The sequence below is a fragment of the Schistocerca piceifrons genome, chromosome 7 (assembly GCF_021461385.2).
Source record: "Schistocerca piceifrons isolate TAMUIC-IGC-003096 chromosome 7, iqSchPice1.1, whole genome shotgun sequence".
Lineage (NCBI taxonomy): Eukaryota > Metazoa > Arthropoda > Insecta > Orthoptera > Acrididae > Schistocerca > Schistocerca piceifrons.
The window spans coordinates 309,145,628-309,722,343 of NC_060144.1; the positions used below are offsets into that span (position 1 = coordinate 309,145,628).

Sequence of the window (576,716 nt, forward strand, 5' to 3'; positions counted from 1 at the left end):
TTACACAGCATATGGTGTTTTGCAGAATGTAGAAAGTTGTGTGTTCATCATGTTAATCACAATACCAAAAGAATTTTTATGTTAATTGAAGATCTAATTTTCTGGCTTCTCAATCTGGATAAAGATACACAAAATGAATCATATGGTCCATGAAAACCGATGAACAGATGCATATTTGCAGTAAGTTCTTGATATAAGTTGGCAAGAAAAAATTAAAATCCAGTAACAATCAAACTTCTCAGAGTAAAATGTACAAATTCGTGTACCACCACTAATGGGAGCAGGGCATATATCAAAAATATGTACCAGTACTAACTGCAATGTTTTATTAACAAAATTACAACAGATACAGAATAACAAAGAGAGCATCCAAATATCTCTTAAAATTAAAGTGTTTCTAACTGTAAAAGTGCAATTTACAGGATCCACACCTATTTACAAGTCCCTTTGTGAAAGGGACACAGCGGTGCATGTCTGTCACCCTGAGATATCCTCTCACACAGAGGAACCAGAATGAGAATATACAAACAATATAGTTTCCTTTTAAGTTTGTACGAAGAAATCTGGCGATTCCTTTCATTAGTCAAAACATTTCATAATTGCCTCATAGTCGAACCGGAAGTTTGCCCATGAAGGTGATCCCCATTTATCAGTCGTGCTTCCAATTCCAGAGTTTACTACAAGCTTACCAGAATTTTTCTCATCATCTGAAACGTAAAGCAAAGGTATTCTCATTTACAAATTTTCAACACCTGTAATGGATAATTTAACTAATCCATTTACTAAAATAAATGTTTCTTATATTGATATTATCCCACACACAAAAAATTATACTGAGGAAAAAATGTACTTGCTGTTAAGTAAATCAATACTGAATGAGGGAGGGTGGGGATACCAAGTAACATGCTCCACCTGGTCTCTCGTTGCAACTGACAGCCCCCCCCCCCCCCTCCCGTCTCCAACAACAGCTTTTCTGATGTACGTAGATGAGAGTTGCCCTTGCTACACATCCTCTGTTCCCATAATTCTTCTGGTCTTCATCTATGCTAGCCCCTCACCCTTGTTCCACTCCCACCTGCCCCAGGACTCAAACTTCACACATATTCCTCACAACCTCTTCTCACAGCCCCTCCCCCCTTCCATGTTCTGCCACTCCCTTTTCAATCTACTCTGACACATAATCATGCACTGCATGAACTCACCTGTACCACTGCCCATGTTACATTCCTATCCACTGTACCTGCTGCCTCCCTCTGAGCTGTCAGCCACCCTTTCCCAGTACTACCTCCTGCTCATTGCCCCCTTTCTCCGTCTTCCTGTTCCACCCAACACAACCTCTCACCCCGGTCAAGCTGCAGAACTGCAGTCCAGGTATTGTGTATTCACCCGACACAATGTGGCTGTACAGACTCTGTTTGTGTGTGTGTGTGTGTGTGTGTGTGTGTGTGTGTGTGTGTGTGTGTGAGAGAGAGAGAGAGAGAGAGAGAGAGAGAGAGAGAGAGAGCACGTGTGCTTTAGCTCAAAAGATAATTTGTCTGAAAGCTAACAATTTTCAGTGTTATTTATGTACCTGTCTTTGACTCAACATCTCCACTTTCTGGTAGTTTGTACCCGTCATTAGCTCAATGTCTCTGCATTTGAGTAGTTATTAAACTGTGTAACTATAATTCATAATCTGACAATGGCTGCTCAATGATACTACTGGCTGATGCCTTGAATGGGACATCAGTGTGTCAAGAGATTCTAAAATAAATAAATAAACATACCACATCTGACAACAGAATTAAGTTTCAAAAGTAATATGAACAAAAAATTACAGGAAAACTCAAATGAGACTATAAGCAAAGGAAGTGAACATTATTAATGAAACAGTTCCATCAGGAACAGTCACACTGACATAAAAATTAAGAGCATTATCTACTTCAGAAAATAATTACACTGTTTACAAAGGGATCTAAGAATAAAATTTGAATAAAACAATTATGGAATGAATATTAACAGTCTAAGTTTGGTAAGAGCACATGCGTGAACATTACATGAAGTCACAAGCAAATACTGTGTAGTTATAGAACACCTTCTACCTGAGAAACCTCTTTCTCAGAACTTTCCTTAAGTTTCATTTTCTTACTTTGTAGCTCTTTTAACTTTTTCTGCTCAGCCCTCTTTCTCTCATTTTATTTTAAGGACTTCTCAAACTGCCCCTTTCTCTGCTACTGGTTCTCTGCATCTTCCATATGCATTTCGGACACTTTGCGTTAACCACTTCATGATGGGTACACATCCAATACCCCTAGTGAACTCGACGGCATCATGAGTAGTATGAAAGGCTATGAGAGAGGCTTTTGTCAAATTATCACCCAGAATTGAGGAATTGCCAGAGAATGAAAGCAAGCCTTATAAATCTTTTTGAATTTTTACATTCACTTTTATCACCAATGGCCATCATCTAGAACTGATTAATGTGATCACGATCCCATTAAAATTTTTGAGGATTTCCTTTATTGACCTGATTTATAAAAGACGTTGGAACTTATGAACAATGGTATCAGTCTCATGACCTAGGGTGACCAAATTTTCCACAAGAAAAAACACGACATTTGGGAAAAATCGGGATAAAAAAAATGGGATGCTAGACAAAAAGAAACTATTCTGCATACATGACTGCATCACTTTACTAAAATAAATAAAAACTGATGTTTATAGACCAAAAGCCAAAGCCAAAGAAGAGACTGTGGGTTCTTAAAAAAACTGTTTCAGCAACGTAGGACTCCTATCCTGAGACAGAAAATGTGATTTCAAAGGTTAATACATGCCAATAACTCTCGTAGCTCCTGGCGACAATGACAACCATCTAGTTTTAATACTACCTAGAACTTGCTTGTGAACCGACGGCCTTGCCACAGAGGTGACACCGGTTCCCATCAGATCACTGAAGTTAAGTGCTGTCGGGCTGGGCTAGCACTTGGATGGGTGACTATCCAGTCTGCCAGCGCTGTTGGCAAGCGGGGTGCACTCAGCCTTTGTGAGGCAAACTGATGAGCTACTTGGTTGAGAAGTACTGGCTCCAGTCTCGTAAACTGACATATGTCCCTCCATATCCGCATGTGGACTGAGGATGACACGGCGGCCAGTCGGTACCATTGGACCTTCTAAGGCCCGCTCAGATGGAGAGAACTTGCTTGTATTCATTATCAACGAAATTACAGAATGATTTCAGTTCCCTCATATGCACAGTGTAAATGTGAAAATATTGACAAATTTTATTAACTATTGTTTATATGTCAATGGGAAGAATATTTGCACTTATTTGAACTCCATTGTGTACCACATGGGATGCACAACTGATGCCTTCAATGTTCAGTTTGGAATAAACCTTGTTTATTCCTGCCCTCTTGTACCCACCAAAGTCGATAATCTTGCCATAGCTGGTGTTGAAACTGCCGCCTACTTCTCACTGTGGTCTGTACAGTCCAAAGACAGTGTCAGTTGCATCTACTGCAAATTTATGTCATCTAACAGTAAATAGCTAACTCATAACTACAAATACAATTGAACGCTGACAGCCCTCTAATGTTCTGTAACAAAAACTTGTTACATCTGTCTGTCATTTCTGCAGTAGCAAATAATCAATAAAAATTGCGAAGCTCACCCACAAATCACTGGCACTGAGCATGATGATGGAAAAATCTGTGGACACCCCTCCTCATCTCATGATCAAAATAATTCTTCTTTATTCCATCTTTGCATTCAAGACAATGCAAGATTCAAGAAAATGTTAAAAAACTATGTCTATGATGCCCGCCCGGTTAGCCATGCGGTCAACGCACTGCTTTCCGGGCGGGAAGGAGCGCCGCTCCCCGGCATGAATCTGCCCGGCGGATTTGTGTCGAGGTCCAGTGAACTAGCCAGCCTGTGCATGGTTCTTAGGCAGTTTTCCATCTGCCTTGGCAAATTCGGGCTGGCTCCCCTTATTCTGCCTCAGCTACACTATGTCGGCAGTTGCTGTGCAAACAAGTTTTCCACATATGCTACACCACCATTACTCTACCACGCAAACATAGGGGTTACACTCATCTAGTGTGAGACGTTCCATGGGAGGTCCACCAGGGGCCGAACTGCACAATAACCCTGGGTTTGGTGTGGGGCGGCGGAGGGGCGAAGTGGACTGCAATAGTCATCATGGGGATGCAGACCACTGTGGCTGCGGCGGGGACGGAGCCTATCCGTCGTTTCTAGGTTCCCGGTTAACATAACATAACATGCCTATGATGCTACATTGCGAAAAAAAAGTAAAAATAAATAAAAGCACACACACAAAAAGATAAGGGTACTGCTGATTAAGAAAATATTTCATGGGACAAAGGGAAACAGGACAAAGAAAGTGCAGTCCCATTAAAAACGTGATGTCTGGTCACCCTATTATGACCACCAAAGCGACTTAACGTAGAAAACATGTCAATGCCAATGCCTACCCATTTTCTTCAGGTCAGCATTAACTGCATTTTTGGATTTCAACACATGCCCTTTATAAAGCAATATGGCAGGGGTGATTTATACAGAATTGTGGATACCATATTACTAACAAATCCAAGGCATTCACTCTGGAACACCGAGAGATCCTAGATCCTCCTCTGATACACCACACTGAGCCATAGCTTGTTTGGTTCCATATCCATAGCCCACTTTCTGAGTTCACAACAGATCTGTGGTGTCACTTAGATCTATTTTGAAGATAGTCTATTTCTCAGAAACCTTTGGTTTGACAAGGTTTTTCATTAATTCTCTGACTATAAACTGGAGCCAAGTATAGAGGAAAGGAGATAAGGAGCCATCTAAGTGGAATATAGTCAAAAAAGGCTCAACTCGAGCAGCCACAGACTAAAAAAAGGCAAGGTGAGCTCTCAGCATCTTGGCTTTCAAAGACTCACTCTCTGTATCGTAGAAATTCCAATAGTGATCTTATGTTTCAGTTTTACCTTCTCTTGTTCCTTTTTTACCCTTTCTACTTCCTACACATACTTTCCAGTTTCGCTCTTACCTGCTCCTGTTTCTTCTTTAATTTTCTACTTTCATCATGCTGAGCCCTGACTATCATGATTTTCCCATAAACGCTGAAGTGGGATACCTGCTTGAAACCTGTCCCAAAACATTGTCAGAGTAACATACAACCAGGTCAATCTGCTGGTTTCCGCCAACCTATTCAAATTCTCATCAAACCCAAGTGTGACAATGTCACAGGCTGCAACATTATTCTCCAACTGTTAAGTGAAAAATAACCCCAGTCCAAACACAATGATGTAATTCATTTTATAATCCATACTTTTGAGGCTATGTCACTGTCTTGCAACATAACAAGGTTGCCAATGTCTCGAGAAGACTGGTGTCTCACAGCAGTCAACAGCCACAAACTTTCATCTTAGCATTCCTCTGCATACAATCTAGCATCATTGGCTGTCATCCAGATATTTCTGCAATAGGAACCCCACATGACTACCTCAGGATAAGAAGCTGGTTACTGGGACAAATTATGACTGAATGACAGTCCATGCCTGTGCCACAGTGGACTAAAAATGAAGACTAATTGGAAATAGTATTTCTCATCATTGAAATTGATCCTTTTTTCCTTGTGCATCTCGCATGTCAAGAGCATCATCAGGATTGTCCTTTTCATTGTTGTAGTTGATGATTAATTTTGTCCACAAGCAACGAGTGGCACTACCAGTGCTACGAGTATGCAGTTGCACTTGGCTGTGGCTGACTGTAATGATTACCATTGATACGAGTTCTATAATCTTCATGGTAGCTTTGGGCCCAATGTACTTCTTTGTCCCTGGCACGACTGCACAAGGCAGCTGAAGGAGAAGTCAGTTCTACAGAAGATCCACTGAATGCTGATTCTCTCAGACACGTGTTCTATGATCCACCAAAAGTTTGTATCCACAGTCCAGCATGGGTTGAGCGAGTTCCGAGTTAACATATGCATTAGACAAGATCATCCTAAGCGATATAGTAAGATGTATACAAGACTTCACGATGATGATAAGCCACCAAAAAACTCAATACCTGGGCTACTTACTTTCCTATTAGCAATAACTACCCCATCTGTAACGTTATGAAACTGGTTTGAGCCTCATCTTCTTGTTCTTCTTGGTAGGGTATAAGTTTATTATCTCAAACTGAAACATTTTTGGGTACTGAATTATAATACAGAATAATGGGCACAACACCCCTGTTTCTTAGTTTCACTTGGCCTCATGTCTATAAACTTTAAACTGGCGTGTTGGACAATGACTAGTCTTCTACAACTTCTATTCACACATCAAAAGAACCATGCTATATCAACCATCCAGTGACACTATCAGTGACAAAACTTACTGAAACTTACGTCATAATTCACAGTTTATACAAAAAGGCAGTTGAACTCAGTTCATTACTAGTCACCTCAAACTGTTGGTGTGGCACAAAACAAAAAGTTTACCAAGTAGAGTATTGTAAATGTGTTGCAGACTGCATGAGCATGAATTATCATAGAAAATGTTAACTGAAAGACCACATTGTAATATCAACAATATTCCGAAAAGGATAAATTGCTACTCACTTTGAAGGTGACATGATGAGTTGCCGACAGGCACAACAAAAAACTGCTACATATAGGTTTTCGGCCAGAGCATTCTTAACAAAAGAAAATCACACACACATTCATACAAGCAAGCACACCTCACACACACACACATGACCACTATCCCCAGCCGCTCTGGCCAGAATGGCCCGAGATAGTGGTCATGTATACATGAGGTTTGCTTCCCTGTATTCATGTGTGTGTTTTTCTTTTCTGAAGAAGGCTTTGGCCAAAAACTTATATGTAACAGTCTTTTTGTCATGCCTGTCTGCAACTCAACATGTCATTTTTACAGTGAGTAGCGGTCTATCCTTTTCATAATATTGTAAAAATGTTAAATGAGTACTTCTTAAGCTTTGACCCGACTACATGATTGGGATAGGCAGATTCGATGCATAGACGTTAACATGGGACCAGTTGAGGCATAATGGTAGTGTATGATTCTGGAAAATGTACATGGTGTATCAAAAGGGATGGTGCAAACTTACATGGTTGAAAGTACATGATAATAGAAGCACAAATGTCAGTAAACATGGGCTCTAAAATGCATATATTAAGACCTGTGAGACATTCTTGATTTTAAGTATTGTGTAACAAATCTCTTCTACTGCAAGCTCTTTGCTTTCCATATTTTTGGAAGTGGTAGAATGGACCAAAACAAGAAAAAAATGTCCAATAAACATGTGCTCTAAAATGCATACCTTAAAAGTTATGAACACTTGTTCATTAGAAGAGTTGTGTTCCAAAGTACCAAAGATTAACAGGTGCTCATAGCTGTTAAGGTATGCATTTTAGAGCACATACTTACTGGATACTTGCACTTCTATTATCGTGTCTTTCAGTCGTGTAAGTCTGCGACATTCTTTTTGATACACCCTGTACATTCGTTTATAAAATTGCTAAGGTGAAATTTACTCAAGTAGTAAGCTATATGTTCTGGCAATAACATGGTTTACATATGAGGTAGTTACTTAACAAAGTAACATAGCTTACAGAACTATTTTGTGTGTCTATGCTGAAAATTATCTACTTGCAAGTGCAGTTGGCATACTTCAAATTATGATAAATTATGCAAAGTTTTGCTTACTGACTTCACTGATTAATGAAGAGTGACAGTCAGTTCAGAAAAACTGAGACAACAGAAGTATAATAGTACATTTGCAAATTAAACAGTATAATGGCACAAAGGCAGCAGTAATTTTGAGTGTATCTGAACTTCTATACTGATTACCTAGTAAGCTCATTAGTTTCCTGAAAATTAAAACATGTTACTGTGAAGTTTGTATCCTAGCTTTCTGATGACATGTATCAATGTTTCCAAAACTACTGATTTATTCAGTTTAAATTCACTATTATGTACTGTAGAGCAATTTCATCTCAAATCGTACAGGTCAACCAGGAACGTGCCACATCACTATTTCAAGTTCGCTGAAAAAAAATATATGTTGAAATTCCACATGACCTCTCCAAAACTACAATATTCTGATTTTCTGATGATTTGTTAAAACACTACAGATGTCTTTAAATGAGAGTATTTGTGAAAATGTCATAATGAAAGGCAAAATTGAACAATTACAATAAAGAAACAAAAAGTGATAGAAATCTGAACTTATTCTCAGCAAATAATTTGTTCCCAGTGCTATGAGACATGATAAATACATACATACTTCTGAGCTTTTTTCTTTTTGGAAAAATGAACTATGAAAATTTGTAACTTTCTGCGTATTTCAAAATTATGTTTTGAAAATATGAAATGATCGAGTGGATGGACTGCTAACTGTCAGCTATGACATTAATGCATGAAATTCTTAAACTACCAAAATATTTGTACTTAAAGATGAAAGAATCTGAAATTTTTGGTTATTTAGAAATTTTCTCCAAAACCCCCATTCTAAATGTTCTAAAAAGTTTGGTCCATTAGATGGCCACTGTACTTAGGGAATGTGCAATCAGAGTGGGCAATACTTGTCTATACAAAATGTGAGGAATTTTTTAGGTAGACCTAGCTCTACTCCCAAGGTCAAAAAATCATGGACACTTCCGGCCTACTAGTTGCAGGAGAAGCACCACAGGCAAAATTTCCATCGTCCTGGCTTCCGTTACAAAATATACACGCTTGAATCCCAGTGACATTCGATAGAAGAATGCTGTGTCAAGAGGTGTGGCAGTGCACTTTGGCACACTTAAAAATATTTAAATTGATCGCTGATTTTAAGTAAATGTCATGCAAAACTGGTATTTCTGAATCAAAATAATTACTTTACAACATTATAAGTGAGTGGGAAAACAATTCATAGTTTTCTTCAAAAACATTTTATAACAAAAATTGGATATAGAATATTTATACCTATTTTTCTTTTTATGATAATATTCACAAATTATTATTGTCTTTTGTCATGATTTTACTACTTCATGACTTTCCATGAATTAAAACTGTCCACAATGTAATAACCAACACTGCACTGTTTTCTTCATCTGCTTCTCACTGAACTCATACAGCCGAGCTGAATCTGCACATGGAAAAGAATGACCAAACAAGAGCAGTGCTTGGGAAATAGGAACTGCACACTGATGTTTTGTTGATGGCCATTTGAAACCATTAGCAGGACTTTGAGGTGTCACAAAGGAGACGGTTATATCTTGCAGCACATGAGACATACTTATTGTCTGTACCACCCACCACTGATTGTCAAACACAATAAATGAGGTGACTCACTGCAAAGTCTTCTAGTGTACACTGTGGTCTGTGCATTTCACACACAGTAACAGGCTGCATTTTGTGGAGAACCGTTCTTGCAATGTATGTGCCACTGCAGGATGCAACCCAATATTGACTTGACTGAATTCATACCACAGGCTTTATAACAGACCACTCTTCTCTCTTTTTTTAAACAAAATTCCCTTAATGTACTTTCATTTGGAATTAAGAGTTTCATGTTTGCTACTAATGTTGGTACAGTGTGTACAAATCCATTAGCATCTTCTTAGAGCATCAACAGCTTCATGCTGGAGATTATATCTTCATGCAAGATGCATACAGATACCACTTACCCAATCACAAGCACTTTTCCCATGATCCGTTGCTGAAAATATCAATTTTTTTGTCTTAATTCCTGCACTACAGTGTTGACAAGCTCATAAAGCTGAAAGCAGTTTTTAAAATCGAGATGCTGCAACATCAGTCACATACATGTGTCTACAAAATGAATTGCCTCTAGACTCTCTCACATCAATTATCAAGCTGACGGCTGAGATCATCACTGAGAATAGCAGAACCATGTGATGTTCCAAGGAAGTGAACAACACATGTTAATGTTGATATTTGAGATGTGTGCCAGTGGTACCTTTGAATTATGTTCTGCAAACCAACAGATCAGTTCTCAGCAAAGTTGAAATCAAGAACTAATGTTTTGGTATTCTGGGATGTGGCTGACTTTACATGTGCTATGGCCTGTCTCTGAATCCTCCGGATATGATGGTGAGCATTCCTTTCATGGCCCAATGCCTAACCTCTATAACAAACTTCTGTGGCTCTACTGTCTTCTTCACAAACTCTCCTCCCTCCCACAATGCATAGGTTACGTCATTGTCAGTATCCTGAAGGTGTAATACTTCAACAGTGATCACTTGAGCACCAAGGATACATTGCACACTCCTGCAACCAACATTTATCTTGTGGCTCTTGACACACACCAAAAGCGTCAGGCCCATCTCTAAGTACTTCTTTCTTGTGACAATGCTTATGGTAAAACAAACAAGTTTCAAATTAGTGCAATAAATACATGTGCGTACTTCCTTCACTGGCTGGCATTTTACCCATTTTGGTCATAAGGAATACAATTCTGTGTGACCAATTTTTAAATTCGGTTTGCTCATTTTTCATTACGAGATATGCTTCTCTTCATGATTTTGTCATATATCTTTTTACCATTTTCACTATAGCATCGGCCTGGTTAGGACTTTTCCTGCTGTAATCTTTGTCATCACTTAGGTAACATTCCAAAGCCCATAAGATTTCACACACATCTGAACAATCCAAAGCAACAGTAAGTGTATCATCTTGCAATGGATGCCCACAGTAAGAATCTGGGCGTGCCCAAATACCTTTCTCATTCTTTATTTTACGAGCTTTTGAAATCAAATAATGTGAGGAAGTGAGTATGTATTTCCATATCAGCTGCTTAGAGTGGCTACCTGGTATCAGTGTCAGCAACTGTACCTTCTCAATGTAGGTGACTGCTGAGATAGCTGTATTTAGGTTTTAAAAACCATACATCGCATTTCATGCACATATCACTATCTTCAAGTTCTGCACCACATGCATCTACATTATACACATGATAAAGTTTTGAAGATGTTGCTTGTGTAAAACTTGTTTCAATTTCTTCCAGTTTTGTTTTTACATTCTGTTTTCTTCTCATGCTTCTTACATTTCCTGGACATTTAAGGGGCGATATAATAGGAGCTAGGCAGAAATGCTAACATTCAATGTGTCAACAACTCACATCCAGGAATATAAACATTCTCCTTCAGTTTCAAATAATGAAAAATCCAGGATGGAATGTAGGGAATGTGCCTATCTGTGACTCAGCATCTCCGCTATACGGTGAGTAGCAACTTTCTTCTTCAGTTTCACACTCAGGTGATGGCGATCGTTCAGGTGGATTGTCACTAAATTTCTTCTTGTAGTGATGCAGCAATACCTACACAGTGGTTGTGATGCTAATACCGTTACTTGAGGATCTAGTAATTTCTTCAATACTTCTGACATATTTCCAACAACTGTGAAGTGTTTTTCACTTTTCTTAAACACCACCTTCTTGTCTTTTTTTCGTAGTCCACACACCTCACTTTTTCAATCCTGTATTTCCTCACTGACATTGTACCTAACAAGAAGTTCAAACCAAACACAAAACTGGATGCAGAATGGTTAATGTGCAAGTTCTCACTCTGTTATAAACAGAAGACTGCTGGAAACAGAGTTGCCAACCCGCATATTTTACACTAGAAATTCAGTGATGAGAAATATGCAGAATGTTGAAAATTGTTTAACATTTTACACAGAAAAGTATTGCCCACTGTATTTGCACTGACTACTAACCTATTAACCAAACAATATTTTGTGCAATTTTCAAAAGTTTTCTGATGGGAGTTTTCAAGTAAATAATGCATAAAAACTTGTGAAAATGCAATTTTTTCCATTTTTAGTAATAAATATTTATGTAATACAGCTAGCTGGAGCAGAGAAGATACTGCTTATAATTACATCAGTAGTATCTGGTAATATGACAGAAAAGATAGTGTTCTATGACTTTCTGAATAATAATAATAATAATAAAAGCGGAAAAATTAGCTTAAATATCATATTTTCATCTTAAATTTGTAAGTTAAAGGAAGCCCATAAGTGTGCATGTGCAGATGTCAACTAAATTTCAACACACTAAGAGGAAGCTTAAACGCGAAAATCTGCAATTTTTCCAGTACTTTTGATTTATTAATTATATATATATTTTTTGTTTTCTACTGTTTTAAGAGTTATTTACAAAATATAGATTCTTCAAAGGGCCATATCATTTACAAAATTAAGATAAAATAAAAATACTTTATTTCTTAAGGGGACCACACTCTGCCTATCCAACCCATGTTAATTTAGGCAAGCATTTGACCCATTTCTGAAAAAAGTATTTCATGCAGGACCTTAATATTTTTACTGTATGTTACATGGCACTAATATAGTCAACTGTACTAAAATCTATTTTATCCATTTTATAGTTTTTAAGAAATACTTCTTTAAATTTATTAAAAAATATTTAGTTTTTTCTGCAAAAAATATTTTTTTGTGAACTTCCTAACGGGGGAATATTCCCTAGTAGTCAGTTTCACGCTTTCCTCACTAACCTCACATACAGCTCTCTCTAATATTGCAATCAGTTTTTCAAATTTATTTGGTGGTTGATGTAAGTTCATCACTGAACAAAATGTTCTCCCTGCAGCCATGCCCTTGCCAATGGATCGTAAGGCATAAACGAATCTGGTATTGATTTCATAAGGGCCACTTGCATCTGGTTTTGAAGAACTCATAAATGAAATCACAGCTGAGCATTTAGTGCAAATTAAATCCAGAGCAATTGCTAGACCTTTTCTGCCACTGGCACTCTCACATATTTTCACACTCTGTGACTCACCACACTGTCTACATTGTACAAATTTAGAAATTACATCTGATAATATTCTCAAATTTATAATAATGTTACTGCACCTATTGTCACTTACAGTAAATTCAGACCGAGCGAGGTGGCGCAGTGGTTAGACACTGAACTCGCATTCGGGAGGACGACGGTTCAATCCCGCGTTCGGCCATCCTGATTTAGGTTTTCCGTGATTTCCCTAAATCGCTCCAGGCAAATGCCGGGATGGTTCCTTTCAAAGGGCACGGCCGACTTCCTTCCCCGTCCTTCCCTAATCCGATGAGACCGATGACCTCGCTGTCTGGTCTCCTTCCCCAAAACAACCAACCAACCAACCAGTAAATTCATTGTAACTCTCTTGAAATGGTGAGAGCTTCTTTGATGATGCACTTGTTGCAGAATTACAATTAGAAACATCGTTGCCAGACGACATAACCTCTTGTACAGAAAGCTTTCTAAACTTGTTTCCTCTAAATTGTCGTTTCTTGAAAATGCCTTTACATTTCGTCATCTTCAATAAACAACAAAACACACGTAAACAAGCACTGCAAACGTAAGTATAACAACTACTCACAATCACACTTGAACAAAACTAACTGCGTGTTTGAAAGTGTGTTATTTACAAACAGCAGAAACAAAAGAATACCGACCGTTTCATTCGAAGGATAGCCAGCGCACTCGAGAGTTAAAAAAAAAAATTAAATTAAATTAAAAAAAAATTGTGTATATATACCTAACTTGCAATGTAGGGGATATGAAGATCTAAAATATATGCATAAAACTAGGTGACAGAAAAGTGGGCATGGCACACAAACACAGGTGATAGGAAAATGCTCTTTAAATGCTCAAAAAAATTTTGTTCAGCAAAATCCTTTTCAGAGTACTTAAATAAAAACTTAATCTATCAAAATATGATGAAAACTGAAAATCGATTTTTTTTTTCCGACTTTAACCACGGTGTGGTCCCCTTAACACTTGATATAGAGGTTTAATACATGTTTTTTCCAGAGAAATTCATGACCATGAGTTGACATGACGTATGATTTGAGATGAAATCACCCTGTAGTATAATTATCAATTATTTGTTACTTTTAATTAAGCAAGTTTCCAGTAAAATTAAATGCCCTCTTGTAGTGAGCAGATTGAAAATGTTCCTCTCAACAATAATTTTGCATGGAATAAGGTCTGAACAATATTTTGAAAGATTTGGGCATATAATACATATACACAATTACTAGATGTAGATGAAAATTAAGAGAGGAAAAAAATTGTTATTATTAGTGGCACAATAAAAAAATCTGGAAAGACTGCACTTTGTACTGTTTAACATCCAGTCACCTACATCCCTTGAAGACTAGGTGGAGAAGAGGGCAATTAATATTTCCTTGTAGGCATGTAATTGAAAGTAAGTTTATGACAACGAAGACCCATAGCAGCTTTGGAATCTTCAATCAATGTGCACAGAAATGACGCAAAGAGTCACCTCTTCTGCCCCAGCCAACTAATCCTACAGTTCCCACTGGTCACCTGCATTACATCGTTCCCACGAAATGTGTTAGCTCAACTGTAACTTAACCAACCCGTGAACACCAAAAGCCCAATGCTTGCTTGTTAGTATTATAATGTCACTATTTTATACCTGCCATTAAAGTTCCATAATGATAGTTATTATACAGCAACAATCAGATCAATAGCTGCAGGCATCTACAATAGTAATTTTTCTGCACACATCCAAAACAACATACTGTGTGCAAAGATATCACACCCTAGTATCCTTTGTTCAAAGTAAATGGATATGAATAGGCCGCAAAGCCCCTAAACGGACACATCTTTGTCATCACTTTGTGTCAGGAAACGAAGCGATACTTACATCTGAACAGATGTAAATTAAACCTATACCAGCTCCTTGCAGGTCACATTGAGTCACAAATGCACAAAACGTTAGCACAGCAACAAACCAGGAAAGCATGGACACATTGCAGCGACAAGCGTGCAAACTTTCATACAGTTACACTGGGATCAGCCAGCTACAGCCAGGCCACGCTGGCTGGCTGTTGCTTTGGTCCAAGCAAGGGGAAGGGGTGCGGATGCAGAACCACCAGTGGCGGGTGGTCACACAGCACTAATCCGAAGATGAATGATGAGCACCGTGCTGCACTGAGGCAAACTGAAGGCAAGCAAATGACTCTGCCCATAAGAAAATTGAGTACTCTGCCTTTTTCATGGTTTTTGGGCTGAGCAAAATGCCGAAACTCCCCAAGTTCTCTAGAACAATGAAATTTCCTGAGTTTACCCCATTTTCTAGGACACTGGAAACCCTGGATGTGTGTTCTTGCTACTGCCCTCTATCAGAGCACTATGACGTACAGAATGGAGGAAAGCATTCTAATAATAAAGTCAGAGCAGTGTAATGGACGTATATTGAGCAAAATTTTCCAAATAACCAATAGCTGGAAATGCACCACTGTGGATCTACAGCTGCAAAATGACAGCCAATCAGCAATGAGTGTGTGGAAATTTGTCTGGGTGTGTCTGGTAGAGTGATTTCGTTTAACTAAGCTGCTGCTGTGATTGCTGTGCTCCACTGCACAAGATGCTGTGCACAGTACAATGTGTACTCAATACCACGACTGTCGGCTCCAAGCATAAACAAACAGGAACTTAAGACTGTCCAAGGGGATAGAAGCCATTTTATCATTTAAACTAATGAAGCTTTTGAATTCTACTAGACAACAACACCAATCTACTGCTGTCTTCATATGAAGACAAGTATAAACAGGCTTATTCATTTCTAAACTTGCCTTTCCTGCTGAAAATATCATGTTCCACATTAATGTTGGCCTTAGTAGAAGGGCACTACCAAAAACTCAAATTACTGTGAAATATTTCACATGTTTGGATTTTTTTTTGTGAAAGTTATGTTATTTAAGGGAACGGAGATTTCACAGTCAACACTGTCAAAAGCTTTATCTAATTCTACAATTTCTCTAATGTATGTCTGCCTTTCTTCAACCTATTTTCTAAGACACGGCATAGAGTTGACATTGCCTCTTATGTTCTATATTTCTCTGGATTCTATACTGATCTTCCTCAAATTTGCTTTTTCCATTTTAGTGTATAAAATGAATGTGTCAATATTTTGCAACCATAACTTATTAAACTGATGGTTTGGTAGTATTTACACTTGTCAGCACCTGCTGAGGTTAATTCCTCCTTCTCATATATCTTGCACACCAGGTGAAATGATATTGTCATAGCTGGTTCTCCTAAGGATCCCAACAATTCTGAGGGAATGTTGTCTACTCTAAGTGCCTTGTTTCAACTCTTTCAGTGCTCTGTCAAATTCTTCTTACAGTAACATGTCTCCCAACACATACTCACCTACCTCTTTTCTTTCCGTAATGTTGTCCTCATGTTCGCTCTTATATAGAATCTCTGTATATTCCTTCCATCTTTCAGCATTCCCTTCTTCTTTGCTTAGTACTGGGTTGCCATCTTATATCTTGATAATCAAATAGCTGCTTCTCTTTTCTGCAAAGGTCTCATCTGCAGCCAGGCATTTGTCTTTCGTCCACTCCTGCTTAGCATTTTATACTTTCTGACAATATCATAATTTAGATCTATGTATTTCCTTCCACCTGCTTCATCTGCAACATTTTTATAGTCTTTTCTTTCAACAGATAAATTTAGTATCTCCTGCATTATCTAGGATTTCTACTTGGCTTTCTCTTTCTACCTACACTCATGTTCCGAAAAAACAGAACACATTGAACAACAAGAGATAAAGCATTCATATTCACAAGATGTGTAAATTAGTATGTTCTGCAGATATGATTAGCATCTGAACTATGTCGGCCTGTGGGTTCGAGGTTGACATCGATATCGTGCCGCAACACCATCTACAAAAGAGGGCACATTACTGGCATGAGAGAATGCGATGCATCCATCTGGGAAATTGCTGCTCATGTGGGATGAAGTGTTTCGGCTGTGTAATGGGTGTGTGCAGAATGGTTCACGTGAGGCCATAGAACATGACAAGATGGGTCAGATGCACCACCCAGAACAACTCCCAAGAGGATCGACACCCCATCCGAATGGCAATGCAGGACAGTTCTGCATCCTCCTCGGCTCTGTTGCAACAGTGGAACATTTCTTACACTATCAAGAGTGACAATCTGTTGCCGTTTGTTATTGCATGGGTTACGTGTGCGTCATACATTTCTCTGCATATCTTTGATGAATGTGCAGAAACATGCTAAACAGCAATGGTGTATAGAACAATGTCACTGGGGACAGGAATGGCATCACATAGCGTTGCCCGACAAGTCCAGGTTCTCTTTGTTTGAAAATGATGGCCACATTTTGGTTCACTGCAGAGAAGGGGAGCGGCATCATAGTCGCTGCATTTACTTGCGACATACAGTGCCAAATCAAGGCCTTATGGTGTGGAGTGCTAGCAGATACAACCACAAATTGCAGTTGGTGTGTGTCCAGGACACTGTGACGAGTCTGACAAACATGAATGAGATCCTGCAACCTGTAGCCATACCGTTTCTGCACAGCATCCCAGATGCCATTTTTCAGCAGGGCAATGCACGATCACACGTTGCTGCACAAACACGTTCCTTCTTGATGTCACAGGATGTCAACATTTTGCCCTAGTCCGCTAGATCATCAGACTTGTCTGTCACCAATCGATAATGTGTGGAATATGGTGAAAAGGTGGCTGCACTGCTGTGACCCAATGCCACTTACCACAGATGAACTCCAGAACCATGTGAATGCAGCATGGGCAGCTATACCATACGATGCTAGTTGTGCCTTACATGCATCAATGACGTCATGCATGGAACAAGTTATCTGGGCCCTTGACGGACCCTGTGCCTGCTAGGCAACAGATGCATGCTCAACCGAGGTGACTGAAATGCTGATCATTTCGGCAGAACATCCTACCTCTAGTCGTTCAAGTTTTTTTCTTTTCCTCCCGAACATTTGATCCTCTGCTGCCTTAACTATTTAATCTGTCAAAGCTATCCCTTCATCAACTATCATATTCCTTTCCACTATTTCAGTCTAGCATTGATTAAAGCTCACTCTGATAATCTCATCAAGCTCTGGCTCCTTCGATTTATCCAGGTCCCACCTTAATTTCCTACCTTTTACAATTCCTTTAGTTTTCATCTGCAGTTCATAACCAATAAATTATGGTCAAAGACCACATCTGCACCTGGAAATGTCTCACAGTTTAAAATCTTGTTTTTAAATTTCTGTCTTACCATTACATTATCAATCTGAAACCTTCCAGTGTCTCCTATCACTACCACATACACAACCTTCTTTCACGATTCTGAAACCTAGTGTTAACAATGATTAAATTATGCTCTGCTCAAAATTCAATCAGACAGATAGAAAGTTGACTGAAACCAGACGTAAACAGTAATGAAATCCTAAACTCAGATTGGAATGTATACCGCATAGACAGACTGGACAGTGAAGAGGGAGGCGTGTTTATAGCGATAAGAAGTGCAATAGTATCGAAGGAAATTGACAGAAATCCGAAACAATTTGGGTGAAGGTCACTGTTAAAGCAGGCTCAGACATGGTAATCGGATGTCTCTATAGGCCCCCTGGATCAGCAGCTGTTGTGGCTGAACACCTGAAGGATAATTTGGAAAATATTTCGAGTAGATTTCCCCACCATGTTATAGTTTGCCGGATATAGACTGGGAGACTCAAACGTTCATAATGTGTGGCAGGGACAAAGAATCCAGTGAAATTTTTTTAAGTGCTTTATCTGAAAACTACCTTGAGCAGTTAAACAGAGAACCGACTTGTGGTGATAACATATTAGACCTTCTGGTGACAAACAGCTCCGAGCTATTTGAAACAGTTAACGCAGAACAGGGAATCAGCGATCATAAAGCGGTTACTGCATCGATGATTTCAGCTGTAAATAGAAATATTAAAAAAGGTAGGAAGATTTTTCTGTTTAGCAAAAGTGACAAAAAGCAGATTACAGAGTACCTGACAGCTCAACACATAAGTTTTGTCTCAAGTACAGATAGTGTTGAGGATCAGTGGACAAAGTTCAAAACGATCGTACAATATGCGTTAGATGAGTATGTGCCAAGCAAGATTGTAAGAGATGGAAAAGAGCCACCTTGGTACAACAACCGAGTTAGAAAACTGCTGCGGAAGCAAAGGGAACTTCACAGCAAACATAAACATAGCCAAAGCCTTGCAGACAAACAAAAGTTACGCGAAGCGAAATGTAGTGTGAGGAGGGCTATGCGAGAGGCGTTCAATGAATTCGAAAGTAAAGTTCTATGCACTGACTTGGCAGAAAATCCTAAGAAATTTTGGTCTTATGTCAAAGCGGTACGTGGATCAAAACAAAATGTCCAGACACTCTGAGACCAAAATGGTACTGAAACAGAGGATGACAGATTAAAGGCCGAAATACTAAATGTCTTTTTGCAAAGCTGTTTCACAGAGGAAGACTGCACTGTAGTTCCTTCTCTAGACTGTCGCACAGATGACAAAATGGTAGATATCGAAATAGACGACAGAGGAATAGAGAAACAATTAAAATCGCTCGAACGAGGGAAGGTCGCTGGAGCTGATGGGATACCAGTTCGATTTTACACAGAGTACGCGAAGGAACTTGCCCCCCTTCTTGCAGCAGTGTACCGTAGGTCTCTAGAAGAGCGTAGTGTTCCAAAGGATTGGAAAAGGGCACAGGTCATCCCCGTTTTCAAAAAGGGACGTCGAACAGATGTGCAGAACTATAGACCTATATCCCTAACGTCGATCAGTTGTAGAATTTTGGAACACGTATTATGTTCGAGTATAATGACTTTTCTGGAGACTAGAAATCTACTCTGTAGGAATCAGCATGCGTTTTGAAAAAGACGGTCGTGTGAAACCCAGCTCGCGCTATTCGTCCACGAGACTCAGAGGGCCATAGACACGGGTTCCCAAGTAGATGCCGTGTTTCTCAACTTTCGCAAGGCATTCGATATAGTTCCCCACAGTACAAAGTAAGAGCATATGGAGTATCAGACCAATTGTGTGATTGAATTGAAGAGTTCCTAGATAACAGAATGCAGCATGTCATTCTCCATGGAGAGAAGGCTTCCAAAGTAAGAGTGATTTCAGGTGTGCCGCAGGGGAGTGTCATAGGACCTTTGCTATTCACGATATACATAAATGACCTTGTGGATGACATCGGAAGTTCACTGAGGCTTTTTGCAGATGATGCTGTGGTGTATTGAGAGGTTGTAACAATGGAAAATTGTACTGAAATGCAGGAGGATCTGCAGCGAATTGACGCATGGTGCAGGGAATGGCAATTCAATCTCAATGTAGACAAGTGTAATGTGCTGTGAATACATAGAAAGATAGATCCCTTATCATTTAGCTACAAAATAGCAGGTCAGCAACTGGAAGCAGTTAATTCCATAATTTATCTGGGAGTACGCATTAGGAGTGATTTAAAATGGAATGATCATATAAAGTTGATCGTCGGTAAAGCAGATGCCAGACTGAGATTCATTGGAAGAATCCTAAGGAAATGCAATCTGAAAACAAAGGAAGCAGGTTACAGTATGCTTGTTCGCCCACTGCTTGAATACTGCTCAGCAGTGTGGGATCCGTACCAGATTGGGTTGATAGGAGAGAGAGAGAAGATCCAACGGAGAGCAGCGCGTTTCGTTACAGGATCATTTAGTAATCGCGAAAGCGTTACGGAGATGATAGATAAACTCCAGTGGAAGACTCTGCAGGAGAGACACTCAGTAGCTCGGTATGGGCTTTTGTTGAAGTTTCGAGAACATACCTTCACCGAAGAGTCAAGAGATTAGAGCCCACACAGAAGCATACCGACAATCCTTCTTTCCACAAACAATACGAGACTGGAATAAAAGGGAGGTACTCAGGGTACCCTCCACCACACACCATCAGATGGCTTGCGGAGTATGGATGTAGATGTAGATGTAGACAACTTCCTCTTTCACTCCTTTCCATCTGGTCCGTGTTCACCTATTATCTCTCATTTTATTCCTTTTCGTGCTATCAAATTCCAAGTCACCCATCGCAATTAAATTTTCATCTTTCTTTACTACTTTAATAATGTCCTTTACCTCATCACACATTCTTTCACTTTCTTCATCACCTATGGATCTAGTTGGCATATGAAACAAAAATCTTCAGCTAATGTAATTAGTATCTACATTCTTTGGCATAACCAGTATTAATTGGGTCAAGTTTCACACATTTATCACTGACTGACTGTGGCCTTATCCCACAGCTCTACGGCGGTGGTCTTACCTACGGTTATTTGGAAAATTTTGCTCAGTTTGATGTCCCCCATGCTGCTATGGTCGTATAATCAGTTTATTTTATCCATCTCGTGTATTCTGCTAACTTTTGTAGGACTTTATTCTTTCCGAAACTTACACACGAGTTATTGATAACATAAGAATCATCATTAGATCTTGGCAAATACATATTCAAATATAGGACACATCATTCTAGATTTGGAACCCTTGTGCTGAGTGACACTGTGGGAGACACGTTGCTGTGAAACCTGGGGGCTCTTTCCAGGGGAAGTGGCTTACACAGCTAGTCTTTCTGCGAGATGAAAAAGCAGACAAATGGTAAAGCAAAGAACTACCTGAAGTGTCTTGAGCTCTGCATAAATGCAAACACACTCCCCTTCTGCACAACTGTCACAAACTCCATCATTCCTGCATCTCTAAACTCTGCTTCCTTGCCTTTGTATTTGTGTGGCTACTGGTTGACGCTTAACCATCACACAGCAGGAAGCTAATATGTGTTTATTTAATGTGTGTAGATCCTTAGCAATAAGCTATTACTAACGTACGATAGTATGTTTCACTTCTCTCTCTCTCTCTCTCTCTCTCTCTCTCTTTTTTTTTTTTTTTTTGGGCGCACAACTTCAACGGTCATTAGCGCCCAGACTACGTTAGGAACGCACTGCGAGGCACAAGTTTAAAACAGCAACTCAAAGGGAAAACATGATAAAAGATTGACAGGCATAGGATTAAAAAAAACAGCACAATCAAATGTCCTTAGACAGGTTTGTCAAGTTGATAAAACGAAGAACGCGAGCAGCTGCTCCTGGATCATCCGCTATAATGGCATCGAGAATACATGGCAGGCCAAGATCAAGACGCAGTGTAGTAAAATCCGGACAGGATGTTAAAATGTGGCGGACCACCAGCAATTGCCCACATGGGCAGAACGGCGCCGGCACAGCCGTCAGCAGATGGCGATGGCTGAACCGGCAGTGTCCAACTCGTAACCGGGCCAAAACTACCTCCTCCTGCCGAGAAGGGCGTGAGGAGGACGTCCAAGCCGCGGGAAGAGGTTTCAAGGCCCGAAGCTTGTTGTCCGTAAGTGCAGCCCAATCGGCATGCCACAGCGATAAAATGCGCCGACAAATGACCCTGCTACAATCTGATGAAGGGACACAACAAGAAGTTGTCCGAGGCTGGAGGACCGCAGCCTTGGCCGCGGAATCTGCAGCTTCGTTCCCAGGGATACCGACATGGCCAGGAACACACATAAAGCTAACCGGAGAACTGTCGTCCACCAGCTGCTGAAGAGAGCGTTGGATCCGGTGCACGAAAGGGTGAACCGGATATGGATCACTGAGGCTCTGGACGGCGCTCAGGGAATCGGAGCAGATGACATAAGCAGAATGTCGGTGGCGGCAGATATAAAGAACAGCCTGGTAGAGGGCAAAGAGCTCAGCTGTGAAGACCGAACAATGGCCATGGAGCCGGTATTTGAAACTTTGTACCCCGACAATAAAAGAACAACCGACCCCGTCATTGGTCTTAGAGTCATCTGTATAAATGTTGGTCATATTAATGAACTTCGAACGAAGTTCAACAAAACGGGAGTGGTATACCGAACCGGGGGTAGCCTCCTTTGGGAGTGAGCTGAGGTCAAGGTGATCGCGAACCTGAGCCTGGAGCCAAGGTGGCGTGTGGCTCTCGCCCACTCTAAAGGTTGCAGGGAGTGAAAAATCAAGGTGTTGAAGGAGGCGATGAAAGCGAACTCCAGGGGGTAGCAGGGCAGAGACATACAACCCGTATTGACGATCGAGAGAGTCATCAAAAAAGGAACGATAAGACGGGTGGTCAGGCATTGACAGTAGCCAACAGGCGTACCGATAAAGCAGTATATCGCGCCGGTAGGTCAGTGGCAATTCACCGGCTTCAGCATGAAGATTCTCGACGGGACTAGTATAAAACGCTCCGATCGCAAGACGTAAACCCCGATGTTGTATGGATTTGAGGCGGCGTAAGATGGACGGCCGTGCAGAGGAGTATACGAAGCTCCCATAATCCAGCTTTGAGCGGATGATCGACCGATATAGGCGAAGTAGGACGGTTCGATCCACTCCCCACGACATACCATGAGAACACGGAGGACATTTCGAGAACGGGTACAACGGGCAGCCAAATAAGACACATGCGGAGACCAGCTAAGTTTCCTGTCAAATGTAAGACCTAAAAATTTTGTTGTCTCCACGAATGGGAGAGCAACGGGACCGAGTCGTAAGGACAGTGGGAGAAACTCTTTGTAGCGCCAGAAGCTAATACAGACCATCTTCTCGGCAGAAAAACGGAAGCCATTGGCGACACTCCAGGAGTAAAGATGGTCAAGAGAACGCTGAAGACAGCGCTCCAGGAAACATGTACGCTGCGCACTGCAATAGATGGTAAAATCGTCCACGAAAAGAGAGCCTGATACATCAGCTGGGAGGCAATCCATTATTGGATTGATCGCTATGACGAAGAGAGCGACGCTCAAAACTGAGCCCTGTGGCACTCCATTCTCCTGGTGAAAGGTGTTTGACAGGACAGAACCCACACGTACCCTGAACTGTCGATCCATTAAAAAGGAACGAATAAAAAGAGGGAGGCGACCGCGAAGGCCCCATGTATGCATGGTGCGGAGAATGCCTGCCCTCCAACAGGTGTCGTAAGCCTTCTCCAAATCAAAGAACACAGCCGCAGTCGGGCGCTTCCGCAAGAAGTTATTCATAATGAAGGTCGACAAGGTAACCAGATGGTCAACAGCAGAGTGGCGTCTACGAAATCCACATTGTACATTGGTAACTAGGCGCCGAGATTCGAGCAGCCAAACCAAACGAGAGTTAACCATTCGCTCCACACACAGCTGGTAAGCGAGATGGATCAATAACTGGAAGGCAAGTGCTTGTCCTTCCCCGGCTTAGGAATCGGTACAACAATAGACTCGTGCCAGCATGCGGGAACATGTCCCTCAATCCAGATGCGATTATAAGTACGAAGAAGGAAACCTTTACCCGCAGGAGAAAGGTTCTTCAGCATCTGAATATGAATAGAATCAGGCCCTGGAGCGGAGGACCATGACCGGGCAAGTGCATTTTCGAGTTCCCATATGGTGAAAGGGGCATTACAACTTTCACAATTCGAGGAGCGGAAGTTAGGTGGCCTAGCCTCCTCTGCCTGTTTTCGGGGGAGGAAGGCAGGGTGGTAATGAGCAGAGCTCGAAACCTCTGCGAAAAAGCGGCCCAAGGCATTGGAGACATCCTCAGGGGCCACAAGGACGTCATTCGTGACCGTCAAGCCAGAAACTGGTGAGTGGACCTTAGTGCCAGATAGCCGGCGCAGGCTACCCCAGACAACAGAAGAAGGAGTAAAACTGTTGAAGGTGCTTGTGAAAGCAGCCCAGCTGGCTTCCTTGCTTTCTTTAATAATACGACGGCACTGCGCACGAAACTGTTTATAAGTGATACAATTCGCCACTGTAAAGTGGCGTTTAAAGGTGCGTAAAGCACGCCGACGAGCACGTAAAGCGTCTCTACATGCTGCGGTCCACCAGGGGACCGGTACGCGACGTGGAGAAGAAGTAGTGTGAGGGATGGAATATTCCGCAGCAGTGAGAATGACTTCCGTGAGGTGTGCGACCTGACGATCGCAGCTTGTGAAGGTTGGATCCTGAAAGGTCGCCCTGGAAGAGAAGAGCCCCCAGTCTGCTTTGGAGATGTTCCAACTAGTTGAGCACAGAGAGGGGGTATGATGCAGGAGATGGATGACACACGGGAAGTGGTCGCTCGAATATGTATCAGAAAGGGCATACCACTCAAACCGGCGTGCAAGTTGGGTAGTACATATAGAGGGGTCTAAATGGGAATAGGTGTGAGATGTGTCCGAAAGAAAAGTAGGGGCGCCAGTATTGAGGCAGACAAGACTGAGCTGGTTGAAAAGGTCTGCTAACAGGGGGCCCCTCGGGCAGGATGCTGGAGAGCCCCAAAGGGGATGGTGGGCATTGAAGTCTCCAGTTAACAAAAATGGTGCAGGTAGCTGAGCAATAATTTGCATCATGTCTGCCCTGGTAACGGCAGACGACGATGGAGTGTAAACGGTACAAATGGAAAATGTAAAAGTGGGGAGAGTAATTTGGACGGCAACTGCCTGCAGGCCGGTGTGCAATGTTATGGGATCGTAGTAAATATCATCCCGGACCAGCAACATAACCCCCCCATGAGACGGAATACCTACCACAGGGGGTAGGTCAAAACGCACAAAGGTGTAGTGTGCCAAGGCAATGTGATCACATGGGCGTAGCTTCGTTTCCTGGAGGGCTACGACGAGCGGACGGTGCAAGCGGAGCAGCAACTTCAAGTCCTCTCGGTTGGAGCGAATGCTGTGAATATTCCAGTGAATAAGTGCCATCGGGAGAAGAAAAGGAAGATGAAAGAAGGGGTCACCTCGAAGGCCGCTGAGGGCCTGGCTTCGAGCAAGCACTGCCGCCGCTATCAGTAGGCGGACAGTCATCGTCCATTGATTCTGTAGGTTCATCGGCCATCTCATTAAGATGGCCGGGAGGAGGAGCTTCCTCCGCCGGTGGACGGCCAGATGTTCGGCTACCAGCGGTGCGGCCAGGCGAAATGGATGACGGTCTGGGGCGGCAACCGCTGGGTGGCGCAGGAGAAGAAATGCGCCGTGGTGGAGAAGGAGAACTGTGCTTCCTATGAGCCTTCTTGGAAGGTTGTTTAGTGGAAGTACTGGTCAACGGCTGGGAGTTTGAGGTACGTAGGAAGTCTGCACGGGACGGTTCCTTCTTGAAGGCCCGTGCATCTGACTTCTGGGTCTTCGTCTTGGCAGAAGCTGATGAAGGTGCTTGTGTCTGAGGGGTGATGGGAGGAAGAGGAGATGTTGACCGCGCGATCTTAGCACTGGCCGAATGGACGACTGTGGTGCTGAAGGTCAGATCGCATGTCTGCGTCGCCACCTCCTTGGTAGTCCGAGGAGAGGCGAGGAGAGTACTGTACTTTCCCGCTGGGAGCAGCGTGGGCTTCCTACTAGCAAATAGCTTGCGAGCAGCCGAGGTGGACACTTTCTCTTTGACCCGAATTTCTTGGATACAGCGTTCTTCCTTGTAGATGGGACAGTCGCGGGAGGACGCTGCATGGTCACCCTGACAGTTCACACAACGAGGAGACGGAGTTGGACAGTCACCCTCATGGGCATCCCTGCCACAAGTGACACATTTAGCTGCATTGGAACAAAACTGCCGAGTGTGATTAAAACGCTGACACTGGTAGCAGCGCATAGGTGTCGGGACATAGGGGCGAACAGAAATAACCTCGTAGCCCGCTTCGATACGCGACGGCAGCTGAACACTATCAAGGGTCAAGAAAAGTGTCCGGGTCGGTACAAGGTCATTGTTGACCTTTTTCATGACCCTATGGACAGCCGTCATGCCCTGCTCAGCGAGGAAAGACTGAAACTCCTCGTCAGTCAATCCGTCGAGTGATCGAGTATATGCCACACCACGAGACGAATTCAAAGTGCGGTGAGCCTCCACCCGGACAGGGAATGTGTACAGGAGTGTGGCCCGAAGCAGTTTTTGTGCCTGAAAGGCGCTCTCAGTTTCTAGTAACAAGGTACCATTACGCAACCTGGTACACAACTTGACAGATCCGGCTATGGCATCTACGCCCTTCTGGATAACGAAAGGATTGACAGAGGAAAAAGCCTTGCCGTCCTCAGATCGAGAAACTATGGGGAACTGTGGGGCAGGCGTTAGTACTTTTGTCACTGGTGGCTGGTCAAGTTTCCATTTATGGGCAGAAGTCGAGAGAGAAGAAGAAGAGAAATCCATTGCGGAGGAATCCCCCATGATTGCCAGCGTCTCCGATGGCGTGCTCCTTCCTTGTGGGGACCCTCTCAGAGGGCACTCCCGCCTTACGTGAATGTTTACACCTCATGTCACACCTCCCGAGAAACAGGAGGAGGGACCAATCGGCATGGTCAGAAGGTATCAGCTCAGGCAATCACCCCTCCCTGGGCCTGGCCTTTACCAGGGGGTACGTGTGTGCCTTACTTGTCTACCCAGGGCGGGGAATTACGCATTACCCCGTCACTGGCTACGCGTGCGAACGTGTGGGTCGGCCTTCAGGCGTGCACAGGGAGGAAGGAAGAAGAGGAAAAAGAAGAGAGAGAGAGAGGGGGAGAGACGACAGAATGTCTCAAACGCCGAGGCGGAGACCAGAGAAGGCAAGGAGAAGAAGGCAAGGAGAAGAAGAAAGGAGAAGAAGGCAAGGAGAAGAAGAAAGGAGAAGAAGGCAAGGAGAAGAAGGCAAGGAGAAGAAGGCAAGGAGAAGAAGGCAAGGGAAAGAGTAAGGAAGACAGTGAGATGGAGAAGAACAAAGTAAGGAACCAACCAAAGGAAGAAAGAAACGAGAAGAAGTGAAAAACCAAAATGACCGCAGATATAGGTCTTGGAACCGTCCGTCTCCGGACGCAGGCGCTAACTACCCCCTTGAGGGGGAGGGACTCCTTTTAGTCGCCTCTTACGACAGGCAGGAATACTTGGGGCCTATTCTAATCCCCGGACCCGCAGAGGGATGTGTTTCACTTTGTAGGTTACTATAATTTAATATATTTGCTCCTACTACGGAAAATGAAGAAAAGTTGATCTAAACTGATTTCCAAATTGATAAAATATATTGTTTCAAAACCAGTCATCTGAGTATAATTTGCAATTCTAAACTATAATGACAGCTGTTCTCATATGGAAAAAGATGTTTAACATTGGTAATTACATTTATCTCTACATTTATACTTCACAAGCCACTGTACGGCGCATAGTGGAGGGTATATTGTACCAATATTATAAAATTTTCTGCCCCATTCCGTTTGCGTACTGAGTGAGGGAAAAATGCCTGTCCACATCCTAATTTTTCCATCTTCTTCTCATGAACCCTACATGAAATATATGATGGACGTACCACAATGGCCACACAGTTTTCTAAATTTACTGTACCGACCAATCACAACACCGACAGTGTGTCTAGTGATTTGTTTGGTGTCTGTTGTCACGCATACCTGAGAAGGACTCCTAACATTGGAGTAAGGTTCAAGAATTGGTTACACTACTGTCTTGTATGCAATTTCTGTTATAGGCGCATTGCACTTTCTCAGCTCTCTACCAACTAATTAAGTTTTCCATTTGTTTTCACTGATACTGAGTTTATGTGACCGACCCAATTCATTCTGCTTCCTATTGTTACCCCTAAGTACTAATACTATATGATGTGCTCAAGATATTTACCACTAAATTTTTAATTGCATGCTACCAGGTTCTTACCGTTTGTTATAGGTACTCACTCACAATTATTCACATTTAAAGAGAGCAGCCATTCACTGCACCAAATGGATATTCTGTACAGGTCTTTTTGCAATTTCTTATGATTGCCCAATGATATGTTCTCGTATATAAAACAAAATAAAAAAAAATTATTTATATCAAGACTGTTAGAAGTCTGTCCTTGGTGTGAACACTCGTAACTTTTGTCCCTTGTGCAGCATGTCCCTATCTAGAATAATTTACTGAGTTCTACTAGACAAATATTCCACAAGCAAATCACATGTTTGAGAAGGTAATTCATATGATCACTCCTGGTTAGTAATTGACTATACGGTGCAGCAGTGATGCATAGAACATGATCCGTGGGTCACATGTGTCCTGCCATTGATCTGGTGGCAGCCCGACCCTCGCTGTTTGTTCTTGAATCACCACCATCACCACCACCATGCATCTTTCATTTCCTCACATAAAGGTGAGAGTGGGACATTGTGGAATTGAATTCTTTTGTGCCCAGTCTAGCTAGCACTGGGGCAAGGGAATCCCAATTTGGAACAATAAGTTGTCTCGTGCCAAGTTACTTTTGAACTTGCAGCACTTATATAGTCACAGCGTGGGATTCATGGCCCATGCTACTAGCAAGTCTGTACAATCCTGTGGTATAGTGTCGAAGGGAGACTGATTCTACCTGTTCATGTACATCTACTGTGTGCAAGATCTATATGAATGAACCAAGCTGCGATTCACACAAGTGGTTTTTCCTTTATCTGTATTGATTCTTTGGGAAAGGCTTGTTTTCCTCCAGGAACATCATAACATTTGAGCTCAGAATATGCCGAATGAGTCTGAAACAGACAAAAGTCAGCACTGTTGGACTGTAATTGTGATGTGAGTGACAGGCCCTGTTTTCCAGGCACACAAAACTATTCACCATACAAGAGATTCTCAATAAAAATGAGACATGAAAGTAGCTAATTTTGCCCCATATTCACATAAAATATAACTGGAATTCCCCCAGGTTCTGATGTCTTGCCAACATTAGGGTCAAATATTGGTAAGTAGTATCCTGATGCACAGATACATTTTTAAAGATCTCTTATTCAAAGTATTACCAATAATGAATGGAGTATATTTACCTAAATAAATGTTTGTAATGAACTCTAACTCCATATACATTATATTGCCTGTACACTGTACCTAGATAGCAAATGGAATTTATAATCGTCAAAATAATGTTAATTTCTTTAAGTTCTTATTGCCCCCTCAATTTGTGAACTTAGAAAGTGGTTCTCTGCAAACAAACTTGTGGATGTCTCACAGGTAATGAAGCAAATTCTGAAGTTGAACTGAAATAGTTTCTTTGCAACAAATCCTTCTAGCCTGCAAAAAACTTCTTAATTAAAAGCTAACAGTGCGTGTAGCACAGCACAAAAGATCCCCCCTTCCAACTTATGAATGTTAATAGCATAAGTTGTTTCAAAGACTAATTTTTCATTTTTACTACTAAGTTTAATATTTAAGCCATTCTGGTCATTAGTAGACTGTAAACAACCAACATACAACCATAAAGACACAAAAATTTTTATATATATTTACTCATCAACTATCTCTGCCCACATCATTACGATAGAAATAATGCAAATGACCAACAGAACATGAAATCAACTAGATAACCAAGCTATCAACAGCATGTCTTAATGAAAATATATATAAAAGATTATTAGGTATTGCTAGAGATCTGGGGTACTGCATACCACTATCCATAACAGCAGCAATGTGTAGCTCAGCACTGTGTTGTACCCAGTCATCAAATGGTACAGTGAATATGGCTGATGTAAGACAGAAACACGGGGCAATGGACTGAGCATATGTGACACCACAGCCAGCACTACAGCTATATAAGGAAGTGGGCAGCAACCACACAGTAGTCAGTTACCACTTGACAATGACTGAGGAGCACACGCCCAAAAGCTTGTGGATGTGTAAGAACTTCGTGCAGCTGGAATTTTGAGATTTTACTCAGCCGTATCACCGAGCTACCATGCTTTAATAAATCCAGTTTTTGTCATTCAGTGAACACAGAAACAATAAACTACAAGTTATATTTAACATACACCTACATTACAGAATTGTTCATCTTTTCTTCATCCTATACCGCCTCTATACTGAATTTGCAGATGGGCCAGCCCTTCTTCTCACTATAATCTATCATAGATCCATTGAACAAAAAATGGTGCCCAGTTCTTGGAAAAAGGCACAAGTCTACAAGAAGGGTAGTAGAAGTGATCCACAAAACTACAGTCCAATATCCTTGACATCGATTTGTTGTGGAATCTTAGAACATATTCTGAGTTCTAACACAAAGAGGTATCTTGAACAAAATGACCTCCTCAATGCCAACCAGCATGCTTTTTGAAAAAATCGAATGTGTGAACCCCAAGTCCCACATTTCTCACATGACATTCTGAGAGCTTTGGATTAAGACAACCAGCTAGACATAGTGTTTCTTGATTTCTGAAAAGCATTTGACTCAGTACTGCACCTACACCTATTGTCAAAAGTACACTCATATGGGGTGTCGGGTGAAATTTGTGACTGGATTCAGTACTTTTTGGTCGGGAGGACACAGCATGTTATCTTGGATGGAGAGTCATCGTCAGATGTAGAAGTAACTTTGGGTGTGCCCCAGAGACGTGTGTTGGGACCCTTACTGTTCATGTTATGCATTAATGACCTAGCAGACAACATTAATAGTAAAATCAGACTTTTTTCAGATTATGCAGTTATCTGGTGTGATGTACTATCTGAGAGAAGCTGCATAATTATTCAGGCAGATCCTGATAAGAATCCAACAGGGTGCAGAGATGGACAACTTGCTCTAAATGTTCATAAATGTAAAATTCTGCACTGTACAAAATGAAAAAAAATGTAGTATCCTATGGCTATAATATCAATGAGTCACTGTTGGAATTGACCTACTCATGTGAGTACCTGGGTGTAACACTTTGTAGGGATATGAAATGGAATGATCACATAGCTTCAATCATGGGTTAAGCAGGTGGTAAACTTTTTTATTGGTAGAATACTGGGGAAGTGCAATCAGTCTACAAAAGTAATTGCTTACAAATCATGCATGCGAGCCAGTTTAGAATATTGTTCAAGTGTGTGGGACCAGTATCAGATAGGACTAACAGTGGATATTGAACATATACAAAGAATAGCAGTAAAATGGTCACAGTTTTGTTTAGTTGATTTGAGAGCATCACAAAGATACTGAAGGAACTGAAATGACACTCTTGAAGCCAGACGTAGACTATCCTGAAAAAGGTTATTAACGAAGTTTCAAGAACCGGCTTTAAATGATTACTCTAGGGATATATGTTGTGTCGGTAGCTGGGCCGACACCGTGAAGTTGAGATGGCTGAAAAGGCAAGCTAGACTAACGCAGACGGGCGTGATGTACTGGAACAGGATACGTAATTAATGTTAGGAAGAAAAGTACGGAGCAGGATTAATACTTATCTTTAATATCATTGTGGTACATCGATCTTGACGATACACAGGAGACTTTAAGTACAATCACTGTATGGCTAATGGCGCCTTGCTAGTTCGTAGCCATTAACTTAGCTGATGGCTATTCTGTCTCTCGGCTAATGAGAGAGAAAGGCTTCGTACATCTGGTCGGTAACTAGGTTCTCGTACAACTGGGCGGTAGCTTGGTTCTCGTACAACTGGGCGGTAGCTAGGTTCTCGTACAACTGGGGCGAGTGCTCTCTCGTATCACGAGACCTGCCTTGGTGGTGGCGCTAGGTCTGCGATTACACAGTGGCGACACGCGGGTCCGACATGTACTAAATGGACCGCGGCCGATTTAAGCTACCACCTAGCAAGTGTGGTGTCTGGCGGTGACACCACAATATACAACAACACCGTAAATATTGCTCACACAGGTATCATGAGGATAAGACAGAGGCATTCTAACAATCATTCTTACCATGCTCCATATGTGAATGGAACAGAAAGAAACCCTAATAACTGGAACAGTGGAATATACCTTCTCCCAAGCTCCTCACGGTGGTTAGTAGGGTATAGATGTAGATCTTGTTCACATTAATCAGGAACAGAGCAGAGAGACAACATGGTTTAATTTCTTTTCTTCATAACTGGAAGGTACACAAATAACCATTCCAGGACAAGAATAGCAACATGCATCTTATTTGACACACTTAAAGAATATAATGCAGAACAAATTCAAATTTATCTCCCTCGAGATAACTTACCAACAAAAAGTTGTCTTTTGAATGGAGCCTTCCGTCCTCTCACATTATCATTCTTCTGCACAATGTGCGATGGAGAACGGGGACCCGCAGTGCTTTTCTGTTGGCGAATCATCTGGATATCATGTATGTCTGCCTGAAATGTTGAAACGTTTGTGAAAAAGAAGCAAGAACTTATGTTTTATTTGTTCTATTTTTGAATGCTGGTCTTCCTTATGCACTAATCCTTAACAATAACTGCTTGGCAGCTCTTGTAAGTAATTTATTTAATGGCCAGTATCATAGCCGAGATGTCACATCATTAGGTTACTGTTGTCCATTCTGGATTCATGCTCTAGCTTGAAGATATGGCTTCTAGACCACAAAACCAGTCAACGAATAAATTTTTCACAAGAACAACCAAGCAGTTATTATTCAAGAAGTCTACTTGTGGGTATGGTTGTCCCTCATATAAGATTATGCACTAATGTTTGTGGAAAATTTATCAACCAAAGACAGTGTACTGAATGAACTCGAATACTGAGAACATGTTGAACATTCTATCAACATTTAGTGATTAGGACTGTAGAAAGATGGTGTAAACATGTATCAGCGCACTCTTGCACAAGTGGATTGGTCAGTGTTAAGCAAAGTTGAGTTAGTGTGTTGTAAAATAGGGCATGCTGCTGCAACAGTGATTAATCCGGTTTGCCACTGTCCATGGGACTCTAGCTGTTCTCCAGCTGTAAGGTAGGGGGCTAGGTTACCCTAATGTTGCTAATGTGTGGTGGCCTAGCCTGAATGGTTGGTCTTCAAAGAAGAGTATGTCCCACAGAATGGCTGGCATCCCATAGTACCCTTCTGAGGAACAAACTCCTGTTGGTGTCGGAGGGCAGCAAAACTTTACGAGCATTAGCAGTAAATAACTAATCACAGCACCTGCTATCTGCTCTGGGGGTATACTGACCAAAACGTATGCATGTGAATAAAATGTTGTGGAGCTGTGAGCCGCTCTCAAAACCAAGGAGATAGTCGGCAGCCCTGGTAAGGTGCAGGAAGCGAGTTTGAACTCTTTGAGGTGTGGAGGTATATTTTGTAATTTAATTGTCAGGGATCAGTAAGGTTGTTCTCTATGTGTGGAAAGTTGATAAAGTGTTCAGAAGTGTGTTCCCTTCCATGTGCGTGGGAAACCCTTTGCCTTGTACCTGTTTTTGAGGTGGGTATTGCTATTTAACAAGCATACAAACACTGTTTAGGAAGAGCCCACCTAAAAGAGCGTAGGGTAGGTGGCTAGCTGATGGTATAGTCTAACAAAGGAAGTGGACTTGGCAAGGGATATAAGAAGAGAATCAACTTTGTTTCGTTTCAATAGAAATTTGACCCACAGAGTTCTCGAGTATGTACTTATCCTCTAACTTTAAATTGTGATCCTGTATGGTTTACAAAGGAAACTGGTTGGTGATGCAAAGACTGACTACAGTGTTTGTTGTCCAACCCAGTGGCCAGATTTGGTAAGGTTTTGAAAGTAGTCAGATGGCTACAGGTCAGAGAGTGATTGTATAAAGGAAGTGACTATTTTAACCTGTCTCGTAGGTCTATGCAAGGCTAGTGACACTGATTTAGCTTAACAGCATATGTGGAACAGTGCATAGGAAATATCCAGATCTCCCAACAAACATTTCAAAGGAAGTCTACAGAGCAGTATGTGTGATTCAACTTGCACACCAACCACCGCTAAGACAATGTGAACTCTGGCTATGGCCACAAGTGGGACTTCATCAGATGCTACAGAAGTTCCGAGATGATGGACGAAGATGAATGTTTCAAGATTTGTTCACAGAATAGCTTCAATGTTTGAACCCTGCAATGGGTGTGATTCATCAAAAATGACAGCACAATGCTATCTTCTGCAGGCTGGACAGGTGAATCCATCCAGTGCATCGTCTTCATATGTCAGAAAACTACAAATGCATCAGAGTGCAATAGGAAGGTGAATTATAGTCCAGCCTTGTTGAGTAGCTGAATTTCATGTTTTCAGGCAATTCAAGATCTACACCTGTAATCTAACAGCTGCTACTGATGCTTTGCAAAAGATGTACACTAACTTCAAAGAAGGGGATTCCCAAGGAAAATACCCAGGCCCTCTTTGCTTCTGTGAGACAATGTTTACAATCTCTGACAGCAGCATATGGAGCCTTTAAACCACATTTAATTCTTGGAGTCAGGAATCGTGTCATCATAACTATCGTGTGAATGTTCAACAGGGTAGATGCTGTTCCTTGCTTTCCAACTTTCACCTCCTCCTATCTTGTCAGTCCTCTCCTTGTAGTTCTATTGATGTTCTTCTCTCACTGTTGGCAAACCCAATTCCATACTCTTCTTAAGCATCTCCTTTCCACCAGTGTACATAACAAGCAGACTGTGTTTCCAGCAGTGGCAAAGCTATTGGATTAATTGTGGGTAGGCTTACCTTACATCTTATTATACAGGACATCTGTGCATCAATTTTTCTAAGGCAATTTTTAATACTTGTAAGTGTGTATCCTTTAACAAACTTATGGCTTCTTGATTTCGGCATTGTACATACTAATATCATTTGAAATTTTGTGCTGAAGAAGTGCTTACAGATAGTCAGCATTTATAAATATATCTTTGTAACTGCAAAGCACGAAAACGAATTGAGTTTTATTAAGAATGGTAAGGAAGCCAGAAGCATTGTTGTGTGACTCTGCATCCCAATCTTCATTATCTACGGTGATATTTTGGGAAATGTCTTTTAACATATGAGATATATTGTCTTAACAGTTCATGAATTGAAATTCCAGCATGTACTACGTGTTTGAGGAAATCTGAAACCTCTATTTTCTAAGAGTTGTGTCCTCTTTGAGGAGGTGCTAAAAATGAATGAAATGCCACAAGACTGGTAAAAGAAAAGCCTAACTGCTATGATATTTTTAGAACAATGTAACAGCACTACATTAAGTATATGAGCATAACAGTGCAAAAATATAGCTCACAGACATTTTTGTTTAAGCAAGTTTTGAACACCTTCATGTTTAGCTGCCATTACTTAGGCTCCACCATTTGTTTGGCTCATTATTTTGTCAGGAACTCCACGAGCATCAAGTGCACTGGGTATAATTTCTAAAAAACCCTGAGCAGTTTTGTCACCAGAAACATTGTGAACACCAATAAATCTTCCTGTGGGACTGTCTTGTGTACAAAACATGAGAATAACACTCATTTGTGACTTACACAAAACATCCAGGGGTTTTATTTGCTAGCATTACAACAAATTCTTGAGGACAATATTATGGAAATGGAAGAGGACGTAGATGAAGATGAAATGGGAGATATGATACTGCGTGAAGAGTTTGACAGAGCACTGAAAGACCTGAGTCGAAACAAGGCCCCCGGAGTAGAAAACATTCCATTGGAACTACTGACGGCCTTGGGAGAGCCAGTCCTGACAAAACTCTACCATCTGGTGAGCAAGATGTATGAAACAGGCGAAATACCCTCAGACTTCAAGAAGAATATAATAATTCCAATCCCAAAGAAAGCAGGTGTTGACAGATGTGAGAATTACCGAACAATCAGTTTAATAAACCACAGCTGCAAAATACTAACACGAATTCTTTACAGACGAATGGAAAAACTAGTAGAAGCCGACCTCGGGGAAGATCAGTTTGGATTCCGTAGAAATACAGGAACACGTGAAGCAATACTGACCTTACAACTTATCTTAGAAGAAAGACTAAGGAAAGGGAAACCTACGTTTCTAGCATTTGTTGACTTAGAGAAAGCTTTTGACAATGTTGACTGGAATACTCTCTTTCAAATTCTAAAGGTGGCTGAGGTAAAATACAGGGAGCGAAAGGCTATTTACAATTTGTACAGAAACCAGATGGCAGTTATAAGAGTCGAGGGACATGAAAGGGAAGCAGTGGTTGGGAAGGGAGTAAGACAGGGTTGTAGCCTCTCCCCGATGTTATTCAATCTGTATATTGAGCAAGCAGTAAAGAAAACAAAAGAAAAATTTGGAGTAGGTATTAAAATCCATGGAGAAGAAATAAAAACTTTGAGGTTCGCCGTTGACATTGTAATTCTGTCAGAGACAGCAAAGGACTTGGAAGAGCAGTTGAACGGAATGGATGGTGTCTTGAAGGAAGGATATAAGATGAACATCAACAAAAGCAAAACAAGGATAATGGAATGTAGTTGAATTAAGTCGGGTGATGTTGAGGGTATTAGATTAGGAAATGAGACACTTAAAGTAGTAAAGGAGTTTCGCTATTTGGGGAGCAAAATAACTGATGATGGTCGAAGTAGAGAGGATATAAAATGTGGACTGGCAATGGCAAGGAAAGCATTTCTGAAGAAGAGAAATTTGTTAACATCGAGTATAGATTTAAGTGTCAGGAAGTCATTTCTGAAAGTATTTGTATGGAGTGTAGCCATGTATGGAAGTGAAACATGGACGGTAAATAGTTTGGACAAGAAGAGAATAGAAGCTTTCGAAATGTGGTGCTACAGAAGAATGCTGGAGATTAGATGGGTAGATCACATAACTAATGAGGAGGTACTGAATAGGATTGGGGAGAAGAGGAGTTTGTGGCACAACTTGACCAGAAGAAGGGATCGGTTGGTAGGACATGTTCTGAGGCATCAAGGGATCACCAATTTAGTATTGGAGGGCAGCGTGGAGGGTAAAAATCGTAGGGGGAGACCAAGAGATGAATACACTAAGCAGATTCAGAAGGATGTAGGTTGCAGTAGGTACTGGGAGATGAAGAAGCTTGCACAGGATAGAGTAGCATGGAGAGCTGCATCAAACCAGTCTCAGGACTGAAGACCACAACAACAACAACAACAACAAATTCAAATGACTGTAACTCTTCTTTAATGCAATCATTAATGACACTGGTGACCAACTCTATTAATTATTTTTGAATTGTGTCTGATGTTCCCTTGAACCTGGATGTGATAACGAATAAACAGTTCCTGCCTAGACAAAAGTTCCAATAATTCAAGATAATTACCTTTGTTGTCAGAACTTTTATTTTCAAAATTTCCTCTTAATGCGAGCTCTTGCTTGCTCACAAAATAAACGACATCAATAAGCCTCTCAATTATGAATCAATTCTGTTTCATAATTGCATTATGTTTTATGCCTAGAAGTTTGGCTTGTTCAGAAATTAAATGTCCAACTCATCCATAATTTCAAATAAGTACCCCACTCATACAATTATAGTCGGTGGTGACTTCAATCTACCCTCGATATGCTGGAAAAATTATATGTTTAAAGCCGGTGGCAGGCATAAAACATCATCCGAAATTGTACTGAATGCTTTCTCAGAAAATTATTTTGAACAATTAGTTCATGAGCCCACTCGAAGCGTAAATGGTTGCGAAAGCATACTTGACCTTTCAGCAACAAATAATCCTGGACAAATAGTGAGTGTTGTGACGAATACAGGGATTAGCGACCACAAGGCAGTTGCTGCTAGGCTGAATACCGTAACACCTACAACCATCAAAAAGAACTGCAAAGTATATCTATTTAAAAAAGCTGATAAAAATGCTCTTAACGTCTTTTTAAGAGACAGTCTTCCCTCCTTCCGATCTGATCATGTAAGTGTAGAAAAGTTGTGGAATGTTTTCAAAGAGATGGTATCAACAGCAACTGAGAGATATATACCACATAAATTAATAAGTGGTAGTACTGATCCCCCATGGTACACAAAACGGGCCAGATCGTTGTTGCAAAAAAAAAAAAAAAAAAAGCATGCCAAATTTAAAAGAACGCAAAATCCCCAAGATTGGCAAAGTTTTACAGAAGTTCGAAATATGGCGCGTAATTCAATGCAAGATGCTTTTAATAATTTCCACAACGAAATTCTGTCTCGAAATCTGGCAGAAAACCCAAAGAGATTCCAGCCATACATAAAGCACACCAATGGCAAGACACAATCAATACCTTCACTGCACGATAACAACGGTGAAGTCACTGATGACAGTGCCACTAAAGCAGAGTTATTAAACACGGTTTTTCGAAACTCCTTCACCAAAGAAGACAAAGTAAATATTCCTGAATTCCAATCAAGAACAACTGCCAAGATGAGAAACATAGAAGCAGATATCCTCGGTGTAACAAAGCAGCTTAAATCACTTAATAAAGGCAAGGGCCTTGGTCCAGATTGTATACCAGTCAGGTTCCTCCCAGAGTATGCTGATAAAATGACTCCATATTTAGCAATTATATATAACTACTCGCTCACAGAAGGATATGTACCTAAAGACTGGAAGATTGCTCAAGTCACACCAATACCCAAAAAGGGAAGTAGGAGTAATCTGCTGAACTACAGGCCTATATCACTAACGTCGATTTGCAGTAGGTTTTGAGAACATATGCTGTATTCTAACATTATGAAGTACCTCGAAGAAAACGATTTATTGACATACAGTCAGCATGGATTCAGAAAATATCATTCTTGTCAAACACAACTAGCTCTTTATACTCATGAAGTAATAAGTGCTATCGACAGGGGATGTCAAATTGATTCCATATTTTTAGATTTCCGGAAGGCTTTCGACACCGTTCCTCACAAGCATCTTCTAATCAAATTGCGTGCCTACGGAGTATCGCCTCAGTTGTGCGATTGGATTTGTGATTTCCTGTCAGAAAGGTCACAGATCGTAGTGATAGACCGAAAGTCATCGAGTAAAACAGAAGTAATATCCTGCGTTCGCCAAGGATGTGTTATAAGCCCTCTATTGTTCCTGATTTATAGTAACGACATAGGAGACAATCTGAGTAGTCGTCTTAGACTGTTTGCAGATGACGCTGTCGTTTACAGTCTTGTAAAGTCATCAGATGATCAAAACGACTTGCAAAATGATTTAGATAAGATATCTGTATCTTGCAAAAGGTGGCAATTGACCCTGAATAAAGAAAAGTGCGAAGTTATTCACATGAGTACTAAAAGAAATCAGCTAAATTTCGATTACACGATAAGTCACACAAGACTGAGGGCTGTAAATTCAACTAAATACTCAGGGATTACAATTACAAATAACCTAAATTGGAACGATCTCATAGATAATATTGTGGGTAGAGCAAACCAAAGACTGTGATTAGATTGGCAGAACACTTAGAAGGTGCAACAGGTCTACCAAAGAGAGTGGTTACACTATGCTTGTCGGCCCTATTCTGGAGTACTGCTGTGCGGTGTGGGACCTGCATCAGATGGGACCGACGGATGACATCGAAAAAGTACAAAGAAGGGCAGCTCATTTTGTATTATCACAAAATAGGGGAGATAGTGTCGCAGGCATGATACACGAATTGGAGTGGCAATCATTAAAACCAAGGCGTTTTTCGTTGCGATGGGATCTTCTCATGAAATTTCAATCACCAGTTTTCTCCTCCAATTGCGAAAACATTCTGTTGGCACCCACCTACACAGGGAGAAATGATCATCACGATAAAATAAGAGAAATCAGGGCTCGCACGGAAAAATTTAAGTGCTCATTTTTCCCGTGTGCCGTTCGAGAGTGGAACGGTAGAGAGACAGCATGAAGATGGTTCACTGAACCCTCTGCCAGGCAATTTATAGTGAATAGCAGAGTAACCACATAGATGTAGATGAGAACCAACAATTGAAAACCCTCTTGATCCTAAAGGTGTCTTCTTGAATTCAGGTGTTTCCCTGCTTTTGTGTCAAAATTTTTAGTCACACATTCTCTGAAAGAAGATTAAGTCCATCCTTTTTCATTCTCACACCCACCAAACAAAATACATGTGTAACAATACAATTTATTTGTTACAGAATAACCTGTAGGCCAAGGATACTTTTTATACCAAGAAAATTGAAATTTTCTGGTTTGTTCCCATCAACTATTTTAAAGTAGAAATGGATCGCTTATGATCCTCTTTGGGTACAAAAGGAGTACATGAAGTGACTGTACCCCAGAGGGGCGGCTACAGACAGTGTCTGACTCATAGTGAGTAGCTGGGCATCCTACTGCCTATGTGGAAAGTAACGGGAAACTACCACATTATTTACACAAGCAGTACATGGTATGTCTCTCCATCTGAAAGATTCTTGAGTTAAAACTTATCCTCATTCAGGTCTCTGGGAGGGGAACACATTGAGAGTAGGCATATTTGAAAGGAAGAAAGGAACAGTGAAGCAAAGAAAGATAAGGGTTGGAACATGGAATGTGAGGACACTACTGCAAGCAGGAAAGCTAGAGAATGCGAAACAGGAGATGAAAAGGAACAGATTAGATGTGTGAAATGAGATGGGGAGAGAATGGCGAGATAGAAAGTTGAGATTATAAGCTCTTTCACTCAGGTGAAATCAAGATTGGTGAAAACGGAGTACGAATATCGATAGGGCAAAAGCTGAAAAATAGTTACAATATATTGATGGAAGACTGATGATGTTACGACTGAAGTGTAGTTCTTCATTTCTTCATTTGCATTTAATATGTTATCCCTACAAGAACCTACTATAGGTTCATGAATGATTCATTCAGTATGGGCATTTAAATCTCAAGTTATAAATATTTGTTTCCAATCACTTCTGTTTCCAACCTATCTTGTTAACTCAGCATAAAATATCTGCAATATTAAGGTCAATATTAGGTTCACTGAGTTCCATAACCACCAACAGATCATCCCCAATAAATTCTATTGTTGTTTGATCCTATAATCTGAACAGTGAGAGAAGAGACCTGACAGTTAAAGTGGACTAGATGTGGCTGCTTCAGCTATCTAGCACAACCAGTCGCAAAGTGTTATTTTGAATGTGTATTGAGGGCAACACTTCCGTGTTGTCACAGCTCTCTAAGGTGGAGAGAGAGACACTATAACGTGGCAGCTGACCGTAAGTGTAAACAAACAAACTTAGACCACACAAAGGTAGGGAAGAGGTGCAGGGAAACAAGCCCCACATCCATTTCACATGGCTGCCAGCCTGTGCCTATGTTCTGGGTTTCTGCGAAAGCAGAACTGACAAGTGGTAATACGGATCATTGAACCCTTCTGGTGTTGTGAGAGTCGTACTCAAACCACAGGATGGACTAGGATTACTCTTTACTCATTTCAAAATAAGAAAAGGAAACAATAAGCAATGCATAATCCAAAGCAAAACGGAGTACACAAAGTATTTGGTAATAGATAACATGCAATTGCTTCTTCAGCTGACAGTGTTGTGAACATGGTATTTCAGGCCCGACCTCTTGGGCAGCATCTTACACTACCATGATCAAAACAGCCCCCCTCCCCCTCCTCCAAAACCTAAAACTACCACATTAAAGTCTCTGCACAGCAGCCAACAACTTTTTATGCAAGCAGCCATTCATCAGAGTTCTTCTTTAGCTTTCAATTGTTTTTATATTGCTGATGAACAGTTAGTTAGACACCACTGTGGGCCCTTTCCTGTTTGTCTACAATATGTACAACATGAAATTACATTTCGCTAATGGTAACCATTTGCATGTTGTCATGTACCTAACCTAATTTATGGTCACATTTATTCTTCTTGGTGTTGCAAGAGCTCGCACGTGGCATTCCTGGGTGATCAAACAATGATACCCTACGGCATTTATGCATTTCAGACAAGCTAAAAAAATATCTAGATTTCAACTGATTGCTATTATATGCTTACAATACTCAAGACATGCATGACAAAAAGGAATGAAGGAAGGAACTTTAATGTCCTGTTGCCGAAAAGGTCATTAGGGATGGAGCACATGCTCTAAACTGGGAAAGAATGAGGAAAGAATTCAGTTATTATTATTATTATTGCAGGTATTACTAGAACCAACTGGATCCCATGAAATGATGCAAAGCTATTTATTTCACTTATCACAGTTTCCAAGCACCTTCCACTATTTCCTCTGTGGATACTTTTTTTCTTTTTCAGTCCTCTTTGTTCCTGGTCTGGTGGTGAGTTTTTCTCTGATAGTAGATCCCATTTACAATTTTTTTGTCTGCACAAGTTTCTATTGAAAGTGTTTAATAGAGCTTTTTCTAAATCCTTGCCAACCTGCTGGTTTTCAGTTATTCTATGTATGTCACAATTTTGTCAGTGAGTCTTGTTGTTGGGAGTCTGGGGATATAGCCATAAAACTTAAGTCTTCTTTTTCTGATGTCTGCCATGAGATTTGATACTTTTTCAGTTGTTTTTAGGAGTTTTAGTCTGTATCAGTATTCTGTTCTTTTTGGGCCAAGTATCTTTCTCAGAATTTTGTGTTGCTCTTTTAGGACATCTTTCAGATCACCTTTTTGTATGGAGTGTTAAGCATACTTCCAATGTACAAGACTTCAGGTGTGATGAATGTGTTGTAGTGTCTGATTTTTGTTTGTATAAACATCCACTTCTTGTAGTATCTTGTTTGCCATAATCTCTTTTAAGCTCTTGCATGCAAATTTTCTGTGCCATTCTCTCACACTTTGTAAGTTCAATGACTTCACTTACATTCTTGAAGTATGGAACAATCTTGTTTTGTCCATATTTTGTATTCAATTTTTAGAAGGATATTTTGAGCAGATGCTCTATTTCTGAAAGGATATTTGGAGATTAACTCTTTTAGCATATTTCTGAAAGAGTTTCTACCTGTTTACTTATTGTCGTTGTTGCCTACTAGTACTGCCGGACTGTCTGCTAAAGCTAAGCAATAAATTTATACGTCTTTTTAGGTCCCCCAGGTCATACGGGTTTTCAATAGTATTAATTATAAACTCCAATACCCATTCTTGGATGACTCTGACAAAAATCGGACTGAAGAGGATATGAGACAGACTGTTGCCATGCCAAACAAGTTTTGATGCAAAATGGTTGTGACGTCTCACCCACAAATAAAACTTTGGAGCTTGTGTTAGTCAGTGACGAGATTCATCCTTACTCTTCAAGGACAAAAAAGAGGAACTGGCAACTGATTGAGTCTTATGCTTTCTTCAAGTTCACAAATGATCATATGATCTGGTTGTCCCTGGATGCTTTGTATTTTAATGTCATTTTTAAATTAAATATTTGTTCAATACAATGTCAACCACTGCAAGTCAGTTTGGTATTTGCCAGTTTGATGATCAAATTGCTTCTGAAATATTTGAAGTAAGCATGCTGACAGAATTTTGTGTGTAACTTGAAGCACGGAGTCTCCACTATAGTTATTTAAATCTATTATGTCACCTTCTTTGTAGAGTGGGAGAACGAGTGCACATTCCCAATCTTCAGAAAGCTTTTCTGTCTGCCAAACCTCTGTTATGATTTGTAAGAGTCCTCTGAGGGAATCTGGTCCAAGATTTTGCAGTACTTCTGTGGTGATACCACCTTTTCCCAAAGCTCTGTTATTTTCGAGTTTGAGGATGTACCTGTGAACCTTCTCCTATGAAAGGGCGAGGATTAGGTGAGTGTGTAAATGGAGATTTCCTTAGAAACCCTGCAAAAGGGGGGGGGGGGGGGGGGGAATGCAGGACAGTTAAGGAGTGCAGAAAAATATTAAGACAGTTTTCTGACTGGCAAAGATGAGCATTCAATCTGATTCTCTGAAACAAAAATATTGAAATGCCACGAGGTAATAAGTGTGGTAACTGAATAAAATTTTAGAAGTCTTCCCGTGGTAACACAACAGGCAAGCAAAGCATGTCAGTATGCAACAGCCCAGCAGAATGCCAAAAAGGCGTTGATCACACAGAGTGGAGTAACTAGGTGTAACTCCGAGGCAAGAATACCTATTGAGTGTACTGACTCTGCCAAATATGACTGCCACCACTCATGAAAGATGAAGCTGAGACAACTTTCTGTTTATGTCACAGCTGTCTTACAGTGGCAAAGCTTATGGGCCAGCTTGGCATAAATATTACTCCTTTTCCAGAGGAAGTATGCTGTCTGTAGCCATCTAGTGTGGAAGAGGGACCTATGTTGGTATACCCTCTGCTCATCCAGACTGTATTCACCCCTGATGGAATATCAAATTCTGCCTGGAGGAGATGGCCACTGCAAACCAAGGTGCTGTAATTGGAGTCACGACTGTGGGGATCTGTGAGTGACATCAGTCAACAGGTCTTCTGGCTGGGTCAGGAAACAGCCATCACAGGGGTAGGGGTGAGGTTGGGGTGGGGGTGGTGGGAGGAAGGGAGGGAGATGGTGTGGTCCTTAGTCCTACTGGATACCCAGTGTACCTGAGATGACTTTGTCCCCTCCATGCAGAGACAGAGGGTGCTTGCTGAGGTGCCATCTATGACATCAACCAGAGTGCCCTGGTTATCTACTTTCTCAAGCTGTTACTGTCTGAGGTAGTGTGGACAACACTGGCTGAACTGCAGTCAGCGACCTGTGACGTTGCTGGACACTGAATCTGTGCCTCCACTGCTGCAACGTGCACCACTTCTGGCCCCAATTGCTCCTGGAAGCCATGGAGGAAGACAACAGTGTATTTTTGGAACAATAAATATTTGCTTGCTAATGATGTTTTATTAGGGCCTCTGGGTGCCAAACAAATCATCTCTCACCAATCCATTGCTTGCCCATGGCCAATGGACGATGGTCCAGCTAGATCCTGACATCTATGATAGATCTTAATATCGACGACCCAATGCCATCATCTTACGTAGCATCTGGTCCCTCATGCACTACAATACTCGAGGTGTATATTCAGATTATTCCTGCAGATGTCCCCAACAGAAATCTTACGTGTTGTTGTTGCGAAAATTTTTTCCGTTTGAGTCCACCTACTCTTTTAGGTATTTCCTCTTGGTTTTCCTTATATTTTTCATCACTTGTTTCCTGACTTCATAGAAGTGTTGTTTATTTTTGGTGTTTCTTTGTGTTCTTCCAGCATTTCTTCAAATTTTGATTCCCATCAGGGGTATCTATAGTTCTCTCTCAGCGGTATTAAATTTTGGTCATTCATGTTCCATGGTTTTCTCTAGTTTATTTTCTTCAATAAAAATATGAGTTTGATTCGCGTCAAACAGTGGTCTGAGCCAATGTTTGTGTCTCCACAGACTAAAACGTCGGGGATTTCTTCTTGTATGGACTAGAAAATGGCTATGTGATTGATCCGATATTCACCAATGTCTTGCTTCTCCACATCTTTTTGTTTTCACGGAACTTTTCTCAGAGATGTTGACATGATTTTTACGTTATTTTGCCGAGTCTTGTGCCATTTCTGTTCACAAATCTGAAGGCTGGATATTGGCTTATGGTTTTCTGTTCCTCTCTTTCTTTGTTGATTTGCACATTTAAATCACCCAACATAATCTTTGGTCTCCTTTAGGAATTTAAGCTGTAACTTTCTGGAGTTTGAGCCACAATTTTCATCATTTTTTGGGTCTTTTCTGTCATCTATATTAGTGGACGCACAGACATTATCAATGCCTACTTTTTGTTGGAGCATGGTCATGACATGGTTGATGGTGGCAAAGACTTCTCTGAGCTTATATACATTTGTGTATTACACATGCCATGGCCAGAGAGCTATCAGTGACCCTTTTTTTTTTGTTTACTCCTGAAGATCTGGTAATTACCATAGTTTGTATGCCTTCTTCAACGAATGTTTTTTGAGTATGAGAACTTGTCGCCAATCTAACTCTGACACTAGAGTGTGTAATTTCACAGGTTGAATTAGTGTGCTGACATTGAAAGTGCAAATTTTTCTCCTTGCCTCCATGTCATGGTAGAGGTCACACATAATTAACTGCCTCACGCTAGGTTGTACAATAATATTATATAATATTGTGCATAGCCTGCGGATCATTTCTCAACAAACCAGGCGATATATCAAAACCTTTTATCATCCATAACAAATTTTTCTTAGTCTTTTTAGTTTTAACTTCTGAGGAGAGCCAAATCAGGCCAGGTATTTCCTGCTATAAAGAATTTTACATTAGTGACATGAGAGATAAAGCTCTGATTAATTCCCACCTAAATCCAATTGCCTTATGCAGAATAGGAATCTGAAACCCCCAAAAATTAGGATAATGAGACCTGTCGGTGTCTAAAAGCTTTTGGCAAGACACATTTATAGAATTCTGGACGAACTGTTTGTTTACAAAAGAGACTGCTTACAGATAATACTTTTACAACCTTGACTAGAATACCCACTTCTACTGCATAGGATTGGTAGCTTGTGAGTCAAACATGTCAGCCACAGCATATACAGATGAAGGTAACATAAATGTTTGTCTTGTGGGAGAGTGTAACAATAATGCTCAAAAACCTCAATTGGAATATATTAAGAAAAACAACTAATAACACACAAAAAATTACTTTGAAAATTTAGGGCACCAGTTTTCATGGCAAAATCTGTAAATAATCTTCAGCCCCCTTTTCATCACTTCCATAAAGATGGTGAAGTGTGAAGTTAAAATCAGATTAATTATAAATAACACACAGTCATAAATAATAGTTGTTTCCACATTCCATCTGTGGGTGGAAGACGAAGAATACCTGCAGTCAAATACTTCAGAATAATTTATCAAGTCTAAATGTAAAAGGTGGTTAAGTGGTGCTACTTAACTTGAAAAGCACGCTACACAGAAACAGCAACTACCAACTGAGATGAGGCAGTGATTATCACTATGGACTGGTGTTGAGGAATAGCAGAGTTTGAATGCTTCATCAAGAATGCAGGAACCATTCTATTTTAACCAGTTGATAAGAAACTACTCTTCATTTCTTCATAAAGGTTAGGCCTACAATTGCAATCTTCATTTGTAAATGTTAGCATACCTGCAAAGCTTGAGAAAACTGTTGCTGCTTTCTATTCTTAGATGACTGAGAATCATCCACATCAATTATTATCTTGTTACGATCAAATTTTGGTGGTGGCTGCTGCTGCAGCTGCAGTTGTTGCTGTGATGGTGGCTGTTGTTGCTTCTCAGCGATCCAGCGTCGTATCCGTCTACAGATACGTGCAGCAGAGGATAATCATAACTTGTATATAAGACTTTACTACACAGAACAGTTACTTTTATAAAATTGAAAGAAAATAATTCAAACACATCAAAGGAAATGAGAAAAAGGGTAAACTAAGATTAGGGTTTAACATCCCACTGTCACTGAAGCACGGACATCTGCAAGGGGGGAGAAAGGAAGCATTTGTCCCCCCCCCTTCCAATTTGGAGTAAAGAGTTTTATTACTTACAGGTTATCATACACATCTAAAAGTCAATGGAAGCACTGAGTTTCCTGAGATATAATAAGTTTTTTGTTTCCCCTATAAAATTTAGTTCTTGTGGCATAACACATATCAAAACTGACCAACTCATTTATATAAAGAATTGCAATTTTAAAGTCTGACCCCCCACTACCCGAAAACATTTTTGTAAATGCCCATGCGTTCAAGACATAGCACATTTTGGAATGGATGAGGACTGGGAAGTAAATGTTCATGTTATTCCAGGCATTAACTTTACATAATCTAAGTACGACAAAAAACGCCAGAATGGCGGATTTCAACATCACTAATTCAAAATAAAAGTCACAGACAGCCCTCACCACTCAAAACATTTCAGTTTGAAGTAGTTCAGTATCTTAACCACTGCAACAACTTGCACTCAATAGACAGATAAAATGACTGTATAGTAAGATGATACAAGAAGTAAAGCAGCACAAAAAGCCACCAGTTGTTTTAAAGAGCTCACCGTTAAATCAATTATAGCCTCTGCTCCATTTTGTGACACAGAACTAACAGATGATTGAGACATTATTATCATTTCCTTCCATCCAATATCATTGTCATTAGTTTTCTTTAACTGAAGGAAAGGCGAAGAGTAAATAAGTTATATTACGGAAAGAAAGAAAAAGGCAAGAAGAAAAACTGCATTTCACAACAAACAAATTCATTAAAAATATTCATCCACATGCTGATGTACAAAAAGCGGAAAAGTACCCCCTGTTCACAAAATATCAGCTCTCTCTCTCTCTCTCTCTCTCTCTCTCTCTCACACACACACACACACACACACACACACACACACACACACACACACACACACACACACACAAACTATTAAAACCAACTGTAGTTGCAACAATTACTTAGAATTTACATTGCCCACAATGCGAAGTAGATACCCCAAACCAACGTGATGCCATGGGGTGTTCATACTGCCAATGATGCAGTGCCATCTGAACAGTGGGGAGTAGTAACTGTCGACCAGTCTTGATAAGATGTTATTTTCCTTAACCCAGAAAATTCACTTTTAGTAGAAAACAGTGCAAGACAGTCATGAATGGCTGCGTAAAATCAACGAGAGGCAGATGACTGTAGGAGAATTCCACTGGTGAACAGTGACTGGAGAAAAGATAAAGATAAACTCTGGAATAACTTCAGAATGAGTAAAGAGACATTTCTTATATGGTATTGTCCGTTTTAAGTTTACTACAGAAGTAAAATGCAAATTTCAGAATGGCTGTTACAATCTGTTACATATTCATCACAGTTTACAATTTAGAACATAGCTGACAGGGGGCTGTAATAATGTTCATGACAGTTCACTGAAGCTATTGAAGTGTTTGGAAGCTTGGAAGTTTGAAATGATAGTTTCAGCTTGAAGATTTTCAGATCCATAACAAGAAAAGAAAGAATGTGCAAAAGCGGTTGAAGACTGTTGCAATTCTTCCGACAGAATTTGCTTCATTTTAATTATAGCTCTTAACTGAGCTTTAGAAACAATTTCTGCATGATAAGGAGCAAACTTAGTACAAAATGATAATTGTCATCTTGTGTCTCTGATTTTAACACCTGATTCTCAATAAGCTTCAGCTTTTGTTTTTCTATGTTCAGTAACTCTGAATTTGCACTTTTCTGTCTGATGGCTGTCTGGGTATGGGGCAGCAAGGGAGGAGGCATTGAAATGCTAGTCTCTGAACTTTCTGAGAATCTTGAAGAGCTGGCTCCTAATGAATACAGGTTGTCCTCATCATCTGAAACACACTGTATATCTGGAGTAACAGTCCTTCACTGCTGCACTCTGATGGTATCTGTGAGGAATATTACTTTTCATATGCTGTGGAGTCATATCTATCAAAACTAGCAGTGCTTTGTACAACAAATAGTATTTCTACTTAGTTTTCACCACTCGCCTGGGAATACAGTCACGAATAAATGCATAAATAATTAAGTAGGCTTTATACTGAAGACAATATTATTATACATTAATTGTAAATCCTGCAATGATCCTTCACCTCATTAAATTCTGTTCATTTCACTCTGTCCAGATATTTGTCAGTCGGTATGTCTTTCCCCGCGCTGTCACAGTCATTTTGAATGCGTCTAACTACAGTCAGTCAGTATGTGCATGAAACGTGCTACTATTTGGAAAATTTTGGGCTCTGTACATCTGCCTCCTCCTACTATACCATTGTTGTTGTTGTTGTTGTTGTTGTTCTTGTCTTCAGTCCAGAGACTCGTTTGATGCAGTTCTCCATGCTACTCTATCCTGTGCAAGCTTCTTCACTCTAAGTATCTATTGCAACTTATATCCTTCTGAATCTGCTTAGTGTATTCATCTCTTGGTCTCCCTCTGCGATCTTTACCCTCCACGCCGTCCTCCAATGCTAAATTGGTTATCCTTTGATGCCTCAGAACATGTCCTATCAATCGATCCCTTCTTCTGGTCAAGTTGTGCCAAAAATTTCTCTTCTCCCCAATTCTATTCAGTACCTCTTCATTAGTTATGTGATCTACCACATTTTGAAAGCTTTTATTCTGTTCTTGTCTATACTATTTATCCTCCATGGTTCACTTCCACATAGGCTACACACCATACAAAAACTTTCAGTAAAGACTTCCTGACACTTAAATCTACACTCGATGTTAACGAATTTCTCTTCGTCGGAAACACTTTCCTTGCGTTGCCAGTCTACATTTCATATCCTCTCTCCTCAAATAGCAAAACTCGTCTACTATTTTAAGTGTCTCATTTCCTAATCTAATTCCCACAGCATCACCTGATTTAATTCGACTATATTCCATTATCCTCGTTTTGCTTTTGTTGTTGTTCATCTTATGTCCTCCTTTCAAGACACTGTCCATTCCATTCAACTGCTCTTCCAGGTCCTTTGCTGTCTCTGACAGAATTACAATGTCATCGGCGAATCTCAAAGTTTTTATTTCTTCTCCATGGATTTTAATTCCTACTCCAATTTTTTCTTTTGTTTCCTTTACTGCTTGCTCAATATACAGATTAAATAACATTGGCGATAGGCTACAACCCTGTCTCACTCCCTTCCCAACCACTGCTACTCATATAACTGCCATCTGGTTTCTGTACAAATTGTAAATAGTCTTTCGCTTCCTGTATTTCACCCCTGCCACCTCCAGAATTTGAAAGAAAGTATTCCACTCAACATTGTCAAAAGCTTTCTCTACGTCTACAAATACTAGAAATGTAGGTTTGCCTTTCCTTAATCTATCTTCTAAAATAAGTCGTACGGTCAGTATCGCCTCACGTGTTCCAACATTTCTATGGAATCCAAACAGATTTCCCCGAGGTCAGCTTCTACCTGGTTTTCCATCCATCTGTAAGGAATTTGTGTTATTATTTTGCAGGCGTGACTTAAAAAGCTGATAGTTTGGTAATTATCACACCTGTCAATATTTGTTTTCTTTGGAATTGGAATTATTATATTCTTCTTGAAGTCTGAATTTATTTCGCCTGTCTCATACATCTTGCTCACCAGATGGAAGAGTTTTGTCATGGCTAGATATCCCAATGCTATCAGTAGCTCTAAAGGAATGCTGTCTTCTCCCAGGTCCTAGTTTCGACTTAGATCTTTCAGTGCTCTGTCGAACTCTTCACGCAATATCGTATCTCCCATTTCACCTTCATCTACGTCCTCTTTCATTTCCATAATATTGCCCTCCAATACATCGCCCTTGTATAAACCCTCTATATATTCCTTCCACCTTTCTGCTTTCCCTTCTTTGCTTAGAACTGGTTTTCCACCTCAGCTCTTGATATTCATACAGGCAGTTCTCTTTTCTCCAAAGGTCTCTCTAATTTTCCTGTAGGCAGTATCTACCTTAAGCCTAGTGTTATATGCCTTTACATCCTTACATTTGTCCTCTAGCTATCCACCTTTAGTCATTTTGCACTGTCTGTTGATCTTATTTTTGAGACGTTTTTACTCCTTTTTGCCTGTTTCATTTACTGCATTTTTATATTTTCTCCTTTCATCAGTTAAATTCAATATCTCTTCTGTTACCCACAGATTTCTACTAGCCCTTGTCTTTTTATCTACTTGATCCTCTTCTGCCTTTACAATTTCATCTCTGAAAGTTACCCATTCTGCTTCTACTGTATTTCTTTCCCTGATATTTGTCAACTGTTCCCTAATGCTCTCTCTGAAACTCACTACAACCTCTGGTTCTTTCTGTTTATCTAGGTCCCATCTCCTTAAATTCCCACCTTTTTGCAGTTTCTTCAGTTTTTATCTACAGCTTATAACCAACAGACTGGGATCAGATTCCACATCTTCCCCTGGAAATGTCTTACAACTTAAAACCTGGTTCCTAAATCTTTGTCTTACCATTATGTAATGTAACTGAAACCTTCCAGTGTCTCCATGCCTCTTACACGTATACAAGCTTCATTTGTGATTCTTAAACCAAGTATTAGCTATGAGTAAGTTATGCTCTGTGCGAAATTCTACCTGGCGGCTTCCACTTTCATTCCTTACCCAATTTCCAAATTCACCTACTATGTTTCCTTCTCTTCCTTTTCCTACTATTGAATTCCAGTCCACCATTACTATTAAATTTACGTCTCCCTTCAGTATCTGACTAATTTCTTTTATCTCACCATACATTTCTTCGATCTCTTCGTCATTTGCGGAGCTAGTTGGCATATAAACTTTTACTACTGTGGTAGGCATGGGCTTCATGTCTATCTTGGCTACAATAATGTGTTCACTATGCTGTTTGTAGTAGCTTTACCTGCGTCCATATTTTTTTAATTCATTATTAAACCTACTCCTGCATTGCTCCTATTTGATTTTTTATTATAATCCTTTCTTCACCTGACCAGAAGTCTTGTTTCTCCTGCCAGCAAACTTCACTAATTCCCACTATATCTAACATTAACCTATCCACTTCCCTTTATAAATTTTCTACCCTATCTGCCCAATTAAGGGACCTGACTTTCCACACTCCAAACTGTAGAAGGCCAGTTTTCTTTCTCCTTTCAATGACGTCCTCCTGTGTAGTCCCCGCCCAGAGATCCAAATGGGGGATTATTTTACCTCCGGAATATTTTACCCAAGAGGGTGCCATCATCATTTAACCATGCAGTAAAGCTGCATGCCCTCGGAAAAAATTATGGATATAGTTACCCCTTGTTTTCAACTGTTCACAGTACCATCACACCAATGATGTTTTGGTTAATGTTACAAGGCCATATCAGTCAATCATCCAGACTGTTGGCCCTGCAACTACTGACAAGGCTACTGCACCTCTTCAGAAACCACACGTTTGTCTGGCCACTCAACAGATACTCCTCCGTTGTCGTTGCACCTGCGAGTCAGCTATCTGTATTGCTGAGGCACGCAAGCCTCCCCACCAATGGCAAGGTCCATGGTTCATTTTTTTTTTTTTTTTTTTTTTTTTTTTTTTTTTTTTTTTTTTTTTTTTTTGGGAAGGGGGGGGGGCTACTATACTATACCACCTACTACACCAACAGCTGCACAACACATGTACGCCAATTTGAATTTTCCATAATTGTGTAGGGGCTATTGATGATAAGCATGTTAGTGTCCAGTGCTCTCCTCATTATGGGACAATATAATACAACCATGCATTACTTTTTGCTTATTTTACTAGCTGTAAACTGCAGATTAATGGTTACCAACAACGATTATGGCAAGCAATTAGATGGTGGGACATTTAGGGCATGTCATTTGTACAATAATATTTTGAATGTTCCACAAAACTTGGCCCCACCGAAAGATCTATCAGTACTTTACTGAAAGTCCTATTAATGTTGATTTAAGACAAAAGCTCACCACTCTTGGAAAATTTGATGCAGGCATTTCCTGAATTTTCACTGAGTGAGGAAGAAAAACTATTTAACAAGAGGTTATCAACGGCCAGTACAGAGCTAGAAAGCATGTTCATAATTATGGCCAGCAAGTGATCTTTACTCTGAAAGGGAAACAAGAACTTCTGAAGACCATGCGACATTATTATTCAATGCTTCTGCTTCCTGCACGACAAAGTAATCGATAAACATGGAACTAATGTCTGCCTTCAATTCTGTGTTGACCAGGATGTAAATAAAAACAATGCTTCTGGCAGAATGTTCCAGAAAGACAGAGCAAACAGTATTGCTTCAAAAAGAACGAGAAGTGTCATAGAGGTATCCAAAAACTATCTCAACGGTAATACATAGGTGTACACAATTCAAATGTGATAAAATATCAAACTTTTCTTGTTACTTATTTGTGATGTTTTTATAGTCATTTTTTACTTTTTTGTACTTACTGTCCGTTCCACAATATTCAGCTACTTCATTCCAAGCTTGATGTTGTAGTGTTTGTATTTATAATCCCAGAACATGGAGCATTAACAAACATTATTAATGACCATTCCCAGATCCATTGAAAGAAACCACTCCAAATAATCGCATGTAACACAAACTTGCTTGCGATTACTTCAGCGTCATTACATGGCACCACTCAGGTCAGCCTGCAGACTAAACGAACAGTGTGATGCTCCATTGTTAAACCTAGTGCCCCTCCCCCTTACTGTAACATGATTTCAGCGTATCATTGCTCGGCTTGGTATTACGTTGTGTGCAGTATAAATTCAGCCTTAAGCTCTTAGGATGGAGAAATGAGGATTTCTCCAGTATTACATATGACTAACTTTCAAGGACATGAAAATGTGCACATATCTTTGAACAAGCAGAATTTAATCTCTTTGCTAACAACACAATTACTGTGTGGAAGTTTTAACTCCTTGCAAATTATTATTGATAAGCCAAGTGAAATTCTGTCTCCTCCCAGTCTACTGCCTATCATGTGCAGTATTGTGAAATGACTAGCAATTCACAAGTATAAAGGGAGACATGCAACTGAATGCCATGGCTCTGCATGTTTTGGCCACAATGTCACTTGTACTAATAAAATTACTTTGTCCTTTGTTCTCTGAGGCCTGTTCAACTTCCTTTGGTTTTCGAATTGCCAATAACTATCCTGAAGCTACAACTTTAGTTCTTACATCAGATAATTACAGGGTACATTTTATATATATAGTTATTTATAAATTTTCCAATAACACTTACTTGATAAAAGGAGCAACCATAAAAAACATATTGGCTGCCGTCCTGCCTTTTGGAGTCATAGTTTTCTTGGAAGGAATGTCAGCTACTGGGAACCACTCAACAGATTTTATTTCCTTTCGAGTTCTTGGTTTGAACACAGTGTCCTTTTTCACTCCTCCCACTATGTACAACCGGACATACTGTTCATTAATTGTTGATTCAATATATTCATTTTCATTAACCATTGTGCTAATATCAAATCCTGTCTCTTCAAAAACCTGAAAATATATAAAAGAGAATGGTTTCAAAATCAGTGAGTTGCTAACAAACGTCTAGCCTATGCTGGTATACACTCTGACTTACCTCACGAACTGCACAACGCATAGGTTCTTCATCTTTGTTCATCTTGCCTTTAGGAAACCCCCAAGACGATTTTGTTGAATAACCTTGTACTAGAAGCATTTGTGTGAGATCCTCATTAAGCAATATTGCACCAAATGTAGGTACTTCATTTTTGTACTTCTTCCATTGGTCAAGAACACTGTCTAAGTTGGCAGCGTGGGGTTTTAAAGAAGGTACATGATTAAAGATGTGTGCTGCAAAATCCTTCATACTGCATGGTTCCATTTTCTTTTCTTCCGTACAGTAAAAGTCTAGATAAAACCAGTATGCAAGTTCAATCTGGAAGCACACTCTTACAAGCTCCTCCCTCTCCTCTTTCGGCAGATTGATGATGAACCGGCTGTAAGCAAATAATAACTAAATTATGATACTGTCGATTATAATGCATCATATCTGATATCTTAATCATGGCAGCTGGACGTAGGAAAATAATTAAAGACCCTGCCTTAATCATCAGCATACTCTCTGCATGAAATATATTTTTGCCTAGGTGCAGACCTAGGTATAACTCTGTAAGGCAGATCACTGGTGACAATGGATGTATACGTTAATGTTAAAATGAAAAGGGCAAGCCCTGTCTAGCAAGTGATGGAATGGGAAACAACATTTAACCGCCCTTGAGTTGATGAGCAAAACAAAAGCTGAATTGAAAGAATGGTATTTACTGCAGTATCTATGAAGTAAGAAAGAAAGGTTTTATCTAACATGTACTGTTCATCCTATAATCAGCAGGAATATTTGACAAGAGAGTTAAAAACTGAAGGTAATTGTCGTAAGAAAATCTCTTTCTCTTGTGTGTGTGTGTGTGTGTGTGTGTGTGTGTGTGTGTGTGTGTGTGTGTGTGTGTTTGAAACACTGATATGTTCACAAAATTATTTGCAATTCAATTAAAAGGGATTAACGTGTGGTACTGAACCTAAAAAGGTGTCACATGCATGATAACTGAACATTAAGAGAACCAAACCCAATAGTATATGATAATAAGATTAATGGTACTGCTCTGAAGCCTGACATGATGTTTAAATACGTTGGGAAAACACTAAATATTGATATGAAATGACAGCAATTTATACTTGATATATGGATTATGGGACAGTGTGATGCACCTGTAAACTACGAACAAGATGCTAGTGTGATCTACTCTCCAGTAGGTCCTACTATTTCTGTTTCAGGAACCCCTATCACGTATGCATAACACCAAACATTGATTGAATTCAGAGATCAACTACAACTGCAACAGTTCAGCACGGAGCTTAACACAGAAGCTCAGTGGACCTAAACAGGAATTTCTGAAGGAAAGGTGACACTGTCATCACAATGTCTTGTTGGATAAATTTAAAGTATTGCTATTTGAGGACACATTTAGAAGACGGAGCATATGAATGCAGCATTAGTGACTGAGCACCTTTAGCAGCATGAGCGAAAACTGTATGAATGAGAGACTGAGAGATCAGCTGTACTCCTGTGCATGTCTTGAGTATGGCAGCTGATACTACAAGTCTTATTTATGATGGCTTCTGGAATGGAAAATGGGAGTTGTCATATTTCATGTCTTCCACTATGTTGTTGTTGTTGTTGTTGTGGTCTTCAGTCCTGAGACTGGTTTGATGCAGCTCTCCATGCTGCTCTATCCTGTGCAAGCTTCTTCATCTCCCAGTACCTACTGCAACCTACATCCTTCTGAATCTGTTTAGTGTATTCATCTCTTGGTCTCCCTCTACAATTTTTACCCTCTACGCTTCCCTCCAATGCTAAATTGGTGATCCCTTGATGCCTCAGAACATGTCCTACCAACCTATCCCTTCTTCTAGTCAAGTTGTGCCACAAACTCCTCTTCTCCCCAACCCTATTCAGTACCTCCTCATTAGTTATGTGATCTACCCATCTAATCTTCAGCATTCTTCTGTAGCACCACATTTTGAAAGCTTCTATTCTCTTCTTGTCCAAACTATGTATCGTCCATGTCTCACTTCCATACATGGCTACTCTCTATACAAATACTTTCAGAAACATCTTCCTGTCACTTAAATCTATACCCGATGTTAAAAAATTTCTCTTCTTCAGAAACACTTTCCTTGCCCTTGGCAGTCTACATTTCATATCCTCTCTACTTCGACCATCATCAGTTATTTTGCTACCCAAATAGCAAAATTCCTTTACTACTATGAGAGTCTCATTTCTTAATCTAATTCCCTCAGCATCACCCAACTTAATTCGACTACATTCCATTATCCTCGTTTTGCTTTTGTTGATGTTCATCTTATATCCTCCTTTCAAGACACTATTCATTCCATTCAACTGCTCTTCTAAGTCCTTTGCTGTCTCTGACAGAATTACAATGTCATCGGCGAACCTCAAAGTTTCTATTTCTTCTCCATGGATTTTAATACCTACTCCTAATTTTTCTTTTGTTTCCTTCACTGCTTGCTCAATATACAGATTGAATAACATCGGGGAGAGGCTACAACCCTTTCACCATAAAGGCAGGCATAGATCTTAAAAAAACAGTAGCCTAACCATGTTTTTGAATTTGAAATATTGGGAGAGGAAGTGTCTGGCAAACGTTTAAGAGAAACTAATGTTAATCAGCAACATTAAGTGATTAAAATCAAAGTCAGTTGTGGAAATATGTGTACCATAATTGTGTAATATAAGAATGTTAGCCTATACATGTAATGTTAATAAGTGGCATGCACAGAATCCCATTTTTCAGATAAGGTGTGACAGGAACTTGTAGAGACAGAACACTAAGAAGTGTTTATGTACAGCTGTGGGTCTTTCATACTTAATTTCACTGCAGTCTATTACACATAAGCACAATTTTCAAAATGTTTTGTAAATGAATTTGGTATAGTGGTGTGTATTGTAGATTTCTGAGGCCAAAATATGCACTCCTTAGCTTTTCCGTACAAGTGATACAGAAAAAAACTAGCAGGAATTATTGTCCATGACAGTTATAAAAAACACTCCAAGAGCAGCAAAACTCATTTCTAATTTCATTTTCATTATAGAGAGAAGCAGCATATTGTCTTTGTTCAATGTGCAGTTTGGGTAAACAGAAGCTGACAGATTAAAGTAAAATATGAAACAATTTTACACTAGCTGCATCAGTGTAGTTTTTTTCATTATTCTTGATAGACATGTAACGCTGAAATGTGTTAGGATTTATTAATGCAACTTGAACATCACAACAAGTCTTTAGACAACACTCTGTCAGGCATAATTTATCCACTCATTGCAAAAACTGCAAAAGGAGTATGTGCATGCTATCAGAAGACTTAAATTACTGTACTCTGTGTGGATACTTGCCTAGGATGCTTTAGATTAACAAAAAATTACATTCTTGTAGTTCCCTGCAGATTCGTGTTTCCTGACTTTTCTCTTTTCTTCTTTAGTATCTCACATTAATATCATCTGTTGCAACCTCCAGCCACAATAATTTTGTTGCCATGTTTCAGAAGGAGACTTGCTGTATCTTAAGTTATAAACAATGACAGAACAATGACAATTACCCTTCCAAGACTCTGCAGCTCTAAATGCAGCCTTCTTTACACTACAACATCGATTTATGCATACCCATTTACTTATTCAAGACTGTTGCAAGGCTATTCACTGCAGTTCACACCCTCCCTATAATCCTGCTATCAGGAGTATATCACGTACATGTAATAAATTATGAAGTGAATGGTTCCGTTAGCAAATGAAACTGCACAAAAATACACTAATATTGGTATGGAGTATTACACAGTGGCTCACTGAGTGCAGAGGTAAATGTAAAATACTAAGCTTTCATTGTCCCACTGAAACAAATTGGTTGAAGGTTCGCTACACGGAAATTTAGAACTTCCTGAAAAATATTCAGCATGATTACTACTTTTACTTTTGACACTAGCAGGAAATATGAATTCGGAAATACCAAAATACTTTGAATATAGCATAATATATTCTGGAGTGCTTCGAAATCAAGATCTAGAGGTTCGATAAATGTAAATATAACATTTGTGCTACAACATAACAGAATGGCAATATTGAAGACTCGTAGCATCTATGACACATAAAACATAAGGGGGGGGGGGTGTTTACAATCTTGTAGATGTAGATGTGTATTTATTACACATGTCTTCCTAAGCGTTACGATTGTAGGAAGTTTTCATCTGCGATCACTTTTTTTTCCCCCCCATAGACATCAGAATGCTCTGGATTACACATTAATTGGTGGAACCCCCAACAAGAAGTTAATTTACAGTCTGGTAGTATCACTTGAAAATAAATGAAAAAAAAAACAGCTATCAAGTCGGTCCAATACACACTATTAAACCTTAGTCTGTAAATAGATACCTATAGCATGCGTCTCAAGGGATGCATAATGTTGGCTTCAATAATGGCACATGCTAATATTAACTACGTACCTGCACAGGTCATCCAACACACCTATTGGCATTGAGTGTTCAGTTTTTCCCATTTCTTTTCTAGGCTCCAGATTGAAAGTCAAATGGTACACATAAATTACATTGAAACTGCGTCGACTGAAACTATGTTCACAAAAATTTTGAGTATTTACTGCGACGGGTAAGCAAAACCTCAATTTTTAGTGCTAAGGAACCAGCTCATCTTTGTTGAGCACTCTTACAAAAGTGTTGTTTTCCCCGTTTCGTTATTATAGTTCGCCAAGCAAATGAACGCAATAATACATGCTAATATATGCAGTTACATTTTAGACATAACTTTAACGTTTCAAACAATATAACATCTTCCTATAAACTTTGGACAAAACACAAACAAACCACGAAGCGTTACTTCTTATCCTTTGAAGATCTTTGACTCCTTTATTTACTAGCTGCCAGAGTACTGCAGCGTTCGGAATGTTGCCTAGAAGGCTGTGAAAGTGCCGGAGGCTGTAAATATGGCTGACAGTGAATCTGATTCAAGTCCTCAGAATGATCAAGTTAGAAATCTACCCACTGGACCCCGTGTTGTTACGATCTATAAAACAGAAACAGGATTCGGTTTTAATGTTAGAGGACAGGTCAGTGAAGGCGGCCAGTTAAGGAGTATAAATGGCGAACTGTACGCACCTCTTCAGCACGTCAGCGCTGTACTGGATGGAGGGGCAGCGGAAAAGGCTGGTATACGGAAAGGAGACCGGATTTTGGAAGTGTAAGTTGAACTGTCATTTGATCTATCGGTGTGGAGTAGCAGCAACCTTTGTCACTCCATAGAACATATAACTTGTCGGTTTCTTGTTGTCAAAGGCATCTTTGATACTGATTCGGTGTAGTTATATTTTGAAATTTAAATCGGGAAACTAACTTCCTATTTAAGATATTAATGCTGACATTCACCATGACACTGCAATACTGCTTTCCATTTCACACAGAAAACTCAGGGTTGCGATAATTACTTTGAATTTATTGTGTCACTACTGTTGTTGTCATGTATCTGCAATACATAAACATCATAAAATTGTGATGAATACTAGCATGCAAGCACACGGGTCTACGAAGCCAATTCTTGACTTCTATTTCAATTATGAAAAGAATGTAAAACTTGAACGAAGAATGTTTGCTGAAGAAGTGAAAACTTCACTCACACATCACCATCTCAGTTGTTACTGAAGCGTTCTTATTAAGTCGGTTAGCACTTGAAAGTACGAAAGAGAAAGCATAAATCACTTGTAGTAGCCATACTAGGCCTGACGAATTAGTTAAGCGATTGATACTTGTACTATGTACACTTTTCTTTGCTTAAATCGCTCAAAATAAAGTATGTCACTTCTATGAATAGTGAAATATAGTCGCTATTAAACAAAGCCAGCAGTGCATTAATTACTAACTAGATATTAATTGCTTGACATTCACTCCCTTCTCTGATTCAGTACCTAGTTTGGAGATTCAGCTTTCTAGCCTGTAGTTGTACGAAATGTGAAAAGGAGTGGCCAAAGTACGACACGATGGCTTTTAGTGATACTACTTTTGATTAGATTAGCCGGCGCCCTTTTATAATTCTCTTTCCTCAGTAAAATTAAAGCTAACCCCACCCCCATTACACATTTGCCATTGCATTTGCGAGAATTATTTTTCTTCCTTTTTAAAACTTTGTTTCTATCAACGCCGCCAGATGCAAGTAAAAAACAAGAAAAGCAAGATAATCTAATGCGTATTTTACCGCCTGCCGCAAAAATTTATAGTGTAATCGAACATAAGAAAGAGCCTCAGTTCAAATCAGCGTTTACCTTAGACAACTCTGTTCATGGTCCCTGCGAATCAGATGTCCGTTCGTATTCCTAAACACATCAGATAAGCGCGAGATTACTGGAAAAAGGGATCTGATCGCCAGCGTAGTGGTTTAAAATTCAGCTTCCTCGCTCTTGTTAACTTCGTCCCCATCCACAAAAAATATGTAAATTAATCAAATATTCCGCATCTTAAGATAATATCCGAAATTGATAAGGCCGAAGAGGGATGAAAATTTATATTATATGCTTAATCATAAGAGTTTTCTCTTGCAGACTCACAACAAATACCAGCCTCTCTGAAGAGAGATATTTATTTATTCATCGTCGGAGTATTCAACACAACACTAATTGTAAGAGGAAGGGAGGTACATTACACAAGTAATTATATGCATACGATGTAAAACAAATAAAAACTTGGACTGTAACCGTTCCAAGGGCTGTGATCGTTGAAAATAGTTTAATAGTTACATTAGTTGTCGCCTCGCCACAAGTAATTATTTTCTTTCCTTCTAAACCAATGACATTTAACGGAAAAAGTCGTTAGCTTAAATGTTATTTTGAATTTTGCAATGCAGTTAGTTGGCTCTATTGGCAGGTGTTCAAGCTGTGTACCAGCCAGTTATTCATGACTTCACAGTGGAACGTAAGATCTAAATCAAGGTGCAGTTTATTTATTTCTTTCTTCCACATTCGAATAAATTCTTAGACGCAAAGGTTACCATGCGTTAATATCAGAAAAATCTACGACCTGTTGAAGATAGAACTCCAGCCGTTGGTTTTGGCGGCGGACACGAAGGTAACACAACCGCAAAATCACGTACCAGCGGAAAAATGCACGTATGGAAACCACAAAAGGACGAATATGCTCCTGTTTAAAAGACTGAGACTGAAAAGTGGGGTACCAGCTGCTTCATTCTATCTTCCTCAGCAATTTAAAAAATTTCCCAAAAAATTTGGCATGCCAAAATATTCGCTCTCGTTTTATTATGCAACTCACCCATCACCCCCACATGCCAACTGTAGCTCGCGAGCACCCACTAGCCAGTCGCCGAAGTCGCTCATTGTCGTACCCATACACTCCCAGTTACCCAGTCTCATACGCCTATCGCCCAACTCATTGTCATTACCTCTATGTGTTTCTCTTTCGCTGTCCCTGTCTCTAGGCCACAGCCTTCATCGTTCTGTTGTACCACTGTCACTGTCTCCCTCTTGCTTTCTGTTACTGCTACTATATCGTTCAATCCTTCCAGCTGCTGCTGCTGCTGCTGCTCTTTCTCTCTCCTTTCACGTATTACTCTCCCACCAGAACTGCCTCCTTCACTCTTTTAGTAGCACGGTTCTGTTACTGTCAACGATGTTCCACTGCCACTGTGGTCCTTTCTTTCTCTCACACTGCCAGTCTCCTTCGCTCTTTCTATAACACAAGGTCTGTCTACTATCTTCTGTTATTTATTACATTTCCTCCCCATTCCCACTGCTACTATCTCCTTTTCTCTCAGCGTAAAAGAGCGCGAATGTGTTCACATGCCAAAAAGTGTGGGAAATTTTTGAATGTGCTGAGGAAGATAGAATGAGGCAGCTTGATATCCCACTTTCCAGTCAGTCTTTCAGTTAAAAAAAAAAAAAGAGCATATTCGCCTTTTCTTGCTCAGATTGTAGCATTTTTCCGCTGGTGCTCTGCTTTTACTTGCCACAGCAGGACATGTTACTCGTATGAAACAGATTAATAAAATTTTGATATCTGTTACTGTAGGTTATCCGTCTTGAGCTGACTGCAACTTAATTAAAAAGAATTACATCAGACGCGTTTCGCTTTTATTTGCAAATCACTTCCGTGGTTTGCTGTGTTTACTGTGGCAGTGCAGAATAATGCAGAATGCCAAAAACCGGCAAGTGCAGATGTGAAATGAAGCCTGTCGCCACCAACCACTGCTAGCAAGAAGGGAAGGAGCAGATTATGTAAAGAAACACCAACAACCACGGAAGATGCTTTGTAAATAAAAGCAAACGCGTCTGGTGTAATGTTTTTAATTAAATTGCAGTGAGCTCAAGACGGATAACCTATAGTAAGAGATGTTAACAGCTGCTGCTGAAGATGGCCACGCAAACAAACGTAAAATTTTGATAGCTTATTTATAAGAAACTGAAATAACGCAAAAGTAGTTTTACACCTCATACCATATTTTACATGCGTAAAAATTTTGATGTGCTTCAGTTCAACAAGAGCAACATCAACAACATGGGGTTCCCAGAACTGCTCTTATGATTAGGTAGACACTTTGCAGCATATTTCTCCGTTCTGCGTCACATTATAAACTACGTTTTTTAACTCGTACCGGATTTTACGTGCACAGCTATGGTAACTTTTGAACCTCTTGTCTTTCGCGACAAAGGATAAATATATCAAGAAAATTTACAAGGTTGTTCGAGACTGGGGTCTTAGGAATTTATTGTAAAAATTACAGCCATTTGCAATGCATCGTGACCATCGTGGAATCCGGTGCTCGGTTGTGGTACCCAAAAAAAGTTTTTATTTTTTTTTTAAATGCCTATAGAATATCCTGTTAAAATGTGAGCAGTTTGTTGCTGTTAGGTATTTAGATATCCACTGTTGACGGCGAAAAAATGGTAAAAAGTGCTTTTTTCTGGTTTTCTTAAGAAACCTCCATGAACTAAATAGTGGCTCCATAAGCCACTTAAGGCACAGCGTAAACCGCATCTAACGCAAAAAGAGCCAACCGATATGTTCCATTTGCCTAATTTGGAGGAAACGTGCCTTATTCGAAAATTGACCCTGTATTCTAGGACAGTTACAGTAAGACGATCCTTCTGTTGGGTATTCAACAAATGGTCCCTAGCCCAAGAGATACCCATAACACTTCACCCTACCTTTCGTCCGCCCCCGGTAGCTGAGTGGTCAGCGCGACAGTGTGTCAATCCTAAGGGCCCGGATTCGAATCCCGGCTGGATCGGCGATTTTCTCCGGTCAGGGACTGGGTGTTGTGTTGTCCTAATCATCATTATTTCATCCCCATCGACGCGCAAGTCGCCGAAGTGGCGTCATATCGAAAGACTTTCACCCGGCGAACCCGACTGGAAGCCATAGTCACACGACATTTATATTTTACCCTACCTTTCAATCACCAATAGAAAGCGAGGTATTATCCCCGGGAAAAAAAATCCCGTATTTACGCTACGCTTTTTGGAACATGCTGCCCGAGTGCTGAGATATCCACGATTTTGAAATGGGTTTTTATAACACGTGGTTGAAACTGGAGCAAATTCCATCATGAGGAGCACTGTTAAGCACAGACGGAGTTAGACGACACGTAGCTACGTATTTAGTGGGCATTTCTGAACTGCTTAGCAGTCCCAAGTTTGGTTTTCCAAATTTTCTTTGTTTTTTACTTGATAACTACAGAGTGCCGTTGGCTGTCGTGTATTCGCTTGAAATAATATCTGTTACACCACACACTTCCAAGTCAGTCCAAAGCTGTTTCCATTAGTTTTCATCTATTCCTCATAAAAATCGAAAGTTTTTATCAAGTAGTCATAACTTACGAAATCTGAACAGTTCCGTCTAAATTGCATGGGTAGTGGATGTTTCTCCCTCGTTCAGCATTCTCCAAGCAGCCACCATGAATTTCGAACTCACTTTTGATCTACCCTACGTTCATACTTCCTACCCTTCAATACCCTACGTATTCAATAACATCACCAAACTCTTTCTTGTTTTGCATGTTCCGCAGCAGCTGTTACAACAATCAATTCTGACAGCTGTCAACAGACGAATACCTGAATCATCTCGTTCAAAATTTGTTTCAACCGTTACATTGTTACTCCTTGTAACAATGTAAATTTACCTTACTTATGAAGATCTGTCCCAAAAGGCAATAGATTGAAGAGAAAATACAAGTGAGATGTGGATGCTGATCCTAATGCTAATCAAACCTCACTTAAACAGGTATTTCAGCGTGAATCGGGTTGTTGCCCTTTTTAGAAGGGTTACCATTGTTAGGGAACAGTAGATTTCATTAGGGCGAGAGATTTGGGAGTTAACCCAGTTCTGAATGTTCAGTTTGTACATAAAATATCTAGTTGTCACTTTTGTCCTACTGGATCAACGACTTTTTACATCTTCGTCAAAATGGTTCAGATGGCTCTGAGCACTATGGAACTTCACATCCGAGGTCATCAGTCCCCTAGACTTAGAACTACTTGAACCTAAATAACCTAAGGGCATCACACACATCCATGCCCGAGGCAGGATTCGAACCTGCGACCGTAGCAGCAGTGCGGTTCCGGACTGAAGCACCTAGAACTGCTCGGTCACAACGGCCGGCTACATATTCGTCAAAATCGACGCACTGCTCTGCATGTACCGAAGACACAAGCAGTCATAAATATATTTTTACCAATTTCCAGCTCTCTTCTGCAGAGCATTACGTACTGTTGAGCACTGAGTTATCTACCTTTACCTACCATCTTCGTCACCACTATGAAACACATTATGGCGAATCAATCATCACCATTCAAGCAGCCCATCACATTGTGTAATTACCGCTTTAGCGATTCCATACAGTATCATTTGTAGCCGCCAGTTATGACTCGGCATTGCCTTTCATTGAAATTCTTCATGTCAGTTTCTAAGTGGTCTGTAGTGTGCCCTACGTTGCTGATATATATATTGCCTGCCTTCAAAATCTCTTCTGTATTCTATGATATCGTTGTCAGTGTTCGTAAAGATGTTTCATGAAACTCCTGTTCATTCCTTCAAGCTCCTGTTTTCATCTTCACACTGAACTACGTGTCCTTGTAAGCTTAAGCAGTTCGCCGTACTGGAAAGCGAACACTAACCATCACTTTTCGTGGGGAACTTTATTACAGAATGAATTATCCAGTCATAACTCGCATTCATAGCTTCAATTCTGCCAGTACCTCCGTTCTGCGGTATCTTCTTTTCTTAAAGAAAATGGTCAGCAAACGTAACAACTTATTACTGTCTACTGTACTACAGTACTACCGTATGAACTGTTTTATGATCACATGCAAATTTATCAAGTCTGATCAGTACCATGCGTCATTCTCACAGCCTGATCACTGCAAGTTGTAATTGCACCCGCAGAGTTCTGAATATCTTTAACGTAGGCTTCAAATGTCACGTAGAAAGTAGATCAACTTGATACTTACATATAACCTTAAAAACACAAATTATACATTTCTATCGTAGTAATGTGTGAGATAGTGAGAATATATCATTGCTTGCATTAACTATAAGACCGCAGTTTCGCTTGGGTTCGGTGCTACAGCCGTTGCTAAATATTCTGCCAAACAATTTCTGCTGCACGAACTAAGTTATTAGCCTTTGAACATGTATACGTTTCAGCCACAGCACTGACAGTTCACGCGTCTGGCAGACTGCCGCTTCCGTTGTCTTCCAGTTCCTCATAGGAGTTAACGTCATGTCGTCCGCCCAGTCACTTCCGCGTTTCAGGGGAAAAAAATTTAAAACTAACTTGGTGTGAAATATAAAAATGGCGAATCTAGTAATAAACCGTCCAATCACATTGTGACCACCTGTCAAAAGTCTAAATAACCACATTTTGCAGCGCGTACCGCTGCGAGACGCACAGAAAGAGACTTGGTGAAGGGTCTGGAAGGTACCGACAGCGATATGGAGCCATTCCCACTCCAGCTGCGTCAGACGTCGCGGTTGAGGATCTGTGGCGCGAATAGCCCGGTCGAGGTGGTCCCGCAGATTCTCGATTGGGCTAAATCCGGGGAGTTTGAGGGCCAGGGGAATGTAAGCTGTGTGACACGTTGCATTGCCCTGATGGTAGAAGCCATTGTGCCGAGAAAAAAAAAAAAAAACTGCATGTAGAGGTGGACATAGTACCCAAAGATAGGTGCGTGCTTCTGTTGATCCATAGTGCATTGCAGAATGACGAGATCACTCACGGAATGCCAAGAACACATTCCCCAGATCACAATGCTACCTCCTCCGGCCTGGATGGACCCTTCTTGCAGTATGTCCGCTTTCAGACGTTTCACGCCATACACATCATTGACCATCTGTTGAAATGGTTCAAATGGCTCCAAACACTATGGGGCTTAACATCTGAAGTCATCAGTCCCCTAGACTAAGAACTACGTAAACCTAACTAACCTAAGGACATCACACACATACATGCCCGAGGCAGGATTCGAACCTGCGACCGTAGCAGCCTCGTGGTCCCGGACAGAAGCGCCTAGAACTGCTAGGCCACTGCGGCCGGCTAATGACCATCTGTGCGACGGAACATAAAAACCATGAATAATCAGAAAAGGCCCCCTAACGTCACTTAGTGGACGTCCAGTTGCTGTATTGGTGTGAAAATTCCAGCCTTCGTCACAGATGGGTGCATAAACCAGACGCCGGATGCGGAGGCTCATGCGCAGCAACGTTCGTGGAACGGTCGTTCAGGAGACGCTGTTGGTAGCCTCCTGGTTCATCTGGGCGGCCAGTTGCTCTACAATTGCACTTCTGTTCCCCTATACACATATCTGCAGTTGTTCATCCGTTTCATCTATGGCCCATGGTGCATCACAGTTGCCTCAACGCCCGTTTTGGATAGTGTCATTTTGCGATGCACGGTATATTTTAACCGCAACGGCACGCGAACAGTTTACGAATTTAGTCATTTCGAAAATGCATCCACCCTTGGCCCGAAAGCGAATGTTCATGCCTTTTTGGACGTCAGATACTTTGCTCCAGTTCCGGTTACACAATGACCGCACCAGATTTCACGTGCTCCCGACACGCTTTATGTACTATTCAGTGCTAGTGTTGCCACCTTCCGTTTGAGAGTGGTTATTGCACGTTGACGTCGAACGTAGGCTCTGGTCGCTATAATATGACTGGACTGTGTACTAACCATCTGCTTTTACCTGTGTACCACTCGCCAGAAGATATGTGTAAAAAACACTGCATAACAAGGATATTAGATTTTAGAAATTGACTCCTACCAAACTAATCTAAACCTCTCGCTGCGCCACAGATCTGTCTGTTGGCACACTTTAAGTGCAACAGAAACAAAGTAATCCAGGATTGTTATTTTTGCGCCGAATGATGACACATGCCGGACCATCATTACGAGGGGTAGTTGCAAAGTTTTAATTATCACCTCTGAAAAATCAAACTGTGTCCAAAAAACTTTATGATAGTGTTAGTCTTTCTCTGCATATTCATCCTTCAGTGCTACACATTTCACTAAACGATGGTTGAGCTGGCGGAGACCTTCGTTGTAGAAGTCTGCATTTTGAGTGTTACGGAGCGTACCAGATCGAAAATCACCTCGTCGCCATACTGAGAATGTCTACCACTCAACGGTTTCTTCAGCCGCGGAAAGAGGAAGAAGTTACTGGGTATCAAGTTAGGAGAATGTGAGGGCTGAGGCAAAATTTGACAGTCCAGAGAAGCAGCATGTGTGACTTGAGTCCTCAGCAAAATGAGCGGCGGCGTTGACGTGGAGCTGAAACGCCCCGTTTAGCAGATTCCCACAACGCTTCGTCGCTATAATCTCCCGTATCCTCGTCAGGAGACAATCTGGCCCATGCGATCATAATCTTGTTAGATAGCCCCAGAAACAACCCAATATCACACTGCTTGTAGTGGCTGAGTCGTCGCCTCTTTTGGCGGAGGTAAATGTAAATGTCGTGTGACTAGGGCCTCCCGTCGGGTAGACCGTTCGCAGGGTGCAAGTCTTTCGATTTGATGCCACTTCGGCGACTTGCGCGTCGATGGAGATGAAATGATGATGGTTAGGATAACACAATACCCAGTCCCTGAGCGGAGAAAATCTCCGCCCCAGCCGAGCCGGGAATCGAACACAGGCACTTAGGATTGACAGTCTGTCGCGCTGACCACTCAGCTACCGGGGGTGGAGGTAAAGCCATATCTTCAACTTTTGTAGTTCTGTCTTCCTCAGTTGTGTGTAATATTACGGTATATTGATAATTTTTACTTATGGACCATCAGACAGCAACTGAACAAAACACAATTTTAGTGCCATACGCATTTCGCCTTTATTTTCTGCAAGGCATCATCTGTGGCCTGGAATATGTACAGGTGTTTGCTATTTAATTTACATTTTTTTCACTGCACCACATTTATTCAGTTGCTGTCAGACGGTCCATAAGTAAAAATTATCAATATACCGTAAAGCCATATCTTTCAACTGCTTTATCACGGAGTCATGGTGATACATCCGTAACTCGTCCGTGGTGACCAGGCTGCTAAATAAGCTACCTGTAATGGCCTGACAGCTGTAACATTTCTGCTGATACCTCGGTTCGGCGGGATGCAGAATGTGTCCGAGCAGTCGCGGAACCCAGCGGGCAGCGACCTATGTCATGTTCAAAATGTCGTGCAAGATGCTGAAAAGTGACCCGTGACTGATTTTTCTTTTTCTATTGCAACCGCTATTGCGATACGCCAGACTTCGAGCACCACGGCTTCCACTTCTGTTGCGATTCCAGATTTTTAAGAGAGAGAGAGAGACCACCGCTTCGTTCTTTTGTCATTCTCACTTTGTTTGGGGTTGGATATCGAGCAGCGATGTATAGAAATATTGATATATCGGAATCAGAAATATCAAAATGACCGTTAAACTGTTCTACCTCTAATGTTTGAAGAGAAATAGCAATTGGGCTGACTAAATCAGAAACTGAAACAGCTGTTTTCCAGAGGCCATATTTAACTGAGCTATCAAATCCACTTTACGTGTAAACACGACATCGAAAAACTGTTTCCGAAATTCGATTTTCGTCATTCGGGAGATTTGTCGCATGTAACGTGGTGTTGGAGTAATTTTTACCCATGTCAGGTATGTGTTTTCGTATCCTCCTCTCACTCGAAAGAAAGGATGGTAGAAATGTTTGAACTCTAATTTTCGAAACCTCATCTGTTTTTGTTGTTTGTGCGTCTATAGTAGTGATTTTGCAGTGTGAAAACGTAAAAGAGGAAGTAATTCTCAAAAAGTAGTGTACTTGAATTTTGAATCACATTATAGTAAAAGTGCGAATCACAAATATTGTGGGCAGGTACTCCTTAGCCAGAATTTTGCATTAATAGATTTCTCTATTTATGTGTAAAATAGTATATAATTAAATTTGTTTTTCCTTTTTTTTAATAATCTATAAAACCCATTCCTCATAGCTTTAATCAGTAACACGTGCAATCATAAATTATAATCAGAATTTTAAAAGTTAATTTTTGGACTGATATATCTAAATATGTTTCCCTCGTTTAATAGGTAACAGCGATATTTACTAGGGCTGCTGTCGTTTACACCGAATGTATCTTCCGATAACCCATCCCTACATTTGTTTGACCGCAATGGAAGCATCTGCGCCACCTAACAACCATTGTCAAATGATGATGCATTGTTGCCATACACTCCCTCCAACTCAGCATGGGTTGTTGCAGCGTTGGTTCCCTTCAAGTGCAGAAAACAAATTGTGGCTTCATAGGTCCGTTTATCAGTGGGCCTTATGTTACGGCTTATCTAGCTGAGGTACTATAGTGTAACGACGGGATTTCAGTCTGTACCAGGATAGCAGACACGTATCTACTAACAAACAAACGATTAGTTACGAAACTTTATTTTTTCGTGGTGATAATCAAAACTGCGAGTACTACTCGGACATCGCAGATCAAATCTCACATTCTGTATCGGTCGGTCCCGCTACTTCAAAATCTAAATTGCATGGAGAATTGAACCGCTGAAGTAGCTGTTTTAGAAACGCACAGCAGCATGTGATCGGGCGATGTTGCGATGTATAGGACGACCCCTGACTGCAGCTTACCTTCATTTGTCCCGAAAGATTGGAGCAACGTCCGTAATCTCTTTACGGTATGCAGCCTCGTTGATTGTTGTTTTCGGATGTCCTGTGGCGCGGTTTTCGGGTGCACGATGTCTTGTGGCGCGTTCTCAGAATTGGAAAACTGCTGGTGCCATGTCGACATGGCTCGGCAAAAAGGCGGCGGATTACTTGTTGCAGAGACAATAAGCAAGCTGATACATCGTTATCAAATGTCTCAATCGCCGTGGTGGTTGTATTGAAAATCAGTCGATAGGCCTACTTGTAGTTTTTTCCATTTTACTGACGAATTCATTCAAGCATAAGGTTTAAAGTTTGAGAACGTATCGTTCTCCAAGAATTATATTCAAGAGGAAGTACACAAAGTTTATTGTGTCTTAAACGTTTTATCATTATCCGTTCTTTATTTTTTATTTGTAGGGCACTTACTGCTGTATCTTGAAGGTAAGCATATTTCATTTCTATAACCGAATTACTATTTCCATATTGTTAATGTGAATACGCATGTAGTCTTCGGAAAAAACATCGAATTGTTCATTGTTGACAAGGTCTTCGTCTCCCTGGCTTGGCACGTAATTGTGTCGACATAATTGGACTACGTAGCTCTATAAGTGGATGTCACGCAGAATTGCATCCCCTATAGATTAAGAACCATGAAGTTTAAGAAAGTCCAAACGCCTTTTCAACGTTGATATTTCACCATTGTTTCATCTCGTCGAGAGCTGAAATTTGTATTTTTTTGTGTGTGTTTTTGATCCCAGAGAATACATTTACAGTATAGCATGACTATGTTCTTCATACTCTATTACAGTCGCTCTAGCGTGTAAAACTGAATGGAGCCTTAGCAAGTCTTGATGGGTGAAATGCAAACTTGTTGAGATTAAAGAGGTGCGAAAGCAAAAAGGATGTTCTGGTGGGAACGGGGACGGGTGTCTGGCAGGTGAACTGCGGCCATGTTCATACTGTTGGAACTGTCCCTTCCTGTAGCTGATTATGGGCTGTGCGAGAAACTGATGGAGGAAATATTGGGTACACTACTTCGGCAATGTTCTGTAAAGATTCGCACCCCAACATCGCCGAAATTTGCCGCGGGTAACTTGATAACAAACCGATGTAGTGTTTACTAAAACCACTGTGTTACCGCTTGCATGAGGGTTAGCGGAGTCAGAGACAAACATTTCTAGAAATACGTGAGAATTTTGAAATTAATAAAGAAGCTACCACAGATTCCAGGAGGTGGTAAGTACCCCCTGTTGCGCCCTCCCCCTGGCCTAGTGGACGCATATGCTCGTATCTAGGCATCATCCTTTATGCTTTCCTTTCATCATCACTTCACCAATAGTTAAAAGCACGAGTCATCTCGAAATAAGTGCCCAACCATTCCTTATCTTCAGTTGATTATGTTCTTTGTGGTTGTTTTTAGGGTTCCGTGCCTCAGACTGTAAAAACGGAACCCTTACAGGATCGCATTGTTTTCGGTCTGTCCGACTATTAACAACCCTTCTTCACAGGAACGGTTCGAAGAACCAGGTTAAAATTTGTGACACACGTGTACTAACGTCGAGGGTCTCTTCGCGGTGTAAACGCTTTAAGCCTCTGAATCACTTGAGTCAAAAATACGGTCATTTATGTAACAAACTTTTAAACTCGAAACTCACACATCAAAACCCATAGTGTGCTTCCCGTTGACCTATAATCATGAAATTTGGCAGGAAACAAGGTTTCGCAGTACTAGTAAAGGAAGAAACCGAAAATTGATAATTTGTAATTATATCATACAATAATGTCACTTTTTATCCATCAGCCTTTCGTTTGTTAAGACACTTTTTCTCCGAAACAATTTGGCGTATCAGGTTCAAATATCACATACCAGGGTCTATGGTCCGTTGGAGTCCAAAAAAATGTAAGCTATAAAGCCAAGGCAATCAAAAGATACGGCCATTGTCGCGTATTTTGATACTCGAAAACTCACTCATCAAAACCTGTAGGGTGCTTCCCATTGACTGAGAATCATTAAATTCAGCAAGAAGCAAGATTTCACAGTACAAGTAAAAAATCTGAAATTTGTTAAATTGTAATTATATCACATAAAAATATCCTTTGCCGTTTGAACGTACATCGCATTCATTAGCCGTCGCCGTGCGGGGTAGCCGCGTGGTCTGAGGCGCCTTGCCACATTACTGCAAGCAAACATAAAATGTGTGTTGTAGTCAAGTTTCAGTAACTAATAAAAATGTTTTATCAAATCTTCTCTCTCCACATATATAAATTGGAGGCCCCTGTTCGCATTTTTTGTATGTCCGTTCTAGTCTGAGGAACTACTGTAGAGATTCTGAAGCGGTTTTGGAATTCCCGGAACCCTTATCTTGCCAGTATCGATATCTATAACAGGCAAGAGTCGTTGAGATCATTGGTTTCCAGGATGCATGAACTAAAAATACACAGTATATACACACATAATAACGTTCGAACGGAACCCTCAGTGTGCTAGCTATATGTATATAGTTCGTTGACTTGTCGCAGGAAGTCTTGCTTAAAAACTCGGTCTGTCCATCTGATCTTCAGTATTCTCCTGTAACTGTACATTCACATTAAATTTCGTGCATTGACAGAGGCAGAAATATACACCTGTAGCCCTAATCCCCTGTCGACGACGAGAGTATTAGGGAAGGAGCAAGAGCTCGGTTAGGGAGGAAATTGGGGAGGGGAATCGGCCGTGTCCTTTCAAAGAAACCGCCCAAACATTGCGTTAAGCAATTTAAAGAAACCACTGGAAAATTTATTAAATCTCGAGGGCCGGACGGTAATTTGAACCGCCTTCCTCCCGAATGCTAGTCCAGTGTTCTACCCATTTCGCTCCCTTTCTTGGTTTCGCCAGGATGTCGACCCAAGATGTGCGTCTAGGTGCAGCAGTGGTAGCCTGTGATTTGTCCTGTTCAGCAGACTGTTTATTTCGTGCTTGAGTAGTGTCGGGAAATCCTCGGTCGGTCCTAGTCGCTAGTTAAAACTTTCGAAAATGCTATTTGTATGTGAGAAACGAGCAGTTTATAGTGGATCAGATCCACTTCAAACTGGTTACGCCATGTAACTAGCTGAGTAAGTCGGTTTACGTGTTAAAATAAGGCAAAGGAATACCGCTACCACCAACGTAAATTTTGACAAATAAAGCACTTCGTGTTCAACCTAATCTCAGGGATCATGGCTGCTACAGTTTTACTTTATCGGACTATAGACACAACCACAGTTAACGAAATGGCGCAGTGCTATTACGTTAGAATTCCATTCGGGAGGACAGCAGTTCAACTTCCAGTCTGGCCGTCCAGATTTAGGTGTCGTTCGTGTTCCCCAAGCTGGAAGGTCGCTTGAGTAGCGCACGCCGATTTACTTTCGGTCTTTCCGCGATCCGAGCTGATGAGTCGTGTCTGACGACCTCGTCGCCGGTGTTATATTAAATTGTGATCTTCCTTCCTGTCGACAAACGTCACTATACGCGCGTGCCAGTGTGCCCTCTTGAGTCAAATTCTATTTGATGGTGTTAGAAGCGAATGGGTATTAAATTCATTCCAGGTACTAGATTAGGCGTATGTAGCAACGGAGACTCCACTGTGTGTCTTGAACTGCGGCACCATCAAGGTTTGGAGAGGCAAAGAAGTACCATACAGCCACACATTTACAACTACATTTCCAATAAAATGTGTGGATAATAGTCCTAGGTCAAAATGGCAAAAATTCCTCTATTAATAACTAGTTTCAGCGCATTGGCGAACCACCTTCATATCTAAAACACAGAAAATTTTCGTATGAGAGGTGAATAATAGCAAAATACATTTGATATGTAAACTTACAGCTTATGACGCATTGCTTAATTCAGTGTGCATTAGTCACCAGGCGTGACACATCGTCATAATCAGTTGAGCTGAATCGCTCTTGTTCTGTGTACACACGGACAAATATAACAGATCGTGACAAAAATAAAGACAGTCAAAAGAATGTTTGTAGATCTGAAGTAGCTTCTCAGTGAACTGAAGCTGGTTATTACTTACCAAATACCCTTTTCTATGTCTTTATTTTTGTCACGAACTATTAAAATTTTCAGTGTGTACGCAATAAGAAGAGCGATTCAGCTCAACAGATTAAGACGATGTGCAATTCCTTGTGGCTGATACTAAATTAAGTAATAGTTGTTATTGGTGTGGATCATACGAGGATAGGTCAATTATTATCCGCATAGTAGTTACAAAATTTTATTGTAATCAAATAGAAAACTTGAAAGAACATCGTTTTTCGACATAAGGCGGCCGGTGTGGCCGAGCGGTTCTAGGCGCTACAGTCTCGAAACGCGCTACCGCTACGGCTGCAGGTTCGAATCCTGCCTCGGCATGGATACGTGTGATGTCCTTAGGTTAGTTAGGTTTAAGTAGTTCTAAGTTCTAGGGGCTGATGACCTCAGATGTTAAGTCTCAGACTGTAGCGCCCACTACCGCTCGGACACCCCGGCCGGCACAGTTAACAGGATAGTGTGGTCAATCCAGTCAACGCTGTTACCATTTTATTATTATTATTATTATTATTATTATTATTACCGTCCTTATTTCTGCCATTTTACTAACAGACAAGATAATCGGTCTTACTTTGTTTGTTGAATTGTGGAATATCAAAGTGTGAGATGTGGGTGAAATGATCCCTTACACAGGTATTTTTGCTAGGCGTTGAGCGACGAATACACACTAGCACTGCCAGCACTGCCTCCTTACGATTATGCTCAAAGAGGAACGCCACAGTTTGTGGAAGACCTAATTCGTCAGAACGTAAGCGTAACATTGTTTTATTGGAAGACGCCCAAAGAACTACTTAGCTGGTCGCGTCTTAAACTTCTGGCATTACTCTGCCAAATCTTCACGTGATGACTGGGTGTTGTGTGATGTCCATAGGTTAGTTAGGTTTAAGTAGTTCTAAGTTCTAGGGGACTGATGACCATAGATGTTAAGTCCCATAGTGCTCAGAGCCATTTTGCCAAATTTTCGATCCGCGTATTTGCCGCGTAACGCTGTTACGCCTGTGTGTGAGAAAAAATAAGCATGTGACACAAAGCTTCTGCATTACGTCCTTCGAAGCAAACAAAAAGCAAACCAACCTACTGACATTCAAAGCTGTTGCTCGTTACAGAAACTGTTTACGGATATATCTGATGGCTAACCGTCAGATCGTATATTGTTTGATAATGACAAGCAAGTAGAGCTCACTCGCAGGTAAAAAAGTCTCATAAACCCGCTGTCCTTTGGTCACACCCTTAAAAAATAACCCCCCCCCAACACACACACACACACACACACACACACACAGAGAGAGAGAGAGAGAGAGAGAGAGAGAGAGAGAGAGAGAGAGAGAGAGAACGAACGAACCAGTGACGCTTTTCACTTACACCTAGACAAAATTTCAAAGCAGGTGACTGAATTGCAAGCCATAATCTTATTTTAAGGTTTAGGGAAACATGCAACAGCATTGACGACATACTAGTATGCACGCGTCTGTAAGCAGAAGAAATGATTTATGGTAAAATCGTTCGTAGTTCAGACATCTTTCAGACGTTCTTCTGTAGACATTCGAATCACCGGAGAATTTTCCTTGATCTATTAGTTGCCGAGTGAAGAAGGCAAGTCACATTATTTTCATCATCCTGGGGGACAGGCGCTGTGAAGTGCCAGAGATATAGAGCACTGCTTAATAACTCGGGGGTTCCCCTAAGAAGCTGCCCCTGTTCAGTTATCGTGAAAACTTATCTGATAATTCAGGGATTACCCTGTGACTTGTTTATCGTGCACATTCGATATCACTCCTTGAACTTTATAACGCACAAAAGAAGACGTGTCGCCTTCCATGCTCATGGATTTAACCACGATCACGTTTACTCACGATGAGTAACAAGATGAAAAGATAAAACTATCGAAGATAAAACTATCGAAGTCCACAGTTGCATTTTCTCCCCCTGATTCTCAGTAGTATCGAAACAACGGGTGGGTAACCGTCGGCCCGCGACTGGTTTCAGTCCGGCCCACGGAAGAATTTCGTAGTATAGAGAGCTAAGCGCTGCAGAATTTTGCTTCGGAAATTTTAAAGACAGCTGTTGTATAACGTCGCAGGTAAAGAAACAATAAACACGATGCGTAAATGAATGTAGACATCTGAAGATGGGTTAACATAAAATGTATGTACTGTCAAGATCGCGTGTCTTGAGTCATAATTCGTTGGCGTGGTTTCTCTGGAGAGGGGAGCAATTCATATCTATCGATGCGGTATCCCATGAACAATGACGTCACGGCCGCTATAGTGCCAAGAGTGCTGCTGTCAGGTCACGCGACCTTAAGTAAATACCTGGGGCGTTCAACAAGTAATGCAACACTTTTTTTCTGAAAGCAAGTTGATTTGTTCAGGATTGCAATACACCATATTATTTTTCATTCTTTTGGTTACAAAACTGTTTGTCAACGTAATCTCCGTTCAATGCTACGGCCACATTACTGGGTGCGCCTGTATTGCCCGCATGGTACCACTCTACTAGTCGACGTCGGAGCCAACTTCTTGCTGCAACAATAACCTCCGCATCGTCCACGTTCTGCTTCTCCTGGAGTGCATCCTTCACTGGGCCAAACAGACGGAAGTTGGATGGTACAAGATCCGGGCTGTAGAGTAGATGGAGAAGAACAGTCCAGTGAAGTTTTGTGAGCTCCTCTCGGGTGCACAGACTTGGGCGACGCCTTGCGTTGTCGCGGAGAAGAAGTTAGTTTGCGTTTTTGTGGCAACGAACACGCTAAAGTCGTTTCTTCACTTTCCTGGGGGTATCAAAATACATGTCAGAGTAGGTCGTTGCACCATGAAGGAGAACATCAAACTGAATAACCCCTTCAGAGTCCCAGAAGACGGTCGCCATGACTTTACCCGCTGAGGTTGCGGCTCTTTCAGAAGAGAGGTGATGTGGTATGATGCCACTACATGGATTGCTGTTTTGCTTTCGGTTCGAATGCCTTTGTTCACTGCCGGGTCTCCGTAGACATTCTGCAAGAGCTTTCGAATATCTGTGCTGCTGTGCTTTTCTGCCAAAAGTAACTCAATGACAGTTCTCTGCTTTAGACGCCATTTTGAAGGCTACGTTTAGTACCGCTACCTGCTGGAACTACATGAAACATGTAGAGGCTGTCCCACAGCAAATTTCTCATTTTTTCAACCGAAATTGGCCGAGAAAAATTAATATGTATCATTTCTTATTGAACGACCCTTGTACGTGAATCAGGCTCGTGTGTTACCAAAGGTTGCTCAGGCGTGGTTTAAATCGTGACAGTTGGAAGTATTTAGCCGCAAAGCACATCACATCATATCAAGGCTAGTGCTACCGGTTCCTTGTGAAATATTAAAAGGGACAAAAGACGTAAGAAGCAGTGAACCGCACCAGTCGATGTAATAAACTTTTAGACATTTCAGTATGACTTCGCGCTGTTTTCTTTAACGCTTACGTTATTTCCATAGTACTCTCGCTGAGCTACAATGCACTGGTGCATCTTCTCAAAGCATTTGGTGAAGGCTTGATGATGTTATGCTTTGTCAAGACGGTGTTCAGGAATGCTGCTTAGGAAGAATGAGCGATGCCTGATTTTCAGGCCAATGCCTGTAGATTACTTAATTCTCATTTGGGAAGAGAGACGAATTCATGAGGGCAGGCTTGCTTTTTAGGTGGGATTCGAGACAGTTTAGGAAATGTGAGCGTTGCGGTCGATCTCCGAGCTGACTCATTGTCGTGGTGGACCAAACTCTCACGTAAGTCCGTCATCTGACCTCTGCCCTGTATTTCTTCGAAAATAGTACCGACGCATATTCTAGCATGTCAGCATGTGTTAATATCTTGCTTTCTTCGGTTTTGATGGTTTCGATGCGACTACTCTCGCAGCTACGAAGTGAGTTGGCGCAGTGGTAAGACATTCCACTCGTATTCGGGAGAAATGCAGTAATATCCATATCCTAACACTAAATCTAGGCTTCCGTGATCTATGTAAATTGCTTAACGCTACTGCCGGAATGGTTTCTTTGAAAGCAAGCTCGTACAGCGTGAGCGAGAAGATAAAGCTTACCTTTCTTTTGTGCACATCGCTTGCCTTCTTCACTTTCTTCTGCGCTTAATTGATAGACATCTCATTGCTAGTTAGGACGTTGAATATATTTTGGCTTATAGAAATCACATCCTCTAAAATGCATGTGACAGAACGACAGTGGTTAAACTTTTCATTACTAATCTGGGCCTCGTGTAGTCGAAGACTCTTCACGATTCTGTCATAAAGTAAATACAAAATCTTTCACACGGCCGACGATCCAATCCAAAGAGGACATTGAATGTGCTGGTAAGTGCAGATTGCGTCTGTTTTCAGACATTCTGCAATATGAATACGGTTTTCTATCATAGCGAACGTTCTTGGACCTTTAAATTGACTTGTGTTTTTAGAGGACGGCATAATTCACTGAAACTACGCTAATGCGCGACGGTGAAAGGAGAAGATCTGCAAGTAAACGGGCCAGAGCACTGTTTCACACGCAGCACGCTGTGATATCCTAAAAAAAAGTAACTGCACATAAATATTCCCGCATATATTTCAGCGCTGACGAATGAATAGTGTAGGTGTTACACAATGCTGAAACTGGTTTCACTGCACACTGGTTCCGCCTATATTTATTGGTACTGTAACACAGTAAGTTTTGTGTGACAATCGCAGATAGCAAGAAAGGCCAGATATCTATTCTATCGTTAAATAACTAATACCTTTTACGGGCCGGCCAGGTGGCCGAGCGGTTCTAAGCGCTACAGTCTGGAACCGCGCGACCGCTACGGTCGCAGGTTCGAATCCTGCCTCGGGCATGGATGTGTGTGATGTCCTTAGATTAGTTAGGTTTAAGTAGTTGTAAGTTCTATGGGACTGATGACCACAGAAGTTAAGTCCCATAGTGCTCAGAGCCATTTGAACCCTTTTACGGATCGCAGCAAAACCTAGAGAAGAATTAAGTCAGAAGCATTGGAAATAAGATTATGCTGAAGGATGATGAGCATTAAGCGAACCGATGTAGCGCAAAGTGAGAAAGGTAGTAAAATAAGGTGGCGAGGAAAGAAGTCTGTAGAAAAAACCCGTGGTAGAAAAAGGAAGACTTTAATCGTACAGTTGCTGCTAATTACTGAAAGCAACGCTTCAGGAAAAACAAAATGCTAGGACTGGTCGAGCGTAAAACTTGTAAAGCAGGTTACGTAGAGCTGTCTTATAGATGAAGAGCTGAAAAAGGCTGTCACGGCGTAGGAAGAGGTGAGGAAGACTTCGAACCAGACTATGGAGTAAGGGGAAAAACGCGCTGTGATCGTGAAGAATTGTAACTGTACACTTCATGCAGAAAACTTACGTGTGTTCGCAACTCTTCGTCACACCTATTCACTGTAATTCGTTGGACAGTAGTATGCGAAATGCTGTGAAGAAACAGGCGTCCAGTCGAAGCCTTCGGCTTGATGCAGAGATGTGGTATTGGATATGCAGTTCCCCACCGATGCCTTATTTCGTCGCGAAAGATTGCTACATACCTTTCTTAGAATTTCAGCCGCCCCTGGTGACACTTTTGCGATGGACTTCGAATTGCTTTTCCATGTCTCTCTTACATTATCATCAGGTGAGTTTATTACCGTTGTTGCAATTTCTCGCATGTCAGTAAATAGTGTTACCAGTGTTCCCAGTACCGAGCTCCTATAGCTACTTCAACTTCCGTGCTAAAATCCTGACTCAAAGCCGTCCGCATTTCCTTCCCTCGGGATGTCCGCTTCGTTACTCTCGCGAACCACGTGCACCGAGGCATTTTCGTAACGTGTTTAAAGCACCTGAGCCGTATTGTTTGAATATTCTACAAAATGGTTCAAATGGCTCTGAGCACTATGGGACTTAACATCTTAGGTCATCAGTCCCCTAGAACTTAGAACTACTTAAACCTAACTAACCTAAGGACATCACACACATCCATGCCCGAGGCAGGATTCGAACCTGCAACCATAGCAGCCCCGCGGTTCCGGACTGCAGGGCTAGAACCGCACGGCCACCGCGGCCGGCGAATATTCTACAATATGAATTCCAGTTCCCACTCTCTTATTTCTTGTTGCTCCACTATATCGCCTACAAACTATTGTTTTGTGTAATTTTTATATTCCTAGTTTTATATTTATTTCATCATTATTGCTTTATGTCTGATTAGGAAAGTCAGCCTTGCTGTAACCCGCAGACCGAGCGTTTGTCGTAAGCTCTGTAACGTCTTCGAGCGCCACAGAACTTTCCTGAGCCAAAGGTCGGAACGAAGCACTACAGGCTGACACAAAAACTGTGAACGTTCGAGTTGCCGTAACAGCATTTCCATTTGGCCGCACTGTCGAACAAGAGACATGAACTGTGCAGTACGTTGCCATTTAGTAGAGGAGCAGGAGCAGAGGAAAAAGCGACTTCAAGCTTTCTAAAATAGGGATAAAAGTTGGGAAGTTACGCATAGCTAGTTTCAACTTTTTTTTTCTTTTTGCAGTCGGGGCGTAACGGCTGGATTACCACGCGGTGCACCGCAAATAAACTAGAATTATATTGGATTTCAGTTGAAAAGAAACCAATGAGAATACGAAGAAGAGGGCTTGTTTCGTCGTCTATCGCGGCAGGACATGTTTCAACTACAGGACCAAGGGCGTTCGGCTCGCAAGCAGGCGGTATTGCTTTGCCGAGAAAATGTTCACCGAATTCGTTTTATTGTGTTGGACTTTCATCTTGTACAAATTGCATGTCTTTCAAGAACTCAAGAATAACGATCAGTGATCGCTATTAACATTTTTCAGCGTATTTGAATTAGGAACATGTTGAGGGTGTCAGATGTTTAAAAGAAAATCAGCAGTGAACTCCGCGTCATACGATTACTGGAAATGTAGCGGCTTACACGAATTGCTTCCCCACACCAGTTTGGTGCATCACAGGCTCATTCATCCGAGCGGTTTTCGGAGTGAATGGAAACGCCATTGGAGGGCGTTAAGCGCTAACAGAGAGATAAATGTGGTAACGGATAAAACGAGGCGGCTGTTAAATTATTGCACATCGGCTCTCATGAGAATATTGTGACAGATTTTGATCTCAAAGGTTATTTCCGAAGCGGACAGCGGGTAATTTCCGCACACAGCGCTGCAGCATTGTGGAAGCGACAGATCCACTTAGTTCACTAATTGCTTCAAAAATTACGCGACAGATTGCTGATGTCTTTCTTGACATCGCCTCTACAATTAATGTGTGGTGGACAGTTTTCATGTTCAGGATTTCGTAAAACTGTTCATTTCGTAAAAAGATTCATTATGGAAAGAATTCTATCTACACGGAACTTAACCCCAGATAGAATTTTTTCGAGAGATTAATGAATACATAACAAAAATAATACAGCGGCAACGCTTTTTTTAGCCCTGCCGTCCTCCATTGACTGAGAGTAAATAAACAACACACAATTTGCCATCTCAGATCTCGAATGTTACTGAATTGACTATACTAACAATGTAAACTCGGAATTAAGTGCCGGTGACTGCGAATGGTGTTGGCTAATGGCTATATGTTATTCCAGGATATTAGCCGAGCGTTTTTTATCCGTGCTGTAATGATCTTTGCAAGAGAAGTTTCCATCTACCCTAAGATTCGTTTGTTTTGAAGTGATTGGTTAATATACCATGTGGTTATTCCTTGCATGCTGCAGAAGTAATCCTACACCAGGATTTTTTCGGCAACGAGACAGATACTGCGCATTGAGTGAAACCGTCTTTACATCTTGAGTCTGTTATTGTTCCGTTCGCTGAAACTACGAAATTCCTGGGATTCATCCTTGTTGGGAAACTTTCTTGGTCCCCCCACGTGTGTTACTTGACTGCACGCTGTACTGGGTTCCATAGTGTCGTGCGTATCTTAAGCTGCACTTCCTGGGGAGCGGATCGGATCACCCTCCTCCATTTATGCCGATCCCTTCTCCGATCGAAACTAGAGCTGCCTGTCCGTCCATCTTACGCCTTCTCAAAACCCTGCTTCACAATAGACTACATTTGGCCACCGGCGCCTTTTACACTAGTCGATTTGAGAGTTTCTTTGCAGAACCTGCCGAACTACCACTGTCATACCGACTTGATGTCTTCCTCAGTAGATATTCATACAATTTGTCTTCCAAGTCCGCCCAACCGTCCTGTGGCCCCTTTTTCGCCGACTCACTTGACCGCCAGTACGGGGCGCACCCTTCTTCTCTGTACCTGACATGTTCCTGATGGCTGCGAATCATTCACCGCCTTGACTTCGTTTGGCGCCCCGTGTTCGTCTTGAATTTCGTTCGCTTCCCAAGTACACTGTTCTGGATACGATCTATCGCTGGAAGTTTCTCGACATCCATACGCAACTTAGTGATAGCACCCTTGTGTACACTGGTGGCTCTAAGACTGACCTTGGTGTCGGGTGTGCTTTCGTCGTTAGCACCGACTGTTTTCGACGTCGGCTTGCAGAACACTGCCCAATTTTTACACCAGAGCTCTTCGCCCCCTGTCAAGCCACCCAGTATATACAGCGACACAGGCTTTTTAATTGTGTCGCATGCTCTCTGAGCCTCTCTGTGCTGTACACAGTCCACCCCACAGTGCAATGGGTCCAATAAAGCTTCCATTTGTTCGCTGTTGAGGAAACCACTATTATGTTCATGTGGGTTCTTGGTCACATCGGTGTGACGGGAAATGAGGATGCTGACTCTGGAGGCAAGGCTGCAGTCCTCCTGCTTCGGCCTGCTAGCTCTTCCATTTCTTCGTATGATCTCCGTGTTGCAGTCTGTCGGCAGATGGTGCCGTTTTGACGTCACCACTGGTCTTCCCTTCAAGGGAACTAGCTTCTGGGCATTAAACCTTTCCCAAGGTATCCTCTCGGCCCGAGATCATTTTAACTGGGTTGCGTATTGGACACTGCCTTTTTAGTCATCGCCTTTTGTTAAGTGGTGATACCCCACCTCTTTGTGCTCATTGCCATCAGCCTTTGACGGTTCGCCATTTCCTTATTCTATGCCCTTTATTTATTTATTTTTTAAATCGCTTACGTCCAAGTGTATGTTTGTCGTCTCAATTATCGGCCGTTTTAGCGAACTACGCGCGGGCTCTCGACCGCGTTTTTCTTTTTATCAGTGAGGCGGAGGACATTTGATCTTCGGTTAGGGAGCTCAGGTGTCTCTACGGCAAATTTTGTGGACCTTTCTCCAAAGGGAAGTCTTTGATTTTGGCTCCCTTTCCTTCCGTCGACTGGGCTTAACGTATAGTCGCTTTTAACTTCGTTGACACATCGGTGTCCTAAGTTATGACATGGGCTCTTAAGGTCTCAGTTGTTTTCGCGCCCTAAAACAAAACAAAACACTCATCAACATGAGTATGAGTTGTGAGCCCACCTGGAAATGAATACACCTCTTTATTCGGAGTGGCACGCAAGCGTCTGTGTGTCATCTCAAGCAGTTTCCTGCCATGCCTGACACAAATGTTGCGTCAGTTCACGAAGGTAGCTGTCTGGCGAGTTCTTTGAAAGTACACGTCATTCGTTGGCATCCCAGAGAAGGACTATAGAAAACAAATCAGGTGGCCGAGCAGGGAAGTCTAGGATCCATACATTCCTCAAGGAATTCGTGATGTGAATTGAAGTGTCGAGTCACGCATTATCTTGTTGGAATATGCTATTTGGTGCCCTGGACGTGAAGCATATGGCAACAGGGTTTATCATTTACTGGCCAGTATTCAACCTCCCGTCAGCAGTTACCAATACATTCCTCTGTCATATCCAGTAGCTCTCCACACCAAGATACCACGCGTTAGAGATGTATGGCTCTTGAGAATTGCTGCTTCCGGTGTTCTTCCACCAGGCCGTCTATAGATGCGTTGGCTTCAATTCAACCACCTCAAATAGGTGCGATATTCTTCGTTAAACACTAAAATTATTCACTTAATGCTCCAGTTGGCTTTGGCTCTACACCATGTAAGAATCTGTTGTCTATGATACAGTGTCCGTGGTAAATGAAGCATGGCAACTTAAGATCTCACCCAGCTTCCAGAAATCTGCTCCCGAAGGTTCGCGGTGGCACTCGAGTGCCTATAAACTTGGCCGTGATTTAAGCAGTTGTTATCCGTTCATTCGTGAGGGCCAGTCGATCAAACCTACTATCTTCTCCTTGTGTAGTCCTTGTGGAAGGACCCATTCCTGCTGCTGTTGCCACATTGTTGTCTCGCGTCCATCTAGTCACCTGTTGTTTTTTTTTTTTTTTTTTTAAAAAAAAAAATTCTTTATTCAAACATTCATTACATTATTCATATAACCCACTACCTAACTGCATTAGTGGGTCTTACTAATGCTACAGTTAATGCAGCTTTTTCTACACTGCAGGTACTTCTATTAGTTTTACTCTTGTCTAACCGCTACGGGATTCTAAGCTACTTAATCTAAGTCTACATTCTACCTGCAGCGTTACAGGTGTGCCAGTGCTACTATAAACCTACTAGTGTTGGCCACGGCCCACTGAGCTAATCCCAGTGGGCGTGCCCCTGGTACTGGGCTGGCCTTAAGTTGGTGTCGCTGCAGTCTACTCTAGGTATTATTCTATCTTCTACATCTAATCTAATCTAACTATATGTCATAATTGGTGTGCGGTCAAATCCGGTGTTTTGTACCCCCCTCCCTCCTAGTCCAAGGTAAGGCGGATTCCAGCCGTATGACGGCTGGCCAGGTCCCCACTTGGCGGTACAGGAAGGGTGTACGAAGTCTAGTTCGATGAAAGTATTAGTCCTTTACTGATGGTTGTCCCTCAGAAAGTTCTTAATTACTTTCTTTGATATCACATCAGTAAGAGTATTTAAGATGTTGAAAGTGTTTTCGCGTCTTAATATGTGATACGTGTCGTTGTTTGGTAGCTGTTGTCGTAGATCATGGGCTACATCATCGAAGAGGTGGCACTCATACACCACATGTTCTGGGGTACCTTGCACAGCACCACAGTCGCACGCTGGTGTAGCCTGTTTCCCAAACCGACATAGATATGTCGGGTATGGTCCATGTCCAGTAAGAAAGTGCAGCATTCCTCTTGTGGGTGTGAAAAATGTGAATTTCAACCTTTCTTCGATATCTGGTAGCAGTTCATAAGTTCTGCGTCCCGTATCCTCACCACTCCATTGATTCTGCCAAAGTTCAATTCCCCTCTTTTTGATGGCATACCTGTCCCCCGCGTAGACCCCAAGTATTTCCCTGATTTTATCCCTGTTTTCCTTCTTCACCCAGTACCAGGCGGCTTGCTCCCTGATTTTTATGTCTAATGGACAAATCCCCATTAGTACTAATAGCGCTCCTCCTGGTGTAGTTCTGTAAGCCCCCGCTGAACGTAGAAGCATATTCCGCTGCACTCTTCTTACGGCCATGGCAGGCATGACCCTCGTGAGTCTGTGTGCCCAGACTCCTGATCCGTATCCTACTATGGTGGTCAGAATACTATTATGAGATAGTTTTATTAAGTTTGGTGGCAGGTGGAATCGCTTGTGACCTATTCCAGTGAGATTATTTAGTAAGACCAGTGACTTTTGGGATACGGTGTCAATATGTGATGCAAAGCTCCACCTCTCATCGATGATTACACCCAGGTATCGGGCCTCACGGCGCCGAAGAACTGGCATGTCGTTGATTCTTACTGTGGGATTTCTGACCAATTGGCCTTTGAGAAGCAAATATGTTGATTTGTTGGGCGCAATAGTCATTTTACTTCTTTGGCACCACGATGTAAGCACAGTTACGGCTCTCTCCATTTTCGGTTCTAGATCCTCACGGCTTCGGCCGCCGACCAGCAAGAGGAGGTCGTCTGCGTATGCTATGACCTCTAGCACATCGTCACAGTTCTTTAGATCTTCAAGTAGAGGCTCCATATTGATGTCCCAAAAGAGAGGTCCTAGGACAGAGCCTTGAGGACATCCTTTGGTCACAATCTTCCTGACCGTGCCGCTAGGGGCCGATAGCCAGACCTCCCTGTCTACACAATAGCTCCTCAGACAGCCGTATAGTAGCCCTGGACAGTTCTTTTCCCGCAGGCGGGAAAAGAGTGAGGGCCACCACAGGCTGTCGAAGGCGCCACTGATGTCTACCATGATGGCGACAACATACTTGTGCGGGGCAGAGCCACAGACCTCGGCAGCCAGGGCGATTGCGTCAGACGCAGAACACCCAGACCGAAAACCGAATTGTCTGTCGCTCATCCCACACAGCATGCGGTGTGCTGTCAGTCTGTGTGCTAGTAGCCTCTCAAAAAGTTTGCCCAGTACATCTAGCAAGCAGATAGGTCTATAGGACTTGATTTCTGTAGGATCTTTGTCTGGACTCTTTTTGATTATTATTACATTCGCTTTTTTCCAAATTGCTGGGAATTTCCCGAGTTGTAGGCACTCGTTGTACAACTTAGTGAGAGGAGCTACGAGCTGGGGGGCAAGGAACTGCACCACCTCCGCAGTAATGCCGTCCGGGCCAGGAGCTTTACCCTTTTTAAGGGCCTTTATTTGGGCAGCGACTTCCTCTTCAGAGAAGGGGTAAGTTCTTGTGTTATTGTTGTAGTCCCTTTGGTCTTCTCTTCTTATTCTTTTCTGTTCTTCTGTCTCATTTTCTTCCACGTCGTCAGGCAACAGGACCCGGAGGAGGACCTCGGCAGTTTCCTGCCACGTGCCCGTCATCCGGTCCCCGTCCCTGACTGTGGATAGCACCATAGGTGATCTTATTTTCTCTCTTACTAATTTGTATGGGACTCCCCAAGGGTCCATAGCCAGTTGGCTTTTCACGTAACTTTCCCAACTTCTGAGTCTGACAGCCCTGAGCTCCTGTTGGAAATGATCCTTACTCTCTCTGTAGATCTGTAACCATCTTTGTTTTTCTCTCCAGACGACACTCCGCTGGTAGTACCTCCTCGCCCTCCTTACAGCCTGGCGCATCTGTTCTAATTCAGCCGACCATGGTGTGGGGGTGGCCGCAACGGCTCTCCTCCTGGTTGGTACCGCGGCTTGCACCGCCCTGGTGATAGCCTGTACCAGCTCTTCGGCGTATTCGTCTACGTTTTCATCACCCTCCAGCAATGTCGGGATGTTGCACTCCTCCGCGAGACGGTCCCAGTTGGCTTTGTTATAATTGAACTGCAGGTCCCACCCCATGTCCCCGTGGCACTCCCTTTCCCCAATATTGAAAGAAATTAAGTTATGGTCACTGGTGGTTGCTCTATCCCACACTTTCCAGTTATTGACTTTTGTGATGAGGTTTGGTGTTACCAACGTTACATCTATATTTGTGCCATCTCCCCCGCCGCCTGTATAGGTGGGGGGGGGGGGGGTTCCCTTGTTGGTTTGCAACCACCAGTTGTAATGCCATTATCGTCTCTTCGGCCTTTAGCCCTCGATCATCGTGAGTGCCACTGAACCAAAGGGGGGACTTTGCATTTATGTCTGCCGTCACTATCATCCTGCGTCCCCGCAGTGCCGTGGTAACCAGTGTGAGTATCTCTAAGAACTCATCTATTTCTCGCCCATATTGGAAGTATATGTTGGAGATGTAGATCACTCCTTTCGATGTTTGTAGTTCCACGACATTGCAGTGTTCGCTCGAGAACTGCGCGAGGACCGTGGCTCTGAATGATTTATTAATGATTATTATTGCAGCTTTTGGTTCTTGTCCGGTGTATATTATTTGCCAATTGGCAGCCATGTATGGGATCCGTCCCGCTTAAGAGTACGGTTCCTGTAGACAGAGTACATCTAGACTCTTCTCTTCCACCACCCTCCGAAGTTCCTGCAAGACTAGTTTACTGTTGTGTGCGTTTATCTGACCCACGTTTATTTGGTTCACGTGGGAAGTAGGTGTGAATATGTGATTCTGGCCAGTTTTTGGACCAGCATTGGTTATTACTGCTTGATAATATAGTTCTTCTATGTTGAAATTCTCATTGCGTCTTTCAAATACCTTTTTAACTAGATCTCGCAGGGCTCCGAAGTCGGTGGGGAGATTCATTGTCTTGAGCTGAATTCTATCCACAGCCTCCATTACTGGAAAGGTGACATCTCTGCCATATTCATGGCCGACACGTACCACATGTCTTAGTGCCGTAGTGAGGATTGCCGGCTCCTCCAATCTGGAGAGTTGCAGTGCATGCTCCAGGTTGGGGTATATTCGTTGGGGGTCTATTCCCATTCCTGTCTGGGTTGGTGAGTCAGGGGATGAGTTTGTGCTGGTCACTTCATCATACTGGACTTGTTCGGTATTTTTCGATTCTTTGCTATGTGGAAGTGAACTCCCAGGTACAGGATGCCTTCGTGGCCGAGAAGGTTCTTGGTTCGACCCAGGTCCCCAGCAGGGAGGAGAGGGAGCTTCTTCTTCGCACGGATCTGTTTGTACACATACATCTTTCATTATTATAACCGTAGATCTTGGTTGCGTGACTTTTTGTAGAAATTGTTTAAATTTGCTTGCTCTCAGAGCGTCCCTCAACCTCTTGCTTGGGGATTTCCTTTTAGGCTTCCTGAGTTCAGTTATGGCCCCAGCCATAGTCAGTTCGCAAGATTAGCCTTTGTTCCAACATCCTGTACGTTGGGCAGTTCCTTCCGGTGGTGTTGCACGGTTTTCTTTTTTTATGCATGGGATGCATGTTACATTTTTGTTGCAGTTTTTCCTTGTGTGGTCTTCTGCCCCACACTTGGAGCAAGCCGGCTTCCTTTCACAATGCTTATGGACATGGTCCAGATCGCCGCAATTGTGGCACCGGGGGACTACTAAGTAGTCTCTGACATTAATTGCGTGAAACCCTATGTATACTTTGCCATAGCGGTTAGTTTGCGCCACATCTTACCAGAAACCTCGGCAACGTGATGGACAACATCTCGTTCGCGAGGCCCGGTTTTAAAACGCAGCTTGAATTCATTTTTGAACGTTTCCCACTCACAGTCATCAAAATTCTGGTTATAAAGGGTTTCATATATGTCACTTTCTGTCAAGGCTACAGGTACATCATATAAAATAACTAGTGGATTTCTCTTTTTGAGTGGTTCACATTTGACTGCCTTCTTTAGTTTATTATTATTTAGTATCTTGTCTCTATCTTCCTCTGTGGCAAGATCCACTATTACCACATTCTTGGTAGCTTTCACTTTGTTCACTTTAATTTTATCTCTTGCCGGGTCAATGGTTGTTGTGAATATTTCTTGTACTTTTTTAATGGTCTGTCCAGGTAGTGGTCTTAGAAAGACTGCCGTGTCTGGTTTCTTTGAAACCTTGGCAATAGTTTCTTTAGTTGTTTGGGCCTTCGTGGCGGTTTGCGCCACCACTCCAGCCCATGTCTTAATCGGTTGTTGTCGAAGTCTGGTATTCTCCTTCTCCAACTCTTCAAGCCGCCCTTCTAGCTTTGCATGTGCTATGGCCCAGGTAGCGAGCTCATTCTTTATTGCCAGGACCGCAGCCTGGCTTATCTTTCCGTTTTTGACACTGGAGTCAAGAATTTGACTGATGCGACAGTGTCTTTCATAAACGTTTTCATCTTCGTGTCCCACTTCCTCCTGTGAGGTAGGGACAGCGGACATACTCGCCCTCGATAGCGCACTCGAGTCACTCGTCTCTTGATCAGCCATATTGTCGACGAGTGTTGTTTAGCAGTCATTACATTACAGCCATATGTCTCTGTGATTGGTCCTTGTGATGCTTCTTCATGCCTTTTCTCAGTGTCCAACAGATGGCGGCTCGTGGACGTCCTTTCAGCATGTTGTGTTGCGATCTCCACCTGGAAAATTTCACTAACGTTAGAAACAACCAGTAGTTATGGTGTAGTGTCATCTTTCTTTCTTAGTAGGAATGGCTGTTTTCAGTTCTGTAAATTAGGCCGCGTAAGGATGAAATTTTAGTCATTACACCAGAGATAAAGTACTACAGAACATGTTTTGTGACGTTCTGTCATACTGTCCTTGGTGTAATACTTTCCATTTCCGTCAGTGTAGGTGAAGCTGTCACAGTGATAGGTTTCTGGGTTATGGATCCATGGCGCGTAATTGGCTAGTATATCGGGGGAGTTAGGTGGCCAGAGGAGTCCAGAAAATTCATTGTGGTGATCTTCGAAACACACGCAACACTGCGTGCTATATGAAATATTGCATTGTTCTGCTGGTAGATACTATGGTGCCGAGGAAAATTAAACTGCGTGTAGGGGTGGACATGATCCCAAAGGATAGATGCATACTTCCGTTAATCCATTGTGCCTTCCAGAATGACGAGATCACTCGTGGAATGGCACAGTTTACAGGCTTAGACGTTTCACAAATGCTTCCACCCTTGTCTCGAAAGCCACTGATCATGCCCTTTTGGACGTTAGGTAAATCGTTCCGTGTTTGCATTACCACGACTGCACTGTTGTCCGCATCCCCACGATAAATTTTATACATCCGCTAGCGCTTGTCACCTGCCGCCTATGGGTGGTTATTGCCCGTTGAAGTCAAACGTAGGCGGTGGTCACATTAACGTGAATGGACCGTTTATATCTATCTAGCATCGGCGATTATAACTGCAACGATGGGAGCCATTAAAACTACCACTGTCGCCAGAGTAGTTTGCAAGCTCGCAGCATTTTTTTTTAGCTTTGCACAATATTTACTCCACGGCGTGCAGTCGGTTAAAATGTTACAGTTTACCTAATGACACCTCACGAAGTTGGACCTAAGCCGTCTTGTTTGGTTTCGTCATTTTATACTTTAACGCTAAAAGAGTTCATTCAAACGTTAGAGTTGGCGAAGAGATTACCTTGAGTAGCAGTTACCCTAACCATAAATTCAGCGATTCATTGGCGTTTCTAAATATTAGACAACAGAGGATTTCATTTCCTATCCAGAATTCATTCCTTCCGGCCCCCTTTCAGAATGAGGTCAATGATAATGGCAAGCTGAAGAGTAAGCTGTTATATGGAAAACGTAGACTGTGCTGCACAGATGGAGACAGTATCATCCATCCTCCTATAATCCAACAGCGTATGTTTGCTGAGCACAGAATACATATATGTGTTGCCAATATTTATCTGTGCATATGTTTTTTTATATTATTTTACCTGTCCTGCGTAATATCCACACGAGTAATCTTTCTCTTGTTTCTAGCCCAGTAACATAGGTGTGAGGGTAGATGACCGTGTTTGTAATTTAAGCGGCCCTACTGCACGAAGCAGCAGCGTCGGTAGCTTACGTACACTCTCCTTTCTATTATATATAGAGATCAATCTTCACTCAATGATCGTGGGTGTCAAACTGTTTGTTAGATTCGAAACTGATCGGACGTGGATGTGTTCATCGTTAGTGTCGCGGCTGGTGCGGCTTCCGCGAGGGCTTTCCTTCAGCGCTGTTATCGATCGCTGCCCCCTGGCCTAGCTGAAGCCCAGCTGTGGTGGACACGGTTTAATGCTAGACCCGTGGAATGTAGGTCGACGTCTCGGTTGTCATTTTAGTGTACACTTTGACGATAATCTCGCGAAGTATTACCAAAATCGTCTGTCACCCTGCATTTTTTCTTCGTCTAACGTCTGTTGTTATTCTGTGTAACCTTACACCGAACTGTTTGTGGTTTAAATGCAAGCGTATAAGGTTAGGCTTGATCGTCACCGTTAGAAACGTTAACTGAAAAAATAAAAACTACTGTAACCAGTCACAATTTATTTTATTTCGGTTACTGCTTTTGGAGGGTTAAACTTTCATTATAATGTGGACTTACTTTAATTAATGATAAGGTGCGTATTTATTGTTTCAAGGGGCTATCAATAAGTAGTACAACACTTTTTTTCTCGGCCAATCGTGATTAAAAAATAGGAATTTGTTAGTGACTTCATTAAACATTCCAGCGTTATCTCATAGATTTCCAGTAACTCCCGGTAGATGGTAGCGCTAAAACCACTTTCAAAATTGCATCTGCAACTGAGGTGCCATGCAAGCAAAGAACAATCATTGGATTTCTTTTGGCGGAAATTCAGACGATGATAAATATTCATAGGTATTCAGAGAATGTCTGCGGACACCGGTAATGGATGAAAGCACTGTAGGTCGTTCGGAGAAGCAGCAAGGAGGAAATCTGTGTGATCTCCCACGCGCAGGCTGGCCGCTCACAGATGTTGACGCCTGCAATGTTGCAACGGGGTGAACGATGAATAACAGTGCTGAGTTTAGCACCTCTGTTGGTTGTGGTGGCACGCTTGCCCACCAGTTGGAGTATTCAAAGGTTTTGCCCGCTGGTGCTTCGATGTAGTAACTGAAGAACATAAAGAGGAAAGAAGGAAAATCTGTACCGAATTGCTTGCTCTTTGCGAAGTTATTGACGACGATTTTTTGACAAAAATTGTCACAGGCGAGGCGATGAAACATGGATCCAGCACTTTGAGCCTGAAACAAAGTGGCAATCCTCGCAATGCCACCGCACAATTTCGCCTTCGAGGTAGTAGCTTAAAAACTACCCCCAGCTGGTAAAGTCACGGGCTACACTCTTCTGGTACTCTGAAGGGGTTATTCCGTTCGATGATCTCTGTCATGGTCAAATTATCAACTCCGAGGTTTGTTGTGAGACTGTTAAGAAAAGGAAGAAACGAATACATAGTGATCGTGACCACAAAAATGCGAACGCCGTAACGCAAGGCCACAGTCATCCGTCAGAAACTTCGGTGGACTGTTCTTACTCAGTATGTCCTATAACCTGAATCTGTCACCTTTAAGGACGGACTCCTCCAGAAGCACTAAAGCAGTGACGGGGGAGTTACTAATGAAGAAAGAATTTGACTGACAATGAGACGAAGACCAGCCATGTGACACCATGACGTCATACGCACTCTTACATTAAAGTGCTGTAAGACCACAGAATTCAACAGAGATTATATTGAAAAATAAGGTTTCATAGAAAAACAATTGTCAACAATGTGATGTATTTAAATCGTGAATAAAACCATAATACCTCGAGAAAAAAGTGTGACGTTACTTACGTAAGTGTTCTTTTGGGGTAACTTGTGCACAGTGTTTCAGTGGTCACATGCCCCTTGGCCGGTAGTGTCATCAACATTGAACTAATCATAGATGGCCCTGGTATCGTCTTAATTTTAAATCTACCGATACATAAGTAAGTCTATAACCAAATGAGATAACGTGTGAAAAAGAGATGAAAACAGGAAAACTGTAGAATTGGAAACGAAGGTAATATATAAGTGTAAGGACAGGAGAGTTGGAAACTGTTCTGGGAATCAACGAACGCGGTTAGCCTGTAGATCGTCATGTCAGTACCAGTATCCTCTTCCTCCCTCCCTCCTACACTGCAGATTCTTTAAAGAATCGAATTCTCATTGAAAACACAGTCTCAATCGTCTGATCACTTCACAAATGATTTGGTAGCAAAGTAGTAACAAACTAAAAGGTGATGGCTTACGCTGAAGTTTTACTGCATGAACAGCGAAAATGTATTAAGCGACAAACTGTTCTCATTATTTTGTGTTTTTTTTCTCTCTCTCTCTCTCTCTCTCTCTCTCTCTCTCTCTCTCTCTCTCTCTGTGTGTGTGTGTGTGTGTGTGTGTGTGTGTGTGTGTGTGTGGAGGGGGGGGGGGGTCAGAGAGGATGCTTGGAAAAAATTTTGAAGATAGTGTAAAATTTGTTCGTGTCGCTATGTGCTGTCATTCTCAGATACTAGATGAAAGTACATGGTGGTCAGAAACAGTCTGAAAAGTCTGTAAATGTGCTGCATAATATGTTATGTCGATAAATAACTGTTATAAAAAAATTAGAGACGTTCCACCGTTTCCGAGTTAATTAGCATTGAAATTAGACAATCAGACAGTTGCGCGTGCAAATTCAAGCGGCCTGCCAGAGAAGTTGTCGCCAAATGTATTCTTCGTTTGGTTTCCTAAATTCGAACTGGAGAGCGAGACAAAAATTTAACCTGGGACGGTAGCAAGGATCGAACCCGAGCCACAGACAGAGCAGTCTCTTTCGCTATCATCTACGCTACTAGAAGAACTGACACTAATTGTCTCTGACAGGCCACTAGAATTTGCGCACGTAGCAGCCTGGTTGGCTAACGTCAGTGCTAATTAGTTCGGAAATAGCGCAATGTGTCGAATATGTTTTCTTAATAGTTACTTCTCAGCATCCCTCTAGTTTGCAACGGCCTTGCAAGATTTTCATACTGATTTTGGGCACCATTTATTGTCTGGGTTATTTGCAACTTTAATACTTAACTTACTGTGTTTTAAACATTGAATACAAGATTATACAGGTTGACACAGAAAAACGGGAACATTTCCGCAATCCAATAAAACTAGAAGTGATAAACGAAAGAAATTGCATTCATATTAATTGAAACCTTACAACTTTGCCATTTACGATACATTGATGGAATTTATCATTACGTCCTTTAGATGGCGTTCTCCTGTACGAATACATTCGTGAAATCTGCTGTTCAGATTCCTCATTGACCGCTGCAACATCTCGGCTGGGATACTGTGAATTGCATCCCGAATTATCCGTCTAGACTCGTCCAGGGTTCTTCTTCTGCGATGCAGAGTGCAAGATTCACTCCGGACTTAATTTTTTTTTTTTTTCCTTTCTCTGATGGCCCAACACAGGACCACATACCAGTTTTAATTCCTTATTCGTTGTTATTTGCTTTCCTTCCAGTGCTCGTTCATCAGTTCTCTGCGATTTTTCTTCGTCTTCTCTGACCGCTTCAGACCAGATTATACTTTTCATTCTCCTAAGTGGATCCTTCCGTACTGTCGCCTCGAAACACGTCTGTCATTTATTTTTACCAGCTTTTATTTATTTATTTTTTTCTAAATCCTGTTTTACATAGTGAATCAAACTTGGTATTGACTCCTTACCGCACAAATATTTGAAGATCTTTTTAGTTGATCTACTCTCTTGCATTCGATGTAAATGGCCAAATATTACCAGTCTTGTTTTTTCTCAGTATTTCTGATACCTGTCTAAGCCCCATTAAATTTTATTATTACAATGTAATTTCCATCCTACCATAGCTTTTCGGGGGTCCGATGTTGTTAATAATTCCTTTCTAGTATTTTTAATTAATATAAATTATAATTCAGTGCTAGACGTTCCATTGCGAATAGATACTCTTGCGTTATGATTGTATTGTAAAGCCGTATTGCGTTTTGTTTTTTGTTGCAAATATGTAGTAGTACTTTACGCCCTTATCATTTTATGAATCCTTTTCTGTATAGCAGCTTTTTCTAAACAATTTTCATGGATTATTCCCCTAAGATATTTACACTTTTTAACCATCTCCACCTGTCCAATATATGTTGTCAGAAATTTAGGTCTATGTTTAATGTTTGTTAAATTTTTTTCTGCGGAATTTCTTAAGCCGGTCGTACTGGCTATTTCTTCTAAAATATTAAATTGCATTATAGCAGACGTCACATTTTCAGACAGTATAGCAAAGTCATCTGCAGACACGAGACATTTTATTGCAATATTTTTGTTTCCTCTTCCCAACCTTAAAGATGAAATCTTATGTTCATCACTTTTTATTCCTAAATTCTCACAGCATTTTCTAGAACACAGTCATCACCTTGCCGTATACTTACGTTTATTTCAAAGACAGAAACATTTCTTCGTAAATTTCACCTTAGATACTGTGTCTGTATAAGTGTTTCACTGATTTAGAATTCCGCCAAATTCTCGGATTATTTTATCTGTAGTTCCCCCGCCAACAGAATCAAAGGCGTTTTTGAAATCGACAAACATTTGTATAAAATCTTTTGAAGTCGGTAATCTGTGACGAATGACTGACTTTACATTAACTTATTTAAATTTAATAATATAAAACATTGTAACTAACGGTGACACCTTTCGTTCGGTAAACGTTACCAAAGAAGTGCTGACGACATGCGTGTGTGATTTATGGTATTACCTGTGTATGCGACTCCCAACATTGCTGCCTATGCCTGTTTATGCTGTGTTCCGCTTCATTCGTTCAAGTATCGAAAACTATTTACATTTCAACAGGTCGCACCGGACACTCCAGGGGCCCTTTAACTTAATCTCCACCACATTACGTCAAGACTATTATAAATTTGTGTATACTCATGCATATACATCATATTTATTTATTTATTTATTTTATGCCTGCGAGGAATGTGTCTGTTCTGCTTAAGCCGCCAAGAAATATGATTTGGTCGTGAAATGGAGACGTCATAGTAGTTGCGACGCATCGGGAAACAGGAATGGCTTTGTGCCAGACGGTGGGCAATTTTAGTTAATTGTAAACGACCTCATGCCGGGCCTCCTCATCTGTGGAGCCCTACGCTTAGACTTGGTACGGGCGCCGAGTGCCTTCCGCGGTGCAGAAGTGATTAGCACCCGCGTAATTAGTTTCACGCGGGGCGACGACCCGGGTGTACTTTTGCATGTTACCACCTTCAGCCCTTAGCTCTTAATTAACATCGTTAGTGCTCGCGGTCTCGTTCTCTTGTTTGCAGCTCCGCGGTAGCATATGCTTGGATCTCGGAAGCACTTACCTGCGTCTTCAGAATGCTGAGCGACTTACGTCATTGAATAGAGAATTAGGGGAAAGGACAGAAGAGAGAGTACATATGTCTCGCCTTGTCGGTTTCAAACCCTACAGGAACTGCAGATGGCTTTGGATGAAAGTCGTACCTACCAGTCTCCGAGCGGAAATTCCAAAGGGAGCGGAATACTGTTAACATTTGGAGACGAATACGTCGCAAAAAGGCCAGTGCCCAGAGCGGCACATAGTTGTAACGCTCCTGTGGCACAAAAAAAAAAAAAAAAAACACAGACCCTGGGCAGTAGCTGATTGGAGGCGTGTAGTGTGCTTCGACAGTGTGTGATTTTGCATTTTTTCAAATGATGTAAGGCGTCGAGTGCGTCTCAAGATGTGTTTACACGCACTATGTGGGGCGTGTAACTCATACCGGAGATGGTTGTTCTAATATCACATTTCATTACGGAAATAACTGTCAGATACTTTGCTGTGCCTAGGATCCAAAGTCGTCACTCCTTGCGTAAGAAAAGCGAACATTAATTATCAAATGATGTTGCATTATCTGTGGTTTTTTTTATCTGTATTGTTTAATTTAATGTTAATGACTCCGGTTTTGTTCTTGCTATGATAAAGACGAAGGAAACTTATAATTCTGAATATTTCGTATTACAACTCGATAGTAAGAGTAAACACTGTACTCAAGGAAGTAGTAAACGAGTGCTCATCGCTGATAAATAATTAAGTGTGATTCTAACGTAAATATTACTCTTCCTAGTCATTCTAAATACTATAAACAGTTCCAGCGACACTACGTCGACGTGAAGTTGGAGAGACGCTGGGGAGATCGACGAACGAATCAGTAAATAAACACGGCGACTTTCAACGGACTCAAGAGCACGCGGCAAGAAATCTACCACAGCTATTTACTAGCATATTACCACACGACAAAACGCACACATGGCGAGATTAGTTTTAATGGACATTTCAATACACCATTTGAAAACCAAGAATACATGCTGATCTTGCCTATAGAACCATGAAATACAATATAAACAATATATTGTGTGAAATTTGGGGGGGGGGGGAATTTTTCGTGCCATGTTTTAGGCCCAATCAATTAGGTTACCGAGAACATGTACCAGAATGTTTATTTCGACATTCTAGGTTACCTTCTTTTACATCTTCATGATGAGTATGTTGTGGACACTCCCGTCTTCCAAAAGGACAGGAACTGTGTTCACATGGCTGCACTAACACGTTCTTCGTTTGACGAACACTCAGGCACCCTGTCACACCCTGACTGTCCGGCTAAGTCAACTGATCCTGAGATCATAAAATATGTCTGGAACTGTTTGGAACACGAGTGAAACGTAGCAGTCGACATCCTGCCATTTGGCAGCTCTGTGTGGAACTAACCATCAATGAGCGATTTCGGTTGGATCTGACGTACCCCGAACAAACTTGTGCGCTGTCTCCCTCCACGAAATGAGGCCTTTGTCTAGGCTAGAGGCGGTGTTACACGATATTAGAGTGGTTTATAACTCGGGGTGACAAGTTTTTGGTCCGGTGTGCTTGTGTGTGGAAACGTAACTCGAGAAGTTAAGATTGTGCCGTCTCGTCAGCCTCAAATCATCATAGACGGTGGCTGACTTGTACAGTGGGAGGAGGCAACTGTAATCTGTGGCAAACTTTAGTACTGTTGGGTGAAACAGAATATTGAATTCATGTCGTAGGCTAAGGATGCAGGAAGCAGGCAGTGGACGCGCTTGTGCAATCGTTTGCTCACTGTGCGACAGTGAGGCGCCTGGCTGGACAGCCTAAGCAAACACGGAGCGGCCACAGGGCAGGCAACTCGTGACTCGAGATTCCCTCAATGAGCGCGTGATCGTGACGTCTGTGACTCGATCGTGACTTCTCTGCCTAGTGATCAGTTCCCAATATGGTAATGTCACACACATGCGAGGCATGTACGTCATATGGAAGCGTCCAGCAAGACGGGGCGCCGCGCCCAACAACACGCAGACTCTGTCGTCGCCAGGACAGTCGGTTGCGAACTTCGAATCTTCAGAGCATGTCAGATTAGAGCGTCAAACAGAAGATAGACTGGGAATCGCGGGATGCACGTATCTGTGTGGGAAAGGTGCCACGCCGAATACATTAGCTTCAGGCTTCAAGCAACGAGGGTCACTCCAAAAGGTGCACTATTTTTGTAAAAATACATTTTCATTCTGCACTTGTGAAAGTTTTACAGCGCGTCACTCTTGCCTATCCGCTGCAGATCTTCCTGCATTTCGCTGCAATTTTCTAATGCTGCAACTTCTCTGTATACTACAGCTTCATCCGCGAAAAGCCGCTGCGACGACAATCTTCCTCTGCGACTAACTGTACTGCGACCGGCAGCAGCATCATCTCTATACACCTTTTTCAACCTCTTGTGGATGTTTCCCACTGTCTCGTTTTCACAGCACAGGACTTCTATGACAGAACGTTGCTTCTGACGAACGTCAAGTGTAGCAGCCATCTTGAGGCCATGCTGTGGCGACGCCACTCACGGGAACAGGTTGAACTGCACTTGGTGCAGGGAGTGGCAACTGACCCTTAACATAGACAAGTGTAATTTATTGCGAATACATAGAAAGAAGGATCCTTTATTGTCTGATTAGCGGATAGCGGAACAAACCCCCTGTAGCAGTTACTTCTGTAAAATATCTGGGAGTATGCGTGCGGAACGATTTGAAGTGGAATGATCATATAAAATTAATTGTTGGTAAGGCGGGTGCCAGGTTGAGATTCATTGGGAGAGTCCTTAGAAAATGTAGTCCATCAACAAAGGAGTTGGCTTACAAAACATCGTTCGGCCTATACTTGAGTATAGCTCATCAGTGTGGGATACGTACCAGGTCGGGTTGACAGAGGAGATAGAGAAGACCCAAAGAAGAGCGGCACGTTTCGTCACAGGGTTATTTGGTAAGCGTGATAGCGTTACGGAGATGTTTAGCAAACTCAAGTGGCAGACTCTTCAAGAGCGGCGCTCTGCATCGCGGTGTAGCTTGCTGTCCAGGTTTCGAGAGGGTGCATTTCTGGATGAGGTATCGAATATATTGCTTCCCCCTACTTATACCTCCCGAGGAGATCACGAATGTAAAATTAGAGAGATTCGAGCTCGGAGGCTTTCCTGCAGTCGTTCTTCCCGCGAACCATACGCGAGTGGAACAGGAAACGGAGGTAATGACAGTGGCACGTTAAGTGCCCTCCGCCACACACCGTTGGGTTGCTTGCGGAGTATAAATGTAGATGTAGACCGCTACGGCCGCAGGTTCGAATCCTGCCTCGGGCATGGATACGTGTGATGTCCTTAGATTGGTTAGGTTTAAGTAGTTCTAGGGGACTAATGACCTCAGATGTTAAGTCCCAATCCTCAATATTGCCGTGCCCGCTTTCATCACGTAACCTGTTTGCTCAGAGCCATTTGAACCATTTTTTCGACATAGCCTCCTTGCCGTCAAAGTCCGTTAATTCCTGACGCGACGTCAAGCAGTGGGTGCGGGAGGGGGCTCCGAGAGCAAGAAACGAGCAGTCTGTTGTTGCTGCCTATGAGAGAAACATGTCTGTAGTGTGTTGGAGTAGCCTATGTGTTTTAATAAATGTTTTGTACAAATGGAATTACGATTCAATCTATCACGATAAATATTCAACTATTTAATGATTATTATTTAAAAAACTGTACTAGAGCTTAACATGGGGGCATGTTAAGTTCTAACGTGTTTCACAATAACACGTGTCATATGTAATACGTAATATGAATATTTTTAATATCATTCGCATCTTTAGCGGGAAACGATTCCTCTGCACACCTTAAGACAAAAAAAAGACGCACCACGAAGGAATTATCCGAATGGGATGGTAATCAGTACGTGTACAGATAAATAAGTGATTGCAATTTCAGAAAAATTAGACGATTTATTCAAGAGAAGCAAGTACATAACGGGTTGTTCCATCTATGGCCCTTATGCAAGCAGTTATTCGGTGTGGCACTGATGGACAGAGTTGTTGGATGTCCTCCTGAGGGATGTTGACAGTGGCTCACAAAGAAACAAGAAAACTCTATGCAGTGAACTTTTGGAACAGTACGAGAATAGTGGAGATGAATTTCTTGGAAGAATTGTGACAGGTGATGAAACATGGCTCCATCATTTTTCACCAGAGACGAAGAGGCAATCAGTGGAGTGGCATCATGCAATTTCACCCAAGAAAAAAAAATTCAAAACCACACCTTCTCCTGGAAAAGTTACGGCTACGGCGTTTTTCGATTCCGAAGGACTCTTGCTTGTGGACATCATTCCAAGTGGAACCACCATAAATTCTGATGCATATATGATGACACTGAAGAAACTTCAAGCTCGACTGAGTCGTGTTCGACCACATCGGCAAAAGCAGGATGTTTTGCTGTTGCACGACAATGCACGGCCACATATCAGTCAAAAAACCATGGAAGCGATCACAAAACTGAGACGGACAACACTGAAACACCCGCCTTACAGTCCTGACCTGGCTCCATGTGACTATCATCTCTTTGGGAAACTGAAAGACTCTCTTCGTGGAACAAGGGTTGAAGACGATGACTCCCTTGTGCACGGTGCCAAACAGTGGCTCCAACAGGTTGGTCCAGAATTTTACCGTGCGGGTATACAGGCGCTGGTTCCACGATGGCGTAAGGCAGTTGAGAGGAATGGAAATTATGTGGAGAAATGAAAATATTGTTCCTAAAGGATGTATCTACACACTGTAAAACTTTCAAACATGTAGAATAAAAGATGGATTAAAAAAAATAGTGCGCATTTCTTTTGTAGTGACCCCCGTAGTTAAACGCCATTCAGTAGTGCCAAGGATACTATTACTTTTTAAGCCTTTTTATCGAGAGTTTCATCGGGAATGAGTTCCTTGGATTTACTCAGTTCCGTATCCCTGCCACACGTATTTGCAAGTAAGGCTTCTTACTGTTGGAGACCTGCGAGCTGCATGCGCCGACAGCCGCTCTGCGAGTGCAACGATTGAGGTAAGCAGCCTTGTCAATCTACAGTATCCTTGTCAAACTTCCTGGCAGATTAAAACTGTTTGCCTGACTGAGACTGGAACTCGTGACCTTTGCCTTTCGCGGGCAAGTGCTCTACCGACTGAGCTACCCAAGCGCGACTCACGACCCATCCTCGTAGCTTTACTTCCGCCAGTACCTCGTCTTCTACCTTTCATACTTCACGAAACCTCTCCAGCGAACCTTGCAGAACTAGGGTTCCCGTAAGTAAGAATACTGCGGAGATATGACTTAGCCACAGCCTGGGGGGTGTTTTCAGAATGAAATTTTCACCCTGCAGCGGAGTGCGCTGTGGCTAAGCCATGTCTCCGGAATATCCTTACTTTCAGGAGTGCTAGTTCTGGAAGGTTCGCAGGAGAGCTTGTGCGACGTTTGGAGGGCAGGAGACGAGATACTGGCGGAAGTAAAGCTGTGAGGACGGGTGATGAGTTGTGCTTGGGTAGCTCAGTCGGTATAGCACTTGTCCGCGAAAGGCAAAGGCTCGGGGTTCGAATCTCGGTCCGGCACACAGCTTTAATCTGCCAGTAAGTTTCATATCAGCGCACACTCCACTGCAGAGTGAAAATTTCATTCCGGAGTATCCGTCTCTTTTCCTCTCGGTGTACGATAGACCATAACGCTAAAATTATGGCGTTCAATGTAAACATCTCAAGCTGAATCACGGGATACGGAAGTGAACTTCCCTCGTCCCATACAGTAGTCGCTCTTATCATATTTACTATAATGACAAGGAAAATTAGAGAGAGAAAATCATCAAAAATAGTGGTCACTGCCTGTTTAAACGCAGGAACACATTCTTTCTTCTCTGTCGACATTTATTTACAGCAACCATTTTAATGTTGGTAACATTAGTTAATTAACTTCAGACATGAGATATCATGATCTGTCTGCCGAATAATTCGCATGATGTATTTGTTTTCGTGTGATGGGCAGCTGAAAACACTAATTTCTATTCGGAAATTCTGAGGAGAATAGGAATACAATGCGAGACCCTCAGCATACAGTACTGTTGGCGCTTATAATATACAGTACATATCGTTGCTTGTGAGGTTCCACTACGACAAACTAAAATTACGTTCTGTTTTTTGTTCTTTTCCTTCTTACTGTCAGTGCGATATCGTTTCCTCGTGTAGGTGTCGTTCTTTTAGCACTACTTGTCCTATTTTTTATTTTATGTGTAAGTTTAAATTTAGTACTTTATTTCTAAAGAGTTCTTAGATGTTATTTCTGTGACTTCGAATTTCATATCATCTGTGTACTTAAATATTCTTTTCATCGCTTATTCGCTATTCAGCTTTTGTCTACATTGCATCCGTAATTTCTCAAGAAATTATTCTTTTAATGTCTGCAGTTTGTCAAGTTCAACCTTCTTATTACGTTTGTTGTTGCTCGTTGTTATCCCCTATTGAATTTTGTTGACAAGTTACAATTGCTATTAACTGTATAAAAAATCGATACATGGTCTTCTGGCACCTTGCTCGTTTCATTTACTAATAATGCGGTCGAATTATTACACTGTTTCTTCCATAATTTCGATATGATAGGTAAATCTAACTTTAAAATGTTATTCGATCCTTTAAATGACAACTTTATTAATTCATTACGGAATAATTACTGGTAATAGTGTGTGTTTATAGCTCACTGTTGGCCAACTTCGGCTGTAGCACCATTTTGATCTAATTTTCGAGAGCGCAATATTGTATAGTGGTGCCATTCAAAAGTTAAAAATAGTTGAGAAAAACATTATTAGGTCGTTTCAAGCTCGAGTTGCGTCCTTACGTACTAAAATTTGTGTCTTCGGAATCCTGGAGACCCACCCCTTGCCAAATATATCAAAACTTGTGCTTCATATTACAAACCTTAACAAGAGTTGCTCTGTATCAGTTAACAGTTCTCCAGCTTTCCCGCGATTTCACTGTATTTCGCCGCGCTTGCCAAGCTTCCCCTGGCACGTAGCTTGCCTCCGAGGCTGTGGAAAGGACTCGGGCTGCAGCACTGCAGGCGGGCGCCCCGTATTCCTCTTGTGCGGCTTGATTGCCCGTAACTCAAGACCACCGGAGGAACTCGTGGCGGAGGGTGGCCCTCGGGACCGCAGAGGCTGTAACTCGTGATACTGGCCTGCGCCTGCCGAAACCCCTTCCCCGCTCTGTGCGCGCGCATGTGTAAGATCACCTCGTGTGCCGCCTCATGGGAGCACGCTCCTGCCCTCATTTATAGTTCACTCTGTATCTTACGACGTACCCAGAGTAATTGCTTGCAACTCCTTTTGTTGTTCGTTCACCCGAACGTTTTTATTTATTTATGGCAGTATTTTCTGTAGCAACTCAGTCCTCCTCCTCCTCCTCCTCCTCCCTCTTTTGGTAGTAAATCTGCTGTATACCTTCTCGACCTTTTTCTTTAGCGAGTCGCAGTCTATAATATTCAACAATGTCTTAATTCGTACGTCAACTCTTTTATTTTCGTTTGCGTGTCAGATTTGGTGCGGCCATGCGAGCCAAACGTACGTCGTCATGTAACGAGTCAGTACATACTTCACACAGTGCTGATTAGGAAAATTGTAAACCAGAACCAAAGATTTGACATAGCACGACAGAAATTTTGTAAGTATACGAATAAATAACACACAACAGAGAAAAGTTCCAGTCAGCTACGAGTTACTCCTGTACAGAATTGCAGTAGTGTGCTGCAAGCAAACGTTTCAACTTGATCGAAGAATCGGGAATTGGGGTCTCTCCCTCCCTCTCTCCATTCCTCCCCCCCCCCCTCTCTCTCTCTCTCTCTCTCTCTCTCTCTCTCTCTCTCTCTCTCTCTTTTATATGTTATGCTGGACGTATATTGAAAATGAAACTAGTTGAATTGTGCACGCTTTTCTGTACGATGGCAAAGTTTCTGCTGAATGAGTCAACAACAAATCCCATGGCGGAGTACAGGGTGTTACAAAAAAGTACGGCCAAACTTTCAGGAAACATTCCTCACACACAAATAAAGAAGAGATGTTATGTGGACATGTGTCCGGAAACGCTTAATTTCCATGTTAGAGCTCATTTTAGTTTCGTCAGCATGTACTGTACTTCTTCGATTCACCGCCATGATTTCATACGGGATACTCTACCTATGCTGCTAGAACATGTGCCTTTACAAGTACGACACAACATGTGGTTCATGCACGATGGAGCTCCTGCACATTTCAGTCGAAGTGCTCGTACGCTTCTCAACAACAGATTCGGTGACCGATGGATTGGTAGAGGCGGACCAATTCCATGGCCTCCACGCTCTCCTGATCTCAACCCTCTTGACTTTCATTTATGGGGGCATTTGAAAGCTCTTGTCTACGCAACCCCGGTACCAAATGTAGAGACTCTTCGTGCTCGTATTGTGGACGGCTGTGATACAATACGCCATTCTCCAGGGCTGCATCAGCGCATCAGGGATTCCATGCGACGGAGGGTGGATGCATGTATCCTCGCTAACGGAGGACATTTTGAACATTTCCTGTAACAAAGTATTTGAAGTCATGCTGGTACGTTCTGTTGCTGTGTGTTCCCATTCCATGATTAATGTGATTTGAAGAGAAGTAATAAAATGAGCTCTAACATGGAAAGTAAGCGTTTCCAGACACATGTCCACATAACATATTTTCTTTCTTTGGGTGTGAGGAATGTTTCCTGAAAGTTTGGCCGTACCTTTTTGTAACACCCTGTATACTGTGGCTTGGACTCAACAAGTTGTTGGAAGCTCCCTGCAGAAATATTCAGCCATGTTGCCTCTATAGCTGTCCATAATTGCAAACGTGTTGGCGCTGCAGAATTTTGTGCGCGAACTGTTCTCTCGCTTATGTCCCATAAATGTTCGAAGGAATTCATGTCGGGCGAAGTGAGTGGCCAAACCATTCGCACTAACTGTCCAAAATGTTCTTCGAACCAATCACGAACAATTGCGGCCCGGTGGCATGGTGCATCGCCATCCATCAAAATTACATCGTTGTTTGACATCGTGAAGTCTGTGAATGGCTGCCAGAGGTCTCTTAGTAGTCGAATATATAACCATTTCCAGTCAATGACCCAATCCATTCCATGTAAACACAGCTAACACGCTTATGGAGCCAACACTAGCGTGTTGACAATTTGAGTCCATGGCTTCGTGGGGCCTGCGCCACACTCGAACACTTCATCAGCTCTCACCAACTGAAATCTGGTCTCGTCTGACTAGGGCAGGGGTTTGCAGTCGTCTAGAGCCCAACCAATATGGTCTGGGCCCAGGGGAGGTGCTGTAGGCGATGTCGTGCTGTTAGCAAACGCAGAGGCGTTGGTTGTCTGCTGCCATAGCCAATTAACGCAAAATTTCGCCGCACTGTCCTGACGGATACGTTCGTCGTACATCCCACATTGATGTCTGCGGTCATTTCACGCAGTGCTGTTTGGCTTTCGGCACTCACAACTCTACACAAATGCAGCTGCTCTCGGTCATTAAGTAAAGCACATGGGGTCGTTGCGTCGACTGAGTTGAGAGGTAGGTAGTGCCTGGTATTCACGGCACAGTCTTGACACTGTGGTTCTCGGAATATTGAATTCTCTAACGATTTCCTACCGCCTTCAAAGTCCGTTAATTCCTGACAGCTGGTCGCAGGTTCGAATCCTGCCTCGGGCATGGATTGTGTGATGTCCTTAGGTTAGTTAGGTTTAAGTAGTTCTAAGTTCTATGGGACTGATGACCTCAGAAGTTAAGTCCCATAGCGCTCAGAGCCATTTGAACTATTTTTGAACCAATTCCTGACACGACATCAGGCACTGGGTGCGGGAGGGGGCTCCGAGAGCAATGAGCGAGCATCCTGTTGTTGGCGCCTATGAGAGAAACGTGTCTGTAGAGTGTTGGAGTAACGTATTTGTTTTAATAAATGTTTTGTACAAATAGAATTTCGATTCAATCTATCACGATAAATATTCAACTATTTAATAATTATTATTTAAAAAACTTTACTAGAACTTAACATGTTCCACACCCAGGAGGATTCCCTCTTTTATGGGTCTATGGAATGAATAATTAATCTAATCTAATGGGGGCCTGTTAAGTTCTAACGTGTTTCACAATGGTTCAGATGGCTCTGAGCACTATGGGACTTAACATCGGAGGTCATCAGTCACCTAGAACTACTTAAACCTATCTAACCTAAGGACATCACACACATCCATGTCCGAGACAGGATTCGAACCTGTGACCTTTGCGGTCGCGCGGTTCCAGACTGAAGCGCCTAGAACCGCTCGGCCACAACGGCCGGCTATAAGTGTCGTTTGCATCTGTGCGCCTTGCCGTGGTAGGTTTCCCCACACGGAAGTATCGGCGTCCAGTGTGTACACACGCACATGTCGAGAAAGAGGCATGAACCTACACGCGTGCCTCTTTTTTGATCAAACAAACCGTCATTGCAACTTTGAATGCGTTAAGATGTCGTAGTACATGTGTGTGTTTGAATACAACGTCCACAGATGGCAATTACCATTTGTGTAACCGACAAGAAAACACTGGGTTACCGGTTCTCACTTCCTTCTGAGGAGTGACCTGAGACTAATGCATAACGCAACCTACATTGGAAGCGAAGATGTCAAGCCAGGCAAGTAAGATCACAGGTACCGCGCGTATCAAAATAGGTTTCACACACCGGACGTTGAAACAAGTGTTGATTTAATTTTTTTGAACAATGTATAAATTTAAATGGTAGGAAGTATTTTCTGTCGATATTTGTGTACAGAAGTTAAACAGAAGGTACTAAATCAAACTGGTGAAAAATAAAAGAAATTTATGGCATAACGAGACTAAGAGAATGGATCGGTTGACTGAGGTTACAAAGAATGTCAGCTTGATAATGGAAGTAAGCGTGTGTCTGTGGGTGTGTGGGATTGGGGGGGGGGGGGGGGGGCTAAAAATTGTAGGAGGAGACCAAGATACGAACACAGTAAGCAGGTTCAAAAGATTGTGAGTTATAGTAATTAGGCAGAGATGAAGCAGCTCGCAATGGGTCGACTAGCGTGGATAGCTACAACTAAACAGGCTGCAGACCGAATAAGAAATGTAAGACAGTAGTAGAATTCGACAGTGATATTCCTGACGAAGTGCACAATAAAATGCGCAAATTACAAAGAATTAACGATCTTCGCAGCGGTGCCTTCCCACTTAAACGTGGGCAGTTAGCATTGGAGATAGCGTGACTTCGACTGCCCGTAAAGATGATGTCCGCTCTAGGCTATCTCAACCGTGTGGCGAACGCTGCGGTCAGTGTTGTACTGGCTCCAGCAGGTGGTCGTAATAATGTGACTGGCCATTGCTGTGTATAGTGGCAGGGGGATGTGCGTAGCCGTCACCTGTGAGTGCAGCAGCAGCAGCAGCAGCAGCCCTCCCCCCCTCGCGCACGTAACTGACCCGCAGCAGGCGCAAGCCCGTGCCCGATGCCTTGTCGCCAGGCAGCCGGCTAGCGCGCCGCGCCGCGCCGCTGTGCTCTGCTGGCGGCGGCGTTCGATACGCGGCGGCGCTGGCAGCAGCAGCAGCGTGAGGCGGGTCGATAGGCGGCCGGCAGGTCGACTGGCCCGCTCCCTGCCAGCGCCGGCAGCCAACCGGCGCCAGCGTACTCACGTCTAGCTAGGCAGCTTCGCACGTGCCCCCGCGGCCGCCGCCGCGTACGTCTGCTCCTGCCCCATTGAATCCCTACTGCCCGGCACGCAGCGCAGTAGGCCACGCTTTATGCTGCCGCCTACACGTTTCCTCCGCAAAATGTTCATCAGGTTGCTTGGCAAGCGTCGTTTCCAACAGAGCGAATGGAAGCAAGGTGACGTGAACGAATCATTCGCAGACAGGTCCCTATCAATTTATTACACACACACACACACACACACACACACACACACACGGACGTTCAGGCGTTTTGCCGAGAGGGAACAAGATTCTAAAATAGCCAGTGTTGATAGAACTAAGTCGGCGAAACTCAGAACGTGCGTACCCCAAGAACTACAGTTGACAAAAAGGGTTCAATACAGTCATGGAAATAAGTATTCATACAGTAGGTGGTGACAAACTACGATGGTATGTTGGGATAGTAAATCACCCACAGCGCCGATACGAATAAGTACGATGGTGTAGCGTCAGATAACCATGTTCTTGGTAATGAAGCTTCCCGTATGCCATGAATCTATTCTGGGAAAATAAAATATGTTACACTCCGCACGGTCTTCGACAGGGCAAAATGTATTCATATAGCGGACTACTTTCAACCAAACAAACGGCTGACGCAGCCCCGGAGTGCATGCCACACTTGTGTAGTCGTGTGGCGGCAGGAAGCAACAGAACAGCAGAATGGGCCGCAAGGGGAAGGAAACGGCCATTGAGGAACGAAACACCATTGTCGCCCCATATCTTCAACACAAATCGTATGCCAAAATTGCGAACATCATAAGTCGAAGCCGAGCGACTGTGCAATCTATCATTGAGCGATATAAGGACAGACATGTAGTAATAAACAGTGTACGACACGGTCGTCCACAGAAGTTTACCACAAGAGAGACCAGAATCCTACTAAGAATCATCAAGAAAAACCCGAAAACGACAGCGTCGGCACTATCCGCATATGTATATGACCTCTCCCGAAAGGACATCATTCCAAGGGCAGTTCGTACCATTCTCAATCGTTCGGGCTACAGAGCCAGGGTCCCGAGACGAAACCCCTACATCAGCAACAAGAACAGGAAGTGGCGGATGGCATTCGTGAAACAGCAGACTTCTGGGATAGTGTATTGTTTAGTGATGAAAGCAAATTTAATATCGTGCACAATGATGGTAGGATCGTGGTCTGGAAGAGACCGAATACAGACCTCGACCGAAACATCATTCAACCCACGGTGAAGCACGGAGGTGGTAGAGTAATGGTATGGGGCTGCATGTAAGCCTCCGGTGTCAGAAAATTAGTGTTTGTGGAAGGTACCATGGACAGATTTGTGTATATGAACAGTCTCAAACAGAACTTGCAACAGAGTGTTGACGCTTTGTGTCTTCCTAGAAATTATTACTTCCAACAGGACAATGATACCAAACATATGGCGCAAATTGTCCGGCTGTGGTTGCTCTACAACACTCCGCACGCTCTTAAAACACCAGCTCAGAGTCCGGACCTGAATCCCATCGAACACTTGTGGAGTGAGCTGGAAACACGACTGAGAAAACACGACACCCGTAGTAAGGCCTCTTTGAAAGAGGCTCTCCTTCGAGAATGGGAAAGTATCACGTCGGAAATTACAAGAAATTTGGTCCAGCTTGGAGGTTGCGATAAGCAATACATCGGAAGAGTATGCATGCGAAGTATTAAACATGTTCTGGCTTTGTTAGAAGTGTCATTTTCTGCTGGTGTATGAATACTTAATTCCCAGCGCAGTAGAGAACTTGGCACACGTTTTTGTATCTTGTTTTGTAAAGGCTTGTTCATTCTCGTTCTATATACCAGCATAGCTGCATTGGCGACTGGCCAATGTGTATAGTGCATATCCAGTTAGTGTTTTTGGTTTCGCATTGTCAATAAAGGTAATTTACTTTTCCACGCTCTAGTGTATGAATACTTATTTCCATTACTGTACATATCTGAAAAGATTGATGTACTTAAGCTAGACTACCTTCATTCGTAAACGATAAGCGTACACTGAAATGAAATGTCATAGGATAGCGATATGCACACATACGGATGACAGTAGGATCGCGTTCACAAGATATAAAAGGTCAGTGCATTGGCGGAGCTGTCGTTTATACTCAGGTGATCAACGTGAAAAAGTTTCCGACGCGATTATGGCCGCACGAGGACTTTGAACGCGGAATGGTAGTTGGAAATAGGCGCATGGGGCATTCATTCAATTTCGGAAACCGTTAGGAAATTTAGTATTCCGAGATCCGCAGTGTCAAGAGTGTGCCGAGAAAACCAAATTTCAGGCATCAGATCTCGCCATGGACAACACAGTGGCCGACGACCTTCACTTAACGACCGAGAGAAGAGGCGTTTGCGTAGAATTGTCAGTGCTAACAGACAAACAACACTGCGTGAAATAAGTACAGAAATCGATATGGAGCGTACGACGAACGAATCCGTTAGGACAGAAATTTGGCATTAATAGGCTACGGCAACAGATGATCGACTCGAGTGCCTCTGCTAGCAGCTTCCTGGCCGGGTTGGGGATTTTCTCTGCCTGGGGATTGGGTGTTTGTGTTGTCCTCATCATTTCATCATCATCATTCGTGACAGCGGTTAGATTGGACTGTGTAAAAATTGTGACTTTGTGCGGGGGCTGATGACCGCGTAGTTGAGCGCCCGACAAACCGATCATCACCTGCTGACAGCACGACATCGCCTCTCCTGGCTCCATGACCATATCGATTGAACCCTAGACGACTAGAAAACTGTGCCCTGCTCAGAAGAGTCCCGATTTCAGTTAGTAATAGGTGAGAGTAGGGAACGAGTGTGGCGCAGACCCTACGAAGCAAGTTGTCAACAAGGCACTGTGCAAGCTGGTGTTGGCTCCATAATGGTGTGGACTGTCTTTACCTAGCATGGACTGGGTCGTCTAGTCCAACTGAACTGATCATTCAATGAAAATTATTTCGTTCGGCTACTTGGAAACCATTTGCAGTCATTCATGGACTTCGTGTTCCCAAACACGTCACCAGACCACAATCGTTCGCCACTGGTTTGTAGAACATTCTGAACAATTTGAGCGAATGATACTGGACTTGCATTCTGAAGGAGAGGGTTCAAACCCACGTCCGGGCTTTCAGATTTAGGTTTCACTGATTTCTCTAAATCGCTTCAGGCAAATGCCGGGATGGTTCCTGTGGAAGGACACGGCCGATTTCCTTCCTCACCCTTCCCCAATCCGAGCTTGTGCTCCGCTTCTAATGAAGTCATTGCCGACGGGACGTTAAATAGTAATCTCATCCTTCTCCTCCCCCGCCTCCTCCTTGAGCGAATATCGCCAGCCAAATCGCTCGACATGACCCGCATTGATTGTTTACGGGACATAAACGATATGTTAGTGCACAAGATCCTGCGCCGGTTGCACGTTCACAATTGTGGACGGCTATAGAAGTAGCTTGGCTAAATATTTCTGCAACAGCTTCGTGAGCCCATGCCACGTCGAGTTGCTGTACTACGCCGGGCAAAAGGAGCTCCAACACGATTTTAGTAGATATCCCCGGAGTTTGGTAACCTCAGTGTACGTGACCTACGATAGCTATGAGAAAAACAGTGGGAACTGGCTGCATGTTATTGTTATGTATCAGTGTAACTCTAGAAAAAGAAGCTTGATAATGCTTTGTTCCTTGAGATTGTGCCGTCTCCAGTTTCATTGTTAACCCTTTGCTCGCTATAATTAATTCTTGCTTGCTGGTAGGCATCGTTATGAACATATTTAAAAAAACGGGCTGTTGTTGCGCTTTCCCCAACTCTTCTTGTCAGTGAAGTAACGGGCCCTCAGACTCTCCAGTATTATTGCGCAGCGGTGAGCATTGCGCAGTAATACTGACCATCTGAGAGCGTTATTGAACGAATATCGAAAGAAACAGCAGAGTTTGAAAAATGTTGCCGTTCGCTCAATATATTATACCGTATGAGGATTATATCGCGCAACACACAGCTGTACCTGCCGGGACTTCTTGATGTGCGGACATTTAAACACGTAATACAGCGCCTCCATATGAGTATGAATACATCATGCTGCTAAACATTCGACAGAAGTACGGGAAAATAGCAGTGCAACTGTTTGTTTGTTCATTTCAGGAAATAGAATTGTAATTTGCAGAAATAAATAGAAGCGTTACATGCCAATCACCTCCAATAGTGTATGCTTGTCATGTTTATTTATAGATTGTTCCAGCATTGTGAAAAATGAAATCAGACGAATATATGAACGAAATCTTTTCTATGCAAATAACGTATAACGAAGTCCAACAATTCGTAGAAAGATTCTTCGTTCATCCTTAAATTATTCCATTGGTCATCTTCCTCTGCCGCAAGTTCTATGGCCGTGTGTAGAATGCCGTCCAAGCCACTTATTCGCCCGTCGCCTCTTCCTCTTGATTTTTTTCCCCCAGCAAGTAGCGATTGCTATGGCAGTACTGTAAGTACGTGTGTGAGTTTTACGCCATCGAGCGTCGACTTAATCGCTACGAAGGCAGAGTTATAATAACGCGTCCTGGGGATAAATATTGTGCTAAAATATTGTGCCTTTCTTGGCCTCACTCTTTCACGCAATACATTGACACAATATTATTGGGAAATAAATTGATCACATGAGGGGCCCCTTTACGTTCACCGATTGATGCTGGCCACGCGACAAACCGTACCCGTATGGTAATGTGAGAAAAACTTGGACATATGCTCTATCCACTGTTATGTGACCATCTTCGGTATGTGTCAGTTTTCGCGTAGTTGTCTCCTGAAACCCCGATGGTACTTATGAACAACCCTGCATGTTTCAACTCCTCCCCGTATTGGAAAACAAAATCACGGGAAAGCTGTTTTTTCATAATGTTGCTTCCGATAAGACGTCAATTAAAACAACAACACAGTAATGTCTTTCACTGCCAACGGCCATGGCGCGATGGATACACCGGTTCCCGTCAGATCTCCGAAATTAAGCCCCGTTGAGCATGATAGACGACCTCCTGGCTCTGCTGTGCGCTGTTAGCAGGTGGGGTGTGCTCAGCCCCTGTGAGGCCAATTGAGGAGCTGCTGGATTGAGAAGTAGCGGCTCCAGGTCACGAAAACTGACAGCGCCCGGGAGAGCGGTGTGATGACTCCTCGTCCATCAGTATCCACATACGATGACGCTTTTGGGCTGAAGATGATACGGCGGCCGTTCGGTACCGTTGGGCCTTCGGAGGCCTATTTGGACGGAGAAAAGTCATTCGTTTCGAAAAAAATTGGTAGTGAAACGGATAATGGGAATCCTGAAATTCAGGAAAAAAATTAGAATTACTCAGGAAGAGACTCAGTGAGGTTCTGGAAGTTACCGACAGGGATTTGGAACGATGCCGACTACAGTGCGGTGTCGAGCTGCGCTAGGTTTCTCGGCTGAGGGTCCGTGGGGCGAGCATCCCTATCGAAGTGGACCCACGGATTCTCGATTGGCATTTAATATGGGGAGTTGGGTGACAAGGGGAGACGGTAAAGTCATCCAGGTGTTCTTCGAACCATGCACGTACACGGCAGGCAGTGTGAAACGTTGTATTGTCCTGATGGTAGATCCCATCGTGCCGAGGAATAACAATTTGCTATAGGAATGCCACAAAAACATCTCCTAGACTTTTTTGTTGCAGGGTGTTTGCTTTCAGACGTTTTACGTCGTACGCGCCCACGGCCAACTGTCCGATGGAGCATAAAACGTGACTCATCTGACGGAAGCTCTGTCGCCATTCAGTGGACGTCCAGTTGCTGTATTGGTGTACAAATCCCAGCCTTCTGCGGAGGTGCATACGCATCAACGTTCGCATTGAGGAGACACTGATGGTAGCCCCTCGATTCATCTGGGCTGTCAGTTGCTCAACGTTTACACAGACATCCGTACACATCTCCGCAGCCATCGTTCTCCCCTCTCACCTACGGCACGTGGTGCACAACACTTGGATCGACGCCATTTTTGGATAGCGCCATTCTGACATGCGTGGTAAACTTCAACCTCGGCAGCACGCGGACAGTTTATACAGTCGTCTGTGTCGGAAATGCTGCCACCCTTGGCCGGAAAGCCAAAGGTCATGCCTGTTTGGACGTCAGGTAAGTAGTTCTGTTTCCACATTACGACGACGGCTGTAGGTACTTGTTTCCGCGTTCCCTGACACGCTTTATACACTCTCACCTTCCACTGCTAGAGCTGGTACATGCCGTCTGTGAGCGGTTACTGCGTGTTGACGTCGAACGCAGGCGTTTGTGACATTAATGTGACTGGACCGTGTACATTGTATTTATTTTTACATAAATCCTCTAATTATACATTACTTTCATGCAAATTCTAAGCGGATATTGGAGAAAAAATGAGTTCTATACACCGAAATAACCAGCAAGTTCCGTTTGTGCCAGGTTGTTACGTCGTTCATGTGTGGCACGATCACTTACGCGTTTCACTAGCAATAGTTCGGTCGAAACTGATCTCACCGGGACTGGAAAAATAAATAAATAAACGCAAACTTTGTCAGCCAATCCGTCATCAGTGCCGTCATTGTCTGCGGACGAACAAACGAAAAACGTAGCCAGTGTCGTATTCATTTCGCAACCAGTCATTAAAACTTCTTTCTGAGTATTTTAGAATATTTACAAATTCTTCAGCTAACCTCGAGAGATCGACGTTTTCACCGATGGACTGCAACCAGCAGTGGCAATGAAGTATTGGGCAACTCAGTGGTAACTTGATAACTGACACTGTACATGGAGACTGCTTTAATTTAATGATTGTCACAGTCAAGAGTTGCCACTGTGAAGCACGTTAAAATGACGGAAAAAATGATGGCCACGTAAACAAGGTTATATTGTACTGGTGATGCAAAGTTGTAGTGATAAAGCCGGGGCGTCTCCAGACACGTCATCGCTGGTCATCGAGGCCCTTTTCGAAGCGGGACTCGTCGCTGAAGATAATTCCACTCCAGCAAATGAGGTTACAGGCCGAATGTGCCCCTGCAAACTGGCGTGTTGGTACACAAACGTCAATGGTAGTCGGCGCTAGGGGCGCCGTGAACTCTGCCTGCTTTGTGTGAGCCGCCTATAAATGGTCCTTACGGTGACTGAAGCACCAGTTGCACGTCGGAGTGCCTTCCTGACGTTTGCTTGGTCCTCACGTTCTGTCGTCTCTCTAGGTTGACCGCGTCCTGCTTGAGGTTGTGTGCGGCCATGGTTCACCCATTCCTGCCAACATCGTCGAATAGTAGCATCGCTTCCATTCAAATGTCGAACCATTCGCCGATAACTCCAACCGGCTTCTTTCAGTCCAGCTCCATGTCATTTTTCGAATACTGACATCTGGGTATATTGTTCACGCGTCTGTCTGTGAGGCATAGTTACTGTCCAACTGAGTACACGGAAATAAATTCGCAAAGACTTTATGCCTAGTATCGACATGTCCCCTGTTACTATCCTTGCCAGCTACGCTGTGACATTGCGCTGCATCGGCCGGCGAAATGTATAGCATTGTTTTTTCTATCGATACCTGTATGAATATTTGTTTGCAACCAATTTACTTAACTCCTTCGCGGTGCGTCGAATTTTTTAGAGTATTGGTGCTGCGGGTTTGTTTGTTACCTTTTCGCATACCGGTATAAGGACTGGAAAGACCCGAAACGAACTGTACAACTTTCTTCTTCCGTCTATGACATGAAGTCTTCCTACATCACATACTCTAGAGCGCAAAACTACGTCAGTCTAAGGCTGCTTGATTGGTAAATCTCCGTAAGACGTATCACAGACGTGATGACCAGCCGTAATTATTAAGTAGCTTGCATTTCTGATGTAAATAACATAGTGTTGATGGAAGCTAAGTGATGTACGTGTATATTAAAATTTTTGCATCTCGTTTGTTTTTGATCTTGTGCAACAGCTTTCAGAGGCTGCTTCCTGCAGTGCAGAACGTAAGTTGTATGTTCCTTGTGAAGGGCGCCACCTTTGTCATTTCTTGAGGCACCTGTATCTCTGCCACAGTCTACGTAATTCGTAGGTCTCTTCTTTGTGCTAACTGCGTTAGTTGAACTTTTCCGAAGCGTAGCGGACAGTTGCATTATCGTCTTCTCTGTACCGTGTACTCGAAAGTTGCTCGTGGTCTCCAGCTGGGGAACACTGCCTTGGAAACAGAACGCGAATCCGTTTTCACGAAACGTGCATTAGCTTTGCTGCTGTGCTCAACTGCGTTTAGCGCGCCGTTAGCCCCCTCGTAACTGCTGGCACGGCCGTTTTCCCGGACGGTGCGGACAGTGTTTGCGGTATCTGTCAGGTTTGCGGTTGTAAAACCAAGGTCCCCTCCGCTTTGTAGCCGGCTCGTAGCCTTGAGGCGGCCGAGCAGCTTAAGAGCCTTGGCCATGAAGATTGCTATCCAGAAACATCTCATTACCGCCATCGGACCGGAAGACGCATTACACAGAAGACCTGGGCGCCAGTGTGAAGACGAGTATCAATCATTGATAGGCACTGAAGGGGAATGTTATGGGCAAATAAATCCAGATATTCCGTCGAAGCCCTGGTTCCACACAGTTGCGGCGAATAAAAAACGTGTACGTCACATGATTCGTACGAGATTTAATCTTGGAGCATTTCCTAACCAACTTCACCGAATACACGTTCGAGATAATCGTCATTGTGAATTTGACGGGATGACAGTAGCGCAGTGGTTCCCAACCTCAAGGTTATTACCCTGTAAGTGGTAAAATGGTTTACTGAGGGGTAAAAACAAAAGCGACCGATTGTCTTCGCTTCATCAAGAGCATTACAATTACCGCTACTTCTTAAGACTGTAATACTGATAGCATAAATTACCAGTATATATATTTCAAATATGAGCATTAACGCGTGACCCAGTGCATAGATTACACATTGCGAAACGGATGGATGAACGTCATCTTCCTCACATACTCCACCTACCCCACACGTACTTCGTAACACGAATCTATGGCAGTAAAACTGAAACACATATGTCACATATACTTAAGTAACTCATGATAATGGCTTCATCGAGTTGCAGGTAGTTCCCGCAGTGGATCAGAAATTGCTTCATTATTCACCTCGTAGCAGATAAACGTACTAATTGACAGCACAACAGGAACTATGTGGTGGCTACTACGCTGCTGTAGGGCATATACAGTATTATTCTGTTATTGTTGTTGTTGGTAGTGGCAGTGGTCCGGCACAAAGCATTAGCCGCCTGAAGTTGTCCTGTTCCTGTCAGTTCAGAAGGAAAGAGTCCAACAATCAAGTGATTTACAATCAATATGTATATTTTTTAATTTTTTAGACGAGTTGTAAGTGGCACTCGCGATGCACTGAGAATTGCTTCATAATTCTGCGTCCGCTGTTTAATAAGACATCTATATAAACTAAATATCATTTATCATTCGTCATTTTAAAAGTAAAGACTTTCAGAAAAACTATTTTTCATTCTGAAGTTTGGTTAGATGCTAATAGTGCTGATGGTAGCGGTGGGGGCTGGAAGGAGTACCAGCCAGTTGTGGTGAGTTGATGATGTTAGTCAGGAATGTCTTTAAGGCGAAAAAGACGTCATTATCAGCATTGACTTTGTACGAGGTCGTGTAATAGGGCTACGAGAAGCTGGATGTTCCTTCTGCGATATTTCAAAAAGACGTGGCAGTAATGTTGCCACTGTACTTGACTGCTGGTGGCAATGGTCACGAAAATGTTAGGTCGTAAGAAGACTGGGCTCCGGACGGCCTTGGGGCGCTAGTGAGAGGGAAGACCATCGTATTCGGCGTCTCTCTCTTCCGTATCGTACTGCATCTGCAACAGCAATTTGAATAGCAGTTGGCACCGTAGTGACAAAACGAACTGTTGCAAATGGGTTATCGGTTACTTCAAGGACAGCTACAAGCCAGACGCCCTGTAACGTACATTCGACTGACTTCGCTTATGTCAAGCGAGAGCTCATAGAAGGGCGGGGTAGAGGTCTGTTGTCTTCTCTGATGAAAGGTGGTTCTGCCTGTGTACCAGTGATGGCTGTGTGTTGGTTAGAACGGAGCCAGTTGAGGGCCTGGAACCAATCTGCCCGTGTGCTAGACACACTGGACCTAAACCTGGAGTTAAGGCCTAGGGTACGATTTCGTATGACAGCAAGAGGACTCCCCTGATTGTCCCACGCAACCTGACTGCAAATTCGTACGTCAGTGTTGTGTCCCGACCTGCTGTGCAGCCAGTCACGAACAGCTTTCCAGGGGTGTTTTCCAACAGGATAACTCTGGCCCACATATCACTGTTGTAATCCAGCATGCTCTGTAGCAGAGCTTCACAACCTTTTCAGCTGGTGGACCCCTTCTTCAGTCGAAAATCCATGGCGGACCCCTAGTCAGTCAAGAGCACAGTAACTTTAAATTTCAGAGCGAAACCCATGGGAAATGAAAGCTTCTTAATGCAAGTTCCATGTTCCCAATGACCCCCCCCTGCCCGAAGTACCAATAGTCTTTGGTTTAGAGATGAATGAAAACAACTTGAAGGCCAAAAATTGACTCATGAAATAGGTAGTGCACTGACAAAGCAAGTTTAACATTTAATGATGCCTGGGGCCGCATACGTACCAGCGAGCGCTGTTATTGGTCGACAAAGCTCGCTCCGCGCATGCGTAAAAGGTTTCAGATCAGAGAAGCCGCATTCTCCGGCACTAAAATGTGTATGCGTTCTCACTTAGGAACCGCAAAGGGTGCTTGGGAATACGACCTGAAGTAAAAGTACACATGTTTTTCACACGAAAAAATAGTGTTGAATTTGATTTTCACATTTTTATTCAATAATTTTACTCATTATTTTACACGATTTGGTGAAGGGTGGCCGCGGACCCCCTAGAAAGAGCCGGTGGACCCCTAAGGGATCCGCGGACCACACGTTGGGAGGCCCTGCTCTATAGAGTGTTCGACGTATTGGCTTGGCCTGCTCGATCACCAAATCTGTCTCCAATCGAGCGCATATAGGACATCATCGGACGACATCCACAAACATCATTAACCGTTCCTATATTGACCGACCACGTGCAATAGGCGTGGAATTGCATCCCACAAACTGACAACAGGCACCTGTACAACACAATGCATGCACGTTTGCGTGGTTACGTTCAACATTCTTGCGGTTTCGCTGGTTATTAATGTACCAGCATTTGACATTTGTAATGGCTTATTTCGCGGTTTCATTAACCTGTGATCTTGCAATGTTGATGAGTTAAATATGTCACCTAGATAAATGCGCTCCTGAAATTTCATTACTCTGTTTTGATTGTTTTTTGGTGTTTCGTTTGAAACATCATGTAACTGACATGCAAAGGTTGAGTCGAAATACCAGTAGGAGAGTCAGTTTAACCTCTGAGGGGAGTGATGGGGACTGGCAACAGGTGAGCTGTCGTGGTTTCGTACGTGACCACTGCCCCACTGCCTGGAGCGTGCACTGTGCTTGGTGCGGCTTTAAGAGCGTCCCGCAGTGCGAGAGCTGGAACGTTGCCGTCATGGGACGGGCTAGTATTGACGGCCGAGGCCGGTCGCTCCTGCGACACGTTTGCTGCTACAGCGGGAGCGAGTAAGGGAAGGGAAGGGAAGGGAAGGGAAGGGAAGGGAGGGGCGTCGAAAATACGGCCGGTGATTGCCACGTTAATGGCGTCTGCTTTTTCTGCACCGGCGCTGGCAGAATCAGTTTTCGGCATCCAATTAAGCGTTATTCAGTCCCCTTAACAGAAAAGAAGAGATTAAAAGCTTTCAAGGCGAACTCGACGTGGTCACTAAGTTTAGATATTCCTAAACGGAATCAAAACGTTGATTTCCACACAACAAATAAAGTAATTTCGATAGTGTGAATAACATTTTGTACAGCATAACCAGTTAGAATTTAATCGAGTATCTGCATACAGCGCGTTTTGAGACTTAATTGTCCACCATACGTGTGCAAGTTTCCTGAATTCTCTGCCATTTTCTTTTTGGGTGATTGTAATTTGGTAATATGACTCAAACGATTTGAAATGGAATGATCATATAAAATTAATTGTTGGTAAGGCGGGTAGCAGGTTGAGATTCATTGGGAGAGTCCTTAGAAAATGTAGTCCATCAACAAAGGAGGTGGCTTACAAAACACTCGTTCGACCTATACTTGAGTGTTGTTCATCAGTGTGGGATCCATACCAGATCGGGTTGATGGAGGAGATAGAGAAGATCCAAAGAAGAGCGGCGCGTTTCGTCACAGGGTTATTTGGTAACCGTGATATCGTTACGGAGATGTTTAGCAAATTCAATGCCAGACTCTGCAAGAGAGGCGCTCTGATCGCGGTGTAGCTTGGTGTCCAGGTTCCGAGAGGGTGCGTTTCTGGATGAGGTATCGAATATATTGCTTCCCCCTACTTATACCTCCCGAGGAGATCACGAATGTAAAATTAGAGAGATTCGAGCGCGCACGGAGGCTTTCAGACAGTCGTTCTTCCCGCGAACCATACGCGACTGGAACAGGAAAGGGAGATAATGACAGTGGCATGTAAAGTGACCTCCGCCACACACCGTTGGGTGGCTTGCGGAGTATAAATGTAGATCTAGATGTAGAAAATATGAAAATTGCCGAACATATTTAAGAGTACAGGGTGTAAAACGCTAATATACAAAATCTACTCTAAGGAGATAAAAAGAAATACCTTTTTATGTAATAGAAACGTCGCAGGTGAAACGTTTCCATGCTAGGGGACCACAAACGCTAGTGATGTCCAGAGACGGTATTCAGCAGTAGATTTTTCTGGAGGGTTTATGAAGCGTTTGGGGTACGAGACACTCCGGAAGAGCTGATTGCCCGTCTGATTGAAGCTACAGACTGGACAGTCACTAGCGTGCAAATGCCAGTTGTGCATTAATGTAAACGGACGGCAGCTTCAGTAACATTCCTTAAATAGCATCCATCACACGGCTGTTTGAACACCGTCTTTGAACAGTTCTAGTGACAAAACCTTCATGGATTTCTAGTGGGGAAACGGTGCACCTGTGACACTTTTGTGACATACAAAAGTCTTTCTATCGCGTATAACCACAGTAATATTTTGTGTACGTAGGTTTTACACCTTGCATATAGGCTGTAGCTGTAGACATGTTAAGAGTTCTCTCTGTACTGGTAGTGCGTTTTAGAGGCTATCAAGAAAACGACATTGCCTTCAGATTACCGCTCCCCAGCCTCGCAGTTACGGGACGTAAACGAGGATGTGGAGCAGGACGAGTTGTGTGACGTAATAACGTGCTGCGGAGCATTTCCGAGTACAGCATTCTGAAGCTGAAAGTGGTGCTAAATATTCAGATATTTCAGATATCCTTGTGCAGTGTAGAAGCGGAGGGCAGGCTACTGACTAAAACATTGTTATGACAAACGTAAAGGTTTTTTAAAACTATTTTGGTCTGGGTGAATACTTTACCAAAACCCATTAAAGGCCGCGGAGTTTACGAGACCAGTTGTAATCTAAACGTAATTTCTTGTTTCTTCAACTGTACTTTTGGAATGATCAGTTTTACTTCTGTGACCGGCAGTGGTCGACTGCCCTAACGAAGCGAACTGATTGAAGCTTGTGGCAGCGCTCCTGTACTTGGGGCGCTTACTGTATTTACTTCGGTGTATGAGATTTGATCGACCAACCGGCCACCGGAACCAAGGCGCACAGGGTTCGAGTTATCGGCCTAGGGAGATGCCAACTAAGGGGCCTGGACAAGTCCTCTGTGTAATTGCCACCTAATAATAGCAAATTAACCCTGAATTGATTGAAATACAACTGCGTAGCCTATTCAGGGTCGATGGACGAAAGCGCATATAACTGTTACTGTCAAGTGTCAAAACCACCAGCAGCAGTCTTCAACGGAATGAACGGCTTGTAACTTTCATAAAAAAGGATTTAAGATCCCTATTAAAATATTACAGACCAGTTCTTCGTCTAGACTGGTAGAAAATCGTCCCGTCAATTCATCTTAACACTTCTCTAAATTCGAAATACAAATCACAGTCAAAACTGATTAAAAAAATCAGTATATTTGTTTCGTAATTATAAAGCAGCACGTCGTCAGAATTGTGTCAATTCAAGTTAGACAATACTCTAACTTGAATTGACACAGTTCTGTGCATTAGAAACCAGTTCGAGCTTGGCTTGTACATCTGTACGAGGCATAGTACAACAGAGTACTCCTTTATTTTACAGTATTTTAAGCAACTCAATCTACGGCCGGCGAGGCCATGTTCTCTTCAGCGTCTGCCTTATTCTCTCCGCGCCGTCGACTTACCGTTGTGAGAGGCCTGCGACACAGGTCAGGGTGCACACAGCGGCGCTGAGTTATTCACATTGCTTTTCTGCGACATTTTTTTACTACGATAAGTTCCCTCTATTACGGGCCGTGGTTATCTTCTCAGCAACATCTACATTAAAGGTCATCCTCAGACTACTAGGCCTATAGGTTGGCTAGTAAAGTAATAAGGTCACCATTGGTAGGCCTTTACAAGCTCTGTCAACATTTACAGATTTGGGATTAGGTAACGCATACATGAGGAAGAGTTCGACAAATGTTGCTGTCTGTTTCAACGTACATCACGTGACTTCCGTTATGGCCTATGCCTGGTGACGTCCTACCGGGGATATATTATCCCCGATAGGATGTCACCAGGCATACGCAACTTCTCCGTGGATATTGGTGTTGCTGCCCAACACAAACGATCATGGAGATGGTCGTTTAATAATACTGAATCGTTCTTTTCGTACATCCCTAGGATCTTGCGCGGCGTCGCGTGAAATCATAAATGCAGCCACGGACAGAATCCGTCCCCTCTTGGCGATGTGCGGCGAGCGGGAAAAAAATTACGCATGTACTTCTTCACAGATTTAATCAGGAACATTTATTGGCGGTCCCAGATTAATTTTCTGCACTGATGTACAAGTGAAAACGGTGTAAATAAGATTCACCAGCGTCGTTTTGGCCCGCGGAACAGGGATAAACTCCTACCACTCCAGTGTTAATAATTAGGACTGTACCAATCTAAACGTTCAAAGGGAGAGTGCGACTTCCGACCACTGGACTGGAATATGCTCAACGCTAATAGTTCATTACACCGACTCCAGCTGGATACTAACACCTGCCAGTAATCCCCACAAAAACGGAACAGAAATACATATTAAATTCAGTATTGAAAAATAACATAAAAGCACAACATTCAGGTTTCCACAGAAACTAATGTGTTGGCCTTCAGTTAAAACCTTGCCAGTTCCGTTTCGTTGACTAAAGCACCACAGTCCAAGTAACTGCTGGGCCCCGCGACCTGATTTGAGATATCTGTCTGTTGAGCGTCTGCACATTCACTAAACGGGCAACAGTTGCCTAGAAACGGGAGTGACTCAACCACAAATCCCCGGCACCGCACGCGAATGCACTTTCAGATTCTGTTTGTTTTCACTACTGCAAGAGGTAACTCGGTTGATAATGACCATACGCACACTGCAGAGTCCTGAAATGCACTGGGAAGACATTACCGTCGTCCCAGAAGAGACACGACCTCCACACGCCACGTAGACCGCTGACCGTCTCCTCGACTTCGCTATTCCCAGCCGCTCCACGAAATTGTTTAACATGCAGGTGTTTCTACCAACCAGAATCGGGAGCAGAATGTAAGCATTTTAATTGACCATTTCCTGCCCTCGTGTGTAGCGATTGCGTGAGACTATGCTTCCTGCTTGGACGTTTAGTTTCCTTGCTATGTTTGTTTAGAAACGCCATTATGGGAAGAAAATCACTCGACGTATACCAGTACCCATTTTGGGGCTTCGGAAAATACCAGCTTACAATTTCGAGGTTGGGGAAAGCCGCACATAGTAGCCACGGAAACTTGTCATTCCCGTTTCACGTAACGTGTTTGATGCTCCGACCTCACTGTCAGCGGAATGTCAGTACACGTGCAAATAAAATTAATTTCATTTGCATCATTAGTGAGTAATCTTCAGCTGGTGTGGTGGCAGTGACTTAGCCGCAGCTCGAAAGGCATCGCGCGCCCGCCTGTCCGTTTTTGACTAGGGCACAGTGGTTGCGGCAGATGACGGCTGGGTCTTTGTGCGGCTCAGATTAAAACTGCGGCCGTCCCAGCCGCACAAAGCCCGGCCTGGGCCGCAGTGACTGTCCACCACCAGCAATGCCAGCGTTCCCGTGTGTACTTCCATTTATACCATTTGCAAAGCGAGCACGTGTTCTGGGGTGTAAGACTGCCCCAAGTGCTCCGAAAACAAACGTAAAATGGATTTTTACTCGATTAATAAACAGTCCAGTCACATTAACCTGACCACCGCCCACGCTCGACATCAGCTTTCAGTAATCGCTGACAGACGGTAGGTGGCAGCACTAGCAATGACGATAAATAAACCGCCTTAATTGTTGGTAAGGCGAGTGACAGGTTGAGATTCATTGGGAGAGCCTTTAGAAAATGTAGTCCATCAACAAAGGAGGTGGCTTACAAAACGCTCGTTCGACCTATACTTGAGTATTGGTCATCAGTGTGGGATACGTACCAGGTCGGGTTGACAGAGGAGATAGAGAAGATCCAAAGAAGAGCGGCGCGTTTCGTCACAGGGTTATTTGGTAAGCGTGATAGCGTCACGGATATGTTTAGCAAACTCAAGTGGCAGACTCTGCAAGAGAGGCACTGTGCATCGCGGTGTAGCTTGCTGTACAGGTTTCGAGAGGGTGCGTGTCAGGGTGAGGTATCGAATATATTGCTTCCCCCTACTTATACCTCCCGAGGAGATCACGAATGTAAAATTAGAGAGATTCAAACGCGCACGGAGGCTTTCCGGCAGTCGTTCTTCTCGCGAACCATACGCGACTGGAACAGGAAATGGAGGTAATGACAGTGGCACGTAAAGTGCCCTCCGCCACACACCGTTGGGTGGCTTGCGGAGTATAAGTGTAGATGTAGATGTGTCGGGGCAACGCGGAAAATAGTGCAGTCATTGTCGTAATGTGGAAACGGAGCGATTTACCTGACGTTCAAAATATCGTTGTCATTGGCTTTCGGCCCAAGGGTGGAAGCATTTCCGATACGGCCATCTTTGTAAACTGTTCACGTGTCGCCGGCCGCGGTGGTCTAGCGGTTCTAGGCGCTCAGTCCGGAACCGCGCGACTGCTACGGTCGCAGTTTCGAATCCTGCCTCGGGCATGGATGTGTGTGATGTCCTTAGGTTAGTTAGGTTTAAGTAGTTCTAAGTTCTAGGGGACTGATGACCACAGATGTTAAGTCCCATAGTGCTCAGAGCCATTTTTTTGTTCACGTGTCGACATCGTTAAAGTATATCGTTGATGGTAAAATGGCACTATCCAAGACTGTAGTGCACCACGGGCCATAGATGACAGGGATAAACGACGGCAGCGGAGATGTGTACGTGCAAATAGACGTGCAACCAGAGGAATCAAGGAGCTGCCAACAGTGTCGCTTCAACGACCGTTCAGCTAACGCTACTGCGTATGGGCCTCCACAGCAGGCCCCTAATTCACTCCCTCATCTGGCTGCTGTTTATCGTCGACAAAGGCCGGAATTTGCACACCAATACCGCAACTGGACGTTCAGCGAGTGGCGAGAGGTGGCCTTTCCAGATGAATCACGTTATATGCTCCTTCGGGCAGATGGCCGTTGGCGTGTACGGCGTGAAACGCCTGAAAGCAAATAAGGAGGTATTGTTACGGTATGGAGAATATACTCGTGGCATTCCTTGCGTGGTCTTGCTTTTCTGGAAGGCACAGTGGATGAACGTAAGTGCGCATCTATCCATGTCCATCATATCAACTCCTACATGCAGTTTGTTTCTCCTCGGCACGATGTCATCTACCAGCAAGAACAACGCGGCGTATCACACAGTTCACAGTGTACGTGCGTGGTTCGAAGAGCTCCAGGGTGAGTTTACCGTTCTCCCCTGGCCGTTAAACTCCTCGTATTTAAACCCAGCCTAGAATCAGTGGGAACACCTCGATCGCGCCATGGATCCTCACCCGAAAAAGGCACTGTATTCGACATGGCTGCACATTCCTGTCGTTACTTATAGGACTGGTTCTCTCCTGCACGTCTCGCAGAAGTCCACGTTGCAAAAGGTGGGTTATTCATGCTTCTGACAGGTGGTCGCTTTCATATGACCAGACAGTATGGCTCACGGGCGTCGTATCGGAAAACGTGAAAGGGCCACACCTTATTTCAACGAGGCAGTTGCTCTTCATCTTCAGGATCTTACTATCGCTTTGGGGCAGCGGCTCGCTAATATATGTGCTGGTTCGCTAGAAAAGCACAGGCACCAAAGGGTGGGGCTAAAAAATTGTAGACGAATTGCATAGGACGACGACACCCGGTGCCCCTTGCTGGGGAAACGGGCCACGGTCTTCGCATGCGCGACCCCGGAAAACCGCGACCGCAAATTGCGACCCGGCGCGCGCGCGTACAGCATGTTGGCGCCCAGTTTAAGTGTCCGGACACCGATTCACCGTTTGTGTGAACTTGTTGGATTCGTTTATTTGCGGCCGACGTTTCCTTAGTATCGTCAGTGCTGGTTTGCATGCCTTGCTACTTTGAAATGCCGTGTCTCAGGTCTTTACTTAAACGTGTTTTGACTTCTTCTTTAATCATGGAGTCCTAGTACGTGAAGGTGGACGAAAGGATCTTCGTCTCTCCGTAGTTCATGCTATGTCCCGTGTCAAGACAATGTTCAGCAACAGCCGACTTTTCTGGCTGACCCAGTCTGGTGAGATGGCTATATTTTGCGCCTCTATCTGTGACGGTGCGACACGTCTGGCCAGTGTATCATTTCCTACACAGTCACAGGATTTTATGTATCCCTGGTCTCCTTAGACTCAGCATCGTTTGCACTCGCGCTTGGGGGGTGGAAAACATTTTATTTGATATTTCTTGAACAGCTAGCCGATCATAAAATGCACGCCACCATCGTAGGTTAGAAATACCATCCTCGTGTTGTTCTCCGTTACTTCTGGCTGTCCTTGAGGTTTAGTGCGACCAGGCTGAAATTCATTTTGAATCTGTTTATCAAAGTACCCGTTTTGTACAAACATAGCGAAGATGGCTAAGCTTCGCTGATAAGTTCCATGGATCTGAGATAACTGTAGCCCTATGAACTGGAGTCCGTAATACACCACTGTATTGGGATGGGTGACAGCAGCTCGTAGCTCGTAGATATAGGTCAGTGTCGGTTTGTTCACAGAAAACACAGTGACGTAAGCAACCGTCTTCTTTTCAGCGGACCTAGACATTTAAGGACGGGAGGTCTACATTTTTCTCCATTTCCGTGGTGAAGCTAATGCTCTGATGGAGGGAGTTAGGGTGTTGCAGGAAAGCAGGAATCGTTGCTACGCCATGTGTCCGTATTATAAAGGTGTCGTCCACATATCCCCAGAAACATTTAGGTTTCAAAACCGCCGACTGAAAAGCTTTTCCCTCGAAGCCTTCCATAAAATGGTTTGCTACTGTGAGAGACGAAGGGCTACTCACAGCAACACCGTCAGTTTGCTCAAAATATTGTTTATTAAACGGAAATTAAGGCGGTGTGAGCACACGTTTGAATAGATTTAAGATGTTCTGCCCTAGCTGTTATAAGGTATAGTGAATCCACCAGAGGTATTCGTGTGAATAGAGAGACCACATAGAAACTCGGTAACACCTCAGCTGGTTCGAGGCACAAACTCTTCAGTCACTTTATCAACACTTCTGAGTTTCGAATATGGTGTTCACATTTTCTTACTGAAGGGCTCAGAAGAGGAGCCAGATGTTCTGCTAGGTAATATGTTGCGGTTCCTATATTGCTCACATTAAAGCGAAGAGAAATCCTTTCCATACATATCTTAGGTACATTATAAATCCCTGGTGGAATTGGCACTTGTACTCTTAAGCTCCTCTTAAGATGTTCAGAAAACTGGCTGGATGTGAGGAGGGTCGATGTACTGTGTCAGTTGAATCCTTGTGGAGACAACGATATGCTGAGTCCTGTAGTAAATCCATCATCTTGCCAAAGTAAGATGTTCCTGGCAGTAGCTTGTTAGCAGGGAAAATTACTTACACTGCCGAAAAAAAAATAGTGCACCCTTTAAGAGCTTTCCAATTCACTCATGATATATTGTTGTAACAGTACGTAGGAATACATGAAATGATAACATTCACAGACCAATAGCACTAGCGGTTCTGAGGTACCAGGTATCGACCATTGCTGAGACACTCAGTAGCCTCCACAAGAGGCAATGCAGGCACTGACTGGCATCCAGTAGATCGTACAGATGACGAATACTGTCCTGGGATACGTTATGCCACACCTGCTCGACCTGCTAACGTAGCTGTGTAAGAGTTGTTGGTTGACGAGTCGCACGATTCGCTTCTCGTCCCGTCATGTCCCACTCGCGCGCGATTGGAGACAAGTCCGGAGATAGTGTTGGCCAGGGAAGTTGTTGTATGTCTTGCAGAGCATATTAAGTTTCAAGGCAGTGTGTAGGCGAGCATTAAGTTGTTGGAATAACACGTCATCTTCCTGTCTTCCTGTTGCAAGACGAGCAAAAGAACGGTCTAACAACGTTCTGCACGTACCCCTAACGCTGCTTAGCGTCCCCACAAAAAACACCAAAGGGGAACGAGAGTTGTAGATTATCGCACCCCGGACCATAAGGCCTGAGGTGAGGCCATTGAGTCTTGGATGATTGCACTCTGAGAGACATTGCTCACCAGGTCTACGTCTTACGCACAAACGACTGCCACTTGCGTGCAGGCAGAATCTGTTTTCATCGCTGAAAAACACAGTGCGCCATTCCATCTTTCAAGTGATCTTCTGATGGCACCATTCGAACCGTGATGTTGATATTGTGGCGTGAGTGAAAGACGGGCTAGAGGTGTGCGTGCTCTTAGTCTCCTTGCTAATAACTTGTACACAACAGTTCGTGCTGACACGTCTTGGCTCACAAACCCTCTTATTTGTGCTCTGATAACGGTACGATCTCTTGATACCCTTACAATATGACGATCCTGCCGGGCGTGTGAGCTGCGTGGGCATCTTGAACATTGCCTACACATGTTCATGTGACTCTGGTACCAGCATCGATTCACAACTGACACAGCACCTCCAACTTCTGTGGCAATTCTCCGAAAGGACCATCCCGCCGCTTTTAAGGCCACAATTTGACCCCTTACAAACTCGCTCAGATGGCATGTTGACTGCTTGCTTCACACGTTTGCACTACGATGAAAGTTCTGGCTGTGAGCATTCCTTATTAAAGGGTAGATACGGATGGCGCTCTGGTAGCTATGCCACTACGCTGTCTGTTGGCTGATGACGTTGAAACCATTATCAGGATATCTACTATCCCCCAGGCGGCATATGCCGTACCAGATCAAAGTCGACGTCGTCTTTATAGGTGTACTATTTTTTTTCATGCAGTGTATTTCTGTCTCTTCTCTTAAGGAATGGAGCCCTTTTCTTTCTTCATTTTTGATATTCTGCGTGAACACAGGCGTCCTTGTTCTGTCCCTACAAGTGCCTCGCCTTATTTCTTCAGTACTATCACTTGGAAGTTTCGAGATACCTTGCCCAACGACAAAATCCTTGACGGACTAAGTCTTCGGAATGGTCGCAAAATTTAGTCCCTTTTCCATCACCGGTATCGCAGCGTCACTCACAAGGGAACCTCCCCATCGCACCCCCCTCAGATTTAGTTATAAGTTGGCACAGGGATAGGCCTTGAAAAACTGAACACAGATCAATCGAGAAAACAGGAAGAAGTTGTGTGGAACTACGAAAAAAATAAGCAAAATAAACAAACTAAGTAGTCCATGCGCAAGGTAGGCAACATCGAGGAGAGTGTTAGCTTACGAGCGCCGTGGTACCGTGGTTAGCGTGGGCAGCTGTGGAACGACAGGTCCTTGGTTCAAATCTTCTCTCGGGTGAAAATTTTAATTTTTTATTTTCAGATAATTATTAAAGTTCAGGCACTCACACATAATCAACTTCGCTCTCCAAAATTCCAGGACATGTTCAGATTTGCTTGGACATATACAGAATTTGACGGACTACGCACGGAAACATTTGAAAACGTAAAAAACATATGTTTTGACAGAGCACAGGGAAAACTGTGCGACTCTGAAACTGTTGCATTCATTTGATGCAGTTTATGTGACAAACTCTTATGTTTTCATCACTTTTTTTGGAGTGATTATCACATCCACAAGAAAACCTAAATCGGGCGAGGTAGAAGAATCTTTTTACCCATTCGCCAAGTGTGCAAGTTAGGTGGGTCGACAACATATTCCTGTCATGTGACGCACATGCCGTCACCAGTGTCGTTAAGAATATATCAGACGTGTTTTCCTGTGGAGGAATCGGTTGACCTATGACTTTGCGATCAAATGTTTTCTGTTCCTATTGGAGAGGCACGTCCTTTCGTCTACTAATCGCACGGTTTTGCGGTGCGGTCGCAAAACACAGACATTAAACTTATTACAGTGAACAGAGACGTCAATGAATGAACAGACAGATCGTAACTTTGCGAAAATAAAGAAAGTAAAATTTTCACTCGAGGGAGGACTCGAACCAAGGATCTTTCGTTCCGCAGTTGCTCACTCTAATCACGAGACCACGGCGCTCATGAGCTATCATTGTCCTTTATATTGCCTATATTGCACATGGACTACTCAGTTTGTATATTTTGCTTATTTTTTCATAGTTCCACACAACTTCTTCCTGTTTTCTCGATTGATCTGTGTTCAGTTTTTCAAGGCCTATCCACTGTGTCAATTTATAACTAAATCTGAGGGGGGTGCGATGGGGAGGTTCCCTTGTCAGTATTTTATCTGTGATATTAAACACAGTGCGTGCGCATGGTTTATCTTCTTGCGATGAAAGGCGTGTAAGACGTCGGTACTTTTTCAAAAGCAATCACGTAGCTCAGTCCATTCACAGTAGTCCACTCATAGTAACTAACCGCTTTGTAGAAAACTCCGAGGAAAAACCACTTGAGTCAGCGGTTTTGAAACCTAAATGTCTTTGAAGATCTGTGGCCGATACGTTTGTACTACGGGCGCATTTGCAGCTACACATTCTGCTTACCTGCAACTCTATAACTCTCACCATCCGAGCATTCGCTTCACCACGGGAGTGGAGAAAAATGTAGGCCTCCCATTCTTAGATGTCTTGGTACGTCGAAAAAAAAGACAGCTCCTCGCGTCACAGTGTGTAAACCAACTCACACTGTCCTGTACCTACGAGCTGCCATCACCCGTCCCAACGCCGTGTTGTATTATGCACTCTTTTTCATAGGACTAGAGTTATCTGAGACGCACGGAGCTTATCAGCAGAGTTTAGCCATCTTCGCTCTGTGTTTGTACAAAAAGGATACTCTGATAAACAGATCTGTAATGCATTTCGACCTGCACGCACTACATCTAAAGAGCAGCCAGAAGAAACGGAGAACTACACGAGGATGTTTTTCTGCCCCACGTTGGTGGCGTGTCCTTTATGATCGGTAGGTTTTTCAAGAAACATCAAATAAGACCTGTTTCCCGCCTTCCAACTCGAGGGCAAACGATGCTGGAGTATGTTAAAGACAACCTAGATCCAAGGAGTCCAGGGACATTGAAAATATCGTGACAGTGTTGGAAATCGTTCATTGGCCAAAAGTGCCGCACTGTTGAAGACAGATGCACTGAACATAGACTTCTCACCAGACTGAGTCAGCCACAGAACTTTACTGTTGCTCAACTTCGTCTTGACACGGGACATAGCATGCACTACTGAGAGACAAAGGTCCTTTCTTTCGCCTCTACGTACTGGGACTCCATCATAAAGCAGTCGAATGCGTCTACGTAACTACCTGATCAATAGAGACACTGAATTTCAACGTACTAAGGCATCGTCGACCACAAACGAGTGAATCCAGCGAGTCAACACGGACACTTAACATGGGCGCCAACACACTGACAGAGCGCACGCTGGCCCCCGATTCACGGCCGCACTTTTCGCGCGTCGCGAAGGGTTGGCCCGCTTCTCCGGCAGAGGCACTGAATGTCGTAGTCCTCTATTATTCGTCTAAGATGACTTTATAGCCGCACCCCTTGGCGCTTGCGCTTGTCTAGGGAGCCAGTGCATCTACTGGCGAACCACTACACCAACGAGTCATTAAGCACCTTAAGATGACGATATTGTGCATCTTTCACATTATCCGACGTGCCGCACAGGAACCATTGAACCAGTTATTACTCGTACATGTGGATAGTCCCAAACTACCAAGTGAATAAATACTTTTGCTAAATTGTTATTTGGAAGGGGGCGGCATACTGCTATACGGGTACACAGTAATCATGTTGTAAACGATTTTTATTTTTTTTTTTAACTTTCCAGGTTACGTATTTTTAAAAGAAAGAAAAAGGGGTAGCACAATACTGGGAAACTATAATATGAAAATAGTTCGATTTTCTAACCAGTCCAGTGTCTTAACCATTGTGCCACCTCGCTCGATCCCATCTTCAATATCGTCAACATGGTGGGACAAGCTATCTGATGGTGACGACTTGCTAGGAAGTTGAAACTGGTTAATGCTACCTGAGCCTGAAGAAAATAATTTTATAAATGTCATTTCTTCTGACTCTTGCCACGGGCCACTACACAGACTCCTAAACACCAACAGTGCCCACCAGCACATGAGTGGCGCACATTCAGTAAGGTAAACAAATTAAAGCGGACAGCTGACAGTAAGTCCAGACATCGATGTTGCACCGTGTTTCGATTTTAAAGTTGAACTATTGGTCTCGATAGTAACTAGCCGGGCGAGTCGAATTCTCGGGCCAACAGAAGCTAAAGGTCATCGCCTATACTACTATGCTTTGTAAAGCGCAGTAGTGTTTAAACCAACCTTCGGCTTCAGGACATCACTTTTTGTCGAGGACTTCTCCCTAACATGTAGTAAAGGTGAGATTTTTAAGTTATTGTAAAGCATCTAACTCGTTCCACGCGTTAGCGTCCTACCTGCCACAGCACGGAAGTACCGAACGTTTAGAACTGCTTCCGCCTCCCCATTGAGGGCCAACAGCGTGCGATGACAAAGAGAGACGAGTGACAAAACCGAAGCGACGTAGCGTTGTTCATTGGCGATGTTCAGTGAATGCTTTATGAACGAACTGAATGCAGCGTGCTGTCTGTGAGTGGATATCGATTCTCTTCCACACTCGTCAACGTTATCGGCCGCATCGTGTACGCGGGAAGTGATTTTTCAGACTAACAGTTCCGTGGAAAGACGTATTTGTTAGTAAATGGGCCTAACAAGTTACCGATCAGTTTCAAAGCGAATATGTATCGTCGGAACTTTATTTCGAAGTAGTATGCCATCCTAAAGTTTAAACAAATTAAAAATAAGCGCAAATCGCATCAGTTGACGGGACGCGAAAATTGTAGCCCGTTATTTAACGGGGTCATTTGTACCACTTTTATATACGAAATCATGTATATAGTTGGACCCGGGGTGGTGGGGGGAGGGTGGCTGTGGAAGGGAGATCGAAATTAAGCTGAGCTGTCTTCAGCAGTGGATGTCGTATGGCGCCTTTGGGTACAGAACAACGGATTGGTGGTGTAAATTTGCATTTAATTGTTTTCTTTCAGGTGAAGGTGTATATTCTCCATAATAATATAAAAAATACGACGCCTCTTTCTAAATTTATGAAGTTATGTGAAGTACTACAACTCTGCATAGCAGCTTCTACAGAATTTCTGGAGAAAAATATTTCTTGGAAAACATTTCACCTGCAGCAAGTGAAACAAGAAGACACAGGATATACTGAGTATGCTTAGCCAAGGGGAAAAATCAAACAGGAAAGACTGCAAGGAAAGAAACAACATACCAGTATAGTTTATTCCAGGATACGTCATTCAACAAAATGATGCTATCTGAAATTAATGTATAATGGTTTATAATGAGGGTTTTAGGGTGTTGATTTCTAGTTATTGAAAGTAGATTACTAGCTTAATAGGTCTAGAATGATTCTTTGCCTTTTTTCTTTGGTAAACGTTATGTATTTGTTCCAAAACGTAGTATAGCTTACTAATACAAGGACAAAGCTAAACATTAAAAAAAAGCTGGATATATATTATCTAGGCGCTTAAGTCTGGAGCAGCGCCACCGCTACAGTCATAGGTTCGAATCCTGCCTCGGGCATGGCTGTGTGTGATGTCCTTAGGTTAGTTAAGTTTAAGTAGTTCTAAGTACTAGGGGACTGATGACCTCAGCTGTTAAGTCCCATAGTGCTCAGAGCCATTTGAACCATTTTGATTCCTGATTTACGTATTTTTTTTCTTTTCAAATCGCTTGACGTTTTCTTCATTGAACCTAACACTTGATTACTTCCACGGACCTCCTCGTTAACGTCTTATCTCCATTTCATGTGTTCTTCCATTAAAATAAGATAGCACGACGGCTCGTAAGGACAGTTTTGTTTTGTCACGGCATTTTATTCGTTGATGTTCCTTAATGCAATATGTTTCTTACATGTATGCTGCGCCTGAGAAAAACAGAGATTCCAGATTTCAGAGAGGTCACCTCACTTCTTGTCTTCCCCCCAAATAGTTCTTCATCGGCCGAAACGCGCCAAACACGTTTTTCCGGTGCTTGGAGTGCCCCGAGGACTGGTGTATACGTTGTATACTTTTCCCTGTACAGGAACTGCTTGCGCCACAGTTGAACCGAGGAGTCAGGTCCTCAGTACTTGCTCACTGCAGAAGGTAGACAAGCTTGTTTCTCTCTCGACAACACAGTGTTACTCTAACGAATGTTGTTTGAGTCTGCTTTCGAACAGTGGTGTAGTCTGCCCTTATTGGATTGCTTTTACATTTTCCATCTTACCGATTGCAGCTTGTTCCACTGTGTTATTTTTACAACATATCTGCGTATATCGTAGTCTTCAGGAAATAACATGACTTCACACCCTGTTATACTGCTGTCTGTCTTTAGTTGCCTCTTGTGAATGCAGGGAGATTTCCAGCTCAAAGCTGATTCACTCCTTTGCTGACTGTTTAAAGGATCCCACTAAGTAACGACGCTGTGGGGTTCCTTAGTTGCCAGTAGCTGCCAACAAGCACAAATCACGAAAACGCATCTTAACAAGGCAACTGTTTTAGGACGTCAAGATCAACAGAAATAGAACGTGTTTTATCATGTTGCTAGGTTTATCAAGTCCGAAGACAGTGTAACAAAACAACCTAAGCAATGAATATCATTAAATGTTACTTGGTATGATTTTGTTGGATTCCGTATCTCACTCCGTAAAACGGAACCCTTATAGAAACATTTTGTTATCTGTCTGAACGTTTGTTGAAACCCTTCTTCCCAGGAAGAGGTAGACGTGTCACGTTGAAATTCATGACGAAGCAGTTAGCACACTGGACTAGCACACGGGAGGACGACGGTTCAAACCCGGTTTCAGCCATCGGTAATTTCCCTAAATTGCATCAGGCAAATGCGGGGATGGTTTCTTTGAAAGGGAACGCCCGATCTCTTCCCCATCCTTCGCTAATCCGAGCCTATGCTCCGTCTCTAATGGCTTCATTGTCGACGGGACGCTAAACACTAATCACTCCTCCTTTATGTCGCATATTAACGTTTGTAGTCCCTAGGCTGTGTAATAAATGTAAGCTTCGAAGTTAGTGCAATGATCAAATACTGCCATTTATGTCGGATTTTGATGCGCGCAAACTCACATTTCGAAACCTTTAGGGCAATTCCTGTTGACCCAGAATAATGAAATTTGACTAGAAGAAAGCTTGAACAGTACAAGTAAAGCGGAAAAAATCGTAAAGTGTTAATTTGTAATTACATCACGTTATTTTTTTAAATTAATTATCCTACTTCCAACTTTAAACATTCTCGAAAATCTTGTTACTTCCTGGACCGATATCTTGACAGTATCGATATCGATGACAAACAAAAATCGTCGAGGTTCTGGTTTCCCGATATTAATGTGCTGTCTGCATACATAAGTATGTTTGTACGAAACCCTCAGAGCGCTAGTGCTGCCCGCACCTGGCTGGTTTCTTTATTGATTGTAAGAAAATGCGAGAGTGGGTAAGATGAATATAAAACTACTGTGGATACGATGTTTTATTCTTACGCAATTTAGATATGATAATTCGTCTCTTATAACTTTAAAACAATATTAAATTAAGCCGAGATAGTCGACGCCGAGGCACACTTGTTACAGGTTATCTTGGCATTTAATGTATTTAGAGCCCTAAGAGCACCGTAGGTACGTGTTTTCCCGATAGAACGAAAGGAAACAGGAGATGATATACTTCATCTTTATCTCCTCAACCCAAAATTTGGCGGCCTAACTCATGTTTCCTCCCTTATTAAAAATAGTCTCTCGATTCTTTTATTTTTCTTCGAGCTTTAATTTCACCCATGAACACCTGTAGTGGTTACCGTCTTCCTCCGTCAGTCATTCTCTCTATTGGAATAGTGATCTAAGATGAATGGCGTAACAGGTTGCTAAGCACGCTGTTCCTCCTAGCAGGGAATGTTATGAGGAAATATCTTGTCTGTACTGTTCTTCTCGACGCTTCTTGGTTCGAGGCTCTCTTCGCCCAACACGCTCCACATGTAGCTCTTTAAGAATCGTTTCCTGGTAGTCAACGAGACACTGACGTCAGTATTGTTCTTTTCTGACTTATGACTCTTGTACCTGGGCTACTCTAGCTTTAACATCCATTGTATTTCTACCGTCCGCTTTTTAGAACTTCCGAGAAATCTGGAGTTTTCGCATGTGAGACGTTTTCGCCTTCAAGGTGTGCGACTTCTTCTGATTTCTCTTGCGCACTTTATGGTTTTTGAGACGATCATCATGTCGCATTTCTATATCAAGATTTGAAACACCTTCCGTAGAGTGGCTTCATTTCTGCTCAATAAACCAGTGTCATCTGCAAAATGGATCGTCTTACAGCTTTCTCCATATTGTTATCCTATCACTACCATCGCTTCTTGAGAATTCATTTATTGCATTTTTGTATAAAAAGTAAACAGTAGTGAAGGCAAACACATCCCCGCCTAACTCCTTTTAATTCCTTAGCCTTTGGTCCATCCTCCCCCATGACAGCATTGTTATTCTAATAGAGCTGCAGGATAATTATTTTGTTCCTGTTGTCTATTCCAGTATTCTTCGTATCTTTGAACAACTTTGCTGTCGGGCGTTTTCTGTGTGTTTATGAAGGTAATCAAGATAGGTGTGTTGAACCTGAAGGATTTCTCTGCAATGAATCGTAAAGTGAGCATTGGCCGTCCTGTTCCGCGGTTCATTCGAAGCCCGTACTGTTCATTTTGTAAACAATCTTGTACATTCTGCTCCATAATTGTGATTATTATTTTTGAGGCATGTGATACAACGCTGTGTGTTCTGTATTGTTCGCAGTTCTTCGCTTTATTGCTCTTCGGAGTGCATGTCATATGTGTTTCCTCGTGTGTGTGTTGTTAGCCGTTTGGAATGACATGTATATCCGGTAAAATGCCCCCTCCTCCTTACCCTCCATGTGAAGTATGGACTTCCGGACTCATTACCTGCGGAGCAGGGTCACGATAGTTGGATAGGGCGTCTCCCGCTTTATACTAGGTCTGGTGTTAGCCGGCTCTATCTCCTTGACCAAGATACTCCTTCATACCTCTTTTACACTGTTTCAATCGCTTTTGGATTCAGTTTGCCCCTTTTCTGCCACACCCTATTTTCTATTCTAGGTGTCGCATTCTGTTGAATGGTGGGCGCTTTTGACTGTAATGGACCAAGAGTGGGACAGCTGTTGGTGGAGCGTTCCCTGTCACACACAGTGCCCAGTGGAGGCCCACCTGCTGACTTCCGTGTCTCCTTCACGTTTGTTTTATTACTGATTGTAGAAAAGAAGTCCATTAGTCTTTAGCCCTTTCAACTTTACTGTTTTGAAAGTCCCGACTAGATAAGATATAGTCTCTGCGTACGTCTCTACTTCAGGATGCACCACTCTTCGATCAAGGGACTTAACGACCATGTCGTTTTGTCTCTTATCTCCTCACCCCCCACCCTCCAACTCCCCCCCCCCACCCTCCCAATCAGCCAAAGATCTAAGAGATGTACCATCTCCGGACTCAAAGCGGAAACCTTTTCTTTCGCGGGCAAATGCTCTTTTCGACCAAGGTATTCAGGCACGACTCACGACCGCTCTCCTCCCCCCTTCTGCCAGAATCTCCTCCCCATTCTACAAACGTTACAAAACCTCTCCTGAATTCCTTGCAGTATTTGCACTCCAGGTGTGCTTGTAGTCGGTTGTCCACGGTGGAGTGTAGAGCGGTTTGCAGCCGCCGGTTTCTGCGCATAGCGACAACCGGCCCCCGTCACGCCGAGCTACGCCCACTTAGGGATCAGATGATAACGCGGTGTCACATGCTCTGTGCGCACCCCATTCGTCTAGCTGACTACACGGCTTTCGCCAACCGCCCGCGCCGTCAGCGGTCAAACTGCTCGTGCATTTCGGTAAAACCTGCCCACTAGTTGTTGCTGGAAACAATTGAACAGCGACCAGAATGCTCGAATCTTCATGCATTTTGTTCCGCAGTTGCAAGAATACAGAATCAATTCTTTTTTCCAGTTTTCTCCATACAGCATGGTGTATTCCATGGGTTGTCTTTGGCCTTCTTTTGTTTCCTGGGTAATTACATTCACTCTGATTTGTGTACGTGTCTTACTGAGTATCTGCACGGACATTTTCTCCTTCAAATTTACGCTCTCAAACTGCAGACTCGACTGTACGAGACGGGTGTGGTTGAGTTTGGTGAAACTATCGTGTTCGCCTTTCGACATCTTCATCTGCAGCAACAGCCATACATCTAGGATCCGAACTGGAGAGGACTTCCACCATATGCAAAACAATTTTGTAATCTTGTTTTCAAATGGTTGAAATGGCTCTGAGCACAATGGGACTTAACATCTGAGGTCATCAGTCCCCTAGAACTTAGAACTACTTAAACCTAACTAAACTAAGGACATCACACACATCCATGCCCGAGGCAGGATTCGAACCTGCGACCGTAGCGGTCGCGCGGCTCCAGACTGAAGCGCCTAGAACCGCTCGGCCACATCGGCCGGCCAATCTTGTTTTCATCCAGTCTCATTTCAGCACTTCTGTGCTCTCTTAATTGGGTTTACTGTTTTATTTTCTTTCTCACGTAAAGCTATTATTTGTGTATGTTAGTAGCTTTAAATCTACTACGTAATCTAACATATTGTCACGGCTTTTGATGTTTCGTTTCTTTCCCTCGTTTATGTCGAGTTAACACTCTGATTCCTTTTGCTGTGTTGATACACACACATTTTGTGTGATTTCTTAGCCAAGCCCAGAGTTTCTGTTAGAGACTATGTGCTTGGTTAACAAATCATTCAAAAACCTTGATAAGCTGTAAATTGTTCAGTATATTGAAAGCTACTACCATACTCAACTAACAGCTTTATGTGAGAAAGTATATAAACAAATCCTCTGAAATAACATAGGAAGTGCTGAAACATTCATGGGTGAAAATCAAATTATAAAAAGGTGTCTTGCATAAGGCGGAATTCCTCTCCAGTTTTTGTGTTAGCAGTCACGGAAATAAGAACTGGAACATCCAAAAGATGATTGTTTAGGAGCCAACAGTTACGATTTTCCACAAGTTCCTACTAAATCTATGGACTGAGATGGATCCTCATCCTAACACTATTAACTTCGTAACACGTCATTGGGACTGTATGATGCATCAGACCAGAGACTGGTTTTCTGTAAAGATCTTTGTGTTGAAATCTGCTGTCACCCGTAACCTGGTCACGCCCCAACACTGCAGCTGATGTTGGATGCAGGTAGGTGTTGTGCTACTAAAGTGCGCTTTTTGTAGGATTTGGGTATTGGTGACATGGCTTTCCTCCTTGATTCCGGAGCTGGTACAGTATTTTGCTGGTTGAGACGGTCAAAGTTTCAGAGCTATACAGTAATGTAGAAGTGTCTAGCTTGATACACCGTAAGTTTTGTGTGCTTTCTAATATATTTATTCGTCAGTCATCGCTCATTTAGAGAGTACACCTACTTTCCATCTTGTTCCACACAATTCTTAATTGACGGTATTGACCAACTTGACCGATTTTCGGGTGAATTTTACGTCCACACGAAGCGCACTCGTTGGTTAAAGGCGACGCTTCTGCGTTTGTCGTTTGACGTCCTCACCCCTGCTGTGTTCCTCTTCAGATAGAGCAACAGTGGTAGGAACACTTTGGCGCCATCGCCTACGATCTTATTCAGATTCCTCCCAGATGTGTGTCTTGGGTTGGATCCTCTTCATAATGCGTTTAAGTTGATATTTGTAAAGCGTGATTGGGACTCCACGCAGCCTCGAACCACAGTGCAGTTTGTTGTTAAGATATGACGTCACTAATACAAAGTCTGTGCCCCAGCCATCTCAGTTGAAGTTAATGATAATGGCTCTCGTGCTGTTGACGTGTGCTCCTAGTTCATGGAACTCTCCCACTTGATCACCAAAGTTGGTCTGATCTTTCGCTGGTGGAAGCACTCAAGTTATTTGATATTGCTACGATATAGCGTCTCCGTTCACATTTATAACGTAGAAAGGTTTACAGTATGGTATGTTCGGTGTGCACCACAATACCTTTGTTGTTGAAAACACGGTTTGATAATCTTTTAAAGGCTACACATATCTCTTGTAGATCTGTGTTATGTATCACGTTAAAATTTCTACTGATATACAAAGTGCTTAATAGCTGAGAACAAATCACAGTATGTCATGATATCTGGCAACGAATGCGCTTAGATTAATTGGCAGAGATGCAAAGAAATAGTACAAAGTACACTAGTAATTCGTTCAGGCTTCCGTAAAGAGTGAACAATAAGTAGTTCCGGCACTACTACCGTTATGAACAATGTATGGCGTGCAGAAAAAGCTGTCCATGCGAGCAGGCACTCCGTTACATCTGAATACTACAATCTTTTAATGGAATCATTCGTTACGTTCAATATGTACAAAGCTTTATTAGGACAAATTTAGGTCCATTCGTGAAAAACGTACCTGGAATTGTAACTAATGAAGCACTGAGTTTTTGTACAAACACTTGCTCTTATCACTGATTGTAATATCTCTTCTTTGAATTCTGTTGCAGTCGTTTTGAATTTGTATTCATTTTTTGCACTTGATTCTAATAATTTGTTGCAGTTTTTACGAAATGGAAAAAGATATGAGTAACGATAACAGATAAAGTAGGAATGGTGATAATGAATGTTACAAGACCGAATGCTGAAATTCTGTAATGAATGCGTGGTCTTCCTAATTGTGATTGAGAATGATATCCGTTACCTGTTCAGTTCTCTTACCAGCTTGGCAAAAGGTAAGGGTCCAGTAGCAAAGCCGGGGATCGAGCGACGATGAACGTACAGTTTTCACAGACCCGTTAACACGGAGCGTGGAAAGAAGGGACAATAAAAGTTATTTCCGTTCCGCGGTTATCTTTAGAGCAGACGAAACCCTATTTATAACGAGCGTCACATTCTTGACACGGCACGGTCGCCTCCTGGCATTAGCGACCTAAGATGCCTCCTGGCGCACCGCCGCGCGATCTCGTGTTACACTTCTCTGATCGCCGATCACGCCACTGGTGGAAATCAGGAACCAGATGTTTCACCACTTAATGTCACGCTGACCGTTTATACCCTCTTGTAAGTTAGAGTATACTTTGTTTATCGTTGCTACGATTGCTTCAAACGAGTAGTGACGAGACTATAATGGAGAAGAGATTAGGAAATGTTGGGGCTATTAGCAAACATCCCGTAAAATGAAAAGCAGACTGGTGCTCTTCGATTTTCTTCGTACTTAGAGAACGTGAAGCTCAGTGGCCGGACATCAGTTTTTCTAAAAGCAGGACGCAATTCTAAAAGAAAATGGATAAAAAGTCGAAAGAATCACTTTGAACGTCAGATTTCCGAGCGCTGTTAAATATAAAACATATCAGACTCTTTATTTAGTCGCCGAAAGCTCAGTTTGTAGCGTGCAAGTCTCATAATCGGGAAGTTGTTTGTCCGATTCACATATGTAGGAACTTGTTTCCCTTACTTGCATTTGCATTCGATGTTTTTTCGGTTGGAAATGTCAGTCAATATTGATCAAAATCATTATTAAAAGTAACATTTTATTTTCAATTATCGGTCGTATGAAAATTAAACGTGATATACGAAATACCTAATTGTTAAATAAAAAGAGAATTCATATATACAGGCACATAAATGTGTATAGGTTAGATGTGTTTAACTAGTATTAGTTAGATAGGTGTTCTGCAGTACCCTTTTCGAAGAAACCTTAATCCTCCTGAATGTCTGATCGGTTTCTTTAACTGCCACATTAATTTTACACCCATTGTACATTGCTCTATTGTTTATTGTAGGGATTGCATACCTAAAGGGGCTGAAGTTACGTATGTGTCAGTAACACTCTTCAGTCTTTGTAAATAAGAAAGTTATTTCATTTTCTATTTCATGTTTCGCGTTTTTGTACAAAATTTTAATTTCATATTTATATTTGCATTTTCGTGCTATTACTAATAAAACGTGGATGATAAGCAGTTCAAACAAGATGAAAGGGAAGTTCTAAAATGTTTTGCCACAGAAGAATGCTGAATATTAGGTAGGTGGACTGAGGAAGTAGTGAGGAAGTACTTAATTGAATTGGGGGGTGGGGGGAGAACCGAAAAATCTGTGGCACCACTTGAGTAAAAGAAGGAATCGGTTGATATGACGCTTCCTGAGGCTCGGAGAACTCGTCAGTTTGGTAACATACAGAAAGTCAAAAATCTTCCGTTATGAAGAGCGCTCGGAAATCTAATCTTCAAAGGCGACTCTAATCGTTATTCTTAATCACGTCATACTGCATTATGAGGCTCATGTCCAGGCATCGAGCTTCAAATCCTACAAATACGAAAAAAATCGAGGAGGCCAGCCCGTAAGGTCTGCAGTGTCAGCTGTATAATTTACCATAATACTAATTTTTGTGAGACGGGTAACAAATGACATCTGATATTCCAATCCAGAAATGTACGAAAATGAAATATCAGCGCTTACGGTAGGAGAAACTGAAAGTGTGGTTTGTTATTGAGAACCGGTAACAGCATATGCAAACAAGGCTTAAATCCCCCCCAATCTCTCTCTCTCTCTCTCTCTCTCTCTCTCTCTCTCTCTCTCTCACACACACACACACACACACACACACACACACACACACACACACACACACACACCAACGAAGGAGTTGGAATTAAATATAATGGGACGAATGAGAGCAAGCGCCTATACGGAGAGAAAGAACTATCTAGAGTGGTTATAAAGGAGGAGTAGAAGCGGAATGATTGTAACGAAATGCGATGTATAGTGCTGTAGCTTCGTCACCAAATAATTTGAGATGAGGCCATTCAGGGGGTACGGATGTTAATTAACAACCTAGTTGATGCAATCACTGAGGTGGTTAGGTGGTAGTATTTTATTCGGTAACTCCGTAGCGTAGGTCAGACTCGGCCTAGTGCTGTGTAATGACCCGCGACCAGAAGTTAATGGGTTCAATTCTTGGAAGTGAAAAAATATTCATCTTCTATTATTACAAGGCGAGTAGTAATTCTGGCGGCGTACGGGTCTTACCACGATGCTATGAGCAACGACCTGTGTTGAATGTCAACTCTTGCTGTAGCATCTCTGAGGTAGCGCACATGAAACTGTGGATGGTGTGCAGTTGTAGCTAAAACGCCGCTGACACAGAAGTGCTATTTGAGAGGAGTAGGAAATGTGGCCAAATCGTATTTCACCCTCTTTCTTCTTTTGGTTTTTGTAACCATCCACAACAGCTTGATGAGAACAGTTTGCAATGAGGAATGGAAATGGTCTTATTTCAATATTTCGCACGATCACCCTCTAAACATTCGGCCTCAAATTGGTGATGTTAACCGGGCGGTATCCACACTAAGAAAGAAATCCAATGATGAAAATGTTAGAATACTTCTTGCTACGCTAAAAAAATTGGCCTGAAGACGTCTCAGCTACTAAAGGTAAAGTCAGATAGGATTGACAGAGGACAACAAATATACTAAAGTGACAGTCTGTACGAAGCTCATGCGTCCTCTTCTGGGTTACTGCTGCACGGAGTGGGATTCTTACCGTACAGCATTGATGGAAGACATCGAAAATGTTCAAGGAAGGGCAGCTCTTTTTTGTATTATCGCGTAATAGGGAAGAGTGTGTCATGGATCTGATAACAGAGTGGGACTGGCTATCATTAGAACAAAGGAGTGTTTTGTTGCGGCGAGGTCTTCGCACGAAATTTGAATCACAAATTTTCTCATCCGAATGGCAAAGTATTTCGTTAACTACCCTCTACGTAGGTAAAAATGACCATCGTAATAAAATAGATCAGAGCTCTCATAGGAAGATTTAGGTGTTCAGTTTTCTCACGAGCTACTTGAAAGAGCAAAAGTCGAGAAATAGTAGGAAAGAACAAAAATATTGTGTGATTCGTCCTACGAAGCCTGAAAGTATTTGTGAAAAGGCATTTGTTTCTGTCGTCTCTGTATGATATGCCTCTGATGATGGGCTGTAAGCCGGAATACCGATCTGACAGTTATCTTTACATGTAGCTCACGGTTTACTGCAAGATGCCTTTTTTGTAACAAAGCCTGCAGGTGATTTTCTGAATCCTTTGTCAAACAGCTGCATGTGGATTGACGAGTATGGGGACTGCTAGCCAAACTACTTAGATTATTACCAACAGCCGGGCGTTGTGGTGCAGCGGTGCATAAACTGGGGTCGCATTCAGGGGAACGGCGGTTAAGATCCCCGTCCGGCCTTCGAGTTACGGGGTTTTCCTAAATTGCATTAAGCAATTGCCGTGATGGCACCTTTGAAAAGGACACTATTGATTCTGTTCCTCAATCCGAATTTGTGCTTCATCTCTAATGACATCGTCGTCGACGAGACTTTAAACGCTAATGTTCCTTTCTTTTGATGATCACCGAAACCGTAAGTAAATACAAAAGCTTTATGTATGCTAGTGCTTTGCAGGCTGGATACATTAGAGGTATTTGAAATACGGATAATTAAAAAATTGCTCCAACGAAAACAAAAGAGGGACCGAAATGAGCAGTAATGCAAAGCCCTACCAACATAAACTAAAATATCGAAGGTAGCAGTAAAGCAGAGGGAACTTTTTTTACGTCTATACAGAATATCAGAGGACGGGCAAAAATTTAAAATATTCTTGTTTATAATCTCTCCACCATTGCTGACGATGGCATCTCGTCGTGACGCATCCACAGTGTGTTTCATTACGGGAAAGAGTAAACATCATCAGGCTGTACATCAACGATGGAGAGAATTAAATAGGTTATGCTACTATTAAAAGCGACAGTAAAGCAGACACATTTGATAATGAAATACGTACTCCGAAATTGATCATATAAAGCATTTTTAGGAGGAATACTAAGTATTTTAGGACGTGATAGTACATACTAATTCGAATAAAAACTGCCCACCATGTGTCCATTTTTTTATCAACTGCACAGCTACAGATGGTGACAAAGAAAAGTTTTCATTTTTCTTGCTCGCACTCTTGTTGCTGCAGATATATTAAGCTATTGTAATTTGTGTTTTGAATCTGTACATGAACAGAGCGTGGATGAAGCACCAAAAATTCTTCAGCTGGTTGAACGTAGTCCTTCGACAAATACACGCAGAATTCTACAAGTATCGGTGTTCCACATACAAGAACATACTGTTCATTACGTCTGTACGGGATCTGTCCTTATCATTCGCAGCGTGTTTCGACGAGGAAGCGAAGGTAGGCCTTTGGAGTGTTGTCACGGACTAATTACAAATCGCCTAGAAATCCAGTTAATAATGTTTACTGATGAAGTCACCTTGATTTGTGACGATATGAATACCACTCGTGACTCACGGCGGTGGTCCGACGAAAACTAACGTGCCTTTGTGGACACACATTTTAAAGAACGCTTCTCTGTAAATGTGTCGTATAGAATGGTAGACAATAGTTGATTGTGCCTGTTGTTTTACGTCATCGTTTTTAGAGTGGAGGTTTTAATGTGTTGCAGAGTGGTTGGCTCTCCCTTTTTATTCTCATGGTTGGCCAGCCACTGTAATCTTTCATGTTTTACTCTCTTCTGTTTCTAGCGTCTCTCGGTTGTTTGCTTGTCGTCTTTTGTTCCTTTTAGTGTTCGTTGCCTTCCCTTCGTTCTTGTGGCTTTTCCTTTATTTCCGTTTTGTGTTATACGTTTCGTCCGTTTTATTCTCACACTTGTGGCATTGTTTTATTAGAAACAAGGGACCGATGACCTCGTAGTTGGGTCCCGTCTGCCGCCTTTAAACAAACCAACCAACCTACAGCATCGTGTTACAGGATTCCGTTCTTGACAACGAGGTTCAAGCACTAATCGAAAAGGTTCCTTTGGCTACAAAAACGAGTAAGTTCGTCCAGTAATATGTGACACTAGCACGTCATAGTCGTCAGGAGTCACATCGTCTGTACCTAACATTCCCGGATATATGGATCGGCAGGAATGGTCACGTATCTTGGCCACCAAGGTCTCCAAACCTTACCCCGTCCAATTTTGTATATGGGGGTGGTTAAAATGCTAAGTCAACGAAGAAGCAGTAAACGCAAAAGACGGATTGATCTTGCAGATCGTGGATGGTGCTGGTGTCATAGAAGAACGCTGAGACGACCTCAGAATAGGTACACGTGGTTTTGTCTAGAGAATTCGAAAGTGCATTGAAGTAGGAGCTGGAATTTACGAAAACCAATTTCGAATTTGATCGTTCGCCTTTGGTTAATACCTTCATTCTATTTAGTCTACACTCTGACATTACTCCTGAAATATCCTGTTTGTTCTATGCATCTTCAGCATCAATGAGGTGCAACCTGAGGAAGTGTGTAAGGTTTCTCACAGTAAAATATTCCTGTATTTGAAAAAAAAAGAAAGAGAGAGAGAAGAAGAAGAAAAGAACAGCGATGGTGTGGATACAGAAATGAAGACTGGGAAAGAAAGAACAAAAAATCAGAAAACACCTATATATAAAAAATTACGTCCTCAATTTTAGAATTCTAGCTAGACAAGAGGAATGGATACGGAAAAGCAATATCAGCATGGAGAGAAGAAAGAAAGAGGAATCTGGGAAGAACATTAAGTATTACTGGAAATAAAGGAAACGACAAGGAAAGTAGAGGAGCAGCAGTTGTTATTCGAAGGCAGTTCGTCACTACGGAGATCTCTCTCTCTCTCTATCTCTCTCTCTCTCTCTCTCTCTCTCTCTCTCTCTATCGAAGCACGATTGACGACTAGAGGACTGTTAGTCCCGCAAGATATGCAGAAGAACTTTGGTGAAATTGGGCAGTTAGGTGTTGAGGTACTGGTGGACATGAAACGCTGTGGAGTGATCCGTGTGTCCTGCTTGGACTGCTCATTGGGTAAAGAGCACTGCCCGCGATAGGGAAAGGGGGCATGTTCGAGTCTCGGTCCGCCACACAGTTTTCGTCTGCTAGGAAGTTTCAAATCAGCACACATTCCGCTGCGGAGTGAAATTTCATTCGCGGTGAAAGCTATTTTGGTAAAACATGTACATCTACATCGTACTCTGCAAGCTACCTAATGGTTTGTGGCGGAGTAGACTTTAGGTACCACTCATCCCCCCCCCCCCCCCCCCCCCACACACACACACAGTTAATGGCGAGTGGAAAAAATGATTCCCGGTAATCCTTTGCATTGGCTCCAATTTGTCGAATTTTCTCGTGGTGGTCGTTAAACGTGGTGTAATGTGGAAGGAAGTAATGTGTTGTTAGACTCGCCCCGGAAATGCTTGCTGGAAATTTCAGTGGTAAACATCTCCGTAATCGAAGGAACAACACACTCCAAATGGAACAAATTTTATCGTCTGTTGCAATCATGTCGCCTGGAAAAAGAACATGGTTGCAGAATGTTTACCCTTGAAGGATACAATAAAGTGGTGGCTAACACAGCCTCCAGTGATGGTACACGGCGCATTTGCACCGGGGATCTGCTGGGTGTTGTAGCCAGCAGATAACTACGCATACATGCTCATTAGCCAGCGACTGCGTGGCCGTGTCACGGGCAGCCGGCCTGTACGCCCGCAGTGTGCACAACAGAGATGCTGCCGAGCCGAGATAGTAGTGCAGCCTGCTGCTGGCGCTGGCCGTCTGACGCAGATAACACAGCGCGGCTTCCGCCGCACGCGCTGTTCGCTGCCCGTCGCTTGCGCTGGCCGTCCTCTAAGTATGTCGTTTGATAAAAAAAAATCTGTGACACTCTGAACGTCGCTTGTGGGGATTCCAACCTTATTCTGTTTTATTTAGTTTTTAGATAGTACGGTTGGAGCTTTAATAATGGCAACTATTTTGTTGCAAATTACAGAAAATAGAAAACTTTTACAGATTTTACTGTCCTCGGAGGTAGTCAACAGCGTTGTGATCAACACGTTGCCGCCAGCGATGTGGACATCGTAGGATACCATAGCAGCGCCTGTTGTATTGATAGTTCGAGTGGAGCGGTCTATTGCTCGACGTATCTCTGCAACAGTTCTGAAGCGAATGCCATGTAGTGCTTCTTTCAATATACACTACTGGCCATTAAAAATGCTACACCAAGAAGAAATGCAGATGATAAACGGGTATTCATTGGCCAAATATATTATTCTAGGACAGACATGTGATTACGTTTTCACGCGATTTGGGTGCATAGATCCTGAGAAATCAGTACCCAGAACAACCACCTCTGGCCTTAATAACGACCTTGATACGCCTGGGTATTGAGCCAAACAGAGCTTGGATGGCGGGTACAGGTACAGTTGCCCATGCAGCTTCAACACGATACCACAGTTCATCAAGAGTAGTGACTGGCGTATTGTGACGAGCCAGTTGCTCGGCCACCATTGACTAGACATTTTCAATTGGTGAGAGATCTGGAGAATGTGCTGAACATTTTCTGTATCCAGAAAGGCCCGTACAGGACCTGCAACATGCGGTCGTGCATTATACTGCTGAAATGTAGTGTTTCGCAGGGACCGAATGAAGGGTAGAGCCACGAGTCGTAACACATCTGAAATGTAACGTCCACTGTTCAAAGTGCCGTCAATGCGAACAAGAGGTGACAGAGACGTGTAAGCAGTGGCACCACATACCATCACGCCGGGTGATACGCCAGTATGGCGATGACAAATACACGCTTCCAATGTGCGTTCACAGCGATGTCGCCAAACACGAATGCGACCATCGTGATGCTGTAAACAAAACCTGGATTCATCCGAAAAAATGACGTTTTGCCATTCGTGCACCCAGGTTCGTCGTTGAGTACACCATCGCAGGCGCTCCTGTCTGATGCAGCGTCAAGGGTAACCGCAGCCATGGTCTCCGAGCTGATAGTCCATGCTGCTGCAATCGTCGTCGAACTGTTCGTGCAGATGGTTTTTTGTCTTGCAAACGTCCCCATCTGTTGTCTCAGGGACCGAGACGTGGCTGCACGATCCGTTACAGCCATGCGGATAAGATGCCTGTCATCTCGACTGCTAGTAATACGAGGCCGTTGGGATCCAGCACGGCGTTCCGTATTACCCTCGTGAACCCACCGATTCCATATTCTGCTAACAGTCATTAGATCTCGACCAACGCGAGCAGCAATGTCGCGATACGATTAACCGCAATCGCGATAGGCTACAATCCGACCTTTATCAAAGTCGGAAACATGATGGTACGCATTTCTCCTCCTTACAGGAGACATCACACCAACGTTTCGCGAGGCAATGCTGGTCAACTGCTGTTTGCGTATGAGAAATCGATTGGACACTTTCCTCATGTCAGCACCTTGTAGGTGTCATCACCGGCGCCAACCTTGTGTGAATGTTCTGAAAAGCTAATCATTTGCGTATCACAGCATCTTCTTCCTGTCGGTTAAATTTCACGTCTGTAGCACGTCATCTTCGTGGTGTAGCAGTTTTAATGGCCGGTAGTGTAGGAATCAAGTTGAAGTCACAAGGGCTTAAGTCTGGTGAGTGTGGTGGGTGATTCAGCACTTCCCAGCCACATCGTCGAACAACTCCGTCACAATTTGCGCCATAGGCACGCGAGCACTGTCCTGCAAAATTATGGGCAGGTCCTGCAGAAAGTGTAGCCGCTTCTTTCTGTAAGCTGGTTGCAGGCTGGGGACACTTAATGCAGGACCTACCCATCTTTTTGCACGGCTGTGCTTGGGCACATATGGGGCAAGTTTTGACTGGTAGGTTCGATGAGTAGGGCTGCGGAGTGCTATACCATCCACCATACATCTCAGGCTTGATCTCTTGTGACTTCAGCTTGGTTCGTAAGTGGAAGGAAGCTCTTCATGGCATTCGCTTCACAACTGTTACAGAGATCAGTCGGGCAGTAGACCGCTCCACTCCAACTATCAAGACAACTGGCGTTAGTGAAGGTATCCTCGGACATCCACATCACTGGCAATCGATTATAAACAATGGTAGTTACTATTTTGATGAACAAAACATTTGAAACGTCTATATACGGGGGGCGTTCAATAAGTAAGGCAACACACTTTTTTCTGAAAGGTGATTGGTTTTATTCAGGATTCCAGTACGCCATATTACTGTCCAATCTTTGGCTTCAAAATCCTATTTTTCAACATGATCTCCGTTCAGTGTGCAGGCTTAACGCCACCTAGGGAGGACCTGTATGCCCGCATGGAACCACTCTACTGGTCGACTTCGGAGCCAATGTGTAGCTGCGTCAGTAAGATCTCCATCATCCACGTACTGTTTACCACGGAGTGCTCCTTCATTGGGCTAAACTGATTGAAGTCGGAAGGTGTGAAATGGGTAGGGTGAATGGGGAAGAACAATCCAGTGAAGCTTCGTGAGCTTCTCTTGGTCACAGACTTCTGTGAAGCCTTGCGTTGTCACGGGGAAAGAGAAGTTGGTTTGCACTTCTGTGGCGACGAACATGCTGAAGTCGTTTCTTCATTCGGCCGGCACGCTGGAGATCGGACAGGTTTGCGCGACCTCGTTGCGTTGATGAAGCACGGGTCGCCCAACGACTCACCGTGCTTTTGTTCTCCGTCACGTCTCCGTAGACATTCTGCGAGCGTCTGTGAATATCTTCGATGCTCTGGTTTTCTCCCAAAAGAAACTCAATGACATCTCTGCTTGGCATGCACCTCCGTTGCAGATGTTATATTAATCGCTACATATAGCACCGCCACCTATCGAAACTAGGGGTCGAAGTGGGAATATTCCACTATGTCTCATAACAAATTCTACATTTTTTTCGACCGAAATTAGCCGAGAAAAAAATGTGCTGCACTACTTATGGAATCCTGTCGTATTTTGCTTAAGTTACAAATAAATGTCACCATTCAAGGTCCAACACTCGTATACGGCTCTCTTTGTAGGGTAATTGGCAAATGCCATATTAAAAGAAAGCAGTCCTCAGTTGCCCCCGTGGATTTTTTCCTTGTTCACTTACCTCTTTCTTCACGTTGGCAACTACAGGTGCGGTTCCGAGGGAGACGCCAAGGGTCATCATGATTGATTCCCGACCCCAATCCTGCTAATTAAAACAGCTGGCCTGCTGTTTACCTGGACGAAGCTTGCTTTTCACAAAACTGTACGAATAAATGTATTTGGCATGCTTGCAAGGGAAATAGTAGCTTGAAAGTTGCTACAGGCACTTTTGTATAGTATATAGCGGTGTTAAGTGTGATTGGTGCAATGATGAAGACTCTGTGACAGCTACAAACATAATTTTTTCAGGCAACAGTACTCTCGGTCCTATTAAGGCGAGCCATAGGAACAAGAATCCAGGCTGCAACATGCAAGTCCTTGTACAGTGACGGGCTCGGAGACTCTCATAAATGAATCACGTTCACAGCTGACACGATGCAGGAATGATGAGGTCTCAGATGTTATGAAAATTATGAAATTGGTTGCGGTAACACCTTTCTCACTGAAAGTTTCTGCGAGGTCCAACAGAACGGAAGTTCATCAGCGACACCATTTTTCGTTAAACAGGCGAAAGAATTGCACACGGCTTAAGATACTCAGTTTTTTTTTGTCTCGGATTACTTTTACGCTGTCTTGAGAATATATGTCACATAACTTAATGAACCTTGAGAATGTTCATATTTTTTCCATTCTTATGTGATAGTGCTTCTGGCTTAACCACAGGTCGAAGTAAAAAAAACTTCTTCTTAAAAAATTGCTTGTAATATGGCTTTTTCTTTTACTAACAATTCTCTTTTGAATAGTACCCCCACCCGTATCCTAAACTAAAGGTAGATGCGTCGTCCGCAGCTCGTGGTCGTGCGGTAGCGTTCTCGCTTCCCAAGCCCGGGTTCCCGGGTTCGATTCCCGGCGGGGTCAGGGATTTTCTCTGCCTCGTGATGACTGGGTGTTGTGTGATGTCCTTAGGTTAGTTAGGTTTAAGTAGTTCTAAGTTCTAGGGGACTGATGACCATAGATGTTAAGTCCCATAGTGCTCAGTGCCATTTTTGTAGATGCGTCTAATATTTTTTTCGGTGTTTTTAATAACATTCCAAATAACCTCTTAATTGGCAATACCGTAAGGAGATCAGGTAACCTCAAGTAGACATCTGGACTTCCATCCTGACTGCCTGCGGATAACAACTCAGCTAGGGAAAGGCGGCCATCCAAAGACTGAGCGAACTAGGTGCCGACAACCAGTCCGACACGGTTTGTGGGTCTGCAGATAAGGTTGTGTAACAAATTAATGAATCTCGCTGTGTCAGAGAAGAAATTGTAGTCTGTATCGTTGTAAATGATTAGCATCGCATCTACAATTTCGTATTTCATAGTTTTCGAAGCATTTGAGGAACGTAAAGTATCTTCATTACCTTTTGTCTCGCGATTGTCTTCATGTAATGATGCATTTCCTTTTTCCCCGTAATTTTGTTTGTAATATTAATAATAATAATCTCAGATAAATTTTTTAAATTAATTTGTTACAAGTAATTGATCCATATTCCTTTAGAAATTGTGTGTTCACAGTTTGTCTTCCAGCTGTTTAATGACGTTGGGAAGGCATTGGTTAGGTGATGTGTCGATGACGCACCGTTAGCGCGTCGTGATATACACATTTTGTTTTATAAGTTGAACCTTACAATCTAAACATCGTATTACTACGTCCGATCAATGTTTCTGTGTAACATTTGTTCCATTGTACTTCGTATTATTACGGTTTGCCATCACCAGGCTTTTCCGCTCTCCAATGACGACCCTGCATGTGACTTAAAAAGAAATCTAAAGATTGCGGTAATGGAGCCATCTCTGGCATATTAGGATTCTTAAGGGGACCATTGTACGTGAAATTCGTTGAAATTTGACATTTTCTGTTTTCTTCTCCATAATGTACTTTGGACTTTCCTGAACATTTTGGTATATAATAAATTAAAATCAGACAGTTGTGAGACCTTCAAATAATATTTTGAATGTTGACGTGTGGCTGTCAAATTATGCAGCTATGCATATACTGTCACAGTTGAGCAGTCATATCTTTGGAACTACACAGTCTAGAAGGCTGTGAATTGCCTTGTTTAGTGCCTGCTGCTATGTCTCAGAAGTTGGCATTAAGAATAAATAAATAAGTCCTTTATTTCTGATACTAGTTTTCGTTGAAAGTAGTGTGATTATCGGCTATTTGTGTAGTAAGCTAACTTCTGTTGCTTTTTATACGTGAACAAAATGTCTAAGCATAAAAGTAACTTCAAGAAACGCAAATTTGCTGGTAACAGATATGTGAGACCTGCATCTGAAATAATTAAAAACACGTGTGCTTGCAGTGAAGGAAACCACGATAATGTTTCTGAAGTGACCACGCCCCCTAATGCATCGAAAAGGAAAGTAACTTTAGAAAGGGGTGACAGTGGTAAAAGTAATGATATTATGGACTACGTCATCACTGATATGCAAATCCTTGCACAAGTTCTTTCTGAAACTGTCACTTGCTGTCTTTGTGATGGTGAAGTTAAACTTCGCATGTTGTGTGGCACCGTGTGCCTAAAAATGTATTTGTTGGCCTTATGACTCTAAATTTAGCAGTGTCTGATGCTGCAATAACTCTTAATGGTGGGAACTATGAAAGACTTAAGGTTCTGGAGAAGTTAGGGTAAGATTTGGACAGAACACAGCTAAAGGACTGTGGGAACTGGATGAGGTTAGTGTACGTGAAGCAGAGTTAATTGGTCAGCAAATGACAAAAGAAGCAAGAAAGAAAAGGAGGCGGCAAGCACTGGGCTGTTGTGACACTGAAGAAGACACAGGCCATGGGCCAGGGCAACTCTAGTGCATAAAAGACGCAGAAATGTAAGTCTGAATAAGAATTTGTAATAAAAAAGTTTTAAACCTCAATATCTGTGAACTACATTTTTTTGCATTAAAAGACCCGTTTTCTAAAAAAGTACTGATGGTAGTGACATGAAATTTTCACAGCATGCCTGGTGCGAGATTCAACACATATGGAACTAGAATAATTAAAGTATCCTGTGTTGTTTTGTTTTTATATTCATTTATTTGCAAAATTCTGTCAAAAATTGAGTGTTTGAAAAAAAGAAGATAACATGCCCCAGAATACAATTTTAATAATAATTCTAATTCAGTGTGTCTAGAAAGGTGCATCCAATAATTATGGAGGATTGGAAGTTGCCGTCTTAAAAAGTTTCCAAGATAATGGGTCGCAAAATTCGATAGTTTAACATTGGCAGCATAGGACATACAATGTCCCCTTAATGCAAGTTAATATTAAATTTCTGATTCTCCATGGTTTTTAAAGTGCTACTGCTGTTGTGGCCGTGATGAATCCCACCTCCGAACGATTAGCTTTTTGGTAGATTAAAGTTGAGTCATTTTACTACACATTCCTTCAGAGCTCTATTACAATCGGCAGACCGCAGTTCCCAGGAAGCTGAATATGTGAAGACTGAAATAAGGCACCCCCCTCCCCCCCCCCCCCACCAACCCCCCATGACGGTCCTCTCGATCTTAGGCGAAATGACTGCTAGCAACAGCATCCCCCTCAGTTACACGCTAATATAGCCGTTGTCTTCAGACCTTTGTTCAGAAGCGTAGTGCGTAGTGCACAGTTTGATTTTGTGTCAGGTACATTTGTCGTCAAACGTGTGTGTTTGTTGCAGTAATTATTGTGAAAGTAACTGCACTACATAATATGTACTTCTCAGATTTTCGGGCTAATTCATTCCGAGTCACGTAAACAAACTATTATTAATATTAATAGTAGCAGTGGTGGTGGTGGTGGTAGTAGTAGTATTACTACAACAGCAAACAAGTAGATGCTGAATTTTCAATCTTTGTTGATAAGAGACTACTTTGGAACCTGGTACGGTTGCAGGTAGCCTACCTAACTACTTCCGGAGGGGAAAAAGAAATGGTTTTCAGTAATTCGCGCAGTTATTGTCCGAATTTAAAATGCTGTCAAATCTACTGATTAAGAGGTAAAATCGTTTGTCAAACGTTCTATACAATAAGACAAGTATTACGGTTACAAGCTGTGTGGTGAGGCAGCGTAACTGGCCGCGCGCAAATACCCGGACGTTATTCATCAAGTATTTGAGAATGAGAGAACTTAGTGAGTTCCAACAGACTTTACACATAATTTCAAACCTTAATCAAACATTTTCCCGCTGAATTCCCCCACCAACCCACACACACACACACACACACACACACACACACACACACACACACACACACACACAAAAAAATGAGAAACTCTTATCTTTTGATACCTTTCCGCTGTTCATGCAATAAAACTTCAGCACCAAAAATGAAGTGTTAATTTATTACCGGTTTGCTCCTAACTCTATTCTCAACACAGTTTGGATACTGTATCAACATACACCACTGAATATACCTGCAATATCAAATAATTGTACGTCACATGGGCCGGGAGATACGACTTTATAAGCATGGAGATGCGTGAAAAGCTAGCTTTTGCCTAAAATGGAGCGCAAATTAACCACAGTATTATTCATTTTGTGTTTCATATTGAAAGCGCTTCTCGACTTCCAACAAACTTAAATCATAATTTCAAACCTCTTCCAAACTTATTCTCGCTTTCATGCATAGTCATATATGTAACACATTAACTCATTTGTAAAGTGATCAGACTTTCGAAGCTGTTTCGTACATGGAAGTTCGATTTTTTGAAACAATCTCGGGGTTTTACCGGTTTTATTACCAGTAGCACACATGTCAAAACATGTAGGCCTGTGTGGTGTATTGGCGAATAATTCGTACAGACCCCAACAAAGTGGCTTTTTCTAGTTGGCAGTCCGATATTATACATTAATACTTGTTCCATAGATCATGAGTACGACATTTTGTAATGATGTGGAACGTGTCAGTTTAACATAAGTATTCTTTACACGGATTTCTTACACTTACTACTTCATATCTAAAAATTCATCTATTGCATAGGAGTTGTCATTCAGAAACTCTTTCGATTTGTTTGCAGATGTTGGTTGGCTATACTTCAGACTTCTAATGTTATTTGACAAATGACCAAATATCAGAGCCATTGGTTTTCAAGAGTCCACTAAGATTTTTTTGGCCCTGCTCCCAGTGCGCCGAGAACCACTGCGACGACCCTCACTGGTTTACGCCAGAGTAGCTGTAGTCGGTTTTCAGGTCAGGTTGGTTTTCGTCGATATCTGCTGGCGTGGGAATGTCAGTGATCCACACAGTCCTTTTCTCCACATTTCTGATGTCTGATGTATTGTGCTCCAGCATTCGATGTGTGAAGTCGGAAGTGCCACAGTAATTTGGTTTGTTTCACTTGTTTCCACATTAAGGTAATTACGTGTTTCTGCCAAACATTTTGAGAAGTTGGTCGCAGCCGTCGAACATTTTTTGATCTTTATATACTTGGGTATAAAAAATAGTTGCAGTGGTTATTTAATCTTGATGTGTCTACATATTTATATAGATTAAGATGAATGTGAAACATAAAATTAATTTAAAAATGTACAAGCAGACGGCACATTCCAGTTTAAGGGAAAACAGGACATAAAATGCCGTAAATAAAAAATCACACCTTAGTATATCTTGTAACAAACTGTTTTTAGATCTTAAAGAAAACCACAATTGTAAATGTAGTTCATTGCAGACCACTGACGATGTTCTGTTTAAGTAAAACAAAACGTGTATGTTGATATAACTAGGCATTCTCTTGTAGTTTCAAGGACGAATTTTAAAATACGTTTTAGTAATGCTTGAGCAATATTCCAGTATGGGCCGTACATGTGTTTTGCAGAGAAACTACAGTTCCGTAGGATCCAGTCAATGCATCGATGCCTACTGTATGCTTTACCGGCAAACTAAATCTATATGGTCGTTCCACTTCAAACCTCTACATATCTTGACTTTCAGATATCTGTACGACTTGGCTGACTGTGATTGTGATTCATTAATGCGGTGTGTCGAAAGAATGTGACAGAAATACAGAAAAGTCTTTGGCAGAAACTCGGCGAAAAGCGCCGCCTCGCATCTCGCGATTTTTTTTATTTTTTGTCCGTGCGTATTTATCCCGTGGAGATGGCGCAAATAAAATTAGGCAAACATCAGCTCGCACAGTAGCGTAAAAGCACTTACCTTCGCTGAATATAATGTGAATAAAATGTGACTTGAAGCGAGTAAATGTAGTTGCAGCCATGGTGAAACACAGCCGAAGATTTTGACAGCCTCTATCGCGAGAAGACGGTGCAGTCTGTGAAAAGCGGCGGTGGATGGAGTTGTTGGTGAGTTTAAGCGTGGCGCGAACAACAGAAGGTGTAAGGTCAAGTGGTGCCGCCTCTTGGTATTCGCTGAGGCCGGCAAGTGACGGGTCAGCCCGCTGGGTCAGCAGCGCGTCCAACAAGAAGCCCTGAATGGGTATAGAGAATGGCGTTAGCAGAGTACTCGCGCGCGGTCAGCGGTCGATTCCTGGTATCCCCCCCTCCCTCCCCAATCTCTCTCTCTCTCTCTCTCTCTCTCTCTCTCTCTCGTCTCTCTCTCTGGCTCTCTCACTCTCTTTCCACTCCCCACCCTCATCCTCCTCTCCTCTACCCCCCCCCCCCCCGCCCCATTTACAACTGCACAGGAATGCGTCCTAATTAGCTGCTCCATTGTGCTCCAGCTGACGCATACTACAGCGGCTTTGGGAGCTTCTGCCACTCCTATCGGTAATTCATCCCTATTCTCATTCCTGTGTGGGGTCGTTGGTAGACCCTTCTAGTGGTCTCGGTTGGTGAATCTACACACACACACACACACACACCACCACCACCACCACAGTGTTTCATAGAACTTACATCAAACGTATAGAGGTGATAGATCACGTCATGGGGAACAACTTTAGTTAGAGACGGCGCTAAAGTGTCTTTTAATAATGGATGTGCCCCTGAGAGGCGGTCAGGAGTAGGCAGTGTGCGTGTGCGGTGTGTTGCCTACAATAATGCCATCTCCTCCGCGTGAGAAAGGAATACACTGAGTTCTCGATTCGCTTCCAAGATACCTTTTTCTGCATTCAGACGCTTATTTTCCCGAGTTGTAATTCTAGAGCAGGTCTGCTGTTATGTAGTATTCTCCATACCTTCGTACAGTTTTAGCTAAGCCTTCATTAAGAAAAATCATGTACAAATTAATAACACAACGCCATTAAATGTCTTCAGAACAGGATAAATTAACTGAAATCCTATGCCCCAACACGCCTTATCTACACCAACTTTTACTCCATTGTATTTATTGTATTTCTTTCAAATCTCCAGAATGGCAGTACTCGTTTAACTGGCATATGTTCTCCCTCGGCGAAACATTTTGTTATTGAGATAAAAGCACTAGAATATTTTCTTTCATTTTAATTATTTATTTGAAGTTTGTATTAGTCGACCGCAATATTATTGCACCTGGTGGTACGGCGCTTCGGTCGGCTTATCGTATGTTGTTATAGTGATGATTCACGAGGACATGATCAACCACTTCATATTATATCCACAACTGTCGTAAAAGCATTTGCAGTGTGGCGTATTTTCCCTAGTCTTCACTATACTAGCTTACTTTGTCACCGCCTGTTTCCGATAACGGCCACGGGAGGCAAAATACAATAATTTCGTGGTTGGCCAGTAGCAGTATTAGTCATTAGTTTAGCCATTCGTGGTGATTTCTTTTCACAGCGTTGTGTGCTATCCATCCAACATAATATTTCTCCCTGCGTTTTCCTTCCAATTGAATCAGTGCCGCCTTTGGTTGTTGGAGGTCGTCAAGCTAGTTGAGCGGTGGTTAACACGCTGTGCTTGTATTGTGAAGGAACAGAGTGCAGGCCCCTGTTTGTCCATCAGTTTCATATTTTTTCACAAGGTATAATATCAGTTTCCTCATCCATCCCTCTCCAAGTGACGTAGTACCCCGCCTTTAATTACCTCAACGTCATTGGAAAATTAAACGTTCACCGACCGTTCATTTCGTCAAGAAACAAAAAAGGATCCCAACACTAATAAAGCATGAGGCGTTCGCGCAAGTTTTTTTATCCATAATGAGTTATCACAATAAATAAAATCAGACAGATCCGTGACGTAACAATTTTTGACTAATCAGATAGCGCAATAAAAGGGGTACAAAAGAACATTATTTATAATGAAATTCAGGATGGCATTAACTTCTACTAACCAATATCAGGCGAAGTACCCTCAGACTTCAAGAAGAATATAATAACTCCAATCCCAAAGAAAGCAGGTGCTGACAGATGTGAAAATTACCGAACTATCAGTTTAATAAGTCACAGCTGCAAAATACTAACGCGAATTCTTTACACACGAATGGAAAAACTGGTAGAAGCCGATCTCGGGGAAGATCAGTTTGGATTCCGTAGAAATATTGGAACACGTGAGGCAAATACTGACCTTACGACTTATCTTAGAAGAAAGATTAAGGAAAGGCAAACCTACGTTTCTAGCATTTGTATACTTAGATAAAGCTTTTGACAGTGTTGACTGGAATACTCTCTTTCAAATTCTAAGGTGGCAGGGGTAAAATACAGGGAACGAAAGGCTACTTACAATTTGTACAGAAACTAGATGGCAGTTACACGAGTCGAGGGACATGAAAGGGAAACAGCGGTTGGGAAGGGAGTGAGACAGGGTTGTAGCCTTTTCCGATGTTATTCAATCTGTATATTGAGCAAGCAGTAAGGAAACAAAAGAAAAATTCGGAGTAGTATTAAAATCCATGGAGAAGAAATAAAACTTTGAGGTTCGCCGATGACATTGTAATTCTGTCAGAGACAGCAAAGGACTTGGAGAGCAGTTGAACGGAATGGACAGTGTCTTGAAAGGAGGGTATAAGATGAACATCAACAACAGCAAAACGAGGATAATGGAATGTAGTCGAATTAAGTCGGGTGATGCTGAGGGAATTAGATTAGGAAATGAGACACTTAAAGTAGTAAAGGAGTTTGCTATTTGGGGAGCAAAATAACTGATGATGATGGTCGAAGTAGAGAAGATATAAAATGTGACTGGCAATGGCAAGGAAAGCGTTTCTGAAGAAGAGAAATTTGTTAACATCGAGTATAAATTTAGTGTGAGGAAGTCTTTTTGAAAGTATTTGTATGGAGTGTAGCCATGCATGGAAGTGAAACATGGACGATAAATAGTTTCGACGAGAAGAGAATAAAAGCTTTCGAAATGTGGTGCTACAGAATAATGCTGAAGATTAGATGGGTAGATCACATAACTAATGAGGAGGTATTGAATAGAATTGGGGGGAAGAGGAGTTTGTGGCACAATTTGACAAGAGAAGGGACCGGTTGCTAGGACATGTTCTGAGGCATCAGGGGATCACAAATTTAGCATTGGAGGGCAGCGTGGAGGGTAAAAATCGTAAAGGGAGACCAAGAGATTGAATACACTCAGCAGATTCAGAAGGATTTAGGTTGCAGTAGGTACTGGGAGATGAAGAAGCTTGCACAGGATAGAGTAGCATGGAGAGCTGCATCAAACCAGTCTCAGGACTGAAGACCACAACAACAACACAACCAGTATCGAAGTTTTTCACGTTGCAGCAGAACCCAAAACACAGTGCAGTACGTCATTCTTTTCACATAAACTGACTTTCCCCAACTTTCAGAAATTAAAAGACTTCTTGTGCTTGGGGACTACAGCCCAGTGAAGTTTGAAAGGCATCATGTTTCCACTGCGTTGGCATTGTTTTATTTTTCAATATTCGATTGCAGTTTCGGTACTTAAAATCATTGTCAAAGCCAAAACAATGCCTTGGCATAAGTAAAAAAATTACAAACATAGTGATTTCGAGCCGTTATCAGAAAACGTGGATGGCATCATTATTTGACCTTTGAATAAAACTTTTTATCAAGTAGGTGTGCCTGTATTATCACAACCGTGTAAGAATGTGAAATAAACGACTTGGCGGGAACAGTTGCTCAACGATCGTCGATATGGCCTGAACGCCGAAATTGCAGTCGTGTGTTGAACAGTAAAACATTACAGTCAACGGCGCAACCATGATGAGTTACAACAGACAACTGCGTCTTACCTGACCCGAGTTGTAAAACTGGACGTTCGAAGCGCTGTTCTATTGAACCAGCAGCGTTCAGAATAAAAATAACAACTTGTGTACAGCGAAGGACGAAATTCCTTCAAACGAAAATGGTATCCTGTGTTTACAAAGGCCCGTTACACCCACTTCCGTGCTTTTTTTCTGTGGAACAGTTCATGCATGTAGAAATCGCGCTGAATGTATCCATTGCTGTAAATCGAACAAAAGCAGAAAAGGTACTTCGTGAATTGCACAGCTCGTGGGGACGCCTCGCGAGAGATGAAAAGGCAGCGGTCTCCTCAGGCATGCGATCGATGCCAAGGCCTGTTTCATATTTCAGCAACTTATTGTGCCCGAATTGCTTTATCCCCCAGCCACTTTTACGTCAGAGCGTCTCTTTCCCCAGAGCTTGTGATAACTTTCCAGACATTGTAGAAAAGCAATGTGTCGTATTCAGTATCCCGTATGGCAACTTTCTAGTCACGCAAACGATTCTGTAACCTGTTACCCTCAATTTGTACTCACTTTCCTCAGGTATTGGCAATTCAACTTTTCCATAGTATACTTTCGGATATTACTTCGTCATATTGCATTCTGTATATTCTAAATATCAACTGTTTATGTCTAACTAATAATACGCACGAAGCGCATGTGATAGCTAGTGGCAATATGTAATCGAGCATCTCGATATTTCCTGAATGTCAACTACAACTTTCAGCTGTCTTATACTGCCTGACAAAGAATGAAGCACCCAGAAGGGATGGTCAAATGTGAAAGTAACTTCGTCCAGGTACACACCAATGGCGGGAATGTGAATGATTAGAGTTACCTTTGTCAGTGACATATGAAACGACCGCTTGAGTTTATTACTCTTACTCGTGTTTAGGGTCGTTAACAGGTCAGTTGTGGTATAATATAGAGCGTGAACAGCGTTGAATGTTGAGTAATCATTGTGGAGGACCCAGAGATGCTGCATACTCATTGAGACAGCGTTACGAGCGCTTGACAGTTTGGAAGAGGCCACTTAGTGTGCGGCTGATCGAGCGTGCAATGGCTGATCGAGCCGTGCAATGGCTGATCGAGCCGTGCAATATCCAGTTTTCTGGGAAATTCGGATATGACAGCGACCCGATGTTGGATTGCATGGGGCCGCGCGGGATTAGCCGAGCGGTCTAAGGCGCTGCAGTCATAGACTGTGCGGCTGATCCCGGCGGAGGTTCGAATCCTCACTCGGGCATGGGTGTGTGTGTTTGTCCTTAGGATAATTTGGGTTAAGTAGTGTGTAAGCTTAGGGACTGATGACCTTAGCAGTTCAGTCCCATAAGATTTCACACACATTTGAACTTTTTTTTTTTTTTTTTTTTTTTTGATTGCATGGGAACGTGAGGGCCGGCATACTCGTCGTCAAGGTTCCGATCGACCAAATCTGACCATCACAAGGCAGGATCGTCGTATTATGCACCTCGCACCGCGCTTGTCGTCGAAAACAAGTAATCGACTCCCTGAAACATCCTGTGTCATCGCGCACCATTGGTCGAATACTATCAATATCCGGACTAGGCTATTACTGTTCCACGCGTAGGCTGCATTTGGAGTGGTACCGGACCTGGTAGCTTAGACTGCGGATGAGTGGTGTCGCATTGGGTTTGGCGATGAATAGCGACTCTGCAGTGCCCTGGGTGAACATCGTCGTCTGCCTGGAGAGAGATCCCAATCTTTGGAGACCACAGCAGTGTTACTCTTGTCGTCATGGTGTGGGGAACCATCGGAATGACTTCAGGCAACTGCTGGTAGTGAATGTAAGAACTCCGAGAGCACAGTGGTATAGCGAGCTCAGGATACTGTAGAAGATGCACAGTGCCCAATTTTCGCCCAAAGCGCTGGACGAGTTCATTAGATTGTTCGGAAGGTGAGTCCGACAGTGTCAGAAAGCTTCGGCCGGTCGCGATGACAGAATCGAGGGGCACGCTCTGCAGCTTTCTCAAACGATTTTACAGAAACTATCTGGAAGAAGAAGGGATCGGTTGGTAGGACATGTTCTGAGACATCAAGGGATCACCAACTTAGTATTGGAGGGCAGCGTGGAGGGTAAAAATCGTAGAGGGAGACCAAGAGATGAATACACTAAGCAGATTCAGAAGGATGTAGGTTGCAGTAGGTACTGGGAGATGAAGAAGCTTGCACAGGATAGAGTAGCATGGAGAGCTGCATCAAACCAGTCTCAGGACTGATGACCACAATAACATTCGGGAAGACGCTGCGCAAAATTCAAAAAAGCTTGCAGCAATGAATAGAGATCTCTGTCACCAATCTCGTGAAAATTGATGTGACGTAGCACACTCATTTGCGATAGTGCCGCGCCAACGATAAAGCTAGAGTGAAATATCCGCAACATTCCTCACATTCTATAAACGGTTTGAGACATCAAATTAAAGATTGTGGTAAATGATAGCACGCAAAGAGGAGAGTGTTTTTTCCATATGTTTATTATGCAAACCTTTGTTACCTGCCCTGTTATTTCACTAATTACAGACCTTTTCAATGAAAGAATGAATTTTTAAGGGTGATCGGGAGCTGGTGAAACGAGAAATGCCGTGGATTTTGGAACAACTCCGTTGAAGACATTACATGTGTATTTCGTACCGAGAATGTACTTTCTCATAAGCTACTGACCTTACTTTTCCCTCAATTCCTCACTTAATACACCACTTCTTCAGAATTCTTTTGCACCTGCATCAGCACAACATGTTAGTGAAGTGAGAGCGTTGTAAACCCTGCAGTGTTTTGGCACAAGAAGCAAACTTTTAGATGACAGCCAGAGAAATGGGGTAGGTTTTACACAAAATTCCTCATGAAGCTTCGCCAAAAGTTAAAAATGGTTAACAAACCAGGCGAGAATAAATCGCTGCATTTTTGGCGAATTTTTTTTTTTAGACACTAACCAGAGCAGAGATGACAGTAGACATTTCTGATAGGCCACCTTGCAGGTGTGGGCGTGGAGGGCTCCACTTAATATTTACAGAAAAAGTGAAAGCAGTGTAGAACAGCCCTTCCCCTTCAGCACCTGGCATTTCCCCCTACAGTGCCTGCCCGTCATCCCCGCCAGTACTGCTCTCCCCATGCTTGCCCTGCCATCTGCCCATCTACTGACCACTATATTCTGAGTACAGTGAAGAAGATGGAGCTAGCTGCTGGGTAGATGGGGCAAATGGTGTTTTCCTCATGTTGTGGTCGATCTGATATATTGTAAAGTTTGGGCGGTTCCTGTTCTCAACCAGGCGTTGGACTATTGGCGAACGTGTTCTCGTTTGTGTTTATTCAGGACAACTATATATTGAAACCCATAGTGGATGTAAATAGCGGCTGAAGCAGAAAATTGACGTCGTTTGTGCAATATTTTCCTGAAAGTGTGTGCTTTTCATACGAATTGTTTCTGAAGCTGTTAGAGGACAAAATTGTGGATGTTTAACAGCAGTAATTTACTTCGTTCACCTGCTTTCGGCTTCCAAGGCTCCTGTCAGATTTCAGCTTACTTGTCGTCGTCAAAGAGGATGTAGTACTGGTGAACAACATTGAAAAATATGTTACACATAAATAGCAAGTTGCAAATAGCGAGTAATTGTTCTTTGATAGTTCATTGATAAGGTAATGAAAAATGTTGAAAAGTAAATGAATGTAAAGGGAACAAACAAGAAAAACACTAAAACTAAAACACTAAACATGGGAAAAACAGTGACAGTTGGGGTTGGGGGGGGGGGGGGGGGGGGAGGGGGATAAGGTGGAAAGGAGGAGGACAACATTAGCAAAGAATTATACCCAACAGAAGATACGGTATACACCCTAATAGCATATGTAACAATTAAAACTGGAGAACAATAAAATAAATTTAGTACAAGGTAAGACTAACTTTAAAAGAGATATAACGTACTTAAGGTGATACAGAAAATGAATAAATGATCGAATTGACAACTATTAAAGGAAATACGTAAAATAAGTTACATATCAGTGGTATGAAGAATTTCTCTTACTTAACGGAAGATGTGCATGTAATAAAACAACAGAATATTAGCAGTGTATAGACAGTTACAATAAAATAGATAATACGTATAAAATGGAAATAGAATGGGACAGAATGTTGGAATAATTTGAGAAAAGCGAGGTTTAAGTGAAGAAATATTTGGCTACCTTTTTCTAAAAAGTGTGATGATATTTTCCACATGTGGTCTTTCTTCTAAACATTCTCTTCTTACTGAGCTTCGAAAGCCTTTGTTCTGTGATGGTAGTTTCTTCAACAGCTCCCTCTCCTGTCCACCTCCTCCTCCCCCCCTCCCTCACACTGTGCCTCTCCCTCTCCCTATCTTTTCCTTTCTTTTCTTCCCGAGTCAGCTACCAAATGAGTATCAGTATGTAGTACCGAGTTGTTGAAAGTGCTGCGGTGGAGGAAGAATGCTCGAAGAAGGAATGAGAGTATTTCTTGCTGTTTTTCTAGCGCTATCCAAGCAATCCAAAATGTTCAAATGTGTGTGGAACCTTATGGGACTTAACTGCTAAGGTCATCAGTCCCTAAGCTTACACACTACTTAACCGAAATTATCCTAAGGACAAACACACACACACCCATGCCCGAGGGAGGACTCGAACCTCCGCCGGGACCAGCCGCACTGCAGCGCCTGTGACCGCTCGGCTACTCCCGCGGAGCTCCAAGCAGTTAAAGAGAAGTTTCTAACAAAGTAAAATTTTATTAACGCCGTTTTTTTGTTAGGGAAGCAGAGTGAAGAAAATCCTGCTATTTACCGGGGTACATAACAGTCCATATAAAAGAGCAGTTTACGGGGTACGTAGCAGTCCATATAAAACAGCAGTTTATTGAAGGGCACTCGCTGTTTCAGAATTTGCGTTGCAGGTCGTTTTTTTTTTTTTTGTTTTTTTTGTTTTTTTTTTGTTTAAGCCAGGGAACCGATTATCAATGGGACGCGTCCCTATTTACATATACAGGGTATCCCAGAAACGTTGCGACAAACTTGAATAACAAATTGAGGGTACGAACCCGTGCCCAGAAAGCTCATCCAACGACGACGCTACGGAGCATCGAAGTTACTGTCAGTGACACCTCCCACTAGGCCACCACTTCGGCAGCAAACGCGACTTCATACGCTGACGGACCGTAGGCCAAACGTCTCGCAATATTGTTTGTGATTCATTGATCACGACTAGCTATCATGATCGTCACTGAAGAAGATGGAGCTGCTGCGTAGAATGGCCTAGTATGCTATGAATGCGGTGCTTTCTTGCATAGGTGGATAATAATTCCAGACACAGACATTTTACGTTTTCTCCTGATACCATTAGTATCGGTTCTTTAAATTTTGTTAGTAGGTTTTCGCTGGGTAATCTGTTCAAGAGTTTACAAATTCGTGTTTTTCAGAATTTTTACGAGGCTCTTCCAAAAGTCATACAAGCCTGTGACCATCTGTGCTGCTCTTCTTTGTATACACTCATATCCCCCGTTAGTAATATTCGGTATGGGTCCTATATATTTGAACAGTATTCCAACCTGGAGACCAACAAGTGTATTGAAACTTCCTGGCAGATTAAAACTGTGTGCCGGACCGAGACTCGAACTCGGGACCTTCGCCTTTCGCGGGCAGGTGCTCTACCATCTGAGCTACCCAAGCACGACTCACGCCCCGTCCTCACACCTTTACTTCTGCCAGTGCCTTGTCTCCTACCTTCCAAACTTTACAGAAGCTCTCCTGCGAACCTTGCAGAACTAGCACTCCTGAAAGAAAGGATATTGCGGAGGCATGGCTTAGCCACAGCCTGAGGGTTGTTTCTAGAATGAAGTTTTCCCTCTACAGCGGAGTGTGCGCTGATATGAAGTTTCCTGGCAGATTAAAACTGTGTGCCGGACCGAGACTCGAACTCCGGACCCTTGCCTTTCGCGGGCAAGTGCTCTACCATCTGAGCTACCCAAGCACGACTCACGTCCCGTCCTCACAGCTTTACTTCTCCCAGTACCTCGTCTCCTACCTTCCAGACTTTACAGAATATCTCCTGCGAACCTTGCAGAGCTAGCACTTCTGAAAGAAAGGATATTGCGGAGACATGGCTTAGCCAAAGCCTGGGGGATGTTTCCAGAACAAGTGTATTGTATGCAGTCTCTTATGCAGATCTTGCTGCTCGCTGCTTTACAAATCTGGACTTGTTTCCTTTTTGGTGTTAGTTTTCTATTTATCGAACTTTGCATTGTCTGATTTCAAACTCAATTCCAAAGCTATCATATCGTGCTAGAAATGATGTAGAGTGTTGTTGTCATTGAATTTATATCCACAAGTTGGGCACAACTTTATTCTTTCGCAGGCGTTGGCCTTTAAATGCATCGAAAAAAATGACACTTCGATCTGCAGGTGCTTGAAAACCTGAAACTCTTCCAACATTACTCACACTTTCTTACAAAAGCCATTTTATGTTACCAGGGGACCACAGAGCAATCAGATTTTCGTACGTTTTTAAATTCGTGATATGTGAAATTCGGAATTAAAATGCTAATCTCCCATAGTAGTTCTATGTAAATCTAAAATATTATCGAGAAAATCTAATGTGAAGTTTGCCGAGCTCCTTTGATTCGCTGATATTACAACAATATTTTGATGGGCTGCGAGGTTCTGTGGTAGAGTTCTTGCCTGCCACGCGGCCGACCCATGTTCCGTTCTCGCCATACGTAAATTTTTTAATGAACTTCTGCGATAATTTCGATGAAGCCTAAAACAGGCAAACTTAAATTCGGTAGCGTCCGAGACTAGTTATGTTTCATTCTAGTCTCGTTTCGGTCATTCTTTTTTCGCCCAATTAGAATATCTACATCATTTAAGTATAAAATTAATTAAATATACGAGGTGTGATCAAAAAAGTTACAGAAATTTTTTAATTTCTCGGGCTTCCTTTTTATCGTGTTGGCATACATGTTCCTGATGTATGTTTGCAATTTTAGCAGTTTCGAATACTTTGTTGACAGTTGAAATGGTTATACGTGTTTTCGATTGCTCGGCGAATTTTTACTTTCGAAGATGTGGATCAAAGAATTAGCATTAAATTGTGCTTGAAAAGTGGAATAAAGTGCAGCACCACATTCCACATGCTGACATTGGATTTTGGCGAATCTTCTTTGAGTAAGACAAGAGTTTACGAGAGGTATAAACGTTTCAAACAGGGTCGAGGAGTCCATGAAAAGGACCACCGCCCTCTACGCCGTAGCACATAAGTTACTGATGACAGTGTGGAAGAAGTAAATAAAATGGTTCTGGAAAATTGCCGAATCACCGTCAGAGAGGTTGGTACTGATGGCGGTGTATTCTTTCGCTCATGCCAAGCATTTTTTTTCGGATATTTTCGGCATGAAATGTGTAGCAGAAAGGTTTGTTCCAAATTGTTTAGTTTCGAGCAAAAACGACGTCGCATAAACATTGCTCATGTATTGCTTCATGAAGTCGATAACGATCCAGACCTTCTAAAGAAGGTTGTAAGACGTGACGAAACATGGGTAGACTGGTAGGACGTCGAAACCAAGGCCAAACTGTCCCAATGGAGACTGCTTGAAGAGCCAAGAGCGAAAAAAATTGTACAATTTCGATCACATTTGAAGGTTCTTCTCACTGATTTCTTAGATCACAATGGGATAGCGCATCATGCGTTCCTGCCGTAAGGTCGCATGGTCAGTAAGGAATACTACCAGGAAGTTACGCTCTGTTTGCGTGAAGCTGTCTGAAGAGGATGATCAGAATTGTGGCAAAATCACTCATGGCAATAGCATCACGATTATGCATCCGCTCACACCTCAGTGCGTATTCGTGATTTTTTTAACAGAAAACGAAACGGTTATGTTTCCTCAGACACCATATTCACCAGACAAGGCCCCTTGCGACTTCTTTTTATTCCCGAGGCTGAAGAGACCCATGAGAGAACGTTATTTTACCACCATGGATGAGAAGAAAACAGAATCACTGAAAGAACTGAACACGTAAACAAAAAGTGAGTTCCAGAAGCGCTTCCAAGATTGGAAAATGAGTTGGCACAAGTGTATTACTTTGAAGAGACAGTGTTTATGTTGGAAAAACAAAATTTCCCGTTACTTCTTGATCACATGACGTATCACATAATTAACTCATACTTTTAATTATCAGTATTCATGAAAATTCACATTTGCTTATTCGTGATTAAATGTTGCATGCAAAATTCCGATTTTCTTTGCAAATAAAATTTTGGGACAGAAATTAAAATTAACTACTCTTTGCTTGGAATGAATCCATTGATCTATACTACAGATCTGGTCTTAGACTAGCCAGTGACAGACGTCGTACAACAAGGAAAACAAAAACTTTTGCGGCATCGAGCACACACTACAATTTTATCGTGTCTCCCGCCTCCAACTCACATGCACTTTTCATGAAAGCTATGGTCACATATGTGTTAACTAGTATATATTTGATTAATTTTGTATTTTAATGAAGTCAGTATTATAACTGAACTAAAAGAGAACGAAAAAACTGATGTCCGAAATGAGACTCGAACGGCGATTACCAGTATCAAATGCATATTTCGTGAATTAAACACACTCGGAAAAATTCACAGAGTCAATTTTTCCGTCACTTTCTGAGAACTGCATTGAACTGCTTAGATGAATTGATATTTGAGCTCTGAACTTCTCGTACTTAATATAAAAGTGAAAAAATCCGATTTCCGTGTGATCTCCTTTTTAGAATTAACTTAGCGAACTTGGAAAAGTGGTGTAAATGTGGCGGTTTTCACGTAATTGGGAGGAAAAAAAATTGAAACTCCAGAGTGGATGTAAACACGGGGTCAGTAGGATCGTAGTAGAAGCCATTACGGACTGATCCACGGTGCCGCAACAACGTGCTCTGCTTTAACACTCTTAGCTAAATTATTGTTGCGTACTTACCGTGATACATGAAGTTGACAGGTTCCCACTTTCAAGAAATGAAAGACAGCAATTGCGTCAGTGACTGAATTAATTGAAGATACTATGACTGCTGGTTTAATTCGTCTGCTGCAGTGGTTATCAGGATCACGATTCCGTGAGATCAGAGGCGTCTATTGAAGTCTTCGAGAAAGCCGGAGCGGAGCCACTCGTAATACACAGGGACTGGGTGTCCCAAAATAAATTATACACTCTTTGAAACTGAACATCTCTTTCGCGAAAGGCGTTAGAAATACAATTTTAGTGGTGTTACGTGCCTCATGGTCCGACTTGAGGTGGTAAATGTTCAAACTGGAGTCCGTCCATCGCAGTGCACCGTCGACAACGACCTATGACTGAGCGACATGCCAACTTTATTGTTTCCAACGGAATAGCATCACAGGCTTGCTCAATTTGCTCTCTAAGATCATCCAGTGTGCGTGGTCTCGCAGCGTAAACTGCGCTCTTAAGAGTACCCCACAGAAAGAAGTCTAGAGGAGTTAAATCTGGAGATCGAGCGGGATACTCCACACTCCGTCTTCGTCCTAACCGTCTGGCAGGGAATGTACGATTGAGAAATGCCCTCACATCCAGGTGAAAGTGAGGTGGCGCCTCATCCTGTTGAAAGTAATAATCTTCATTTCCTAACAGAACGCTAAGACCAGGAGCTATCATTTCCAACATTTCCAAGTACGAGTCGCCCGTGACAGTGTTGTCAAAGAAGTACGGCCCGATTAACCCTCTACAAGACAGACCATACCAGACTGTTACTCCTGGTAGATTAACATGCCTTTGCTCGGTTACGCATGGATGCACGGTGGCCCAGTACATGCACTTATAGCGGTAATTGTTCCATCAAGTTTTAAACGTCGCTTCACCTGACCAAAGATTTCGATCTTGGAAACGTTGCTCTTCTTCACATCTGTTAATGAACAAGTCACAAAATTCGCTTCGCCTATCATGATCATCCTCGTTAAGAGCATGGAGAATTCTTGGAATGTAAGGCTTAAAGTTCTAAGACCGCAAAATTCTATGAACACTGCTTCTGCAGAACCCAGTCTCACGAGAGCATTGCCGCACAGATTTCTTCGGGGATCGTGTATATGCCTGGATTACTGCATCAGGACACTCGTTGTCTCTTGAATTTTTCTTTCGTCCGCTATGTCCCTTCTTACTATCGTGCACCCTTCCCTCGACTTAAAACTTACCTCTGATTCTTGTAATTGTTACTCTTGTCTGTGGTGGTGTTCCAAATTCAACTCTCCAGCGGCAGCGTACAGCACTCAAATTCTCTGTTTCCCAGTAACACTTTAGCACCCATTTCCGTTGTTCAAACGATAACGCCATGTTTGCTGACAATTTAGAAGGTGGTAAAAAACATAACAATTCTTTCTTTTGTTTCAGGATTATTACCCGTAAAAACTTTATTTCTATCTCCTTTAATTAAAGAGATAATCTGTTTCAAAGAGTGTATACATTATTATGGGACACCCTGTATATATATACCGTCTCGTGACAGTGGAAGGAAAGGCGGTTAGGCACGAGGAGCAGTAAGTTGCTGTCTTCAAAGGACTTCCTTGCGGTCACGGTGACGGCGGGAAGTAACCCTTTCCAACTACCTGTGTACGGCGCTTTGTCCTCAGGGACGTGGCTTTGTACCCGAGCTGGAGGACCCAGAAATTGGCTGTGCTTACGACGCACATATTTCGGAGCGCCACTTTTTAAGAGAGTGCATTTTTGGCCCTCCCAAGAGAGCAGTGCTTAAGTTAAAGCAGAACGTAGCTTGCACTTTAGTCGACGATGAGAATAGTATCCTCTTGAAGTTGTTAACGTGAAGAGTTTAATTTGATACGGAGTGGCTACCTTGTCGACCTGTTCTCATACCGTAAAGGTTGGAGCGTTAGCTGACAGTCAGAGGGGAGGCAGAACTGATTCGAATCCACGCGATGAATTAGGCCTTGGTCTGGTTTACAGACCACCCTGAGTACAGTTGTTCGTTTGTTTTCCTTACTCACACCCTTCATGTTTTATTTAACGCGTTTATTGTATGTGGCAACAGTTACGGATATAGCTCCCATCCTATATCTAACGACACATCCTTCTTAGTTTCCGCTAGTATCAAACATCATACATATTGAATGGTAAAGGAGACAAGTGAAACTAAAATAGGGTCCCAAGGTACTACTACTACTACTACTACTACTACTACCACCACCACCACCACCACCACCACCACCACCACGACTTGAAAAGTAAGGTCCGCTCTGTCGCAAAATGGAAACCACAGCGAAGATCAAAAATGTTTTATTTGGAACAGTTTGCTATATCTTCCAGTTATTTCTGTGCTTAATCGCGGGTGCGACGTACATTAGCATTATGCCACCCTTGCAATACCTTCGCCATAGGGAGCTGCCGCCTGTGCTTTCTGCCAATTCTCTACGCCAATCTGCAGCGGCTCAGAGATGTAACTCAGAGGGAGCCAAATCCGGGCCGTATGATGGGGCCATCAAACACCTCCAATCGAAAACGCTGCAGGAGTGTCTTCATTGCCCCTGCAATGTGCGGCCGAGAATTCTCAGGAAGAAGGAAATGCATGACAAGTTACGTTGGGTAACATGAAATCAGGCGAAATCTCTCAGCAGGCACCCAAGCTTGGAAGTGGACACGAATTTCTAGGCATATTTACGTGCTCACTGTCTGCTCAGAACTGAAAAGGGCAACGTGACGCAATCGATAGGCATACTAAAGATACTGATCAACACATTTGTGCAAAGCTTCATCGGATTTTCGCTGTCGTTTCCATTCCGCATCCTATTGGGCATTACTTTCCGGATAGCCCTCGTACCACCAGCACCACCACCACCACCACAACAACAACAACAACAACAACAACAACAACAACAAAAAATAAGCTTTCCAGACTAAATATTAGTGACCCCCTTGCAACAGCACATAGTGGCTATTGATGGTGTAGATCAGGCGGAACCAGCCCTTTAGCCTCCCTGGGCCACAGTGGTAGAAGATTAGTATTTTGGGGGGCCGCCGCACAAAGTATTCTTAACACTAACAATAACCGCTGAGCCAAAAAAAAGGACCAATGGAAGAATAGCTTCGTGTGGCGGGATTTTCAAAATAAAAATATTCGCTATATCGTAACTTTACATAAACGAAATTTTATAGAATCTTTTTTTTACCGTTCGTGTGGTAGATACGCACTTCTTTGGCCGCCTTGATACATGGTTTGGGCCGCATATGCCGGCAGGACGCGGTATGGACACCTCTGGTGTATATGGTTCAACTCGTACCAGGCAGTCATGTGACTCTTCACCGTTGACGTAAGTGACGGCAGTCGATTGTGTGGAATAAGCGCAGTAAGACGAATCTTCATGCAAACATAACAGAACGCCAGGCAGAAGCGAGCTGTCGTTTCCGGACGTGCTCTAGACCACACAGTGAATGAAAGATGTATCACTGGAACCTACGTAACACGGCGTGAGAACAGTGCACGTAAAGATATCCTAACCGACATGTTCCACTGATTGGTGTTCCGGCTTGTCAATAAAAATCTGTTTCTGACCCGACAGGAATTGCTGCTACCAGTGAACGTAGGTCCATCTCAGCCAGTATCCTAGCAGACTATGCGAACGGAAAACTGAAAGCAATTTGTCAATGTCTGTTGGATACCTCGCAAGGGGCCAGTGCTCATTGCGGCACAGAGAACTGCACGTCTTCAATGTGCCAAAGAACACACACAAAGTATATGGGAACTGACTGGAGGTGTGTGTAGTGTGTTTTGGTGGACAGCTCATTGCCAGCTGAGCCTTCCAAGCACACCTCATGGACCATCAGCTGGCATAGTTTTGCCAGCCTTTGTGAATTCGAAACTGAGGCAGATACTAGCACAATGAGGTGGTAGATAGAATACTACGAGAAGAAGATAGAGCACTGAAAGAATTAAGTCGAAACAAGGCCCCCAAAGTAGAAGACATTCCCCAGAATTTTTGACATTCCCGGGAAAGCCAGCCATGGCTGTCGAAGTACCCTGAGCGATAAAGAAGAATGTAATGTAATTCCCAATCCAAAGAAGACAAGTGCTGACAGGTGAGAGTATTATCGAACTATGAGTTCAATAAGTTATGCTTGCTGGATCCTGACACCAATTATTTACAGACGAATGGAAAAACCGGTACAAGCCGATTACGGTTCAGGTTCCATAGAAATGTTCTTACCTTATAAGATACATGGAAAAAAAGGCAAACTCTTATAGAATCAGTAGGTTTAGAGAACGCTTTTAACAGTATTGACTAATAAACACGCTCTGAAATTCTGGAAGTATCAGGGATTATATACAGGAATCGAAGAGTTACAGACGTCTTTTGCAGAAGCCAGACAGTAGTTACAAGAGTCTAAGGACATGAATGGGATGCCGTAATTGAGATTGGAATGAAGCAGGATTGTATCCTGTCTCCAGTGTTATTCAATTTGTACATTGAGCGTGCTCTGAGGGAAACATGAGAAATATTTGGAAAGAAAATTAAAGAACACGGAGAAGAAACGTGTTCAAATGTGTGTGAAATCTTATGGGACTTACGGTCATCAGTCCCTAAGCTTACACACTACTTAACCTAAATTATGTGAAGGACAAACACACACACAGGGAGGACGCGAACCTCCGCCGGGATCAGCCGCACAGTCCATGACTGCAGCGCCTTAGACCGCGGAGAAGAAAGATAAGGTGTGTTAGGACTACGGTGATATCTGAGAACTCCGAGTACAAAAGGATTTGTGAGAGCAGTTGAACGGAATAGATAGTGTCTTGAAAAAAATTTTGAGTTAAACTTCAATAATTGTAAAATAAGGGTAATGGAATGTAATCGATACTACGAGGTTTAGATTAGGGAATGAGACGCTAAAAGTAGTAGAGGAGCTCTGCGATTTGGGCAGCAAAATAACTGATTATCGTCGAATTGGAGAGGATACAAAATTCAGAGTGACTGTAGCAAGTAAAGAGTTTTGTAAAAAAGAGATACTAGTTAGTACCGAATATTAATTTAGATGTTACGAAGTCTTTTCTGGATATTTTGACCGGAGTGTAGGGTCGTACGGAGTCAAATGTGGACGGAAACCATTTCAGATAAGAAGAGACTAGATACTTTTGAAATGTCGTGGCACAGAAGAATGCTGAAGATTAACTGGGTAGATCGAGTAACTAGTGAAGAGGTAGTGAGTCGAATTGGGGAAAAAGAAATCGGTGGCACAACTTGACTAAAGGACGGACTCGGTTGATGACACGAAACCTGAGGCATCAAGGAATCGTGAATTTGGCGTGAAGACTATAAGTATATTGAAATGTGTGTAGTAGTTACGTTGAGATAAAGAGGGTGCACAGGATAGATTAGCATGAAGAGCTGCGTTAAACCGGTCTTTGGACTGAAGGCCACAACTGGCAGAACGGGACCTGTATATTTAATTATTACGTAGTGGCTATACTGCAGAACACAGCATCCAGCCACATGAATGTGACCACCTGTCAAAAGCCTAAATACCCAACTTTTGCAGCGCGGACCGCTGCGAGGAGGTGTGTTAGTGAGGGTCTGGAAGGTAACGACAGGGATGTGAAGCGGTGCCGACTCCAATGCCGCGGCCAGCTGCACTAGGTTTCTCGGTTGAAAATCCATGGTCCGAGCAGCCCAGTCGAGGTGATTCTGTAGATTGTCGCTGGGTTTAAATCCGGGTAGTTTGATGGCCAGGGGGGTACAGCAAACTCGTCCTGATACTCTCCGCCTAGCGCACGTATTCTGCGAACTGTGTGACACGTTTCATTGTCCTACTGGTAGATGTCATAGTGGCGTGGAAGAAACAGCCTGCATGTGGGGATGGGAATGGTCCCCAATGATAGATGCATACTTGCATTGATCCATCGTGCCTTCTAGAATGACGAGCGCACTCAGGGAATGCGACGAAAACATTCCCCAGACCATAATGCTCCCTCTAGATTGCAGAGTGTTTACTTTCAGACATTTCACTCAATACACGCCAAGGGCCGTCTGTCAGATGGAGCATAAAACGTGATTCATGTGAAAAGGCCACCTGTCGCCAGTCAGTGGACGTCCAGTTGAGGTATTGTGCCACTTCCCGCCTTTGTTGCCGATGAACAGCAGTCAGCATGGTTGCATGAACCAGGCGCCAGCTACGGAAGCCCATACGCAGCAGTGTTCGCTGAACTGTCGTTGAGGGGACACTGATAGCAGCCCCTTGTTTCATCTTCACGGTCAGTTGCTGAACAGTTACACGCCTGCTAGCCCCTTCACCTCGACGGCCCTGTCATATATGGTCCGTTGTGTACCACAGTTGCCTCAGCACCGGGTTTGGATAGCGCCATTTTACCATGAACGGTATACTTTAACCACAGCGCCACGCGAAGAGTTTTTAGACGTGGCCATTTTAGAAATGCTTCCGCCCTTAACTCGAATGCTGATTATCAAGCGCTTTTGGACTTTCCGTATTACAACAACGAAACCAGTGTTTCCCGCGTCCCCCTGAAACGCTTTATATGCCTTCCACTGTTTGTGCTGCCACGTGCCATCTGTGAGTGGTTATTATACAATGGCGTCGAACATAGGTGGTGGGCATATTAATATGGCTGGACCGCAGATTTGTTCTGTTCTGTTCCTGATGAAATGACTTTCCGTGTGTTCTGCTGATGACCAATTAGACAATGCCGCTCTTGCAGAGAGGCATCATTTTCCAAAAAAACGGTTCAAATGGCTCTGAGCACTATGCGACTTAACTTCTGAGGTCATCAGTCGCCTAGAACTTAGAACCAATTAAACCTAACTAACCTAAGGACATCACAAACATCCATGCCCGAGGCAGGATTCGAACCTGCGACCGTAGCGGTCGCTCGGTTCCAGACTGTAGCGCCTAGAACCGCACGGCCACCTCGGCCGGCATCATTCTACAATCAACAACTCTATTGATATAACTTGCGATAGCCTACCCCCTCTGCGCAGCTGCCTACACACACACACACACACACACACACACACACACACACACACACACACAGAGAGAGAGAGAGAGAGAGAGAGAGAGAGAGAGAGAGAGAAGCCACCGCCAGATATTTCACTTAAACGCTTGGCGCACGCGGCTATTTCGTTTTTGGGGGAGAGCAGTCTCATTCGGCAGCGGTCCCGCCGACGTCACGCTTGGACGAACGCCCGGCGCCTGGCTGCACCGTCACGTCGCGCCACGCCGCTGGCGCCCACTGGAGCGTGGTGGCCGCCTCCAGAAATCGCATTCCTGTCGTTACAGCGCCGCACCCGCCACTTGCCGGTCAACGCAAGACTCCTGTAGTCGGAGCTAAACTGTCCGCCATGTTTTCTTCAAAGAACAGGATAGTCATACCTGTCTGTATACTGTCTGCATATAAGTCATGATTATTACAATTTACAATTTGTACAGAAACCAGATGGCAGTTATAAGAATCGAGGGACATGAAAGGGAAGCAGTGGTTTGGAAGGGAGTGAGACAATGTTGTAGCCTCTGCCCGATGTTATGCAGATTAAAATCTGTATAATGAGCAAGCAGTAAAGGAAACAAAAAAAAAAAAAAAATTCTGAGTACGTATTAAAATCCATGGAGAAGAAATACGGTAAAAACTTTGAGGTTCGCCGATGACATTGTAATGTCATGTAATTGACATGTAATTCTGTCAGAGACAACAAGGGACTTGGAAGATCAGTTGAACGGAATGGACATTGTCTTGAAAGGAGGATATAAGATGAACATCAACAAAAGCTAAACTAGAATAATGGAATGTAGTCGAATTAAGTCGGGTGATGCTGAGGGAATTAGATTAGGAAATGAGACACTTAAAGTAGTAAAAGAGTTTTGCTATTTGGGGAGCAAAATAACTGATGATGGTCGAAGTAGAGAGGATATAAAATGTAGACTGGCAATGGCAAGGAAAGCGTTTCTGAAGAAGAGAAATTTGTTAACATCTAGTATAGATTTAAGCGTCAGGAAGTCGTTTCTGAAAGTATTTGTATGGAGTGTAGCCATGTATGGAAGTGAAACATGGACGATAAAAAGTTTGGACAAGAAGAGAATAGAAGCTTTCGAAATGTGGTGCTACAGAATAATGCTGAAGATTAGATGGGTAGATCACATAACTAATGAGGAGGTATTGAATAGAATTGGGGAGAAGAGAAATTTGTGGCACAACTTGACTAGAAGAAGGGATCGGTTGGTAGGACGTGTTCTGAGGCATCAAGGGATCACCAATTTAGTAGTGGAGGGCAGCTTGGAGGGTAAAAATCGTAGAGGGAGACCAAGAGATGAATACACTAAGCAGATTCAGAAGGATGTAGGTTGCAGTAGGTACTGGGAGATGAAGCAGCTTGCACAGGATAAGAGTAGCATGGAGAGCTGCATCAAACAAGTCTCAGGACTGAAGACCACAACAGCAACAATAAGTCACGATACGAGTGGAGGCTTATAGTTAAATGTATTGAAGAATTCGTGGAAATACGACTGGCCGCTCAGCTGGGAACTGCATTAACTATTCCAAAAAATGGTTCTCGCATGTTTAGATTTCCAAGTGATCTCGAACGAAGAAAAAGATGGGCCATAAATTCCGGAAACACAACGGGGAACCAGGATCTGGTGCTCAATTGTATATTGTATATATAGTCAATAAAAGTGGTTATAAACATGAAACCAATTTTGTACAATTGCGTTTCTTCCCTCAGTCGAAAACTATACTCTAGCATTATGTCTCAAAATTTTTCCATTCCAGATATATTTTCACATTTGGCAAAGTGGACAGGAATGTTTCTGACGTCTTTATGTGTCATCATCATCATAAACACACCTGACGAACCGCCGGCTGGAGTGGCAGAGCGGTTCTAGGCGCTACAGCTTGGAACCGCGCGACCGCTGCAGTTGCAGGATCGAATCCTGCCTCGGGCATGGATGTGTGTGATGTCCTTAGGTTAGTCAGGTTTAAGTAGTTCTAAGTTCTAGGGGACTTATTACCTCAGAAGTTAAGTCCCATAGTGCTCAGAGCCATTTGAACACTAGACGAACCGAATTATTTACCCCATTTTTTATATAATTACGGTAGGACGAATGATATTTAAGATTATTTTTATACCGCATTAGTTAGTGTGAGGGAACCTGCACAAGCAGCAAGTATTTTAAAAAATAAAGTTTTCAATAGAACTCAAGAAGCAACAAACCTGTTATGAAGTACATAAAATGAATATTGGTTAAGTGATAAATGAAATTGTTAATAAAAATTCGTTTCACTGTTACATGAAACTAACTTTTCCTCCCACTGTACAATAAAAATGCCGCAGTTCTTAAAGTATGTACTTAAGATTAAACCATAAATAGTATAAGTCCCTATACACGACCCAAAACCAATAAATAGGGACGGGTTGTTACAGCGTAACACCCATATTTGAAGACATTGGTACCGAGTTCTTAACTCATTACATTTAATATTTACAAGCTATCACCAAAACCCTTAGCCTACACTTATATAGCAGTGTACTATTACATTTCAATTTTTCCGTTATATGAAAAAAATAATCAAAGTTTGTCCACACACAGCAATTACTATTCGACACACTTCATACATGCGATATATATTTTATAAGAAATATTATAAAAAGTTGCATGAGTAGTTTAACCATCCACAAGGTAAACATTGCTGAATCCTCAGAGTTGGGAAGACTGGCGGACGATTCAGCCTATCATATAGGAGCTCTAGGCCGACTTCTCTGCCGCACGGGCAGCATCCGCCACAGTGTGGACTCCTTACCGACATTTCAGTGCATTGCTGCTTGTGCCAAGTTGTACGTCATAAACAGCCTTACGTCCTTCGCCTATTTGCATTGGAACCTGTTCCTGACGGCTCAGTACACACTACGTTTGACCTTCGTAACGTGTTACTACTGATAACAAGAACGGGACCTGAATCCGAATATACAGGGTAAATCTGTTGTGTTTCGTCAACGATTCAAGATACCGAAACGAGATATTCGGCAAGTAATTTTCGTTTGTGGGTAACATTACTAACTTTTGTATACCGATGTATTGGGGAACGTTTTAATTTTATAAATTTGTTAGTAGAACGACGTACTTTTCTAATGGCATGCGAAAGCTCTGGAGAAGTTGTTCCGTCCAGCTTTTCGTGGATGAAGTATACAGAGAAGTCGCGACAGTAGAAAATTGTTGCGAAGTGCAGTAAGACTGTAGAGAATCGGCTTTTGGTGCAAGGCGTGGCGATTGACTCTCATAATTAACAAATGTAACGAACTGCGAATACATAGACAGAAACTCCCTTTATTCATAAATGTTAAAATGTGTGTGAATTCCTAAGAGACCAAACTGCTGAGGTCATCGATCCCTAGACTTACATACTACTTAATCCAACTGAAACTAACTTATGCTAAGAACAACACACACACACCCATTCCCGAACGAGGACTCGAACCTCCGACAGGAGGAGCCGCGCAATCCGTGACATGGCACCTCAAACAGCGAGGCCTCCCTTTATTATGTGAGTAAAAAATTTCAGAACAGTCACTGGGAGCAGCTACGTCCAAGAAATCCTTGGCATATGTGCACTGAGCGATTTACAATGAAACGACCACATAAAATGAATCGTGAGTAAGGCGGATGCCAGACTGAAATTCATTGGAAAAATCCACAGCAGAATATGTCCATCAACAAGGCAGATAGCTTAGAAAACAGTCGTTAGACCAGTAGTATAATATTGCTCGTCATATGGGATTCATACCATATAGAACTCAATAGAGGAACTAGAGAAGACCCAAAGAAGAGCGGTGCGTTTCGTTACAGATTTATGCAGTAAGGACGAAAGTGTTACAAAGATGATCAACCATCTCCTTGGGACGCTGCAAGAGAGGCGTTCTGTTTCATAGTGTGGTGTACTGTTAAAGTTCCGAAAGAGTACGTTCCTAGAACAGTCAACAAATATATTGCTTCTGCTTGCGTATATCACGCGAAAAGACTATGAAGGTAAGATTAGAGAGATTCGAGCCCACACGGAGGCTTACCGGCAATTGTATTACCCACGAACCATAGGCGACAGGAACAAGAAAGGGGGAAGTGGCAGTCATACTCGAAGTACCCTCCGCCACACACAGCAAGATCGCTTGTGCAGTATGGGTGTAGATCTACAGTGATACAACGCTTGTTAATGTTGACGCTGAAACTTTTAGCAGAAATATCCGAGAAAGTGTTGCAATTGAAAGACAGTGCGGCCGGAAACGGTGATTGCTGTCTAAACACCGCCAAGGAGGGCTATCTCGCGGGTTCGTATTTGAACACGGGTGTTCTCTGCCATGTAGAACAGGATAGGCGGCAATCTGCTTGAGATTTGACGACAGAGTACAATGCTGGTGCAAGCACAATTGTTCCGGAGCAACCATTCGTCTTCACGTTGCTACTTACTTTGCGTGTCCGCAAGAAAGACAACACACTTCTACAGTTCAGAATTCTGCATCTTCTATGCTCTGTACGGTGACATTTACAGCATTTTTCTGAGTACACAATTGGTCCATGTTTTGGCATACTAGCATGTGTCTGGACTGCTCCACAGCTCCACATATCATCATCATCATCATCATCATCATCATCCATGAGACCAAATTGTTCTGCACCTTGAGATTCCTGTTTTTGATCTGTTAGGCAGTCTCTAAGTAATGCAAGGTAGGTGGAAATCGTAGCTAATTTCTTCCCTTGGAGTGAAGCCGGCATGGTTAGAAGTACTTTCTTGCCGCCGGAAAACACATCTTAACATCTGGTTTGGCATCTAATGGTAACGTTCGGTGCAAAAAATTTTCTTGAAAGTACCGCGACGTGTTGTAGATTCTACATCTACATCAAATGTTTTAGGTTTTCAATTTTCATCTTTAATTCCATTTCTCCTACCATTCTTCTTGTTGTGAATGAACGTGCAACGCCAGCCGAGGGGTAGATCGTTGGGAATGGGGTTGGTCTAAGGCACGCCGTATCTAAGCAGACTGACTCGTTTAAGACAATTTCCACATGCGTGGTGCCGACCGACTCTCCCCAGACTGGTGTTCCATGCTCTCCCACAGAAAAACATAGTCCCAACGCAGTTGACTGTACAACTTGGGGATTTATTCCCACCTAGAACTTGCCAGCTTTCTGATGAAGTTGTTTCTGCTGCAGATATTTTGGAGTGTAACAGCATTGAATTCCCGATCTACATCACTTAATATTAAGTTTTCTTTCAGCGTCTGCGTTTCTTGCGTGAAAAGCTTTTACTTCAGTCTTTCCGCCGATGGGTCTTGGGATGGTTCAGATCATAATACTCTCGTAACCTTCCAAGTGCGTTGCTTCTTTTGGCTTCACAACTTTCTCGTAACCTTCCAAGTGCGTTGCTTCTTTTGGCTTCACAACTTTCTCAAAAATCTTCTCTTGGTCCGTCACATCAGTGTCATCCGCACAGATAAATCGCCTTGCATCTAGTAGATTATTCGTATACATATGTAGAGAATCGGGCATAGCACATTGCCTTGAGAAGATCCGTTGTGGTTTCTTCAGTGGCGCTTCCTACCTGGCAGCGGTACATAGAATCATTGTGTTTCTGCAGTTGAAATCTCCTAATACAGTCTTGAAACTTTTCGTTCTGACACTCATTGCCTTGTCGAAACTGCGTTCATCATTAGGTGATTTGTAGACTGAAGTTGCTATGCACGTCTCTAGTTCTCTTAGTAATTCTGTGCTATCCCTGCATGTTAGACTTAGAGACTTAATATTGACCTCTGGCCTTACAAACACTTCACTTCCATATTATTGGTGGCGCCTTTCTAGGACCAGTCTCATTCCTTCAATTTTGGTCTGTTATTTTTTATTCCACCATGTGTTTCTTGCGCAGCAAGGGCACACTGTTGATCATGGGGCTCTGCAGTGTACAACCCCTACGTGTTGTCATGTTGACCAACTATATCGTCAGTTGCGATTGCAGTAGGTACACGAACATCAAGATTGTATGCTGGATCATTGGAAACACTCCTGTTCGGATGAATCAAGTTTGTCACACCAGGTCGGTGGTCGGGTACGGATACACTGTCATTTGGAGAGGAGCTACTCCAAACATACAGAGTGCTGCGAATGCAGACCGATGTGATCAATATTATGGTACGGGGGACATTCACCATGGAATAACGGTATATGTGGCAATTATGGATGGCACCATGACAACTGTAAACTGCATGAGTATTCCATTCATGCTTGTCTTCCCCGATGACGGTGACATCTTCCTGCAAGATAACTGCCCTTCTCACAACACCAAAATCATGGAACAGTGGTTTGAAGTGCATGATGGTGAACTCACATTGGTGTCTTGCCCACGAAATTCGCCTGGGAATGGTGTGACCTGTGCGTAGACATTGGATCCGTGGATCTCTGGGAACGTACCAAGGACTGTCGAATCCATGCCACACAGAATCATTACTGTGTTGTGTTCCAAAGGTGGACCAGCTCGTTATTAAATAGGTTGTCAAGATATTTTTTTGGCTTGTCAGTCCACTTTACATGTAAAAAAAGATACACTCACGTCGGTACTTCACTTCCTTCTCCAGGCAGGCGTCGCCAGTCAACTCTGCATAACCCCATAATGATGAACTCAGCATGCCTCGAACGATCTGAGTGTCTACTTGTATTGCACGGGCATGCTTCAGTTGTCCCTAGCCTTGATAACGAAACACGGACGGTGAACATTTGAGCGGAACAGAACAGAGTTAGGCACAGCGCTTCCGACGGCTGAGCGAGTGGAGCGTATGTTTGCATGAGTTGGGGCGTGCGGATGACCGTTCTACCGTTAGGGTGGATGCGTACCACTTCGCGGCTGGACAGCTCTGGCTGTTCGCGTGAAAAGAGCGATCCGCCAGATAAACATCACTTCCACAGTATCTTGCTGGCTGCATGAGCGCATTAACCCGTTCACAAGTCAAGCGTTCATCGCGAATGAACAATATTTCAATGAAGACGCCTGTATCGGAACTGCCATTTTACGATATACTCGGTCCAAACGCTCACTGGAACGTAGCCGATTATTAAACGTAATTTCAGTGGAACCCGTTTATGCAGCCCTCACTAATCTGCATCTACGTTTCACTTGGATTTGTTTGTTTATTATTAGTAGTATTATTATTTTAATACAGTAACCATACGGTATTTGATCATCAAAAACTAATAGTGGCAACAATACGCGACGAAAAGCATTAAATTTACATTCAGCCAACCGCCGTACAGATACTGGCACGGTGTCAGGTAACAACATAACTACTTAACATTGAGTTATGTTGTACTGTAATACCCATGTTTGTTGAGAATGTAAAATACACTGCTGGCCATTAAAATTGCTGTACTACGAAGATGACGTGCTACAGACGCGAAATTTAACCGACAGGAAGAAGATGCTGTGATATGCAAATGATTAGGTTTTCAGAGCCTTCACACAAGGTTGGCGCCGGTGGCGACACCTACAATGTGCTGAGATGAGGGAAGTTTCCATCCGATTTCTCATACACAAACAGCAGTTGACCGGCGTTGCCTGGTGAAAAGTTATTGTGATGCCTAGTGTAAGGAGGAGAAATGCGTACCATCACGTTTCCGACTTTGATAATGGTCGGATTGTAGCGTATCGCGATTGCGGTTTATCGTATCGCGACATTGCTGCTCGCGTTGGTCGAGATCCAATGACTGTTAGCAGAATATGCAATCGGTGTGTTCAGGAGGGTAATACGGAACGCCGTGCTGGATCCCAACGGCCTCGTATCACTAGCAGTCGAGATGACAGGCATGTTATCAGCATGGCTGTAACGGATCATGCAGCTACGTCTCGATCTGTGAGTCAACAGATGGGGACGTCTGCAAGACAACAACCATCTGCACGAACAGTTCGACGACGTTTGCAGCAGCATGGACTATCAGCTCGGAGACCATGGCTGCGGTTACCCTTAACGCTGCATCACAGACAGGAGCGCCTGCGGTGGTGTACTCAACGACAAACCTGGGTGCACGAAAGGCAAAACGTCATTTTTTTTCGGATGAATCCAGGTTCTGTTTACAGCATCATGATGGTCGCATCTGTGTTTGGCGACATCGCGGCGAACGCACATTGGTAGCATGTATTCGTCATCGCCATACTGGCGTATCACCCGGCGTGATGGTATGGGGTACCATTGGTTACACGTCTCGGTCACCTCTTGTTCGCATTGACGCCACTTTGAACAGTGGACGTTACATTTCAGATGTGTTACGACCGGTGGCTCTACTTTTCATTCGATCCCTGCGAAACCCTACATTTCAGCAGGATAATGCACGACCGCATGTTGCAGGTCCTGTACAGGCCTTTCTGGATATAGAAAATGTTCGACTGCTGCCCTGGTCAGCTCATTCTCCAGATCTCTCACCAATTGAAAACGTCTGGTCAATGGTGGCCGAGCTACTGGCTCGTCACAATAGGCCAGTGATCACTCTTGATGAACTGTGGTATCGTGTTGAAGCTGCATGGGCAGCTGTACCTGTACACGCCATCCAATCTGTGTTTGACTCAATGCCCAGGCGTATCAAGGCCGTTATTACGGCCAGAGGTTGTTGTTCTGGGTACTGATTTCTCAGGATCTATGCACTCAAATTGCGTGAAAATGTAATCACAAATCAGTTCTAGTATAATATATTTGTCCAATGAGTACCCGTTTATCATGTGCATTTCTTCTTGGTGTAGCAATTTTGATGGCCAGTAGTGTAACATCAAAGAGGTTTCCATGCACAAAAAGTTTGATGCACTGAGTATTATTGATAAAGGATAACTGTTCAAAACATGACTGCTGAATTTACTGTTGGAACTTTAATGGTGTCAGATTGGAAGCATAACCGTGAATAAACTGAAGACTTTCGTTTCAAAATCATGACAAAAGTGCAATTTAAAAAGTTTCGGGACAACCAAAACAGCAAAGAATGAGATGCTAGATGACGTTTTTTTTTCTTGTGGTTTAGTGCAGAAAAGGAGAGTGGCGTTGCGATTTGGGACGCGATATCGCAGGAAAATTAAGTTTTTAATAAGCTTTCCAATCGTCATCCTAACTACACAGCCAGCCACGGTTGGTTAGAAAAATCGAAATAGAAAATCGGTACGTCAAGTGTCAGTGACTAAAGTAGTTGATGCTCAGTGGAAGGTCATTGTGACACAGAACAGGGGCAGCAATGCTGCTGAACAAAATAATGGTTAATTTGAACGCTGGGCGGAAACAACTTCGGCCGAACTAATATTGGTGAAACGCCTTTGTGATCGTGCTGCTCGTAAACGACTTAAAACTCTGGTATTTAATTACGTAGTATTTCAGTGATTAGTGTAATGTGTGTATTTGTATGTCATTTAACCCTTGTCATATTTTTTTGAATTTCCAGATAAATGGGATTTTTTGTAGTCTAGGTAACCTACGGTCTTACCTAGTCCGGATAAACGAGGTTGCACTGTACCATCATAAGTCTGCCAATTCTTCATAGGTGTTAGTAGACTTGCTAAATTCGTAAGAGTTTTATTGGGATGAGATTGTTTTCAGTATGTGAGACTCTGACAGAGAAAACGTCAGAAACAGTAAGTCAGTTGGTATATGATTTGGAGAATATTTGTTGAAGCTTATGGTGACAGTCCTTGTACATGTCGGAAATATGATACGTATAACGGTATCTTCCGGGTCTGATTTGCAAGATTTTGTGATGGAAACAGGGAAGATTGTTACCGTATGTTGGCACCTTTTGTTAGTAAAAAAGTCATAATTAATATAAGAAACATACTAAAACTTTCTTCCGTGTTCATTCTTCAGCCACGAAAATTCTATTTAAAATGTTAACCATTTCGAAGATCTCCAAAATTTCTCTTATTTCCGCAAAAACAGAGACTTCTTACGAGCCTGATAGCGCTGTATCCTACTTTCATCGTATTACAACTTGTGAATTTGTCTCTCCGTGCCGTCTGTGACATGGACGTGAATTTTGGGCATCAGTTGAAATTAAAGGTTTACTCTAACCAGTCACGTTTTATTTCCATTGCGAGTTTTGGAGGTTTAAAGCACCAGCAGGTGGACTTAAAGTTCATTAATTAAACCAGTAAGTATTGTGTGCACGACTTTTGGTCAAATTGTGGCTCTTTGTGATAGCAGTAGACAAAAAACAAAACGCTATTTTATTTTAGTACAAGGCGTCTTTCAGTCTCACATCGTCGCTGGGTATCACTAATTAACGAGAGTTCGGCGTACAGTAGTTAAAAGACGAACGGTAGTAAGTGAATGTCAGACTGTACGACCGCCCTTCTCCTCGCCTTGGCATCCGGCCGCAGAATGACACAAATGGCCGGCAGGAAGTGCCGGTTTGGTGTGGCTCTCGGGAAGCCATTAACAGTCTCCACTGAGGTATGGGTTTCTGATTACGAGGCCGGGTTTCCGCCGGACGCCCATTCTACACGACTGACCTCTCCCTTGCCACGTAGACGCAATCGTCCCGTTCGAAAAAGTGCTATTGACCTTGCGTTCCGTCAGAACACCAGAAAAAACACACGTCAGTACTTGACAGACACTGAAGGGGAAAAAAAGCAGCCATCCTCTGTTAATATGTGCTGTTTATTAAAATAGCGACGTTACCGGTTGGAACCGACAGGTTCATCGTCAGGTTGCTGCTGTCGTATATTTTTCCAATTAAAATCTGCTGAGCCCGAGATTCCGGCAGCATTTTGCGGTGAAAGTTTTTTTGGGATAGTGATACATGCAGTGGAAAAACTTAGTTATTTATATGACACCGATTACAGTTGTTGAAGAGGTTGAAGATAGTCGGATTAATAGTTGACGTCTGTCACTAGCCGCTAAAATGTTGCCACATCAGCTGCCGACTACCTCTCGGTTATAGACGTCAAAAGTCGGATCACTTGACAAATCCTGTTAATCTCTAACACAAAGTAATATTGGAAGCAGCCGCCGCGAGGTATAACGGAAATGGGAGAGGCTCTGTTGCTAGCTGATTTTTGAGTGACCAGACCCGAACTGCGGCAAACGACAGGTTTTGTAGCCCTGAATTTAAACTCATGTCCTAACGTAACCACAACTCGTGATGTGCAGTTTGCCCGAGAAAACGGCTATCAAAAATCTGCTGCAGAACTAAAATCGCGATCTCTTTGTTCACAGCGTTTAAGGTTTACTTCTATGAGTAAACTCAAGACAGAAAAATTTAATAATATGTTCGTTTGTATAGTCACCTTCCGGAGCAAAATTTCCATTTTAACGGTAAAAGCAGTCTGTAATGTCTCGCTGTCATTGATTACCTGAAAATATCCCCACACTGGCTACACGGGATGCCACGTTAACAACCTGGTTGACACTTGGTTGCAGATTATAGGGTACAGGCGACAGAAGCAGATTACAAACGAAAAAAGAATGATAGGAAGTAAAAGTAGAGCAAATAAAAAACTCAACACCATAATGAAAATGACGGGGCAATTATTAAAAATAAAAAATACGTTTTAACCATTTAATTGAATGAAAATATAATCAAATTCTTTTGATAAGATTTAGAAAAATAAAAATATAGCTGCATTGGACGAGTTTCGAACCTCCTCCACCTGAGGTTTCTACACTAACGACTACGCTATACCATTACACTGCAGAATGGTGTTGTATTTACGACTGTGATGTTCCATTCACAACAATTAGTTCATAGACTACGAGAATTCGGCTTCATGCAAAGTCGTGCGAAGCTTATGCGCATATTGTGCGGAAGGATCCAGTAGTGTTTGCTTGGCGCTGTGTATGAAACGTGTGTATTTCGTAGACCCAGGATTCAGGATTCACACACATCAAGAACGCCGGTCAAGGAATTGGAAGTGAACTAATTGTGGCAGTTTGCCAACGGCGAACGGTTCGGTCGTGACGTTGAGCGCCCTGATTGGAGGAAACGAGGTATAACGCGTCAGCTGTAAACTATCAAGTAATTGTAATCAGACTACAGCCCACTAAAACCACTAACAAAATTTTCAACAAAAATAGAACAACTCGTACTAACCGCTCTCGTAGGGGTTGCGAAGAAAAAATTTGTGGTAAGGTCTTATGGGACCAAACTGCTGAGGTCATCGGTCCCTAAGCTTACCCACTACTTAATCTAACTGAACCTAACTTACGATAAGGACAACACACACACACACACACACACACACACACACACACACACACGCGGACTCGAACCTTTGACGGGGGTAACCGCGCGAACCGTGACAAGACGCCATAGACCACGCGGCTACCTCGCGCGGCTGCGAAGAAAAGATTAGACTTATTACAGAAGGCATCTAAACAATCGTTTATCGCGCGCTCCATACTCGAATGAACGGGAAGAAAGCGCAATACGTCATAAGAGTGCAAAGTGCCCTTAGCTACGCTCTTTGCCATGGATTGCACAGCAAAGATGTAAATTCTGCCAAATATAAACGCAACATGGAACACTTTTCCGAACTTCGGAGACAAAAAGCTCCTCATCCCCCCCCCCCCCACACACACACACACACACGCGCGCGCAGCTAACGAACGAGCGTATGATAAACATCAAAACCGAAAAAAAGTGGTAGTGCGACCCCCAGACTAGATGTGAGGAAACGCAGATCAGCAACTCGTAAGTAATTACTTTTTTACAAAAAAAAATCGCCAAGTGAAGTGTTTAATAATCTAAAACTAACAAAGCTGTATCGTTATAGACCCCACTGATGATGACTTAGAACAGGAAAAGGCAAAACGCGTATAGGATAAATAAAGTAGAGTTTTATTTACAAAACAAGTATTTATATGCTTGCTGCGGAGGATGGCCACACAAACATACTTGTTATCAAAACTAGAATTTTTGACGAAAAAGGGTTTAGGAAATAAAGTTGCTAAATGATCTTACGTTAGACTGGGCATTCATCACGTAACAAAAAATGAAATTTGCAAAGAACTTGACAAGATGCGGAAACTACTTACGGTTTTAATCTGTGTACTAACAGTTCATTCCAAAACATATCTACATCTGTATTCCGCAAGCCACCTTACGGTGTGCGGCGATGATGTTTTATGTACCACCGCGGTTCCCTCCTTTGCTAGCCGGCCGGAGTGGCCGTGCGGTTCTAGGCGCTACAGTCTGGAACCGAGCGACCGATACGGCCGCAGGTTCGAATCCTGCATCGGGCATGGATGTGTGTGATGTCCTTAGGTTAGTTAGGTTTAATTAGTTCTAAGTTCTAGGCGACTGATGACCTCAGAAGTTAAGTCGCATAGTGCTCAGAGCCAGCCCTCCTTTGCTATTTCAGCCGCGAATGGCCCGCGGGAAAAATAATAGATAGTAAGCTTCTCTAATTTCACTTTCATGGTCTTTGCGCGAGATAGACGTAAAGAGGTAACTATAAACTCGTTGACTCTTCTAGGAACATACGCTCTTGGAATTTTAATAGTAAACCAACAGTGATGCAAAACATAACCCTTGGGGCTTCCGCCACTGGAGTTAATACTATCTTCATGACGCTATCGCGCCCACGAAATGAAAGGAATCCACTGCTCTTCTTTAGAGCTTCTCTACTTCCTCTATCAATCCTATCTGGCACTGATTCCACACTGATGAGGGGTATTGAAGTATTGGTCGAACGAAAGTTTTATAAGCTGCCTCATTTGTGTGTGGACTAAATTTCCTGTAGAGTTTTCCAATGAATCTGTCAGGTATCTGCCATACCAGCCATTAGTTTTATGTAGTCGCCCAATTTAAATCTCTTCGTACGCATTCTCCTAGATACTTAATGCATTTGACTGCTTCCAATGATCGTTGTGCAATCTTGCGATTTTAGAATAATAGGTCTTTCTGTCTGTTTAGGCACAGTACGTTCCATTTGTTTACACTAAGAGTCAGCTGCCAATCCCTGCACCAGACACTGATTCTCTGCAGGTCTTCCTGTGTTTCACAACAATTATCAAGCGTTACTACTTCTCTGTTGCAACAGCATCATCTCACCTAACATCCGATGTTATCCACTACGTTATTTATAGATACCGTGAAAAATAATGGTCATATAAGACTCCCTTGGGGTATGCCCGACATCTGGAAATTTCCCTCTATTGAGGATGTCATATCATGTTATGTTTGTTAGGAACTCTTCAACCCAGTCACATAGCTGGTCCGATATTCCGTACCACGGGAAATTTGTCCATTAGGCGCCAGTGTGTAACAGTGTTGAACAACTTCTGGACGTCTAGGAACACGTCGCCAACCTGGGTGACGGTATTTACCGCTTTCCGGATCTCATAGACGAACAGAGCGAATGGGTTTCGTATGACTTTTACTATAATTCTAGATACACTCATAAATAGTTACTCGTGAAATTTCATTTTTGAAATGGAAGTCAAATAATTCACCGTCCGGTTCCGTTTGGATTTGGTGCCCGAAGGACCGAACCTACAACAATGTAACATTATAAACCTTTTTTTGGCTGATGCAACCGTCGCATTCAGATAGTAATCGTTGCACCTGACCCATATTGGGCTCTTGCAGATATTAAAATATTTCTCCGTTCTTTGTTACAACAAAATACCACGTACGCGAATAATTGTAATTCAATGCCAGCGTAAGTAATTAACGACGGGAAGGAAGGAAAATTAGTGTTAAACTACCCTTCGACGTCAAGGTGATTAGAGGAGGAGTACGAACGCGTATTGAAGAAGGGTGAGGACGGACATCAGTCGTGTCCTTCTCAAAGTAAACATTCTTGAATTTGCCTTAAGCGGTTTAGGGAAACAATGAAAAACCTATCTCAGGATGACCGAACGGGCGTTAGAACCGCCGTCTTTCTGAATGCCCGTTGAGAATCTTCAGCACTGAACCACTGTAACTCCCTGGGTCTGCACGTGCACACGTTAATGTAAAACAAAGGTTGGTGAACTGAATAGGATAGCGACGTACCAGGCAAGTATGTAATACGATACACGTTCTTAAGGAATCGAATTTGATGGCAGTGACATTTTAAATGGAGGATTTACAGCTCCTGAAGAAATAGCGCTGGATCATGAATTTCTAAATGTTGGTAGTTGGTATGTACGTCTGGTTATTCAGGTATGAGTTGCCTATATTTCGTGGAATAGAACTGGGACGGCACTAAGATAAAACAAGTATAATGGAGCTGCAAGCGGCCTGATGACGGTGTTAGCATGGGTAAGGTAAATGTAGGTTTTGTACAAAACTACTTTACAACTTCACTGACTTCATACACATCTGCAATAGTTGTGCGCAGTGTGCCATTAAACATTATTGTTAACGTTTTTAAAACAGATCTGGTTCTAAGCTTCTTTAATTGTAAGTTTTGTGTTTAATTCTAAGATTAATGCCAGGTGATAACAAAAGAGTCCGCTTTCGATTACCTTTTCTGAACTACAAATCTGAAAATTCGATTACCCTAGTCCGCACCGCGATCAGCAGATAAAAGGTTAACTGGAAGAAACTTTTCTGGAAACGCTTTATGCTTCAAAATCATCGTTAGAATTTTATATAATTTGGGTCACTATTGCTAAACATGTATAATTTGGTATCCATGTGATTTTTCTCCCCCTTCATCCTCTCTTTTTCACATATGTGGAAAAGTCCACGAGATATTTCGTAAGTATTATTAGACTGTCGCGCGGAAACTCTACTGGGACGTCTTGCGGGGAGGGACGAGGAAACAATTGCTAGGCGCGAACTGCCTGAGAGGTGGAAGGGAACTGACTGGTTGCCTCGTCATGACCACGAGCTTGTAGACTCGCGGCTACCTGCAGTCACGAACACATGACCACGGCCTCCCACCTTCCTTACTCGCCACACGTAAACACTCGCAACTCACGCCACGTGCTTGAAATTACATTCTATTTGTAATGTCTGGTTTTCGTACTGTTAGACATACCCAAGCCGAATCGCAAAGTTAATGAACGTAATGTGTATAGCCACTGATTTCCAGCACTGACTCCATGAACGAAAAAAGAATTCTGTATAAGTTATCCTGTGAACAGGAGTCAGTAAACAGGGAAGAGTGTTCAAAATTTTTGTGTGTACATATTGATGAAAACTTGAACTAGAAGAAACATATTACTGAACTGCTGAGACTATAATCGCTAATCTTGGAAACAAACGAATTAACTGCCTAACATATTTTGTATATTTAGATCAATAATGCCTTACGGAAAAGTAATTCTCTCGAAAAACTGACTAATGATAAAGAAAGCCTTGATTTCACAATTGCTATCAGCAAGAATGTGATTAATGAATGCTGCCAGTTTCTCAGAAATGATTTCCGTATGCATCACCAAAAATTTTTGATTATTTGTCGTATAACATAAAATGTCTGACAGGTAATAAGCAGATTTTAAATCTAATATAAAATCTTATCTTTTGTACAACTCTTATTATTCCGTAGACGAACTGTTATTTAAAACTGACATCCTGTAAAAAGCTGTTAATTTCAAGTGTATTTGCATGACTAGGACTGAAACGAATGTTTATAAATGCAAAATTTCTGCGAGCGTGTCATTTACGAACTTGTAAATGACTAGAATGTAACAATCCACTGAAATTTTTCTCATGTTTACACATTGCGTTGAAACTGTTTAATCACAATACATACCAATATTTACGAATAAACTTCGCGACAAAACACCAGGAAATTTGCAAAATGTGAGGCCAAGAGTTGCTAATACAGCAGTTTTTCCGTGTAAATTTAGTAATAACAAATCTGAAATAGCGCTTAAGAGCTCTGCCTGTTAAACAATTTAGCCGGCCGTGGTGGCAGAGCGGTTCTAGGCGCGTCAGTCCGGAACCACGCGACTACTACGGTCGCAGGTTCGAATCCTGCCTCGGGTATGGATGTCTGTGATGTCATTAGGTTAGTTAGGTTTAAGTAGTTCTAAGTTCTAAGGGACTGATGACCTCAGATGTTAAGTCCCATAGTGCTCAGAGCCATTTGAACCATTTTTTTGTTAAACAATTTATTTCTAGAACATTGAAATGTTCTGTCACAGCACGAATTATTTCGTGTGTCACTAAACAGCGTCTTTGTTCAAAAATTTAAAAAATAGTTTGATTCTACAATGTGTTTCAGGATCTGGTCAACAAAGTTTGTGAACGATAGATTGCTACCGTGAACTTTGTTGTGAACGATCTTATTCATTTGAAACAACGGTTTATAAGTTACTCGCGCGACCCTCCCATACAGTTCTCTGACTGAACAACTGTACACAAATTATATTTTAATAACTTTCTTTGAACTTGGGTCCATACTTACTAGAAATTTTTGAAATGACAAAGTAATCACCTGCAATTGTCAACTACTTGTTTTTCTTCAGTTTCGGCCTGAAGCCTTTTTCAAGTACGCTAGTTGTAAATTATAGTTGCAGAATCGTCATTGATATGGCATTCGTAAGTAGCAGTTCTAACCGAGAAGATTTTATTAGGCATGCCACCGGAAAAGATAATTGAGATACATACTCGAAAATGGCATAAGGCCGAAATTGTTCAGTCGTACTGACAATAATTCAAGAAGTTGACAGAAGCTGGTGATTATGGAGTCATTTTAAAAGGGAATAGTTGTACCGTAGTCGTTTTGGAATTGCTAACAGGTTTTCTAACCGTCTGTTCTGAGCGTTATTATATGCGTTGTAGTTTTGCAGCGATTACTGTCAAATTCTGCCGATCATAATAGGATTCCGTTTCAGTCATGAATCGCATAATGGCTTTGTGCAGTCAGCTCATCTCTCGCGAAAATTGGAGTAATGTACAGTACACTGTTCACACACTGCCAACCGCAAAATCAAAGACCGTTGAGTCAAACGAATTGGTGGTCGCGCAGCAGCTCTTGCTGAACGTGTCCAATGTTCCCCAAGTCATCAGTTAGCTGTTCTCGCTCATCAAAATCCAGTTGTGGAGGGGCTCCATATGCAACCATAGCATCCAAAATTTTCACGGAAAATAATTGTTAACGAGTTCTTGTAGCAGTCATTAGTGTATCCTCAGAGTTAAAGATGTCACTCGAAAGTAACATGTACGCCTTAACTAGGCACCAGCCAAGCTGCAGGTGGCCGGCCTACCAAATGGCTTCCAGTAGCAGCAATAATTTGATTCTCAGATTTGCAGATAATCATTGGCCGAATTTAAAAATTGAAGATCCTGACATAATCTACTCATTGAGAAATAGAATCAAGATTCAACATAATAAGTCGAATCTTACAGTGAGAAGCTGCGTATGTCTTCAGACAGAAAGCAGGTAGCAACTTCCAACAAGCTTTATACACAATTTACCTTTTCTGAACTTTTTCTCGTTTACAACCCTGTTTTGGTTTTTACTTTTCCCTTTTTTTGTGTGAATGATACTAAACTAATGAAGCCAACATCAGTCTTGAGCTATAAAGATTTTATGTACTTAACGTCAAATAGTCAACACATTAACTCGTTTGTAAAGTAATCAGAAGTCTGAAGCTGTTTTATACCTGAGAGTTCCTGTATTTAAAGACTGGAGGGGGGGGGGGGGATTTACTGGTTTGTGGTTAATACGTATAAGTGAAAGAGAGCATCATAAGCATTTTCATGAAGTAACTATCTCACAAATTCCAAATGATGCGGTCCTAGTGCATGCAACTTCTGAAGATGATAGACTTGGACATTGTATCCCTGCAATATCTTAGAGACGCATATTTGACGTGTTAAAATAGGACATTCCACAGTTGGCGTACAGATGGAAGGTGGTGTATTACTCTCTTCTGTGACGACATTCGCGAAATCACCTTCCGCCGCGATCGTGCTCAAGACGAAGACTGTTTCTAGGAGGCGCTATTAAAATAGAAGAATGTTAGCGTGTCCTGGATGTCTTCTGCTTGGAAAGCAGTGCTCACTGAACAAGACTAGTGTGTCTTCGATTGCCTTTTCCTCAGCGTAACACGTAACAATATTTCATGCTGCATCCACGTTGGTGAGGCACATTGGCTGACTTTTTTTTCCACAAGGTCATTTCATTTGGCTACATCTTATATCTTTTATCGTTTATTGATTCAACTTTTGTGTCTAGTCTAAGATCTATTTTTTATTTTATCTAAATTTGTGCATCATTTCACAGCTCTTAGGCATCCGTTTTCATATGCTTGAATATTATTTCTTTGTGGTTTGGTAAGTATCCACGTCTCACTGCCGTAAAGGAGCACGGAAACCTCCATAGTTTTATAAAAATTTTAAATACTGTCTTTACCTTATTTAGTAAAGTTGCATATTCGATGACACACACACAAACATAAGGGAATTTGGCAAGGACAGGTGCTTTATTTCAGTTTCTATAATAATGCGTGACATCACCAACAACTTAAATCTTTGCACAATTTAGTGCAGCTTTAACCCACACGGACACACTCTGATTCATTTACTTTACGACGATGCCTTGTCCTATACAGGGTGAAAAGTATTTAAACCGACAAACTCCGGGAGGTTGTAGGGGACGTCAAAACAAGTATTTTTTCCTAATGTCATTTTTTCCTATGAGGATTATTTAAACCGGTGGAGGTCGTATGACGCTCTTCAGTTTTTAGAGGCCGTATTACGATCTTCAGTTGTTAGAGGGCGTATTACGCTCTTCAGTTGGAGGCAACTGCTGTCCATCAGTGTAGTAGTGCATTATCTCTGTTTACTAATGGAGCGATACACCTGGAGTGAGTACACTGACTTGCTTGGTGCGTACTACGTGGCGCACCACAACGGACGAGCTGCACAGCGGGTTTATCAACAAGCAATATCCTAATCGCCGTATCTCGCACCATACGACCTTTGCTGCTGTGTACCAACGTCTGCGTGAGACCGGGTCATTTAGCAGATAACCTGGACAGGGACGCCATCGCACGGTAAGAACGTTGCAATTTGAGGAAGCTGCCTCGAGCATGTGGAGAGGGATACTTCAATCAGCACTCGTGCAATTGCACGTAACATGGGGACGAATCAGACGAATGTAAGAACTGTCCTTTGGGAGTAATTGTTACGTCCATTTCACTTACAGCGTGTCCACAACCTGGAACCAGTTGATTATTCACCCAGACACAGTTTTCGCAGTGGTACCTGGAACACTGTGAAATGCATCCTACATTTACATCCGTTATGTTGTTTACCGATGAAGCAAAGTTCAGGGGAGATGGAGTCTTCAACATGCACAATACGCATGTTTGGAATGAGGATAACCCACATGCGCTCGTCAAGTGCGGTTCTTCGTTAATGTGTGGGTCGATGTTGTTGGGGACTGTTTAATTGGGCCGTATCTCCTACCTAGGCCATTAAATGGAAGGCACTATTACAATTTCTCGCCAGAGCATTGCCAGAATTGCTGGAAAACGTCCCGCTCCGTACAAGACAACGCATGTGGTTCCAACATGAGGGGGCGCCGGCACATTTCAGTCGTCGTGTGCGTCGATTCCTGGACCGACGGTTCCCAGAAACGTGGATTGGCAGAGGTGGTCCTGTACCATGGCCTGCTCGATCCCCAGATGTGTCCCCTCTGGAGTTTTTTGTTGGGTTAATTAATTTGTTGCCAGAGAAATCTTCCTCTACCAGTTTAAATACTACTCATAGGAGAAAATGACGTTGTTGTTGTTGTTGTTGTTGTTGTGGTGGTGGTGGTGGTGGTGGTGGTGGTGGTATTCACTCCTGAGACTGGTTTGGTGCAGCTCTCCATGCTACTCTATCTTGTACAAGCTTCTTCATCTCCCAGTACCTACTGCAACGTACATCCTTCTGAATCTGCTTGGTGTATTCATCTGTTGGTCTCCCTCTACGATTTTTACCCTCCACGCTGCCCTCCAATACTAAATTGGTGATCCCTTGATGACATTAGGGAAAAATATTTGTTTTGATGTCCCTTACAACCTCCCAGAGTTTGTCAGTTTAAATACTTTTCACCCTGTATATATATATATATATATATATATATATATATATATATATATATATATATTGATGTTCTAGACTCTAGGTAACGTATCTGATTTCCAAGAGGGTAAAACTTTGCAATTGACGTATTATTTTCTTATAAATGACAATTTTCGAACGTATGTTTTCGACTCCTCTAATTGCCATTACTTTCGTCTTACCACTAGATGCTTTCAAATTATATTCTTGACACTGCAAACTCAGCTTGTGGACAGGGATTTACTGTTTATCTTCATCATAATTTATAATTAACAGATCGCCAGTGAATAAAAAATTGTTTCCTAATACATATTTGAACTAGACTGAAATAAAACTTTATTTTCTCAAGAGGAGAAAACACTAATGATGCTGGAGTGATTCTAACGCACACTGTATTGCAGCATGTAGGATATGAATACCGATAGACGATGAAACTTCATGGCAGATGGGAACTGTGAGCTGGTCGCGAGATGTCTAAAATTCTCAGCATTCCCCGTGAAAAGCAAGGTACTGGTTTTGAAGTCCGGTCCATCACAGTTTTAATCTACCAGGATGATTAAGAAGAGCGCACATTCAACTGCTGAGTGGAAGATTCATTATGTGTAGGTAGACCGTAGCGTATTATACGAAGCAGGCTGAGAAAGCCCTTCAGTGAAAGGCGACGACTAACAACCCTTGCAGATGAGAAGTTGCTAGAGAGGCAGCGTTCTTGAACTTGCCCGCCGATGGCGGAGACGACGCGGCTCCCTGGCCGGGCACCTCCGCATCCTGTAAGGCCGCCGGCCGCCCAGGTCGCCCCTCTCCAACGAGATAACTGCGCGCGGCTGACCTGGCTCGACCTCCGTGGAGCCGGTGCAGGCCCAGCCTCTAATTACGTAACTTTACACAAGTAGCCTATCGACGACAGCTCCAGCACACAGGATGAGGGGTGACTGGCGCATTGTAGCCGAGATTCAGCCGACGCCGGTGCATATCGTTAGTCATAATCGGCAAGATTCTTTGAAGAATCGAACTTCCATGTATATTGAAGCGCCAAAGATACTGGCATACTTCCGCCGGAGGTTCGAGACCTCCCTCGGACATGGGTGTGTGTGTTGTCCTTAGCGTAAATTGGCTTAAGTAGTGTGTAAGTCTAGGGAGAGATGACCGCAGCAGTTTGGTCCCTTAGGAATTCACACACCTTTGAACATTTGAAACTGGTATAGGCATGCGCATTCAAATACAGAGATACACTACTGGCCATTAAAATTGCTACACCAATAACAAATGCAGATGATAAACGGGTATTCATTGGACAAATATATTATACTAGAACTGACTTGTGATTACATTTTCACGCAATTTGGGTGCGTAGATCCTGACAAATCGGTACCCAGAACAACCACCTCTGGCCGTAGTAACGGCCTTGATACGCCTGGATATTGAGTCAAACAGAGCTTGGATGGCGTGTACAGGTACAGCTGCCCCATGCAGCTTCAACACGATACCACAGTTCATCAAGAATAGTGACTGGTGTATTGTGATGAGCCAGTTGCTCGGCCACCACTGACCAGACGTGTTAGACTTTACTACAGTAGTCACGTTCAGAGGGATGTAGGTATGTAGCTTTTACTAGTTACCCAGATTAAGGTTTTTCACAGACCAGACTAGCTTGAAGAGCTGCATCAAACCTAATGTAGAATGAACAGAAGACCAACAACAAAATAATAACAACGTCATTACAAACGTTTTAATCGTGCACTAATGTCCTGTTGGTTTCGTTGTCCTGCGGCGGATAGTAGCAGCAAGAGTTTGGCGTCCCAGAATAGCGTTTCACATCAAAGTGCGCATGAAGCGGACGTGTGTGACTGCGTTCATTGTACCACGTTTATGGCGTTGTTACACGGAAAGTTATCATCCTGGATGACGCCATCGCCTTTGGGGACTACATCACTAGCCTAAGTCCGTGGTGCGACTATCTTATCTGATGTCTCAAGAAACGTGATTCATCCGACAATGCGACACGTTTCCGTTGATCCGCAATCCTGTCTCGATGATCCCGTATTCACAGCAATCCTAGTTGACGATGTTGTTGGGCCAGTGTGGCAACACTAGGGATTGTCTGCTGTAGAGCCCAGTGTTCAACAATGTGCGCTAAACTATGTACTCCGAAACATTGATTTGTAAAAAGGTAGTTTCTGGGACTGTGATTGGGGTTGCGGGGTGTTTTTGAAATTTAGACTGTTGAAAACATTATTTTAGCACTTGATGAGCATTTTAAAAGTGTGAATACAAAATTTTTACTGGTAAAAAATAAAGTTCTATCGTACCACACCTCAGAATCTGCGGTTCTGATGTTTCTCGTCAGTGGTTCCGATACGGGGTGCCAATGTGTACCGCAGTGGTCTACACCAACAGTGTACTCTGTTGTGAGGTCGGCCTATCCGCTTTACAGAGCGGCCTATTCTCCTGTCGCGGCATTCTGTGTTGAGGCCTGGACGTGCAGCACCTTTTCACCTAATCGTGGTTTCATCGTCGTCAAATAATTTTACATAGATGTTCACGACAGTGGCACGCGAACTGCCGATCAGCTTCGTCGCTTCCGAGATGTTCGTCCTCAGATGATGGGCCATAACATTCTGCTCTTTATCCAAGTTGCCTACACTGTCCGTCCAATTAGTTCCTAGATTGATTTTATTCCTGCGGTATAAACGACGTCAGCGCTGTAACTACGATGGCAGCTTCAGCTAACAACTGCAAACATTTAAGCATTCGATCAGTCAGTTGTGAGCAGACAGCGTGCAGTAGTGGCTGTCAGCGTCGTTAGGTCGCAGTGTAGCAAGTTCTCTAAATCGAGTGTTCAAGACACTCTCCAGAATGGTTTGAAGAAGGGAAAAGTGCGTGGAAAGTTCGCCCTGTACACATTGACTCACGAACAAAAACGACGCATGGACGCGATTTGACTAAAACACAAAACATCGACAGTTCTTTTCTGGACAAAATCATCACTGGTGACGAGGCATGGTTCATCCGTACTAACCTACCACAGTAAGACAAAATACAGAAATCCACATGAGGAGTCACCACTTCGACGACGTAACTGACATTCAAATCAGTGTGACGCCCGAGTTGAATAACATCTCAAATAAGGATTTTTCTGATAATTCCTCGTGCTTGTATCAACGTTCTGTGAGTCGTACTCAATTGGGGGAGGCTATGTACAATACACGAAGCATTAAAGCCACCACCTTAACTTCTCTCTCTCTCTCTCTCTCTCTCTCTCTCTCTCTCTCTCTCTCTTCTTTTCTTCTTCTTTTTTGTCTTTTTTTAAGAAAATCCTGTCTCGAAACTTTTCGGACTATAAGCTATGCCGTCGGATTTCCACATTCGTCTTTGCTCCGCTTATACTGGGTGCTTCCATGATGATATGAACATTCAGCGACGACGGAGATGGTAATCGTAACAGTTTGATGTAAGTGACCTTGTTCCGGAAACGACGAAGTCGAACGTTACAGGCGGAAATTGTTCAGTTGTAGCGGTACTGTTCAAATGGCTCTGAGCACTATGGGACTTAACTTCTGAGGTCATCAGTCCCCTAGAACTTAGAACTACTTAAACCTAACTAACCTAAGGACATCACACACATCCAGGCAGGATTCGAACCTGCGACCGTAGCGGTCGCGCAGCTCCAGACTGTAGCGCCTAGAACCGCTCGGCCAACCCCGGCCGGCAGCGGTACTGTTATTGCAGGGTAGGCGGCTGTCAGAGGTGGTAGTATGGACCAAAACAAGAAGAAAATGTCAGTACACATGGGCTCCAAAATGGGTACATCAAGAGCTGTGAGCACTTACTAATCTTCGCTATAGTGAAACATGTTTCTTTCACTGATCAGTTGCCCATAGCTCTTAAGGTATGTGTTTTAGAACCCAAGTTTACTAGATATTTTCTTCTTGTTTTCGTCCGCGCTACCACTCCTGAAAGTTGTCTACCCTACAGTCGTAGCAACAACAGCACTGGTACAAGTATGTCAGATGCATCCGAATGATTTTCACTCGTAACTTTTGACTTGGTCGTTTCCGGACCAGGTCTCCTTAACTGAGATTGATACATTTAACCTTCTCTATCATCCCTGAAAGTTTGTAACATCATCAGGGAATTACGCAGTATACTTTCTTTACCGCGTCACGTGGCCTCAATGCCGCAACGCGACATACCTGTAATAATCTCGCGTTGGACGGTGTTCACAGTGTTGTGAGTCCTCAGTGTATGTCTACACCGCTAACGTCAATGTGTTGTAGATTTATGCTAACGTATTAAGACGTGTTTGGAGGTCGAAAACCACATATTTAGGAGTCATATTGGATGTCTCAAACAGCGACTCTGTGAAACTCTAATCACCTTGTTCTTCGATAAGATCCAGAGGATAGTATGTAATTGCACTACAGTTGAGATCGTCTTCCTACCAGAATACCTTCCATACATGTCCGCACTGTGGACAATTGGACAGGAAGATGATTATTCTTTGACTACACGGTTGCCGAGCAATTAGTTGAAATACAGTAGTTTTATAGCGGAGTGACCGCACAAAACTAATCATAGGATAGGGAAATCCTGGTGTGAGATTATCTGGAATAATTATCAGGAAGTGTGGTCCACGCACAAAATAGGTGGCGTACAAAACGCTCATTCGAGATACATTTATGTATTTCTTCTCAGGCTCTTACGACGTAGAATTTACAGAGGAAACAGAAAAGAGCTTGTCTCGTTACGGGTTCGTTGAGTAAGCTCGAAAGCGTCGCAGAGATGCTAATCCAACTCCAGTGGCAGACACTAAAAGAGAGGCGCTCTGCATCACAGTTTGGTTTACTATTGAAATTCCGAGAGCGTGTGTTCTTTTAAGAGTCAACAAATATACTACTTCCTTGTATATGTATCCCGTGGAAACACTATGAAGATAAATTCGAAATCGCACGGAGGCTTACCAGCAGGCTCTCATGCATGGATTCGCGAGTGGAATAGTAAAGGTGGGAAGCTGCACTAGCACAAGCACTACCCCTCTGCAATACAAAGTCAAATGGCTTGAGGTGTATGAATATGATGAAAGAATGCGTGCTTGCAGAATGTGGGACCGGCAGTGGGATGGATTCAGGACTTCAGAGCTGATAGAATTACATATTTATTCTTAGTGGGGCAAAATAAGCGAATCAAAAAAAAAAAAAAAACTCCAGCGTACCCCAAGGGGGTACTCCAGGTGTTGTGCATCACGAAGAGATTTACCATTGAAGCTGCGATAACGTACATTCCATAAAGAGCCAGGCAGCATATTGCCTGTTCCCACGGACATCTCGCGAAATAACGATTTAGACGTCTAGAAGGCATAGATTCACACCTTTGTTTAGTGGTTCAAAAATGGCTCTGAGCACTATGGGACTTAACTTCTGAAATCATCAGCCCCCTAGAACTAAGAACTACTTAAACCTGACTAACCTAAGAACATCACACACATCCATGCCCGAGGCAGGATTCGAACCTGCGACCGTAGCGGTCGCGCCGTTCCTGACTGTAGCACCTAGAACCGCCTTGGCCATCCCGGCCGGCTTTGTTTAGTGGTCTTGGTTGTGAAAAAGCATAGAGGATGTTGCGTTTCACATTTTTAAATCACAAGTTAGTACGGAGTGTAATATAGACGACATCAAAGTTGCGTCGGCTTACGCGTTGCATTAGCGGAAGCAAAAGATGCGACTACTGTCCATGCACTAAACTCGCCTTGTTGTCTTTAGATAGGGAAGTACTGGAGTGAATCACGAGATAGTGTAGTGACGCACAGGCCACCGTTAGGGCGGTTTCTGAGCGTTGCCATGTTCTCTATGGCGAATAATCGATAGTGACAAGTATTTTTCTTGTATAAACGATCTCCTCATCTACATTTCCAAGCGGCGATTCAGGGGCGACAGAGTGTCGAGAGTTCAAGATCCAATCGAAATCGAGGCCTTTAGAGGCAGAGCACAATGTGTTAATGATGACAGAAAAAAGTGGCTGTGGTACTATGGGTCGTAACAGTCCCCAGTTTCTCTTGTGAAGTGATTTGGACCAAGTGCGATAATCCATCCTGCCTTGATTCAGAAGTGTGCAGCGCTTTTGCCTCTCCTCGTTGCTCGGTTCCATTCTGTTACGAAACGTAGAATCAGTTGCGTGTGAATTAAATGTAGTCGCTAATAACGTTGACGTTGGAGAGAAATTATATAATTGCCAACCAGGATCTTTAGAGGACTACTGCCTCTGGATTTTCAACTTAGTTTTCCGTTAAGTATGTTCGTACAGGTTTGTCTGCGCATACAGATCGTGTTCTGAACTCAGACGTGATGAACTACCGATGCGGTCATTGTAAAACACCTGATAAATAGTGTCACAAAGTATTTATGATCATACAGTAAGTATATATTGATTAACTACCCGTCTCCACCAAAAGCCAGATTGAGCATAGAATGACGATGTGAATCGTAATATACTGAATAACCATGTAAGTTTGATGATACTTTTAAAATTTTTTATTAAGATACTGCTTTCACATTTAGGAAACATGCGAAAACTAGCGATGATCCATAATTCATTAAAATATAACGCATATACGCTCCGTGCAGTCAATATGGAATAATGAATGCGTTAATTACAATTAATTTCCTTTTTTGCGAGCGTATAGAACAAAAATTCGTTGTAAGTGCGACTTTTTTCTTGCTGTATTTACTGCGGTGTGCTACTTAACCTCGACAGTATTGCACTTGGCCGTAATCGAAAACACATGGTGACGTTGTTAACAAGTCGGAGTAAGTGGTGATTAAGGAAATGGCGTCTCACTGTCGATGCTTCCAGATCAGATGTGCGTATACTATCAATGCTGATTACGCGTTGACTCACAAGCCGCTGAAGCGCCCTCACTCAGAGGTGCAGTAATATTGTGGTCGACTGACAGTTTGGTGGCGTCGTCAGTGTTTTTCTGTTTACCGTGGGTGTCAGTCTGTGCAGAGAATGGGAGCGCGGAGTGATATGTCCGTCTATGCAGCCCACGGGGTCAGCACCGCGAGAATATCGAGCGGTCTAAATGTAGACGAGAAGGGAGAACATCGACCGTCTGGTGAATGCTTCTACCTTCGAATTTTCAATTCAATTTCCTCGTGGACGTTTTTGAGTGGGGAAACTAGAAGCACTGGATAATTATTGTGTGTTAAAACATACTTTGACACGCAAGTAGCTACAGTTTTCATGATGCTGTTGTGCATATGGATCAAAAAGATGCAGTAATCAACCCGGAGGTTGGTTATAACACTACAGTGCTTTATTAGGCATAGTCCTGTAGAAGGTGGATCTTCGAACCAACTTTCCAGTCAGTTATCGCGGGAGTTAACGGTTTAACCTGGACTCCCAACCGTATAGCAACGCGGCATATTTCACAGTAATTAATATTGCCAGAGTTGAAAGGAATAGTAAATACTAGATAAAAACCTTAGAAGGAATTGTGGATCAAACCCAAGACATTTTGGTTCTGTAGTCTGGCACTTTACCACTCTGCCACCAAGCCATACAGTTATATATCACGTAATCAGTTTATCGAGAAACAGTACGATGTAACGTAGTAGCTATTACGTCGTAGAACGATATTTTTTTATTCTGTGTATATTTATCCTCGCTTTTAAATTTACCTGTGGTGTTTGCTGTAAGAGTTTTTCACTGTTCGTCGCAGGATTTTGTGGAAATCTCTACATCTCTCTATACTTCTTGTGGCGCCATACTTTTTACCTGGAAAGAATTTCCAGAATTTTACTGCGATGTGGCTGCAGCGCTGCGCAATTTTCTGTGGATATTCTCGATTATTGTGCTTTTGGAATAATTCAGGCTAGATCTTCCCGTAATGCTATTTCATTATTGTGGCGTCTGTACGAAATCGTGCAATTTTGTAAAAAAAAAACACTTCCGTGACCTGTGGCACGTTTGACTCATTCAATGGCGGCTACTGTTGACTGGGTAATATGTCTTAATGCTTTTGCTGACACTATTACCCTCGAGGAGTGTTCAGTGACGGGGTGTTCAAAAAGTCTCTCCGCAGTGCCGTATGATTGTTAGCCGCGCGTGCCGTATGCCGTAGTGAATATACCGAAATGAAATTCAGTGAAATACAAGTGATTAATTTATTGAATATTCATTTTTACTTACAAATTTTCACATTAAATGTTGAAAGTGTCCCCACTGTTTTTGAATACACAATTCAATTCGTCTAATCATGTTTCCAAACACAAGCTGTAACATTTCTTCCGTAACAGAAGCAGTGAAAGTGCATATCGCAGTTTTCAATTCATCGATGGATTTTGGGCGGTTTTTATAGACAATTGCTTTCGTTGCACCCCAGAAGAAAAAGTGAAGTGGTGTTAGGTCAGGCGATCGTGGAGGCAAAAGTCCCTGTGAAATTATGCGATCACCAAAAACATCAGCAAGCAGTGACATTGAATGCGAGCTGTATATGCGCGGTTGCACCATCTAGTTGAAAATAACTTTTCAGTATTTCACTTAACACAAGTTCTCCTGTGAATGGGTACAGAATATCACTGCAGTATCGTTGTGCGTTTATTGTTTCGTTGAAAAATATGGGACCCATAATCCGACGTCTAGAAATTGCAATCCAAACTCCTATTTTCACAGAATGAAGTGATTCCTCATGAAAACACAATGAATTTGCAGTACTCCACATACGAGAATTTTGCGAGTTCATATACCCGGATAAATGAAACCACGCCCCATCAGTGGAAAACGTTTCATTAAGAATATCCCTTCCATTTTGTTGAACGAAATTTTTGAACCATTGACAATGCAGTTTCTTGCCATGATCAGTATGGCTGATGGCTCTGAGCACTATGGGACTCAACTGCTGAGGTCATTAGTCCCCTAGAACTTAGAACTAGTTAAACCTAACTAACCTAAGGACATCACAAACATCCATGCCCGAGGCAGGATTCGAACCTGCGACCGTAGCGGTCTTGCGGTTCCAGACTGCAGCGCCTTTAACCGCACGGCCACTTCGGCCGGCCATGATCAGTATTTTTCAGTTCTTGCACGACTCTCACTTTGTGGGAAAAGTTCTAATTTTCCTTACAGCTGTGTGGGCCGATCCGACACTAACATCAGTTTCCTGGGCGAGTTTTCTTACTGACTTATGGACATTTTATCGGAAATATCGAGTAGTTTATCCTCAGACAAAACGCTAGGACGACCACTTATCGGTGCATGTGTCACTGAAACCGTACTTCGAAATTTGTTAATCACATCTTGCACAGTATCGCGATGTGGGACTGTTGTCTCCGGGAAAACTGAATTAAATGTTTGACGAACTGAAACTGTGTATTTACCGCCAGCTTTGAACACTTGTTCGACTAAAAACACACGTTCTTCAATGGTTAGCATTTTAACAGTGACAAAAACGAAACAAACGAACAAAGGAAGTAAACTTAAACGTTCACGTCAACACGTAACGACACACACCGACTATACTACTGACGCTGGCTGAGATAAACGAAACAGTGGAATGTTGGGAGATTCCACTTGAAGGGAAGTAACCCAGGCAGGCGAACAAACATACGGCACGCGCGGCTAACAATCATACGGCACTGCAGAGAGACTTTTTGAACACTGTTGAAGATCAAAACTATATGGCAAACCGGGGCCGGCAGTGGTACCTGGAACCTTGCCGCGAAAGGCATTGCTCGCAAAAGGCTAAATTCCTCGTTCAGTTTTCTGTTCGGACAACAGTTTTAATAGGCGAGGAAGTTAAAAAATAGCGTTCACTCCGCTGCTGAGCATATGATTCATTTGGAGCAGTATTTAACTTCGGTGCGTCGAAGAAAACTGAGACTGAGCACAACGTCCACACCGACACCGACATCAGAGTTCCAGTGGGAATAGAAATCGAAAATTTAAATTGTCAGTAAAGGAAAGTACTGCGGGTGGTTTCAGCCCCACATACCTCGTTTTCCTTAATTTCGTAACACGTCAGTGCATCGCAGAGCCCTACGTGCAGTCACTCGGATTAAGTTCAATCACGGTAGCTTCCCTATTCGTTTGTACAGCTTGAAACTAAGAAATTCAGACGCTTGTGATTGTAATAATTCACACGTTGGAGATATTAATCAGTTCATTTTAATTCATTCAAAGTTCTAGCGATATTGACAAGAGTTTCTAGTTTCTCCTAGAATTGAAAAAACCATTCTAAAAGCATCTGCTGACTAATAAAGAATGATAGGCAGTTATTAGGTGTCTGACTGGACTACTTTTAGTTAGCAGTTTTAAAATCTGACGACGGGCCTATAGAAAAGGTGCGATCAAAAATTTTAGTAATGATAACGATTTTTGTGTTTCAAAGAGTTGTGATTTAACGAATTTGTTTTTAAATGTTTTTTATAGAGGAAAATTAAATTTCACTACAGTGTTTAAAAATTAAGAAGCTTCTCCTTTTTATGCTAATGGTGAAAAAATATTTTTAATTACTTTAAAGTAACTTTTTATTTCTATGTTGAAAATACTGACTTTTTCTGATTGTGAATGGCTAACTAGTGTACTCACTCTAAAGACCAAATAAAAAGAAATTATTGACTCGAAAGATACTATACTCGGAGCATTATCTCGGATGTACAATCACGAGCAAAGTAAAAGGTCATTCATTGGCCGTATGAAAAGAATTTTATAGACATTTACATGAAGTGACTCAGGATGTAAGAAATCTAGACTGACAGTACGGGATTCAAAACAAAGAAAAAAAAAAACACACACACACACACACACACACACACACACACACACACACACACACACACACACCAACCACAGCACGGTAGCACAGCGGAGGAGTCAGCGAAGTTTTTGTGCAGAACTGAGGGTCTGTTTCGCGAAGAATGAGACTGGAAAACATGTGACTGCTTGTCCTTTCCGGTCGCTAAGTGTCTGTTGTTAGCGATGCCTTACACAAGTGTTTACGCGAGCTTCCACCAACCACCAGTTCTCCACGTTGCCGCTCAATACGCTGTCTTCACAGCTACCAACAGGTTTTAGAAGTTACTGTGACAGTTATGCCCAGGTAAGGTGCTGTTTCACTAGCATCTAAAATAATTCTAATGTAACTATTAATATAGTCCTTATTTTGTGCTTTGATCTGCTGTAGTTTAAACGTGAATCTCCGGCTTTTACTGGATAGCTATGTTCAATGAATTATTCTCGCCGTTGTAACGTTTACAGCCTCATGAGGGACGGAGTGGAGAAAGTTCACCTTAAACTCTTAGTCTCTCTATTCTTTTTATTTTCGCAAAAGTGTTACTCCATCATGTCATTTACCAAAAAAAAAAAGTTTCTTTTGTCGCAGAAATGGTTAAACAGCCCAGAAATTAACGAGGAAACGTAGAAAACTACGACAATACCATGCTTGCTTTGATTAATGTCCTAAATGTCATTTCACGTTCCATCATCTGATTAAAACTGTTACGGTGATTCACACGGTAGGCTGCAAAGTTTGCGTTGTATCTGATAACCTGTGGCCTTGCTATCATTGATTGTAATCCTGATTGACTGTCAACAAATATCTATATGGCCGGGAGTACTGTTCTTACGCCGATGTGAGTACCTCTCCCAGTATTGAACGTCCACAGAGCCCAGCTTTTTCTAGTTGTTTGTCATTTCGATAGAGTTCCTACAAAACCCCTGACTTCAAGTCTTCGGTAACACTTCCGAGTTTGTAACATGGAGAAGTGATGCGTTAATAATAAAATATCAACTGTCGCAAATTGCTGATACGTAAAAGAAGTCCTTCAACCAGTGACATCTGAAAGAGCAACCTTGGGGGAACGCAGGTGGATGTCATTACCTTCATTTACCTTCGTATTGGCATTGTACTGAAAATACGTACATGACAGTGTGAATGTTGGCGGTAAGCGCTGTGTGTCTTAAAAAAAACCTACTCCTTAGTTTCACTCTATTTGCGCTTGTCAACGTTAATGCTTCGCCTTCAAGTTTGTATTCAGCACGGGTCTTCCCTGTCTCGACTATGTTTACACTGCAATTTTAGTTGTACGTCAACCGTAATACACAGCAGTATGAATAGGTCTGCTGATGAGTGCCTGTATGCGCCTCATCCTGTACGGGCTCATTGAATGCGATGGAAGAGTGACACAACGACGCTATGCCGAACTGTTCGCACATCGACGTCACGGTAACTTTGCATCTGTCTGAGAGCAGTTATATTACTCAGTATTTGATGTTGTACCAGGGGCGTTCAGTAAGTAATGCAACACATACTTTTTCTCGGCCGAGGTCGGTGCAGATAATGCGGTATTTCTTGCGGGACATCGTGGGATGTTTCCGCTTCAGTCCCTTTAGTTTAATGAAGTTCCGATACGTTACAGCACTATATCGTAGCCTTCAAAACGGCGTCCGTAACAGAGGTGCATTCCAGGCAGAGAGCTGTCATTGAGTCTCTTTCGCCGGAAAACCAGAGCGTTGCAGATATTCGTAGGCGCTTGCTGAATGCCTAAGAGTCCTGGCAATGAACAAAAGCACGGTGAGTCGTTGGGTGAGGCGTCTGTCATCATCGCAGCAGGGTCGCGCAAACCTGACCGATCTCCCGCGTGCAATTGTGTCTCCTGCTATCTTGGAACGTGCGTATACTCTCATTCGAGGTGATCGACGGATCTTAGTCAAACACCTCGCTGTACAACTGCATGTCTCTGTGGGTAGTGCTGACACACTCGTCCACCAGTTGGGATACTCATCCACCCTATAGCCCGGATCTCGCACCTCCACCTGTGTGTTTGGTCTATCGCAAGACCGAGCGGGGTGGCGCAGTGGTTAGACACTGGACTCGCATTCGGGAGGACGACGGTTCAATCCCGCGTCCGGCCATCCTGATTTAGGTTTTCCGTGATTTCCCTAAATCACTCCAGGCAAATGCCAGGATGGTTCCTCTGAAAGGGCACGGCCGACTTCCTTCCCAATCCTTCCCTGATCCGATGAGACCGATGATCACGCTGTCTGGTCTCCTTCCCCAAAACCAACCAACCAATCCATCGCAGGATGCATTCCACGGGAAGCAGTACGAGGATGATGGGGAGGTTATTGGTGCTGCACGACGTTGGCTTCAACGTCGGCCGGTAGAGTGGTACCGTGCTGGCATACAGGCTCTACCAATAAGGTGGCGTAAGGCAGTCGTATCAAACCGAGACTACGCTGAAAAACAGGGTTTTGCAGTCAGAAGAGTAGAGAATAATATAGTGTGTTGGAATCCTGAACAAGACCGACGTGTTAAAAAAAAAAAAAAAAAATGCTGCTGTACGTATTGAACGCCTTCGATACATAACAGGCTTTTTCTCTGTTGAAACACGTTTTCACAGAAATGGAAACCGAATAATTCATAATTACCCTATTAATCCGTAATGAGCCACCTTAGGCCACTGGTATCATTTACCAAAATAATCAGAAAATATCCCTGAACAGTCACTATAATTTTGTCGGTAGATGTTCGGTTCGCCCTCTATTACTCAGATATTAACAACGCGGTTTCCGTTTCGTAAAAGAACCCGTTCGATGTGTTTGAGAGAAAGATTATGTCGATGCTGATGAAAACAGTGCATCACCTGATCGATACTTGGCGAGTACCTTGCGCACGAACAGCAACATACTGCTGGTAATATTGCGTGCCCCTCTTAAAACTGGCTTAAGGCCGAAAATGGTTGTGCTGAAACATTAATAAATTGTAAAACGGTGTGCCTGCGATGGATTCGTAGTTGTATCATTTTCACTGTGTACAGCAGCTGCAGAATTAAACAAGAACAAAATACTTAGGACTACTTCTCTTTGGAACTAAAGTTCACCTTGGAATTTATTTTCCATCATAACACAGACATCTTGTTAGACTGTCTGCATCTGAGCGTTCGAATCGCCGTTCCTATTTACATTATGACCCTAATTTCTGGATATTGTGAAGTTACTCAGTAAAATTACCATTAAATGAAATTTTATATACAGGGTGTTACAAAAAGGTACGGTCAAACTTTCAGGAAACATTCCTCACACACAAAGAAAGAAAATGTTATGTGGACATGTGTCCGGAAACGCTTACTTTCCATGTTAGAGCTCATTTTATTACTTCTCTTCAAATCACGTTAATCATGGAATGGAAACACACAGCAACAGAACGTACCAGCATGACTTCAAACACTTTGTTACAGGAAATGTTCAAAATGTCCTCCATTAGCGAGGATACATGCATCCACCCTCCGTCGCATGGGATCCCTGATGCAGCCCTGGAAAATGGCGTATTGTATCACAGCCGTCCACAATACGATCACGAAGAGTCTCTACATTTGGTACCGGGGTTGCGTAGACAAGAGCTTTCAAATGCCCCCTAAATGAAAGTCAAGAGGGTTGAGGTCAGGAGAGCGTGGAGGCCATGGAATTGGTCCGCCTCTACCAATCCATCGGTCACCGAATCTGTTGTTGAGAAGCGCACAAACACTTCGACTGAAATGTGCAGGAGCTCCATCGTGCATGAACCATATGTTGTGTCGTACTTGTAAAGGCACATGTTCTAGCAGCGCAGGTAGAGTATCCCGTATGAAATCATGATAACGTGCTCCATTGAGCGTAGGTGGAAGAAAATAAAATGAGCTCTAACATGGAAATTAAGCGTTTCCGGACACATGTCCACATAACATCTTTTCTTTATTTGTGTGTGAGGAATGTTTCCTGAAAGTTTGGCCGTACCTTTTTGTAACACCCTGTATAAGAAAATCGAATTACTGGTTTGAGAGCGTCCGCCCACAACGTAATTTCCACAAACTTCAGAACTGGAATAAGTCCGCCCGTACCGCAGAATCTAAAACAATACTGACTGAATGTGCTTTTGCTTTATCTTCTCTTCTTAACTGAAACAATCATGAGCAATAATACTGAACTAATTAAGAAATTTCAGGAAGACTTCTTTTTTCGGACAGCCTTGGCTGGTTTATGAGAGCGGTTTCCTCATAACACGGTTGTGCCGAGCTGTTCACGTTAAACAACTGTTGATTTCCCGGGAGACCCGCAGCGGTTGGACGTTGACCTCCTGTCAAACTGGGACCTGCTCTCTCGTGACCCAGTTACACGTACTTTACAGAGCCGAAACGACAGTACGCCTTTTCGCCGAGAGGAGGCGTGGCTATGCAATTCATGTTACGGAGTCTGTATAGGCCTATTCTTATTAATATTAAAGAAACGCACAGTACACATAGAGAGATACTACACGAAACATAATAAACTCCTGTTGTTCACAATTTTTTTCTTTTTTTTTTCCCCTAGCTGTATATGCATGTATTCGTCGCAAACCACCTTACGGTGCTTGGCGGAGGGTAGTTCTGGTGCCACTATCTACCCCTCCCTTCCCGTTCCCTGTACCATTCGCAAATGGCACGCGGGAAGAAAGATCGTTGGTAAACCTTCCCATGAGCTCTAATTTCTGATTTTTTGTTGTTGTCATTTCCCGAAACATTGTAATATGTTGCCCGAATCACCGCGCAACGTACTCTCTCGAAATATCAAATAGGAAACCTCTCTGTGATGCAGAACACCTCTCTTGTAGCATCTGCAACTGTAGTGAGTTTATAATTGAAATAACACGATCGCGCCGGCTAAGCGACCATGTCATCCTAGTATCTGGCTTTCCCGCAGTTAAAAATGTTCATTCCGTTTTAACTCATCCCTAGGTATTTAACTGCAGTTTCTGTTTTTACTGATTTCTTGCCAATAACGCAACCGTACGATAGTGACGTACTTCGCATATTTATACGCAATAAGTTATTTTTACGTAAGTTCAACTGCCAGGCCGTGCATCAGTCACGTACCCTCTGCGGGCTATTGTGCTAATTGCTGGTCTTCTTGCGTTGATATGTTCCTATAGGTGACAGCTTCGTGTGAAGACTACCGCACGGGACCTTCGGTGTTATCCACGAAATTATTTATGTTTGTTGATGGCCCCTGGGGCGCTCCCCAAATTATTTTTACATTTGCCGATTTTGTTCCTTTAAGAACAAGAGTTCTGTCTGCAAGGAAGTCACACATCCAATCACAGATGTGGTCGGATACGCGGTAAGCTAGTATTTTATTTACCAAACAACTGTACAGAAACTTCCTGGCAGATTAAAACTGTGTGCCCGACCGAGACTCGAACTCGGGACCTTTGCCTTTCGCGGGCAGGTGCTCTACCTTCTGAGCTACACAAGCACGACTCACGCCCCGTCCTCACAGCTTTACTTCTCCCAGTACATCGTCTCCTACCTTCCAGACTTTACAGAATATCTCCTGAGAACCTTGCAGAGCTAGCACTTCTGAAAGAAAGGATATTGCGGAGACATGGCTTAGCCAAAGCCTGGGGGATGTTTCCAGAACAAGTGTATTGTATGCAGTCTCTTATGCAGATCTTGCTGCTCGCTGCTTTACAAATCTGGACTTGTTTCCTTTTTGGTGTTAGTTTTCTATTTATCGAACTTTGCATTGTCTGAATTCAAACTCAGTTCCAAAGCTATCATATCGTGCTAGAAATGATGTAGAGTGTTGTTGTCATTGAATTTATATCCACAAGTTGGGCACAACTGCAGAGTGAAAATCTCATTCTGGAAACATCCCCCAGGCTGTGGCTAAGCCATGTCACCGCAATATCCTTTCTTTCAGGAGTGCTAGTTCTGCAAGGTTCGCAGGAGAGCTTCTGTAAAGTTTGGAAGGTAGGAGACGAGGTACTGGCAGAAGTAAAGCTGTGAGTACCGGGCGTGAGTCGTGCTTCGGTAGCTCAGTTGGTAGAGCACTTGCGCGCGAAAGGCAAAGGTCCCGAGTTCGAGTCTCGGTCGAGCACACAGTTTTAATCTGCCAGGAATTTTCATATCAGCGCACACTCCGCTGCAGAGTGAAAATCTCATTCTGGAAACATCCCCCAGGCTGTGGCTACGCCATGTCTCCGCAATATCCTTTCTTTCAGGAGTGCTAGTTCTGCAAGGTTCGCAGGAGAACTTCTGTAATGTTTGGAAGGTAGGAGACGAGGTACTGGCAGAAGTAAAGCTGTGAGTACCGGGCGTGAGTCGTGCTTCGGTAGCTCAATTGGTAGAGCACTTGCGCGCGAAAGGCAAAGGTCCCGAGTTCGAGTCTCGGTCGGGCACACAGTTTTAATCTGCCAGGAAGTTTCATATCAGCGCACACTCTGCTGCAGAGTGAAAATCTCATTCTGGAAACGTCCCCCAGGCTGTGGCTAAGCCATGTCTCCGCAATATCCTTTCTTTCAGGAGTGCTAGTTCTGCAAGGTTCGCAGGAGAGCTTCTGTAAAGTTTGGAAGGTAGGAGACGAGGTACTGGCAGAAGTAAAGCTGTGAGTACCGGGCGTGAGTCGTGCTTCGGTAGCTCAGTTGGTAGAGCACTTGCCCGCGAAAGGCAAAGGTCCCGAGTTCGAGTCTCGGTCGGGCACACAGTTTTAATCTGCCAGGAAGTTTCATATCAGCGCACACTCCGCTGCAGAGTGAAAATCTCATTTTGGAAACTGTACAGAACATCATCGAATACCTTCCGGAAGCCAAGGAACATGGAATCAACCCGGGTACCGATGTCAACAGTGCTCCGGATTGCGTGGATGAACAGAGCGAGCTGGGTTTCACAATATCGCTTTATGCGGAGCCCGTATTTGCTTTCGTGGATGAGACATTCGTTCTTCTGAAAGTCATACTACCTGAGCATAACTGATTTTCCATAAGTTCTGCGCCGGCCGTTGTGGCCGAGCGGTTCTAGGCGCTACAGTCAGAAACTGCGCGACCGCTACGGTCGCAGGTTCGAATCCTGCCTCGGGCATGGATGTGTGTGATGTCCTTGGTTAGTTAGGTTTAAGTAGTTCTAAGTTCTAGGGAACTGATGACCTCAGCTGTTAAGTCCCATAGTGCTCAGAGCCATTTGAGCCATAAGTTCTGCAACAGATTGACGTCAGACAGGGTAGACCTATGATGATGTGCGTCTGTTCGATTACGAGCTCCTTGTCTCGGCCGTGAAGGCCCAAGGGATGTCGACCGACCATCGTGTCATTCTCTGCCAGTGGCGTGATGCGGATGTGGTAAGGAGGCCATGTGGTTAGCACACCGCTCTCCCGGCCGTTTTATCGACTTTCCAGACCGTTGAGCCGCCACTACTGGGTGAAATAGCTCCTCAGTTGGCATCACGGGGCTGAGTACACCCCTTACCAGGCCTCCTACCAAAGAAAAATCGTTGGACTTCCTGCTCCGAATGGTAGTCAACTACTATGGCCACTCAGCAACGGAGGCTGACATCTGTCCGATTACCCATCTCGGCAGTAGGAATGATGTGCTTTTTTTTCCTCATCGTTAGATATCTTCCGTTGCTCCATACCGTACGATAATCTACTGCTAGAAGAGGAGCAAGTTCTCTCGCATTATCTGTATAGACCCTCACAGATATTGCATCCGGTTCAGATGCCTTGCTACTGTTAAGTGATTTTAATTCATTTTCTGCCACTTATCCCATTGTCTGCCATTTTAGCAGTCGTACGATGATTGAAAGTGGAACCGTTTTGCGATCGTCAACATAATTCGGCTCTTTCATTTAAACTTCATATCAGATGTCTGACAGCTGATGTTCAGTTAATTGCGTAATGGAAGCTTTATTATTCGCATGTATGAATAATTGTCCCCGAAGAGTGCGGAGCACGTTTTCTGTTGCTGCAATTCATCGGGGCACACACACTTTCTGGCATTGCATTGAAGCCTAGCAATATTGTAGTAGCATTTTCATTCATAAAATACAGTTGTTCGTGCTCGCGTGCGTTGGAAAAGCGAGGGTGCTCCAGGAGGAGAGGGAAGGTCGAGACCACCCCAATACAGCCTCACAGCTGATTTTGTTATAACTGTGAACTGAATTTCGTGAATATTCGTAAACTGCCACCAGTGATCCGTTTCACAGTACGATCCCACATATTTTTAAATTGTGTGTATTATGAATTTCTGTATCGCTGAGGCCTTCCCTGAGTTTTAGTGTCTGAATTACAAACATTTGACACATAATTATGTACACGTCGTTAGCTGTTCGGACGCTGAGGCTGCGGCATACGTTACGATCAGCGCGTGCTTCTCTCCACCTAGAATCACATGTGGGCCATCTTGTAACCCAGCCACTGCTGCCTGCAGCTTCATGAGAAGCAGTAGCTCGACCTTTGCGCAACTTTTAATTGATTTGGCTGCAGGTGACTTGACTTAGTTCAATAATTTTTGAGAAAAGTGCTCGGAAATGAACATGTCGTTCCTGGTGGCGATGTCACATGCCTTCACATTTTTCGCTACAGTCACTGGGCATCAGATAAATCATGCACTCTGAGGAGTGTCCATTGGCGGTAGAGTTTCATAACGACATGATATTACAGATTTTTATAAAAAAAAATTGAACACAGTACACGAAGTACTACGTTAAGAAACAGAACTAGACCGTGTGTGAAGTGGGTAGTTGACTTGCATTTGTTCATTTTGTACAATAACGTGAGCAAAAAAGCCACCGTATTGGTACCAGACCGTGCAATTTTCATCTTACCCTCGTTCACAGTCACACGTTTTTGTATCGCAATTCTGCATCATAGTCAGACCAAGTGATCGGTGGAATTTGTTACCCCTTTCCGTTACTATTAGTGTTGGAACCACATTACTGTCATTATGGGTATGAGATGACTGCGGTAAAGCTTCTGTATTTGTTGCGAAACCGAAGCTCTTAACTCCGAAGCGGCAACGCTCGCACCTTCCGAATACCTCTGGCGCGTTGCCACTGGACGTGAGCAGCGTATGCAGTTGTGGCGGTCAACAACTTCGTAGTTGCTTGACATAGACGTATCACGTACCAGCACTGGTCATGTTGTGCGCACCTGGGCTGACTACTAATTGCGCATCGTCTGCGTACTCTTGTGTATTTCCGAGATACTAATAATCTTCAGAACCAATGTTTTTCCAAGGGTAGCAGGAATGGCTACTTAAAATTTCGCATTTTGCCGCACGTCCTTACAGTTCGCTATTGAGTAAATGACACTGTTGATAATAGTGTGAGCTCTATGAGGACGTTTATCCTCGAATACCCGTTGTCATTTTCCAGAGCAGTGGTCTGTGACCATATCGAGTAGGGGAGAACGGAGCAAAATAACTAATTACTTGGATAAGTTCATACTTACAGACAGCACAATCATATTGATGTTACAAACGCTTATCAATGCGCCGCTGTTGCGGCCACTTCAGTGTGCGTTAGGTAATTGTAGTGTACGTTACTTGACGTTATAATTTCCACAACATTCAATATAACTTCTTGTGGACATAGTAGCTATTTGGTTAGTCTTTTCTGTACTTGACTTAGTCGCGCAATAGGTGTTTTGCAGCCACTATTCATTCATATCGTATTCTTGTTTAACTTAGCTGATTGGGACAAGATGGCGACCTTGTCGTTTGTTAAGCACTGGTTATTTTAAGCAGCTACAGTCGCTAATGCGGTCATCGGTTTCAAAGAATGTGGGATCAATCTTTTGAACCCCATGTGTTGAACAAGCATTATTTTGCTGCGCCGAAAACACCGTCTTCTTATTATGGGCAACTTCAAGCTGCAGCACCAGATCACAGCAACTCCTGATGTTCCTCCTGATAAATATGTTGTAGGGATAAATGAAGAACCATTATCTTCAATAATTGATGCTCCTTTCGACTCGAATTAGCACCGAAGTATTTTAGATTCCAAGCCACTCCCTAAAAAAAGGCAATGTGAAAAAAAAACAGATACGCCAACTTACGCAAAGTGCAGTGTTTTATCAAGCTCTCCTAGGAAACATATATTAATTGACTTCGAAGCACACAAGTTGGGACAAGAATATTTAAAGCAGCAGGAGAAAACCTCCAAAGAACGGACGATGCGGTGTCCTACATACCAGAATACTGGGCAGAGTGTTGCAAATACCGCATGTGGTGGAATGATGACTATTCATATTCTGGAGGAGGAAAATTTGTGTGTGATTTTTGGGAACGAAATACCCTCATCTTGAATTACGTGAATTTGCAACGCAATAATCATTTAATTATATGTTATTTAAAAAGAAATACATGGAAGTGTATCGATAATTAATGTACTGTCCTATAATCTCTTCATATTTTTGGCCCACAGTCTTGTAATAATGTTTGAATTACTGTCTATAATCTTTTCATATTTTTGGGTCACAATCATGTTACATTATTTGAATGATGTTTCCGCCATTTGACTGCACAACGTCTTTGTTTTATATTACTATCATGATTTTGGTCTTAAAGCCATTATCAAGTACAACACTGAAAAACATTTTGCACAAATGCATAAAAAGTGAGAATGAACAAAATTAATCAGTGTCAGATTAAAAATTACCGAAATAATACTACTTACATGTTGTGTATAATTAGACTAAGTGAAGTCATCGTCAGGAGCTATTGAACAGGGAGTTCCAGCCTGTAAATAGTACAAAAGCAACGAAATGTGTGGCAAGTAAGTAGCAAACATGTTTTCCATCTATAAAACAGTGTTCATCTTTGACCACCAGTCAACCAGTAAGTTCCACAGTATATTTTTAGACCATGTGCACTGCACATGTAACCACTGTATTAGTGGCTCAATTGTTTTGTGGTTGGAAAACATGTTAGCTATCTGTCTGCCATACATTTCGTTGATTTTGTTCTTACCAACACGCTGGGACACCCAGTTCAGTAGATCTTGACGATGACTTCACATAACAAACTCCAATTAAACGCAACATTTAAGCAGTATTATTTCGATCGTTTTTAATCTGACAATGGAACGATAAACTGACATTAAATTTTGGTTTTTATCACTTTTTATGCATTTGTACAATTTTTTTTCAGTGTTGTACTTGGTAATGGCTTTAAGGCCGAAATTATGGTGGTAATATAAAATAAAGAAGTTTCTACAGTCAAATGGCGGAATTATCTCTCAAACAAAATACTGTCCTATAGTTTCAAATTGTATTCCACTTTTGTCAACTTGTCCCGTGAAGACGATGCTTCTCCATTAATTTGAAAAAAGAAATTGACAAAATAATGGTGATAAAGTTTAATACAACTGTGTAGTACAGACTAGAAGGCCAGTCTATTAAAACACACAAATAAATAAATTGAAGTGAAATGAAATGTTCGTTTGGCATTTATTGGCCGGAATAACCCCTTCGAGGTTCGGCCGTCGTATTGCAAGTCTATTTAATTGACGCCACTTCGGCGACTTGCGTGTTCAAATGGCTCTGAGCACTATGCGACTTAACTTCTGAGATCATCAGTCGCCTAGAACTTAGAACTAATTAAACCTAACTAACTAAGGACATGACACACATCCATACCCGAGGCAGAATTCGAACTTGCGATCGTAGTGGTCGCTCGGTTCCAGACTGTAGCGCCTAGAACCGCACGGTCACTACGGCCGGCGACTTGCGTGTCAATGATGATGATGAAAATGATGATGGACACACAACACCCAGTCTCCTGCCGGGAATCAAACCCGGGCTCCCTTGCGTGTTAGGCGGTAACGCTACCGCTGCGTTGCAGAGGCGGACAAATACGAGTAAATAAATTAATTAAAATGGATAGGCGTTAACGTCGTCGCCTTGTTCGGATTTTGCGTACCTTTCGTCCCCATAAATGTTGTCACAGTGAAAAACAGGACGACTCAGAGCAGCCCAGAATATATTGTGTAGACAACATATGACTGTTTACGATGAGACTTCAAAAAGTATATTAGACCTTATTATGATAGATCAAGTAACTTCAATTGAATGCTCCACTACACTTGAATGTTACCTATAAAAAATGTCACTATGTTTCGGCATAATCGCCAAGTCTGTATAAACAACGGTCGGAACGTACTACCTATCATCCAACTGCACGACGATAGAAATCCGCTCTTTGTTCACAGAGCCATTAGAGAACCCCTGTGTGAACGCCACATTGTCGGAAATGTGCAGTTGCTAGGAATCAATTCCTAAATTGCGTTTGCATTGTCGTATGTGGTCGAAGTCGATGGCCTTTCTACCCGATCAGCATCAGCCTCTTCTGTACGGCCATGTTCAGATTGTTAGCTTCATGTCACTGTGAATCCGTACGCAATGTAGAGGTTTTTCTCACAAATATCGTACTATCGCGAGTACTTTAACTTTGAAGTACGATTCCAGTTGCCGCTCCATTTTACTCGCACGCTCTGGAACACCTGTTATCCGTATCGCACAGCATTGTGTCTATGGTAAATCCAGAACATGTACCCTTTTCTGACAGTGCGATATTTGTGTTACGCAATGGGATTAGCGTGGGACGACGTGTGTAACTTTGTTTTTGAAGTCCCCTCGTGTGTGATCGCCACATGTTTGTCATTTATCCTGAAGGCCTTAACACCATTTGTAAATAGTTCGCAAAGGTGACAAGAACGCGTGAGTGCAGGAAGGCGAGCCGCTGTTCAGCTTTCCAAGATATCTCAGTAAAAGCTATCTGTTTAACGTAATACTCTTTAGAATAATACTCCTTCCAATACGGCTGTTAACTTGCACCGTGCCAAAGCTTTGCAGGAATTAATAACATAATTCTTTTTACATTCTTCGGTTCACCTTCATACTTCGGCATATCATTCTTTGGGAGTAGTTCTGCCCTTTTTCTCCCTCTTTTTCAGTTTGCATCCCAGATACATACTTGTTGTGCCGTGCTGTGTATTCACGTTTTGCGAAGAACTGGTTGCTTGCTTGTTTCATAATACGTCCTTCAACAGGTCATTATGCACTACGTTTTCTTCGCTTTGTTTGCTGAGAGAGAGAGAGAGAGAGAGAGAGAGACGGCACATTTTTTTTTTTTTTTTTTTTTTTTTTACTACTTGATGGAAACAGTACAGTGGGTGAGAGAAGGAACTCGCTTTCCCACTGCAGCCTTTACGCAAACGCTTGGCGCGAATAAATAGACGATTTCCTCAGAAGTGTTACTGCGAAAATCTTCACTCCTTTCGATGTGGCTTATAAATGTATAAAAGGATGTGCCCAAAAATAGTTAGGGTTTCGTTGTTGTTGTAGGAGGTGTGGTAATGGCACTACTTTTTGAGTTGTAGACTACATTACAGGCGTCGTTTTGAAGCAGCTGACCAATCGTAATTTGCACGGAAGCGCCAGTCAGCAGGTCGTGGGTAGCGGTGCTGACTCTGGATCCCGGGAACCCGGATTCGTTTCCTGGAGGGGTGATTCTTTACTATTCCTGTCTTCCCGACCTTTTGCAATTTTTTTTGACCGTTTTTCACTCCCAGCGTGGGACCGATGACTTCCTGTTCGCCCTCTGTGTGTATGAAACACTTGCACCAGGCAGCCGAATTCCCTGGAAGGGGATTGCGACCAAACATGGCGTACACACATTTGTCAGACCATCATTGCTTGTTTTCGTTAACGCTGTTGTGCGTGTTCAGCGGTTTTGCAGTTGCAAAACAACGTTCTGAAACGAAATTCTGAAGCAGTGCTTGCTTGAGCGCAAATACTGTGTGCATAGTAAAGAAGCCTTTACTTGAAGGGAACACTGAAAGTGCCCACGGACCGACACGAACAGACACACAATATAACGAAAACAAACGTACTGCATGAAAACTAATGTGAGAAAAACGTTGATTTCTTTGGTGGAACAGAACATGTTTCACCAAGAATTATTGTTCCCCTAGGCACAAGAAGCCAGAAAAAATCTGCCTGTGCTGTGGCGGTGAAACAACTGGTTCCTTTTTAACAACAGCGCTCCCAGTAATGTTGTCAAGGCAGTTTTAGGCTTCAAACAAAATTACGAAAGCTGGGTACCTGTCGTACTGAATAGTTTGTCAATTGACCCAAAAAGTGTCTAGCTGAGGCGTCGACGTCAGTAAAAGGAATTTTAGGTTTTCTCCCTCTCACGGCAGTTATACCACAGTTAGCGCAAACATATAAGTACGGCGACCCAGAGACATAATGTGGGCAACGTTCAGACCGCAAAACCATCGAGACTTCAATTACAGTTCGCCGCATCTCTTAAGGCTCTACTGATAGGGAAATAATAGCAGGCTTCTGTTGTTTACGACGTTACCAGGTGTTTTCTTACATGAGACTTTCGCGGCCTTCGGCTCCCAAGCCATTGCCGGATTTCCTGCTTACACACGGTCGAGTCACATCATTATCACCGCCTGTGTTCGACGTCAACATGCAATAACCACACACAGACGGCCGATGTCAGTACTAGCAGTGGAGAGTGTATAAAATGTGTCGCGCGGGGGGAGGGGTACGCAGAAAACAGTGCAGTCGTTGCCGTAACCCGAAAACAGAGCGACTTGTCTGACGTCCAAAAGGGCGTGTTGATTGGCTTTCGGACCAAGTGGGGGCAGCATTTCTGAAACGGGTAACTTTGTAAACCGTTCGCGTGCCGCCGTGTTTAAAGTATATTGTGCATGCCAAAATGGCGGCATTTAAACCCGGCACCGAGGCTAGGGATGGACAGATTTTCAAATATATATATATATATATATATATATATATATATATATATATATATTACCGCGGCAAGAGAAAGGATATTTTTTGACCCATCCCTACGCGTGAGAAGTCTCGGAAGTGAAACACTTCAGATATGTATTCTGAGCCTGAAATATTGTACTTACCATAAACATTTCTGACAACAGGAGTCCATTTTCCATTAAATACCAGTGCACTAAGGTGCGTGACTTTTGTGCCGGGTCTACATTACTTTTACAGTGCGTCTGTCATTTCTTGATCCAGGCACTCAGAGGGGTAAGGAGATTGCACTTTCTGCCTTGTAATTGGGAACGGAGGGTGTAATTTCCACCGTTCTCCTACAGTGCTGTCACCAAATGTGTGCGTTTTGCACCTCATACCTATCATTCGCAGTGGAAGAAATGACACATGGAAGTAACAAACTTTCGTGAATATTCAGTATAGGTACAAATGTGGTGCTCATTTGTAGTACTGAATATGAAATTAAATTAAGCCCGTTGTAAGACTTTTACTATTACATTGCAAAGATTGGTAGTAGCTTGAATGGGAAAGAAATCTGCCGATCAGAACTATGGTAATATGGTACCTATGAGTCAAGAAACGACAGACAATAAAAAATAGTGTAATCGATATATCGATAATTTAGATGGTGTCAACATATATGTGTGTTACTGTAAAGAATATCGATTTATCGATATTTTTTGCTCATCCTTTGTAAGCTCTGCACTACAATATTCTGTATGAAACTTAACCTAAATTTAACTACCATCTCTATTAAACGTCTAACAAATGTATTGCTTCCTAATATCTACATCTCACGAAAAGACTATGAAGATAAAATAATCAGGATTCGAAGTACACTAAGGCCTACCAGCAATCGCTCTTCCCGTGAACTATTCGCGACTACAACAGGAAAGGGAGAAAGTGATGCTGCTACACAAAGTACCCTCCGGCACACACCGCAAGGTGGCGTGCAGAGTATAGATGAAGACGTAATGGTTGCTCGTAAAACTTCCATTGGTTTGAAAAATTGTATTATTATAGAAACTGGGAGAATCGATCCGCACTATTTTAATAACAACGCCTACAGTTAGAAACTAGCAATAAACATGATATAAGAATCAATACAGCACTGCAGAGACAGTAACGTAGCTGTTGCTGTGTGGTGTGACACACATGTACGTGCAGTGTGCAAGACCTATCCCCGTCTAACGTATACTGTAGTTTCTCACTGCTGTCCTCAGACGTCGCGCGGGATTGGCCGAGCGGTCTAGGGCGCTGCAGTCACGGACTGTGCGCTGGTCCCGGTGGAGGTTCGAGTCCTCCCTCGAGCATGGGTGTGTGTGTTTGTCCTTAGGATAATTTAGGTTAAGTAGTGTGTAAGCTTAGGGATTGATGACCTTAGCAGTTAAGTCCCATAAGATTTCACCCACATTTGAACATTTTTGTCCTCAGACATCTGTTGTATTACCGACTGGTACCATACCTAGTGTGGAATTATCCGACGAAACGCTGAAATTATCCGACGAAACGCTGAAGCATTGAAGAACAACGCGCTATTTGCTTAAAAAAGTTAAAAGTGGGAAGAGGCGCAACAAATTTGCGACGTCATAATGATAAGGAGAAAACATCCGCAATGATCGTTGGAAGAGAAGATGAATTTAATTGTTTTACATAGGATTTTTATTGACTTGGTAGAAATTTGAGATTCTAACTGAAACGTTAATTTTGTATTTGATTCAGTTTGAAAAATTACTGCCATCCAAAAGTGACAATGCAGGAAGTCATCAACTAGTGGTCTTTGTCTCTCTCTGTTGCCACGGCCATCTCCAACTTCAATATTTGCTGGCGACAATGAAACCAATTTCGGTTGTACCGTCAGACCCGTATTGTGATATCATATTTCTTCACTTTCATCGGAAGTTTTCAGTCATTGTTCGAAATCTACGTTTATTGCTGGAAATAGTAGCAATAAGAAAACGAAAAATCGGGTTACTTTCAGCGGTTTTAACAGTCAGGTTAAACTGGAGGCGAAAAGAACCGGTGTAAAAGAAAACCGGTTGTTTCAGAGAGAGTCCTTGTGCTTACACTGTGGGGTTAGAACCACCAAGCTCTCATAGGAGCAAAAGAGGATTTTCATTAAATGACATGTAGGCTGCCGCACACGACTGGTGTGTTATGCAAGTAGTAACGGCATGACTTGGAGGGGCCACACGTGCAGATGGGCAAGCCTGAACAGTGAGAGGAGGGAGGAGAAGGTGGGTAGTGAGAGTTGGGTGGAGGACATGGATAGAGATAAGGGGGGGGTAGAGAGGACGGTCAGAGAAGAGAAGGGGGAGGAGGAGATTCTCGGAGAAGGGGGGAAGAAGGGGTAGGATACAGAGAGTGGGAAGGAGTAGTTGGACAGGAGAGGGGAAGAGGAGATGGAAGGAGTGGGCTGAGGATGAGTGTGTCCATAGTGAGGTGGAGGACGAGACAGATAGAGATAAGGGAAACGATGCAGAGAGGTCGCAGGAAGACGTAGATCAGAAAGAGGGTGGAGGAGAGTGGACATGTGATACACGCATTACATGAGCCATGAATAGATACACTGCGGCGACAACAGATCCCAGTAGTTGATACAGCATAAGGAAAGTTTTCAGAGTGTGTGGTGCTTCGCACAGCTTTCGAGCGAAGTTCAAATGGTTCAAATGGCTCTGAGCACTATGGGACTCAACATCTGAGGTCATCAGTCCCCTAGAACTTAGAACTACTTAAACCTAACTAACCTAAGGACATCACACACATTTATGCCCGAGGCAGGATTCGAACCTGCGACCGCAGCAGTCACGCGGTTCCGGACTGAAGTGCCTAGAACCGCACGGTCACCACGGCCGGCTAAGGTCGAGCGAAGTGCTATGGAGTACAAAATCAAAACTTTAGCTATGAACATAACACCATTTTCTCACTGTGACACTGCAGAGGCAGTTCACATTGCCTCATTTACAATTACAGGAAAGAATAAACAAACACTCCACATCTGCTGCACAGTGAGAGACGGGTGGGTGGGTGGGGGGGAGATGGATAGAGAAAGGTGGAAGGAGGAGATGTGTGCAATAAGTGTCGAAGGCGTACAGGCTGGCGAAGCCGCGAGAAAAACGCTGTGTGTGTGTGTGTGTGTGTGTGTGTGTGTGTGTGTATGTGGACCCGATTATGAAATGCAGATTATGAGTAGCAAGAAAGTAATTTCTGAAAAAGACGAGTTTGTTTATATATACACATAATGTAAATTAGAATCCCCCACAGGGTTTTTCTGTCTGTATGTGAAGGCTAATCTCGGGAAGTGCTGTAGGGATTTTGAAACATTTTTCACTTACAGCTATACTGATTAATGAGGAAGATCTGTGGGTATCACAAGTCGTCGAGCCGTGTATACTACATGGTACCTGTTCAAAGCCGGGGCGGCTCGCTCGTGGAATGTAAATTTCAAGTGTTAGGAAGTCTTTTCTGTGGAAGTGAAACGTGGCCGATAAACAGTTCACACAAGAAAAGAATAGAAGCTCTTGAAATGTAGTTCTTGAGAAGAGTGCTGAAGATGATATGAGTAGATCAAATTAATGAGGAGGTACTGAATCGAATTCTGGAAAAAAGAAATTTATTGCACAACTTGACTGCGAGGTTGGTTGATTTGGGGTCGGGGGGGGGGGGGGGGAGGGGGAGGGGGGACCAATCAGCGAGGTCATCGGTCTCATCGGATCGGGGAAGGAAGCCAGCCGTGCTCTTTGAAAAACGATTTAGGGAAATCACGGAAAACAAATCAGGATGGCCGGACGCGGGTTCGAACCATCATCCTCCCGAATGCGAGCCCAGTTTGATAACCACTGCACCACCCCGCTAGGTTGGACTATAAGAAGGAATCGGTTGACAGAACACATCCTGAGGCATGAAGAAATCATCAGTTTGGTAATGGAGGGAAATGTTGGGGAGGGGGGGGCGGCAAAAATTGTAGAGTGAGATCTACGCGTGAATCAACTAAGCAGGTTCAAATAGATGTAGGCTAAAGTAGTTACGCAGGGGTGAAGAGACCCGCACAGGATGGACTAGCATGCAGACACGTCAAACCAGTCTTCTGACTGAAGGCCATAACAACACGTGCACCATGTACATTATTCTCAAAAGGCGATGTTACGGAATAGCCCTTATGGATTTTCTTCGCGCATATACTCGTAGAATTTGAAGTCCAGTGCCCGAACATGTTTCTTAAAGCAGTACGACGCAAGCCTCGAAAACTAAAAAAAAAAAAAGAATTGTTGTTGAATATTGGAAGATTTTCGTACAGCGTTAAGTCCAAAACATTTGTAGCAGTTATTTAACTCCCGTATTTCTTATCAAATGGAAATGTTGGTTAACACACATTGAATCTTTGCACTTTTAATTTGTAATTACTAGCCCTATGAAAACAAATTAAAATTTGTTACTGACGGACGAAATGAAAAAGGAAAAAATTATATTCACCAATAACACTGCTCAACTTCTACAAATCAGTATGTATTTTATTTTCTGTTTGATGTTTCGCATATTTTGCACCAGATTTTAATTTATTGTAGGTACTCATATTTGCATTGGTAATGAAAACTAAAAAGATGTATTTTTTTATATAAAAAACGTTCCTCCCCGCCGCGCGCGCGCGTGTGTGTGTGTGTGTGTGGGAGAGAGAGAGAGAGAGAGAGAGAGAGAGAGCGAGAGAGAGAAGGCGCTTGCTTGTCACACAACAGGAAGAGTCAGTGACAGTGGTGCGACCTTGTTGGGCCACCGCGTGCTCTGGCCCGGCCCAGCCCCGGAGCAGAGCGCTTTATCGCCGTGGCGGAAACAGACGATGAAATTACAGCGTCAGCGGACCGCGACGCGCATCCGCCTACGAAACGCCGCTCTGCTGACCACGTCTGTGTCAGCGGAAAAAAATAACAGCACGAAACACCAACGTAACAAATTCCTGGAATAGCCGTGCTCACTCACTGTGGCTTGAAATTTGCTCCAGAGTTCCCATGTCAAGTGATCGTTCTCACCAGTCTGACAACACGCTGAGAAAAAGAGAACAGCTTGCGACTGGCTGATGAACGACGAAACCGTACGTCAGTCACGCATAATTTCATTGCGGTAAGGGTAAATCACTTCCGTTTAACGGAGAACCATTCATTTCACCGAAGTGCTCTGACGCGGGACTGTATTAAATGTGCTTATTACTCTGCAGTGTCCAGACGAAGCTCAGTCGAGTTTTAGGCAAATTATGAAAGCACTTTAGAAAATGCTCGCGGTTTATGGATCTGAAACCTTCGAGTAGGTTATTGCTCGCAGCATAGGTACGTAGGTGCTAACACGCCCCTTTGATAGAGTCATTTAGTTTGAACTTGCCATTAAAAATGTAACACAATTAGCACTCCACTGCTCCTAGTAGGTAAACTGTATTTTTTTATTATTCATTTCCACTCGGAGATTCTACGTGTTGTACCACTCCACCTGCCGCACGATGAGTAGCGTGGCATAAGAAGTTCACAAATACTATCAGTCCCATTTTCTGCGTAATATACCCGCGAAAGTAACCGAGCTAAGTGGCATATTGGAAAGGTGCTGGACTCGTATCGGAGAAGACTGCAGTTCTAAACCTCTGTACTAAAATACAGATTCAGGATTTTCCGTGATTTTTTTTTCCGAGTAGCTTAAGAGAAATAACTGGATAGTTCCTCTAAGAAGCACGGCTGCTTTCCATGCCCGTTATATCCCATTGCGAGCTTACACTCCACGTCTGCGTTGTCGACGGGACGTTAAACCCTGATTTTCCTTTTCGCGAACATTTAGTTTTAAGAAAGTCTGTTTCTGTTTACACCTGAACGTCTCGAATGTTGGCCACGTGGTATGTGGGATGATACAAGTTGTATTTATTATGTCTCCTTTCAGGAGATGGGTTCATGCAATGTTAAAAGCATACGATTAAATGCCTCGCAACGTCAGAGCTGTTGAGTATGTCTGCTTGCACATTACACGATTTCGCTCGTACGGGAAAAAACTGTACGGGCAAATTTTCTTAGTCGAATGTTAAAGAGCATGAGACCTTTCACATTGTACGGCTAAAACACGGGCACGATTTTTAGTCGTGTTGCAGCCGTCCAGTGCCACTGACGGCACCGCTAGGCTCAGTGGCCCACGTGACCAAGTGCACGCTTTCGCACTACACGATTTCAGTCCTACGGGAGTTGTCCCCAGTCTACGCCTCAGCCATTTGCAGTTATCCAACCGCAACCATTTTTAAACATTCAACAGCCTCCGTTTCCACCTCAACAATATGCAGGGCCTAGATTTTCCAGTCAGATTACAACTAGCGTAGAAGAACATTCCTTGTATCAGCGTAGGCATATATGTGGATTGCAAAATCATTCAAAGGAAGCACACCATTCAACGCCTCTCCAAAAAAAGTACACAATCCAAACCAGAAACACAGTCATCATCATATGACCTACACGAAATTGTTCACAGTGACTCTCCACAAAGTGAAAATGTTGGAAGTCCGTCTATTTCTATTTCAGGTAATTCGATGTCCCGATTTCTTCAACTGATATCATCAATTTGTTTTTGGAACGTCACAAATAATCTACCCAAACAATAAACACAATGAAATCCATAATTTGATCAGAAACCTACAATGTTTGTATTTTCCGAATTTCATATTTGTTCATAATTGTATTTTTGTTGATAACATAACCCCAAATCCAGCCTAATAATTACAATCGATAATTTTACATGCGTTTTATTGTTTTGCCTACTACTACAATATCACCTTACTGCATAACCATCTTTCCTGTTTGTATGGTACTTTGGTGAATAGAAATATAATAAAAGAATTTTTATATATAGACTTTGAAAAACTACAGCAATAAAAGTTTATACATGTATTATTTAGCTTCAGTGGCATATTTGTTCAAACACCAGTAATGTCAAAGCTGTATTTAAAAACTTACCTTAAACTCATAGCCAGCATTTCAGTAGGCTGTATACAGTTTCTGAACTGCGTATTTTGGCGTTGCAGAACATTCTTCAGTTTCCCGTGCAATTCATCGAGGGAGCCAAATGACATACGAAAGTAGTTAAAAAATTTTCGGTCGTCGTTTCTCAGGTCTAAAAATAATGTGTAGAAAACCCCGACTTTCTCACGTCTCAGATTAATTGGATGAACCCAGTGAAGGCGATAGCGCCTTCGTCTTCTCCGACGTCGATACAGTATCCATAACGCAATGACTTGTTCACGATCCATAATAAGAACTGTACCAGGCCACACTTTGAAGGGAACTGATTTTCTTGTTTAACGTTTAAAAATCGTTCAGTGTGAAAATCAACAGATTACAATTTAATCCCGTACGGTTTTTCCACATACGGGCGAAATCGTGTAATGTGCAAGCAGCCTATACGTGCAATACCCGTTTCCTGACTCGGCAACCCACGAGAAAGGCCGCACCTCCTCTATCGATTCTGTTTGGTGAGGACGCCAGAAACGATAGTATAACGGGCTGGGTGGGTGTCTTGTTTTTACTCTAGACCGAAGTTATGAGGCTTGGCGATAATATGGTTGTTGAACTGTTGTCGTCCAGCTTTGAACTGGCAAGAGACTTCCAGCTCTGTGACTCTAGTATACTTTATGAAAATTACCTGTACTCTACAGTCTCGGCGACTTTTGTCATCAACACATTTTGCCCATGGCGTATACTTTATATCCTGAACTGAAGTACTCGCATTTCACTTATTTTACACCGTGGTTCGTCAAAATCGCAGTCCCTGTACGACATAGAAGATGGAGTGGCCTATGCATCGGACAACCACGACCTGCCAGCGATCAAATGCTATAATGTCGCGCTTCTAGCAACCGTCACACCAGAGACCAACACATTGTCTGTCGATTCCGTCTTCACGTGTCATGGTGAGCTGTTCCGTTCGCCTTGGCGTCACGAGTGCTTTCTCTCGCACGTAGGAACTATTTCTGATTCGGTTTCATGTGCATGTTCAAATGGCTCTAAGCACTATGGGACTTAACATCTGTCATCAGTCTCCTAGACTTAGAACTACTTAAACCTAACTAACTTAAGAATATCACACACATCCATGCCCGAGGCAGGATTCGAACCTTCGACCGTAGCAGCAGCGCGGTTCCGGGCTGAAGCGCCTAGAACAGCTCGGCCACAGCAGCCGGCTTGTGCATGTTGAAACAGTGAACTGCAACTCACATAAACTGATGACAGTGGAAAGTGTTACACTCAAAGATGCCGAACTTGTACTCTAGTATTTCCATGCTTTTGGGATATGTTAAATAAAATTTTATTCTTATGCGATCTTATTTTCAATAAACCCATGAAGAACGGTGAGAGTAAATGACGCGTGTGGAACGTTTTAGGTAGAGCCTGCAACACACTCAACATAGCGTGGGCAGAGGACGTGCATATACAGCTCGCCGTCACCTTTCTGACACTAAGAAATGTCGAATCATTGGCGTGAGGGACATGGCAGCATCATAGCGACAGATCGCGTAGACAGGCAGTTGGCTGTAATGCAGTGACGGTAGAACGTGTGGTAACAAATGGGCTCAGCACAGTAGTGTGACAAGTAGAGTAGACACGGGTACTTCCCAGAAGGACCACACAACTTGAAGATCGTTGGATTGTAGACTGGCTCTGACGAGTAGACGGATGACAACTGCTGAAATCCAGATGGATATTAAAGACAGTGGGTTGCCGAGAACCGCCGGGAGCAAATTACGGGAAGCTGAGCTGAAGTCTCGAGTTCGCATGCGTCGTTTACAAAGACAACAGAGACTTGGGTGGGTATAGACAGTTAGCTGAGACTTCTGAGGTATTCTTTCGTGTTTAGCGACCTGTCTCGCTTCTGTATGTGCCAATCAGTTCGATAACCTGCGTTTCCAAAGACGGCTTGGTGTAATATCACCGGAACCAGCAGTTCTCAAGAAGCACACATCTCCATCTCCTGGAATCGTGACATTAGGAAATGTTGGGTATGGCAGTAGGACTGGTTAGGTAATTGTTGAAGGGAGGCTGAGTGCTTGTTAGTGTATGGCAAGAAAGGCAAGTTTTCATATCTTTCGCGATCCGGATACCAATGGCATATTCCAGGTGGGTAAGGCAAAACCCCACAATGCAGTCCACACCTTGATTTTCCTGCCCGTTCCCGTGTGTCCATCAGCTACAGGGGTTTGAGACGCGATGGGATGACATATATTTTCATTAAAGCTTCTAGCTAGCTGTGTTCGTGACATGACACAGCATGTTTTTCCAGAATAGCAAGAAATTTCTCAAGATAACGTTGGGAGAAGATTTGCCTCCAAGCCCAAAAGTGTGTGTGTGTGTGTGTGTGTGTGTGTGTGTGTGTGTGTGTGTGTGTATTCATGCCATGAGGGTCATAAATTACACTGATGTTGATTGTGTACATCAGTTGCGAATGGAATAAACGTTTAATTACTTAATAACCGTTATGCGATGAAGGCATCTACATATCATGGTGCCCTCCAACCAATGCTCAAGGGTGTTTATTACACTCTAGCTTAATTTAAACGTCATCATATAACATCTGGACGATCGGTTGGGGATTCTTCTGAAGAACCCATCGATAAAAATCATGGTCTTGTGAAGAAGAGGGTGGTGTCAAGACGAGTGCCATTGTTAAGGGGACAACCATGTTGTCATGTGAACTGTTACGTGATACCTTGAATGACATTCTGTATAGTTAGGAAGACGTCGAGTGCACGACGGGTGTGCGTCTGTAAATTACTGATGTTTAGACAGCGATTGAGCAGCTTACAAACTCGGATCGTTTTAAAAGTTTTAATCATTTCTTGTATTACGTATGGCGTCGATATGTGGCTCAAGAGGAAACGTAGATCTATTATTGGCATTCGTCGCGGAAACGCTGATGAGAACTCAGTTGCAGGCACTGGAAGAGAGAATCTGTGGGTCCCAGAAAGGATTAATGTTATTATTTCGAGAACTTGTCTTCCAACAACAGTTAAGCATCATGTTGCTCCCTCCCACGAATAATTCGCAGTAATATAATAATTTCGGTCTTATGTGGAAGCTTGTTGACAGTAATTTCTTCTGCGAATCATTCGCTAATGGAGCAGAAAGGAAATGATGGAGAACTCATCATAAAGTGGCGTGCAGAGTATAAATTTAGAAAAATAGCTAAGAATGGATTGAGTAACTGTGTTTAAAAAACAGTTTCCGTGATGTCAGAGAATTTTTCTGAGCGTTCCTGTAATAAATATTAAATTGTCGTTGGCATTTGCAACACCTGTTTTCATGATGTAGTTGGATCTTCAGTTGCTATTGATAGTAACGTCGCCTACATATTTCATGTATGTACTTCACTGATCACTTACTGCATACGATGTTGCAGTAGAACAGTGTAAACATTTTTGGCCTAATCAGAAATGTTAGTTTACTTTTCCTTACACTGGGAGCCAGAGCCAGTCTCTAACGTCGTATCATAACTCATTAAGGTACACCCGATGCTATTTTCGATTCGGTCGTATACGCATTAAGAACAGCTTACTCTGTCTGCTGAGAAGTCCTCCATACACACTGGTTAAGATTCCGCAACTATGTATTAGATTTACGAACGAAGTAAGGGTGTGCAGCTGATTGACATGTGTCTACCTGAGGAGCTCTATCGCTACTTCATTTTATTTTTGTTATGATGTAACGTAGGATTGACACTGAACCTTCTCTGTTGTGGATTGGGTATGAAGTCAATGGGAGTCCTATCGAATGACCTCGTAGTGGTATGTACCACGAGCGGTGTTGAAAAATGAAGGTGATGTGATGAAGACGTCCGAAAAATAGTCAGTTGTGCTATTGCTATCGGGTGTCACTCATTTAGTCGATTACTGATCTAAGTAGGCAACGTTTTGCTATTGAAATGTGATATTACTGTTACTGGAAAAGCTGTGGATTATGTGAACATAGAATGGTGTAAGTGTCTTATTCTGTGACATAGGACTAGGCACAACGAGTGAGAAAGTAAGGCACAGAGAATACACAGGGTCCTGCGGAATGAGCGTAAATTCGCTGAAGATAAGATTTGCTTTTGAAAGCCATTAAAATTTCGTAAGTTCGGTGGCAAGGAACGGCGACGTGAATTTATTGTCGAACCTTCGAACACAAATTATGTTCCATTAACTTACATTTGTGGATATTTTGACTCAAAAATAAAATGAGTTTATCAAAAATAACTGATTTAAGGGCTATGAAGTTAGATCGTGTTTCAAATTTGTTGATTATGTCAATAATTTTTTCGTTCTCTAGCGAACTGTAAGCAGTATGCGAAAATTTACATTTGGAACGAAGCAGAGGCATGAACTGTCTAATTCTTGATCGTTCTTTTTGCGGAGTAGGAGGTTCTTCTCAAGTTCAAAACGTGCCGAATTGGGAACCTGTTCTTAACTCGTGACACGTGTATGGGAATTAAGGGAAAGTCTGGAAAGAGTACGCAGTTAATATTTAACTGCTCATACCTGGTAGATGAGAAGGCTAAAACAAACTTTTCTGATAACAAATTATTGCTGGTTTATTTGGGAACGACATGTATCAGTTACAGCAGCAGCCTGACTTTTAACATAAACCTTAGATGTCAACATATGTAAGACACTGCTCGTTCGGACTCTTCAGTTCTATCGTCTGGTAAGAGTACGCAGCATGTAGGCAAAGAGTGCGCACTAACATAAGTCACAAGAAAATTCACCAAGTTTTTCATAACCTGTTCATTCTTCATGCCACCATTGGGAGCAATTATCACACTTAATCCAGTCTTTCGTGGTTGGCTCTTTGCAAACTTAAACACATCCTGGGCAATTCAAAACATCAGATCCCTAGTTGGATTTGGGCCTGATTGTTCCTGACGATGATGACGCGGTTAAGTCTAGATTAGCCCCTAAAGATTCTGCGTTGTTGGTACTGTTATTTTATCTCTTCTTGATTTTGTCTGCCTTATGTTGTACGTCTAAGAATGCATTTTTCTCGGATTTTTTTTGACATTTTCTTCTTTGATGTGAGTAGTTCATATTTTGACAGTCGATAAATACTGAGTAGGCCTACGCCTGTCCGTACATCAGCTCACTGAACTTCATTTGTGTTACGTTCTTGTGTTTTCTCTGGTGACTGCACAGGTAAATCATCTGTCACTGAGGATCAGCATTTGTCCGTGGGCTCCTGTTAAACTCCTTTGCCTTCTTGAGTTGTTGAAAATTCGGCCCTCTCTGTGATTTCTGATGGAGAAAAGTCTTGCTCTGTGAAGACATCCGGACTGAACGGGAATATTCCCGTTCACTCGAAGGATTTCTCAGCTGTTGGGGTTGCGGCTACTCTAGAATATCCAGCTCCAAACAAAGCATTCACATCTGTCTGTCTAATGGGTCTTCCGGGATTAGTAACCGTTAGAAACGCAGAGGGAGGAAGGTGGGGTTAAGAGTACGCGATACGCCACAATGCTCAAAAATATCTCAAATAGCAGTCTGCTTGATTCCGCTGTTTGTCGTGCCTTAGTTTGTACCTCACAGAACGATGATTCTTTTGGCTAATAATGTTATTTTCTAGTGCATACCTAGCTAGTGCTTACTGCGTACGATATACAACTTAAAATATTACGTAGTTTGAAACAAAAACTTACATTTGTCTGCTACAACCAATAAATCTGGCGGAGCTCGTCGAGATTACATGTGACGGCGACAATATAGAACCAACAGCTGAATGTAGTTTTTCGTTGTCGGTCACTGTTGCCAATGTAGAGAAAATGCCCCTGCGTACTTTTACCCGACCTTACGCTACAGCGTAGTTACAATTAAACTGTCGCTATTTGAGAGGGCATCCATGAAAAACGAGTGGTCATAAGACAATGAAACGTTGTGAAAGCTTTTGTAAGGACCTGCGGAAGTGAAATAACGAATAAACCATTGAAAGAAATACATTTTAAAGTCAACACGAGAGCGGAACATTCGTTAATTGTGCACGTGTTTATTTCCGGGTTACAAACGTTACTCAATGTGACGACTATCTGCACCCACGACCGAGCGAGGTGGCGCAGTGGTTAGCACACTGGACTCGCATTCGGGAGGACGACGGTTCAATCCCGTCTCCAACCATCCTGATTTAGGTTTTCCGTGATTTCCCTAAATCGTTTCAGGCAAACGCCGCGATGGTTCCTTTGAAAAGGCACGGCCGATTTCCTTCTCAATCCTTCCCTAACCCGAGCTTGGGGTCCGTCTCTAATGACCTCGTTGTCGACGGGACGTTAAACACTAACCACCTACCTACCTGCAACCACGACTGCCTGGAATCGCACTAGAGATACCATTTCACAACTGATCACAGCACTTTCCGAATGATGGACCGGGCGGTGATCAGCTGTTGCGACAGAGCTCGTGCACTGCTAGAAGATAGCACAATGCATCCAGCATTCTCAATCAGAGCAACAGTAACATCTCCAGGAACAACTCTCAGATCGTCTCAGTTCGAACTTGTGAATCATGCTCTTCAACACCGGCGCGGAAAGAGGACCTCTCCGTTTTGCTTTAATGCGTAGATACCCGCGAAGTGCAGCAGCACTGTTGTTTTACGAGTGAGGCCCAGCTCACCTCACCTCATCCAAATCCATGTGCAATGATGCTCGTGTTTCAATCCTACGTCGCCGCATCAGTGCCGGCGCCTAACGGCAAGTCATGACACCAACACTATTAACGACGCAAATCCTGCAGCTCACAGTCTTAACATAATTCCTATTTAGTTGGGCACCCATGCGGTAAATAGTTTATCGTCTACACAGGCTCAAATAGCGAAAGTTTTGCCATTCTCGAAAAGGTAGGCATATATTCTTAAAAAAAATACCATTAATCCAGAATTTCATAAAGTTTTTGTGTCTGCGCTACAGCATTTTTCTAAGAATCACAGGAGTCACTCTCACCACTGGAAAGAATGCGCGTGACAGGAATGCTGTAGTGAGTCCCGTGTGTATTGTAGAGTGCTCCAAATGGCTCTGAGCACTACGCGACTTAACTTCTGAGGTCATCAGTCGCCTATAACTTTGAACTTATTAAACCTAACTAACCTAAGGACATCACACACATCCATGCCCGAGGCAGGATTCGAACCTGCGACCGTAGCGGTCGCTCGGTTCCAGACTGAGGCGCCTAGAACCTCACGGCCACTCCGGATTCCAGACCGAGATACCATAGACCATTGTAAAAGAAAGTTTTCATGGTCTAAATCGCGTCAATATTATTATTGTTATTATTATTATTATTATTATTATTATTGTCATGATCATCATCATCTTTTTCTTGGAGATTTGGTCCATGTATGCAGCTAAATACAAGGCTGTTTGTATTTATGACATATGCATTTGTCTTCCTTCCGTTTACGAAGCATAGTCAGTAGTATGACGATGCATTCGTCAAATTTATGACAGATCCTTTGGGAGTATTTGTTTTGCATGCTTTGGATTGGCTTCTGAGCCATGAGTTAAGTCACCAGTTTTTTAAATGTACGATCGTACTACACTATAAATTCAGTGAGCGGAATACACTGCCTTTAGTTTAGTTGCATGAATGTACCATATTTGCAATAATAATAATAATAGCAATAGTAATAATAACAATGATGATGATGATGATAATAATAATAATAATAATAATAATAATAATAATAATAATAATAATACACTCCTGGAAATGGAAAAAAGAACACATTGACACCGGTGTGTCAGATCCACCATACTTGCTCCGGACACTGCGAGAGGGCTGTACAAGCAATGATCACACGCACGGCACAGCGGACACACCAGGAACCGCGGTGTTGGCCGTCGAATGGCGCTAGCTGCGCAGCATTTGTGCACCGCCGCCGTCAGTGTCAGCCAGTTTGCCGTGGCATACGGAGCTCCATCGCAGTCTTTAACACTGGTAGCATGCCGCGACAGCGTGGACGTGAACCGTATGTGCAGTTGACGGACTTTGAGCGAGGGCGTATAGTGGGCATGCGGGAGGCCGGGTGGACGTACCGCGGAACTGCTCAACACGTGGGGCGTGAGGTCTCCACAGTACATCGATGTTGTCGCCAGTGGTCGGCGGAAGGTGCACGTGCCCGTCGACCTGGGACCGGACCGCAGCGACGCACGGATGCACGCCAAGACCGTAGGATCCTACGCAGTGCCGTAGGGGACCGCACCGCCACTTCCCAGCAAATTAGGGACACTGTTGCTCCTGGGGTATCGGCGAGGACCATTCGCAACCGTCTCCATGAAGCTGGGCTACGGTCCCGCACACCGTTAGGCCGTCTTCCGCTCCCGCCCCAACATCATGCAGCCCGCTTCCAGTGGTGTCGCGACAGGCGTGAATGGAGGGACGAATGGAGACGTGTCGTCTTCAGCGATGAGAGTCGCTTCTGCCTTGGTGCCAATGATGGTCGTATGCGTGTTTGGCGCCGTGCAGGTGAGCGCCACAATCAGGACTGCATACGACCGAGGCACACAGGGCCAACACCCGGCATCATGGTGTGGGTAGCGATCTCCTACACTGGCCGTACACCACTGGTGATCGTCGAGGGGACACTGAATAGTGCACGGTACATCCAAACCGTCATCGAACCCATCGTTCTACCATTCCTAGACCGGCAAGGGAACTTGCTGTTCCAACAGGACAATGCACGTCCGCATGTATCCCGTGCCACCCAACGTGCTCTAGAAGGTGTAAGTCAACTACCCTGGCCAGCAAGATCTCCGGATCTGTCCCCCATTAAGCATGTTTGGGACTGGATGAAGCGTCGTCTCACGCGGTCTGCACGTCCAGCACGAACGCTGGTCCAACTGAGGCACCAGGTGGAAATGTCATGGCAAGCCGTTCCACAGGACTACATCCAGCATCTCTACGATCGTCTCCATGGGAGAATAGCAGCCTGCATTGCTGCGAAAGGTGGATATACACTGTACTAGTGCCGACATTGTGCATGCTCTGTTGCCTATGTCTATGTGCCTGTGGGTCTGTCAGTGTGATCATGTGATGTATCTGACCCCAGGAATGTGTCAATAAAGTTTCCCCTTCCTGGGACAATGAATTCACGGTGTTCTTATTTCAATTTCCAGGAGTGTAATAATAGCAATAGTAATAATAACAATGATGATGATAATAATAATAATAATAATAATAATAATAATAATAATAATAATAGCAATAGTAATAATAACAATGATGATAATAATAATAATATGGATTGGAAGCCGCTAATGAACGACAAAAACAAAATTTGTTACTGTGACAGCTTGATGAGATTTGAGCGCTGTAGATATATTAAATCGTCTCCCCTCTTTCATGTACAGGTAGTCCGTTAATAATAACGGTCAAATTCTTAGCGTATTGATGTTGGTACTGCGTATGCAAGTACTGAAATGAAATAGTTCTTACAGTCCCATACATGTTTCGTTTTATTCGGTTAAAACGTCGTCAGTGACAGGTTTCATTCATCTGTTTCTTGATTTCTATGGGTACTTGATGTCCGCATGCACGTTTCAGAAGAGTTATTACTTCTCGTCGTTGAGCTTTTTTTGAAGGAGCGTCGTTCAGTAGATTAGGTAATGATGGGAAAATATGACCACTAAAAACGGTGGTCTGGATGGTTCCTTTGAAATATCCGCGAATTACTTGTTGATTCATCTGGCTTCAGTCCGAGTTGGTGCTCTATCCCCAGTGACCACCTCGTCGACTGTACTTTATTCCAAAACCTTCGATATTCATAATGGGTAGCCAGTGAAGGAGGTAAATGGCCATAACAATACACTAAACTCTTGAGTTAGAGCGTCCGAGATGCCTGTGAGCCCACGGTAGCTTGCGAAGATCGGAAGTCCCCTGCGGTGTTGGCAACCCCCAGAGCAAATGCGTTTGGTGGCTATCCGCTTACTGTGCCGAAGAAAACGCGCGAGTTGCGTTTCTCGTAACAAGTGAGACTTACCAAACGAGACATTGTCTCCCAGCACTCTAAATGCTGCCAACACGTACTTCCAAAAGTGTCATCAGTATACCGTATTAAGAATCTTGGGAGAATGTGTGTCCTGTCAGTGTGGTTGCTTAGAACTTCAAAGTACACATCGAGCGAGATTCCACTGAACTCCTGACAAGAAGAGACTAGGTTCAGATTCTGGTCCGACAGTGAAGATTTAAGTTTTCCGTGTTTTTCTTAGATCGTTTCCTGTATTAGACAAAGTCGTAATATATGTGGAGTCGATATAAACTTACCAATTGACCATATATCGGAAGTGCAGAGTTGTGAAGGAAAGGCTACAGAAGGGAAGAAAATCAGCGACATGTGCACGGAAGTAATCTTCCGTGAAGACCTGATCGCAAGAATTTTTGCAAGTTGCTACAGTCATTTGCAACAAGGCAAGAATTTGTGAGAAAATACGCTAATCATTTTGTCGAGCATGTAAACTCTGTGACGATGTTGGATGCAGAAATTTCGAGCACTTGCGAAAACTAGAGTATCAATTTATATTTCTGTTTTGTTTTTCGTCAGTGTATTAATTTTTCAGTTACTGATCTACTTGGTAGAATAAAAGTAAATTCATGTCCTCCGTTCATAGCAAACATTAAAACGTTTGCCAGTTTGATTTCATTGTTAAAATCATTGCATTGCATATCGACTATGTCATCACAGTGCTGTTTTTGTAGTGCGTCTTATTATTCCTGTACTAATGGATTTATGACACTTCTAGCGTAGTTGATTTAATAGTCAACATTTACACAGTAAACAGCACAGAAAAGAGACTTCTAATAAAATTCTCAGTGAAAAAAAATCCCTTTTGCCTGGCATCGACTGTTCAGCGTAAGCAGTTATCATGAGCTTATTTAACCCGTAACTACGTTCTTTAGCATAATAGTTATCTACTGCAGTAAGTTACGTTAAACGAGCACAATTTCGGGTGTTTATCAGTGACTGACTGCCTTCTTGCGACAGTTGCTCAAACGACGTTGCATTTCCACACAATGGTTATCTGGAAAATTCTGTTCTATTCACGTCCTCTTTCCTGGTCTGACCGTTTTTTTTTTTTTTCTTTGAGGCGTTTGTATACATGTACTGTCTAGTACAGGAAAGAGGAAAGAAAAATTACCAAAACTTGTGTGCATTATCTGTGTGGAACACGGCACTGTGATGGAATAAAAGTTTTCAGAAATAAGTGCTGCCAGTCGCCTTTTATGATTATAGAATTTTTATTTTGACGTTATGGTTTCAATCGTCTAGCGACTCATCAGACGGTACACAGTTCTTGATGATACTTCATTGCTTTGTTGACATCTTGCGTAGAATTACCTAAATCCATGGGATTAATCCTGTATAACACGTGGGAGCTGTAACGTTTGGCGAAGTTCGTGTAGTGCAGTGTAATCATCATAACTCCAGAACTTAAACTATGTTTTATAAACAGGTTTGTGCACCAGGACTAATCCCATGGATTCAACTAAGTTTGCGCTAAAGCCCGTACAGTGCTATAAGCGATCGCTAAGAAATGTGTACCATCTGATAAATCCTTAAGGATTTGGAGGCAAGTAACAGGAAATAAAAATTACTCCCTGAAAAAAATACAAGTGGTTACAGTTATATCTAAAAATCATTAGGAAAATTAACTTTTAACCTCTCTTTATTGAAGAGGTTATTATAGACTGGGTCATAGATACATCCATATACAAAATTAAAGGCAGTCAATCAATCAGTACAACAGGTACGTGCAATTTAACTGGACTTCACATTGGCAGTCTTTTCATGGTCAGCGATATTAACTGTTCTTCAGCAATTTTTCACCATTCATATCATTCTGCCATACATTTTGTCAGTATATTTCGGCTGTAATTATGTTGTAGCTACAGGTTTCAGACATCACTTTCTCGAATCCCTTGAATACGGTTACATAATTTCTCGTCAGTCTTCGCGTGTTGCTGCAGTCTTAGCTTTAGCTGCACGACGCAGAATTAAGCGGCCTGAAGGAGTGGTTAAGAATATTTAACAGATTCTCTCATGTTATCCAGCTGTGCGAAATCAACCTGACTCACACCGAAGAACTTTGTTCTCTTCCGCCGCTAATGCCAGAGGCAATCTACTGCGAGTAGATTGTGGTCTTGTGTGACCCGCTGTGAATATGCTCTCACATTTAGGTTTTACTTATTTTGCCTAAATTGCTTAAGAAAAATTCCAGGGCTGATTCCATTGAAAAGAACAGGCTGATTGCTTATCCTTTCCAAATCCAAGTTTACATCCAATCTGTAATGATAACATCGTCGACGTGACTTTAAAACCTGTTCTTCCTTTCTTTAATTCTGAGCCGTGTAGTCCGTTCATAACTTTTTGATTAAAGTCTATGAATATGGACCGGTTTTTTAAATTAAAGCGTTACTCGTCTCAGTTACACCGGATCGGATAATGTTACAGATTACCATCGGTTTTTAATGTGCTGTAATGTTAAGAACTCGATCGGCGGAACGATTTTTAAATACAAATAAACTTATCTTGCCAGTAGTAGACACTTCAAATGCGTAGATGATCTGCATCGTCATCACGAAACATTCTGTGACAGAGATATTTCCATTCGTGTGTACACAAATAAATCTGTCCTCCGCAAGCCACATTACAGTGCTTAGCGAAGGGTACTTTGTATACTGTTATCACTTCCAGCTTTTCCTGCTCCAGTTACGAATGTTTCGCGGGAAGAACGATTGCTAGTAAGCCTCTGCGTTAGCTCGGATCTCCCAGATTTCACCATCATGGTCTTTTCGCGAGATGTACGTAGGGGGAAGCAACCAGTGATTTGGTTTTGTCTTCTAGGAACGTACGATCTCGCAAATTCAATTGTAAATCAGATGGTGGTGTGGAGTACTTGTCTTGTTGCGTCTGCCCTGGAGTTGACTGAGCATCTCCGTGAAGCTTTCGTGCTAACTAAATAAACCTGTAACGGAACGCGTTGCTCTTCATTGGATCTCTTCTATTTCCTGTATCAATCCTACGTGATATGGATCCCAGACCGACGAGTAATATTCAAGTATTGGTTGAACGAGGGTTATAAGCTACATCCTTTCAGTACTTGAGAGGGCCCGCATGACAAACGATCGTAGGACAATGAAACTTTGTGGAAACATTTTTAAGGATAAACGAAAGACAAATAACGAATAAACCATTGAAAAGAGAAACACTTTAATTTCCACATTAGAGGGTAACATTTATTAATTGCGTACAATGTTTACGTTCCAGATTACAAACGTTGCTCAATATCACCACCGTCTGCACACACGAGAGCGTGTAACCGTACTAGAGATTACTGCTGCCCGAAACAGCGGTCGACCAGGGAACGTTCATTTGAAGTGATTCAGCTCTTGCACTGCTTGATCGCACAATACGTGCAGCATTGTTAGCCATGGCAACAGTAACTTCTTCAGTAACTTGTTGCAAAATTTCCAAATCGCCAATTAGTTCTAAATTCCGAATCACGTTCTTTAACGCCGTTGCGGAAAGAGGACCGAAATAGGACCTCTCCGTATTCTTTTAATGCGTCGATACTCGCGAAGAGTACCAGCACTATTGCTGTTGCTTTGATAAAACAGCTTTACGAGTAAAGACCTGCTCACCATCTTCAGAAGCACGCTGACTGTTTGCAGCGGTAATGCACACTGATGCCTCTGTTTCAACCCTATGTCTCCGTACAAGTACCGGCGCCTAAGGGCAAGTCACCACACTAACATTATTAACAGTGCAAATCCTGCAGCGCACAGTTCGAACATCGTTCCTATAAAGTTTAAATAGTTCTCCGTCTACACTGTCTCAAGTAGCAAAAGTTTAATCATAACCCCCTTGTACTTTACACATCCTGCTAGGATAGAATCGACGACGGTTGGCAGAAATCCTGTCCAATAAGTATTAAATGAATTTCCGCACGTGCAACGAACAATAGTATTTTAAACTGTACGAACAGTATGTTAAAATTACGAACAAGCGGGCGAATAACGGAAAAACTAAAATATTTGCCGTATTTTGGGACTCGAGATATATAAAAAATTCACTTTTGTAGCAATGTGAAAAGGACATAAAACACATGTTTTATTTAGTAATATGTGTATACACATATACTACAAAAAAGACAATGCTTGTCGAAGAAAATTCACAGAATGATAGCCGAAGGACGGAGAAGTTGAAAATAATATATTGTTTGTGATACACAGGCAGTTCCTTAAGCGGCTGTGTTCAGTGGTTTGCAGTGTAGATAACATACCAGTTTCGGTTCGCCACCTTGTATGTCGTATCTTATATTCTGACAAGGGGATAGTGTTTAGCGTAGCTGGAGAAGGGGCCTGTATTAAGGCGATGAAGAAACGAGCGGAGGAATGATTTTCTAAGTTTGGCCATCACGTGGCCGCCATGTCGTCTGGACGGTCAGGTGACATTAGAGTAATTATGGTGTACGCGTACGTGGAGACAGTGTTTGTGCAGCAATCGCCGACACAGTGCAACTGAGACGGAATAAGGGGAACTAGCCCGCATTCGCCGAGGCAGTTTGAAAACCGCCTTAAAAACCATCCGCCGAGCGGATTCGTGTCGGGAACCGGTACGTCTTCCCGCTGGGGAAGTAGCGCATTAGACCGCGCGGCTAGCCGGGCGGTCTGCAAATCGGGTACTTCAAGGACAGCTCCGAGCCAGACGGACTGTAGCGTGCATTCCACGACCCCTCCCCCTCCGCTTCTCCGCCCCTCCCCTCCATTTGCGACTTCATTAGTGTCAAGCGAGAGCTCATTGGAGGGCAGGGTGGAGGTCTGTTGTGTTTTCTGATGAAAGCTGGTTTTGCCTCGGTGCCAGTGATGGCTGTGTGTTGGTTAAGAGAAGGCCAGTTGAGGGCTTACAACCAATCTGTCCGCGTGGTGGATGCACTGGGCATACACGTGGAGTTATCGTCTGGGGGTTGTGATTCCGTATGACAACAGAACCACTCTTGTATTCATCCCACACACCCTGACTCCTAATCTGTAAGTCAGTCTCTTGCTATTCCTGAACAGAATTCGAAATGGTGGTTTCCATCAAAATAACTTTCGCTCACATACCGCTGTTATAACCCAACAAGTTCCTACAGAGTGTCTAATGTTCCTTGGCGTGCTCGAACACCAGATCTGTTTCCAATCGAGCACATACGGGAGATCATCCACAGACAGCATTAACCATCCCTGTACTGACCAACCGAGTGCAACTGGCATGGAACTTCAGTCCACAAACTGACACCCGGCACCTGTACAGCACAATGTATGCACGTTTGCATGCTTGCATTCAACAGACTGCGGTTACACCGGTTAATAATGAACCAGAATTTGACATCTGCAATGGCTTATCTCACGCTTACATAAAACTGTGATGTTGCAGTGTTAATCACTTGAATGTGTTAACTAGACAAATGTATTCCCAAAATGCCATTACTCTATATTAATTACTTTTTGGTGTTAAGTAATTTTTTCCCGTTACTGTATGTGGCTCTTTGCTGTCATCGCGGTCTCGCTGCATCGCTATCTCGACAACGATATAGTTGCCGTTAGCGTTCCTAGATGGAACTAGCCGTCTGGGAAGTGGAGCGCGCATATTTGCCCACTAGGCTCTGCAGTGCTCTGTCGGAACATGGAAGAAGTGGGATGAAGTGAATGTGCTCATTCGCAGCAGTACCACCTACAGACTTTTTAACTTCATGTATTTTTAAAAATAGACCTCTCGGTTACTGGTAGTGCTCACAGGACAAGTACTTCGCATTTACGTTAGTATTGTATTAACTGTTACATTTATGATACCGAAGCCCCTTGGTGGTTTCCTTAGAACAGTGTCTAATTTTTCCCTTCAAAATTAGATAGCAGTCAACATTAGACAGCTCTCGGGAGTTGATGTAAATTAATGTCAGCGTAGTGCAGGTTGATCTGCATTCAAAATTGAACCTAACACAGCGGAGCCCTCGTTGATTTTATGCATTCACTGCAGTTCAGTATATTAAGGCTAAAAATGAGCCATTACGGTTTTTCTACAAATCAATGTTGTTTTTAGGTGTTTGGTTGTTGTTGCTGGTATCTTTAGACCAAAGACTTATTTGACATATCTCTCCATGCTATTCCAACTTACGCAAGCCTCTTAATATCAGAATAACTACTTCATTCCACAACCACCTGAACCTGCTTAGAATAACCACACCTTCATCTCCCTTTACAAGTTGTACCCCCGCCCACACACACACACACACACACACACACACACACACACACACACACACACACTTCGCTCAACCGCCAAATTATCGATTACTTGATGCGTCAGGATGTGTCCAATCAACTGACTCCTTCATTTAGTCAAGGCGTGCCATAAATTTCTTTTTTCGACAGTTGCAGTCAGTGCAAACTCATTAGTTTTTCGAGCTACCTAACTAATATTTATCATACTTTCGTAACACAACATTTCAAAAGGTTATATAGTCCTCGTGTCTGAATCGATTTTTGCCCATGTTGCACTTCCGTACAAGCAAGATACCAGAGAAATAAGTTCAGAAAGACTTCCTAACATTTTAATTTGTGTTAGGTGCTCACAAATTTCTCTATGTTGCACGAAATTTCGGGCGAACTGCTGGGTACCGCTAGCTTCCTCCCACTATATTTCGGTGCAGTCGTCTGGCCATCTTCCGTTTTATGCTGGCGAAATATCGTGACAGGTAATTATGGACATCCAGCAAGTTCGCCTGAAATTTCATGGAACAATCTCTACGATGGAAAAGTTTAACTTCTCATAAAATTATGTTTTTCAGCAACACTTTTCTTACCGTTTTCAGTGTCTGTGTTTCACTGTGTAATATGCTACGATGTACAGCTATGTGAAGTGGAAGAAATGTGTTAAGAATTGCGAATACGATTAGACTTTAGCTGCACAATTTATTAGTGACAAATGAAAATTTGTACTGGACCGGGACTCGAACCGGGATTTCCCCGCTTTACGCTAGTGGTCCCCTTAACAACTTCGACTATCTGAGCACGTCACCAGGATCGACCCAAATCTCTATATGTTACTGAGTGTCCACGCCCTGCACTCGCAAAATTGCTGTGATTCCCGCACAGGGAGAGACTTTTTTACTATTGTCGCGTAGAAACTCACAAAGCAAATAGCATTATGTGCCTAGACATGGTGCGACAGTAATAATAAACTCTCTCTCTCTCTCTCTCTCTCTCTCTCTCTCTCTCTCTCTCTCTCTCTGTGTGTGCGTGTGTGTGTGTGTGTGTGTGTGTGTGAGAGAGAGTCACAGCAGTTGTGCGAGTGCAGGACCTGGGCATTTAGACATACGGAGATTTGGGTGAGTCATGGAAGCGTGCTCGGATAGCCGGAGTTGTTAATGCGACCGTTCGTAAAGCGTGAAATCCTGGTTCGAGTCCCGTTCTGTTTGGCTCTGAGCACTATGGGACTCAACTTCTGAGGTCATTAGTCCCCTAGAACTTAGAACTAATTAAACCTAACTAACCTAAGGACATCACACACATCCATGCCCGAGGCAGGATTCGAACCTGCGACCGTAGCGGTCTCGCGGTTCCAGACTGCAGCGCCTAGAACCGCACGGCCACTTCGGCCGGCCCCGTTCTGGTACAAATTGTTATTTGTCATTAATAAATTGTGCAGCTGAAGTTTAATCGTATTCACAATTCAGAATACATTTCTTCCACTTCTCTTGCAATTTCCAGTCTGCATTTCAGATCATCTCTGCGTAGGCCACCATCAGTCTCTGTGATGTGCCAATAGCAAAACTCATTTGCTACTTTTTGTGTTGCATTACCTTAACTAATTTCTTCTTCATCACGTGATTTAACTCGACTACGTTCCATTTACCCTAGTTTTACTTCCGTTCATGTTCAACTTATAACCCTTTTCAAGGCAATATCCTCTTTGTTCCCTTGCTCTTCAAAGTCTTTTGTCAAGTCTGACACAATTACAATGTCATTAGTCAACTTTAAAGTTTTATTTCATTTCCCCAAACTTTAATTCACTTTCCAAATTGCTCTAAGGTTTCCTTCAGAACTTGCTCGGTGTACAGATTAAATAAAATTGGGGATGGGTACGATCCTGTTTCACTCCATTCTCAACTGCTACTTGCTTTCCATGATGTTCGTCTCTGATAACTTCAGTATGTTTTCCGTGCAAATTCTCGATAACGTTTAGCTCGCTGTATTTTATCCCACCTTCAAAATTTCGAAGTACGTATTCCAGTCACCATTGTCAAAAACTTCACGTATTTTTACAAATGCTGTAAAAGTCCGTTTGCCTGTCCCCTAGAAAAAGTAGTAGAATTAGTATTGGCCAGCATGTTCTCCACTTCTCCGGAACTCAGTTTGATGTTTCCAGAGGTCGGCTTTCTCCAATATTTTTCCATTGTGCTGTAAATAATTCTTGTCGGTATTTTGAAGCGAGCTGTAAGCATTTGCCTTCTGTGGTTCTGTCCTTCCGCGTGAAATCTGTTTATGGGGCCAATCGAATGAAAACAATTGACACTGACTGTTTGCAGTTCTGCATAGTGGCTGAATTCATAATTATGTGTTTCCAAAGGAAGCCTGTCTGTACTCTTTCTTTCAGTTTTATCAACGAAACTGAGTGCGCTTTTTAGGCGGTTTTCCGCACACTCGTCTAGGAAAATGCTGGACTGGTTAACCATAAGAAGAATATTAACGAAACACAAATAATCTTAGCAAATGAATACTTCGTAAAACTCGCAGTATTTGCCTGAAAGGCAAGTGATTAATTAAAGTTCGTAAATATGACAGCTAAAACTTGTGAATATTCAGCGAAGACCACCCAGAGTTTCGCTGAAGTAAATACTGAGCACAAAGATTTATTTGGTTGCTAAAAAAACGGTTTACTTGCTGTTAATAATTTGTTCAACCGTTTTGGGCATCACCCACCTCCAGATCATCATATACAAGGACTCAATGCATAGTGTCATATATTGTTAAGCGTAGAATTGGCGCTAAAATTGAAACATTGTGATAATATACTTTGTATTAAATCCTTTTATGTGATGATCCGATGATGGGTAAGTCCGAAATGCGCAAACAAATTAATTTCTTGCTGTATTTATGGTTTTTAGGTTAGGACCGTCTGTTACAACTAAGTAAAGGCGCATTTCCCGTCAGTCTGTTGGATATAATCGGCGGCCTGAAATACATACGCGTTTTCCCTTTTATACATAACTTTCAACTTAAATATCCTGCAGTTGCAAATTTAAATATTAAGTATAAGTTACAATAGTCAATCGGTTCCGACCAAGCACCTTTTATTCAGTATATATATATATATATATATATATATATATATATATATATATATATATATATATATCGATAATTGTTTCGGTAAATGGTTCAAATGGCTCTGAGCACTAGGCGACTTAACTTCTGAGGTCATCAGTTGCCTATAACTTAGAACTAATTAAACCTAACTAACCTAAGGACATCACACACATCCATGCCCGAGGCAGGATTCGAACCTGCGACCGTAGCGGTCGCCCGGTTCCAAACTGTAGTGCGTAGTACCACACGGCCAGTCAGGCCGGCTTTCGGTAAATGCTGAGGCGACATGAGCCGAAAGCATGTAGAATAAAATTGATTTTAATTTTTTGCTGATGTAATCACTTGCCTTTTAAGCATGCTTTACCTCTTAACCAGTCCAGCATTTGCCTAGATGAGCGTGTGGAAAACCGCCTCAAAAGCGCACTCATTGTGGCTGATAGAACTGGAAGAAAGAGAAAAGGCTAGCTTCACTTGAAAACAAGTAATTAATAATCCAGTCAGTATGCAGAACTATTACAGGCTGTATCGATTGTTTTCATTGTCGGCCTCACAGACCAATCATACTCGAAGGAGTGAACGAATAGTAATCCAAGTATTTCCTAAAACTGCTAGTGACTGTAGTGACATAGGGAGAATATCATGTGTAACTGACATTCCCCGGTGGCAGTATAACAACGCTTTTATTGTAAGCAGTCAATGTGCACCTTTTACACATATACAGGAGTCGTGCAGACGCAAAGTCTTTTAGTTGTTCAGTGGTATAATTACACACTGAACAAGTGTTACTTAAGACGAGAAGGTAAGATAAATCAGATGCTATGTCCACCTGAAAGTTAATCGCTATATCTAACTGGAAGTTTCTTAAAGTAAAGCTGTCAATCCAAAGATTTTTTTCGATCACGACAGTACTTTATGGGCCTTCGTCCTGTTGGAGTTGGTATGCCGTTGCATTCCTCCAACTGATTCACCCAGCTAATTATACGGGGACCTATAGTTTGACGTGGGTTTTGAACCATGGTAGAATTTGGCCTTTTTCGTATGAGCAAACATTGACGGGTTTGAAAGAAGAGATAAGTGACAGATACAAATTCTAGGATGTGAATCGGAAAGTTTTGTGTTTGCAGTCTGGCACTTTACCACTTACTGAGTCCAAATTCGATTATGAAGGTACTATCCATGGATGCAGAATCCAACAAGGCAGTTGTCAGTGAGGAGAGTGATAGTTTCTTGCTGGTTAAGGCTTGACAGCTCGTGAACGCCCTGGATTAGTGATGTGCAACTGGCCCCACAAACGGAGCTCACTAGCTGCCAGGTAGCATCTTAAATAAACGCACAGTGGAAAGTAGTGTGTCTACTCTCCAGTGGTCACATGACTTGCCTGTAGATAATAGTCCGCCGATTGGAACGCTGCAGATGGCGATGTAAGTGCCGCGAGTTTCTGTAGAGCCTTCCTCAGGCTAGTTTGTAAACGCATTGTCATAACGGCATGTGTATTATACGCTAGCCGAAGTAAGATATTCAATTGCAAGCGATGTACCCTGGCTAATGTTACGATGCCGTCGATGAACGCCTGCTGTAACGGCAACCGGTCCACCGTGGCTGTATGGCCGTGAAGCTGCCATAATCGAATAAGACCAGCGATACAGCACCGACTGAATCGATTATTTTCATTGATTAGGTCACTCACAAGAACGAATGACTAATGTAACTAGCACACAAAACTACAAATGAATGAGTCTGTTGCTTTGCGGCTACCGACTGACTCGTTTGTTTGCGTTGGGTTGTCGCAGGCCCGCTGCTCGACTTTATCGGAACTTAAACTTTCATTAACGTGTCGTAGATTACATAGCGTGCTACCCAAGTCTTTGTGGGAAAGTAAATCCTTCGACATCGGCCGGTGAACGTAGCAAGTACGTGAACCAAGCACGACCCATTGACACCGGCTCGTGGCAGAAGTTGGCAGTAGCTTCCGCCCTCTGCCTTCGTTGCTCTTACCGCGGCGCGGCGTCTCATCACGCCATGTCGCGCCTCAGATGGCTTGTGACACTGTTAAAAGCCCCGGGCGGGGCGCCGTCGCCTCTTTAATTAAGCAGACCGCCGCAGCCGCAGCCGTGTGATGGGTTACGCCATCGATTCGCTCACGTGCCGCGTTAAAAGGCCGCCCCCGGCGCCCGTAATTGCCTGCCGTGCGACCGCGGGACACGTTCACGTTAGCAGGCCGTGCACCGCCATAGCCGCCACGTACCTCACCAGTCAACATATTGTTTCGGACCTTCACTTGTAAATATAGAAGAGTAGCTGTTCAGTACGTATGTTACATTTTGTTTTAAATACCAGTAACAATTCACTGTTGCGCTCTGGACGAATGGGGTCTATGATACTTAGTAGATTACCGGATGTCTTTAAACAGCTTACGGTGAAAGCCACCACCGATTTGCTGTCTCAGGCTTGTTTAAACCAAGCCTACACTCAATATCGTCACCAAAGGGATATTAAATCCTGATTCCGTCCTCCTCATTTACACTGAAACTGCCTAAGGCTGCACCAGTGCAAGGTGTTCCGGAACCAATATTAAATATTTTAGGGAGTGGTTAGACTAATTCGAATAAAACAGTCCATACAACAAGTGCCCATTTAAGGGTTCCGTACCGCAGTCGGTAAAAACGGAACCCTTGTAGAGTCACTTTGTTGTGTGTCTGTGTGTCTGTCCGCCCGTCCGACATTTAAAGACGCCTTTTCTTAGAACAGGTAGATGTATCAAGTTCAAATTTGTCGCATGTTAAAGTCTACGGTCCCTTGGCGATGTGACAAATTGAAGCTTTTATATCAGTGCAATAAAATACACGGTCATTTGTGTCATATTTTGATATTCGCAAACTCACTCATCAAAATCTTCAGGATACTTCCCGTTGGTTCAATGATCGGAAATTTGGCAAGAACCAAGGTTTGAAAGTACAACTAAAGGAAAAAAACCTGAAAAGTATTAATTTTTCTTTACACGATACTAAAAAAAATTGTCATTTGTTATCAGATTGTCTGTCCGTTAACCCCCATTTTCCTCAGAAACGGGTAGATGTATCTTGCATACTAAGGTCTATTGCCCGTTGACGGTGTAATAAATATGAACTTCTAAGTCAGTGCACTCAACACATACAGCCATTTATGCCACATGTTGACACTCGCGAACTCGCTCATCATAACCCATAGGGTACTTGCCGTTTGCCTAGAATCATGACATTTGGCAAGAAGAAAGGTTCACAGTATTTTTTTTTTTCCTCTGTTGCAGATATTCTCGTACCGGTGCTTTCAGAGAATGTTCCCATTTCGCATACTGGAACTCCAGATTCTGTCGGTTGATTTATCGACTATCAATTTTGTTTTGAAGTTTTAAGAGTTGTGTAGTTGTGCTTGAGTTTACATAATCAATCTTTTTCCAATTTTGATTTGTTGGTCAATTCTACTGTATAATTTAAGCATACCCCACGCATGTGCAATTGGTGATTACCCGATATGTTGTTTGTGTACGGGTCCCGTAATTGAATCGCCGCTGTTGCTGCTGCAGCTGCTTGTAGAGAATACGGTAGACTATTTCCTAATCGCAGACCACCAGACTCTAGTGTGTTTACTCGTGTTTAGACTGAATTGCGTGAGACAGGTGGAGCATCCAGTAGTCATATTTCATCTGGACGAGCAAATAAACTGACTGTGGATTAAGTAGACGTTAACCCGTTTGTAGAATGTAATCCATCAAGAAGCAAACGCAGAAATTCCTAACCATATCGGCGTTCCACGTACATGAAATCGTATGCACGGTCTGTCTCTTTATTATTTACAGCGGATTCAACACCTTCGAGAAGCAGATGAAGGCAGACTGTAGGAATTTCGTCGTTGGCTAATTGCAAATAGCCGAGTAATCCAGTTAACACTGTTGACAGAAAGAGTCGCATCCATTCCTGACGGACGGTATCAGTAACCCAAACCCGCATGGCTTTGTGGAGGAACATTTTCAAGAACCTTTCTCTATAAATATGTGGTGAGGTATGATAGACAATCAGTTGACTGGGGTTGTTCTGTTATTGCATCGTCTTACAGGGGGCTGTTATCTATACTTTCTTTAAAAGAATGTTCCATCATTATAGCTAGGGGATCCTTTGACTGCAGGAACGGGTATGTTCTCGCAACGTGACGGAACCCCTGCACGTTTTAGTCGCTAGGTGGAGCATTATCTGACATTCTCGGGATTATTCTCACATGATGTTTGCTTGTTCTTTGCGACTGGCGGAAGAAATCTATTGTCTGCTTCTTCCTCTTTCTTAAAAATAAACATCAAATAAGTAAGTATGTCAATGATTAATGTAATCGACGCCAACGTATTTGGAGACTCACCAGTGTTACTCAAGGAGAGCTATTGCAAAATATCAGCCCTCCATCTTTCCAACCGTTCTGCACGTTATTTACCAGGAGAAGACAAATAACTTTTGCCTCTTTTTTCCATTTGTTTAAAGACTGCTGAATATGAGACGGTTGCAGAGATAAAATTTCTCTAAAAGTGCTTAATCAATAATAAGGGATACCTGAAGAGAAAAAATCAGACGAAAACTTTCCATAAAACCACGAATCTGAATGGAAAGAGGTATTCAGAGCCAGGGGATGTGTGACATATTACAAGATGGACCGCAGAAATAGTCACGTTCCACGGTCTTCAAGGTCAGCGGACTTCATATTTTTTAGTTTTTCCTGGGGAACAGTCGAATGGCGAAGTCTACAAAGAAAACGTAAGGCCTAGAGACGAATTGATCGTTAAGATTGTGAATATTGCTGGCCACATTAAAGAACCCCAAGGCGACCTAAGTAGAGCTAGTGTTCAAGACTACTCAAAAGTGCATTAAAGTCGGGGGTGGAATTTTTTAAAAATCACCTTTGACTTCATCATTAGCCTTTGCCTAACGCCTTGTGTGAGTGTTTGAGTTTAATCTAATAGTTGTAGCTTTGTAATCATCGCTAACTGGAAACGTGTTATACTGAATGCTTTTTTCGAGTTAGTGTATACTACCACCACAGAAAATATTTTTTACTCCTCGTGGAACACCCTGTATACATATTTTTATGCTGTTGCTAGGGAGGGAAGCTTTTGTTTGCAACGCTTTGTATGACGAAATAGTTCTAAGATTTATTTCATCAGTAATTAGCCTGATCATCAGTGTCCCATTCCGACTTGCCGTCATCGTCTACATATCAGTACGAACTTCGACTCCCGATGGGCTTTCGTCCTCTGTTCCTTTGTTGGATTCCTTCTTGATGTGCTGCTGCTGCTGGTGGTTCTCTTCTTGTACATATATGCTCTAAATCTCTTAGAACTTATCCGATTTGTTTACTTCGTATATTGCCGTGTACTTTGGCATCAGTATCCCAATATTTCTCATTGTAAAACTGATACCGCAGCGCTCTTGGTATTGCCAGCAGAATGAAGTGAATTCCGTATTTCGGTGGTATCTTGGTCAGCATTCAAGTCATCTAGCCTGTCCCCCTTTCTGTTTGGCACGGTGAATTGTGTGTGTGTGTGTGTGTGTGTGTGTGTGTGTGTGTGTGTGTGTGTGTGTGTGAATCCTAAGGGACCAAACTGCTGAGGTCATCGGTCCCTAGACTTACATACTATTTAAATTAACTTATGCTAAGAACAACACAGACATCCATGTCCAAGGGAGGAGTCGAACCTCCGGCGGGAGAGGCCGCATAGTCTGTGACATGGCGCCCTAAACCACGCGGCCACAGCGAAGAACCAAATGTTCAGGCATTCCTATGTCTGCTGTATGAAGAATGCAGTGAAATCAAGCAGTCGTGTTTGTAGTGTATGGAGATAGTATAGCGACCAGAGAAATATGGTTAAGACACTAAGCTCATATTTGGGAAGAGCGGCGTTCAACTTCCCGTTTGGATTTACGTTCCCTGTGGTTTCTGTAAAACATCTGACGCGAATCCATATGGATTTCCTTCAGTAATTCAAAGTATGACGCATAGTTTTCATCACAGCTTTCGCTGGATCAGACCTTGTTTATCAGCGTAAATTGACCTGGATTAAACTGCCAACATATCCCCAAAGTATCGCAAACTTGTGGTGAGCGAGGCTTTGAGTTACTAGGTTTGGCAGGCCCTTTTGGTTTACTGAAAAGTAATAGAATTTGTGGTGGCACGGCTTTTGCCTTCTGACTCCGTTTATTTACGACACAAGCACAACACTATATACGCAGTTGACTACTGTGACACACAGTAAACAGGTGCCTTTGAGATCCAGTACTAACAGTTGGCGAAGGAAAAGTGCCAGTGTTCTCGAAGCCAGAAAGGCAGGCTTTTTCTACTTTGTGGTGAAACTTGGATAAACTATGGAACACACGAACACGAACCGAAGCTTTCGATACCGCCTGGCCAACTGTCAAACTGTCACCTTTCAACCTACAGTAACTACACCTCGTCTGACACTACATCTAAAATTTTTAAGCCACATTCGTTGGCTTCGGTAACTTACAACCAACCAACCTGAATGCTTCCTTACTGATCTAGGTCGCGGGCTGCGCTACAAATCAGTGTTTCACCACTGCCAATACCCCAAAAACAAGTATAGAGGCAAAAAAAGTCAGTTCTCTGGTTTCTTTTTGTCTATGAACGTATGAAGTCAGACACCACATTATCATTACACTGCTGGACGAAACCCATAATCAACACCGGTAGGTTCATTTGATTCCACTCTCAAGACAGAAAATGTTTCAAATCTGGACGTACCAGTTTCGTGCCAGACGACTAACATAAATGCGGGGTGTGAAATTGCTTATATAGTGCACGACCTTCGTACAGTACATGCATTCATGTGCGATTTTGATAACGATGATGTGCAGATTTTGACATTCCACGATTTCCCGAATCATGTTAGACAATGGCTCCTGTTGTTAAACAATGACCAACGCAGCCATTAAATTTCGTGAGTGCACCCACATAAACTTTATTTCATCTTTTTCTAATACTCCGGCCGAAATATATTTAAAAAAAAATTACAGAACTGAAGTTTATACGGCTGCCCTCCAAAATATAATGATTGTTTTATTACACCGCTAAAACATTAAGACAAGCGTTGGGGAACACCTTTCCCAATCTCTGCCCACTATCAAGCTTTATGAAATAAACACGTTTATTATGATGGCTGTGTATAAATTATTGCCTATACTACTGTGTAAAGACAAATCGGTGTTTAACGTTGTTACAAAAAATCTGGGAAAGTTCTTGACCTATTTTCCTCAAATTTGTGCACGGTCCTCTAATAAACATACAGGCGGACGTAAACTGCTTTTTTTTTTAACAATGTAGAGCTTTCTGTTGCTGCGATAAAGAAAACGCTGTGCTGTGAAAATGTGTGGTATCGTTTTCTTTCTCGCAGTCTGATTTGTCTACGATAGCAGGATAGATTAAAACTACGCAGAATACTGTCATTGAAGCTACCTCCATCATAGATCCAGCATCACGACGGGTCTCTCATATCCCGTGTGCCAATGTTCCCGATAGATTTACCCATTCATCTTAAGCGACTTCAATTCCCATCAAGGTTTCGTTGGCAGTAATAGTAAACAAGGCTCAAAGTCAGAGACAGGGAGGAAGAGGAGATGGCAGAGGGGAGGGGCTGGGGAAATAGAGAGGGTGAAGGAGGAGGAGGTGGAGAAAGCTAGAGAGAGAGAGAGAGAGAGAGAGAGAGAGAGAGAGAGAGAGAGAGAGAGAGAGGGTGGGAGGGAGGGGGGGGAATTATGACGTATATCCAATTCGCATACATATTTAGCAGTTGCGAGACGTTGCCAGGTCTGTTAGTGGCGTAGATTGTCGAAATACCGAAGAAGAATCGGAAGAACGTTTCCTTTTTGTGTAGTTTTCATACAATAAACAGACAGTTCGCTTAAACACTATCACCAGGTACTTCATACTGTATTCAACTAAACAGGGACTAAACTGGCATCGCAGTTGGCAGCAGTCACTTTAGCAAACTCAGTAACGTTGACTATGACTCTAATATCTCTCGTTGTCGAGTAGTTTTATATCTACCCGGTCGCCACTCCAAACTCCGCTGCAAGGTTAATTGGTTCTAAAATTAAAGCCATGATGGGTGTTTTCCGTTTCGTACTAACAGTTAAACACAGACAACAGAACCGAGTCGTCTAAAATAGTTTCCGCGCTGCTGAGCTGTGCCGGTTCCAGGGAAACGCGTGATTTCCTTTGCGTTGAATTCTCTGCTAAGCTGACGGCAAATGTCCGACTCGATCTTACGTCACCGTGGTCAAGCAGAGGGGCGGGACTGTGTGAGAGGTGTGGCGTGGATGTCTCGGGTCCGTTAGCGCGCTGACCTTTCCGCATCGTCCTTGACGCGGTCCAGTGCTTGCTTCAGCGAAAGCGGCGGGCGCTTTGGTCGTGCGAGCACCCCATTCGGCGCCACACGGACCCGTTCTCTGGACCGCCGTCGATGCACTGGCGCACGTGTCTAACTCGCTACAGAGGTTTCAAGAATATGTCTTATTTGGTAAGTTTCGGCTTCAGTACAAGACATACATTTCACGCCAAAGACACAGTTTTAGGTTTGTTGATTTAAGGGATGTGACAGCGTTTCGTCATAGATACGTTGTTTAAACATTATTAAGGCGTTTCACAAGACTCTATTTTCACTAGAACTGGAAATAAACGCATGATACCACAACGTTCTAAAAAAGTGATCTTTGAAGTTTTTGCTCTTCTTGGAGCTCATTCGTCTATCAACCATGTCTCGTGTGATATTCTCGATGGCGTCTCTATTTTAGCAATGTCGTAAGAACTGGAGGAATATAAACTTATTCCATAGATTAGGTGTCTCTTCGACGGCCATGTCATTACATGCAGAAGACTGATCATTTTTACAGGGGAAATTGGATGGGGGATCGATGAATCTCGGGCCGTGGTGAGGCTTGTTTACGGAACAACATTGGCATTTTACTTGATAGGTTTCGGGAAACGACAGAAAACCTCAAAACGGGAGGGTCTGATGTCTTGTCGGAGCTCCTTTTGCTCGGGGCAGTGCAGCAGCTCGACGTGGTATGGACTCAGCAAGTTGTTGGAAGTCTCCTGCAGCAATATTGAGCCATGCTGCCTCTATAGACGTCCATAAATGCGAAAGTGTTGTCGGTGCAGGATTTTTTGCAGTGACTGACCTCTAGATTATGTGCCATAAACGTTCAGTGGGATTGATGTTGCCCAATCTGGGTGGCCAAATTAATCACTCGAATTGTCCACTTCAAACCAATCGCGAACAATTGTGGCCCAATAACATGGCGCATTGTTATCAATAAAAATTCCGTCGTTGTTTGGGAACGTGAAAGGCTTGAATGGTTGCAAATAGTCTCCAAGTAGCCGAACATAACTGAATCCAATCAGTGATCGGTTCAGCTGGACCAGAGGAAACAGTCTGTTCCACGTAAACATAGCCCACACCATTATGGGCCCACCATCAGCTTGCACAGTGCATTGTTGCACAACTTGGGCTTCGTGGCGCCTATCGTCAGATCTTACCAACTGAGATCGTCATTCACCTGACCAGGCCACAGTTTTTCAGTCATGTAGGGTCCACACGATATGGTCCTGAGACCAGGAGAGGCGATGCAGGCGATGTAGTGCTGTTGGCAAAGGCACTCTCGTCCATCGTGTGCCGCAATAGCCCATGAACGCCAGATTTCGCCGCTATGTCCTAACGGACATGTTCGCCATACGCTCCACATCGATTTCTGCGGTTATTTCACGCAGTGTCACTTGCCTGTTAACAAGACAACTCTACCCAAACTCCGTTGCCCTCGCTGAAGGCCATCGACCACTGCATTGTCCGTGATGAGAGGTAATACCTGACATTTGCTATTCTCGGCACACTCTGGACACAGTGGATCTCGGAATATTGATTTCCATCACGATTCCTGAAATGGAATGAGTGTCCTATGCTTCTAGCTCTAACATTCCCGTTCAAAATGTGTTAAATCCCGTCATGCGGCCATAATCACGTTGGAAACCTTTTCACATGAATCACCTGAGTACAATGACAGCCACGCCAATGCACTGCCCTTTTTATATGTTGTGTACATGTGCGTTCTGCAATCCCGTGACTTTTGTCGTCTCAGTGTATGATTCATTCGTGAAATTACGTCGCAAAATTAATAAAGCTGTTGCATATATCGCCCGCATCTCGTGGTCGTGCGGTAGCGTTCTCGCTTCCCACGCCCGGGTTCCCGGGTTCGATTCCCGGCGGGGTCAGGGATTTTCTCTCCCTCGTGATGGCTGGGTGTTGTTAGTTAGGTTTAAGTAGTTCTAAGTTCTAGGGGACTGATGACCATAGATGTTAAGTCCCATAGTGCTCAGAGCCATTTGAACCATTTTGTTGCATATATTGCCATGTGGAGAAATGAAGCAAATATATGACACAATAAACACATATTGTAGTTCTACTGAATGGAGCTTAGCTCCGAAACTTGTCGGGTGTAACAGAAGTGCCTTAGCTTTATAGGTGAGGATGTTGGATCATCGAATGTGTCAAGCAGAGTTGAGTGACTTTTCTCAGTAAGTGATGTATTCCACGAGAAACGTGTCGACGAACTTTCTCATGACGTTCGGCGCGTTGCTCGGTGACAAGTTTCAGATTAGGAACTTTTCGTGGTGTCGTAACCGCTTTGCTATGTTATCGATAAGGTCTCTCTCATAGGGCTGCTCGCAAGTGAACACCTGGAATCTCACAGAACTGAAATTTGCTACCAGTTGCTGGGTCGTTACGACACACAACGTTGGACATTGATATGCACCTGAGGCTGCGTAGTGCCTGCTTCATTACGAATCCAAACAAAACGGTAAATCAGTTGATTATGTATAGAAAAAAATATTCAAAAATGTTCAAATGTGTGTGAAATCTTATGGGACTTAACTAAGCTTACACACTACTTAACGTAAATTATCCTAAGGACAAAAACACACACATATGCCCGAGGGAGGACTCGAACCTCCATCGGGATCAGCCGCACAAAAAACTATTCGTAGTGTTTCAAACACATTTATTGTTTGAAAAGTTGACGGAACCTTTCTTCTTTTCTGGAAGACGGGACGATAACGTACTACGCAGTAGACCATAAGGAATAGATATCTGAAGGCTGACGAACAATCAATCTACATAGATGGCCGAATTTTCTAAAAGATCATCATTTAAAACAACGGATGTTTTCTCATGTAGCATTCGCACGTTTAGAAAATCTCCGTCTCTGACAACATCGGCTCTGATGGTGCGTCAAAATTCATGTACACCAAACCTTTTTTGCAAGTGCCGAGAGCTATAAAAGTTGATCATCACTGGAACAAATTAATTGAAAGGCAGGATTTATTCGGAATACATAAAAAAGCATGTGTGATTTTATAACTGGATACTACAATGCTTAAAGGTATCGTATCTTGATTCATACTAAATAAGTTACACATTGTAGAGAAGTAGAAAGTTTTCAGTAAAGTCGGCCATTGCATTTTCCTTGCACGTTCATTGTAGAAGAGAGGAGCGGGGTATTTCGTCGAGTACTAGTAGTAGTACGACGAGCTGCTCTGTGTTGTGTGTGACCTCTATTCCCTCTATACTGCGAAAATGTTAAGACCTAGTTAAAAATTCCATTTTGCCGTCACATGCCTCGCCGTGCGATTGCTTACATTACTAGAGGCATCCGGCTTATTATTTATTTAACCTCATTCGGTATTGCGGATACAGAATATCTCTTATTGCGGGTGACGCTTTTAAATGTATTTTTGCGTATAGACGCGTCGTCGTTCATCATCCGTGTCCCAGTTTCGAAATTCGGAATAAGCACTTTTAATTGACGTATTTAACTGTTGTGGCAGTCGGCTGTCAGATACTGACAGTCGTTGTGGAAAACTTTGCGAATGATATACATTTCATTTGAAGTACGAAGTCAGTGTCCAGGCTTGTTATATCTTGTCTGTCATACAGTTCACAAAATCCTTTTGCTTCGGTGTATTTAGAAGTGGAAACATGTAATTTACTTTACTTTCTTTCTTTTACTTGTTACAGCGGAGATTTCAATCGTCATCTTGAAATTTATTGCCGGATTAATTTTTTATGATAAAATTGTTACGATTGCTGCCGCTGATACTGTCAAAAACAGCCACCAGTGAATCATAATAGATGCCGATTTCCTAGCAAAAACTTAGTCGTTGTCGACGGAGGCTATGTATTAATGAATGGTGCAGCAGAGTTTTTAAACAATACACATTTTTACAGTGTTAGTTACAGTTTACCCCAAAACGATTACAAATTTCCATCAGTGAATGACTGTTATCAGGTATGATTAATCACTACTCTTGAAAAATAGCTTTTTTTTGTAAATGAACTCCATAATAAAGTCTAAAATAGGAGAAATGGCACCATACTAGATTTCTTAGAGCATTCATTGGTAGCCAACATATTATTAATCCCACTGTGTGGAGTGCAAAATGGGGAAACCTGTGCTTTAAGTGCAGTTTTTATCGATGCGCAGTTATTTGAACTCCGTTCTAATGCAAGCTCCTGTAATTCGTAGCTTCATGAATATACCTTACATATCACTGTAACACAGCGAAAAGGGCCCCATTAATGATGCTGAAATACAACCGTTGCTTAAGTTTCATGAGTGAGTTATGTGATTGCCTTTACGTTCCGTATTGTTGTACAGGAAACGAGATTTAAATTCACAGAACTATATGTAAATGTATATATATGCATGTATAAAAAATACCAAAACATGGCTATGCCAAGTTATTGCTTTCGTAACTTAAACATGGTTTTCCTTCATATCTCGACTGGGGCCAAGAGGCAAACAGTTCTTTTTTGTTTTGTTTTGTTTTTATTTATTTTTTTTTGGGGGGGGGAGGGATATTGATGAATACAGTATTACATAAACGCGTCAGTTAACGTTTTATGAGTCCTAGAGGCTTTTTATGTTGGTGAAAACGCATCACCAGTTCCATTAACGTATTTTAGTTTTAAAAAAGTTAAGAGGGTCTCCTCTTAGTCAGATTATCGCTGCTAAGTGTCTGACGTCAGAATGGCTGCGAACATCAGTGGGGAGTTACTTCAAGTTAAGTGAACATATTTCGAATTTATGGACGTTTGCAAAGCTCCGGACGATTGCTGTTACGTTGTAGGCTACTGCATTGGCACTGATCACCGTAACTCAAACTACTAGTTGCTTTCGACTCGAGATTAACTACTTAGAACTGGGATGTGCCAAGAAAGATGTTCTCTGGGATGTGACAATAAAGATGTTCACTGAGTTAAGAGGTATGGATGAAGAAACAGGTAGTAACCACCATGACATGGAAGTTTTTCGTGGAGGCACCACTACATAAAATTTTCTCGCTACTTACACCCCATCAAATCGTTGTCAGATCTCGGGCTTTCGAAGACTATCGTCATCTTCTTCGCCACGAGATGACTGTCTGCCCGGAGGGAATCTTCTTCTTTTATTGCAGCGTTTAAACTTGTCATTGGCTGCGCGAATTCGCTTGGAACTATAACTTATATTCGTGGTGTGACGTCACCTGGGTGGCGGAATTCGCATGCGCAGTGGCTGGCGGAACTCGCATGCGCAAAGGCAGAAAATCGACAATATGGCGGTATGCTCCTTTCTCCCTTTCTTTCCTTGCAGGAGTACGTACTGGGTTTTTCCGTAGTAGAAGAAGCAGTAAAAAGTCGCTTGTGCAGTAACAACTTCAACAGAGGCGGACGTTATAATCCAAGTGATGTCCACGTACACTTCAGGCGGGGCGTACTGGAAGAAGTACAGCCAAAATCGTAATAAGAGAATAGGTGATATTGAAGGTAGTTTCTGTTCTCCTTCCGCCAGTTAATCACGGCCCATTGTCACGTGCGAATCCGTCCTCCCCAGTTAACGTCACACCACCGTTAGAAATTAAAATTCCAAATGACATCACCCCACTAATGAGAAGTTTTGAACGGATCTATAATGGAAGCAGGTTTTGTTCGCCACAGCCATCTCATGACGAAGAAGATGGCGGTAGTCTTAGAAAGCTCGAGTTTTATCGCCGATTGGGCGGGGTCTGAAGACAGAGGAGATTTTTATACAAGTGAACACTGTAGTCGCCACCAACGCCTGCGGAACTCTAGTTACGTCATAGTTCCCAGGGCACGTGCGAGCTGCGACATTCCCCAGAAGGCTTGACCTCGGCAGGGTTATCTGCAGGCGTTTGTTGCACCCCACGATAAGCGGCCGGTGCTTCGCTAGTTGGGCCGCAGCATCAGCTACCCGCTACAGGGGACTCCAGTGGCATCGACTGCGAGCCAAACAGGTCGCCTCAGCGCAAGAATGTGGCCCTCTTCCCTGCTTCGTCTCTGCCAGTGGCTGCGCATGGAGAAGTTACTGAGATGAAAACGAGTGTACGGATAGTTCCGAAAGCTATCACACTAATTTTTAATTTTTCGTCGGTAGGTTTCACAGTCACGTCTACATTTGCATCTATGCTCCAGAAGCCACCTTACGGTGTCGGCCGGTGGGTGCCTCTGTTACAACTGTAATTTTCCCATTTTCTGTTACATTCACGAATGGTGCATAGGAAGAACGACTGACTCAATATGAGCTCTAAATTTTTTTTCCTTCGTGGACATTTCGCGAGGCATACGTGGGTGAAAGTAAGATGTTGCCCAGCTCTTCTTTGGTCGTACGCTCTCGTAATTTCAACAGTTACAATGTGATAGACAATACCTCTCTGGTAGTGATTGCCACTTGACTTCGCTGAGTATTTCCGTAATACTGTGGGGCTTACTAAGTGACCCCTTGACGGAACGTGCCGCTTGTCGTTGGGTCTTCGTTATTCGCCTTCTTTACCGTGTTAACCCTACTTTGTAAGGGTCCCAGTCTGTAAGACGCTTCTTTCGTGGGTGAATTAAATTTCCTTAAGATTCTCCCAAGGAATGTCAGCCTGACGTCTGCTTCTCCTACGGTTTGAAGTCATTACTCCTAAGTATTTTGCGATTGGGACTGTTTTCAGTGTGTTTTCGCCAATAGCGTAGTCGAACAGTAATGGATTTTTTCGCCTACTTAGACACAGTATGTTAAATTTACAGTTCTGCAGGTTTTGCTGCATTTCGCTACAACCTTCTCGCAGTGTAACATTCCTGTAGACGACGACCGTCAGCAAAAAGCCTCATTCATAGACCTCCCGAAGTTATCCACTAGGTGATTTATATACAGTGTGTCTCAAGAGGAATGGCCAGTATTCAGGGATATAACAAGAACAATCATTCGAAGCAAAAAAGTCTAGTAAACGTGGGTTCTGAAATGCATAGCTAAAGAGCCATGAGCACTTCTTCATCTTAGATACTGTGAAACAAATCACTTCTACTACACCTTATTTGCTTTTCGTATTTTGAAGATGTTGGTATGTACCAAAACTTAAAAAAAATGTCCAGTAATCGTGGGCTCTAAAGGGCAAGCCTTCAGAGCTGTGAGGCAATGTGCAACACATCTCTTCTGCTGAACAATTTCTCATAGTACTGAAGCCCATGTTTACTAGAAATTTTTTTCTTATTTTGGTCCATACTAACTCCTCCAAAAATATGGATACCAAAGACCTTGCAGTAGAAGAGATTTGCTTCACAGTATCGGAGATGAAAAAGTGCTCATAGCTCTTAAATGATTTATTCTGTAGACCGTGTTTACAAGACTTTTTAGCTTCGAATGATCGTCCCTGTCATCCCTGAAAATTGGTAGTTCCTCCTGGAGTAATCTGTGAATTGTAAACAGTGTAACATCTCGTTTCCTTCTCGCGACCTTGTGCTCTTACTGTGGGTACTGTCTACACAAGGATAGGTTTTTAGGGGATGGAGACTTCCTGCAGCCGTGCGTTTATGGGCAGGCTTTTCCGTAATCCTTGTAAATGGATAGTTTACAACTAGTTTATTACCATTACTGACGATGTGTATCAGTGAAATGAAATTACATTTACGAAAGTGACACAAAAATGTGTTGCTACAAATTTTTCTTTCAAATTTAGAGGAAGCTACTTCACAGACCTCAACATTTTCGGAATTCAATGCAGTCATACAAGCGAGATGTGTTACATGTGTCGTGCGTTCAGTGGAATTGTAGAACACACGTCATTCGTAGCGCAACGAAAATCTGCAGACGTAAAAGTAACTTGGAGCATTCTCCAGGGGAACGTTGTAGGACCATAACTGTTCAGTACACAAGGTGTCCAGAAATAAAGTGTGGATTTTATTGATGTAATTATTGTGTTTTTATTATTTATAGTGGTACATGTTTGTCAGATGGTACATTCAACGTGAACATCATTAACATCCCGACACGACTATCTGCCGGCTATGGCACGAAATACATTCCGGAGCTCTTCTGGTATTACGACTGCAGCAGCTTGTCTGATGCAGTCTCGGAGGTCCACCAGTGAGTTGATAAGGTGTCGGCGAAACACATTTCCCTTGATAAATCCGCAGACGAAGTAATCCAGGAGTGTGAGAACGGGAGAACGCGCCGCCCACATCATGGGTCATGCACGCCCAATCTATCAACCAGAAACACATTCAAAAATATCTACGGCATAGTGGGATGGTGTTCTGTCCTGTTGGAAGCAAACATTACGCACACGTTCATCGTGTACAAGCGTCGGTAAAAGAAACTGGGTGCGTTGGTAGCGACATACTCTCCAACATTTTTAGTACTACTACATGGAGGGGATTCGGTAATTTCCTCCACCGAGCGTGTTAAGGAGAATATTCGGTCCAGTCAGTGAACAATACCGGGCCCCAGATTTATGGTAAGTCTGCCAGTTGTGCATTAATGTCAACAGACGACATTTTCAGCAGCGCCTTTAAAACGGTATTTATCACACGCCGGTCTGAACATCATCTCTGAACATCGCAAAAGTCAAAACCTTCATGGACCGGTAATATGTGACTTAGTGGATAACTTCGGGAACTCCACGAAGCAGTTAGCGAATGATATTGTTCTATGTAGAGAAGTCGCACCTATAGCAAATTGTAGGGAAATGCATGAAGACCTGCATAGGGACTGGCAGTTGACACAAAACATAAAAAATGTGTAACATACATGTAACTTCCTGCGCCTACACAGGTGGAAAGGCTCGTTATTGTATGAATAGAAAATTTCCAAACACTCACTTCAAGGAGTCTTCTCTTAATGTTCTGGGAGTAATCGTACGTAGCGTTGGAAATCTAGGACCATGTGTACCAAATTGTTGGAAAATCAGGTGCCAGACCGAGAGTCACTGAAAGAATCCTCAAGGAGATTAGTCTGTGCTCAGGAACTATCTTACAGAACAGTCAGTTGACCGATAATTAAATGTTGCCCAGAAGTGTGGGATCCTTAGCAGAGAGATGAAATAGAGAATATTCAAAGAGCAACAGCGCGCTTCATCACAGGTTCGTTTTGTGTGCGCGAAAGCGTCACGGGGATATGGACCCTTTTCCTGTGGCAGACGCTAAAAGATAATTGTGCGTCATGGAGTGGTGTACTGTTAAAATTCCTAGAGTGTGCTTTGCTAGATTGCTTCCTCCTCTACATCTCGCGAAAAGCCAATGAAGTTAAACTTAGGGAGAGTCCAGCTCACCTTAGGCTTACAAACAATCGTTCTTCTTTTGGGCATTCGACTTTGGAACAGGAAAGAGGAAAATATCGTAGCCACACACCATAAGGTGGCTTAAGGAATGTGCGTGTAGACTTCGAACAATAGTGCAGCTCGGAGTTTTCCACATACGCGATTCGGAGTTTTCCACATACGCGATTCAATGCCATTGGTGAAAGAAGCGATGAGTGAGAGAACTGAGAGAGAAAATCCTAGAAACAACTGCGGATAGAGACTCGGATCTTGGAATCGGTAGTGTGATACTCTCTTACGTACTTACAGAAATTATGTAATATTTGGACGTTAAAAGTTCGAGTCGTAGGAAATGGAAAAAAGATAAAGCCTGCGACATGATTAAAGCTTTGATATGAATGATACTGTTGCAAAACAGCTGTTACAGTTTTTAGTGTTTTGAAGTTTCCGTGGTGTGTAAATGCTGTACCGCATGTGTGCTTTTTTGTGTTCATTACATTTGACGGAGCTGTAGAATTCTGCACTGACGTTCGCGTAACACTGATTTGGGGAGTTATCTTTTTACTAGCTCGTATTGCGTGGAGAAATGAAGTAATAAAGCACTGTTGCCAAATCTCCACAATCGTCAATGGTGTCGTACCACGCAAATGTGATTTCGTAGATTCCAAACGTATTTGCAGCCTGTTGTCGTTTCTCAAAGTGTTTTCGTTCTCTCCTTAAAAATAGAACAAAAATCCAGGAAACACGCCAGCTATCGATTATGGAACGCGACAAACACAACCTGGTATTGATGCTCAAGGTCCTCGGAAGTTTGCCGTGGACGTTGACAGTGCTTGATTACCGGCCTGTATCACTGGTCGGCTGTGGAGAAACAAGCGATCAGAAAACTCGGTCCAAGAGCTTCCTGCAGTCAAGGCCAACTTTGTTTGACCTGTATCCATGAACCTTTGTCCCACTTTAAAGTAAATGACAAATTCAGGGGCGATCATTAAATAAATAACATTCCGGATCGAATGATTGGTAATTTTCCTCTGATTTTCTTTACGTAACTGTCTTTGTTTGTGGCTAACGGAATAAACTTAGCGACTACGCATGCAGCGTAAGAGACAAGGTACAAACTGGTATAAAAATCTTAAATGCTTGGTGTTCCGCAGCTTTTAGATATTTAATAAAAGGCATATTCTCTACACCATGAGCTCCATTAAAATATTTTATTTGCCGTTAAGTTATTAAATTTATTGAATAATGGGTATATTGTTCGACTAACTACTCCTTTGCTATAACGACACGTTTCGTAACAGCTGAAAACACAATATACGCGGAACGTTGTCTTGTCCAAGAAATACATTTTAGTCCATAATAAATTTTCACTCCAGCGTAATCCCGGCAGTTTAAAACCGGGATCCGAACCTCGGTCATTTGCCTTTCTCGGGTAATAACTCCACTGACTTCGCTATCCAAACACGACTCACGACCCGCCCTCACAGCTTCACTTCTACCATTACCTCACTAGCGTGAGCCGGCGACTGCGGAAGGCGGTTCAATACGTAACTAATTGGTTCATGGTATTGTTTCCGCTTTCCATCCACTTTTGTAGCAAAAGGAGTAAGATGCCTCTGCGCTATCTGTAACCGTTCGTACACCTCGTCAACTGTCCACAGAAGAATAATAGTTACGAACTGTATTGATTCTGATATATAGGGGCCTACCCGAATGAAACCATTTTTTTTTTTCATAATAGAAAACTGTGCTTGTCCCAATGTCTTTTAGGATCGGAGACCATACGAGCAGCTCTCTTGTGGGCAAGAAACTTAAACTCGTTCGCTGACCCTGACAGGCTCATCGACACCGACCGACCGCAGTATCATCCGGTGCCAATGGCGTCATTTGACGCAGTATGGACGGCGTGGGGTCAACACACGGCTCTCCCAGTCGTTGTCAGTTGTCGTGACGTAGAGCCGTTACTACTTGCCCAAGTGGCTTCTCAGTTGGCATTACGAGGCTGAGTGCACCCTGTCACAGTCTTCCCACGAGGAAAAACCCCTGGCAGTAGACTGTACACTTTAAGCCACGAAAAAGTATAGTATCCGTTGACTGCAACATCAGTGAGTCGTAAGTGGAACTAGTCAACTCATACAAAAATGTGGGCGCCACAATTTTTAGGGATATGAAACGGAACTATCATATAAGCTCAGTCGTAAGTAAAGCAGCTGCCAGACGTCTATTTTATCGGTAGAATAAATAAAAGCAAGTGTACGAAGTAGGTTACTTATAAGAAACTCTTGGGACCACAGCCAAATCCAACATATACAAAGGAGGACAACACGAGTGGTCTCATGTTTTTTGACACCCCATGTTTTCTGACACATGGGAGTGCGTCGTGGAGCTATTGAAAAACTTGAAATGCCAGAAACTTCAAGATTCTACGTAACGTGTTTCAAGGAGAAGCATTGTAGGGATATACTGAAAATCCGTACGTAAAGCTCCCGTAGAGACCGCTATTATTAGGCTACTTTCACCGTAGTGAGCACACAATCATATTTGCAGTTATCCCTCCCAAAGATATATAAGTAATCATTGTAATAAGTAGTGCAGTGGGAACTACTCTCTGCCATGCACTTCATTGGTTTGCAGAGTATAGATGGAGACGCAGAGCGAGATCTGTTTACATACCGCATAACAAGGCGGAAAAGCAAAGCAGTATATAATAATATTGCCAATCACTTTTGTCGATTCTCAGGTCCTATTTGATTTTATACATTTTGCATACTTGCTCCTACAAGAAGGATGATTGTCCGCAGCTCGTGGTCGTGCGGTAGCGTTCTCGCTTCCCACGCCCGGGTTTCCGGGTTCGATTCCCGGCGGGGTCAGGGATTTTCTCTGCCTCGTGATGACTGGGTGTTGTGTGATGTCCTTAGGTTAGTTAGGTTTAAGTAGTTCAAGTTCTAGGGGACTGATGACCATAGATGTTAAGTCCCATAGTGCTCAGAGCCATTTGAACCATTTTTGAAGAAGGATGATTCTGTCTGTGGAATGATGTTGCTGTTGCTCTATTTTTCATGTCTGCTGGGTATCCAACGGCCTTCGCTCACTGCAGCTGCCTTAATTGCCACCCCCCCCCCCCCCCCCCCGCGCACACACACACACACACACACACACACACACACACACACTCTTTTCCCGTCATTACATTATAGTGTTTTTGCGACCAAAAAAAGACGCTGAAACTTGAGATAGCAACGGTAGGTGTCACATGCCTTCATTCTGTTGAGACGCTGTGCAAAAGACTGGGACTGAGTCCAAGAGGCGCTCTGGTGGTCGGGAATTGTATTCCCTTAGGTCAGATAACTACTGTCATTAGAGGTTTCAACGTATTAGTAAATCATCATAAGATGGTTTGAATACGTTACATAGCGACACTCGTCAACTGAGGAGCACCAAGGCTGCAGAGTTACTATGTAACGCATTTAGATCTGATGACGACTTGATAATAACACGAGCAGTGATATTACTGGTGTACTCTGAGATTGAAATATGTGGGTTAACAAAAATTACAAGGCAGTCACTGTGTTTATCTAAGGCAGCGTGCGTAGTCTGCGCAAAACTGTATATTCCTTGGCAGCCAGGTACACTAAGTGAGAATTTCCCTATCTTCAGGGCAAAGCAATATATCGCAGTGGTGAGAGACCGAAAACGCATGCGGCAGGACAGCTGTCCAGATGTAGGTTTCTATTGTTTCCGTAAATCGCTTAAATCTAATGCTGGCATGGTTCCTTTGAGAAGAACATGGCAGATTGCTTTTCCCAATCTGATCATCTGCTTCATCACCTCTTCGGGAAAATAAACGGCAATCTCTCTTCTTCCTTTAAATGTACGTCTACATACGTACTTCGCTAGCCACCATACGATGTATGGCTGGGGATGCCTTGTACCACTGCTAGTAATTCCCTTTCCTTTCCTCTCTCATAGGGAGCTGGGTAAAACGACTGTGCGCCTCCGTACGCGCCCTTATTTCTCTTATCTTCGCGGTTCTTATGCCTGATGTGTGTTGGTGGCAGCAGGATCTTTCTGCGATTTGTTTCTGCGATTTGTCGAAAATGCTTGTTCTCCAAACTTTCGCGGAAAAATCTTTTTCCCTCCAAGCATTTCCATTTGCCCTCACAGAATATTTCCGTAATACTCGTGCATTGGTCGCACCTACTTGTAACAAATGTAGCAGCACGCCTCTGAAGTTCTTCAATGTCACCCTTTCATAAGACGGCTTGGAATCCCAAACACTTCAGCATTATTCAAGAATGGGCCAGACAAGCGTTGTGTACGCGATCTCCCTTATAGATGAGCTACACTTTCCTAGAGTTTTCCCAATTAATCAAAGTTCACCATTAACCTTTCCCACAACCGACCTTCTGTGCTCATTCCATTTTACGTTCTTTTACGACGTTACGCTTAGATCTTTAATCAAAGCAGCACATCACTAACACTATATTCGATCGTTACAGGTTTGTTTTTCTTACTCGTCTGCATTAACTTGCATTGTTTGTACATTTGGAGAAAGCTAGCATTCATCACATGAAGCAGAAATTCTATCCAAGTCGTCCTTTATCCAAGGCCGGGATTCGAACTGAGTCTCCTGGTCATTTTCACAACTGTGCGGACTATCCTAGTAGCTTCCCTCCTCAATTCAGATTCCCGTTCACGCTGCAGCCCACTTGATATTCCCCCGAAAGTCGAACGGCATTGCAGAGGCTCTCCTACTGTATTGGAATAGCACCCACCTCCTCTCCTCCCCCCCCCCCCCTCTCCACCCTCCTCGTCTCGTTCGATGCTGAGGAGTTATTCCACTAGACAAAGCTGGAGAGCCTCTGCAATGCTGTTCAAGTTTAGAGGGAATACGAAGTGGGCTGATGCGCAATTGGGAGGTTGGATGGAAGAAGGAAGCGTGCTAAGGTAATCCGTGGTGTTGCGCAAAGCCACTGTGTCAGGGTGACACAGTGTTTAGCGCATCTGCCTAGTGAGTAGGAGACCCAAGTTCGTATCCTGGCGTTTATACAAATTTTCATTCGTCGCTTCAGTTTGCACATGTGCATCACAGATTTTTGAGACTTGAATCGGTCTTTGGAAGCATATAGTTTTATATGATTGAAGCAGTCTTTTTCTATCTAGTCACTCAACGACGATACTGTCCCCATACTGCAGCGACAACAGTGAACCGTCCAACATGGCTGCTCACTGTGTTCGTTAGATCATTCATGTGCTGTATAAAGTGAACAAGAGCGATTCTGACTTCTCTGCGACAGTCTTGAGGACACCTTTGTCTCTGATAAACACTCACCGTCGAGGACAGTGTAGTGGGTTTTATTACTTAAAACTTCCTTTCAGCCACCCATACGTCAGAGGACCTATTCCGTATGCTCGGATCTTGGTTAATAGTCTGCAGTGTGACACCCTGTTAAGTGCTCTTCAGAAATGTAGGAGCACGGAATCTACCTGTTGCTCTTCGTCCATAGCTCGCACGATATCGTGGAGGGGAAGGCAAATTGAGGTTCGCGAGAACCAGGTTTTCTAATTCTGATTTGTGTATATAAACTTTTCTGTGTGAAAGAAGTTTGTTATATTTGAACGTACGAGGCGTGTTTTTTAAGTAAGTACCATTTTGAAATTAAAAAGAGACGTGCTAAGATATCTCAATAATTTTATTTTTACATGAAAGCCTGTACCTTAATCTACGCTCTGAAGCTATTAAAGTCTGATCCTTCCTTGTTTACGTTGTGTACTGTGTGTTTAAGATGCCTCCGATAATCGTGAGTCCCGCCGACTGTGAAGTACGGGCTGTTGTAAGATTTCTTAGTGCTAAAGGCCTAAAAGCGATCGATATTCATCGTGAGATCTGTGCAGTTTACGGAGAAAACATTGAGTGAGTGATGGAATGGTAAGAAAGTAGGTGAGAGCATTTAAAGATGGCCGCACAAATGTTTATGATGAACAACGGAGTGGGCGTCCTTCGGTCGTTAATGAAAGTTCGGGGCAGAAAGTGACAATAAGATGAGAGAAAACAGACGCTTTACGATTTCCTCCTTGCGGGATGACTTTCATAATGTTTCTCGTAGTGTTTTGTATGGCGTTGTGACCGAGCACTTGAATTACCGAAAATTGTGTGCACGTTGGGTACCGAAAATGTTGACGGATGTGTACAAAAACAAACGTTTACACAGTGCATTGACTTTCCTTGAGCGGTACCACAACGACGGTGATGATTTATTAAGCCAAATTGTTGGGGGCGATGAAACATAGGTGGCCTACGTCACACCAGAATCAAAGCAACAGTCCATGGAAGTTGAGCAAGGGCATCGTTTTGCTGAAAGACAATGCCCGTCCGCATGTGGCGAATCAGACCAAAGATCTCATCACATCTTTTCAGTGGGAAACTCTAGATCATCCTCCGTACAGCCCCGATCCTGCGCCCAGTGGCTACCATCTGTTCCTGCACTTGAAGAAACACCTGGGCGGTCAGCGTCTTCAAGACGATGACGAAGTCAAAACAGTGGTGATGCAGTGGTTAACAAGTCAGGCGGCAGACTTCTATGAGGAGGGTATTCAAAAACTGGTACGACGTTATGACAAGTGCCTCAATATTGACGGAAATTATGTAGAAAAGTAGATTAAGGTAAAGGCTTTCATGTAAAAATAAAATTACTGAGATATCTTAGCACGTCTTTTTTTAATTTCATAACGGTACTTACTTAAAAAACACGCCTCGTAGAACATGCTTAAGAATTCAGCAGCAGACCACTGTTAAGAATATTGGTTCTACAATTTTACCTATTCGTTCTGTGCCCTTTTTATTTACAGAAGTCACCTACGCTGTTTTCCAGTCTCTAGGGCCCCTGGGAATTTAATTTTCAACCTCTTCGTCGAGCACCTTTGAAGTAACGTGTGCGTCAGTAATTGAGGTTCGTGGGGCGGGCGTCACAGTTAACAGACAGGGTTGTGGAGCGTGGTGGCGAGGATGTGGGAATTGTTTTAAGTTATTCCTCATTCCCTTGTAGATTTGGTATTTCTGACGCTAATATTTTACGCGTCAAGGATTCGAAACGACTTCCTCCGGCTGTAGCCTGAACGCAGTAACGTGCATTAGCGACATCGGCAACCGAAATGTCTCCGGTGGTGACAGAGAGGGCGGGCGAAGTGGGGGTTGTGGTAATGCCGTGCCGCCTCCGCTCTCCACTCTCGCTGGCCGAGCTCGCGGAGAAAGTGTCTGCTGGCTGTCAGTGTCTGCGGCGAACGGCTGCCGAAGCGGCTGCCGTCGCTGTTCTCCGCCGATACTTGCAGCCGCCATGCTCAGCGTGTGCGCCGTGCCCTCCACCTGCTACCTGCTGGACCAGCGCCGCCGGCAAAGGTTCGTCCCTGCCATCATCCAGCTGTGTGTGGGAGCCATTCGTGTGTCGTTGCGATTATGCAAATTGTGGAGCACTATGTTCCTGTGTTTAGTATTGCGCGTCTCGATGACGGAGTCGGTTTGGTGTCGCCTAGGTTCGGGGTTCAACCGTCTGCACACGCTAAGCTTTTTCAGTCATTTCTCGCTTCTTTCTGCTCAGGTAAATGGAAGATGCCGAGTTGAACAGTGTTTGGAAATCCACGTTAAACTTTGGTCCTCTCGTCAGTTCAAAGGTCGGAAGGAGACGAGTGTATACCATCCCCAGTAGAAAATTGCCCAGTAAAGCAGTGCGGTGTTCTAAACATTTTTGGACTGAGAACAGCTTTTGTTTAATTACGGCCCAGTATTTACTGACAAGTACATTTAATTGGGAAAAAAAGTGTAAAAGTTTGTCTTGCGAGGTTGTACCTGCAACTAGAGAAGGGAGAGCTCGTAAATGTGAGGGTCGACCTTACAACAACAACAACAACAACAACACACACAGATCCGTGTTAATTATTTGTGTGTGGTGAAGACACTGTCCTCCAGACTTGGTAAATCTTTTCACACCCGAAGGCATTATTAATTTGAATGAGTGACTGACTTTTGAAAGATTTGTTTAAGAGACAACTGTTTATGCACGTGTAGTCTTGCCGCCGCGCGGGATTAGCCGAGCGGTCTCAGGCGCTGCAGTCATGGACTGTGCGGCTGGTCACGGCGGAGGTTCGAGTCCTCCCTCGGGCATGGGTGTGTGTGTTTGTCCTTAGGATAATTTAGGTTACGTAGTGTGTAAGATTAGGGACTGATGACCGTAGCAGTTAAGTCCCATAAGATTTCACACACATTTGAACATTTGTAGTCTTGCCCACAAACTTTCGAGCGGATATGTTCATGCATTGCTGAGTTGCAGGTGCACGGATTTCTTGCCTCTCAGCCGCCCTGTGAAATATTTCGGTGATTATATTACATATTTGACATAGTTTTGTTGTGTTTTCAATTAATGACATTAAGTTTTGTGTGTGTGTGTGTGTGTGTGTGTGTGTGTGTGTGTGTGTGTGTGTTTGTTGTTAATTCGTCTTTGGTGCGTTTTTTTGTGAACAATTATAGTAAGTGTTCGAACATTGTTTTTAATGTTGCGCGTTCGCCTGAAAACGTATCATCGTTATTTCGTTTCACTATTCGAATACTTGCCCTGAATGACTACCGATATATCAACAGTTAGGTGGTCCAGCTGTTGGCTTAATCTTTCCTCCCCGCAAATTCTTTTATTATTCCTCGAGCTGCAGTGACATTGCGTCGCATTAAGTCGACTACTAGTAATAGGTTATTGGTGTGATTACACGTGGATGTGCACCTGCTTCTGAGACTGAGTGTAAACATTCATTGGAAACTGTGATGCCGGCCTGAGTGGCCGAGCGGTTCTAGGCGCTACAGTCTGGAACCGCGCGACCGCTACGGTCGCAGGTTCGAATCCTGCCTCGGGCATGGATGTGTGTGATGTCCTTAGGTTGGTTAGGTTTAAGTAGTTCTAAGTTCTAGGGGACTGATGGCCTCATAAGTTAAGTCCCATAGTGCTCAGAGCCATTTTGAAACTGTGATGCTGCACACTGTTTTCTAAACACTACAGTCCGTATACACCTTTTCACAAAATGTGGATGCGGAGAAAGCGGTTTCTCTTAGAGTGCTGCCACTACATGCTCCGGTGCTGCAGCATTATTACGCACGTCCCCGTACAGCAAATGCAACGCTGAAGTTGCGCCATCTCCAACTCAAGTGTGAGAGATTCGAGCACCCGCCCTACTGTCTTGACCTCTCCCCATCTGATTATCACGCTTTCGGTACCTACCCTTTCAGACCCGAATTTTTTTTTAGGAAGGAAGGAAAATTTTTCTTCGTGTGATAATATTTTTAGGTGAGTTTTTAGTGATTTTAGATGCAACATTCATACAAAATTATATACCCGTTCCAGAACGTGCTTTGCCTTCATTTTATGGACTAAAATAACTAATTAAGAAATATTCTTCATGTATTAAGTAGTAAAATGATTATTCAATAATTACCATCCAAAATAACAATAACAGTGTTCAGTTCTACAGTGGACTATAGTAAATAAAACACATCTGTGTGTTCTGGTGGTCACTAACTGGTGCGCGGTGCTTCATTGACTTGCTGATATTTTCATAGTGATACCGAATAGTTGGCAGCACTTGCGCATTGTGAAAAGGTTAAACATTCACAAATGTGTATCTGAGGTTTCCATTTGGAAAAAAATACTTCTGTTGCAGCTAAGACACAGAAAAAGTTAATGTACACAATTGGAGCCAGAGGGTGTGAATGGGTTGAAAAAGGCATTGAAGGGTAGACGATTCCTGTCAGACGAGGATGAGCAACAGACAATTACGGACTTCCACATATAGGAGGACACGGTGTTTGACCACTTTGGTATCTTGAACCTGGTGCATCGGTGGGATAACTTCAATGCTCACGACAATTTTGCCTGATTGGCATACCAGTTGTGGACTGTAACCTCTACATGTGATATTATTTCCAAAAATCTGTTATGAGTTTGATTCAAGACGGAACAGGTTTAGTGTAATTGTGAAATATCATTCTTTTGATTTTACTGACACTTATATTCTAATATCCGCTGCTACTGTAAGTGCTTACATGCATTTCGATCTTGCACTGTACACGCCCTTGTCGCTCATGTATGTTTTGTTATATTACCTACCCACGTTCTATCAGGCAGTCGCCTGGTCTTACCTCCGGCGAAGAAGTTCTTGGCCCATCTCATCTGATAGCTGTTCGCGTGGCTATATACCCTGTTAGCTCTATTGATTCCCAACTTACATCACTCCTTCTGTCTCAGAGAAAAATCTCCGATTTCGTGGTCTTTGCCTTAAAATCTCATGCTTCATTGCCGTAAGACAAAACTATTACCATACACTGATCGTAATCTTCGTTATGAAATCTTCACCTGCTGTATCAAGACTTCTCAGATAACTTATGCTCTTTAGTTTATGTCTCTGTTGTGCATTCAGTCAGTGTCTATACACTGATCAGCCAGAACATTATGACCACCTTCCTAATATCCGGTTTGTCCGCTCTTAGCACGGATAACAGCGGCAACGTGTCGTGGCATAGAAGCAATGAGGCCTTGGTCGGTCGCTAAAGGGATTTGGCACCATATCTGCACAAACAACTCACCCAATTCCCATAAATTCCGGGAAGGGAGTCGATGAGCTCTGACGCCACATTGTCACATCGCAGATGTGTTCTATCGGGTTCCGGTCTGGCGAGTTAAAGGGGGAGGGGGCAACACATCAGTTGGAACTCGCCCGTGTGTTTCTCGAACCGCTCCATCACATTTCTGGCCTTGTGACATGGCGCATTACCTTGTTCAAAAAAGTCAGTGCCGTCGCGAAAAATGGTCATCAATAAGGGTGCCCGTGGTCTGCAATCAATGTGCAATATTCCTTGGCCGTCATGGTGCATTGCACTAGCTCCACAGGACCCACGGGTGCCCACGCGGATGTGTCCCCAGAGCGTAGTGGAGCCGCCGCCAGCTTGTCCCCGTCTCGCAGTACAGGTGTCAAGGACCTGTTCCCCTGGAAGACGACTGATTCGCGCCCTCCCATAGGCATGACGAAGAAGAGATCGGGATTCGTAAGACCATGCAACGCTCTGCCACTGTGCCCAACGCCCAATGCCGATATTCACGTCCCCACTTCAGTCGTAGTTGGCGATGTCGTGGTGAATTGGCAAATGCATGAGTCGTCGGCTGCGGAGGCCTGTTCGGAGTGCTCGGTGCAGTGTGTGTTCAGACACACTTGTACTCTGCCCAACAATTTTCTCTACGATGCGTTCATTGTACATTACTTATTGTGATTGTTTTTTAGGCCTACTTTCACTCTTACTGTGCTAAGTTGGTCCATTCGCACTGCACAAGAGGTATGGTGCCAGAGCGTTATCGGAACGGATATGATTCATATTGATCAGTAACACTTGATTCCTTCTGTATTTTACCCAGTTCAGATGTCTGAAAATTTTTCTGTGGGGTCGTGAGACTTGTTACGATGACAAGGAGTTTTATTGTCTCACTCCTATTTCGGTATTGAATTTCCCGCTATCTTGATGAAATACAACGGAAATTGTAGCATTGACCTGTATATTCTTCAGCACACTAACATAAGTTGCATAATTAGTTGTTTCGCAAATCTGTTACAACGTATGTTGTTGAAGGCAATTGAAAAGCTTTTCCATAATCTAAGGATCCTAGAGAAAGAGGGACTGTAATTTTATTTACGAGTTCGAAGTGCTCCATTGTGATACAGCCGCCTGTAAAGCCAAGTTGTTCCTGCGCTTGAGTAAAATCTCGTGTTTATGAATATCTTATACATAAGGAGATAAGGCTCTCTCATATCTTCTGATAGAGAACAATTATACCACTATTCCAGTTTTGGGGAATTGATTTCCTTCGCCGATATTCAGTAAATACATTTTCACCTTCTGTTTGTGTTACCTTTACTCCAGCTTCAATAATGGATGTCAGAAGACCACCACCAGGCCTCTTTCCTTTGTTCACGAGTTCATTTATGCACTTCATCTGGCGTTAGTTCTGGCATGTCATTATTGTCTTTATTATTATTACTACTGATGAAGGTAGTGGCGCTGCAGGTGATAGCAATTTACAAGGCGCGCTCATTCGTTAGCTTTGTCATCTAAGTCTGCAATGTGCGGGCCATTTAAAGGTGAGTAATACAGCTGTTTGCGTCGTCGTCGCCGCCATGGTTTCCATATTGGCGCATTTTCGGGCTTTCCCCGCGTAATTCCTGGTCATTTCTGTCATATTTCATAATTTCTGGCAGTTCCATGATGAAACGCAGCGAGCGGGAATAACAACGCGGTAGAACTTGCGTACATCGTTATCCCTTGGAGTTCAGTAACGCAGATACACACTAGCGCAATATGAATTATGTGTAATAAAAAATACAACAGTTACGGGCTCACAAAGACCACTGGATCATTAAGAAAAAAGTGAAAACAGTGGTAGGCAGTAGAATACTAAGCAAGGGAAGTTGATGTAATTTAATGAATGAACCCGAATGGCTTCGAATAAATTTATACATGAAGTTACCGTAGGTGGTGCTAACAGTTTTCTTTAAAATCTTCCGTTCTGTGGAGCTGCAGAACTTACCAGTGTTTCAGTTATTAACAGGACGCTGATATAAATCCTAAATTAGCCTGCTGCTGAAAGCATTCCCGATGCACACAGCAAAAAGAAGAAAGGAAAGAAATTGTCAAAATGTGACGGACACACCATCGGAGAATTTGGTTCTCTCTCCAAATATGCGACTTGCGAATATACGAGTATACAAAGATTAAGAGTTTAGTCGCTTTTTCTTAGGCTTTCGTTTTGTTTAGCACATATCTGTCGTGCACCCCGATACAATGACCGAAACGATGCGGCTGTACATTCGTCTGGGTACGTCGTGAAATGTTAACGTGATTGCTCAAATGGAGCGAAGCGTGTGCGGTATACTTGTGCTTCGAATTTCAGCTGTGAACTTTCGTAAGCTCGGGCGTAACATTCCTTTGGGTTGCGACACTGGCTTGCGCCAGTTAGGAAACTGGCTCTGCTCCCGCGGCCATGAAATCACTCTTTGTCGAGGGAAGATCGTAATGTAAGTGAAAGCAGAACTGACAGACGGGGACACGGGGGAACCGATAGTAACACTTCGTCGAGTATTTTACTCATAATGTCTTGTGCCTGGAGAAGTGTGTGCTCCTTTAGAAGTTCTTCATACATACCGCGTGACTATAAGTTCGGGCAATATGGATGCCTGCAACATGAGAGAGAAAGCACGCACATATGTCTGTGTACAAACGAAAGAACCAATTAGACAACGCAGACTCTTTGTTGCCCCGCAGATAGTAAACAGAAGTGATTTGTCGGTAAATACGATTCAGTAAACAAGGATTTCATCTGTCGTTCTGCACTCTCCCATTCCCACTCTGTCCTACCAGCCTTAAGATGTGAATAGGCAGTAATCGTACACATTTACACAACTCTAATGGTTGGAATAGTCTGTTCCTCCGCGACTGGAAGCGTAGAGGTGACCTTTGTCCCTGCAGCAGCTTAGCGCTGGTATCAGTGATTCTACAGAATTTGAGAATATTGTCGAGAAAGTACAGTTCTATGCACTACTTAGATTTACTGCGTTTCTTGGTGACAGTAGAATCTCCATGACGTTATGTGGTACAGAAGCCAACGCCACACCTCATTACGCATTATATCGCTCGTAGATCAGTATGGGTACAGAACACCAAAGCATTCTGTTCTGGTGAGTTTCGGTACACGCTGGTACATGCCAGTGGGAGGAAGCGAGAATGTCACAAAATACGAAGAGGCGACGCATTTCGCTTGCTGATAGGGCACCGTTTGGACAGGTGCAATGCATAGAGGGAATGACAGCGGCCGCCTAACACGTGCACACATTTAGGGCACTATCGAGCAGGACGTGCTCGGGTTTAATTCAGCTCCATCGGTATAAGCGGTGTTGAGCGGTCATGTATAGGGCCACTCCCCAAGTTTTCGTTGTATCAATGCAACAATCGTCGCCGCTGTCACAAGGGAGAAAAGAAGTGTTACACGTTACTAAGTTATACAGGACGTTTTTGCTACATGCGGACGAACTGTGACTTTCAATATTTTATTACTTACGGACAGGCCTTCACGGTGCTGGGATTTGTCATCCATCCTATTCACAGATGAGGCTGTTTTTAACAGGGGCGATAACGTCACTCTTCATAACAACCAGTAGTATCCCCGTGGTATGGTGGCAACGAACCATCAGTACTGGTTTATCTTCGATGTGTGGGTGGGGTTACTGGCGACCGCCTCGTTCGACCAGTCAGTCTTCTACAACGGCTCACAGGCGATGAATACCTGCGATTTCTCCGGGTAATCCGATCTGCTCTGCTGGAACAGGTGTCTTTGGTGGAACGCAAGGCAATGTGGTTACTACATGATGGTACTCCAGCTCATTTCCGTATTTCCCTGCTGAGGCATCTACGGCTTACTCCGGCAGTTGGGTCGGACGTGGTGTTACAGTCGCATGGCTCCTCCAGTCGTTGGACCTCAACCCTTTACAGGACTACCTTCGGGGGGGGGATTGGACTTGTATGCGGAGCCCACGTCAGACGTGCAGACATTGCAACAAAGCTCTCATGCTGTCTGTGACGCCATTCGGCTCCAGGATGGCACATTATAACGTGTGCATCGGTCGCTGCAGCGTCGTGTTCGTGCACGCAAGGAGGACAATAAACCACATCCAACACCTTGCCTAACAACGATGGTCTCAACACAGCATTCCGCGCACTGCATTGTGCTGTACAGTCATGATGAAGTAAAGAATTCAAACAGAAAACATTCTAAGTGCAATTTTTCCACAAAACCTTTTTTCAGCTCCAGACTTCACAAAGGAGTCGAATCATGGTGGAAGTGTTTCAAACATGTGTTACTAGGCTGCGCATGGTCTATGTTCCAAGCAATGCTCCTCTCTCGAGTTCCTAATGCCATGCGTCAGGGTCTCCTCTTTTTAGCCTGGGATGGTTTGAAGGAATAACACAAAAGTTGTTGGTGAGCTGGCACGGCTTTTTGAGCTGCGGCAGACGATTTGCAAATACAAGAAAAGGAAGAGAGGTAAGCAAGGCCTTTGTTCCACAAGATTTACGTAAGATTGTAGAATTAGCTAAAGCTATGAACCCATTCCATGCAATAGCAATGTGCACTGCTAACTTCTTTGCTTTTAAACATGCTGCTGGAACACCGTTGTCAATGCAGGCGTGTAAAATCTCAAAGCGCAGTACGATCAAAGTGCCTCGTACTCATACATCTCATATAGCTATTAAAAATGCTTACCCTGAGAAAGAATAAAAGAAACGTATCATTGTATTCAGAAGAAGAACGACTGTGTCTGATGTATGCCATGGTGCACTTCCTCTGAAAGACCAGCCATGTTTATCATTAGCAAAACCTAAAGATCAGTTGATGATGCTACCATTTCTTCCTTAAAGCATATGGTGTTCTGCAGTAAACTTTGCAACATCTGATCTCAAATATGATGTTGTGTACGAAACAAAAGTCAGTACTAAGCGATTTTTTCTTGAGTTTAATGTTGTTATTCTCGTGTAATACATTAAAAAGTTGCGAGAAATGCTTTTTATTGACTACAAAATGGTTCAAATTGCTCTGAGCACTATGGGACTTAACAGCTGAGGTCATCAGTCCCCTAGAACTTAGAACTACTTAAACCTAACTAACGTAAGCACATCACACACATCCATGCCCGAGGCAGGATGCGAACCTGGGACCGTAGCAGTCCCACGGTTCCGGACTGAAGCGCCTAGAACCGCTCGGCCACCACGGCCTGCCGTTGACTACAGTTGTACTAGTTAAAATGTGGTTAAAATATTACCGCTGTACTTCTGTACTTGTATAGTCTAGTGCCTCTATATTAATGATACCTCGAACTAAAACTTTATTATTGGCACTTTACAAGTGGATGCCATGACATCCAGATCACTTTTTTTTTAATAGTTCATTAGTACATCATGATGTGCAAGTAGTAAGGTGTACTACTTAGGCGCTTTCGAGAAAACCGGAAGAGAAGTTTTATGCATCAGTGATACCTTGGTGTGTTTCGACTCTCAGCACTAGCTGGCGGCGGTCATGTGGTTAGTGTCCAAGCTCCGTAATCGGTAGATCACTGGATCGAGTCCCGCTCATTTTGTTTAATTTACATTTTTTTCATCGCTAATCACAATATTTCGTACGTATCACATTTGAAAAGTAATACGATGAAAAGACACATGTATTTACATGAACTTTTATTGAATTTTCAATGTTGTTTGGCTGTTTACTGATTTTTATTACTACAAAAAATATTACGTGACCTTTATTTCTGTAGGCAAGTTAGAAACTTCATCAAGCGCCTTCAAACTTCATATTTGACTGAGACTGAACCAGAAATTGCTTCTCGTGAAGATGCTAATAAAATGCATTAAGTCATACATCGCCAGTTTGCGACACCGGTATTTACGAAAATGTTGGTTTGCATCTCACTTGTCGGAAGAAATAGAAAATTTTCAAAATGTCAGTGAGCTTTGTTTCTCCTTGAAAACTCTGAAGGTTCCTTGTACATGCGGGAAAATTGCATTCATTCGGTGTAGTAAATGCCATTTAAATTTATGTTTTCCGTGTCTGCTTGAAAAATATCATCCTGCAACTTGTAATGTCGAAAGCACACAAATCGTACATTAGCCTCATATTCTGACATATTGTAACTAGGTGTATTATCGAATACATCGATTTTTTACTTGGGCTTTACAAGGCTATCCCTCATCCTTGAATCTTGCATCTGCAGATCGAAGCGTCCAGATGCAAAGCCGTGTCAGTACCTTAACGGATTGGAGGTATAAGGGATTTCGTAAATCGCAACGGGCACACATTTTCAGGAAAACTTTATGCGTTTCGTTCTTTCCTTGTCGATAAATATGTTTTTTGTGTGATAATGAAAATTAGCAACGAACCAAACAACAATAGGAATTCAGTAAAAATTCATGCAAATACACTTGTCTTTTCATCGTATTACCACTCATATGTAATATGCGTGAAATAACATGACTAGCGTTGAACAAAATTTAAATTAAAACTGCTCTTACGATTTTCTCGCAATCGCTTAAAGTGTACGCATTACTGCTTGAACATTATTACTAAAAGTGTACAGAGTTTGAAGTACATCCGTGATCCGAAAGTCCTTGCCTTCCCCTTGTTAGAACCAGTCAGTTAACTGGTATGGCACTTCGAACGTTATTAATAAATTATTTACTTTCTAATTTGTCTCCTTGTTTCTTTTCTCTTCTGTGCTGAGGTGTGTACCAGCGTAATTTTGTGGTATCAGGATAGCTTCTCAGTTTTCTGGATACAAATAAGTTGTGTGTAAAGAGAAGTACGTTGTTTCTAGCTTATACTGATAAACGTGTGGTATGGCACATCGAACCTTCTGAAGTTCTAATGCTGTGTTCTGATTGACGTACTGGTCTGCAGTGCAGTCGAAGTTATTATCCTGGCGTCAAACAATGTCTTAAGTATTCCGAGGCCATTGTATATCCACGGGAAAAATTGTTGTATCATCTAAATTGTTGTTGCTCGTAAACAAAACAAGAAAATAAATGAAAACGTGAACGAATAACTTATCAGTAACAGCACGTTCAACATGACGCAGTGTGAACCGTCTGTAGGCCAGTGGGCCAGTGTCCATCTGAGGCATCGATATCGGGTCATGGCCAAACGGCACAGACTGGCTCGCGTTGTCGTGCGTGAACTCAGTGCGTGTCCCACCCCCCCTCTCTCTCTCTCTCTCTCTCTCTCTCTCTCTCTCTCTCTAATCACATACTCACACAATGCCCCGCCCGTATTTTCCAGTCTCAGAGTAATTATTTACAATTATACTGGGAATTCGGCGTGCTCTATACTTCTAATCAACTTTTGTCAGGGAAGCAAGCATCCTTACATCATGACTTGAAGCTATGCTGTTGGTATTGCAGAATGACAGCCCGTTTGACTGGGCACTTGAGTCTCCACAGGAGAACCTGTCAGCAGATTCGTTATTTTTCTAATGTGGGACAGTTAATTTTCTCGGTTATTTAACGTAGAAAACGCTATTCCTGAAACATTTGCCGACAGTACTTCGAATACGCTTCACACTGAATGCCCATTGCTTAGGTTCCTTGGATTGACTGCCAATTTTGCATACAAAATGCAAAAAAAGGGCTAAAAACCGAATTATAAACATGTCGTTAGGAAGAAATTTCCTCTCTAGTCAAACAAAAATTTCCATTCAGAACTAGGACAGGTCGCAAATATTCAAATGTATGCATGACATATTTTGCTGACACCGGCGTAGTTCGTACTGCAACCCTTCTCGAGTGCAGCTGATTTATAACACAGTTGCACCGCTGGCGAGACGTGTGACTGTTGTTCAGTGTTGTAGCCGCAGTGCAAAATGAGAAACGTACCGTTTTGTGTATTTTGTTCTGCAGCAATGAATTACGGCCCCGAAAGTACCACTGGATTATTATTACTTGTGACCGCCTGCAGTTAAAAAAAGGCGAAAAATAGTAGGTTCGGTGATCATAATTACCAAAAGTAATGACTGACCGCAAAGACAGCATTATATTTGCGGTAAGTTTGTCACACTTCAAACACTGCGTTTCTGTTAGTTGCACTATTACCAGTAATTCGAAAACAGGCAGTGCATTCCAAGTGGCAAACGGACGACGGAACATCAGATAACATTTCTTTACGCCACTGATGATATTTTACTTGAACCTGGACCAGCACATCCATGGGTATCTAACTACATTTTGTTTGTTCCTGTCCGTAACTAATACCATTTTTCTCGAAAACCGAGTGCGAATCGAAATGCACGACATTGTCTTTTCTGCACACGACGACGTCTTTCACAACTCGTCATTCTTCTTTACTTCTGAGAATTGAGCCTGTCTTTGTGGTTTATCGGCTATCGTGCCTGGCGAACACATGAAAGATGTTGATTCCATCACTGACCTGCCAGATATCTGAGAGAGTTAAAAAAAATGGAATGGGCGTTGACCCCCTGTAGGGTTGTTAGGGCCTCTGATGCAGGGCTTCATATGTGACTCCACTTCGGCGACCTGATATCTGTTATTCCTCCAGTACCCCATTGACATATTACACGATACATGATGCAGCAGTATTTTTGCAAGCCACGGGCATTAGTTCAGAATTATAGCTTGAAATGAACTCTGGCTGTTAATTCTTTAAACATTTGAATCGACCGATCATATATTACGTTATGCACGGCACTGATTGAAGGTCGTAGTTTCAACAGTCGAGTATTCTTCTTTTTGAGGTCTATCGTGTTCCCGTCGAGCTATCCACTACATCGTTAATATATGACAGGTCCTGATAATGTTTTTTAACTTAAATTATCTGCTATTCGTGTATCTTAGTTCTACTGTTTCAGAAGCGAACTTTATATTCGGTTGTGTTATTTTGCACGTAGTATGTAGCTCCCAGAACAAACGACCACCCTGCAACGTGTTTGGTCAACGTTGATGTCGAGTAATACACTCAGTTGACTAAAGTCATGGCGTAACGCTATTCACATATGCGGATGGTGGTAGTGTCACGTACACAAGGCGTAAAAGGGCATTGCATTGGCGGAGCTATCATTTGTACTCAGGTGATTTATGTGAAAAGGTTTCCGTCGTGATTAACGCCGAATGGTAGTTGGAGCTAGACGCATAGGATATTCGTTAGGGAATTCAGTATTCCAGATCCAGTGTGTCAAGAGTGTACCGAAAGTACCAAATTTCAGGCTTACCTCTCACCACGGACAACGCTGTGGTCGACAGTCTTCACTTAGCGACCAGGAGCAGCGGGGTCTGCGTAGAGTTGTCAGTGCTAAAAGACAAGCAGCACTGGGTGAAAGAAGTACAGAAATCAATGTGGGCCGTAGGACGAACGTATCCGTTAGGACCGTGCAGCGAAATTTGTTTTTGATTGGCTGTGGCAGTAGATGACCAATGCGAGTGTCTTTGCTAACAGCAAGATAGTGCCTGCAGCGTCTCTCCTGGGCTCGTGATCGTACCGGGTGGACCCTAGACGACTGGAGAACCGTGGCCTGGTCAGATGAGTCCCAATTTCGGTTGGTAAGAGCTGGTGGTTGGGTTCGTTTATGGCGCAGATCCCAACATGGTATTGTGCAAGCTGGTGGTGGCTCCACGATATTGTTCAAATGTGTGTGAATTCCTAAGGGACCAAACTGCCGAGGTCATCGATCCCTAGACTTACACAAAACTTAAACTAACTTACACTAACTTATGCTACGAACAACACACACACACACACACACACACACACACACACACACACACACACCAATGCCCTCCGGCGGGAGGGGCCGCACAATCCGTGACATGGCACCTCAAACCGCGCGGCCAACATTAATGGGTGCTTTGTCTGCATGGAATGAACGGGGTCATCTGGCCTAACTGAAACGAAATGAAATGGCGTGTGGCCAGGGCCTCCTGGCGGATAGACCTGATCGCCTGGTGCAAATCTTTTGAGGTGACGCCACTTCGGCGACTTGCGCGTCGATGAGGATGAAATGGAGATGGTGAAGACGACACAAAACCCAGTCTCTTGAGCGGAGAATGGAAACGATGATGTTCGGCCACTTGGAGGCCATTTTCAGCCATTCATGGACTTCACCTTCCCAAACAACCATGTCATGTAAGGAGGCTACAATTGTTCGCGATTGGTTTGAAGAACATTCAGGATAATTCGAGCAAATGACTTGGCCACCCAGATCGCCCGACGTGAATCCCTCGAACATTTGTAGGGCATAATCGAGAGATCAGTTAGGGCACGAAATCCTTCACCGGCAACACTTCCGCAATTATGGAGGGCTATAGAGGCAGCATGGCTCAATATTTCTGCAGGGGACGTCCAGCGACTTGTTTGTTAAGCCCATGTCTCGTCGAGTTGTTGCACTACGCCAGACAACAGGTTATCCGACACGATATTAGGAGGTATCCCCTGATTTTTGTCACGTCAGTGTAAACTATTGAATGTTACTCTTTGACGATGACTGCGAAAAATCTGTAAATGTTTTAGAATGGATCTCTTCTAGTGTTGGTTGATTCGGGGGAAGGGATCAAACAGCGAGGTCATCGATCCCATCGGATTAGGGAAGGATTGGGAAGGAAGACGGCCATGGCTTTTCTAAAGAAGCATCCGGCATTTCCCTGAAACTATTCAGGGAAATCACGGAAATCGTAAAGCAGGATGGCCGGACGCGGGCTTGAACCGTCGTCCTCCCGTATGTAAGTCCAGTGCGCCACCTCGCTCGCTTCTTCTAGTGTACTAATATCGAGGAGAAATCCACCCCGAAAGTCCGCCTTATTATTCGTATCACGGTGATCTAGTCTAGGTAAGTGTTTCGCAGAACGAATAGTAATCTCGGAATAAATGATCGCATCCCTTGACAAACCTCTTAAAGTCATTTTTTGTAACTCCATTACAGAGGAGAGACCGATCTCAGTACGCACGCTTACAGCGTGATAAAATCGCTGTGGAGGGAGTTTAATTGCGTGTATTGAAACGTCCTTTGAAGCTCTTCATTAGTTCAAATGGCTCTGAGCACTCTGGGACTTAACTTCTTTGGTCATCAGTGCCCTAGAACTTAGAACTACGTAAACCTAACTAACCTAAGGACATCACACACATCCATGCCCGAGGCAGGATTCGAACCTGCGACCGTAGCGGTCGCTCGGTTCCAGACTGTAGCGCCTAGAACCGCATGGCCACTGCGGCCGGCCCCTTCATTAGTCCTACTATTTACTTACTATGAGTTTTTCGAAACTTTAAACGTGTTTCAGTGGGCGATAGCCAACGGAACAAATAATAAAGTAGCTTCGTTATTGCGAGTACTGCAAACCGTTCTTGAAACAGATTCATTTATCTAACTGTCCCTGTAATTGGTGCTCAGATAGACAGAAAAGGGAATCGGGCAGTAAAAATGTTAAAATGTTACCGAATGTAACCTTACCCTGAACTATCTGTAACATTATTTTGGAGTGATACCGGATCTGAAATTCACTCACTCTCTCATCAAAGCAGTACATAATTTCATTCGTAAATATTCCAAACTCAGTGTAATTGATTCTCCTGGTGTGATTGCCCTTAAAGGTTGCTCAGTATTATTAAAACACGGATAAAAATTAAGTGTTTCAGAACTCTGAGAACTCGTATTACATCACTGAAACGAAGGTAAGCAAACGAACATAAAAACTAGACAGTGTCACTGTTAGTTTTTAATTTACTTGCCGCGTATACTGAGTAGCAACAAGATATAACTGAATCGCCTTCGCTTTTATCCTACATTTCCAGAAGTTGTCGCAGTGCAGTAAAAGTTAAAAATTATGCTCGTTTGAATGAACGCTTCTGCTGCCGACCGGTTTTGGAACGGTATGTGTTGTTCCGTTTTCAAGTGATGATGTGGCATATGGCGTTACAGTCGTTCATCCAAAACCTTCTCAAAGGCTTTGTTAATTACATGAAGCGAAGTGTTCCTTCCAAACAGCAGTAAGACACCGTTTTTCAACAAGTGTGTCGTCCATGCAATCAGCGCATGGGTATACATATAAAGTAACTAAGTAACTCAAAGTATACCAGGCAGAAATTAATATGTGGATATTCGTATAAAATAAAAAAAATTAAGGAAAACGTTTGACTTACGTGTAACACATGACATAAAGTACTGCACATATGAAATACAGATTCATAAGGCCAGTAAGCCACTAAGCAGAAATGCTGCTATCGGGTGGTATAAAGGATATCCTTGCTGAATAACAGTTTAACACTGCTGCATGGAAAGAACTGTTTGCTTGACTGTTATAACTTTGGATATATATATATATATATATATATATATATATATATATATATATATATATTGGGGGGGGGAGAAGAGTCGGGCAACATACTGCTTTCCTCTCATACACGACTCGAAAAATAACCACAACGAGAATATCGAGAAATTACAGCTAATACAGAGGCATGCCGACAATATTCTTCCCACGCTTCATTCGCGTATCGAACAGGCAAGGGAGCAGGGGGGGGGGGGGGGGGGTTGGTATCAGTTAGTAGTACCAGAAGTACCCTCTACCACACTACTTCAGCTGGTTTGGGGAATATTGATGTAGGTCATGGGTAATCAACCATTTGTACCTACCACTCACTGTTGTATCTCTGTTAGTAGTAAAATTTTCTAAATCCTCACCGGTTCCACAGTAATCGTGTTTAATGAAGTAGATAAATAACTTTACTGCACGGCAAAGTTACAGCAAGTTAAATCATATAATGAGAATTAGTTACCAAATCCGGTATGTGAAATTGTTATTTTCCTTGCCTATAAAACATGTTTTCGTACTATCTGCAGCTGTACGTTAAAGGCTAAGCTCCTCGACAGTGTGTTTTGCATTCGGTTGTATGCCATTACATTCCATCAGTTCTCATCATACCGTCACACCAATATGGCTCAATATGCATACTTTGACAGTGCCTAGCTATTCCTGCAGTGTTTGTAACTCCCAAGGAGTGCGCCTTCGATCTTGATGGTGCAAATGTTTGTGATCACTGTAGCTCGCCATTTTTCGTTCGGTGTACGTGATGCAATTTAATGGTTTGTTTTTACATTTCTTGAATGTAGACGAAGTCCATTTTGTGAGGTGTAATAAATATGTCACATAGAAGATTGACCTCTGCACCTCCCTGAAACTAATTTTCTGTCGCCCCCCCCCCCCCCCTGACCCTGATGCACAAGGTAAGACGTTAGCAGATAATATTTTTCCTGTCATAACAGTTAACACAAAACTTTCAAATGAGCCGTAATATGGATTGGACTACCGACCTCGCACTTAAGGGGTGCCTTCTCAGTTGTGCAACTGGATTCGTGATTTCCTGTTAGAAAAATCACAGTTCGTCGCAACTGACAGAAAGTCGTCGAGTAAAACAGAAGTAACATCTGGCGTTCCCCAAGAAAGTGTTACAGGTTCCCTGCTGTTCCTAATCTACATAAACAATTTAGGAGACAATCCGAGCAGGCCTCTTAGATTGTATGCGGATTAGGCAGTCGTTCAGCGTCGAGTAAAGTCGTCATAAGATCAAAACCAATTGAAACGTGACTTATACACCATATCTGTGTTGTGCGGTAAGTGTCGGTTAACTTTCAATAATGAAAAGTGCGAGATGACCCATGTCATTACTAAAGGGAATTCGTTAAATTTCGATTACATAAAAAATCACATAAATCTAAAGGCTGTCAATTCATGTAAATACCTAGGTATTATAGTTACGAACAACTTAAATTGGAGGGATCGTGTAGGTAATGTTGTGGGGAAGGCGAACTAAAGTTCTACTAAAGAGACTGCTTACAGTGCGCTTGTCCGTCCTCTCCTGTAGTATTACTGCGCGGTATGGGATCCTTACCAGGTACTGCTGACGGAGGACATCGGAAACGTTCAAAGAAGGGCAGCTCGTTTTTTTTACCATTGACATGTAGAGGAGAGACTGTTATGGGTATGGGGGTTCAACCATGAAAGCAAAGGCGTTTTCCGTAGTGGCGAGATGGTTAGAAGAAATTCCATCACTAACTTTCTCTTCCGAATGCGACAGTATTTTGTTCGCGCTCAGCTACGTAGAGAGAAATGATCATCGTAATAACGTAAAAGAATTCAGAGCTCTCACGGAAAAATTTAACTGAGCGTTTTTTGGGAGTGGAACTCTGCTGAGCGTGAAAATGGGTCAGTGAACCCTCTGGATTGTGAATTGCAGAGTAATTGTGTACAGTTAATAAAATGCGGTTGCACGTACGTGTAATTATGATTTAAATGAGGCTGCAGCAAAAGTACACGAGTAGGAGGAGTGAAAACTGTTTTTTTACGAGTGTGGGATTTGGAGAGGGGGATGACATTGGCTTTGAAGGCAGTGGGAGGTTTATAGTGCTATCCAATAACGGAAGCTCTAATCGCTGTGTGGTGCGCAATACGGCTATAGAAAGCGGCTGCAAGTGTACACAGCTATTGGCCACGTGGTCACTATCTAAGGTGAACATCTTGCTGGTTACAGTGGTTTCACCGACACACATCGGCATCTTGTTGAGAGCCTTGAAGAGAGCTGCTTCTTTACTTTCCCTTGAAAGTGAGCGAACGAGATGCGAACCTGAATCTTCTTCTCCCCCACCCGTCTCCACTATTACGGATAATCCAAGGTTTCGTGCAATCATGATAACGAAAGCGGGAAATCTGAAATGTTCAGTAAATTAAGTTAATATGGCTGCAGTGCGATCTGAAAATCGAACAACCGATCGGAGAAGTAAGTTATACATTGTTACTCAACTTCTTCTTAGCTCTCGAGGTGGAGTCCACAATGCACACTGTAAACAAAATTACCCCGCATGATCGGAAAAATGACTTTCGATAGAATTTATCCTTGCCAAAAGATTACAACATTAAGTACGATAAATATTCAGGCAGCAGGAAATCAGATAACGGAGACAGGACCTTACAGATAATTTGCGACCGTAACTAAAAACTATTCTCTTTGTCGTCCTGGTCAGTGTTACGTTGCCCGACGCTGCTTGTTCTAAATTTTTTGTTCTCGTTCTTACACACGAATGAGACATTCCCCTTTTTTTCTGTTCTTGGTTTACTCTCCTGTTTTATTCCAGCTACCTCAGCGTTCTCCGTATCATATTCTGCGCAATATTGAACATTTGTTTCGAGTTAATATCACCTTTTTGTCACGTCGTATTCTGCACGCTTCTTCTTCCGCGGTCGATCAGTGCAGCGTTTTTATTGTTTCGATTTTCTGTCTCCGTTTCCACCTAATCTCTCTTAATTGTGCTGTAGGCACACTGTGCTGCGGGACATTATTCTCGTAATTTTGAGGCATAACATTAGCTCAGACAGGTTCTTAATGCTGTTCCTTAATACTGCCTTTTGCCGTCTTTTTCAAATTGAAACATACTCCCACATTTTATGACCTTTTGCCATAGTTTCATTCATTCTATTTCAGCTTTTCCGCTGTTGCCTGGCCGGCCTGTAGCGAATAATCGATACCAGGGCGAAAATAAATGTGTCTTCTTCTTCATTTTAGGTATTAGGCAATTGCCTGATACGGTACCTATCTCTTACTTGGTCTTCCTACAGTTTTCATTTCTTTTTCGATCTTCTCTTGTTGTACATCCTTCAATTCTTCGTAGAAATGTCATTTCTTGAGCCTGTATCCTGCTTTCTTGGTGTTGTATTATTGTCCATGCTTCACTTCCGGAAGTATGGGTTGGTACTGCTATTGTTTTATAAAGCTTCAACTGGGTTTGTTTTCTGGCTTTATTCTGCAAACTTTTTACAGTGCTTCCACGTATGGAAATAAATTTATTTAATTTTGGTCCACGTCATGATTATATTCGTAACTGATATCGCATAGTGTTTCGGGGAAATGCAGCGTGTTTGTCATACGTGTTTGTTTGTGTTCGTTGGCTTCGTGGTTATCTTTTCCACATCTATCACAATTCCGGTGTTTGTGTATAGTGTACAGACTCTTAATAGCGTGTATGAGGTGAGATGGACAACCTCATTCAGCCATGATATTCGATAGCATTTCTCTGTTCACATGATCGAAAGCTTTCTCAAAATCCTCAAAAGTGAAGTAGGTTTCCCTGCTGAACTCCCGTCTCTCTTCTATCTTGTTGCAGTGTAAAACAGTTGTCAGTAATTGGTCGTGTTTTCTAAAACCTGATTGTTCTTCAGATACTAACTTTTCAATGATATTTTAAATTATTGCATTCAGAATTTTGGCATATAACTTATAGGCTGAATCCAGGAAGCTTATACCTCGATAGTTACTACATGTATTTTTATCGCCCTTTTTAAAGACAGAGATTACTTTGGCTCTAAGCCAGTCTTTTGGTACCTCTTTATTTCTCCAACACTGATTAAATGTCTGAAGATGTCTTCGATGCAGGAATACCGCTCCCTATTTCCACAGTTTCCGGTTAATCCCATCTACTTTTTGCTAACTTTTAGAGCTTCCATCATTTTTCTCTTATCAGTGTAGTCCAGGCCTTTTGTGTCATGTAGTTCAGGTACTATCTGAATTAAAATATCATCAGACCACAATTTTTTATAGTGAGCTGTGCATTGGTTTTCTCTTATATTATTAACACGTATACGATCATTTCTTGTATGTTGAGTGATTTCGTCACTTTATAAGCGATAGTTTGTCCGCATGTAAATTGTGCTCTCTATTGATAATAAAGCGTCCCCATGATTCTGCGTCCGTTTTACGATTTATGTATTTCGCACTATTTCTTTTCCCTTTATATTCATTACAGTTCTTATTACTGGGATTATTTATGTAAGTCTTGAAAGGTTCTTGTTTTTCTTTAATTGCTTTTTTCCATCTCTGGCGTCCAAATTCTTACTCGTCTATGTTTCCTGTGTTTCCTTTTCTTCCCCAGAACCTCATTAGCTATGTTCGATACGGCTGTTTTTAAGTGTTTCCATTCTTCTCCCAAGTCTTCTACCACTTCTAAATGAATATGTGCTGATCTTTTTATTGATATCGCCTTAGCAAAATTACTATGTTTTGGGAAAACAGTTTGTACCATTTGTCGCTTAAAAATCAGCTTCTCACTGTTTATTGGCAATGTTACTATTGATAATTTCATTCCAGCGGAAAGAGTAAAGTAGCGCATTTATCAAAATATTTTTGGGCTGCGTCATCGCGTTTGCATGCAGCGTGCACTAACTGTAGTCGCAAGATCCCTTAGGGTAAATGTTCCTCTTAAGATAGCTTCTGTACGAACCGTTTGACCTCAGTCTGTGAGAACATTCCTGCAGAAGTCATCGTCCGACGCTTTGTTTGTTGCGTTATGGGTTTTGGAATTTCGTAACAGTGGCGATTAAGCAGCTTACGATAGTTTTCAAGTGATAATCTCTGACCCTGACATTCCAATTACTCCTCTTCTGTTATGCATATCCAGATGTTTCCATCTGAGATGCCCATTTACCGTGCTGACAGAATGCAGTATATGGTGCGAAAAGCTAATAATGAGGTGGTTCTGTTACTAAAATAATAAAACAACGGAGCTCTGCAGCTTTTGCTTATTTTTCAGAAGGGGAACAGGATGTCATCTGCATTAGTATTCGTAGCCATTGATTTCATTAACGAGTGGCATATACTTGGCCATTGGAAATCATATTTCTTCCGTTTGTTCTCTTTGTTCTTCGTCTTCGTAGGCAAGGAGGACCGTCGAGGAACTCTGCTAAATTCCGTTGAGTTGGCAGTTTGGCAGAGGGAACTCCGATTTGAAATATTTGGGAAGGAATTACCAGTTCCGGCCTTTGGCTGATAACCAAAAGAAACTTCTCTTGTTGGTACCAGTGGACTTGAACTAGTAGGTAGATTTATAGGACTGAGAAAATACTTGTACATGTGGAAAAAGAGATCTGTTACAAGTTGGTAACTGATATGCTTTTAGTTGTGCATATTTGTGCTAGCTTTGACCTCATACCAGCATCCATAATATTGTGTGTAGATCACTGCACACATATAACATTCAAAACTGGCAGTTGTATATATTTGTAAATTACGGGTGGATCTATGGTCGTGAACACACAAGTAAAAAATTAAGGGAAAGATAATTTAATGAAAAGTCTCACTTTAAAATGACAGATCTGTAAATTATGTAATGATAAAACGTACCACCTTTTCTGCTCGCAAACGCGGGCAGCTGCGTTGCACGTTTGATATTGCAGTAACACTCTTCGTTGTTGCCTTCGTTAATAACTGTAATATTACAACTACACTTAAGGAATAAAATAGCAACATCAAGAAACGAGTAATGTAGAGTAATGAAATTTTGGGAATACTTTTGTCTCGGTAACATATTTAACTAATTAGCATTGCAGAATCACACGTTAACGTAAGTGCGAGATAAGCCATTGCAAGTGTGAAATGCAGTTTCATTAATAAACGGTGTAACTACCAAAATGTTGAATTCGAGAATGCAAACGTGCGTGAATTGTGTCGTATAGGTATCGGATGTCTGTGGTGTGGAGTTCCCTGCCTGTTGCACTTCGTCGGTAACTAAATGGACGGTTAACGTTGTTTATGGATGACGCTGGAGCCGTCGTCCGATAATGTTGCATACCAGCTCGACTGGAGGCATATTAGGTAATCGAGCAGGCCAAGGCAACATGACCACATACTATAGAGCATGTTGAGTTACAACAGAGGTATGTCGGCGGGCGTTATCCTGTTGGAAGACAACCCCTGGAATGCTGTTAATGATTTGCAGCAAAACAGATCGAATCACTGCACTGACATACGGATAACCACAAGAGTGCCCGTGCTGGCATACGAAATTGTACCGCAGACCCTAAATCCAGGCGTAGGTCCGGACAGTTTGTCTAGGCCGCACACAGATTGTTTGCAGACGCTCACCTGGCCTCATCCTTACCTACAGACGGCTATCAATGGCACCGGGAAAGAACCACCTTTCATCAGAAAACATAACAGACCTCCACTCCACCCTCAAATGAATTTTCACTTGACATCACCGAATTCGTAAACTGGTGGTTTGGGGTCAGTGGCATGCACGCTATAGGGCGTCTGGCTCAGAGGTCTACCCTCCTGGTAGTGCCACGTAGCTGTCCGCAGCCCGCGGGCCGAACTGCACATGAACCCTGGGTTCGGTGTGGGACGGCGGTGGGATGAGTGGACTGCTATAGCCTGTTGTGGGGTTGTGAACCACTGAGAGCTCCGGCGAGGACGAAGCCTCTCCGTCGTTTCTAGGTCCCCGGTTCAATACACACACCCTCTGCCCAGCGACATTGGTAAGGAGTACCCTCTGCCAAGCGACACCCTCTGCCAAGCGACACCCTCTGCCAAGCGGCGTCAGTATGGGGTACCCTCTGCCTAGCGACGTCGGTATAAAGGATGTTTTTCCATGCAACACCAATACTACGAAGTAGATAGAAAAGGACAGACAGAAGGAAAAAAACAGACACGAGGGTTGGAACTTAAATAGTGGCAACTATTTATTCACAGCCGATACAAAAGAGTTACATGTTTGCATCTGTTACTGTCCTTCAAAGTAGTCACCAGCGTTGTGTAGAACCCGTTACCAGCGATGTGGAAGGCGTAGTATGCCGGTAGCAGAGCCTGTTCTGTTGATGACGCGGTCTAAAATTATGGTGATAATCGTGTACGAATGGGATGGTGTTATCCTAACGCATTACTTTCTTCCACGGCAGACTGTCAATGCACAGTATTACTGTTCGTTTTTGGAGCATTACCTGCGACCAGATTTGCGAAAGAAGCGGCGATACTTTCTGCGCAAACCACCCATCATTTTGTACGACACTGTGCGGGCGCATAGCGCAAGCTGTGGCTGCTCTGTTCGGTCGATGGGACTGGGAAGTACTGCACCATCCACCATACTCCCCGGACTTAAGTCCTTGTGACTTTGATTTGATTCTGAAGTTGAAGGAACCACTTCGTGGCATTTGCTTCAGAGCTGTTCCAGAGATTCGACAGGCAGTAGACCGCTCCACTCGCACCATCACATCGCTGGCAACGGGTTCTACAAAACGCTGGTGACTACTTTGAAGGACAGTAACAGGTGCAAATATGTAACTCTTTTGTACCGGTTGTGAATAAATAGTTGCCACTATTTGAGTTCCAACCCTCGTATATAGATGGGGAAAGAAGTTATAGTCACAGTATTTCACATAATATTACAATTCACATAGTTTTCATTTAACCGCTACATACACTGCTTGTTATATTCCTAATCATAGTTTCAGATAACTGTTTAGACAACATTCCTATAATTCAGACTTAAAATAATTTGGACTGTGACTCGATCCAGTTAGTCCAATTAGTGTGATTTTGCTAGAGCTGTATTTTCTGATGGGAGACGTTTTCGTCGCGATAACGCTCCGGGAAAAAAAATTAGAACGCCTTCTGATCTTAGTCTCACAGACAAGGTGTAGAGGTCTGTCCTACGGAGGTGTATGGAGAACACGCCGTTATGGAAGCTCCTCCTTATAAGTACATTTATGGTCCACCGTCTATCGCATGTCCAATCGGTAAAAAAGGTCTTGGAGAGAGGCGTGACCGGGGGGGGGGGGTAGAGGGGGGTGTCATAGTACTGGCTACCCACATATTCGGCAGTTCAGCCGGAGACGATTCCCGCAGAACGATGCCGTTGATCGGAGTTCTACGTTAAGTCAACAGGGTGGTGGAGGTCGCCAATACAGACTTGGCCATAGTCCAATTAGGCGACTGTGGAGCGAAATCCAATATTTGTACCGCAGCCCGTGTCCAGTGTCACGCACGTTCCTGCCTCTTTCGTTGGTCTTCTCGTGCAGATTTCCTTTTGGAATTGCTCAGAAGTTAAATTTTGGAATTTTTGTACAACCCTTGAAAGTGTAATTTATACCTCCTTCTTTTTCTGCAATTTCTGTAGTTGGTTAGTTGTGGTCTGGTAGAAGTGAAATTTATATCATAAATAGAATTTTTCGTCTTTTTTAACAGAAGACGCCAGTAGCAAAAAAACCTTACACTCGATATACCGAAATGATAAAATTATAATCTTGAATCGTCCTTTTTTATTTGACTTTCAGTGAGGTTTTCATTACATAACAAGGAGACATTACGAATTGGCTGTCCTCGGCCATCTTCGTAACTTCAGTTCCCTAAAGTAGTAACACACACATTTAGAAACGTTCGTAAAAATCGAATTTGAAGAATGTGAAAACAAAACGTGGAATGAAATACTTTATTTCTAGAGAATACCGATAAATACAAAAATAGCATTATAAGCAATATTGTGCGTATTTGTATTTTTTCATTCTGCTACAAGAAATTTCGAATTTTTATGGCAAATTTTAATTTATTATGGATATTCTCATTGTCATGCAGTCACTAATTATTAAAAATGCTACTTTTCTTTGAAAATTGTCATTCAGTATGTGTTAACTAATGTTTCAGTTGTATAATACAGCATTCAAACAAACGAAAAACAAGTTGCAGCTGCCCGGACTCGAACCAGCAAGCTCGCGATTTCAAGGCGCTATATATGGCTGTGTTAAAAATCTTGCAAATTTTCTTATAATTTACAGCCTTTGCAAAATTTCTGAAAAACTGATTCATCGAGAATATTTGAGAAGTGCGTCCTACTGCGTCTGGCAATCGACGTCCGGGCATAGAACATTAAAGTACAAAGAACATCGAGGAGTGAAAGACCGTCAGGTCTCAATGTAAGGGCGTCATAAATATCATAACTGACCAAAGAAGACTATACTGGAATGCGAAGATGAAGAAACAAGAATTGAAGCTTCGAAAAAAGTATTACCGCAACTGTGCCAGCCGAAGCAGATGTTTTATAAACAGTGGTTAGTAAACAGCAAATAAAAATTAGCCAGTTGAGAAGGAGCTATCGTGGTGCAGCTCCAAGGAGACAGCCAGAAACGACAATGAATAGCTTTCACAAGTTTTTAACTGTACTACCACATTTTATTACCGAATATAAAACACAAGAGCCAAGCCACGTACCAGTCTTAATTGAAGATCTACATTGGGTGGTGAATTTGGTGACGAAAACGGATAACGAGTCCGCGTTTATGCAGTAGAAAGCAACTGAAAATATTAAATTCTCTCGAAGTGCGGAAAATAGTGAAGTTCAACCATATCGACGGAAAGCGGGCTGTGTGAAACGGTAATGGTGTTAGCAGTAGCGAGTGATCAAGTGAATGCACTGCCTACTTTCTCTAAGAGCCAAAGCGTGCGTCTTTTTGTGTCACAGACGCCGACACGTAACGAACTTCGCCGCCTTGAACTGGTTAGTCTGTGCCAACAACCTCTACTGGTTTATCCTGTTCAGTCTGGTAATTCCATGATCAGTACTTCACAACATTCGGATCCACACGCTCTCTCTGCAGCCTCTCTGGACCCTGAGTAATACGCACGAAAGAAGAGGAGTGTACAGCCTTTTTAAATAACCCAAAGAGGAACATAATACAGAGTGTATTACGTGGTTTATTCTTGGACCATATTTTTGAATTCATCTTGTTTAGAACGAGCAGTCCAAAGGGCGGTGTATCCGGAATTTAGATGATGAATCATTGGTTCCCAACTTACAATTCTGTGAATTCTACGAAACCGATGTATCACTATCGAACGACTAATGATTACAGAGTTACTGAAAATTGGTGACTACTGGAACCAGCGACGATTGTAGAGACAACACTGTTCCGCTTAAATGCCCGTACCTCACCGTCGAGGCACCAGTTTGCTACTTATCACCCTTATTATTCTTTCATTTTAACATTGGGACTACACTGCTGAATTAATCCAGACTGAGGGATTGTTGCCAATTTCGCTCTCTAGACATTACTAGCGTCTTTGCCAAAAAATATCGTAAATTTGCACCGCTCATTAAGTGCTACAGTATGAATTTTATGGACCGTTTGATTAATAATTGTTTGTTATCAAAGATTACGTGAGGTACTTACCGCCTCTGATCACTCATGTTACCAATATGCAATGTGTCCTCAATGTATGACTAGAACTGAACTAGACGTAATTGTCCAGCATACTCTGCTATGATTGGGACTAGTGGTAACTACATTTCCTAGAACAGCTTCAAACTTTATCATATCGGTCATATTTCTGATATTTAGATGGTCGTAAATTCATTTTTTGTGTGTGTGGACATCACATGCCTGCAGATTTTCTGAACATTAAAATCCATGCGCCACAGTAACAAAGCACGCCACCAGAGAAGCCGAAACAAAATGGCGCCATCCGTTGATAAATTGGATATGGCTCCTCTCTAGCTGAAAGCGACGGTACTGTGGCGTGGGGATTTCTGTGTGTATCAGGCCTGCAGACATGCACCCGCAAATATAGGGGAGATCAGGATAGTTGATAGAGATTTTGGTTTTTGATTTTTTTTTTCTGCATTATTCGGAGAGTTGTGGTGAATGCGGCGGATAGCTTAACTTTTTGACTGCAAAATCATTTGGGACCCATTTGTTAAGTACACGTTTAAGTTACCCAAAATCACTTTTCCTAAAAGCTTGCGACTAAACAGTTCCTCATGAAGATATAAGACTTGAACGAAAGTCAATTCTGCCTGAATGTATAAAAATCGCTATGAACTTGGAAAAAAACAATGAAGTCTTCACCACAAATTCTGTTTAATATTGTAGCTACCTATAGTTGTTCAAATAGAGTAAGTTCTATATTTTAAATCCACCACGAATGTAGGAGTTAGTCGCTCGTTTATTTGAGTAAGTAGGTACAAATTCTGCACACTTTTACTTTGGTCGTGTCGAACTGAATTATCTTCGTCTGGCCCTCTCCGGTTTTTCTCCTTTTTGACCTTGGTGGTCACGCGAATCTCGTTGCCATCGGTTTCGACAGTCTTCCCACGCTACTCACCGGCCGGCATGGTACTTCACGAAAAGAAAGTAATTTATAAGGCATTATGAGTGATCAAGAGACTGTTGAGATTGTGGGAGATTCGTTGTTGGTATCATTCGATGTGACCCGTTGACATCTTTTTGAGGATCTTCAAGGTTAATGGGAATTGTCAAATGAGAACCCTCACCATACTTTTCGCAGGAGGTTGAGAGTGAAAGCTCTTCGCCATGGAAAGATTCTTTAACCTCTGAACCGTCATTAGGGAATTCCTGCCTGTCGTTACTTTCGGCATAGCTGATGTCTGACACTCGGTCGTCAGAATCCGTAGTGGAAAATTCGAATTGACGTTTTCTGGGAAGTTCTTTCTCATTCGACTTATCAACCGAAGCCATGTCACCTTTCGTGACCGCACTTGACTTTTCTTCATATTGGCACTTTCAGCCACGATTCTATCCTTGATGAGATTGTCTGTTATAATAGAGGTAAGTTTTATTTTTTGGCCACGATTGGATTGCCGTCGTGGCCTGACGTTGAGCAAAAGGCAAATTTCTTCTGGGGTGATTGTATCTATTAATTTTTTAGAGAAAGTGAGATGTGAAAGTTTGTATAAGAATTCCCATGGAGAAGTTTTTTCAGGTACATGTATTATGTGTGAAACGAATGGATCCGGAAGGAAAAGTTGCGCTAAGTTGTATGTTACACAAATGCTGCTTTCGTAGAGACAGATACGCTACTGGTTACAGCGCTGAAGCAGGTCTGGAAATCAGAAGGAACTATGTAAAACCGGTGCGACATGAGTTATATTAAAAAACCTGTCCAACAGTTGCTTTTTACGTATGATCTTGTCACACAGTTTATCCCCTTCAGGATTAATCTTTTTTAAAATTCTTAGTTATTTTGATGTGTTCCCCAAAGTTAACAATTTATTGGACATACGATGAGTGTCTTAAAAGCAAATCCTTCCGTTTAGATAGTTCCTGGGGAAAATGGCAGTAACAACTTATTGATGCAAATGAAGGGTCTCGTGACGTGTCAGAAATCTTCTCGGACTTCTTGCCGGATCAATGCACAGTGTGTCCTCGGGTTTGTGCGGTAGGCATATTCTCTCCTTCCATCTTTTGACAAAGAAGATGGAAGAAAGGAACATACCTTCCACTGCGTCGCGAAGATTTCGGCCCAACGTACGTGTTACAGTAAAAGCACTTTAGAAATTTAAACTCTCCCTCCCTCCCTCCTCTATCCATAGATTTTAATGTCTCGTAATCGTGGAGAAAGTCTCTGATGACATCCCAAACTCGTAAACCGTCACGTCTACATGCTATTGCACAAGAAACTCAAGAAACTAAACTGCAGTGAACTCACTCTCTTGTATCATGTACTGTTAATCCTTCGTTGCGTAAGAGTTGCTCCTGCTGGTCTGATACTTGCAGCAACAGCTGCAAATGTCACTAGAGGGTCTGCGAGCCTCTTTTGCACTTAGTGGCCTCACATTACATTACATTACATTACATTAGTCGTAGTCCATGGAACCGACAAGAGTGGCCTCTGGAATGTGGAAAGAAGCCAAACATATACATTTGATTTAATTCAAGTGCAATACTGAGGAATATGTCCGTGTTACTGTACTGCAGTGCTAATTCTAATTATAAACTCGTCTAAAACATAAAACATGAGTTTCTGAGAGACACTCCACAATGGAATAGGAGTCCCCAACAAAAAATTCAATCTTAAGTCCACCGCGTTATTTACACGACATTTAATGTGCTGGCAGGTTGTTGAATGCCCATTTATCTGACATTGTTATTGGTCTTAAAGTTATGGATTTCATTGTTTTTTATTTTTGGGAAAAGAAAAATATTGGTAATGACAAAGAACATTCCTCATTGTCCCTGTTGTCAAGTAGTTGTCAAAATACCCAGTTTTTTTTAAAGAGATGTCTACAGGATGTTATAGAATTTACATAAAATATAATTTTTATAATGTATACATACATTATTTCATAATGTAACACTACACACACCATCAACTGACATCAGGATCACAGCGACGATGTTTGGTATCCATTTTATGGACCGCAAATCCCGTTTACTTGTCTAATAGTTATGTGCGTCTAGTCGATGACGCGTCTTTCGAAGAGGTCTGCCAATGCGGATGTTTACTTCTTCCAGAAAGAAATGGAGTCTGAGCGTTAAATTGAAAGTCCACTTATTGTTTGTATATCTTCCCAGAGGAGTGCTAAATGAACTGTGTGACAGTTCTCTTCACAGCGTAACTGAGACTACAGTTATGGCGAAAACGCCTACAGTCGATAGCAGTTTTGATCATCCTTAGCATCTCCTACTGTTGTGCCCGCTGAGCACCCTGTTTAACACTGCAAAATGAAAAATGGTATGGACTGCTGTTACTTCAAGCTAAAATGAGCGCACGCGTAGAGACAGCGGCAATGTGCCACTGCGTCAAATAAATCCTGCCTATCTGTTGTTGCAGTGATGACAGCATTTGCATTAAGTGCTTTCGCTGCGTGGTTTCAGAGGATGACTCTGTACACCTGACTTTAAGGAGACGTAATGGCGAATCTTCAGAAGATCGGTCAGCTGTATTGTTCCTTCAAAGTTTCAATATGACATTTTGGCGGAACGCAAAGTTGATGATGCTTAATTGCATATCATCATTTGGAACTTGTGGTGGTGGTGGTGGTGGTGGTGGTGGTGGTGCTGCCATTTCTCTCCTGTAGCAGCAGCGCTAATGTTTGCAGACACAACATACTCTCGAAAAGATGTGCACAATGATTAAAAAGTCGTTCGTGTTTGAAACTGTCGTATTCGACCTTAATTACTTTTAGGATCCTTACATAACTAACAGTGGGCGGTTGTCGTCTTAATCTTAATATAAGAGTGATGTGCAGCGCACAGAATTTGACTGGCTTTTTTATATCAGTTTTGTCACAAGGTAACCAAAATTAATTCCGTAGAAACTCCGGTCTTGGGCTTTGTTTTACATTCCTTCGTAACAACTTCATTGACTTCCTTGGTGATGAACTTTCAAGTAAATAATTATATATGTGCAGCGTACGCATCGACCATAAAAACAATATTTTCATGCTGTGTGATACCTTCTCAAAATTTTTCGCAGGTAAAATTAATTTCTCTGCCTGCTAAATTAAATTATTTTCAAGCAAAGCGGGAGGACACGTAACATGATGATTATGATGATGATGATGATCACCACCACCACCACCATCATCATCATACGAACGTCATATCTTCTCAATGCATTCACATTGCTTAAGAATTTTTTTTATCGAAATCAGCTTCCGAACTAGTGAGCGGTACAGATATGCCGTAGAACTTCGTCATTTGCTCTGATGGAATTAAAGTATTCTCTGACTTGTGAGCATTTAAGCAGAGTATTTTCCTTTCGCAAGATAGATCATAATTTAATCATTGTGGTAGTACTGAGGATGAAGGACAGAACTACAGCTTAGAAAATACGAGGGCTGTTCTGAAAGTAAGTGCCGATCGTTAGCGAAATGGAAAAACCACTGTGAAAATCCGATGAAGATTTGTATAGATGTATTGGGCAATGCCTCTAGTAAGCCCGTCGATCACATCCCGTCTCTCTTTTCACTTCTGAGCGCATAGTGAGCACGTAAAAATGACTAGAAAACACTCTCCCGCGAAGTGCTAGGGCTGCGTCAGAAATTTCGCTTGAAGCTACGCAGCCCACGTAATTGTCATGTTTTCCTTCTTCATGGCAATGCTCAGCCGCGCTCTGCAGCGGCAGTAAAGATGCCCCTGCAGCGTTTTCGATGGAAAGTGTTCTATCACCCACAACACAGCCCATAATTGGCTTCCTGTGAGTTCCATCTGTGCTCGAATGAACCGCTGGCTATGAAGACAACGTTTTGGCACTGCCAATAAGATGAAGACCAGCGCAGATAATTGGCGGAAAGCATTGGCGGCTGCCTTGTGTGATAAGGGTACTGAACAGTTGGTACAAAGCTATGACAAATTTCTAAGACGGAGCGGCGACAATGTAGATAAGTCGCTGGAAGTTGTAGCTAACTGTTGAAAAATAAAACATTTCTGGTTTTCACAGTGGTTTACATTTCGCGGCCTATCGGAATTTACTTTCCGAATACTCTTGTAATTCGCAGGAAATGTCCCTTCGAGTGCTCAACCTTCCGTAAGGTACAAGGTATGGGTTAGTTCGGCACATTTACGACAAGATCGGTTCATATTTAAAGAGAGACAGATTAGATCATAAACGACCAGCTGGTACGGGCATGGTCGTTAGCTTGGGACAAATGCATTACTTGTTGCTACCATTAACATGACACGCAAGGGATGCCGCAGACTGGAACGATAGTCCCGACTTTGCTACACTAACTTAAAGGACCTATCCTATAATATAGTTTAACATATGGATCTTCTCTGCCGTAATGAGTCCGCACAATTATTATTAAAGCGTAGGTGGCTATTTTTGCACATTAGACCGAATATTTTTGTTTTGCATACACAATATTCATGTAACTCGAGTTTGAACAAGCACACAAGACATCGAAATTTGTTGCTGTTATTTGAGTATGGGGGACAAAATTTCGCCTATACCGATGTGTTGACTCTCAGGAAAATAACCATCGTCAGGAAAAAAGTGAGTGACAAACAGAAACAGAAATAAAATTTTGCCTTTACTTCCCGAAAGTGAACGGAAAACAAATGGTACGAAGTGGAGTGTTCGGTGTGTAATTCTGTAAGTTGGCAGTTTTCGCGAAGTAACGTATAAGTAATGTAGTGGGTTTTCAAATTTGACGCTTAGCATTTTTGTAAATAGAATAAATAGCAGTGTCTGGTAGAAAAGTGTGTTTTTGATTATCCGTGTATTTTGGTTATCCATATAGTCTAGGTTCCACGTTAACCCAGATAACGGTCGCGTTTCTTCAATGCTTGATTCCTATTTTTTCCCCCCTCCTTACAACGAATCGCGTGGGCATTAATAATGATTAAACTACAGTACTGTGTGCTCGCATGTTGACTTAATCGAGAGTAACATTCGTGGTTCGTGTCTCAGTAGATAATGTCTCAGCGTTACTTGAAAAGTTGCCCGTCATTCTGGAGTGCACAGTTTTCAATAAGAAATATTTTGTTGAAAAGCATTAATTAGGGTACATTGGAAGACAGAAGTACAGGGTTGGTTAGTTGTATCACAAGTTATAGGCCCCACCAACATGGAGCAGTTTAAGATTTTTATTAATTATTGCAAATGTAAAATGAACCGAGGATGTTAAGATTGTGACAGAAATATATTGTTAAATTAAAAACCGAGCGAGGTGGCGCAGTGGTTAGCACACTGGACTCGCATTCGGGAGGACGACGGTTCAATCCCGCGTCCGGAAATCCTGATTTAGGTTTTCCGTGATTTTCCTATCCCTCCAAGCAAATACCGGGATGGTTCCTTTGAAAGGGCACGGCCGACTTCCTTTCCCATCCTTCCCTACTCAGATGAGACCGATGACTTCGCTGTTTGGTCTCCTCCCGCAAACAACCCAACTCAACTCTTAAGTTAAAAATAAGTGCGGCTGTGTATTGCATGATGCAGTTGCTAAGGTTTCGATGAAATCCTACTGAGTTCACTGTTCTATGAGTCTGCAAACTCAGACGCACGTCAGTTCTTCGGCTTATAGCAATATTGTCTTATTTTAAAGTAGTTCCGTAGTCTGATTACGTTAGATTGTGGTGCTACCTGGCGCCACGTTGGTAATCGAAGATTATGCTTCGACACCCATATCACCTACTGTGATGTTTGTCGTTACGTTGTTTTCGTGTGCCAAAGCTAACAGCACGATTGTGGAAAGAACAATAGACACACTTGGGCTCAGAGTACAGTTTGAGGCGTAGATTACGGCGCTGGCTCTCTGATGGATTGGTAGCTGTGACCCTAGTTCTTATTTTGATGATTTTTAAAAAGTTATATTCTTCTGTTTGTGCGTTCTTTATTAATATATCGCCGGTGTGCACCGTAACACCGTTATTTTCATTTCGTGGTGTTGAAATTCAAGATGTGTTGTTTGAGATTTTACAATGAATTACAGCTTGAAATTTAATTACTGTCCAGTCGTTTCAACTGCTGTTACATAATTTTTGAAAACGATTTTTTTTCTTCCGCAGGAATGGAGTCAATGTCGAAGGGTCAACACATAAGCAAGTTGTGGATCTCATTAAGTCTGGCGGAGATGTTCTGACGCTCACTGTGATCTCTGTCACCCAGCAGGTAATAGTGCATTTTGTGTGTGTGGGGGGGGGGGGGGGGGTTGTTCTCGTTTCTTGTGAAATAATGCGTATCTTAAACAAATAGCTTCATCCTGCAAGTGGACCTTTGTAACATTATCGTAGTCGCCGCCACCACCACCACCACCACCACCACCACATCATCATCATCTACATCTAAACGTTATGCCTGACGCTGCAACCACTCTCCTGTATTTTGTGCTGTTTCCTTTGTTTCTGTATAATTCTGATATTTTGTTGTTTCCAGTAAACTTTACACTGTTTCCTTTCTTGGGCTTCATTTAGTTTTCTTTTCAAAATTCTTTCTTCCAGTGTGTTTCGTAAAATTGTATTGCGTCTAAATACGCTCCAAAACGTACGGTTGCCTTATTTGAACAGTTCCTTTGAGGTTTCTCTGCTCATCTATCGCTTCCAAAACATCTTTCTGTCCTACTGATTCTCATTAGGCATTCCTCTACCCACAATCCCATCACCTCTAAGTGATTTATTTTCTGTTTTCAGCAGTAACACGGAAATACATTCCACTTGAGTCTACTGATAAAGTATTTTTTTAAAAATACTTAATGACTTGGTCTCTGATATAACGAGGAGTTGCCATATTTTGATTATGAAAAGAGAGCAAACCAATGATTTAGTAATTCACATGGTAATACGTTAATACTTGTCACATCATTGCACACATTATGTTAAAGAAACCCTTCTTCCATTTTATGGGAGTGGTGGTCTTAGAAATTGAAGCAATCAGAACCAAATCTTGTTAAGTCACTGTTTCAAAATTGAAAGGAGAGTGTATGAATAGTCGCTGACTTAACTTCTAACCCTTAATGTTTGGATTTTTCCATAATAAACTGTTACAAGAAGTTACCAAATTGACATGTTATGATTTTATTTTCATCATTCCAATACTGGTATACACTGAAGAAATTGGATACATTATATTAATTTTTTCTCATCAAAATAACATCATCTTCCACATCACTTCCATCGTTGTTGTGGCCTTCTGTCCAAAGACTTGTTTGATGCAGCTGTCCTGTGCAAGACGCATCATCTCTGAAAAACTACTGCAAGCTAAATACTTCAGAATCGGCATATTGTATTCATCTCTTGGTCTCCCTACGATTTTTACCCCCCCCCCCCCCCCTCCCTCCCCGGTCTCCCTGTACGATTTTTATCCCCCCCCCCCCCCACTTCCCTTCAATACTAAATTGGTGATCCTTTCACCTGTCGTATCAATCGATCCCTTGTTCTAGTCAGGTTGTGCCACAAATATATTGTCTTCCCAATTCTCAGGTTGGAGACTTTCCCTCCCGGGAACTGGGTGTTTGTGTTGTCCTCATCGTTCCATCGCCATTCATGAAAGTGGCTACACTGGACTGTGTACAGATTGGCAATGTGTACGGGTGCTGATGACCGTGCAGTTAAGTGCCCTACAAGCCACTCATCATCATCACCACCATTCTAATTCTGTTCAGCACCTCCAAATTAGTTACGTGATTTACCCATCTGATCTTCACCATTCTTATGTAGCACCACATTTCAAAAGCTTCTTTCCTCTTATTGTCTAAGCTGTTTGTTGAACATGTTTCACTTCTGTACATGGCTACAGTACATACAAATACTTTCAGGAAAGACTTCCTGCCACTGAAATCTATACATGATGTTAACAAATTTCTCTTCTTGCCATTGCCAGTCTACATTTTATATCCTCTTTACTTTCGCCATCATCATGTCTACTACTAAAAGAGTCTTGTTTCCTAATCCTACCATCAGCATTGATTTAAATTGACTACATTCCATTATCATTGTTTTGATTTTGTTGATGTTCATCTTATATCCTCCTTTCAAGACACTGTCTATTCCATTCATCTGCTCTTCTAGCTCCTTTACTGATGAATCCTTCTCAGGGTGTCAGCCGAGTGGTGGCGTCGTCTTGTCGCAACGTTTCAATAAGTTTCATACCCATTGCCTTCTGGCACTAGAAGATGATGGGTACCTTATCTTATCACACATTTCTTCAAATGCGTCATCACCTGCGATGTTAGTTGGCATATCTACATCTACTACTGTGGTGGTTGTCGGCTTCGTGTCTGTCTTGGCCGTGATAATGTGTTCATTATGCTGTTCATAGTAAATTACCTCCATTTATATTTTCTCATTTTTTACTGAACCTACTTCTGCATTACCGCTATTTCATTTTGTGTTTATAACCCTGTTTTCATCAGACCAGAAGTCCTGTTCCTCCTGCCACTATAACTAACTTAGATGTATCCATTTGCCTTTTTTTATTGTTCTAACCAACCTTCCTGATTAAGTGACCTAAAATTCCATGCTCCAATCTGTAGAGCACCAGTTTTGTTTCTCCTGATGATTACATACTCCTGAGTAGTTCCTCACCAGTAGTTCGAATGGGAGAGTATTTTACTTCTGAAATGTTTTACTCAAGAGGATGCCCTCATCATGCCCTCGTGAAAAATTATGACAGTAGTTTCCCGTACTTCCATGCATGATTGTGTCATAAAATTTGGTACCTTCTGGCTTTGTTCCAGCAGCGAGTGATAATCATCATATTTTGTGTTCTTAATCTTCTGAAACCTGTTTGGGGTATTTTGAGCCTTATCATATGCCTTTTGTAAAGCTTGAAACCTCGTTCTTCTCTTCAGAATTGACTGGGGATGATAAAGTGTTGGTGACTCGATGTAATGAACTTTAGGTACACATCCTCTTCTGAAACACACGCACCATATTAATGAAATTTCATGAACACTTCCTACTAGAACAATGTCAAAGGCATATTTCAAGTTAAAAACTTCAACAACTGGAGTGCAGTCACTTTCTCTGTTGTCAGTTGTAGGTTGTTTGGCATGAACATCAATGGGATTCTTATGCAGTGAATTTCTGATCGGTTTGATCCATGTGGAAGTAATTAAGATTTCAACTATTGCTCACTTTTTCTGCTCAGTATTGCCAAAAATTCTATCAGTGGGAATGAAAGTGTGTCCTAGGATGGTGTAGTACAGATATAAACTTCCTGAAAATATACCTGAGAGAGGTACAACCAGAATGAAAACACGTATGTTTTTGCACTGTGGTGTGCAGTTATCCATGAAAACATGTAGTTCTTTGACAAACTGGTCAACTTCATCTGCACACACCATTTCAGACAGCTAATAACTTCATTTGGTGATTTTCCACACATTGTTTCAGTAGACATAAATATAGGTGCGTCATTACGAGCCAGGTTACATACACCTAAACTGTGCAGCCATAGTTGTCTTGCATAATATTCTACATCAAGAATTTTTTATAATCAAACAAATTCCACACAGTGAAGGATCTTTCTCACATGCCTCCTTCACTTCCCACAAATATGTGTAGAGATGTTCAGCTTTCTGGTAAAGCAATTTTTTTCCAATGTGACAGCAGTTTTAGCTTTCCCACTGGATGCTGTATTGTGCTGTGCTTCATTTCAGTGCAATCATTACAAATACCTCTCTTCAACTGACCAAATCATGTTGGTATATATATTATTGAACAACCAATATCTCACATCTTTCTGCAGCTCAGGATATTGATCCATGAAATATCTGTGTAATTGAGACATAATCAGTTGGACAGATAGATATTTCACACTTAGGCTTTTGGTTTGACAGTAATGACTCTCATGAGGGGAAATGTTGGCAGTAAAAACATATATCGTCTGACGAACATGATCAGGTTTCTTACATCCAGGAGAACGCTGTCTTCTGCGATCCTTTGGTGAATTATCCAAACATTTTACTTTCCAATTCAGTCTTCCTCACTTCATACCATGAAGAGTGCAAAATGCCTTTATGCAGGCTTTAAGTTGTACACTATCAATTTAAACAATGGAATATCTGGGTTGGAATAGCATAATATTAGGAATAGGATACACTGCTGCTCACTGTAAAGATGACCCATGTAGTTTCAGACAGGCACAACGAAAAGATAGTTATTCATGTACCTATTGGCCAATCAGCCAAAGCCTTCCTCGGCAAAAAAAAAAAAAAAAAAAAAAAAAAAAATTACACACATTCACACAGGCAAACACACATCATGCACACTTGGCCGCCCCCACTGCAACTCCGACTGGAGCTACATGTGTAACAGCATTATGCCTGTCTGTGGCTCAGCAATTCATCTTTACAATGAATAGCAATCTGTCCTGTTGCTAGTGTTAACACTCTCACTAGTGATACAGTAATGGTAGGTGGTTACCCTGTGTTTGGCATCCAGCTTGCAAGGACAAGCCTGAAACTGTGAAGTGGGATTATTCCAAAATAATCATAATATTCAGTAATTATTTTTAATACTATAATGGAATTTTAATTTATGTAATCGTATGTCAGTTACACAATATGCCACCAATTGACTGTAATAATAAAGCATTGCTGGAAAAAAATTAGTATACGTGGAAGGATGAAGTCAATTTTGATCCAATGATGGCATCTGCCACCTGGGGTATAGTAGATGTACTGATAGTGGTTTCAGTGTTGCCTGCCTACAGATAGCGTATTGGCGTAGTTTCCAGAATGCCATCTCTGTCTACCCTTCATTAGGGAATGCTCACAACCCTAAGGCTCAGTGTGGCACAAATGTGTGAAGCAAGCTGGCAATTGTGCCACAGACACACACTCATGTTTGCTACAGCCAACTGAGAGATTTTGAGAGGGTTCAAATTGTGGCCTTCAGAGTGGCAGCATGGTCCTCTTGGAAGATTGCCACAGAAGTTGGATGTGCTGAGTTGTGCAATGATGCTGGTATCAGTGGTCACATGAACATTCTCACACCAGTAGACGAGGTTCTGGATGTCCATGCAACACAGATGCCTACCAGAATTGTCTACTGTTGTAATAGTAGCAGTAGCAGATTATACAGCTAGCCCATCTTCCACTCATAACACGGCATCAATGTGCACACCCTGAACGGCACCATCAGAGGATAACTTGGAAGATCAAATGGCACACCGTGTTCTTCAGCAATGAAAGTTGATTCTTCTGGCTGAAAATGATGGTTGTTTAAGCATATGATGTAGACCTGGTGAGACCTGACTGATGTGTCGTTCTAACAGGCTAATGCTCACCCACACACTGACCATGAAACTCAACATGCTCTGCAAGACATGCAGCAGTTTCCTTGGCCAGCAAAATATGTGGACTTGTTGGCAATTGAGCACATGTGGGATACAATGGGACGAGAAGTAACTTGGTGACTCATCAGCCATCAAGTCTTACAGGTTGAGTGGGCATGTCATAATGTATCCCAGGACAGTATTCGAAATCTGTACGATCGACTGGATGACAGAGTCAGCACCTGCAGTGGTGCCCATGGAAGCTGCACCACATGCGAGTATGTGTGTTGCAGCATGGGCTGATACTTGGTTCCTCAGAACTGCAAGTGCTATTAATCTATAAATGTAATCATTCATCTATTCGATATGCACTGTTACAACACTAAATCTTGAGTGAACTGGAAACATCTAAAAGTGTGCACTAATTTTTTCTGGCCATGTAGTTATTGTCATTATCATGTACCCTTAAATAGTTCAACTAATCAAGAGTGTAACAGTATTTATGAATGTGATTCTAGGGCGCTACCAATTCTAATGAATACTACAGTTGGACATATTACATTTTGATAAAAATTAAGTCAGTAGATTTGTCTTTCTGCAAAAACCTGTGTTTTTATTTCATAACAGTGAACTTCCATACCTGTTGTTGTTCAATATAACTCCAGGGATCATGACTGTCTAGATCATTGAAGCATCTGAAGATCATATCTTTTTGATCATTGGAGAACTTTGGTGCACACCCACATATGCAGTGGAAATCTTTAATCTGGACATTTGGACTTACAGAAGTCTCTTTATAACCTATGTAGGCATTACCTAACATACTGAATTACCGAATAGTAAGTAACGAGTCCTGCAACACATTTAAATATAAACTGACTGAAAAAAATAGCAAAACCTACAAATGACTAACATAGACTAATGAAATTTCGGAGTGCATTTGTCTGTCTAACATATTTAAGTGATCAGCATTACAAGAGCACAGGTTAACGTCAGCACAAGATAAGCCACTGCAAATGTTAAATGTTAGAACATTAATTATCAGTGTAAGTGCTAGATTGTCAGATGCAGGCATGCAGATGTGTATGCATTGTGTTCTATAGGTGCCGGATGTCAGTTTGGGGGATGCAGATCCATGCTTGGTGCACATGGTAGGGCAATACAGGGATGGTTAATGTTGGCTATAGATGATGCTGAAATTGTCATCAGATGATGTCCCACATGTGCTCAATCGGAGACAGATCTGGTGACTGAGCAGACCAAGGCAACATGTCGACACATTGTAGAGAATAATGGGGTTGCAACAGTGGTATGTGGACATGAGTTATCGTGTTGGAAAACACTCCCTGGAATGATATTCACAAATTACCTTACAAAAGGTAGAATCACCAGATTGACGTACAAATTTGCAATCATTGTTCGTGGGATAACCAAGAAGTGCTCCTTGCCATCAATGGCACTGAGACAGAACTAGCTTTCATCAGAAAACACATAAGACCTCCATACTGCCCACCTGTAGGCTCTCACTTGACACCACTGAAGTCACAAATGGTGGTGGTTTGGGGTCAGTGGAATTAATGCTACAGGGCACCTGGCTCAGAGCTTACCTTGAAGCAACCAATTTGTAACAGTTTATTATGTCACTGTGGTCCCATCTGCTGCTCAAATTGCTGCTGCAGATGTTGTACAATAAGCCAAAGCCTTACACTGAACACAACAGTCTTCTCTCTCAGTAGTGCCACGTGGCCATCCAGAGCCTGGTCTTCTTGCGACAGTACAGTTCCATGACCACTGCTGCCAGCAATGCTGTACAGTAGCTACATTCCTACCAAGACTTCTTGCAGTATCGCAAAAGGAGTATCCAGCTCCTCGTAGCCCTATTACATGACTTTGCTCAACCTCAGTAACATATTGATAATGGCATTTTTGTCACCGTAAAGGCATTCTTGACCAGCATCAACTCACCACATCCTATCTCAAATGCAACTAATACTCATGACTGTTACAGTGTGTTTTAAAGCAAACTTTATTTGCATCAACATATTGGCACCTCTAGCACCACTGTTATGTGGCTAGTATGAAATTTGAATAGGCGTCATCTTTCAAATGTAGCAGCACACCTTCCAACTATTGTTTATGTTGCAAAACTACTTCTTGGCATCAAATTTTTTTTCTGTCCATGTATTTCTATAAGTTATAATTTTTGGTCCAAAATATATCGTTTTCTTTGTTTCCAGTTTCAACTCCTTGCAAACGGGCCACTTCCATTGGACAAGATTTCTGTGTTTTGTGTGACCGTGAATGGGATTCGTTGTAGAAGTCTCATTTTATGTGGAAATGATGTACGAGGTTAATTGCTGTCTATTCTAGTATTTTATTTTCCCCCAAGTCATGTTACCAGTATCCAAATTACTTTGTGGTGATTCTGAGTCCTCATTAGGACTCTATTCTGAGCCACTACCTTCAAATAGACCCTCATTCAAGGAGTTGACTCTCATATCAGTACTGCTCCCCACAATTTTTCAATTGACAGTGAATAAACAGCTGGGAACATGCAGCTTGGCTTGCACACTGGCAGTAGCACTGCCAAACATCTGACACTGCAGCTACTTAACAACTTGTAATCTGAAAAGGAGACTTAACAATTTCTATGTCCGAAACTAACGTCTGTTGAACATTAAGTTCACAGTTTGATGGACTTACAGCTTTCTGATCTGCAAATCGTTCAGCACCATTAGGGGGCAGGTCATGAGGGTATATATATGCGTATTGTGATATAAATTGGTTTTCTAAAAAAACTTTACTTCACAGCTTCTGCTTCTGAGTGCTTCAGTTATTGACTCTATGTACCTGGAAGGAAGTGGCCATTGAATAACCGTCTTAGTAGGAAGACCAGTATTAATTCAGAAATTTTTTAAACCTGTTATTGTTTAGACCTTTTGTGATAATAATAGTATGTTACCATTGTACCACCAATCTTACAGTGAAATATGTAGCATCAACAACAGCATTTTTATTTGCTTTCATAGATAAGAAGAAAATATCAAAGCTAAGATTTTCTTTTTGTTTCTTATGAGAATCAAATCAGGCAATGGCCTTGCCGCAGTGGATACACCGGTTCCCGTGAGATCACAGAAGTTAAATGCTGTCGGGCGTGGTCGGCACTTGGGTGGGTGACCATCCAGGCCGCCATGCGCTGTTGCCATTTTTCGGGGTGCACTCAGCATCGTGATACCAATAGAGGAGCTACTTGACCGAATAGTAGTGGCTTCGGTCAAGAATACCATCATAATGACTGGGAGAGCGGTGTGCTTACCCCATGCCCCTCCTATCTGCATCTACCTCTGAGGATAATGCGGTGGTGGTGGTGGTGGTGGTGGTGGTGGTCGGATGGTCCCGGTAGGCCACTCGTGGCCTGAAGACGGAGTGCTCATATATATATAAACAAAGATGATGTAACTTACCAAATGAAAGCGTTGGTATGTTGATAGACACACAAATAAACACAAAAACACACAAAAAATTCAAGCTTTCGCAACCCACGGTATCTTCATCAGGAAAGAGGGAAGGAGAGGGAAAGACGAAAGGATGTGGGTTTTAAGGGAGAGGGTAAGGAGTCATTCCAATCCCGGGAGCGGAAAGACTTACCTTAGGGGAAAAAAAGGACAGGTATACACTGGCGCACGCACACACACGCGCGCTGCGCCCACACACACACACACACACACACACACACACACACACACACACACACACACACACACACACACACACAAATGTCTGCTTGTGTCTGTATATGTGCGGATGGATATGTGTGTGTGTGCGCGCGAGTGTATACCTGTCCTTTTTTTCCCCTAAGGTAAGTCTTTCTGCTCCCGGGATTGGATGACTCCTTACCCTCTCTCTTAAAACCCACATCCTTTCGTCTTTCCCTCTCCTTCCCTCTTTCCTGATGAAGCAACCATGGGTTGCAAAAGCTTGAATTTTGTTTTTGTGTGTGTGTGTGTGTGTGTGTGTGTGTGTGTGTGTGTGTGTGTGTTTGTGTTTATTTGTGCATCTATCGACATACCAACGCTTTCGTTTGGTAAGTTACATCATCTTTGTTTTTCGATATATTTTTCCCACGTGGAATGTTTCCCTCATTGAATATCCTTCCACACACTTACGTAAATAGTTCTCATTTAAATAATTGCGATATGTAGCAGTTCTCATGTCACCTACCTTTCAGCTGTTGCTTATTTATCTCTGCATGTTATCTCAAATGATTTGTGTATAGATTTTGATCATAAATTAGTATTCTCATTTTATAAATTAGTATTTTAATATTCTCATTAGATTTCACAGATAATCACTTTTTCTTGGTTGTGTTCATTCTTTGCCAATTCATGTGGCTATATTAACAGAATAAATTACAAACAATGGAAACCCCAAGTTGGAATATCAACAAAATACATTCCCAGAGTGATGGACAGAATTGGCCGTATATTGCGCAAATACGGCGTAAAGATGATTTTCAAACTGACAAGGAAGATCAAAGAGTGTCTTAGATCGGCAAAGGAGAAAGGGGGTCCACTTGTAATGTCGGGAATATACCATGCACATGCGGAAAAGTTTATGTCGGAATGACTGGACGATCAGTCAACACCAGGATCAAAGAAAATAAGCGACATTGCAGATTGGGGCAGGTGGAGAAATCGGCCGTGGCAGAGCACGCACTAAGTGAGACCGACCACATAATAAAATTTGCCAACACGAAAGTTCTGGCAGTAGAGAAGCACTGTCACACGTGCTTGCCCAGAGAGGCTGTATAAATACAAAATCATGCGAACAGTTTCAACAAGAAAGAGGAAAGCCTTAAGGTAAACGGATCCTGGCTTCCCATACTGCAGTAAATGACCATCGCAGGTAATAAGAGGAGAACTGCACCAGAAATGACCGCGGAGAAGCCCTCGGATGTTGGCGCGCCAGGCACATATAGTCTGCGGCCGTGAGCTCGGCTCCAGTTCATGCTGGCAAAGAGGGTGAAGCTTTGACAATGCCAGCCATTCGTGCTGGCTAAATATCAGTTAAATCATTAGATGAATGTCGGCCGAAGAACCCGAGACAGAAGCCAATAGGCAGTTTGTCAACAAGTGGCCACGAAAGCCTTAGCAATTTTGTAAGATAGGGAAAAGATGGATTGCTACTCACTGTAAAGATAACATTTTGAGTTACAGACAGGAACAACAACAACAACAACAACAACAACAACAACAACAAAACACTTACACAATAACTTTTGGCCACGGAAGCAGCATCTGCAGGTGGTGGAGAAGAAGGAATAGGAGGGTACAGATTGGGGGGGGGGGGGGAGAACAGTGCTGTGTAATGTTGTGTGGACGGACTAGACTGCCAACAGGCACAGCGTTGGGAGTCTGTGGGGCAGGGAAAGGGGGGGGGGGGGGGGGGAGAAATAAGGAGGTGGAAACTGTTGGAGGAGGATGGGCGGGGGGGGGGGGGGGGGGGGGGGGGGGGACAGTAGATTACCATAGGTTGAGGCCGGGATAATTTTGGGAGTGAAGAATGTGGTTTAAGGATAACTCCCATCTGCACAGTTCATAAAAGCTAGTGGTAGAAGGGAGAATCTAGATAGCTCAGGTAGTGAAGGAGCTGTTGGAATAGAGCATGCTGTGTTCTGTTATGCCACGGGGTGGTCTACTTTGCTCGTAGTGACAATATGGCGGTGGACATTCATCCTGGTGGACAGCTGGATGGTAGCCAAACCAATATAATAGCTATGCAGTGATTGCTGCAGAGCTGGTGTATGACGTAGCTGCTTCCACAGGTGGCATAGCCTCTGATGGGGCAGGATAAGCTTGTGACAACAGGACTGGAGTAGGAGGTGGTGGATGGGTGGACTGGGAAGGTCTTTCACTTGGGTCTTGCACAGGAATATGATCTTTGAATTGGGAGTGGCGTAGTGATTGATTTGGATATTGTGGAAGTTGGGTGGGTGGCCAAACACCACATTAGGTGGTGTGGGAAGGATCCTGGGTAAGGTGTCCATAATTTCAGGGCGAGATGATAGGTAATCAAAGCCTTGATAAAGGATATGGTTCAGTTGTTCCAGTCTTGGGTCGTATAGGTTGACAAAGGGGCACTCCTTTGTAACTATGTCTTGCGGGTGGTAGAAGGATTGTGGGTGTGTGGAGGAAATAGTACGGGAGATCTGTTTGTGGACTAGATCTGGGTAATAATGCCTGTCTGTGGAGGCCTTAGTGAGACCATCAGCATACTGGGGGAATTTTTGTCAGTGAAGAAATGCCGTCCCTTCCTTAGAACACCAATCTTTCAGCATAAGAAAGGACATCCATACACAGCCTCAAAACAAATCCTGCCCTAATCATCATATCTGCAAGAAAATGTTCTGTGCCCCCACTAAAAGAATTTTGGCCCTCATTGACTAGCATCCGCAATCTGTTGCCTCCCAACGTCAACGTCCTTCAGACTCCAGACACACTACCTCATTTGTCATACACCTTACTGTTCACAACTACTTCAGGATGGTATTCAAACAAATCTGCAGATCAGCACAGGCACCCGCATGGCACCCTCCTATGTCAACCTGTTTACAGACCATCTAGAGAAGACCTTCCTGGCTTCCCAAAATGCTAAACCCATAATCTGGTTCATGTTCATTGATGTTATCTTCATGGTCTAGACGCAGGGCCAAGGCACCCTATGCCCATTCCTTCACAACCTCAACACTTCTCCCATTCGCTTCACCTGGTCCTCTTCAACCCAGCATGCCACTTTCCTGGACGTTAATCTGTTCCTCTGTGATGGTTCCATCCACACCACTGCCCACATTAAAACTACGAACCACCAACAGTTCCTGTATTTTGAAGTCTGGCATCCCTTCCACATCAAAAAGTTCCTCCCACACAGCCTGGCCACCCTGGGACAGGGTATCTGCATTGACGAAAACTGCCATGCCCAGTATGCTGAGGGTCTCACCAAGGTCTTCACGGACAGGCATAATTCCCCAGACCGAATCTACGAACAAATCTCCCATGCCATTTCTCCACACACCCCCAATCTTCTTACCACCCCCCAAAAACCAGCTACAAAGGAGTGCCACTTCATCACCCAATACCACCACTGACTGGAACAACTGAACCACATCCTCCGTCAGGGATTTTAATTATCTATTGTCTTGCCCTGAACTGAGTGACATCCTACTCAAGATCCTTCCCACTCACCCTAAAGTGGTCTTCCATAACCCCACCCACCCTCCACAACATCATAGTCCATCCCTATGCTGCTCCCAGTCCCAATCCCTTGCCACAGTGATCATATCCCTTTGCAGGACCCAAGTGCAAGGCCTTCCCAATCCAAACACCCAGCACTCCCTATTTCAGACTTATTCCTTATCCTACTCCATCAGAGGTCTGGTCACCTGTGGAAGCTCTCACATCATATGCTAGCTCTCCTGCAATCATTGCACATCGGTATGGTGAGTCAAGTACAATATGTTATTACAATGGGTCTAAAACTGTCTGTTGTCTTCTATCCAAAGACTCTCCATGCTAGTCTATCCTCAGGTAACCTTTTCATCTGTGCATGACTACTGCAGCCTACATCTGGTTGAACTTAGTGTATTAAAGCTTTGGTCTCCTACTATAAAAATAACAAGCCTCAAAGTTTTTATTCTTCCACCAGATCTATAATTCTCATTCCAAATTTCCCTTTGGTTTCCTTTACTGCTTACACAGTGTACAAATAGAATAACATCAGCAGTAGGCTACAACCTTTTCTCTCACTCATTTAAACTACTGCTTCCATTTCATGTCCTTCAGTTGTCGTAGCTGCAGCCTGGTTTCTGTAGATAACTATTCACTCCCTGTATTTTATTCTTATACCTTCAAAATTTCAAAGAGCGTAGTCCAGTCAATAAGACCAAAAGATTTCTTCAAATTTGCAAATGCTACAAACATAGTTTTGCCTTTCTTCAGATTGTCTTCCAAGATAAAACAAAGAGTCAGTATTGCAAAATCAAACGCTGGAAAATCCAGGATGGAATAATGACAATATTATGAACAGGATAGATGCTACTTCCCATGTAGCGAAGACACTGAGTTGCAGTTAGCACAACAAAAAGACTGTCAAACAAAGCTTTCAGCCAAACAGGACTTCATCAGAGCAGACAATATACACACAAAGACACATAGACACTCGCTCACTCACACACACGATCAGACTCTGGCTGCCAGGGCCAGACTGCGAGCAGCAGTGCATGATGGGAGAAGCATACTAGGTGGTGGGGGTAAGGAGGAGGCTGGGGTGGAGATAAGCAAACAGTCACTAGGTGGGCTTTTAATATATCTTGAGCAGCATTTCTGTAACAATTGAAGTGACACCTGATTCAGTCATAAATAATTCTTGGCTATCTTTTGTAACAAATTTATTATGAGGAGAGATGCTTTTAATATGCTCAGTGTTAGATTCATATACTGGTGGTAGTAGCATACTATTCCCTTCACAAAAACAAGCTGTTGTTTTGTAATTGACAGTATCATCACAGACGTCATTGAGATTGTAGGGATTATAATTGAACTTATTAGTGAACTGTAATGACATAGTTACTGTTTGTAAAATGTAAAATATGTAACTAGGTTTTCAGGTTAGAAGTCGCTGTCTTTGCTAATGTTTTGTGGTTTTTTTTTCTCTCTCTAGTGTAGAACCATTACTATGTGCAACATCACATATGTACAACAAACATTGATTCTCTAAGACATCTGGTATCCTCAAGAACCATATTTTTGTAATATTTATCTTCCTTTGATATATAGAACATTGATTTTCTTTTGGCTGGAGGACTTGGTAAATAGCACAGATTGTTGTTAGCTTGGTAAATAAGCCAAGTTAATTAGTTCATTGTGTAAAACTGTAATATTAAAGTATTGACAAGGGATGTATGTAACTCTGTGTGTGGGAAATATGAATCACTGTAAGGGACAAAATTTCAGGAGGCTGAGAGGTTGGAGCCTGTAGAAGACCCAGCAGGATACACATACATAGACTACAGCGAAAAGCGTTCACTTCCAATTTCTGTACCAGATTACCATTATGTGGAGAAAGGAGGTGATAGATATGTCGTAAGTATGACGGCTATAACTGTTTTCACACTACTGATACACTGCAATAGATTTATTGCATGTTTTGCACTTTTGCAGGTGTACAACATATATATGGCAGGCAGGCATCTGTGTTCACGCAGATACCGTGAATTTGCTAATTTAAACCTTAACCTAAAGAAGGAATTTATAGGTTTCAGCTTTCCTAAGCTTCCCGGCAAATGGCCATTCACGTAAGTAGCTTTATTTCTTAATGGGATAAGGCAAGTAACATTAGATCCTCTTCATATCTATGATGAACATAAAGAATGTATCAGTAGTTGAAAATGATGTAGAGATATTCCAGTTTAGACATTATCTGTGGAAGAAAGAAAAATAAGGGATTAATGTTGTGGTGCAGATAAGGTCATTGAGACTGAACATAAGTGTTCAGTTTAGGGAAGGATATGAAAGGTAATTGTCTGTATCTTTTTCCCTGTGAATGAGTGTCCAGGTTCTTAATTACTTTGCCACTTTGGTCAGTATTATCTGTGGAACCAATGAATATGGATTTTAGTGTAACTTTATCTCATGTTTCCAATGACAAGTAAGGTTTATGATAGTAGGGCACATAAGAAAGCAAACTTGTTGCAACTGCTACTTCACACTGTTTGATGAAGTTGCCTGCAGTTTCATTATGCCTCATTTTTTATTGTATTCTGTTTGGTGGTGGTTTATGGCCAGAATGATGTGGGCATTTTAAGGGACTGATTGCATCACATGGCACAGATTTTATTCTATTAAGAGTCACTATCTTGCAAGATTAAAGTTTTCAATTTCACTTTGATGCTTGTGTTGGGATTACCACAGGTAACTGATAAGTGATCGTGCCCACGTGATAATTATAGCAATGTTTGCTTTTCATATATTCACATATATTCACTATCGAATGAAAAACTACATGTAATGCTTAATTCTGCACATGTATTGTACTTATTTTATATACAAAATAAGTTATATTATGTGATACACTGAAAAAAAATCATTATAATTTTACAACCTAAGTAACAAAACTTTGTATATGATTCCATTTGTAGGTTAAGTGAACAACAACTGGATGCTAGGAGGAGAGGACTGGAACAGTATTTGGAAAAAGTATGTGCTGTCAGAGTCATAGCAGAGAGTGATATTATGCAGGAGTTCCTAACAGATGCTGATGATGAGCAGGTGAGCCCAGAATTAAGATGAAAATGCGCTATTATCCTTTTTAAGAGCTAAAGAAATGAATACAAACACTGTTCATCTATTTATCTTTGTTGTAAATCAGCTTAGGTACACAGTATTGTCATCATATAGATTACTAGTAAGGTGAGTAAACTTAAGTGGACCATCAACTAATTGTGCCATCAACTTTTTTGACAACCTAAGAACAACTGAAGAATTTATAGATTTGCCAACATATCAACACAGACAGAGGTAGCTTGAAAATGCCCAAGGGGGTAAAATTGGCTAACTTTGTGAAAGCATAAAATAAAGTTTTTATTTAAAAAATAAAAACAGCCTATGCACTGCTTCTCTGCAGCTGTGCTGAATTGATGACTAGCTGCTTCAGTTGTTAAAAAGTTCTTTATTTTACTCCATGTCTTGTTTCAGCGTTTATATTGAGGGTGGTTTCTAGTGGAGTCTGAAAATTGTCCTGTGATGGGGAAAAAAGAAAAGGTTTATTGACTTTTCATTGTCGCAACACATTGTTCATATTTTTTGGGCTTTGTTTCATTGCAGTATTATTTTCAGGTTCCAGTAGAAAATGGTTTCAGTATGGAAGCCAAAACAACTCTTGAAGTAAAATGAAGAACTTTTTAGTTGCTGGAGTGGTTATTCAGCAATACTAACAGATTTTCAAGAATTAGATGCTCATATTAACTAATGAAGTTAACTCAATTGTCAGCTTGATGTCTTATTTGCAAGTGAAAGATTCTCTGGACATTTGCTAGTTAAGAGACAAATTTGAATTGAACAATTTGATTGTGTGTAGGTAATAACAGTACTTTGGTGTTTCATCCATTAACTGAAAATAACTTTCATTCAGATATCTGTGAATGACAGTATCTAACAAACAAAATTAATCTGTAAATTGTGTTTTCGGTCTTTGAAGTTTAGAGTGGTGTTTAGCTGAGTCTGCTTTCAAATCAAGCTTGTGTGTATTGGAATTTGTGGTATGTATCTTTGGTGAGCGTAGTGTATTAGAAATTTCATTTGTATAGGTTATGGAAGAAGTCATAAATATCGCCACATGAATTTCCACTCTGCAACAGAGTGCAGACTCATTTGAAACTTCCTGACAAATTAAAACTGTGTGCTAAGCCAGGACCTGAATCTGGGCAAGTTCTCTGTTTACTGAGCTACCCAAGCACAACTCAAGACCCACCATCACAGCCCTATTTCTGCAATACCTCTCTCCATAACTAAAGTCTATCCATGTATGTGATAGGTGTTGAGTTTCTAGTTCCAATATCTGTGGATGCAGTCACTGGTGCCCTCCACATGGGTAACTTCCCATATCTTACACATTGAAAATAAAGGAGAAACTTTGAAAAGCTTGACTGACTTTGGATGAATTCCCTTAGGTGAGAAACTGTTTAAAACCAAGTATTTTATGATAACATGGTATTTAAAGTCAGCCATTTCAATGAACCATTTACAACATGACTGCTTAAAAAGTGCTATGAAAAACTATACTGCAAATCAGACAATGTTAACAGTTGATTTGTGTCATTGTACAACATTGGGAACATAAAGGTGGGGTGGGTGGGGGTGGGGGGGCAGATCATTGATGTCAACAACTATACATGAGACTGAGAATTTTGTACCTTTCCCCTGTATTATAATAGTCATCCACTATCGTAAAAAATAATGTTACGATATTTATCACCAGAGCAAATGAGAATGATCCATGCTGTCATTGATGATGTAACATATCTTGTACTGTAACTAGAAAGTTTATTGATATAAGAAACCAAGAAAAACCAAATAAATTAAGGAGATTTGTGGCAAGACAAAGACCTGGTGATTAAACTAGTGGGATGAAACACATTGCAAAAATATTTGCAACAAAAAAGATGTGTATAATTATAAAGTACTGAAACACCAACAACAACAACGACAACAATGAAAGCATGATTCATGAACTTCAAAATTTTGACAAAAATTGGTAATCAACTCTACAGTTCAGGGCTGGCAACATAGTTCCTTCCTTAGACATTGCAGAATGTAAAGTCAAAAGTAATAGAGTAAGTAGTGTGATGAATTTTAAGTATGTTGATGATCATGTAAATAACTAGTCACAGGAGAATCTACTGTGGCTCAGAACAGGGTAATACAGAGCACCTTCAGGTTGTAACATGTCATCAATGCAGGTTTGAGGTGGGGGAGGGGTAAGTGGGCTGTATAGCTGCATGGACATGAACATGGACTTGGAGTCAGAGGTAAAGAGATGATACAGTCTCCACAGTAGGTAGAACGTGAGGGGAGAAATCCTCTTCCTGGGATACTTGAATCTGAGGCTTCAGCAGACACACAACACTGCTTGGTTCTCGTAAATGATTGATGCAGGATTACATCAGTTTCTGTCTGCTGATACAGCACATGCACAGCCCATTTATTCCATACAGCTACCCATGAAATCCTGCTGTGCCTCTGGCTGACAAATCAGACCAGTGCCTGCAAATGACCTTTGTCACATAAGAACCAGACTGACATACCACTTTCTCTAGCAGTCAGCCCTCCTCATGGAACTGCCACAAGGCATCGACAGCGTTGCACCTTTGTTTCCACAATGACAACTGAGTGGCATCCTGGTTGGTGAAAATTTGTGGCAGCCTTCCCTGAGCGCATGGGAGAAGGAAACAAAGAAAGGAGGATGTCCACTCAGGCGGACAAATATATGCACATTTGTGCATGACACCATGCATTAGCAAACTGTGTGCCATAGCACGTACAAATAATGAGCTAGAAGTTCATATGAAAATGCAATCGGGGAAGAGTTATGAAAGTTTTCCAAGCTTCAGGCTGATGTAATATGCTAAATTTTAAGTTTTTAACATATTTTGGAAGTTGTACGTTTCTCTTTACAGTACAAAAATTCCAGACCTTTACCTGTGTTAAACATTATTTTCTGCCTCATTAACTTCCTCCTCCCCCCTTCTCTCTCTCTCTCTCTCTCTCTCTCTCTCTCTCTCTCTCTCTCTCTCTCTCTCTCTCTCTCTCTCTCCCACCCCCCCCTCCCTCTCTCCCCCTCCCTCTCCCGCTCCCTCTCCCTCTCCCCCTCCCTCCCCCACACTCCCTCTCCCTCCCCCACACTCCCTCCCTCCCCCTCTCCCCCACAATCCCCCCCAAGTAAGGTCGTCATTGATAGGATATCGAATACAAGTGTTATAAACTATATTTGTGTCTGTACCCATACTCCACAAACCATTGTGAACTGCATGGTGAAGGGTGCTTCTCATTGTCAATGCTCCTTCCTGTTCAGTTAGGGTACTGAGCACAGGAAAAGTGGTTGATTAACTGTTTCTGTTCACTTGTCCTTGTTACCCTATGGGAGTGATACATATGATGTTTTAGAATATTTCTACATTCATCACTTGAAGGTGTCAGATCAATTGAAATTGATTACAGAATGACAGTGTAGTATAGTGATTCATGTTTATCGTTACAGCAAGTGTACAAAAGTGTAAGAAATTTATAAATTGAGTAACGTCTGTGGAGGATGCCCCAAGAACAGGACAGGCTCATCATGAAGTGATGGACAAGAACGTTACTTAGTGGAGGAGCTAGTAACGGACAACAGACACACAACTGTGAACAAAATAGCCATAAGTTTGAAGATTAGTATTGGTTCATTACAGAATTTTTCTCATAGTGTACTGCACTTCAGTAAGGTGTCTGCAAGACGGGTGCCACGTCAGTTGACTGCTGAATTGAGAGACTGTTGTGTCAATGCCTGTGAAGAACTTTTGCATCATTTCCACATATGGGAAAAATTGTTACAGACAATGAGACTTGGATCCATTATCATCAACCAGAAATGAAAAGCTAAAGCAAGGAATGATGCCTCAGCTCACTGCCAAAATGAAAAGAATTCCACACTCGGCCGACTTCTGGAAAAGTCATGCTTGTTCTCTTCTGGGATGCAAATGGAGTAATTTTGGAGCATTACATGGATAGGGGAGTGATAGTAGCGAATACTTATTAGTAAGATCTGCTTGAAAAATCAACTTTGCCCTGCCATCAGGAGTAAACAATGAGGTCTTGGACTTCAGGAGTACTGCTGCTGCGTGACAACGTCTGACCGCATACAGCCCATAAGACAGTTGAGTCTATTCAAGAAATTAAATTGGAATATGTGGTACATTCTTGTTATTCACCAGACCGTGCCCCTAGTGAGTTTCAGCTGGTCAGTGCTCTCAAATAAGCAGTGAGAGACAGGCATTTCAGAAGTGACAATGAGGTGAAAACCATTGTGCACGACTGGCTGCATATATGACCAAAAGAATTCTTTCATCATGGTATCTATGCCATTCTGAAGTGGTGGAATATGTGCATTCAATGTCAGGGATATTATGTAGAAAACTACATGCAATTTTTTTTTGTTCATTGCTACAAATAAAAATATGATAGGCTTTCATTTGAATCACCCTCATATCTTCAAGTGTTCACAGGTCAGTTTTTTCATCACTTCCATGACACCCGTCCGTGACTCAGATGGATGGGCCATTTGTTCTGCCCTTCTTTGTATACAAGTGATTAATGGAAAATCTCATATAAGATGTGAAACAAATACTAACAAAGAGATAGAGGGGCTGGCCAGTACTTACCTCAGCTCAGTACAGCCGATAGATACACATAAAACAGAACTAAAAATTTACATTCCTAGCTTTCGGAACTTTGTTCCTTCATCAGGGAGGAGAGAGGGGAAAAAAGGGAAGAAGGGAAAGTGGATTCAGTTACTCACAACCCAGGTTATGAAGCAACAGGGAAAGGTAAACAGGGAGGGTAGCAAGGATGGAGGCATGGTTGTCAGAGGGAATCCAAAGTTATTCTACTGTAAGTACTGTGCCAGCTTCAAACCAAAGAGGATGCATACAGAAGTAAAGAGGTATATAGTATAAAGATAAACACAACTATGTAGGATGAAAAGATGCGTGAATGGCTAAAGAGGAAAGGGAAAGAGGAGAAGACTGAAGAGTGAATGGGAGTGAGGTTGTTTAACGTAGGTTCAGTCCAGGGGGATGGCGGGATGAAAGGATGTGTTGGAGTGCAAGTTCCCATCTCCGCAGTTCAGAGGGACTGGTGTTGGGTGGGAGAAGCAAAATGGCACATACGGTGTAGCAGGTTCCTAGGTCCCTAGAATTATGCTGGAGGGCATGCTCCGCTACTGGGTATTGGGCATTCACATGGACACAGGCAGACAGTGTTTGTTGGTAATGAGGATCACCCTGTGGCCAAACATGCCTTGGTGCACAGCCAGCACATCTTGGCACAGTGTTACACCGTCCGAGTTATCTGGATACTTCCCACCAACACCAACCTATCCGAACTCCGGAGATGGGAACTTGCCCTTCAGTATATCCTCTCTTCTCGTCATCCGCCAGGCCTCAATCTCCGCTAATTTCAAGTTGCCGCCACCCATACCTCACCTGTCTTTCAACAACTTCTTTGCCTCTACACTTCTGCCTCGACTGACATCTCTGCCCAAACTCTTTGTCTTTAAATATGTCTGCTTGTGTCTGTATGTGTGGATGGATATGTGCGTGTGTGCGAGTGTATACCTGTCCTTTTTTCCCCCTAAGGTAAGTCTTTCCGCTCCCGGGATTGGAATGACTCCTTACCCTCTCTCTTAAAACCCACTTCCTTTCGTCTTCCCCTCTCCTTCCCTCTTTCCTGATGAGGCAACAGTTTGTTGCGAAAGCTTGAATTTTGTGTGTATGTTTTGTGTTTGTTTGTGTTTGTGTGTCTATCGACCTGCCAGCGCTTTCGTTCGTTAAGTCACCTCATCTTTGTTTTTATATATAATTAGTCTCTAATACGAATGATATCATTGTCATTTCACTGATTGTACATTATTAATCTCATATCTTTATCAACTTGGTTTCTACATCCTTCGATTCTACATTCCACTGTTCATCTTATATCCTATGGCTCTTTTTTTTCCCTTCAACAGCTGTAGTGATGGTTATACAATCTAACCTTTGCTGACTCCTTACATGTTTTTCTTTGCGTGGACAATGACCGCATAGAATAAAGCTGAAAAACCTGAAAGATAAGAGATGTTACCGACGGTTGCAACACCAGGGGCTGGGTGAGGAGAGTATTACTTTATGCCAGTCTATTGAAAATATAGTAATCCTGTTGGGTACTACATAATTTAAAATTTTGAAAAGAAATTATTGTTTTCAATGTCTTCCACTAAATTTCATAAATGTTTTAAATTTTTCAGTTAAACTTAACCCAAAAATTTAAGTCTAGATAGTAGATGTGACTTACCACAATGCATGTCATACTTGGTATTTTCAGGTTTAGGATCCTACTTACACATCAGTACCTCTTTAAATAGTATGTTGTTAATGTAAGTTAACAACAATTAGTGATATATTATTATTATGATATGTTTTAATTTTTTAGGGCGGTCATAAAGTACTCCTCCCCTTGTGGTAGTAATACACATTATGGACAATGCATTGGTATTGCTGGGATTATAAGCAAGTTGTATTTGCTCTGAAGAGAAATCATAAAAAAGGAGTAAATCACAGTGAACAAAGTTGAGGGACCCATGTGCATATTGTTTGTGTTGCATAAACCTTCTGCATTCCTTCATCACTTTCTTTGACACTTTCCACTTTTAGGGTATAGAGCTCATTTACTTGGCTTCACTTCTTTATAGCCATCTTTCACCCTTCATTCAGTCATGTGTACCTTACCCTCCTGCACTACTTAGTTGTAAGTATGTTTTACTTCACATTGTTGTCATTACTTCACTTTTCTACCTTCTTTTAGTTACTACAGAAGTAGAATAGTGAAAATGTATGCACGTTTTTTCTCTTTGCTGTATGCATATTAGTGAATTGTTGTAGTCAAGGGAGGTCAACATGTTTAAATTTGTTATCCACTTTTGTTCTGTTTCTCTTTTACTCAGTGATTCTGATTAGTGATATTTCTGTCTGAAATTGTGTCTCATCTTATAGTAACAATGAAGTTAAATTTAAAGCCCTGAGCTGATATTCATATTTCTAGTAGCATTTATGTCAATGTTTTCTTGTCACAGGGCTACATCTCACCTGTAGATTTGAAAATTATGTTACCAGACAGAGAAATTGTCATAGTAAGTGTCAAGAAAAATGCCAACACTGAAGAAGTTTATGCTGCAGTTGTTGACAAAATACGCATGAACAAAAACACAGCAAGATACTTCTACCTCTTTGAAATTGTTGAATACAACTTCGGTAAGTTCAGCTTAAATACAAGCAGGCTATATTGAACAAACCTCACAGAGATTGAGAAGGAATACTTTGTTCCTTTTTAGTTATAGTTACCTGGATACATGCACATTCTGTAAATGTACATTTTCACATTTCCATTTGCAACTGGTATTAGTCATACAGAGCAATGACTGAAAAATCTACAAACAATGAAGCTTCCCTTCTTCTGGGAGTACACTCACTTAACAGAAGTCTTCAGATGTGGTAGCTTTAGAATTGATTGACTTACGCTCTAAAATCATACAGTGCGCTTGAAAGGACTATTACCCAAGTATGTTGGGAAGTTGTTCATTACGTGGTTGTGCTTTGTTTAATATAAAATAGATATATATTAAATATTTTTAAGACCTTAGTGATGTAAAAGACACTCAGGAATATACATAAATGGATGATTTCTCAAATTTTAAATGATATGTATATAAGTGATGACATTTTTTCCTCCTTACCCAGAAATGAGTGAAAGATATGATTGGTGTCTTTATTAACTTCGTAAGAGAGCTATCAGATGTTGCTGACTTGTTAACTGTAGACATTGTTAGCTTTCTGTACATTCCTTTTAAAAAGATTAAATTCTTCCTTAGAGCGGAAACTTCTGCCTACGGAGTATCCTCACAACCTTTACATACAGAACTACAGCACAGCAACATCTACGTGTCTCTGTTTACGACGGTGGCTGTTCTGTCTTCAGAAGGAATTAAAACTTGCTTGTGATGATCAAGCGACAACTTTTTTCTTCTGGCAAGCTGTTGATGATGTTAATCGTGGTCATATTCGAGCTGATGATCGTTTGTATCAACTAAAAGCACTACAGGATGCATCGCGCAAGCATGAGGTTTGTGAATTTCATTAAGTCACAGGTCAATATAGTAAATTGTAATGTTAAGTTACTGCTTGTTTTAGATGTGCAATCATGTGTGAGAGATCATTTATTACTGTGCATGTTGGATGATGAATTACGAGATAGTTTTCTTGCCACACAAGTGCCTGCATTCAGGACTCCACAAATAGTAAGCTAAATTCTGTAATCAAAGCAATGAAGAAAAACCTAGCGCAGTTTTAGAAAGTTGTATTAAAATCCACCTTGGGTAAAGATGCTGACATCAGTCAGTGTGGGCCAGCTTTTTTCCAAAACATGTCTCAAGCTTTTATTGAGAGTGTTCATAATCAGTGGACAATGTAACTAATGATAATTTTATTTGTATAGTTTGTGTGCCCAAATAAAGTATTTAATAACTGAAAAGGCAGGAAGCAAGTACAACAGCAGATTGCTCAGTCCCTCATTGTGAGCTTTTGGCAGTGCTTTTATTTCTGGTTGTTTGGGTTATTATACTTGGATAGCATCTGTGGTTTTCACTTATGTCCACATTGGATACATGTTACTGTCAAATGTTGCATTATGAAGTTTAACCTTTTCTTGTCAGTGTTAGACTGTGGCATTTTTATTTCCTCCCACAGCATGTTTTAAGAGCTTACACCTAATTCTTTACGTGGATTTGTGGATTACCTTCCAGTTTTGTTTGGGAATCAGCCAGTTGTCGGTTTTGAGTTTTGGTGTCTTATGAACGAGGTGTAATTATGACTTGTTAATGTAATACGGCCCTGGAATTACAAATTTTTATCAATAATAAAACTATTACGGGATGCTACAGCAGAAAAACCCGAGGGTTGTGATTAATATGCATTTGCATCTTTAGATGGCCCACAGACATAAATGGTTCAGAGATTGTATGGGTGTAGAGATACAGTGCTTTGCAAGTCAGGGAGCATTGAGAACCAGATTAGATTTCACAATTAAAAAAAAAAAATAAATAAATAAAAATAAAATAAAAATATTTTACGTTTCTCTTGCTTGATGCTTTTCGGTTGAACTATTTAATTGATTATCCCTTCACTATCGTTCCCAGTTCCCTGTTTAACTGCTGCCATGAAATTGTGACTTATTTTTAAGATGGACATTTTTCTCTGTAACTGTGCCCTTTTGAAGTTTCATATTTTTTCATTTTTTTTATTAGTGTAGTTATCGAGAATTCTATTGAAATGATAATAAGATATGGCTTTCCAGGCTTTCCCAAGGGATCTCTTGCAAATACACTTTTTGGGTTTGCCGCCAGATCATATTGTGTAAATCCCACAATATTTCATGGATGCAACTGCTCAACATCTTCAGCTGGTGGATGTTGCTTCTGTCACTGCTACAAGACACATCTTTCAGCAGTGACAGAGCAACTACCACCACCAGTAGATGTCGAGCAGTTATGTCGAGCAGCTGCATCCATGAAATATTGTGGGATTTACACAATACGATCCAGTGACAAACCTGAGAAGTGTATATGCGATAGTGAGATATTTCATAAAATTTCATTGGTGTCCTGGAGAGTCCACTGTTGGTACTTCAGTTTAACTGAAACTGGTACTGTTAACAATGGACAGATGATTATGTTCATAATTTAAATTATAGTACAAGATGCATAGACAACTGAGCATATTACTCACCAATTAAATGATAACATAATCATAAGAACAACCATACAGTCCAGAATCAGGTCTTGTACATCAGATGCAGAAGGTTTTGTTAAAAAAAAGCATATGTACTAAATACTCATTACATAGTTCAACAGTTATTGTGGACAAAGGTCACTCAGACTGAAGACGTTTGGTAATGTGTTGATATGTCAGGCCAGTGGGCATGTAAAAGTGTCATAAAGCTTAAGACAGTTGGCCTTTATTGTCAGCTGTTGGGTGGTAGGTACAAGTGGAAAATGTGTTGTGGGGTGAATTGGAATGTGAAGGCATGTCTGCAGTTACCCTGCCTGATGAAAGATAGATAACTTAGTGAAAGCTCTTGTCTATGTATTTGTTTATTTCAAACATGCTTTTGGAGATTAATAAATTAATCATGCCCATATACCACCCCATAGTTCCCAGCTTGTATCATTGGTGAGTGAACACTAAGAAAACATGAGTATACATGGTTGGCCACTAAGGTAAATCATTTGGTGTAACTCTAATAAAATAACTCTGACTGACGGATTACAGTAGTGGGAGGCAGTGTTGATAGTGTGCAGCCAGCTATGCTGGACAAGGTTCTGCATGTATTTACAAAACAGGCAATATGGCAGCACATGGCAGTGTTTCCTTGTCCCTACTATTCTACTCAATGAAAAGTCAATCCCAGTGCAATTTTCATCGAACTACATGTAGCTGAGAGAGATGTGCCTACTTTGACCAATCAGTGTCTGTTGATCATTCCATGGGAAAAGCCAACTACAATTGAAACATCAGTAATTTTATTTCTCACAAACAAATGTTTGAAATGATGGTGATTTTGGAGGAAAAAAAAAACTTTATTCAAACATAAAGTTTTGGTGAAGCTGCCTGTACCTTATTCCACAAGTAAAGTCTTTGTGTCTTGTCTATTAACTTCTATCACTGTAAGTTATTTGTTTTCTAGTTTTTATGTTAATTTATTGCTTTAGTGTGTTACCAGTAGGTTAATTTGTTTTTAAGTTATTGCAGCAAAGTGAGGCAAAATTTGGATGTCACAATTAGTCCCCTACTTGAGAAATGCAAGTAGTGCAAGGTGATTAGTGAGACTGAATAAAGGCAAGCCATTGTGGACAGTGATCTTGCACACCACTCGTGCAAACTAGATTTTAAGTCTCCACAACAATTTAGGTGAGACACTGACTGGATGTCTCTTTCAGCCTGTGAGGCACCATTTCACTTACATCCTCACTATTTTTATTGTGCCAGAACCACTACAGCAAGTTAATGCATATCCAATTGAATGAAAATGATTGGAAGAGAATAGCAACAGTAGAAACGTAACATTGATAGCAGTGTAATTCATATCAATTGCAGATACTGGCAACACTAGAAGTATTGACTGTAGTTTATTAATTTGTCTATAATTGCAAATTGGTACCTCGTAATATGGCACGCTGGTTAAGACACTAGTTTTGCATTTGGGAGAACAGAGCTTAAGCTGGCTACATGACCATTCAGATTTATGTTTCCCTAGATCGCCTACAGCAAAGACAGGGATGGTTTATTTGAAAAGGACATGACTGATTTCCTTTTCCATCATTCTTCAGTCCAAAGTTGCGTACTGTTTCTAATGACCTGACCTTTCTTCAAAGTGAAGTGTGGTTGGCTGGTTGATTCGGGGAGAGGGGACCAAACTGTGAGGTCATCAGTGCCATCAAATTAGGGAATGATGGGAAGGAAGTCGGATGTGCCCTTTTAAATGAACCTTCGTGACATTTGCCTGAAGCGATTTACTGAAATCATGGAAAACCTAAGTCGGGATGGCCGGATGCAGGCTTGAACTATCATTCTCCCGATTGCGAGTCCAGTGTGCTGACTACTGCGCCACCTTGCTCAGTCAAAGTGAGGCACTCAATTATTAAAGATGCTGGACCATATGCAAGAGGAGTGGGGTTCAGACAACCATCCAGTCACCCAGAATAGATTTTCCAAATTCGTTCCAATGAGTCAAAGCTGAATTCTTTCCCATACTTGTTCAACTGATGTGGTGCTCCGTTTATTAAGATGCTGCTGTTGGTGGAACATTGACACCTAACCTACCCCCGTTCCTTAGTTCTAGCATGTGTGATTACTTTGTTGTCATGCCTAAACTTGAAAACTAGAAATAAAGGAAGGTAACTGCAACTTTGTTCATTTTCTGCTCCCCATGTAGTATTTTTCAAATAATAATTTGAAAATATGAATATTTTTTTCTTTAATGTATTTTGATGAAAATTAGTCCTAAATACGGAACTGCAGTGAAAACTACTACTTTTTTTCTGAAAAATTGAAAATACTTTTTTATAAAAATCACTGCGAATTATTTGAGTGATGATGTATAATTCAGCAAAAAACAATGCAAAATTCTAGTTTACTTATCAGATGATTTTCCCATCAGGAATGCCATTTGTTCATAATATTTGTATTAATTTAACAGTCATTCTACAATAATTAGTAAACCGTTTTATGTTTGTGCATTTCATTTCTATAAGATGATTTGTTTACAAAAATGACCTATTTCATAAACCTCCACAAAAATGTAGTGATCCGTGTTCTTTCTTGCAGTACCTAAAGCTGGCAAGGGAATTAACAGGCTATGGAGAGATAGTATTCCCTCATTGCTCCTGTGACTCTCGTAAAGATGGCCATGTTATTGTTTCTGTCGGAGCCACCACTTTTAAGCTACAGGCCTGTCGAGAAGATGGTGCTTTAGAGGTGGGTAGTCAGTTTTGTTTATAGACCACTAAAAATTTATTATTGAATTATTTTAAAAATGAGTTTGGAACATTTGTTGGGAATAGCAACTAGCACAAGTTCGTTCTCCTGAAATCTGCAGTGTTCAGAAAGTAATAAAAACTGTCCTTAAATTTTCAGAATAGAGTAATCCACTGAGTGAGTGATTAATACTTATGTTGCTGTGAACAGTGCAACATACATGAGAGTATTGTGTGAACAATGGTGTTTAAAATTTTTTAAAACATTTTTGTTTTCTTGCCAAATTTTTAATGTATATTACAAATTAAATGTTTTGATGATGTTTTAATGGTTTATTTTCAGTCTCAAATTGTGGAATTTTCATGGCCTACTATTAAAGAATGGGAAGTTGACGATGAGGCTATGGCATTCTGTTTTCAATACCAGAGGCCTGAGAAGAACCCTAGATGGGTGAAAATATTTACACCATATGTAAGTGCTTATTGTGGAATACTGAAATGGAAAAATGCCTTAAAAGGAGAATGTGTGAGAACGATCATTTACCGTAATGTTTCTAACTTATTGCTGAACTATTGTTATTGGGGCAGATAATGATATGTCAAAAGAGACTGATTTTCAATAACCTAGTTCTAAAAAAACTTAAATTGTTTTTACTATTTGCCATATGAGAAGAATTTATAACAAGAAGGAATAACATAATTAAAATATGTGATTAATTTCAAGTAAAATGAAAATCTTGGTTTCCCATATAGTCTATAGGACACTTTGTTGTCTGTTTGCCTGTCTGTCTGCCCAACTTAAGATATATTTTTCTCAGGAATGGGTAGAGTATCAAGTTGAAATGTTTGTCAAGTACTAAGATCTGCTGCCCTCTGGCAGTCTAAATAATTTAAGCTTGTAAGCCATTGTACTCACAAGATAAGGTCATACATGTCACATATTTTGATACTCGCAGACTCACCTATCGAAATCTATCAATAAACTGCCTATGTATGTGTCGGGCCTGGTGGTCTAGTAGTAAAATGTGTACCTCGAAACGGAGAAGGCACAGGATTGCATCTTGGCTGTATCACAGATTTTTCAGTCTTTGTTTTAACCTGGCCTTCACCTCTCAACAATTTGAAGAGTTTCCAGAGACGACAAGTGATTTGCATTCCACATTAAACTTTAGGCCCACTTTCCCCACTTGTATAACTGGGGTACGTTAGGGAGACAAAAGTCACAGAATTGGCATCCAATAGAAAGAAAGACTTATGCAAGGCCGTTGAGTCACACAAAATTATTATTATTATTATTATTATTGTATATCTATGTAATTAAGTTTTTACAGAACCCTGCAGAGTGCAAGTACTACTCACACTTGTCCGGTTTTTATTTCTCCATTTCTGTCTTCCATTAAGTATTGTAGATCTATAATTTTAATTACATTTGGAATTTTCTCAGAGAAAACTCCCTGTTACATAGCTTTGGCTGTATAATAAGAGGACAGTCAATAATTGGATAGAAGGTATGGCATGTATAGTGTCATGCAGCTTAATGTTAAGTTGTGCAGCATCTGTGTCAGCGAATGGGTTATTAATCGTGCCCTTACTGTATCAGCTCAGGTTTTCTGTGAATTCCATTATTAGCACTCCTACCTCATAGATAGGGGTGTTTGGTCTTTCTCAGAGAATGTAAGTTGTTAAATTGTTACTTATACTGCCAAAGTTGATACTGATAATATACTCACACCATCAGATAATTGCTCAAAGCTGCAAACAAGCTGATTTGCACTATTTCTCTCAGCACTTTGCTAACAGTGATGTTCTTACACCTTTAAAATAATACATTTTAGGAACCGTGTAAACTCTCTTCTCAGCATTTAAATTTAGGGAATCAGTGCATAGTCCTCTTTCTTCATTTATGTTATTGCAACAAAGAGTGTATCATTTTTGTATGCAGTGTATGCTTGCAGCAAGTTTCAGAAATATGTCTTACATGTCAGTGCTTTCGTCATTCAAGATAAGCTGCTGGTAAGAGAGATAACATGTAAAAAGTAAAAATAGAGAAAACACGAATAGGGTTGGTGAATTCTTACATAAGTATTGAGTCAGTACATGTAGTGTATGAACTATTGAACATTTCAAGAAAGTTTTTTATTTTTTTTATTTTTTTTTTTGTTTTTTAAATAATGGCTCCCTTACATTTTCTGTTCGCAGTACATTTTCTTGCTGGATTGTTTCGAGAGGATACACGAGGAGAGCAAGTGGCTGGACACTGGGGAGTGACGCTGGGCCTGGCGTTAGCTGCCGGCATGCCCACAGTGTCAGCGACGCTACCCCAGGACACCCGTGTCCTCCTGCGCCTCAGCCTCTGGCCCACTCACATTGTCCCACATGTGAGGCTCTGTGTCCTCTGTCTGATGCTGCATACCACACATATCATAAACAGTACCTATTAAGGACTGGGAAGTGACATGGTGATCTTGAATGTTTCTTTATGTAAATGCTACTCACAAGACTGAAATTCTGAATGTATGTGTATGTCTTGAGTGCAGTTGTATAATTGAGTGACTGACATGTTTGTGTGGTTAACTTACAATACGAATGGAAAAAAAGAGATTGCATAGTATCACTCAATACTCTTGTGTGGCACTGCATATTTTTTACTTCTGTTATGCAGATTTGTACATTTAATGTTTGAGATGTGTGTAATTTTGATTTGTGTTACTTGTCCAATATTATGCAATGTTGTAGTAGTCTGCTGACCACCTGTGTGTCTGTAGTATGAACATCGGCTGTGCAGAGATGGAGGGGGGAAGAGTGTGCATGAGTGTGTTTGAGAGAGAGAGAGAGAGAGAGAGAGAGAGAGAGAGAGAGAGAGAGAGAGAGAGAGAGAGAATTGTCTAAATTGACAAGTGATATTTATTTGTGTGAGCAAAACACTCTGTGTGCAAGTACACTGTTAATGTTACATTATCTTATTGGAAAAAACTGAGAGGAAAGATCTTGTAATAATAAGAGTGCGAATGTGCTGCACCTAACCAGTTTATAAATTGGAGAATTGTTCTTTATTCTTCTTGAATATTCCTCTTTCTTTTCCCTTAACTCCTGTAATGCCTGTGTTATTCAGTGAGGTGGTGATTCACTATTTTAGTTCTCATTATTAGTACTATTTTGGTTTCATAGTTTGACCATTTTATACCTAAAAGTAATTCATGTTTCGTTTTAAATGGTGTAGTGCTTGGATACTGTATCTCCTGCCCAATAATCTGGCTTTGCTATTTGGAGTAATCCCTTTAAACGACTTAAGATACTTACTTTATTTTTTCTTTTAACCCAGAAACTTTTATGGAGAGCTTGTAACATTGAATATATAAATAAATACAATTCTCCCAGCAGATAACTTGCAAAGATTTGCTTATCTTTTATCATGTAGATAACATCGAGAAATACTTTCGATAAATGCTTTAATCAGGCCAGTGCTTTTTTAGGCACATCTCACAAGTACTGATGACATTATGTGCAGGTATAAGTTTGTACATTTGTTAAATGAAAAACATATTATACTTAATAGAGCCAGTGATCTTGAAATTGTCTCTAACATTCTGATATCTAAATTTTTACGTCAAATGTATTGGTTGAAGAATTTATCTTGGAACACTAAAACGAAACAAATTTCTTGTGAAGGAGATTACAATCGCCATTTACCATCTGTCTGTGTGACTATAATCAGCAGTAAATTGGGGATATGGAACAGAATAAGCACTGCAAATTTACAAACCTGTTACAGAATCTTGACTCTTTAAGTCATGGAGTAAAGGTATGTGAGAGTAGTTTTCTCGGTATACCCACAATTGGTGTTTATCTCGCTATTTCCCACTTTACTGATGAAAAATTAGAAAAAAAGGGTGTAATTTCATGTGTTCATTATGCAAATACTGATAATTACATAATCTGTAATGTGATTTAGTACACTATATTTTCTCAGTTTATGCTCTTTTTACGTGTTTTTCCTCATAGAGAATGAATAAGTTGGTCTCAAACAAAAAAAGTGTCCAGATATAATATTTATGTATTTAATTTGATCTGCATTACATGCCATTTTTCTGCTTTGGTATTTTGTGTTTTTCCTGTTCATAGCAATCCTTCTATTTTGTATGTGGCTGTGCTCCTGGAGAATAATAGCTAACTGCAGCTTTAGCTTTAAAACTTCCTTCCCTTTCTGTATTATTTTATATTACTACTCTAAAACATCTAAACAAGTTACAACAGTGTGTTTGTCAGTGGCAGCTTTTCCACACAAAATCTTTAATTGTGTGTAGTAAATAGCGTTAGAAGACTTTCATGTTTCAGTAGAAACTAGCATTAATTGAGTGCAGCTGTGCAGTTTTATAAGTTACAAACATAAGTAGAACATCCACAGCTGTCATTCATATTTTTCTATCAGCAGTATTGAAGCATACAGTTTTTGTTTTGTGCTCTCTGTGATTGTTTTACTTCACCCTCAGATTGAAAAGTCATGTTAATATTTATGTTTTTAGTTTCTGTATGTGACAGAAGTCTATGATTTTTGTGGATTCAGCTGTACGTACTTTATCATGGTCTTCATTTAGAGTGAATATTTTTGACTTACTATATGTAAATAGAAATGTATAGATTATGAGAATTCTGAAATTATCTCATCAAAACAGTTCATGTATTATGTGCAATGACTAGAAACATAGTTTTAGAAAATAATGAGCAAGATCTGTGAATACTGTATAGTACATTAATATATTTATTTTGAAGCTAACTGTGGTGAAATTGTTGAAAATAATAACGTTATAAACTCTTGAAAGAAGTATGAATATGGACATGTAAAAAATAATTCCTAATATAATCTCATTGAGCTGATGTGGTATAAATTAGTATCACAAAAGGTACTACTGTGTAGCACATTTTATAAACTGTCCAATAATATGATCATTATGCAGCATTTCCCAAAATAATGTGAATATACCCTGCCCTCTGACAGTTTTGTTGGTATGTGACTTCTACTGTACATAGTGCATCTGTAAGCTTATTTTCTTAAATCACTTCTGAAAAGTTTTCGTGAAGTCGTCTTACAATCATAAAGTTGATTGAGTCACTAGTATAAGCACACAAACACATTTAGTGTGATTGGTTATTGATTGTGTCAAATGTTTAACAGATATTGAAGTCATTTATAGAGTGTTCAGTAGAAGTCTGTAATGGTGCTGTTAATTGCCTTAGTCCTACAAAAAACAGACACATGCTTTTCAGACATTCCACTTTATAGACTGAGTTCCTGGTGTTTGAATGTTAATATTTGTAAGTTTCATTTAGTTAGAAATTAAAGAATTATCTAGAACTTGATGTTTTGTTGGGTACAAAAAGTGTATGTGTGTGTATTAATGACAGTTACACTGTTGATGTATGAAAATGTTTCCATATTATATTATTATAAGTAATTACTTATCCAGAGATTATACTTTCAGACTTGATGATTCCTGCCACAGCTCACTTTCACAAATGTGATTTTTCTTGCTAAGAAATTCAATACAAGAAAATAAAAAAGAAACTATAGTGTAACTGTTGTACATAGAATTGGTGTTCTGGTGATGCAAGTGAAAACTTATGTGGACACTAAAATGCCTGCAAATTAAATTTGCTATGTAACCTAATATTTTTACATGAGAAGGCATTGAAATTATAGACATCGGCATGCATTTTCTTTGTGTTAGACACATGTGTAAACTACATTCCTGATATTTCTCACATCAATGACGGGATTATGGATGAATTTCCCTGTCCAACTATTGTAGAAATCAAATTTGACCAGCAATTACCTCTTTCCATTGCCAGATGTTGAAACTGAAGATTTCAAAAGTTGAAAATGTGTCTGTTTTCCAATCACTACAATCTTACCAAAGAATCTAAGGCAAATGGAAACAAAATTCCCAGCAGTGATAAAAGAAGTCAGCATACACCATTGATTGCAACTTGACAACAGTTATACATTGTATGCACCATACTTCTTAGGAAACATTGTTAGTCATTATTCCATTTTTAAGTGACACATGGAACACTGCCACACAAAATCTTTAAAGACGTCACCAACTCTTTCAGTTCCACTCTCTATGCCCGTGGCAATAGATTTACTTTTACTATCCACCATTCTCGTTATCAAGTGTCCGTGGGTGTTGAATAACTGCGCTGAGAAAATCTTGGAATCAAAAGAGAAGCTGCAGCCTACCACTCATCAAAGTAATTTGTAAGTGATCATAATTGTAATCCAAGAAAACCAAGACTTGACTGACAGCTTAAATTGGCAAAGCTTTCAGTATGTAATAAATATTTTGTAGGCTCATGGGTGACATATTAGATGGTTCTAATGAAGCTTCAGAACATTTTGGTGATTTTCATTTCTTGAAGATGAGGAAGAGGACCTTGTATAGACAGTAAAACATGGTCAAAGTGGATTGTATGTAACTTGGGAATCTGGCCAAACAATACAAATATTTCAGTCTCAACACATTCAATACTTACTTGTTTGCTAACTTTTTGTATAAAGCGGAATGTACCCAATGTGATGCAGAATGCAAATTTTAAGACTTAACCAATAAATAATTTTATAGTGTAGAAAAAACACACAGTACTACTGTATTACAGTATACCTTAGTTATTCACGTATATACAAGGATGCTACTTTTAACATGAAGACTGTAAAGATGTGACAGTGCTGTTATGTGAAAGAGGTGATTGTTGTTACGTTAAACAATGGTTCTACCCAGCAAGGTCAAACGTACCAAAGAGATGCACTCACTGCACTATTTTACCAAAGTTTCAGTTGTCTTGTAGCACTTTATGTACCATCTTGATTCGAACAAAAATTATGAACTGCGAACACGTAACAGAGAGATTAAGATCATCAAGGCAAGTGAGAAAGACAAACACTCGGTGCATGAAATAATGTTGCATATCAAATACGGTAAAACACAAATTTGTGAGGCTTTAAGAAACAAGGATAAGATATGGGATGCATGGATGAAAGAGAACAGGCAAATGAAAAGAAAGATGAATAAGATGAGAAATGAAGAAATTAATGAGATAGCGTGGGAAAAGTTCATAAATGCAAAGCCAAAAAAACTTAGCTTTGTGTGTCCCGTGTCACACAGTGAGACTGTGGGAGTCACTGAAGAGCTTGGCAATTATGGAGTTCAAGGCATCCACAGGGTGCCTGGACAGTTTCACAGCTAGCCACTGCATCATGTGGAATGAAGTGTGCAAGGAAGATAAGGATGTGTGGAAAAATGCATCAGCACAATCTGTCTGTGAACAATCACCCAAAAGATGTGTTCAGTGTCAATGAAATAGCATGATGTTAGGAAGAACTCCTCTTACAGCCAGTTATAGTAAGTACTGACGATATTCTCTGAACGGAAAATTTTGACTAGGAATGATGGGTATGCCTATGGTCTTTTATTATTGTTCACCTGATGGTGTGGTTTAAAGCTTCAGAACCAGTGACCACAGCTGCTGAAAGGCATGATGGTAGGAAGAACTATGATTGTTAAAATTGTTGTTCCTACCATCATGCCTTTCAGCAGCTGTGGTCGCCTGGAGTATAAAATAGTTTTCAATGAAATAGGACTGTTTTATCACACACTGACTTCAAAATCTCTAGCAGTTCAAGGTGAAAGGGCATTGGCGGAAAACTGTCGAAGCTTAGACTCGCTGTACTGTGTGGAAACATCTTAGGTGAAATCGAGAAGCCACTGGTGATTGGAAAGTTGGCAAAATCCCATTGTTTTAAAAGTGTAGATGTCAGTAAGCTTCTAGTCACATGGCAAATCAATAAAAAGACATGGATGGTGAGTGGTCTTACAGAAGAGTGGCTGGGCTCTTTCAACCCAAAATTAAAAAAGGAAATTGGCAAGTTCTCTTTTTTTCTATAAAATGCAACCTGCCACACAAAAGTCAAGTTATCAGACATGAAATCGGCTTGGTTCCCATCAGGGTCAACCAGCCTCACACAAACAAAAGACCAGGACCAGACTGGTTATTTACACATTCAAGTCCCGTTATAGGTGATTGCGATGGAGTATCATATTCTTAGTGCTGCAGAAGCTGAAAGCTAATTTGCTATTGCACAGTCAGTTTCTGTCCTGGATGCAGTAAATTGGATTGACAGTAAGGGAAATAAAGCTCAAAACTTTCACCAAGTGCTACAGCGAAGTGGGGATCGGACGTGGTGAACAAGATACTTCTGTCCTGATCAAAGCTCAAGAAAATGCTGCTGCTGAATTAATTGAAATGCAGAATATTTCATGTAGTCCAGATGACTACATTTAAAGTGATGACTTCCTGTCACCTCATCCCACTTTTATTTTGGCAATCTAATAGAAATATGCAAGACTGGTGATGATGAGGAGGAGGAAACAGAATGATGATTACTACTCCTGAAGAAACTATTGCATGCATAAACAATGTTACACAATTTGCAACACGCACTAATTCTTCCAAGTTGTTGAGACTGTTGTATAGTGCAAAAAATTATATAGAAAAACAATTTTGAGGAGGAAATTCAAACAGGTTTTCCTCCTTCATATGGGGCAAAAAAGCGAAATTAAAGCCTATAAATACAGGCGTAATCTTTACGTGAACAACACAGGAATTTAAAGTTACAGTAAAAATACAGACGTGCTGTATTAGGTACCAATAAGTGTAATAATCTAATGTTCTGTTGTACAATAAACAGTAAACAAACATCTACTGTACATGAGTACAGGTATGTGTGCATCATTATAGATTTATGATATGAATATAATAGAGGGAAACATTCCACATGGGAAAAATGTATCTAAAAACACAGATGATGTGACATACCGAACAAAAGTGCTGGCAGGTCGATAGACACACAAACATACACATGAAATTCAAGCTTTCGCAACAAACTGTTGCCTCATCAGGAGAGAGGGGAGGAGAGGGAAAGACGAAAGGATGTGGGTTTTAAGGGAGAGGGTAAGGAGTCATTCCAATCCCGGGAGCGGAAAGACTTACCTTAGGGGGAAAAAAAGGACAGCGGGCGCGCGCGCGCGCGCGCGCGCGCGCACACACACACACACACACACACACACACACACACACACACACACACACACACACACACACACACACACACACACACACACACACACACATCCATCTGCACATACACAGACACAAGCAGACATTTGTAAAGGCAAAGAGTTTGGGCAGAGATGTCAGTCGAGGCGGAAGTACAGAGGCAAAGATGTTGTTGAAAGACAGGTGAGGTATGAGCGGCGGCAAATTGAAATTAGTGGAGATTGAGGCCTGGTGGATAATGAGAAGAGAGGATATACTGAAGGGCAAGTTCCCATCTCCGGAGTTCTGACAGGTTGGTGTTAGTGGGTAGTATCCAGATAAACCGGACGGTGTAACATTGTGTCAAGATGTGCTGGCCGTGCACCAAGGCATGTTTAGCCACAGGGTGATCCTCATTACCAACAAACACTGTCTGCCTGTGTCCATTCATGCGAATGGACAGTTTGTTGCTGGTCATGCCCACATAGAAAGCTTCACAGTGCAGGCAGGTCAGTTGGTAAATCACGTGGGTGCTTTCACACGTGGCTCTGCCTTTGATCGTGTACACCTTCCGGGTTACAGGACTGGAGTAGGTGGTGGTGGGAGGGTGCATGGGACAGGTTTTACACCGGGGGCGGTTACAAGGGTAGGAGCCAGAGGGTAGGGAAGGTGGTTTGGGGATTTCATAGGGATGAACTAAGAGGTTACGAAGGTTAGGTGGACAGCGGAAAGACACTCTTGGTGGAGTGGGGAGGATTTCATGAAGGATGGATCTCATTTCAGGGCAGGATTTGAGGAAGTCGTATCCCTGCTGGAGAGCCACATTCAGAGTCTGATCCAGTCCCGGAAAGTATCCTGTCACAAGTGGGGCACTTTTGGGGTTCTTCTGTGGGAGGTTCTGGGTTTGAGGAGATGAGGAAGTGGCTCTGGTTATTTGCTTCTGTACCAGGTCGGGAGGGTAGTTGCGGGATGCAAAAGCTGTTTTCAGGTTGTTGGTGTAATGGTTCAGGGATTCCGAACTGGAGCAGATTAGTTTGCCACGAAGACCTAGGCTGTAGGGAAGGGACCGTTTGATGTGGAATGGGTGGCAGCTGTCATAATGGAGGTACTGTTGCTTGTTGGTGGGTTTGATGTGGATGGACGTGTGAAGCTGGCCATGGAACAGCATGCCACCCTCCACCTCAAAAAACTATCCAATCTCCTGGTTTCCCACCTCCGGAAAGGCAACTCACTCACCCTTCACAACCTTTCCAGCAAACCTCAACCTCCTCTCATTGCACACACACCCAGTCTCTCCCATCTACTCAATCTCCCACTTCCAGCTCCACTCCCCCCAAAACCTCAAAATTCCAATCAACACAATCTGGAACCACAACACCCTAATTCAGTAGTTAACCTTTCCTCCAAACCTCTCTCCCAATCCGAAACCTATGTCCTATCCAAAGGCCTCACCTTCAAACCCACTCCCAGATTCAACCAAACAGCCCTTGTCAAAGATTTACTGTCCTACACCCGTACTCTCTGCTGGAAATATCACTTTGCCACAAAGAAAAATGATCCTAATCCTACTCCTAATGGTCCAACTCCCCAAGAGACTATCCAAATTGAACCCTGCCTGGAACAGTTCCGTCCTCCGTCACAGCGGGACCCACCTCCTCTTCCTCAAAATCACCCTCTCCAAATTTTCCAGGAATCTCTGACTTCCAGCCTTGCCTCTCAATCCTTCTTAAAAAACCTTAATCCTACTCCCAAAATCACCACTGCTGAAGCCCAGGCTATCCGTGATCTGAAGGCTAACCGATCCATCGTCATTCTTCCGGCGGACAAGGGTTCCACAACCGTGGTACTTGATTGTCGGGAGTATGTGGCTGAGGGACTGCGTCAGCTTTCAGACAACACTACATACAAAGTTTGCCAAGGTAATCCCATTCCTGATGTCCAGGTGGAGCTTCAAGGAATCCTCAGAACCTTAGGCCCCCTACAAAACCTTTCACCTGACTCCATCAACCTCCTGACCCCACCAACACCCTGCACCCCTACCTTCTACCTTCTTCCTAAAATTCACAATCCCAATCATCCCATTGTAGCTGGCTGCCAAGCCCCCACAGAACGTATCTATGCCTACGTAAAACAACACCTTCAACACATTACATGCAGTCTCCCATCCTTCATCAAAGACACCAACCACTTTCTTGAACGCCTGGAATCCCTACCCAGTCTGTTACCCCCGGAACCAAAGTTTGGTACAGATTTATTGATGACATCTTCATGATCTGGACTCACAGTGAAGAAGAACTCCAGAATTTCCTCTCCAACCTCAACTCCTTTGGTTCAATCAGATTCACCTGGTCCTGCTCCAAATCCCATGCCACATTCCTTGACGTTGACCTCCACCTGTCCAATGGCCAGCTTCACACGTCCGTCCACATCAAACCCACCAACAAGCAACAGTACCTCCATTATGACAGCTGCCACCCATTCCACATCAAACGGTCCCTTCCCTACAGCCTAGGTCTTCGTGGCAAACTAATCTGCTCCAGTCCGGAATCCCTGAACCATTACACCAACAACCTGAAAACAGCTTTTGCATCCCGCAACTACCCTCCCGACCTGGTACAGAAGCAAATAACCAGAGCCACTTCCTCATCTCCTCAAACCCAGAACCTCCCACAGAAGAACCCCAAAAGTGCCCCACTTGTGACATGATACTTCATGGGACTGGATCAGACTCTGAATGTGGCTCTCCAGCAGGGATACGACTTCCTCAAATCCTGCCCTGAAATGAGATCCATCCTTCATGAAATCCTCCCCACTCCACCAAGAGTGTCTTTCCGCTGTCCACCTAACCTTCGTAACCTCTTAGTTCATCCCTATGAAATCCCCAAACCACCTTCCCTACCCTCTGGCTCCTACCCTTGTAACCACCCCCAGTGTAAAACCTGTCCCATACACCCTCCCACCACCACCTACTCCAGTCCTGTAACCCGGAAGGTGTACACGATCAAAGGCAGAGCCACGTGTGAAAGCACCCACATGATTTACCAACTGACCTGCCTGCACTGTGAAGCTTTCTATGTGGGCATGACCAGCAACAAAATGTCCATTCGCATGAATGGACACAAGCAGACAGTGTTTGTTGGTAATGAGGATCACCCTGTGGCTAAACATGCCTTGGTGCATGGCCAGCACATCTTGACACAATGTTACACTGTCCGGTTTATTTGGATACTACCCACTAACACCAACCTGTCAGAACTCTGGAGATGGGAACTTGCCCTTCAGTATATCCTCTCTTCTCGTTATCCGCCAGGCCTCAATCTCCACTAATTTCAATTTGCTGCCGCTCATACCTCACCTGTCTTTCAACAACATCTTTGCCTCTGTACTTCCGCCTCGACTGACATCTCTGCCCAAACTCTTTGCCTTTACAAATGTCTGCTTGTGTCTGTGTATGTGCAGGTGTGTGTGTGTGTGTGTGTGTGTGTGTGTGTGTGTGTGTGTGTGTGTGTGCGCGAGTGTATACCTGTCCTTTTTTTCCCCCTAAGGTAAGTCTTTCCGCTCCCAGGATTGGAATGACTCCTTACCCTCTACCTTAAAACCCACATCCTTTCGTCTTTCCCTCTCCTTCCCTCTTTCCTGATGAGGCAACAGTTTGTTGCGAAAGCTTGAATTTCATGTGTATGTTTGTGTTTGTTTGTGTGTGTATCGACCTGCCAGCACTTTCGTTCGGTAAGTCACATCATCTGTGTTTTTAGATATATCATTATAGATTTATCTAAAAAGAAAGATGATGAAACTTACCAAACAAAAGCGCTGGCAGGTCGATAGACACACAAACAAACACAAACATACACACAAAATTCTAGCTTTCGCAACCAATGGTTGCCTCGTCAGGAAAGAGGGAAGGAGAAGGAAAGACAAAAGGATATGGGTTTTAAGGGAGAGGGTAAGGAGTCATTCCAATCCCGGGAGCGGAAAGACTTACCTTAGGGGGGAAAAAAGGACAGGTATACACTCGCACACACACACATATCCATCCACACATACACAGACACAAGCAGACATTTGTAAAGGCCTTTACAAATGTCTGCTTGTGTCTGTGTATGTGTGGATGGATATGTGTGTGTGTGCGAGTGTATACCTGTCCTTTTTTCCCCCTAAGGTAAGTCTTTCCGCTCCCGGGATTGGAATGACTCCTTACCCTCTCCCTTAAAACCCATATCCTTTTGTCTTTCCTTCTCCTTCCCTCTTTCCTGACGAGGCAACCATTGGTTGCGAAAGCTAGAATTTTGTGTGTATGTTTGTGTTTGTTTGTGTGTCTATCGACCTGCCAGCGCTTTTGTTTGGTAAGTTTCATCATCTTTCTTTTTAGATATATTTTTCCCACGTGGAATATTTCCCTCTATTATATTCATTATAGATTTATATATTTATGCATGGAACTTGACAAATTTTATGTAACCTAGTGTGTCTTGTGTAATCCAGAAATTTTTCAATGTAGAAAATTATTTTAGTCCCGTGTGATTCCACTTTGAGCAAGTTTTACTGTATGCTGCGAAGTTTCCACTACAAAGTCTAAAGTTTGCACTACAGAGTCTGCTGTAATGTTTATTCAGTGAGTGTTTTCTTTTTATTGTACCATGTGAAGAGCATACAAGAGAGTGCAGTTTGCTTTTCAGCGTGGTTTACACACATCATATGTTTTAGAATACAAAACAGTTAACACAGTGATGCTAAAAGATGTGCAGAAATGTAATGAGTTAATAAAGGAATCAAAATACAACTACTTTGTAATAGAAAATTATGGTCTTGAAAGTAATCCTGAGCTAGTGAAAGGTTTGGAGTATCAGGAACAACAAGGATAAACAGTTCATTTACACCTTAAGATCAACAAAGGTAAGGTACTGTTTGCTCAACAATGTTGTTACAGAAAGTGTTCAAAATGGCGACCACCACATGCATAACATCATAATAGAAAATTCTTGTATCAGGTACAGCAGGCATCGCGTGAACCTCATCAACTACTGCAGGTATCCTATTGAGAAGTGTTTCTTTGTCAGAAACAGTGTCACATTCACGAGTCTTTTGACATGCTTCTAAAAAATGAAAAGAAATAAAAAAGGTACCTCCCCTTCCAATCCAGTGTGTAGGCGATCCGGCATTGTGTGGTCACTTTGCTCTCCTGAAGTGACACTGTTGGTATTCCGTTTTTTTCTTTTTTTAAAATTTTTATTTATTTATTTTTTATGTGGAGGTGGAGGCATAACACAAGATCATGTGTGTGCTACCAGTTTTCGACAAAGATACACTTCTTGCTAGGATATTTGCAGTATCTGATGAGGTTTTGTGTGATGTCTGATTTACTTGGTAGAGTGCACTACAAAGATGTTATGCTTGTATTGAAAGTGGTGGTTGGCATTGTTAACGTTGTCTGTAATGAACAGTGTATCTGAGTGAACAGTAAATTAAGGCATTGTTAACGTTGTCTGTAATGAACAATGTTACTGAGTGAACAGTAAATTATCTTTAGTGAACTCGAGTACATAGCAATGGGTATCCTTGTTGTTCCCAACGCTCCAAAGCTTTCACTGACTTATTATTACTTCCAAGACCATGAATTCCTGTTCCAGAGTTTTTGGAACCTGAGTACCCTGTCAGCTCCTTCAATTTTAAATTACAAAGTTTATTGAAGTAACTCTTTCAAGCTAAAGCATGTACTTTGCTTAGCTCAGAAAAAAGAAGCCACTTACTTAATTTGTTCAATATTGAGCATGAAATGGTGAGAACGTTTTTAGTAGTAATGTGCACAAATGGTGTGGCTCTGTAAATATAAGTGCCAGAGTGCAAAACCAGAGGTATGGGGGTTCAGTTTCTATTTGGTCTAAGGATTTTTTTCTGTCACTTATCATTTCTTTCACCACTGGCAACAATTTGTTAAACTAAAAAATGCTGAGCTGCACCGTGGTTCAGAGTCTTCTTTAAATTTCAGGTCATCCTATTAATGGTTGGGTAGGTCAGTAAAGGTTAGAGGGAGGTAAGACATGGAGATTAGAAATGGAGTGAGTACGAGCTCAGTATTGAGAGCTGCCTACATTACAAATAAAGGCACTGCTGTTACATCACTGCTATACTGGCTTCCATTTTTCTCGTTGTAGTTCCATGAGTATGATATGTCTGAGAACGGTGGCACTGCAGTCGCTCCCTACTCATCTACTGGTTCCCTCTTACTAAAATGTGCAAGAGTGTAAAGCTGTGACATAGCATGAAAGTTGCATGCACACTCTTGCTGTTTTTGTGTAGTGCTGTAAAATGCCATCTTTAATTGTACAAGAGGAGGAAATTACCACTGATGCTGAGTGAGAATAAAATATACAGTTTCTGTAGTTCTGTTTATAATTAGACAGTGGTAATAGTGAATTCTCAATCACACTATCGGAGCAACTTATTAGTTTGGGGCCTCACCATTCACAAGTATGAAGACAAGTGAAAACTAAAATGTTAATGAACACTTTGGTATCCTCGGGGATGGTTGCTTCAGAAAGTCCCAGCAGTCAACATTGCTGATGTACTACTTTTTCAATAAAAAACAAAACAGAGTACATAACTTTTCTTGTTTTGTATTGTGACCAATTAGGATGTACAGTGATGATACATACTTTTCTGGTCTGACAGCCTCCGACACAAATGGCTTCCAAAAGACAATAATGCAGACTCACTGACTGACTGACTGACTCTCTCACTGGCTCTGACTGTCTCTTACTCTGCCTGACTACCGCAGCTCTTGTGCCACTTCCTTTTATGTAAAACTAGACAGTTGAATACATTGTTAAATGTAAAATTTACAAAATAAACTCATGAGATGATTTTACTTACTTACATCAAAAACTGGGCCACATATTACCCTACATGTTCTGATATTCTGTTTGGAAAAGTTTACTTAATTTCAAGCACAGTTTCAATGAATTTTACAGTACAATAATTTAAATTACAAATTCAGTTAATTATAAACAAATTACTGTGAATAAAATATTGTTAACGGTAATTTGGTTTGCTCTCAAGTAGAGCCGTAATTTTAAATAATCATAATGAATAAATGTCATAGCTTTCCAGAAACGGGGGAGTAGTAAATTTTCAAGAATATGAGATGCAGCATGGTCGCATAGTTCATATCACGAAGTTTCAAAGTTGGATTATTAACAAATGGCTTATTCCCCTTACCTGCTAATATAAATTGGCTAACATGTTATTGTCCATGATGCAGCATGGTTGCATAGTTCATATCACGAAGTTTCAAAGTTGGATTATTAACAAGCGGCTTATTCTCCTTACTTGCTAATATAAATTGGCTAACATGTTAATGTGAAATGTAATCTGAGATAATAAACTCATTTGTACTAATTCTTTAAAGGGCTGTTTACTACTGGAAATGGGTGTAGACATAACAGTATAAAGTCCAGGAAGTTAAAAATTCGAGCTAAATTGACCTCTTCAGAGAATGTTGATATGAGGAAGGAATTTCAGGTAGGGATGGGAAGGTAGTCCCATTTCAGATGACAGGGTGAAAATGACTGACTCTGGGGAACAAATATTCTCCACAAAGTTGTGTTTAGTGAGACTGTGAAGAGTGTAAGATGCAAGTTAATCGATGTACTGTATATAACTGCAGATTTGCTCCACAAGAGGAAACATGATGCATGGAAAAAGTTCAAGGCTACAGTCCACACTTGAGACAGTAAACAACAAACTCAAATGGGCAAAGACGGAGACTGGTGAGTTGAGTCTCAGAGTGCAGACGGCAAGTTTGAAATTGATGTTGTAGGACCTGCTGGTGAGTTTTAAGGAAGTATACAGACATTATATCTGATCCAAAGTAAGGGTATATCTCCTCTCATATACACTACTATTTAAACAAAACTTCAGGCTCTGGTCAACTTTACACTTTTTTATGTGCACAAATACATAAGATAGTTGTATACATTATTACAGTTTGTGTTGTGTCATGCTATTCTTGACCTGATATTTGAGCAGATGTGATGCTAATTGAAGACAGACAGGAATGGACATGCAGCAATTTCCTCCACAGTGCGCTTCAACAGTCAGTATAAGTGAGCTATGGAGGCTGATTAAAGCAACCTGGATATTTACTTATAAATACAGCCAATGCTTCTATGGTCTGAAGGACGCATGGCTCATAATTAAAAGGTCTGAGGTGGAGCCACCCCAAAATAGATACTAGAATGTATTTCTCACTAATGTACTACAGAATTTAAATTATCAGGGTGCATTTTGCATATTTCCCACACTGATAATGGCAGTTAACATTTTTGGAACTGTAGATGTCAAGTGAACTTTTCCGAACAGGTAGTAGCTAGTCTTAGACTGTACTTGAAATGCCTGTACTATGAAGTATGAACTCAGAGGCAGGGAGAGTGGCTTCTGCAGATTACAGATTCATGGGCCTCCCGAAGGTTCAGCTAGCAGAGCCTAAGGGTGTCCTCCGAGCTTCCACACGACTTTCACATTCCACTACTTGCTTAAACAGGAAATGAACAGAGTGGCTGAAACTTCACTTTCGAATCCCTGTTTCTGTAAATCATTATTATGCCCTGATGCATCATTAATCAATGTTTAATATTAAGGTTTCAGATAGTTTTTTTGTTTCTGGCATTGGCGATTTATCCATTGTAGGAGTATGTTTGTAAGTTTCTCACCAGAGTGCAGTACAGTATGATAACATAAGTGTCACCAAATAATGAGAGACTCAGTAATGAATACAGGAAATTCGAGCAGGGAAAAAAGTTCTGTTACTTTTCTAGCAAGTTTCCTGTTGTGAGTGTATTGTGAACAACTTCTAGTGAGTTTTCTTTTTTTCGTAAAGAATTGCGGCATACAGTGAGACTGAAAACAGCGTGATATGAATTCATTGTGCAATTTATAAGACAAAAATTTATGACATGAGAATGAAAAAAATTTCATGAAATGGCCATAGACTATTTTGCAGAGCAAAATGGAGATGAGGTGACTTCTTCTATAAACAAATGAATTAAAGTAAGTAAAACACACATCAATAAGTGACAAGAGCCAATACCTTCGTTGTAACTGTCTGTTTTGTGTATTAAATGAAGTACTTCAATATGGGTGGTAACATGCTATTATACTGATGTAACAGTTTACAATAGTTCAGCACAACAAACCATACTAAAAATGACATGTTTTGGAGAGATTTTTAAATGTGATGTATCACATATTTTCATAATACACTAATATAAAAGTGAAAAACAAAAAATGCAGTATGTTAGTTTCACAAACACAATATGGGGGTCATTGGTTTGCTTATGCGTGCCAATCACAGCACAAGACCTGTGACATCATGTTTGGTTTTGAGAGTTCATAAACTCCACATGTTGAACACACACTAAGTGTTAAATGTCTCTGGCTTAGAACTGAAAATGCCAAAAAACCTTAAGCATTCAGCAAAGCCAACATTAACTGCATTAAAAATCTCTGCAGAAAATACAACTTTTAGTATCATTTGTTCTGGTAAAGTGTTGGAAAATGATGGTGGTGGATAAATATGTTAGCTATCTTGAAGTTAGCTTTTGCTGTTTTTTAGTAGTTGATTATGAAACTGAAAGGAGATACGCTGTGCAAACTTTTGCCCAGAGTGTGTTATTGCTTCCCCCACCCCAGAAATCTTCAGTCTGGTGAGAGACTACATAGCGTAGCCCGAGATGTAGGTTAGTTCTAATTGGTAAATGTCGCATGGAAACCACGAGCTGCTTCTAGTCTGAGCGAATTGAAAGTAGAAGCTGTTTGTTATCACTGTTTACGTTTTCACAAAATACTGTATTCTTCCAGTAAAGCATTCATAAATTTTGTTCATCTGAGTCACTGTGAGTAGTCTCTGAATGTTTCTCTGCCATACACTGTTTGTATAAAACTCAATTATGCAGGAAAATAGTTACAGGGAAAAAGAAATTATAATTCTTAAGACATGAGCTTATGAAAGTTTAGTGGCATTATTGTGATACAAATGAAACAACACAGATTTACTTTTAAATACTGTACATATTCTGTAAATCAGTGTGATATGCATGGCAGAGGGTACATAGCATGGCACCACATGTTAGAATTTCTTCCCCCTCCAATTGCATGTGGAGTGCAGGAACAGCTGCAGCTTAAATGCCTTTGTGTCTGGTGTAATAGTATAGTTTTGTCTTCATGGTTCCTATAGCAGTGAGAAGTGAGCTGCAGAGTATCTCTGACTCTCCACTTCACGCTGTTTCAAGAAAACATTTTGTAAGTAGTGTTATGCAAGATAACTTGCCCGTGTCTCAAAAGTATCTGCCAATTCTGGCTTCTTAACATTTTCTTGGTGCACACTTGTGAGTAAAACAGAGTTTTGTGAAAATTATAATTTTACTATCTTCAACTTTAGAAGTCCTGATGTCCTCAGTTACATATAATATTACAGTATGTTGATACTGATTAGCTGATTACTTTAGAACCATCCAGGCACAACTGAACAAGACACAATTTTTGTGCCATATGCATTTCACCTTTATTCTTTGTAAGGCATCTTCAGTGTTCTGGAAAATGTACATATTTTTATTTATACTGTCTAGTTTGCATGTAGAATGTTGTTTATATAGGTTATAAACACTTTTGGAACTTTTTGTTTTTCTGTGATGTAGCAATAATATAAAGTTATATTCGCAGTTTTCTTGAATGTTGATCTACATGCTGTATTTTGTTCCTTTGTTACAGTTGTTCTTCATCTGATAATTGCCATTTGAAATTTCAGTTTTTACACTTCACTGTATTAGCAATTGATTACACATTTTGTTGATACGTTTTGGATGCTCTTGCCAGTAGTCAAATGTTACTGCCAACTACCGAAAGTGTAAGTCTAATACGTTGTCAGTCTTCATACCCAGTTGAAATCGTATGAAGGTCTGACCGAGTATATCTGCTTTTTCCTTTTTCTCTCTCTGTCTCTCATTTTTAAGACAACACTTCATTATAGATAACTGTATCGTCTTCAAAAAGTCTTCCAGGTTGTTAATAAGCAAAGATGGACAAGAAGGGCACCAACACATTTCCCTGGGGTACACTGGAAATTTCTTCTACTTCTGTTGATGACTCTCCATTCAAAATGTTAAGTCCCATAGTGCTTAGAGCCATTTGAATCCATTCAAGACAACATGTGGTATCCTGCCTACAAGAAATCCTCAACTCAACTTAATTTTGCACCCAATATAATCACTAGTGTGGTACTGAGTCAAATGCTTTTTGAAAGTCAAGTAATACTGCATCTGTCTGATCTCCTTGATCCATGATTGTAGGGATACTGTGCTAGAAAACTACAAGAAGTACAACAGTGAATTGCAAGGTGGCTAGTATTCAATGCCCCTGCATATATTTATGACCCAAAATTGTTACAGTGTCCATTAACTGCAGAGATAACTTTGGGAATATCTCAGTCTTTTTAATGGAAATGGAATTCACACAACTGACACGGTATCTCAAGTAGGTATTCATTCACAGTAGCAAATTGATAGAACAGTTAAAGTGGTGGTTCATTACATGATAAGTCTGCTATGCAGATGTGTATTGTACAAAATCAGCTAAATTGGCACATATATTAATGGTACAATTGTGAAAAACTGTAAACCAACATTTATTTATTTAGGAGAACACAACATAAATTTCAGTTTGTTCTCTGAATTTTTGCCAGTGAAAGGGAAGTTTATTGATGCTGTGCTCTAAATATAACTGGAATATGTACACAATCAACAGCACAATAACTGTTCCACCTGTATATAGGTGATATTGGAACTGCTATCCTCCCAAGGACTACATGGTGAGAGAGCTTCAGTATAGTGAAGGTAATCTAAAACAGTACAACTTTACTGTATCACATCATGAGGCCTGATGTTACAGAGGAGCAATACTGCTCAGATGCAGAATTGCTGCCTTTTAGGTTAACAGATCGCCTATTTTTTTTAATAAGTCCATAGTAAGGGATGCCACTAAAAATCTTTCTTTGAGAAGATGAAGGATCTAAAAATAACATGTTACTATCAACATTAACTGGACAATGCTCCATCTTCATTTACTATTGGGTTGCCTCTTTGCTCCCACAAAATGACTTTGGTATGTAGCTGTGTGCTTAAGTTTGTAACACATAACAATGGATTGCATAAACTTGTCACCTGTTTGATGGTGTGGAAGGGGACTTCGACAAACAAGACATGCTGATTTTTGACGTTCACTAGCATTTTGTATTATGCAGTGAGCAGCAGTTTTTTTGATTGTGGGCAGTACTAGGTACTTTTACTTACGTGGAAGAATTCATGAGGGCACTTCGAAAAGTAACCACTGTTTTAGCAAGGTGTTAGTACTTGTGTGTGGAATGCCACCATTGTTGTATCGGCATGTTCTCTGATTCAGTAGTCGTCTACCTGTGTAAATATGAACCTTGTTATTTTGCGCATTCACTCGTTATAATCTCAAACCATGAGTGCTGTAATAAAAATGGCACAAAATGCAAAGTGCCAGAAGTAATAATATTTTTTTCTGTGCAAAACATTTCAGCAACAGACATTAGTCATCAGTCTTGTACTGTATACGGTCCATGCATTATGAGTAAAGCTGCTGTGCGGCAATGGATCCAATTTTTAAAAATTGTTTAGAACAGACAGTCATGATGAAGAGAGGAATGGTAGGTCTTCTGTTGTGCCTGAGAAACTCTTACGAGGTTTTGAAGCAATCCAAATAGGATGCGTTTGATCACCACCCATACAGCCTAGCCTTGACATGAAGTGATATTTAGCTCTTTGCTCACATGCAAAAATGGCTTGTGTCACAGCAATTGGATGACAACGAACTTCAAAATGCTGTGAAAGATTGGTTATGCAGCCAGGCAGTAGAATTTTAAGAAGAATGAATTTGTGAATTGGTGAAACACTATGACAGATGATTAAATGTAAATGGTGATTGTGCTGAAAAATAGCAAAATGCTGTAGTTACAAGACGTACATAATTTTTTTTTCTGTGTAAGTTTTTTATGTACAGTCAAATGGGGGTTACTTTTCAAAGCATCCTCATTAGAAACAATACTGTCCAAATGACACCAGACACCATTTTCTTATATTTTTCTCACTTTCATTCTTAGTACTTAACAATTTTATTTGTTGAATGTTGTGGTCATGTAGTTTGGTCTCTTTTTGTAGTCCTTCCCTCTCTCTCTCTCTCTCTCTCTCTCTCTAGTTTTTTAACTGTTGGTTGTTATGTGATCGTGTTAGTGGAAGATGACTTGGGACTGAGTTTGTTATATGGAGGCGAAGGGGGAATTGAGCACTGTTGAAAAGCAGCTAGACCCTGCCATGGCTATCAGGTTACAGAATGTTGCCCTTGCCTGCTGCACCTATGCTTCACCTGATCCAGGGGCTGTGGCACTTCTGGTGCCTCCACTTTCCCCTGGCCACTGTGCCTACCAATGCTAACGACCTGGCTAGTTCACTTCATCTAAGAGCACTTGCAGACAACAGTTGGTTTGAAAATTTCTATGTTGAAACAGGATGTGAGTACTGGATGCCCAAAGTCACCTTACACATTAGCAAGAGTTATGAAGGCGGTACCCATTGTTGAGAGACAGCCAACATAGCAAGCATCATCAATTGGAACTGTCTTACGGAAGCATGCTGGGCGCATAACACAGAGGTCTGTGAATCGTAACCATGCTCTGCTGCCACTCCCCAACTCGTCATGCCACCACACACCCCATCCCCATCAACAACCTTGAGCAAAGATCATAGGGGCCTCAAAGAGGAGGGACAGCATGTGGCAGATCGAGCTAGTGGCGCCAGAAATTCAAAAGGCGATGCCAGCAACCACGCCATGGCTCAACTTCTTTTGTATTTTATGAAATAGCTCTGAATTTAATTAAAGGGGAATAGGCAGGTCTTCAGTAATAACAGTTTCAGTTTAGTAAAATTACCAAATAGGAAGGAGGCAGGCCTTCAGTGATAACAGCTTCAGTTAAGTAAAACTACCAAGTTGAGCCTTGGCAGGGTTGATGGCATCACCTTTCAAATTCTTGTTGCCAGTAGCTCGATCTACCATGTGATATCCCTCTGGTTTGAGGCCACTAAGATCTTTGCTCAAGGTTGTTGATGGGGATGGGGTGTTTGGTGGCTCGGCAAGTTGGGCAGTACTTTTTTTTTTAACAACGGCGACACAGTTGATTGGCAGCAATGGAGATTCTCATTGCTGCCAGTATGTACATGTCTGCAGCCACCACATCTTCTTGACCAGACGTCAGAATACAACAATCATCAGACACTGAGACCTACAGCTACAGGATGGTGGTGAGCTCGTCACCTGGTGACTGGCTATGCCACCACAGCCACGGCTCCATTGGAGACCTGCCCGCAGCCTCTCCCCTTTCACCACAGGGGGCTCAGGCTCTGATCTCTGTAGCTGCCCATTAACTGTGTTGCCATTGTTAAAAATAAAAAAAGCTCCCAAACTTGGCACACCTCACCCCTATCAACAACCTTGAGCAAATATCTTAGTGGCCTCAAACCAGAAGGGCATCACATGGCAGATTGAGCTAGTTGCGCCACGAATTCAAAAGGCGATGCGAGCAACCCTGCTATGGCTCTCTCTGTGGCTGATCCCTCTAGCAGGTCTTGACTGTCACAGAGGATGGGTGTGATAGGAAGCTCCAGAGTGATGTGTGAAATGAAACCTTCAGGAAATTATCTGGCAGCTTTAGAATGGAATTAGCTGGCAAGCAGGGAAGGAAGACAAGTATAGACTCGGTGTGCTTGCTGGTGGTGAAGATGGCTAAGGTTATCCCTCTTAAATGCAGTGCATGCAGAGGGCTGTAATTGTAGCTCATGCCACCCTGTCCCTGATGTCTGGGTTTAGAGGTCATACTCAGTACGTTTACATGACCGGCAGAATTGGTGATGACACATAGCCTTGCAAGCTGGGTGAAATCATGGTTCAGAATTTATAGCTTTGTTCTCAGAAATGATAGTAGTCCTAAGATTTAAATCAGTATCTGAAAAAATTTCTGTGATGGTCTCGAATATGGATTTATTGACCCTCACTAATTGGTGGAGAATTGTAGAGCCATCTTCAAAAGTTCAGGCTTTAAATACTCAATTTGACACTGCTGAAAGAACATTCCAGTTAAGCTATATTTATTGCCACAGAACACTTTATCAATCATGGTCTTGCCAATGAAAAGGTTCAGTATTGCTACAAAATAGGTCAGTGATCTACAAAGATTTAGGGTCTAAACTGCATATACAGGTAGGAATATTATTTAATCAGAATAGTTACTGTAGAACCCACACTCAGTAACTGCTTAAGCCTTAAAAAGTTGCATGATATTTTAATATGCAAACACTTGTGTTGGGTCTATGTGACTCAAAACTAAAACAACAAGTATTTAAAATATTCCTTTTTATTCCCTTTTAAAAGGAGAATAACAATAGTCATACTTTGATTCATCTTTTTTTACAACTGATTTTTAAACATGAAGTTTCAGTAACTTTTCAGAGGAGGCATAACATTGTTCACATTATGTGGTAGAAAATGTTAATGGCTTGTTGTCATCTTTACAAGACATGCAGATCACTTCAGAGTGCTTTTTACATGCACGTTTGGAACAAATCGCACACAATGTGGAGTGCTTGCTGTCATTCGTATCAGGGCTAGCGCAACACCTTCTTCTTTCACTAGGAGTTGTATATGGTCTTGTTCTTCACCTCCTTGTGTGCTGGCACCATTCCATTTCTCTACTAGATAAAGCTTTATTTTTTGTCATAGATTTCAATTTGTATAAGAACTGTTCATTCTTTGGACAATATAGTCGATTAGTAAGTCCTTATCCATCTTCTTCAAAAATTAACATCTTGTAACTTTATGACCAGAGCTTAGTTTATAAAGTATATATGAAGCCAGAGCAGACATACTTACTCCCCCCTCCCAAAAAAAAGAAAAAAGCCACTGGTTGTCTACTCCACCTTTTGTGTGGGTGTATAACATTATAGCGTTTGATATTTTCTGAGAGCCTGTGTCTTCATTGACCTTTCCATCAGTATGTAACATGGAGAAGAGTTCTACAGATTGTGATTTTGCTGGAACGTATGACACCACTGTTAAATCTTGTGTAAAAGCAAAAAGGCTTGTAGCTACAGTTCTTTGTTTATTGGGCAAAAATTGTGGGGGAATATCTGGTTTGTTCTTTCGTAATGTTCATGCTATTGTCAACCTTTTTTCTACTAGAATTGTTGCAAGAGGCACTCCTCTGAACCAGTTGTCAGTAGTTATATTTCTGCCAGTACCTTCTAAAGGAATAACAAGGCATTGCACTGTTTCTCAAGTCTTATTTGGTTTGTTGAAAAGACCATGTGGCTGTGTGCCTACATATGATTCAATGTTCAGAAGATAAAGTGTTCTGGAGTCTACTGAAGTAAAAACGTTCATGTCATATTTCTGTGGCTTTCTTGGCAGATATTGTCGGAAAGAATATCATCCTCAAAATTGAAGTAATTGCACATAAGTTGTCACATATTCTCCAGGGGTATACAGCTTCAAATAATTAATGTTGCAATGCTGTGACACGTTCACACTTAGCAGCTAACTTGTCAGTCTCTTTCCTCTCATTTCTAGTCTTACCCCCCCCCCCCCCCCCCATTGAAATGAGTACACAAAAGTAAAAGCAGTATCTTCTATAAGGCTTAGTAACTGCAAATACATTGGGCCAACCTATATTCCACATCTCTTTGAAATGGAGTCGGAAAGCTTTTTAAGTTCCTGCACACTACAGCAGACCCAGAAATGCACTCATCTCCATAACATCTATCTTGAGCATCACAGGATCTGTCAAGCAGTCCACGAATGCTCATTAAGTGCATATTAGTGTACATAACACTGTCATCCATCAGTTTATAACCAAAATAAAGAGAGAAGATCCCCATTGCTTCTAGAGCCATTGCTAAAGTGTCTGGCTTATGAGAAGCAATGAAGCAATACTGCAATGCTTTGGCTTTTGGGTCTTCCTCTATGACTAAATTGTTTTGTATGCCATTTAGTCTGCCCTTCTGTACCCACATACCAATCTTTGCTAACAAATTAACTTTATCTACATCTTCATGGGTCTTCTGCAAATGACACTTAAGTGCCTGGCAGGGGGTTCATCGAACCACCTTCACAATAATACTCCATTATTCTACTCCTGAACAACGCGTGGCATGAATGAATGCCTATATATTTCTGTGTGAGCTCTGATTTCCTGTATTCTATTATGATGATAATTCCTCCCCATGTAGGTCGGCATCACCAAAAATATTTCTGCATTTGTAGGAGAAAATTGGTGAGTGAAATTTCATGAGAAGGTCATGCTGCAACAAGGAACGCCTTTGTTTTAATGATATCTGCCCTAAATTCTGTATCATGTCCAGGACACTCTCTCCCCTATTTCTCAATAATAAAAAAAAAAAAAAAAAAAACAAGCTGCCTTTCTTTGAACTTCCTCGATGTACCCTGTTAATCCTATCTAGTAAGGATTCCACACTGCACAGCAGTACTCCAAAAGAGGATGGTGAAGCCTAGTGTAGGCAGTCTCTTTAGCAGATATGTTCCATCTTCCAAGTATTCTGCCACTAAAACACAGCCTTTGGTTTCCCTTCCTCCACAACATTTTATGTGTGTTCTTTCCAATTTTAGTTACTCGTAATTGGAATTCCTAGCTATTTAGTTGAATTTACGGCCTTCAGATTTGATTTATTTATTGTGTAACTGAAGTTTAATAGATTCCATTTAACACTCATGGATGATCTTACACTTTTCATTCTTTAGTGTCGATTGCCAGTTTTCTCACCATACAGATATCTTTCCTTAATCTTTTTGCTATTTATTTTGATCTTCTAATGACTTCACTAGATGATAGCATCATCTGCAAACAACCTAAGATGGCTGCCCAGATTGTCTCCTACTTTGTTTATATAGATAAGGAAGAACAACAGAGGGCCTATAACACTACCTGCGGAACACAGAATTTGTCACTTGAAGAGGCAACCCCATTTGACTCAATATCCCTCTCACGTACTTCAACATTGTCCTCTCCATATTCTGAACTTTTCTGAGAGAGAGATATTGTTCAGCATCAGTTTGTAGCAGCTCTGACATAATTTCCTCATCTGCGACATCTTCGGAAAGGACATGTGAACCAACTTTGGAACCTTTTGTGTATTCAATGAATACTTCCTAAAGCATGTAACGGGTGAGAAAAGTGATAATAAATTAAGAGTTGATGTATACGAAAGACAATGATGGTGATCAAAAGCAAATGCTCATGTCGGGTCACTTCATGAAATGGTAAATTAGCACAGGTGTTCACACTGGGTCCCGTGGCTGACATATGGAGAAACACAGTTAAAATCAAACACTGGAAAATCCAGGATGGAATGTAACAATATAATGAAAGGGATAGCTAATACTCATCACATAGCGGAGATACTGAGTCACAGGAAGGCACAACAAAAATACTGTGGGAAAGTTAGTTTTCGGCTAACAAGTCCTTTATCAAAAATAGACATGACATGACATCACACACACACACACACACACACACACACACACACACACACACACACGACCACAGGCTATGCCAGCTGGAGCCAGACTGCGAGCAGCAGCGCATTATGGGAGAGGCAACCGGGTGGGGGTGAGGAAGAGGCTGGGGTGGGGATGGGGAGGGATAGCAGGGTAGAGGTGGGGAATGGTAAAGTGCTGCTGGGAGCATTTAGAGACGAGGTGGAGAGTAAGGCAGCGATGTGCAGTCATGAGGTTAGACAGAGGGCAGGGGAGATGGTGGGGGGGGGAGGGGGGGGAGGGAGGGGTAGTTGAAAAGAAGAGAAGTAAAAAGACTGGGCGTGTTGGTGGAATAGACGGCTGTGTAGTGCTGGAATGGAAACAGGGATGGGCTAGATGGCTAAGGATAATGACTAAGGAAGGTTGAAGCCAGGAGGGGTGAGAAGGATCCAGATGGCACAGGCTGTGAAGCAATCATTGAAATGAAGAATGCTTTGTTGGACAGCATGCTCTGCAACAGGGTGGTCCAATTGTTTCTTGGCCACAGTTGTCTGTGACTATTCATGCGGACAGACAGCTTGTGAAACTTCCTGGCAGATTAAAACTGTGTGCCCGACACAGACTTGAACTCAGGACCTTTGCCTTTCGTGGGCAAGTGCTCTGCTGCAGAGCGAAAATATCATTCTGGGGCAGCTTGTTGGTTGTCATGCACACCGCCACCTCAAAAACCTCTCCAACTTGCTCACTTCCTATTCCCACCTTGGACTACCACTGTGCACCATCTCTACAACTTCCAAACCTGCCCCACATCCTCTCACAGCTGACAAACCCTGTCTCATAGACCCACTTTATTTAGCCCTCCCTCCAAAATTCCGTCCCACCACCACACAGAATCAGAACCTAAGCAGACCTCGAACACAGTCATGAACCTTTCCTCCAAAAGCCGTAGCCCTGCAGAAGTATCAGTCCTTTCCAAAGGCCTCATTTTTTGCTCACCCCCAAATTCAGTCATGCAGCACTTGTTAATGACCTTCTCTCCTTCTCTCAGTCCCTACAGTGAAAACACTTTATCTCCATCAACCCTACCAATCTGACTCAACCAAAGACCAATGTTGAATGCTGCGTGACTCAGTTGACTCCTCCATCCAAGCATGATCCACCCCCACTGCCTCCATATCACCCTGTTGCCTTTCCAAAATTTCTCAACCTCGAACCTTGCCTCACCATCATTCCCCAAATCCCTGAACATGCAAACTAACCTTACATCCACAGAAAGATCTACAGTCCACCACCTAAAAACTGGTCCTGAGCTTATAATCCTACCTGCTGACAAAGGCTCTGCCACTGTTGTTTTGAACCACAAGGATTACCTGACAGACAGTCTCTGCCAGCTGTCAGATTCATCGACCTACGTACCCTGCCACAGTGACCCCATTCCAGAAACCGACTCCTACCTTCTACATGCTTCCTAAAGTCCATAAATCCAATCAACCAAAGACACTGCATTGTGGCCAGTTACTGTGTCCTCACTGAGAGAATCTCTACTGTCATAGCCCAACACCTTAAGCCTATTACCGACAACCTACCCTCCTATATAAAAGATACCAACCATTTCCTCCACCGACCCGCCACAGTTCCTGTTCCTTTACCACATGGTACCCTTCTCATCACTACTGATGCCACCTTTCTTTTCACGAACATCTGTAATGGTTGGTTTAAAAGAGAAGGGGAAGGGGCCAAACGACAAGGTCATTGGTCCCATCCCTAATGCCCAAGGTCCTACAGCTATTGAAAACTACCTTTCCCAACGCCCGATGGATTCCAAACCGACCACCTCGATCTTAGTCGCCATGACCAACTATATGCTCACCCACAATTACTTGTCCTTTGAAGGCATTACCTACAAACAAATCTGGGGTATGACTGGGCATCTGCATGGTACCATTTTATGCCAACCTATTCAAGGGCCATCTAGAGAAATCCTTCCTAAACACTCAGAATCCCAAACCCCTCATTTGGTTCAGTGTCTTTGATGATGTCTTCATGATCTGGATTGAGGGTGAGGACACCCTATCCACATGCCTCCAGAACCCCAACACCTTCTTCCCCATTTGCTTCACCTAGTCCTACTCAATCCATCAAGCCATCTTCCTCGATGTTGACCTCACAAAGTCCCACTGTCCAGCCAAAGATGAACATTCCCCTCGTGACTCAGTGTAACACAGGACTGGAGCAACTGAATTACATTCTCCTCCAGGGTTCTGACTACCTCTCGTTGTGCCCTGAAATGAGGAATATCCTACCCACTGTCTCACAGTGGTATTCTGCCACCCACCAAACGTACACAATATCCTCGTCCGTCCCTACACAACCCCCATCTCCAACCCTTTGACTCATGGCTCATATCACTGTAATAGATGCAAGACCTGTCCCACACATCTTCCCACCACAACCTGTCCCAGTCCATTCATAAACATCACCTACCTCATCAAAGGCAGGGCTATCTATGAAACCAGTCGTGTGATTTACAAGCAAAGCTGCAGCCACTGTGCTGCATTGTACATGGGCATGACAACCAGCAAGCTGTCTGTCTGAATGCATGGCCAGTGACAAACTGTGGCAAGAAACAGGTGGACCACGCTGTTACTGAGCAAGCTGTCCAACAAGGTGTTCATTTCAATGACTGCTTTGTAGCCTGCGCCATCTGAATCCTTCCCACCAACGCCAGATTTTCTGAATTACAATATATCGTATGTTTCCGTAACCCTCCTGGCCTCAGCCATCGTTAGTCATTGTCATTCCCCATCTAGCCCCTTCCTTGTTCCTGATCCAGCACTACACCGCCCTCTATTCCACCAATGTACCCAGTTCATTTACTTCTCCTTTTCTGCTACCCCTCCTCTCCCCATTGCCCTCTGCCTAACCTCCCGACTGCACCTAGCTGCCCTACTCTCCAACTGATCCCAGCAGCACTTTACTGTCCCCCAGCCCTACCCTGCTATCCCTCCCACTCCCTACCCCCAGCTTCCTCCTAATCCCCTCCCATTTACCTCTCCCATAAAGTGCTGCTGTTCATAGTCTGGCTCCAGCTGCCAGACACTATGGTTGTGGTTTCTGGCGCGCGCGTGTGTGTGTGTGTGTGTGTGTGTGTGTGTGTGTGTGTGTGTGTGTGTTTGTGTGTGTCTTTTTTACTTTAGCTCGAAAAAGGATTACTCTGAAAACCAGCAAGTTTTGTTTCTCATTGTATTTATATTTCTTTATATAATAATTATACAATTGTTACCAGCTACATGAAGAACAACCTATCCACAATAAATCCCACCATTCCTAAATCTGGTATCCTGCTTCCCACCACATCTATGCAATATCTTATTCCATCATTATGCCAATTTACTTCCAACCCATGCCACCTCACATTCCGTCTGCAGCTCGTGGTCTAGTGGCTAGTGTTGCTGCCTCTGGATCACGGGGTCCCAGGTTCGATTCCCGGCCGGGTAGGGGATTTTCTCTGCCCGGGTACTGGGTGTTTGTGTTGTTGTCGTCATCATCATCATCATCATCATCATCATCATCATCATCATCATCCCTATCATCATCCTCATCATCATCATAATTTGTGACAGTGGCTACAATGTACTGTGAAAAAATTGGACTGTGTAAAAATTTGGACTTCGTACAGGCACTGATGATTGCGCAGTTGAGTACCCTACAAACCAAACATCATCAAACCTCACAGTCCAAGGTCTGTCCCATAAACTCACCCAGCGCATGTGTTCCAGTCCTGTCCTAAGCTTATCTTATCGTTGCAGTAGCAGAGCCACTTGTGAAAGCAGTTGTATCATATACCAGCTCTACTGCACAGCATTTTACGTGGGCATTGCCACCAAACTGCTACCCATCAAAATGAATTGCTGCAGCCAAACTGTGGCAGAGTTGACTGTACAGTAGGGTGTCCATTCGTCCCGTTTTTCCCTGGACAGTCCCGTTTTTTACCAAAATGTCCCGCTGTCCCGAAAGTTTTTTTGGGGACGCCCAAATGTCCCGTTTTTTTTTATAAATCCGCTTGGCTAGAGTATTTTACGCTACTGCTTGTTTGACTTGCTATTAACTGCGCAATTATTTATGCTAGGAAGCGTGTGATGACTTTCAGCATACCCCAAACATGTACCGAACTGTGAAAAATCGCAAGTAATTTTAAACGCACTATAGGTTACGAATAACAATGAAGATTCTTCTCTTCTAAATTGATCCACTGAATCCGTCCTTTCGGTCCAGAGATACTCTACACCAATGATACTTGCTCTCTGGCTTTCGTCACCACACTGTTAATGTTTTGCACTCGCAATCACTGTTTCATTATGCCAAAACGAAAGTCTAATTTTAACAGCAACATAAAAAGCGAGTTTCCTTTTATCACTGGTAGTGGAGAAACTGTAGAATGTTCAATGTACGTTGTGCAGATCAAAATTTGCTATTGGTCATGGTGGAAGGTCTCACATTGTGAATCACACTAAGACGAAGAAACATTGCATGAGTGATCAAACGAAAAGAGCAAATAAATGCCTGAGTGATTACTATGTAAGCTTAAAATCAGTAACAGAAATGGATAGGCAATTGGCAGCACAAGAAGCTACGTTTGCATACCACAGTGCAATGCATAACCCTAGCTTTAAGTCAATTTACTGTACTACAGGAGGTGTTAATATACTTTTCAATCCTATTCACATGTGGACACACAAAATGTAATGCAATCATTTCAAATGTTATCGCACCGTATGCAGATCAGCAGGTTTTAAATGAACTGAAAAGTACTCAATTCATTTCTGTAATGATTGATACATCGAATCATCTGGATTTGAAGTTGGTTCCTCTCCTTATCACGTATTTTCACCCTGAAAATGACATCAAGGTGAAAGTGCTCGAACTGGTTAATTTAGCTGGAGAAACTCCATATTTACTTCGGAATTATGTGCTGGAGGTTTTAAAGAAATATGATCTTGAGGGAAAGGTGATTGCAGTTTCTGCAGACAACACTAACAGGAGAGCTTCTGTAAAGTTTGGAAGGTAGGAGACGAGGTACTGGCAGAAGTAAAGCTGTGAGTACCGGGCGTGAGTCGTGCTTCGGTAGCTCAGATGGTAGAGCACTTGCCCGCTAAAGGCAAAGGTCCCGAGTTCGAGTCTAGGTCGGGCACACAGTTTTAATCTGCCAGGAAGTTTCATATCAGCGCACACTCCGCTGCAGAGTGAAAATCTCATTCTGGAAACACTAACATCAATTTTGGTGGTAAGCAGAGGAAAGGAAAAAACAATTTGTTCTATAAACTGCAACAGAACACAGTGAATAATATACTAGGTGTTGGCTGTCCAGCACATGTGGTGCACAATTCCTTACAAATTGGCTCAGATTGCCTACCCATCGACTGCCAATTAATTGTAAACAAAATCTACCAGCATTTCCATATATATACAGTAAGGGTTGACTCACTGAAGTCATTCTGTAAGTTTACTGAAACTTAATACAAAACTGTACTTGGGCACAGCAAGACAAAGTGGCTATATCTGCTACCAGCATTGGAAACAATTGTGGAGATATTTCTTGCTTTGAAATCATATTTCTTTTCCCTTGATAAGTGTGTCGTTATCCTTAAACAATTCTTTGATAACCCTGTGTCTATTGATCTTCTACATTTTCTTGTTAGCCAGCTAAAACCTTTCTCCACAACAATTAAATGTGTTGAGAATCAAGAAATCACAATAGTGAAAGTTTATCAAGAAATAAACAAATTATTGGGCAAATTACAATGTAGAAAATCTGAAAGATTTCTCACATCCTTTGTACATGAGACTTTAAAGAAAGCTGGAAGAAGAGGGTGAAATTACTGTAGAACAATTTCATATTTATGCTGACATCTTCTATGACTTCATTGAGTATATTAAAGAATGGTGTTTACCATTTCTCACACCTTTTAAAGCATTTACTGGGTTAATACTGAAAAGAAGCAGCTACAGTGGAAGCATATTCAGGACTGTTGTGTTTTTATTAAAAGTATTGTACCAAATTTTCCTGTTGATGAAGACGAACTGTTCGATGAATTGTCATGCGCACGGAACTTCATAAAAAGTGAAGAAGGAGACAAAGAAAGTGTTAGTGCAACGTGGTGTAAAATATTTGCTTATTTCAAAAGTAAAAACATTAACATGAAAAACATGATTCATTTGGTGGAGTTTTGTCTGGCAATTCCTGGGTCAAATGCTGCTGTGGAATGTGTGTTTTCGTTAGTGAACTCTTTGTGGTCAGATGAAGAAAACAGAATTAAAGTTGAAACAGTGAGGGCCTTGCTCATTGTTAAAACACACTTTAATGGTGTATCGTGTACTGACTTTTATAATACAATTTCAAACGAAAATGCACTTCTTGATAAAGTACATAAAGGTGAAAAGTACGGTGATAGTGTGGCAGAATAATTGTAAAAAGTGATTTGAGATCACCTGAGCGCATGTTGTAAAGGTAAACTTGTATGTGTATTAAATTTAGTCAATACAATTTTTATGTCCCGTTTTTTCTTCATTGTCCCAGGTTTTTCTCTAATTTATTTTAAATGTCCCCTTTTTTTTAATGAAAATGAAATGGGCACCTTACTGTACAGTGGCAGAACGCACTACTGAGCACAACATATTCGATTTCAATGGCTACTTCACAGCCCATGCCATGTGGATCTTTTCTCATAACAGCTACTCTGAATTTTGGGAATGGGGATCGTCCCTGCATCACATCCTTAGATTCTGCAGTCCTCCTAGCCTGTCATCGCTAGCCCGTGTCAGCAGAAGCAGAAAGGGCCATTATTGAGTTGTAATTTTTGCCCTTAGATGGTAGGGAACTGAAAGTACTGAGAAGACGTATAAAGGAGAAGTGTTTTAAAGATCTCATTCTTGATTTTCAGTATGGCTGCTTGGAGCTCTGTCACAAGAGAGGTAAAAAGCTGGCTTCCATCGAGATTTGAAACCAATACCCAATACAGCCTTCACTTTACAGTACAGTTTCCACTACCTCAGAGCTGCGAACAGTCGCAATATCATTCCTCTCTTACTGTCCCAGATGTGGCTAGGACCGATATATTACAATATATAAGACGAGATTGGCTGCAGTGTTTGGAATGATATTTCTGGATTCAAAATAATAAATTGATACCATGATTCTGCATTGTTGCGAAGTTTCAGTTACACTTCTGGCAACCTATCTGTTTTTTAAGTGGGCTCGGAAGTGAATGTAACTTGTATCTCAAAGACATAGCCAGTGAGGACCGCAATACCATATGTGCAAGTCAGTATTTTTCCTGTAAGTAGGTTTAGGGACTAGACAGTAATTAATAATAATGCGACGATGCACCGACTGCAAACTGAATACCATAAACCAGTAATGGTCATAGTTATTTTTGTCTTTCTGTCTCAAGCGTACTAAAAATTGAAAAGCTCATTTCCCAGACAAGATTGATGTTTTTAAGTACCTCGAGTGGTTATACTGTAAATGTTACAAGCAGGCACATATCTTTTGATCGTTATAGACTTATTTTGTGTTTATTATGAATGGTGCTGGACCGATGATTTAGTTGTTTGGTCCCCACCCCCAAATCAACCAACCAACGAATGCTGTTTTTGGATCTACACCCAAAACAGAGGAACACACACAAAAAGACAACACAACATTGACTGCAAAACGTTAACGTTCACTTGAAAGGGTATGAATGACATAGTCTCAAATCACGAAAATCTGCTGTGCGAAGACTAAAAAAGCCGACACAAGAAGCTATGAAGAAAATGGAAACCAACGAATGTGTGGATGCAGGATCGATTCCAGTTTCTGCTAATATGAAAGGAGAAGCAGTTGCATCAGAACGTGGGACGAAGAACACAAAGTACTGACGGCAATGTCTAGAAAAGTCATTTTTAACCCTTTGTTACTGTGGTCCGATAATTTAACGTTGTTAGTGATTGAGAAGCCCCAAAATAAATTTATTATTTAGAAATAATAAGAACATTTATTGTGTCTAATATTGGTGAAAACATGTTTAATGGGCTTTAAAAACACATACGAGGTCTGTACAAAGAATTTGGGACCTTCGTCCACAAAATTTTTCCGCGCTTATCTTTTACTCATTATGCATGGTCTCCTTCGAAATACTGTCTTCCACAATTGATACACCGCTCCCAACGCCGTTTCCACTTTTGGAAGCAGCCTTGGTACGCCTTGCTGGGGAAGTGCTCTCTACGAATTTTCTTTTATCTCGTCTATCGTTGCAAATCTTAGTCATTTCAACGGTGTTTTCAGCGTTGGAAATAAAAAAAATGTCCGCAGGGGTCAGGTCTGAACAGTACGGAGTATGAGGCACCATCAGTGATTTCGTTTTTGGGGCAACAGTCACGCACCAACTGGGTTGAATGTGCGGGTTGCATTACCTTGATGCAAGAGCCACGAATTGTCTCGCCACATTTCAGGTAGGGTGACCATACGTCCCGATTAATCGGGATTGTCCCGTTTTTTGAGGCTCAAAAATTTGTTCCGACTTTTTTTTTAAAAAAAAAAAAAAAAAAACAAGCAATTTGTCCCGATTTTCAAGGATTATTTTCAGACATTTACAAAGAGGTTAAAATATTATATGAGTGTCGATTTTATAAACTATCAATTGAAACTGACATTCCGTACGTTGGTACCCCCTGATAATGTTCAGCTTAAGCACTATAATTGTTGCGTACTCTTATTTTCTTTGCTTTTGCTTGCCATTGTTGTCAGCACTTAGTATCAGTTTCGTGAAGTCCTAGCACGTCGTGGCGATGCCGAAACGAAAATCAAAGTTTTCTGAAGAGCTTCAGAGGAAATTTCCTTGCTTCACTGCTACAGACAATGACTGTTCAGCAAAATGTAACTGTGCTGTATCCGTGTCTCATGGTGGTGCTGCAGATCTCAAGCATCATATGGAATCAGAGAAACACAGGAAGAATCTTCGACCGACAGGTTCCTCGCAAAAAATGACGAGATATTTTGTAACTTCAAATACACAGGAACAGAAAAACGTAGTCGCAGCAGAAGGAACCCTGTCATTCCATGTTGTTAAACACCACCAAAGCTATCGTTCTAATGACTGCAGTGTTCAACTAAACAAAAAAATTTTCCTGATTCTAAGATTGCAGAAAATGTTTCGTGCGGAAGAACAAAGTGTGAAGCAATTATCAACAATGTTATAGCTCCGCATTCTCAGAAACAGGTAATAGCTGCTGTAAACAGTGCAAAATACTTTTCAATATCTACTGATGCTAGCAACCATGGGCATCAGCAAATTTTTCCTGTGATAGTTCAGTATTTTTCTGTAAGTGAGGGTGGACTGCAGACGAAATTGCTTGATCTTGATGAATTGCAGAACGAAAAGTCCGAAACAATTTTCGATTATCTTTCTCATGTTATACAGTCATTCAGTATCATCTCAAAGTGCGTTGCATTTGGTGCAGACAATAGTAACTGTAATTTTGGGGGGTTAATGAATAAAGAGGGTAATAATGTTTTCACATACTTCAAAGTGCTTGTGATGTTTTACCTGTTGACATTGACTGCATTGTCATGAAGTTGTACAATCATTTTCATATTTTTTTTATTTGTGTTGCAGAACTCACTGAATTCTGTGAATTTGTTGGTGTCACTTACAAAAATTTACTTTCCTTTTCCAAAACAAGGTGGCTTTCATTGTTACCAGCCATAGAAAGGATGTTGAAAGTGTATGAACCTTTGAAATCTTACTTTTTGTCACAGTCTAACTCAAAGTGCCCTGCAATCTTAAAGAGTTTTTTCAGTGATCCTATAAATGAATGTTATTTACTTTTTGTACATTCACAAATGAGTGTTTTCCAACAATCTATTCTGAGCATTGAGAAACAGAATAATTCCATATGTGAAGTATTAGCAGTCTTAAATAAAGCTTTGACAAGTCTAAATTCAAGGAAACACTGCTGAATGATTGTGATGACCAGTCTGTTAAGAAATTTGACATAGCAGTATCAACGTTTTATGATGCTTCAGTAGACTATTTATCCTCATGGTTACAGGGAATAGCTGAGTTTTCTGTATTCTCATGGATGATGCTCACAGAACCACCAGAATGGTCAGTAGTTGAAAATACTTTAATGTGGCTAAATGAAAAGGGCATTCTAGTAAATGACAGACTCTTATTTGATGAAATAGTTCATATACAGTCATTTGTAAAACAAGTGGAAACAGACAGTGAATAATGGAATCAGTTGATGGCACATGAAAAATGGTGTAGGTTTTTCAGATCTTGCCAGTGTAATGAACGGTTCAGAAATCGCTTAATATAGCACAGTACTTCTTTTCACTCCCTGCCCACAATACAAATGTTGAAAGAGTTTTCAGCTTACTATCATCACAGTGGACAGATTAGAAGAATAGATTTGCGGTGAGGAGTGTTAAGTGTATTTTATTGACATGTTTAAACTTCAGTAAATACAGTTGCACTGACTTCTATTCATACCTATTAGGCAAACCTGAGTTGCTGAATGAAATTTCATCTTCAAAGAAATATGATTGCAGTGTGGAATCCACAAAACCATAAATTCCTTGTGTTCACTAAGAACTTTTTTTGTAGTGATTTTTACTCTATGTCTTTCTACATTCTGTGTTATAAATGTTACATTTCTTAATAAGTAAAGTTCTGAAAACTTGAAATGTACTTCTTTCCAGTCTTTCCATTCTTTGTTTGGTTTTGTAGTTTGAACACACACACACACACACACACACACACACACACACACACACACACACAGTCCCAATTTTGTCTGAAGAAAATATGGTCACCCTAATTTCAGGCCGTTTCCTTCTCACATTTCCACACAGGCGTCTTAAAACGTCCCTATAGTACCATCGATCATCGATTAACGGTTTATCCGTGTGGTACTAATTCATGATCCAATCCTTCCTAAGACGCAAAGGGCATCCTGAAGGAGTATCACCTTCAACTTCTGTCCGGCCATTTTAAAACATGTTACCCATTCGCAACACCGAGTATAGCTTAAGCATTCATCACTTTGCCGTGTGTCTGTAAAGGTTTTCTTGAGTTTCATGCAAAATTTTATGCAGACGCGTTGCTCCTCTAACTCTGCGTCTCGAAATTTGGAAATTTGCGTCTCAACGTTCTACTCAATACAGCGCTGAACAATAATAACCAACAGACCTACAACAATGAAACTTTCCGCAGTTACGCATTAAACACGGGCATGTGCTGGGATGTCAACCGCATTTCGCCCCAACACACCATTGGCGTGAAATTACGAATGTTCCGGATTTTTTTTCAACAGATCTCATATAAAATACAAACTAGCTTTGATTTATCTGTAACAACATCATTGTCTTAAAGTTATGAAAAGTTTTGTTATTTTCAATTGTAATGCAGAAATTTTCAGGAAGAAGAGAAAGAATTAGTATATTCGATTAACAGTTTATCCCTTTGGTACTAATTCATGATCCAATCCTTCCTTAGACGCAAAGGTTTTTAGTAATTTATAGTTGATTGTAATATCAGGAGCAAACAATGTTCATTCAATGTCTTCTTCATTGCTGCTGAAACAGACTTCATATGTTGGAACAATGTGTTGTGAGCACAAAAATTTACTGCACATACGGCAGCAGTGTTTAATTTTCCTGTCTTTGGATCATTCAACCGCTCTGTGATGTTTCCTCAGGGCAGTTTCATTGGATCATCCTCCACCTCCTGCAGTAGTTTTCTGAGACGTTCTTCTTGTTCTTCGTGTGACATCTCTTAGTAAAACCACAGAAAATTAAAAATATGAATTTGAAAATAAGATAAAATTTTAGATGAAAATTGCTTACATCTGGAAAACTTCCAGTAGGCCTATATCACAACTTTCCCTGAGATCTAATTTGATAGTTGACAATTAATGTTTTAACAGCTGAGTAATAAAAAATTCATAGACTACATATAGAACAGTTTATATTGCAATTTCAGGTTACCACAATTGTGAAACCGGAGAGACCCATGTACTGTCGTGGGATTTGAGAACCCTCAGCAACCAAAACGCGTTTATCTCCCTCTACAAACGAAGGGAAACTCCTAGATCACAGATCAGATTACATATTAATTATGTGGTCTGAGTTAAACTCTCGTGAAGTACAATAACGCCATCAATAGAGTGTAAAGGTAAGCTACCGAAACGTTGAAGGCGAAATTAAGTGCTATATCGTGGAAAAATTGAGGTGCGTGAAATCCCAGCGCAGTAACGAAGGGTTAAGAAAAACTGTCATTCGGTCTATAAATACTGATGGAACGGAAAGAATCATTTAATCGTAATTACTGCAATGTAACCGGGTTGATACTGTGCCAATAAAAACGTGAGACGCTAATGTTGAACAGCTTCTCGACTTGCAATCTGCCTCAGACAGAGAGAACCCAAAATACTAATTATGTAGGTGAAAGTACTTGGTGAACCATAAAGCTTCACACTACGCTGTCGAGGCACTTAACCCCTTAACATGAAATGCCAAGTTATCTCGTTTTTATTATTTTGTCAGAAACTTAAAATCGGGCAACTTAAGAACAGACCTTCGAAAAAAAATAATCCCCGCTTATATCCATTTCAGCACTGATAGCTATGTGTTCTACCGCTATAGAGCTTCTGGTACTACGTTTGTAGCCTGGCTGCCGTTGTTCAAATGAAGTGGTTGCAAACTGCGTTCATCATAAGAATAAACGTGATGTAAACATTACACTAACAAGGGAACCTCCCCATCACACCCCCCTCAGATTTAGTTATAAGTTGGCACAGTGGATAGGCCTTGAAAAACTGAACACAGATCAATCGAGAAAACAGGAAGAAGTTGTGTGGAACTATGAAAAAAATAAAATATACAAACTGAGTAGTCCATGCATAAGATATGCAACACCAAGGAGAGCGTGTGCTCAGGAGCGCCGTGCTCCTGTGGTTAGCGTAAGCAGCTGCTGAACGGGAGGTCCTTGGTTCAAGTCTTCCTTTGAGTGAGAATTTTACTTTCTTTATTTGCGCAAAGTTATGATCTGTCCGTTCGTTCATTGACGTCTCTGTTCACTGTAATAAGTTTAGTGTCCGTGTTTTGCGACCGCACCACAAAACAGTGCGATTAGTAGACGAAAGGACGTGCCTCTCCAATGGGAACCGAAAACATTTGATCGCAAGGTCATAGGTCAACCGATTCCTCCACAGGAAAACACGTCTGATATATTCTATACGACACTGGTGACGGCATGTGCGTCACATCACAGGAATATGTTGTCGACCCACCTAACTTGTACACTTGGCGAATGGGTAAGAAGATTCTTCTACCTTGCCCGATTTAGGTTTTCTTGTGGATGTGATCATCACTCCCAAAAAAGTGTTGAAAACATAAGAGTTTGTCACATAAACAGCAACAAATGAATCTTGTGCATGGCCTACTCAGTTTGTATATTTTGCTTATTTTTTCTTTTCATAGTTCCACACAACTTCTTCCTGTTTCCTCGATTGATCTGTGTTCAGTTTTTCAAGGCCTATCCACTGTGCCAACTTATAACTAAATCTGAGGGGGGTGCGATGGGGAGGTTCCCTTGTAAGTATTCCTCAGTTTTTCTGGAATCTTATTGGGTTTCATTTCACGTGGACTGGAAGCCAAGCTGTCTGAGTACAGTCAAGTACGATGATAAGGATACGTTTTACGCTGTGCATTACACGCATATCAACTCAGCGTTAATACTGAACAACAGTTTTTCCAGCGCATTTAACTTGGATAACACTGCAGCTGCAGTGATGTGAACAGCTGCAGTTAAGGCGTAAGAAGCGACGAGCAGAGCAACAGTATAGCATCAAATGTCATTTAATTTGTAAACAGAATCAAATAATATACTGCAAAACACCAGCAGTACGCTTCTTAGGAGACCAGACGGAAAATGTAACATGCTCTGCTTCATAGCTAACACAGTATTGTAATTAAAAACAAGAGTGATGAAAATTCCTAACTTAAACATAGGTAGCTACCCTGTTTGAGGTATGTGTGACGTGAAAGGGTATTGCAGGGATTTCATCGTACAGTCAAATACCGAAGCCACAGAAGATATTGCCGGCCAGGTGGCCGAGCGGTTCTAGGCACTACAGTCTGGAACCGCGCGACCGCTACGGTCGCAGGTTCGAATCCTGCCTCGGGCATGGATGTGTATGATTTCCTTAGGTTAGTTAGGTTTAATTAGTTCTAGGTTCTAGGGGACTGATGACCTCAGATGTTAAGTTCCATAGTGCTCAGAGCCATTTTGAACAGAAGATATTACGCTATTACAGTCACTCGTCCGGTAATGTCTAAACTCCAGCCGTAACCGAATTCGAGGAATACATTTCTGTACTGGAGGAACTGTTATCTGCCACGTTGATAACGAATCGATCAACAACATAATCCACGAAGCCGCCAAAGCGACACATTTCCTCCTCTTCTTTTAAGACGTACCATTCTGTGTTAGAGATGGGCAAACTCGTTCATCCTTGGAAACTAGTTCACTGGTGATCGCTCTTTTTTTGGGAACCGTTGATTTTTACTTGTTCACCGTTCATTTATGCTTGGTATATGGTTCTTGTGAAAAAAGTGAAAATTAGTGGCATAGGGACTGAAGATGGAAGTAGCCAAGAGAGGGGCACTTGCCTCCCACCTGGAGTACAGAGTTTTTATTCATAACAGAATTCTCACACGCTTGTAATTTTTGTGATTCTGCAAAACCTCTCGTTTAGCCAACTGTGTGGCTGATAGCTGTGAAATAATATAAGGTGGCGCACTAGAAACCGGCCCCGAGTGCAGACTGCTCGCCAGTTACACACAATTTGTTAACCGCTACAAGCAGAATAGATAAACATGTAATACGCAGTGAAGATATAACAAATAAGCTAATGCAAACAACTTCGAAACAATAGATGACGACTGGTAAGCGACAATGAGCAGTCTAGTACTCAGGGCCGATTTTTCGTGCGCCACCCTGTACCACTGAAATAGTATTGTAGGAGTTTTCGTATTCTATTTACAAAATTGACATCGGACACTCGATTATGGAGCACGGGCTTCATTCGGTTGGAAGTCGGTCTGCCTTCCATAACAATGAACATGCTCTTTTACCTTGGATCAAAAAAAGACGGAAAATGGTCACTCGTGTGTGCCGTGCTGATTTCCTTTGCATGTCTAATAACAAAAAAATCTTGCCTTTTTACAAGTATATTTTCTGCTGTTTATCGAAATAGTGAAGTAAGCTGATGAGCCGTTTTGTTACCTGAAAAGATGTATGTATTACATATCACGTAATTTTTATGTAATTTACGTAATTGTAAAATACATTTTAACTGCCGGTCATGGACGCTGAATGGAATACGAAATTAAGAGTTCAAAAAAGGTTTGAAACAGATCTAGAATGGGCGTGAGCAGCGAACGAAACTAACAAGAAGTCGATAGTCGATACTGAACTATGAGCAGTCGGCAGTGGAACTGCGACGAGTGGCCACGCGAAGAAGGACGGGTCCGCCCGACCGAGACCGAGACCGGGACAGACGGGAACGGGACCTACGGTGGAACAAGCCTGGCCGACGTGCTGTTGCGAGAACGAGATCGACCGTTTCTCGTTCCCGGGAACTACAAGTAAAAAGCTGCGATCGAAGTGAACTATGAAAAACAGTTCCTTAGCATTCGTTCCTCGCTCACTCCGTTCATCTTGATGAACCGTTCCTTTGGACTCGTTAGTTCTCGAACGACCCATCTCTATTCTGTATACCGCCTGTGTTCTACAATAAGTAAACTTCCTACATTAGTTCCAGTACGTCTGGCAGCAATAAATATCTATTATTTCACGCGACAAAGCCCTAAGTTGGATCCAGATTAACTCCGTTGGGTTCAGACTGCAGTTGTAGGTTAGCAAATGTAAAAATGCAGCACCTGTACGTGTATTCGATGCCTCGAAATTTTTTTCCATGTTTTTACGATGATCATCACTATGGCTCGTATGAGACCACATCTGTAGTATAAAACAGTGGACACCGTCCAAATCAAGGGTATCTAACTTGTCATTTTCATTCCAGAAATTTGACCCATAAGGTAGAGAAAGGCAGAATTTGGAATACATCCAGCAAATCAGTGAGGACATAGACTGCAATTACCACTACGAGATGAAAAGGTTGGCACAGGAGAGTAATTCCGTCAGAAGACTGTAATAATAATAATAATAATAATAATAATAAACTTCATTTAAGCAGTTGCAACTAAGAATTTATATTTGCAGTGGAAGCTGGAATTTTCGTATGATAACATAATTCGAAAAAAAGAATACATGCATTTTAATAAAAAATTATGATTAGATGTGTGTTACTTAGCAGGTATTTGATGAATTTTTATGTAAGATGGTTAAGGTATTCGAACTGAACGAAAAAAAATCGAAAACGAAGCAGACACCACAGCGAGATTCGAGTCAGTGACAAGTGGGATACCTAAGTATAGTTCTTCAACACTACCGACTAACCCACGCACTCGCCTGACATGAACTGTTAAACAAATGTACTAACGTTCCTCGAAAAATTTCAAATCCGATTTTCTTAGCAGACTTGTGATAAACATAAGAACAACCCATTTCTTGCCATTTTTTAAAGGTGTTTAACGCTCGTGTTCCACGGAGCAGGAAGCAGCGAGCAGCGTCAGCTGTCTTCCCTGTACCCATTAACAGCGCGACGATCAGAAAGAAAGAGAGAGAGAGAGGGAAAAAAAAACAAAAAAAAACAGAGCAGAACTAGCGTTTACAAAGACTACGACTGTATACGATTTTTGGAATGGAAACTACTTACGCTAAAGTACGATCATGCAAAACGTTGATGGCATACAATGTCTTAAAACTTCATTTACATCATGTATTAATACGATATCGAAGACGTAAGGACCCATTTCCAGGAGCTTAACATCAGCGTACGTGTGCTGCGGCTACTGACCAATCACCGCATTTGTGCTTCTTTACATCGTGTTTATTCTTATGATGAACGAAGTGTAGATATCGTCTTTACTGTCTGCAGCTTTGGATACGCGGCAATAAAACACGCACATTCCGACTTTCTCCTGTATTGTTGTTTGAGTAATGCATTCAGAAAAGGGTAACTACGGTGATCCTGAGTTTGTCATTTAATTTAGCAGCCCAGAAAGTGAAGAAGAATGTGGTATTACTTCATTAGAGACTGAAAATGACAAACGTTCGTCAAGTGCTCGCCAGTGGTACGAGAAAAAATATCCATTGCGCTCCAGCTAGCTCCTCCAGTTTCCATGTTCACAGAAAACTGTTGTGAAACACATCATTATACTTCATAGCTGCACAGAAATTGAAAAATAACTTAATGTTTCAGGATATTTTAGTCAAAATCTAGAGCATGAGTATAATCGCGATTTTATTACTGGTGATATTCAAAATTTTGTAACTCGTTATTTTGAACTTTAAAAGCCATCTTTATATGTCTATACATAATGTCATTCATTACAGGATTTTTGCATTAATAAAAAAATATTTTTTAAACATCATTTGAAAAAAAATCGTTAAGGGGTTAACACAATCGACGCCATGACGTCTTTGAAAAATCTTGTTTACTGATGGTGGATGGGCTGGTTATTAACAATATGCTCTTAAATATCATAGTGAAGTACAAGGCTTGCCGGCCGGGGTGGCCGAGTGGTTCTAGGTGCTACAGTCTGGAACCGCGCGACCGCTACGGTCGCAGTTTCGAATCCTGCCACGGGCATGGATGTGTGTGGTGTCCTTAGGTTAATTAGGTTTAAGTAGTTCTAAGTTCTAGGGAACTGATGACCTCAGAAGTTAAGTCCCATAGTGCTCAGAGCCATTTTGAAGTACAAGGCAGATTGGAAAAGTTCGGTGCAGGGTTTCAGAAAATAAAAGAAACAAGAATTACGAACAAAATACCTTTCTGGCCTTCAAAGTAATCAAGATTAGCTAACAACACAGTTCTGACATTGGTTGTAAAACTGTTGGAAACTGCCAGCAAGAGCTTACGGTGGAGTCGTCCAGAGCATAGAATGTTCCAGGTGCACCCTGTATTTTAATCTAGCAGCCAGATAAAAAAATTGATTTTAACTCTGCTCGTGCCCTGCATATTAAGTTTATTAAATATTTGATATATTTCGTCTGTAGCGTATTTAGTACAGATGGAATACTCTTGAGGTACTGTAAGGATGAAGCCAGGATTTTATCAATCATGGGGCCCAATTTGTTAAAGATGGCCTTAAAGGGGCTCATGTTTTTCGTTATTCCATAAAATATTTATTTATTTTTTTAAATTTTATGTATGTATGTATGTAATTTGCTTTCTGGAGACTTTCATACAAATAGCAAGTAAAGCTTTTCTTAAAACAGTGTAACAACATATATTCTCAACAGCATATTATTTATCTGAAACCAAGTTAGAATGTCTTCAACACATCAGAGCATCAAAAGTTCCCCAATATCGTCTCAAATGATATTAAACTATCTTTCATTTCATAACAATTGAGTTCCCTTAAGTGATCAAGAACTTTTTAAAAAATTTTATTTCAACAGTCAGCTTGAAACTACAACAACAAAATTTATTTAAAAAAGGAGAATACACAAAAACTGTGAACTATAGTTTTGGGATTCTAACACTGATTCACTTAATGATTTCAATTACACTCGTAATACATGCAACCTCATAAATGAGTTTGTGTTTATCCATGATAATATCGTTATACAGACTTTGATGCTAGTATGATCCTCTACAATATATAACATAAGTTGTTGTTTGTATGACTTTTATTTGCAAATGAGTTAGAGCTGTGACAGTTGAGCTCACTGTTCCAGGGATATAACGAATGATACATTTCACAGTAGAACATGGTTCTTGAGGACATGATAAAACGCAGTTCCACAAGTGAGCCATCTTTACGCACAAATACATAGAACAAAATGTCGATCCCTAGCCACCTTCCAATTTAAAATATCGCCGAACTACGCAAATCTCCGAAACCTTACTCAGAAAAACTTTGTAGTTAAATACTGTCTTCCTGAGAGTTAAATAACTTCTCCGCAAATCAAGGTAAATACAGTTACAAAATTAACAAAAAAATTCTTTTTTGTATCATTGATTCTACAACTTAAAAACATTGCAGTTTGAGGATAATAATAGAACATCCGAAAAAGTATAAAAATTACTAAACAAAAGCATATGGGTAAAAATAATTAATTTGAATGATTTTAAATAGATTAAAACAATGTTTAATTCATAGTTCAGTCAATACAATCGTTGTATGAATATCTTATATATCGCTTATCTTTACTTTATAGGAGTGGTCAAATTATAAACTGAGTTAACCAATTTAACTGAAAATATTTTAGTATAGAACAACAAAATGAAAAAATTATTTCCTTATGCTACCCATGTGATATGAAATCAGGATGGTTTGATAACTGGGGTAAAAGTCTTCGTTTCGCCTGTCTTGCCGAGAAGTTTAAGAAATCTTGATTATTGTCGATAGTGTTGTTGGAATAAACAGATGTGATATTTTTCTGTCGCTAGAGACATTAGAACAATTTTTGGTGGGGAAAAGGCAAAAGACCTGGAATTATTCAAGATTATACTTTCCCAAATATCCTCAGTTTAACATCCATCTGTCATTTCTGCCAATGTAGAAAGATCATTTTCTGCATCAAAGAATGTACTCACAGTTAAATACATGAGAATAAATAAGAAGAACTGGAATTACTATTTATTTATCATATGGCTTTTAGTGCCACAATTCTCTGAAGAGGTGGTTTGGCTTGCCTTCGATGCGGCTCTTTTCATTTAAGCAGAGAGGCTGCATCTTTAAAGGGAATTGGAATCTGTCAGGAAAGAAAGGATTTCGGAATGTGTAGACTGTGGCCTATAGTAAGGTACTGTGGCGTGCCGTATCGTGGTTTGATTGCGTGTTGTACAATTTCAGCAAGATTACAATAAAACTAGTTATTTATTATTAATGTAACATGAGGTTTTATTTAATCACTGCTTTTCCCGGTTAATGATCGATATTTCTTAAAGAAATCTTCACCTGGGAACGTGTAGCAATGTTGTCTGTCAAGCAGTGTAAATGACACTAAGTTCATGCACAAAAGTAATATATACAACCAGCAAACAAGCTAAATGTATGATAATTAATCTGAATTAAGCAAGATTAATGATTTTTAGTAATTTTCAGTGTTGTTGCATAATAGTCTCTTTACTAGTTGCAGATCGTTTATTGAATTTAACTCTACTGTTATTTGAGGTGGCAACACTTTTCTTTAAGCAAAATGAACAGTTTTGTCACACAATACCACACGCACACAACACTAATGTTTTTGTTCCTGTCAAAATATTTCATAAAAGTTTTTACGAAATAACAAGGCTTCGTACATCAGCATGTAAGGATTTGTATCACGTAAGATGCTGTTTGCATTCATAGAATTTCGCTATGTTTAGAGATTATTCACAGTCTAACTGGAATTTATTACCTCAAAGTGAGTTCTAGACCACCAATACACAATTATTATCGCACTTATGACCAACAACATTTATGTCTGTATAGAAAATCAATTTAAAACTGCTGCTCAATACTCCACTAAGATAGCGGTTAACTTAAGACAAACACTTATCGATTCTCCCTCAGGAACCTTTATACTACTAACACACAATATATATTAAATATTTTTGTGCCTTCACTATATGCATTAATTAATCGCTTATTATTCAGCATTTACCAATAAACTGCGCTGTAAATCAACAGCACTAATGGCTCCGTGCCTTTGTAGCTGGTCAGAAAACTTAACATTTATATAGGCCGAGAATTACAATGAAATAAAACTCCAAACAAAGTAGATTCATTTCAATGAAACATAAAATCTATTTTTCAAATATTAAATTAGTAACGTAATATATAGTTTTTTACAGACCTTTGTGTTATGAGTCATAAGTCGTATCCTATCAGTACAACAGTTCGAACAAGAAGGATTATTCTAGAAAAATCATAGATAACAAAAGACTGAGATTTTCATTATCTTTTTCCATGGGTACTGTCTGAGATATTATTTTTTACAAAATATTAAATTATGTCATTGGCAATAATTATTATTTTATTAACTATAAAGTCGTTTTTATTAATATCATGAGAATGTTCATTCACATTCCACACAAAGTGCTGCCGTGAATATTATTCTGAATACAATATAGGTGTTGATATTACAGTACCAACCCTAGAATTTGCCTAAACTGAAAGTGGGAAACCACAGAAAACCATTTTCAAGGTTGCTGGTAGATGGATTCGAACCATCTCGCTTCCGAAATTTGCGGCGGAGAATTTGAAGAAACTGGTTGCTGTACATTGTTTTAAAAATAAAATAAAATGTTTCACAACAAAAGGTGGAATTCTGATAGTGCATGATTTTCCTTTAATTGTGCAGCTTTGGTGATTTGATAGTGCATGAATGCACACCTATACTGAGATTTAATTGTGCATAGGATTCCTGGCTTCAGTTATTATGCTATAAAAAGAGCGTAAACAGATTTTGGGCGAGAAGTGGAAAGTGAGTGGGGATGCAGGGCGCCATCAACTAGGACGAATTCAAGCAAACCACTGAAATTTTTTTAGACACACGCCAGCTATAGTGTGTGTTGTCATCACATACCCCTTCTGCTCTCCACTAACCCCTCCCCATCGTTAAATATCTGAACTGATTTTCATAATCGAGCTTCACCCTGTTTGACCAGATTGGGAGATATTTTGCTGTTTGGGCTACTAATGCTAGAATTTTGAACAAGTTTTTTTAAAGAAATGCAACGATCGCCGTTTGGGCGATATTTTTGTGGATCAACGCGATTTTTATGCTACACTGGCAAATCGGAGTGTATTTTTATACACTGATTTTAATTTAACGTAATTTGTAAAGATGTTTACAGCTCCGCTGCCTTGTGAAATACTGAAATAAGCTGGAACTTCAGAAAATTCTGCCAGTCTGCAGATAACGACTCTAGTGCTAACATTTATCTGCCATAGATAGGTGCTACTATAGTAGTGTGTACATTTTTTAAATCTTGTTGCACTGTCACAACAGCACATGGCACAAAAACAATAAACAGCAGCACTTACAATAAATTCAACTGCAAGTAAGAACTGAACTGATTAACGAAACAACAACCACGCTCAAGTAAGGCCAACAACGTTCCGTAGTTGGTCTTAGTTGAGGTTGGGATGGGTGATAGACAAAGCTTTCTCGCTATATCAATAGTTTAAATCTATCGATAAACAACTTGAATATCGATAGTGCATATCTCTTTTTCGTCGCATCATTGAAAATCGAAATGTCTTTCACTTTCACTACGTGGCAAATAGGTCGTGTGTAATTTCATTCAGGTGATAGGTGAGATCCGCCGGACCACCTGGATTCCTCCCTCATTGGCTACGTCCTTGGGTCGTGACTCATTAAGTGACGCGATGAACAGTACACAGTGCTAGAGAGGTGTGCTTGAGGACCATTGTGGCAGACGCCAATATGCAAATGAAAGGCTACATCTTGGCTCTGAATGCAGTGTGCATTATCTGCATGTTCTTTGAGTAGCCAGACCAAGGCTCAGTTCATAGATTCGATGGAACAAGTGGAGCAAGTATCATATCATTAATCATCAGAAAATAAACCAGCGATACACTCACCCCTGTATTTGGATTCAAAGAAAAATAGAACCCTCTCACAGAAGCAATATCAAAATTTATTCGATATACAAAGAATTATTAAATAACTTGACATCTTGGGTTGTCGGGTGTTCTGCCGGATATCAGCGAGTGCAAGTACGACGCTGATATCCGGCAGAACACCCGACAACCCAAGATGTCATTAGATCGCCGGGAAAGCCTGAAGAGTTACATTAAAGAACTTACTTGTAATTGAAAGTAGCACATAAATAAATATAACTTCTGAGGAGCTTATACTTCATTTCACATTCTTATGCCATAGCAGTTGTTTTAGTATGAAGTGAGACCTCAACATTTTAGGATCCCGCAGCACTGATATGAGATTATTATCGTTGTCCCCAGTGGAAAGGTTCTAAAAAGTTGAGAGCGCTCCATACTTCCGTCCAACAGTCTGATACTGTTTCTGTCGCTCCCAGATTCTTATTTAAGTACTTGCTGAGGTTGAGTTTTTCAGCACATCGAGCCCTACGTTATTTTACTGATTATGGCATAGGGAACATGCAACTAAGAAGGGTTACCCCCACAGTAGTAAAGATGTTTGTACATGTCTGCATTCAGCATTGACTGCCAGCTGCCATGACACTTCACAGCATTCATCAGGCAGGCAACACAACTGTCAGAACAGTTTGAAAATCCTTCAGTAATGGTCAGAAAGAGAACTGAAAGTGAAATTAACTGAGATGCATTTGATTTATGGCGCGGCCAACTGCAATGGACGAGAAGCCTATGACTTAATCGTGCGAAATATTCCGATAGAAATAGTATTCACCACCCTGCATCGCCGATTGTGCGAAACTGGCTCATTCCATATGCACAAGCCGGATGCTGGTCGCCTGCGAACATCACAGACAGTTTCGGCGGAAGAAAGCGTTGTCGAGAGCGTGCAGCATACACCTCCACCACGCACACGAGATGTACCCCACCCTTCCATCTGGAACATTGTACACGATGAAGGACTGCATCCGTTTTATTCGTGGGGGAGGGGGCTACAACGAGCGCATTGGATCTGTGCCGTGGTTTCTGCGCAGTCCGCCGGGCGGACTAGTGCCGAGGTCTGGTAAGCCGGCCAGTCTGTGGATGATTTTTAGGCGATTTTCCATCTGCCACGGCAAATGCGGGCTGGTTCCCCTTATTCCGCCTCAGCTATACTATGTCGGCGATTGCTGCGCAAACAAGTTCTCCACGTAAGTGTACACCACCATTACTCTACCACACAAACATAGGGGCTACACTCGTCTGGTGTGAGAGGTTCCCTGAGGGGGGGGGGGGGGGGTCCACCGTGGGCTGAAACGCACAATAACGCTGGGTTCGGTGTGGGGCGGCAGAGGGTTGAAGTGGTGAAGTGGACTTAAGTAGTCGTCATGGGGTTGTGGACCACTGCGGCTGCAGTGGGGATGGAGCCTCTCCGTCGTTTCTAGGTCCCCGGTTAACATACAACATACATCCTCTTCTCTGATGAGGCTGCGTTCTCACTCGAGGTTTTGATGAACATTCACAATCTGCATACGTGGGCAGAAGTGAAACCACGTCTTACATGTATGCATAGCTCACAATGCAAATTTACCCTTAACATGTGGGCTGGCATAGTCGGAGACATTTAATAGGGCGACATTCTCCCGGATCGACACGATGGTCGCATGTATCTCATGTTCCTGCAAGTGGTCATGCAGGACATGCTGAATGATGATCCCATGCCTGTTCGTCGCCGCATTCGATTCTGGCAAGACGGAGCCTCTATGCATTTCAGCAAACAAGTGGGGGCACATCTGCAGCCAATATTTCCCTGCCGCTGGATTTGTCGCGGTGGGCCAGTCGAATGGCCACCACGATCACCCGATATGTTACCAATAGTATCTGAAGGACCTTATGTATGAAACACCTAGCACATCGCCGGAGGACCTAGCGGGCAGGATTGTTACGGCAGTAGGATGTTTCCGAGATATATCAGGTGTCTTTCAGAGGGTGCGCCATTCAATGCAGAGTCGATGTCAGGCGTGTCTCGATGCATCTGGACAAAACTTTTATCATCTCCTCTAGGAGTCGTTCATTTGGAGCATATGACTAAATAACTGCAATATCCGCAGCTCGTGGTCGTGCGGTAGTGTTCTCACTTCCCAAGCCCGGGTTTGCGGGTTCGATTCCCGGCAGGGTCAGAGATTTTCTCTGCCTCGTGATGACTGGGTGTTGTGTGATGTCCTTAGGTTAGTTAGGTTTAAGTAGTTCTAGGGGCTGATGACCATAGATATTAAGTCCCATAGTGCTCAGAGCCATTTTTTTTAAAATAACTGCAATGGCATTTAATAGTCCCGGGTGGCCTTTGCGACCTCCGTCTCCTGTGTGATTACTAATCCTTTTTGTTTGCCTGATATGGCATGTCAAGTAATAAACGTTTTTTTGAATTAGCTGTGAGCGTGTGGGTGCTATTCTGTCATTCTGCGCAATGGATTAATCTGAGATGTACCCTTTACCCTGTGGCTCCTGCAAGATGCAATTTCCACCCCCACACTACTACAGAAGTCAGACAGACGCTCCTAACGATCTAAAGAGAAATGCCTGAAAAACTTTCAGCAATAAATATCTTCTGGAGTCGCCCGCTGTAACTAGTGGGATACTTGGGTACTGGAGTAGTGCTAGTTAATGTAAGAAAAACATGAAACTAACGAAAATTATTATTTATTTTGCAAAAATTCTGAGAAATCAAAATGGCACTTTTATTTATGAACTGAACAAGTATTTTCCGGGTTATTTTCGGAATGTGAAGTTACCTCTTAAGGATAGGATTCACTAATGAAATTTCTATACAAAGTTTAGGATTGTTATCGACTTGGCAGAATGGCTGAGAGCTGCGCCTACTCAACTTGAATAATTATCCGTTAGAATGTTGCTAGGTACAGTCGAGGCTGTCGTGTGTGAAGTGAAGTGTACTGTTGTGGAGGAAATATGGGGCTCGCAAGAGCTGTAGCGCACAATATCGTAAGCTGCGATGACTGCTGTCTGCACCGCTCGCTGCTGACAAATAAGATAACTCTCGTTCTATCTGGACTGACATTCGCCAATCAAACTCTCCCTACGCCTTGATGAAGTCAAGGATTCCTATTTGCCCCTAGTCTAACTATTGGCATGGTACACCGGTCCAATAACCAGTCCACCACGATGCCACTCAAAAATTTGCTCGCAGGCATTTAACTATAACTCTGTCACACAATGCCATATGCCACTCAAAAATTTGCTCGCAGGCATTTAACTATAACTCTGTCCATTCACACCGCACAATAAGTGTGGCGGCCAACGCAGTGAACAATACTTAATCGCAAGGACTCAATATATAGTCGCACTCTGATTCGCTCTCGACAGAGGTGCTCTCCCAGTGATGTACTGAGGAGAGACTTGTTCCTCGCTCTGTGAGTACATGTACAGGGTGTTTCAAAAATGACCGATATATTTGAAACGGTAATAAAAACTAAACGAGCAGCGATAGAAATACACCGTTTGTTGCAATATGCTTGGGACAACAGTACATTTTCAGGCAGACAAACTTTCGAAATTACAGTATATACAATTTTCAACAACAGATGGCGCTGCGGTCTGGGAAACTCTATAGTACGATATTTTCCACGTATCCACCATGCGTAGCAATAATATGGCGTAGTCTCTGAATGAAATTACCCGAAACCTTTGACAACGTGTCTGGCGGAATGGCTTCACATGCAGATGAGATGTACTGCTTCAGCTGTTCAATTGTTTCTGGATTCTGGCGGTACACCTGGTCTTTCAAGTGTCCCCACAGAAAGAAGTCACAGGGGTTCATGTCTGGCGAATAGGGAGGCCAATCCACGCCGCCTCCTGTATGTTTCGGATAGCCCAAAGCAATCACACGATCAGCGAAATATTCATTCAGGAAATTAAAGACGTCGGCCGTGCGATGTGGCCGGGCACCATCTTGCATAAACCACGAGGTGTTCGCAGTGTCGTCTAAGGCAGTTTGTACTGCCACAAATTCACGAAGAATGTCCAGATAGCGTGATGCAGTAATCGTTTTGGATCTGAAAAATGGGCCAATGATTCCTTTGGAAGAAATGGCGGCCCAGACCAGTACTTTTTGAGGATGCAGGGACGATGGGACTGCAACATGGGGCTTTTCGGTTCCCCATATGCGCCAGTTCTGTTTATTGACGAAGCCGTCCAGGTAAAAATAAGCTTCGTCAGTAAACTAAATGCTGCCCACATGCATATCGCCGTCATCAATCCTGTGCACTATATCGTTAGCGAATGTCTCTCGTGCAGCAATGGTAGCGGCGCTGAGGGGTTGCCGCGTTTGAATTTTGTATGGATAGAGGTGTAAACTCTAGCGCATGAGACGATACGTGGACGTTGGCTTCATTTGGACGGCAGCTGCAACACGGCGAACGGAAACCCGAGGCCGCTGTTGGATCACCTGCTGCACTAGCTGCGCGTTGCCCTCTGTGGTTGCCGTACGCGGTCGCCCTACCTTTCCAGCACGTTCATCCGTCACGTTCCCAGTCCGTTGAAATTTTTCAAACAGATCCTTTATTGTATCGCTTTTCGGTCCTTTGGTTACATTAAACCTCCGTTGAAAACTTTGTCTTGTTGCAACAACACTGTGTTCTAGGCGGTGGAATTCCAACACCAGAAAAATCCTCTGTTCTAAGGAATAAACCATGTTGTCTACAGCACACTTGCACGTTGTGAACAGCACACGCTTACAGCAGAAAGACGACGTACAGAATGGCGCACCCACAGACTGCGTTGTCTTCTATATCTTTCACATCACTTGCAGCGCCATCTGTTGTTGAAAATTGTAACTACTGTAATTTCGAAAGTTTGTCCACCTGAAAATGTACTGTTGTCCCAAGCATATTGCAACAAACGGTGTATTTCTATCGCTGCTCGTTTAGTTTTTATTGCCGTTTCAAATATACTGGTCATTTTTGAAACACCCTGTACAAGCGCACATGCTCTCGTTACGTGCTTTCACTCCTAGAGCGACAACGGAACAGTCCCTCTCCTCGCCAGATGTGAAGGGGTAAATCTTTCAGTCTCTTCCATTACTCCTTCAGCTCAAGGCGTCAGGAATATCGTCTGCCAATCAGCATTGCTCTTCTAAAACGGGAGAATGACGTTTCGTTTAAGGCGACCAATCCGGAACTCTGTAGCATCGGCGTTTGGCGTTTGCTGTCTCCCTGTGAAAACCTATGAAAGTGCTTGCTATGTTTGTAAAGAATGCGTAGGCTGGGCGCTCCCACACAATGCAGCGGAATTTGCTTTTAAGCCGAACACGGGGTCATTCTCTCCTTTCACTCGGGCAAACGCTGTCTGCTCCACAGGTGGTCGCCGTCCGACGTAGATAGGTTGAATCGTCCTCTGAAGGGACCGGCCTCTCAGCGTGCGGTCCGCCTCTCCCGAACTAAAAGCTCTTGTGTCCATTGTGTCTTGAATGTGTGTGTGTACACCAGCCTCGAGTATCTCAACCCCGGTGTGCACTTGTTATTTGCGTATCGTTTACATGAATTCATACAACATTGACTTTATCTTATCGAGTTTGGGTTCGAATGAAGCGTCTTGATGTGCAGAATACGACTGTGAGGGCGGAATATGTAAGCAATGAAGGTCATGAGACCACGACGTCTTACACAGCCTGTAGAGAGTTCCAGCAAAAGCACTTCGATAACTCCCGAACAGATAATCTGATGGTCTAAAGGAACTGTTAGTGTGAAACTATCAGGAACTAAATAAAGATCAAACTGTAAGAACTCGAGGAGTTTGGTGGAACTATTACTGTTATTTTGAATCCTTTCTGTCTTAAGCGTATTGCGATAGAAAAAAAATCATTGTTTTTCTGGGCAAAGTATCAACGGCAATTATATTGTCATCATTGTGAGAAGAAAATACTACTAACTATTTGATCAGAACGGTGCCAGTGTCTCTGAATGAGGTGGTGTTACACCAGTGTTGCCAGATTGAGCGACATTTGCCACAAACGAGGGAAAAACAAGCAAAAAATTTCGTCTTTTGGGGACAAGGGAAAAATAATGAATAATTCCAGAAAATGTGGGAATTTTAGAAATGATTAACCAAACAGGTAAAATGCGAAAAACATGTACCTGTATTACAAACAAATGCAGTGGTTCTCGATATCTCCTGCAATGGGAAGAAGCAATTCCTTCACTTACGAGCTGTTTATCTTTCCATATCCTCTGGGGAGGATGTTAATAAAACTTCAGTATCTTCTAAACCACGCGAAAAGAGTAACTTTAGTGCGTTCGTTCCCCCGTGCAACTGAGTTTTCTCAATCTGAGTGAAAGAGTATCTACGTAGTAAGTTCTGCCTATATTAACATTTCAATATATAGTGTACGTAGAAGAAGTGTGTAAAATGAATGGCAAACGACGTACTCCTAAAAAGAAAAAAAACCTGAGGTAATTAATACCAGGAGTCAGTGATTAAGTTATGAGAAAGAAGAAATTTCAAGACCAATGACTAAGTGGTCCTACTTTTAAGTGGTGGTTAAGACAGCTTCCTAGTAATGAATTCAAATGTAGAAGTGCTGCATTTAACGCGGAAATTCTTGGAGAAAGTGAACTGTAAAAGCATATTCGAAGTCAGAAGCACATAAAGGTCGTCACTACCTTCACGGCCACTCCATTCGTAAGTGGATACATATTTCAAACAGAAATAATGAAAGTGTGGGTAACAGATCACTCGAAGAAGCAGATATTAAACTTCCAACAACTAACGAAAGAATTTTAGGAACAAGGAGAACCAATTGAAGGGAAATGGTAATTAATGTAAAGGGATGATGATTTTTATAATTTGAAAGCATGGGTCTGTTCAGTGACGAGATCACCAGATAAATTCGTTAATGATGTGCATCCGCGTGTTCTGCTGTTTTGCTGTGCAATTTTATACACACTATTTCGACGACCGACACAGCCATCTTCTTCAGGTGCTGCGAGTTTTACTGTTATGTGTACTCGCTGCCTGCCCGACTGCAACCAGACTGTGAACTGTTGTTGGTCTCACGTCACTATTTAAAACCGAGTTCGACTCCCGACGCTCACTACGGCCTCTGATGCTCTTTTGTTAGGTACAACTTGTTTATCTCGACACCTTGTTAGGAAGGTAAGTCTACTGAGAAGTCAACCTTTCTTCCGGCGGAGCCTATCCAAAATGTGTATTTTATGAAATATTTACACTCTGTAGAGCACCTGACGATGACGGCCGTGTCGGTCGTCGAAATATCGTGCATGAAATGGAAACAGTACCTCGGCAGAACATGCGGAAGCTCACTATGAATCAGTCACGCTGAGAATACCAGAGAGATCAGATAAATTCGTGTGTCTACTTTGCAGTCGTGTTTAAATCTTGTCCAAAGGTAGCGGTTGGCAGCTGGCCGAATTTTATATGAGGCGCGTCTTGAATATTAATCAGGAGCGCCGCATAATTAATTAGAGTAGGACCAAGCGGTAAAAAACGACTAAACTTAAATCCATTTATACAGTAGGGGATACAGTAATACCTAGAGTGCTGGTGTGTAGCAGGTTTTGCCAAACTTTCCCTCTGGCGGATCACTCTGAGAGTGCTGGTGTTTTTTGATGGCACAGCTTGTTTATTTCGAAGGTTAATATTTTTTTAAATGGGAAAAACTTGTTTTATTCAGTTATAAGTTCAATTTTAATTCATGACTAATAAAGCAGAAATAATAACAAAATTTAGAAAAAGGCCATTAGTGTCGTCCATACGACGAATAATAAAAACGCAGTGGTATTAATAGTCTTTCGCGGATCACTTATTCACTTCCCACGGAGCACCAGTGTTCTGCGGAACGCAGTTTGGGAAACCGTGGTGAATGGCCGCCATAAACTTCCCTAAACGTAGTTTGCATCTGGATTGCAGACCTCGATTTGAAATAAACACGCCGGCCGAGGTGGCCGAGCGGTTCTAGACGCTACAGTCTGGAACCGCGCGACCACTACGGTCGCAGGTTCGAAACCTGCCTCGGGCATGGAAGCGTGTGATGTCCTTAGTTTAGTTAGGTTTAAGTAGTTCTAAGTTCTAGAGGACTGATGGCCTCAGAAATTAAGCCCCATAGTGCTCAGAGCCATTTTTGAAATAAACACGCTTTTTCAGGACGGGATAGTTGTCTTCATTCATTTACACGAAACGTGAGACACGAGTCACGAAAGCTAGCTTGTTGCCCTATGAAACGAGTCCTTTTGTTGGCTCGCCACTGAGTGTCGGTAACTGCTCGTCTTCTTACATCAGCCTGCTGAAAGAAACGCCAGGTTATCTCAAACTATCCATTCGAGTTTGCTGTTGGATACAAGAATAGCCGGGCTTATTCGCTGAACAGCATGCTTGGTTCTTCCTCATCACATGCAAATGTTAATTAGCAAGAGGCAACACAGTAACGTAAAAGAGCGTGGAGGATACATACTGTCAGAAACAAGAAATAAATCTGAGAGTCCCTTTCGACAATCACTTGTACTGTAAGCACAGAAAGTGCATACAAGTTTATGGCACGATTTACGGAATGCACAGAAATGGCGGTAAAGAATGCAAATAATTCAAATTGAAACCAAAACAAAACAGAGAACATTTCGTAAAGCAATACTAAACGGAACCAGGGCAGGAAATAAAAGTAGATTAAGTCTGTCACTTGGCCATCAGGCTAGAGCAGTTTTAAAAAACTGGTTTCCTACGATACGTAACATACATCGAGAGTGTCTGGACACTTGGGGATGTTCCGATACAAGTAAATAGAAATTAAATATTCTATACTTTTGTTTCGATACCGATTACTTTTAGAATCGAATCATTATTTCGATAGTTACTCGCTAAAAACGAATCGATTTTACGCGCATACCTTTCCACGTTGTTGTTCTCTGAAATCGTCCAGTGCGTGCTTCTTGTCGAGAGTTTGTTAGCTTTTATTGTCATGTCACCGTTGCAATCTAAAGTATGAACATATCTTACTATAACCAGTGACACTATGGTAAAGTGCAAGCAAAGTTTGTGGCAATACGTCCAATTTATTTGAACACGCCAGGACTCACGGAACTATTGTAGAAAGAAAACAACGAAGTCTACGGTGCCTCTCAGCCTGATGAAACAAGTCAAGAGGATGTGTGAACCTAATTACGAGGGTGAATTAAATGAAAACCTTAGAACTGTAATAACAAATCGAAATTTCGCGCCGCTATCCTGTAAGTTGGTAAGTGTGCCACAAACAGCGTGCAGAATGGCCTGCAGGTGGTAGCACAGTGCAGATGCAAACATACCGTCGCAGTATCAGTATGTGGCCACCCCACTTGCGACTTGCACCAGGGAAGAACAGCGTTCTGTTATTCGGTTTTTGCGTAGTGAAGGTGTGAAACCTATTGAAATTAATCGACGAATGAAGGTTCAGTACGGTGATGCATGTTTGTCACAGTAGCAAATCTACGAATGGAGTAGGAAGTTCGCAAATGGTGTGACTTCAGTGGAAGATGCTTCTCGTCCAGGTCAGGCACAACGAGTTGTGACTCCACAGGATATTGCAGCAGTTGAAGCCATAGTGAAGGAAAACCGCCGAGTGACACTGAATGACATTGCAGCGTGTTTACAGATTAGCAATGGGTCAGCACACCACATTGTGCTTGATGTGCTCCAGTTTCACAAAGTGTCTGCTAGATGGGTGCCACGGCAGCTGACTCCTGAAATGAGAGAACGACGTGTTAATGCTTGTGAAGAACTTCGGCGCTTTGAACAAGAACGTGATGGATGGCTTCCTTGCAAGAATGGTTACTGGGGACGAAACCTGTGTTCACTTCCACCAACCGGAAACGAAGAGAGCGAGCAAGGAATGGCGCCACTCCTCATCACCAAAACCAAAGAAGTTTAGAACAGAACCATCAGCAGGGAAGGTTATGCCGGCTCTCTTTTGGGACGAAAAAGGCGTCATTTTGGAGCATTACATGCCTAGAGGGACCACTGTCACCAGTGCATCATACACAGATCTCCTAAAAAATTATCTGCAGTCTGCAATCAAATCAAAGCGACATGGATTGTTGTCAGCAGGTGTCCTTTTGCAACATGACAATGCAAGGCCCAACACTGCCCATACAACAGTTGCAACAATCACAGACCTGCATTTTGAGTGTCTTCTTCATCGACCATACTCGAACCAGACCTTGCCGAAAATGATTTAGATATGTTTGGGCCACTCAAAGACGCAATGGGAGGAAAGAAGTTAGTTCTGATGAAGAGGTACGCCACGCGGTGCATGAGTGATTGCACAGACTACCAAAATAATTTTTTCCTTAAGGAATTTATGCAATTTGTAAGCAATGGAGGACTTGCATTGAGCGTGGGGGAGATTAAGTTGAAAAGTGGTACAGCTTTGTACCACTTCTGCACAGTATATAATATTTAAAAACATATTTAAAGTTTTCATTTGACTCGCCCTCGTATAATTCTCTTGTGATATTCTCTGGTACATAAGCGTTATATCTGTGCAGGCTTATTTTTTTAGGTTATGAGCCATTTTTTAAATGTTTATCAATAATTTAATTCCATTCAGTATGGAGTTATGAGTAACGGTCATTTCGAATTTCGGAGTTACAAGATGTTTTGAGAAAATAATGTGTTGAAAACAATAAAAACGTATAGTGCAGGGAATTGTCGTTTTCGACAAATACAGTGAAGCTTTTATTTCATATATACTCGAAGGGGAAAAAAAGCGAAGCATCACAAAGCAATTATCCCAGTGGGACGAAAGTCAATAGATGTGATGTTCATGCACAGACAAAAAAATGATTACAATTTCAGAAACATTGGAGGAATTAGTCAAGAGAAAGAGCTTCACATATTGAGCAAGTCAATAAAGCACTGGTCCACCTCTGGCCGTTATGCGAGCAGTTACTCGGCCTGGTATTGATTGACAAAATTGTTGGATGTCCTGCTGATGGATGTCGCGCCAAATTCTGTCTAATTGGCAAGGTAGATCGTCAAATTTCGGCCTGGATGGAGAGCGCTGTCCATAATGCTCCAAACGTTCTCAACTGGGGAGAGATCCAGCGACCTTTTTGGGCAGTGTGGAGTTTGACAAGTACGCAGAAAAGCAGTAGAAACTCTCGTCGTTTTCTGGCACGCATTTTCTGGCTAAAATCGTCGACGTACCGCTGTACTGCAAAGGTGTCGCGGATGACAAACAAAGGGGTCCTGCTATGAAACGAAATGGCATCCCAGGTCCTCACTCCTGATTGTTGGGCTGTATGGTGGGCGTTAGTCAAGGTTGTATCCCACCACTGTCCATTACGTCTCCAGAAACTTTTCCGGCCTTGAAACTTACTGACTGGAGTAGAATTGTCTTCAGTGATGAGTTCCGGTTCGAACTGAGCTCTAATGACCGAAGGAGGTGGTATTAGAGTTTGGGGGTGACGTTATCGTTAGGGTGTGGCCCCTTATTGGGCTAAAGAAAAGGTTAAACGCGGGCGGATATAACACGTTTTGCAGCACTGTACATTGTGTACAGTAGGGGATCAATTCGGAGGCGACGAATATATCGTCATTGTACAAAATACCCTTGCCACGAACCAGCATCCGTAAGGCAACGGTTTGTGAACAATAACATTCCTACAGTGGACAGTTCTGCCCGGGGTTCCGAAATGAACCCAGTGAAGTACCTTCGGGATGAAGTAGAAGGTTGACTTAGTCGCAGACCTCTGTATCCAACATCGCTACCTTCTATGCTTTGGGCTCTTGAGGAAGATTGGGCTGTTATTGCTCCACAGACATTCATTCAGGTCACTGAAAGCGTCCCCAGCATAGTTCAAGCTGTCATAAAGAAGAAAGGTGGACACTTCCAATATTAATGTCCGCTGTAAGGACCTGGATACTTTTGATCAGACAGTGTATGAAAGAGGGCCGTATTATTTGACGTGAGTGTGGATGAAGTCTGAGATCAGAGGCTAGACACAATGTTGGAAAGACTGCTGGGTAGTGCTTGCAGGTTCGGCTTTGTGCTGTGGAGAAATGAAACAAATGAGAGCCAACATTCATAGGCGTCCACAAGGGTGAGAATGGGTGCGGCATTTACCCACACCATGGAATCTGGAGTACAGCGTTTTTATTTTCATACACTTACACTAAACCTCTCGTTTAACCAATTGTAACATTATGCGACTGATGGCAGTGAGAAGTTTCAAAACTGACCGAATAATTTATCTCAGAAATGGCAATTTTATTCCCCTCCTCTGTGGACACCCATGCTAACTAGGTTGTCGTGATTTTTTACACAAATTTGAGGAGACCACTGGTCGACAACATTGCTGCTCCTCTGAGACATATTTGGCTTTACGCCCGACCCCATTCACGCGAGTAATTATAAAAAAGTGTCGTGTGACAGAATGAGAGGGAGACGACGTCGCTGGTTCTGTAAATCACCTCAGTGCCAACAAAACACAGAGGCAGGTGGGGCCAAGTTCCACCCTCTGTGTTCAACCCAAAATTTTTTCTTTGAGTCATCAGTCATCTGTCCTGTTTGATGCGGCCCGCTATGAATTCCGCTCCTGTGCCAAACTTTTTATTTCAGAGCAGCACTTGCAACCTACGTCCTCATTATTTGCTGGATAGATTCCAATCTCTGTCTTCTTGTATACTTTTTACCCTCTAAAGCTCCGTCCGTTACCGTGGTAGTTATCACTGCTGTCTTAACACATGTTCTGTCATCCTATCCCTTTCTTTGTGTCAGAGTTTTCCATGTGTTCCTTTCCTCGCCGATTTTGCTGAGAACCTCCTCATTCGTTACTTTATCTGTCCACCTAATTTTCAACATTCTTCTGTAACATTACATCTCAAATACTTCGATTCTCTTCTGTCCTGGCTTTTCCACAGTCCATGTTTCACTACCAAACAATTCTGTGGTACAAACGCAAATTCTCATAAATTTCTTCCTCAAATTAAAGCCTATGTTTGATGCTAGTAGACTTCTCTTGGCCGGAAATGCCCTTTTTGCCAGAGCTAGGCTGCTTTTTATGTCCTCTTTGCCCCGTCCGACATGGGTTATTTTGTTGCCTGAGTAGCAGACCCCCTTAACTAAATCTAATACGTGACCACCAATTATCATGTAAAGTTTGTCGCTGTTCTCATTTCTGGTACTTCTAACTACTTTCGTCTTCCTTCGTCTTACTCTCAGTCCACATTCTGTTCTCATTAGACTGTTCATTGTATTCATCTACATTTACATCTACATCTACACTTCGCAGGTTACCGTGCGGTGCGTGGAGGAGGGTACCCCGTACCACAACTATTTGTTTCCTTTCCTGCTCCACTTGCATGTGGAGCGAGGGAAAAACGACAGTCTATATGCTCCTATATGAACCCTAATTCCCTGTTTCTCGTCTTCGTGGTCCCTATGTGAAATGTATGTCGGTGGCAGTAGGATCGTTTTGCAATCAGCTTCAAATGCCGGTTCTCTTAACTTTCTCAGCAGTATTCTTCGAAGTGAATGTCTTCTTCCCTCTACGGATTCCCACTTGAGCTCCCGCAGTCTATCCGTAACAATTGCATGCTGATCGAACCTACCGGTAACAAACTAGCAGCTCGCCTCTGAATTGCTTCGATGTTTTCATTCAAGCCTACGTGGTACGGATCCCAAATATTCGAGCAGTACTCTAGAATAGGTAACACTAGCTTCCTATATGCGGTGTCCTTTACGGATGAACTACGCTTTCCTAAAATTTTCCCAATAAACTGAAGCCTTCCCTATCACAATCCTCACTTTCTCTGTGCATTTCATATCACTTTGCAATGTTACACTCAGATAATTAAACGATGTGCCTGTACATTACTTATGCTGTATCCGAACATGTCTGATTTTCCTACTCATCCGCATTAACTTACATTTTTTCTACATTTAGCAGATCCTGCTTGTAATTCTTCTTCACTTTCACTTACAGCAATGTCATCAGCGTGTCTCCGACATTCTTCCACTTTAAATTTTAATCCCACTCTCAAACATTTATTTATTTCCGTCATTGCTTCTTCGATGTATGGATTGAACAGCAGGGGCGAAAGACTGCATCCCTGTCTTACATCCTTTTTAATCCGAGCACTTCGTTACTGGTCTTCCACTCTTATTGTTCCCTCTCGGTTCTTGTACGTATTGTGAGCCGCCCACCTTCCCCTACAGCTTACCCCTATCTTTCTTAGACTTTCGAACTTCTTGCACTATTTAACACTGCCGATCGCTTTTTGTAGATGGGCAAATCCTACGAGCGTATCTTTTCTTCAAGTGCAACGTCTGAACTGTTTCTCTGGTGCCTTTACCTTTCCTAAATCCAAACTCATTGTCATCTAACAGATCCTCAATTTTCTTTTTCAGTGTTCAGCATATCATTCGTGTCAGAAACTTGTAACCATGAGCTGTTAAGTCGATTGTGCGATAGTTCTCTCTCATGTCGGCTCTTGCTATCTTCGAAATTGTGCGGATGATGTTTTGCAGTAAGTCTGGTGGCATACTGCAGTCTCGTAGATTCTGCACAACAACGTGAACAGCCGTTTGATTGTCACTTCTCCCAATGAGTTTAGAATTTCCGATGGAATGTTATCTGGCCATCGTGCCTTATTCGAACTCAAGTCTTCCAGAAGTACACTCCTGGAAATGGAAAAAAGAACACATTGACACCGGTGTGTCAGACCCACCATACTTGCTCCGGACACTGCGAGAGGGCTGTACAAGCAATGATCACACGCACGGCACAGCGGACACACCAGGAACCGCGGTGTTGGCCGTCGAATGGCGCTAGCTGCGCAGCATTTGTGCACCGCCGCCGTCAGTGTCAGCCAGTTTGCCGTGGCATACGGAGCTCCATCGCAGTCTTTAACACTGGTAGCATGCCGCGACAGCGTGGACGTGAACCGTATGTGCAGTTGACGGACTTTGAGCGAGGGCGTATAGTGGGCATGCGGGAGGCCGGGTGGACGTACCGCCGAATTGCTCAACACGTGGGGCGTGAGGTCTCCACAGTACATCGATGTTGTCGCCAGTGGTCGGCGGAAGGTGCACGTGCCCGTCGACCTGGGACCGGACCGCAGCGACGCACGGATGCACGCCAAGACCGTAGGATCCTACGCAGTGCCGTAGGGGACCGCACCGCCACTTTCCAGCAAATTAGCGACACTGTTGCTCCTGGGGTATCGGCGAGGACCATTCGCAACCGTCTCCATGAAGCTGGGCTACGGTCCCGCACACCGTTAGGCCGTCTTCCGCTCACGCCCCAACATCGTGCAGCCCGCCTCCAGTGGTGTCGCGACAGGCGTGAATGGAGGGACGAATGGAGACGTGACGTCTTCAGCGATGAGAGTCGCTTCTGCCTTGGTGCCAATGATGGTCGTATGCGTGTTTGGTGCCGTGCAGGTGAGCGCCACAATCAGGACTGCATACGACCGAGGCACACAGGGCCAACACCCGGCATCATGGTGTGGGGAGCGATCTCCTACACTGGCCGTACACCACTGGTGATCGTCTCGGGGACACTGAATAGTGGACGGTACATCCAAACCGTCATCGAACCCATCGTTCCACCATTCCTAGACCGGCAAGGGAACTTGCTGTTCCAACAGGACAATGCACGTCCGCATGTATCCCGTGCCACCCAACGTGCTCTAGAAGGTGTAAGTCAACTACCCTGGCCAGCAAGATCTCCGGATCTGTCCCCCATTGAGCATGTTTGGGACTGGATGAAGCGTCGTCTCACGCGGTCTGCACGTCCAGCACGAACGCTGGTCCAACTGAGGCGCCAGGTGGAAATGGCATGGCAAGCCGTTCCACAGGACTACATCCAGCATCTCTACGATCGTCTCCATGGGAGAATAGCAGCCTGCATTGCTGCGAAAGGTGGATATACACTGTACTAGTGCCGACATTGTGCATGCTCTGTTGCCTGTGTCTATGTTCCTGTGGTTCTGTCAGTGTGATCATGTGATGTATCTGACCCCAGGAATGTGTCAATAAAGTTTCCCCTTCCTGGGACAATGAATTCACGGTGTTCTTATTTCAATTTCCAGGAGTGTATTTTAAATTCAGTTTATAAGACAGGATCCTCTATCTCTTCCCCGCGAACACAAGTCCTCCCCATTACAGAGACCATCAATGTACTGTTTTCACCTATTCTCCGTCTCCTCTGCGTTTAATTAACGCTACCACCCTTGCTTTTGATTTCACCGAAAGTTGTTCTGATTTTTCTACATGTTGAATCATTCCTTACGACAATCATTTCTTTTTCGATTTCTTCACGTTTTTCATGCAGCCATTTCGCCTCAGCTTTTCTGCACTTCCTATTTATTTCATTCCTAAGTAACTCATATTTCTGTATTCCTCAATTACCTTGAACATTTTTATAAATGCTTCTTTCATCTATCCCAACTGAATAATTTTTTTTATGTTACCCATTGTTTCTTCGCAGTTACTTTCTTTGTATCAATTACCTTCTCTGTACCATCGGTTTTCTTTCCAACTTCTGTGATTGCCCTTTTTGAGATGTCCATTAATCTTCAGCTGAACTGACTACTGTGCTATTCCTTATCGCAGTATCTATAGCCTCATAGAACTCTCTTCATTCCTTAGCACTTCCGTATCCAAATTCTTTGCGCACTAATTCTTTCTGACTTATCTCTTAAACTTCAGCCGTACCTAACCGTGCCAAAAACCAGCAATCCCTGTCAAACAACGGACTCCACGAAAAAGGCAATAGAAAGTCAAATTGTTACCTCTTGTTATTTTCACCCTGAAAATGTGTCTAGTAATCTCACCAAACAAGACATTAGTCCCTTGCAGAAGACATCACATTAACTCTATCTGTGGCTTTGTTCACTGCCTCATTTCGGCGAGGAAGAGTCTCTACACTGTATGCCATATCCAGTTGTTGATGATTCTGCTCTCTTTTCTCTTTCTCTCTATCTCTCTATTCGTTTAGTCGGTTCCGACTCTTCGTGACCCCATGAACCAAATCACGCCACTTTTTACTGTCTTGCACTTTCTCCCGTAGACCTTCCAGGTTGGAACACATTGCTTCTGTGATGCCATCAATCCATCTCATCCTCTGACGTCGTCTTCTTCTAGTTCCTTCAATCTTCCCCAGCATTAATGCTTTTTCCAGCGAGGCATGCCTTCGCATTGTGTGTCCAAAGTAGGTCAGCTTTTGTTTTAACATTAGACCTTCCAGGGAGAAATCTGGTTTAATTTGCTCCAATATTGATCTGTTGGTTCTCTTTGCAGTCCATGGAACTCTAAGAAGTTTCCTCCAACACCACAATTCGAAGGAGTCAATTCTTCGCCGTTCAGTCTTTCTAATGGTCCAGGTCTCACATCCATACATCACAACTGGAAAGACCATAGCCCTCACAATACGGATCTTTGTTGCTAGTGTTATATCTCTGGACCTTATAACCTTGTCAAGGTTTGACATCGCCTGTCTACCGAGCAACAGGCGTCTCCGGATTTCATGGCTGCAGTCGCCATCAGCAGAGATCTGGGAACCGAGATAACTGAATGTGGTCACTACCTCCATGGTTTCTCCTGCTATATCCCACGAATTGGTAGGTGTAGTTGCCATAATTTTCGTTTTCTTCACATTCAGCGTAAGACCGGCCTTTTCACTTTCATCTTTCACCTTCAGTAAGAGTGTTCTCAATTCTTCTTCACTTTCTGCCAACAGGATCGTATCATCCGCGTACCTGAGGTTGTTTACATTTATTCCAGCTATTTTAATTCCTGTTTCTCCTTCATCTAGCCTCGCATTCCTCATAACATGTTCTGCATACAGATTGAATAAGTACGGTGATAGTATGCAGCCTTGCCGGACCCCTTTCTGAATCTTTATCCATCTCGTTGTTCCATACGTAGTTCTCACCGTGGCTTCTTGGTCAAGGTATAAACTCCGTATCAGATGAATCAGGTGATCTGGTACACCCATGTTTTTCAGTACGTTCCATAATTTGTTGTGATCGACGCAGTCAAAGGCTTTGGCGTAGTCAATAAAGCAGAGGTACACATCTTTCTGGAATTCTCTCGCTTTTTCCATAATCCACCGAATGTTAGCAATTTGATCTCTATTTCCTCTTCCTTTCCTAAATCCAGCTTGTTCTTCTGGTAGCTTTCGATCTAGATATTGGCGAAGTCTATTTTGTAAGATTTTCAACATAACTTTGCTAGCATGTGAAATAAGTGCGATTGTTCGGTAATCTGAGCATTCTTTAGAACTTCTCTTCTTTGGAATGGGGATGAATACTGATCTTTTCCAGTCTTCTGGCCACTGCTGCGTGATCCATACTTTTTGACATATTGAGTGCAGCACTTTCATTGCATCCTTTCCAGTGACTTTAAACAACTCTGCTGGTATTTCATCATGCCCACTAGTTTTGTTATCAGCCATATTTTCAAGGGCCCACTGGATTTCGCTCTCCAAAATATCTGGCTCTAGTTCTAAATTAACATTAACACCAGCAGTAGGAGCCCTGTCATGATGCAGTTCTTTCTTGTATAGGTCTTCTACATATTTTGCCCATCTTTCCTTAACATCCTCTGCTTCACTCAGATCTTTCCCGTTTCTATCTTTTATAATTCCAATTTTTGCCTGGAATTTTCCTTTAATTTCTCTACTTTTCTTATAAAGATCTCTTGTCTTCCCCATTCCGTTACTATCTTCAACTTCCTTGCACTGTTCATTAAAGAATATATTTTTATCTCTTCTGGCTAATTTCTGAAACTCTTTATTTAATTCAAACATAGCTGATCTATCTCCCTTGATTTTTGCTTTCCTTCGTTCTTCTGCAACTTGCAGTGCCTCAACTGATAGCCATCTAGCCTTCTTACTGTTCCTTTTCTTGGGAATGTGTTTCTCTGCGGCCTCCTTGACAGTATTAGCTACTTCTGTCCACATCTCTTGCGAGCTTTTGTCCTCCAGCTGTAATACATTAAATCTGTTTTGTACCTCTACAGCATAGTCGGAGGGTGTAGAGTTAAGGTCGTATCTGCAAGTTGGGATACTTTTTGCTACATTCTGAAGTTTCAGCCGAAATTTTGCAATCAGGAGCTCATGATCTGATCCGCAGTCAGCCCCAGGTCTTGTTGTAGCTGACTGAACCGCGCTCTTCCACCTCTGATTACAAAGTATGTAATCAGTTTGGTTCCGGTGTTGGCCATCTGGCGAAGTCCAGGTATATAGGCGTCGTTTTGGCAGTTGAAACAGTGTATTAGTAATTATCAATGAATTTTCTTGGCAGAATTCTAGGAGTCTCTGTCCAGCTTCATTTGTTGTACCAAGACCATATTTCCCTGTTATACCTTCTACAGCTTCATTTCCCACTTTTGCATTCCAATCTCCAACTATGAAGACGGTATCCTTTTTGGTGTTGACAGTAGTAATTCTTGTAAATCTCCATAGAACTGGTCAATAATTTCCTTTTCAGCATCGGTTGTTGGTGCATAAACTTGAATTACTGTGATGTTGAGGGGCTGACCTTGAAGTCTGATGGACATCATTCTTGTATTTGCATCCCATTACAGCTTTTTTCACTTTATCACTAACTATGAAGGCTACTCCATTACTTCTGTTGTTATCGTGCCCAGAATAATACACCATATGGCCATCTGAAGCAAATTCTCCCATGCCAGTCCACCTCATTTCACTTATACCCAATATGTCGATGTTAATTTTCTCCATTTCTCTTTTCACTATGTCTAGTTTTCCTTGATACATGGATCTTACATTCCATGTTCCTATGCAGTGCTTCTCTTGGCACCATCTTACTCTTCGTGAAGCTCCTCTCAACCTGGTTCCCCCCGGAGATCCGATCGGGGAACTTGAAACTCCGGAACATTTTGAGCTGAGCGAAGCCATGGGGTTTTCTTGGGACAGTTCAGTGGTGGTTTCCCGTTGCCTTCCACTGTCCTCCAACTCCTATCTGCTCACCGACTCAGTTTCCCGCTGGGGTTGGTTACCCAACCTTCCGTTGAGTTGCTCGGCTTAACAGGGGCACCACGTGTGGGTAGGAAGTTGGAGAATTGAGGTGACAGAGGCTGTGAGAACTCTCTTGCTGAGTTCTTGTAATCGCGTATCACCCCCATTTTATGCCAGAGTCTCATGATGTCTGCAGAGACCCCCCCAGGTCATTTCTACTCTTACGAGCTACCAATTTGTGGGATGTTAACTGCTGCGCTTCACCCGCTGCTCCATACAGTCCCAGGCGTTTTCTGCAAGATTAAGACCCGTTATTTTATAGCAGTGTTTCCCAAACCGTATTCGCGGAACACTGGCGTTCTGCGGGAATTGATTAAGTGCTCCGCGATAAACTACTAATAACATTACGTTTTGTTTACGTTTTGACGACAGTAATTATTTTTTAAAAATTTCATTATGGTATCTGTTTTATTAGTTATGATTTAAAATTGAAATCATCCCTGAAACAAACAAGTTTTTCTCAATTTTCAAAATTTTATTAACCTTCGAAATGAACAACGTGTTCCATCAGAGTACCAGGATTTTCAAAGTGTTCCGTCAGATGAAATGTTTGGGAACTCCTGGTTTAGAGGGCCAGTAGAGATGCAGCAGGGTACCTAAGTGTTTGTCAAAAAAGGAACGTACGTGCGCAGCCCTCTGAACATGGCGATCTCCACACGACACATCTGTAGCTAGCTACTCTCCAATACCAGTGTTGGTTGGCCCACTGGATGCGTGGAGCTTTGTGGGCTTCTGTGATGGATATTCTGCCTTATTAGCAAGGTACCCGTCTCCGAACATCCGTTCGATCCAAGACCTATCCTAAAGTTCGTTAGGAAACTGGTTAAGATGGACCTACATTTGCTGACAACAGCTACTGTCGGGTCTGAAATCGACTGTCATTGGTGTCGTGTAGTACTCACCTCCAGTCCCTGTCGTTTAGGATGTTTTTACGAACAGTGTTCTTACGCTGTGCTACATGGCTGCTACGTGGCGCACCTTTCCTCATAGACACGTTGGACAGTTCACGTTGATATGCTAACAAAGACGGCATCTTCCTTCACGGTATATCTCCTTCCCGCTGTTCTCTAACGTTTCCACGTTGACCTATCTTACCAGGCTGATCAACCGATAGGTTCGTACATACTCTTCATTTCCATGGTTTACCTCAGCAGTTGAGGGTCACATGGATGCCTAGTAACAGTTCTGCACCATCTGCAGCACTTGAAAGCGGCTATTGTACTTTAATGTACTTGTCAAAAGCCTGAATAATCACCCTTTGCAGGGTGGAACCACTGCGAGACGTGCAAGAAGAGAATCAGTGAGCTCTTACGGAATTGATGGCATTTCCAGCACGGTACTTAAAGCTTGTTCCCCACAGATAAGTAGGATTCACGGTCATGTATGTAATAGCTCTTTGGAGCACGGTGTTTTCCCCGACAGACTGAAATATGCCACTGTAAAACCATTGCATAAAAAGGGGGATACGTCGGATGTCAACAACTACCGCCCAATCTCTCTTCTGACAGCTCTATCAAAAATTTTTGAGAAAGTAATGTATTCAAGAGTAGCCTTCCATATTTGTAAAAATAAAGTACTAACAAAATGTCAGTTTGGTTTTCAGAAAGGCATTTCAACAGAAAATGCTATATACGCTTTCACTGATCAAATATTAAATGCTCTGAATAACCGGACATCACCCATTGGTGTTTTTTGTGATCTCTCAAAGGCCTTTGATTGTGTAAATCATGGAATTCTTTTAGATAAGCTAAATCATTAGGGTTTGAGGGGGGCAGTGCACAAATGGTTTAATTCATACTTAACTGGAAGAATGCAGAAAGTTGAAATTAGTGGTTCATGTGATGTTAAAACAACAGCTGATTCCTCAATTTGGGGGGTTATCAAGTACGGGGTCCCACAGGGTTCGGTCTTGGGTTCTTTACTGTTCTTGATATACATTAATGAGTTACCATTCCACATTGTTGAAGATGCAAAGGTAGTTCTTTTTGCTGATAATATAAGTATAGTAATAACATCCAAAAACCAAGAACTAAGTGATGTAATTGTAAATGATGTTTTTCACAAAATTATTAAGTGATTCTCAGCAAACACACTCTCTTTAAATTTTGATAAAACACAGTATATACAGTTCCGTACAGTAAATAGCACAGCTCCAGTAATAAATATAGACTTTGAACAGAAGTTTGTAGTTAAGGTAGAATTTTCAAAATTTTTAGGTGTGTCCATTGATGAGAGGTTAAACTGGAAGCAACACATTGATGGTCTGCTGAAACGTCTGCGTTCAGCTACGTATGCTATTAGGGTTATTGCAAATTTTGGTGATTAAAATCTCAGTAAATTAGCTTACTATGCCTACTTTCATTCACTGCTTTCGTATGGCATCATATTCTGGGGTAATTCATCGTTGAGTAGAAAAGTATTCATTGCTCAAAAACGTGTAATCAGAATAATTGCTGGAGCCCACCCACGGTTATCCTGCAGACGTCTGTTTAAGGATCTAGGGATCCTCACAGCATATATACTCACTTATGAAATTTGTTGTTAATAATCCAGCCCAGTTCAAAAGTAATAGCAGTGTACATAGCTATAACACCAGGAGAAAGGATGATCTTCACTATGCAGGGTTAAATCTGACTTTGGCACAGAAAGGGGTAAATTATGCTGCAACAAAAGTCTTTGGTCATCTACCAAACAGCATCAAAAGCCTGACAGATAGCCAACTAACATTTAAAAATAAATTAAAAGAATTTCTAGATGACAACTCCTTCTACTCATCGGCTGAATTTTTAGATATAAATTAAGGGAAAAAAAACAACAACAACTTAAACATTAGTGTCATGCAATATTTTGTGTAATGCAATATCTTGTACAGACATCTTTTATTAACCTGACACGTTCCACATCATTACGAAGTGTCGTATTCATGACCTATGGAACAAGTATTAATCTAATCTAATCTAATCTAACCTAATCTCGAAGGTCCGACAGGGATGTGGAGGCCTACCGACTCCAGTGTCGTGAACAGCTGCACAAGGTTTCTTGGTTGGGAATCCAATGGCGCGAAGATCCCGATGGAGGTGCCCCCACAGATTCTTTATTGGGTTTAAGTTCGGGTTGTTGGTAGCCAAGGGGATAGCATTAACTCATCTTGGTGCTATTATAATCACGTACGCACACTGTGAGCTGCGTGAGACGTTGCATTGTAGATGGTGCTGATAAGAAACGAATTCCATGTAGGGATCGACATGGTCCTCAAAGACAGACGCATACTCGTGATGATCCATTGTGCTTTCCAGAATGATCAGATGATCCAGATCATAACCCTCCCTGCTGTGACCTGGACCCTTATGACGATTGCTATAGGGTGTTTGCTTTCGGGCATTTCACGCCGATGAAGCATATAACGTGATTCATCTGAAAAGGCCACCTGTTGCCACCCATTGGACGTCCAGTTGCTGTGTTGTCTTGCATAGTCCAGCCTTCGTCGCCGGTGAACTACAGTCAGCATCAGTGCATGAACCAGGCACCTGCTACAGAGGCCCATTTGTAGATACGTGCCCTAAACGGTCGTTGAGCAGACACTACTGGAGGACCATTAGTTCGTCTGGGCGCTCAGTTGCTCAACAGTTGCACGTCTCTATTCACCCATACACGTCTCCACAGCTGTCGTTTACATCTGTGGTGCACCGTAGTTGCTTCAGTTGGATAGGACCATTTTGCCACGCATGATACACTTTAACCACGGCTGCATGCTGCACTTGTAATATGTCGAAAATACTTTTTGGGTTTATATGTGTGTGTGCAAAATCCTGTGACAATATGTCAAGTAATATAGCTACAGCAAATCTATGTCATTTATGATAAACCTATGTAGAATGTCTATTACAGAATGTTCCAGTTTCAATCGTATATGTCAAGTCATAGATCAGATTGAAGGTAAGCTAACTTAATTTCTGTCACAAATGTTCAATACGGGCACCATTAGTCATACGTTACACATCCAACCTAAAACTCAATTCTTCCCACACTTTAGTTTACAAGTCTGGAGTGATGGAAACAATGGCGTCTTCAGTTCTGTGTCTCAAATCTGGCAAATCAATAAGTACTGGCGGAACATGGACAAGATCTTTTGTATAGCTCCAAAGAGAAAAATCGCGTGGCATGTGGTCTCGTAAACGTGGAGGCCAGCGGAAAAGAGCTCTGTCTTATTGACCATTATGACCAATCAAACAGCCAGGGACTTCGACATTCAACCACTCTCGTACAAAGAGATACTAATGGCGAAAGACTCCATCTCGATGGCAAAATAAAGCTTTCAGGTTTATCTTCTAATTGGGGAAAGAGCCACTCTTACAATGTATCCAGATAGGCCATCCTTATTATAATAGGTTCAGCGAAAAAACATGGTTCTTACTCTTGACTTCGGGCCACAGTGAGGAAAAAGATTAATTTTGGATGATCTCTTTGATATTGTACTGGTTCATGAGGATGTTCTGACTACCTGATACGAACATTATGGCCGGCCGGAGTGGCCGAGCGGTTCTAGGCGCTACAGTCTGGAACCGAGCGACCGCTACGGTCGCATGTTCGAATCCTGCCGCGGACATGGATTTGTGTGATGTCCTTGGGTTCGTTAAGTTTAAGTAGTTCTGAGTTCTAGGGGACTGATGACCTCAGAAGTTAAGTCCCATAGTGCTCAGAGCCATTTCAACCATTTGAACGAACATTATGGGTACTTTCCTCCACACTTAGATGAAAAGTTACCTTATCACTGAACACCACACGACCAAGAAAGTCATCTTCCTGCTGCAACACTTCACTTGCAAAGTTATAATATATACCTTAGTCATGTAACTTTAACGCATGTACCAGTTGCAAGAGTTTGGAGGCATGTGTAAAGCTTTTTTCAAACATTCTACACTGTCGTATTTAGGAACTGAAGTTAAAGACTCGCTTTCCGAAAAGACTTCTTAGGACTACGAAGCTAAGATGTTCTGACACAGTCAGTGGCCTCTTCAGACTCTTTGGGTCCTCCCATGCTTTTCCTTTTATATACATATAGGGTAGTTTCGAATTGACAATACCATCTGCGGATGTCTTTGCCAAACTTTAAATGAAATGTCCGTTGAACTGAAATTACGGATTCACTCTTTGCAAACTGCAGAATACTAAACGCTTTACGCTCGGGAGTCGCCATTGGTATGTGGTGCTACAAGCGTGAAAACAACAAAGCAGTACTGGTGCATGCACTTGTCTAAAGCTGCTTGAGTGATTTTTAATTGTGACCTTGAGCCATCGCACTACGACGCTTGAAGTTGGTATTACGAGGCGTGTTTTTTAAGTAAGGTCCGTTTTGTTGTAGACACCAGTAGCTCGCGCGCATACCGCAACGAGCGCGTGCGTCGTGTACCAGCATGCCTCTGGAACAACTATGCTCAGTTTCAGCTCTGTAGATAACCTGTACTGTTCAATTCTGTGCTTTCAAAATGTTGAAGACTGTCATCTCGCCCGCCGCGTGTGAGGTTCGCCCAGTGATACGGTTTTTGTCAGCAAGGAACCTGTCTGCTGCAGAAATTCATCGACAGATTTGCGAAGTGTACAGTGATACTGTTATGAGTGAAAGCAAAGTATGTAAGTGGGTACCGAGAATTCAAATATGGCCGTGACAACGTCCACGATGAGGACGCTCCGGTCGCCCTGCTTTGATTAAAGACGATTTGGTGGCTTCAGATGAAGCGAGGATTCTTGAGAACAGGCGCTTCACAGTAACAGGTCTCTCAAACGAATTTCCTGACGTGTTGAGATCAGTGCTTTACAACATTGTTTCTTAACGCCTAAAGTTTAGGAAACTGTGCTTCCGTTGGGTCCTGAAACTCCTAACAGAGCAACACAAAAACCAAAGATTTGAGTGTGCGATGAAGTTCTTGACTCGTTATCACGAAGAAGGTGACGGCTTCTTGAGTCAGATCGTAACTGGAGTCGAAACATGGGTTTCGCATATCACACCCGAATCGAAGCAAGGTGAAGGCCAAACAGATTCTGTCCCAGAACAAAATCATGGCGTCTGTGTTTTGGGATAGGTGTGGTGTTTGTTTGTCGACTTGATGCAACGAGGAACCACTATCAGTGCAGAAGCATATTGCCAAACCCTGAGAAAGCTACACAGAGCGGTTCAAAACAAAAGACGCGGCATGCTGACAAAGTAAATTGTCCTTCTCCATAACAATGCAAGACCTCACACTGCATGTCAGACCTGCGATTTATTGGACAGTTTTGGCTTGAAAGTTACAGTCCTGATCTTGCGCCGAGCGATTACCAGCTGTTCCACCACCTCAAACAACACCTCAGTGGCAACCATTACAATGATGATGACGACGTGAAAACGGCAGTGAACTCTTGGTTACCGGAGCAGGCGGCAAGTTTTTATGAAGAGGGTATTTTAAAGTTGGTCGAGAGATATGATACGTATTTGAACAAAATTGGCAACTATGTCGAAAAATAGAGTGAAGTATGTAATTCCTGAAAATAATTTTTTTAAAAAATAACCTTTCGTTGTGTACTTGTGTTCAAACGGACCTTACTTAAAAAACACGCCTCGTATTAAAATTTAGAACTGGGACATTTTTTTTTGGACACACTGTATTTTGTCCAGTGAACTTATTGTCTGTGTGAGAGAGAAGAGCTATGAGTGCTCAGTGGAAGTTCACGAGGTACTATATTTACACCATCTACGGCGCTCCAAAGACACCAGCGTGGTCTTTTAAATCGGGGACGGGAGTATTTAGTACGATGAAGGAATAGTTCGTCTTTGCACTGGATAGGAATGAAATTCACAAGTCTTAGTTGTTATACAAATTTCCCAAAACACGGATAATACCACAGAAAAAAAGGGATACAGTATTCACGAAGCAAATGGGATAGCTTTCCGCCATTGTTTTAAGTGGCAAGACATACAAAAGCATCTTAAAAGTTAGAGGACTAATGGAAAATTAAAGTTGGTTATCTAATTTCCGTGCGTTATACTAATAAACTCTCTTTCTGAAAAAACGTGTACATCTTACAGCAATCGGTCTTTGGGATGTAATACAGGGTGTCTACACTGTAATGCTCTAATTTAAATTTGTTTCCAACACAAAATTAAATGAAATGAATTTATTTCCTTCTCCAAAATAAGTTTATGCCAAGATAACATTTAAAAAAGAATTACGACCTCAAATGAAAACACTTCCACGTGAGCCCCTCTGGTTGTGCAAATAATGTCTAGTCTGTATTCAATAACCATCCAGGTCCGCTGCAACAAATCCAGAGGAATGGTACTGATGACTTCCACAGTCCTAGTGCGGAGGTGTTAAAGGTCCCTTGCTGCATTGGCGAACACCCTGTCCTTCACGTAGCCACAGAGAAAAAAAATGCAGTTCACAGGTCCATTTCATTCAATCCACTGTCCTGGAAATGTTCGATTCACCGTTGTCCAAACATCCAATCACCAGTGAGGTGGAGCACCATCTTGATGAAACTAAAGGTTTGGTTGCAGGTCTTGAAGCTGGGAAAAAGCAAGTATCTCCATCATATCTAGGTACATCGCTCCTCCTCAGCATCTTGTCACACAATGGGCTGCACCAAACATTCATTTTCAGGCTGTCTTGCACCTTCACCCTGATACTGTGTGGGTTGTGTGGTTCCCAAATGCGAACGTTACGCTTGTTCAGAGTTCCAGAGACATAGAACGTGGCCTCATAAGAAAACATTACACTTGACAAAAAAAAGGATTCTGATACATTCGGGTAAACGGTTATACATGGAATCCAAATCACTGTTGCTTACCAATGGGCTTTATGGTCTACAGAATCTGCACCTTGTATGAAAACAGACGCATCCGCTTTCTGAGGGCTTTATGAGTGGTTCCGCGTGACGCATGAAATTTCTGTGTAGCCTGAGGAATTGATTTGCGGGGATTTCGTTGGAATGTTTGGCGGGCATTCTAAACTTGTTCTTCAGAGACGTGCCGACTCCCCGCACGCCGCTTCAGAATGCTTCAGTTATCAGGAAACAGTCTACGCCACGCCTTTATCCTCTTGGCGTCTGGTGCTACTTTCTTGTAAAAAGAACGAAACTGCCTTTGCATCATAACAATGGATTTAAATTCTGCCTACCAAAGCACAGTTTGCTGTTCCTCCTGAGCTGATGCCATTTTCGCTTGGACAGACAACAATGAAAATATGAAAATGCGCTAAATGTTCACAATAATTCTGGATCCAACGGACTAGTCAACTCAGTCCTGAAATAAAGAAAAATTTACTAACTTAAACCATCTGAAAAAACAGGACATTTCAGTGCAGACACCCTGTATTATGATCGACTTGGATGACATAGAGAGATACGATTTGTATTCAACAGGATGATGGTTCAAATCACCATCTGGCCATACAGATTCATAGTGGCGGCTGGTTATAATTTTCTAATGTGCTGTAGCACACTGTAAATATCGCCCTGAAGTTATGTCATTTATTTTCAAATGTGAGCTGAAAATAACACTAAAATTACGCCATTTCCTTTCGAATGCAAGCTGGAAATGCACTAAAATTACGGCGTTTCTCTTCGAATGCATCTGGAAGGCAAACAAAACGGGAAAAAATGTTTATTAGAACTCTCTCTGCGATAGCTGGAAATCGATGTCGAATGCTGAAATGATAGGCAAGCTATGATCAACTTAGAGAAGGGATGTAGCTGTCTGTTTTCGACTGCACATGCTCTAATGTGACATCGTCTCTTCCAGCACTGTGAGTCTACACTGCTTACAGCACCACATCAGCATGTGTAACATTGTATATATGTAGAGTATAAGGGATTTTTGAGGAGCAGTTGATGTAAAAGCGCTGATGCTGAGTGGTCAGTCTGCCTTTGGTAGCAGTGAGGCAAGGACATCTTGTCTGAATCTCACCTGTCGTGCAATGCGGGTTTGAGTGTTTCCTGTTTACCTTCTCACTGTGGCAATTGTATCGCGTCCGTCTTTCGAGAGTGGCATGGCACACTCGTGCTGCCAGGCCATAGTTAAGTTCTCATATCAAGTGGACAACACGGCACCTTGAGCACATGAAACTGAACGTTTTATCCAGGATGATCTACGTATTGTACCTCAAGACATCACTGGGATCCACTTATGAATTGCTAGCAGTGTCGCATATATCAAACTGATAAATGATGACATGTGCACAGACACGCATGTTATATCAGATATAGGCACTCTGATGGCCATGTGGTGCTGTCACAATAGACCATGTTGAATTTGGCCTCTGCACTCTGAGGGTTTTCAAGCTCCTTTTCGAAGTCATGCCTCATGTTGTATTGGGAGCTTTCAAGGTAGTGGGGTAAGCCACTTGGACTGAGCGAGGTGGCGCAGTGGTAAACACACTGGACTCACATTGAGGAGGATGACAGTTCAAACCCTAGTCCAGCCATCCTAATTTAGGTTTTCTGTGATTTCCCTAAATCGCGAATGCTGGGATGGTTCCTTTGAAAGGGCACGGCCGATTCCTTCCCCTCCTCTAATCTGAGCTTGAGCTCCATCTCTAATATGTTGTTGTCGATGGGACATTAAACACTAATGTCCTCCTTCTCCATAACCCAACTGGTTGAAAAGTGACAAACATTTGAGAAATATTGTGTCTTAAACAGTGTGTGGTAACTTAAGGTTGAACTGAAAACACGTGGCATCCTCCTTAATTATTGCAGGCTGCATGATGATGGATGGATGGAGAGGTTTGTGTGGGCGCGCGACGGCAAGGTCTTTAGTGCCCGTGCATAACCAGGTTGAGACAGATGTCAGGAAAGTACCCAGAACAGGAAGATAAAACAGAATGGAAAACACAGGTAACAAAGTTGAGAAACTATGTGTGTAGCCACACCAAAGCATGGGACAAAGCACTGCTGGCCCATCATCACATATGATTGACAGCTGCATACTTGTGCCAGTTGCAGACAGGAAGGCCATGTCCGATTGGCATGTATCCAATGCAGACTGTGTGATGTCCACTGAATTCCACCTCACCCTGCAGCAGCTACAAAAGCGACAGATATTCTTACCCAGGACCAAATATGTTGCCACAGTCGACAGTCGATCCTGCATAGTGGACCACACACCTCCTTCCATATTGTCTCTGGCAAAACTGCCCACAGATAGCGACCACTCTTACCCATAGGCTGACCTTCTTGTGTAGATGGATGTTGAGCCAGGAACTGTGCCGACTTATGCCTTCATCCCAACGGGGGCAACGATCAAATGACTGCCACCCAGAATCCTACACAGAACATGTCTGCAGACAAAGGCCCCTGGGAAAATGCAAGAAGTGGTGCCATATACCATCTGACAATTGCCTTCCTGGGTTGCATGAACATGATGAGGACCCACCATCGGATGATGTGGTGGACTGTATCACCCAAGAATTAGGTAGAATTACCCCCCTTCCTACTGCCACAGCCTGTCGGTCCCATCATGAAGCTGCAGTGGCTACAGTACCTGGGCATGTTGCTGACAGTCCACACTCTGCTGATGAACATGCACATGAGTGCTTCACTCACAATACTCTTCTGTGGCTACCAAGTGTCACATATAACTCTTGGGCAGATGACGAGGATGAATCAGAGCATCCCATGGGTACAGAGGGTAGGGGTGCCACCTCAGCTGTGTCCAGGACTGTCACATCACAGTGTCCATAGTTGCATCAGCAGCTTTGATGAGATTGCTCCTTGCAGCCACAGAAGATGTACCAAACAACATGATGGAGGATGGGCTGATCAGACTTACCACCTAACAACAATTAACACCAGTAACATGCGTGCAAATCATAAACTGCCCATGCTCCAGAACATGCTCAGTGCAGTGGACACTGACATTGCCATCCTGTAGAAGGTGCATTTTGTTACATGAGTTGTACCTCACATGCATCTGCCTCCATTTATGGAGTGGAGATCATCCTCTGTCAAGGCACACTTGTCGAAGATATTATCTCCCTGATGCCAAAGATATGGCTCTTACTATCCAAGGAATGAGACTCATAAATATTTATGTGCCATCCAGATGGGTTCGGCGTCGTGAATGATCTACCTTCCTTGTGGATGCGGCCATGCCTCTCTTATAGGATGCTGGACACCTTGGGAGGGGACTCCAACTGCACCCAAGTGCCCAACGATCAGTTACCATGTCACTCTCTGTGGACAGATCTTGCCATAATTGTCAATAACCTTCAGCTTGTGGACTTGTGGGAACACAATCAAGGTGATTGGTCTGGCTTTATGCACTATACTAGTCCTTCAACTACCTGCATCGATTGGGTTTATATCTCACTCTCAATTGCCAGGGGGACGAGAGCTACTGAAATTTGGCCAATAGCATTTTCTGACCATGCAGCTTACATCTATGACATCACCCTTAGCTCTCAGTGAGTATGCCACAGCAGTGTTCCATGGAAGTTGAATGCGGCCAGTCTCGCTTTTCTGGAATGTCAGCAGCTCATGGAGGACACAGGGGACTCCTGTACTCAACAGTGCGATGCCCATGAGTCTGCCCTGTCGTGCTCGTTACTCTGCACCAAGCCTGGCCTCCAGAAGACCTTGATTCACTATGATAAAGATGTGGCGGCATGGAGGCGACATTCCACGGACTTCATTTACAGCAGTCTATGAGAATGTTCCACATGGCTTCACTCATGTGCATAGCAAATGGTGGTGAGATGTGCCAAGACCCAGATCACCACACTCACATGCCACCACCTTGAGGGGGCGATCGTCAAGGTGCGAACTCAAGACAGAGTGGCTCAGGAGGGATGGTCCATTTATCATATTATTGCAGAAAGACAAGGCCAGTGAAGGGCCTTGATCCATGTTGTCCCCATGGAGATGGACAATGCCTAGATGATCAGCGTGATGTGGGAAATGCCCTTCATAGCCACTACACAAGGACCCTATTCAGAGCATCATCACCCCTTGGAGGTGATCGTGAAGGTCTCACAGCTCACTTTTGGCATGATCACCCTGGCTGCAGCAACGGATTTGACTCGAGATATGACACAGGTGAAGGTCCTTGAAGCAATAGAGATGGGAGCTGCTCATAAGCTGCTGGGACCCGACAGCTTCACTCTGGTATCCTACTGGGCTTTCCACCAATTGCTGGTGCCAGCCTGGACAGACATCTGCCGTGATCTACTGTCTCCCATGGTACAGTTTCAGGGAGCTTATTTCAAAGACTGATCGTACCCATTCATAAATCACAAAGGGTTCCAGGATCTGCAGCTATCACCCCTTGAAATTATTCAAGAGTGACATGAAAATTTTCTCTCGATTGGTGGCGGCGCTACTCAAGCCGACGGTCCGTTATGTCTCTTCATGGAACCAGGCACCGTTAGTGGGCGATCGTAACGTCTGCACCGCACTCTGTCAGTATCACGACATGGTTGCACTTACCCAGGCTCGGCAAATACATGAGGTGATGGCCTCTCTTGACTTCAGCCGAACCTTTGATAGGGTTGAGCACGCGTTTTTGACGGCGGTACTACGACTCATCGGTACCCAGACACAATCGTAGAGATAGTGATGTGTCTTCTTCACGGTGCGACGTCCAGGGTGTTGTAGAACGGCCGTCTCACCCCGCCGATCCTTATCCTGCGGTGGGTGAGACAGAGCTGTCCTCTCTCAGCGATATTGTACTCCTTTGCTTTGGAACCGCTGCTCTCTGGCCTCAGTCAACGCCTGGCCATACTTTTTACTGCATTGCTTATGCCAACGATCTGGTACTGCGCAGCATTTGTATGGGTGGCGACCTACAGTGCGGCATTGGCAGTAGTCTGTACGTCCAAAAATCGCATGCTCTGTCTATAGGTAAGAGACTGCCAAACAGGTGCGCCACCCCCTTACGAGTACATGGCACTATACAGGGTTATTACAAATGATTGAAGTGATTTCACAGCTCTATAATAACTTTATTATTTGAGATATTTTCACAATGCTTTGCACATACATACAAAAACTCAAAAAGTTTTTTTAGTGATTCGGCAGACATCAAGCCAATAATCAAGTTTCTCCCACACTCGGCGCAGCATGTCCCCATCAATGAGTTCGAAAGCATCGTTGATGCGAGCTCGCAGTTCTGGCACGTTTCTTGGTAGAGGAGGTTTAAACACTAAATCTTTCACATGTTGTTGTTGTTGTTGTGGTCTTCAGTCCTGAGACTGGTTTGATGCAAACCCCACAGAAAGAAATCGCATGGGGTTAAGTCGGGAGAGCGTGGAGGCCATGACACGAATTGCTGATCATGATCTCCACCACGACCGATCCATCGGTTTTCCAATCTCCTGTTTAAGAAATACCGAACATCATGATGGAAGTGCGGTGGAGCACCATCCTGTTGAAAGATGAAGTCGGCGCTGTCGATCTCCAGTTGTGACATGAGCTGATTTCCCAGCATGTCCAGATACACGTGTCCTGTAACGTTTTTCTCGCAGAAGAAAAAGAGGCCGTAAACTTTAAACCGCGAGATTGCACAAAACACGTTAACTTTTGGTGAATTGCGAATTTGCTGCACGAATGCATGAGGATTCTTTACCGCCCAGATTCGCCCATTTTGTCTGTTCACTTCACCATTAAGAAAAAATGTTGCTTCATCACTGAATACAAGTTTCGCACTGAACGCATCCTCTTCCATGAGCTGTTGCAACCGCGCCGAAAATTCAAAGCGTTTGACTTTGTCATCGGGTGTCAGGGCTTGTAGCAATTGTAAACGGTAGGGCTTCTGCTTTAGCCTTTTCCGTAAGATTTTCCAAACCGTCGGCTGTGGTACATTTAGCTCCCTACTTGCTTTATTCGTCGACTTCCGCGGGCTACGCGTGAAACTTGCCGCACGCATTCAACCATTTCTTCGCTCACTGCAGGCCGACCCGTTGATTTCCCCTTACAGAGGCATCCAGAAGCTTTAAACTGCGCATACCATCGCCGAATGGAGTTAGCAGTTGGTGGATCTTTGTTGAACTTCGTCCTGAAGTGTCGTTGCACTGTTATGACTGACTGATGTGAGTGCATTTCAAGCACGACATACGCTTTCTCGGCTCCTGTCGCCATTTTGTCTCACTGCGCTCTCGAGCGCTCTGGCGGCAGAAACCTGAAGTGCGGCTTCAGTCGAACAAAACTTTATGAGTTTTTCTACGTATCTGTAGTGTGTCGTGACCATATGTCAATGAATGGAGCTACAGTGAATTTATGAAATCGCTTCAATCATTTGTAATAGCCCTGTACATTGCTTTCGGGATTGATTTCATAGCTGGCCGGTGGCACTCGGTTGTCTTCAACTGCTGGGATGTAGTAAACCAGATCAGATCAGGTCTAACCGATCACGGTCTTAGAGCTCTAGGCATCCTGCAATGGACGCAATACACCAATGTCTATTTGGTGTCGCGCATTGTTCATGTTGCGCAGATGCTTCTAAGCCCGCTATCTGTGGCCTATAGCATGCTGGTGGCTTTGGGACCCTTCGTTAGCATGGGTATGCTGTTTTAAGATCCGCTATGAGTCTCTCACTCTCTCAAGGGATAGAGGGCGGAGGGGCTGAGGTCTTATTTCATTTTGTTCTTGCTTACGAGTACATTAATTGATATTCCGACACCAAGCTTGCTTATAAATTATGTAAACTTGCATATAATAGAGGTCAGAATTCCGTAGGCAAGCCAACGAAATAAGATTGTATAAAGAGAATAAAATACTGGCATTGCATTTACTGTTTGTTGGTGGGTTTCACTTTTATCATACAAAGCGCTTAACAATTTAAATGCTTTAATATTCTTTCGTTCGTAGTGAAGGCCAGAGCTGCTGCACCTAACTTGAAATACTGACAGTGTAATAAAATAAACTCTTTGCTATGCAAGCTATTATAATGCTTTAAACTGTTTTGCAGCTGCTGCTGTGGAAAAAGACATGAAATACGAGAGGATACCCCCCTCCCCCCACAAAAAAATAAAACACCGGAATAACATTGCCATGGGCGGAGTTTGTGTAGTACGCATTTCTGTTGCTAGGCATGCGTAGCGCAACTCGTTGTCAGCTCAGTGCCGCCTCTGTTGTCAACAACGCCTGTTCTGCTCATCTGCAATGACTACTTTTGTTAGCGCTGTTTTTTTCTTGTTTCGTTTTTTATGATGGCAACTTTAAGTGAACAACGTACAGCTATGAAATTTTGCTTTCTACTAGGTAAAAGTGCTGTTGTAACTATTTTAATATTGAAAACAGCTTACCAAGATGACGTTGTGGAAAAAGCTCAGGTGTGCAAGTGCTTTGCTCGATTTAAAAATGGCGACATGTTGACTGATGACAAATCTTGTTCTGGACGTCCATCGACTGCTGGAATCGACGAAAATATTGAAACAATTCGAGAGCATGTGCGCATAGACCGTCGACAAACACTTCACCAACTGTCGGGAATTAGTAGGTTATCTTAGAGCTCGGTTCAGCGAACGGAAGATCTGGGATTGAAAATAGTTGATGCCAAGTTTGTTCCTCGGGTTCTGACTGACAATCAAAAGGAACATCGAGCTGAAACATGCCAACAGCTTGAAACTCATCCGGATTTCCGGTCAAAGGTCATTACGGGTGATGAGTCTTGATGCTATGGTTACGACCTAGAAGCAAAGCAACAGTCAAGTCAGTGGAAGACGTCATCGTCACTCCATCCAAAAAAATGACGTCAAGCCAAATCAAACATCAAAACAATGCTGATTTGCTTTTTTGATGCCAAAGGCGTAGTTCATTCAGAGTTTGTTGCCTCAGGTCAGACTGTCAATCAGACACTTATTTGGAAGTTTTAAGAAGATTGCACAACAGTGTTCCTCAAAAAAGATCCCATTTCTTGCAGACAAGAGGCTGGATGTTCCACCATGACAATGCACCTTCACACACAGCGATTTCTGTTAGTTTTTGGCTAGAAATGGCGTGGTTCCGGTGACCTACGCACCTTACTCACCTGACCTGGTTCCGTGCGACGTTTTCATGTTTTCACGCATGAAAAGTGGCGTGTAAGGACACCGATTTGAGAACATTAGCGAAGTCAAGGAAAAAACGGGGGAGGAGCTCTCAGCCATTTCTAAATATGACTACTAGAAATGTTTATAACAGTGGGAGCACCGGTGGGACAAATGTATTCGTTGTAATGGAGAGTATTTTGAAGGGGGGTAAGATACTAAGGACAACACACACATCCATGCCCGAGGGAGGACTCGAACCTTCGACGGGGGAAGCCGCTCGAACCGTGGCAAGGTGCCCAAGACCGTATGGTTACCCCGCGGGCCTGGATAAGATGGGTTTGTAAACAGTTTGAAAATATATAGCTTTCAAAAATTATTCCGTTTTTTTGGCTACCCATCGTATTTTGTAATATTTGAAATTGCCTCATAATGGCGGCTGATTGTTGCACACCAGTGATGTTCCGTTTCCTGGCGGCGCGGCAGCTATAAATTGCTAGAAATTGTTGAAATGGTCAAACACTGACATGAGAGATCGGAAAGTTACTCTCAATAACGACAAGGCTAAAATTTCATACATATATTAACAACTACATCATACACACCTCCTCAACGTAAATGACTATTTCTCCGAGAACAGCGAAAACAAAAGTAAGGTAGACAGAAGACTTAGCGACTATTACGACCGCTTCTTTTGTAGGACAAGAAACGATATTATTATCTATAATCGCAGTTGTCAAGGATGGTAGCTATATTGTTCAGGCTATGTCTCAGATGAAAATAATCACTGTACACTCCAGGCATTTTAATAATAAGTTTGAAAAATTACGCAGTCTTTAATGTCCAAATTTGAATACGTTTGTTTTGCCCCCTTTCAGGAGCACACCTGTTCGTAATCGGTGAGTGGCATTCCACTTAAGCGTTCAGTGTCGCTTTATTACACAAATAATACGACTTTTTGCTTTCACAAGTTCGAAAATTCACATACATTACAATGTTTGTACACGCATATTCAAAAGTATTTGAGTTGACGGCGTCTTTGAATCTAGATTTGATTTCATTGGTGCTACACAGTAATAATGACTAATAGCTTTATATATTTATACATATGTGTTTGTTCAGCTGAGTACAGTCTGCAGATTATTGTGTACTAGGGACTGATTTTCGTTGGATTTGGACGCGGGCCGACAGAAAAACACCATAAAACCCGGCGGAGCGGACAGACTATACCAGTCGTTTCTTTCATTTTACGCTTTTGTTTGCCATAGGTCAAGACGAAATCAAAACAGTTTTACAGAAACAGTACTGAAAATACTTCAATGAATAACGCAAAAGATATCATCTCTACATCACATGATATTACATGGCAAATGACAAAAAAGTTTTTCAGTTTACAGTGATAAGATTTAATTTTTCTTTATTTTGGTTTTTGTTTTCTGTCGGCAGTTTATTCAAAAATTATTACTGTGGGCAGAAATGTGATCACTATATTTCCAAATTAAAGGCTTTTTGTTATTATTTGTTTCCAAAAGCTCTTATAGGGTGAAAGAGTCTAATTTTCTCCGTGAGCTTCTGCACGGTAGTGTATTTAAATATTTTCTTGAATGCCGTTGCCTCGATGAGTCGTCGCAGTCACAAGTCGTAAGTCTACGCCGAATGGAGTGGCCGTGCGTCGGCTGGAAACCGACCGATGTCGTCGGTGAGATCAACGCCCGGCCGGAAGACGCGTTCAGGTCTCGAATTCCGAACCCGCGCCGGCCGAAGAGGCTGAGCGGTTCTAGGCGCTGCAGTCTGGAACCGCGCGACCGCTACGGTCGCAGGTTCGAATCCTGCCTCGGGCATGGATGTGTGTGATGTCCTTAGGTTGGTTACGTTTAACTAGTTCTAAGTTCTAGGGGACAGATGACCTCAGAAGTTAAGTCCCATAGTGCTCAGAGCCATTTGAACCATTTTTTTTCCGAACCCGCAGCCATGCTGCTGCTGGTCTGGAAAGTCGCCGGTCGGGGTCGTGTAGATCCACGCCCTCCGCTCCGATACTCATCATGGCAGATCGACTCGGCACGAACGGTTTGATAAAAATAAATTTAAACATAGTACAGAATTCTGACTACACGCATATGTTATTTTGCTGCAGGATATAATTTGATTAACTTGCTATTTATTGTTCCGTACAGGCCCAGTTTCTGTCAGTGTCTCTTACGCTACACTCGCGTGAGCATTTAGTGTCTTCATTTTCCAAAACACGGTTGCTTTAATTCTTACGACGTCAGTCAGTTCACAAATGATTCAAAAATAGTTTGTAAAACAACATTAATTCGTCTGGTTTGTGAAGTTATGATGCACCTCACTACGGAGGCACTTAATAAAGAGTTCGTCTACGTTGACAATTTGCATCCTACACACAGTTCCACAAACATTTCCACTCGCACCTGCTCGCCATTCATTTCAGTCAGTCCGCAGCGAAGCAGAAATTTCCATTGTTGATGCGCTGCAACACCCGCCCATTCCAAACACATTGGCCTCAATGTTTTGGTTCTGCACTCATATCAGCATCTTAACGTATCTTTTTTTTCCATGCGCACTGACGACTTGCCACTGTTTGTACATAGTACAGCTAACGTTCAATACTACACTCCCTTGTCCCTAACAAGAGTTCATTCACAGCTAGCGTTACCACAAATGTTCCCTTTTTAATTGCTTTCACCAACATACTTTGTTTTAAAGTTCATGTCAACTTAGCAGATTTGATTGCAATGACTTTGCGACGCTATGTTCCTTTGTGTGCCACAGCTCATACTTTTTGTACATCTTGTTCGTGAACATCTAGGTAAATATTTATTTGTATTTTCTTTTTATTATTTATAGCACCCCATGTCAAGGTTTTGTGATCAATTGATAACATTAAGACTAGTAACATGCCTCTGGTCTGACTTTACAATATTTCTAATTTATTTTCAAACCATGTAATATTTTTATAATGGGTGTGTGTGTTTGTCCTTCGGATAATTTAGGTTAAGTAGTGTGTAAGCTTAGGGACTGATGACCGTAGCAGTTAAGTCCCATAAAATTTCACACACATTTTTTTTGTTAAATACACCAAAAACTTCTTGGTATTCCTCCGACCAAAATCATGTCATATTTTTATGTGACATGTTCAGTAGTGCATCGCTGTTCAATAATTTGTCTGGCACAAATCTTCTAAAAAATGATACAAGACCAACTTTAGTTGTTTCTTAGTTCGCGGCCTTGGGAATTCCTCAATTGCTCGCACTTTTTCTTACCATCGGGAACTGTTTCTAAGGAAGATATTCAATAACTGTGTGGCCAGCCTGAAAATTTTGTACATCCCTCACAAGGTTACTGACCAAATCTGGTAGCTAGCTATACACTTTTCTTCATTTCAGATACCTCCGACTGAACTTTTTCAAGCTGCTTGTTAATCTGTTCGGCAAGTTCCTTATCTCTCTCTTCCTCTCGTTCCTTTTATCTTTCGGCTCTTTCTCTCTCTCTGCTAAGTTTTGTTCTAATAATCTATCTCTTTCCTTCTCCCTAAGGCGTTCTGCTTTTGCTCTCTCTGCCAATTTTTCTTCTAATGGTCTGTCTCCTTCTTCAAGCTTTCGCAAAAATTCAGCAAAAGAATCTGGCAGTAGTGAACACTCCGGTGCCGCTGTCGTTCTATCTACTTGCAGCCTGCTACTCATTGGTGTATGTGCTGGCTGACCCGTTTGATCTCCATTCTGGCTAGTCATCGGTAGAGTGACTGTCGTCTCTAGCTCTCCGCATGTTACTAGCTGCTGTAGCGACTACACTCTCGTTCCCTACATTGCTCATTTCTTGACTGTTTTCATGCATCACTAAATCTGAAGTAGTATGTGAATTCATATTCGGTCCAACTCTATCCATAACTGATGAAAAATTACGCAGTAATTTCACACTAGTTACATACATATAATCACATACAGTAACATGAAATAGCATCAATTTACCAGTAACACAGAAATTCATCATCAGACATGTTTGCAAAAGAAGACTAGAGTTTGGGAAAAATTGAACAATTTATTTAATTACTTATTATTTTGAATGCAAAACTGCTGCCGGCCGAAGTGGCCGTGCGGTTAAAGGCGCTGCAGTCTGGAACCGCAAGACCGCTACGGTGGCAGGTTCGAATCCTGCCTCGGGCATGGATGTTTGTGATGTCCTTAGGTTAGTTAGGTTTAACTAGTTCTAAGTTCTAGGGGACTAATGACCTCGGCAGTTGAGTCCCATAGTGCTCAGAGCCAGCAAAACTGCTCTGAAATATTGCTACACACAATGACTCGTTCACTGTACTATGTATCTGGAAAAACTCCTTCGAAAACAATAGTCCATGCACAGAGGTCCTTACCTCATGCATTTCTTCATTCGTGTTTGTCTGTAAAATATTTCGTCTCTCTCTCTCTCATCTCACGGTAATTTATTCAGTTCTTCAATAATTTTCGATTCTTGTTCTCAATGTAACTGAGCACGAAGGAAAAATATGCATAAATACATTTATATATTTGTATATGTTTATATTTGCTAATCAATTGGCTCTGGTCCCACGTATAGAGGTGCCAGTCATTTCATTTTATTTTTGCTTATGTGCGCGTTAATTGTTATTCCGACATCAAGCCTGCCTATAAATTAGCTGAATTTGCATATAATACAGGTCAGATTTCCGTAGGCAAGCCAATGAAATAAGAACACTTAAAGAGATTAAAATACTGGCTTTGCATTCACTTTTTGTTGATGGGTTCACTTTCATCGTACAAGGCGCCTAAACAATTTATGTATTTTAAGATTCTTTCGTTCGTAGTCAAGGCCAAAAAGCTGCTGTATCCAACTTGGATCGCCGCGTGGTCTCAGGCGGATTGCCACGGTCCGTGCGGCTCCCCCAGTCGGAGGTTCGAGTCCTCTCTCGGGCATGGGTGTATGTGTGTGTTGTCCTTAACATAAGTTGGTTTAAGTTAGATTAAGTAGTGAGGAGGCTTAGGGACCGATGACCTCAGCAGTTTGGTCCCATAAGACCCTACCACAAATTTCCAAATTTTTCCAACTTGGATCTAAAATATTGTAAATACTGACACTGTAATAAAATCAACTCTTTGCTATGCAAGCTTTTATTAACTGAAATGCTTTAAGCTGCTTTGTGGCTGCTGCTGTGAAAAAAAGGCATGAAATATTTCGTAATATTTGAAATTGTCACGTAATGGCCGCTGATTGTTGCACAGTAGCGATGTTTTGTTTCCTGTCGGCGCGGCAGCTATAAATTGCTACAAATTGTTGAAATGTTCAAACAATGACATGAGGGATCGGAAGGTTACTTTAAATAATAACAAGGCTAACATTTCATACATATATTAACAATTGCAACGTACACACCTTCTCGATGTAAATGACTCTTCCTCCAAGAACAGCGAAAACAAAAGTAAGAAAGAGAGAAGACGCAGTGGCTATGACCGCTTCTTTAATTATTATTATTATTGTTGGCGAATTTTCCCTAAAAGGAAATCGTTAAGCTTATGACTTTGAAGGCTTGTTCTTCTTGTCCTTCCAGTACTCCTTCATTCTCTTGGAGAGGGCCTCTTTTCTCTCCTCAGACCATTCTTGTTTGGTCCGCTGTTTTAGCGCTTCTGACTTTACTTACCAATTGTCTATGTGTTTTCGGAAGGTGCTTCTGTCTGTGGTGTTTGTGGTGCCAATTGCTTGTAGGTCTTTTCGGACTCCTTCCATGCAGGGTGTCGAGACTTTAAGTGTCTTGATGTGTTCTAGAATTTTCTTGGTGAGTCTTGTTTCAGGGAGTCTATCTAAATGTCCGTAGAATTTAAGGCGCCTTTTTCTCATATCGTTCTCGATGTTCGAATATGCTTCTACTGTTGAGTTCTTCTGTAGTCTGTAGCCATCTGGTGTGGGTCTTCCTCCTAAAATTTTCCTCATGATTTTGCGTTCTTCTTTTTTGATTTCTTCAATTTTGATTTTCCTGTTGAGTGCTAGTGTTTCGCTGGCATACAGTACGGCGGGTTTGATCACTGTGTTATAGTGTCTGATCTTGGAGTTTCTGGAAATGCATTGTTTGCTGTAGACGTTTCGTACCATGCCTAGTGATTTCCGTGTCTTCTGTTGTCTGTCTTCGTAAGCCAGTTTCTCTGTTCCGGTCGGTTCGATGATTTCGCCTAGGTATCTGAAGTGTGTGACCCCTTTAATTTTGCCGTACTTGGTTGTGATGTCGTCGCCTTCTCTTGTTAGGACTTGCGTTTTTTCAAAAGAGATTTGTAGGCCGACTTTCTCGGCGCATTCTTTCAGGATTTCGATCTGTGTTTTTGCTGATGTTGGGTCATAGGTCAGTATCGCTAGGTCGTCTGCGAATGCTAGGTAAGGGATTTCCAGTCTTTTCCTTCCTAATGTGACTGGTCTCCAGGTGTTTTGTCTCCTGACTTCAGCTTCCCATTCGCTCATTACTTTGTACAGGACGATGTTGAACAATAGCGGGGATAGTCCATCTCCTTGTCTTAGGCCAGTGTGGATTTCAAAGGGGTCCGAGATTTCGCCCATGAATTTGACTTTGGATTTTGTATTGGTTAGTGTCTGTTCGATTAGTCTTCGGGTCTTTTGGTCTAGGCCTTTTTCTCTGAGGATTTGGATGAGGGACTTTCTGTCGATCGAGTCGTAAGCCTTTTTGAAGTCGACGAAAGTGCAGATGATTTTTTTGGGGCTTGTCATGTGGGATTTTATGATTGATTTCAGGTTGAAGATTTGTTCGGGGGAGGCTCTGTTGGGTCTGAAACCCGCTTGGTATTCCGAGATGGCGGGTTCCAGTTGTCCTTGCGTTCTGGTGAGAAGGCAGGTTGATAGAATTTTGCAGATGACCGGTAGCAGGGAAATTCCTCTATAATTGTTTGTGTCTGTCCTGTCACCTTTCTTGTGTAGCAGGTGAATGAGTGCGGTCTTCCAGTCGTCAGGTATGATTTCGGTTGTCCAGGTGTTCTGTATGATTTGTGTGATTTCGTTTAGCGAGTTTGGTCCTAGGTTCTTCAGCAGTTCTGCCGTTATTCCGTCTTCACCGGCTGCTTTGTTGTTTTTCAGTTTCTTTATGCAGTGGAGGATTTCTTCTTTTGTTGGTGATGGTGAGTCTTCCGGTGCGTTGGCCGGTTCTCGGGGTTCGAAGGTTGAGTTAGGTGCCGGGCAATTTAGTAATTTTGAAAAGTACTTCGCGAGCTCTTCACAGTTTTCTTTGTTGGTAAGTGCCAGTTTTCCGTCTTCTTTTCTGAAGCAGAGGTTCTGTGGTGAGTATCCTTTGACTTGGTTGGCGAACGTCCTATAGAAATCCCGTGTGTTGAAATTTCTGAAGTCCTCTTCGATGGAGTTTAGCTGATCGTTTATGTATTTGCGTTTCTCTTGTCTTATTGTTTTCAATGTTTGTCTTCGAATTTCATAGAAGTTGTCCTGTGTTTCTTGTGTTTTGTTGCTGTTGTAGTTTGTGAAAGCTGTTCTTCGATTTTGTAGGGCGATTTCGCAGGTAGTGTTCCACCAAGGGTGCCTGGGTTTTCTAGTCAGCGGGATTAGTTCTTTGGCTGTGTTCACAATTTTTTGTTTAAAGCTGGTCCAATCTTTCGCCTCTTGTTTTTCCCAGTGTTCTGTGATGTTCGATTCTCTGATCTTTCTTGTATCAAATTTCGGTGAGGTCAATTTCTTCTTGTGTTGTCTTCTTGGTGTGAGTTTGATTTTGATTCTTGTTAGGTAGTGGTCCGAATCTATGTTGGCGCCTTTTCTCACTTGGACGTCGTGGATTTCTTTCTGGTAGTCATAGGAGATTGCCACGTGATCTATCTGGAATTCGCCTAGTGAGTGGACTGGTGATCGCCACGTCTTTTGTTTCTTGGGCTTTTTCATCAGGGAGGTTGACATGATTCTGAGGTTGTTTTGCTGGCAGAGTTCGATCAGTCTGGTGCCGTTTTTGTTGGTGAATTTGTGTGCAGGGAAATTTCCTACTGTTTTTCTGTAGCGTTTTTCTCTGCCGATTTGTGCGTTGAAATCGCCTAGTAGAATTTTCGCGTTGTCTTGGGGTATTTTTGCCAGGGTGGTTTCGAGTTTGTCCCAAAATTTGTCTGTTTCTTCTGGTTTGTCCTTGTTGTCTGCGTTCGTGGGGGCATGTACGTTGATGAGGGTGTAGTTCTTGTTGGCGTGTTTGATTCGCATGGTCATGAGCCTGTTGTTGATCGCGTTGACTTCTTTTACTGAATCTAGGATGTTTTTGTTTACTGCGAAGGCCATGCCGAGGAGTGCTCCTCCTTTGCCGATTTTCCTGTTGGTTCCACTCTTTTATAGAATAAGAAAAATTAATCTTATCTACAATTGTCGTTGTCTGGGATGGTAGCTATATTGTTCAGACTATGCCTCTGATGAAAAATAATCACTGCATACAGACATATTAGTAATAAGTTACAAAAATCACGTAGTCTTACACTTAGAAGGCGCAACAGGTCTACTAAAGAGACTGCTTACACCACGCTTGGCCGGCCGGCGTGGCCGAGCGGTTCTAGGCGCAACAGTCTGGAACCGCGCGACCGCTACGGTCGCAGGTTCGAATCCTGCCTCGGGCATGGGTGTGTGTGATATCCTTAGGTTAGTTAGGTTTAAGTAGTTCTAAGTTCTAGGGGGCTGATGACCTCAGATGTTAAGTCCCATAGTGCTCAGAGCTATTTGAACCATTTTGAACACCACGCTTGTCCGCCCTATTCTGGAATATTGCTGTGCGGTGTGGGATCCGCATCAGGTGGGACTGACGGATGACATCGAAAAAGTACAAAGATGGGCAGCTTGTTTTGTATTATCACGAAATAGGGGAGATAGTGTCACAGACATGATACTTGAATTGGAGTGGCAAGCATTAAAACAAAGGCGTTTTTCGTTGCAACTGGATCTTCTCATGAAATTTCAATCACCAGTTTTCCCCACCGATTGCGAAAACATTCTGTTGGCACCCATCTACATAGGGAGAAATGATCATCACGATAAAACAAGAGAAATCAGGGCTCGCACAGAAAAATTTAAGTGCTCGGTTTTCCCGCGTGCCGTTCGAGAGTGGAACGGTAGAGAGACATTGAACCGTCTGCCAGGCACTTCATTGTGAATAGCAGTAATCACGCAGATGTAGATGCAGTCTTTAATGTCCAGACCTGGAGAGGTTATATATAGCCTTTACATGTTCAGGACGGTGGGAAGGTCCTATTTCTAAGCTCTGACAAGAAGATGTGACGACGTTGTCCGACATTTCTTGCAAGCCTGGTGCTGGAGGCCTTGGTGCCGATCTCTCTCTCTCTCTCTGTCCCGTGCTGTTATCGGACATCCCAGCACCTTTGTTCTACATTGGTCAATTCTTCCTTCAACGAAGTTACATTCACGCCGCAATATTGCCCACATGCTTGACATCGGCGAGGGTGATATACACCGTTCTTCAACTAAGAAGGGCGACGAAGGTGACTGAAAGGAAATGCCCCTATACAGAGAACGGGTTGTGTGACGGGCAGTGACCGCCGCCACTCTTGATACGAACGCTCAGTCCGCTTGGTACATAACGGTTGCCGGGAAGCAGTCTCGCCTACATCATATTCACCTCGCCGGCTCTGCAATGTGTGTCACCTGCGCAATGATGGGTAAGGATAACCATCGCCTTGCCTGCGGATTGGCGAAGGATGTTTGTCATGTGGTATGGCAGATGTTGGATTCTCTCACATGCGTGACTCCTGACCGGATAACTGCACAATCGTTCCTTTTCCCGGATGAGGCATATTTTTCGAGAGCAAAAACGAATTCTGTGACATGTATACAGCTCCGGATCTACGATTATTCCGAACCGGGGCAAAAGCTATATAGTGACCCCCCCCCACCCAATCAAGCGTTTCAGATAGGACGACAACAATTTAAATATTTGATTTTTCAAAAATATGTTTATTTTGTAGCGCACATATTTCTGAATAGTTTGGTATTAAAAACATGTATGTTCGAGGAATTGTAAGACATGTTACTTGGTCTTAAGTGTGCCAAGGTGCAGTGCCATGCCTCTTCACACAGCATACTTCTGTCGAACGTCACTGTAGTTTGTTCTGTGGAATTCAAACGTGTATATTTTGTAATGGGAGCCATCAAACCTATATTCAGGGCAGTGGAAATTAAAATGTCCTGTGGTGCCTCTCCTGCTCCAAGTCGGTCGGTTTGAGATCCTATCCCCCTTAAAAAAAAAAAACCTCGAAATTAATACTGGGTAGGAAGTGTGGTATGTTTATTTGTAACCGGGAGAATAAGAACTCTTCAGAAAATTTGCATTCTTTAATGCCTATTGGCTCATATCTTTCTCTTTTGTACGACGTAAAATTGAATATGGGAAACATAAAACCAATAAAGACAAGAGACAAGCGAGACAGTACACATCTCTTCAATCCTTATGTCCCAGCATTTTTTCTCTCGAATCTTGCTGCAGCTTTACATGGCGTGCTTTCCTTTCCGCGAAAGGATTTAGCTCATCAAAGTTCGTCAAACATTTTGATACAAGAAAAATCAAAATGCCGTACTGAAAACGCTGTAAATGCGAATAGTACCCAAGACTGATGTGGTTTCTCAATTTGATTACGTCTATTTTGTCACTGTCTGCTAGATAAAACGAAATAGGCCTTTCTAATATTGCAGCAATTGTAACACACGTCAAATAAGCCAGACTGCTTTGGGACAAATTGTCATTTTTATCTACCTCATTTACATAAATAACACGACAGAACACCAATATCAAATGCCTACTAAAAACGAAACTAAACTCCGTCTGAACAGGCCATGGAGGCCCAATGGTGCCGACCGGCCGCCGTGTCATTCTCAGCCCACTGGCGTCACCAGATGCGGTTATGGAGGGGCATGTGGTCAGCACACCGCTCTCCCGTCCGTATGTCAATTTCCGAGACCGGAGCCGCTACTTCTCAATCAAGTAGCTCCTCAGTTTGCCTCACAAGGGCTGAGTGCACCCCGCTTGCCAACACCGCTCTGCAGACCGGATGGTCACCCACCCAAGTGCTAGCCCAGCCCGACAGCGCTACTAGGCCTACTACAAAAAAAAAAAAAAAAAATATGTTAGGAGATAGTTGCACATTTCATTCACACGCTCCAGCTTCTCAAGGAAGAGATCGAAAATAAGTAGTACGAAATTTTTATACAGATTTGGAAACGTCATATTTTTCCACATAATTTGTGCGATGTCCCCGTACCGTTTCTTCTTCTCTTTCCTCGTTCTAACAAAAAATCTTGTCATTACTAATTCTGTAACAACTCCTGCCATTGTCAAAACTTATTCTCCGGTTAACTTCACTAACTCTGCCACAATCACCAGTTTAGTTATCCCTCCTTTATTCTCCGGTTAGGCGTTATTATGTGTTCGTACAATGCGTTTCCCCGCTATTCTAAGAACAGAACTAAAGCTGCTGCTAAGCGGGGACTGAACAACTGGCTCTTGGTAGTGTAGTGATCTGGCAAAAATTTTCTGCCAAAATTTCACCACGATAAAATAAGGGATATCAGAGCTCGTACGGAAGGAAATAGGAGTTCGTTCTGTCCGCGCGCTATACGGGATTGGAATAATAGAGAACTGTGAAGGTGGTTCGATGAACCCTCTGGCAGGGACTTAAATGTGATTTGCAGGGTATCCATGTAGATGTAGATGTCGATGTAGAAAGTTTCATTTTCTTGCATACACTGAGACGGTTAATATATAATCTTTCCTACCTGTTATTATTGTTAGTCGTTTATTTCCACACCGGTAGTCTGAATCTACGGATTTCGCTAATAAGCACTGATCATGCGCACACCCAGTCAACCACATAAATAAACAGCGATTGGCGTTAACCCTTTCGGGTTTATTTGGCTCAGCTCGTATAGCCCTGTCCCCTTTCGTCTGTAGGAAAATTTTTTATTTCTATATACGGCGGAGATTCCCCTGGCAGATCTCACGTACACTGTGCACGCATTCAAAAATCATCTTATGATTCATATGTCTTCAAAAATGTTCAAAAACCAACAGGGATGCCTTTCGTAATCATATGAGTAATCGATAGACAACGTGCGCTGGATTCTAGGCACTTTGTCAAACAAGGTTTTTTTCTTCAACAAGAATGTGAATTTGGCGCCCCCTGAAATTTCCTTCCGGGGCGGATACCTGCCCCCCCCCCCACCCCCCTTTGCCACACAACCCCCGCCGCCCATAGATCCGGGCCTGTCATTCACTACTTGTTCGGTGACGGTAAGAAGACAGTTCTCGATTTATGGCACTTCTTCAACCAACGACACTTTGCGATCGTACCGAAGTACAAGTGCTAACAATATTCCTCAAGTTTTCTGAGGATCGCGTTCCATAATCCACCTCGCAGCTGGATTATCCTTCACAGGAGAAGTCGAATCACGAATCCCGGTCTTTGTTAGGACTGAACTACCAACGGTGACAACATTGCTACGAGAAGACGTGCATCGATAATTCCGCGTCGTGACGAGACGATATCTTTTGTTATTCTTCCTGTTTGATAGCTGACGAAGACCAGCTTTCATTTGCATTGCCCTCGGTATTATGAGGCACGCCATAGAGCTTTCGCAACGCATTGTTGATGGTATAAAAAAAGTTCTTTTCACCTTTTCCTTGATGTATTTAAGCCCACTTGGATCCTATGCCCTCCGTCCTTCTTAGTTCTGAGGGGCAGTATGGGACATCTTGGCCATGACTCGGGTTGCAACGTTTGCCAAGTTGCCCCCTCCGAACCCTATTATCGATGAAGACAAAAAAAAGCGAGTAAGCGCGTGGTTTCATAAGCGCAAGGTCTGTGGATCGAAACTCGCTGCCGGTTCCTTTTTCCATTCAAACATAATTCCAATATCAGATTTATTATTTTAAAAAAAATTAAAAAAGTGGGCAAGGGCAGTGACTACTAATTTACTGGCTCTGGTTCAATTCCTGCCGCTAATATCATTTTTTCCAATTTTATTTTATTCCTTGCAATTTTAAACGATTAACTATACAATTTAAATATGTTTTAACAGTTCAGTTTATATAAGTAGAATTAATATAGTCAATTAAGTTACGATTACTACTCTTGTGACTAAAAAGGGCTATAGGGTGCCACGTTGTCGCACATTGGTAAAATTTTGCACGAACGGCCACTGCAGACTCAGTTGTTCTGTAGTTTTCTTAAATCGCTTAAAGCAAATGCTGAAGCACTTTGTAGTCTGGAAAGCTTGTGCTCCATCACTAATGACCTCAATGTCAACGGACTGTTAAATCATGGTAGTCCTTTTGTAGTGTTACGGTTCTGACAACTAACAATTGCTAGTGTCATCTGCTTTTAAGTCTGGACATATCCCTTTTTAAACACTAAGTAAACTTTTCTGCTGTGTTGTAGAAATTCACAAATTGCTGTCGCACAACTTACAATGTTTTTGTAATACATCTTTTGTGTTATACAAGCAGACCTAAAACAAGTAAATAAAACAGTTGTTCGAGCCAAGAGTTAGCAGTGACATGTGCAGAGTCCGAATGGGTCGAAGCGGATGAAATAACCTAGCGACTGAACAGTGGGGGAAGGGCGGGCATCATAATCAGTGCGGGCATAGCAGCAATTTGAATTTTTGAGTCCTTACAGGGCTGCAAGCGTACGGTAACTGCATAAAGGTGCCACTTGTAACCCCCTTGGTTACACGTAATAAGTTGAAGGAGCCAAGAGGTCACCTTGTCTCGGAGTCACATTTTGTATGCTTTTGAGACCTGACCTAATGTAAGGACCCATTTCATGTAATTATGACACATTTACACTGGAAGTTAGGCTTTTCTGAAATAATTGTCTAGCAAGATAGGGTACCTAGTGACAAATTCCCATGTCGACCACTGCTTCATCAGGGGCTGTCGCCAGCTAACAACTTCCGTGGAATGGATTCTAGGTGGGCACAATTACCAGTCAATGGCTAGTATGTCCACCCTGTTTCTATAATAAACGAAGAATCGTACTAAATAACAACAACAGCAATAATAACACTAAATGGTAAATACAATAATTACCTGACAATAAGAAATAGTAATTACTATTAAATAATAAAAATATTTTATTGATGCTGTACAGATATAATCACCAAGGAGAGGAACAGTCGTGGCATGCAGCTGACGCTTAGGCAGAGAAGGACAGAATGACTTTCAATACTACTATAACCAGCTATCGAATTCCAAGGAATACGATGACGAGGAGGGTTTTGAAGCCGCTGGCAACAGGGCGATGTTGGAGGTTGTCAGTCCGTTTTTACCTCAAAACAAGAAAAGATATCGCTTGTTATTGAGAGAAGAATTTTCGTTTTGAGAGTTAAAGATCTGCGAAGCGCTGCATTTGAACTGTGCTAGAGAAGTAGTCCTCTTAATAATTTTAATAAGGAAACCGGAATTACTTGAAACTGGCCGATTACTGGTTTCCGAAAAAGGTTTCCAAATTAAGGTCGAGGTCAAGTGCCCAGGATATACAATGTGGACCTACAAACAGTGCACGACTGGAGGTGATGACGAAAGCGACTATTTGTGCGAAAACTGTGTCTAAATTATTTTGAATCATTTCACGTTAGTTTCTATTGGACGTAATAATACACTTTCCTTGAAAAAATGATATAGCATGTAATTCACTTCTTACTTTCAACAAGTAGTTTCGTCTGTAAATAAGCTCTTTTCTTCTCTCAATACACTTTTTCAACGTTAAAGCTGGTTATTTTTTTTTGAATTTGTTAGCTCTTTGGCCATATCCCTTGGCCCGTCGGGGACAATGATCACATGGATAATTTTCGCTTTATTGAATAGTTAGTTGTAGTCGTTTTGTCAAATGAGAGTGAAAAAAATGAGACAGATAGGGAGAACCTGACTATGCACCCTTTGATTTTGAACTTTTTAGATCGATTGCTATTTATATAACAAATCGCAAAGTCTTAGGGCAGCCGTTGTGTCCGTCTTTCCTCAACGAGAAACATTGACAGTGGAGACAAGGGTGACAGGGATGTGTGCCGTGAACGGAACCAGAAATGCTCAAGACAGCTGAGTAGAGAGCAGAGTCCGGCACCTGCAAGTATGCAGTTAATTTTGCCATTGCAGACCTACAGTAGTCTCTTTTAACTGGATGCAACAGACTATGGAGACAGATAGGGGAATCTACAAGGGATCTGATAGTGACCATCCCACAACTTTTTTTTGTGCTTCTTGCAATTGAGCACCCTTTTGTCATGTATTTGTATTTCTCTCTTGTTTTTCGGTTGATCATTATGAGAAATGGGAGTTGGCCGTTCCTTCTCTTGAACCGTAGTATTTTTGTCAAGAGAAACTAGACAGGACTGACTGTGACACAAAAAGGAGTCATGTTCTTCATTAATTTCCAATAAAATTGTGTGCAACATTCTATCTTAGGTAGAAATATTCTTCCATGCAATTAGGCGCTCTTAATGCTACAGCTGTGACGAGCGGGCTGCTCCAGTTCTGGAATCGCTCTTTTTCCTGGACTGCCGTAATGAAATCTCGCGCGTGTCTTCGGACGGGTCATTACCAGCCACTCCATCTTCCTCTCTTGTAGACTCGTGTTCGGGGCAGGAAATGCCAACTATTTGGCTTCGTGCCCGATCATAAAATCGAACGACCGTCTTCGGGACGGCTATAAACAAGAATTTGCGAATTAATTAACTGGTGCTGCTTTTTTCTTTAGTACTCAAATGAGAAGTTGTTGCCCACATGCACGAGGAGACGCGTCAATTAACTCTTGAAATGTTTATAAAACATTCAGTTGCTAATGAACTCTAGGTGTATAGGTTAAGGCAGTAAGACAGGCCATCCCGTATGTAATCAGCACGAGTTAATGTATGCAGGTGCGGTTCTCGCTAAGTTTATCGAAAAATGTGATGAATTTTCTGACCTATACAAGCTACTTTCACGTTCATAGCTGCCAAATTACGACGTCGGCTCTGTTTTGGTTTTTGATTACACTGCATATTTTCCCTGTGGTATTGGAAAGAGCCTTCGAAGAGGACTTCAGCTACATAATATGTGTGGAACTTCATTAAATAATAATAAACAGCACTGCAATACGCTGACATGTCGCAGGAAAAGGTACCATAAACCTCTGCTCCAATGTAGTAAATGTAAACAAATGACTAACTCGGATACGATTCTTGTGTTTGTTGTCATGGCTGTCATACCAATGCCTCAAAATGTTAGCCTTCAGCACTGACAGGTGCTGCGAAGCGATTCTGGACAGACAATACGCGGCGGTGCGGTTCTTTCCGTCCCTTTACGACGAACCTGCACCTACCTGTGAACATTGTCTCAGCAGATCATCAGTAGGAAAGCCGAGCGAAACCTACTGTACTTCGACGTGAACCAGACAGCAATTAAAGTCACTAAATCTACGTTTAGGGAGAAAGGTTTCACACGAAATTAAAGGTTGGAAATTTTTTCCTTAATTAATATATTCTGAAACTTAGGTGAACAAGTATCACTGCCAAGCCCGTGCTAGTCTTAAAGCAGTCACTCACTATCCCTTTCACTCACGTTAGCAAGTTTTTGGTGTTGCATTTCTCGAAAACGTAATAGCTACAAAGATACGTATTGTTTTTGGTTGAGAATGCTCGCCAAATATTAAGTCTGTCGGTACCTAATGCAGTCACAGTTTTTAGCCACCGACCTGCTCAATACGCCACGCGAAATATATGTCTTTTCTCGTCACAAAATTCACTTAAAAATTCCGAAATTTCTACACACGCATCGGAATAATTACGCCGTCACTTTACGACACTTTTGATGTATGAAACACTGTTAGATCCGGAAACTTATCATTTCCATCGGAACTACTACTACACGCTACTACACACGTCCGAACTGTTTCATGGCTAGGCTCCGACTCCTCTCAAGAATACTCTGTCTTCTCTACCAGCAGAGAAAGGCGCGCGAAGAATATTGCTTTACCATTGGTCAGTTTACTCAACAGCCAATAGCAAAACAACATTCTCCTGCGTTAGTCCGCGCTTTTCATCAATAACCAATCGCAAAATAGTAAACCTAACTACTGCACTTTTTACCGACGTAATTATCTAACATGCTGAAGTTTTGTTTATGCATAAAGTTATTTACTATTGTTATTTATACCTGAATTAACTTTCCCTTTACCATAAACTTACTTTATAAATCTATTCTACAAAAATCCCCTTTGTCCACATCCAAACTTCTTCGAAATGTTCCCACACTAAATCCCACTACATAACTCGTTAAATAATTATCTTTATATTAATCTTAAACCACACTCACGCATCATTCATACTGCTAAAACACATTTCTAACATTTTACATACACAAAAAGACATAATAACACTTTATGAAAATACTAGAACCGTTTATGAAAAACATTTTATTACTTTAGTGCACTCTAGTGGGCACAATCGAAACTTAATTAGTCCCCTATCCAATATTGTCCTCTATCGGCTGATACATAGACTACGTGCGCGTCCAATCTCGCGTCACCATCTGTCACTATCCAGCTCTGACACACATCTCCCACTTAACCGCCTCCAAGGCAGGATGGGTATACGGCGCTACGCCTCAAATACTGCTTGTTGAAATTCATTTGCACTTATCGGAGTGCAGGTGTGCCACAGGAGCCGGTCCTGGCTCACTATTATCTTCTTGTACATCAGTTATATCTTGTTGGCTCTGTCTTCCTGTAAATGTCGTTTTTATGCTGACGTCCTTCCGGTATACTTAAGTCCCAGACCTGAAGATATCAGTACTGAAATCAGATGAGTCATGATCTCTCTTCAGTGGCAGGATGGGCGCGAAAATCTGAGACTCAAAATACGAATAAATCCGGAACAGTCCCAAGTAATTTTAGTATCATATCAGTAATTACGAATTCCGCAAACAATTGTCTCCTATTCTCCTCGACAGTATTCCAAAGCCATATCAGAAATCATTCAAGAACTTCCGCTTACTTCTATGCATTTGAAAAGTTTGGGAACATACGCTGATGACCCAAAACATTATGACTACCAACTTAATATCGTGTTGGTCCCACCCTGGAACGCAACGCAGCACCGATTCTATGTGGCATGGATGTGACAAATTCTAGGCATGTTACTGGAGGTACGAGTCTCCAGGCGTCTACACCATTCCTGTGCATTACGGGCCTGTGGCTTGTGGGCACACAACGGCTGATGCCCAATAGTGTCACAGATGTGTTTCATTGGGTTCAGTTCAGACGAAGACATCAAGGTGAGTTCACGATCATGTGAAACTACCTGGCAGATTAAAACTGTGTGCCGGACCGAGACTCGAACTCGGGACCTTTGCCTTTCGCGGTCAAGTGCTCTACCAACTTAGCTAACCAAGCACGACTCACGCCCCGTCCTCACAGCTTTAATTTCGCCAGTACCTCGTCTCCTACCTTCCAAACTTCACAGAAGCTCTCCTGCGAACCTTTCAGAACCAGCACTCCTGGAAGAAAGGATATTACAGAGATATGGCTTAGCCACAGCCTAGGGGATGTTTATAGAATGAAATTTTCACTCTACAGTGGAGTGTGCGCTGATATGTGGCTAAGTCATGTCTCTGCAATATCCTTTCTTCTAGGAGTGCTAGTTCTGCAAGGTTCGCAGGAGAGCTTGTAAGTGGTCCCTGAATAAGGAATTTATTGCTAGCGCACTCGAGCAGATGTAATTTCGATGGCTTGCTCTCGCGCTGCCTGCGATATGTAAGCTATAAGAGAATCCCAGACCAGAGAGCAATGTTGGCTGCAGTAAGAGCAGTGTCAGTAGGAGTAAGTAGTAGCTAGCAGTCGTGTGTATGGAGTTGGCTGGGCAGGTCGTTGGGGGCGATGGCGGTGCCTGAGCGTTGCAGTATAAGATAAAAACAGCAGCGCGCATATGTAGTTTGTGAAACTAAATTTGTAATGCTGTTATATCAAGTCCCATGTAAATGTTTTAAAAAATCTTTTAATAATGATCTTTTTTATAAAATTAACTTTTTGACAATCATTCATCTGAATTTAAGGAATTTGCTAATTTCTGCAATCCATAGTCACCCCGATTATCGTAAAGAAAAATCAGTTGTTTCTTGTTATACGTGACAAATCTAGCGGCCAGCATTGCACTGGGGTGTGCCAGAAAAATTTCTTATAGGAGCAGATATATACGCGTTATCCAGCGACTTCATTGAGGTAAGAATTTTCAATTTATTCAGAATGATCTTTCAGGGCCGTGACACAGCACTGCTGACGTCCAAAATTTACCAGTTTAAATTCACAGTCAATTATTGAAAGGTTATAAGTGAGCCACAATTTTATTGAGAGGTTAGTCACGTTATTATTGCGAAGTTACGGAATAATAAACTGTTGGGAGGTTACACTAAATGTGAATGATATAATTATTTTTTTTTTTGTTGGGAGGTTACAAGCTTCTGTGAAGTTTGGAAGGTAGGAAACGAGGTACTGGCGGAATTAAAGCTGTGAGGACGGGGCGTGAGTCGTGCTTGGGTAGCTCAGTTGCTAGAGCACTTGCCCATGAAAAGCAAAGGTCCCGAGTTCGCGTCTCGGTCCGGCACACAGTTTTAATCTGCCAGGAAGTTTCGTATCAGCGCACACTCCGCTGTAAAGTGAAAATTTCATTCTAGACACTATCATGTTGCTCAGACCACTGTAGCACGCTTCGGCCTTCTGACATGGACAGTTATCCTACTGGAAGTTGCCAACACCACTGCAGAGGACATCAAGCACGAAGAGTGCAGGTGGTCTGCGTTAATGTTCATGCAGTCGACAGCTATCATGGGCCTTCGATTACTACCAGAGGTTCCATGCAATTTCAGGTAAATGTCCCCCAGAAGGCGTTCACCAGCCCACGCGGTGAATGTTTCGAGCAGCTGTTCAGCTGGATATTGGCGTATTTGGAGTGATCACCGAACTGAAGTGACAGGTAACATGATTCATTCGACCAGGTGACACGTTTCCGTTGATCCACAGTAAAATCTCGGTGATCCCGTGAGCGCTGCAGTCGTAATTGACGATTCAACACGAGAACATGTAGCAGTCGTCTGCTGCGATGGTACGGGTACAATAATGTGTGCTAAACGGTGTTCTAAAAAAAACTATTGTCTGAACCGTCTCAGTACTCTGTTGCCAGACCTGACACAAATTGCCGGACTATCTCTAATTCAGACCTGACAAGCGTCCGACCTCCACCTTCTGTGATGAAACGTAGAAGTCCATCGCCTTGTTGCCTGCTAGTTGTCTTACCATACTTCAACTGCTTTCCATAAATGCTCACGACAGTAGCACGCGTAGCTGGCCAGTTTTTCGGTTTCTGCGATGATCATTTGCAGGCGCTGGGTCATGATAATCTGCCTTTTCTCAAATGTCGCTGACGTCAATGGATTTCCCCGGCATTAGTCTCTACTCTATTTACATATATTCCTTACCATATAACACGCCCACAGCGTCACCATTAATCTCGTGTTGGGTGGTGATAATAAGGTGTAACTGAACTGGTCACTCCCGCCACATGCGGGAACCTCTATATCGGAACGTTTTTTCACAGGATGTGAAACGTAATTTTGTGCAATCACTCGTTCTACTGAACCTCCACTATTGCGATGTAATCCGGCATGGCACGAGTAGAGAGAACACCAGATGGTTAGAGCTAACCATGAGCACTTGTGTGCATTGCAGTTGCAAATTCTGTTTATTTGACCAAGTCACTGCACGTCATGCCAGTTGTGGCTAGTTTGTGTGTTCATTTTTAAGTCTTTATTTTGCAAGGAAGCAACGTATTTTGTAATACTTCCCTTAAAACAATTTCCTATTATTATCACTTGCTTCTTTGGCTTACTTTTAATACTAAGTACAAATTTTCTGTTCAATTTCATACTTCCAATGCCAATATAATTCGTTATATCACTATTACTGCTCTATTCTCACAAGATTCTGATTCAGATGATTACTTTACTGCCGAGAATTCTTCCGGGTTGTATGGCCGTGGTCCATGGAACTCTTCTGTCCCTGATGTTTCGTCCAAAGCAATGTTGGACATCTTCGGAGGTGCTCCTGGTTGTGCTGAGTCTTGCACAGGACCACCTCCGAAGATGTCCATCGTAGCTTTGGACGAAACATCAGGGACAGAAGAGTTCCATGGACCACGGCCATACAACCCGGAAGAATTCTCTGCAGCTGAAACATCCGGTCGTGAAAGCCTTCATTGTATGATTAATTGCCTGCCTTACTTCCATTTTTGTTTAGCAGTTGTTATCATATTATTTATTTTACTCTTCATTAGAATCATTACTAGTACACTCGGTTTTCATTCTGCTTATTATGGTTTCAGTTGCACATACATTATTCTAGCTCTGGTTAGTGAGTTTCTCTCGCTGTCGCCAATCGGCTGTGTACCGACCGCTGAAAAGCCTGCTGGCCTTGTCCACAAAACCTCCCTTCTCCCTGAAAATAGCTGGCGCTTTCACTTCCCGGAAGCCACACTCGCCTAACTCAGTGTGCTCTGTCCATCAGCAGCATCCTGACGAGCTTAGACCCGAACGCACTAAGCTTCACATTGCACACGCAAATGTCGCCTCTGCCAACTCATCTCGACGAATTCCGTCATATATTTCAAGACATAGACATTCATGCATATTTCTGTCGGAGACCTGGCTCACACTTTCGGTAAATCTAGAGGGGTATATCTTTCTAAGACACGACAGATGTAACTGACTAGGTGATGGAGTAGGGGCGTACATATGCTCTCATTTATCACCTGCTTCACTACACACATCTAACAATAATGAAGATAAACAAGTGAAATATATATTCCGAGATATCGAATCCCTTGACAGAAAGTGTCTGGTATGTGTCCTCTACAAACCTCCGAAAGTTTCGGCATACGAGCATATAATTGTAGGTGGAGACACTAATATACATTTTCCATGCAACATGATAGTCAAACGGATACCTTTTTCTTCTTCAGAAGGGTCGCTACTTCAGCTTGCTCCCATCCATCATACGAACAATAGTCACACTCTCATAGATATATTTCCAACGGAGTAATTCGTACCTCTCAAATCCCGCACCTTGCACATCTGCTCGTGACATAATTTTCGTGAGGTACATACGAGAGAGTCCCAGAAATAAACCGCAGCTGACTATATACAGAGTCCCAGACATAAACCGCAGCTGACTATATACCCAGGCCGCGCGGGATTAGCCGAGCGGTCTTAGGCGCTGCAGTCATGAACTGTGCGGCTGGTCCCGGCAAAGGTTCGAGTCCTCCTTTGGGCATGGGTGTATGTGTGTTTGTGCGTGTGTGTGTTTGTCCTTAGGATAATTTAGGTTAAGTAGTGTGTAAGCTTAGGGACTGATGACCTTAGCAGTTAAGTCCCGTAAGATATCACACATATATACCCAGACTTCTAACTCAACAGTTTACCTAAACTTGCAACTGAGGCTCAGGAAATGGTTAGGGGAACGTCTTCTATTCCCTTATCGAACATAAACGAAAAAATTCATGGATTTACTAACAAGCTTACTCAGCTATGTGTCAAATATGCACCCCTAAAGACTACAAAAGTAGGAAGAGCCGGCCGGAGTGGCCGTGCGGTTCTAGGCGCTACAGTCTGGAGCCAAGCGACCGCTACGGTCGCAGGTTCGAATCCTGCCTCGGGCATGGATGTGTGTGATGTCCTTAGGTTAGGTAGGTTTAATTAGTTCTAAGTTCTAGGCGACTGATGACCTCAGAAGTTAAGTCGCATAGTGCTCAGAGCCATTTGACCCAAAGTAGGAAGAAAACATGCGCCTTGGGTAACTGAAGAATTAAAACAGCTTATGAATCTCAGAGACGCTGCGCATCGGTCAAACAAACAATGCCCCATGCCTGAAAATCGTTTTACTTATAAGCTGAAACGGAACAGTCAGTCAAGCACTGAGAAATGCGAAACTCAGACGTGCTCATACATTAACCCGCAACAGAAACAGAGCAGCTGTCATGTGGAAAAACCTGCATGGTCTTGGTACAGGCAAAGTAAAAGCTGCAGCGCGCCCGGCTAGCCGCGCGGTCTAACGCGCTGCTTCCCGAGCGGGAAGGCGTGCCGGTCCCTGGCACGAATCCGCCCGGCTGATTAGTGTCGAGGTCCGGTGTGCCGGCCATCCTGTGGATGGTTTGTAAGGCGGTTTTCCATCTGCCTCGGCGAATGCGGGCTGGTTCCCCTTATTGCGCCTCATTCACACTACGTCGGCGATTGCTGCACAAGCACTGTCTCCATGTAAACGCACACGATAATTGCTCTAAGACGCAAACATTTAAGGTTGCACTCGTCTGTTATGAGACGTTCCCCTGGGGCGGGGGGTCCACTGGCGGCCGAACGGCACAAAAACCTTGCATTCAGTGTGGGGCGGCGGTGGGGTGGGTGGACTGCTGTGGCCTGTTGTGGGGTTGTGAACCACTGAGGGCTACGGCGGGACGAGGCCTTTCTGTCCTTTCTAGGTCCCCGGTTCAATACACAATAAACACACACACAAAAGCTGCAACTGATCCTATATCCCAGCCAAAGAACTGAACCCGTACTTCACGTTACCAACAATCACAACTTAACTTCAAACGAAACAGAGACTCATTGATTGTTTCATAGGGGTAAACGACGCCAGCCATGAAAAATTCTATTTAAAGCATGTTGCTTGCAATACCGTCAAAAAGATATCGTGCATATCAGATCAGCATATACTGGACATTAAGACATCACAGTCCAAATGATGAAGCTTATTTTTGACCCACTACTGCCTACCACAAAAGATATATTCAACCACTTCTTAACCACAAGTGTTTTCTCTGAGGCCTGGAAACATGGAGTAGTTAAGCCGCTATCGAAAAAGTACGTTGCCACAGCACCCTCTGATTACCGATATATTTGCATTCTTCCTGCACTCTCCATGCCAGCAGCTAACGAACTACACAATTACAAACAACCTTCAGAACGGATAACAGTCAGGTTTCCGTAAACATCAGAGCACCACATGTTCCTTAGCAAAGGTAACAGATGACCTAAAACTTGCCATGGATGCACAATAGGCAACTGTCATGTGCTTCTTATAGTTTAGCAAAGCCTTTGACAATGTCGACTTCAACATTTTACTTGCAAATTAGCAGCCTACATTTCCCACCAAGTGCAGTGCAATGGTTTTGCTCATATTCAACGTCTCACCAGCAATGTGTCAAGTCCGGCACCATAAAGTCACAATGGAGGCAGCTAATGTCTGGGGTCCCCAGCGTTCGGTATTAGGTCTAATACTCTTTTCATCGTATGTCAACGATGTTTTATCAATTTTGTACAACTGCAAATACCACATGTAAGCTGATGACCCCCAGTTGTATCTAAGTGTAAGTGTAGAATAAATAAACCTGAAGGCAGCTATTGAGAATCTCAATACCACCCTGCATGCACTATCAAATGGGTGCAAGATATAGGGTTAAAGCTCAGTCCATCCAGCCAAAGCCATACTATTTGTTCAATCTAGGCTCATTAGCTCTATATATTGGGAATCCCTAACATCTTTATTCTTAAATGTCACAAATATCAACTTCTCTCCTTCAGCAAATAGTCTAGCAGTAGATGAAAAATCTAAATTGGACTGAGCACGTAATTGCAATGTGCAAGAAGGCATCAGCATCTCTTCATACCCTACAAAAATATAAAAAACACTTCCCTCTTGACCTGAAAAAGAAACTTGTACAAACACTTAAACCAATCACTGATTACAGCGATCCTATTCTCCGAGGCATTTCTTAAAAAATGCTCACGGCGCCTGGAACTGTTTATAAATGTCTGTGTTCTTTACATCTGTAATGTTCGTCTCTTTGATAACGGTTCATCATCATATGAACAGCTATCCTGTCTGCGTGCAGACAAGCACAGAGTTTTCTATACCCCCTGTCTTCTCTACTGTTTTATCAACGAAAAAATTCCCTCTTATGTCTCCTCGACTTTAACGTTCTTGTCTGAAGAACATGTCAGGACCACCGGTTCCCATCAGAGCAAAATCCCTGCCTCGCTCCACTGTTCAGCCACTTTCTCGAAGTCCTTCTCAGAAGCAGGTGCCCGATTTTACAACAACCTCCTGCATTACAAAAAAAAAAAATTGTTCAAATGTGTGTGAAACCTTATGGGACTTAATTGCTAATGTCATCAGTCACTAAGCTTACACACTACGTAACCTAAATTATCCTAAGGACAAACACACACACCCATGCCAGAGGGAGGACTCGAACCTCCGCCGGGACCAGCCGCACAGTCCATGACTGCAGCGTCTAAGACCGCTCGGCTAATCCCGCGTGGCTCCTGTATTACATTAGAGGACTGAATAACATCTGCGGTTTCAGAAGACAGTCACATATCTACTAAAGCAACGATAAGGATTACCGTTGTACCCGTATGCACTCGTTACTCTTGTATAGCTTTCTTTCCAACCACATTTTCATTTCCCAGCATTCTTAGCTGGTGCAATCTTCTTAAACGTACTCTCCCCAGAACTCGCTGCATCAGAAAACATCTATTTTGGACACCTATAAACTCTTTTTATGTTTGCCACTACCATTATTGATATTATTGTCGTTACTATTATCGCTATTAGTGGAAGCAGCAGTAGTAGTACGAGTACTGCCAATATTATTTTTATAAGTTCATAGTCAGTATCATGTACCGTAATCAGAATGTTACTGTAGACGTTAAAATCATTCTAATACCACAAAACTGTTAAGGCTTCCGTGGACACTTGTTGGAAAACTGCCTACTAGCTTCTGTGTCGGGTTCTTTCGCCGACGTTCGTCTGAGGATTCTTCTGACGTTTCGCTTGCACGAGTGGCTGGTATTGTCAAAGTTTCACCCTCCATTGTTGGTGGTGGACTGGAGCCGAGTTCGCGGCCGTAGACTATACGTACCTGGCGCGCCAACGTCCAAGGGCTTTTCTGCGTTCATTTCCGGTGCGGTTCTCCTCTTGCTACCTGCAACGGTCGTTCGCTGCAGCACGAGAACCCAGAATCTGTTTACCTTGAGGCTTCCTTCTTGTTGAAGCTATTCTCGGTGAACTAGCGGGTGTGGTAGCTCTTCTCTACAGCCAGAACTTCCGTGTCAGCGTATTTTACTACGTGGTCGGTCTCAGACAGCGTGTGCTCTGCCACGGCCGATTTCTTCACCTGCCGCAACCTGCAGTGTCGCAATGTTCTGTGATCCTGGCTCACCGACGTATAAACTGGCAAAACACTTGAACTCTCTGCTTCAGCGGCATGCGTGTAAGACTGACACATAGATAACGGACTCAGGATATTTGATTGAGAAGCTGAAGAAACTAAAACTTGCACCAAACGACATCCTAGTCAGCTTTGATGTTGTTTCTTTGTTTACGAAAGTGCCACTTAGTGACTCTGGAGCACATTGGTTCCATTTTCCCGCCAACCATCACAAAGCTTTTTCATGGATGTCTCACCACGAACTATTCCACGTGGAATGGCAAATTATACGAACAGCTGGAAGGCGTCGTCTTGGGCAATCCTCTTAGGGCCGTCGTGGATAACTTCTTCATGGAACGTTTTGAAGCACAGGCACTGGACTTGGTGTGTACCGATACGTCGATGATACCTTCGTTCTGTGAAGCCACTGTGAAGAACAGCTCGATGACTTCCTAAAACACTTGAACAGCCTCCATGCCAACATTAAATTTACCACGGAAGCAGAAAAGGACAAAAACTACCATTTCTAGATGTGCTGGTCACAAGGGATGGTGAAAACCTGGGACACAGCGTGTATTGAAAACCGACACAAACTATCAAATCACCACCCGAGCCACAAAATAGGCACGATTAATTCGCTCGTAACGCGAGCAAGACGAATATGTGAGCTGCAGCACCTCAGACGCGAAATGCAGCACCTGGAAAGTGTTCTGAGGGGCAATGGATACTCCATAAGTTCTATTAGAAGTATACCAGATTCAAACACTCGCCGAAATGACATATCAGGAAAAGAAATGTCTGGTACGGCCTTTCTGCCATACATTCCCAAAGTGATGCATAGAATTTATTGGCCATATGTTCTGCAAACACGGCGTAAAGACTATTTACAAACCGACAAAGAGGATCATTGTTTTCGTCAAGTAAACAGTCCAAAGTTATTTTATTTAGAAACTTTCGAACTAGTCTTTTGTTTTCATGAAGTCTAAGTTCTCAAGGCTGTACCAAAATGTGCTTAGGACAAGTGCTTCGACGATTGGAAGAAGGGTTGGCACAAGTGTGTTGTATCTGAGGGAGTTCACTTTGAAGGAGACAACAAGAATATTGATGAATAAATAAATATTTTTTTCATAAAAATACACACATAAAAAATGTTGCTCATCACCTCGGTTCCGAGAGTTCCGGAATCTGTACAGAAAATTGGAATAGAGATCAATAAAACATCATTTCCGCTCTTTTTTTTCTGCTCATGAAAACAACACATTGCATGTTGTACCACCATACAGCGAGACTTTCAGAGGTGGTGGTCCAAATTGCTGTATACACCGGTGCCTCTAATACCCAGTAGCACGTCATCTTGCATTGATACATGCCCGTATTTGTCGCGGCATACTATCCACAAGTTCATCAACGCACTGTTAGTCCAGATTGTCCCACTCCTCAACGGCGATTGGGCGTACATCCCTCAGAGTGGTTGGTGGATCACGTCTTTCATAAACAGTCCTTTTCAATCCACCCAGGGCATGTTCGATAGGGTTCAAGTCTGGAGAACATGCTGGCCACTCTAGTCGAGCGGTGTCGTTATCCTGAAGGAGGTCATTCACAAGATGTGGACGATGGGGCGCGAATTGTCGTCCATGAAGACGAATGCCTCGCCAGTATGCTGCCGATATGGTTGCACTATCGGTTGGAGAATGGCATTCACGTATCGCCTTCCATGACCACCAGCGGAGTACATCGGCCCAAATAATGCCACCCCAAAACAGCAGGGAACCTTCACCTTGTTGCACTCTCTGGACAGTGTGTCTAAGACGTTCAGCCTGACTGGGTTGCCTCCAAACACGTCTCCTACGATTGTCTGGTTGAAGGCATATGCGACACTTACCGGTGACGAGAAAGTGATGCCAATCCTCAGTAGTCCATTCGGCATGTTGTTGGACCATCTGTACCTCTCTTAATGGTGTCGTGGTTGCAAAGATGCACCACGCCATGGACGTCGGGAGTGAAGTTGCGCATTATGCAGCGTAGTCCGCACAGTTTGAGTCGTAACACGACGTCCTGTGACTGCACGAAAAGAATTATTCAACGTGGTAGCGTTGCTGTTAGAGTTCTTCCGAACCATAATCCGTAGGCAGCGGTCATCCACTGCAGTAGTAGCCCTTGAGCGGTCTGAGCGAGGCATGTCATCGACAATTCCTGTCCTTCTGTATCTCCTCCATGTCCGAACAACATCGCTGTAGTTCACTCCGAGACGCCTGGACACTCCCCTTGTTGGGAGCCCTTCCTGGCATAAAGTAACAATGTGGTCGCGATCGAACCGCGGTATTGACATTCTAGGCATGGTTGAACCACAGACAACACGAGCCCTGTACCTCCTGCCTGGTGAAATGACTGGAAGTGGTCGGCTGTCGGACCCCCTTCCCGGCTAATAGGGGCTGCTCATACATGGTTGTTTACATCTTTGGGCGGGTTTAGTGGGGTGTCCGAACAGTCAAAGGGACTGTGTCTGTGATACAATCCACAGTCAACGTCTGTCTTCAGGAGTTCTGGGAACTGGGGTGATGCAAAACTTTTTTTGATGTATGTATAAAGTCACCTTACTTTTTGAACACATCTCGTATAGTACATTTCACTGACTTCCCTTGAAGGTATGTGCAAGACAAGCTGTAAATGAAATGTGGAACACATAAATGCCTTGTCTGCTTTACATTTTTCTTTATCAGCAGCTTTTGATGGTTACATTCATTTTTTCTTGCAATATGCTCATTATACTCGGTTTCTTCATATTTCTTTGCTTACTCGTAACTCACACATGTTTGACATTGAACACTTTTAGGTTTGTAGAAGGAGAAATCGTAGGTCTGACAAAATATTCTTCTATAAGTTATTTTGCTGACTGGCTTGAAATCTTTAAGTTCTTCCTTGAACAGATTGTACATTTTGGATGTGCTTCGTTTGGGTCTATGAACAGTCGTTTTGTGGATTTCTTTGATTAGTGAGACTCCACTGCAGGAAACTTTACTGTGTGTTCTTTAACTCTCTACGCATCATGTGGTTTAGTTTTACTACATGGAATTATTTTGCCTCTCTTATCACTTCGTATGAAAAATCCATTAACACCTTTCCCTTTATGTGCAGGATACAGTATACAGACATCAGCCGAAATACATTAAGTCTTAATGAAGAAGTTGTTACAGACTCTGACTTCTTTTATTGTCTTTATCTAAGTAGTAAACCTTGGAATCCTCACGTTATTTCAGTGGCTGATCAGTATTTTCTCTTTGGGCTGGAGTTAGACTCACTGTGTTACCAAAACTGAAATCTTTCTGCCTTGTACAATCGCAGAAGGCTGATAAGGTTCTACAAAAGGACTACCCCATTTCAACTGAAAAATTTTTGTTGTTTGTTTCACAACTAACTGGCTATAGTATTTTAGATTCAATTTTGTACCCTTCTTCCATCTTTTGGGATCACTTTTATTCCATCTTGACAGTTTAGCACTGTTCCTTTCTTTTACAGCATTGATTTCTTTAATCAGACGATGTGTATCATTGGAACCTGGTTCAAATGGCTCTGAGCACTATGGGACTTAACTTCTGAGGTCATTAGTCCCCTAGAACTTAGAACTACTTAAACCTAACTAACCTAAGGACATCACACACATCCATGCCCGTCGCAGGATTCGAACCTGCTACCGTAGCGGTCACGCGGTTCCAGGCTGTAGCGCCTTTAACCGCTTGGCCACCCCGGCCGGCTGGAGCCTAGTTCCTGGTCAGGATGCTTGACGAAACAATCAGAGTCAAAATCATTCCCTTCTGCACTATGCTTGACCATTTCACTAAAAGCACTTCCCCCAGGCCCTTCTGACACTATTTCTGCTTTGGTTTAACTTGTTCTGTTGTCTGTGTGGGGCTTCATCGTATACTCTGCTTGCACCATCTGCTCTGCTACCAGCTGATGCATTTGGTGATTCAAATTCATTTCCTTAAAATAAAAAAACGAAAAGTATTTGATGCATTTTGAAATGTCAGTGAATTGCAAGAATTAGGTATGGACGTTTAGCTGTTCGTGCTCGTCAATTACAATAATCTACACTAATACTGACTTCACATTGTTGAGGTAATGTGATATTATTAGAATAAATCACCTCCATTGTTGCTGGCTGTTGATAATAACACTAAACAGAGATTTATCAGAGTCTGCAAACAAAAAACGCCTTCTATATCTTTCAAATAACGAACAGTAATATTTCTGTCACACTGTTTACGAAATGTAATATTATAGTACACCAACTACAGATCACTTTTGTGGAAGCTGTAGTTAACAAACATAAGCATACCACAATCTGCTTATAAAATTTATCTCCGTTATATCGCGTACCTTTTTCTGCTGAAATTCATTAAGGGATCTTGATAGGTTGTTGTTCAAATAACTTCACCAAGCCTGTCGACAAAGTGCAGGAAAAATCATATAAGAGAACCTAAGTAATTTTTGCTGTACATAATATTCATCTATGCACTAAACAGATTTCTACCACACCTACCACTTCTTAGACTGAGAACTACACTTAACTGCATTCTCCAGACGAAATATATTCATTTTCTGTTACGAAATGCATACATAGCCTAAAGATGACAAAATTTGCACTTAACGCGCTTAATGATGATAATTAAACTTTCGCTACTTCAGATTGTCTCCATGAAAAACGAGTGGGCGTAGTATAATGAAACTTCGTGCAAACGTTTGTAAGTACATCCCGAAATTCGAACTTCCGAACCATGTTCTTCAACACCAGCGGAGAAAGAGGACCTCTCCGTATTCCTCTAAACCTGCAAAGAGCAGCAGATCTATTTGTGTTGTTTTGATAAAACAGCTTTACGAGTGAAATCCTGGTCACCTTGTCCAGACTGATGTTGACTGTCTGCGACTGCAGTGCATGCTAATATTGCGGTTTAAACCTGTGTCGCTGTATCACTACTGGCACCTAATGGCAAGTGATGACACTAACACTATTAACAACTCAAATGCTGCAGCACACAGGACGGTGACAGCTGCAAAAGTAGCCGCAGAAATGAATGTCGCACTCACTAACCTGTTAACAACAAAACAACAGGAAAGGAGTTTAATGAACAGGGAACTGCAGGGCGACCTGCAATTCCAAAACTACTCATCAGTGATGCAAATGCACGGAAGAGGAAAACGTAAACTGGGCTGTGGAGAAACGGATGAAAATCATTTGGTCGGATGAGTCTTGTTTCACACTGTTTTCAACTTCTGGATCATCTTACGTCTGACGTACGCCGTTCCAAGCCTACGATACAGATTGCTTGCTGCCAAGAAACTTGGCATTACTGCCAACGATTATGCGACCGTTCAGACTGCTCAGGGCCATCCTATGGTATAATGCTTTTTTCCCCAGTGGTGATGGTGTGTTGAAGACAACAGTGGTCGCTGTTCACAAGGCCCGCATCGTCCGGGACTGATTTTGTGAGCACCAGGATGAACTGTCGCATCTCCCACGGCCACCACAATCATCAGCTCTCAATATTTTTGAACCTTTGTGGACTGCTTTTGGGAGGAGGTTGCATGATCGGTACCCACTTCCATAATCGTTAACAGAACTTGGAGCTATTTCTCAGGAAAAAGTGGTGTACGTCCGTCTTGAAAATCGTAAAGGACCTTTATTTATCCATTCTGAGACGACTGTTTTGAATGCTAACGCTTCTCCGACACAGTATTAGCCACGGCAAAGTGTTGTATTCTTGAAATTTCCGTGTTTTGGTCCACCTCTTGTACATAGTGGAAAGGATAAAGCTATCGAGGCGTCCGATCACTAAGATATCTAAAATCCTACACATTCTTCTGGATAACAGGAAATTTTCAGGCACTGAAATATCTATCCAAAAGTATCTTAATAACGAGGGGACTTCCTACATTGAATGGCGTTTTCGCCTCTGCACGTCTGCCACTCCAGCGTTCTACCTGCAACTTGGTGTTAACATTGACAGAAACACCAGCCTGATAACCAGCATGTGTCCCCGCGAAAAACGGTAATTGCAGCTTATAGGTCTGCGGTCAGATTTTAAAATTACTAACTAAAATGTAGCTTATCGGATATCTAAGAACTGCCTTATCATTCGTTGATAAAAGAATGCTTGTAGGGAATGGTATCCTTAGCTTTCTCAATTTTTCGAGGAATTGTTCTCCACGTTGCTGGAACTTGGAACAAGCGGAGATTCAATGATTAATATCTACAACGTCAGAACTGCAAAGACAAATGTATGAATTTCTTGTTTGTTGTTGTGGCCTTCTGTCCAGAGACTGGTTTGATGCAGCACTCCATGCTACTCTATCATGTGCAAGGTTCTTCATCTCCCAGTACCTACTGCAACCTACATCCTTCTGAATCTGTTTAGTGTATTCATCTCTTGGTCTCCCTCTACGTTTTTTACCCTCCACGCTGCCCTCCAATACTAAATTGGTGATCCCTTGATGCCTCAGAATATGTCCTACCAACCTATCTCTTCTTGTAGTCAAGTTTGTAACCTCCCCACCGCAATTTTAAAAGAAAAAGAAATAAATGACAATACTTAATACAAATGGGAGCCGAGTGTAATCTCCCCACAAAAATTTGAAAGAAAGAAACACGACAATATTTAATTAGGGATGTTAATGGACATTGCTGTAAGCGTAACCTGCCCACAATGAAATGTACTGACAATGGCAACAAAAATGTGAAATACGCAATCTGACTCGAATGTAAATCCTTCAAAAAAAATTAAAGTCCATTCAGTGATAAGGAAATTCAATTAAACCGGAATATCGGTCTTTGGCCCTGTGTAAAACAATCAGAATTAAAGTCTTACCTCAGAATAAATGGATGTCACATATCTGCTCTTGTTGTAGCGCACCGCTTGGAGGAACTGCATTGCAAATAATAATATTCTCTTTTTTTGTGATTTTAGTGGAATTTTTCTTCAAAAGAAGTGGAATGAAATGGGAAGTGCAACGAAATCTTGAGTTCAATAAAAAATTAAATTTTTGAGAAAATGCTTTTGAAATAAAAAAAATTATTATTGGGAGACTTGTTGGATAATAATTACAATAAATAAAATTTATCATTATCTAATGATTATATTAATTAACAGTATACCTTATTCCTCATCTTGACCAGTGTTGCCGACCGCCTACATCACACTACCGCACTGGGCTGCTAGTACTGACCGACCGCTCTGCATGACGACTACAGACTGAGTTCTGCTCTCAACTAGACAGAGCTACAGACTCGCAACGACTGACTTGATCGACTCGCAACGACAGACTGACTGCTACTAACAGACTGAGAACCGCTCGCAACACTCGCGCGGTCAAGCGCATACTCTCTGGTCACAGATGCTACAATGCCTCGCCATCGCTGCTGCGTTACATACGTGTTTCATAACCCTCCACTGGGGGGGCAAAAATTTGGCAGCGATGGTGAGTCATTTGGACTTGCCAAGCGCGGCAAAATTTTTCTTTAACTAACAAAATTCTACAACTTACAGAATATTTAAATGTTGTGCACACGCACTAAGTACAAAATATATCAGACAAAGACAAAATGTGAGTACAAAACATAGTAGCAAATCAGAAAAGTATATACAAATTATTTGACAGATAATAAAGTGCACAGGCACTGAAAAAATTCTTTAGCATATGCAGAACAAATAAACAGACTGGCAAGAATAATTAGATGTAGTACATAAAGTAAATGTTGTGCACACGCACTAAGTACAAAATATATCAGACAAAGACAAAATGTGAGTACAAAACATAGTAGTAAATCAGAAAAGTATATACAAATTATTTGACAGATAATAAAGTGCACAGGCACTGAAAAAATTCTTTAGCATATTCAGAACAAATAAACAGACTGGCAAAAAATATTATGTTGACAAGTGCACATGCACTGAAAAATGTCTTTAGCATTTTCACAACAAATAAACATAATGGCAAAAAAAAAATCATGTCCAAAGTGCACATGCACTGAAAAATGTCTTTAGCATTTTCACAACAAATAAACATAATGGCAAACATCATGTCGACCAGTGACATAAGTGTACTCGCACTGGAGTTTAGCGAATCGAAAAATGTATAACCTATGAACATAAATGATGTTACCAAAAAAAAAAAAAAAAAAATTTTTTTTTTTTTTTCCTTTTTTTTATGTGACAAGAATCAGGATAGGAAAGGGAAGGATTGCATCATGGTTGTAGCACTTTAGATTGCACACAGCTGCTCTGAAAGTCCATATCTTTCCACAGAAGTACAACACCAAGTGACACAACTTGAAGTTCTTTTCCCATCAGAATTTATCAGTGTAGCCAAGACACTGAACTGTCGTAGTAATGTTCCATGTTTTCATTTTGGCAGTACATTACGTACACCAAACAGTGGGACCATAATAATGTCTTCATCGCTCATGGTGGTGGACAGCATGTCGTGTCAACACCACACTCTTACAAGGCACACCAACGTAGAATTAGTGCAAAACCAAAGATAGTGCTCCATGATCACTAGGATAAACAGGACAAATGGACATTGCAGTAATTCAGGGTAGTCAGCTTATGAGGTGAAGGACATCAAGTCACATAATATTGACAATTACAGTCTTCATGAGTAGTTTGTGGCATTCATAGCCTAGTTATTGAACATTTCTGTACCAAGTATGTAGTATTATAGAACAATGTTCATTAATTGTTTTACATAGAATCAGTAGCCTTCTTTTCCTGGTTACAAAGCATTATGAAATAATCGCATTCTTTTTAGTTACAGAGTATAATTAAGAATCATTAACCTTCTCCTAATTACAGTTAATTAATCATTTGTCGTTAATTGATCATTTGTCTAACTACAGTTAATTAATCATTTGTCTAATTACAGTTAATTAATCATTTGTCGTTAATTAATCAATTGTCTAATTACAGTTAATTAATCATTTGTCGTTAATTAATCATTTGTCTAATTACAGTTAATTAATTATTTGTCGTTAATTAATCATTTGTCTAATTACAGTTAATTAATTGATCATTTGTCATTTCAATATAGTAAGAATTATTAGCCTTAATTAATTACAAAGCATTATTAAACAGTACCATAGTTAATTAATTATGTGTCATTCCAATCTATTAAGAATCATTAGTCTTTTCCTAATTACAAAGCATTATGAAACAGTCACATTCAGTTCCAATAACAAAGTATCAACATTGGAAACAAGAGCTAATCAATGGCATAATTAATAACAATTCGTGGAGTGACATTAATTATTGGCACTCAGTGGCCAGCAAGTATTGAATAAAATCATCATTCAGTATTATTCAGATTATTACGAAGTCATTATTAAAAATCAGTTAATTACAGTCATAGCATTAATAATCATGGGCATTACAAGTACTCATTACAATAAACAGTGTTCCTCATTCAGTAGTATTCAGATCATTACAAAGGCATTATTAAAATCAGTTAATTACAGTCAAATCATTAGTAATCACAAGTATTATAAGTGGTAACATTACAATAAACAGTGTTCCTCCTTCAGTAGAATTCAGACCATTACAAAGTCATTATTAAAATCAGTTAATTACAGGCAAATCATTAATAATCACAGGCATTATACGTAGTATCATTATAATAGACAGTGGCAGTTATTAGCTAGTGACAAAGCATTATTTTGAATATAGTCTCATTAAGAGGTCATTACTCAAGTGACATGCTATTCAGAGTTGATCAGTATTATTCAGAATTATCATAAACTAGTGACATTATGTGGGACTGGTAATACATTTTTTGGTAGCAATGCATTGCGTTGGGATCGATAATTAATTGCTGATACATAACACTATTTGCTTTTGACCTATTGCTGCAAATGAGGATAGGTAACGTCATTCGTCATGAGTCAGCTGTAGCAAGATTATGTAACAAGGCAGTACATGTGATCACATTTATAAACGATAGACCAAAATGGGTAACATATAAAAATGCAAGTACTAGAACAGGTATAATAAGTAACAGGTTTAGCAAGTGTCATGAAAAACTTCTCCTGGAAAAAATGCAAAAATGGATTATTGACCTGAAAGAAGAAACGCACACTATGCTAAAAAGTAGTGAACTTCGAATTAACAGGCAGTGAAGTGTGTATAAAAATGTGTTCCATAGCTGTCCTTTCTAAAACTTTCAGTCATCCTACTATGCAATGTAACACCTGCTGTCAAAGCAAACTGCAACAAATACTTAAATAACTACGTAGCATAAATACATAACTTCAACCTTATCCTCATCTGTAAAGAAAAAACTTCATTATTCATTATCCATATTATCATAACTTCATTATTATCATCACCTGTAAAGAAAAACTTCATTATTCATAATACCATTTCCTTCATCATTATTCATCAGTATTCATTATCATCTGCAAAAAATCACTTCATTACTCATTACATAACTATTCCTTATCTCTAGCATATTTCATCACTAAAACTAAGATGTGTAGTTCTCTCTGACAGCCTGCATCAATCACCTTGTATTCTGAAAGAAAAAATTAGTTAAGACTGCTATTCTGTAATGAGTATAGTATATTCTTGTTAATGTTTGTTAATCCTGATCCATTTACTCTTCCTCATAAAGTTATTGCATCTCCTTTCGTTTATTCCGTAGGTGAAATTCCCATTTATGTTAAATTTATTTCTTAGAATCATCATTCCTTTCTGAAATTGATGAACAAAGATTAATGTCCTGCATTTAAATCATATACCCACTAGATAATGACTGGTTTATGGTAACATAATTAACCATACAGTATAACATGACAGAAAACGTAATATGTTAAAGACGTTGACAGTGTTCAGATGCAAAAATGTACACAGAATAATACAATGCAGCAGCAAAAAAAATGTGAAACAGTCACGATGTTGAGATGTCATAAGGCAAAAAAAATGTCAAAGTCGACTGGTGTGTGTTATATCTTAACTATTTCATAGTCCATACAAACAAAACTGGAGTACAGTCACATACACAAAAAATGGAAAATGTGCACGGTCTGATGTGTAACGACAAGAAAAGCGACCTGCTAACCTTACCTTGCCGGGCACTTGCCAAGAAAAAATACGATAATCATCAATAAGTAGTCACATAAATATAATTGCAGAAATAGTCATAAATGTGTAAATTCATCTGGAAAAATATGCACGGTCTGATGTGTAACGACAAGAAGAGCGACCTGCTAACCTTACCTTGCCGGGCACTTGCCAAGAAAAAATACGATAATCATCAGTAATTAGTCACGTGAAATAATTGCATTAGTAAATGGCATCATAGTGTGTTGAATCATACAGTGGTTTCACTCAATAAACGGTTTAATGTTTGAGATATGGTGATTGCCTTTCGATTTTCTGGTTCTCAAAGTTTCGACGTGTACAACATTGGGGTGAGGGATGCTGCGAATCCGATATGGACCTGCGTATAGAAGTTCAAATTTACTGCACTTACCTTTTAATTTGCTGGATAAATAGTGTGTACGTACTAGTATCTTCTGTCCAACGTGAAAGACGCGACGTGTACAAACCTGTTTTTGCTGTCTTCTCCGGCGCTCTGCGGCACGTTTGATGTTCTTCAGCGCAATGTCAATTATTTCATGGTGTCGTAGGCGACGACTTTTGGGAAATTCTATTAATTCTTTAATTTTGTTCGGTGGTTCAACGTTTTTCAGTATAACAGTCGGAGATAGCATAGTGGATTCATTTGGAATGGAATTAATTACATCTTGGAATGAGAGTATGTGTGTATCCCAATCAATATGTCTTTTGTGGCAGTATATTCGGCACAGCTTACCAATTTCCTTCATTAATCTTTCACAAGGGTTCGAAGAAGCGTGGTACTTGGATATATAGATCGGAGAAATGTTTCTGGCTCGTAACATGCGTGCCCATACGCTACTACGAAATTGTGATCCATTATCAGAAATTACTTTCATTACATGCCCTACATGAAATAGAAAATGTTTTACAAATGCTTTAGAAACAGTTTTAGCAGTAGCTTTGCGTAACGGAGTGAAAGTAACAAATTTTGAAGTGAGCTCAACAGCGACAAAGATGTAGCAAAAACCTCTGTTAGTTCTCGGAATCGGACCAAAAATATCTACTGCGGCCATGTGTCTTAATTTAACAGGTATAATGGGATATAATGGAGGAATATGTGAAGTGGTGTCTGATTTAGCTTTCTGGCAGATTTTACAAGACGCTAAAACTCGTCGTATACGTTTTTCCATGTTAGTAAAATAACAGTTCTGTCTCAGTATAAGAAAACATTTTCGTGCTCCGTAATGTGCGTAGCTTAAATGAGTGTACCAAATTAATTTGTTAACCAGTTCGTCAGGAATGCATAATAACCAACTGTTGCTGTCAGGATGAGAGCGGCGAAACAGAATGTCATTGCGTACAGTGTAGTGGTTTCTAATCGTAACATTATTCCTATCTTGCCAAAGGTGTTTAATTTCTTTCCACACATTGTCTTTATTTTGTTCCTTTGCTATGTCCTGTAATGACGATGAAATAAAGTTTTCAAATGCAACTTGCCGAATGTACATGACACTGAAATTTGTTTTGCAGAAGTTGGTTGCTACGTCTTGCTGATTATTACCGAGAGAACGCGATAGTGCATCTGCTATAACATTTTGTGTGCCGGGAATGTGAACAATCGTAAAATTAAATTCCTGTAAATATAGTTTCCATCTGCTTAATCTGTCGTGAGTAAATTTAGCCGAGAGTAAAAATTGTATCGCTCTGTGGTCTGTGTAAACGGTGGTATGTCTGCCATAAAGAAAGTGCCTAAATCTTGTAAAAGCCCATACAACACACAATGTTTCTAATTCTGTAACGGAGTAATTTCGCTCAGCAGGTGACAAAATGCGACTTGCAAATGCGATGTTTTTAATTACTGTAGAACCATCTTCTTCAATTTCCTGGAAAATATGTACGCCTAAAGCGGTTTTGGAACTGTCAGTGGTAGTGGAAAAATTTCTAGTAAGATCTGGGTGCGATAAAAGTGGTGCATTCAACAAAGCATGTTTCAAATAACATTCGTGAGCAAAATTCGGCGTGTCAAAAGTAATGTTTGCGTTACAGTAATATGCAATCTGTGCTGTATCTGTTTAAAATCTATCGTACGTGTTATTATTTACGGGAGGATGCTGTGGCATATCCACTATATGAACTGTTCTGTTATTTCTTATGGACGTGTTACGCTATGGATGACACCTATTGTCTGTTTCATTCATGATTATTCGTTGTTGCTGATGTTGTTGCTGCTGAAAAGATCGACTGTTATTAAATGTACGCTGAAAATTGTGGTCATCATTTTTACTTCTGTCATCATAGTAATTTCTATACGGCGTATTGCGATGCGAGTTGAAATAGTGTGTTGTCTGTACGTAGTTATTTCTTTGCTGCCATGCGTTACTATTTGTTGGGGCTGGGACTATACGTGCACGCGGCGAAACATTAAAGTTTGGTTGACCTTGTAGACTGCATTGTTGGTTACGTATGCTAACCGGTTGACTTTCATGCTGTTGCGGTGAAAAACGTCTATTGTTACAAAAAAAATGCGTTTGCTGTTAATTTTACACATACTGATGATTACGATTTTTATCTGTCATTAAAAATTACGGCGGTAGTTGTCATTACGGGAGTGCCCACTGAAAATTGTCACATTCGGCAAAACATTTGTCATATCCGGCTTTCATTACTCGTTTCTTAATCCTAGGTAGAGCAATAGTTAAAGAGCAGTTTTGATAGATATGAAGGATAGTAGAAGAAAAGGCAGCAGTGCAGAAAACTAAAGATGAAACAGCACTACTACAGCTCGGGGCCCTATGCTCGCTACGGCACATATTCATTAAAGCGTAATGAATCCCCTGAGGTCTATTACGCACTGCAAATAAATTTTGGCTTTTGCGTTACAGGCAATTGCGGTATAAATCCAAAGGAAAATTGTTGTATCCGTGCTAATTCCAGTTTCTGCATTATAGGCAATGCTGTTGTAAATACAAAAATAAATTGTCGCCTCAGATTCAAAGCTAGTTTCTCCATTACAGATAATAGCGGTGAAAGTACAAAAACAAATTGTCGTATATAGCTCGAAGCGTGTACCTGTGTTCTGTCATTATTAAATTCTTTACTTTTTCTGGCGGATAAAATTTGCTCGTAATCTACATTCTCGTCGTTGAATTTGAAAACACGTTCGGGTTTGTGTGTGAATCTGTTTGTCTGTGTCGTTTCGGATTTCAAGTTGCGTAGCTTTTCAGATTTTAATTCGCGTAGTCTCTGTAAATTGCTCACATTATACACGCTGCGTGACTCTGATAAATGCTCGCAACGTGGCGGATTCTGTGACGTATTGGTGACTGAAATAATTGTTAATTCTGTTACTTTACTACTTTCGTCAATTTGGTTGTTCTGACGTTCAAATTTCTCGTCAGCTTCCGTATTTGGAGTGTGTGAAACTTCTACTGACTCTAAATTAGTTTCGTCGCGAATCTGTACTTCGTTTTTAGGGCATTCTTCAGTGACTGCATTAATTTCGTGTATCAGTGTTGCGTTTGCTGAACATTGTTCAGTGACTACATTAACTTCGTCTTTATGTGATTCTGTTGTGCCTACACGTGTGCTACTTAATTCTTGTGCAACAGTGCCAACTTTTTCATTACTGTTATTAGCACAAGTCATAGTATTCACACGTAATTGTACTTTAGTGTCCTGACATTGTATGGTAACAGCTGTAATCTGTTCGCTAGCTTGTTTGTTCTGTTCATTAAGGTTATCGTGTTTTTCCCTCGGCTGTTTAATACATTCAGAAAATTGTTTGTTCCGTTCTCTAAATTGTTTATTCTCTTTTTCCAGTCGTTTGTTCTGCTTATCAAGTTTTTCATTAATTTTATTAAGTTTTTCGTCCCGTTCACTAAGTTGTTTGCTCATTTGTCGCAACAAAGCCATAATTGGATTCGACTCAAGGTCAGCATTTCTATTCTCTGTGCTGTTCAATAGTGGATCTGGAATTGTTTCACTTTCTGTAACCATTTGGTCATTTTGAAATTTACAAAAAGGTTTGTCAGTCAAATGTATACTATCAGTCATTGTTTCGGAATTAAATAAATCTGTCCTACTTTGTGTGATCTGTTCATTTTCATTAGACAAATTTGTCTGTACATTACTTGAGTTTTCCGAATCGGGTGTGTTAAGCTCGGCAGCGCTCATTGCAACAGAGCGTCCCGCGTCATCAATTGTCGTCAAATTAACAGACGAGACAATTGAGTTCGTTTGTTCATCATTAAGGTAAAAGGCATCATTAGTGGTTGGAATGCACTGATTGTTAGTGAACGCAGGATTGTCATCATTACATTGCGTGTCACATGTCCTATCGGTAAAGTTGTTTGAGTCGGTAGTTTCATTCAAAATACTTCGCGATACACTATTCACAGTCTTTCGCGGCATTTTAACAATAGTCAAAATTATTCACAAAACAATTAAGCACATATGCAAAAGCAACACACAAATACAATAAAGCAACAAATTGCCGTTGACCTGTAGAGAGAAAGTCACAATATTATTAAAAGCGTTGCGCTAAATCCTAATTATATCTAAGCAAACAAGAGCAGATATCTGACTGTTGTTCAAAAGACTCTCAACGAAATACGATCCTGGACTGGGTGTCGCCAAGTGTAACCTCCCCACCGCAATTTTAAAAGAAAAAGAAATAAATGACAATACTTAATACAAATGGGAGCCGAGTGTAATCTCCCCACAAAAATTTGAAAGAAAGAAACACGACAATATTTAATTAGGGATGTTAATGGACATTGCTGTAAGCGTAACCTGCCCACAATGAAATGTACTGACAATGGCAACAAAAATGTGAAATACGCAATCTGACTCGAATGTAAATCCTTCAAAAAAAATTAAAGTCCATTCAGTGATAAGGAAATTCAATTAAACCGGAATATCGGTCTTTGGCCCTGTGTAAAACAATCAGAATTAAAGTCTTACCTCAGAATAAATGGATGTCACATATCTGCTCTTGTTGTAGCGCACCGCTTGGAGGAACTGCATTGCAAATAATAATATTCTCTTTTTTTGTGATTTTAGTGGAATTTTTCTTCAAAAGAAGTGGAATGAAATGGGAAGTGCAACGAAATCTTGAGTTCAATAAAAAATTAAATTTTTGAGAAAATGCTTTTGAAATAAAAAAAATTATTATTGGGAGACTTGTTGGATAATAATTACAATAAATAAAATTTATCATTATCTAATGATTATATTAATTAACAGTATACCTTATTCCTCATCTTGACCAGTGTTGCCGACCGCCTACATCACACTACCGCACTGGGCTGCTAGTACTGACCGACCGCTCTGCATGACGACTACAGACTGAGTTCTGCTCTCAACTAGACAGAGCTACAGACTCGCAACGACTGACTTGATCGACTCGCAACGACAGACTGACTGCTACTAACAGACTGAGAACCGCTCGCAACACTCGCGCGGTCAAGCGCATACTCTCTGGTCACAGATGCTACAATGCCTCGCCATCGCTGCTGCGTTACATACGTGTTTCAAGTTGTGCTACAAATTTCTCTTCTCTCCAATTCTATTCAATACCTCCTCATTAGTTATATGATCTACCCATCTAATCTTAAGCATTCTTCTGTAGCACCACATTTCGAAAGCTTCTATTCTCTTCTTGTCTAAACTATTTATCGTCCACGTTTCACTTCCATACATGGCTACACTCCATACAAATATTTTCAGAAACGACTTCCTGACACTTAAATCTATACTCGATGTTAACAAATTTCTCTTCTTCAGAAACGCTTACCTTGCCATTGCCAGTCTACATTTTATATCCTCTCTACTTCGACCATCATCAGTTATTTTGCTCCTCAAATAGCAAAACTCATTTACTACTTTAACCGTCACATTTCCTAATCCAATTCCCGCAGCATCACCCGATTTAATTCGACTACATTCCATTATCCTCGTTTTGCTTTTGTTGATGTTCATCTTATATCCTCCTTTCAAGACACTGTCTATTCAGTTCAGCTGCTCTTCCAGGTCCTTTGCTGTCTCTGACAGAATTGCATTGTCATCGGCGAACCTCTGAATTTCTTAGTTGTAGGTAATGCAACTGATTGGATCTCATCCGAGTGACTATAAAAATAGCTTTGCGGGTGACAAGTTATGGAACCAAGGTAAGCAATGTATATGGAGTTGAACCCAACCATAATATTTTCCTTTGTTTACGTTGGTTGTTTCCCATCCGTTTTTTATCTGGACCTGGCATCGATTTTTACTTGATACGAAAAACGGTAAATGGATAAAAGGAAAGTCCAGGTGTAGCTCCTCTCTCGGCCAACTGGTCTACTTTTTCGATTACAAAACGGGTTCAAGTCCGGGATCCTGGAAAGGCCACTTTCCAGACCTAGGTTATTATTTTGATTATTTCATTGTCCTCTACTCCCCCCTCCCCTTTCGCTTGCAGCGACAGTAATCAAACACCTAGTACACACAGATGGTTCAAGATTCGCGTCAGAAGGTAACGTTGGATCCGCTTTCCTGTGTCCAAGAACGGTCACTTTGAACCCATTATCAGCTATTTCTTACACGGCAGAAGTAATGGCAGTCATGTTGACCCTCAAGTACTGCTTAAATCAGAGCGACGAAAAGATTTTTATTATTTATGGTTCAAAAAGCATCCCCATTGTCATAGACAGCAGGGACTAGTGAAGAAGCGGTAGTAAGCTTGTTACCAACAAAGACCAGAAAGTAATGAGATGTTCTCGAAGAGATAAATAACTTTATATGCTTTGGATAAAAACTCACGAAGGTAGTTTGTATAAGGAAACAGTAAACCAGTTGGGCAAGACAGTTGCCATATCCGGAGCTTCCCTTGTGTCGAGGTATCATCAAGTAAGAAACTATGGCAGGTCTTAGTGGGAAGAACAATGTGATACACTAAACGTAAATAAAGGAAAATTTTATGATTGGGTTCTACTCCACATACATCTCTTACCTTGGTATCATAAATTGACAGTAACCGCAGAGTTTTCCACGATCGCCCAGATGAGATTCAATTACAGCAGCTTCTTTTTTCAGTCATATCGGCTACAAACAAGAAATTCACGCGCTTCTGACAGTAAACAAGGTTCTTCTGACTGCAGTAATTCCGACTTTTCAGTTATTAATAACTTAATGTTCGTTTGTTCCAAGTTCCAGCACCATAGAGAACAACTCCTCAAAGAAATGGAAAAGCTAAGGATACCATTTCCTACAAACATTACTGGTCTTTTAGTAAAGGGTGATAAGGCAGTTCTTAGATTTCCAATAAAATATGTTTTAGTTAGTAATTTTAAAATTTGATTACTGATCTATATAGAAAGTGTAATCACATCTTTAGGGACTAATTAGCTTAGCACCCGCTGCTTCGCGCGCCTGGACTGTATGGTCTGCACAGATGATTTTGACTTGCAGCGCCTAAACTTTTCACTCTAATTAATGCTATAAAAGGACATGCTTCCGACCAAAAAACGGTTCTAGTAGCTGGAGTCCAAACTTTTTGTTAACCATGCCTTTTGTGTTCTTGTGGTGATATTTCCACAGATACTTTTATCCCCTAATACATATTTCTTTATATCTAACCGAGAAGTGAAATATCGGTTTTCGTGAATTTAGCTTAAAATTTCTTTTAATATAATGAAATACTTTCTTTAAATTTTCATCCTTTATTTCACCCCCTTAGGGGTTGAAGTTCCAAAAACAGTGAAACACGTACTTTTTTATTTCTGACAGAAGCCAAATACAAATTTTTATAGATTTAGCTTTGAAAATGCTTTCATAATAAAATAATTTCATAAAGATTTTCATCCCCTATTTCATTCACTTAGGGTGTTGAATGTCCAAAAACACTGAAACACTTTTGTTTTTAATTTCTAACCGAGAAGTCAAAGACCAGTTTTCACAGATGTATCTTTAATAACGTATTAGTTGTTCTTCAGTGATGATTTATTTTCAAAAAACATTGGCCCGCTATCTTACCCCTCAGTGGTAGAATTGCCAAAACTGCTGAAACACGTATTTTTTTATTTCTGACACAAAAAGTAAATACCAATGTTCGTAGTTCTGGCTTCAAAATGGTCTTAATAGCGACATATTTAAAAAAAAAACAAAAAAAAAACCTTTCATCCCCTTAGGAGTGGAATTTCGAACTGTCCCGTCTTAAACGCTGCCTACAGTATAAGATAAACACCCTCTCGAAATTTCAAGTTTCTGTCCTTAGCGGATTGGGCTGGGCGATAATGAGTCAGTGAATCATTCTGGGCCTGTTTAACACTCTTAGGGGCGGAATTTCCAAAAACAGTGATTTTTTTTTCCATTTCCTACTGACAAGTCAAATATCAGTTTTTGTAGATTCATCTTTAAAAATGCTTCCACGGTGAAATAGGTTCATAAAACATTTCACCTCCTGATTCACCCACCTAGGGGTTGACTTTCGAAAAACATTGAAAGGTGTATTTTTTGTTCCCAAAAGAGAAGTCGAATATAAATTTTCATAATTTACCTTCAAAAATATTTGCATAAGGAAATAGTTCAATAAAAACTTCCATCGCCTATTTCATCCCCTTGTGGGCTGAATTTCCAAAAAGAGTGAAATACGTATTTTGTATTCCTAAGTGAGAAACCAAATTCAAATTTTGATAGATTTAGCTTTAAAAATGCTTTCATTATAAAATATGTTCAAAAAACATTTCATCCCCCATTTTACCCTCTTAGGATTTGAATTTCCAAAATCACTGAAACATGCATTTTTTATCTGTAACCGAGAAGTGAAATACACTTTGCTTTAACATTGCTTTCTGATGTGTACGGGTCTTCTGGGTAGAATGGCTCGCACAGTTCGTATTGGAATTAGGTGCTCCTAGGTGGATGGAGGAACTGTGGCAGTGCAAGCAAATTAGTGACACACAAATATACACCTTATTGGGCTGCGAGACCCAACTGAAGTTGTACAGCAACTCGCTGGATGCGCTTGCGAACAGATACACCTAAGCAGTGGCCTGTCAAGGAGTGCATTACTGAATAGAATGTCAACAAGACTATGTCCAGCCTGGGCGCCACAGTGTCAGTCACTGTAGGAAACACTTGTCGTCCCTATGTGAAGGCTATAGGCAATTCCACTTGTGGACTAAATCTCGCTGTCTGATCTCTACTACGAACTGTATAGTTACGAACAGCAACTCTCAGTCTCGTATTGTTCGTGGAAAGAAATATTGTCGCTATGCCTCTGTGTGGGCTCTAATCTCTGATTTTATCCTCATGGTCTCTTCGCGAGATATACGTAGGAGGGAACAATATACTGCTTGACTCCTCGGTGAAGGTATGTTCTCGAAACTTTAACAAAAGCCCGTACCGAGCTACTGAGCGTCTCTCCTGCAGAGTCTTCCACTGGAGTTTATCTATCATCTCCGTAACGCTTTCGCGAATTACTAAATGATCCTGTAACGAAGCGCGCTGCTCTCCGTTGGATCTTCTCTATCTCTTCTGTCAACCCTATCTGGTACAGATCCCACACCGGTGAATAGTATTCAAGCAGTGGGCGAACAAGTGTACTGTAACCTACTTCTTTGTTTTCGGACTGCATTTCTTTAGGATTCTTCCAATGAATCTCAGTCTGGCCTCTGCTTTACCGACGATTAATTTGATATGGTCATTCCATTTTAAATCACTCCTAATGTCTACTCCCAGATAATTTATGGAATTAACTGCTTCCAGTTGCTGACCTGCTATTTTGTAGCTAAATGATAAGGGATCTATCTTTCTATGTATTCGCAGCACATTACACTTGTCTACATTGAGATTCAATTGCCATTCCCTGTGCCATGCGTCAATTCGCTGCAGATCCTCCTGCATTGCAGTACAATTTTCCATTGTTACAACCTCTCGATATACTACAGCATCATCGGGAAAAAGCCTCAGTGAACTTCCGATGTTATCCACAGGGTCATTTATGTATATTGTGAATAGCAACGGTCCTACGACACTCCCCTGCCGCACACCTGAAATCACTCTTACTTCGGAAGACTTCTCTCCATTGAGAATGACATGCTGCTCTCTGCTATCTAGGAACTCTTCAATCCATATGCTCTTACTTTGTCCATTAAACGACTGTGGGGAACTGTATCAAACGCCTTGCGGAAGTCAAGAAACACGGCGTCTACCTGGGAACCTGTGTCTATGGCTGCGCTTGTGGTTGACGCGAACTTCAAAGTGCCGTCCTTGTCGCCACATGGAAACTGACTCTGAGTGCCAGCTCCGGTGCGTCCATTGACGCAACACTCCTACCCCCCTACCCCCCCCCCCCCCCCCCCCCGGAACCTCCTCACGTCATTGTGTAGTGTCAGCTGCTGCTACGACAGTGGCTGGGAGATGCGGATGCAGAAAGTGATGAGGGAATGGGAGCCGAGTCTGTAGCTGGTGCTGATCCCTGCTGTGCCCCAACATTCGCCTTGCGACCGCCCCGGAACGCCAGCCGAAAACGAGGCGGAGGACATACTTCTGCATTCGAAAATGGAGCGCAATCTTCAACGCGTTGACCCACAATGGCGTCGCGATGTGCAATAGCGGTCCCTTCGTAGGCGGCGGCTTGGAGTGGACCAAGCCCAGAAGATGTAGTCCACTCGGTGCTGGCTGAGGAGTCGGGTCCAGGTCCATGGACTTGGGGCCTGTAGTGGTGATGCAGAAACCCAGGCCACTGGATGGAGGGCAGGCTGCAGACAACGAATCTCTAAACAAAGATTTGGCGGCAGGACCACGAAAATTACAAGGGCGAAGTTGGCTCTGGTGCTGCCACTGCAAGCCTCCTTGTCACCGTAGAAGAAACTTCGGCCGCGCGGTTAGAGGCGACATGTCACGAATTGCGAGGGCTCTCCCGCCGGATGTTGGAGTCCTCTCTCGGGCATGGGTGTGTGTGTTGTTCTTAGCATAAGTATGTTTAAGTTAGTTTAAGTAGTGTGTAAGTCTAGGGACCGATGACCTAAGCAGTTTGGTCCCTTAGGAATTCACACACATTTGAACATTTTTTGAAGAAACTTGGATCTACCTAACGAATTTACGATACTGCCGTGCTCCCAAGTGTTCCGTCTGCCATAAAATCTCAAAAAAGTACGTAGATTAGCTTTGTACACTGCCTGAGAGGGGGAGTAGGCGCCGGCCACTATGGTGGGTGCAGCAGTTGAAACAATGCGTCCGTGGAGCAGTTGCGGGAGCTTTAAAACGAGAGGAAGAGCAGCAAAGCTTGTTCCCAACTGTGGTGTGTGGTTGTTTGTCCATCTGCTATTTGAAAGTGAACACGAAGCACGCCGATTCTCCATTTGCTTGAGGGTGGAAAAGTGCACTGGTGGTGTGATGGATGCCATTGTTCGCACAAAAGTCCTCAAATTCTGCCGATACAAAATGAGGTCATTGTCAGTCACTAGTAACTCCTTAAGACCTCCAGTGTCATTGTCAGTCAATAGCAACTCCGTAAGACCTTCAATGCAAAATATGGACTGCAAAGACTGGAGTGTGGAACGTGTCGATGTTGTATTCAAGGGGACGACAAAAGGAAACTTGCTATATGCATCAATGACAATCAGCCAACAAATATTTCTGTAGGGTCCAGCGAAGTAAAAATGAATGCGCTGCCAAGGCGCTTCTGTTTTTGGTCAGTCAAAGAAATGTTGAGGAGGGGCTTTCTGGTGTTACGCACAAGTATGGCAACGTACCATTATCGGTTCTATTTGAGTGTCCTTCCTGAACCAAAAGTAGCGTCTGCAAGATAACTGTTTTGTGCAGACCCTTCCCGTGATCCTGGTGGAGCAAGTTGAGTACATGTCTCACTGCAATTTCTGTGCAATATGGTTTTGAACAGGATCGGCTGGGTTGAAAAGTGGCTGTAGTGGTTTTTGGTCAGTAACTAAGTAGAGTTTCCTTCCATACAGGTATTGGGGAAATTTAGTCATTCCATAAATGATTGCAAGAGTCTTCTTCTCTATCTGCGAATAATTGGTCTGACCCTTGTTGAGAAGGTTGAAGGCGGAAGCTATTGGTCTGTCTGACAGCGGGTTTGCCAAGATCGACATGGATCAGACAACGACTGCCGAGCAAAGCTTCTTTCAATTTGAAAAGCAATGTCGGTGTTTGTGGGACCACACGAAAGGTACATTCTTGCGTCCAAAACAATGCAAGGACACCAGCGATTTGAGCTGCACGAGGTTCAAATGGCTCTGAGCACTATGGGACTTAACATCTATGGTCATGAGTCCCCTAGAACTTAGAACTACTTAAACCTAACTAACCTAAAGGACAGCACACAACACCCAGTCATAGCTGCATGAGGTATGAAGCGGTTGTAGTAGGTCAGCTTCCCTAGTACGGATTGCAATTCAGAGAGATTTCTTGGAGGTCTGAGTTACGAATACCCTACAAGTGCGACCCCGTCGGATGAAAGCCTTGGGAACTGATCATATGACGCAAGTACTCAATTTCAGTCTGGAAGAACACACACTCCTCTTCGTTACATTTGAGACCTGCCTCTGTTAACACTTCGAACAGGGTACGCAAATTACTAGGTGCTCTTCCGCTGTGCGGCCTGATACCAAAATGTCATCCAAGTAATTTGGACATGAAGGCACAGATAAAGTTAGTTGTTCCAGACAGCGTTGAAAGATCGCTGGTGTGGTTGCGCTACCGAAAGGCAAGCGAAGAAATTTGTAGAGTTCCACGTGTATGTTAATCACAAACACTTCCTGTGATTGTTAATTTAATGTAATCTGTAGATATGCATCGCGTAAATCTATCTTGGAGTAGTAGCGAACCGCTCCTAAGCGGTCCATAAGCTCATCAGGTCGTGGCTGTGGGAATGAAATAACTAGTGTCTGAGGATTCATTGTCGCCTGAAGTCTGTGAACTCTGCGCAGATTTTTGTCGCGAAAACTATCGGGGATGCCCACAAACTGGCTACGAAGGGTGCAGTGACGCCTTTTTCCTGTCACTGATCTAGTTCCTTTCCAACATGTTCACGGTGCGAGTATTGTACCGCTCTGCAAAAGCGGGGCTATGCATTGTCTTTCATCGCCAAATGAGCAACAAAACTGGTACCTTTACCTGATCCCTCAGCAACCAAATCTTTAAATGCGTCGCACGAATGAGCAACACTGTCTCTAGAATCAAACGAAGTAACTGTTAGCACATTGTCTACAACACGCAATTCAGACAAGTCAAACAAACCAAGGTAAAATATATTAGCACTGTCCCATGAACGCAAAACTTGGAAGGACACAGTCTTTTGCAATATTTTGGTGGACGACAGGAAGGCTACAAGATTCTAGTACTAGAATACCCTGTCCGTTATACGATGTCAGCGTAGCTGCTGACTTCTGTAACTTGGGTTCGCCAAGCAGATAATGAGTATTACGACCTAGCAGTGACACCCAAGCACTCGTATCTAAATGAAGCAGGAGCACTCTGGCCAGCAGTGAAAAGTCACAGAAAGTTTGTTTGAGTGGCGTTACACTGAAGAAACTACTGATTTCTTGTGTTGCACAATTTCACTGTTATGTTCTACACTAGCATCACAGCTCGGCTCAGAATGAACAACAAGCGCTTGAAAGTTCTAGTTACATGAGCATTTAATTAAATTTTCATAGCTAGGATTCATAGTTATGCGAAATTTCTTGAAAGACATCATGTTTAGGTCATTGACTGTTAAACTCATTATTTCCACTATTACAGTTTTGGCCTTAGTCCATTATCAAGTGCAGATGTTTTGTCTATTTTATACAAACTCACACATGTATATGTCGTTTTTTTTTCCTTTATTGGATTTCGATTCCCTCTGAAGGGGGCGGGCTCGCAGCAGCTGAGTACACCGCTCTTCAGCCTACAGAATTTTTAAAACATAAGAAGATAAGAAACAATAAAAGCAGGCGATAAAACGGTGGCTTAAATTGTAAAATGGAGGAAAATTGTGGAAAGTTAAAACATAAAACAAATGGTGGGCGATGATAATAAAATACACATGAAGCAGACAGGGAAAACAGTAGACAGACAATTAAAAAGCACGGCGACAGTCTGGTTTCTGTTCGCAAGAGAGATAAAAATCACACCCTGCAACAGTATGATGTCCGCTCGCAACACTTCGGAAAAGACGACGCACAAGACTTAACAATCACTGAAAACACTGCACTAAAAAGTCGGCACGAACATGATACACCACAGGCAAGGGCTGATGGAGGGGGGGGGGGGGAGGGGGGGACCTGGACAGATGAGGGGAAAAAAGGGGGGAGGAGAGGAATAACGAAAGGCGTGGGAGGGGGGGGGGGGACCGACGAAGGGAGAGGACTCAGAAGGGGGAAGCAGGGCAGATGCGAGAGGGAATGGGGAACAGCAGAGGAAGGAAACGCAAAAGGACTCGGTGGAGAGAAGGGAGGCAGAGAGAGGGTAGGTGGGGAAAAAACAGGATGGAAAGGGGGGGGGGGAAGAGGGAGCCCAGGGAAAGTACAGAGAAAAGGAGAGGGAAGTGAGGATCAGAGTTGATAGGAGGGATAAATGGAGGGAAAGAGGGCATCATCCGGGAGGGGGTTATATGTTGTCATTTGCTGTTATATACATTCGTAAGTAGTGCAAGCAAACATGTCCATATATCGTAAGACAGCACAGTCTGTACATACATATGTTCCTTTCACCATCACTAGTAACTTTTGCATATAAATGTGTCAGCTTGTATAAAGTAGATATGGCTTAAAGCGAAAACATCTGCACTTGATAATGGCCTAAGGCCGAAATCGCAATAGTGGAAATAAAAAGTTTAACAGTCACTGGCGTAAACATGATGTCTTTCAAGATGTGAGCGTTTGTTCTGAGCGGAAGTCTTTGTCACCTGCAGGCAAACAGCTTGAATGTGCCCGTTCTTACCACGTGCGAAACAAGTAGTGTAACGCGAAGAGCACCTGGTGACGTGTGTGAGATTTGAAACAGTACGGGCAATGTTTCACGCCGGTAGATGTTTACATGGCGAGCTGTAGCGTATCAAACTGGGCCGCTGTGTTTGCCTTCGAAGTGGGCTGTTTACGTCGCCGCACAATGTTACCTCTTGGGGCTACGCTTGAAAACTATCAAGTTCACTGTCATCCAAATTTTCAAAGCCAATAATCTGCAAAACATATTGCAACATAGGGTCAGGCTATTTTTAGGTTTGTTCACGGATTCTACTGTCTGCCACGATTTGAATAATAGCGTCACGAATCATCAAGTCACTATAGTATTTTCCACATTCACATTTGCGCTGTCTCGTGAGCCCTTGCAAATTAGTCAGCCATTGCCTGTACGTTTGACCCGGTTGTTTCTTGAGTCTAAGGAATTTAAATCGGCAATCGCCATATTGATCTTATCGTCGTAATATCTGGTCAGTGTTTGAATAAGCTCCTCATAGCTAACTGGTTCGGGCCTCGTAGTTGGGAATAACTTCGTACAAATGCGGTAATAGGCGACACCAACGGTGGACACGAAAACGTAAAACAAAGACTGCTTCACAGTACCTTGAATTTGGTGAGAGGCCAGGTGTGCTTCAAATTTTGGCAAAAATTCCAACCAATCTTCCTTCTCTTATTCTTCAGAATGTCGGAACGGAGGCAGCAGCGAAGGTTGAGCTGCTTGTGGCGGTGCAGTGGGTGACAGAGTCTTATTCCGTATCTCAGATGCTGCCATCTGCTTTTGGATGAACCCATTCATCAGTTCTGTAAGGTGGTTCATTGATTGCGTCTGTAACTGAAGAAATTGATTTATCGAGTGGTGGTGTGTTGGGCGTTTGCGTTTGTAGCGCCGCTGATTGTGGGGCAGGCTGATGAGGGACTTGGAACGGTGGGTTTGACACTGTGAACAAATGCTATTACAAACACACAATGAATTCTAAAGTTAGCTTATGAACTATGGCAGCAGGGCAAGTAAACAGTAAAAACGAGGAGCACCAGTCTAACGTAAAATTTCCACAAGCACGAGAAGTTCACGAATTAGCAAGCAACGAATAGCAAAGCGACACAGGAAATGATGCAGTGCAGTGAGCTCAGAATTCTCATCGCCAGATGATGTGTATGAGTCGTCTGTGTGGAATCGCTCGCACACGTCGTATTAGACTTAGGTGCTCCGCTATGCGAAGACTGTAGGCGACTCCACTTGCGGATTAAGTCTCCCAGGCTGATCTCCACTACGAACTGTAGCTACAAATAGTAACCCTGGGACTCCGTAGTAGAACCGTTGTGCTGCAACGCCCAACATGAATCGTCACTGCCTGTAGCCGTCACTCATCACAGGGCGGAAGACCACCTCAATGGCGGCGGCGCGGAGATTGCTCGTTGGACCATATTTGTGGTTGGCGGCGAACTTCAAACTGTTTCAGAATACCAGCTCCGGTTGCGTCCACTGGCGAGGACACAACACTTTCATGACGAAATATATTCTAAAAACATTTCATCCCCTATTTCACCCCATTAGTGGTTGAATTTCCAAAACCACTGAAACACGCATTTTTAGATTTGTAACCGAGAAGTCAAAGACCAATATTCATAGCTGCAGCTCTAAAAGTACGCGGGCTGTTCGGAAAGGAATGTCCGATCGGTCGCGAAATGAAAACCACACAGTGAAAATCAAAAATTTTGTATGTGCAAAAGTTAGCCACGCCTTCTATCTGCCTCTCTAAATAGTCGCCGCTCCATCTTAGACCTTTGTCATGTCGTTGTACAAATTTCCCAACACTCTCGGCACAGAAATCAGTCACCTGTGCTTTCCGCCAATTCTCTACGCTGGTCTGCCTTTCGTTCTTTGTGCCAAAATGTTATCTTCGCAGCCAGCGGTTCGTGTGAGCAGAGATGAACAACAGAGGGAACCAATTAAGGGCTCTATTGTGGGTGATCAAACACTTCCCATCGAAAACGCTGGGCCAGGAGTTTATTTATTGCCCCTGCAGAATGTGGCTGAAAATTGTCTTGAAGAAATAAACGCATGACATTTACGTTATATGGGCTGCATAGCTTCAGGCGAAGTCTCTTACCAGATCCACATGCTTGGTGGGAGACATTGTTGTTTTAGCCATCTCTACTTGATCCCTTTGCGCTCTGAACTGAAAAGAGCGACGTGAAGCAATCGACAGGCACGCTAAAGACACTGCCCAACACATCTGCGCAAAGTTCCAGCGGATTTTCACAGTGGCTTCTATTTAGCGCCTAATCGGACCTTACTTTCCGAATATGCATCGTACTTTAGTAGTTCTAGAATAATAACTTACTTTCGAGACAGAACTTTTACCAAGTATTTCACCCCCATAGAGGTTAAATTTCCAAAAATGTTGAAACATGTATTTCTTTGTTCCTAACCAAGAAATCAAAAACCAATTTTCGTAGGTCTATCTTCAAAATTGCCGTAATAATGACATTTTTTTTAAAAAAAGTTTCCCATCCCCTATTTGACCCCCCTTAGGGATCGAATACTGAAAAATCCCTATGGTATAAGATCAACACCCTCTGCAAATTTCAAGTTTATGTCCTTAGCGGTTTGGTCTGGATGATGAGGAGTCAGTGAGTAAGTCGGGAGATAGACTTTTATATATACAGAGTACAAACATGTTTGCACGATTTTTTTGTAAATAAAATTTTAGGTATTGCTCCTGTGTTTAAAAATTGAGCAAATGTTCCTTTTTGCTAGTAGTAAAGACAAATTGTTTAGCTATGATTTAAAAAATAATTTTTTGTGATTGTTGATGGCCAAGTAATGTAACCATTGAAGGCTAAATAAAAAAAGCTGTTTTTCTTCTTTCTGCGCTATAGTAATTCCTAAATGTTTTATTCTGCATTAGATGTAACATACAAGACGCTTATCGTAATGAATGTTATGTAAAATATATAGAATGTGTAGAATCCCTGGTTAAATGTTATAGGTAGTCTGATGACCATAATCTTGCGAAGATAAATGAATCAATAAATTAAAAAAAGCATTTCATATCTTCGGGAGTCGATAGCACATTGAATTTCCTTCCTTTTTTATGACATATACTGCCTGGTGCTGGCATGTTAGAGGAACACAGAAATTTCTGAACAGCGTCACTGAAGTAAAAGATTGACGAAATATTGTGCGGATGTCGGTTCTTTATGATTTCAAGGTCTACAATGCGTCCATTTTACTGCGTTGCTAGGAATTGCGTCGAGCTATCCTGGGAGGAATAAAGTTGGGATAACGAGTAAACCCGAGTTTAATGGGACACTACGGAGATTAATGTGTTGAAACACGTATGTAACGTAGCAGCGATGGCGAGGCATTGCAGCGTCTCTGACCAGAGAGTATGCGCTTGACCGCGCGAGTGTTGCGAGCTGTACGCGAGTTCGCTAGTTGTCGCTATGCAGAGCAGTACTCTGTCAGTAGTTGTTGCGAGCAGTAGCTCTGTTCAGTGGCGTGCAGTACGCTTGTAGTCGTCATGCAGAGCGCTCGGTCAGTGGTAGCAGCCCAGTGCGGTTGTGTGATGTAGGCTGTCGGCATTCTGGTCAAGATGCTGAATGAGGTATACTGTTAATTAAGATAATCATCGGATAATGTAAAGTTTATTTATTGTAATTAATGTTCAACAAGTGCCCCCAATAATAATTTTGATTTCAAAAGCAATTTTACATAAAATTTTTATTTAATTGAAGTAACTATTTCGTTCCACTTCCCTTAAAGAAAAATTTCAGTAAGATCACAAAAAAAGGAATATTATTATTTGCAATGCAGTTCCTCCAAGCCGTGCGCAAGAATAAGAGCAGAAATTTGACTACCAGTTACAATGAGGTAAGACTTTAATTCTGATTGTTTTATACAGGGCCAAAGACCGATATTTCGGTTTAATTGAATTTTCTTATCACTGAATGGACTTTAATTTTTTGTGAAGAACTTATATTTGGGTCAGATTGCGAATTTCACATTTTGTTGCCTTTGTCAGTACATTTGATTGCAGGGAGGTTACGTTTGGCTCCCATTCATTTATAATTTCTGTCCTTTTTTTAAAATTTCAGTGGAGAGGTTACACTTAGCGCAATGTCCATTTCCATTTCTAAATAATATTGTCACATTTTTTAAATTTTTGTGGGGAGGTTACACTTGGCGACACCCAGTCCAGGATCGTATTTCGTTGAGAGTCTTTTGAACAACAGTCAGATATCTGCTCTTATTTGCTTAGATATAATTAGGATTTGGCACAACGCTTTTACTAATCTTGTGACTTTCTTTCTACAGGTCAACGGCAATTTGTTGCTTTGTTGTATTTGTGTGTTGCTTTTGCATTGTGCTTATTTATTTTGTGAATAATTTTGACTATTGTTAAAATGCCGCGAAAGACTGTGAATAGTGTATCGCGAAGTATTTTGAATGAAACTACCGACTCAAACAACTTTACCGATAGGACATGTGACACGCAGTGTAATGATGACAATCCTGCGTTCACTAACAATCAGTGCATTCCAACCACTAATGATGACTTTTACCTTAATGATGAACAAACGAACTCAATTGTCTCGTCTGTTAATTTGACGACAATTGATGACGCGAAGCGGTCTATAGTAATGAGCGCTGCCGAGCTTAACACACCCGATTTAGAAAATCCCAGTAATGTACAAACAAATTTTTCTAGTGAAAATGAACAGTGTACTGGAAGTACGACGGATTTATTTAATTCCGAAATAGGGACTGACAGTGTATGTTTGACTGACAAACCTTTTTGTGAATCTCAGAATAACCAAATGGTTACGGAAAGCGAGACAATTCCAGATACACCACTAAACAACACGAGGAATAGAAATGAAGATGTTGTGTCGAATCCAATTATGGCATTTTTGCTACAAATGAATAAACAACTTAATGAAAAACTGGATAACACTTCCAAACAACAGAGTGAAGATTTCAAACAACAACTTAATGAACAGGTCAAACAACTTAGGGAAGATAACAAACAGTTAAATGAGAAACTTGACAATAATGACGAAAATCTCAAACAGCTTAGTGAACAAATTAGAGCCGTTGCCGCGCAGTGCCATGACACTAAGGAACAGTTGCGCGTGGAAATTGAGGCTTGTTCACAAAAAAAAATAGCGAAGAAATTAAGTCTGTTGCGCAAGAATTAAGGGAAATGCAAACAGCCGCAACAGAAACACTCAGAGACGAAATTAGCGGAGTCGCTAAACAATGCTCTGAAAAAGCTACACAATTACGGGACGAGTTTAAAGCAATGACGGTAGAACTTTCGCGCACAGTGGACGCAAAGATAGACGCGAAATTCGAACAGCAGAACACTCAGATAAACGAGCACTTTAATCAGCACATACAAAACAGTGATACGCGTTTCCGCAGATTTATTCAAGATCAAAACAAAGTAAAACGACAAGTCATGGAAACAATCACTGCACAAAGACAAGAGGACAAACGTAAAATGTTCGCGAAAGCGAAGACGTAATGTAGACAATAATATTACTACAGTGTCCGACAAAATTAATACCATAGAACAATTGAACGCGGAATTACGGGATGAAATTTCTGATCTTAAATCAAAAACAGATACACACACAGTAAATATTCAAACAGTGACAGACAGATTCGAACAATTAGAACTAACACAGGATTGCGATGTCATCAAAGCTGATGTTAAAAAACTGAGCGAAACTACGCGTAAGTTGCAAAAACAGATTAATGCGTCTGATTCTAAAACCGATGATCAGGTTAAAATACTGACTGAAAAATGTGATGAATTGGCCAGTCGTATTGATGTTATCGAAAATACTAATGACAATAAATCAGACGATACTGCACCGGTTTCATTTAACCAAACACCTGAATTTCAAAATTTACAGCAGACAATTAATGAGATCGATTCGTCTAATAACACGTTGCGTAGAAAGTTATCGAGTTTACAACAAGAAGTAACAGAGATGAAAAGTATTTCAGTTAATAACATACCACAACAGACGCCACTTTATGAACATTTGTTAGACTCACGGAGCGCGTATAATTTGGGTAATCTACAGAGAGTACGGGACTTAGATTCCGATCAACCACAGTTCAATAGATTCTCTTACGATCCTGAACCTGTTCCATCACACAGAGATGATAATTTCGACTACAAACATTTTCTGTCAGTGAGAAAGTTTAAGGTTTTCAAAAACGATAGAACGCAGATTCACCCACTGGATTGGATTCAACAATTTAGCTTTGCTCTTCCACCGACTTGGCCTGTAACACACAAACTTGAATTTATTTGCAGTTTTTTGGAAGGCGAACCGGCAACTCGTATGAGACCGATCGCGAGGCAATGCTATTCAGTAGAAGAGTTTCAGAATGCTTTTCTGTCAGCGTATTGGTCGAAGACGACACAGCGCGGAATTAAAGACCAGTTAATTAGCTTACCAAATTATGAGAACACAAATTTTCCCAGTGTCACGCAATTTTTTGAGCACATGGTGCAACAAAACCAGTACCTAAGTGAACCGTACAGTGAATCCGCACTTATACAATTATGCATTTCCAAATTACCACGGTCATTACGAGTGTCACTTCTAACGGGGCAGCAAAAGGAAAACATTTCAGCATTCAGAGATCTTTTACAGCTCTTGGAAGTACAACAATCTGATTATTCTTTTGTAAACAAAAATTTTTCTTATAATAAGCAAGGTCAACAAAAGTACAGCAATTATGATCAGACACGTAATTTCAATAGGAAAGATAACAGACGCTTTAGGAACGACAACTACCAAAACTCTAATAACAGCCAAAATTCTAATTATCAATATCGTCAAAATTTTCAGCAACAGGAACCACACTTTAGTAACAATAGAGGTGTTTCACAACAACAACATCAAAACCAGCCGGTTAGCATACCTAACCAACAATGGAATGCACAAGGTCAACCAGGCTTTAATGTTTCGCCGCGTGCACGTATAGTCCCTGATACAAGAAATAGTAACGCACGGGAGCAAGGAAACAACTATGTACAAAGAAGACAGTATTTCAATTCCTATCGCAATACACCGTATAGGAATGACTATTACGACAGACGTAAAAATAATGAGAACAATTTTCAGCGTACATCTAACAACAGTCGGACATACCAACAGCAAAATTTTACACAAGAACCTATTCTCATGAATGAACCCGACAGTAGGTATCATCCAGAGCGTAATACGTCTGGAAGAAGTAATAGAACAGTTCAAATAGTAGAAATGCCACAGAATCCTCCTAATAATAATAACACGTCAGATAGAATCTGACTAAATACTGCACAGATCGCATCTTCCAATAATACAGGCACTACTTTAGACACGCAAAATGTTGTTCACGAAAATGTAATTACTTTTGACGATATCAGAGACACTCTCTTGCAGGAAAGACCATTTGTTCAGAAAACTACACTCCTGGAAATTGAAATAAGAACACCGTGAATTTATTGTCCCAGGAAGGGGAAACTTTATTGACACATTCCTGGGGTCAGATACATCACATGATCACACTGACAGAACCACAGGCACATAGACACAGGCAACAGAGCATGCACAATGTCGGCACTAGTACAGTGTATATCCACCTTTCGCAGCAATGCAGGCTGCTATTCTCCCGTGGAGACGATCGTAGAGATGCTGAATGTAGTCCTGTGGAACGGCTTGCCATGCCATTTCCACCTGGCGCCTCAGTTGGACCAGCGTTCGTGCTGGACGTGCAGACCGCGTGAGACGACGCTTCATCCAGTCCCAAACATGCTCAATGGGGGACAGATCCGGAGATCTTGCTGGCCAGGGTAGTTGACTTACACCTTCTAGAGCACGTTGGGTGGCACGGGATACATGCGGACGTGCATTGTCCTGTTGGAACAGCAAGTTCCCTTGCCGGTCTAGGAATGGTAGAACGATGGGTTCGATGACGGTTTGGATGTACCGTGCACTATTCAGTGTCCCCTCGACGATCACCAGTGGTGTACGGCCAGTGTAGGAGATCGCTCCCCACACCATGATGCCGGGTGTTGGCCCTGTGTGCCTCGGTCGTATGCAGTCCTGATTGTGGCGCTCACCTGCACGGCGCCAAACACGCGTACGACCATCATTGGCACCAAGGCAGAAGCGACTCTCATCGCTGAAGACGACACGTCTCCATTCGTCCCTCCATTCACGCCTGTCGCGACACCACTGGAGGCGGGCTGCACGATGTTGGGGCGTGAGCGGAAGACGGCCTAACGGTGTGCGGGACCGTAGCCCAGCTTCATGGAGACGGTTGCGAATGGTCCTCGCCGATACCCCAGGAGCAACAGTGTCCCTAATTCGCTGGGAAGTGGCAGTGCGGTCCCCTACGGCACTGCGTAGGATCCTACGGTCTTGGCGTGCATCCGTGCGTCGCTGCGGTCCGGTCCCAGGTTGACGGGCACGTGCACCTTCCGCCGACCACTGGCGACAACATCGATGTACTGTGGAGACCTCACGCCCCACGTGTTGAGCAATTCGGCGGTACGTCCACCCGGCCTCCCGCATGCCCACTATACGCCCTCGCTCAAAGTCCGTCAACTGCACATACGGTTCACGTCCACGCTGTCGCGGCATGCTACCAGTGTTAAAGACTGCGATGGAGCTCCGTATGCCACGGCAAACTGGCTGACACTGACGGCGGCGGTGCACAAATGCTGCACAGCTAGCGCCATTCGACGGCCAACACCGCGGTTCCTGGTGTGTCCGCTGTGCCGTGCGTGTGATCATTGCTTGTACAGCCCTCTCGCAGTGTCCGGAGCAAGTATGGTGGGTCTGACACACCGGTGTCAATGTGTTCTTTTTTCCATTTCCAGGAGTGTATTTCACATCCTGTCATCGAAATTAAAATTGGTTCATCGAAATTCTCAGCAGTAATTGATTCTGGCACACCTATGTGAGTTATAAATGAAGAAACTTTCAACGAGTGCAACAAAGAGAATACTTATCCGACATTACCTTTAGGCAAAAGAAAAGTGAAGGGAGCAGTATCGAGTAAAGGAGTAGACGTTTAATTACAGACGCATTTATCATTTTGTATTGGAGGTCATACTTTCCACTCTAATTTTTGGATTGTTCCTTTATTGACAACAGACATAATTTTAGGTACGAATTTTCTGGTACAACACAACGCAGTTATCGATTTTCAAAATTCTTATTTAATGTTAAAGGATGAAAACGTACAATTGGCTTTAGAGTTTCAGCATTCATTGTCTGCGGAAGAACAAACAATTAACCGCACAGAGGTCATTTCCGCAACACGCAACTTAGACTGTAATTCTGCATTGTACGTACACAACTATAATACTCCAGACGAAGTTGACTACGACGTAATGCAAATGATTTCCGATAAAGTTAGACAAAGCAGTGCAACTACAGACGACGAACGAACGCAGTTACACAAAATTCTTTTACAGCAAGCTCCAGTTTTCGACAACATTCCTGGTACTATGTCCGGCTTTATGTATGAATTTCAAGTGAAAGAGCACGACACATTTAAAGCAAAGCATTATCCCATTCCATATATTCACAGAGAACGAGTTAAAAAAGAATTGCAGGATATGCTTGACCAAGGAATTATAGAACCGGCAGTTAGTCCGTACATAAACCCGCTGCATATTGTTAAGAAAAAAGATGGGTCACTTCGCCTTGTACTTGATTCACGTCACATTAATGACATTATTATTAATGAAACAGACCGACCACAGACATTAGAGGAACTTCTACAAAAATTTCATGGTACTGCTATTTATTCTACATTAGATCTAAAATCGGGATTTTGGCAAATTCAACTTCATCCGAATTGCAGAAAATATACAGCTTTTCTCTGTTTCGGCGACTGTTATCAATTTTGCAAATTACCGTTCGGCTTAACTATTTCTTCTGCAGCTTTTATTCGCGGTTTGAATACAATACTTCCGACAGAACTTAAGGACAGAATTACGACGTACGTAGACGATATTCTTATCGCAGAAGCTAACTGGTCTGAACACAATGTGATTTTAGAACGTCTGTTACAAACTTTCCATGCACAAGGACTTACAGTTAACCTCAGTAAATCGCATTTTGGGAAAACTTCTATAAAATTTCTTGGACACGTGATTTCAGCAGAAAGCATTGCACCTGATCCGGAAAAACTTCAAGCTCTACGTGACATTACTGTTCCTACGACAAAGAAGCAATTACGCAGTTTTTTGGGCTTAATTAACTTTTTTCTTTACTCTGGCTCAAATGGCTCTGAGCACTATGGGACTTAACTTATGAGGTCATCAGTCCCCTAGAACTTAGAACTACTTAAACCCAATTAACCTAAGGACATCACACACACCCATGCCCGAGGCAGGATTCGAACCTGCGATCGTAGCGGTCGCGCGGTTCCAAACTGCAGCGCCTAGAACCGCTCGGCCACTTAGGCCGGCTGTCTTTACTCTGTAGTGGAGGCTTTCGAAGTGGGAGATACTGCTCCGAACAAATATTCAAATATTTGTTCTGCGAAACGTAGTGAACAATACATATAATTCAACTGTTCACTGCATTAAAAAATACTTTATCCAGACTGGAGTTCTTTATAAGAACAGAACATGGGAAAACTCCTTTCTTTAGAATTCTGGCAGGCGCCAGACATGGATGCATTTGGCGTCATTGTTTTTCATATTAATCGTAGAAGGAAGTGAGTAGGGGCAGGAAAAGATCAAAATCTCTCGGTACAACTTTTTATGTAAAAGTACATTTAATAGAGAATATTAGCCAATGACATATACATAACTTTTGGTAACGATGAGCACATAGGTGCGAAGCCTTAGACCCGTCGTAAGTAGTACATAGTCTCAATAGCAAGCTGAGGTTGAAGCGATGTTTCCAGACCGTTTGCTCTTGGTGGAATGGGCTGAATTCGCAGCGGCGCTCGTAGACCTCAACAGCGCCTGCTAGAGGGCGCTGTCGTCGGTGTACGTCGTAGTGCCAACTTAACTTGCACCTGCGCCGTGGCGTCGTTGCTATCGATGCCGCAGATTTCATAACGAGTAAAACTATGGGCGACTCCAACATGGGCATACGTTTGAATGGGCAACTTGTGCTTACAGATCTAGATTTTGCTGCGGTCAGAAACACCACAAAGTTTATAACTTACGACTACTAAGCTGAATGGAAAGATGGAATGACCGGTCCTATAGGGCTAAAAATAAACAGTGACAAAGCAAAAGTGGAGATGTATCTACTCAAATATAGCGCAACAATAGGCAGTAAGGGATGTTGATCGGTTTCCACATCTGGGCAGCCTTATGTGTAATAACGGGGACGTCGATGAAGGCATCACCAGCAAAATTTAGAAAAACTTACAGTCTTCCAACGAATGTGGTCCGTATGACAATTACACTTCAGCTGTACTCCTCTATCATCCTGCCGATGCCCATATAACGTTTGTGAGACCTGGAAATATCAGCAAAGTCGGCACACAAGCTCAGTGCTTTTTTTATAAACGATGGAATTTTGAATATCAGCTATCGCGACCACGTCTCACATGATGAAATTCTGAGAAGAAGTTGCTGAAAGAAAACTGAAGCTTGCGTGGCATGTTTTACGCACTAAAGATGGAAGAATCCCCTACTCAGCACTGTTCTGGAAACTAACAGGTGCATGCAGAAGTAGAGGAAGATCTGGTAACACCTGGAAACGAACTTTGGCTAAGGATCTTCAGTGCATGGACTTGAATGGGAGGAACGTATAAACCTGGCAGTTGATAGAGTTTGTTGGAGGCAACTTATTGTCCGATGTGCTACCTATCATTGGAGGAACTATTTGTAAGTGCAGTATAAGCTGCAATGAATATTTCTGACAAGTTAAGGCTGTGTGCTAGGTGGGTGTCAGGAAGCTTGTTCCTTGGCTTTGAATTCTGTGAATAGATCTAGTGGACCAAATCATAGCCCCTTCTGACTATTGTTTCCTCTCTGTACCTTTCAAGGTCCAAAAAGCATGTTTCACTAATACTTCTCAATTTAAATGCCTCCAAAAAGTAAAAACATGTAATGTTAACCATATCAGGTCCCTTTTCCCATCAGCGTTAAATCGTCGTCCTTATGCCGAAGATTCTGTGGACTTTAACACAGAAAAATCGGCTATCTTTTAATATCACCGAGATCAGGTTTCCCTTCAGAAATGCTGCCATAGAATCATTACAAACATAATAAAACTAGAAAGTCAAGGAAAACAAAGAACAGAGTGGATAAAAAAATCCACTGCAAGGGAAATGTTACAAGAAGGAAACTGATAAAACAGGAAGATAAGCCATAAAATTATATGACCAAAAGTGTCTGGACATTCCTACATAATGCGGAATTGTGTGCTGTTGTAAGCACACTGGTCGGGAAAGATGAAGTGCGGAGATCGATTAGTAGGCGCTGGATCAAGTGCGCCTATCACGAGAGAGGCCAGAAGACTCACCCACAAGCAACACGCCGCCAACGCCCTCTCGACAGCAAGTATTTGGGCCACCGCCGCTGACCAGAAGGCCTCACTCAGTCATCCAGTTTGGCGTCTGTCAGTTACAATTATTTTAAGACTGCCCAGATCGTGTGTTGGAGATGTGATTGTGAAGTGGAAACATGGAGGAACAACTGCGGCTAAACGAAGGCCAGAAAAATCTCATTGACTGATGGACAGCTACCGTCCAACATTTCGGAAGAAGATTGGAAAAAATCGCATGAAATCAGCAGAGTGAGCTACAAACTCCTGCCACGAGTCCAACTAGTACAGTGACTGAGTGCAGGCAGTTAAAAAGAATGGGATGCAATTGTCGAGGAGCTCCTCATAAGCCTCACATTTCTCTAGTCAGTACTAAATGATACTAGAGCTGGTGTAAAGACCGACTCTGCTGGACAGTGGATGACTAGAAACGAGTGATTTAGAGTGATGCTTCACGCTATACACTGTGGCAATCCGATCGGAGTGTTTGTGTTCGACGGAACCTGGAGTACATTACATGCCACCATGTCTAGTGCCAACAGTGAGGTAAGGAGGCTCAAATGGCTCTGAGCACTATGCGACTTAACTTCTCAGGTCACCAGTCGCCTAGAACTTAGAACTAATTAAACCTAACTAACCTAAGGACATCACACACATCCATGCCCGAGGCAGGACTCGAACCTGCAACCGGAGCGGTCGCTCGGTCCCAGACTGTAGCGCCTAGAACCACACGGCCACTCCGACCGGCGAGGTAAGGAGAAAGTGGTGTTATTGAATGCTGGTGTTTTTTGTGGTTAGAGTGTCGTCTCAGTATCGCACTTTAGAAAAGGCTAAATATCGAAAGATATGGACGTATTTGACCGCACTGAGTACTGCGTACAATAGAGGAACAATTCGGAATCGATCAGCGTGCCAATGCACCCTGTCATTAGGCAGCAAACGTGAGACAGTGACTTGTGGATAATACCATTCCTGAAATGGAATGGCCTGCCACACAAAGGCGAAAGGTGGGCACATTCCGTGTAATGTCAACCAACGGTTGTCTGGACACTTTTGATCAGATAGTGCAGATTGTGTCAAACAGTCTTAAAACGATTTAAATCGTCGCCATAAGATAATGACGCAAACTACATTTAACGTCCTTCTTACTTGTAAGCAAGCATCAAAATCTGACACGGATTTCACAATAATCTACTGTTCTGTTCTACATGTATGAACGTTTTTCTTGCTATTGCAGTACGTCAGGAAACTACAGGGTTGTTCGAGTGCGATGGAGACATCCATTAATATTCTTGTAGCATAGATCTATATGCTTTTACATTAGGTAATTTGTCTAAGCATTTCGACCGTATTGGTCGATGTACATACACTGTGTGATCAAAAGTATCAGGTCTAACAATACCACCACCTGCAAAGTAGGTTAGAAATCAGATTAATAATGTTGCTCACGCAGCATATGTTCACTTTGTCGGGCAATATTGACTGTGGATGGTATCGTCAGAATGGAAATAATGAAGTAACTGTAGAAAAGTCATTAATTTTGGCACTTATCTTGAATGGATTCCCACGTAGATTTCGTCGAAGTTGTTATGGCTCATCTTGTTGATTCTAGGGCGATTCCACTTTGACTGCTAGAAGGTACAGACCTGTCTTTTAGCAATATTTGAAGACCCAACAAATGCGTTTTTCAGGAAATTCTTAATGATCAAACAATCCCAGATCAGAACAATGGTATGGAAAAAATAATTTTTGACTTGGTGTTCACGATCTAGATTTTTATAAAACTTCTTGTAAATTCACATATACTTCTTCTTAATTGTCACACCATCAAGAAAACAGTTTTGTATCAATCTTCATATATTTAATTAACCAAACACAAGACTTGACTGTTCTTTTACAAAGCGAAATAACAACTTAACTTCTGCAAAGTGAAACAAAGACTGCTCTGTGCGCATTCGCGCCAAAACGGTTACAAGTAAGTCAAAGATTATGACAGTCTCACAGAAATGAATACACACAAGAAGCATATCACTGTAATATATCGATACATCGGAGTACCAATACATTAATAAAACCAAATGTGAATATTGTCACAAAAATATGTCTGTTAGTTCGCAGAAAAGTAGTACGATATTACTGGTATCGAGAACTGGGGTTGGAGTGCCGTAACGGTCACGTAAATAAAGAACCATTACACTGGACACCCCCAAAAACATACGTTTTTCATATTAGGTGCATTGTGCTACCACCTACTGCCAGATACTCCATATCAGCGACATCAGTAGTCATTAGACATCGTGAGAGAGCTGAATGGGGCGCTCCGCGGAACTCATGGACTTCGAACGTGGTCAGATGATTGGGTGTCACTTGTGTCATACGTCTGTAAGCGAGATTTCCACACTCCTAAACATCCATAGGTCCACTGTTCCCGGCGTGATAGTGAAGTGGAAACGTGAAGGGACACGTACAGTACAAAGGCGTACAGGCTGACCTCGTCTGTTGACTGACAGAGATCACCGACAATTGAAGAGGGTCGTAAGGTGTAATAGGCAGAAATCTATCCAGACCATCACACAGGAATTCGAAACTGCATCAGGATCCACTGCAAGTACTATGACAGTTGGGATGGAGGTGAGAAAACTTGGATCTCCTGGTCGAGTGGCTGCTCATAAGCCACACATCACGCCGGAAAATGCCAAACGACTCCTGGCTTAGTGTAAGGAGCGTAAGCATTGGACGATCGAACATCGGAAAAACGTTGTGTAGAGTGACGAATCATGGTACACAAAGTGGCGATCCGATGGAAGGATGTGGGTATGGCTAACGCCCAGAGAACGTCATTTGCCAGCGCGTGTAGAGCCAACAGCATAATTCGGAGGCGGTGGTGTTATGGTGTGATTGTGTTTTTCATATATGGGGCTTCCACCCCTTGTTTTGCGTGTCACTATCACAGCATAGGCCTACATTGATGTATTAAGCACCTTCTTGCTTCCCACTGTCGAAGAGGATTTCGGTGATGGCGATTGCATCTTTCAACACGATCGAGCACCTGTTCCTAAGGTACGGCCTGTGGCGGAATGATTACACGACAATAACATCCCTGTAATGGACTGACCTGCACAGAGTCCTGGCCTGAATCATATAGAACACGTTTGGGATGTTTTGGAACGCCGACTTCGTGTCAGGGCTCACCGACCGACATCGATACGTCTCCTCAGCGCAGAACTCTGTGAAGAATGGGCTGCCATTCCCCAAGAAACGTTCCAGCACCTGATTAATCGTATGTCTGCGAGAGTGGAAGCTGTCATCAAGGCTAAGGGTGGGCCAACACCATATTCAATTCCAGCATTAGCAACGGAGGGCGCCACGAACTTGTAAGTCATTTTCAGCCAGGTGTCCGGATACTTTTGGTCACATTGTGTATAACATTAAGCACGTTAATGTCTTCTGGCGTGTAGGCTGTGACACGGATCACCAGAAGTAAAAGCTCTCTTGTAATAACTCTGAAGAATAATTTTTCCATGAACCTGTATGTTTATGTCGTAAATCGGATCGTATTGGAAGAGAAAGATGAGGTGTCAGACCAGATGAAGTATTCATATTAGTTGGCAAGAGTACCATAAATATCTCCCCAGAAAAAGTGGATGAAGAAAGCTACTTCAGAGGGAAACAGTACTGACATACGAGGGCGCACTGAAAAGGAATGCCTCTGACTTCTTCATGTGAAAATTCTTATAGCTTTTTAAATAAAATAAACGTTATTAACATTCTACATCTTTATTCCTCACGTCTGCATATTTGCAGTCCTGTGCCCCTAGGGGCCTCCGACCTGTAGAGAGTAACACGGTGGTGTGTGTAACGAAACTACGCCGGTGCCTGAGTAACAGGGTGCTATAACCGAGTATCGAATTCGAATTCACTCAACACATGGAGCATCCCTCCTTCACCATGACGATGTCAGAGCACACACGATCACTGTGACAGCAGCACCAATCCGACGCCTTGAGTTCCCTGTCATTGATCATCCCCCATATAGTTCCGAGTTGGCCCCATCCGATTTTCATCTGTTTCCAAAACTTAAAGAACTCCTTCGAGGGCTTCCCTTTGATAGTGATCAAGTGGTGCAAGCAGAGGTGAGGTTGTGACTCCTCCAACAAAGTCAAACATTCTTTAGTGTCGGTATCAACAAACTGGTCTCTCGTTGGGAGAAATGTGTTCGTCGCCAGGGTTACTATGGTGAGAAATAAATATGTAGAAAAGAGAAACAAATATGTAAAATTTAACAACGTTTGTTTTAATTAAAACATTTTTCTCATAAAAAATCCGGCCACATAATTTTTCAGTACGTCCTCTAACATGATGCCATGCAAAATGATGCTTCTTCTGTGACTGAATGTACAAGTAGATATAACTTTCAATGTAGCTCTTCAACGTCACAAGGATCTTAACAATACAAATTGCAAAGTGTTGTCATTCGATAAATGAGGTGTGGCTGTTGATTTTATACATATCTACACACCCAAATAAAATACGTTCTTCAAAATCTAAGCACCCAGCGTTGTTCGGGTGTGAATTTAATCTATTAGTCCATATCCTACTTCCCCTCTCTTTGTCCATCTCCTCCTTCACCCCCTGTTCATCTCCTCCAATCTCTGTCCAACTCCTCCACCTCTCTCCCACTCATTGTCCATATATTCGTGTGCTCTCATAGTCAGTCTCCTCCTCCCCCTCAGTCTGTCCATCTGTTCTTACCCCTATGTCCATCTGCTCCTTTCCTCTCTCTCATCTCCTGCTCTCCTTCTAATTATGTCTCATCCTCACTCCTCTCTTTGTTCATCTTCTCCTCCTTTTATCTGTGTCCGTCTCCTCCTTTCCTTTGTCTGTCAATCTCCTCCTCCCCTTCTCCCTGCTCATTTCCTACTCTTTCCTTCCTTTGTACATCTCCTCCTCTCCTCTTTCTCTGTTCATCTCCTCCCCCTCTCTCTGTTCATCTCTTACTCCCCCTCCCTGTCCACCTCCTACTCTTTCCTTTCTCTGTCCATCTCCTCTTCTCTCCTTCCTCTTCCCATTTCTTCCTCACCCTACCTCTGTCCATCTCTTCCCCTCCCTGCCTCATCCATCTCCTCCTTCCCCTCGTTTCCTGTTCATCTGCTTTTTCCCCCTTCTCTCTCCACATTATCATATCACCCCAATACGAGGCGGATAGTTCTTATCCCTATAGTAGTTCTTTCTAGATCGTAAGTAATATGTGTACTAAATTTGGCTGAAATCGTTCCAGGGGTTTAGGATGGGCGTTTTACCGGTGGCTTTGCCTGAGGCAGTTTTTCAGGCATCTCAGTGTTTATGAAGTCATATCTCCTGAACTAGGTGTCGTATAATGATACATTTTTGTAGTTACATTCAGCGGCATATATGGGTACTTCCTGCGAAATGTGTTGAGAACAGAGTTACTAGTAACGGAGTAATAAATTTAAACGTCTTGCATGCACATCTCAGTGTTTATGACATCATATCTCCTGAACTATGTGTAATACAGTAACATAAATATGTTGTTATATCCAATGGCGTATGTGAATACAGTCTGCAAAACGTGTTGCGAATATAGTTAGTAGTAAACAAATAACAAGTTAAAATGTTTTGCTTTATGCGGCAGATTTACTGCATGAACAGCGAAAAAGTAGTAAACGATTAACTATTTTCCTTTCAGCATTTTGTGTGGATTGTCAGCAAGAATAAGTTTCGCCGGGTTTGCATCGATCGGTTGGTCGGTCGCGCACAAGATGACTTGTCCGCCTTGAGCGTCGGCGCATGTGAGGTCGCCACGTGAGTCCAGTGGGCCGCGCCGTATAGCGAGGGGTAGTGGCTTCGCGGCCGACACGAGAGCTACAGGAGTCAACCCACGACATCAGTCTGGCTGGTGCGAGCTGCGACGCCGTGGGACGGGAGATCGGCGCGCCTTCCTGCGTCCATTGAAGCGGCTGGCAGCGGACGGTTCGGGAGAGCGTTTTGGGGGTGCTGCGCCAGGTCTTCGCCAGAAATCGCGGTTTATTAGAAGTTAAGTGATTGCTGATATGTTGTTTCATTTACTTGTTAAATTCTACTTGTTTTCTTGGTCAGTCTCTCGTCCCCAGTTTGCTCGTATGTCTCTGTCCGCATTTGTTAGGCAGTTAGTGTCCGTCTGTCTGTCTGTCTGTCTGCCATACGTTAGTAGCTGCCTCTGTCATGTTTGTCAGATTCGGTGTTAACGAATTTTTTGCTTGCAGTGCAACGGCCGGATTCTTGAAATATGATTTTTATCTTGCCTATCATCTTGAGAGGCGGTATATGTGTAATGTAGAGCATGTTTGGCCAACGTTGTTACTGCGTTTCATGGGTTTTTATTTAAATGGTCATTTTAGTATATAAAGTTGCCACCCTTCCACCGTAAGAGTTTTTTTTTTTTTTTTTTTTTTTTTTTTTTTTTTTTTTTTTTTTTTTTTTAAAATGAAGTCGCGCCTTCGGTAGCAAGTTAATCTTTTAATGTTAGTGTTTTGTACCATTTCCATCCCTCCTACGGAGTGCACAGTTTATGTGCTTGTGTGACTTGTTGAAATTTTTAGTTTAAAGTAATCTGGTGTGTTGCAGATTTGCACCAGTGTTGTCTTTCAGAGGTTGTTGTGAGCGGTTGTGACTACGGCCGTGTCAAAAGGGAGCGGCAAGGTTCTCAGCCCGAAAGCTCATACAGAGAAAAGAAAGAAAAATGTTCTTTCTGCCTCTGAATAAATTGTAACTTGATATTCAGAGGGTGCTTTCTGATTATAATTTTAGCTCTTTCTAAAAAAAGAAAAAAAGGCCTTTTAGGAATCAAATTTCCATTTGTTGAAAGAAATTTGATTTGTTTTCGTCAGTTACCCAGTGGCAACTACTCCCACGCTCACATAGTGTGATTAAATGTGTTAATGTTCTTGATGAATCGCTAGTAAATAAAGTAAATTCTTAAGAAAAGTTGTGAGAGTAAATTCACGGTTCACCATTCATTCTAATCTCTCATACTTTCATAAATTGAACTAAAGCAATGGTATAAAATTGGGGTACCCAGAGGGTAGCACTACCTCCGGGGATGTATGAAGGCATCTCAGGGTGTACACAAGTTACATTAAATGTAATATATATTCATTTAATTACGTAGTGAATGGTCTAATTCGCCTTTTCATCATTTGAATCTGATTAATATATTGCCGCGAATTAAGTTATTCTACATGTAACTAACATGAAACTCTATTAAGGTGTGTATCGTTGGAGAACAAAGTTTAGCATAAAAGTTCCCACAGGGGAAAGCGAAGAAACGTGCCATATTTTAGCGACTGCATTCCGTTTGTACTGAAACAGTGTGGTAATGTCCATTAACTAAAAATCACTTGAATCCAATCCTTAAACACTTATTCAGTAAGTCATTTATTTATGTAGAAGCTAAATATATACGCAACTGAATTAGTTAATCTGTGAGAAATGCAAAACTCTGGTATGCCCACTCGCTAAATGAGGACTTTCACAGACTCGCCGACCTGTGGAAAAATCTGCGAGGTCTAAGAATAGGCAAACCTAGATCTGCAGCTGAACCTCTGATTCCTATTGAGGACCTAAGTGACTGTTTCACCATGCCGACATCTTTACTTACCAACACACTTGGGCGCAAACGATCGATTCCCTTGAAGTATCAATATTTAGTGCAGATGGAAAAAAAATTTTATGCAATCCCTACCACGGTCAGAAGTCCATTACGTGAATTCCTTCGGCAGTTGCAGGATATTATAGTACAGCAGTGCAAATGCTCACTTTTCCCGCCGATCCACTACTGTCCAATATAACGGACATGTTTACCCTTTCTCTAACCTACAGTATATTACCAACAGCGCGGAAGCAGGGACTCACAAAACCTTACTCAGGAAGGACTCTGCCAAATAGTGTTCTGACTACAAGCCCATTTGCTTTCTACCAGCATCATTCAAGGCTTTGGAATACATAGTCCTCGAACAGCTTAATAATTATTTAACAACAAATAACCTTTTACATGAATAACAACTAGATTTACGGCTAAATCGCAGCACGACGACTGTTTATATAAAAGTGACTCACGAACTGAAACAAGCTACGGCCAAACAGGCGACTAATTTGCGCTTTATGGATTTCTGTCGACTTTGACATTCTACTTACGAAACTCACAAGTCAAAATTTTCTTCAACAGCTGTACACTGACTCCACGCATATCCTACATCCCGCCACCAATGTGTAATGATTAGAACTAAATATCAACGTGCAAATATGTAGCATCAGATAAGGATAAGGATAAGAATTGTGTGCGTTACTTTTCTCATGTTAACTACCCTCTCCGATTGCAAACATCACCTACACGCTGACGAGCCTCCGTTACATTTAAGTGCAAGTCCAACAAACTTGTGTACAGCCATCAAGCATGTAAATGCTGATTTACTTGGGGGGGAGGGGGGATGGCCATTTGCATAATATCAAATCATGGCCGATCGTCGAAATTTTTACCATTCGTACTTAAAAGATATTGTCAGGCAAGCCCGAAACTTTCTATGTCATTATCCGTTACAGAGATCCAGTGTTTCAGATTCACCACACTTACGCAGAATACAGAAAAAAAGTTTTCAGCTGTTTTTGCACCGTGGGCCGCATTTATATAGATAAATAAACATAGAAAACGGCTCTCTTTAGACTTCCTAGAAACGCCATTTTCCCATATCTATATCTTTTACCAATATACACAAAAAAACATGATTTTTGGGTATCAAAAGTATGTTGTGGGGATGGTCACTTCTTTGATTTATATTCATGGTAAATCGTAGAAATTTTTACCATACGTTCTTAAGATGTTATCTCTGAAGCTTGAAACTTTTTTTTCGTCATTATGAATTACCGAGCTCCAAAGGTTCAAAGTTATCGAATTTACGGACATAAAATAGACATGTAATATCCGATCAGAGACGTAAATTTAGTTTTGACTAATGTATTGAACACATGACAAGGATTCTAGGGTTATCGTAAGGATTCTTAAGTAGCCAAGCTATGTTTCTAGTCAGTACTTTTTCACCAATAAAACTTCAAAGCGCTGTCTCTGTATAATGGGCGCTTCTCGTCTATGTACATATACACAAAGCGGTGTTGCCGTGACAATGAATCGGCTATGTAGGACCTAAACATGCCTGAAAAGAAATTGACTGCCAAAAATTATGCATATTTGTAAAGACTGAAAATTCAGTAAAATATTTCTAATAACATTTTTACTCTTTTAAGATCGGAATCATAAGTCGGGCGCTTTCGATTAATCAATGAGCAAAATATCCAGAAGAAATGTAAACAAAATATTTTGTGCTAACCTTGTTATGCGTACTTATTTGCTGTTTATATGTGTCAAAGCATATAAATGTACCCAAGTATATATATAAACTGTACTGATCTATAGAAGTCCTGTGATATAAGCAGCAAACTCTGCTGTAGCAAGGAAAACAATGGAACTAGCGGAAAAATATTCCCGTCGGAGCGCAAAAAAGGCCAATATGTTCCTCTTTAAAAGCCTCTGACAGAGAAATGGGAAACCAGCGGCGTCAGTCCGGTTTCCACCTTCCTCACCAAAAATGTTGGAATGTGAACGTATTAGCGCTTTTTTGTATTGAAAGAGAATAGGAGAGTGACTGAGGAAGAGGGGGAAGAAAGTGCCGGTGAGAGAAAATTATAGGGGAGACAGTGATGGTAGGAGGTAAAAAGTGGCAGTGATAGAGAAAGAGAGAAGGATGAAGACTATAGCAGTTGTAGCCAAAGAGAGAGGAGACATTGATGATAGTGTGGGACAGTGGCAGTAAAAGGGAAAGATGGACAGGGATAGAAGCAGTGGGAGCAAAAGAGAGGGGGCAGTGGAAATGAAAAATACAGGTAAGTGGAGACCGTATATAGATTTGGGAGAACTGGACCCTCCCACATTGGCGAACTTTGACACGTAGGTGTAGAGGAGGGTGCTTTTTAGACCGAAATTGTGAACTGCTGGGTACAGGGGAAAAGTAAGAGGAACATATTCACCTTTTTTGTTCTCAGGTAGGAGAATTTCTCCGCTGGTTATTGTTCTTCGTATCCAGGGATTTATTTATGCCAGGTTCCTACTTTTCTGGTGTCGCCGGCTACAGTTGGGTGCTGCTTTATCCCTAGTCCTTCTGCTGGTGGAAGAGATCACAATCGGCTACAAGTGGCTGCCCTCGGCGTCCAGTATGAATAAATTTCGATGAAAATTTGTGCAACCAGAACCTTGCTAAGGAAATTAGTCCATTCAAAACGATATAAATAAGTCTTAAGAAAAAAGGGCGAAAACTTCTGGATGGTATTTGACGGGCATGTTAGCGAAAGCACGTCTTACAAGTAAAGAGTACACAATTAATTATATTTTATTTATTCATTTCACACAAAATTCGTGCTACTAGCCTTCAGCTATTTATTTCCATTCTAATGTTCCTAAGCCCAATATGTTCACGTAAAATTTGATGTTTCCGGCATAAGACATTCACATGAGACAGTCTGTACACGCGTTTGCTCTTTCTCCAGTAAGATTACCAACCCTTGACAGTAAGTGTTTCTGTATTCTTCCACCCGTACGACTTAATTCAGTGTTCAACTGCCACTGACCTTGTATTTAACGCAGACAATATCGGTCACTACACATTTCCAAAATACCATCGGCTCTTCCCTTCTTGCTCGTGGATGCTCACCAGTAAACACCTCTGGCTACTCTTAAAGCTATTTAGTTCTCTTCTTTCACTTCCTTCTATGAATCCACAGTTCTTTATACATTAAATACACGATAATTCGATGTAAAGTCCACCAAATGGCTCTAACGCATCGTCATTGTGCAATGACCAAACATTCCGCTGTATCTCTCAAATCCAATTCCTATTTATTCTACACAGGCAAAGTATTTCTTTCAACAGTCTTTTCAAAATACCACTTCACAACATTGCCTCCTTAGAACTGTTCATAAAAATGTTGAAAGAGAAATACAGACATCAGGCCCACGATGGTCCTGACATAATCCAATAGCGACAAGGGAAAATTTGTGCCGAACTAGAACTCAGATTCGGATTTTTCGCTTTCGCAAGCGATCCCCCTAACTGCTTCTGCTATCCGAGCACGCTTCTGTCCAACCCAAAATCCCAACGTGTTGCACACTACTTCTGTAGCGCCCCTCTGACCATGATCCTTTTCAGCAGTATGTCGGATCTATGGTGCACCCACGCTAAAGATGTCATGAAATGAAATGTCATCAAGGCGCATTTATTACCATTATATGGGTGCTGGTTGTTCTCTCGGACACGTCAGAAAAAAAGACACCAAACATATAAACATATTCGCCTTGACAGTAATTAACGATCATTCGGTGCATTCGTCGGGCCTCTTGCAGCAATAAGTGTGAGGCTGCGAGCAACGAGGGTAAGAGGCAGGGGATGCTATGTACACTATTTGATCAAAAGTATCCGGACACCTGGCTCAAAATGACTTAAAAGTTCGTGGCACCCTCCATCGGAAATGCTGGAATTCAGTATGCTGTCGCCCCACCCTTAGCATTGATGACAGCTTCCGCTCTCTCAGGTATACGTTCAGTCAGATGCTGGAAGGTTTCTTGCGAAATGGCAGCCCATTCTTCACCGAGTGCTGCACTGAGGAGAGGTATCGATGTCGGTCGGTGAAGCCTGGCACGAAGTCGGGGTTCAAAAACATCCCAGAGGTGTTGTATAGGACTCAGGTCGGGACTCTCTACAGGACAGTCCATTAGAGATGTTATTGTTCTTTATTTCATTTACACGTCAAGTTCCGTAGGACTAAATTGAGGACCAAATCTCCAACGTCATGAAACATGTTAGTAAATGGAATTATAACATAAAAGTAACAACAGAAAAAAATAAAATGTTTTGAACCCGAAAAAAGTCAATCCATAAGTTTAAGTAAACACAATCAACAGTACAACAAGAAACAGCTTAATTTTTCAGGGAACTCCTCGACAGAATAGGAGGAGTGACCTATGAGGAAACTCTTCAGTTTCGATTTGAGAGCGCGTGGATTACTGCTAAGACTTTTGAATTCGAGCGGTAGCTTATGGAAAATGGATGCAGCAGTATACTGCACACCTTTCTGCACAAGAGTTAAGTACGATCCAAATGCATGTTTGATTTCTGCCGAGTATTAAATGAGTGAAAGGTGCTTGTTCGTGGGAATAAGCTAATACTGTTAACAAGAAATGACAGTAAGGAATATATATATTGAGAGACCAATGTCAAAATACCAGACTCCTGAATAGGTTTCGACAAGAGGTTCGTGAACTTACACAACTTACTGCCCGAACCGCCCGTTTCTGAGCCAAAAATGTCCTTCCAGAATGGGAAGAGTTACCCCAAAATATAATACCATACGACATAAGCGAATGAAAATAAGCAAAGTAGACTAATTTTCGTGTCGAACGATCACTCACTTCAGATAACTTTCGAATAGTAAAAATGGCAGCATTAAGTCTTTGAACATGATCCTGAACGTTTGCTATCCACGGCAGTTCACTATCTATCTGAACACCTAGAAATCTGAACTGTTCAATTTCACTAATCATATGACCATTCTGTGAAATTAAAACGTCAGGTTTTGTTGAATTGTGTGTTAGAAACGGTAAAAACTGAGTCTTACTGTGATTTAGCATTAGTTTATTTTCTACAAGTCATGAACAGCATTATTTGAAACCGAGCCAATGTTGCACACAACATCCTTTACTACCAAGTTAGTGGCGTCCGCAAACAGAAATGTTTTAGATTTACCTGCAATACTAGAGGGCATATTATTAATATAAATAAAGAACAGGAGTGGCCCCAACACTGATCCCTGGGGCATCCCCCACTTGACTGTAACCCACTCAGACCCCACATTATAGCCATTCTCAACAGTATGAATAATGACGTTTTGTTGTCTGTTGCTAAAGTAAGAGGTGAAACAATTGTGAGGCTACTCCCCATATTCCGGAATGGTCCAATTTCTGGAGCAATATTTTGTGATGAACACAATCAAATGCCTTAGTTAAATAAAAAAAATGCCTAGAGTTTGAAACCTATTGTTTAACCCATCCAGTACCTCAGAGACAAAATAGAATATAGCATTTTAAATTGTTAAACGACTTGTAAAGCCAAACTGTATATTTGATAACAAATCGCGTGATATAAAATGATCAATTATCCATTCACACACAGCCTGTTCAATAACTTTAGCAAACACTGGTGGCATAGAAACAGATCTAAAATTGTCTACATTATCCTTTTCTCCCTTTTATAGAGCGGCTTTACTACTGAGTACTTTAATCGTTCAGGAAACTGACCATTCGCCGGCCGTAGTGGCCGAGCGGTTCTAGGCGCTACAGTCCGGAACCGCGAGACCGCTGCGGTAGTTCTAAGTTCTAGGGGACTGACGACCACAGCAGTTAAGTCCCATAGTGCTCAGAGCCATTTGAACCATTTTTTGAAACTGATCATTCCTAAAGGAAAAGTTACAAATACGGCAATTTTCATTGAATTAATTCAATGCTCTGATGCAGCTGACGTAAGTGTTTCTCTTTGATTATACATATACAGGGTGTTACAAAAAGGTACGGCCAAACTTTCAGGAAACGTTCCTCACACACAAAGAAAGAAAATGTTATGTGAACATGTGTCCGGAAACGCTTACTTTCCATGTTAGAGCTAATTTTATTGCTTCTCTTCAAATCACATTAATCATGGAATGGAAACACACAGCAACAGAACGTACCAGCGTGACTTCAAACACTTTGTTACAGGAAATGTTCAAAATGTCCTCCGTTTGCGAGAATACATGCATCCACCCTCCGTCGCATGGAATCCCTGATGCGCTGATGCAGCCCTGGAGAATGGCGTATTGTATCACAGCCGTCCACAATACGAGCACGAAGAGTCTCTACATTTGGTACCGGGGTTGCGTAGACAGGAGCTTTCAAATGCCCCCATAAATGAAAGTCAAGAGGGTTGAGATCAGGAGAGCGTGGAGGCCATGGAATTGGTCCGCCTCTACCAATCCATCGGTCACCGAATCTGTTGTTGAGAAGCGTACGAGCACTTCGACTGAAATGTGCAGGAGCTCCATCGTGCATGAACCACATGTTGTGTCGTACTTGTAAAGGCACATGTTCTAGCAGCGCAGGTAGAGTATCCCGTATGAAATCGTGATAACATGCTCCATTGAGCGTAGGTGGACGACGAAACTAAAATGAGCTCTAACATGGAAATTAAGCGTTTCCGGACACATGTCCACATAACATCTTTCCTTTATTTGTGTGTGAGGAATGTTTCCTGAAAGTTTGGCCGTACCTTTTTGTAACACCCTGCATATATATATAGCCGTGAAATATGAACGTGTTGTGACTGTTCTTTCATACATGTCCGGATGAACAGCCACCAGAAATACAATAGTTAATAAACAGCTCACATGAGCGTCCTTCAGTTACAGCTATTTCTTGCAACATTTCTCTTCCGCAAAAAAATAATTTACATAATGATACCGATATTGATAATATTAGTGAGAAATTAGGCTGAGAAATGAAGTAAAAGAATTTAAATGAAGTAAAAGAATTTCGATACACGCACAGTTATCCCCTTAGACAGCCTGTTAACATCTCCGTAAAACATTTTCGGAAATGAAAAGTGTTTCTCCATGCCCGATATTTATCAAACTTTGTGGAGATGTTGATCATATAAAATGTACACTGTGTCAGTTCATGAACATAGCTGGCTGGAGGCTGGCTTGGATATTACATCTTCCTATCGCATCCCAGAATTCTATGAGTGACATTACAGGGGAACACGCAGGCCATTAAACGATCCATACACCCTTAAGGTATTCGTGGTGTTGACTGCAGTCTGGGGTCTTGCTTAGTCTGCTGGGACTTGCCATTTGATAACCTGTTCATAAAGGATATAACAACGGGATTTACTACTCTTACCACATACTGATGGCAGTCACCCCTCCTTCGACAACTTCCAAATCAGGACTATTTTCATGTCAAACTCCGTCCCGCATCATGATTCGTAGTGTTGAAGTATGGCTCGCGAGAATCTCGTACTCAAATGGCTCTGAGCACTATGCGACTTAACTTCTGAGGTCATCAGTCGCCTAGAACTTAGAACTAATTAAACCTAATTAACCTAAGGACATCACACACATCCATGCCCGAGGCAGGATTCGAACCTGCAACCGTAGCGGTCGCTCGGTTCCAGACTAGCGCCTAGAAGCGCACGGCCACTCCGGCCGGCAATCTCATAATCCTGCGGCATGTCACCAGGTCGTCTACGGGCACGGTAGCATCGACCTGACCGCCTAATCAGAAGGGAGAGTCATCGCTGAATACCACAGAACGCCACTCAGTATCCCTTTTGTATTTGGCTGTACATCAGGCAAGACTATGTTTCCTGTGGCATGGCGTCAGCGTGAATGACGTACGCAACCCCAAATCTCAAACTTGCTTTCAGTAAAGTTCCGTACAGCTGTTTCCTCCGGAAGGTTTGAGACCCAGCCATATGCAGAATTGCACCGAGCTGTCTGAGACCCAGGTGCAATTGAGTTAAGGTTAGCCTCCACATAGGGCATCAAGCGGCAAAGACTATTTGCTGCCTCCGATGTATGTGACTCAGATAGTTCTTGAGTAGACATTGATCCGCCAAGCGCGGATATAAGCCGACACATGGCTCCACTCAAGACAGTATAGCACATTATCAACAGAACCTTGAGATATCGTCACTACCAAGGACCAAGCCTACAGTCACCGCGAAGAAGAGCCAAACTGAACATTCCAGACGTGATGGTGACTATCGTTCACTGGGTTCAAGACTTGAGCTGAGTTAGACAGATCAGTGTTACGGAACATTGAACTATTGTGACATCCCGGTCTTGTGAAAACCAATCTGTGGCAGAATTAACTCTGAGACAGATCCACACTTAAGAATCAGTGAAGGACTGAATGAGCGCAACGGGTTAAATTAACATTTTAAAAGTTTTTGGCCATACCAGTGAAACTTAAGTTGGGGTATTCACAATTCTTTTCGTCAAAAACATAGACCACGATAGAGTGTTTGATAACTGTATTGTGTGACTCTGCATTCATTACCAAAATTTAAATGCACATTAATAACAGTGACTGTGTGGCCCGAAAGGGAAACTGAAGTTATTCATGCAAGTGTGACTGTCCAGTGTTGCGCTCTGTTAAGGTTCGGTAGTTTTGGTACAGGACATAAATGACGTAAGTGGTAGGATTACCTGTTGAATTGGTAGCTTTAGTGGGGAAAGAAACATGAATGAATGTATTAGAGACATAATGGGAGCCGACGACTTCAATTTGTTTTCTTGTTTGTTTGTTATGCATATAATTAGAGCCGCATATTATTCAGTATTTCTCCAGTGTGTATTTTATGTCTTTCCAAAATGTAAAATGGTTCAAATGGCTCTGAGCACTATGGGACTTAACATCTGAGGTCATCAGTCCCCTAGAACTTAGAACTACTTAAACATAACTAACCTAAGGACATCACACACATTCATGCCCGAGGCAGGATTCGAACCTGCGACCGTATCGGTCACGCGGTTCCAGACTGAAGAGCCTAGAACCGCTCGGCCTCACAGGCCGGCTCCAAAATGTAAATTGCATTTAATAGGCACCGTACAAAAATTAACTTATCCTGAAACTTCTGCGCTTTTATGTAACCAAAGCAGTTACTTTTGATGCAAGTGCAGTTCGCACGCACAAACATGAACAAGTCTACATATAAGTAATTATTGTTGTTTTTTGTAAACAATTCAAAGTTTTTCATCATGATAAAAGGCAATAGTTTCTTGTTTTTATTGATAAATGTGAAGCTGTTTATGAATAACGGAAACATGTTTTATGTAAGCTCGACGATGTACATACTGAAGCAATGTTTCTTTCTTTTTTTAAAAAAAAAAACTTCTTAGGAAATTCAGTTTTCTAGCGCTGTATGATACATCAATATTGTTTTTTGTTTTTGCTACACCATCCGTTTCACGTTGCAAATCAACGATTTCGAATAATTGAAACATTGACATTGTCGAGTTTGCTATAAAAACTCTTTATTTTTAAGTAACAGACAGAAAGAGATATATGTGGAACAAAAACGTTCCACAGGTTACGTGGCGCTATACGTATTCTCGCTCAATTTCTAGACAGTCGACCGCCTCTGGTTTCTAGGGGGTATCTAGTAAGACACTGATCACGTGCACAAACAAAGCGATTGAAATGAGGCGAGGCCCAGTAGGTATGCAACACATTTAACGTACAGGTAACGTGGTTAAGATTGTAACTGATCAAGGCTACCAGGGAAACTACCTCAGTCTACACTTACTTGTTATAGTTTACGGTAGCTTACGATTGTTTTACAACTCCAGACTGTAAGGTCGATCATGGGAAGGCTAGATCGAAAATGATATTGAATTCCTAAGTTCCCTTTGACCTAAGGTGCCAGTACTGCGAGAGGCTTTCACCATGCTCTTTGATGTAACGTGAGTGGACCGCTGATGGCGTGCCTGGCTGCCATCAAGTGTGCACCTCTAAGTGCCTCGCTATGAAATCGCTCACTGGATTTTGCCAGTCTCCGCCGCCGAGGAGAGCTGCCTTCAAAACCTGCCGTCCCGGATGGGAGCGATGCGAACCGTGCTGTACTGCCTTGTAAGGCAAAGTTCTCCTCCTCGATCTGCGTCCCAAGCCTGAGTCTTTTTCGTTTTAGAAGTTAGAACGAAAGTCTCCTGCGTTTTGCACCTAGAAAATATCGTCTTCCAGCCCTTACAAAGCTACATTTTCTGCGCCAATGGCATAATGATTTTGTTGTTAAAAATCTCCCACCACAATCCGGCAAAAACGTCAGTTCCAATAAGATCCCACAACCCCCCTATATTGTTGCAAATGACAACTCTAATTCCACGACATTAGCCGCACTGTCCTAACGAATAAGTTCGTCTTACGTCCGATGTTGATTTGGTGGTGGTGGTAAGTTCCTACGGGACCAAACTACCGAGGTCATCGGTCCCTAGGCTTACACACTACTTAATCTGACTTAAACTAACTTACGCTAAGGATAACACACACACACACACACACACACACACACACACACACACACACACACACACACACACACCCATGCCCGAGGGAAGACTCGAACCTCCGACAGGCGAGCCACGCGAACCGTGGCAAGGCGCCCGAGACCGCGTGGCTAACCCGCGTCGGGACATTGATTTCTACGGTTATTCCACGCAGTGTTGCTTGTCTGTTAGCACTGACACCTCTACGCAAACGCCCTACTGTCGGTCGTTAAGTGATGGCCGTTGGCCACTGCGTTCTCCGCGGTGAGATGCAATACCTGAAATTTGGTAATCTTGGCACACTCTTGACAATGTGGATCTCGGCATATTGATTTCCCTAACGATTTCCAAAATGGAATGTCCAATCCGTCTACCTCCAACTACTACTCCGCATTCAAAGTCTGTTTATTCCCGTCGTGCAGCCTACCCACATCGGAAACATTTTCATATGAATCACCTGAGTGCAAATGAAAGCTCCGCCAACCCATTGCCCTTTTATACCTAGCGAATGCGACTTTATCTCTCTTTGTATACTTGCATATCGCCATCCCATGAGTATTGCCACCTCAGTGTATGGGCTACTATCAGCATACCTTCACAGGAACCTTACTGGTACGCCTACCTGGACCGGAAGACTTGCCCTTATTAAGTGCTTTAAGCTGCTTCCCTACACCGAGGATATTTATTTCTAAGTTTTTCATGTAATTTCTGTAGACTCATACCAGTATTTCTGGTTCCTTCACCAGCCCACGATCACCTATCTCAATACCTTGCAGGAATTGGCCCACTCCTGTTCGAAGAGAAATAGCAGCAAAAAGGGAAAGAACGAAATTGGAGCAGGATAAAACGCATCTGATGCGAGGGCGACAACCCTACCCGCAACGACTAAGGACAAGGAAACGTTTCCTCAGAATATCGGAGAAACTAACAACCCCTGCGAAGATTCAAATGGTTCAAATGGCTCTAAGCACTACGGGACTAAACATCGGAGGTCATAAGTCCCCTAGAACTTAGAACTACTTAAACCTAACTAACCTAAGGACATCACACACAACCATGCCAGAGGCAGGATTCGAACCTGCCACCGTAGCGGTCACGCAGTTCCAGACTGAAGCGCCTAGAACCGCTCGGCCACAACGGCCGGCCGCTGCGAGGAAGCCAGGTTGCAACTATGGAGGGTTACGACATCCCACCCTCCTGGTTGAAAAAAAATTCGGAATGTTTACTTCCTGATCATAATGATAATTGGCCAATTTGGAAGTCCTCGAATATGCTGAGTGTGCAGATCACGGGTTAATCTGGCAAAATGGGGATACATTGAAAAAAACCTAACCCAGTGTGACTGCGGGGAAGAGCAGACTTTTCAAGATACGCTTCAGTGTCGACTGTGTCCAGCCACGTGCACAGAATACGACCTTCACCAGGCAACGGAAAATGAATTGCAAGTGGGCAAATAATGGTCAAAGATTATGCACTGAAGAGCCAAAGAAACTGGTACACCTGCCTAATATCGTGTAGGGCCCTCCAAGCACGCAGTGCCGCAACATCACTTCGATGGATTCGAATATATCTGAAGTAGTGCTGAAAGGAATTGGCACCATGAATGCTGCAGGGCTGTCCGGAAATCCGTAAGGGAACGAGGGAGTGGAGATCTCTTCTAAACAGCACGTTGCAAGGCATCCCAGATATGCATAATAATGTCCATGTTTGAGGAGTTTGGTGGCCAGCGGAAGTGTTTAAATTCAGGAATGTTCCTGAAGCCACTCTGAAGCAGTTCTCGGCGTGTGGGCTGTAGCACTGACCTTCTGAATTGTCCACGTCCCTCGGAATGCGCAATGGACATGAATGGATGCAGGTGATAAGATAGGATGCTTATGTATGTGTCACCTGTCAGTCGTATCTAGACGTATCAGGGGTCCTATATCAATCCAACAGCACACCCCTCATAGCGTTACAAAGCCTCCACATCTTGAACAGTCCCCTGTTGACTTGCAGGATCCATGGACTCATGAGGTTGTCTCCATAGCTGTACATCTACATCTACATCTACATATATACTCCGCAAGCCCCACCAAGCGGTGTGTGGCGGACGGCACAATTCGCGCCAAAGTCATATCCCCCCCTCTGTTGCACTCGCGGATTGCGCGAGGGAAAAACAACTGTCTGAACGCCTCAGTACGATCTCTTATTTCCCTTATCTTTGACTGGTGATCATTGCGCGATTTGAAAGTTAGTGGTAATAATATAATGCTCTACCTCCTCGGTGGAGATCGGATTTCGGTATTTAGTGAGCAGCCCCTTCCGTTTAGCGCGCCATCTATCTTCAAGAGTGTCCCACTTCAAACCTTCTATGAGATTTGAACCGCTCTCGCGATGGCTAAATGTACCAGTCACGAATCTTTGCGCTCTTCTTTGGATCTTCTCAATCTCCTGAATCAGACCCAACTGGTAAGGGTCCCATACAAACGAACAATACTCTAAGACTGGACGAACTAACGTCTTGTAAGCTATTTCCTTTGTTGAACGACTGCATCGCTTCAGGATTCTACCAATAAACCGCAATCTAGAGTTCGCCTTACCCGTTACTTTTGTAATCTGATCGTTCCATTTGAGATCATTTCGAATAGTCACACCCAGACACTTGACGGGCGTTACCGCTTCCAAAGACCGGGCATTTACTTTGTACTCGCACATTAATGCGGATTTTCGCCTTGTTATACGCAGTAGGTTACACTTACTAATACTGAGAGATAACTGTCAGTCATTACACCACGCAATGATTTTCTGCAAATCTTCATTGATTAGTTCAGAACTTTCGTGTGACACTACTTTCCCGTAGACAACAGCATCATCGGCAAACAGTCTAAGATCGCTGTCAATACCATCAACCAGATCGTTTATGCATACCTCCACCCGCTCGATACAATGTGAAACGAGACTCGTTTGACCGGGTAACATGTTTATAGTGATCAACAGTCCAATATCGGTGGTGACGGGCCCAGGTGAGGCGCAAAGCTTTGCGTCGTGCAGCCATCAAAGGTCCACGCGTGGGCCTTCGGCTGCGAAAGCCCATTTCGATGGTGTTTTGTAGAATGATTCGCACGCTAACACTTGTTAATGGCCCAGCACTGAAATCTGCAGCGATTTGCGGGAGGGTTGCATTTTTGACACGTTGAACGATTCTCTTCAGCAGTCGTTGGTCCCGTTTCTTGAAGGATCTTTTTCAGGCCGCAGCGATGTCGGTTTCATATTTTACCGGACTCTTGATGCTCAGGGAACACTCATGAAATGCTCTTGCGGGAAAATCCCCACCTCATCGCTACCTCGGATATACTGTGTCCCATCGCTCGTGCGCCGACTATAACACCACGCTATCAGGAGAAAGAAAACTGGCGCTCTACGGATCGGAGCGTAGAATGTCAGATCACTTAATCGGGCAGGTAGGTTAGAAAATTTAAAAAGAGAAATGGATAGGTTAAAGTTATAGTGGGAATTAGTGAAGTTCGGTGGCAGGAGGAACAAGACTTCTGGTCAGGTGACTACAGGGTTATAAACACAAAATCAAATAGGGGTAATGCAGGAGTAGGTTTAATAATGAATAGGAAAATAGGAATGTGGGTAAGCTACTACAAACAGCATAGTGAACGCATTATTGTGGCCAAGATAGATACGAAGCCCACGCCTACCACAGTAGTACAAGTTAATATGCCAACTAGCTCTGCAGATGACGAAGAAATTGAAGAAATGTATGATGAAATAATAGAAATTATTCAGATAGTGAAGGGAGATGGAAATTTAATAGTCATGGGCGACTGGAATTCGTCGGTAGGAAAAGAGAGAGAAGGAAACGTAGTAGGTGAATATGGATTGGGGATAAGAAACGAGAGGAAGCCGCCTGGTAGTATTTTGCACAGAGCACATCCTAATCATAGCTAACACTTGGTTCAAGAATCATAAAAGAAGATTGTATACATGGAAGAAGCCTGGAGATACTGACAGGTTTCAGATAGATTATATAATGGTAAGACAGAGATTTAGGAACCAGAGTTTAAATTGTAAGACATTTGCAGGGGCAGATGTGGACTCTGACCACAATCTATTGGTTATGAACTGTAGATTAAAATTGAAAAACTGCAGAAAGGTGGGAATTTAAGGAGATGGGACCTGGATAAACTGACTAAACCAGAGGTTGTACAGAGTTTCAGGGAGAGCATAAGGGAACAATTGACAAGAATGGGGGAAAGAAATACAGTAGAAGAAGAACGGGTAGGGATGAAGTGGTGAAGGCAGCAGAGGATCAAGTAGGTAAAAAGACGAGGGCTAGTAGAAATCCTTGGGTAACAGAAAAAATATTGAATTTAATTGATGAAAAGAGAAAATATAAAAATGCAATAAATGAAGCAGGCAAAAAGGAATACAAACGTTCCAAAAATGAGATCGACAGGAAGTGCAAAATGGCTAAGCAGGGATGGCTAGAGGACAAATGTAAGGATGTAGAGGCTTATCTCACTAGGGGTAAGGAAAATTAAAGAGACCTTTGGATAAAAGAGAGCCACTTGTATGAATATCAAGAGCTCAGATGGAAACCCAGTTCTAAGCAAAGAAGGGAAAGCAGAAAGGAGGTAGGAGTATATAGAGGATCTATACAAGGGCGATGTACTTGAGGATAAAATTTTGGAAATGGAAGAGGATGTAGATGAGGATGAAATGGGAGATATGATACTGCGTGAAGAGTTTGACAGAGCACTGAAAGACCTGAGTCGAAACAAAGCCCCGGAGTAGACAACATTCCATTAGAACTACTGACAGCCTTGGGAGAGCCAGTCCTGACAAAACTCTACCATCTGGTGAGCAAGATGTATGAGACAGGCGAAATACCCTCAGACTTCAAGAAGAATATAATAATTCCAATCCCAAAGAAAGCAGGTGTTGACAGATGTGAAAATTACCGAACTATCAGTTTAATAAGTCACGGCTGCAAAATAATAACACGAATTCTTTACAGACGAATGGAAGAACTAGAAAAAGCCGACCTCGGGGAAGATCAGTTTGGATTCCGTAGAAATATTGGAACACGTGAGGCAATACTGACCCTACGACTTATCTTAGAAGCTAGATTAAGGAAAGGTAAACCTACGTTCCTAGCATTTTTAGACTTAGAGAAAGCTTTTGACAATGTTGACTGGAATACACTCTTTCAAATTCTGAAGGTGGCAGGGGTAAAATACAGGGAGCGAAAAGCTATTTACAATTTGTACAGAAACCAGAGGCAGTTATAAGAGATGAGGGACATGAAAGGGAAGCAGTGGTTGGAAGGGAGTGAGAGAGGGTTGTAGCCTCTCCCCAATGTTGTTCAATCTGTATATTGAGCAAGCAGTAAAGGAAACAAAAGAAAAATTCGGAGTAGGTATTAAAATCCATGGAGAAGAAATAAAAACTTTGAGGTTCGCCGATGACATTGTAATTCTGTCAGACAGCATATGACTTGGAAGAGCAGTTGAACGGAATGGACAGTGTCTTGAAAGGTGGGTACATGATGAACATCAACAAAAGCAAAACAAGGATAATGGAATGTAGTCTAATTAATACGGGTGATGCTGAGGGAATTAGATTAGGAAATGAGACACCTAAAGTAGTAAAGGAGTTTTGCTATTTGGGGAGCAAAATAACTGATGATGGTCGAAGTAGAGAGGATATAAAATGTAGACTGGCAATGTCAATGAAAGCATTTCTTAAGAAGAGAAATTTGTTAACATCGAGTATAGGTTTAAGTGTCAGGAAGTCGTTTTTGAAAGTATTTGTATGGAGTGTAGCCATGTATGGAAGTGAAACATGGGCGATGCATGGTTTGGACAAGAAGAGAATAGAAGCTTTCGAAATGTGGTGCTACAGAAGAATGCTGAAGATTAGATGGGTAGATCACATAACTAATGAGGAAGTATTGAATAGGACTGGGGAGAAGTTTGTGGCACAACTTGGCTAGAAGAAGGGATGGGTTGGTAGGACATGTTCTGAGACATCAAGGGATCGCCAGTTTAGTATTGGAGGGCAGCGTAGAGGGTAAAAATCGTAGAGGGAGACCAAAAGACGAATACACTAAGTAGATTCCGAAGGATGTAGGTTGCAGTAGGTACTGGAAGATGAAAAAGCTTGCACAGGATAGAGTAGCATGGAGAGCTGCATCAAACCAGTCTGAGGACTGAAGACCACAACAACAACTTTTGATAAGCTGCCATTGTGGCAGCAGTAACAGATCTAAGAACTGCACCAGACTCTTGTTGTCTTGTATAGGGGTTGCCGACCGCAGCGAGTTGTTCCGCCTGATACATATCTCTGTATTTGAATACGCATGCAGTATCTTTGGCGCTTCAGTGCACCGGGTGATCAAACAGTCAGTATAAATTTGAAAACTTAATAAACCACGGAATAATGTAGATAGAGAGGTAAAAATTGACGCGCATGCTTGGAATGACATGGGGTTTGATTAGAAGCAAAAAAAAAAAAACAAAAAACAAAAAAAAAAGTTCAGAAAATGTCCGACAGATGGCGTCGTTTGGTGATGATCGTGTGCTCAGCCGCCACTTTCGTCATGCTTGGCCTCCCAGGCCCCCAGACCTGGTGGTCTAGCGGTTCTAGGCGCTCAGTCCGGAACCGCGGGACAGCTACGGTCGCAGGTTCGAATCCTGCCTCGGGCATGGATGTGTGTGATGTCCTTAGGTTAGTTAGGTTTAATTAGTTCTAAGTTCTAGGCGACTGATGACCTCAGAAGTTAAGTCGCATAGTGCTCAGAGCCATTTTTGAACCCAGACCTGAGTCCGTGCGATTATTGGCTTTGGGGTTACCTGAAGTCGCAAGTGTATCGTGATCGATGGACATCTCTAGTGATGCTGAAAGACAACATCCGACGCCAATGCCACACCATAACTCTGGACATGCTTTACAGTGCTGTTCACAACATTATTCCTCGACAACAGCTATTGTTGAGGAATGATGGTGGACATATTGAGCATTTCCTCCAAAGAACATCATCTTTGCTTACGTTGTTATGCTAATTATTGCTATTCTGATCAGATGAAGCGCCATCTGTCGGACACTTTTTGAACTTTTGTATTTTTTTGTTTCTAATAAAACCCCATGTCATTCCAAGCATGTGTGTCAATTTGTACCTCTCTATCTACATTATTCCGTGATTTATTCAGTTTTCAAATTTATACTGACTCTTTGATCACCCGGTATATGTCTGCCGCCTCTGTGGTGTTGTGCGTCTACGGTGGCAAGTGATCCGCAGCGTGGGACGGCTCCGCGACCGGAGTGCGCGCTCGCGGGCGGGCGTCGCTTGTTTATCAGTGGCGGCCGGCGCCCTCCCCACCACCGGGCCGGCTCGCAGCCACGCGACCAGCCGAGACGCCCGGCCTGACGTCGGCCTCCTCAGTCGCCGGCGACGCTCAGCGCGTCGCGTACAGCCGCTCTGGCTCGTGGTCCCACTACCGGTCACCGCTCGCCTGTCCGCGTCGCGACATAAAGCTTCCGTCTGTGCGACGACGCCGCCTCCGCCAGCATGGCCGCAGCGCTGATGATGGAGGCACAGGTGAGAGGTGGCAGTTCAGTCGGTGCTAAGCCAGCGACGAATAGTGACGCTCCGATCCGATAAATCGCTACTAACAGCTTCGGCGGGTGATCACATATACATACAGGGTGAACATTAATAAAACCTGCAAACTGTAGGGACGAATTGCTGACGGGAAATTGAGGAAAAAAGATCCTATCAACGTGTGTCCGGAAATGCATTGTTTGCCACTTTAGATGGCACCGACTAATGAAATTTTCTCTGACCAAATGCTGTGTGTTCCTTGTGTGCCGCAGGCTGTACCACTGGCGTATCGTACTGTAACCAGCAGAATGGTTCTGCGTTCAATGTGGGAACAACCCGAGATTATATTTGTGAACGGTCAAGCAGATGGAAACGTTCGAGACGCGACACGGTTACACCACAAGAAGTACCCTCATGGATACCAACCACATCACAAAACATTTCAAGGCTTTTTTGTGCGTTTTTATGATACTGGGTCCTTTCAGACAGAGGAATGTACAAGGAAGCGGCGGACTGTGCGTATACCAGATAGGACGCACCACGTTCCATAGGAAACTGAGACGAACCCTAGTACATGCTCCAGGCAAGTGGGCCACCAGCATGGTGTAAGCCATAGTACGATTATGTGTAGCCTGCACGACTTTGCACCCCTGGAGGGCACTTCGAACATTTGTTGTGATGTGGATGCGATGTAGCTCTGTATTCTGTTCCGGGACGATGTGTTGTTGTTGCATGCATACAGTCCATTTCTGGACATCGATGTACAGGACCTCTTTTTCTCTTTTTCCTCCGTTTCCAGCCATTAATGCGTCCCTGCAGTTTGTTGGTTTTATTAATGTTCCTCATATATATATATATATATATATATATATATATATATATATATATTAGTGGTCCATTGATCGTGACGGGGCCAAATGTCTCACGAAATAAGCGTCCAACGAAAAAACTACGAAGTACGAAACTTGCCTAGCTTGAAGGGGGAACCAAATGGCGCTACGGTTGGCCCGCTAGATGGCGCTGCCATAGGTCAAACGGATATCAACTGCGTTTTCTTTAAATAGGAACCACTATTTTTTATTATATATTCGTGTAGTACGTAAATATGAATGTTTTAGTTGGACCACTTTTTTCGCTTTGTGATAGATGGCGCTGTAGTAGTCACAAACATATGGCTCACAATTTTAGACGAACAGTTGGTAACGGGTAGGTTTTTTAATTAAAAGACAGAACGTAGGTACGTTTGAACATTTTACATTTTATTTCGATTGTTCCAATGTGATATATGTACCTCTGTGAACTTATCATTTCTGAGATCGCATGCTGTTACAGTGTGATTACCTGTAAATATCGCATTAATGCAATAAATGCTCAAAATCATATCCGTCAACCTCAATGCATTTGGCAATACGTGTAACGACATTCCTCTCAACAGCGAGTAGTTCGCTTTCCGTAATGTTCGCACATGCATTGACAATGCGCTGACGCATGTTGTCAGGCGTTGTCGGTGAATCACGATAGCAAATATCCTTCCACTTTCCCCACAGAAAGAAATCCGGGGACGTCAGATCCGGTGAACGTGCGGGCCATGGTACGGTGCTTCGACGGCCAATCCACCTGTCATGAAATACGCTATTCAATACCGCTATAACTGCCCGCGAGCTATGTGCCGGACATCCATCATGTTGGAAGTACATCACCATTCTGTCATGCAGTGAAACATCTTGTAGTAACATCGGTACTACAATACGTAGCAAATCAGCATGAATTGCACCATTTAGATTGCCATCCATAAAATGGGGGCCTATTATCCTTCTTCCCATAATGCCGCACCATGCATTAACCCGCGAAGATCGCTGATTTTCCACTTGTCGCAGACATCGTGGATTTTCCGTTGCCCAATAGTGCATATTATGCCGGTTTACGTTACCGCTGTTGGTGAATGACGCTTCGTCGCTAAATAGAAAGCGTGCAAAAAATCTGTCATCTTCCCGTAATTTATCTTGTGCCCAGTGGCAGAACTGTACACGACGTTCAAAGTCGTCGCCATCCAAGTCCTGTTGCATAGAAATATGGTAAGGGTGCAATCAATGTTGGTGTAGCATTCTCAACACCGACGTTTTTGAGATTCCCGATTCTCACGCAGTTTGTCTGCTACTGATGTGCGGATTAGCCGAGACAGCAGCTAAAACACCTACTTCGGCATCATAATTTGTTGCAGGTCGTGGTTGACGATTCACATGTGGCTGAACGCTTCCTGTTTCCTTAAATAACGTAACTATCCGGCGAACGTTCCGGACACTTGGATGATGTCGTCCAGGATACGGAGCAGTATACATAGCACACGCCCGTTGGGCATTTCGATCACAATAGCCATACATCAACACGATATCGACCCTTTCCGCAATTGGTAAACGGTCCATTTTAACACGGGTAATGTATCACGAAGCAAATACCGTCCGCACTGGCGGAATGTTACGTGATACCACGTGCTTGTATGTTTGTGACTATTTCAGCGCCATCTATTACAAAGCGAAAAAATTGGTCCAACTAAAACATTCATAATTGTTTACGTACTACACGAATATTTAATAGAAATGGGGGTGCCTATTTTTAAAAAACGCAGTTGATATCCGTTTGGCCTATGGCAGCGTCATCTAGCGGGCCAAAATCAGCGCCATCTGGTTTCCCCCTTCAAGCTAGATGAGTTTCATTCTTTGTAGTTTTTTCGTTTGATGCTTATTTCGTGAGATATTTGGCCCGGTAACTATCAATGGACCACCCTGTATACATACAGGGTGAACATTAACAAAACCAAACGAACTGCAGGGACGAATTCCTAACTGGAAATGGAGTATAGAAGATGCGATTAACGTGTGTCCGGCAACGCTCTGTTATCACTTCAGATGGAACTGAGGCATGAAATTTCCTCTGAGTAGATGCCGTGCGCTCCTTGTGTGTTGTAGGCTGTGTGACTGGCACAGCGTACTGTAAGCATCCGAATTGTCCGGTATTTACGTCGGGACAAGCCGAAATGGTGTTTGTGAACGGCCAAGCAGACGGAAACGGTCGAGAGGCGGCACGGCTATACCGCAAGAAGTAACCTCATGGACACCAACCACATCACACAACATTTCAAGCCCTTTTTGGGCGCTTGTGTGATCGTGGGTGCTTTCAGACAGACGAGCGTGCAGAGAAGCGGCGGAGTGTGCGTTCACCAGATTTGAAGCACCACGTTCCACGGGAAACTGAGACGAACCCTAGCACATGCTCCAGGCAAAAAGTTCACCAGCATGGTGACAGCCAAAGTACGATTACGTGTAGCCTGCACGACTTTGCACCCCTGGAGGGTAATTTGAACATCTGTTGTGATGTGGATGCGATGTACCTCTGTATTCTGTTCCGGGAGGACCTTTTTACCTATGTTTCCAGCCTGGAATCTGTAGCTGCAGTTTGTTGCTTTTAGTGCGCGCCTTAAAAAAAAAGGGGAATGGGACGACCCCAATGAGGGAATACCATCTTATGGTGGGAGTTCCAGATTGAGATTTTATAATTCAGTTTATAGTAAATTTATATAAAATGAATTTTATGCAATTTTTTCCGCTCGTGTGATAGATGTTGACTTCTTGAACCTCGATGATACTTGCAGCTCTCTCGGCACGGGTTGGACACTCCTGTTCGAGCGTTGTAAGAGGAAGCAGACATTACGAGGACTTGATGTTACGGGTTGCTTGGAACGGAAAATGTATGAACATGTAGGGTTCACCCCGAATACTGTCATTAATATCGGTTGTCCGCAGAAATTTGTTGCTGAATCTGAAGGCGTGTCACGCCCCCTGGAGTATATTTGACAGAAATACACGAAACATATTACAGTCAAGAATGTTCAACACTAAAGTGAGGGCATCGAAACATTTTTACCTGTTAAAAGAATTTTGTGTTAAACGATGCACTGGAGACAAATAAAAAAGAACTTTGTTTCCGATCTTATCGGATTACGCTAGAGTAATTAGATTATGCTGCTAAAAATTTATTCATACAGTGTAGAAAAAACTTGTCTGGATCACTATTTTTTGATTAATGATGATCGGCTTTGGTTCGACTAGTAAATCGCTTACACCTGGGTAAATGAAAATGACGAGCGCGAATATAAAAATAACATTGTAAGTAATACCGACGGTGGTATTAAACATAACTTTAAAGTATCACGAATTCATTCATGCTTAGTGATATAAGGTGCAATTTGTCAGCGACGGTAAGAATGTAACATAAAACTACTTAAAAGAGTAGACAGGATCCAATGGGGAAGGTTACATAGTCCATCACGTAACATGTGGCCAAGTTACTGGCCAGTACGTTGATGCAATGTAAATAAGATTCTCCCAACATAAAATAAAGAGAATAATTAAAACAGAAAACACGCCAACTTAATACGTTTCTGTATGTTTGATGTGTTACGGGACAAAAGTAAAAATACAGTTGTAGGATACAACTTAACTGTTAATTGTACATTGTACATTTCGTGCGTGTTAATACATTTCGTAAGACAGAGTGTGAAGTTAATAAACGCAGCCAGTTAGCAGTATTTATGTAAAATACAGCTTGAACTTGTGTTCCTGTAAATAATAAAAATACTCAGGAAATTATATTTAATGTAAGATGCTTTTCTTGATATATAGGTTGTTCAGTGAGACCTTCTGCGTATTTTGGCATAATACGTTATTGCGTTTTAATTGCTTTCTTGCCTCAATTCTATCTGCACTGCACTGAACGTAGTCCACAACAGTGCAAATGTTGGCAGTATGCGCTGTGTGTCTTATTACCAGTCGCTCACGGCGCCTACTGTTGACAACAGTAATGCCGCCTTTAACTCGTTGTCCTCAGTTGTGCATTCAATACTGCTCGTTGCCGTCTAGGATTTTGTTTCCCGGCGGTGTTAGTTGTGTGTCTACAGTGATAACACAGCAGTGCTATGTATAGGTTTTTTTGCATCCCGCCTGGAAGGCGGCGCGTGGGTCTGCTCCTGTAAACTGAAGGGTAGGACGAATGTAGGAAGTGAATAGGAGCAGTAAAAGGTAAAGCACGTCGGTACTGCGTGTCAAATTATAGTCGTTTACTATTGACAAAAACAAGTTAATAAATGGTTACATAACTTTGCACCGATGAGCGAAGCCTTAACCCGTCGTAAGTAGTACAAAGTCTTAATAGCAAGCCAACACCCTCTGAAGTTGAAGCGATGTTTCCAGGCCGTCTGCTCTTGATCAAATGGGCTGAATCTGGAGCGGAGCTCGTAGAGCTCCGCAGCGCCCGCTAGAGGGCGCTGTCGTCGGTGTCTCTCGTAGTGCCAACTTTAGAACTTGCACCTACGCCGTGGCATCGTGGGTATCGGTACGACAGGTTTACTGATGAAGAGTCGGCCGATATTCACCTCGTGTATGGGTTCACTGAATGCAATGCTATGCTGAGTTGTCCCTGGAGCGACAGCAACCACAACGAAATACAGTGCATCGTCTGAAGAGTGCTGCAACTGTTGTGTGTTGTACGTTTGGGGTAGTGCATATTACAAGCTTATTCGCAGTTGTGTAGCTATTTTCATAGAAACAAGGGTAATAATTATAACAAACTGAATAAATACAATTACATTATTATTCTGTAGTGAACCGCCGGAAACCGTGGGTCCCCTGTACCATAGAAGGTACCCCTGAAAAACCTCACGAAGTTTATCGGTTGGGTCCTGGTTCACCCTCTAAGTTAATTATCTCCAACTAAACATGAGAGATCACACAAAAAGTGATCTCTTTGAAAGTGGCACAAGTGTTATTGTTACTAAAATGTAGACTTTCACGGCCGGAAATATCATGTCCATTTTAATTACCCGGGCTGTTATGCCGTGGTCGGTTGACGAATTCTGTGTCGATTCCCAACGTTTCGTCTCCGACTGCGGGAGACATCTTCAAGGGGGTCCGTAGCTCAATGGATCGAGCCAGTGTGTGTGTTGGACCTTCCATTGAGCTACGGACCCCCTTGAAGATGTCTCCCGCAGTCGGAGATGAAACGTTGGGAATCGACACAGAATTCGTCAACCGACCACGGCATAACAGCCCGGATAATTATAATGGACATCACAAGTGTTATTGTGAAAGGCATGGGACGTAATATAAGTGATGTAGTTATTACTGTAGTCAGCAACATCAGCTTTCAGAGTACAGATTAACGCTTAACAGTAACCAAACACAGCGCACATCTTTTCTGATTGGGAGCTCTTATTAAAGCGAAATTTTGTTGTTCGAAGATGGTCAAACAGTCAGTGACATCGACCGCTTTATACGGCGTACACGGAAGGTTTACTTGCGACGATCACGTTCAATATTTTTTTCAGAAACTGAAAACTGTTCACTGTAAGAATGATCTGCATTGACTCTGATACCGGTACCTGAAGGCTCGTTTACTTTGCTTACTTTCATTCCGTCATCTCTTATGGTGCTACATTTTTGAGCAACTCTATGCACTCATCGAGAATATTCCCAGCCCAGAGAAGGGCAGTCAGACGGATCTGAGGTGATATTTCGCGAACTGCTTGTAGGCCATTGTTAATGTGTCGCGGAATCCTACATACGACGGCCCTGTATACACTCCACCGTGGGATTTGTTGTCAGTATTGACTCTGTTCGTTACTCTTAGAAGTAGTTTATCTTGTCGCGAAATTGAAGTAGATAGTTCCTGTGAGTCAGTATGGGCAGAGGTGATTCTTGGCAAGCGGAGTAAAATAACAATTGGATCCTTTTACCGACCTCCCCATTCAGATAATACAGTTGCTGAAAGGTTCAAAGAAAACTTTAGTTAAATTTCAAACATGTACCCGACTCATACCCAACTTTAATTTACCCTCGATATGTTGGCGAAACTACATTTTTAAATCCGGAGGTAAGTATAAAACATGATCCAAAATTGTGCTAAATGCATTCTCTGAAAATTATTTCGACCATTTAGTTCATGAGCCCGCGCGAATAGTGAACGGTTGTGGAAACACACTTGACCTCCTGAAGTGCTAACAAGCATCAAAACAGATACAGGGATTAGTGAACACAGGGTTGTCATGGCGAGACTAAGCATTGTAACCCCCAAATCCTCCAGAAATAAACGAATAATATACCTATTCAAAAAAGTAGATAAAAATTCACTTGACGCCTTCCTGAGAGACAGTCTCCACTCCTTTCAAATTAACAATGTAAGTGTAGACCAGATGTGGCTTGAATTCAAAGAAATAGTATCTACAGCAGTTGAGAGATTATACCAAATAAAATAAGAAACGACGGAGCTGATCCTCGTTGGTACACAAAAGGGGTCACAACACTGTTGCGGAAACAACGAAAAAATCATTCCAGATTTAAACGGACGCAAAATCTTAAAAGTTTCCGATCTTTTACAGAAGCTCGTAATTTAGCGCGGACTTCAATGCAAGATGCTTATAATAGTTTCCACAACGAAACTTTTGTCTCGAAACCTCGCAGAAAATCCAAAGAGATTCCGGTCGTATGTGAAGTATGCTAGAGGCAAGACACAGTCATTGCCTTCTTTGCGCTATAGCAATGGAAATACTATCGACAACAGTGCTGTCAAAGCAGAGCTACTAAACACAGCCTTCCGAAATTCCTTCAGCGAAGAAGACGAAGAAAATATTCCAGAATTCGAATCTAGAACAGTTTAAAGCATTTGTAATGTAGAAACAGAGTTCCTAGGAGTAGTGAAGCAACTTAAATTACTTAACAAAAGCAAAAGCATACTTAACAATGAAATACAACCGTGCACGAAAGATTCGTACCCTAAGACCGGAAAATTGCACAGGTCAACAAATATTCAAGAAAGGTAGCAGGAATAATCCACCAATATCAGGTCCATATCATTAACGTCGATATGCTGCAGAATTTTGGAACATAGATCGTGTTCGAACATAATGAATTACCCTGAAGAGAACGGTCTATCGACACACGGATTTATAAAACATCTTTCTTGTGAAACACAACTAGCTCTTTACTCACACGAAGTGCTATTGACAAGAGATTTCAAGTTGATTCCATATTCTTAGATTTCTAGTAGGCTTTTGACGCTGTACCACACAAGCGGCTTGTAGTGAAATTGCGTGCTTATGGAATATCGTCTCAGTTATGTGACGGGAATCGTGACTTCCTGTCAGAGAGGTCACAGTTCGTAGTAATTGACGGAAAGACATCGAGTAAACAGAAGCGATTTCTGGCGTTCCCCAAGGTAGTGTTATAGGTCCTTTGCAGTTCCTTATCTATATAAACGATTTAGGAGGCAATATTAGCAGCCGTTTATAGATTAGTAAAGTCATCAGAAGATCAAAACAAATTACAAAATGATTTAGAAAAGATATCTGTATTGCGCAAAAATTGGCAATTGACCCTAAATAACGAAAAGTGTGAGGTCATCTGCAAAAGCGCTAGAAGGAATCCGTTAAATTTCGAATAAACGATAAATCAGTCAAATCTAAAGGCCGTAAATTCAACTAAATACCTATGAATTAAAATTACAACTGAAGTTGGTAGGAACAAACAGAAAATCTTGTGAGGAAGGCAGTCCAGAGACTGCGTTTTATTGGCAGGACACTTAGAAAATGTAACAGATCTACTAAGGAGACTGCCTACATTACACTTGTCCGTCCTCTTTTAGAATACTGCTGCGCGGTGTGGGATCCTTACCACATGGAACTGACGGAGTACATCGAGAAAGTTCAAAGAAGGGCAGTACGTTTTTAAAAAAAAAAAATTATTTATTTCATCATTATTGTGATACAAATTAGCCTACTACCTAATACATTAGTAGGTCCTATTTTTAACTATTTCTAAGTTTCTATCTGCAGCTATTATTGTGTTTAACACAATATTATCGCGAAATAGGGGAGAGAGTGTCACTGGGATGATACAGGATTTGGGGTGTACTTCATTAAAACAAAGACGTTTTTTGTCGCGGCGGAATATTCTCAGGAAATCTGAATAAATTTTTCCCTCCGAATGCGAAAATATTTTGTTGACGCCGACCTACATAGGGAGAAAAGATCATCATAATAAAATAGGGGAAATCAGAGTTTGCAAGGAAAGATATACGTGTCCTTTTTTTCCACACGCTGTATGTGACTGAAATAATAGAAAATTATTGTGAAATAGTTCATTCATCTCTCTGCCAGGGACTTAAATGTGATTTTGCAGAGTACCCTTGTAGTTGTAGACTCATTCAGAAGGAATTGCAACATTCATTCAGCGAACATTAGAAGGAAAAACCACATGGACATGGATAAGACTTCCTTAATCGTTGTACTGGAAAATGTACATTTCCTTAAGCATTGTACTGGAAAATGTACACTATTCACCAGGTTTTATTTTAAATAGGCTTCCAGAAGAACTGAAAGAATTTGAATGATAAGGCCTAAGTACTGAAATCAAATTTGAAAAGTTTCCTTGTGACTCCTTCCTATTCTGTATAGGAGTTCCTAGCAGTGGTTGAGGATTTTTCTCTGCGAGGTTATCTATTGATACGAGCATTCTCTCCGTTTATTTGTGTTTTACTAAGTTTGTAATCTTTTTGTTTACAACTTTTCTAAAGAGCACTATGTAATGTAACGACTCGTCCCATGACGAAGTAGCTTTGGTTCGTATAGTTCTGGGAAATCAGCTGTTTGCGCTTTTCTATGGAAAATCAATGAAGGGCGGTGAAACAACTTCTGGCGACAAGCTACTGGTTGTAGAAGTCGGAGGCTTGCGCGCTTAGGATATGGGCGAAGTACGGCATATCTCACGACAGGATGCAGTACCAGTGCAGGCGCAAATGTTTCGAGGAGACCTCTCAGCGCACACTGTTGAACTCCTAGGGGTTCTCATGTTGACCCAGCGACGCACTCCTTTTGGCTGATCTCACTCACACAGTCAACTGCTTCGTAGTGACCTATGGATTGTGTGCTACCACTGCTAAAACATTAATGGCGTTCCTCTGTTCTTTGTCGTTGTGTTTTTTATTCTTCACACTTATAGTTCGTTGAAATTATGTTTTATAAAGTTTGCAAAGCCAGATCGTGAGGGCTTGGGTCTATCAGGATGTACAGGGTGTATCAAAAAGAATCATCCGATTTGGCACGTTTATATTTCTGGAACTAACAGACATATGCAATGAATTTTGTTTTTTGGTGAACGGGAAACTCGAAAAGTTTTTCCGTACCTTTTGTAGATGTTCAATATGCTCCCCTTAGATGCACGGTATATGTCAATGCGGTATTCAAATTGTTCCCACATTGCAGCGAGCATGTCTTGAGTTACAGCTTCAACAACTTCTGTTACGCGATGTAGCAGTTCATTCATGTTGTTGGTAACGGAAGCACAAGAACAGAGTCTTTTATTAACACCCTCAAGAAATAATCACTTAGTCAGGTCCGGCGACCTTGGAGGTCAGTAATGTAACACTGAACTTCTGGTGCAGTGCGACCAGTCCGTTGTTCAGTAATCCTGTGATATAAAAATTCCTGCACTTCCAGATGCCAGTGTGTCGGTGCCCAACCCCGTTGGTAAATGAAGTCGTTCGAATCAGTCTCCAACTGTAGGAAAGGAAAGTTATCTAGAATGTCGAGATATGTTCTTCCTGTAGAGTGTCCTCGGAAAGAAAAACGGACCATACACCTTTTCCCGTGAAACGGCACAAAACGCATTAAATTTTGGACAGTCCCTCTCACGTTGTACAGCTTCATGTTGTTCCGTACCCCATATTCTCATATTATGAAGGTTCACTTGGCCTTTTAGATGGAATGTTGCCTCGTCACTAAACACTAAGCGTGGAAGAAAACTGTCATCCTCCATCTCGCCAAGAACGAAATTACAGAACTCCACACGTCGTTGTTTGTCGCCTTCACTAAGAGCTTGCAGTAGCTGAATTTTGTATGGTTTCATGTGTAAACGTCGACACAACACACTTCAGACGGACGTTGGGAGCATATTGAGCTGTCGAGCTGCACGGCGAACGGATTTCTGCGGACTCCTTGTGAAACTATGGCGGATGCGTTCGACGTCCGTGCCAGACACTCGGGGACGGCCCGGTGATTTTTCTTTACACAATCTGTTTCTCGGCATTGTTTGTCATCGTCTAATGCTCTGTGCTGTAGGAGGAGCCACACTATATCTAGTTCGAAAGTCACGCTGAACAGTTATTACTGACCCGCATTGCGCAAAACATAGAGCACGAAACGCTTTCTGTTGTTCCGAAACCATTTTTACTAGAACTGAAATGCGCGCACACTGCTGCTACCTAGCGGAAATCATGAAAACCACGAGTTACTGTTGTTCACGTACGTATCTCAAATAACGTAATAGTTACGATTTTTTAAAATCGGATTAATATTATGATACACCCTGTATTTCAGCATACAGCTACGGAGAGCCGTACTGAGGTGATGCTGCGCCCCTGCCATAATTGCCAAATATGCCCTCCTCACAGTCCCTACATCCTCCGTCCCCTTCACTTTGTAACTAACTTTTTGCAATGGAAATTTAGCAACTTTTATAATTTGTAATAGGTTTTATAAAAATGAAGCATTATTGAAAAATACTAGTTAAATGAACAATATTGCAAACAATAAATGAAATGTATAACTGCAGTAAATTAATTACAAATTGTGTAAACTTTCTGAAAGAATTAAAAGTGAAACAAAAAAGGGTCTTATTATTTAAGGCAGTTTATCTTTTATTTGTTAATAGTGAATTATTTATGAATCAGTAATAACACAATATCGGCTATGATTAAGAGTTGATAAAAATTAATTTCCAGAAATCAGTTTTTATCATAATTTTGCTCTGCATTTCCTTGCCTTGAGCCGGCCACTGTGGACGAGCGGTTCTAGGCGCTTCAATCTGGAACCGCGCGACTGCTACGGACGCAGGTTCGAATCCTGCCTCGGGCATGGATTTGTGTGATGTCCTTATGTTAGTTAGGTTTAAGTAGTTCTAAGTCTAGGGGACTGATGACCTCAGATGTTAAGTCCCATAGTGCTCAGTCATTTGAACCTTGCTTTGAGCGAAGCGCTAATGGGTTGGTTCCTTTGAAAGGGCACGGCCAACTTTCTTCTCCGTCCTTTCCTACTCCGATGACCTTGCTGTGTGGTCTCTTCCCCCAAACAACCGAACCCATTACCAACGTGCTGTTACTCTTTTCTTGCTTGCTGTAGGACAATACCAGTAAATATGCATCAGAGAATGATGAATGTGATGGAACAGCATGTCTAACACAGTTGTGGAATGGTGCCCGACAAGGGGTGCTGGTGCTTCATGATAACGCACGTCCCATATCGGAAATGTCGGAGCGCAGAAGCTAAAACTAGTGGGAGACACCCGAGAAACCGCAGTATAGTACTGATCTCTCTCCATGGGTTATCACGCCTTCCGTCCCTTAAAAAAGCCCTTGAAGTGTCGACGATTGCTGTCGGACGAGGACGTGCAGCATGCACTTACGAACTTCTTCACGTAGATGGACACGGGTATCTTCAACCTTGTGCGTAGACAGGACGATTGCCTCAGAGCTCACGGCAATTTTGTGTCATTGGCATACCGATTCTGAGGTGTTCGGCCGTCGAACTAAAACTTTTTGATTGTTCCTTGCGCCTCACTCTGTTTAGATCCCTACGCATGGTCGTTATTGGTAGTTGGGCTGGCGGTAGCACTCTGGAACTCAAGAGTGGTTCCTTCTGTTGATTCCATGCGATTTTTTACAACCGCCCACCGAAATGCTCGACGGACCGTCCGTCAGCACATGAAGTCTGTTTGGTCTTAGTTTAGGTGCGGTTTGTCCTTTGCGTTTTCCACGTCATAATCATATCACCAAAAGTCCTCTTGCGCAGCTTTAGAAGGGTTGAAGGGTCCATAATGCATCTGTCACGCCGGTGACATGCAGTGACTAGTTCACGTTCGAAGTCACTGAGCTCTCCTGAGGACTCCCCCTGCTGGTAGCACCAGAAGCAGACGCAGAAACTGGACGAGCTTCCTTAGCTCGGCCTGGAGCAGGCTAAGCACAGTGCGCTGTTCTGATGGGATCTGTATCTGATGGGATCGCGATTTGTGACATGACAGACTGAGGGTCCTAACAAGTGGTTTGGGTTTGCACTGAGTGTGCTGGAAAGCGGATAAATCCCACAGCATGTGCGGTCAACGTGATGTTGGCCGGTGGTGTGGTTGGTGGCCCAGGTTCCTGGTGAGCCTGTTTCGGGATTCACCCGCTTTCACGCAGAACTTGCTTGCTGTGGACCGGAAGCCGTCCCTCAGCAGCAGGTTTCCGGTGTCTTCGTATAGTTGATGAATGGGGTAAGTCCTGGGTCGGTTCAGGGCGAGGTTAAGCGTCCTGTTTTGGACACTTTGCAGGCTGGCTATCTCGGGGCAAGCGGCATTGTCCCGCACCACGGCCGCGTTCTCTAGCACTGGCTGGCACCACAATATTCCCCGCCTCTTTTTATATTGGAGCGTCCGCTTCTCGTGATATCTAGTGGTCTAACGCGCTGCTTCCCGAGAGAGAAGACGTTCCAGGTCCCGGCACGAATCCACCCGGCGGATTAGTGTCGAGGTCCGGTATGCTGGCCTGCCTGTGGATGGTTTTTAAGGCGGTTTTCCATCTGCCTCGGCGAATGCGCTCTGGTTCCCCTTATTCTGCCTCAGTTAAACCGTGTCGGCTGTTGCTGCGCAAACACCGTTTCCACGTATGCGTACACCATAATTACTCTACTACACAAACATTTCGGGTTACACTCGTCACACGTTCCCGGGGGCTCTACTGGGGGGGCCGAACCGCACAATAACCCTGGGTTCGGTGTGGGGCGGCGGTGGGGTGGGTGGACTGCTTTGGCCTGTTGTGGGTTGTGAACCACTGAGGGCCATGGCGGGACGAAGCCTCTCCGTCGTTTATAGGTCCCCAATTAATAGGTACATATATACATACAAAGTTCAACTGAAAAGCATTTGAGATATCTGTGTCTTCATTCCTGATGGTTTGGATGTGACAGGCGACAAGTGCCATAACATGGGCACTCACGATATTTGCCTAACCCCGTACGCTGCATTCACAGCGGTTCACGACGGACCAGTGTTTCGAACTGTCCAAAACGGGGACGGTACAGGCGATCGCATGTTATTACATCACTAGTTGTTGAGTTTGCCGGCCGGAGTGGCCGAGCGGTTAAAGGCGCTACAGTCTGGAACCGCACGACCGCTACGGTCGCAGGTTCGAATCCTGCCTCGGGCATGGATGTGTGTGATGTCCTTAGGTTAGTTAGGTTTAAGTAGTTCATAAGTTCTAGGGGACTTATGACCACAGCAGTTGAGTCCCATAGTGCTCAGAGCCATTTGAACCATTTTGAAGTTGTTGTTTCGTTGCAGTTTTCCTTAAGTACAGAAATTCAAACATGGCACAACAGCATCAAATGAATTTTGCAGCTCGTGTTGACACACTGTGTTCAAAATCGCAGCAGTGTCTACCTCCTTCTGCAGCGTGTGCTGTCAGTGACTAAGAAACATGTTCAGTATGTACCTACAAAAATCTGATTATTTTCTCAATATTATAAAATGTCTGATCGGTAGCAAAGCAAATTTCAAATCTAATATGATATTTTTTATTTTTAGACATCTCATATTCTGTAGATGGATAGTTAATTAACATTGGTGACTTGTTTGGTAAAGTAGACAAATAATTTTTCTAGGTGTTTTCTTGTTTACTCTCTCGCGCAATAACGTCATAAAGTTACAGGAATTCATCACTGTTTCCTTTTTGAACACAAGAGTTGAGACTTTTAAACACGGCGAAAGTGGGTTGCAACACCATGAATGAACCGCTGAAACTTAGAATCAAGTATGAGTGACACCAGTTGCGGGGGCGAATGGAGAGGCAGCAAAAAACACACAAATTAAAGCAGTCCATGACGCCAGCTGCTGCTTTCGACAGCTCAGCGAGGATATTTACGACACGCTACACGCAGCCATTTATATAGCGACCTTCTGTTTATTAAATGGATGAATCAGTCGAACATTGCCGAAAATAGCTGTATCATAACTAACTGCGACTGCACGCTGATTTTCCTGTGCAAACTTCGAACCATTCAGTTTCGAGATATACTTACAGATAATATCCTTACCATGTGACGAAATGAAGTCCGTGCCTTGAAATATTTTAGTTAACTTCGTGATGGTCGAAGTGACTAACTATTTTTGTTAAATCAATATCTGTACGATGCTTTGTTGTGGATTTTGTCACATCTGAAGAGGGCAGTTGTTTGTGGAAATCGGTAATGTGAATATTTTACATATATTTTAAGAGACTGTTTACGTAATAAATTATTATACAAACATATATAAAGATAGCACACTTTAGTTGACAATATGTCAATTTTCAAAGCTCTAAATGCGCCTTCTAGCTTCACGACGTATGTTTGTTGTTGTCTCCTTCATCATATCTGTCAGTTTGGCACTGTGTGTGTGTGTGTGTGTGTGTGTGTGTGTGTGTGTGTGTGTGTGTGTGTGTGTACGGTTCGAAAGAAAAGGATATATAACGAGCATAGAAACTTTGTAACAAATATACACTGAAGCGCCAAAGAAACTGATATAGGCATGCTTATTCAAATACAGTGGTATGTTAATAGGCACAATACGGCGCTGCGATCGGGAATGCCTATATAAGAAAAGAAGTGTCTGGCGCAGTTGTTAGATCGTTACTGCAAGTACAATGGCAAGTTATCAAGCTTTAAGTGAGTTTGACCGTGGCGTTATAATTGGCGCACGAGCGATGGGACGCAGCATCTCAGGGGTAGCGATGAGGTCGGGATTTTCCCATAAGACCATATCACGAGCGTACCGCGAATATCAGAAATCCGGTAAAATCAAATCTCCGACATCACTGTGGCCGGAAAAAGACCCTGCTATAACGGAAGCAACGACGACTGAAGAGAAACGTTCAACGTGACAGAAGTGCAGCCCTTCCGTAGATTGCTGCAGATTTCAGTGCTGGGCCTTCAATAAGTGTCAGCGTGCGAACCGTTCAACGAAACATCATCGATATGGGCTTCCGCAGCCGAAGGCCCCCTCGTGCACCCTTGGTGACTGTACGACAAAAAGCTTTACCTCTCTCCTGGGCCCTTCAACACCGACATTGGACAGTTGATGGTTGTAAACATGTTGCCTGGTCGGACGAGTCTCGTTTCAAATTGTATCGAACGGATGGACGTGTACAGGTATGGAGACAACCTAATGAATCCATGACCCTGCATGTCAGCAGGGGACTGTTCAAGCTGGTGGAGGCTCTGTAATGGTGCAGGGCGTGTGCAGTTGGGGTGATATGGGACTCCTGACACGTCTGAGAAGTGACACTTACGTAAGCATTCTGTCTGATCACCTGGATCTTTTCATATGCGTTCTTTTGCAATTGCACGAGGACTATGCGATACCCTACACGACCAGAATTGCTACAGAGTGGCTCCAGGAACACTCTTCTGAGTTTAAACACTTCCGCTGGCCACCAAACTCCCAGGCATGAACATTATTGAGCATATCTGAGGTGCCTATCAACGGGGTGTTCAGAAGGAATCTCCACCTCTCGTACTCTTACGGATTTATCGACAGCCCTGCAAGATTCATGGTGTCAGTTCCCTCCAGCATTACTTCAGACATTAGTTTAGTCCGTGCTACGCCGTGTTGCGGCACTTCTGCGTGCTCGCGGGGGCCCTACACGATATCGGGCAGGTGTACCAATTTCTTTGGCTCTTTAGTGAATATACTCGGAGAAAAGGAAATCAGACAAAATTATTTTTTATTTGTTCAAAAGTTTGTGTAATTGGCTCATTCTTGAGTGTTAGAGAATGCAACACTACGTACGACGCAATCGTACTGTGAGAGAATCTTGTGAACCAATATTGCGTAGATATTTTCCTTATTGCCAGATTTTGGTGGAGTCGATTCTCTTATGACATGGCAATTATTTAGTCTGCTTTTTCATGATATAGCAATTATTTAGTGTGCTTCTTTATGATATGACAAGTATTTAGTCTGCTTTTTCATGATATGGAAATTGATTTTGTGTGGCTAGATGCCACTCCTGATGCAACATTCTTCAGCTATACGACTCCTGACCAAGATTAGGGCTTCCTGCAGCATGCTTGCGCTCCGTGAGCGCAGCTGAATTTGGTTAACACTGTGGCTCCCTCCCTTCACTTTGCTATTCCGAGATGGTGTGCGAGTGAGATGGCTATATGCTGAATGGTGGATGCGCGGGAATCTTAAAAAGAAGTGTTTGCAACACAGTGAAACTACTTCTATGAGACGAATATTGCAGCATAGTGTTTGTTATAAACCTTTTGTTTCTCTGCCAAAACAGTAAATTTCATTATTTGATTAAATAAGTACACTAGGTAGTGCTAATACTGTGAGCAGAACTACAAAGAGCTTGTCATACAGAACTTTACATTAAGTTGCGATGTTTATAAATTTATACATATTTAGATTTTGGGTATGTAACAAACCTGGAATTATGATTCTTGATATAGTCAAATACATGGAGCTATTCAGATTAAAATAATGGAAAGAAATAGTTCGCACACATGTATTGAGTCAATCATTGAAATAACTTAAATGGCTCTCGGGGTAACATTTTATAAACGACTTGCAAATTCTTGGATTGGACAGACAGTTCGATGAGCTGAGTGCTATACTGTATGTTTGTCTGCTCAAGTTGGAAGCAGTGAGGTGCATCATCAGCAGCCGAAAGCAAGAACGGTCTGACAAATAAATCGAAATCAGTCTTCAGTCGTGCAAAATCTTCGAATTTCCTTGAGAACTCATGATGAAATGTTTGAATTACTGAGGTGTAGTTAATCACGCCTAGATCACAAATTATTGCCTCCAATTCTGGTAAATGTTCCATGTCACCAACTGCAGCTGATTTTTCCATAGCTTTGATTTTAGTTTGACAGCATCAATTTTATCTTCCATTTCTGTTACCAAGCTACTCTTCCCTTGCACTAAGACATCTAAAAAATTCAATTAACCGGTGGCGTCGGCCATAAAAGGCTTTGTCACTTTAGTTTTTTCTCCAATGGTCGTCTTCCGTTCAGCCAGCATTCACTGTCGGTCGTCAGAGGACAAGTGTATCATATCATCCCATTCCTCCTCACCCCTCAGCCCTACACGCCACTGCGCTCGGAATGCTAGGCAGTTAGCCGGATAGCTGTTTGGCCAGGTCTGAGCTAAACAAAGATAGGATAGTCATGTCCACCACCTACCCGTGTACTGTGTTATTATATTTCGACTGTTTATATGCTGTGTTTCCGAAGACAGAGATTAGCGAGCAGTGGTTTCCTAAAAGAGTGTGGGGAAACCGCATAACAGCTACAGCCGGGCTGCCCGATGGCCAGTTTGCTTAACACTCCGGCTTCCCCCCATCACTGCGCTATTCCGAGAGGGTATGTGCACATTCGATTGGCGTCTCGTTCACGTTCCTGTCTCGTAAGTTAGCGTACCGTGCGTTAAGCTCTACAATAGCTGTTAAGCCATACAGTAGCTACGAAATTTCCTGGCAGATTAAAACTGTGTGACGGACCGAGACTTGAACTAGAGACCTTTGCCTTCCGCAGGCAAGTGCTCTACCTCTGAGCTACCCAAGCACGACTTACGCCCGTCCTCACAGCTTTAATTCTGATAGTATCTCGTCTCGTCTCGGTAGAGCACTTGCTCGAAAAGCAAAGGTCCCGAGTTCGAGTACACAGTTTTAATCTGCCAGGAAGTTTAATATCAGCGCACACTCCGCTGCAGAGTAAAAATTTCATTCTGCTTAAAATAGTTATTTGGTAATATTGTGTGTGTATTGTTTCGAAAATTGTACGGAGATATTTGTCTTTCATTTTAAGGACCGATCATTGAAATGTGACGTACACGTAACAACTGGGAAGTACTATCGCAAAGTAGCGTTTAATCGAAGGTTTCTGACTTTTTTTTACCGCAATGAGTGGATTTGTGAAGGCATCCTAAACGTATATTTTCAACAATCTGTGTTTCGTAGTAATAAATATCTTCGCAAATACAAAACAGAAGGAAACGTAAGACAGTGGACAGAGACACGTCCCATGTGCGGCAGAGCACTGTCCGGTGGAAGAATGGCAGCAAGATACTGCCACATTAGAGATAACATATGAGGATGGAAGATGTCTGTGACATATAGTTATGCCTTGAGAGTGTCCTGAATCTCTACTAGCCGTGACCCGAAGTCGTACCTGATGGTTTCCCACACGATGATGTCAACAGCAACACCGCTGTGCCTTTCCAAAACATTGAAGAATGGCACCTACTCCTCTTGGGACGGAATTTGTACACACCATCTGTCTGTGTCTACAGTAAATCTCAACTTTAAGGGTGAGGACTAGAGTTGTAAAACTGCTGTAGACTATCATTAGTAAGAGTAGACTACGGTAGTTTTCCTAGTAGCTTTGTATATCTACATGGATATATCTACATGGATATATATATATCCCTTCGACACGCCGAAGATCATAATAAATGAAGCAGTAAATATACATCAAAAACCAAAAGACACGAATCATTATATACCAGACTACACATTATACAAACTACAAAAAGATAGCACATATGAAATGAAAAGCACAAAACCTCACAAACCTAAAACATCTACATCTGCATGACTCTTCCTCAAATCACGTTTAAGTGCCTGGCACAGGGTCCATCGAACCACCTTCACAATTCTCTATTATTCCAATCTTGTAAAGAGCGTGGAAAAAACGAACACCTATGTCTTTCCGTGCGAGCACTGATTTCCCTTATTTTATTATGGTGATAGTTTCTCCTCAAGGAAGGTCTCCATATGTAGCTTTGGTCATTTAAGGTTGTGCCAGCATTACCTGTGCGTTACACGTTTGGTGTGTTGCATGCCTATTGGGCGTTACATAATAACGATCGCTTTCTTTACGCATGCGAACAGTGTCTTACTAGATTCCCCTAAAAATCGGAAGTAGTGTTCGGTCTAGAAACTGAGTGAGGGCTTATAAAGGGCCAGGTAACCTATGGGACATTTTTGTTCCACATACTTATCTTTATGTCTGTTACTTAAAAATAAACAGTATTTACAGCAAAACTGAAAATATCAGTGGTTAATTCAGGTATTATTGTAAAACTTGTGACATGTAACTTGGAACAGAAGGATGTTGTAGCAGAAATAAAGAAAACAAAACAAATTTACCATACAGCGTTAGAAGACGCTATTTCCTCAACGAAAAGGTAAGATAAAAAAACCGAAAAACAAAAATATATCGAATATAGCTCCAATACTTCGTCGAACTTGTACATAACATTTTTCTGTTGTTCATAAACAAGTTTCACATTTATGAATAACAATAGAAATCTCTTGCCTTTGTTCATGACAAACAACAATAATTATTATATACATTTTTTACGTCTCTTCATGTAAACTGTACTTGCATCAAAAGAAACTGCTTCGATTACATAAAAGCGGAGAAGTTGCGTCATCAACTAATTTTAATTTCTTGGAGACTTACTGGAAGGGTATAAAATACCCAATAGACTAACACTGAATGACGTTCAGTTCTAATTACGCAAAAAAAAAAATTTCTCTTACACACTCATTTACACTTCTTTCCCTACCAATGCTAGTCATTTACACTTCTTTCCCTACCAATGCTACCAATACTGACGTTAATCCTGTCATTTACTCCATCATTTATGAATTATACCAAAGGTACTGAACCGTAGTTTTCGTAGAGTGCAACTTCAGTGAGAATTTTTTCTCAATGTTTACGTAACGTGTATCTGAAGCAAAACATCGGTCCAGCCCGGTATTTACTTATTTGGGTGTGCGAAACCGCCTAAAAGCCACATAGAGACTGACCGGCTCACCAGCCCTCGTCGTTAATCCGCGACGTGTATGCCATCCGAGGCAGGCTCGGCTCAGCGAATCACAGAGTGGTGCGTTAACGCGGTCAGCTATCCGGGTTCGTTCCTGAGTGCCACTGAATGCCGAACAAAACGTAGCCGCCTACGTCTACAGAGTGTTTCGTCGTATGTTCTTATAATTTTTTCTCTTTAACTACGTCTTTTATGCCATAGACGAACTACTGAATGCAAATAAACTTGTCAGAATTACTGAAAGACCAGTTTCGCTTTGTAATTTTTTTTTAATGTGCAACTTTAGTTTAAAAGGGAAATTATGTATTACAGAATTTGGTATATGTGTGATGTATGGAACAGGCAACCAGTTAAGTTCCAATTAGCTATGACGTAATGAAGTTTAGCACCAGCTCTGCTGTTAGTTGAGTATTTCGGTGCTGGTTCACTGTGGCTTTTTCGATTCTTAACCTCTTACTTTCTCCCCCGTCCCCCTCACCGACCCCTCTCTCTTTCCATTCGTCTCATTTTTTTCTTTGCTTGATACAAGACATTAAATTATTTTACTAGCCTACAATGCAATTACCGAGCAGTCCGCAGACCTGCTCAAATGTTTTAGTTCCTAACGTTTGGCATCGTTTGTGGAAAACGAACGCATTCAAACTGTAAGGTGCCGACTGTGATTGATTTTAGTGTTTGGTTGCATGGAATGATCTGCTGGTAACTTAGTGATCTTAATCTATATTTCTGGCTGAAAATAAGTAAATATGTGACACCAATCCGTTAGATATACAAGACATAAAATCGCGTCTGGGGTCTGCGATCATTTTAATGTTAATAATTAGCAACCAGTGCTGTACAATCGCAATTAAGTCATGAGATGTTCAATTGACTCTTTTATTAGCACATGTTACGCGTTTCGGGATTACACCCATCTTCAGACATCTGTTACAAAAAAGTACAAAACATAAATGAACAGCACACTCAAAACGTCTCAAGGTTACAGAAAATGAGATCGGGTCACATAAGTTACATACCACAAACTTCAACTCCTTCCTACCCAACGAGGCGTACAGCCTTGACAACTCAAAAAAAGTGTCCAGTAACATATGACTATAACTGCAGTACGCCTGTTTGGTTAGGAAGGCGTTGAAGTTTGTGGTATGTAACTCTTATGACCCGATATCATTTTCTGTAACGGTGAGACTTGAGTGTGCTGTTCACTTATGTTTTTTGTAACAGATGTCTGAAGATGGGTATAATCCCGAATCGCGAAACATGTTCTAATAAAACAGTCAATTGAACATCTCATGGCTTTATTGCGATTGTACAGCACTGGTTGCCATTTATTATCAATCCGTTAATCACTGATTTCTATAGTTCTTTTAACACATCCAATGATGATGGTGTCGCGTCCCGTAAGTGCAATGGCCACACTGTGGTTAATTAAAGCAGGAGATATTTCTACTCTGAAAAACATGTAAAACAATTTCTTTGAGCTAATGCAACGGAAACAAGCAGTATAGTATGGCCTTATGGAGATAAACACAATGTGTAGCTGTACCTCATATATTTCTGACTCTGTTGCCTGATGCATCTGAAAATGATCTGAGGGCTCGAAATAAAAGATTAATTTCAAACCTTTTTTGGTTTTCCTATCAGTTGCTTTTACACGAAGGAAATTTGAATTGGGTAACAAGCAATGTTCTTGTGCTACTGTCCTTTACGAAATGAAGACTTGACAATAACTTAGCAGACAAAATGGTCAGCCTGGAGGGGAAGGGGGTGTCTCGATGTGTACAAAGCAAAGGATTTTAGGAGCTTGTGCGTGATCCAACATGCTGCAACAAAGATAAGCGTTGCTGAGGGCAAAGAACAAAAGAGAAACATGCTATTACTCGTTCACGGAGATTCGAGTGACTGATAAACTTTCAATTTCGTTAATCGACTTGCATGAGACGAGCGCAGAGTGAGAGAAAACTGGATAAGATTTACAGTTATTGAAGGAAGAGAACCAACATACTAGTCAATCTAAAACACGACGGTGTAAAGAGAGTAATTTACAACACACGTGGCAAAGATTTCAGTAATTCGGAAAGATTTTGGAAAAAATTGTGACAACGTAAGAGCTCTGATCGCTACGTAACTAGCAGTACGCCAGCAAGCAGTTGCATTGCGCCTGACCGTCGTAGCCTCGTGGTACAGTCGCTCAGCGTATCTTCACCGGCCCACAGGATCTCCAACACGTCTAGATTGTAGATCACCCCGTCTTCAACGGCCCACCGTTCGTTCCTCAGCGCACCCGCGCATTTTTGGCACACATTCCGCCCAATCACGGGCCTAGCTTCCAGGCGCAACACAGCGCGCCAGTCGGCACGCATCAAAAAGCGCGGCGTTCGGATCCCTTGTTCGACCGTTAGAACTGGCAGATTTTCTAGAAAGAACTCGAAGCTTCTACCGCGAACTTTCAGCAACCAATGGAAACACACGCCCACGAATTCAGCAGGAAATATCGTCCCACTTAGGCGCTGCAAGTCACATACGCCAAGATAGAAATTGGTAGGATCCTCTGCTACTACCATTTCTCTCCTTGTTCTTCGATTCCCCCCCCCCCCCCTCGCGCGCTCACCTTAGCCCACAGCCAAACTAACAGAACGGATTTCATACAAGACAGAGTGTTCATGAAATAGAGGCTGCTGATCATAAAGTGAAAGTTAGACTTAAAGAAAACACGTCCCATACAGGTCGCTTCCTGTAGGCACTGGTCCGAGTAGAATTTGATAAATATGGCCTATGAAAATGATAAAATACCGTACCTAGTTGACAGGATAAAGTCTAATGAAAGATGTACTAAAATAAACTTACGTCTTTCAAAATAAAGTTGATAACTTCCTGTTGACTGTGTTGATACGTTTTTCCGTCTCTTCTTCTTCGTCTGCACTCAGGTATTTGGCCTTCTTCTGTTACGGTGTCCATCTCTTACTTCGTTCTCCCAGACTTCTTCAGTTTATTGGATGATAATTTCTGACTTTGCAAGGGAGTCTGCCGCTGTTAAATTTGTCGAGATATTCACTGTATTTTCTTCTCTTCACTTCAGATTTCTTTCTTACGTTAAATATGTTTATTTCTTCCTGATGTCGCTGTTTCTTTCACGGCCCTAAGGTGGTTAATTTCAACTGCGTGGATTTTACTTTCTTGTCGTTTTTAAATTACCTACGAATCACTTCCTTCCCACGATTCACTTCCGTAGAGCACTGTGGGGAACGGCTATTAGTTAATCAAACTTCATTCGTATGGTTTATGTGCTCTGTAATGGTGTGGGGCGTGTGCAGTTGGAGTGATATGGGACCACTGATACTTCTAGATACGACTCTGTCAAGTGACACGCACATAAGCATCCTGTCTGATCACCTGCATCCATCCATGTCCAGTGTGTATTCTGACGGACTTGGGCAATTCCAGCTGGACATTGAGACACCCCACACGTCCAGAATTGCTACAGAGTGGCTCCAGGAACACTGTTCTGAGTTTCAACACTTCCGCTGGCCACCAAACTCCCCAGAGATGAACATTATTGAGCATATCTTTGATGCCTTGCAACGTGCTGTTCAGAAGAGAGCTCCACCCCCTCGTACTCTTACGGATTTATGTAGAGCCCTGCAGGATTCATGGTGTCAGTTCCCTCCAGCACTGCTTCAGACATTAGTCGAGTCCATACCACGTCGTGTTGCGGCACCTTGCGTGCTTGCGGGGCCCCACCCGATATTAGGCAGGTGTACCAGTTTTTATGGCTCTTTAGTGTACATTGTTCACTTTGTTTAATAAAGGTCATTTGCATTTGGTTAATGACAGCCCGCATTCATTTTCCACTGCCACAGTCATCCTGATCCACATCTCAGGCCTTTGAGAAAATTAATGTACTTAAAATTTTAGTGAAATTACTGTCGATAGTGAAAGAAAGATAAGATCAGATTTAACGTCCCATCTGCTGCCAGGGCTACAGTACTCCAAAAGCAGAACTTATTCTCCAGATTCTATCGCACTAGCTTCCTGTATGTAATTTAGTTTACAGATGCACTACATTGTACCACTGAGATCCCTGGCTAGCAGGACAGAGCGGATGCGGTTATATTTGTGGAAATGGGCCAAAATAACTTAATGTCAGTTGCACTCAACATATAAACGTCATCTCTTAAAACACACAATCACACAAGCACGAACCAAAACTCTCAAGGTTTTAACGAAAGACCTCTTTTGATTAAATTTAGATCGGCTGATGGCCACATCGAAAATCCAAGGCACAAGGCCTGAGCAAGGAACTGAGGTAAATTAGTTCTTCTGGAGGTTTCACTTCTTTAGAAAAGTTTTTTTTTATCTTCAATGTAAATAGACTGAAAGCCTTAGCTTAAATTTTTCCCATAGAACTCGGCTGAAGGCCACACATTAATCAAGAACAGTGTTACGGCTTAAGGCCGAGACAAAGATTTTCAAAGTTTAACCTAAATAGTCAGAAAACTCGGCTGAAGGCCGCATATGAACAAATCAATTTAACGGCTTAAAGCCTAGGAAGAAGAGCTTTCAATCTGAAAAGGTTGAAGGCCTTATCTTAAAATATTTCATGTGAAACTCTGCTGAAGGCCTCATACTAAAGAATAACAATCTTATGACTTAAGGGCAAGACAAGGGTTTTGAATTTTTAATTTAAGAGAGATTAAAACTTGGCCGAAGACCACACACCATGCAGAAAACAATTTTACGGCTTAAGGCCTAAAGGGAAGAGCTTCTAAATTTCAAGTAAAATAGGCTAAAGGATTTATCATAAAAAGCTTCACATAACTCTCGGCTGAAGGCCACATACGAAACCCAATCAATCTCACGGCTTAAAGCCCAGACAAGGCCACACAAAAACTAGAAAATATTTCTTACGGCTTAAGGCCTAGGCACAAGGAATTTTCAAGTCTAATTTTGAAAGGCTGAAACTCGGCTGAAGACCACATACCAAACAAGAAACAATTTTTTACGGTTTAAGGCCTAAGAAGAAAAGCCTTGCAATTTTAATAAGCTAAAACTCGGTTGAAGGCCACACAGAGTACTTCAGACTAAAAGGAAATCACTATGTAATACACAAAGAGCGGCGCTCAGAAGGTTCTAAGGATCGGCCTGGGTTTGTAACACTAACGCACGTTTGGGTGAGACAGGCAACCAAGGCTTAAGGTCAGATAAGAGGAGGCAGCAGAACCTAGGAACGGTTCACGCTCGACCGACAATCTAACCGTTTTCCAACTGTCAGGTCCAACTGCACAAATAATGGAAAATATCGGCCGATGACGAGTGAACCAAGATTCCTATAACTTGAAACTCGGTCTCACCAAGATCAAGGGATCAAACACCACTCAAGTTTAAAGAATACAGAAAACACAAGTCACAACTGTCAAATCACTACGGAAGAAGGCTGCAGGTTCTAGGCGACAAGACACACCACTTGTTATCACATGTGTGAACGCCTGAGGAAACAACAACCCACAAATAACGAACAAATCGTAACAGTCGAGATTTAAGTAGAAGTAACTAATTACTCAAATTGAGGATCCTGTTTCGGAGGAAAGCGAAAAGTCCCTCACACAGCCAGCGCCTCCAAATGCAACAGCGCGTGCCCGCCGCCAAAAGCTCCGGCCTGGCTTCGCGCTGTGGAGACTGCGTCGCTGCTCAGTTCCAACGAACCAACAAGATCCAACCACATCCCAACTCGGAAAATGGTGTTGGTCCTGAAGATCCAAGGACGTCGTCGAGTGAGACGACCGGCCGAGCAAACGACCAACGGCAGCCCACTTTCGCCGACAGCGGTCCCGGCGAATATAAACACCATACAGACCCGACTGTTGCTGGCTGCCAGCTCTTCCCGACTCACACTGGTGTCAGTGCTCAGCAGACCAACGGTCTTCCATCTGCGTCGACCACGGTCCCGGCGCGTACTTGCACCGTGCGGACCTGCCTGCTGCTGACTGCCAACTCGTCCAACAGCCGAGTAACGACGAACCCGACTCCGTCCACAACCCAACAGCGACTGAGACTAAGAGCCGACTGACTAAGATGCGAGTGTCTGCCTTCCGACTGAATCTGCCGCCTCACTGCACCGACTCACCCCACTGACTCCGTCCACCGATTCACCCTCTCATGTCAGAGCAGAACGCGGAAATACTCGCGGTCGCTCCACAGATAGTAACACGAACCTACTACCGATAACGTTAGTGCTGCCACTCACGGACAGCGAAGGTGGGGAAGGATATTGGTGCCAGAAGACATTAACAGAAACTAAAAAAATATTCCCGCCGTTTCAGAATTGCAGGAAGGACAGGTCACAATCGTGAGCCACGCACGGCTCAACCATAAACCTCATATCAAATCTTCTACTGACTTTACGCGGTCTTATCATTTGATATCGCTTCTTAGCATTACCACTAAATGTCCGGGCTCTAGAATTTTGCAGTGAGACTCCACCCAAATGCTTAACTAATCTTCTACTTTTCCGGTTTCAACCGAATTTTAAAATAATGTCCATCGCGTAAATGTATAGCAATATGCAAGCTTTGAAGTCCACACCTTAAATGGTTTTCGAGTTTTGAAGTTTTACTACGATTTCTATTGGTATTTTTGAAAACCAACTTTTGGTACTAAGATCCCAATTTTTACATTCCAGATTTTTGAGGTACATCAAGAGATTCTTTAACAGTTCTATGTATTTATTTTATGAGAAATGTTATTAATTTACTTTCAGTACCTTTTTCAAGTTTGACTTAAATTTTCTTTAATTATAGTTACAAAAATGTGATAATAAAATACAAATACTAGCTTTTCGATCATTTCAATGCATAGAAGTATGCGAAAACGTCGAGACTACTTCCCGCATAAATTTCCTTGAGACTAACTAATATTTAGGATAAAAAAGCTGACATTGAACTTAGAAAATGTACTTAGAGAAAATGAATTGTAAAATTTTGTTAACAATGAAAGCTAATGTAAGACATACCCATTAAAATTTTCCAGCACAGTACGTTTCCCCTTCCTGCTCCTGTAGGTGTTCTTTCTGTTGTAATTTCAAGACAAGGGTAGCCTTTTTCTTGAATTTTTCGTTCTAGAGGCAGCATCTTGTGGTCTGCATGATCTGTCACTGATCTCAAGATAAGCATATATTCTTCTAGGAGGGTGATAAAGGAGTACTGGGAGTCCTGCTTTCTTGAACCTTCAAACATATTATAATGGACTTAGAAGCAGAACTTTTACAAGACCGAAAAATATATATTTGTTTTCTTTGGGACACTTGGACCAAATGAAGCTATGCAGACTTACATTTACATTTTGTGTCTTGCCATCGGTGCAGTTTGCCTGTAGTGCATCAGATGCAAGTCTCTGATAGGCAGGCACTATCTCGATCCTGCCACGGCTCCTCACGCAGTCCTTATTTCAAATATTTCTTAGACGTACTTGTGATTCGAGTACAGCCAAACCGGTTTGGGATCTAAGAGTAAATACTCCTAAGACGTGAAATAGCAATTAAAATCTTTTGAAACAAATTGAAGTTTTAGGGTGGCATTTCCCCTTAACAGATTGAGGGTAAAGTTAAGCATTCGCCATTCAGAACAAAGTAAACGTTTCTCCAGGCCAATCACAGTTCTTTCAAAATACTAAGCATGGCAAGTTGCTTTCTGATATGAAGTTCCTTACCTGTTTCTTTCCTACAACACTAGTCTCGTGTTTCGCTCCTAGACAATTATCGTGGATGTAGTAGTTTAATTTTCGACGTCGTTCTTATCGCTTCAGTATCACCTAAGCATAACACGAGACGGAAAATACTATATTTTATTGTCTTGTAAATAGTATACATACACTACTGGCCACTTGTATGAATATCAAGAGCTCAGATGGAAACCCAGTTCTAATCAAAGAAGGGAAGAAAGAGTATATAGAGGGTCTATACAAGGGCGATGTACTTGAGGGCAATGTTATAGAAATGGAAGAGGATGTAGATGAAGATGAAATGGGAGATATGATACTGCGTGAAGAGTTTGATAGAGAACTGAAAGACCTGAGTCGAAACAAGGCCCCGGGAGTAGACAACATTCCATTAGAACTACTGACAGCCTTGGGAGACCCAGTCCTGACAAAACTCTACCACCTGGTGAGCAAGATGTATGAGGCAGGTGAAATACCCTCAGACTTCAAGAAGAATATAATAATTCCAATCCCAAATAAAGCAGGCGTTGACAGATATGAAAATTACCGAACTATCAGTATAATAAGTCACGGCTGCAAAATACTAACGCGAATTCTTTACAGACGAATGGAAAAACTGGTCGAAGCCGACCTCGGGGAAGATCAATTTGGATTCCGTAGAAATATTGGAACACGTGAGGCAACACTGACCCTACGACTTATCTTAGAAGCTAGATTAAGGAAAGGTAAATCTACATTTCCAGCATTTGTAGACTTAGAGAAAGCTTTTGACAATGTTGACTGGAATACTCTTTCAAATTGTGAAGGTGGCAGGGGTAAAATACAGGGAGCGAAAGGCTATTTACAATTTGTACAGAAACCAGATGGCAGTTATAAGCGTCGAGGGACATGAAAGGGAAGCAGTTGAACGGAATGGACAGTGTCTTGCAAGTAGGATATAAGATGAACATCAACAAAAGCAAAACGAGGATAATGGAATGTGGTCGAAGTAATACGGGTGATGCTGAGGGAATTAGATTAGGAAATGCGACACTTAAAGTAGTAAAGGAGTTTTGCTATTTGGGGAGCAAAATAAGTGATGATGGTCGAAGTAGAGAGGATATAAAATGTACACTGGCAATGGCAAGGAAAGCGTTTCTGAAGAAGAGAAATTTAACATCGAGTATAGACTTAAGTGTCAGGAAGTCGTTTCTGAAAGTATTTGTATGGAGTGTAGCCATGTAGGGAAGTGAAACATGGACGATAAATAGTTTAGACAAGAAGAGAATAGAAGCTTTCGAAATGTGGTGCTACAGAAGAATGCTGAAGATTAGATGGGTAGATCACATAACTAATGAGGAGGTACTGACTAGGGTTGGGGAGAAGAGGAGTTTGTGGCACAACGTGATTAGAAGAAGGAATCGGTTGGTAGGGCATGTTCTGAGGCATCAAGGCATCACCAATTTAGTTCTGGAGGGCAACGTGGAGGGTAAAAATCGTAGAAGTAGACCGAGAGATGAATACACTAAGCAGATTCAGAAGGATCTAGGCTGCAGTACGTACTGGGAGATGAAGCAGCTTGCACAGGATAGAGTAGCATGGAGTGCTGCATCAAACCAGTCTCAGGACTGAAGACCACAACAACAACACTACTGGCCATTAAAATTTTGAGATCATAAACACAGGATACAAGAAACGTCAAACTGACATGAAGTGTAATACCTGCTTGGATATGCAAATGGCCGGCCGAAGTGGCCGTGCGGTTAAAGGCGCTGCAGTCTGGAATCCTGCCTTGGGCATGGATGTTTGTGATGTCCTTAGGTTAGTTAGGTTTAACTAGTTCTAAGTTCTATGGGACTAATGAGCTCAGCAGTTGAGTCCCATAGTGCTCAGAGCCATTTGAACCATTTTTTGATATGCAAATGATCAACATTACAGCTCAGTCACACTACGTAGACATGTGTAACGCAAGGGCGTTTCAGTAGGTATGGTAAATATTTTAGGAGGTGGTACAATGCCGCGCTGAGTGGCTGCGCGGTTTGAGGCGTCATGTCATTGAATACGCTGCCCCTCCCGCCGGAGGTTCGAGTCCTCCCTCGGGCATGGGCGTGTGTGTTGTTCTTAGCATAATTTAGCCTAAATAGTGGGTAAGTTTAGGGAAGGATGACTTCAGCAATTTGGTCCCCTAGGAATTCACACACACAGGTGGTACAATGCAGTAATTCGAATTTCTATCGGTTACAGAGATACAACTCATTACAGAGATAAATTTTCATTTCGCGTGTTGGTACTCCAGTTGCCATGGGTTTATTTATCGATTGACATTATTGTTTTGAAGTTCAAGTTGTGACGTTGTGCTTGGATTTACGTAATTGAATTTTTTAAGTATGACTGTGATTTGTTGCCTGACTCTGCTTTATCGTTTAAGGATGCCCGACTTACAGACGATGAGTATACCGACATGTTACGTGTGTACAGCTTTTGTAATGAAAACGTTGCTGCTGCTTGCAGAGAATACTGAAGACGATTTCCTAACCGCAGAGAACCGGGTTCAAGAGTGCTTACTCGTGTTTACACTAAATTGCGTGGGACTGGCACAGTGCCCAGCGGGCTTATCTCATCTGTACGTGCAAATGAAGAGAGTGTGAATGTAGCAGAAGACATTATTCAGCTGGTAAAACGCAGTCCTCCAACAAGCACAGGCAAACCCTCTGCAGATATCGGTATTCCATATATGAGAATAAGAGGGACAGCACGTATGCAAAGACAGTGACCTTGAAGTTTACATCTTATTCAGCATCTTTTAAGAAAAAAGATGAAAATAGACAATTGGAATTTTGTCGCTGGCTAGTCGCAAATCGCCAAGTAATATTGTTAGCTGATGAAATTTTCATTCGTGACGGTAACAGTTACACTCGTAACTTACATCGGAGGTGCGACGAAAATTCACAAGCCTTTATAGAGACACAGTCCCAACACTTCTCCGTAAATACATAGAGTGGCATTATAAACAGTGAGTTCGCTGCACCTGTTACCAAATCGTCTTACAGGGTCCCCTTACCTACATTTTCTTGAATGGAATCTTCCAGCGTTACTGGAAAAGGTTCCTTTGGCCCGAAGGATGGATATGTCCTTCAAGCATTACGGGATCCCTACAAATTATAGTCATCAGCTGACACATCATATAAATGAAACATTCCTTGTAAGATGGATCGATAGAAATGTAAAGTTTTTTCCACCGAGGTCCGCAGACCTTATCTTTACAAATCTTTGACAATGGGAGTGGCTTAAAGCCGAAGTCTACAAATAAATAGTAAACACAAGAGACAAATTGATGTTTCGGAATATGAATAGCGCTTTCTTAATAAAAGAACGCCATGTCGACGTCAAAAGATGTACATCTAGTGTTGTAAAAGAAAGTGAAATCAAAGATGAAGTTTACGAAAATAAACTTCGAATTTAATGATTTGCCTTTGTTGAAGACTTTCTGTAAGTATTGTAACAGCTGCGTCTCTGTATGAGTAAAACCTGGACACATATTATACGGAATATTTTATTCGAATTAGTCTCCAATAATACCTCCTGTAACACACTCTAAGACGATAAAGAAAAAAGAAGAAACGTCGCACCACAAAGGAATAATCCGATAGGGTGGGAAATCGGTAGATGTGATGTGAATGTACAAAATAACAAATGATTACAATTAAAAAAAACTGGTTGATTTATCCGGGAGAAAGCGCTTTACAAATTGAGCAAGTCAGTAATGAGTCTGGCCATTATGCAAGCAGTTTTTCGGCTTGGCACTGATTGAAAGAATTTTTGGGTGCCCTCCTGAGGGATATCTTGCCAAATTCTGGCCAAATGGCGCGTTAGATTGTCAAAATCCCGAGCTGGTTGGAGAGCCCTGTGTGTTATAGCGCCCTCTGATCTGGGTGGGGCGGTTATGAGCCAGGTTAGTTCGAGCAGGTGGTGGAGGCGCGTTGGGAGCCCAGGTGGCTCCAGAGAAAGGCAGTCGCAAATGTGACAAGTTCTTTTATCGACGCATCAGCAGTGCTTGATCGCACTGCGTCAGTGGCTGGCCGGCCACATAATTCTACTGTGCTGGCTGCCCGCTCACCCCACGTTGCTCACACAGTAGTACACCAAACCAGTGATCTCATAATGGTAAGCTGCCTGAGCGAACCCGGCGCCAGTGGTGTCTGATCTCGATGCTGCTGTGGCCGCTACAGCCGACGGCATCGTCTGGTGGCACCATAAACTCACGGCACTGAGGCGCCCATCTGACAGTGATGGATGGCAAGGAAAATGACAAACTGTCCCCTGGGCAGGAGTTGGGCGTGCTACTGGAGATGGCATGATGTGGCCAGCTGCACGGTGGCACTAACTCTCTGTATGCACTTAGTGCACAGAGCTGTTACCCTGCCGTGGTCTCGAACCAGTTACTTCCACTGGCAGGTCCATGTGGTGTCCTCGTCCAACATAGCCCTGTCCTCCTGGTTGGGCTGTGAGACGCAGGATAATTCTTTAACAGAAATGTTCAGAACTTACAGTTGACAGTGTCACACTTGTGCATATGTGCCACTACCAGTCTTGTACCTTAAAACACTACTACTACTGAAACTTCATGGCAGATTAAAACTGTGTCTCGGACCGAGACTCGAACTCGGGATCTTTGCCTTTCACTGGCAAGTGCTCTACCAACTGAGCTATCCAAGCACGACTCACGCCCCGTCCTCACAGCTTTACTTCCGCCAGTACCTCGTCTCCTACCTTCCAAACTTCACAGAAGCTCTCCTGCAAACCATGCAGGACTAGCACTCTTTCACTACTACCACTATCAGCATGGAAATCTGACTCGCCCCTTGCTGCACTGCCCAGTGCAGTACCACTAATTTCACAGTTTCAACCAACTAACCTACCTCGCGCCACTGCACTGGCCTGGGTGAATTATTTAAGTGCCAACATCCCACACTCACTCGCCTGCTAAAATACACTGACCAGATTCCACTAACATACTCACATGAGATGTGATCTAAAAGTAACGGGAATCTTTGTTTTTCTTAAAGAGTCTTTATTTATTCATCAACGTCAACTTTTTTCCCCTCCACAGTAATCACCCTCAGATATAAAACATATGTGCCAGCGGTTTTTCCAATCTTGGAAGCACTTCTAGAACTTATTTTTCAATTAAGACAATTCTCATTTATTCTTCCGTCTCAGTTGAACATTTTTAGTTAGGTTACACGTTGAGATCAATGTGGATCATTTTCACATCTACGTAGTTTGTAAGCTTCTCCCTACTATATGTTTCTGTATAAAACTTAGCCCAAATTTATCTCCCACTCTATAAAAACTCTACGTATTACCAACACTATGCACCTAAAACTGTTATTATCCAACTTAAACTCGTCTACTAACATTTGGCTAAACAAAACCTAATTTGAACTGAACTGTAACTGACTCACACACAACTTGCCTCGACATTAAATGCGCAATTGAAGTAAAACAGTTATCTGGCTCTAATCGTAATTGCCACTTATATCGCGTATTGACAACATTGTTGAGGACTTTTCGAAAGCGCAACAGCGAACAGCAAGCAGGCAGCGGCTAAGCCAGATTTCTATTTTTAAATAAAATTTCGAAACAGTATTCCAACTGTTGCATACCAAATGGTACAATGTTGTAATGCGTAGTGATAAACCTTCTTTAAACAGTGGGATCGGGAGTGTAACTATTCCTATGAAATGAGACTCCAAGACGGAAGTTTTAGCACTAATTATGTATTCAAAAAGACGAATAAAATTTCGTGTTATCTTTACATATAACATTGGTCTGAACAATACTATGCTTAACAAAGTGAACAATGGTTTGAAAAGGATATAATGTTTATAGAGAATTTCAGTGGAAACCTAACAGCTTACTCAGCTCATATCTTAACGCATGACTCAGGGAAGTGAGGTGGTCTTTGTCTCAGCTATGAGCAAATTAACTGGCTGACCATAATCATACCGACAAAATAGCTGCGCAGTGCTGCAGTCTTACTTCAAACTTCTTCTCTTCAAAAATAATATTATTCAAAATTTTTATTCGTTTGGCCTTCCGATATAGACATCACATTTATCCTTGCTGTCCTGTACAATAAATATTTCTTCATCTGACAAATACAATCACAACTTAACACAGCACCACTGAATAAGTCCATCACCTACCACACTTCAACTAAGAATGTATCAAACTGCGCAGCATCAAAGTCTGTGTCGCAACAAGTAACATAACTTGCTCTCTCTCTAACGTGCACATCGATAACTTACAAAAATTAAAGTAACATGTCTACCTTACAACTTGCATCAGCAACCCATCTTGCCTACAAAGAACCACATATCTAAGAAGTTGTTCAATCTCTCAAACCGATTATGTCGACTACAGTGAACTCACTTTTAGTTATGGTGTTCAGCTCCTTCAGCGTTTCTGTTTTTATCTCCTCAATGGTGGCAAAACGATGTTCTTTCACGGTTCTCTTCAGCCTCAGGAATAAAAAAAAGTCACAGAGGGCCTTATCCGATGAATATGGTCGCTGAGGCAAGATAAGGTTTTTGTTTTTTTGGCAAAATATCACGAACAAGCGTTGAGGTGTGAGGGGGAGCATTATCGTGCTGCAATTTCCACCAGTGGTGGTTTTGCGACTATTTTGATCGTTTCCTTCGAATTGCTTCATTCAAACGGCGCGCAGCCTCTGATAGTATTCCTTATTGACCGTACGAGCATAATGCAGTGACTCATGATACACTGTCCACAGAAATCGAAAAAAAGAGTGAGAACAACCTTCGCATGTAATAGGAATTGTCGAATTTTTTGCGGCCTTGGCTCTTAAAGCAGTTTCCATTGGGACGAGTGTGCATTTGTTTCGACGTCATACCCATATAGTCATGTTTCGTCTTTATAAGTTCTGGATCGTTGTCGACTTTATTCGGGAATTTCTGAGCGATGTCTACGCGACGTCGTTTTTGGTCGAAATTCAACAGTTACTGAGACCTTTGTAGCTGTACGTTTCATGCCACAAACATCCGGAAAAATAGCTTTGCATGACCTACAGGACATACCAGAATCATCATCGACCTCTCTGATGGTGATTCGGCAATTTTACAGAACCGTTTTCTTTACTTCTTGCAAATTTTCATCAGTGATTGATGTGCTTCTTTGTCTTTTTCTCGTCTTGACTGGCGCCACTCGTTTCGCAAGTGTTGCCTGTCCGCTAGTGGCAGCAGCGGCGGTTATCGGTATTTAGTAACTGTTTCCCTATCTTTGGGGCGACGTCGTTTTTCCGTGTAGTGAGTGTAGCAGTTCGGTTGGGGACTCAGGAGAAGCCAGGTCCATGCAGTGCGGGAACACTCCGGGACCACTGGCGGCGCGCATGGACTGCCTTATGGAAGGGCTGTGGTCATGAGGGTGTACGACCTCGTCGTAAAACGCATGCTGCAGGAATGATGATGCAATTCAAGTAGAGAGTGACCTCCGCCATTTTGACATATCGCGATTCTCCAGTGACTTGGATTCGTGTTGCTGCTCGTAGTGTCGCTATGGCGAAGAGCAGCGAGTGGAGTGTTTGGGGAAGGCGGATCTGATTAACTTTTATCGACTTCTTATTACTATTTACTGCTTTCAGCTTGTTACAATTTGTTAAGTTCAACCAGCGACATGTTTCCTGCCTGGTGGCCGCTAACGCCCCACTTACCTGCCCTGGAGGTTGGTGTATGTAACGACAGTGTACTTTTCCTCGCCTTGCCGATGCTGTCCGGTAAGGCGTGTAGTTTTCACAGCTTTCTTGATTGTAGGCTGGTTGGTGGTTTTTTTCTACCCTGGTGGTAGTGATTCCTTTCTCGTTCCGGGCGCTCTGAACACTGTATTCTTGGGACGTGGTGCAGACCGTCAGTTCCGACTTTGGCGTATTGTTCCATTGTTGTATTTGGTTTGATGGACGTCAGGTAGCTTCAGCAAGTTATCATTAGTCGTTCGTTAGACTGCCGCTAGTCTGTGTTACCATCTTGCAAAGCGAATGCAACTCTTGGCTGCCTGTCACATCACTCGGAAAAGTGTTTGTTGCCGGACCTTCTCAGAGGTCGATTCCTGGAGCACCGTGTGGATTAGTTTTTTAAAACTAACTTTTGCTATTGTATTTGCTGTTTTACAGAAGGTTTCAAAATTTTAATATTATTACCGTTCCTCGATTGTAAGGCCTTCAGCCGTGATTGTGGTCACTTGCCTTGAAATTCTAATTTGTATTTGTGTTATAGCAGTAAGCCTTAAAACCTTATTTGCTGCCATTCCTGGCGTCTGATACCTTCTGCTGTGTTTGTGGCCACTTACCTTTTAATATTTCAATACCTGTAAGTTGTAATTGCAGCGAGTTCTTCAACATTCTTAATTCATTGCCATTCTTGGTGTGTAAGGCCTTCAGCCATGATCGCAGTGGCTTGTTATTTTTTAAACATTATCTGTATCTGTATGTTATGGCGATTTCCTAAATTGTAAGGCACTGAAAACACTATTATTTACGCTTTTTTATTCCTTAATTAATAACGTGTGGTATTTTTATTTGATGTTGAGTCTGGAATTACTGCTTTAAAATGAATTGTGTGTAACTGTAAAACGCAACCAATAGGAACTGATTACGGCCCCGTCCACAATCTTAACCGAATCCCGCCTTCCCTTGACTACCAGGTTTCACACGGAATAATCGGTGCGAAATTCCTTGATGACACGGTGACTATCAAACGGTACGTGAAGGTTTTGGATGATGATTTCATCCCCGTTATCCAAAGTGACCCTGATTTCGACAAGATGTGGTTCATACAAGAAGGAGTTCGACCCCATCGAAGCAGGAGTTTTATTGATATACTGGAGGAGCACTCTGTGGACCGCATTCTGGCTCTGGTGTACCCAGAGGCCACTGGTATGGGGCTCGATTGTCCGACATCCTCCGGATCTGAACACGTGCGACTCTTTTTTGTGGGGCTATATTAAAGAAAAGGTGTCCAGTAATAACTCCAATACCATTTCTGAGCTGAAAACAGTCATTCAGGATGTCATAGACAGCATCGATGTTCCGACACTTCAGCGGATTATGCAGCACTACTTCGCTATTCGTCTGCGCCACATCATCGACAATGATGCCAGGCATATAGAACATGTCAAACCTAAATCCGAGTATCTGTATAGACGTTTAGATGCTGAATAAAGTGTGTGTACGGCGTAGTTTGTAACTATTTTAGTTTTCTATGCACTCTGGGAGCAAGGTACCACTACCCTTGGGGTGGTTCGGGGAACGAGAAGTGGCACATAAAAATGTCCGAAAATAATCTGTTCATACTTCGTCTCCGAATTTAGTTGATTTGGAATGCTCGAAAAGTATAAACCGCAGTTTTGTCTCTTATTTGCATTGTTTAGTATCTCAGCACTGCAGTAAGCCAATAATTTCTTCGGCATCTTTTGAAGTGTAAGACGATGACACAAGATGAATATCATACACACATTTCCTCAGGATTCAGATGAAATTGCAGGGTGAATTACACTACAGATACAGATGAAATTACATTAGTATTTATTTATTACATCAGTATTTACTTGATTTGCAGACTAATAATTATAGCAATTACAAGTTGTATATTCTTAGGTTGGTTAGTACCACCAAGTACATATGGCAAGAGCAAGCCATTAATGCTCATTTTTCCTCTGGACAGCAGGTCATGTGTTGAATTGTAAAGCATGGACGCAAAACGGTTAGTCTATAGTAACAGGCGTAGTCTACTTAGTGGTGCAGTTACGACCATACAGAAAATGTCAGGTAGTAAATTATGTGATGTGTTTGTGGGAAGACTGTTAGACACAGAGAAAAACAACTAACACACTGAAGTGGGTACATAAAAAGTACCACTGTTCACATCATCTGCACTTATGCCCCTAGCACCCTGTGTGTTTGGCCTTCAGTCCAGAGACTGATTTGATGCAGCCCTCCATGCTACTCTACCCTGCGCAAGCTTCTTCATCTCCAAGTACCTGTTGCAACCTACATCCTTCTGAATCTGCTCAGTGCATTCATATCTTGGTCTCCCTCTAAGATTTTTACAATTCACGCTTCCCTTGAATACTAATTTGTTGATCCCTTGAGGGCTCAGAACATGTCGTACCGACCGATTCCTTCTTCTAGTCACGTTGTGCCATAAATTCCTCTTCTCCCCAATTCTATTCAGTAACTCCTCGTTAATTACCTTCAGCTCCGAATAGGTACGCTGGCATGCGCGACACCACCACCTCCCATCCGTCATCAAATTCAGATTGTGAAGGTTCCTCACGTGTCCCGTGTTGCGGCGAAGGATTAACAGTGTTATGTTCATGATCTTGGATTTTTTGGTGATCATTGGTAAGGGTTTCATAGTCTGTTCTTCTGAATCCCACAGCGGAACGCAGGTTGGACGCCATCCTGAAATGTCCAACAAGTAATACAAAAATGGTAATAATAACCACCTCAAATGCAAACAAAATTCATTACAACATTTACAATGCCAATGTGATTTCTCTTTCGATAACTTGTGTACAAGCCTATATTTGTTTCTACCCTGATCAGGAGACCTCACTACCCGTGAAGCCATTGTCTAGGATGGCCTTCGGCTGTTCGTCTGCGGTATGACTTTTGAGGTTTTTATTGAGGTTCTAATAATTGTACCACAATTACCCATCTAATCTTCAGCATTCTTCTGTAGCACCACATTTCGAAAGCTTCTATTCTCTTCTTGTCTAAACTATTTACCGTCCACTTTTCACTTCCACACATGGCTACACTCCATACAAATACTTTCAGAGAAGACTTCCTGACATTTATATCTATACTCGATGTTAGCAAATTTCTCTTCTTGAAAAACGCTTTCCTTGCCATTGCCAGTCTACATTTTATATCCTCTCTACTTCGACCCTCATCAGTTAATTTGCCCCCTAAATAACAAAACTGCTACTTTAAGTGTCTTATTTCCTAATCTCGTCAGCATCACCTGATTTAATTAGACTACATGCCATTATCCTCTTTTTGCTTTTGTTGATGTTCATCTTATATCCTCCTTTCAGGACACTCTCCGTTCCGTTCAATTGCTCTTCCAGGTTCTCTGCTGTCTGACAGAACTACAATGTCATCGGCAAACCTCAGTTTTTATTTGTTCTCCACGGATTTTAATTCCTACTCCAAATTTTTCTTTTGTTTCCGTTACTGTTTCCTGAATATACATATTGAATAACATTGGGGATAGGCTACAACCATGTCTCATTCCCTTCCCAACCACAGCTTCCCTTTCATGCCCCTTGATTCTTATAACTGCCATCTGGTTTCTGTACAAATTGTAGATAGCCTTTCGCTCTCTGTATTTGACCCCTGCCACCTTCAGAGTTTGAAAGAGAGTATTTCAATCAACATTGTCAAAGGCCTTCTCTAAGACTACAAATGCTAGAAATGTAGGTTTGCCTTTCTTTAATCTATCTTCTAAGATAAGTCGTAGGGTCAGTATTGCCTTATGTGTTCCAACATTCCTACGGAAACCAAACTGATCCTCTCCGAGGTCGGCTTCGACCAGTTTTTCCTTTCGTCTGTAAAGAATTCGCGTTAGTATTTTCAGCCGTGACTTTTAACTGATAGTTCGGTAAGTTTCAGACCTATCAACGCCTGCTTTCGTTGGGATTGGAATTATTATATTCTTCTTGAAGTCTGAGGATATTTCGCCTGTCTCATACATCTTGCTCACCAGATGGCAGAGTTTTGTCAGGGTTGGCTCTCCCAAGGCTATCAGTAGCTCTAATGGAATGTTGTCTACTCCTAGGGCCTTGTTTCGACTTAGATCTTTCAGTGCTCTGTCAAATTCTTCACGCAGTATCATATCTCCCATTTCATCTTCATCTACGTCGTCTTCCATTTCCATAATATTGCCCTCAAGTACTTCGCCCTTGTATAGACTCTCTATATACTCCTTCCACATTTCTGCTTTCCCTTCTTTGCTTAGAACTGGTCCTCCATCTGAGCCCTTGATATTCATACAGGTGTTTCTCTTTTCCCCAAAGGTTTCTTTAATTTTCCTGTAGGCAGTATCTATCTTACTCCTAGTTATATATGCCTCTACATCCTTACATTTGTCCTCTAGCCATCCCTGCTTAGCCATTTTGCACTTCCTGTCAATCTCATTTTTGAGACGTATGTACTCCTTTTTTCCTACTTCATTTACTGCATTTTTATATTTTCTCTTTCATCAATTAAGTTCAATATCCCTTCTGTTACCCGAAGATTTCTACTAGCCATCGTCTTTTTACCTACTTGATCCTCTGCTGCCTTTACAATTTCATCTTTCAAAGCTACCCATTCTTCTTCTACTGCATTTGTTTCCCCCGTTCTTGTCAATCATTCCCTAATGCTCTCTGAAACTCTCTACAGCCTCTGGTTCTTTCAGCTTATACAGATCCCATCTCCTTAAATTCCCACCTTTTCGCAGTTTCTTCAGTTTTAATCTACACCCTGTAAATATGCGAAATATGTACAATAGGCCTATTTGCGAATGTGGGCAAAACTGCTGGCAAATAAGCTACTTTCTGATATGAATAATACGGATTAAAAAATAAATAGTTTTCTGTAACTGAAGTGGAGTCTTGGAGAAGTAATAAAGCGTCAGTTCTTTTAGACTTAAGATACGCGTAAGAGAAAGAGGGATGCAACTGTCATGAGAAAAAACAACGATGTTAGTAGCAACAAGTGCAGTGTACAGTAGCGAACATGGAAAAATAAGTCCATTGCACTACTTCGCATTAAGTGAGAATCTGAATCACCGCCTGCAAGACAAGTATGTACGCAAAAATATGTAATAGTTAATGCGTCTCATCAGACTGCTGTACTCTGAGATGCTACTACCACTACAGTGAGATCTACGTAATAGAAGTCAGGTGGGAACTATTTCGCTCAAAGTGAGTTTGGGGTATGGATGTAACATGAGTAAGATATTATGAATTGCAAGAATCTGAAAGCACTGTCCTCTAGAAATGGAATACATCCGCAAAATGCATTTACCAATATTTAGTTTGGGAGTGTACAAAAGGCTGAAATTTGATTTCATCCACCTTATAATAGAATAACACATTAATTAAGGCAGTATCATTGAAGAAAGGGCTGATACTTACTTAGATCGTTCAATAACATTTCAAGGAATTACTGATTCATCTGCACACTTCGTAACAAAAGTTAGTCAATGAAAAACTGCGGAATGACTAGAGTACGATACGAAGAGAAGTTCTTCCGAACAAGATTTCCTTCAGAGTTGGTACAACCAGCAGACTTGTCAATCGGAATTTGAATCAGAACTTGTCGAATTAACGTAGTGGAGCTGCTTCCCGTCTCGCTAAAACTTGTTTGCTCGAATACCTTGCCCCACCGGTCCACCCATCAGGGTCTTTGGAAGGCGAGCATCTTATCTGGGAAGTTCTACTCAATACTTAATCAGCACCTACTGTTCCGAACGCTTTAGTGCGCATCTTCAAAATTTCTTCCAGCAACTAAAATTTACAAAACCTGTACTTTGTAAGAGCACATTTTAGTCTGGATGTTCAATTCCATTTTCGGATTACACCTACTCCAGTATCAATACATTCAAGGTTTCCCAAAAGGATTGACACTTATCCATCTTTCGCCAATGATTAAGTTCGAATCTGATTTTTATAATTTCAACCTCCGACTTCAGTGCACTTTCGAATTCTCTTTACAGTACCAGGTGTAATCTTCTGAGATCGTCTTGTTGCCGCTCTTTTATTTTTTCAGCATGACGGAGCCCCCACACATTCTATTTGTCAGGTAACACGTCATTTAGACCTAACATTCTCCGGAAGATGGATCGGAAGAAATGGTGAACAAGGTCTCGGGGCCTTACTCCTTCAGATTTTCGCCAACGAAGATGGTTGAAAGATAAAGTCTGCAAAGAAAATATAAACATAAGAGTCTAATTGATCTTCTGGATTGTGAATACTTCTTCCCCTCATAAATGATGGCCAAGACGATGGCAGAAGACTTTTTGTGAATACTTTGTTTGGGTTACAGCTGTATCTCTGTAAACAATAACAAAGAGATACACGTTAGACGGAATGTTTCATTCGTACGAGCCTATACTGTATAGTATTACCTGCCCAGATACCTGTGCCTTTAAAGCTCCGCTTCTGGGTTCAGGAGGCGTACCGACCTCGAATCGAATCCATGGCGAATGTCGTTGTGCCGTGGGTGTGGTCTTTTGGGCTGCTTCTCACAACTCACTAGGTGAATACCGAGGTGGTACTCAAGATCACCACCGAGCGAGGTGGCGCAGTGGTTAGCACACTGGACTCGCATTCGGGAGGACGACGGTTCAATCCCGCGTCTGGCCATCCTGATTTAGGTTTTCCGTGATTTCCCTAAATCGCTCCAGGCAAATGCCGGGATGGTTCCTTTGAAAGGGCACGGCCGACTTCCGCCCCTGTCCTTCCCTAATCCGATGAGACCGATGACCTCGCAGTTTGGTCTCTTCCCCCAAACAACCCAACCCCAACAAAACCCAAGATCAGCCTAAGTTACACGATTCGCACACTTTTAAAACTTTCGATCGCTTTCACATGAATAACGCTTTACATGGACAGTTGGAGTAGTAGAGCGGTCTAAGGCGCTGCAGTCATGGACTGTGCGGCTGGTCCCGGCGGAGGTTCGAGTCCTCCCTCGGGCATTGGTGTTTGTGTTCGTCCTTAGGATAATTTAGGTTAAGTAGTGTGTAAGCTTAGAGACTGATGACCTTAGCAGTTCAGTCCCATAAGATATCACACACATTTGAACAGTTGGAGTACACATATTCGGCGCTGGGAGCAACGGGGTGGTGACAAGGGCATCCGGCCATCCCTTAAATTATTCATGCAAAACCGATGAGGGATTAAGGCACGGGGGAAAAAAATGGTTCAAATGGCTCTGAGCACTATGGGACTTAACATCTGAGGTCATCAATCCCCTAGAACTTAGAACTACTTAAACCTAAGTAACCTAAGGACATCACACACATCCATGCCCGATGCAGGATTTGAACGTGCGATCGTAGCGGTCACGCGGTTCCAGACTGAAGCGCCTAGAACCGCTCGGCCACAACCACCGGCCACGGCGAAAAGAAGAAGAATTAGTATGTAGTGGTAAAAATCTGAACTCTGTGCGAACAGGCCTCGGAAGGCCTAACGGTAGCGACCGACCGTCGTGTCGTCCTCAGACAATAGGGGTCACTGGAGGGGCACGTGGCCAGCACACCGCTCTCACGGCAGTTTTCGTGCCCAGCACCGCTGCTGCTCAGTAAAGTAGCTCCTCAATTGGCCTCACAAGATCTGATTGCATCTTTTTTGCCAACAGCACTCGGCAGACCAGATGCCTTCGGCAACAGGGCTCGACACACTGGACGGTCACACATTCAAGTGCTAGCCAAGTCCGACAGCACTTAACTTCAATGATCTGACGGAGACCGGTGTTACCACTTCGTCAAGGCCGTTGGCAGTATATAGTACTAACTCCTCTCCATAACGACGTCCAGTTGCGGTACTGAAGTGGAAAATGAGCCTTCGTCAGCATGGGAGTAGGAACAAGGAGGCCGTCGCTCGCTCCTGTCATCTATGGCCCATGGTGCACCATAATTGAGCTGGCGAATGAATTTGTCAGCGCCGTTTTTCTATGCAAGGTATCATTTAATCACGGTACATTTTAACCACCATGACACGCGAACGTTTTACAAACTTACTCATTTCGGAAATGCTTCCACCCTTTGCCCGAAACCCAGTGACCACGCCCTTCCATGTCACATAAACTGCTCCGTTTTCGCATTACGACAATGACCGCACTGTAGTTCTGCGTCCCCCCCCCCCCCTCTCCACGCGACGCGCTTTATGCACCCTGCACCCTCCACAGCCCGTGCTGGCGCCTGCCGTATGCGAGTGGTTATTGCAAGTTGACGTGGAACATGGCTGTGGATACCTTAAGGGGAGGTTTACTATCTTTTGGTTCAAAAAATCGATTTTTTTTAAATTGCATTTTTGGATCCATAAGTGTTTAGAATCCACCCCTGAAACGGTTTTTCCGAATACGGAACGGAAACGTTTGTTATTCGCGGTTGAACAAAAAAATGCACCTGCCTGAAATCGGCCTTTTTCACGCACCAGTTTTTTTTTTTTTCTTCGGAGGACGAGTTATTGTATCGGTGCTTGGGAGGAAACACACAAAATTCAAATGAGAGTTTGAACGCGTGTGCTTGGAAGTTAGCCCCTAAGCACTTGCCGTGGGACTCTGTTCGACGCAGTTCGCCAAGCAGTCGGACGACCACCGGATTCAAGCGGCCGAAAACAGCTTGTCTCTTGCCGTACGAGCGGCTCTGGAGTAGCGCAGGATGGCACAGATCGAGCAAAACGCCCTCTAGGAGGATGAGGAAGGACTAGTTTATGGACCCGCAATAGCAGATTCTAAGTAAGTTGCGCAATATTGCATTTATAGGTAGTCAAAACTTCAAACGCGTTTTTATCAAAATGACTTTTTATTGCGCGGTATGGTAACTTCAAATCTACTGAACCGATTGGCGTGATTATTTGTTTCAGACGAAGCTAACTAAATTGTCTAGGAGTTGTACCACTTTTATTCCGATCCATCAACTATAAATATTTTTACTTGGTCGACGAAGTCGAAACATCGATGAAAAAACCCTATTCTTTTTCAAATGGCAGCCATTTTGTTTCCTATGGTACAAATAACTTAAGCGAGGTAAAACTCCTAAATAATCTTATATACTTCGCTAACGTCAACTCAATTTTGATTTCAGACGAGCCGGCTGACCTGTGACATACCGCGCGTGGAGGTCTACACTGAAATTTTGTTTCGTTCCGACGGCAGTTGCGCCTTTGATCTTCGACAGTTCCGGTCGACCAAATTTGACACTGTTATCTATTACAGATCCCGAGAAAAAATTCTCAAAGAACTTGTTTTTCGGGACAGAGATAGTAAACCTGCCCTTAATGTGACTGGACCGTGTAGTTTACCAAATCTGTCTTACTGCAGTGTAAATGTTTGATACAGCAGCTATCTACGTCTGCTACATATACATCCATACTCTGCAGACCACTTCGAAGTCCTAGCCAGAGAGCACGTCCCTTTGTACCCGTATATTAAGACTTTTTCCTGTTCCATTCGCTAATGCATCGCAGGAACAATCGATATTTACACACTCTATCCCCGCTGTTATTTGACTAAATGTTGTCTTTACGTTCCCTGTAGGAGTGCTATGTAGGGGCCTTAGTACATTGCTAGATTTTTCTGTTCCTGTAGTTTTCTAAGTATGCTATTGCGGGATAGTTGGCGTATTCCTTCAAACGTCTGACACTTCAAGTTATTTTCGGCATCTCAGCTCTCCCAGAGTTCAAACAAACCTGTGGCCGTTTAGGTCACCCTTCTTTCTGTCCGCTCAGCATCCCCTGTTAATCCTGTTTGGTTTGTGTACCACAGACGTGAACAGTGTTGTGGGAAGGGTCGGATGAGTGTTCTTTAAGCAATCTTTTTTGTAGACTCATCTTCTGTTTTAGATATACAGGTGTCCCAAGAAGAATGGTCAATGTTCAGGGATATGATCGGAACGCTCATTTGAAGTAAAAACTTCATTTGGAAATATGCCGTATTCCAAATGATTTCCGGGGCCGAACAAACTTACTTTACTCGTATATATGTTTTTGGGCTAGTGGTGCGCTCATATGCGTCTTACCTACCCAACCATTTTGATGTTTTATTGTAGCCGAACCTCATTCCTGTCAGCCTCTTTGCTCGGATGTCTTTCTGCCATTAAACTAACCCGTTGAGCGCAGAGTCGTCCACAGTGTGCTGTGAGTGATGTAATGCGAGGGACTCGTAGTGTATCAGCGACAAGTGTCGGTTAACTGTTTTTATACACGCTGTGGCTAAAACGCCACACATCAACACTAATGGAAAATATTAAGAGATGGTGTACGTTTACGGTTCCTGCGATGTTCGTGCTCCTGCTGCTGTCGAAGAATGCCGCCGATGCTTTCCGAGGTGTCGAATTACCGATCGTAGAGTCTTTACCAGAGTTTTCAGCACACTGTGTGAAACAAGTATTCTTCCATGTTCCCGTTTTCTCTTCTGAACGTGTAATACAACCTGTGCGCGAACAGCAACATATTATTGAAAAGGTGTAGCGTAGTCCTACTACAAGCAAAATGGTTCAAATGGCTCTGAGCACAATGGGTCTTAACTTCTGAGGTCATCAGACTGTTTCAGTGATGTCACACCTTGTCAACATAATAGGGCCTGTCCTATGTGGGAACTTTGAAAAAGTTTAATAAAAGGAATGTGCTCATGATTTCGAGTACGCACTTTGATGGAGCAGTTGACGAAGTGGAGAGAAAATAAAACGAGAAATGGTTACGTATTAAGATAAACATAAACTTGGTGAGGACATGGGTGACAAAATGTGTTCTGCCTACAATGTCCCAAGAGGCACGAAAAGGTGGCCAATAGTAGTGTTCCCCACCATTCTGGACGTAACTGGTATCAACAGCCATGCCATTTGCATGTGGAACGGACAAAACGTGCCACCACGCCGAGTTTTCCTTCGTGAGCTGGGTAAAGAACTCATATATTATCACTGGGTTAACCAATGACACCTCCCACGCTCTATGGCCTCACGTCTTCGAGAACTTCTTCAACATCAACTACTACAAACTTCAAGAAACTCTACAATAACTGATACTGAAGCCCGCAAACGAAAGCGCTGACAACGCTGCTGGGACTATGAAAATAAAAAGACAAGACTCACCAAATGTACATGAAAAGGATGCGGCCAATATTTTTGCCTACAACAATGCAGCTCTTTTTGTGTCGATGGTTGTAAAATCGATCATACCATTCAAAAATGGTTCAAATGGCTCTGAGCACTATGGGACTTAACTGCTGAGGTTATCAGTCTCCTAGAACTCAGAACTACTTAAACCTAACTAACCTAAGGACATCACACACATCCGTGCCCGAGGCTGAATTCGAACCTGCGACCGTAGCGGTCGCGCGGTTCCAGACTGTAGCTCCTAGAACCGCTCGGCCACCACGGCCGGCTACTACAAGCACATGGCGAATTTCTGCACGTATCACTGACCCACCGATACGTGTATGGGGAACAATGCTTGCGGAAAAATTGTACTTCTTTTGCATAAAGCGTGTCCACAACCTTTGTATTGGCGACAGTTCCGCACTAATTAAATGGCTATTGATTGACCAAGCCACGTTTACAATGAATGCAACCAACACACACGTAATAATCATCGATAGTCGCACGAAAGTCCATTCGCTAGAGTGGAAATCAATCTCCAAGTTCGTTTTTCGATCAGTGATTGGTGTGGCATGATCGGTAACATGTTGATAGCTGCAGTCATTTTAAAAGAGGGAATGGCGTGACAGAATTACTTCTCTTTGTTGAAAACTTCGTCTGTTGAACAACTAGAGGGCGCTCCTTTGGCCATGCGGGCTGCAATGTATTTCCAGAATGACGGTGCCCCTTCACATTTTACTAGACGTGTGAGGAAACGTCTCAACGCATTTACCCTCATAGCTGTATTGGTCGCGGTAGTAAAGTTAACTGGCCATCAAGATCACCATTAGATTTTTGTTTATATGGTTGCTTATTTGCATCATGGACGCTACAGCCCTCATCAGGGAAGGTGCAGAGGTATTCAGGCAAGTAACACAACATGTTTTCCCAAGATTGCACAAATGCACTGAAGTTGACGGTGAAATATTGGATCATTTATTGTGAATTGCGCAACTGCTGTAAAGTGATGTGTACGGTAATGCGTAGAGATGAATATGTTAAAAATACGTATTTTACATTCGATATTTTGTAAAAATCATTTTGTGATGTTTACTAACTGTTGTTTATGTATACATGAGCAAACCTAACAATGTATATAATAACAGAAAAAATAATTAACGATATACATTAAATATTTCTATTTCGGAAACCATTTGAAATATGGCTTACGTCCATATGAATATTTTTTTCAAATGGTGGTCCCTGTTATATCCCTGAATATTCGCCATTCCTTCTGGGATACCCTGTATACAGGTCCATATGGTTTAAGACGTAGAATTATTTGTCAGCACAGACACAAATGCTTACCTGCATTTTGTATGTTTTCTCAGCTTCAAGTGTTATAGTAATTTGAAGCAAATCAAATCCATACACAACTTACTTTTGAATTCATCAAGTAATTCATTATTAAGTTTTTTATGTACATATTTCCTCAGGGTAAAGCAACTCCACGCACTCCATAATTACAACTTTTCTAGACATATCTATCATGTTACTGCATAATCTTATCAAATGCTGTAAGACGTACAGCCTGTTTTAATCTTTCATTTACTACTTTACAATAATTCTGATTTCCAGATAAATATGTTGTGTAGGTTGTAAATATATGTAGTTACAGAATGAATACTAACGACGACACTGATTTATTTCCTTATTATTTTTGCATACCCCAAGCACGCTATAGTTAAAATTTTCATATGTAGATTAAATTAGCCGCATCAACAATGTTGCTGCATAATCCTGCCAAATGCTGTAACGTTACAGCCTGTAATAATCTTTCATTTACTATTCCCTGATTTCGAAATAAATATACAGTGTAGGTAGAAAATACGAACATAATTACTGAATGAACATGAAGCATGAAATGGATTAATTTCCTTGTTATTTTCGCATACCAGATCCAACATAAATTCATGTTCTTAATCATTCATCAACTTTCCACCGTTTGTAGCTCATACGACAAAATAACCGGCCACAAAACATCATTATTATACATTCAGTATCATCAAAATTTACTATATTTTTACAAATATCAATCATAAACTTCTGCATCATTATTATTTCACTACATGACTTAGTAACACCATCAGTACTACAATACTTTTTCACTATTTCAGTCTACATATCTCGTCACAAAGTAAAGATATAATATCTTCAATTGTCCTCTGCTTGCTACATCAACCAGTTCATTATCTACTACCTCACCATCATGTCTTTAATTAATAACAGTATATGGAGTGCAGAGAGTCCTTTAATTTCTTTAAGCAAACATCCAATCTCCTATAAATCTTTTTCGTTGCCAAAACTGTACATCACCTTTCACATTAAATAGTTTACAATTCCATGTTCTCAGTAATAATATTTTCCCAGATTATGGTGTGGGAATGCCATTCATGTTATTCTTCAGGCGTTGCATAATAGTGTAAAAAGTTTACTCTTCAGTTTTTCATGGATACAATGTGCTATTTTATGTAAAAGTATATACGGTGATTCAGCAGCCCCTGCTCACGGGCTTTATGCAACATGCAACGCCTTCAAATACCACATGCAAGATATTGATAGTCTCTCATTTGCTAAGTTCAAACTATTAACCTTCAGAAAAAACGAAGAAGATTTTCTTGAGAAGAAATTTAATGTAGTTAAATTTTGTACTGAGATACGTTTTCGCTAGAGGCCACAGTTTTCGAATTATTCAAGAGAAACGCACCGAAGTGACCTTCAAACGCGTTTTTGTTGAATAGCTCGAAAAGATATCGGAACACAAAATTTAACTAAATTAAATTTCCTACAAAAAGGACCTGTTCATTTTTTCTGTATGACTAACAGTTTGTGCACTGCGAGCAAGCGAATATGAAAAAGTTGCGCGTGGTTTCTGAAGGTGTTGCGGGTTGCGTAAAACCAATAGGTAGGGGTACCTGAATCACCCTTCATGTCATTCTCTTTGTGCTGACTGTACAGTATACACATAAGAAGAGATAGATGGAAAACGAATAATAACGACATTGATAGAATCGAAGCAATAGCAAGTGCCAAAAGATAATGGCCAACATATTCAAGTCATACACTGATGAACCAAAACATTACGTCCACCTGCTTGTAATGCTTTGGGCTGCATTTGCTTAAGGACTTACAGCAGTGACTATGCATAGCATGAATTCTAAAAGTCCTTGAACGGTTTCTGGAGGTAAGTGGTACCAGATGTTTATGCAAACTTCACACTGTTCCTGAAAATTACGAACTGTGCGTTTGTGGGCTCAGGGCTGCAGTCTGATAGCATTCCAGAAGTGTTCCATAGGGTACAGTTCAAGAGAATTTGATAAGCACATCAACGCGACTGAACAGTCATGCTCCTTGAAGTACTGTAGAACGATTTTGGCATTATGATATGCACAGCTAAACTGCTGGATAATGTCATCGCCGTCGGGGAAGAAATTAAACATAAAGGGATGCAGGTGATTCGCAACAATCTCCATGCAGTCCACAGCTGTCACTGTGCATTCGATTACTTCCATGGGTCTCCCATGGGATAATACTGCCCCCACTGGGCAATATCCTTGGTGTAGTACGCATAATAATGCTTTTCGTGCACCCACAGAACGTCGTGTTACGACGCAAACTGTGCGCAATAGGCTGTATGATGCGCAACTTCACTCCCTATGTCTATGGCGAGATCCATCTTTGCAACCACGGCACCATGCAGCGCGGTACAGATGGGCCCAGCAACATGACGAATGGACCGCTCTGGATTGGCATCACGATCTCTTCACCGATGAGTGTCGCATTTGCCGTCGGAGACGTGTTTGGGGACAACCTGGTCATGCTGAAGCCTTAGACACACTGTCCAGCGAGTGTAGCAAGGTGGAGGTCCATACTGGTTTGGGGTGGCATTATGTAGGGCTGACATACGCCGCTGGTGGTCATGGAAGGCGCCGTAAAGGCTGGACGGTACGTGAATGCCATCCTCTGACCGATAGTGCAACCATATCGGCAGCATATTGGCGAGGCATCAATCTTTATGGACGACAGTTCGGGCCCCCATCGTGCACATCTTCTGAACGGCTTCCTTCAGAACAATCACATCGCTCAACTAGAGTGGCCAGCATGTCCTCCAAACATGAACCCTATCGAAAATGCAAGGGGTAGATTGAGAAGGGCTGTTTATGGACGACGTGACCCACCAACCACTCTGAGGGATCTACGCCGAATCGCCGTTGAGGAGTGGAACAATTTGGACCAACAGTGCCTTGATGAACTTGTGGATAGTATGGCACGGCGAATACAGGCATGCATCAATGCAAGAGGACGTGCTACTGGGTATTAGGGGTACCGGTGTGTACAGCAATCTGGACCAACATCTCTGAAGGTCTTCCTGTATGGTGGTACAACATGCAATATGTGGTTTTAATGAGCAATAAAAAGGTCGGCAATGGTGTTTATGTTCATCTCTATTCCAATTTTCTGTACAGAATCCTGAACTCTCGGAACCGAGGTGATGCAAAACGTTTTTGATGTGTGTATAAAATCTAAATTATACGGGGTATTGGAGGTGTAAGTGCAGTAATTTTTGTTGATGTCTGAGGACAGTGTACTGAACAATCTTACATCAGCAGTTAATTCATTTGCAGACTGAGAATCATAGCCATTACAAGTCGTATGTTTTTACGTTGGTTAGTACCTCCAGGTACATGTGGCTAGCGCAAGTGCAAGTCATTAGTGCAAGTCATTAGTGCAAGTCATTAGTGCAAGTCATTAGTGCAAGTCATTAGTGCAAGTCATTAGTGCAAGTCATTAGTGCAAGTCATTAGTGCAAGTCATTAGTGCAAGTCATTAGTGCAAGTCATTAGTGCAAGTCATTAGTGCAAGTCATTAGTGCAAGTCATTAGTGCAAGTCATTAGTGCAAGTCATTAGTGCAAGTCATTAGTGCAAGTCATTAGTGCAAGTCATTAGTGCAAGTCATTAGTGCAAGTCATTAGTGCAAGTCATTAGTGCAAGTCATTAGTGCAAGTCATTAGTGCAAGTCATTAGTGCAAGTCATTAGTGCAAGTCATTAGTGCAAGTCATTAGTGCAAGTCATTAGTGCAAGTCATTAGTGCAAGTCATTAGTGCAAGTCATTAGTGCAAGTCATTAGTGCAAGTCATTAGTGCAAGTCATTAGTGCAAGTCATTAGTGCAAGTCATTAGTGCAAGTCATTAGTGCAAGTCATTAGTGCAAGTCATTAGTGCAAGTCATTAGTGCAAGTCATTAGTGCAAGTCATTAGTGCAAGTCATTAGTGCAAGTCATTAGTGCAAGTCATTAGTGCAAGTCATTAGTGCAAGTCATTAGTGCAAGTCATTAGTGCAAGTCATTAGTGCAAGTCATTAGTGCAAGTCATTAGTGCAAGTCATTAGTGCAAGTCATTAGTGCAAGTCATTAGTGCAAGTCATTAGTGCAAGTCATTAGTGCAAGTCATTAGTGCAAGTCATTAGTGCAAGTCATTAGTGCAAGTCATTAGTGCAAGTCATTAGTGCAAGTCATTAGTGCAAGTCATTAGTGCAAGTCATTAGTGCAAGTCATTAGTGCAAGTCATTAGTGCAAGTCATTAGTGCAAGTCATTAGTGCAAGTCATTAGTGCAAGTCATTAGTGCAAGTCATTAGTGCAAGTCATTAGTGCAAGTCATTAGTGCAAGTCATTAGTGCAAGTCATTAGTGCAAGTCATTAGTGCAAGTCATTAGTGCAAGTCATTAGTGCAAGTCATTAGTGCAAGTCATTAGTGCAAGTCATTAGTGCAAGTCATTAGTGCAAGTCATTAGTGCAAGTCATTAGTGCAAGTCATTAGTGCAAGTCATTAGTGCAAGTCATTAGTGCAAGTCATTAGTGCAAGTCATTAGTGCAAGTCATTAGTGCAAGTCATTAGTGCAAGTCATTAGTGCAAGTCATTAGTGCAAGTCATTAGTGCAAGTCATTAGTGCAAGTCATTAGTGCAAGTCATTAGTGCAAGTCATTAGTGCAAGTCATTAGTGCAAGTCATTAGTGCAAGTCATTAGTGCAAGTCATTAGTGCAAGTCATTAGTGCAAGTCATTAGTGCAAGTCATTAGTGCAAGTCATTAGTGCAAGTCATTAGTGCAAGTCATTAGTGCAAGTCATTAGTGCAAGTCATTAGTGCAAGTCATTAGTGCAAGTCATTAGTGCAAGTCATTAGTGCAAGTCATTAGTGCAAGTCATTAGTGCAAGTCATTAGTGCAAGTCATTAGTGCAAGTCATTAGTGCAAGTCATTAGTGCAAGTCATTAGTGCAAGTCATTAGTGCAAGTCATTAGTGCAAGTCATTAGTGCAAGTCATTAGTGCAAGTCATTAGTGCAAGTCATTAGTGCAAGTCATTAGTGCAAGTCATTAGTGCAAGTCATTAGTGCAAGTCATTAGTGCAAGTCATTAGTGCAAGTCAGGGTTACTAAATAATAAGGTTGGGCAGTAAGCGCTCTGCTCTGCCATTGGCTGGCCTAGTGACGTCAGCGTGGAAGCAAGCGCTCAAAAGCAGGCGACACGGCATGCGCGTTTATGTCAAGTTTTTGGCGGAAGATTTTGTTTATACCAGAAATGAGATGTCTAAACTGCTTTTCTGCTGCTAAAATATTACAGTTAAAACTGATGAGTTATATTCTTTCGCAGCTTATGCCTCACACATCGGTAAAATGTCAGATCACAACCACACTGACACACTTGAAATTCGAAACCTCGGCTCAAATAAATCAGAAACTATTCATTTAATCGCATTGAAATGAATTTACTTAAGAGCTCGAAGTTGCACACACTTGTTCGTAAGAACAGCATTCCTTCTTTCTAAAGCCGCTATAGTATTCATCAAAGTAACTAAGTAACTTTATCTGTGTCTCAAAAAAAAACACACACAAAAAAAACTGTCATTTGTACATGTGCTCTTATTATGATGTTTCTTATTTGGTGACAGCTTTTCCAGAGTTTCCAGAGATTTCTTATGTAGTTCTCGTTTCTTATACCGTTTGGTTCTGTCTTCTGTTGCGGGTGACACATTGACAGTCGCACTACTGCACGGCAAATTGCGCGAAGGAACTGCATCTGGCTTGAGCACTCTTTTTCGGGGCAAATTAAGCAATTCAGACTGTAAATCCCTTAAGTAATCTGTTTCTGCGAAATGGCGAGAACATATTCTTGCATGCGCAACATTTACACTGTCTTTCCCTCAACATTTCGACAACCATAGTTTTTGTAATGTTTCATTACGCGGGAAACTGTGGTACATTACGTCAGTTCCCTTTGTGCTCCAGTTGTAGGAAAAACAGCCCGTTACAGCACAGCCTGGCATTGTAAAAATTAATTTTCTCACTCACTTGTAGATTCTCCAATAAGAATTTCACAGGACGAACCATAAACTATAGAGCTGGCGAACACAATGTTGATTCCGCTGTCCACTATCGCTAACTATTTCAGTTCCGAATCAAATGTCAATTACAGCAAAAACCGTTAACACTCCCGAATTCCGAATGTTTCCGCTGTTGACTGAGTACCTCAGAAGAAAGAACTCAATCAAAATACTCCTTCAAACACAAAACAACACAAGAAAAACAATCACACACAATTCGAACTGTGTACTGTTTGGCACAGCTGCTTCCACCGTGACGTCATGCGCACAACTGAGAAAACACGTTGCTTTCTGCGCATAGCTTTCTGCGCCCCCCTGGTGAAAGTCATAGGCCAGTCGTTGAAGTGAGGGCATGTGGATGCAAAACGATTAGTCTGTACTGACAGGAATAGTCCACTTAGTGGTGCAGTTACGAACGCGTAGAAAGCATCAGGTAGTAAATTACGTGAAGGTTTTGAGGGAAGACTACTAGACGCTGAGAAGAAACAACTAACACACTAAAGTGGGTTCATATTATACTACCAATGATCACAATAACTTCAATTTTAATGTAACACTCATGTACATAGTTTTCAACAAATAATTTTCATGTAGTGATTATGCCTGATGTAATATGGAACTTTTTTCACTAATGCCAGACATTGGTGAAATTGCTTTCCTCGTACAATGCTGAACTCCCTTTGTCACTGGGGCACTAATGGTGCTATGTAGTAGTGACTGACAATATACTCCTTATACATTTCGTTGGATATGTCCCTCTGTTTTACTGCATTGCTGCATTTCACACTTCTTAGTAACTTTCCTTGTATCCTATGTTTAATGTCATAAATCTGATGATCGAATTGTTCCGAAATAAGTTATGTGACCATAAATAAAATTATTCTGAAGATCAAGACAAGTAGTTTACCATGTAGTAAAAAGCAATTATAACAATACTACAATCATATGTATAGTGAAGACATGGAAAGGAGAATTGTGTAAACCAACAATGAAGTCATAGAATGAGTAAGGTGTCTGTAGTTAGGGCAGCTGAAGACAACGACTGTATGACAACAGGTAAAAAGAAAAACGAAAGCTTGGAAAGGTTACAATCAGTGCGTATTATCGCTTTTGGATTATTGTAATGTGGCATGGGCTTTAAACCATTCAAAAGTTGTGATTTCCTCACTGAATATTAGAGACACACTTCTCCAGAATAGCTAGGAGAGCAGGTAACTCAACAAACGGAGATGGGCGGGCCGCGCAACCCTCAGAGTGGATGGTACATGGACTAAGGAAAATCTTCACAGGATTCTAAGACAGGGTGCAAGTCAGGTGTGATGACTTACTAGACAGAAAACGCGTTGATGTAATTGGAAACCGTGGAGGAGAAGATGGATGCGTACAGCTGCAAAGAAGTCTAGAAGAGGTCTTTGTACGGCAGTCGATGTCAAATGGCTGGTAATGAATGCAGCGTCTTTGTAAAGTGTGTTAAATACTGATATAACGCAGGGCCATAACAGTGGGGGTTGACATTATGCCTAACGGTAACCAATAGATATTCCAAGATGAAGAATGCACGGATTAAAATCCCACTCATACCCTCGAACTGGCGTTCCTCTCTTTTGTATCCCGCCTGAAAGGCGGCGCGTGGGTCTGCATCTGTAAACTGAAGGGTAGACCGAATGTAGGAAGCGAGTAGGAGCAGGTGAGGTAAAAATCTCGGTACTGCTTTTAACGGAAAAGTACATTTAATAGAGAATACTAGTCAATGACATAAAAGTAACTTTTGGTAAAGATGAGCACGTAGGTGCGAAGCCGGATGTATCAAAGCTAACACAGGCAAAATCTGTAGTGACTCGCCCACTATGAAGATGAAACATTGCTGGTTGGTCGTCAGCTTGCGAACAAATGGGCAGAATCTGGAGCGTCGCTCGTAGAGCTGCACAGCGCCAGCTAGAGGGCACTGTCGTCGGTGTCGGTGTCGTAGTGCCAACCTAAGAACTTGTACCTACGCCGAGGCATCGTAGCTATCGATACCACACTCTCAGTTGCCGGTTATTCATATTAGACAGCGTCATTAACAGAATGAATAACACAGTTCTCCGAAAATGCAAATTATGTTGATAAACTCCTCGAGTTATTCTCGTCGTCTAGTAGCTTCCGCAGTTATTAATGCCTAATGCGAAATGTTTCACTCTTCCTGCATTTGTAAGTAGGTATTTGCATATGATAATCCCTGGGGTTTCTGTACTCGATCCCGAGGAAACGCTGTCGAATTATAAGTAATACTTGGTACACTTTTCATAGGTCAGTGCTGCCATCTTGTACCTGCGTGCGCTAAATGCTCCTGTAGTTGACAAATGTTTGGAATAATCATTTTTTAACTGGTGTTGCTTCTTTTGGTACATAGACTTCAATGATCCAGAGTTTAGTCTCGCTCGCTTCTGCTTGCGAAATCCGGAACTCAGTTCCCGCTGTCGCCTTCGATGTTTGTAAGTTTGACAGTTCTGGAGCGGAGTCCACTGCGTTTCCTGAGGCCAAATGAAGGCCTGGCACACTAAATGAATAGGGAAATCGATATATAATCCGCCGGAATGACGTCATATTGAAAGGATTACGCCAAGATGGAAGTGAGATGATATTTATTTATCCAGATTGTATACTAAATAGGTTCCTTTGTAGCATGTTGATGAAATAGCTCAGTTTTAAGCAGTTTTATACACCCGCTCGCTGGTCGAAAGACTTGTGCGTAAACACTGGAAAGTTGCACTGGTAACACCAATACACAAAAAAAGGAAACAGAAGTAATCCGTTGAACCATAGAGCGTATCATTGCCATCGATTTGCTATAAGATTTTATGTTCCAGCATTATGAAACTCCTCGAAGAAAACGATATACCGACAAGTAATCACCAAGGATTCAGACTATATCGTTATTGTGAAACATAATTGGCTCTTTATTCACGCGAAATATTGCTTGCTATCGACAGGGATCTCAAATTTCACCTCTATTTCTAGATTTCCAGGAGACTTTTGACACCGTTTCTCAGAAGCGGCTGCTAATCAAACTGCGTGCCTTTGGAGTACCGTTTCAGTTGTGTGACTGGATTCGTGATTTCCAGACAGAAAGGTCACACATTTGATAGTAACTGGCTAGAAGTCATCGAGTGAAACGGAAGTAATATCTGACTCTTCCAAAGGAATCCGTTACCGTTCTTAATCTACGTTAACAGTTTAGACAGCCAGAACATCCTTCTTAGATTATTCGCAGATGATGCTGTCATTTTCCGTCTAGTAATGAGAAAAAAAAAAAAATGGTTCAAATGGCTCTGAGCACTATGGGACTCAACTGCTGTGGTCATAAGTCCCCTAGAACTTAGAACTACTTAAACCTAACTAACCTAAGGACATCACACACATCCATGCCCGAGGCAGGATTCGAACCTGCGACCGTAGCTGTCGTGCGGTTCCAGACTGTAGCGCCTTTAACCGCTCGGCCACTCCGGCCGGCAGTAATGAGAAGATCAGAACAAATGACAAATTAGTTTAGACAAGCTATCTGCATGTTGTGAAAAGTGGAAACCGCCCCTAAACACCTAAAAAGTGGGAGATGTTCCGCAGGAACGCAAAAAAATCCGTTAATATCCATTTTGCATGGCCAATCGTATGTGGTGAAAAATACAGTTAAACTACATTAAACTTAAGACGTAAAGACAATAATAATTGAAATATTTAAAGGTTGTCGGCTCAAATATCTTGGGGCTATAATTATAAATAATATAATAATTAAAATGTAACCACCACACACAAAAGGTTGCAAGGAAGGCGACACAAAGACTGAACAATTAGATGGTGTAACAGATTTATGAAAGGTAGTGCGTACACTACGGTTGCCCATCCTTATGGAGTACATCTACATCTACATCGATACTCCGCAAGCCACCCAACGGTGTGTGGCGGAGGGCACTTTACGTGCCACTGTCATTACCTCCCTTTCCTGTTCCAGTCGCGTATGGTTCGCGGGAAGGACGACTGTCTGAAAGCCTCCGTGCGCGCTCTAATCTCTCTGATTTTACATTCGTGATCTCCTCGGGAGGTATAAGTAGGGGGAAGCAATATATTCGATACCTCATCCAGAAACGCACCCTCTCGAAACCTGGCGAGCAAGCTACACCGCGATGCAGAGCGCCTCTCTTGCAGCGTCTGCCACTTGAGATTATTAAACATCTCCGTAACGCTATCACGGTTACCAAATAACCCTGTGACGAAACGCGCCGCACGGTGGGAAGTACGATGTAAAAGTACAAAGAAGAATAGCTTGTTTCGTATTATCGCGAGATGTAGGAGTGAGTGACAGAATTAGCGACTTTGGATGCCAATAATTAAAACAAAGGCGTTAAGTTGCAGAGAGATCTTTTGAAGGAATTTAAAATTTCAGGCATCAGTTTCCTCCTCGTGCATATGGAGGAATGATCATCGTAATAAAATAAGGGAAATCAGAGCTCACCCAGAAATGTATAGGTGTACATTTTTCCAACGTGCTGTTTGCGACTGGAACTATCGAAAAACAATTTGAAATTGATCCCATAATCCACCTGCAAAACACCTAAGTGTGAATTACAGAGAAATCATGCAAATGTCTTCCCCCCATGAACCATGGAACTTGCCGTTGGCGGGGAGGCTTGCGTGCCTCAACGATACAGATAGCCGTACCGTAGGTGCAACCACAACGGAGATCTATCTGTTGAGAGGCCAGACAAACGTGTGGTTCCTAAAGAGGGGCAGCAGCCTTTTCAGTAGTTGCAGGGGCAACAGTCTGGACGATTGACTGATCTGGCCCTGTAACACGAACCAAAACGGCCTTGCTGTTTTGGTACTGCGAACGGCTGAAAGCAAGGGGAAACTACAGCCGTAATTTTTCCCGAGGGCATGCAGCTTTACTGTATGGTTAAATGACAATGGCGTCTTCTAGGGTAAAATAATCCGGAGGTTAAATAGTCCCCCATTCGGATCTTCGGGTGGGGACTACTCAAGAGGATGTCGTTATCAGGAGAAAGAAAACTGGCGTTCTACGGATCGGAGCGTGGAATGTCAGATCCCTTAATCGGGCAGGTAGGTTAGAAAATTTAAAAAGCGAAATGGATAGGTTAAAGTTGGATATAGTGGGAATTAGTGAAATTCGGTGCCACGAGGAACAAGACTTTTGGTCAGGTGAATACAGGGTTATAAATACAAAATCAAATAGGGGTAATGCAGGAGTAGGTTTAACAATGAATAAAAAATAGGATTGCGGGAAAGCTACTACAAACAGCATAGTGAAAGCATTATTGTGGCCACGATAGACACGAAGCCCACGCCTACTACAGTAGTACAAGTTAATATGCCAACTAGCTCTGCAGATGATGAAGAAATTGATGAAATGTATAATGAGATAAAAGAAATTATTCAGGTAGTGAAGGGAGACGAAAATTTAATAGTCGTGGGTGACTGGAATTCGAGAGTAGGAAAAGGGAGTGAAGGAAACATAGTAGGTTAATATGGATTGGGGCTAAGAAATGAAACAGGAAGCT

General features: G+C 42.2%; 2 protein-coding genes across 2 annotated transcripts; one reads left to right on the plus strand and one right to left on the minus strand.

Annotated features, from left to right (window-relative positions):
* Positions 1–303: 303 nt before the first annotated feature.
* Positions 304–60,169, minus strand: LOC124804644 (m7GpppN-mRNA hydrolase). Its single transcript, XM_047264864.1, has 6 exons — positions 59,829–60,169; positions 55,381–55,759; positions 55,039–55,295; positions 47,483–47,654; positions 32,760–32,892; positions 304–707 (listed from the first exon to the last, which is right to left on the minus strand). The coding sequence occupies exons 1-6, from the start codon at positions 59,879–59,881 to the stop codon at positions 580–582; spliced, it is 1,122 nt and encodes a 373-aa protein (XP_047120820.1). The 5' UTR covers positions 59,882–60,169; the 3' UTR covers positions 304–579.
* Positions 60,170–60,266: 97 nt separating this feature from the next.
* LOC124804645 (sorting nexin-27) lies at positions 60,267–344,519 on the plus strand. The gene is made up of 10 exons (XM_047264866.1): positions 60,267–60,576; positions 310,945–311,047; positions 325,162–325,290; positions 325,369–325,502; positions 326,346–326,475; positions 333,569–333,746; positions 334,364–334,614; positions 338,874–339,023; positions 339,366–339,494; positions 341,222–344,519. Exons 1-10 carry the CDS (start codon positions 60,323–60,325, stop codon positions 341,288–341,290), a joined length of 1,527 nt encoding a protein of 508 aa, XP_047120822.1. The 5' UTR covers positions 60,267–60,322; the 3' UTR covers positions 341,291–344,519.
* The last annotated feature ends 232,197 nt before the right edge of the window (positions 344,520–576,716 follow it).

Bases quoted from the DNA above. Each gene is read 5' to 3' on its own strand.
- LOC124804645 (XM_047264866.1), top strand. From the start codon at position 60,323: ATGGCTGACAGTGAATCTGATTCAAGTCCTCAGAATGATCAAGTTAGA. The intron at 60,577-310,944 runs GTAAGTTGAACT...TTTCTTCCGCAG, and splicing joins GGAGACCGGATTTTGGAAGT to GAATGGAGTCAATGTCGAAG. The intron at 339,024-339,365 runs GTGGGTAGTCAG...GTTTATTTTCAG, and splicing joins GAGAAGATGGTGCTTTAGAG to TCTCAAATTGTGGAATTTTC.
- LOC124804644 (XM_047264864.1), bottom strand. From the start codon at position 59,881: ATGGGAAAAACTGAACACTCAATGCCAATAGGTGTGTTGGATGACCTG. The intron at 55,760-59,828 runs GTACGTAGTTAA...ATTTGCTTACAG, and splicing joins GTGTTGGATGACCTGTGCAG to CCGGTTCATCATCAATCTGC. The intron at 55,296-55,380 runs GTAAGTCAGAGT...ATATATTTTCAG, and splicing joins TGCGTTGTGCAGTTCGTGAG to GTTTTTGAAGAGACAGGATT.